This window comes from Phalangium opilio, unplaced genomic scaffold (genome assembly GCF_054372755.1).
Source record: "Phalangium opilio isolate 3A_F unplaced genomic scaffold, DU_Popi_V2 ptg000104l_1, whole genome shotgun sequence".
Taxonomy (NCBI): domain Eukaryota; kingdom Metazoa; phylum Arthropoda; class Arachnida; order Opiliones; family Phalangiidae; genus Phalangium; species Phalangium opilio.
In genome coordinates, this window is record NW_028324206.1 from 266,190 (window position 1) to 842,905 (window position 576,716).

Here is a 576,716-nt window from a genome sequence, read left to right on the forward strand (position 1 = left end):
TTTGGCAATTGTAGAGGCTGTGAAACATTTCCGTCATCTTCTAGAGGGGCATAGTTTTACGGTTTTTACTGACCATAATGCCTTGCAGTATTTACAACGCATAAAAAATCCTCAGGGTCGACCTGCTCGATGTGCCTTGATTCTGCAAGAGTTCGATATGGACATTCAATATAAGAAAGGGACCACCAATGTCGTTGCTGATGCCTTATCACGGTTTCCTGTTGACCCCCTTTACGTGACCTCTGAGCCTGTGGTACCATCTCACTCTCCTGTTTTACCTGACGTCCCTTCTACCTCCGAATCTCCGGCGGCCGATCACCGTTTATGTGTTGTACGTCCACAAATACCTCTGGGGGTGGGAGATGGCGTTTTCGACACCTTGTCCACACAGGAAATTATCGATGCTCAAACCCTTGATGATACCTATGGTCCTATTGTCACTCAGTTAAAATTTTAATTAAGAAGTGTTTAAAAGTTCTAGTCTACTCTTGAATATATAATTCACTTCCTGTGAAACTCCTATAATTCTAAATTTTAAACGCAAAAAACTAACGTAAAATACGTTTGAACCTATAGATATCCTATTAAGTGATCATTTATGGACCTATAAATATCCTATAATTTTGACTTTTTAGACCTATAATACCTATTATTTTTTGTGCATTAAGCGCTGGGAGCCCTAAACGCGTATTTAATGATTAAAATGGCTTTAAAGGTTCTTTCACCCATACTAGCTCTTTCCTCGGTAATAACTTTGCCAGATTTTGAAAATACTCTTTCAACAACTCCATTTCCGTGGGAAAGTGAAAGCCGCCTTGACGAACAGCGAAATATTTGGGTATTTGATATAGCCCATTTCATTGCTTGGTGACAGAAAATTTCTCCAATATATGTCAATTCGTTCTTCACCTTGGTCAGAAGATTTTGGCATCGTTTTCTAGTCGATTATTAGCAGCTTCCATTCACCTACTAACTCGTCGGTCTTGACTTCTAGGGAAAATACTCTAGCGATTGAAAATTGCAACTTTTATCACTTTCAATTTTTCCCCCTTGAGAACAACGAAAGTATTTTAGAAAAATTTTCGCTGAAACTGGCGTCTTTCGAAGAATATGTTGACACGATTTTACATAATTTTCTCTTGCAAATTTGTTCCTTTTGAGTAGATTTTTTCTTTAGTTCTTCAACAACATGTTCACCTCAAACTATCTCTTTCAATGGCAAATAATTCTCTTCTTTAATTTCTTAGCAGAAATGGCTTCAAATTTGTCAAAAGAACTTACTTTTCAGACTCTTTTACTAGTAAATTAAGTTACATATTTAGTTGACTGCGTATTACGTGAACTAATGGCTCGTCTCTTTGAAATGTTGCAGTAAATTGGGTGAATATTTTTGCGCTAGAAATAAACATCACTTCGGCTTTCATTGTAGGCATTTTAAAATAAGTAGCAATTTTCTTGCGACCTCCTTGAATTTTTTTATACGCTTCGCATCTTGATGGCCAACCGTCAAAAAAGTGATGAACTGCGTAATTTAGATCTGATGCGTTGTCACCCAACTCGTTTAAACCTTTCAGAAAGGCATTGTGAACTACATGAATGTTACAAGTACCTATGTTTAGTAGTTTTTTGGTCCTTGTAAGAGCAACTTTTTCCGTCATCAAACGCTCTTTTTTTGTTGACGTTAGGTCCATCAGAGCTTAGCATAAGAATATTTCTTAATGTAATGCTACCGTTATCCAAAGCAAGAGCTTCCCACAGAGGTCTTCACCTGTAGCTTTTTCGATGAAAAATGTTTCCAAATGTTGAGAAACAACTTTGTTTCTGCATTCAGACCATTATCGTCTGAAGCTTTTTGAGGCCAGCACTATTTGTTGTTTCATCATAGCATAAGGTGTACCAAGCGCCTTCCAAATCAATAATCAGTTCATTCATAAAATATGGCCCCAAAGTGTCTGTAATAAGGTACTGTATCTTGCATCGACTTAATGAAAATCCATCAGGAATTGAATCAGGGAACATGGCCTTGAAAGTATTAGCTAACCCGTCTCAAGATGGAAAGGTGAAGTTGCTGGCAACCACTTTTAAGCCCCGTATGAGCTCGGCGTTAGTTAATAATTTTAAGGTGCCTTGATTTTGAGATGAACTAGGATATGATTCACTTGCTTCATTTTGGCTAGAAGTAGATTCTAAGCGTAATTGTTTCAAAGACAACTTGGATCTGCATTCTTCTAAATGTTTAGCGCCACCCGCGAGTTGGATTATTGCTTGAAATCCTTTCTTTGCAACCCTAATGGTTTTTTTGCAAACAATGCAGAAAATCTCGTGCTTATTATGTATTTTACGCTTCTCTGGGTTGTGCCTGATAGCGCCAGTTGGCGCGTTGTTCGCAATTACCACGATGACATCGGTCATTTCGGAGTGGACAAGACGTGCGCCAAGATACGGGAGAAATTTTGGTTTCCTCGTCTAAAACGTTATGTAAGACGTTACATTTCGTCGTGTGTGGAATGTTTATTCCACAAGCGGCCAGCAGCGAAAAGACCAGGAATGTTACATTCCATCGACAAAGTAGGCACCCCATTCCATACCGTGCACCTTGACCACTTGGGTCCCTTTGTAAAGAGTACTCGAGGCAATGCTTACTTGCTTGTCGCAATTGACGCCTTTACCAAGTTCGTGATATTACGACCAGTGCGGAATTGCGGTATAATTCCAACAAAGCGCTTTCTTGAAGAGTTAATCGGACTTTTCGGCGCGCCCCCGCGAGTTATTACGGACCAAGGGACGGCCTACACTGGTAGAGCCTTTGAAAGTTTGTGCAAGAGCGCAAAGATCGTCCACGTTGTCAACGCAACCGCCATGCCGCACGGAAACGGCCAAGTAGAGCGCCTCAACCGACTCCTAACTCCCGCCATTGCTAGTATGTGCTGCCGAGAGGAAGATAAGGACTGGGACGCGCGAGTTCATCAGCTTAAATTGGGTATAAACAATACGTATAGTAAGGCCATCGGGCAGACCCCATTTGCTCTTCTGCTTAACTTCTCCTCTCGAAACCCGACTGGCAATGTTCTCGAGGATGCTGTTCAGGAGGCTTTCGACGACAATGTACTAAAGCGTCGCGAAGCCGCCATCAAAGCCGTTCGCGTTGATCAGGATAACCAGAGGCGTAAATATAACGCTCGCCGATCGAAGGCCCCCACTTACGAACCAGGCGACCTCGTCGTGGTTGAACGACCCCAGCAAGCCACCGGTCTTCGCTGAAGACGGCGGCCAAGTACAAGGGACCGTACGTCGTGTCCCAAAAGTTAAGTTATGACAGGTATCTGGTAGAGACCTGCCAGAAAACCAACGTAACCAACGGTTTTATCGCAATACGGCTCCGGCGGAAAACCAAGAGGTTTTTAATTATTGATAATGACGAAAAGGAAACTAATTCCGATGAGGATGAGGATGATCCTGGGGTGGACCCTGTCGAAGATCCACCTGCGGAAGAAGACGGCGAGATCGACGAAGAGCAAAGTTTCCCTGATGATGGTGGTAATGATTCTGTTGCCCCTCGTCACAGCGGAAGGAAGAGGAAGACGCCTAGATATTTAGATGATAACGTACATTAAGTTAAAAAAAAGGAATTAACGTACTTTAAAGTTTGACGTTGAAATTTTTGTAATTTTTAATTTACGATTCTGTGTAATATTTGACCTAATGGTCGTTTTTTTGTTTTCCATTTAAACCGGGGTTTTAAATAACAGGACGGCCGAGTGTTAGCGCTATTTCCTGAGTGTAGATGGCGATACGCGTTCCATCTTTTGAGGGGCCTTTACGCCCCTCGTTTCCTTCCCCCTTTTGATTTTGGGGCTTTTCACGCGTGAGGAACGGGTTGATCGCTCTCTCTCGTTCTGGATCGCAATGTAGAAAGACGTATTTTTTGAAACGAACATTAAACTTTTACATTCCTTTATTATTCATCTCGATGCTATTTATTATCAATAATCCTAAAATAATTATCCTGGCATACGTAAAACATTCGCTTACACTTCATTTTTAAAACAACGATGACCGGAGAAAAGCGTTCAGCAAAGCTATTACGACAGAGCTCACCGGTAAACGTTTTCCAAAATCCGCTGTCTTGCTTGGTGGGCTCTGCTGAACGCAGCCTTGGACACTGCTCTCTTAAAGGGAGGGTGAAGAGGAAAATCAAGTGATTTTTATCAATTCTTTAACTAAAAATAATACTTGTTTGCATAATAAAAAAATTAGGAAATAGCTGTGAAACTTTTAATAAATAAAAAAGACGCCGAATTTGGTCGATTTTCAAAAATTTTAAACAAGAACTGACGACGGCCGGGAGTGTGGCACACTCCTGTAAGCCAAGCTCCTGGGCGGCAAAGTTTGAGGGAAAACGACAAACGTCGGCGATTCTACCCTATAGGTGCGACTGTCCCGTGTCCGCCGGAGGTGACTTACCCCAATTCCACCTTCCGTCACCTCCCAAGTAAACCTCATTTCCTTCCCTGTTTACACACGTACGACCTAGCGGCCCCCGTCAGTGTTGGGCCGCGTAGGGTCTCACGCTCACTTCTTCCTGGTGCTCAAGGCCTCACGGTTAAGCACTAGTGTACGTTGGTGGACAATAAAAAAAAGGACTGATGACCAATCAGAGAGCGCCCTCTTTCGAACCGATTGAATGGGCAAAAATGCGCGCTTTCGCGGTGCGCTTACCCTGTTACCCATTCTTTTCCGACTCGTAATTTGTGGAATGGAGGCGCTTTAGACACCTAATTTTCTTTCTCATATCAGACAAAAGCTCTAAATGCACTGGAATAGTAATTCTTTTTAAAGTTTTACGGCATATATCAATTTCTTCAGTTTTCAGTTTCTGAGTAGCTAAATTGCCCTTCTAAGCCAACTGTTAATTTTATCAGCGCAAGGTTTGCACTTGCTCCATTACATACAAGACCAGAAATGTTGAAACCCGGAAATTCAAACGCTTTAATAACTTTAAATAATCAGTTGAAGGGTATTTGAGTGTCCGCGGTATTGGCTAGAGAAAAATATGGTCCAATGACATCTTAGTTGGAGGTCAAATCGCGCCATAGAAATTGTAACATGTAATTTGCTTTAGAATTTTTTTCTCGTCAGACACCTCCTTATAAAGGAAGTCTAAATAAGCATATTCGTGAATACTACGCTATTAATTAATGGTTTTTGCTATTCCAGCACACTTTTCCAGATACTCGTACTTCGTCGAATTTTAAAATTCCGTCTTCCCTTGGCTTTAGAAAGCCCAGAGATTCCTCTTCACTTGCAAACGTATTATAAATTCTATTCTATTCTGCTCTGTTCAGTATTCCATGTTGATGCCCGGATCGTCTATGGTTTTAGTAGTTTTTCTTTGAATTGATCTCCAACTAGGTTCAATACTTTGAAACTCTTAAGTGCCTCATAGGCAAACGATGGCTAGAGCTACATTTAAAAGAATTAATCAAAAATCTCTTGATTAGAATCAAGTCCTAAAAAGTATCGATAAGACTGAGGTTATCACTTGACTGAAGGATCAGATATTAACTTTTCTTTTTAATTGAAACTTAAAGGCATGCTTTAGAAAAAAACAACGTTCCATTACCGTTTTCCGTTGAAATAAATTATTTTACAGGTAATCAATTTCAAAAATTTACTTATCTCGGGTTTTCGGGCACAATTCCATTCCCCCAAAACATTTTATCATTACATTAATCACTTTTGAGAGAGTACGTGTATGACATTCCCTCATTTGTGCCCGGCATGCTTCGCAGTGGATACGTTTTAAGACAATGGCGGAAAATTAAGTAGGGACAGTTAGATTTTTACTCGTGGTTATGAAAAATGATGTAATGTCTAGTGTACTTCAGTCAACAGTCATACTGTTCATTCTCATAGCTCAGGACATGATTAATGCTGCTCACTATTTCTCTCTCTAGTTTCAAACAATGGTTAGAGACCATTCAGTGCCGCAGGTCGCACATAAATATATTTCAACTACAGTTTACATCAATTCTCTGTGGTCGTACTATTAGCGGGTTAAGCACTAATTTGTTCAGAACATGTCTCGAAAGTGTGCTTGTTGTAAGTTTTTAAAGCAGTGTTGCCAATGTGTGGGTAATTTCCCACATCGTGGGAGATTTAGGTTTGGTTTTAGGCTCTGTGGGGAAAAAGTAATATTTTTCCGAAATCAATCAAATGTCGGAATTTTCCTGTTCAAGGGTTAATAGTGCAAAATTTTCAAAAATGCACTAATTTTAACTGCACAGTTAAAATTAGTGCATTTTCGAAAATTTTATCCGGTTTAAGAATTTCAAGCGACATTTTGAAATAAATTCGGTGATTTTAAGTTTGGCACTGAAAAAAAGAAAGCATATTTTGAGAATTTTAAAGCTTTATAGCATTTGTACATATTGTCAAAGCCATGCGGAGTGATATTCCATATTAAACTTAGTATGATAAAATAGTCCAGATAAATATGACTGTAAAAAAGGGGGTGTGGGAAATGCGGCAAATTTTTAAAATGGAAGTGGGAAAATCCACTTTCTAACATTAGCAACACTGATTTGAAGGTTTTGGTCATGGCTAAACAGACCGCTCATTCAGTTTTCTATTGTTTTAAAGCTTATTTTGACACGTTATCTCTCAAAAGTAATGTAATGATAAAATGTTTTGGGGGAATGGAATTGTGCCCGAAAACCCGAGATAAGTAAATTTTTGAAATTGATTACCTGTAAAATAAGTTATTTCAACGGAAAACGGTAATGGAACGTTGTTTTTCCTTAAGCATGCCTTTAAGTTTCAATTAAAAAGAAAAGTTAATATCTGATCCTTCAGTCAAGTGATAACCTCAGTCTTATCGATACTTTTTAGGACTTGATTCTAATCAAGACATTTTTGATTAATATCTGCTCCTTCAGTCTTCATTTTAATTAAGATTGTTAAGAAACTGTTTTACATTTTCAAAATCTACACTAAGCAGAAACATATAAAAAGGGGACCGTAACTTTAGCTCAATCAGTCATTTATTTATAATGATACTCCAAAAAATAAAAACGTAACTCATTGAAAGTTTGTATTCTTATTGTAATTAACATAATACAATTTTTTACAACCCTTTATTGAAACGCGAGGCGCTCCCCTAAAAATTCCACAAATAGGAACAAATTGACAGTTTTACACAATTTTTTAAAACGCTGATTTAGCCTATGTCTGTTTAACCTTTAGCTCAAACTTTTCATAAGCCCAATATGAAATTCGGATATCCATAAAACTTCTCAAAGACGATCCGAGATTATCAATTTCGAACTTTTTTGTAGCATTAACTAACGTCTGTTTGATATTAAGCTTATAAACCTTAAACACAATATAGTCAGGGCAATGCCGACTCAATTTATAAGGGCTACCCTAAAAGTCCACAAAGGTGATCCAAGATTGTTAATAAATACGCCTAAAAAGTGCCCTCTTCAAAATATGTAGCCGGGGAAAAGAGAGCGTGATCGAGTGGGCTATGCTAGTGGGTATTTTGGTAGTAAGTAACGGGGGTTGGGACTCCAGGCATAGCCCGCTCCATCACGCACTCGACAACGCAAAGCAACTCGCGCCAGCGTGGGAAATAAGGCGGTAACACAGGGCAAATGACGAGTTTAAAAATTGCCTGTTACAGTTCAAAAATTAAATCGGAGGGGGGTCAGTGGTCCACGAGACTACTAAAAAATTCAAGGGTAACCAGAGTCCACACATTAAAATTCTAATATTTTAATTATCCACTTCCTTAGCTTAGCAGACGACGTTCTCTGGCCAATGGTCACGGACCAGTTTATTTATTCCAAGTCAGGAGGGTCTCTGGCCTAATGTCCAGTTTAAAAAAATCCTTATTTCCCACCCTGACTCGCGCTATAGCGCAAGCAGCTTGCGACGTGTTGCGCGTGATCGAGTAGGCTATGGTCCGGTCAAAAGAAATCTTCAGTTCAGCGTTGTAAATAAGGCGGTGGCACAGGGAAAATGACCAGTTTAAAAATTAAATCGGAGGGGGAGCAGTGGTCCACAGGACCACTAAGGAAATTCTAGGGTAACCAGGGTCCAGACATTATCTCAACTATTTTAATTACCCACTTCTTTAGATTAGCAGACGCCGCGCCCTGGTCAATGGTCATGGACCAGTTCATTTATTCCTGGGCAGGGGGTCGCTGGCCCAATGTCTATTTTAAAAAAAATCCCTATTTCCCACCCTGCTTCAGTTGGGAGTCCTGGAGCTCCTAAAGTCCAGAAAAGCAGGCTGGGAAATAAGCATAATTTTTAAACTAGTCCTAGGGACCAGTGACCCCCTAGTTTCCGAAATAATAAACTGGTCTCCAGACTGGTCCCCACCGTTGTTCTCCTATAGATTTGCAATTAATAAACTAGTCATTGCGACCAGTGACCCTCACGTTTTGAATAAAAAAATGGTCCAAGCTATTAATAAACTGGTTTTTGACCTGTAAACCTGTCTTATTTCCTAGCCTGCAGAGAAGCATATGACAAGGATTCATTTCTCATAAGCGAGAATGGCCAACTCTGTTGTGTTAGAGACAGCCTGGCAGCCTGGTATTTTTTTACTTCTAAGTCAGCTGGGTTTTCACCTTTAAAAGTTAATACAGCCCTTTGAATTTAAATAATTAGAAATGAGAAATGTTATTAAATGAATAAATCTATACGGTTGCAGTTGTGTCGAAATGAGAGCAATTAAATATGTGTCTTTGATATTTAGCTCTGATAATTTGAGAAACTTAATAAAAAGTAGTGTTATGTATTTAACCAGAATTTATTTTATTGAAATTTTTTAATAATTATTTAATTTAAAAAATTGTAATACTATTTTATGTTTTAAATTTTACAAATAAAATTCAAAACAGTAAACATAGGGCAAAGGTTATATTGTATTATAAATAGCCAGTGGGATTGATTTTAGCTATATCGCAATTAGAGCTCGACATTTTCTATCCATTATCCACAAATTAGTAATTAATTTGAATGAAAATAGGTGGATATCTTTTATTAATTGGGAAATAATGCACACACTTTACATTTAAATTTTAGAAGTTAATTTATTATTTACTTTGTGTATATAATATTCAGCATTAATTTCACTAAGGCAATAAACTAATTACCTACGAGGAATTAACTAGTATATATGTTTAAAATTATAATTTAATCGTTTCAAAACTAATATGGTTTTGAACCGGTCTTTGTAATTTAGTTATTAAAATTTGTGATTATCGATTGGTCAATATTGAAAATTAACCAATGGTGGAACTAATTTTTTTAAACCCAATGAAACTGAAATATCAATGAATCACCTACTGAAAGAGGTATCAACCTATTATTTTTTTTCAAAAGAAGGTAAATAAGGATTAGATGACCGCTTGCTGCTTCAAACAAGATTTTTAACCATGATTAGAATATTTTGTTAATTTTAGTCAAATTTAGATATTCGGTAATCGAGTTGATATTTATAAAGCCCTTTTTGCCCATGTCTATTTTAAACTTTAATCACAGATTTTGCTTACCATTTCACAAGCATAATAAACACTACTGAAGGGCGCAAATCTATCCGTGATCGGTAATGGTGACCAATATAGTAATTTGCCCAATTAATCAGTTTGAACTTCATTTTCACTTTTCTATTCGTTAATTTGAAATGTTGCGAGAAATTTGAATGGAATATAAGTAGATATCTCTTTCAAAAGATAATTTTTGATGTTGATATTTAAGATTCATTGAGTTAAAAAAATTGGTATTGGTATTTCAATTAAGCTTTGATATCAACATCGTTTAATTTACGATATGGGCTTATGATGGTAGTCTGTTTATAAGATAAATCGTTACTTTAAGTGTCACTAGACAGTATCTACCTCCAAAATCGAGGGTTAGTAACTTTGTAAGCATCTCCTAGTCACAGGATATCCGAGGGTCAATTTCTTATATCATAGCTTATGATAGCTATAGCTATAGCTCAGTCACTTTTGGCAAGGCCTAATACCATTTTGCTTAACTGGCGCTGTCAAATTCCTTTTAAAGCATAGATCATATAGTATCCACCCTTGATTTTCATTTCGCAACACACATTGGATTCGTAAACCTCGACACGCATCACGATTAGAAGCATTAAAAGGCAAAAACAACACCCTGACCGCATACATTTTTAGTAAATAACATGTCTCACTACAGCTGTTTTCGGCGCTGAAGCGACCAAGGCTTAGCGCAATTTCACGGGTTTCACCGCCTTAAAAAAGTGGCAAGTTTAGGAATAGATTGTGGGACAATAAAAAGGTGGAAAATTATGAACTTAGGCTTATATTAAAGCTTGAAACCCACTTTATATTATATTTAAAATCCATCCATCAGCAAATCCTCAAAAAATATGAAAATGACAACGAAAAAGGACCCACTCTCAAGTATTTTCCCCTTAAAAAATGGCGGCCACAAACTGCGTATATTGTCACGGCGGCAATATTAAAGCAGTCTTATCTCACTACCGATAGGCCATTTCAACCAAAAGGCATTAAGAAAAAACAATCGGATTAATATGACGCAACTATACGTAAAAAAAGGCCAATATTGGTCGCGCTGATATTTACTAGTAAATCAGTCTATCCATGCTTAAATAACGCAGATTGGGGTAATTTTGAAAACTTAAAATTAAACATACTTAAACTTAAAATTAATCAATGAAAGCTGGAAAGCACAAAAACTAAATATGAGGCTTTCGCTTAAAACAGTTTTCAAATCAAACAAACGTATAGTTATATCATGACGGCTACAACAAGATGGTTATCTGTAAAATATTTTCCTATGTTATTTCTATGGGAAAATTTCGAGGTTTTCGTCAAAATCTATGATTATTTTTATGGAAATGAAAACCACCCTTAGCAACTTTATTTTTTATAAAATAAACTATTAAATGGATCTCTTTGAAATTTTAACCACTTATTTAGGGCCCGAATGGTAGTTCTGTGGCATTTTTTCAAAGCAGTTAATACGATACAAAAAAAGTTATAACCAATCAAAAAACCATCCTTATACATTAAAGGGTATCGTTCCTTTCAACCGAATTCCCAATGGACCGAAATCCCATTCGACCGAATATCCCGCAATGATTTTAGATTTCCAGCCCAATGGCTATATTCCCGATGCACCGAAATCCCAATCGTCCGAATATGCCCCTAAAAAATACATGAATATAACTTGAAACACAGTAGCCGTCAGCGATTCGGTGGTGTAGTGGATACGATGTTGGACTACGAAGCGATAGGTTGTTGGTTCGAATCTCCGAAAGGTTGTTGGTTCGAATCTCCGAAAGGTATGTTAATTATATTAAAAGTAAATGTTTCGTGATACAAATTAAAACGCTCACTTTCATTCCTTTCAAGGCAAGAAATATATAGAATTAATAAACAAATTGTGCTTAAAATGAAGTACAGTCTTAATGGTAGTTCCATCAATATCTTTAAATTTTAAATTAAAATTTTAATATTTTGGTTTCGGGTGGGTTAGGTTAGGTTAGGTTAGGTTAGGTTAGGTTAGGTCAGGTCAGGTTAGGTTTGGTTTGGTTTGGTTTCAATAATTCGTTGACACCTTTTCCAAAATATGCTCCTTTTAATTAGCTACCACCTTTTCCAAAATATTTTCCCTTTAAATAGCTACCACCTTTTCCAAAACATTCTCCTATTAATTAGCTGCCACCTTTTCCAAAAGATTTTCCTATTAATTAGCTGCCACCTTTTTCAAAATATTCTCCTATTAATGAGCTGCAACCTTTTCCAAAACATTCTCCTACTAATTAGCTACCACATTTTCCAAAATATTCTCCTTTTAACTAGCTACCACCTTTTCCAAAATATTCTCCTTTTAATTAGCTACCACCTTTTCCAAAATATTCTCCTTTTAATTAGCTACCACCTTTTTCAAAACATTCTCCTATTAATTAGCTACCACCTTTTCCAAAACATTCTCCTATTAATTAGCTGCCACCTTTTCCAAAATATTCTCTATTAATTAGCTGCAACCTTTTCCAAAACATTCTCCTACTAATTAGCTGCCACATTTTCCAAAATATTCTCCTTTTAATTAGCTACCACCTTTTCTAAAGTAGTCCCCTATTAATTAGCTGCCACCTTTTCCAAAAGATTTTCCTATTAATTAGCTGCCACCTTTTCCAAAATATTCTCCTATTAATTAGCTGCCACCTTTTCCAAAATATTCTCCAATTAATTATCTAACATCTTTTCCAAAATATTTCTATTATTGCTAATAAACTGTTCGTGGTAAGAGGCGGGCTTTTAATACTCATATAAATAATCTTTTTACCTCCAAACAAGGTTGGGTTTGGTTAGGTTAGGTTACGTTTGTTTAGGTTAGGTTAGGTTAGGGTAGGTGAGGTTCGCCGTAATTAAAACGTAGTTAAAATAAGTGCAGTAATACATTTTCAACTCACATTTATTTTAACAATAATAAGTTGTGAAATTAAAAATATATTTAATGCAAAACCACACAGTATGTCTTCTTCCAGTTCAATAGAATTTCGGTCCAATGGGACTATAATAAAATCGCACCTTTGGCTACGTTCGGTCGAATGGGACCCCAAAAAAACCTCCTACCGTCGAATGGGAATTCGGTTTAATGGGACCAAAGCCATTAAAGTCGGTATTAAGTCTTATCTAAGAGAGCTATCGCTCTCCTAGAATATATTCACATTTTATGATTGCCACCAGAATTATTTTTCCGTTTTTGTTTTGTTAATTATTGATTGCTCGCTCGGTTCATAAGTGAATTTTATATTGTACAAGTTTTTGTGAAATTAAGGCCTCTCCAATTCAAGCTGAAAGGGCATTATATGAACAAGCGGTGAGAACCAAAGGAATTTACGAGGACGAAGAGTTTGATGATATACTTGAACCTACTAAATCGATTTCTGCTGGTACATCGGCGTCAATATATAGAAAAAGATTTTTCTTCACAGTTATTCTAGACCTTGTCGAGTTCATCGGTTTTTTCTCATATTATCACTTATCTAATGATAAAATTACGTCGGTATTGTACAGCATACCGAGCAGGAAAACTATGAATTCATTCATAAAAAAAGCATTCTACAAAAGGTATATATGATCAAGGGAAAATAGAAGAGTTTATAATACTAGGGTCGGAATTTAACTTTATCTCTGCTTTCTACCTCGTTTTTGAGGGTGATCCTGTTCTTTACCCCCTAAAACTTCAAGTAGCCAATCAAGAGGCAAGAAGTTAGATATTTTTCGGTTTTGAAAAGTAGCGCCTGGCACTCCTCATTGGATTCAGTGAGAGGGAGCCGCTCCTCGGGCGCCGCCTCTAAGCCCATAGTCTGCTTTGCGGGAACTATGGCTGCGTTCAGTAACACTCATCAGAAAAAACGTCGATGTTCGGGAAAATGAAATCGGTGATCTTTTGACGTCATTATGACGTTACACTTGTTGAATGGCACAATTTTGTGTAATCGATGCTTATGGCGACGATATTATGATAACGTTATGGCAAAGGCTTAAATAATAAAATCAAACTATTTCAAATATTTACTTCAATTTATCAATTAAATCTAAACGCCTACCACTTAAAATACGTCAAAATCCATTTTTTACCGAAATAATATACTGCATTTAATGTTTTTATCCATAACGATAGTATTTTTCAATTCTTCATTATTTAAAATTGGTGGAGATTGGGATGTAATTCCCTCCACTTTTTGTCACGGCGCAAAATGACGAAATTTACTTAAAAAAACCTCTCACAGCCAATTTTTCTGAGGGGCATCCGATGAGCATCATGACGTCACGCCCAAGATCTGAAAGACCGTTCAGTAAGACATCGATGTCATCTTTTAGTCATCGATGTTTTTGATGCCTGTTACTGAACGCAGCCATGTTCCTCTCTCTCTCTTTAAGGAGGCTATCCTGGGAGGGGGTGGCGACGTTAGAGCAGTAGAAATCTAACCCTTCATACGAGGAGCAGCACGTGGATTATATACTCATATCTATTTACTCTTCGCATGATTTAATCAACGGATTTGCAATCCTCCCGACTCGTTTTTAATTTTTCAGCGTTTCGAGATATGTTGAATCTGGCTTGTATTATTACGCGTACGAAAAGGGCTCGGACCAAGGATTGCAATTCTTACACGAAAGGAAAGAAATGAACAGGACGCCGAAAAGCACCATGCGATTTGGAAGTATGGTTTTGCCTATCGTTGTACTCTTCGTCGGATATTTCTTAGCGACTTTAGTTCTTATTTATAGATGGTGATTTTCTATGCAATAGGGAATATTTATTCACCTTATTAATAATAATATTTACGTAATTTTATTTCAAATTGAATAAAATTTGAAGGCTTCAGTTTCAATGGCAACGGCCGCAACGTATAAATACAATATGATCTATTTTACGAAAATCCTCCATAAACGTTGTGGGTCTACGACAATTTTTTGAACGACATAAGAATGGTGGCAATAGTGTAAACAACAATTGGAAGCGTTGAAAATTGGGTGTCTGAAAGTTGGGAAAATTTAAAATTAAGTGAGCGACAATTTGGTATCAATGAAACTGGCAGAGCGTCAATTATTATTGTTGTTTATCTTCATGGATTTCCCAAAATAATATGCCTTTTCCAAATTATTGTTGTTTATTCTACAGGGCCGGTAGGCCCTTGTAGATATGACTTGACACCATTTTGTAACGTTAAAGTAAAATTCACATGCTTTTACTAAATTTCCAATGGAGATTAACATGGGGTTTTTCGTGATTTACCCCCACCGCGAACAGAAAAACTACAGCGAAGTTTTTGCATAAAAGCTCAAACAACTTTTAAATAAACTCTTCAATTATGATTAAAACTACCCAAGCCATTGGTAAAGCCCAATGTTTTCTATTTCACACTTAAGTTAATTTAAACTATCTTTAAAGTACATTAATTGCCGCGAAATTCAAAAGTTTAGGGTACCATAATGATGAATATATGGCAAAAATATTAAACTGCACAAAACATTGCAATTTGGGTAAAAAATTCAAGTAAATTTTAAGCTTAATCCACTCTCACGAGACACGCTGAAATAAGGATTTAAACATCACAGGTTTTTCGTACAGCCACAGTAGTTTCCTATTTCACTTTCAAATTAATTTAAATGATCATTAAAATATATCAAAAGCCAAAACATAAAAATTTTAGGGTAATTGCAATTGAAGTTAATATTTTATTGAAACTTATATTATAAACTAAATCCAAACTAGATAAACAAGATAAGCCGTTAAATTAAACTCAATCAAGTATAATTAATGTGAAAGATTCGTGTTTTGGGTAAATTCATGGATACCTTATAATTAAACTAACAAATTAAAATTAAAACTAACAAATCTTTCACCCAGCCTCCACTTTCCTGTTTAATTCTTACGATTAATTAAATTGTCATTTAAAAGCATTTTTCCCCATTTTGAAAAGAGAGCCATTGAAAAGGAGCGATATTTAAAAGTTTTGGGGCAAAATAGTGATTGTTCCGCAAGAGTCAAACAGTCACGCCTCCTAAGTTTGCAGTTAGGGAGAATTTCTTGTTCAAACTCGTTTAATAAACTGAAATAACACTAGTAAAAGAAGATAAGCCGTTAATTTCAACTTAAATAACCATATTTAACGTGAAATTAATCGAAAACAATAGGTTTTTTGGGTAACTATAGATAACCCTGAACTGAAATTTTAAAATAAGATCAAACTACTCGAGTTGTTCTTTCAGCCTAAATGTTTTCCTATTAAACACTAAAATTAATTACATTATCACTATAATTCATTAATAGGCTCCAAATACAAAACTTTAGGGTAAAGAATGTGTCAAAATGAAACTTTTCCATTTAAATTTTAATATAACATTAACATAGTTCGCAAAATCACCAGCAACAATTTAATCTGGCAACATTCAATGTAATAATGTTGGCAATAAAACAAGGGCGTCTAGCCCATAACTAAGCCACATCGCTAGCCATCTCTCGCTATCCCTAATTCAATAAATTTTCTTCTACTGAAATATCACCTAGCATACCAGTCAAGTGGGGGGGGGGAGCAACAGAAAATTTTAAAGCACAGTCTTGCGATTAGTCTTGGAATTTGGGCCTCAAATTACAACCTCTAATCTGTTTGGTACACATCAACTTCAACGTAAATGTTCAATGTGATTACCATTGTGGAGCAGGCACTCTTCATCTGCCCATGTCTTGCAATAACTTTTCAAGCAACGAACTCATGACGCAGGAAGTCCAATTAAATGCCTTCAGAGATTTTCTTATCAAGAAAAAGGGTCCGATAATTTGGTTTCCAAGAATGCCCTCCCGAAAAGGCACGTTATGAAGGTTGAGTTGTTTACCAAACAGTTTAGAGGTTGCAATTTGAGACCCAGGTTCTAAGAGACTAAGACTAATCGTAGGACTGTGCTTTAATATATTTTGTTGCATTCAGGCATACAGTAAAACATGAATTCTAAACATTAATTTACACCCTGTATAATTTAGTATGACATCTCCCGTTGGCAGTATTGGGGGTTTTACATAAAGGAAGCTGTTGGTCTGATCTCGACAACACTGTATATGTATACAGTGTACAAACAAATATTTTTCTTCCATATTTCAAATACCGTCGTTTTTAAACTTCTTTCATAAATAAAGTACAACATTATTTGCTTATCGAAATCAATGTTTTTGAATATAAGTTAAATGTAATTAACGATACTTAAGTACTTCTTTAAGCAATTAGAAATAGATCAACCCCAAATGTATGACGGTAAAGCAAAAATAAAATTATTCAAATTTTAATTACAATAAGACTGAAGTACAGATATTATAAAAAAAACGGCTTGGTTTGGACCAAGGCCGAAAAAACAAACGATATGTGTGAGGTTTATCATTTGACTGAAGTTCAGATATTGCAATTGTTTTAGTTATTTTTAACCATTTAATCCTTAATCAATATTAAATTCAATCAAATGATTTTACTGCTAATCGATCCATTCCCTCTAAATTAATTGAAAAAATTACATATCTACGCTTTTTCAAGAACAATTACATTTTCCGAAAACATTTTATCATGAAATTAATTATTTTGAAGGGATTTCGTGTCGTTGCTCACTAACTTGTAAGCACCTTGACGGACACAGTTTTAATTGTTGCTGGCTTAACAAATTTTCAAGTTTGCACCAAAAAAGTTTAAATCTGTAGTAAGTTTCTGAGAAGACTGATGTTAGAGAAAATATGATAAAGAACTTTTTTTCTCAAACTAATTTATAAACTAATGTCGTCTTCTTGAGACAAAGCAACAATGTTTATCCTTTGTGGTTTCGTTTAGTAGGTGGCTCTCTGTAGCACAGGAAAAATATGATATCGGTATAAATATAACCAGCAGTAAGATAAGGGACTAGAATTAAAGTGCCCTAGCATTAGTAATAGAGCCTAGCACTAGTGAACAAATTTGACGATTTTATGCCGCTTCCATCGCCAAGTGAAGAGTTTGGTTACCTCGTTAATTCTAGTCCCTTATCTTACTTCTGATATAACCAAAGGGTAAAGATTACATGAAAAGAAATACTTCTCAGTACCAATGACTTGTTATATTCATTTCATGCGGAAATAATATGGGTATACACATTATTCATTACCAGTTATGCGAAGGTCACACTTTACTCCGACCCCCCTTCCTCTATTTTCCCAATATAAAAAGTTTTAAAAGCACCAGTGGTTCAAGTGTATGGGTCATCTGAGCCGTCGCAACACACTCAGCCAATAATACCATATAGTTCGAAACCTTTTCACATTAGTGACTCTCCGGACTTGCCCGCCAACCTTAATAACCTAAAACTATAAAACATTCGTGTACATGAATGATTATGATTATGGTTGTGGCTTGTCACTCGCTAGCGCCTGAAGGACCGATCACTCAGTGTAATTTGTGAACATTTGTAAGTGAGTAGACCATTTTAGAAATTACATACAGAGAAACTAAAGGACAAGGGTGATGCCGCCATTGGGGCCTTCTCTCTCTCTCTCGCCTAGAAGCACCGCTATAGGCAGAGCGAGTTGACTAGCCTCCTGCCTCTTGTGAACTTTGGCACCGTCTGGCGGTGACCCTTGGTGCGAGGGAGAATACCCCAATGGTGGCCTCGCCCCTGTGTGTTTTCCGAAATGGTCTTTTAGCGTGCTAACATGATTACGCCTAATACTTAACCGGTGTACAAGTAGCGCCAACAATGTAGAAAGGGGTGGTGACGTTTCAAATGAAGACTGAGTTATGACCAAGAAATTCTAAAGCACGGAGAGGGAAATTGCAGTGCAATCCTTTCTTCATAGAGGCGACAATAGAAATGTAGCATTTCGTTTAAATTTTTACATTTTCCTTTCGAATTATGTCAAAGTTCGCTTGCTCTTTTAAGAAAGTCAATAGAATATTTCAAATATTCTATGTTGATATCTCAACACGTACTCCCTTCAAAATAATTAATTTCATGATAAAATGTTTTCGGAAAATGTAATTGTTCTTGAAAAAGCGTACATATGTAATTTTTTCAATTAATTTAGAGGGAATGGATCGATTAACAGTAAAATCATTTGATTGAATTTAATATTGATTAAGGATTAAATGGTTAAAAATAACTAAAACAATTGCAATATCTGAAACTTCAGTCAAATGATAAACCTCACACATATCGTTTGTTTTTTCGGCCTTGGTCCAAACCAAGCCGTTTTTTTATAAAATAGTTAGAGCCTGTGAGCTTTCCCCCGAAACTTCTCTAAACTGCCTGAACAAACTTTCAATGGCACTACCATTTACCCTTCCTGGTATGATGCAATTATTTGGATGCTCTGTCAAAAAGTCTTGGGCCAACTCTTTAAAGCCAAAAAACATGACTCTCAGAAGGTCCCATGTTTGCCAGGACAGAAACACTCTTTGTTGAGGAGAATTGAGGTTTATATCAGGAAATGTGTCCAGTACGTTATTCAACCAATTCTCAAAAAAACTGAATCCTTCACTAATAGAGGATAGTACTTCATGTTTTAAGTTGTCCATCCGGACCCGTTTAAGAATGCCTTCTTCGAAGATTTTTTTGCAACTAAGGTGATATTCTCGGGTAGCAATAATTTTGTCTTGATGTGGAGGAGCAGGCTTATCATCAGGGTATGCAATCTCGTATAAGGCCACTAACATTTCCTCCTGTTGCATGATCTTTGACGGTGCTACATTTAATCGTGTCCAAGTATCCCTATCGATATAGCTCTTGTAAAGTTTGCGAACTCGCCATGTTCTCACTTGACCTTTTGAGATATTCATCATAGAAATACCACTCCACAAAATTGAAAACCTTTTGTGCCCAGAGGTCTCGATGCGTAAAGTGCTGAAACGATGCTCTTCAATTCATGGGATGGGCATATGATCCATGACAATCTTCGGAATGGCCAACATGGATGCTTAAACGACGCGGTTATACTGTGATCTCTTGATCCGTCTTCCCTTGTAGCAAAATTAAATGAGCCTCGCTGTTTTAAGGTATGCTTAATTAAAGATAGGTTCGAGCTGGCGCCATCACAAACCAGTGCTCTGATCTTAAACCCATACGAATGAAAGGCATCTAACACGTCTAATAGGATGGCATAAAGAATGGGGTGCTTTGTGCTGGAAGTAACATATGGGCCAAAAATATCAAAATTATATGACAGGTCACGCCACAGGAATTGAAGAATGTAATCATTTGGCACTGGCATATCATCTTCCACCATAAACATCGATGAGCGATTCATATTCCTTGGGATCCAGTGCTAAGCCCGTTAATTCATTATTCTTGGAATTCCAGTAAACTTTTGTTATACAGTGGACTTCATCGAAGATGAGTATTCCTTCACCGAGTGGTTTGCGTAGTCCCTTTTCAACTTGTTCTGCTTGTATTTCCTCATATTTTATTCCTGGTTTTTGTAGTTTGGCTCTTGTGAAATCTTTTAGAGAATCCTCGCAGAGAAGCCGTAGAATTTTGAAACTCCTTAGAGCTCAATATGCGGCGGTACTTCTAATATATATTGCCAATGCTATTCTGTACGTAATCATGGACCAAATGTTGCTAGTTTTCCCAGTTTCTAGTAGACCAATAATAAACATAATTAATTAAGTACTCAGTTTGAACAAATCTTAAAAAAAGGCTTACCATTCCTTATTTGATCTTTAAAAAAATCTCCCATTTGTTCTTGGTGCACACGATCTCTGTCTCCCTTCCACGCTTCTCTTAGCTTTTTGGAAATGTTTCCGTTGTTACTTCCTTCAATAGCCTCAGTTAATTGATTTGGAAATCTCTCTCAATTATTTCCACAATTTTCGAAAGTTCTTTGCTTTGGTTTTCATTTAAAGGTACTTTTAGTTTTTCTAATTTCTGTTGAAGCTGTTTATTCCTTTTTAAAAGCCATTTCTTTTCTCTTCTTAAATTCTGAAATCTCTTCTTACGAGTACGAGGTGTCGGCGTTGATATTTTAACTCTCGAAGACACATCATATTTTGGCCTTTTCAAATTATTACTTTCGATGTCAATAGTACCTTTTCGTTTGACATATCCCTTTAAATTGCTCACATATTTTTGGCATTCTTGGCATTTGTACTACTTTTGTTTTGTTTAGGCTTAATGAATGAACAATTTGGGGACTCATATCCGAGGGGTCGGTCATTCATGAAATCCCGTACGCTACCCGTATAATCCAATTTATGAAATCCGAAATCAAGGCTGATTTCGATATCAAATAAAAAATCCGAAATCAGCAACGAAATCAAAAAATCAGTAAAGAAATCACAAAATCAGTAAAAAAATCACAAAATCAACAAAGAAATCACGAAATCAGAAGCGAAATCACAAAATCAGCAAAGAAATCGTGAAATCCAATACAAAATTCACGAAATCCAAAATCAAAAGAAATCACGAAATCATGGGGAAAATCTCAAAATGATTTCGAAATCCCGTACACTTTTTCCAAAACGTCCGACCCCTCGCTCATATCTCAGGATTGGTGATGTTCTTTTGAGCAAAGTGGAACTATTAACCCTTACGTCACCATTTATAAATGCTTCCTCAGGTGATAGACCTTCACACACACGGCAAATTCCTTTTGCTGATACCTTATTCAGTAGTGGAAGTAGTTTTTCCGACACAAGAAATCCTTCCTGTGTCAATTTGATAACTTCAGGTACAAAATCTTTTTCTATGCTGAGTACTTGAAAACTGGCCCGCAATGATGAACCGCTGATAGTAATTCTAAATGGGTTTAGAACAATGTTTTGCTCACTGATTTTACAGAAAAGACGGATGTGATATAGCTGCGTAACTGTGGTCTTTATCAACTGAATTATTCGGTAAATCATTAACCCTTTACAAAATTGTTAAAATATTTTGCAAAAATGACGAAATTTATTTTACCTTGTATATCAGTGCTAAGCCTTGCAATTTGAGGGAAAAATACGTGGTCATTTCTAGTAATGTCAACCGCAAAACTGCCTTCTTTGGCATTATAACTCAAGCTAGTATTTAAGTCCGTTAGTTCAGAGGTCTCAATTGTGGTTTTTATAATTAATTCTGCTAATTTAGGAGTTAGTTTAACACCATCATTAAGATTTTGAGATGGAAAGCCATTTTGAATTAAAAAATATTACTTTTTAAATTAAGAAAAAAAATTAATTTTTGCATTAAGAAAAAAAAATACTTTTTGGATTAAGAAAAAAAAATACTTTTTGGATTAAGGAAAAAAAATTAATTTTTGGATTAAGAAAAAAAATATTAATTTTTGGATTAAAAAACCAAAAAATATTAGTTTTTGGATTAAAAAACAAAAAAAATATTAGTTTTTGGATTAAAAAACCAAAAAATATTAGTTTTTGTATTTTAGGATTTTAAAAATATATATTAGTTTTAGGATTTTAAAAGTATATATTAGTTTTTGAATAAAATAAATAAATAAACCCTTAAAGAGAAAATTTTGTTTCTTGATTTTAAAATGGTTCGGCATATCTGGGGAACGGCGAAACTTCTTATTATAGAAACATTTATGTATAGTTAAGGTTGCGTACACGTATATTGCACGTCACATCGTTAATACTGGGTATTAGGTAGGTCATTAAAATATACTGCGTTTTAAGTTATGGTCGAGAAGGGAAGTAATATCTTAAGACAGGAAATTTGTGACTAATTTTCATAAAGTGACTTAGTGACTCGATATCAGGCCTGGGATATTTAAAAACGTTTTTTACTGGTGTAAATAAATGGTATCATGCTCAAAGTGTGATTTTGCTATTAGGCCTATATCTATTTTTTACTTATCGATGCCCGCGAGCGGAACAAATACAGCTTATGTGTGTATTCAAAGCGCAAGTTTTCTTAGAAATTAAGAAAAAAAGCCAAACCTGATAGTTTGATTAATACACCATCTTTGTCGCGGACCGGCTACCACCCCCCCAACCGTTTATGATGGCTATGACCCATTGACCCTTCGTTTAAAACCCGCCGCCGCATAGTTTTACCACTTGACGAATAGACGCCAAAAAGCTTCATTTCGTCGCAACAAAAACTCTACCAAGCAAGCGTGGTAAGGGTATATTTTTTCTCACGATCAGCTCATGCGAGCGGGGTCGTAAAATAGTGGATAAGATTACAACTTGAAGGTCGAACACGAAACCATGGAAGCTACCCCCTTAATTTTTGGTCTATTTGGCCTACTGTAGTGGATTTTCAGAGTAAATCATCAACATATTTTAAACTATATTTATAATTTGAATTTGTTTTAATTGTCGCGTGAGAGGTTCCTAACACCCTTTCGGGAAAACCCTGTATACAGGGTGTTTCTGAAAAGTCCATCACAAATTAAGGGGCGTGTTTATGGGACCAAACTGAGCGGAAAGTACCAAAGAACATGGGGTGTACAACATTTTGTTACGGAGATATGGCCTTCCAAACATTCGCCCCTAAAACAAGGAAATATCCAAAAATGAGGAGTAACACTTAAGACCGACTAACCAGCTTGTTTAAAATTACTAGACAATTTCAATAGCCTTTAATCGAACAATTGATTTCTACCTTTACTAATCAGAAGCGTATAAATGAGTAGAAGTATGCCTACGGTGGTAATGTAAAATTAATCCCAAGTGACATGATGTTTCAAGATCTTCCCAGCACCAAGTAAAATGGTTCTGATTGAAGGGACTTTTATTAGCACAGCGTAAACAACGTTATTTTCAGGAATTAGTCCAAATGTCCACGGGCGGCATTACAAAAACGAGGCAGTCTTTCGAATGATACTTGGACATGTTGGAAGATCCCTGGCTTGTTCCTGTTATCTCAAACCGTAAAAAGCTACGCAAATCTTCATCATCACGGACAACACTCTTGTACGTTAGGTATGACCTTGAGAAAACCTAAAAGGACATCTCGAATGTATTTGAAAAACCCATCTCCAATTAAGGGGCGTGTTGTTTGTTTCCAACAGAGTAAACTCGCCCAGAGAACAATTACAATGCAGAGCCACGTTTCGGCGTTAATGGCCCACAAAGGTGGTCCCAAAAACAAGAACAAACTTTAATTTGTTTCGTTCAGTAAGTGTTTCATGTGTCATAGATAAAACGCCATGATTAATGCACGAAGAAAATGAATTTATTGACAAGTTTTAACATTTAATTGCAACTAGTTACAAAAATTGTTCAAAGTGTTCACCACCCGCGTTAAGGCACACATTAGCACGTCTTACAAATGATTCCCTTACACGTTGAAAAATGCCTGGAGTTTCGCGAATTGTTTGACAGCCGTGAATTATTCGTCGACGTAGCTCTTCAACATCGGGCACTTCAGTCTGATAAACTAAGTCTTTCAGGTGGCCCCAAAGAAAGAAATCACAAGGGTTCAGATCGGGTGATCGAGCAGGCCACTCCACAGGTCCACCTCGACCTAACCACCGCAAAGGGAAGGTCGCGTTAAGATAATTTCGGACCGCGATGCTGAAATGTGGTGGTGCACCATCGTGCATGAACCACATTCTGTTTACCAAACCTAAGGGTACGTCTTCGAGTAGTTCCGGTAAATCGTCCCGTAAGAACTGCAAGTAAGCCACACCGTTTAACCTGGGCTCTAGGAAATATGGCCCAATTAAATTGTCACCCACAATACCACACCACACGTTTAAACTGAATTGTACTTGGTGACTTCTAACGCAAGTTGCGTGGGGGTTTAGCTGGGACCATTGATGTTTATTATGTAAGTTAATAATACCATCCCGTGAAAAGTTAGCTTCGTCAGTAACCAACAAATCCCGTGGGAAATCGATATCGTTTACTTTAGCTAGAAACCACTGACAAAACGCCGTGCGTCGTGGGTAGTCCGCTGGATTCAAACCTTGAACTTTTTGAACATGGAAAGGATGAAACCGGTGGCTTCTGAGGATTTTCCACACGAGCGTGTGGTTTACGCTTAATCGGCGACCAACTTGGCGGGTACTTGATTCAGGCTCGTCCTCGAAAATGGTGAGAACTTCGTCTTCTACGGCCTCTGGGATGGCTCTCGCTCTAGGTTGAGGTCCAGCCGGTTGGATTCGTCCATCTTGCCTCAAACGTCTGTCCACAGCCTCGAACGTCAGTCGATTTGGTAGTCGCCTCTGCGGAAATCTTTCCTGATACAAGCGTACAGCTGCAGCGGCATTCCCCTCGGCTAGTCCATACATTAGGTGCATATCCGCATATTCGGCATTTGTGAAGAAAGGCATTGTAACAGACTTCGTTGAATTATGAGTTTAATAAAACAAACACATGTACGTGAAACCTCTTTTATTCCTTTCTTAAAAAACATAGTGCTCTGTTTTAGTGCTCTGTTTTTTAAGAATAGGCGAAGTTCTCACTATTTTCGAGGACGATCCAAAAACAAGCAGCCGCCAATTGGTTTGCTGATTAAGAAAAAACCACACGCAACTTGCGTTAGAATTCACAAAGTACAATTCAGCTTAAACGTGTGGTGTAGTATTGTGGGTGACAATTTAATTGGGCCATATTTCCTAGAGCCCAGGTTAAACGGTGTGGCTTACTTGTAGTTCTTACGGGACGATTTACCAGAACTACTCGAAGACGTACCCTTAGGTTTAATAAACAGAATGTGGTTCATGCACGATGGTGCACCACCACATTTCAGCATCGCGGTCCGAAAACTTGTCAATAACATTTTCTTTGTGCATTAATCATGGCGTTTTATCTATGACACATGAAACACTTACTGAACGAAACAAATTAAAGTTTGTTCTTTTGTTTGGGACCACCTTTGTGGGCCATTAACGCCGAAACGTGGCTCTGCATTGTAATTGTTCTCTGGGCGAGTTTACTCTGTTGGAAACAAACAACACGCCCCTTAATTGGAGATGGGTTTTTCAAATACATTCGAGATGTCCTTTTAGGTTTTCTCAAGGTCATACCTAACGTACAAGAGTGTTGTCCGTGATGATGAAGATTTGCGTAGCTTTTTACGGTTTGAGATAACAGGAACAAGCCAGGGATCTTCCAACATGTCCAAGTATCATTCGAAAGACTGCCTCGTTTTTGTAATGCCGCCCGTGGACATTTGGACTAATTCCTGAAAATAACGTTGTTTACGCTGTGCTAATAAAAGTCCCTTCAATCAGAACCATTTTACTTGGTGCTGGGAAGATCTTGAAACATCATGTCACTTGGGATTAATTTTACATTACCACCGTAGGCATACTTCTACTCATTTATACGCTTCTGATTAGTAAAGGTAGAAATCAATTGTTCGATTAAAGGCTATTGAAATTGTCTAGTAATTTTAAACAAGCTGGTTAGTCGGTCTTAAGTGTTACTCCTCATTTTTGGATATTTCCTTGTTTTAGGGGCGAATGTTTGGAAGGCCATATCTCCGTAACAAAATGTTGTACACCCCATGTTCTTTGGTACTTTCCGCTCAGTTTGGTCCCATAAACACGCCCCTTAATTTGTGATGGACTTTTCAGAAACACCCTGTATATACACTTTATGCGAGATGAACACAACATAAATTCGCAAGGTATCACCCGGATGTTGATTATTTGATGTTGTAAAATACGCGTAGAACTTACCATCCAAAATTGTAACCCTATCATTAAGTCTGTTTCTTTTAGAAATTTAAAACCAAAAGTAGGCCTAAAACGTGAGAATCCCATAAGCAACTTTCCTAAGCAGAAAAGGTAAAGTGTGAAGAGGAATAATGGAAGCGGTACCTACAGCTTTTTCTATCTCTGTATCTCTCTCTTACCCTTTTCAACTTGACGTTTCAATCCATCTTGCCCACGACTGGCATGAGCCATAAACTTAGAAAAGATCGCTATCCAATTTCGCCTTGCGTTCTAATTGTCTTGGCACTAGCCATGTCCTTTGTATAACATAAGATTTAAAGATAATAAGTGTAGTCAATTAATTTAATCAAAACTAAATAGTTGGTCGGGAAATAAGTAGGCGCTATATGATATGAGGTGCTTTCCTACCAAATTGGGTTGACAGGAATTTTTGGAACCATCTCAACAAGTTATTGAAGAATAAATTATTTTATTGGCCTAATAATGCTTTTATATAATAATTCATAATAATCCACACTATAACGAACAAAAACTTAAAATGGCGGTTGATTTGAAATAAGAAACGTGTTTTAAACAACTATGCCTAGTGGATATGACAATGGTTAAAGGTCATTTTTCGTCCCTTTTTCGCGAAAGGTCCGAATGTAATGGCCTTGTCTAAAAATTACAGTCAAAAAATAAAAATATTCAAAACAAGTTTAACTACAAAAAAAGGGGTACGGGAGGGGGAGAGAGCGCGACTGCTTGGATTGGCAGGCACCTAAAATTACACTCTGAACTTATAGGAGATACAATGAGTAAAGGTCACGAAAACAAAATATAAAAACTAGGGCTTTAAACTGTAAAATCAAAAGTAGAAGTTGAGTTGGGGTGAAATCTGAATCATCGACTGTCGCTTTTAGCAAAGCAATAAACTTTTAAACGGGTATAAAAAACTAAAGGGGCATTGACAAACACGAAAAAGGGACTGTGAAATGATATAACGGTTACATCCCTCGCCACTTAGATAAAAAATGTATAGGTATAAATAATTAAGCTTAAAATCTATATCAAAAGTTGAATTTTTTCATGTATACTTGAAAGCGAAACCCAATTAAAGACTTAGGGAGCAATTAGCAACATACAATTTCTAAGAAAATATGAGAAAGACCATCCATAAGGTTGTGTAAGAGCTCTAGATTTGTCGATTCTACTGGACTTTAAACCACGAACTTATCTCTTTCCCAATAAAGACTGACATGGCAAGCTATAATGTTTGGGCATCGGCGTGTGTCAAGCGGCGGTTTTACTTCATCCTAGCGAACTAATCAATCTATGAACATAAAAATAAATGATAAAGAATGAACTACAAAATTATTTCAAACAAAAACTGTAGAGTCAAAACTAAAAATAAACTATATAGCTAGTTGCAAATAGAAAAATATAAACCAAATAGCTGCATCTGTAAAATCAATAATAAAATCTCTACAATCAGAGTGGTTCTGCGTCGGCTTAAGACGGCGACGGACTTCTTGGGGCCTCCGGCTGGATGTTCTTTGGCCAGGGAATTCTCAGTACGGGACCTCCTTTTATTTATAACCCCTTTTACCAAACCTAACAAAAGCACGACGCACATCTTAGTCCTACCTTAAGTTCTATTTTTTTAATATAACACTACTACGTTAAAACCAATTGCTTAATTGCCAATACAGTAGTAATACATAAAAGTAAAAGGGTCAAAGGGTAATGATAATTGCACTATGGCTAAGGTGAGTCGGACTTGAAGAAATGAGAAGAAAGTTGCACGATGTTGGCGACAGTGAGTCGGACTTGAAGAAATGAGAAGAAAGGTGCACGATGTTGGCGACAGTGAGTCGGACCTAAATTTAAAAAAGTAGGAAGAAAGGTGCGCGACTGTATGGCGCTAGAACACAAGACATGGGCAGTGGTTGAAGGGTTTAAGGAGATGATCGGTGGGACTGATAAGGAAATTAGTAGAGGAATAAACTCGAATATGCTCCACTGCCTAAAGTACAGAATTTTTCGAATAACCCGCCGGAAAGATCCGGGTTGATTATTGATTGACAAATATCTCATAATCAGCGTGTGCCTAAGGGTGGTTTGGAGTGGTTTTAAATTAATAAGGATTACTTGAGGAAATAAAGTGTAAAGTTACAGGGGGTGAAATAAAGGCGATTTTTTTAACAATACCACTTGTTTATATTGTTAAATAAAATGAATTAAGCCAGGATAATTAAGAAACATAAATTGGCCTAAGATGACTAAAGTACAGAATTGTGGGCGGAGTTAAGTTAGCTCCCGACACCTGTAGAGCCTTTTTCAAAACGCCATTATTTAAGGGGATGAAAATAATTAACTAGTTTTAATGAAGATTAGTATCGTGATTGATATGATATTTGAAGACTAGCTTATTTTATTTTTTAAAGCGATTAAAAAGTCGAATATTTTTCATATTTGGTTTCGGTTGTTTTGAGGTTACCAAAGGGTAGAAATGAAAGTTTACCTCATTAATAAGTTTAATTACAATTATATTCGTAATCTAAATTGTGTCAGGAGACATTGATAATTAAAATTTAACTGTTTCAATTGTAAAAATGGCGTTTCTTGGGGTGCCTAAGGGTGCGAAAATTTCAAATTGGTGGTAAATATTTATAAAAGATGTTGAATAAGCCTTTTTCCATGATAATTAGTCGTTCTAAATCGATTGTTTTATTTAATTTGCCCGACTTTCGGGAATAAACTTGAATTTTCTCGACTGACTAAAGTACAGAATTTTTCGAATCACCCGCCAGAAAGATCCGGTTTGATTATTGGCTGACAAAATATCTGATAGTCAGTGGGTGCCTAAGGGTGGTTTGGGGTTGTTTTAATAAGGATTGCTTGAGGATATAAAGTGGAAAGTTACAGGTGATGAAAAGGGGTGTTTTTTTTTTTAAAAAACACCACTCGTTTATATTCAAATAATGAAACGAATTAAGCCGGGATAATTAAGAAACGTAAAGGGGCCTAAGCTGACTAAAGTACAGACTTGTGGGAGGAGTTACGTTGAAGACATATTTCGAGCATGCACTACCGACATCTGTCGAGCCTTTATCATATCAATTAAAGATGAATATTTATCATATTTGGATTTCGTTGTTTTGATGTTACCAAAGGGTAGAAATAAAGGTTAATCTCATTAATTAGTTTAATTACAAATATATTCGTAATCTATGTTGTGTCAGGAGACATTGATAATTAAAATTTAACCCTTTTAATTGTAAAAATGGCCTTTCGTAGGGTGATAATTAAAATTTAACTCTTTCAATTGTAAAAATGGCCTTTCGTAGGTTGCCTAAGGGTACGAAAATTTAAAATAAAAATAATCACGAGGCCAAACCGTTCCGAGACCAAATAATCACGATACCAAATAGTCCCGAGACCAAATAATCACGATACCAAATAGCCCCGAGACCAAATAGTACCGAGACCAAATAGTACCGAGACCAAAAAATCACGAGACCAAATAGTACCGAGACCAATTAGTCCCGCGACCAAATCGACGAGACCAAATTTTCCTGTTCCGAGCATCTTCACCTAGCGTAGTTACCGCAACTAATGGAAAAAAGGCTTACCAGACACGCCGAACATTGCACCAATAGCGGCCCATATATTGTCTTTCTATTTTGGTCTTTGTAATATTTATGTCCCGTCTCATAGAGAAATGGATGGTTCTCAACCTCTTCAATGAAAATTTCAGCATTGAACTTCGGCATTCTCAGGGATTTGTACTAGTAACTGGCTCGATTGGCAACTAAATATATAAAAACATGGCGGACCGCGACCGTTCTCTTCCGAACACGCGTGGTCGAAAATGACGTCACGACACAAGCTTCTTGCTGGTTGGCTCGCGCAGAGACTTACAATGAACGCGGCCGAAAAATTCGCCACACGCAACTTATAGGCCAGGACAGATAAGCCAAAAAAGGGCTTGACCTACAACATTTGAACATAATGATGAAAATTGGTACATGACCCAACAAAAAATATACTAAAAGTCCCCTGCTGTAGAGCGCGAGCTTTCGCCGCCATCTTGGAAAATGGCCGCCCAGAATGCCAGCTACAATGTATTCCACGTTCTTCTTCAAAAATTATGAAGAAGACCGTCTGAGCATCATACATGAATATTGAAGACGTGCTACTGATAGTTTGGGCGCCATCTTGGAAAATGACTGTTTGAAATGCCAAACATATTACCAATATATAAATTTTTCCGATATTTCTTTATTGAGTAGCTGATTTTCATGAACGTATTAAACACCATATGAATAACTATTTTCGAGTCTAAATTATCGACCCATTTTAAAAAAGGTTGCTGAAATATTACTATCCTAAAATCTGAAATAAAAGAAATGGAAAGCAATATTACTCGAATTTTGATTAGGGTAACCCGTTTTATATTGGGTATATACATCCTTGTGTCGTTAAGGATTAGAATAAGACACGTTTTTAACATTTCGCTCATATTTCTCGTCTTCCTGAATATTTTTTATTACGGCTAATACCTTGACAATGTCCACAAATTGCTCAGCTAGCTATTACCGATCGTCTACATTCACAGTTCTTTATACAAAATGTTCTGTAGACTGCAGGTACAAATAATGAGTGTTATAAGTTCATCTGATGTCGGAAGGAGAATGGTGTGAATGGGTCTTCGTCTTTCGCGATCGCGAACCAATCCCCACTGGTCGGGATTAAATCGTTTCCTAGCTACTGTTGGACTTGAAGAAACGCTCGGAAAGAATGTAGTTTTGCGGCATCGGTTGTTGGATGAAGCTAAGCGAGATCAAATGAGGACTAGACAGCAAGTGTGCCAACTGTTCCATTATACGTGTAATATCTACATAGTTGAAGCCTGACGTGTCCATTAAAACCCTCAAAATCGACAAGAAATCTCTCTTCGGTAGCAGCTATGGCTTCCTTAGATGCAATATGGTCATTAAAAAAGCGCAACGAATTTGTAAGATGTTGTTTATCTGTCATTACTTTAAACCACGCCTTATTATAACCACACCCAGCTACAGCACGTAAATGAAAGAAGTGTTCTCTTAACCTTTGTATCTTAAAGGACTTGTGGGGAGGGGGCCCGAGTTCAGTGTGACGGTTCGGCAGTTCCTTGGGTTCACCCTTGGTTCAGACCGTTCCTTCAAGATTTTGCTGGGCCGCTTCGCCCCCGCTATATTGGCAACCCTCTCGGGGTCGCGGATGAATTATTTGTTTGGGCCGTATGGCACTGTTGTGCTTGGAGGTAACTCTTCCGTCCCCTCGAGTCTTCTGCTGCCTTAATCCTTCCCTGTCACCGACCACCTCCTGACTGGGCTCCCCGCTGACGGTGTCCAGCTTCTGTCAGCTGCTCAGGTGGCGTTTGTCGGTCCCACTGGCCGATCCCGTGTGCCATAACGGCCGTTCCGCAGGTTCAATTTGGAATATGATGGGGAGGGGCGCTGATAAGGCCCCCAGCTATGTGTAGCGCCTAATCAAGGGTTCTGACCTGCAATTATTATGAAAAATCTTCAGGATGACGATGAATATGTATGAAATGCTAGAGATCTGTCTAAATTCTAATCTTAAACAACAGTAGAATGTATAAACCCCGTATTAAATCATATTCTCTAATCAACATGTTGAGAATAACAGCTTATAATAACTTTTCTTTCATTCAGAATTTAGGGCAATGATTTTCATGTGGCCATTTTTAAAGATGGCGTCGATAATTTCGACTTCGAGATATCCATTTTTTGTTGTTTATTACGTTAATGAAAATCATCTTTCAAAAAAGGAATTTGAAAAAGATTTATATATTTGAAATATATTTACCATTTCCAGCAGTCATTTTCGAAGATGGCGCCCAAACTATCAGTAGCACGTCTTCAATATTCATGTATGATGCTCAGACGGTCTTCAACATAATTATTACCAATTTTCATAATTTTTGAACCATATACTGTATCTATATGACATTGATGGCGGCCATTTTACAACATGGCGGCCAAACTATCTGATGAATGGCTTCAATATTTTACTATGAGATTCACACAGCTCTGATTATAATACCTATCAATTTTCATAATTTTCCAACAACATGGTGAAATATACTGTACCTAGCATTAACGGTGGACATTTTCCAATATGGCGACCAAACTATTGAAAACAGATCTATAAAATCTGGCCATGATGTTCATTTGGTTCCAATCATAATGTGTACCAATCTTCATAATTTTTGAAGAAGAACGTGGAATACATTGTAGCTGGCATTCACGGCGGCCATTTTCCAAGATGGCGGCGAAAGCTCGCGCTCTACAGCAGGGGACTTTTAGTATATTTTTTGTTGGGTCAAAAACAACACATGTACCAATTTTCATCTTTATGTTCAAATGTTCTAGGTCAAATCCTAAAAGTCCTGGGCTATTAATTTCTGTCCAGCGTAACTACTTTTTTTTTTGTTTGTCGCTTGACGTCGGGCGAAAAGTCGTGATAACCATGCTTTATGCTAATGACGTATAAACAGTGCACTCAAAAAAATTTAGTGTTTCTTTGGAGTAAAAATGGTGTACTTTTTAAATACACGTATATAACGCCTAACATTTTCACATGAATATCAAAAACGGTGTTATATTGGTATTTTAAAGGTGACCATTATCTACGACAAAAAGTTTAGTTAATAAAGCTGGATTCCCACTCGGCAGAAAACACGACGGAAACTCGGCGTTTAGGGCTCGACGTAAAATATTTGGCGTCGACCCCGACGGAACTTCGGTTTCGTCGGACAGAATCGCGGTTCTATTTTTTCGGTCGTGTACGGCGTAACGCCTTGATCTTAGCCAATGAAAACGCGTTTTCGAAAACGTCACTGATGACGTAAAATCGGGAAAGTAGTCAGTGTGTGTGCGTCGCCATTTTTTTGTAGGAGTAGGACTTGGTAGGCGCAATATTTGGAAGAAACCACCATAGGATCCGAAATGCCACCAAAATCAAGCGCGAAAAAACCTCAACCCAAAAAGAAATTGGTTATTAATAAGGAGATATTTATAGAAGAGGTGAAAAGATACCCATATTTATTCGATTTAAGCCATAAGAGTTACAAGGACACAAACATGAAAGAGGATCGCTGGACGGCCATCGGGGCCCTTTTCAAGATAACAAGTAAATACCTAAAAACAATTGTATGATATTTGTAATTATGATAATATTCTTTACAGGTGTTGAACCTTATAATACTTGGAAGGCGATTAGAGATCGCTATCGCAAAGAAAAAAAAAGACCATTGATATAAAGAAAAAAAGTTGAGCTGGGTCTGACGACATTCTCGACTCAAAGTGGGAGCTTTTCGAAATCCTCGATGGATTTCTCAAAACAACCATGGAACCCAGAGAGTAAACTATTTAATTATGATTTTCTCAAAGGTGTGGTTTAATAAGCACCATACAACTGATTATTTTAGAACCTTTACTAACATTGACGAAGAAGCTACCACCCAATCAACCAGCTCATCAAATATATCAGCTGATAGCACTCTAGACGAGGACGTTCAAGATAAAATGGCCACAATTTTATTTAATTCCATGGATAATACATACTGGTGAGATCATATGGTTACTTGTCAGTTGTGTTTACCACATATATTTAATTGGCTGATATAGTGAGGATAGTTCCGAAGAAGACAATTTCGCTCTGTGTACCATCTCAAAATCAAAAGCTAAAGAAACAATTACGGAAGAAGAGAATCAAATTAAAAGGACTGTCGAAACAAACACCTTAGAATTGCCCAAGAAAAGGCCAAGAAAGGAAAATATGGACGCAAAATTTGAGAAAATGCTAGAACTATCGGAGAAAACTCTCTTTACACAGCTGGCCACATCTCGAAAAACTGAAAAGGATGAAACTTTTCACTACTTTAGTAGTTTGATGGGTAGATTTAAAGGTTTAAACAAACAAAATCAAATAGAGGCTAGACATAAGACTGAGAATATCTTTTATGATTTAGAAAAAACCGAGTAGGTAATTACTTTATGAAATTTGTACGAGATCTGACTGGTTCATGTTCCTTAAAACAATTGAAAAAATAAACCATTTTCTTGTCATAATGTGAAATTTAATGTATCAGTTCCTACATGGAATTCTAGCCACAATTATTCTACACTATTAAGCTTTTGTAGGTTTACAATTGTTCCAGTTTGAACAAAGACTAGGCCTATGGTTTAAAACTAAAAACAACGTAAATTCAAAAAGAATTGCCACAATTATTAATAAATAAAAATAACAAAAACATTAAATAAATGCACGGTCACACTGAGCCTTTGGTTACTCGTTCAATTGCCAAGGTACTGCTCCTTCGTTACATAAGTACTCGGCTAACACGTCTCGCATTTGTCCAACGTTAATGGCATGTCGATTGGAATAAAAGAGATTGTTACGGGTACGAGTTGAAATGGCATTATTACATCCAATTTCATTTCGCCATTGCCCCTGGATAATTGTGCCATTATCTCCTTCTCGATCAAGGTAACTGGTTGAAGGAATGTACCTTTTCTGATCATCACTTCTTAATGACTCTGTTGTAATTACGTAATTATGAAGACAAGCTGTTGCTTTAATGATATCATCGATATATTCAGGCTTTCCTTGAATTGTGGTATGGAAAATCCGCCATCTTGAAGCATAGATACCAAACGTGTTTTCAATGATCCTACGAGCACGACATAATCGGTAATTGAAAATCCTTTGAGTTAGAGTTAAACCTCTTCTAGGGTATGGCCTCATTATGTTCTTATTAAGCGGAAATGCTTCGTCCGCCGCAATAAAGTACTGGAATATCTGGTTTGAATTTACCAGGAGTGATGGTTCAGGTAGGGACAACAAGCCTCTGTTAAGTTTAATCCCAAACTTTGATCGAGCAAACACCCCTCCATCACTTTCACTACCATAGCCACCAACATCCACCATCGTAAACTTGTATTCCGCATCACATAGTGCCATCAAAACAATGCTGAAACTTCCTTTGTAGTTGTAATATTTGATACCGCTATTAGATGGACACTGTATGGTTATATGTTTTCCATCTAAGGCTCCCACGCAATGAGGTAAATTCCACGTATTTTGGAAATTATCACTAATCTTCATCCATTCCGTAGTTGTTGACGGCATCCTAAGATATATCGGTGAAAGTACAGTCCACAAAGCTCGACAGGTTTCATGAATGATTTTGCAAACTGTACTGTTTCCGAGGCGATAAGCGAAGGACAAACTTGTTTGCAAGTCACCACTAGCCAGGTATCTAAGTAGGCACAGTCCATATATATATATTAAAGACAAATTTAATACCTTCAAATTAAACGGTTCTACCTTATGGTCAAAGACAATTTTTCTTCGGGACTGATAGACCTTCGAAACCTCGAGTCTGGCTTGAAAAGTAACGGATAAACTAATCGTAGAAGCTTGTCAAAATCGTCTCGGCTCATCCGGAAGAATCTATAGTAGTAATTTGAATAGCATGCTAGATGTAGGAAGCAGCTAAAAGCTTCTTTTTTAATTAAAAATCGGAAAAACTTACGGAAAATTCTTTTCAGCGTCCATATTTCGCATTTCCTTAATTAAACTGGCTTGATATCCCTGTTGTTCCCGCTTCTTAAACAAATCCCTAACCCAAAATCGTCTTTTGTTGGCATTTCGATACGTTTTGTACAAATACGAAATTAATAGCGTATTATTATAATTTCACTAGAAAAATCAATATCGGATAGGTCCTCCATATTTTGTTTACGTCAATGATCAATCGGACTCAGTCCCCGTGTCCGTGACCCTGAAAGTACCGTACCTTACGCCACCTATTGTTAGACTCTGCAAAACTGCGATCATTGAAACGTCACAGTCACGTGATCCCCAACCCAGTTTCCGTCGCGCGAAATTTAGTCGAGTGAGAAACGTTTAGCGCTGGACTCCGGCGAAATGGAAAAAAAATTGACGTCGGGATCGGCATTCCGTCGAGATTTGACGCTAAGTGGGAATCCAGCTTAAAGGTGCAAAATCTATCTGGAATTACTCCTTTTTTCGGAAAGGGTGTTATAAGGGTAGATCTCAGGCTTTAAATTTTATAAACTGGTATTTTTTAGCACAATTCTGTAAATTTTTAATTGCTATATATAGTTAAACTGTCTCTTACAGTACCATTCATTAACGCGAGAGCGGCGAGAGAAAAATTTCACTTATCTTGAGTAAAACGTAGCTAACGAATTGGTGATCAGGTGCTATGGTAGCTTAATAAAACCTGCTATGTGACACTTTTAAAAGCGTTACGCGACGCTCTTAAAGGCATTACAGGACACTCTTAAATGCGTTACGCGACACTCTTAAAGTTGTTATGCGACACGCTTAAAAGTGTTATTTGAGCTCGCAAAGGTGCTGAGACACATCCTGTAAGGAATTGCTCAACACACATTAAAGAGTAACAATTATCTTTTAGTACGAAAGACGAGTTGAAAAGGTATTAAACTGCGCCTCTGTTATACAATTTCCATTCTAATTTTCCAAACCCATTGTTCAAATAAGTTTGTTTAAATCCTTTCAACTATATATCTAATGAACAGTTTCGAAGTCCACCTTATTTGACATTACCTATAAAGTTCTATAATCATTATTTGTTTTGACGCATTGAGTCCCGGGTTTAACATTTTTAATCCAATCAAACAAGGTTAATTTATAGTTAAGTGCTCACGACGCCCACACTCTGAGTAAACGGTCCAAAGTATTGGTTATCGGTTGAATTAATAGTTTAGAAAACCCATATAATAACAACATTTCTTCTGCACTAAAATTTCGTGATTCTGCGGATGTAAATTTGAACTACAGACAAACCTTTCATTAAAAATCCAGAAATATCTCAACAATTTACTGGAACATGTTTATTTACCATAATTTAAAATTCAATTTATCTTTTTTAGCATCATCTTACAATAATAACAAGGGATATGTTATGGATTATGGCTTATTTCACCTTTCCCTTATATTTAGATAAGCCTTCAAATCGTTAGATAATGTATCACCTTGCAACTCTGTTATTATCAGAGAAATTTTAGCAATGAACACTTAAGTGTAGTCATTTGAGGCTATTTACCACTGTTCGAAAACCGCCTAAATTGCGGTAGTTTGGTCAAATGGGACCTTCAAATTATGGTTTCGGTCTGTGTGAAATGTAGACCAATAAAAACGGTATGTTGTCGATTGGGCGTGTTATCAAAACGCCATTGTCCAAAACGGCTTTTTCATAAACGCGTTTACCATTATAGCCATTTCTCGTTTTAGCGTATTTTGATTACAGCGTTTATATCTTGAGCGTACGAAAGTACGCCTTTTCCAAAATATTGTTGTTTATCTTCATTAACTTCCCAAAATAATATGCCTTTTCCAAAAAATTATATATTTACTTCCGATATAACATTACTCCTTTTTGCATAATATTGTTCTTTGTCCTATATACTTAATATAATAGATATTTTCCTCCCTATCAATCACAGTTTGGGCGGAAACAGCAATCGCTGTTTTGGGAAATAGCACTGTATTGAGAAACGCGGAAACAGCAACCTCGGTTTTGCTTGTACGCGGTTTTGCAAACCGCTGTTTTAGGAACCGCTTTATTCCAAAACGCTCTTTTGAAAACCGCTCAACTACCCGTGAACCAATAAAAACTACTTTTTAAGGTGTTAAAACACACTAAACATTTTTGAGTGTACTTTGCAAAGTTAATATAGCACCTTTATTGAGTGTAGCACGATAAGTTAAAGGTGGCAAACTGTATTAAAATCACGCTGTGTAATACAACCTTCCTACAATATTTCACGCCTTTTCTGCAGTATTTCCCACTTCAATAGTTCAAATTCACGCCATTTGAAGAATATTGGAAGAACATACACTTAAAGAACACCTTTTAAAAATATTGTTTTTACAAGGTGTAGAAATAGCTCAGTGAAGTGTAAGAAATGTGTCAGTGGGAAATATTATTTAGATGCAGCGTTAAAAATGGTCCATTTAACACTTTCAGAGGTGTTGTTTTATAACTTTAAACTAAGACGAAAGGTGCTAAATCACACTTTTTGTTTTAAGAGTGTAATATTCCTTTTCTGCACTATTTCACACTTCAAGCCAAAATTCACGCCTTTTGAAGAATATTAGAAGAACATACAGAGACTTTAAGAACGCATTTTAAAAATATGGTTCTTAAAAGGTGTAAGATAAAGCTTTATAAGGTGTAATAAATGTGTCGGGGGAAAATATTTTTAAGAAGCAAAGTGTTGAAAATGGGCCATTTAAAACTTTCAGAGGCGTTATTTAACCACATTATTGGTGCTGTTTTTGGACCCGTCAAAATTAAGACAGAAGTTGCTAAATCACACCTTTGATTTTAAGAATGTGGCATAAGAGAGTTTAAGCTGAAACTACGAATTAATTTCTATTTAGCAATCCTTACGGGTACGCTTAGCTACCTAAGTACTGCAGTGAACTGGTCTGTTTGTTTTAAACATGCTACACGTACGCGTAAGTAGGAGATCATTAGACAGATTAAGCTCGCCCGTCGGAACCGCGTACCGGTTCGTGTAGACTTTCTACACGCACGCGTCTCTATATGGGTTAAGCATCGGTGCCATCGGTGGGTCTCAACGCGTGAAAATCATACTGTAAAATTAATATTTAGACGACATCTACTGTGATACATAAAAACTAAAAACTGAATCAAACACAAACAAATGAGGATAACCATAAAACAGACAAAATTATTTCAATGAACACATATATCATGAATAACAAATTTATTTAATTTAACTTGATATTAAATTTCAATCGAAATGAGAGGCCCCAGGGGGCACTATAATAACCTTTATTTAAAAACCCAACGGAAAGTTTTAACCCTCTGAATCGGCTGCAACGCATTCTGCTGTCAGCGATAGCTTTCTTTGTTCGACAATTTTAAATTTTTTAGGCAAGATCTTTGTTCGACATTTTTAATTTTTTTAGGCAGGATCTTTGTTCCCCAATTTTAAATTTTTTAGGCAGGGATAATAATAATGTATCAATCAAGAATTAATTTAAATGAATCAATCATTAACCAACCCAACTTCGATGACCTAAGCGATGGTTTTGAGGAAGAAATCCGTGAACCACCGGCACGACCAGATTATTAACGGAGTTAAATGGTTTAGAAAATAGCATTGACAAGGAAAATTCGCCTCTAAAACCAAATAAGCAATTCCTGAGACTATTAAATTCATCATAGTGACCTATAAAATACAATTATATTTTCACAGGAAAAATGACACGAGAAAAAACACAATTAAGGTTGCGGACATACGCTTGTTAAAAGAAGTAATTCAAGCAAATCCATTTTTTTTGGGCCTCCTTTGGCTTCAAATGCTTGGGCCGCACTGGCCGAAAAAATGAGGGTGTTTTACTTTATTAAGGATGACAAAAAGCACCTGCGTAAATCTGGGACAGAAGAAGAATTCAACGAGAGAAGCCAGCTTCTTCAAGAGTTAAAGGAGTTTAAAGAGGAAGGGGAAAATAGCACTCTGGCTGCTGGGGCAACAGTCGATAAATCCGTTGGAAGCCAAAATAGAAAAAAAGAAGCCGAAGCGAGGGGGACGTCATTATTCATGAGAGCGTACGAGATTTTAAATCTTTCTCAATTTTGATGATTTCAAATATTTAAGAACTATTTGACTGATTTGCTGATTTGGAGCCGATTTGAATGAATTGGGAGTGATTTTCACGATTTTACGATGATTTCGATTCGATTTATGTGATTTGAAGGATTTGGAAATGATTTGAACGATTTGTACGATTTGAATGGCTGGTTACTTAAAGAGGATTTCAATGATTTGTCGAGGATATGAATGATTTGGTGCGATTTGCATGATTTGGTAGTGATTTGAATGATTTGGTGCGATTTGAATGATTTGTCGATGATTTCAATGATTTGATGCGATTTGAATAATTTGCTAGTGATTCGAATGATTTGCTAGTGATTCGAATGATTTGGTAGTGATTCGATTGATTTGGTAGTGATTTCATAGTGATTCTAATGATTTGATTGATTTGATGATTTCTTGATTTGACTGATTTACGGTTGATTTCACTAATTTGAATGATTTACTAGCGATTTCACTGACTTGTGCAGCGATTTGAAGGATTTGAATGATTTCATAGCGATTTTAGTGATTTTCTAGATTTGGGAAGTGATTTATGTGATTTGAATTATTTAAAAAACCAGGTGTACGAGATTTGAAGGAGCGACGGCAACCTCGAGCCGAAGACTCCGCAAGAGGCATAGAATTGAGAAAAGAAGCTATGCGTTCTAGAACGCCATTAAATACCAATGGTAAAGTCTTAAATCTCACTTATATACATTTATAAAGTAAATTCCATAAATATAGAAGTGGACATAAGTCCAGAAACGTCAAACCCTAGAAGGATTAAAAGAGATATTTTTCAATATCTTAGCAGTAAAAATGCTTCCGATTTAGAAGTAAAAAAGAAGAACTAGCTTTAAAATAGAGGACTGCAAAGGCTTTGGGAAAACTCCAACTCCATAGAAAGCTAAGGGACTCCCTCATTTTTGGTCGGAGTTGGAGTTGGGTAAAATAAATAATTTGGCTTTGGGTGGCTTTGGGAATATTATCTCTGAAATGGAACGGAGTCGGAAGGGAGTGGAAATATTTCGAAAACTTATACGGGAGTCGGTCGGGACTGGATTATTGTTGGATTCAGGTGGCTTTGGCTGGCGTTGGCATTTATAGTATCCAAATGGAGTTGGTGGCATTAAGAGCCAGCCTTATTTTATTCAACTGGAGTTGGGTGGCATTAGTGATATTAGTAAATTTTTCCTCTTTGAATTTCCCACGCGGTTGTTTTGGCGCAAGCGGGATGCATGAAGTTCAACCCCACACTGACGGCACATGACGGTCTCGGCTGGTACAGCCGTCCCTCCGCAAAAAAATCAAAATCATTGCTGTGCGAGAGAAAACGAAACTAAAACTATTTGTTCTTTTTAAGTTAGAGAGTCATAAATTTTTCCGTCGCCTTAGATTAAACGTAAAAAGGAAAACTACAATTATAAACAATGTTCGAGTTTATAATAGAAATAATTGAAAAAATGCAGTGGGATAACGTTGGAAAACCTGCATAATATATAAGTTCATAATATACCACACGGCCGGCTGGGAAACGTTGGGGTAAATATAAATGAAAATTGGTTAGGTTAAATGCTTTTGTGTTTGGAGTTAGAAAGTTTGTTGGAGCTCTCATTGGCTTTGGCAGAGATGGGAAAATTTGTCGGATATCTCATTAGTTTGGTCAAGGATTAGAAAACTTGTCGCATATCTCATTGGCTTTGGCAGGGATTATTAGAAAACTTGTCGGATTTCTCATTGGCTTTGGCAGGGATTGGAAAAATTGTTAAATTTCACATTGGCTTCGGCAGGGATTGGAAATATTATTGAATTTATCAATTGGCTTTGGTAGGGATTGGAAAGATTTTTAAATCTGTCAATCGGCTTTGGCAGGGATTGGAAAGATTTTTAAATCTGTCAATCGGCTTTGGCAGGGATTGGAATTCGTGTGAAACTTCAAAATTGGCTTTGGCAGAGAATCAAAAATGAAATGAACTTTAGTGTGGCGTTAGGGAGGAGTTGAAAATATAGCAATGGCGTTAGGGTGGCTGTGGCGTTTGTGAAAATTTTACCATTGGAGTTGGCAGGCTTTGGGAATGACTTTTTTCAGTTTGCAGCCCTCTACTTTAAAAGCTAGGGAATTTGACTTAGAGGAAAAGGAACTTGAGTTAAGAGAGAAGAAAGTGATAGGAAGGAAAGAGCAGAACGCTTTGAATTGGAGAAACAAGAGAGGCAGGCTATGTTAGCTTTAATTCAACAGTTGATGCGAAAAACTTCATAACTTTGTTCTTTTATGTAATTGTTCTTTTGAATTGTTTTTTTTTCAACTTGAATGTGTTGAATGATTATTTTTATTTACTTGGGTGCCATTGGCATTGTTTTTGAAAATGTGATTCTTTTTTTTTATCTTCGTAAACTTGATTTTTTTTGTAAACTTAAATTTTTTTATTTCTTTGTAAAATTGAGTTTTTTTTTGTTGATGTTTTTTTAACTTGAATTGCAATATAATTCTAATAAAAATTATTAGATTGTCAAACTCTAGAGAAAAATAAAATTTTTATCAAAACTCTAAAACACTAAAGGCTTATTTACATGAACGATTGTAGCTCCGCTTGTTCCTTGGTTTGGTTTTTAACAAGCCCAATCCGCAACCAAAACGAATTCGGTTTTATTCTAGCAAGCGGCAAAAAAAAGCTACCGCCATCAATGAAATATCCGTTCTTTATCATTTTGACAAATTTTTAATGGATATTAGTTATATACCTGGCCTCTTTGAAATGGCAAGTGTACCGAATCGACGTTATGAATATCAAACACTTATTTCGGGGTTGCCACGGAATTTTCATAACCAAATTCCCTGACCTTTTTCTCAGATTTTCCCTGACCTTTTAGGCCGACAGTGTGAATGATTACAGCACGTTTTAAGTGCCTACAATTAATTAAACTCTCTCCATTAAGTTTCCCCATGTAATTGTTGCACCAAAACAAATAAGAAACATTTTAACTATAAATAACAGTCTAAGAGAGCATTTACTTTATAGAAACAATTCTAGACATTTTTAAGGATTAATCTAGAGTTTTCTGTGTTGAGAGAGCATGAGGAGAAACTTTCATTACTCTTTCAATAAAGAGTTATTCCCAGAAGTTTTACCAACTAAAATCAAAATCCCTCCCGTCGAAACTCTAAAACACCTAGAGACTTCCAACCTATACTAATAATTAAAATTTTTGATACTACCTTGATGAGTTTAATCGACGAAACTCTAAAACAATTAGAGACTTCCAACCTATAATAATTAATTAAATTATGTACAACCTTATTGCAGTATAACCATTCCAACGTCTGAAATAGTTAGAAATTGATTCAAGGAATCTGGATGAATTAAATAAACTAACATGCAAGTTTGAGATTGCAATAAAAACTATAAAATTTGAAAATTTACTTCAGCTATTTCTATCAAGTTCCTTTTCATTGAGAATAACTTTAATCTTGGTCATACTCTAAATAATGCTCCAAAGTTGGAGTCTCTATTGCAAAAAAGACGATGATGTGCTACCATATAAACAAGTGTGTACATTAGTCAAAAGAGCACCTACTATGTAGTAGATTCCTGATTCCGACAGGTTGAAGGAACAATTTTAAGGTTTTTTTAAAGTCCAAGAAAGCAAAATTTTGGATTATCTTCCCAAATCCCCATTCAACACTCTCCCGAACAGAACTCATGGCTTTGTTAAACCTTTCCTCTTCAGGGGAAAGCTGGGCACCACGAAAAGGAACAATCAAAACATTCCTCATTGGAGAACCAGGGTCACCATATATGCAAAAATCAGCACCACAAACATTCTCCAAGTCATGAATTACATTACTAACACGAAGCATATGGGAATCATGTCTACGTCCCTCAACTGGCCCAAATAAATTTACCATCAACCCATCGGGGGAAGCGATGGACTGAAACTTAAGTGCATGAATGCGTTTATGACCACTGTAAAAAGGCTTTGATCATATTTTGGATGACAAATTGGTCTGGCTGTGCCATCTATAAATCCCCAGCTGTTATTCAAAGGGGCACCCTTTGAAGCTATAGCATTAGCGTATCGCTTTAAATCCTCTTTCAAGAGCCATTGTCGGTTCAAATCTTGCAATAAGTGCTTATGGCGATCGTAAATAAAGTTCAACGTATCTTGGAAGATATATGAAAGCTCCGCTTCCGAACGAGAAAATAGCGGAGTTATATCGCTAAGGCTATTTGGATAAACCAACCGCCTCAACAAAATGCACAAAGCTTCAATGTTGTCAACTTTGGTTCTGTTTTCACAGGTGATATAATCTGGTAGTCATAAAAATTGGACCAGCCCATAAATATCGTCAATGGCAAACCTGTATAATATAAATGTAGAATGAAAACCAAAATAACAATTATTGGAAAACAAAACAAACCTAAAGTTTAACGTAGAAACATCTTCTGAAAGGTTTCGTAAATAAAATCTTTGTTGATACGTTGGTGGATTGCAATTCCGAATTTGGCCTAAAATCCACAATTCCTCTACACTCTTAAAAAATGTGCACAAACTTGAACATTTTAGTGTGCACAGCCTCAACACACCAGCAGCACACTTATTTGTGCAATTTTACAAACTTAATGCCTTGTTCAAAATTGCACACCGATTTTCCGTCCTAAGTTGATCGCATGTTCGTTCTAGTTTGCACGTTATTTCGCGCGTTTATTCGTTCCACTTTGCCCACTTATTCGTTCCAATTTGCCCACTTTTTCGTTCCACTTTGCCCACTTATTCGTTCCACTTTGCCCGTTTATTCGTTCCACTTTGCCCGTTTATTCGTTCCACTTTGCCCGTTTATTCGTTCCACTTTGCCCGTTTATTCGTTCCACTTTGCCCACTTTTTCGTTCCGCTTTGACCGTTAATTCGATATACTTTGCCCGTTTATTCGTTCTTATTTGAACGAATATCTGCTCAGCCCTGCACAAACATTCGCTCATCCCTGCTCACATATTTGCTCGAACTTACGCGAAAATTAGCTTAATGTTGCTATCTACCTGCTCGGCTACTCACTAATTTACATTCGACTTTAAATTGATATTGGTTCGACTTCTCCCTGTCATTGGTTCTCTTGCGAAATTAAACCAGTATGCACTAGACATGGAAAACAATAGCTTTGTTTTCAGCATCTGTACATTGATTGCCAACCCCTCCACTCGGTGTAGTTATAGGCCTAGTTCTATAAATTCCAGTGACTTCTATTTGAAAGGGTTTTTGAACTTAACCTTTTAACGTAGAATTATTTGGTTTTAAATTGTATGCAAAATTAAAGTTTTTTTTAACTGTGTAGGGTAAGCTATTTGAAATGCACAAAATCCAGCAAAGAGGGATCCAATAGCATTCTCTATGGTTGTCACTTTAAAGCTGACATTTTCTATTAGAACTTCGAATGAAGAAGTTTGTAGATCGTCATTCGCAAACTTCACTATTGGTGTCCCTACTTTTGGTTCCTGAAATTAAAATTTTAACTAATTAAGTTTTATGATTAAGTATAATTAGTATGTAATAATACACACTTTACTAGTGAACCAATTTTCCAAATTCTCATTAAAAAGGTTAGGCAAAATAAGTAGACACGTTCTTAGCTCTTTTTCTTAAAAAGGAAAAAAATTAAAAATTATTCAATTGTACAAAGCCTATATTCATATTTGTGATAAATTATTTCAATCAGAGTGTTACCCTTCTAGGCTTTCTCTGATAGCACTTCTTCGCTCTTTTTCAGTTCTTCCAAAAACGTCTGAGATTCTTTGCGACTTTTAATAAGTTTGAGAATGTTTTTAGATATTGGAAGGAAGTGGTGAACTAAAACCTTTTCCATTGAAGGTCTTATGTTGTGCAGCATATTAAATTCCTTTACCAACTAGTAAAACCGTTTAAGGTAGTTAATTTTCTTCACTACCATGGTAGAAGTAAGTCAGACTAATATCAAAGAAAATACCTGGTTATTTTTAACCTATAATGGAAATTTTACAGTTACTTGTTGAACATAATGATCATAGTCGTAATTTTGCCTCCAGTTGCAAGTTCGAAACATTATTTCTTCCAAAAGAGTAGTATCTGGATGAAGCTTCTCTAGCTCTTTGTTCAATATTTTGAGATGCGATGCTACTGAATCATCATCATCCGCAATGCTTGAAAGTAGCTAGCGATATGTTTTAGTTACGAAACGCCTTTCAGTTAAACTAATTGTATATATTCAAATACCATTGGGGATGATCTTTTTATCTTCTTCTTCTTCAGTTCTTGTGGTTTCTCCGAATTTTCATCAACATTTTCTATCTCAAGTTTTCGTTTTCTGCTCTGGTTGAAAATCTTCCTCATTTTTTGTACCTGTTCCAAATGATTCATATGTCGCCTTCCATGCCTAAATTTTGTGTGACTGTGGCACCGGGTGAAAAATCTGGGAAGAAATCCTTCTGCGTAGAGTTTGCAAGTTCTCTCCCCGCTTGTTAAAGGAGTTTTCCTCCGCGGTCTAACCCAGTTTCTCCTTTCCATCATAGGTTAACGGTAATAGTTAGTATAGGGCGCTGTCGGTTAGCTGTGGCATAGGGGCTAGCCACCACCCCTCTATGCATTGTAAAGGCGTTAGATAAGTGGCAATAAGTCGCAAGATGACTTGGTCCATTAGCTAGCTGAACTTAATCCATGTACTCTATCACAAAAACATACGTTATAATTTTATGTAACATAAAATAGCCAAGGACATAGGGTTGAATAAGAGTTAAGTAGATTCGCCAGCGAACACAAAAGGGAAGGTAACTCTCAGAAAATTAAATCCTGGAGAAACTTTTATTGAGCCATATCATCTTGGATCCTCTCAACTCTCCCATAGCTGGTATCACCCTTGAATTAAACTTACACATCCACGATCGTTTGACGTACGCAATCGGTCTGTCAAAAACTTATGTTTGCAAATGAGGGCAGCACCAACTCTTTGAAAATCATCAGAGAGTATAGCTGCCAGTATACGGATAAGATATCCGTATAAAGGCGGCATATATAAGGAGCCCTAGGCGTTTACCCCCACCCCATTTATTGCCCCCTTTTCTATCTATGTCTTTCCTCTAGGTTGTGCCGTGCTTGAGGGGTGGGGGGGCATAACCATTGTCATGCCCCCTAGTTGTGGCGGAAGATCTGGTTGATTATTACTATTTGCCAAGTGTGTATCATGCCTGAGGGGGTGGGGGGTTGGGAGGAATTGACAACGTCACGTGTCACGTGATGTTGTTGACGGGAAATTTGAATTTATTTTTAGTGTATTGGTATGACGTCATGTGACTTGGTGAAGGCATTCATCGTCCATAGTGTTGTTATTTTGGTGCATCTTTAGGCTATTCTATACATTTAGTGGATGATTTCTTGGTAATTCTATAGGTTCAGTAGACCCTTTCTGCATCTACCCTTCCAGTAATGTTGTTCTTTGTATGATTTTAATTTATCTCCATGTATGATTATGTTATACTAAAGAACTAGATTTAAGTGAGATAAGGTTTACATTACAAAAGGTACAAACTAAACTATGATGATGTTCTAGGTGTACTCGTGTTTTGTATTGTTATTATTAGGTGTATCTTTAGGATATTGTGTACATTTATACTGTATATGATTTTAAGATCTCTCCATGGATGCTTATGTTATACTAAAGAACTAGTTTTAATTGAGATATGGTTTACATTGAAAAAAGGGTACAAATTAAACGCGGTTCTAGGTGTAATCATGTTTTGTTTTGTTATTATTAGGTGTATCTTTAGGATATTACGTTCATTTAGGGCATGATTTATATAGGTTCAGTAGGCCCTTTCTACACCATCCTGTAAGGCTGTTCTGTGTATGATTTTAAGGTCTTTCCATGTAGGCTTATGTTATACTAAAGAACTAGTTTTAATTGAGATAAGGTCTACGTCGTTTATTGAAAATTAAGCTACGATGATGTTCTAGGTGTACTCCTTTTGTGTATTGGTTATAAAGTTACTGGGTTAGAACAATAGTACATTTTAGTATCAAAAAAGAAGAAATACGGCAGTTTTTACACAACTTGGTAGCTGGTAGTTAGTTAAAATGAACAAATATTACTAAAAAAAACTCAGAACATAAGGATTACATTAGTTTTAATACGATTTGGTAGTTGATGAGTAGTTAAAATACTGATCCAAACAAAAGTATACTCGAATATAGCTCGACTGTTTCGTATATTTTCTATTTAGCACACATTTTAAGTGACATTTTAACCAAAAAAGAATTACATATACCGTAACACATGATTTGTTTCAAACCTTGTCAACAACCTTTCTCTCCAGAGTTCGGAAGTGAAATGACTCACTATAGTTTACAAAATTCCCTTTTGGACACCCAACAGGTATATATTATATGACATTAAGGGGGAGGATGAGGTAGAACTTGATTCATAACAAAAGAATTTATCCCCATCTGTTTCTATTTATACGTAAACACGTTCAAACGTGTCTAAAGGGCTTTGGGGGGTGGCAGTGCCACTAGATTCCTTGCATTGCTATCAATGTAATTTATTTTTTATTAATTGGACCACCCACCAGGTTTTATTAAAGGAGGGGGGTTAAACCTTTATCCCCATCTAGTTTTTATTTATACGTAACCACGCTAAGCCGCGATGGCTTTGGGGGGGTCGAACCATTTGTATTGAATCAATGGAATTTATATTTAGAGTGATTTATAACTCACACAAATGTGTTATGTCCAAGTTTATGTCATTGAGGGGGGCGGTGATACATCCTACAAGGGGGTTCAAGCATTTAATTGATTCCAGGTGGTTGCCCCGAGGGCATTATTAGGACAAGTCTCAACAAGTTTAAGATGTTTCCGTTGCGATAACAGAAAGGCAATATATCATTAGACCGAAGCATTAACCTAATACGTACTATATTTATCAAAATTACCAACCTCGTAATCAAAAATTTTTGGAAAACGTAAAACGGAATTGAAAGAAGCATCATTCACAACGCATTTCGTGTTAGAAGTAAAAAACAATCGAAACGTTTTTGATCAACTACGTTACATTTTTTCGAAACGAAATTGATCATGTAAAATTCTTAAAACCCCATAGGAATACATGGGAAAATGAATAGACCATCGAATCGAAATCAGTCATGTACGTGGTAATTTAGCAACACGAAACGAGTCATTTGAAAAACATTTCAAATGATTAAAAACGTTTCGATAAATTTTAGCTAAATTTATCAAAATTACTCTGTTTCACCAAAAACAGATTTGATTTAGCAAAATTCCACAAATTTTTTTCAATTTAAATAAAAATTTATTACCTCTTGACCCCCCCCCCTTCGCAGAAAATAGTATAGCAATGTTTTACTATAACAAAGACTAAGCTCGTTAACCAAACTATTTCTTGGGAAACGTCAATCAATTCGAGCGCGAGTATTAAAATACCAAAGTATATGTTTACAATGCCGAATCATTTACATAGTTTCACACTAGAATTTCACTGCTATTTACACTGTTCTAGGGAAAAACACAGATTTTTAACTAACACCTTTAGAAAAGACATACATCCCTATATACTAAAACAGAATATAGCACCAGCGAAAAGTTCAAAGTACAGCACAGAGTGTCATTTAGCTAATGTCAGTGCATGAATCGAGGATTTCTAGCAATAGAAGGAAATATTGTACGCAACATTTTTCTATAAAAATTGCAACGAAAAAGACGGTTTCCGTTGGCAAGGGGTCGCGATCCTGGCGTATAGCGGTTGGGCTGCTTGCGGAGATCCGTGATGGAGACTAACTTACTCTTAATTTGAATTAGAAGGCATTGATAGATGGTTAATCAAAACTTTTGATTTTATTCACATAAACTTAGACTAAATAATTAAACATAACTAAAGAAACTCTGAACCATGAGGTTCAGGGAAATAATAACGACTACATTCCACCCTGGTGTGAATGCGAATGTGTATGCTACAAGATAAATTTCTCTTTTATACAATTCCATGTGGATGCTATCTCCTATCCGCGAAAGGGGGAAGGGTGGCAACCGGAAAGATCAGGATGTTTGGGGTTGAGGTAGTTAAGCGACGGCAGTGGACTGAGCATAAACCGGCGGTTTTAAAATGTGAGGCTTCCATCCACTGTCGTCTGCAATGGGTCGTCTGCAACTGTAGGCCTAAACCGTTGCAAAATGCTTATTTGGGTTTCCTAAATTCCCCAAAGAATTAAAGCTAAAGCTAGCTAGCTAATTGGGCCAAGTCATCTTGCGACTTATTGCCACTTATCTAACGCCTTTACAATGCATAGAGGGGTGGTGGCTAGCCCCTATGCCACAGCTAACCGACAGCGCCCTATACTAACTACTGACTTCAGTTAATCCAACTCACTTTGTTTCATTAGTTGCCTTAAAATGACGAAACGAGTCATTTGAAAAACAGTTCACATGACTAAAAACGTTGCGATGATTTTCGCAATATTTATCAAAATGATTCGATGAAAAGCATATTTTCATTTAGTTCGGAATCATTAATTTCAATACATAACTAGATGGTGTTGCAGACTTAAGGAATTTAATTTTCTATACCTCAAAACTAACTTTACTCTTATCGTTGCAATTTATTAATTTATTTATTTATTTATTTAATAAGGCTCGAGGGATAGGGTCGTGAAGCCGTCAGGGCTTGGGTACGACCTAGAGGACTGCAAAGGCTTTGGGAAAACTCCAACTCCAAAGAAAGCCAAGGGACTCCCTCATTTTTGGTCGGAGTTGGAGTTGGGTAAAATAAATAATTTGGCTTTGGGTGGCTTTGGGAATATTATCTCTGAAATGGAACGGAGTCGGAAGGGAGTGGAAATATTTCGAAAACTTATACGGGAATCGGTCGGGACTGGATTATTGTTGGATTCAGGTGGCTTTGGCTGGCGTTGGCATTTATATTATCCAAATGGAGTTAGTGGCATTGAGAGCCAGCCTTATTTTATTCAACCGGAGTTGGGTGGCATTGAGAGCCAGCCTTATTTCATTCAACCGGAGTTGGGTGGCATTAGTGATTTTAGTCAATTTTTCCTCTTTGAATTTCCAACGCGGTTGTTTTGGCGCAAGCGGGATGCATGAAGTTCAACCCCACACGGACGGCACATGACGGTCGCGGCTGGTACAGCCGTCCCTCCGCAATAAAAATCAAATTCATTGCTGTGCGAGAGAAAACGAAACTAAAACTATTTGTTCTTTTTAAGTTAGAGAGTCATAAATTTTTCCGTCGCCTTAGATTAAACGTAAAAACTAAAAAGGAAAACTACAATTATAAACAATGATCGAGTTTATAATAAAAATAATTGAAAAAAATGCAGTGGGATAACGTTGGAAAACCTTCATAATATATAAGTTCATAATATACCACACGGCCGGCTGGGAAACGTTGGGGTAAATATAAATGAAAATTGGTTAGGTTAAATGCTTTTGTGTTTGGAGTAAGAAAGTTTGTTGAAGCTCTCATTAACTTTCGCAGAGATGGGAAAACTTGTCGGATATCTCATAAGTTTCGTCAAGGATTATAAAACTTGCCGGTTTTCTCATTGGCTTTGGCAGGGATTATTAGAAAACTTGTCGGATTTCTCATTGGCTTTGGCAGGGATTATTAGAAAACTTGTCGGATTTCTCATTGGCTTTGGCAGGGATTGGAAAAATTGTCAAATTTCACATTGGCTTCGGCAGGGATTGGAAATATTATTGAATTTATCAATTGGCTTTGGTAGGGATTGGAATTATTTTTAAATCTGTCAATCGGCTTTGGCAGGGATTGGAAATCGTGTGAAACTTCACTATTGGCTTTGGCAGGGATTCAAAAATGAAATGAACTTTAGTGTGGCGTTAGGGAGGAGTTGAAAATATAACAATGGCGTTAGGGTGGCAGTGGCGTTTGTGAAAATTTTACCATTGGAGTTGGCTGGCTTTGGGAGTGACATTTTTCAGTTTGCAGCCCTCTAGTACGACCCCCCTCCATGGCACAAGAGTCTAGATACAATACGAGAGTATATACAAACGGGGAATATTACAAACAGAAACGTACAAATGAACTAACAAAAGAGAGAAATCTTACGAAATGGTTAAATTTAAACATTCAGTTACGTCATTAAAAATGTTCCTTAATAATACATTTGAATATCATGAAAAATACTGGTTTTTACATCAATAGTTACAAACTTTGACGCCTGCTTTAACACTATTATTAGTGGTTAGGGTCGCTTATTCTTGAGATGTTCAGAACTTGACTTTAGGGTGGTGCTTCCCTCGATTGTTGTCTGGGGCTCATAGATTTTTTTTAGTTACATTGGAATTTATTGTCATTTCTTTAATTTAACCACCCACTTGGTTTTATGAGGGTTAGGGGGAAGAGGTCGAACTTGATCCATAACAAAAGGATTTATCCCCATCCGTTTTTATTTTTACTATAAAGACGTGTCTTAATGGGTTTAGGGACATGGCCAAACCATTTGTATTGTTATGAATGGAATTTATTTTGTGATTTATAGCTTTTTTAGTTGGTGACTCTTCCTACCACGAAACATTTAATTCTAGGTGTTTGCTTTGAAGGCCTTATCCTGACAAGTTTGAAAGGCCTTTTTGATGGGTTAACCGAAACCATGAAAATTTATGAGTATTTTTCCAGAACTATAGACTAGGAGACTAATTTCGTTCTTTTTTAAAGGAAATAACGCTCTTTTATCATCTTTAACGTAGCAAATAATGTAACAAAGCTATCCTAAATACCCCATTTTACCTTCAATCTGTCAGTTAAATCAAAAACTTTCAGTGCTAACATCTCAAGTAAACGCTGTATCAATCTAGGATTAATCAAAACACTTGTTAAAAAACAGTACATTTTTTAACCTTTTTATCGCAAACAATACAATATATTGTGATTTTCCCGCTCGATGAAGTCTCTTAAGCCGATCTTAAATACAGGTTGGGGGTTCAACATTGTTAACAAGTTGGGTAGAGTAAAACAGTCCTTGCCAGATATTTACGCATGATGATGTTGGCGGGAAATTTGAATTGGTGGTGGATTTCTGTGTGTTAAGGCGTGGACCGGGTTTTACGAACTCTCCTCTTTTACTCAACCTGTCAATATTTGATTGATTGTGTAGGCTTATAGTTTGTGGAGTATGCACCGTTAAGGTATGCATCACAAATTCTTAATCGGTGTGAAATTTTGCTGAAATTAAAAGTGTTTTTGGTGAAACATAGAGTAATTTTGATAAATTTAGCTAAAGTTTAACTCAACGTTTTTAACAATTTCAAATGTTTTTCACATGACCCTTTTCGTTTCGGTTAAATGTATGCTACACGACTGATTTCGTTTCGGTGGTTTATTCATTTTCTCATGTATTCCTATGGGATTTTAGGAATTGTAAATTAGCGTTTTTGTTTCGGTCAATTGTAACCCAAATGATCAAAAACGTTTCGATGGATTTTTAATTCTAACACGAAATGCCTTCTGAATGATGCTTCTTACATTACTGTTTTACGTTTTGCCACACATTTTTGATTACACGGCCGATAATTTTGATAAATATAGTATAGTTAATGTTTCGGTCTAATAATACTTATTGATTTCTGCTAACTCTACGAAAACATAACTTGTTGAGACTTGTCAGGATAATGCCCTCGGGGCAACCACCTGGAATCAATTAAATGTTTGGCACCCTTCGCCAATTAACAAAGCAATAAATCACTCTCCATTCATAACAATACAAATGATTCGACCACGCCCCCTCCCAAGCCATTAAGACACGCCTGGGCATGTTTACGTATAACTGAAAAACAGATGGGGATAAATGTTTATCCTCGCCCCACTTTTAATGTCATAAAACCTGGTGGGTGGTCCAATTAAAGAAAGGACAAAATAAATTCCATTGATAACATAGCCAGGAATCGAATGGAACTGCGTCCCCCCCAATCTCAAAATCTAGACACGTCTGAACGTGTTTACGTATAAATAAAAACAGATGGGGATAAATTCTTTTGTTATGAACCAAGTTTGACCCCCTCCTTCCCCTTAATGTCATATAACACACCTGTTGGTGACCAAAAGGGGCTTTTGTAAACTATAGAGAGTCATTTCACTTCCGAACTCTGGAGAGAAAGGTTGTTGGCAAGATTAGTAAGAAATCACGTGTTTCCTCCGATGCACCTTACGTAATATGTAATTCTTGTTTTGGTAAAAATGTCCCTTAAAATGTGTGCTAAATAGAAAACATATGACGAATGGACAGATGATTCACCAGAGATTTAAATCAGGTACGGCGGTGACTTTCGAGATGAAATAGAATTGTGGAAGGATGATAGTTAATACAAAGCATCTTTTGCTTCATAAAAAAGGGTATGTTTCACTTTGCATTATAACAATATGCATATTTTAGTCAATATTCTTGTGTACTTTAGTATTATTCGTATGAAGTTCAGTATTAATTTCTAATAAGGAACTTGTGCATGGTAAAATTGGTGTTTTTTAGGTAGTAATAAGTAAATGCCAGTATTTTAATCAATATTCATGTGCATTTTAGTAGTATTCTGCCATAACCTTTGCATGTATCGTATATAAATCAAGTGTGATTCAGTATTGTTCGTATGAAATTCAGTATTAATTTCTAATAATCAACTTGTGCATGGTAAAATTGTTGTTTTTTTAGCTTGTGTTATATAAATGCCAGTATTTTAATCAATAGTCATGTGTATTTTAGCCAGTATTCGGCTATAACTTTTGCATGTATTTTATATAAATCCCTTGCAGTTTAGTATTATTCGTATGAAATTCAGCTTTAGTTTATAATAAGTCACTTGTGCATGGTAAAATTGGGGTTTTTAAGATAGTATTATGGAAATGTTAGTATTTTAATCAATATTCATGTGTATTTTAGTAGTGTTCAATGTTCTAAACCTAATACAAACTCTGATTCTTCCGCCTATACAACTAGAATAAACTAGCATGAACTTCTCTTTCAGGATCTATCATAGAATAACCTAGCATAAGCCCACCAGGATCTAACATAAGCTTACATAAGCATAAACCTACCAGGGTCTACAATAGATTGAGCCTAATATAACATAAACCTACCCGGATCTACTATAGAATAAGCCTAGCATAAACCTACCAGGCTCTACCATAGAATAACATAGCATAAACCTACCAGTATCATAGAATAACCTAACATAAACCTATCTTTCAAGAACAAGAATAGCATAAACCTACCACGATCTACCATAGAATAAGCCTACAATAGCATAAACCTACATTTTTCAGGATCAATAGTAGCATAAGCCTACAATAGCATAAACCTATATTTTTCAGGATCTATAGTAGCATAAGCCTTTGTATTTTAATCAATTAGTATTGTATTTATTCACCAAATCGTATCAAAGCTAGTGTAATCCTTATGTTCTGGGTTTTTTTAGTAATATTTGTTCATTTTAACTAATTATCGGCTACCGATTAGTGTAAAAAATGTCGTAATTCCCCTTTTATGATATTAAAATGTGCTATCCTTTTAACCCTGTAACTCGTTTACTAGCCAATACAAAAACAGGTGTACACCTAGAACATCCTCGTATCTTAATTTGTACGCTCTTCAATAAACTACCTAAACCTTATCTCAATTAAAACTGGTTCTTCAGTATAAGACTGGCATAAGCATACATGGAGACCTCAAAATCATACAGAGAATAGCATTACGGGAAGAGTGAGTGTAGAAAGGGTCTACTGAGCCTATGGAATTACCAATAAATCATACCCCAAATGTACACAATATCCTAAAGATACACCAAAATAACAACAATACAAAACATGAGTACACCTAGAACATCATCGTAGCTTAATTTGTACCTTTTGCAATGTAAACCATATCTCAATTAAAACTGGTTCTTTAAAAGAAGATAAACATAAGCACACATGGAGACCTTAAAATCATACAAAAAATAACATTACAGGAAGGGTGTGTGTAAAAAGGGTCTATTGAACCTATAGAATTACCAATAAATCACACCCTAAATGTACACAATATCCTAAAGATACACCTAATAATAACAATACAAAACATGAATATACCTAGAACCGCGTCGTAGCTAAATTTATACCATTTTCAATGTAAACCATATCTCAATTAAAACTAGTTCTTTAGTATAAGAATAACATAAGCATACATGGAGACCTCAAAATCATACAGAGAATAGCATTACATGATGGGTGGGTGTAGAAAGGGCCTACTGAACCAATAGAATTACCAATAAATCATCCCCCTAAATGTACACAATATCCTACAATACCCCTGGAGTTAAGTGACACTGAATGTCGTAATAAGCTTACATTGGCATAAACCTAGCTTTCAAGCTCTAATATAACATAAACCTACCAGGATTTACCATAGAGTAAGCCTGCAATAGCATAAACCTGTATTTTTCAGGATCTACAATAGCATAAGCCTTTGAATTTTAGTCAATTAGTATTATATTTATTACCAAATCGTATCAAAACTAGTGTAATCCTTAGGTTCTGAGATTTTTAGTAATATTTGTTCCTTTTAACTAATTATTGGCTACCGAATAGTGTAAAAAATGCCGTAATTCCTCTTTATGATACCAAAATGTGCTATCCTTTTAACCCTGTAACTCGTTTACTAGCCAATACAAAACAGGTGTACACCTAGAACATCATCGTAGCTTAATTTGTACCTTTTTCAATGTAAACCATATCTCAATTAAAACTGTGTCTTCAGTATAAGACTGGCAGAAGCATACATAGAGACCTCAAAATCATACAGAGAATAGCATTACAGGATGGGTGGGTGTAGAAAGGGTCTACTGAGCCTATGGAATTACCAATAAAACATCCTCTAAATGTACACAATATCCTACAATATCTCTAGAGTTAAGTGACACTGAATGTCGTAATAAGATTACATTAGCATAAACCTATCTTTCAAGCTCTAATATAGCATAAACTTTCCTGTAACATAGAATAACCTAGCATAAGACTATATTTTTCATCATTTACCAAAGAATAAACCTAGCAAAAGCCTATCTTTCAAGAACTAATACAGCATAAGCCTAAAATAACATAAGACTAACTTTAAGGATCTAACATAGATCGTCTGAACGTGGTTACGTATAAATAAAAAACAGATGAAATGTCTTAACACGTTTGTGTGAGTCATAAATCACTCTAAATATAGATTCCATTGATAATACGAATGGTTTAGCCGCGCCCCCTTTTAAGGTCTTAAACCACCTGGTATGTAGCCAATAAAGGACAATAAAAAAGCATCAGTCAATATACCCTCAGGCCAATTATCAACCCCGCTATGAACAAAATCTCGCAATAAAGATCATTCGGTTGTAACCTTTTAAGCTGTAAAGACCTGTTGTAAGTATGTCCACCAATGTCGGAGATTACCGCGTGAACGCCCGTGTTAGACTAAGTAATAAATGCTCTGCGGTGTTTGGGGTGAATGGGTACGAGCCAAGCCTACTTTTGACAAAGAAGGAGGGAACTATTGTTACAGTCTCGGAAGACGTTTTGAAGGAATTTATGGAGGAGTGGACGGAGATCCATTCAGCGACTGGGGTAATTATCGTTACTTGAACTTGAAAATAAAAATTACCGTAATGTAGGGGAGATAGTATTCATTGAGGGTAGCGTCTTCACTCTAACAAAGGCCGAGGCAGGGAAACTGAACGATAAATTTCACTACAACCTTTTGAATGATCAAGTTATAAAATGCATGTACGAAGCTATTTTAAAAACGCCTAGGATCTACCATAGAATAAGATAGCATTAGAGTATATTTTTGCAGCAATTACCAAAGAATGTAATACAGCATAAGCCTGCCAGGATCTACCATAGAATAAGTCTAAAATACCAAAAGCCTATCTTTTTCAGCATTTACCAAAGAATAAACCTAGCATAAGCCTATCTTTCAGGATCTACAATAGCATAAGCCTACCAGGATCTACCATAAAACAAGCCTACAATAGCGTAAACCTATCTTTTTTGGCATTTACCATAGACTAAGCCTATCACAAACCTATCTTTCATGATCTAATATAGCAAAATCCTACCAGGATCTACCATAGAGTAAGCCTCCCATAGCATAAAACTATCTTACAAGATCTAATATAGCATAAACCAACCAGAATCTACCATATAAAAAGCCTACAAATTGTGTGAAAACTGCCGTAATTCCCCTTTTATGATATTAAAATGTACTATTGTTTTAACCCTGTAACTCAATACCCAATATAAAACAGGAGAACACCCTACTGTAGAACCGCATCGTAGCTTAAACTACGTAAACCATAACTCAATTAAAACTATTTCTTTAGTATAACATAAGCATACATGGAGAGACTTCAAAATCATACAAAAAATAACAAGGGAAGGGTAGGTGTAGAAACGGTCTACTAAACCAAATAGAATTACCACTAAATCATACCCTAAATGTACACAATATCCTAAAGATACACCAAATAATAACAATACAAAACATGAGTACCTAGAACCGCATCATAGGGTTATTTGAACCTTTTTCAATAAACTACGTAAACCTTATCTAGTTCTTGTAATATACGAATAACATAAACATACATTGAGATACCTTAAAATCATACACCGAATAACATTACGGAAAGGTTGGGTGTAGAAATGGCCTATTGAACGTATTGAATTACCAATAAATCATACCCTAAATGTACACAATATCCTACAATACTACTATGGGCACTACATACCTTTACCAAGTCACATGACGTCATACCAATACACTAAAATATAAATTCAAATTTCGCGCCATCACCTTAATAATGAACTAAATCTCCCGCCACAACTAGGGGGCGTTACAAATCAAATTTACCGCCAACAATATCACGTGATACGCGACGTCATCAATCTCAATCCCTTGCAATTTCCCCTCAAGCACGGCACAACCTAGAGGAAAGACATATATAGAAAAGGGGGGCAACAAATGGGGTGGGGGTAAACGCCTAGGGCTCCATCTCCATATATGCCGCCTTTATACGGATATCTCATCCGTATGGTGGCAGCTATACTCTCTATCATCAGTACTAGGATAACAGAAATTCTTCGAAAAAATACTTAAGATATAGGGAAATAAACTACTTTCTGATATATTACTTACGCATTATAGCGCATCATATCCTCGAAGAGTACAAACTGTTTAAATTTTCTTCGAAATCCGTCACAGTTTTTGTCATTTATTAGCTGCATCGCAGCTGTTGGGAATGTCGGTACTTTGTAAATAAGGGGAAGATGATTTGACGTTGATTCTGATGAGGAACACGACGGAGTGACTATATTTTGACTGTCGTCTTGTTCTAGCAAGGTAGGAGAGCTATTCACAAACAAAAATCCTTGACTTCTGCAAATAATAAAGCACGTAATTTAGTTTCATTAATAAACCAATAAAATAGACTGGATTTTTAATTCTCACAATGTCACTTAATTGATTGCGTTATCTTCAGTACACTGCAAATCTAGTTTTGCCATAGTTGGTGGTAAACCTGTTTTAAAGTCAAAGTCGAGCCCGTCTTTAAAACCATCGTGGAATACTTGTAGACTATAAATTTTCTTATTAAAAACTTTTTCAAGGAGACTTAAAAAGTCCTCCGCAGTGGCTGTGTCCTTGCACCTTAAAAGCTTTTTGCTTTCGTTACACGTTACATCTAAGAAATAGTTGGTAATTAATTGCACTTTTGGCTAGGTATTACATTAAAAACAGAAAAAGTGGCCCAGAAAATATTATTGACGAGTAATTTCTTTTTTTCTGGCAACTTTGTGGTTCATGACGATAATGTCTTTCCCATCTAATCTATATATTTGAAGTGGATGGTAGTCGAGGAACCGTTGTCCAGGCACTAAGATATCCCAATCGCTAATTTCCTGAACTACATGAGCATTGTAATGTTTTAGGTACTCTGAGCTAAATAAAACCCTACCACACAAGTGCCAATTGCTTCTAATATCGATTATAAAGTATATTTTAAAAAAGGTCGTAAAATCTTCTGGGGACATGGATATAGGAAAAACAAACCCTTCTTTATACAAAATAGCCTCGTGATTTATTTCTGCAGCGATTCGCATTACATCTGAATCTGAATTAATTAAATGTCCGAGTGTCATTTTCAGCTGCTGTGGAAGCTGACTAAAGGTAGTTTTACTCGTTTTCAACATATCTCCGTTTTCTAACCCATGGACTGCACTTTGCTCCCAGCACTGAAGAAGTTGATGCCTTTTAGATATGGTTGAACAGACATTCCTAAAATTACGAGAGTTGCTAGCTATTATCTTAAAATATTGATGCTTAGCTTCAAATCGCATACACCATAAGTGTATTAGTGGTCCATAACACATAATTAGTCTAGGATAATGTGTTTTAAATAGTGAACTTTTGGTATGAAATGAGAATTCGGAGTTTCATTCAGTAAGTTCATGAAGTCTTGAATTAATTCATAGAGGTAAGGAATCCACGAGTTATTTATAATTGGAGCTGTTATAATTTCACCAATCTCAGTTAAAATTATTAAAAGTTCCCATACTGAATCACCAAGGCAAGAAATAAAACAAGGTCTTTTTTTGAGCAGCGGTACCTGTCAAAATCTTAGCTCCTGAAAGTTTATCCTTTGATATTGGTACGCTTTTATTTTTTCAGTGTAATGACCCATAAGGAAAACAATCGATTCTCTTGTTGATTTCATCAAGAGCAATAAAATTTGAATTTATCATATGGTTTAACACTAATTTCAGAGTCATTAGCACGACACCTTCGTAAAAGTCATGCATTATATCAGGTGGCAGACTAGTAGTTACTTGAAAATGTTCGAGTATAGCAAAAGGCGAAGAACCTTTAACACCATATATTGAAGCATTCTCTGGATTTTTAATCACAGCTTCGAGGTGATACCTATGAATCTCTTCAGTTCTAATTATCATGTTTTTCTCATCAAAAATATCAGAAATGTTTTCCTTTTTGCTTTCGCTGTCTATAGACTGCGGAAGCATTGCAATTACCCCTTACGGCTGGGCGCCAATTGGGAAAATCCATCATAAATAAAGTTACTTTCATTTCAAACTTCCCGCTAGAAATACGAACTTCAGCGACATCTATACGAAGTCCCGTAAATATTTTTCTCTATTGAAGAATTAATTTTTTGGCACGAGCGGGATTTGAACCCGCCACGTCTGTATCCACACAGGCACCAGAGTACAACGCCTTACAGACTGAGCTATTGAGGCTTACTACCTATCTGCGATTTTCACCAGCAGTATCTCACTCTTCCCTCGAGGGGCTAGCTATTTTTTTGCCAGAGAGAAAGAGAGAGAGAGAGAGAGAGAGGAGGGGGACCACGTGACTCTCGTTACTAGAGCGTCGGGCGCGTTACTCTCGCCTCTCGTTAAGTTGGGGGTGGGCCGTTTCCATGGTAGCGCGCGTATACGCAGCGCCTCTGAATTGTAAACTCTTGGCGGGAAATTCGCGAATGGTAGATTGGCTGTAAAGTATGTCGCGTTTTTAGCATTAGAAGGTTTACAAAATTATTTTAGGGATTCTACTCGTCGAAAAGTCTAAAATCTAATAATAACTAAACACATTTTTAACGTAAGAGATATTTGATTTGTAAACCAAACGAAGTTTATACCGTAGTCTCTAGAGAGTGTATCAGGGTAACTTCTGTAACTAAGCAAGTTTATGATATTACCATCTTTGTAAGTGTTTATATTTTTAAGTTACTTAAATAAACTTGCAAGTGCATCCAGATAGACACATTTTTGGGGTTAACTATACCTGCACATTTAATTTGGGAATTTGGGTGTTGGGATTAGATAAGCTAAAGCCTGAAAACTTTCTTTTTCTCTTTAAACACGTTACAGTTTTGGACAAACAAAAATGATAATTTGATGTTTAATTTTAAGTATTGGCATTCACAATAAAATATTTCTATTAAAGTTTGATTACTCAAATAATCCTAATAATAAATTTTACCAAGCACAAGCACTTTCTAAGGTTCTTTTCACATTTCAGTAACAAGTTCGGACAAAGAAAAATTATCATTTCAAGTTTAAATTTGCCTATAAATGTTGATGATATTTTATTTAATTAACTCTTTATTTTAATAGCTAATAAGAGTAATCAATTAATATTCATCACTTATCTTCAGAAAAAAGTTCAATATTATTTTTATAAATAATCTTATCTCAATAAAAATGAGCATTGGTAATATAATAATTACGCCGTTGCGTCATCTACGTACGTACACTACTATTTTAGCAATAATTTCGAAGCAATAATTATTAATTGTTAACTCTATATTAAATTTAGTTTTTTTTTAATTGTAAATTTTATGTATGAGCAAAAAAGTTTAAATTGACATTGCCATATGTATTTAAAATTAGGCCGACATGATGGCGCTAAATATAGCCTAGATCTGACGTAGACTACCCGCCTTTATTTCCGAGTATTCCACCCCCATTTTTGCTTATTACTATTCCCCCATCACCCATGTCGTTTTGAGCTCGCACACAGCCATAGCCCACTCGATCACGCGCATTACGACGCAAGTTGCTCGCGCTATAGAAGCCCGTTAATAGAAATCATTTTAAATAATAGCATAATTTTAATAATTTTAAATAAGTTGCTAGCGCATCGCGCTATAGCCTGCACTCGCGTGATCCAGAAGGCTATGCTTGAATCGAGCAGAGAGAGGCCCACGCCACTCGACCACGATGATCACGTCGAGATTTATTTTTCCAGATGTAACTGGAACTTAACGGTAGTGTGTGGCGTCATAAATTGGTATGGATCCCGCAAACATGTAAGCAGCTTGATAAAGTTGTTATTTCTTAATGTCCTTGAGAATGTACTAGGAGACCCAGATTTCCTAAAAACAGATACCATTTTTTATTGCTGCATAGAAGCGCCCCGCGAGGACTATGGAGTAGCATAGCCCACTCGATCACGCGTAACACGACGCAGCTTCCGTGAGCACGGACCGAGTGGGCTATGGGAGTAGGTACATCCTTTTATTGAACCAGGGTGAGATTGATTGGAAATGATGATGGGCGACCTGCGCCACCGTAAATCTCCCATTGTACCTCGCGCACGCGGCACGCCCTACACTGGCCAGGGGTGGGAGGTCGCTGGCCTAATGTCCAGTTTAAAAAAATTCCTTATTTCCCATCCTGGCCCGGGGAGTCCTTTACGAAAAAACATGTTACACCTTACTTCTCTGCACTGGGATGTACTTGTTCAAAAATAAAAAAAAGTTGGGAAAACCAAAATATTACCTCTCCGTGTCGAGAAGATTATATAAACTTAAGTATCCAAAAACGAGATCTATGGTATCCGGACGAAACTACGAGATCTACAGTATCCAGATCAAACTACTCGATATACAATATCCAGATTGCACTACGTACAACTGTCAAGATCAAAAGTGGGCTTGGGACCCCAGTAAAAGAAACCCCTATTTGGCTTGGGAACCTAGAGTAAGAGACCCATATAAGGCTTGGGATCCTTGAGAAAGACACCCTTTTTAAGTTTCAGATACTAGAAAAAAGAGGCCCACGTATATTCTGGAACATCAACATTAATCCAGATAAAACAACGAAATCGGCACTGTTCCAGATTGAAGTTAAACATAAAAACAAGTAAAATTACCTGATCAACAATACATAATACTTGTAATAGAGCAAACACCGCAAATACATTTTTTTTATAAATTAGAGAATCCAGGCCCCCCAACGAGGGAAGCATTTCAAAACTGTACAACTACTAATTTTTACTTAATTTCAATTAGTAAGAAAATAATCTAACAATTTTGATAACGAAACCTGCTGATATATGATTTTTACACATTAGGTTATATTTTCTATAGCATCAAGTTTCAATACAACATGACTGGGGTCTAACTCTATGCGATGGCTGTATAATGGTTTAAACGTACACTCATTGAATAATTTTAGTTCCCAGTTATGTATATTAGCAGCCTACTTTTGTTAGGTTGGCAATAAAAAGCTTAAAGTTAATTGTTCCAGTTCATAGGACAGAAATTTGTTACTTATTTCATTAAACTGAAAATAAATCTCATACTAGATCGATTTTATTCATAATCGGAAGACTATTTGATAAACAACAAAATAAATACGCAAAAAATAAATAAGCCGGAGTCATACCAGTTCTATCTGCTGGGGGCCGCCACAAAATCATGGTTTGGCCGATAAAAATTGTTTTTATATAAAATTGACAACACCTCGGGTTTTCTTGCTAATGCTAACGGAGATCGATCTCATTGTTAGTTTCTTAAAATGTCCAAGACAAATATTTTTTGTGGAACAAAAATGATAATTTAAGCTTCAAATTTTTTGTTTTTGCTTTTGCGCTTCGAGTTGCAAAAGCATTTGCCTGACCCTTGCTGGCTGGGTGCCTTTTCCCCTTTTTATTCGCGTGCGGAATCGCATTAAAATTTATAAATAGTACCTAGAACCATACCTAGGTGGCTTTGCAACCTCCACTGTATTTTAGTTATTTAAGAAACAATTAAGATTAGTGATGATTAGCAGCTGATTACTCTAATTATAAGTTAAAATTAAGAGGTAAACCAATTATTTTTATCGTTTTAGTCAAAAATTGCAACTGAAAATAACCTTTAAAAGTGCTTGGTAAAATTTGTTATCATGGGTTACTTGAGTAATTAAACGAAAATAGTAATATTTTATAGCGTATACTTATAATTATCTTTTTGTTTATCCAAAAATGTAACTGAAAATAACCTTGGAAAGCGTTTGGTCAAAATTATCAATATGTTTTTCAAACGGCAATATAATATAATGCGAATATAGAAACAAATAACTGTACTTAATTAGGTTTCTTAAAACATTTGTTTTAAAAACAAAGTTATCATTAATGTTTATGTGAAAACAAAATCACACTAAATTAATTTCATTCATAATCGAAAGGATATTTAATAAAAAAGAAAAGAATAACGCAAAATAAAATTTCCGGGGTCGTATCAGTTTTAGCCGCGAGAGGGCGCAGCGAAAGCGTAATCTGGCCAGGGCCATCTTGTTTTTACTTTTCAATTTCTTATTGTAGTCGACGCACTCTTGTAGAAGAACCAATTGCAATGAAAAGTTTTGAATGTGTTCGGGAATCAAGTGATTTCGTTCCTTCTCAAGTTCCACCGTTATTCAACATGGCCACAATGCAGTATTTTTTATTACGTTTAGGACTAAGCTTGTGGGGATCGATTCTCGCGCAACACGAGTACCCTCTAGAATAATTTGAAGGGAAATTAGAAGGAAATGCTTTGCGTGTTTGGACTTCTTTTACGAGCTTCCGCTATGAAATATTGCTTTAAATTTGTTACGTTAATGAATATTGTACCCCGTGGAAAGAGTGAAAGTTCTAATGTTATTTTCCAAAGTTTTGTACCTCACTTTCGACGAATATCTTATTTCGGGATCGATGAAAGGGGGTCAACTTTTGTGGTAACTCGAGCCTTTCGTTGCTAGGGAACCAGTTTTTAATCTCATAAGTTTTTGACCCGAGTTAGAATATATTTACCGATGTGAAATCGGGTATTTTGGGCAGTTGTTGTTTTCCAAAGTTCAAATGGAAACAAGAGAGATAATGGTTCTACCTTTCCTTCGGGAAATAACATTATTTCGTGATCGATGATTATTTTTATTGTTCTTGTTCCGTTACTCCTTTCTTGCTAAGTGAGTGAACTTTGTTTAATGTCACTAGTTTTCGAAGCATGTCACGATACTTACTTCGGCAGTGGATTGATATTATACTGATGTGATAATCTAGTCAAGTAACGCGTGATAGACACTCTAATTAAGTGATAAAACAAAAATTGTCTTCTTTTGTTGCAAACGCGATTGTTGATGGTTCTTTAGTCAACCAAAATTCATTTACATTTCGTTGTATTTCTGTGGGGGACCATGTATGGGCCGAATTACATCTATAAACTATTGCAGTAGTTGAAAATATTCAGTAATGGCTAAAAGTAGTTCTTTGAAAAGGTTTCCGGTATCAAGGGAAGCTATTTCTCAGGCACCTCTCTCCTTATTGGCTAGTCAAATACACGTGTGTCGCAGCTGAAGCTGAAAGATCAACGTGAAATTGATCTTTGCGCTTGGTTTAGAAAGACCCGATTTGGCCGTCCGCTTTTGAAATCAGGTTTATAACACGAGTTTCCGCTCCATTGCAAAAGGTTTCGCCGAAACTGGTGTTCCTCTCCAGCTTCTATATTTCAGCTTTGTGCTCCTTTGCGAACGTAGCTCAACAATAATAAGTTGTATCCTTTTGAAAAGCTACGCGTAAAAGTTTTATCATAGTTTGCGATATAAAAATCGCTTAGCATTTGGGAAGTAACTCTTTATTCAAAGTACTTTTAGTGATATAAATAATAAAGTACAATACACCGGAGAGACTACACACGCCAGTACACCCCAGTTTGACTGGCTTGTCATGTTTAGCCCATTTCGTGTTGCTTTCCCCTTTTTTCAATATCTTAACTTCTAATCACTTTAGTTGATGGACCAAATACGAAATAACTTTTTATATAAATTTTTGTGAGGGACCATGAAGCGGCCGAATTTCATCTATTAACTATTGCAGTTGTTATAAATATTCATTATACCAGAAAATGGTCAAAAATCGATTTTGTGGGTAATGGATAAGCTTTTGTAGTTACAATTATTTTTGTACTAGTAATGTCAGTTTAAAAAATGACACCGATAAGCTAAGGCGCTACCATATTATATTTCAACATGTGAACGTATATTTCGAGAACGAGAGTGACGAAGGATGCGGAGAATCCGAAGAGACAGACGCGGAAAATGACCGTGAAAGCGGAGACGTTGATGACGACGAACGCATCAGGGGTTTCTGTTCTCTGACAGGGATGCATTTCGTTCTTCAAAGACGGGTTCAGATCCTCGAAGCAATCGCCCTCGATCAACTGGAGCAACCTGACAAATATGCTGAAATAAACTCAACCATAAACATACAACGTCGAACACTAACCTTCTGTTGATGGTCTTGATCAGAGTTTGCGAAATATTTTTCTTGAAATACAACACCCGGTAGCTGATCATTAAAGATTTGCTTAGTTTCATTTTGCAACTTCCTGTCTTGGCGTATCGTCTCTTCATTACATTCCAGTGAAGCGTATCCGTGGAAATTGAAAATTTTTCTCGATTTTCAATTCCCGAATGAATGTCATCGTTTTCCGTTAAAGTGCCAAATGTCTGGTAACACGAATCTGGGTTCACATCTGCTCGCTTCATTGCTTCCGCATATGCCGCGTTGATCAATGCATTTTTCTAAATCGAATGAAAACGTAATTTTAGAAACCTTTCTTTAAATCTAAAAAAAGAAGCACGAATGACTTCTATTTACCGAATGAGTAATTCTTATATTAACCTGACCTGAATGAAACTGAATTGCGCATTGTTTCTCGTCAGTAAAGGCTTTGCATTGGGAAAGAGAAATACATCGTCGATAGTGTCGAAGGGGAGCGCTTCCGATGTGCTCGCGAACTGTGACGTCATTTCCGAAGATACGAAAACCAATAGAACGAAAGACGCCAGACTCCATAAGACAGAAAGAAAACGAGAGACTCCGTTGCAATTCAAACTTTGGGGACCTGGGAATGAAATTGAATTTAGTTTTGAAAGTACATAGCGTTACTTTATTACTTCTTACTCGTTCCCCGAAGGCATTGCAACAAAAACATGAATGACAGTTCCGATTTCACTTTGCCATATTTAGAGTTCAGTTTCCCCGTCATGTAAATCAGCAGAGCGTCACCAATGGATCCCACAATTATCTTGATACAAAATCCGTATCAACACTTTTAGACAACACATACAAGTCAACTGCTTCATGAAGGATACGAATTTAAAAGCAAAACTAAACATATTTTCGAAGAGAATATACAGTTCAATCTATGGCTTCGATAGAAAACTTCATTCAAGGAAAGTGAAAGTTGACGTCTTTGATCACAATTTTTTGTGGAAATTATGAAAGACAAGTTACCCATTTATTGACAACCGAGAAAATATCGTTTTCATTTGATTGCTTTGTTCCGAATAATACTTGGGTTCTAGATATAGATAATGTGTGCGAAGATGCGAAGGATTTGAAACGTTCTGTGGTTAATGGCAAAGGTGATAGTGAAAAATCTGCCTCCTGTGTACGGAAATGTTTTACTCAATTATTATTGAAAGAAGTTGACCAAGATTTTACTCGTATTTCTTTAAGAATATGGTAAGACGCGGATTCTAAACTAATCCTCCCATGATACCTGACAATTAACCCCCTTATATGACTCAGTTCTACTTATTTCCAATTAAACTATGCCCAAATTATTTTCACAAAAATTTAACTCTAAAATGACAAAGTGTGCTATTTACATCAGTTTTACAACCAAACCATGAAGTGTCGTTACTCGTGTTTTGTAGAAGAAGCTAAACCCCTGCCAACATGTTCTTAGTATCGAGAATGAATTCTTGGTTCCGAATATATTTGGAATTATACATTTCTGTCGATCATTCCTAGAAGTTCATTCCACGAATTATTAACCTTCGCTCCCCAAAACTTATCAGCATTCGGGATAACATTAACGCTGAAAAATGTTTCCACGGTAGTTGTTGTTAGGAGTAGCGCAAAAAAAAGATCATTAGTATTACTTGATATTGACGAGTGTTTGTAGAACATGCAGGAATTTAATCATGTAGCCAGTTTTCTCTCCTTGTGAATTCAAAATAACAAATGGTGAAAACTGGTAAAAAATATAACGTACTCAGCTGAAGTTTATGATAGACAAATGCTGAACCAGGGATAGATTTGATTTTAGAAGTAGGAATGGAGAACAGAGTAATCTGGGCGCGCGTCAAAGTCACGGACCCCCTTACCCGGGACGGAGGAGTATGAAAGAAGAGGCGGGCCAAAGCGACAGACGTAAAAAAGGAATTACGTATTTTTCGCTGTCCCCGTCAGCAACGTCATCAAAACGTAGCTGTTTAAGTGAGCCAATAGGATAATTTAAACTATTCGTTACGTGTTGGAGGGAGGGTCTCTATCCTGCGCTATGAGTCGGACCGAAGTATATACTAACCGTTCTCCATTACTACTTCTAAAATTAAATATATCCCTGGCTGAACATAATTTATTGAATTATTTTAGTCGTCGCGATTGGACTAGTAACATTATCTTTGAACAGTTGTAAATCCATCATGAAATGGTTTAATCTTACTCCAATGAAGGGTGCTCTGTAGTATTTTGCCGTTTCATTGTTCATTATGTTTTAGAATGTATTCAGGTATTTTGGTTGCTTCTCAAGTTGCTCCGTACATAGCCACCGCGCAGTATCCTTATTGCGTGTAGAATAAAGCTTTTGGAAGTCGCTCCTCGCGCAAAAATAATTTGAAGAACATCCTCAGAAAATCATTTGCGCGTTTGAATGTTTTTTGAGATATCCCTTTGGAATGTGTATTTTAATTTGTGGCATGAACGAATATTATACCCCGTTGAAACCATGAATGTCCTAATGTTGTTTACCTGAATTTTCTCGAGTGTATCGATTCTCGCATACCGCGTGCACCGACGCGAAGAATTAAAATGGCGTTCTTCGGAAACTGCGTGTTTCCCAGCCTCTGTGGGGCTACTTTTAATTTGTGGCATGAGTGAATAATTATTCCCTCTCGAAACATTAATGGTCTATACTTCATTTCTCATGGAAACAGAACAGCTATAATGGCTATAGATTAATTGGGTTGTTGATGATAAAGTTCTTGTTGTTGGGCGACATCTTATATTTACCGTGGAAATTATAATCTCGTGCTAGCTACAAGTCCAAAAATATCCAAAACGTACAACAAAAGAAACGGTATCATTTAAAAAATGATATGCATAGTTTGTGATAAAAATCACTTAATATTTGGGAGGAACTGGAAAATCTTTATTCAAAATACTTTTGAAACAAATAATCCAATACACCGGAGAGTCTTCATACGCCAGTACACCGCAGTATGACTAACATGTCAGCGTTTAGACCATTTCATGTTCCTTTCCCCCTTAATTCAGTATTTGAACTTCTAATCACTGTAGTTGAAGGGCCTTATATAAAATTCTTATTTTTTTTCTATAAATTTCTGTGGGGACCATAAAGCTGTCAAATTTCATCTTTTAACTTGTGCAGTAGTTGAAAATAATCAGTGTACCACAGAATGGTCGAAAAGCGATTTTATATTTGATCAATTTGCTTTTGCGGACATTATTTTTGTAGGAGTAATGTCAGTCTAAAGATATGACACCGATGAACTAAGGCGCTACCCCGTTAACTTTTAACATGTCAACGTATACAAGGCGATTGATTTACGATAAATGATAAGAAAACCCGAAGTACTGCCATTGGGAGGCTATACTTTCTCGTAACCCAAGCCGATCGCCGCCTACTTCTTAATCCTAACGACGATATTGGAGTATAAGCTAATATTGCTTTCTGAGGACACGTTTGCTCGGATTTGACAACTGGCAACGCGGTGACAGACACACAGACAGATACGCCCAGTGTAATTCCTCTCCGTGACGTCATCGTCACTTGTGCAAGGGCGGTGGGGCAAAATGTTTAGAAGTACGGAACATTTTCGACTCAAAATTGATTTCCCGTAGAACTAATCCCACTGTATGTATGTACTTCAGTCCTTTAATTGCGCTTTTTAAACACCGTGTAAAACGAATTACTAAAAGATCCTCGTCGTGAAAAACCAATTTCCTTACTTTTTCATTGTAAGAACTGGGAGCCTGTTTAATGGTGAGTCTTTCATCAGCCGAATTAATAAAGGTTTCGAAGGTTGTCAGAACAGCTCCTCTATAGCGATCTAATTCAACGGCATAAGGATTTAGTCCTTTGCTATTTTTAGGACCTTTCAAATCTAATTTCTCCAAATCTTTGGGATTCATTGAACCAATCTCGAATTTATAAACGTTCTCGACGTCAATTGCGCGATAAGCCAATGAATGCGCCGTACGACATTCGACATTAGGAAGGAAAATCGTTATTGCTTGATCGCAAACTGACCTACGATAATGACAATGTACCTCGTTATGAAAAGCAACAAATAAATTGGTAATGGGTGATAAACGTTAAGTACCTAATGAAACCAATGTTCAAGAATTTTAGCCCCGGACGTTTTTTTGGTGTATTCGACTAAAGTCGATGTTTTACTGGTTATTATAAATGATTAAAAACAATAATAATATTAAATAATCACAAGAAAATTAATTAATAATTATCCATTAATTTTTTTAATTGAGTAGGAATTCAATGTTTGTCTGGATTCTTTTACGCGGGATTTGTATGCATCTACAATTCCCAATGCAAAAACTGCAGCATTTATTAACCCTACTATCTACAAATCATCATTAAAATAAATTAATTCGGACGTTTTTTGGTGTATTCAACTAAAGTCGATGTTTTACCGATTCCGGCATAATCAACAATTTTAACGATTTGATTTGGAGCTAGTTCGTGGTTTATGATACGGATCTGTTGACTGGTTAGACGCGTTCCCCCATCTCTAATACATTGAAATTCATAAAATATTTATGGGGTAATTTGCAGACTCGGTAACTAGGGGTATCGATGCGTCAGACAATGTCATAATTGTGAACAGATTACCATCTTATCTTACAAGATTTATAGCTTTGCCCTCGCGTATAACTACACCCACTTAGCCTTTTTATATATACGTAGATTTGATAGGATGGGGGATAATAGACCTTTTCAACGTAAAAAAGGGGCTTGCCAAAGTTACCAACCCTCGGGATCGGGACGTACTAGCCATCAGTCTCCGCGCACTCTCATGATACAAAGAGACTAAAGCGCAGGCGCCAAAAAGCAAGATGGAAGGTAGTTTTAACCCCTAGTCTTTTCACTTCAATACCCCTAGTCCTAAGACAACAAGTTAAAATAACCGTATTTATCAATGCATTGCTGTCCAACATTACTCCGTCTCGCAATTTGCATTTCATTCTGAGTTCCAAACCACGAATTTTCGTAATGATATAAGGCATAATACAGCCTATAATGAATGCTAAAATCGATGAAAAATTTCATTTCAGGTTAAATTTACCCCAGAAAAAAATAGTAATTTTATCCTTTCCCGACTTTGTGTTTCAACGTGGCGAAATAATAAATGCACGCCAAGTAATAGAAGCATTCCATTAGGTAATTTAGATAACAGGAAGTGCGTTAGCTGTTTTAAGATTCTGCTTATATCCTCGAAAGTTTCTGATATCGCTACAATAGTCGCGATAATCGCGTAAGGATTGAGGTCATTGTCTGATTCGACCTCTGAGAACTGCTTTTCAACACTCCAGGCATGAATTCATTTACTAACATGAGTGTCCATGTTAAGCATTCCCCTGTAGTCCACTCTCAAAAAGCGATAGGAGGAGCCAAATTTTCGCGCCACTCGTGTGACGTAAATTTTATATCCAATACGAACCATACCGGAAATTCTTGTTCTTTCGGGCGTGTCTTACCGTTTATTATTAAGCAGACAGTTCTTTGTGATACTGGTTAATCTATCTGTATCTGGTTGTCGTTTTACTCACGTCATTTAGTTGTTAACATTTAACTCATAACATGATAGTATTTTAAAATGGCAACAAAATGTAATCCTGAACTTGAACTCGTAAAAGCATTATATCGAGTGCTCGTACCGTATTTGACGACTTGAATGTAAGAACTAAAACCGAACACGTAAGCCTTGGCCAAACTTTGGAGCAAACCTTGACAACAACAAATCTATGATAACATCAAATCTATGATAACATCAAAATTAATAAACCAAATACTAAAATATAACACCTAAAACCACGATAAACCTATAACACGGGAGTTTCGTTGCTAAGCCTATGCCTACTGTTAAAACGCGTCGTCTGATTTAAATATAACAGCTATCGTTACTTACCGTTCGCCACATCTTTTTTTTTAAATAGGCTCCTCCTTCTGCCGAGTAAGAGGCGATGTATGGTAAGCCGGAAAGACATTCATGTTAGTAAATGAATTCATGCTCCAGGGTATTTGCGGTGATTTTTAAGATAACCTATAATTTCTACGTTAGTTTCACGTTCGGCTCGAGTATTTTTCTTTTCAAAAATAGCGATATCTTGAATGATTCCAAAAATAAGCTCTTCTGGGCTAAAAAGTTCGAGATACTCTAAATACAGGATTACTATTATTTTAACATGCTGGGCTTCCACCAAAGGTTCACACAATTGCGCATTTTTTAATTCCTTAACGTGAATCAATCGCCATATATACCCTAAATTTTCAAAAGTTCTGAAATAGGTGTTCGCTAAAAGTGAAACGTTAACAATAGCTATATTTAAAATTATTTTAGAAATAAACTTTCTTAAATCGACTTATCTATAGTTAATATAAAATACTGACGAATAAAATAATTAATATAAGTTATATTTCTTAATTATTTAAGATAAACTTCTTTCTTTGGAATGATACAAGTGAGAGTTTATATGGAACGGGTAACGAAGATTGCATCTGAATTGAAACACTATACGCAACGAGTAATGACGATTACATCTGAATCGAAGACCATAAGCTTATCAAATTTAATATAAACCGAGTACGATGAAAATATCTCTTACAAAACGATAACAATTTCTTTTTGCAGAATTCTAAATGAAAATATGCTCTGTCTCATCTCAATATTCCTGTACCATCTTTTGATATTAATATTTCAAATTTGGTGTTTACTTTTTAATTCAGCTTTACTACATTTATTTAATAATAATATGAAGGCATTTCCACACTAAGCCTGTGGCTTATTTACAGGTGGGTCCTTTAACTCTTTTACAATGCATAGGAGGGTGGTGGCTAGCCCCTATGCCACGGTCCGGTCCCGATTCGCCGCTTTTCATTTCGCCGCCAAATGGGACTCATTTCGCCGACTTATTAAAATGAGATTTTCTAATATACCATATTCATAAAAAAACTTTATTTTGACATAAATGTAAAACCAAAGGTAAAATACATTTGTTATAACTATTTCAGGCGCAATAAAATACATTTGTTATAACTATTTCAGGCGCAATAAAATACATTTGTTATAACTATTTCAGGCGCAATGTTTTACAAGATGACTAGCCGCGTCTAGATATTCAATCCCAGTTAAATCTGAATTTTGAAGTCTTAACTTGCGCTCGACAAGACGCTTGTCCAGTTGGCCTACGGATAATCCTACCATTCTGAAGAAGTTTTAAATCGTCCACTACCTTGACTATTTCTTCTTTCAGAACTTTAATTAATTCAAATATATTTGGATGTATGCGACCCACCCTCTTGTTTATTGCATGATGCCATCCCTCCATATTATTCGTAGTTCGCTGTCCACAGTTCCCCCAGTAATTCCATATTGTTCTATCGAACCTATCATCCAAGTCATCTAGCCAGGTTTCAACGAAGTAGTACATTAGAGCATGAACTTTTGAATTGTGAGATGGTTTAGTTTCGTAAATTAATTCCCACACGTTGTCCAGTTCTTCGGATTTCGCAAGAGGCAGCGCTGATAGTCGTCGGACCAATCTCTTGATTTCAGGATCACCAGGAACGTTGTTATACTCGGGCCTCATTCCAACGTCTACCACTTTGCGGTAAATAGCTTGAGTGTAATGGAAAAAGCAGCCTATCCTTGAAACAGTTGGAAATTTTACAGTAATTGCGTTCAGCATAGAAATTTCGAAATCCAGTTGAAACGTCTTAGGCGCGAACGTTAGATTGAGTAGTGATGCTTTAGCTTCGATTAAATCAAACATTTTAACGTACCTGCTTGACTTTTTATCCGGAAGAAGCGCAATAAACAGGGAAACATCACGCCTATTATTTTGCAGTATAAGGTATACGTATAGTTGGCTGAACTACTCGGGAACAGACTTGAAAGTACCATCCATTAACAATGTATTTGCATCGCAGACCTTTCGAAGCACGGTATCAGTCCCGAAAATAATTATTCGATCTTCTTGCCCATCATCACAGAGAAGAAAATTCCTCGGATCAATAGTTTCACTCCATTCTGCTTCGAGTTTAATATCTTTTGGATGAGCCGGTTGGGATGGAAAAATTTTGCGTATTTTACGGTAAATAGTTGATTTAATACTGTTGTATGATACCGTTGCGGCTTCACGAACTGCAGCTGCTTCTTTGTCTCCAGATTGTCTTAGAAAGTCAATTCTCTCGGCATTGTAGATCTGTGGCATGGTCTTCAAAGGCTTATTTCTTAGTTTCGATTTGAACCCTTGAAAATAAGTAAATACCCTCCTCGCGATGTCTCAATCAACTCAACCCTAGTTTGAGAAGCCATTTGAGACGCGATAACAAGCACGATATTCTTATACCCTACTTCTTAAAAAATTAAAGTCTATTTAATTAGGCCTAGTATCAAGTAAAAAAAGGCTCGAACAATAATCACAAAAAAGCGGCGAAATGCGACGGCGGCGAAATGAATAGCGGCGAATCGGGACCAAACCTCCGTAGAAGGTTTTCATCCAATAGTGGTTTTCCTACTATCCATGGCGGCGCGATGCGCAGTTCTTGATTTCTGACTTTAAATGTAAAAGTTTTATGTAAGGCTTCAACAACGAAAATAAATTATATCCTATTTCGTGTCAGGTATTAATTTAATTGATTTTAAAAGCTTTAAAAACAGTAACGTAACATGGCTTTTAAGCCTATGCAAAAAACTAAAAATATTAAGAAAAGATGTGCTGTTCCACAATGTTTTGCTTATGATTTAGAAGCGCGATCCTTTCACAATTTCCCACGTGATGAACAATTAAAGGAACAATGGATTAAAAATATTAATGACCCCAGCTTCGTTTATAAACAATCCCAGCTAATTTGCTGTGCCCATTTCACAAGAGATTGCTTTGAGACAATAACTGGCTACTTCATACCTGGACACTCATTAACCCAAACGAAAACTAAATTAAGAAAAGATGCTGCCCCCACAATCTTTACAAACAAGAGCTTGGAACCGCCAAAGCCTCGTGTTAGTGTTACGCGAGAACTTGATTTGCCTTCAACCTCAACGGAAGATAACCCAGCTAAGATAAAGAAACGTCAAACTGAGGTATTATACATTATCAATTATTGATTTTTTCTAATAGCATGTACTAATAATAAATTCACAGGGCAATACTAATCGAAACCAGTACGTGCAAAGCATCCCACCCAAACTTGTGGGCTTTGCTAAAGATGCTAGCATGCAAACTATTTTGAAATTAAGGAAAAATACTGGTATAGTTATACTAAACTACTAGCTTAAATAGAACAAGCTACCACATATTTATTTGCACAGAATGCCAAACTGAGATAATGGACAAAGACGTAGCATGCCAAACAGATTTCAAATCCACCCACGAGTATGAGCCAGAAGAATTAGATATTAGTGATAGTCAAGAGGTGAAACGTTTTTTGGAAGAAGAGGAAGATGAGGGAGCTACCCTTAACCCCTTTGATGTAAGCTATACGCCATCAGAGTTACCACAAGAAGATATTAAAGAGTAGGTTTTTAATTGGAAATATATATAATTAAATATTCAATCTTTTTAATTTCATAGGGCTAGAAGTTTTAACTTGGACAACAAAACTGCCATGAAAGAAAGGAAATTTATAGTATTTGAGAGCGCGCTTCTTCAGCTGTTTAGCTTCTGTTTTCAATGCCTTCTGCCATGTAAAATAACCACTAGAACATGGGGCTCCATGGTTACTGTTATTGCTGAATGCGAAAAAGGACACACTAATGTTTGGAAAAGTCAACCCTTACTAGGACAGAAACCGTTCGGAAACATTCTAATTGCGGCATCAATATTGTTTGCTGGGCTCAACCCCTCACAGGCACTCCGTATGTTATCATTTTCTGCTATCCAGGCTATTAGCAGGACAACATTTTTTAGAATTCAAAAGTGCTACTTACTCCAATGTATTCGAACAGTAAGATTACAATTTTTATTATTTCATACTTGAAATTATAGTTTTTAATTTTGGCTTAGGTTTGGCATGAGGAGCAAATTGCAATTTTTAAGTCTTTAAAAAAAAAAGTTGAAACTGGGAGGCGATGCCAGATCCGATTCGCCAGGTTTCAGTGCAAAATATGGAACATATGTATTTTTTGAAAGCCAGATTAAAAAAATCATCCATTTGGTTCTTGAAGTTTAATTGAAATTAAAAACGAAAGCAAAATTGTAAAATTGATTTTTAGAGTACTGAGGTTAAAAACAGTGTAGCCATGGAGCTTGAGGGTTTAAAAAGAGGAATAACATTCCTTATGGATGCTGGTCTAAAAATTGCCTCAATCGTAACAGATCGACATGTGCAAATTAGATCTTATCTTAAGAAGTCTCATCCAAAAATTAAACATTTCTTTGACTGTTGGCACATGGTGATATGTAAGATTATCATGGCACGCTGTACCCATAGCTCTTAATTGTAATATTGTCCCCAAGCTTTGAAGAAGAAAATTCACGCAGCAGCCACAAAGGAATATGCTGTTCTAGATGAGTGGAATAAAAACATACAGAATCACATGTACTGGTGTGCTACTTCTAGCAAGGGTAAAGCCAAACTTGTTCAGGCAAAATTCATGTCTGTGCTAAGACACGTGGCTAACATTCATCAAGGCCATGGTAAGCTCTTACCCAAATGCACGCATGGCAATCTTTCTTTGGATGGTAAGAAGAGACAGTGGCTTATTCCAGGTAATGTTAAGTTTTACGAGTTATCGAAATTATAGTAACTTAACCTATTATTTTTAAATTTTAAGGAACAACTGTATTTGAAAAGTTAAAGAAAATTATAGGTTTGTTTGAGAAAGACATACTGCAAATATCACCAGAAACGCAAACCTCTAGCGTTGAAGCATTCAATTCAGTAATGATTCATTTCGCGCCTAAAAACACCCATTACTCGTACCTTGGAATGGAAGCTAGGTCAGACTTCAAAGTGCACGCTATCTCTGTTATATCAATCTCAGAATGATTTTCTTTTTGGTTTAGAATGTTATTAGCAGCTCTCCATTTTAACGAAAACTCCATCAAAATACAAGCGACGACTAAGGATGGAAATTTGAGATGGAATATATATTTCCCAAAAGCCAAGAAACTGGAATAATCCGTAAAACCTATTATGCTAGCATCCACTTTTGGTAAAAAAATATTTCTGAATTGCTACCATCCTATAAAAATTTAGAAATGAAAGACTTGGTTTTGTTTTAATGAAATTATTTTAGGATAAATTTCAAAGTTGATGGCGAAACTCGTAAAAAATTGTGAGGAAAGTTAAGAACAAGCTTTTAAAGTGACATAAGGCAGTCAAGAAACAATTCCAAAGCCATTATCCACTCAATTTGAGCACCCAGAAAAGGAAGAAGCCATTGAGGCGTATCAATCAAAACGACGATTTTTAAATTAAGTCTCATAAAAAATTAAAAACCAACAAGATTTTAAGAAAATACTTTAATTTGAAAAAATATTGCACATAATAAAATGATTTCAATTGCAAATCTTTGTATGTTTATATTGGGAATGGCCCTGCTTCCATAAAACCATGATATTCTTCCGATGGATATTCTCTCCTGATTCTGTTAATAGCACAATTTGGAATTGGTCGCCTAACTCTCCTCCCCAATCTTCTATAAATCCAGCGAGTATACAACCGGTATATCAAATATCTGTATGTTCTAGAAACCAGCAGCTTTATGTATAAAATATTTAATAAAAATATTTTAAAACACAAACTCACGGATTTATTTCATCAGGTCTTGGCATAAAATTATTTTCCCGAAATTCATCAAATAAAATGTTTAAAATATTGGGTCTCATTATGTCATTAAAGGTGTCAGTTATTATGCAATTTAAATCTCCTATTAGTTCTATGAATCTTTGATTTGGAGGATTATCGTGGCAACAAAAACTTTCCTCTACTGTTGGCATAATAAAACATTGTCCGCAGTTACACCTGTTAGACATAAATGGGTTTCGTCTGTTAATTTACAAAAACCAAACCTTAAAGACTTTGATTTTTAATTTGTTTATTATAGATTTTAATTACCAATCAGTGTTCTGCAGCCTCTGGTTATCTATTTCCATCACTCCCTGCTCTGCAGCAGCTGCAGGTTCTTCCTGAGCCAAAGGCTCAAATTGATATGGTTGTAAACCAAACTGTTCATCTTCTACCTCTGAAGAGGAACCATCCTCATTCGCCTCGTTAATAACTACTGATTCTTCGGATTCAGTACTATCTACTTCTGATTCTGAATCAGATCCCGAAATGATAATTTCTTCAGAGTCTTCCAATAATTCTGAACTTGAACTGGATTCTAACATTTTGTTACTTAAGCAGACGACATAACAAACAAAAACCTACTATACGGCAAGAAGTTTCTCTAAAATCCTACTATTTTGCAGCGACCAATGAAACCACTTACCTTTATGACATCATAATGGGGCAAACAAGTTGGATGGTGACCCATTATATATTCTTAAATTTTTAAATTCAACGGAATTTTCTTGATTTTAACAATATTTTATTAATTTTTGATCTACCCCACGTGGTTGTAGGCACTTTTTTCTACTTGTAAATGCCTCGCGTTAGTACTAACATAAAAAACTTGGTTCTATCCCTTTAAGAACTTGAGTAAAACCTACTTTAAAGGAATACTGACAGTCATTTTTCAAAGTTGTTTCTTTCTTGTCTAAATAATAGTTTCATAAGATTTAAATAGCCTGTGCGATTTTTTTATGTTTTAATATTATTAAATTAGGGAATGAGCGATATTAAATTTAGTACAAAGTTTGGGTCAATTTGAATTCAGTGTTGTAGGCGTGGTTTAAAATTACGTAGGTGACCAAACTAAACACGATTTGTTTGCTTCTTTCTCTATTGTGATAGGCTGTTTTTGGCACGTGTCTCACGGAGTCACGGTGGCTTCTAAGATTTGTCCAGCGTCATTTGACTCATTTCTTCACTTAAAATCAGTTATTTTGCGTGATTATAATAATGTCTGATTCTGAAACTGATTCGGGCTCCTCTATATATTATTCTAACCGGTCGGAAGATGAAGAGAACCCGTATGAAAACTTATTTTCATCGTCTCAGAGCTCTGATGATGCCGAAGCAATGGGTGGCGCGTTAGGCCTTGGCCAAATTCATGGTATAAGACCATATCAATTTGAACCTCTAGCATCGTCAGAGAGCGATGAAAATGAAGAAATAGGCCTACAACCAAATGAAGCTCACATTAATAGACTTGAAAACACGGACTGGTATGCATAATTTCACATTAGCTAGGGGTTTGTTGGTTGTGCTAAAAATTTGGCCATTATAGGTGTACATGCGGATTTTGCCAAAGGATGGACACAATAGTGGAAAGTGTGTGTTGTAGAGAGCAGGAAGAAGTAAACGAAGAGATTATTATGTATAACCCAGCATGATGAATTTTATGGTACATGTATCCATCAACCGCAATTAAGGCTTGCGTACTTGGAATTCCTTAATCCCGAAGGAAGAGAAATAAATGAACCCCCTCAAGGTTTGATACACGAGTAAGTTAACATTATTAAATTCCTTGTCATGCCATAACTGTATGCTTAAATGTTTATAGAACATATAGATATCTTGCCTATCGTCGATTCATGAGATGGATCTATTGGCTTTTACCAAATAGAAGAATACCGATACCGAGCTGTGTCGTTGTAAAAGTTAGATCTGCTTTTCCCTCCGACGAGTATTGTGGTTTCCAACCTATTCCAGCCCTTCGACGAAGACAAAGACTTTATCGATGAGTTCATGCTGGCTTATTGAGACTTTGTTTATTTTGTTGATTAAAATATCAAATTATTTATTTACGAGTATCACATATTCTAGAGGGCCGGTAGGCCCTTCTAGATAAGATCCCACACCCTCCCGTAATGTTAAATGAAAATTCACAGATTTTCGCCGATTTTCCCATAGAAATAACATGGGGTTTTTTGGTGCTCCTGCACATCGAATCATTTAAAAACTTAAGCGAAGTTAGGTTTCGGAATACTTTCAAATTAACAAGTAACCATTCAAGGTGTGCCTTTTTCAAGTTTCATCAAAATTAATTAAGTCTAAGTATGTTAATTTAATTAAAAATGTAAGTACCTCAAAAGATTATGTTACAGCAGACGACGCTAATTGTTCATTACTCTACAGTAGACGACGCTAATTTGCCATTTCACCGCCTTGAAACTTTAACTTGATATTTTTCAATAAATATAACACTATATTTATTAAAAATTTCTCTGGCGGGTCTAATTTTCGTTTAATTATGTGTCTCGGTTGAAATTCTATACTTAAGATACCTTTTTAATTTATATTTTAGATGTTAGTTTCGACCAAGGCTTAAGTTGCCTTACTTAGGCCATGGATTTATAATGGAAGCTTACGCTTCATGGATATTTCACTGTAGCCTTCAGTAAGGCACTTTGATTTTAAACACATTTATGGCATAAAAATTCGCGCGGGTGGGGACTGGGGGGCTGATGACGTAGAAATTGAGGCTAACTTTTTTCTTTCGGCGCGCGAGCGCGTGCGCTTTTCTAAAAATAATTTCGCGCGCGCTATTAAAAATTAGAACTCGATCACGTGAAAAACTTCAACCCCCCCCCCCCCTCTGAATTTGCCTCAAATTCTACGTCACAAACGCGCGTGCCAGGCTGGTACTATTTCAGACGAGGAATAAATGTTGTGCGCGTTTTAAGGTGAGTGAAAGATCCAGGAAGCGTAAGCTTCTATTATAAATCCATGCTTAGGCAGACTTGAGTCAGTCTATGCAATGGGTGATTGTAAAAGCTTGAAGGATAGATGGATCAGTGTTGGAAATAAGGATTTTTTTAAAACTGGACCTGTGGCCTTGGTATTTTAATTAAAATAACTGGCCACGGTGCCACTCACTGTAAACGTACAAGGGCAGTGAACGCAATGTCATGGATAATTGCAATCGTAAAGTGGACTGTAAAAGGTACGGCTTTGATAGTTTAAAAATCGTGGCAGGATGTTGGTTTTGAAGTTGACTATAAAGCTCGGGTTCTAAAACGAATTGTGAGCCGTATCTTATAAGAATTAGTAGAAGTGTAGAACCATTTTTAACCTCGTCTTAGAAGTGAAAAATTTCGCATTTCAGGCAAAAAATAGTTTTATAATAGATTAATACAAATGCAGACTGAAGGAACAGATATTATATTAAAAAGGACTTGGTTTGCCCAAGCCTAAAAAACAAAACGATAAGAGTTTTTTCCAGTTGACTGAAGCTCGGATATTTTATTTTTCTATATAATTTTAAAGACAATCCGTATTTTACTACTCTTTAGAATTTAATTCAATCTCCTGATTTTACTGGTAATGGATTTATTTCCTATAAATTTATTGAAATAAAAAATTACTTATCTCAGATTTTTCAACAACAATTCCATTTTCGTAAAATTTTATCAGGAGATTGAATTAAATTCTAAAGAGTAGTAAAATACGGATTGTCTTTAAAATTATATAGAAATATAAAATATCCGAGCTTCAGTCAACTGGAAAAAACTCTTATCGTTTTGTTTTTTAGGCTTGGGCAAACCAATTCCTTTTTCATATAATTGTGATGGATGCCCCTTTAACGTTCGACTCGCGACACCGCTGGATTTTTGGACCTCTGCAGTCGTGACCAATTAGGTCCTAACATTTACCATACCAGATTTCGGGCTCAACGTTCCAGTATTCCCGGTCCCATTAGAAATAAAATAACTGTAATAACGCTAGTATAACAATACGTCTGTAAACAAGGCACAAATACTGTAAATAAACCAAAGCAATAAGGTTTGCTAATATTAAAACACCCCTTACCCTAAACTTTGGACTAAATTAGAAAAACATAAAGGTTTCTTTGGGAAGAACTTTGAAGCTGAAGGTCCGAGTTGTCTGTGGCATCGAGAAAAAGGACGTTTTAAATATAGCTAGTCGTTTTATTTGCAGCTAAGATCGAATTACAGTATTTAATCTCGTCTTTGCCACCCTATTCCAACCTGGACATTTTGAACATGATGTTTACTGGGAAAACCCAACACGACAAGACCATTACGTGAACTAATTGAAGCTGATCCATTGTTTTTTAAAAATACACTGGTCTCTGACGAGGGTACTTTCATAGGGATGGTAAGGTAAACAGGCATTACGTTCATTACTGGACCCAACAAAATCCACACTGGTTACACAATCATTACCATCAAATGCGATGGATTTTAAATTTTTGCGTGGTCATTCTTGGAAGCCGAATTATCGGACCCTTATCGATGAGAAAAACACTGAAGACTTTTACTTGGACTTTCTGCGTCATGAATTTAATGCTTCTAAATTCATTGCAAGACTGTCATCTTAAAAAGGTTTTCCGCCACAATGGTAATCACATTGAACATTTACGTTGAGCTGTTTTTCAAATAAATTATATGTTGTAATTGGAGGCTTAAGTTCTAAGACTAATAGAAGGACTGTGTCTTAAATCATTGTGTTGCATTCAGGCATATTCTCTAATATTCCTTTGTACCTTTTCACTTGCATGCAATAAAGTACGAATTCCATACAATTTTTTACACCCTGTATAATTTAGTTTAACGACGTCATCCGTTGGCAGTATTGTGGTTTGTCCTCAAAGGAAGGTGTTGTTCTTAGCTTATATACACTGTATAAAACTCAGAACCAGTTTAAACCATTTTCAGTTCCATTTTACTAATTTTTGATCACTTTCATTCGAAATTATGTTACTTTCTCACACTTTCATGTAAAATTTGGAAATATATCAGTTTAAGCTTTGGAAGTAGTTGCTTTTTTACTTCTTCTGGAGTTCAACACGAGACAGGCTTAATTTATAGTTTTTTATGTAGCAATTGACTTTCAATTCCCATAAATGGAGATCAAAACCAAAGAATATCCATTCACAAACTTTCAAACTTTCGCTTGTTCAGCACTTCAAGGATTATATTTTTTTAACTATAACTGGAGCCCTGTAACGAATTATGAAGTAGTTCTGGTTTTGCTCATCTTGTTTTGGCATATTTTGGGACTATTTAGAAAGACACGGCCAACTATCTATCTTAGTGACGCATGGGTTTTTTAAGAAGGGTTCGACACCGCGGGAGATAAAGAAAATTTGGAGAAAATAGGCGCAAAAAGAGCTGTTCAATTGAGGTTCCCACAAGGTACGGGTCTAGGATTCGCGTGAGGAAATTTTTTAAGTCGCGTTCATTTCAAGTTAAACGAATACTCTCCTCAGTAAACTACCGATTTTTAACGCTAGATGGCGAGACCTTCAGGGGGCGTGTACGTTTTATTTGAAATATGTATATCAGCCCCCATTCGCCAATTGAGTCACGTGGTACAAAGACCTTATATTGGGGAATGAAGATCTCTGCTAGAGCATGGGCTTCGGCTAGAGAGAAAAAGAGCGCTGTAGGAGGGGAAAGACAGTCGTATTTTTCCCTTTTTGAATCCCCTTAAAAATTGACTCGCAAGAGGGGAAGAACTGTTTTTGTCTAGCCGTGGGAAACGGGTGGGAGGAAGGGGAGAACTGAAAAACCGTTAGAGGAAAAATTGAATTGCAAGCTTTCGCACCTAGGCGGCAGCACATTTTCTCTCCCTTTTTTTGGGCACAGTGAAGTTAATCTTAAGGGATTCGAACGCAGCAGAATATTCCTTTCATTTAGCCCTTTTTATTAAAAAATTTGCGTTTTATTAATCGTAGTTTCTTTTTCTTAATAAACTTTAAGAAGTTTAAGCTCAAAACAGAAGATGCTTCATTTCTAGATTTTCTATTCTTAAACCCATGAAGTAGTGATAAATTTTACATTTTAATCGAATATTTTGGTCCATCAATAGGTTTCGCCAAAATAAAAATAAAACGAAAAATATAAAAACCCTTTATGGAATAACGCCCGCACCATTCAACCGATTTCACTAGTATTTACTATAGTGTTTCCTTATGACTATTGGGTTTAAATTTTTCATCAGTATTGAAAATTAGTTCCGAAATGTACTGTAAATATATCCCATATAGATGAAGCGAAACGCCAGGTGAGTTTACTTCCAGAGGATTAAAAAAGGTGGTCAGTTAGTCGTCTCGTAGGTTTGATTTGCTGAAGGTTTTGTTGTCTCATATATGATTAGGTTTCGAATAAAATCTTACCCCATATTTTAAAGCCTGAAATAATGTCTGTCCACTGTACTCTTTATTTATGCCATGTACGTTGTAGAGAATCTCTTTCACTTCTCTATATTTCAACAGTACCAAACTGAAAATATTATATACCAGAAGCATTAGAAACGTAAAGCAATTAGTACGACACTCAACGAGAAGTGTTGTCGACACTATTTTCCGCCAAGCAATTATTATTGGTGACACGCCACTTGCTAAGAGAGAAGAAAAACTGATTTACTAGTTTCCATGAAAAAAGCTTTAAGATAAACTGTGTGTTCAGTTTTACGAGGTCATCAAAGTTTCCTTGTGCAATAAAAAGTGATAAAAGTTTTATGATACATAGTTATTTTATCCAAGGATATTATTGGACCTTGAAACTGCTGTAAATTGCGAATATTGCAGGCATGCTATGTTAGAGTATCAAGTAAAATTTTAAGGATAGTAAACTAATTGAACTGCGAAATGTGACTTACGTGACGTTTTCAATATTTGGAAAAATGTACGAACTAAACAACCAATGGTCATCCCAATACGGGGAAATTTGTCGATTAAGGATGCTCTTTTCGATTTTTTCATTTTCCTGTGTAAAAAAGGAAACAGCATTAAAGAACGTTATTTTCAATTCAGTACAAGTTAACGGGAAATACTGGGAAAGAACAACAATGCCAGTCAATCAATTCTATGGTTATATCATGAGTTAATATTATAGAAGCTCCCTATAAGTTACTCGAGCAATTCGTTTTAATACACTTGCGCTTTCTTCCACGCCGTCAGATACCAACAATATGCGACACTCTGCTGCCGCCATTTGTACGAGAATGTAATTTTCGTCACTACCACTTTTATATAATTTAGGTAAATTACAGACCATCAAAATAATATCAATGATATTAATTCAATTATTTAAGTAAAACTTCTTTCTTCGGAAGCTAACATAGAAAGAGTAATGAAGATTTCATCTGAAGTTAAAACACTAAGCATTTCATGGTTAACATGAAGCGAGTAAATCATAAAAACACCTTTGAAAGTTAGTAAAGGACGAGTAATGATATTGTTGGCAGGAAAAAATAAAAAACAGAGTAGAGAAGCCGATTTTTGGATAAAGATAGTTGGTTTTTCATATTTATGGAAATCAACAACGAAAGCTATAGTGGGATACTCTTAAAGCTTATTTAAAGAACTGCTGACATGCAAAGCATAATCGTAAGCAATAGTATTTTATTTCTTAAAAAGCTTACAGTTTATACTCCTTCGTTCCTACTTCCTTTTTTTCTTATGCAGTCATGAAAACCATAATATATTCTTTCTTTTCAAGATATTAAATGATAATTTGGTAATTAGTTTTTCGGCATTAGGATTCTTTTAGTATTTTTTCAGCTATAAAATTCTGTTTCATTTCGAAATTCCAAGAACATCTTTTAATGTATATAAATGCGTTGTTATATTTTGATTTAGCTATACTATATTTATGTATAAAACTTGAAAATCAAGCTTTATTTTAATCTTGCCATTGCTAATATAGGTTTGGAATGAATATTTTATTGAAGACGCTGAGTCCGATAGTGGGATTGTTTCGTGTACTCTTTGAAGGGGTCTTAACGGTTAAGAGTGAGCCGAAAGTTAATTAAGCATATAAATAAATTAATCAAAACGCGTCTTGGATTTAACCAAGACCTAAAAAGTATCGATAAGAACAAGGTTAATCACTTGACTGAATGCGCAGATATTGAAACTTTTTTTTTAATTAAAACTTACATGCTTAAGAAAGTATGTTCCATCACCCTATTCCATTGAATAAACTTACTTTACTGGTAGTAAATTTTTTCCCTCTCAATAATTTGAAAAATTTACTTATCTCGGGTTTTCGAGCACAATTCCATTCCCCGAAAACATTTTATAACTACATTTATTATCACTTTTAAGAGAGTACGTGTATGACATTGTGTCGTTAATAGGTTGCTAACATATCCCCGTTCTTGCCCTGAACGCTCCATAGTGAAACCTTTTGTTAATTTTAGTGCAAATTTCAACAATTGCAGCACATTCAACATGGACGTTATGATTTTTACTCTTGGTTAAACTGACTTATGTTAATAGACCACTTCGACATGGAAAGACACGGGGGTAAAACTTTGCCTTCCATCTCGCTCGAGTGAGTCGAGTCGATGGAAAGATCATAAATAGAGCAGAGACGGCGAGGGGTGAAACCCCCCCCTCCGATATGTCCCGATACTAAGGATTGACATCTCTTTTTTACGTAAAAAGGGTCTATAGCAACGGTACGACAGACAATGGTCAAACGGTTCTGCCATGGCGTTTCTATGGTTCGCAAGCAGTAGGGGCGTGCATGATATTCGTAATTTTTTGATTTTCTTTGTTGTAATTGTTAACTTAAGCGTGGTCGTAGCCTGAAAATTATGACTTGGTTATTTTGAAAAATAGCCCGCGTTCACCGAGTCGCGTGATCTACGACGCTGTGGCTCGACTCTGCCACTTAGTCTGTATATCTTCAGGAACAAGGATAATGCATTAACGGTTTTTAAAGGAATATGGGATTTTTAAACTTGTCGCTGCGAATCTTCCTATCGTAAATGTTGTATTTCTAGAAGCCCCAGAGACTTCTGGTAGCACTCTTTATGCATTTGGTAGAACAGTTTTATAGAAATTGAAATGGTAGAAGATATTTATAAAATAAGATTTGTTCGAATATTTAAACTTCAATTTGGTCGAATTATTTCGTAGTTGTCCTATTTCAAGGCGAGGAATGCTCTCAAAAACAATTACTATTTGCTGACGAATACCTTAAAAAGTAATTCACACAGAATTCTCGAGCAGCTTAACGCGTAATTGAGTGGGCTATTGCCTTGGTGACGAGGCCAGCGAAAGACAAGGCATGAGAATGGCACAAGGCGTACTTCAATCAAGGTGGGTATACAACTATACATCCTCCTTGTTCGTATCGGGCGCAGCAGAAGCTAAAGCAGACTACCCTAAATCGTTTTGTCATTGTTACGTGTAGTTACTAGTTATAAGGTATTTTTCCACACGAAAACTCTTAAAAGTGATAATAAATGTAGTTATAAAATGTTTTCGGGGAATGGAATTGTGCTCGAAAACCCGAGATAAGTAAATTTTTAAAATTATTGAGAGGGAAAAAATTTACTACCAGTAAAGTAAGTTTATTCAATGGAATAGGGTGATGGAACATACTTTCTTAAGCATGTAAGTTTTAATTAAAAAAAAAGTTTCAATATCTGCGCATTCAGTCAAGTGATTAACCTTGTTCTTATCGATACTTTTTAGGTCTTGGTTAAATCCAAGACGCGTTTTGATTAATATCTGTTACTTCGGTCTTAATTTTTATTAATTTTGCGTACATGTAGTGGTAAATTTATTTCAGTGCTCATTCCCACATGCTGCAGAAAAGGAAATAGTTTGTCATTCAATAGACTGAGAGCTAGTAGCTAAGGGGACGTCACATATTTTTAATCTTAATTTGAGCTGATGAAGTAAGATATACGAGGGTGTGATGTCATGACAAAGATTTTAGTTTGACTATTTGTGATGAACCCAGACCAGAATATACCAGTTGCTTTCAGGCAAATTTTGAACCCCATTTCCAATGTCATTGTGTCAACAACATCTTATTCAGAACGGATATTTCTCTTAACCTTTACACAAGATTCAACATATAGAATACCATCTTTTGTGGTGCTCTAACTTTAACCTAATTTAAGAAAATAAAATGGTAAATTTTTTTGTTAAAAATGACATGATTAAATAAGACAACTAGCAATAATTTGGCAATATAATATTTTGTAGTATTTTGGAAAAGATGGCAATTTCATAATAATTTGATATACAATAACAGGAATACATTTAGCCATTCAGTTTTAATGCAAAGGGCCCCTCCTTTGGCGCGTCTTAAAAAGAATTTCTCTTCCGTATAGTGTGGTAGTTTGGCATATTTTATTTTTAGCTCTGTTCTTAAGTACAATCTTAATTGGATTTAGCCATTGGGATAGATGATAAATGATTAGCCAGCATACTAGGGGAGTCTGGCAATGGAACTGTGCTTAGATTTATCATTGAATATAGGAAATACCAGGACCAACAAATTATTTACTAGTATTTATGAAACTAATGGTAACTATTTTACCTTTGATAAATAAAGTCAAATGAGATTTACAGTAGTTTATTGATGACAAAAGTTAGGGTTAATAATATTATTTATTTTATATAATAGTTAAAATATAAATTGTAATTTTTTAAGGTTATGGCTGTTCAATAATTACTTTCAAATCATTAAAACAATAAATTGGTTTAAGAATATTTTGGTTAAACTTTTTGTCAAGGTTTAAACACGCATGATTATTTTATTGGAATGTGCTAAAGATTTATTTTAAAAACACATTTGGATTGATAATTGCTACGTTTATTTATAGCACGCAATTTGGAATTATATTTCCCTGGTTGTTATTTATTTATGGTATTCATTATAATTATTTTCCAGTAAATAAAAATTTTGTTTTCACGTTCAAAGCTAATAGTTGCGTTTTTTTAAGGGTTTCATTCATAACTTTATAAGGAGAATTATTTTGGACACCAGAAAGGCTTTTGAGAATAATTAGTGATAGCGTCCTAACTGTCAAAAAATAGACCTTAACAGGGAAAAGCTATGAATATCTATAATTAATTTTAACTGAATCTAAAATTTAAGTTTCACTATGAATACATGAGATGGATTAAAAAATGTTCAAAGACAGTCATACGTGAAGGTTGGATTTAAAAAGTGTGAAAAGTTCAACATTAACGTTAGAGCACCAATAATCACTTTGTTAATCTCTCAAGTGAATAATTCGATGATGAAAAAATATTTATACACATTTAATCCTAGGACTGTAAAATTGAGAATATATAATAGCCAGAAAAATAGTAAGCATGGGTTTTAATGTTAAATTATTTTAGGTATAAAAAAGGGAAGGGGTTGTTTGTTAAAATACTGCTAATATACTTAAAGATGCTTTTTAAAAAGGGTAGTGATTTGTTGGTGTAGAATCTGCAGTTTAGCTCAGAGAGTTAACGAAGCGCCTTGTATTTCGTTAGTGACATCTTCAATCCAGTTGAATTATTTTTTTTTCTACATTTAATACTACTGAACTAAGATGGCGTTAGTGGTTAATGTCATTAATTGGTAGCTTTTTTTACTGGTTCCTTCGCGATTGGTTTTGCTTTGTTAATGTAGAATCTGCAATTTAGTTCAGAGATTTAATGATGTGCCTTGTGTTTGGTAGCGAGATCTCCAGTCCATTTTATTTTTTTTATATTTATTACTTTTGAACTCAGATAGCATTACTGCTTAACGTCATTAATTGACAGCTTTATTTTACTAATTCCACCGAGTTTGTTTTGTTTGGCAAACGTCCGTAAAATAACGTTCATAAGGCGTTTTGATGGAAATTTAAATTGAAGTCAAGGTGATTATGCTGTTAATCACACTTGGGTTTTTTAGAGTTACGAGTGAAGTACTTGAGGTTTAATCGGGTGGTGAAGGAGAAGGGATTTGGGGTATTTCACCAGCCGCGGACACGGGGTAGTCAGTTCCTGTAGGGTAGGCATGCTGACAAGTCCCTTATTCCCTCAAAACTTTGTTGCCCAGAAGCTTGGCTTACAGGAGTGCGCCCAAACTCCCAACATAGTAAAGAACATAATTTTAGTAACAAACCATTGCTGTTCTGAATTTAGCAACTTTTGTTCAAAAAAGTTTTTTTAGCGAATTCATATCTGTTAGGAACTTCTATTGTGTTGATGAACTTGATGGCAAGGCTTGCCAAGCCTTTATATAATTATGCAGGGAAACCAAATAATTGACATGTATTGTTTGGCCTTGGTACAGCTTGACGTTCTATAGACACACACTGAACCAATACGAAAGTTATTTCTTTGAATATCTTTGCTGTTCTTAATCCGAAGTCGCTCTCATTCTTTGAACACGCCAGTCTTAAGTGTCTGTTATATCTTCATAGAAGTTGAATATATTTCTTGATTTGTCTATTCGAAGTCTTGTTGTGGGTTTTTTTATAGTGCTGATGATCATCAAATTTTTGAGCTGTGTAGGTTTAATCTTTTATAATACTGGTAATAACTATGATGAATTATCTTTCTGTTGAAGCTTAGCAGTTGGCACGTGGTGATACGATACGCATGTAGTTGTATGAAATTAGTCTTTAAATTGTATGTTTCAAACTTGAAAATATACACTGCTTGTAGTATTTATGTCGAAATAATTTTGATCTTCGTTATATTAGTTGTGTAAAGGGGCGGGGGTTGAAAGAAAACTTTACTATTTACTGGCTATTATATGTTCATTTAAATATGAGATTTTGAGGGTCAATTTTTTTAAATTTTGTCAGGCAACTCTTAGCTTTAAGTTTGGAAACAGTGCTGCTAGAACATGACAATTATTGTTTTGCGCGTGGGTTACCAAAGGGACAATGAAAAGGCTATAAAATTTTGAAGAAAAAAAATTATTCCAAAAGGCTTTGCAAATTCTACCCCTGTTGGTTTTACTCAATGCCACCCGTCACTCAGACTACTCCAGCTGGTGAGAAACACATAGAGAATATGCAAAACTTCCTGGAATATTAATTGTAAAAAAAATGTTTTAGTTATTTTATTTACAAGGGTAATGTAATATATATATATATATATATATATAAGTTCATATGGCTATTAAATAGTTTAAAAATCAATTTTTGTAAGTGGTATTAGATTGGGTCGGGTACTCATTATTGATAAGTTATACAAAGAAAAGGTTATATTAATAAATAATATTTAAACACAAAATCTTCGCTACAGGGGTTGAAATTAAAACAGTATAATATTGGATTAAATTAATTTAGTTCATCAAATATCGTGGATTTTTTTTGGAACGGTTTGAAATTGTTAATGCAAAAAAAATTATAAGCGTCTTAATGTAAAAAAAATATAGCGCGCTTAAAAGAGAAAAATGGTAGTTGCGAAATTAATATTTAGAGAACTCTTCGATTATATTAATTTTAATCAATATTTATTTAAAATTTGAATACGAGTGTTTTAATCTCAGCTCAAAAAATCTGTTCAATGTTAACTAATAGGATGCGTTTGTGTCAAGACTTTCACCAGCTAATTAAATATTTATATTTAATCACATGGCATTACCAACAGGGGCTACGTTTTTAACTTGTTTTTACATGAAATACCATTGGGGCAAGAATAATACAGCGTACTAAAATTACTTCATTAGAAAATTCTAAAGTTAATGCAACAATCATCATCCTTTTTCATAACAATAGCATGGCCCTACAATCCTCCCTACAGTTATTATAGTCTGGGCAACATCAAAATTTATCTCGAACCATTGTAAACCTTTAACTTGCTCTAGGATTAACAATCTAACCCAGTCATAAATTACTTTAAAGGGAATATGAAACTATTTGTATATCTTTGACAGATATGATGCTCCTTTCTGGTACGAATATTGAAATTTTGGGCTTTACTCGGGGTAAATTTTATATGGATTCTTCAAGCACGTTAGATTCCCTTTAATGTGTCTGGACTCTTTCCAAGAGCAGAACAGTGACGTCAGTCAAGTTACTGACGAATCTCTCCCTTTTTCTGATCATTGTATCACTGACCTCGTACCAGGTGTTGTCTTTTCTCACAAAGTTCACATAATGTCTCTCGGCCAACGATTGACCCTTATGAATAATCACCCCTTTAGTTTTAAAAAGCATCTTACTCATAGTGACATTTTGATTTTCAAAACTTGATATTTTGGTCGAAATCTTAATTGGTCGACCATCTTTGTAATCGCCACGGAGAAGACACAAAAATACGTACTTCCCGCTGGATATCAATACATCACGCTCTTGTATTTTTGGGTTGCTACAAAATACGCATGGCTCCTCTGTTAATCTCATCCTTTTTTCTAGAGGTTTCCAATTAATTTTATCTCGGTTTTCTAGTGGAAGATTGAAAATGTTGCTTCCAACAATATTTTCCGAATTTTGTTCAACTTGACATTTGGGGCATTTGGTAACGTTTCGCGACTTTGACCAAAAAAGATCTTTTAGAGCCTTAGAGTGATCGGCTTCCATTTCTTGGCTTAGTGTCGTCAAAAGGACCATCAAAAATTCACTGGCGTCTTGTTGATCGTTTTGCGTAAAATGATTTCCGACAGCCATTCTCAGTTCCAACCCTTTACGACTGAAACTTCCTTGAGAACTCTCGATGTCGTTTATCGTGTTATGAAGGCAACGTAAAACTGGTTTTTCAACGAATGATCCATTGTAAGATTTAACCAATTCTCTTAATTCCGGCACTAATAAGAGTAGTTGCAAAACGCTATTAGAATAGCATGTTACTTGGTCATCGTTAGCTAAACCCTTCAAGGGCAAACTATCCGAACTCTGTTGGGCTTTCCTTTTCTTCTTCGGTGTTTCTTCACATCTCTCTTCCTCGCCTTCTAAAAGGCTTTTAGATAGTGTAGGCGCACTTCTTTTCCCACCTCTACTTTCTTTCGACTCCGTTATTTCCAAAAGAGGCAGATCTGGCCTATATTTTTTGCGAAGCCTGTTATACTCCATAATGGCTCGTCCATCCGCCTTAATTTTAGTCGGATCGAACTGTAATAGATGGAGTCCGGCCAAGGACGTCACTCTGGATAAAGCCACATACGCCATGCCCTTTCCGAATACATTTGGACCCAAATCTATAAATGCGCATTTTAAACTCATGCCTTGGCTTTTGTGTATTGTAATAGCGTACGCCAGGATGACGGGAAACTGGGAGCGTTTAACGTAAATGTTTGCCGTGAGCAAACATTTGACGCAAATTTTCGCAACTAAAAAGCCAGTGTTAGCGTCGTCGTTATTCGGTTCGTGATCTACTCTGAGAAAAATACCAATAACGTTTCCATGTTCGTCCTTCTTGAACCCAGTTGCGAAACCCATCGTACCATTTACAACGCCTTTTTCAAAACTGATATTTCTTCTCACCATTATTCGGCAGCCAACGCAAAGATGTAACTTGCTCTCCAAACCGCCCGTTTTGGACGGTTGGTTTTCTAGCCTTTGCAGCCTCCCGATAATGTTTTTATTCATTTTTTTGCCATAGTCAGCGAGTCTATCCTGACAAGGAATGCTTTCAACTTTCTCGCCCCTTTTTCGCACATGGCAAATTTAGGCATCAAACAAATTGGTTGAAACCCTTCTTTGGACAGCTTAATGAAAAGCTCCATAGCCACATCGATGCTTTTTCCTCCCTCAACCAATCTAGATTCTATGGTTGCAACATCAGCTTGGGAAATATTTCCAATTCTAACTCTGCTTAGAATGTCGCCGTAACTTTGGTCGTTGGCTTGTCTAACATTTTGCATTAGTTCATCGTATTTAAAAAACTTCCAAAGATCACTTCCTCCGATGCAATTGAATCTAAGTCTGGTTTCTTCGGAAGTGATTTTGATGAACGCGGGATTTCCTTGAACCGGAGGCAATTGGAAAAAGTCTCCCAAAACAAGGATAAATACAACTCCACCAAATGGTTGGTTCATTTCCCTAAATTCGTTCAGCCTCAAGTGAACGTGAGTCAGTAACACGGACGAGACCATGGAAATTTCATCAATAATTAACAGTTTTAAATTTCCCAAAGTTTCTTTTATAATGCTCATATTGTCAGAACTCAGGGAATGGTATTCGGCGATACGCCCATGATCTACTGGCAACATTAGTAATCTGTGTGATGTTACGCCATTAACATTCAATGCTGCGGCAATGGCCACGCTAGCAGGATTTTGAAAGCGTCGCCTTACGGCGTTGGCGAAGTGTCTATAAGAAACGATTTGCCATTCCACCAGGTCCCGAAACAAAAAGACACTTGTTTCCAGATTTTTCTCCCTATTGGGAGAAGTGGTCCATGATGTGATCCTAAATTCTCCTTAGATCCGAGTTTAGTAACGCCACATTGTCAACAACAGTCTCGAAATTCATTTCCATGGCAGCTTCCACATCAGCCATCGCGTGTTCAGTTTCTATAACAATTTCTTTACCTTGCAGTGCATTTTCATCGTCGTCACTTTGAATCTCCGAGACTATGGTTTCTGGCTCTTGCGCCTTTTTAGAAGCCTTCCGTTTCTTTTCAACTTCTTTGGAAACCGAGAGTTTCTCGTGATATTCTCTCATGTCTTTCAACACTGAAAGCGAGTTTTCGAAAGCATCCGCGAAGGTTTCAAACTCGCCCAATAGCTCATTTTCGTCGCGCCATGGTTTGAAGAGGATCAGTAGAGCGTGACAATACTTTTCTTTCTCCTCTATCGGGTCGTGAATGTAGTGCTCTACTATGTAGGGCTTAATTCTCTTTCTCATGAAACCCAGATTGTTTTTCAACACGATTACACTCGCATTTTTCTCGACACCATCAGAGTGCTTCGCATAATCGTAAAACTGACCAAATTCCCGCAAACTAAGATTTTCCAAGCTGTCGGGACGATTCGGATACTTGTCGTCGACGAACCCTTTTTGGCAAGTGTCCTTGCTTTCGGGGTCAGTTTCCCTCAAACGTGCGAGTTCCTTGTAACCTTTCAAAACTCTCGATCGGTTTTCTTTCAAGTTTGTGTTTATAAATTTAGTGCTGTCGGATTTATTGTAAAGGTCTTGGCCCAACATAAGATCCATAGCTTCGTATATGCCTACTGACTTAGAAGTCAGTGATTTCAATCTATAGGCAAATAATCTTTTTGACAAACTTTCGTGACCTAACTCGGCAAAAGTTTGGTCCATGTCAGCCCGGTCTCCCTTTGTTACGTACGCCGTGACATAGTTTGCCACTATTTCCGATTTGTCAGCGACAAATTGCAAATCCATGTTGGCTTTGGAAGCCAAAAGTAGCGCGGGTTTGTAATCATTGATTAAAACTTCGTGCTGTTTTCTCGGCAAGTCGTACAGTCGTTTCTGCACCTTTTTCATTTTACGGTTACGAGTAACTGATCTAACAGAATTCATAGTAGCAACGTTTGTTACGTTTCGAGGGAAACCGTAACGACACACTTTCAATCCTTTTTTAGAATTTTTGACCTTCTTATAACAACTGGAGGTGCATTTGTGAGTTTGGAATTTAACGCTGCTTTCTATTAGCTGCTAGAAATGGGCCACCACGTAGTAATATTTAAAAGGATACCAGGCTGCCATATAATAAAATTTCGTGAAACTCCTTTTGAACTCAAATAAATATACTCAAAGTAAAATACCAAGGCAAAATTGTTTAACGCTGCTGCACTTAACATGATACTATTGCCCATGACTCTTGGCTTTGCCCTTCACAATCATAAGTCCAACATACGCAACGAGTTCATAATTGAAATGTGCCCGCCACATAGGCAACGCACTATCCACGAACGATAGCAGGCTGTGGTATCGTTTCATATTTTGCCCGCGGGCGCGATAACGCATGCCAACATCGGTTTCACACCTTAGGCAGTTTACCTTCCCCTGCTCTGACGTATTATTTCTGATAGGGAATTAAGCCTTCTGCTCTACTAAATGACGTTGCTTAGCAAACATACGCCTGCGTCTAATCGGGCAGGCACGCTGTTTGGCGACGGGTATTGTAGGGCCCGCTCACCTCTAATTTTGAAATAAATTCGGTGATTTTAAGTTTGGCACTGAAAAAAAAAGAAAGCATATTTTGAGAATTTTAAAGCTCTATAGCATTTGTACATATTGTCAAAACCATGCGGAGTGATATTCCATATTAAACTTAGTATGATAAAATAGTCCAGATAAATATGACTCTAAAAGAGGGGGTGTGGGAAATGCGGCAAATTTTTAAAATGGAAGTGGGAAAATCCACTTTCTAACATTAGCAACACTGATTTGAAGGTTTTGGTCATGGCTATACAGACCGCTAATTCAGGTTTTTATTGTTTTAAAGCTTATTTTGACACGTTATCTCTAAAAAGTAATTAATGTAATGATAAAATGTTTTGGGGGAATGGAATTGTGCCCGAAAACCCGAGATGAGTAAATTTTTGAAATTGATTACTTGTAAAATAAGTTATTTCAACGGAAAACGGTAATGGAACGTTGTTTTTTCTTAAGCATGCCTTTAAGTTTCAATTAAAAAGAAAAATTAATATCTGATCCTTCAGTCAAGTGATAAGCTCAGTCTTATCGATACTTTTTAGGACTTGATTCTAATCAAGACATTTTTGATTAATATCTGTTCCTTCAGTCTTCATTTTAATTATGGATGTTAAGAAACAGTTTTACATTTTCAAAATCTGCACTAAGCAGAAACATATATAATTATAAAGGGGACCATAACTTTAGCTCAATCAGACATTTATTTATAATGATACTTAAAAAAACGTAAATCATTAAAAGTTTGGGTAAGTACCCACAAGCACCCGGGGCAAGAACCCACAAACACCCGGGGCAAGAACCCACAAACACCCGGGGCAAGAACCCACAAGCACCCGGGGCAAGAACCCACAAACACCCGGGGCAAGAACCCACAAATACCCGGGGCAAGAACCCACAAATACCCGGGGCAAGAACCCACAAACACCCGGGGCAAGTACCCACAAGCACCCGGGGCAAGTACCCACAAGCACCCGGGGCAAGTACCCACAAGCACCAAGGGCAAGTACCCACAAGCACCCGGGGCAAGTACCCACAAGCAGCCGGGGCAAGTACCCACAAGCACCCGGGGCAAGCACCCACAAGTACCTACAAACACCCACAAGTACCTACATGCACCCACAAGTACCTACAAACACCCACAAGTACCTACAAACATCCACAAGTACCTACATGCACCCACAAGCACCCGGGGCAAGCACCCACAAGTACCTACAAACACCCACAAGTACCTACATGCACCCACAAGTACCTACAAACACCCACAAGTACCTACAAACACCCACAAGTACCTACAAACATCCACAAGTACCTACATGCACCCACAAGTACCTACAAACAACCACAAGTACCTACAAGCAGCCACAAGTACCTACAAACACCCACAAGTAAATACAAGCACCCTCAAGTACCTACAAACACCCACAAGTACCTACAAACACCCACAAGTACCTACAAGTACCTACAAGCAGCCACAAGTACCTACAAGCACCCTCAAGTACCTACAAACACCCACAAGTACCTACAAGCACCCTCAAGTACCTGCAAACACCCACAAGTACCTACAAGCACCCTCGAGTACCTGCAAACACCCACAAGTACCTGCAAACACCCACAAGTACCTACAAACACCCACATGTACCTACAAACACCCACATGTACCTACAAACACCCACAAGTACCTACAAACACCCACAAGTACCTACAAGCACCCACAAGTACCTACAAGCACCCACAAGTACCTACAAGTACCTAAAAACACCCACAAGTACCAACAAACACGCACAAGTACCTACAAACACGCACAAGTACCTACAAACACGCACAAGTACCTACAAACACGCACAAGTACCTCCAAACACGCACAAGTACCTACAAACACGCACAAGTACCTGCAAACACGCACAAGTACCTACAAACACCCACAAGTACCTACAAACACCCACAAGTACCTGCAAACACCCACAAGTACCTGCAAACACCCACAAGTACCTACAAGCACCCACAAGTACCTACAAGCACCCACAAGTACCTACAAACACGCACAAGTACCTGCAAACACGCACAAGTACCTGCAAACACCCACAAGTACCTGCAAACACCCACAAGTACCTACAAACACGCACAAGTACCTACAAACACGCACAAGTACCTACAAACACGCACAAGTACCTGCAAAAACGCACAAGTACCTGCAAACACCCACAAGTACCTACAAACACCCACAAGTACCTGCAAACACCCACAAGTACCTATAAGCACCCACAAGTACCTGCAAACACCCACAAGTACCTACAAGCACCCACAAGTACCTACAAACACCCACAAGTACCTACAAGCACCCACAAGTACCTACAAGCACCCACAAGTACCTACAAGCACCCACAAGTACCTACAAACACCCACAAGTACCTACAAACACCCACAAGTACCTACAAACACCCACAAGTACCTACAAACACCCACAAGTACCTACAAACACCCACAAGTACCTACAAACACCCACAAGTACCTACAAACACCCACAGGTACCTACAAACACCCACAAGTACCTACAAACACCCACAAGTACCCACAAGCACCCTCAAGTACCTACAAGCACCCTCAAGTACCCACAAGTACCCACAAGTACCTACAAACACCCACAAGTCGGTAATCTGGCTAATGACCAGTCGTCGGTAATCTGGCTTAATTACCAGCCGTCTGTAATCCAGCTTAATTGACAGCCGTCGGTAATCTACCTTGATTACCAGTCGTCGGTAATGTACCTTAATTACCAGTCGTCGGTAATCTACCTTCATTACCAGTCGTCGGTAATCTACCTTAATTACCAGTCGTCGCAGCGGCCGCATCAACGTCACGACGGCAATATTAAAACCGTCTTATCTCACTATCGATAGGCCATTCCAACCAAAAGGCAATAAGAAGAAACAATCGGATTATTATGAGGCAACTATACGTTAAAATAGGCCAATATTGGTCACGCTGATATTTTCCAATAAAACAGTGTATAAATGCTAAAATATCGCAGATTGGGGCAATTTTTATAATTTAAATTAAACATACTTAAAACTAATTTTTCTTAATAACAAGAAAAATGGTCCTAGATTATAGTGTAAAGTTTCATTTAAGATCGTTCCCAAAACTAACCAACGTATAGTTTATCTAAATCACGAGTAACCGATTTGTTTTTTTCCAAAAATTTCCCATGTTATTTCTATGGGAAAAATTCCTGTTTTTCATCAAAAGGTGTGATTAATTTTATGGAAATGAAAACCACCCTTAGCAACTTTATTTTTTATAAATTAGACTAATTAATGGATCTCTTTGAAATTTTAACCACATATTGAGGGCCCGAATTGTAGTTCTGTGGAATTTATTCAGAACAATTAATTCAATACAAAAAAACTACATCCAAACAAAAAACCTTCCTTATACATTAAGAGCAGTATGAAGTCTTATCTAAGAGAGCTACCGCTCTCTCAGAATAGACGGAAGACCAGTGGTTGGTGGTGTTAGAAGCCAGTGTAAGTGCAGACTGGTGGCAATGTGGGATTGACAAGGAACAGAAGATGGTGGTGATTAGAAGCCAGTAAGAACAGACTGGTGTCAATGTGGGATTGACAAAGAACAAAAGATGGTGGTGATTAGAAGCCAGTAAGAACAGACTGGTGTCCGTGTGGGATGGACAAAGACCAGAAGATGGTGGTGTGAGAACTCAAGTAGAGGAGCCATTTCCGTGATTGTGAAAGCAGTTCGGAAATGGCGAACACGTTTGCTCCGATACGCAAACTGCGAACGCGGTCACGTGGGTGTAACAACAGACTGACAGAGACACACACACACACACACAGACACGGCCGTTACAGAACCTCTCCTGGACTACGTCACACGGAGAGGTAAAAAGTGGAAACGTGGTTGCTTTAGACAACACTCATGTTCCAAATCTGTGTGAGAGCTTAACTCCGAACAGAGAAACATAAGTTGTTTCAGATGATGCCATTGATTTCGATGACCCTGATGTCTTTATCGCATTTTTAAATGATGAAAAATCAACATCAAACATACATAGAGAAAATATAGTTTTCTATATGATTGGTTTCGTTGTAAAGAAATTGCAAAAAGAACTCAAATGCAAAATATTTTTAGGCGCCACAATTGAAAGTGAAATTGAACCAAATTACCCGTGCAAGCTTTTCTTACATTTGAAAGACAACGGTGGGCTTCGCTATCCCTCAGCTGATGTAGTAAAGATTTGTGGGTTAACTGAGAGAGCGTTGCGGTATTTGGGTCCAATCAAAACTGCGGCATAAACATTGACTTAAGAATTGAGTAATTGTTTTGATGCAACTCCTCAATACAGACATATTTTCGTCATTAGCCAAACATATGTTTGACGATGAATGGGGCTCCCATCATCATGTCAACGCTTTAATAAAACGAATTGTCTAAATTTATTTAAAAATTCGTTTACATAAAATCAGCAAAGACATTAACAACTAACTTGAAAAAGAAGCTTTTAGGAAAAAATTAACAAATTAATCCTTTTTCAAGGGCAGTAAAGTGTTGCAAATGCTAACAGTTTGTTAAATAATAAAATATATATCCCTCTCTCTCCCCAGAGAAACATTATTATAGTTGCTTTCCATTGATTTTATTTTTATCTTGAACATAAATATATAAATTAACTCGAATATTTAATTTAAATAAATAAAATAAATAATACCCGGGCCCACAGCATAAGTGTTCGAAGATATGTTTCCTCTCGCCGAATTTTTCGTTCGTGACGCTGGTGCGCATGACTTAAATAAGTTAACCAATCATATTCCAGCATTAAATTCAAAAAATATATTTTAGCTACCGCTGCCGCCGCATAGTGTCTCATGGCCTTTTTTCCCCATAATGACGTAAAATACATAAATTCTGTGACGTCAGCAAAAACCTGCCTCAATTGCGAGAATTCAACTGTGACGCTATGTATCTCTATGGGTCAGCCTTCTCTCGAAAAAAAACCCGAAACCACAGATGTCGGCAGGCAGATTACAGAGATGGGCGCTAGTATTATCAGTTTACTACTATCACATCGTATACAAGAAAAGGACTATACATAGAAACGGCGACGCTTTCAGTCGCCTACCTGTGCAACACACGGAACCACCATTGCCAACGGAATACTTTCTTTTGACGGAGAGAATTGACAGCAGTCCTACGACCACTGCAACTATACGAAGAGAAACAAAAACGATCTACTACAGATAAAAAATTCTCGACAACGTAATGAACGAGTGGAATCGTCATGACAAAGAAGCTGGAAATGAAACCTTACTACTCCCGACATGACGAACTATCGACTATGAAAGGCGTAGTAATGATTTATTATTATTTTTATTGGTGGAGAGAGGGGCTCACGTCCCACCGCCGATGCCACAGGCATATTGCGCACCCTCATATTCAGGCCTTGAAAGGACCCGTGGCCGTGGCGTAACGTAGAATTCGTTCCACCGTCATGGAATAGACCAGCGAGGGCTGCACAGTATGTACATCAAACTGATCTAGTCTGAGTGAGGCGAAGTAATCGCACTCGCACAGTATGTGACAGGGGGTTTCTTCCATTCCCCCGGCACGACCGGCAGAGAGGGTCCTCAGCAAGGCCCATCAGATGGAGGTGTCTATTTAGCCGACAGTGTCCGGTCAAAAGACCGGTGGCCAGCCTAGTATCACATCTGCTGAGAGAAATAAGGTACCTAGCCCGAGACCTGCAGGGGCCATTGACAAACTGTTTTGTCTGTCTCTGGCCCTCCATATTACGCCAGAGCTGATTTTGAATGACATTCAACCTGTCATGCAGGCTTCGTCTAGCGTACCCGTAGGGGATGGGGACGACCGGTGCCGGTCCCAAGAACTTGGCCTCCGACCTCTTTTAGCAAACCTGTCGGCTTGCTCATTTCCATGATGTCCGCTATGCCGAGGCACCCAGTACAACTGGATCCTGTTGAGAGACGCCAGTCGCACAAGCAGATCAAGGCAGCTGCGCACCAGTTGATAAGTGATCTGACACTGGTTCAGCGCTTTCAGGGCGGCCTGACTGTCAGAGTAAATTCTCACAGTCCGTCCTTTATACCCTTTCTTGGTGCAGTAGTCCGCGCAATAACAGATCGCGGATATTTCCGCCTGAAACACAGTCTGGCAGTAGTGGCCGGCACCAGCGCCGGAATCAGTCTTAGAACCATCGGTGAACCAAATAGTTTCACTCCCGGTACCAAGAGGCAGCGGGTTAGTCCACTCGGTCCGACTGGGAAGGTGGATTCTGAATGGGTTTGTAAAATCAAAGCTGGTAACGGTTTTGTCAGAGCACTTCGTCAGCGATGGCTCAAGTGCAGCATACTCCCGGAAGAGCTTAGCATGGCTGTTATCCCAAAGCCTGGGTGCCCAGCAGCCATAATTGTAGAGTATGTAGGAACCCATGGCAGCCTCCTCCTCAACGAAGAGATGAAGAGGAAGCTTGTCAAGGAGTATCTCCAGGGAAGCAGTCGGGGTCGAACTCATGGCCCCCGTGATACCAATGCAGGCCAGCCTTTGAAGCTTGCGTAGGACAGCCTGCACCGTCTTGAGCCGGACCCTCGTCCACCAGACAAGCGCCCTGTAGGATACATTATGGGCCTAATTATCCCTGACCAAAAAAGTAGATATCATTGAACAGATCTTTAGTATTCTTCCACGTAAAAGGAACAAGGGCAGTTTTGCCAGGATTGACAGTGAGGTTAACCACCCGGCACCATTGCTCCACGTTAGAGAGAGCAAAGCTCATAAGCGTGGCGATAGTAGCCGGGAAGTTCCCGGTAATTAGTATCACCACATCGTCCGCATCCCCGAAGCACCGGCAGCCCCCACACCCTCGAGCAACCCCAAGAGCTCGTCCACGACCAGGCTCCACAACAGGGGGAGAGGACTCCGCCCTGAGGGCAGCCCACGCTGGTGGTCACCCCCAGAGAGATCTCAAGGAGGCACGCCGTAACCTCGCGGTCGGTAAGCATGAACTTTATCCAACGGCCAAGAGTATCGCTGATACCAAATCTCTTAACAGCTTCAGTAATAACCGAGCTGGAGACCTTACCAAAGGCCCCTTCAATATCGAAGGAGACGGCCAGTCAAATTTCATGAAACTCGAATCCAGGCAATTCGTGAGGCCGTGAAGGGCCGTCTCAGTGGATTTGCCTTTTTGATAGGCAAATTGTGAAGAGGAGAGGGGAGTTACCGAGAGTACTTCGTCTCTAATGTACCTGTTCACGAGCTTCTCTAGAATTTTGAGGAAGAAGAAGGTCAGGTTATGGGTATAAATGCCTTCGCCTCGTTATAGGAACCTTTCCCAGGCTTAGGAATAAAGATGACCCTAGAGCGCTTCCAGTCACAAAGTATGTGACTGAGAGCGATGCAAAGTCTATATATCTTGCATAGCGGGGAGATGATGCAATCTAAGCCCTCCTGCAAAATCCGAGGGAAGACCCCATCGGGTCACGGGGACTTGTAGGGCTCAAAACAGTTGACACCCCACCGAAGCCTAGGAATCGTAACAACCCGATTGGCTAAAAGCCAGTCCTCCCTCTTCGCCCTGTGCGGAACAGGGAAGAGGGAGTCAGGTCTTGTTGGTTTGATTAAAGTAGAGTCAGGAAAGTGGACCACCAGCATATGCTTGAGAGTCTCAGCCCCTGACTTAGTATACACACCCTCTTGCAACTTAATAGTATCAAGCCGATGTGTATTATCATGCGCGAGAATCTTCATGACCTTTGCAGTAGCCGGGACATTAGAAACATGCTCATAGAAGGTCCTCCAAGAGTCCCTCTTGGCAGCCCTAATGGCCCTGTTGTAGGTATTAAGAGACTGCCTATAGCTAGCCCATTCTCCCGTACGCTTGGCTTTATTGAAAAGCCTTCGAGTACACTTCCGAAACCGACTAAGATCCGCATTCCACCTAGGAACAAGCCTCGAGCGGATTACAGTCTTAAGTGGACAGTTTCGGTGATAGGATTCAATAATAGAGCACTGTAGGACACCAGACGCCCTCTCAAGATCCTTAGCTGAAGTTAGATTAGGGGTAAGACTATCCGCGTAGCGTATTAGTAAGTCCTCCCTATTGCCGGCCTAATTAGTCCGTTTTGGATTGCGTATCTCCGTCCCCACCGGAACTGAAGTAGTCGCAACAGTGAAGCAAATATGCCTATGATCTGACAGAGACGGCTCATTTGATACATGCCAATAAGACACAGAAAACGCAAGGTTTTCCGTGGCTAACGTAAGGTCAATGACCTCCCTTCTGTTAGAGGTAACAAAAGTAGGCTCATTGTTTTAATTAAGAATATAGAGTTTAGAACCAACTAGATATTCCAGTAGATGATCACCTCTCCTGTTGCAGTCAGAACTGCCCCACGTGACATGATGAGCAATAGCGTCGCAGCCAATGATTAGTTTGTCCCCTCTCTTCTCGCATTGATTGACCATATCATAAGTTAATTATATGTTAGCTCCCTATAAGTTACTCAAGCAATTCATTTTTATACTCCAGCGTTTTCTCACGCGCCGGCTTCCCAATTATATGCGACGCTCTGCGGCCGCCACGTGAACGAAAATCTTATTTACTCTTCTTTCCGTGGTTTCCCGGAAGTGGCTGTAGTGGAAGCTAGCCAATGATATCGGAGCTATTTAAGCAGCCGAATATTTCGCTCAGTTGCCTCGGTTAAGAAAACCATAAGAAGAGATCAATGGATTGGATTTAGCTCAGTTGTATAATTTTCTGGTTTCAAGTCACAATAACAACTCTTATCATTAACATTCTTTATCAATATAGGCAAATTATATTGAGTTCCTGCATTTTTTTTGTCTCAGCACTGACACAAACTCCATGATTTAACGTTAAAACATAAAAATTCACGACTAAAACACTCACGTGGTGAAAATGCAGCCGTACGAGCGGGATTTTTTTTTCGACGAGAGAGAGCGCAACATTCGGATTTTTTCCCCGCGCGGGCGAAACGAGAAGAAATCGCTGGATCCATTACGCCTATGGAGCCTGAGTAACTTATAGGGAGCTAACATATTATTAACTCATGACCATATTGATCACCTCAATTGTCAGGAGAGAGACCGCATCGTGGGCAAAGTATGCAGAGGCAGCCGTGAGAGTCAACTTGACACGCCCAGTGGCCAGGACTAACTTCACGGTCACCGTGTCCTGGGACGTGTATAGCGGTAGAGAGATACAGCAAAGATCCTTCCGAAAAAGAATACACGCCCTAGGCCTAACAGCGGTGTGGTCATAAAAGAGCCGCCCCGCTGTGTCGAGACCAAGGATTTCGCCATGGCAAATCCACGGTTCTTGTAAGAGGGCCACATCAAGACCCTCTATAGCAAACCTCCTACAGAGTACTGCGGAAGCCGCCTTACTATGGTGCAAATTGATTTGAATTGCACGTAGCGTCCCCATGTTCCCTAAGAGAGGGGTTCAGAAGGAACCTGGCTACACCTCATCAGTATCGAGAGGGCTAGTAGCACCTCCCCCTGACAGGCAAGCTCCTAGTCCCAAGATCCTCCCCCCGTCAGGATCACTAGAACGCTCACCGTCTGGACTACGAAGGGTCACATCCGATTCTACCAGTAGGGTGGACTCATCCATGGAAGATAAATCTTCCAAATGAGCCCCTTCCCCTCCCTCTGTGCCTAAAGCGACACCGGCAAGCTCTACAGCCAGAGCTCCCAGCTCGCTGGTTCCATCCTCTGCCGCAGACTCAGCTGCGGCTGTTGAAGTGGTTTCAGTGGGCTGTATGAGCTTGAGACTTCCCTTATCCGCTCCAGTAAAGCCCACAAAACCGGCGTTCTTAATGGCATCCGAAGAGGAACCATCTCCCCAGTACCGTACGGCACGATCCACGTACGTCCGGATACATTTCCAGAGTTCAGTGGCAAAGCCACTGTTAAGGATCTTCAGGCACCGGAAGAGCACCGCCGATTCCTTTGTAACCTGGTCCCTGGTTCGGAGCATCAACTTAAACGGCTTAGGGAGTTCGCTGGCTCTCATCACTGAGAGCACCGCATCCCCCACCACCGAGTAGGATATGTTTTCCTTCAACCACTGCCCAGTAAACGCATTTTCACAGGAGTACGTTAGGGCCCCGGCCATCAGTCTGAAATTCCCAAGGCACGGTAGAGGCTCCCCGAAGGTATCCCATCCAGCGCCCACATCTTCCTCCGTGATGACCGCAGTCGGATATCCATTCTTGACAATGGCCATCTTTTCTGAGCTGGCGGCATCCCTATAGGACTTAGTCCTTTTGGCCGCCGCCTGCGAATTGCCGGGCGAAGGAGTCGAGTCCTCCACTCTCGGTCCCTTCGTCAGGTTTTCACGTGTCGCCGCACCCCCGACAGGGGTGGAGACCGCTTCAGAACCCGGTTTAGCCTTTTCCCGAGCAATCTGCCGTTTGAGCCGGCGTCGCTGGGTACGTTTCAAAGCCTTGGGGGGCTGGGTGGAGCCAGTCACACGCACCGATAAATCGGAGCGAGTATCGCTGGATCCAGGCCCTAGCTTTGTGGTATCAGTGAGGGTTCTGCCAGGAGCAGACCCCTGCACTGTAGTTTTAGTAGTTTTTAAATTGATATTTTGTACAGAATCCATAAGAATCCCACGAGTAAGGGGGCAAGTAAAAGGTCGCCACCTGGTAGTCCCCCACCCGGGTGGAAGGCTAAATACAACGGGGTGTCGCCTGGTGCCCCGAGGGGATCGTTAGCGATACCGTAGTTTTACTTCCCCAGTACCACGCAGCCCTCGGCACGATGCCTCAACACCTTGGCTTGAGAACGACGCGTATCCACTTAGCCCACACAACGTAGTGGTTACCAGCTCTCACCACCGAGGAGTTGTGATAAATCGCATTGATGAGGACCCAAGCTAACGTGTGTAAAGTTAAGAACGCGAGCGGGAAGCCAAAGCAAGAGGGGGAAAGAGAAAACACTCCATCTAGCTTGCGTCCCCAACTTCGAGAGCCACATATTAAAAAAACTACACAGGATAAACGTTGTTGCTTTGTCTTGAGTAGACGACATTATTTTATTGATGATTTTGAACAAAATAAAATATCTATCATATTTTCAGTTTTCTAAGCGACTTATAACAGATGGAAACTCCATTTGGTGCAAACTTGAAAATTTGTCACGCCAGCAACAATAAAAACTATGTCCGTCAATGTGCTTAAAAGTTAGTGTTTATCGACACGACATCCTTTCAAAATAATTAATTTCATGATAAAATGTTTTCAGAAAATGGAAATGTTCTTGAAAAAGCGTAGATAAATAATTTTTTCAATTTATTTAGAGGGAATAGATAAAGAGTAAAATCAGTTGATTGAAATAAACAATGATTAAGGATTAAAAGAATAAAATTAATGGAAAAAATTGCAATATCTTGAACTTCAGTCAATTGATAAACCTCACTCATATCGTTTGTTTTTTCTGCCTTGGTCCAAACCAAGACGATTTTTTATAATATCTGTCACTTCAGTCTTAATGTAATTTAAATTTGAATAATTTCATTTTTTATTTACCGTCTTACATTTGGGGTTGATCTATTTATAATTGCTTAAAGAAGTACTTAATTTTCGTTAATTACATTTAGCTTATATGCAATAACATTGATTTCGATAAGCATATAATGTTGTACTTTATTTATAAAAGAAGTTTAAAAACGACGGTATTTGAAATATGGAACAAAAATATTTGTGTCGTACACTGTATACATATACAGTGTTGTCGAGATCAGACCAACAGCTTCCTTTATGTACAACCCCCAATACTGCTAACGGGCAATGTCCAACTAAATTATACAGGGTGTAAATAAATGTTTAGAATTCATGTTTTATTGTATGCAAGTGACAAAGTGAAAAAAGAATACTGGAGAATATGCCTGAATGCAACAAAATATTTTAAAGCACAGTCCTACGATTAGTCTTAAAACCAGGGCCTAAAATTGCAACTTCTAAACTGTTGGCAAACAGCTCAACGTAAATATTCGAAGTGTCAACCATTTTGATTGGGGCACTCTCCCAGACGACTGTCCATGTCTTGCAATACATTTGCAAGCAGTAAACTCATGACGCATGGTAAGACTAATGGCATTGCCGTCTTAGGAAATCCTCGTCCGTTAAGGCTTGATGTAGGGCGTTATGATAATGCCGGTAGTAATGCCCTTGTAAACTGGCACGAACAGTAGAATGGCGTAGTGCAACTTCATGTTCCACCGCTCTACTACTAGTGTGAGACTGGCTTCAAAACCATCTACGATGTCAAAGTCTCTATCCTCATTACAGACTATACAGTCTCTTCTTGCACTACCGAAATCACGAAGGTGCTCGCACTCGAATGTTGTCGATGTGGAGACCGTTCGGCATAAAGCACGTTTAGTTGAACGTTACCGTGACCTTCACCCAAATTAAACGTGCTGTCAAATTTTTCCTGGTTCGAATAGGTTGGCATTTTGCTAGGAAACGAGACTAACTACTGTAATTCTACAGGGCCGGTAGGCCCTTGTAGATATGACTTGATACTCTTTTGTAACGTTAAATCAAAATTCACATGCTTTTACCAATTTTCCTATGGAGATTAACATGGGGTTTTTCGTGATATTTAACCACCTCTAACTGAAAAACTAGAGCGAAGTTACTTTTCGGAATACTCTTAATTTAACAATTAAGTATTCAGGGTGTGCGATCGGCTAGTCTAATCAGAAACAATTAAGTCTAAGTATGTTAATTTTAGTTAATTACAGAAGTACTTGTTTCGACCATCGTGATTGGACATAATAATAATGCTAGAGCTCTTCGAAAACTCAAAATAACCAAGTATCTATGGTGTAGTGGTTATCACGTCCGCTTTACACTCGGAAGGTCCCAGGTTCGAGCCCTGGTAGATACATGACTTGACTATCGTTATTGGACACAATAATAAGCTAGATCTCTTCGAAAACTCAGAATAACCAAGTATTCATTGTGTAGTGGTTATCACGTCCGCTTTTCACGCGGAAGGTCCCGGGTTCGAGCCCTGGTAGATACATGTTTTGACCATCGTAATTGGACATAATAAGCTAGATCTCTTAGGAATCTCAGTATTACCAGGTATGTGTAGTGTAGTGGTAATGTCGTCCGCCTAACACGCGGAAGGTGCAACGTTTGGGCCCTGCTAGATACATGTTTTGACCATCGTAATTGGACATAATAATAAGCGGTAAAGAAAACATAATTACTCAAAATTTAATTACATTAAGACTGAAGCGACAGATATTATATAAAAACGTCTTGGTTTGGACCAAGGCCGAAAAAACAAACGATATGTGTGAGGTTTATCAATTGACTGAAGTTTCAGATATTGAAATTTTTTCTAGTTATTTTTATACACTCAATCCTTAATCAATATTTAGTTCAATCAACTGATTTTACTGTTAATCGACCTAGTCCCTCTAAATTAATTGAAAAAATTACATATCTACGCTTTTTCAAGAACAATTACATTTTCCGAAAACATTTTATCATGAAATTAATTATTTTGAAGGGATTTCGTGTCGATACTCACTAACTTGTGAGCATCTTGATCGACATAGTTTTAATTGTTGCTGGCTTGACAAATTTTCAAGTTTGCACCAAAAGAAGTTTAAATCTGTTTTAAGTTGTTGATAAGACTGTCGTTTAGAGTGAATGTCGTCTACTTAAGACAAAGCAACAAAGTTTATCCTGTGTGGTAAAGGGTAAAGATCACATAAACAGAAATACTTCTCAGACTTGTTATATTCATTTCCCGCGGAAATAATATGGTTAAACAAATCATTCATTACTAGTTATGCCAAGAAGGTCACATTTAACTCCGACACCCCCTCCCTTCCTCCATTTTCCCAATATATGGCATTTTATAATCACCAGTGGTTTCAGTGTATGGGTCATCTGAGCCGTCGCAACACACTCAGCCAATATTACCATAGACTGAGTTATGACCAAGAAATTCTTAAGTAAGGAAAAGGAAGTTCCAGTGCAACTTTACCATCAAAGAGGCGACAATAGAAATGTAGCATTTCGATATACGAAATTAAATGTATAAATTCGCGCAACACCCTTGTTTGGCATCCACGATCAAATATTTACATTTTCCATTCGAGTTATGCCAAAGTTCGCTTCCTTGTTTTAGACATCCAGTAGAACATTTCAAATATTCAATACTGTATCCTCAACATGATAAATTAATTTCACGATGGAATGTTTTCGGAAAATGTAATTGTTCTTGAAAAAGCGTAGATATGGAATTTTTTCAATTAATTTAGAGGGACTAGGTCGATTAACAGTAAAATCAGTTGATTGAATTAAATATTGATTAAGGATTGAGTGTATAAAAATAACTAGAAAAAATTTCAATATCTGAAACTTCAGTCAATTGATAAACCTCACACATATCGTTTGATTTTTCGGCCTTGGTCCAAACCAAGACGTTTTTATATAATTCTACTACTTAGCTGCGACACTGAAAGACCCTGTATATCTAAAGAGACCGGAAGTTCCTCATAGGTGAGTTTTCAAATATTGCCAGCTTGAACAGGTCATGGTGTGTATAGTGGTGAAGGTCGCTTTAACGTTCGACACGTGACACCACGGTATGTTTGGTCCTCCAATGTCCTGACCCGATAGGTCCAAACAATTACCATCTTGGTTTTTCGGATCAGTGTTGCGGTATTGCTGGTCCCATTAGAAATACAAGGTCTGTAGTGTAACAATTGTAACAATACGTCTGTTAAAAAAACAAAAAATACTGAAAAAAAAATTGTAGTAATGGTTGGCCAATTTTTAAACACCCCTAACCTTAAACTTTGGACAAAATAAGGAAAACATAAAGGTTTCTTTGGGAATAACTTTGAAGAAGGTCCGAGTTGTCTGTGGAACCGAGAAAAAAGACCGTAGTGAAAAGTAATCGTCGTTACGTAGCAGTTAGGATCAAATTTAATTAGATAGTCTCGTCTCTTAGCAAAATGCCATTGTATTCAAACCAGGGCAAATTGAGCATGATGTTTACGAGGATTACCTAAGACGGCAAAACCTTTGTGTGAACTAATTGAAGCCGATCCATTATTTTTTAGAAAGGTACTGTTCTCTGACGAGGCTATTTATGGATGGTACCTTAAATCTGTGCTTTAAAATTTTCTGTTTCTCCCCCCACTTGACTGGTATGCTAGGTGATATTTCTGAAGAAGAAAATTAATTGAATTAGAGGTAGCGAGAGATGGCTAGCGATGTGGCTTAGTTATGGGCTAGACGCCCTTGTTTTACTGGCAACATTATTACATTGAATGTTGCCAGATTATGTTAATTATATATTAATATTTAAATGGAAAAGTTACATTTTGACACATTCCTTACCCTAAAGTTTTGTATTTGTAGCCTATTAATGCATTATAGTGATAATGTAATTAATTTCAGTGTTAATTAGGAAAACATTTAGGCTGAAACAACAACTCGCGCAGTTTAATTTCATTTTCTTATTTCAGTAAAGGGTTATCTATAGATACCCAAAAAACCTGTTGTTTTCGATTAATTTCACGTTAAATATGGTTATTAAGTTGAAATTAACGGCTTATCTTCTTTTATTAGTGTTATTGCAGTTTACTATACGAGTTTAATAAGAAATTCTCCTAAACTGCAAATTTTAGAGGAGTGACTGTTTGACTCTTGCGGAACAATGACTATTTTGCCCCAAAACTTTTAAATATCGCGCTTTTTCAATGGCTCTCTATTAAATAGGTAAAAATGCTTTTAAATGACAATTTAATTAATAAACAGGAAAATGGAGGCTGGGTGAAAGATAAGTGTAGTTTTAATTTTAATTTGGTAGTTTAATTATAAGGTATCTATGAATTTACCCAAAACACGAATTTCACATTAATTAAACTTGATTAAGTTTAATTTAACGGCTTATCTTGTTTATCTAGTGTGGATTTAGTTTATAATACAATTTTCAATAAAATATTAACTTTAATTGCAAATACCCTAAAATTTTAATGTATGCGCTGTTGATGTATTTTAACGATCATTATTATGATCATTAATTTGAAAGTGAAATAGGAAACTACTGTGGCTGTACGAAAAACTTGTAATGCTTTAATTTGAGCGTGGTTCGTTAGAGTGGATTAAGCTTATAATTTATTTGAATTTTTTATCCTAATTGCAATGTTTAGTGCAGTTAAATATTTTTTCCACATATTCAGTTTTTAACCCAAAACTTTTGAATTTCGCGGCAATTAATGTACTTAGAAGATAGTTTAAATTAACTTAAGTGTGAAATAGAAAATATTGGGCTTTACGATAGATTTAAGAGTTTATTTAAAAGTTATTTGAGCTTTTATCCAGAAAATGTATATTTTGGTTTAATTTCACGTTAATTATATTTAATTGAGTTAAAATTAACGTATGTTAGTGTTTTGGCAGTGTACATTTAGGTTAAAAAATGAGTTTAAATGTATATTTCACCATAATTGCAATTTTTAGGGGAGTTTTCGATTCTCATTTTACGCTAAGTTTTGAATTTCGCGCCTATTAAGGTACTTTGGAGATAATTTAAATTAGCTTAAGTGTGAAAGAGAAAACATGGGGCTTTACCTACGGCTAGGTTAGTTATCTGAGTTTTCATCCAAAACAAATGTATATTTTGGTTTAATTTCACTTTAATTACACTTAATTTCGTTGAAATTAACTTGTCGTCAGTGCTCATTAATCTCATAAAATGACTTTTGATAAATAATTAACCTTAACCCTAATGTTTAGAGGAGTTTTTATTATTTCCAACACATTACCTTAAATTTTTATCATATCCTGTGCTAGGTTTGCGGTAACATAAAGATTATCTATTAGGGATGCAACAATGCATCGGCCAAGAATCGGCTTCGGCCAGAATCGGCCACTTGGCCGAATAATCGCATCGGCCGATTTTTCTAAGGTAATCGGCCGATTTTTTTCGGCCGACTCTTTTTTGTTAGATCTGATCTTTTGAGCTAGTATAAAGGAACTAACAAATTTGCAACTAAACGTTTGACGTAAACGTGACTGTCACTTTATTAACCGTCTTTGAAATTGAGTTGGTAAACTATATAGTACATATATTTGAGAAGTGGATGGTTGCGGTGAATGAAGGCCAGTTTCTCAGCATTTTGTGGCAGCAATGAAAGAATTAATCAAAAACAAGTTGTAGCAGAAACAGGGCTTCCACCAAAATCTCAAAAATAAATAGGGGGGAAAGGGACTTTTCACGATAAAATAGGGTTAAATAAGGGCCTAAATTTTGAAAGTAGGAACCAAAAAGGGACCACTGGTAAAACAAAATGATATCTTTATTATGTGAAAATAGCACATTTCCTCTGGTGCAAAACCAGTTTATCAATTGCTTGAACTAGTTTTTAATATCAACAAGTGGGGGTTACTGGTCCTTGGGACCAGTTTATTAATTGCAAATCCAAATAATAATCTAAGCACCGCGTCAACAGTTATTCTTGTTATCTCTCCTTTCCTGACTACTTAATAAATACTTTTTCTGAAGTTTATGAAAATAGAGTGATTTAAGGACCAAATACCAATTTAAGGGTAGAATAAGGGCCTTGCAGGAAAATAGGGACTTTAGGGACCTGGTGGGACCCCTGCAGAAAGAATGGAGAAAATTTGTGTTGAACTTAATGACCTACCTTCTCGGAAACCGGACCAGATAGATTATTGTCCTTCAACATTTTTGACAAGTACCACGCATAGACTAATTCCTAAAATTAATACCGTGGGGCTTCGGCCGATTCATCTGCCGAAGCCGATTTTTTAGCGAACGATGCATCGAATCGGCCGATTGCAAAAAATTACGAATCGTTGCATCCCTATTATCTATACAATATGTTATGATGTTATTCTATAGTTTAGCTTGAATACCAGTAATTAAAATAAATATTTATACAATTCATAGCATTTTAAACCAATAAAAAACGGCAATGTGGACCGTTGAAAATGGCAAACAACGTAACCCTCCGTTCCCAACGTGGTTACGTTGAGAGAATCTGTGATGTAAACATGAAAATTATTTGCCTAATTAAATTATATAACGACACTGTCCTCCTGGATTAACCAGCACAACTGTTACTTATGAATTAAACAATCCACTGCTGGTAACAAATAGTTTATAAAATGATAACGTAACATCACAGTACGACTGATTCACTAGGATCAAAATTGTTTTAACGAATAATCTGGTCCTCTACATTGGTTTAGTTTTAGGAATTATACCACACACCTTCACAATTAGAAGCATTTTAGTGAGATTAACAAATAATGAAACCGTTTATACCTGTCCTCAAATGAGAATGTTGAAGTAACTGCGCTAACGTAAACACCACTCTTTTAACTGCCGTAGGGAAAACACATTGAAAATTTTGTCATCTTTCCTGTAATATTTTGAAGTTGAATTCTTCACAGGGTGAAAACACTACCGTTGATTTCTAAACCATTATAATTTGGATAGATATGGCATTTTTTACTTAAAACTAGAAGCGCCAACAAACTGTCATGAATACAGTATTAAGTAGCGTAAAACCTAGGCCCTAGGGTTGGGATTTGTAGCATGAATCGAAGCAGACTGCGTAATTTGTAATTCCAAAACAGAGCTGGAAATTTGTTTTCTTATAATCTTTAAAAGGAAAGACACTATAAACACTATATTACATAGACGAACTAAAATACAACTTAAGCCTTGGCCGTAAAGAACGTCGAAAAGCTTACTTTAAATGATATAAAAACCTCTATTAACTGTAATTATTTACCTGAATTACTTTTCTAGACGAAAATTCGACCTGATAACGACGTATTTCTTATTAAGGGTGCTACAGTTAAATAGAAAATGCATATAAAGGTGTTCAAGCTCGGATGAAATACCAAAGTAATTTGTTAGCGCTAACTGCTAAGAAATTAGGAAAATCAGCAAGAAACCCAATATTTGAAAAATGTCAACGTAACTTGTTAGCACCCACAAACCTAGGCCCTTCTAGTTGTCAACGAGAACGAAATGAAGAAATAGGTTTAAGCGCGCTATAAGGTTAGGCCAAGAAGTTATATCTAGTTTATTAGGGAGAAGGTATAATTTCGCCAGATTTCAAGCTTTATCTCCAGTCCAAACGTAGGTCCGGAGTCAATCCCCGTCTCTAAATTACAACCAGCATCTCATTGGTTCTTGAAAACTCACGTCAGCGCGACGACGCGAGTGACGAAAACTACAGTCATATTTTCCGACTGAGGAGAGGCGAAATAGCCCGGCGCCTCCTTTTACGTCCCCTCTTGTATTTTGAAAGGGGGAATGCGACTCGGGCGCGCGAATACGAAGGCATCTTATACCTTCTCACTGAGATACTGATATAACTTCTTGGTTAGGCTGACTTCTGACCCAAAAGTAACTTTTTGACTTACTTTGTTAATTAGTTAAAGTACAACACTTAGACTTCATTAATTAAAAATCGAAACAGGAAAGTTTCCCATTTAATAAATGCTTGTTAATTTAGAATTATTCCGAAAACTAACTTCGCTATATTTTTCCGTATGGCCTGTGACAATTGCGTTAAAAAACGAAAAAATTTTAATGCTTTTTCTATGGGACGCTAACCCTAAAAACTGTGAATTTTCTTTTAGCATTATGGAAGGGTGTCAAGTCATATCTACAAGGGCCTACCGGCCCTGTAGAATATCGTATGTAGAGAACTTTACTAAAGATTTAAAATACTATTTCGCTGCAGCATTACTTGGAAATAACAAGATCGGATATTTTCGTTCTTGACCTTGGCGATAAGCCCATAAAGTACCTAATTGACTACAAGGGAGAAGCCTCAATGATTGTAGCCTTTCGAGGTGTATGTTCAATTGAACGTATCTTTGATGAGGATTTATTTTTGAACGGAAAAGCATTTGCATTTCTTAAGGGAGTTTTTGGTGAAGGTTACGTACTCTGTCCTGGTGTTACGAATGAAGCTGTACAAAAGATATCCGAGATAAATTTTACTCCAAAACACATTATGAAATATGATTCTCCTGTGCCAAGAATATCGTCACAGCTTTGTTCAGTTTGGTTTAAACCTTCTAAATATACTCTGGATAAATATAAGGATTCTAAAAACCATTGTAATCCATGTCGAAACCTTTCAAAACACATCAAGACTCTAGGAAATCGTGTTTATGCTTCACCATCATCGAAGTGTCCCTTTAAATTCTTATCTCCGAGAAGTAAAAGCAAGCGTCAATCTCAACTAAGAGTCCGAAGGCACAGGCTTTTTGAATCCAATAAAAAACTGAAAGCTAAATGCAATGAATATGAACTTACTCTATCCTCAAGTCAAAGCAAGGAATTATCAAATGTAACGAACATAACAAACAAAGACTTTTCAAACGAGTTGAATGAACTACTAAATCAAATTCCAGAAAGAAGTGGAACATTAAAAGACATTTGGGAGAAAGATTGTGCTAGACATGTAGAGAAAGATAAACAGCAATTTTAAGAAGATCAACTGAGGAATGGTAAGCCATCCTTACAAAATTACATTTCTTTAATTGTTTTTTATACTATTTACTAAGGAAAGGGATTAAAAGGAAACAAGTGGAGCACCATAACATACCGCATAGGTAAATAGCCACGTTGACTGTTCTTGGTCATTGAGGCATATTTGACCTGCAGTGGGGCTTGGAAGTTATAAAAATTATTTCGTAATTCACGTCGCGTTGAGGCGAGAAGCCAGTGGGGCGGGGCTCTACGAGAGACGTACGTGTGGATACTAGAAAATTTAAAATTTGACAAATTTATCTTATGCTCTGAATACTTTTATAACTTCTCGATGGGAGCTTTCACCTAAAGCAATGTTCATGGCAAACAACATGAGTGACACTAGGTAATAATTGTCAAAATATTTTCTAGCCCTTGCCATAGCTTGTAGGAGCCATGCAGCCTACGAAGCTATACAAAGTTTTGGAATTATTCAATTACCTAATTGGAGAAGCGTACAAAGAAAATTGTCAAAACATCTGGATGGACCTGGTATCAATTTTGATTACTTGAAAGAGCAGAAAAGTTGTTACGAGGATTTCATCAAAGAAGTGGCTAATGGGAAATTGGAACCCAAACGTGATGGACTACTTATTTTACATGAAGTCAAAGTTACAGCTAAAGTCATTTGGAACTGCAAAAACCACAAGTTGGTTGGGCTTGCTATGACCCACGAACAACTTTCTAGTTTGGACGATATTTACGATGATCTTAAATCCACCGATTACTTGCCAAAAGCAAACTACATATTGCAATTACTTTAGAGAGATTTAACTTCGGATTACGATATTGTTGGGCCTTACTTTGCGTCAGAAAACACCACAGACTCTCATTTCATTGCGGCTTGTCTTTTTGAAGTTTTAATGGCCTTTCAACTGCATGAATTTAAAGTATCAGCTTTGATGTGTGATGGAGCATCGTCCATTGACTCTCATAAAGCTAACGCAAAACTATCAGGGAGCGTACGGTGTCAAAATCTCACCAAACGGTATCAATGTTGGAATTAAACCCTCCTTCAGAAATCCTTTTGTTCTAAATGAATATATTCATTGGATAATTTGTCCTTCACACCAGGTGAGAAATTTGTAATTACAAAGTCAATTATTTGTACAGGTCATTAATATTGTAATTTCAGATAAAAAGTTTGATCAACGCGCTCTTTTCTTCAAAAGAAGGAGGAAACCGTAAATTTACCAATCAAGGTGTAAAATTTGGATGGGACCAAATTATATCTTTGAAAAAACGGGAAGATAAGAGGAGGTAACAAGACATCCCGAGAATAGTGCCAGCTCTTCTTCAAAGTTATATTGATAGAGATGCGTGTACCAAATTAAACGTTAAGCCAGCTCGTATAATGCAGGTACGAAATACGTTTTCAAAACTGTAAATAAGAATATGGATATGAGAAGTAAATTTTGTCAATTGAACTCAACTGTAGCAAAATGATGTGTTGGCAGAACTATTTGAATATGCAAATCCTAAGAATGGCAATAAGCCAGTTGATAGCGCAGAAACCATGGCCACATTTAACTATCTCAAGGCTTGCAATTTGCTTTTCGAAATGGGTTCGCTCGCAAAGGTGAAAATAAGAAGCACAGAAGACTCGCCAATGATAAGTATAGAGAACGGTTTTAACTATTTTAAAAATTGGCTAATGAACTTAAAAGGTAAGCTTATGACATTACCCATTCAGTGTGTCTGCTCTACCACCACTTGGGCACTTTTTTTGCTCCTAAAGGTAGTATGGGCACACTCTAAGGGAGGGTAAAGAGGTAACAAAGTGATTTTTTATCATTTCTTCTACTAATCTAGAACTTGATGAGAAATTCATCCTTATGTACCCATCAAAGGAATTTCTTTCGTGGCAGGTAAATAGGAGGTTTTTAAACCAGCACACTTACGAAACTAAAAGGGTATTATCGTTATTGGTTTAGACATGGGATTTGCTTAGGGTGATGGTCTTTGGGATGAAAGGCCTTGTAGCGGACTTTTCCAAAAAGTACCCAAGCTACTATCTTCTCCCACTTCGATTAAACGGGAGTGCGGTTGAAACCCTATTTTCACAATACAAGTTCAACGCCAATGGAAAATTATCTGGAACAAATTTCGCATACGCTAGAAAAAACAGACAGACAAAAATTGAGGTACACGGACACCACCATTCAAGCAAGGGTTATAGAACTGAACGATTATACGTCAGTCAAAACTTCTCAAAATTCAATCAAGGACGAGTGATAAAGAAAAAAGCTATACAATATTGTCTTAAAAAGAATAAGGAGATACAATGTTGATCGAATCTATCTTTATTAATTACAAAGATATTGCAAATTAAAATATCACATTTTATAATCTTGTAGGAACTTTGGCTTTTTATTGTCCTTCTTGACGACCTTTTGTTATTAGATGATGTGCTGTTGAGATCTTCTTTAGAGGAGGTGGTGTTGAGATCATTAGATGATTGAGGTTTTAATGATGATTCTGTGCTTTTTGGTTTACAATTTTTTCTGAAACTAGCCGGTTCTTTAACTGGCAGAGGGTTTTTGCACGAGAAACTAGATTGACTTTGTTTACAGATTTCACCCTTTGTAAGTTTTAAGTCGGACATTTTTTCATTAGGTAGGGTGGTGGTGACTTTCTTGGATGCTTTGCACTTTTGGGGAGAGTTGGTGATTTCTTTTAATGACTGGGTTTTTCGGAGAGAACTAGTAGGTGACTGAGCCTCTCTCAAAACGCAAGATGTCTTCGCTGTGGCAGTGATGTGTGATTTAGTTTCAGTTTTTAAAAGTTTCAATTTTCTGCGGTTTGCAGTTGACTTTCTCTTAGGTGTTTCACAATTTCTTGCGTCGTGATTTGGGTTTCCTTTACTTTCTTGACTAGCAGATGGTCTTTTTCGGGCAATATTTTTATCAACTTGTTTACTAGTGACAGGTTGATTAGACATATTAGTAGCAGCACTAAACCCAGTCGCCTTTGACATGACGTATAGTTCATCCCTTAGTGATGCACAACCCTTGGACATTTCCTTTCTGTTTTCACTTGTTTTAGCTTCGTTTGCTTCAAGCCAATCATTGAAGGTCGCATGGACAATTTTTCTTGTCCATTCCTTGTAAAAGGGTCGCAACATTTTCTCAGGTTTCTCTGTGATGGTTAGGGCGATGTCCATAAACAACAAGAATAAGTTTTCATCTTGAAAAACATCTTCAGTTAGCACCTTTATAATGTTACTCCCGTGTTTACAAATGCCATCGCTATTAAGGTAGGTTCTCACTTTGGTATTTAGTTCTTTTAAAAAGGGTTTTAGTTCTGGTCGAGGAAACTGCATGCCTCCTTCGTCACTCATTATCATTCCTGAATAGTCTAAATTGGATTTATCTTCCTTATCCATGCTAAAGGCCCAGCTCAGTTTCGACCTTCATTAATTTGGTCATTTGTTAAGGATTTTGACTTTCCATACATCACTCTGGCTTTGAAAACTCTTCTTATGTCTAATAACCACCCACCACCAAAAGACACGTAGCTTCTGTCGTATTTGTCTATTAAATCTTCCTTGTTTGTTGTCAATTTTTGGGCTTCAGTAAGTGAAGGATCATCACACTCTCTTTGGCTAGAATACTCAATATTATCAATGGACTCGTTGATCGGAGATTCCAAATTATCACTATTGCTATTATTGCTGCGTAATTCTCTATGAAGGAGTACTGTTTTTGCCACGGTGAACACTTCGTAGCCATAGGCATGAAACAACGCAAGTTTATTGGAGTCTGTACATTCAATATCCGATAATGGATTTAGAAACTTATCTAGCACCCAAAAGTGTTGAGCTATGGTGTCATACCAACGTTTAATCATAATTGTTGACTTTTCTGAACTAGTTTGGCTTTTAAACTTTTTTTTGTTGGGTTCACAGCTGGAATACTAATTTTATCGTAAGTTAAGCGGAAAAGGTCAAGCATATACTTAATTAGTGACTGAAACTTGGTAGTTTCTTGTAATAAAGCTTCGTGGCATATCAAGATATTTGTTCCCTCTACGTTTATTGAGTTAATGAACTTTTCACCTGTACAGTTTTTCAGAATAATTTCGGTGCACTTCTGAACAGTTTCCATTATTAATTCTTCGTTAACCCTAGGTGAGATAATTATTAACACCTTTTAGTAGTGATATATCTTTTCTAACGAGACTTATAATTTGTAAACCAATATTAAAATGAATCAGAAAGATTAATACGTACCTTAAAGGCAGGTAACTAAAATCTTCACTGCCAGTCTGCCCTCCGCGTAAGCCTCGGTTCAGTAAGCAGACAGCCATCAACCGCGTGTTCTTGAAAACTGCCCGGGAATTGCGGAGCGATATCAAGGGGTCTATTTTACAAGAGTGAATAGGTTTTGTAACCCTGCTCTAATTTTCCCGCGTTTTCTGATGTTGGGAAGAATGACGTTACAATAATCTCAACTAGTGGCAACCTTCTCTTAATAATTCCCTTCTGGTATAAGTTTGTCGCTTCGCTCGCGCTCCGGCTTTTGCTCCTAATTTACAGTCCCTTGATCGTTCTGTATACTTTTTTTGCACCTAACGTCTAATAACGTCTTTCGTTAACCGTAATTAAAATTAATTTTTACTTTATTTAACTTTTATTCGTGTTTTCGCAGTTTTTCGAAATTTTCTCGCGGCAGCGGTGTGCCATAGTCGCGCCTTAAGTCGAGCCGTTTATTCCGCCGGACTTATGATTAGCTATAACGGTCTACCAGACCTACTTCAATAATTGCTAATTCTACTAGCATCGTCTGCTATTTTCGGTTTAAGCCTTTCGGGCTCGTTTACTCTTAATTCTACTGATGCCTGCGGCTAAGGACCCATGTACTAGCTGTGATAAACCTCTCTTTGGCAAGCAGGCTATTGTGGTCTGCTCTGGTGGCTGCACAAGGCGTGCTCATAAGAGCTGCAATGGGGACTCTTTTACTTGCACGAAATGTAAGCCTTCGAACCGCAGTCGGCAACAATCACGCACGTCAATCAGCTCTTTATCTGAGCAAGGCAACCTATCTTCAACCTATAACGATGACATTAGCGACTCTAATCCTGGTCCCAAGAAACCCTGCTTCCACTGCACGTGCTCTTCCGTTGCTGATATCAATGACCTACTCACTAACCTGCTCCTCCCGGACAGTCTAACTCGCGAACCTAACTCCATTTTGGACAAATTGCTGCAGAAAATGGACGCCCTCGAAACTTTAGTGCTGACCTTGGATTCTCAAGTTGTCGAATTAACAGGCTCTAATAAACAGTTGCAGAAGAAGCTTTCTGAGCTACGTGAATCCAATTCCAACATCCGGCGTGACACTCCACCGACGCTCCCTCAGGGGCGTTCCTTCACTGCAGCCACCACGCATTGAATGAATGAATCGTTTATTGACCCTTTTGTTTACATATCCCTTTTGGAACAGGAAGGAACCCACTAACGTGGGTTCACAGGTCCGAAAAAAACATTAAATGTTATACAATAAAAACACTATATTAAACTTATTACGCGAAAATTATTTACAATTATTTACAATGGCAGCTGATCTGCATATGACTATCCTCTAATAGGGCATGGGGCAGAGGAGGCGCAATTTCGCATAATAAACTAAAATACTTTTTGTAATACTTATGATTTCCTTATTTGTCCTATCCCCGAGAGACAGGCTATCCACCAGGGTCATGGGCCCAAACTTCAGGTACGGGGCTCTTGCTTGCGCCAGGGCCGGAAAAAACATCACTACGTGTTCGATGTCCTCTAAGTCCTCTTTGCTTCCACCCTCTACATCAGCAACTTCAGGGCCACCACGACCACAGTCCGTGGTTCTACCACCTACATCTCAGCCACAACAGCGCGTCCGCAAGCCAACAAAATCGGGATCAGCGGTAAACTCTAAAATAAAAACTGCGAGTAGACAGCCTCAACGACAACGCCCTATTCGCTAGCTGGCTCGACCCTGCTCTTCTTTCTTCTGACATGTGTAAAACACTTGTTGAGGACGTGGGAATTCAGTCGGTCATATGCGTCCGTCTGCGGCCGAAAAATCCCAACGCCTCTCACTCCTCTTTTTATGTTACCTGTTCAGACGAAGATGAGCTCTCCCGACTCTCTGATCCTGATATCTGGCCTGTGGATTGCATAATCGCAGACTTTGGTGGGCCACTCCGTGACGCGTTCAAGCACAGTAGAGAGCTCTTTCCGTCGTCTCCACACATTGTCGATTGCCTACCAGAACGTCCGCGGCTTAAGAACCACGGCTAGTGAATTTATGGATAATGCGATTTCTCTTGACTTTGACAATATATGTTTAATAGAGACATGGTTTAACCAAGAACACTTTAATGCCAACTACTTTCCTGATACTTATATTGTATATAGAGCACATAGACCGGATCTCTAAAATAAAAACGTTCGGGGTGGTGGCGCCTTAATTGCCGTTAAGAAGTCACTAGAGGGCGTCGCGGAATGCGTCTTTGCGCAAGTTAAGTTGCGCTCCGACGAGTCTCTCTTGATCGGTACGGTCTATTTTCCCCCATCGGCCAATGATGCTAATTACTCCACGTTTAGGCAACGACTTCTCCAGGACTTACCAGACCAGGAAACTAATTTATTGCTTCTCGGTGACTATAATTTACCTGGTGTGCACTGGGCGACTCACGACACTCTGGGCTGCACCACCCCTACTGTAAATAAGTCGCGTCACATATTTGAAATATGTTACTATTATCACCTCAGGCAATTTAATGAGTTAAAGAACTTTTGTGATAATATTTTGGACTTATGCCTAGCCAATGTTAATAACTTAGATATTTCATCATTGTGTGATCCTTTTGTTGCCCCGGATGCCTATCAACCTCCCTTTCTGGTAGAGTATGTGATTCCGTCATGTCCTCAGCCTAACACGCCGGAAAAATTTTATAAGTTCACGAAAGGGAACTATTACCAACTCTACACCACTTTGCGCGATTCCAATTGGCTGACCATTTTAAATTCCCAGGATGTTAATTTTTGCGCTACCATATTAACACGTTATTTAAAGTAAGCTATGGATGCTGCCATACCTATGCAGATTGGTAATAGTTCCTCTGCGTTTCCTAAGTGGTATTCCTCTGAATTGCGTTCTGCTATACGTAGAAAGAAGTACTACTTTCGAAAATATAAGCGTTCTGCTTTCCTACCTGATTTTATAAATTATAAAAAACAAAGGGCTTTAGTTAGATGATTTGCAAAGCGTGACAGACATATTGAGAGTAAACGTGTTTGTGAGGAAGCATTGGCCCACCCTAAGAAATTTTGGAGTTTCGTCAATGGGAACATTAAGAATAAGACGCATCATATCTCCCTCAAGATTAATAACGAAATGATTACTGACACAGACATACTTGCCACTCATTTCGGTGATCATTTCTCACGTATTTCAATTGATAACACGCCTTCCCATGATCGTTACATTTATGACTCGTCCAATACTGAACATCACCCGTTGTCCTCAATTATTTTCACACAAAATGACATCTACAAAGCAATCTTAAAGCTGCCCAATAAGTTGCCTACAGGTACAGACTGTTAAAAAAGTCTTTGCGCGTTGCGTTTTTCGCACATATTTTACTATATTTCAAAAACTATTCAAGCTAGTGCTCTGGAATAAAGCGTGTTATAAAAGTTTTGCATTCCTCTTTCATATTTTACCCGTTCCAAAGTTGTCCTTTGCATACTTATACCGGAAACCGGAAATGTCAAAATTATCAACTTTGAAAATATTGGATTCTCGAGGATATAAATGTGATTTTTGGATTCCTTGGGGTCGATTCATATTTGAAAAGTGTTCGCCAAATTCAATTCGGATGAATAGGTCACGAGTAATCAACTACTTGTATAGTTTTTTATATAGACATTAAAAATCTATTTCATTTCATTTCATATATATATATAATGGAAAAGTCCACTTATTTTACCAAAATAAAAATACATTATTGTAAGCATTTCTTAGCTTTGTTACTATATTAGGTTAGACAAATAACAACAGAGAATGTAAATTTTCTCTAGCATAGATGACAAGGTCCTGGGTATATGTCCCTTTAAAATTTGGAATTTTTTGACCTTCCCAATTCCCTGTTGCTTTAGAAAGTCAGGAATAACAAGTTTAACATTTCTACATGCTAGTTCTTTAGCAACATCAAAATTACAGTTAGACATTATAGCGTCGCCTTTATCTAGTGTTTCTAAAACACTATCAATAATTAGTCTCAAGCCAGGGTGCTTTTATTTCATTTTCTTAATTTCCAGCGCATTAGCTAATTTTGATGTTTGGCATCTTGGCAAATTTGGGATGCACTCAAAAAGAAACAAAATCCATGTACTTAGGATTATAGACACATAGTCTTGTGATAAATTGTATAAGTAGACTAAATATTTTTCCTCAGTTTCTCGCCTGAGTCGTACAAGCGTCATGAAAAATTCTTCCATTGGATTCAGTTTTCCTGGTCCCGCAAATTTCACAACTTTATCAAAAACTTCATCTGTATTATTAGTTACTTGAGAAGAATCTTGTCGAACATAATGTAGTTTAGTACACTCTGGTAGCAAAAGTTGATAATATGCTCAAAACATTTTGAAAGAAGGAAAGCCAGTAAAATATTTGATACTGTTTATGTCATTTATAAGCCTCACAAATGAATTTTTTTTACTTTTAACTGCTATCAGGTCAATTTCTTTTCTCATAAGTTCAACATCATGTAGTGTATTTGAATTATGGAAAATATTTGTAGATATTTCACTAAAACTGACTTCACCTTTGGGTTGCTTATCAACAACAGATAATAGTGGATCTTTCAAATTACAGTTTGATGCAATGTCATACTTTCTTTGATAAACACATATTAGTTGCATTTCTTCCAAAAAATTTATTTGTTCTTTGATAATTCTATGTGAAAAGGCACATTTTCTTTGAGTTTGACTGGCGTCAGCTAACTTTAATGCATCGGACATTTTCGTGTTTTCAAAAATAGAAAGAACCGCAAATTGTTTAAGGTGTTTGCGACGTAAAGCCCCAGTTTTCAAAAATGTTTTGAGCATAAAAGTGAGACTTTAAAATGAGCTGGTTTGGTTCCTAATGCCACAGTTATGGCATGAAACCATTTCCGTTTCAGATCCTTATCTTTAGGTAATGCGTGATAAGTGAGCGATGAATCATTGTTTCGGCAATTCTTTATAATACAAGTACCTTCTCCCATGTTCTAAACACCGTGACTCTAACACTAACCTAACAGTAACAGACTTACACACCACCCATAATCAAACGTACACCAAGGCTTAAGCAATAAATATTTTTAAGTTTGCAAAAAGCCACAAAAAATTACTGTTTCCTTTTGAAAATTTTGAACATCGTACAGAAAACGTTGTAAACACTATCTAATCCGATATCATGAACAAATTAAATAAACAATTAAGTTATACGAGCATTTCTGTCCAAAAAATCTAAACATTTCATGCAAAGCAGCAAAAACAATAAAAAACCTTATGGGGCGCGGTGGCAAGCCGTGCACCTGCTACAAATGCAGAAAACCTGGGCATTTCATAAAGGATTGCCCAGAAATGAAAGGTGAAACATTTTTTTTTAAATTATCTGTCCTAGGATCCTTTTTGTAACATCGTGTATTTTTAAGATGGAATTGAACAAAAAGAAATCGATGTAGCAACTTTGGCCACAGATGTGGCCAATTTAACTGTTAATAGGGCTCCGACCATGGAAGAAGCGGCTCAGCCAGCAAATAAACCTGTTCCGCCAACAGGTGGAACAGAAAATAAATTAGCGATAGAAGGGGAGACAAGCATTTAAAAATTGTTCAGAAAAAAATTTAAAAAAAAACTTTATTTAAAATGTTTTATTCCGGTGGGGGGAAAAATTATAAAATAAAAAGCAATTAGCTCATTCAAATGAATAAAGTTCCTGTTTGCTAAATTTTCATTTAGCTTGAAAAATATTTAAAATTTTATAAAATAAACAAAAAATATTTAAAATGAAATCAAATAAACCAAAAAATATTTAAAATGAAATCAAATAAACCAAAAAATATTTAAAATGAAATAAAATAAGAAAAATACAATTTAAAATTGCAAAATACACTACCAATTACATAAGCCTAGCAAACCAAATAAATTTTTAACGCCTAGCTAAAGAAAAAGACGCCAACGAGAGATTCAGATTAGCAAAACTCGTTGAAAACTTAAAGAAATCCTTATGAGTTTTAAAATTATAACACATAATACTAAAGGACTAAAAAATAACATTAAATATCTCAACGAATGTAATTTATTGGAAAACACAAATTCCCTTTTACCCTTCTGGCAAGAAACATTTTTAACCAAAAACATTTTTTCAAACTATTCTTTAATCAAATACATGCATAGTTTTAATGGTTTAACAAACCACCAAGCAGGGGTTTCATTATAACATAATAATCGTTTCTTTAACGCAATCGCGATAAAAATAGAAAATGAAACAATTTTACAAGGATATCTACAATATACGATTTTAAATTTTAAAAATGGTGATTTAGTTGTCTCCATTTATAATGTTTACATGCCACAATTCAATTTTAAAGCACTGGATCTGATTGATAAGATTATTACCCATATCGAGAACAAGGACATAGCAAATATAATAATACTTGGTGATTTTAATTGTACATTGGATTCTACACTAGATAGGCGTAATAAAGCTGAAAGACGTAGTAACTAGTCAACAAAAAGAAATGTTTAGTAGGAACCTATGACTTAATTGATGTATAAAGTAAAATTTTCCCCAAAAGTCAAGAAATGACTTGGGCAAAGTTTCTCCGATCATGACCAAAAAGCCCGACTAGACCGCTTCTACGTATCACCTACCCTATGGCCAATGGTAAAAGATATAAAGATAGTCCAAGGCCTCAAAATTTCAGACCATTCACCAGTAATCTTAGAACTCGAAATCAAACAGCTAAATAGAAACAACTTAAGTGACAGTTTGAAAATGTTTTAAATAATTTTGGACCAACAGTTTAAAATTACTACCCCAATATGAAGAAAATACGTTATCTTGGTGAAAAAAAACCAAATTTTTATTAAAGAAACTGACTTAGCAAAAGCGTAAAACGAAAGGAAGATTCTAAACATATTTCTGAAAAATTGTTAAGCGGGAGCGTTAAATCCGAACAAGAAAAAATCTCACTCCTTAAAAGACTCGAGGAACTAGAAGCCAACAAAATTGAAGGCATAATCACCCGGACAAAAATCAATGGCGCAGTTGCTTCTAAATATCCATCCGAAAAACTAATAAGAATTGAACAAAATCAAATTGAAAAAGTTACAAGCGTTAAAAATGAAAAAGGGGAAGAAACGTCAACGCAGAAAAAATTATTTACTGAAATTGTCAGACATTTTGAATCCTGCTTCAAGGAAGAAGAAACAGAGAACCGTCGGGATTACATAACAATATTACCCCGTCTAAGCGAAGATGAAACCAAGGTCTGCAATAGCGCCCTTTCGAAACAGGAAGTCGACGAAGGTGTAAAGAATCTAGCTAGAAATAAATCCCCCGGCAGAGATGGCATAACCAACGAATTTCACACACACTTCTGGCCAATTATTGGAAATATCCTCTGGCTAATTTTTACACAGTTACTATGCCAACAACAAATCCCTAGCTCCTTAACCATCGCCGTTATAAAACTCATATACAAAAAGGGGACCCAAAACTTATAAACAACTGGAGGCCGATTTCTTTACTAAATTCAGATTTCAAAATGTCTGGCAAATAGAATCGGAACGAATATGAATAAAATTATTGACTATGACCAAACCTCGTGTCTACCGAAAATGAGTATTACATCCAATCTGAATATAATGAGGGATGTAATCCACCATTACAGTTTTAACTCTAACGAAAATTAAGCGATAGTAGTGCTCGACCAAGCTAAAGCCTTTGATCGAGTAAAACATAAATACCTATATGAAATCCTGAAACACGTTGGTTTTGGAGACAAGATAACAAATTACATTCATGCCGTATACTCATCGGCCGAAGCATGTGTGAAAGTAAATAATATTCTATCAGCAAAAATTCTATCAGCAAAATTCAAAGTCTCCAAAGGCATCCGCCAAGGTGACCCAATGTCAAGCTTCCTATTCAATTTGTCAATGGAACCACTGTTATGCCATCTGCGAAGTAAACTACGAGAAGACTCGATAAATTTACCTTTCATCCCGAGACCATTAACAACTCTGTCCTTCGCTGATGACCTCAACTCTTTTATCACCACAGACCAAGGATTTACGATTCTATCAGAAGAATGCGCAAATTACTCGAGAATGAGTAACGCCAAGTTTAACCTAGGAAAAAGCAACGGATTATGGCTCGGAGGATGGAAAAATAGAACGGATCACCCGATGGAACAACGATCAAATAAAGTCCTTAGGTGTCACCTTCTTCACGAAAGAAAATATACTAAACAATCACGCAAATATGGTAGCAGACGAAATAACAACCTCAATGGAAAACATTTCTACCTCAGTCTTTGGTATGTCATATAAAAACAGAGCGCAGTTATGCAATATCCTCCTCAGCAAACTATTCTACATCTTACCAGTGCTGTACATACCCAAAGAACTATCCAAGAGACTCTTACACGAATGCGCCAAACTAATCTGGACTAACGACCGACAATGGTTAAATTTGGACGATATCCAACAGAAGATAGGCCAGGGAGGCTTCGGGTTAATAACCCTAACAAAAAGATGGGAAAATTTCTCCTTTAATAAATTACAACGTCACATTGAGGGATTTTACCACCCCATAGAAGGAGCCTTCCTAGATCATTATTTAAAACAAACAAACATATATAAATTTGGTCTAAACGTTCTAAGATTCCCGGACATGTAATATTTTGGGCAAAAATCATAGTTAAATTCTAAGGATTTGTTCATGTTTTGGAAAACGATGAGAATACGTTTAAGAAAACCTACAACCTTACAAAGATTTTTAAATTTACCAATCTTAAACAACCCTTTGATTAAATTAGACTTTTATCATCCAAAATGGAAAACACCAGGCTTTCAAGTTTCAACTTATCAGGGACATCTACGATCACCAAAACAATTGTTTTAAAAATCGCTTTATTGATATAGGACTAAGACCCCAAACAGAGCGCTCCCTTAACAATCAGTTCCTTAAGATTTCCAAATTATGTAAAAAAAAGATAGATCCCAAAGAAAAGACAATTTGTGAGATGGATCTTTACCTAGATGATAAGTATGTCAGCCTTGAAAAAAAAACAAAAACCCAATTTAAAGAACTTACCAACCCACAATCTGAACAATTAAAAAACAGATTTCTCGCAATTTTTGAGAATCCAAACAATATTAAACTTAAATTAAATCCTATATGGCATCCGTGTTTTTCACCAAAGGAAAACAGAATCCTTTGGAGAATAACCATAGGCAATATAACGTTACCAGTTTTAGCATCTAGATTGTATAATCTTAGTCCCCAATGTCCATTCTGTGAAAAAGAGCAAGGAAATATCAAACATATATTTTTAACTGTGGGGTAACCGAGGGGTCGCACATGGAGCGATTTTGTGTACGGGATTTCAAGATTTTGGGATTTTCAAAATGATTTTGGAATTTTGACTTAGATTAGGATTTTGACCTGGATTTTAGGATTTTGACCTAGATTTTAGGATTTTGACATGGATTTTAGGATTTTGACCTGGATTTTAGGATTTTGAGTGGGAATTCGGAATTTTGACCCGGATTTTGGGATTTTGAACGGTATTTTGGGAATCTGACCCTGATTTTAGTTTACTACTTATTATTATAGTGTTGTGAGCGCTGAATTTTATGTCAGTGTATTATCGTCGGATTTCACTCCCAAGTATATATTTTTCATTCAATTTACTATACTACCGCTTAAGCGTAGTGTAAAAACCGAAATTTAAAGTAGATCACCTACTCATCATATTTTGACACCATATTTAATGCATATCAGGGGAGTGGCGCTAGTTATGTTAACAAATAAGCCGACCGTCAAAACAAGTCCGTTTTAGAACCCTTTAAAATTAAATTGATTTTTATTCCATTTAACACTCGGCCCATCTACTAGTTTTCATCTTAACATGTTGAAACAATTAAGAAGTAGAAACTTATCCTAGAGTTATCTTTAGAATAATAGAACAAGTTATGAAACCAAAATAAACCTCTCCGAGGTGATACGAGGGCTAACTACCAAATTAAGAGGTTTTCTTAAATAACTAAATAAATATAGTTGATGTTAATTATTTTAATCGTCAGAAATCTACCTTAGTTCTAGTTAAGTTGTTTTAAAAACTTTATTCCAAAAGTCATTTTAAACATAGCTATCGTTGATCTTTGAATTCAAGCGTATGCCTCTTAAACAACTTTGGAAATTTAGGGATAAGCAAACCCGCAATTGAGTTATCATTTGGTGAAAGCCGTGCCATTGGGAGGCAGAAGTTTCTCGTAACAACAGCCGTTCGCCGCGTACTTCTTAATCCTAACAATGGGAGTAGATGCCAAAAAATGCTTTCTGTGAACACGTTTGCTCCGATTTGCCAACTGCGGACGCGGTGACAGACTCACACACACCCCCAGATCGTACGTCCAGTGTAGGATACCTCTTTCATCATACAAATCTCCTATAGAGCTAGGATTTCCATCAACCATTTATTACGGCTGATTTTACAAAGCTTCGAGAGCTAGGACTTTCACAGACCCTTTCGGGCTATAATACAAAGTTTCGAGAGCTAGGACTTTCACTAACCCTTTCGGGTTATAATACAAAGCTTCGAGACCTAGGATTTCCATCAACCATTGATTACGGCTGACTTTACAAAGCTTCGAGAGCTAGGACTTTCACTAACCCTTTCGGATTATAATACAAAGCTTCGAGAGCTAGGACTTTCACTAACCCTTTCGGGTTATAATACAAAGCTTCTACAGCCAGGTTTTCAACAACTTAAAAAGGTAAAGCTTCTAACCCATCTGGGTTATAAGTTCATTTTACAAAGCTCCTAGAGCTAGGATTTCCATCAACCATTGATTACGGCTGTTTTTACAAAGCTCGAGAGCTAGGACTTTCACTAACCCTTTCGGGTTATAATACTAAGCTCCGAGAGCTAGGACTTTCACTAACCCTTTCTCCTAGAGACTGAAACATTATTTTGCCTCCATTTTCTACTAATTGCCTTCATAACTTTTTCGACAGGAGTCCAAGTCCTGTTATAGTTATTCTGCTCGTACAATCCAAGACACTTTGGTCTCAACAGCTTCCCAACATTAGCATCAGCAAACTCAATCCAAACTCTGAACGGAATTTGTTGCCCGAGCCTATTAGTACCGTACTCCATCTTTCTTAACCAACCTGTCGCACCATTCGTAAGTCCATCAGACGTATCTACATTGCTAGTCATCATATATCTCGCACCACAAGCGAGTGTTAGTTCTTTAGGAAGATCATAAGTATCAGACGTTGCTAACGTTTGAACTTGGGAAAGAATGTTACTTTTAACTTCGCTACTAAGATCACCATTTACAACATCTACTCAAAATGAAATACACTTTTCCGTACTCATTTTTAATTGAGTCTCTTGGTTAAATTGATTGACTTCAACGTTAGTAGGGTAAAGATGTATCGCTTCTTTTGGCGGTACACGCTCTCTGTTTACTTCTAAACTTACGAATAAGTCAATATCATCCTGATTCATTTCAAAGCTTCCGCAAACCTCTTATCATCTTTTTGCCTCATAATTTTCTCAAGCTCACTAAATTGGAATTCCTCCCATATTGGGTTACCAATTAAAGACGCATATGGATTGTCACTATCACTTTGACTTTGAAAAGCGAAATGATCCCGGACGGGTCTAAGTTGGTTAAAATCTCCAACTAAAAGTACAGACACCACCAAAATAATCTGGGCAACCCATTATCTCTTGCATTCTCGAGTTCACTCGGTTAAAAACCTTCGCACCAACCATTGATATTTCGTCAATAATTAACATTTTCACTTGACCATACATCAACGTACAATTGTGAAGAGTTTCACTTTCTAATCTTGAAATGCTTCCGGCAAATTGACTAACGGGTAGACAAAAGGTACTATGCAAAGTCGCCCCACCTATATTAAAGGCAGCCTTGCCCGTACGTGCGCATCGCAGAACTTTAACCTCCGAGGGATTAGACCCTGGTTGCTTATTGTAAAATCTAGTAACAGATTCAAATATGGCACTTATCAAAACGCTTTTTCCAACACCAGCGCCTCCTGTAACAAATAGCCGTAAAGGCGTTTCTTTGAACTTTAAATGGTGTAGAACTTCATAAAATATTTCTTTCTGTTTCAAATTCAGCTTTCTAACAAGGGCATTGTATTCTGAATCATTAACTAACGTGACTGATGGAGCAACAGTTTTTTCCGCATTACCATCAAGAATATCTCTGTTAACAATTCCTATTGCCTCTCCACTGTATTAATTAGAAATTCAGAATCTTCAACAATTAAAGACCTATCTATTTCATTTTGATGTTCCAATTCAGGTTGAATATTAGTAAGATCAGCTTCAATCGCTTCACTTTCCAAATCTCTCACAGCTTGTTCAATAGCTGCTTCGTCAATCTCATTATGAAATTCTTTTCTAGATTCCGTTATAGTCTCAAGTATAAGCTCATACTCAGATTTCACATCCTTTGCCAAAATATCTCTACTCTCATCACGCCAAGGCGAGAATAACATGACTTGTTCACGATAAAACTGCTCAGGATCTTTCACTAAATTGAACCTACGATACCGTATAATTTTAGAATGACCACGTTTCCTAATGAACCCTGAATCATTTTTCAATTTTAACCATTTACCACATTGAATTTCATCGTCCTCACCGTCATCGATATGACTTTCAGTTTTCGAAACTCTTCGACTTTTGGAAAATTCATACCAAGCCGCAAATTGAGCTAACGTTACCGCCTCTAAATCATCTGGCCTTTGAACATAATGGTCTAACATTCCAGAAGCGAAAACATCCATACTATCTTTGGACAATTGTTCAAGCTCAACTTTGCTTTTGAGAATATGAACACGATTTTCAGGCACATTTGTGTTAACATAAATTCAAGCCCGACTACACCTGGAGACTGGAATTTGTAAAGCACTATAAGCCGCTTCCTGCGCGCTTACCTCGTGCGCGTTCAAAAACTGATTAGCAATCACCTTCAACTTTTGCTTCACCATGCATTTATCTGACTGCGCTATTTAGCAGCTTCACGCAGAAGCATTGACATACCACGCTTAGATTTCCCTACATAAGACACGATATACATAACCAGAGCGTAAGGATCAAGTACAAACTGAATGTCCATATTCGCTTGCCAGAGGCGCAACGTACACGGGTTGTACGGATTAACTTTAGTATCTTTAGGGTGTCTTTTCAATAAAACCACTTTTCTTTTAAGGTCATACGTTATGACTTTAATATATTCATCTTCAGTTAATCGCAACTTTTCCAACAACTCCTCAAAACTATCTACAAATAATTCTTTTTCTTTTGATTGAAAAAGCTCACGCAATTTAATGGAATTGTTCTTACACTTAAGTTCTTCGTCATGACTACCCGGTTCTCTTAAACTCGGGTCATAAATAATAGTTCTAGGCATGGGAGGAAATGGAATTCCAAAACGACAAACTGAACTATTATTAACCTTCTTCCTACACGTTGTCGTGTGTTTATGCATTTGCCATGACGTTAACAAATCCCCATTATCATCGGTCAATTTCCCAGCGCAAGAAATAACTTTATCAATATATTCCTCTACCTCTATAACATTAGACAAGTCATCTTTAAGCTTAGGCGCATCTTTAACCCATATCAACCCATGTTGATGAGGAGAGCCTCTTTGCTGTATTTCAACCCTGAAGTAATAATCTTCAATAACACCAAGAGGGCCTAGTTTTGCAGAGCTTTAAGAAGAGCTCGAAAACGGTGGTCAAAATATCTAGCACAAGTACCAGGATCATCCTGAATCAACTTTGCCTTTTCCGAAAAACTTAAATTTCTAATATCGTCATTCGCTAAGCGATCCTGACCAGAAGTCACCCTTAGTATGTTCAAAAGCTCAGGCCATTTGCCTTCCGCAGCTGAAAACGTTATAAAAAGTAGCCGTACCAAGCTGCCTAATCATAGCCATCAACTCTTTCTGCCTATGCTGCCAATATGATGGCGATGACTGCAAATTTTCTAAAACTCTAAAACCATCATCCTGCTTAATAATTGAATCGAGTGCACCAGCAGACGATAAAAACCCAGCAGTGTAGTTTGAGCCATCTTTTCTCTTGGTTTTTCTCATACAAACTTGTATGGAATCTCTAACTTTCATAGTTTCCAACTTAACAAAAGTGTAAAACAATTTAGACGGATTTTTAGCACAACGCCTATGAACATTACGAAGTTCCCACTTGGCAATGTCCCCAAAACTACCTTTAACTTTAAGGTCTCTCTTCCGACCCACATAAATACTAGGGAATGACAATTCCTCCGCGTCCTCGTCATAGAGTAAAGACATTGGCGTTTGACCTTCACCAGGAGCAAATTTAACATGCATGGTATTAGTTGGTAAAAAATCAGACAGTGACACTAACAACGTGTCTTGATTCCCAACAGGGACTGAATTAACTTCGTTAGGCTCATTCCACAGATCATCGCTATCATTATCATTCTCTAAATTCACTGGCTCTACTGGGTCTTCCTTTAATGTATCACCTTGGTTAAACTGACGGTCATTTTCGTCAACAATAAATTCAAGTTCTTCTGGAATTGGATCCAATATATCAACTCTTACAGATATTCCGTGTTTAATATACAACGGTGTTTCCACCAAAACCTTAAGAGCTTCGTGCATTTTTTTCGGCCTAACAGTTTCATACAAATAAGGTGTGTTATATTGCATTCTCCTCATAAACTCAATTTGAATAGTATCTGTTTCACGAGGTAACCGTGGTAACACTGACACTGTAGACTCTACATTTATAGGAACGTTGACCACGTTTCCCTTAATCCCTCTTTGTTGATCACAACCTAACCTTCTTATTTGCATAAAAGATATTCTTGGTGAAATCATTCTTTCCTCCAAATTAGACAAATTAACTAGTTCTGCCGGAATTTCAGGTAATTCAAATCCATTTTCTCTGGAAAACTTGGGGATTTCATTCTTTTTCACAGCTTTATTACAAGTACTACATAAAAATACTTTGTCACCTAATTCACGACCGTGAATCCCAGGAACAGCCAAAAGCACTGTAGACTTAACAAGGCTACCCGATGCTTTAAAAAAAGACCTGAGCACCCTTCACATGGCCACGTTGGACCTTCTTTAATACTTTCAAAATAAGTCTGCTCTATAAACAAAGGATTTGTCCTCCTTTCAGCCATAGACAATCTATTTCTAGAACGCTCTGGGTTTCTAACATCTACATTTTCACGCCAGGCGGCCTTACTTAACTGATTTTTAACACGCTCAGTTTCAACGTACTCTAAATTTTGGCGTTTACTAGCCTTACTCAACTGATTTCTAACACGTTCAGTTTCAACGTACTCTAAATCTGTGCGTTTACTAGCCTTAGCCAACTGATTTCTAACACGTTCAGTTTCAACGTACCCTAAATCTTGGCGTTTATTAGCCATAGCCAACTGATTTCTAACACGTTCAGTTTCAACGTACTCTAAATCTTGCCGTTTATTAGCCATACTTAACTGGTTCTTAACTCTTTCGCTTGCTTTATACCATTCATCCAGCCTTTTAACTCTCTTGGTCAGTATACCGTCTTGGTGTTCCCTTCCACGATATGACTCATTCTCCCGCTTTTTGGCCATTGATCGCGCCTCTTTCATTCTATACTCTTCATTCTGTCTCAAAATTCTCATTCTCTCTAACGGATAAACATTACCATGAGACGTAGAAGGTAAATGTTCATCGTTCGCTACCATTGTCGAACTATTTGTATTATTACTAACTAAATTCATAGGTTCATCGTCAGTAACCAGCTCTGGGTTTACAAAAGACGAATCTGAACCAGAACTACCGTGGCCGACTGGCGACGCCATAGAACTATCAAACATATTAGGACTGGACGTTCCAGCACCGCTACCTTCACCCTTAGCTTTTTTCTGAGCTGCTAAAACTCGTCTCCTTTCATTTTCTCTCTTTTTAAACTCTGGATCCGACCTTTTTGCCCTCATCCTTTCCCTAGCTTTACGCTTTCGCAATTCCTCCTTACTCTCAACATGATCTTCCTCCATTTTACATACAAAAAGTCATATACTCACAAAAAGAAGCGGCAAAAACCTGCTGGCTCTTTACAACCACTTAATTTCACTTAATCTCCAACTTCCAACAACAATAATATACCGGTAGTTTAATTGACAACCTACTAGCATGGAAATTCTCATCAAGAATGGCTCCTGCGGATAAAAAAGGTCAATTTCCAACTAGGTGGGCGTTATCTCATTACATTTCAAAATATCATTTTTGATTTTTTTCGGACTGTTATCTAAAGCTAGATGGTTTTAAGTCAAACAAGTTGGGAAAACCAAAATATTACCTCTCCGAGTCAAGAGGTCTACTACTACAAACTTATTTACCTAGATATGGAATTATTTCTCTTTTTTCCAGTAAAAATTTACGAAATATTGAAGCAGTATTCCAAGCATAGCGAATAATACAGTAAAGCAGACGACATTTTACATCCAATAAGGATAAATCTAGGACACATGGAAATCAGTCAATGGGGAAAACATCAGGAAATGAAGTCTACGCTTCAACTGTTTACCGTATATTCTGATAGCTACATTCACAACTGGTTTGCAGTGTAAACACTATCGTCTCGTCTCACCTCAACAATATTCTTAGTTTGCCAACATGAATGTTAATGTTAAATAACACCAAAGCTAAATTGTAGCTAGACGCACTATTAGTCAATGCGCACCATAAAGAGAATAAAATGTCGGTAGCTACTACCCGTTTACCATTAGCCCTATTACTATTCTAATTGCCACCATGATCTTTTCTTCTATTATAAAATCTTAACCTGTTTATTTAATAGTGTATTTAACTTTCGGCTCACTCTGAACCGTTGATGTCTCTTCATTTCAGACACGAAAATCAAAGCCCAAAGTTTACTTCACCTCAGGCCTCAATTATTTACTCCTTGTTTCACTAAGCCTATTGCGGATGATACTTCATATACCCGCCGGAGTCTGGGTCTTAGTTTTCTTCATGAAATCACTAAACCAAGGATTATTCTATATACAGATGTAGTATAGCTTAAGTAATATATAAACAGCCATTTCAAATAACAATATTAAAAAAATCATTGGAATATCAAAATGAAACAGAGCTTTAAAGCTACAAAAGTACTAAATGCATCATAATTACGAAAAATACTTCCACATATTCACTTTATATTATGGAAAAAGGGAATATTAAGGTTCTGTATGATTTCTTAACACACCAACACAAGGCTAAATGCTAACGCGACGCACTAGTGTAACAATGGACGGACACACACAGACAAAAACATAGACTGCTTTTTAACTCTTTCCGTAATAATTTTGAGTTGAGAAACAAGATTATCTTTAATATTTAAATAAATATAATTATTTTTAATTATTTTAATCTTCAATAATTAACATTAATAATAGTTAAATCGTTTAAAATAAAGTTATACCTATTATCATCTCAAACTTTGCTAATATTAACGTTTAAAGTGAAGGGTACCCCTCTTGCCCGCTTTCTTCAAATTTTGCGGTATATATACGATTCGTTTCCATTATAATAGTAAGGAAAAAGCGCATTTGCGAAAACCTTTGGTGGCGATCCCACCTTAGGGAGGCTAGACGTTTCTCGTAACCCTAGCTGATCGCCGCGTATATCCTAAAACCAAACGATGATAATGGAGTAGAAGCCAATGAGACAGATTGGTATCTATGTGGAATAGACGGAAGACCAGTAGATGGTGGTGTTAGAAGCCAGAATGTACAGATTGGTGTCCAAGTGGGATGGACAAAGACCTGAAGATGGTGGTGATTAGAAGCCAGTATGTACAGACTGGTGTTCATGTGGGATGGACAATGACCAGAAGACGGTGGTGGTTAGAAGCCAGTATGTACAGACTGGTGTCCATGTGGGATGGACAAAGACTAGAAGATGGTGGTGTGAGAACTCAAGTAGAGTAGCCATTTCCGTGACTGTGAAAGCAGTTCGGAAATGTCGAACACGTTTGCTCCGATTTGGAAACTGCGAACGCGGTCACGTGGGTGTAACAACAGACAGACAGACAGACACGATCGTTACAGAACCTCTCCGTGACATACGTCACTCGGAGAGGTAAAAATAAGTAGCGTAAGCACAATAGTGGAAGCTTTAGTCTTATTCAAAACATAAATATCAATTTTAATCTCTACAATTTACTTAAAAATGTATTTTTTAACCCTGCCCAACAGTTTGGATTTTTCTAAAGCAATCTTAGAATCAAAGCTCATAAAATGTTTTTTAACAGAGAATAAGTGTTTAATATTTTTATTAATAATAAATCAAGAGGGTTAAAAAATGTCAGTTTAATTTAAGCTTTTATATTGATTACACTCTACAGCTACACTAATCTTACACAAACAAGGAGTATAAACCCATTAGTGGAAACAGTATTTTTAATCAAATATGAAACAATCCCGCTTATGTTAATCATCTCTGGACATTGGTAAAAATTCACTGCATTACTCCTTGGTATGCAAAGGATTTTAGTCCTTTATAACTGAAATTCATCTGATTATGTTTTAAAAAAATGTTTCCTTATCATTGTGGTGTTTATCTAAATTATTAGGCTATAGAAATGCATCCCATTTATGTTTCTTTAAATTATTTATTTTAATGGAAGAACTATGTAATATATGTTTTAAATTTATTACATGTTTTAAATGGAGTTTAATAAACACGTGTATAAGTGTAACAAGTCGGGAAAACCAAAATATTACCTCTCCGTGTCGAGAAGATTATATAACCTTAAGTATCCAATGAAAACGTCGACCTTTTTACCCTTATCCTTTCCCGCGCTTTGCGCTTCCGCATTTCATCCTTATCTTCCTCCATTTTACATATAAAAATCAAATACTCACAAAAAGAAGTGGCAAAAACCCGCTGTCTCTTTACAACCACTTAATTTGACTTAATATCCAATTTCCAACAACAATAATATACCGGTAGTTTAATTGACAACCTACTAGCATCGAAATTCTCATTAAGAATGGCTCCCGCGGATAAAAAACGGCAATTTTCAACTAGGTGGGCGTTATCTCATTAGATTTGAAAAATTTCATTTGTATTTTTTACCAATGCCTAACCGTTTGGATTTTTTAAAGCAATGTTAGCACCAAAAAATATTTTTGAATGAGGATAAAAAAGGTCTGTCCTCTCGTAATTTTTTAAGCTTTTCTCATGATTACTCTATACAACAGTAACAAGGAGTATAAACCCATTAGTGGAAGCAGTATTTTTTTCCCAAAACAATCTCGCTTATGTTTATGCAATGAATGAAATATATCACAATGCACGGGCCTTGGTAGATATAGGAGGCAATGAAGGAAATATATCGCATGCACGGGCCTTGGTAGATATAGGAGGCAATGATAATCTCTCTCTTTGCACGAGAGGTTTATCTTTAATATTTAAATAAATATAATTATTTTTAATTATTTTAATCTTCAATAATTAACATTAATAATAGTTAAATCGTTTAAAATAAAGTTATACCTATTATCTTCTCAAACGTTGCTAATATTGGCGTTTAAAATGAAGGGTACCCCTCTTCCCGCTTTCTTCAAATTTTGGGGTATATATACGATTCGTTTCCATTATAATAGTAAGGAAAAACCGCAAATGCAAAAACCTTTGGTAGCGATCCCATCTTAGGGAGGCTAGACGTTTCTCGTAACCCTAGCTGATCGCCGCGTATATCCTAAAACCAAACGATGATAATGGAGTAGAAGCCAATGATACAGATTGGTGTCTATGTGGAATAGACGGAAGACCAGTGGATGGTGGTGTTAGAAGGCAGTGTAAGTGCAGACGGGTGTCAATGTGGGATTGACAAAGAACAGAAGATGGTGGTGATTAGAAGCCAGTATGTACAGACTGGTGTCCACGTGGAATGGACGAAGACCAGAAGATGGTGGTGTTAGAAGCCAGTAAGAACAGACTGGTGTCCATGTGGGATGGACGAAGACCAGAAGATGGTGGTGTGAGAACTCAAGTAGAGGAGCCATTTCCGTGACTGTGAAAGCAGTTAGGAAATGGCGAACACGTTTGCTCCGATACGCAAACTGCGAACGCGGTCACGTGGGTGTAACAACGGACAGACAGACACACACACACACACCCCGACACACACACAGACACGGCCGTTACAGAACCTCTCCTGGACTACGTCACACGGAGAGGTAACAAGTCGGGAAAGCCAAAATATTACCTCTCCGAGTGGAGATGACTATCACTACCCTTTAAACAACCTAAATATATGCATCTATCGCTTTTTTTAATTCTTTGCAAGTGCAGGAATTCAATTTTAAAATAGTCAATTGTTCAAGCCTTTTCAATATCTCTCAATTGCTGTGGAAACTCTACTCTCTCGCTATAACTCAACCGTATTCTTAGTCTACCAGTATGATTCGTAACATTTGTCCATATCAAAGCTGAATCATACCTCGCCACACAAAAAGCAAATGTCCCCAAAACATGGAAGCCACAACCCAATCACACATAAGCTAGGCTCCCACTTAACCAAAATGATTATTAAACAGTTAAATACTCACAAAGATTGGCAAAATCAATCTCCTTCAGTAATACGTAGCGCTTAAATATATTATTTTCCGAACAAAATTAATCGAGCAAATTTAACGCTTAACTTCTTCTCTTGAAATTCTATCAAAGAGTGATTCAACTGTTTAAAAAAGGTTTTTTTCGCAAATAGGGCGCTATCATATCAACCGCAATTCCGTCATATTTAAAAAATATACATTGCCAACACTTTTTTAGACACAATAGTGGACGTTTTAGCCTCATTTAAAACATGTAAAACAATATCTCATCTACAAATAGCTTACACATGTCTTTTTTACCAATACCTAGCCGTTTGGATTTTTCTAAAGCAATGTTCTATATTCTTCATTTTTGAAAATATATTTTTAAGCGTTTATAATGATTACTCTCTACACCTACACTAATCTTACACAAACACAAGGAGTAGAAATCCACTAGTGGAAGCGGTGTTTTTATTGAAAATATATATTTTTAAGGGTTTATTATGATTACGCTCTACAGCTACACTAATCTTACACAAACAAGGAGTACTATAAACCCACTACTGGAAGCGGTATTTTTATTCAAACGTAAAACAATTTCGCTTAAGTTTATCATGTCTCTATCACTCCTAGGTAACTGTATGCAGAGGATTTTACGGCATTGTAACTCAAATTCATCTGATTATGTTTTAACAAGGTTAAATCTAACTGGGAGAAAGATGAAAGGAGTAGAAGCTTATCTGTCTTAGGAAATATGAAATTTTAATCCTCAGTTCGTTAAATCATAAGTTTATAACGAAAAAACGCGGAAGGGGAAACCGAGCAGACAAAAGCGATTTTTGGGGGTAGAAGGCTAGGAGCGCCATCTGTCGTCCGTGCCAAAGTTGAACTTCCTCTCGAAACGCAATGAGAAAGTGCATAAAATAATGCCATCAGCTATTTAACTGCGTCGATATATTTAACGACTTGACCCATGACATGCCCTTAACACTGGCTTCTATGAATCCTATTTATTCTTGGATGCTAGGAAACTTGGTAGACGTAACAGTCTGTACCAAGTACCCAAGCATCCTTCTATAAACGCCTGGCAACATTGTGGTACGCATGGTACAACTAAAATATGGGATGTGTATTTATCTTTCGACTCACTCAATCGCTTCAACACTTACAGAGAGACGAAATATTGAAATCCATATTATGTAGCGAAATTAAAGGTTGCGTTTACGCTATATATAAATGTAGTAAAGCTGAATTAAAAAGTAAACACCAAATTTGAAATGTTAATATCAAAAGATGTTCTTGGAATATTGAGATGAAACAGAGCTTTATAGCTACACAACTACTAAAAGAATCGTAATGCCGAAAAATATTAAAAATATTTCCATTTAATATTCTGCAAAAAGGAAATGTTATCGTTTTGTAAGAGATCTTATCATCCTACTCGCTTTATATTAACTTTGATATGCGTGTAGTGTTTCGATTCAGATGTAATCTTCATTACTCGTTCTATATAAACTCTCACTTGTGTCACTTCAAAGAAATAAGTTTATCTTAAATAATTAATTAAATATAAATGATATTAATTATTTTAATCGCCAGTAATTAACTTTAAAAATAGTTAAATCGTTTTAAATAAAGTTGATCCTATTATCTTTCGAAACTTTGCTAATATTGACGTTTAAAGTGAAGGGTACCCCTCTTGCCCGCTTTCTTCAAATTTTGGGGTATATATACGATTCGTTTCCATTATAATAATAGATAAAAACGCATTCGCGTGAACCGATGGTGGAAGCCCTGCCATTGGGAGGCTAGACGTTTCTCGTAACCCTAGCCGATCGCCGCGTATATCTTGAAACCAATACTAGATAAAACGCATTCGCGTGAACCGATGGCGGAAGCCCTGCCATTGGGAGGCTAGACGTTTCTCGTAACCCTAGCCGATCGCCGCGTATATCTTGAAACCAAACGATGACGAAGGAAAAGAAGCCAGAATGGACTGACTGGCGTCCATGTGGAATGGACAAAGACCTGAAGATGGTGGTGCATAGAAGCTGGTGTCAATGTGGAATTGACGAAGAACAGAAGTAGGTAGTGTATAGAAGCTGGTGTCAATGTGGAATTGACGAAGAACAGAAGATGGTGGTGCATAGAAGCTGGAGTCAAAGTGAAATTGACGAAGAACAGAAGTTGGTGGTGCTTGGAAGCAAGCACGTACAGACTAGTGTCCATGTGGGATGGACAAAGACTAGCAGATTGTGGTCCTTAGAAGCCAGTTAGTAAAGACTGGTGTTGGTAGATGAATGACCAAATTTCCGTGAACCGCGAACGCGTTCCGGAAATCGGGTATTTGTTTGCTCCGATTTGTAAACTGCGAACGCGGTCACGTGGGGTCTGACAGACAGACAGACACACAGACACACAGACACACAGACACACAGACAGACAGACACGGCCGGTGTAATACCTCTCCGTGACATACGTCACTCGGAGAGGTAAAAAGTGCATTTCTGTATGTTATTATGCACGAAATAAAATTCAATTAAATTCAATTTAAATGCTGTTTTTAATTTCATATCTTATGCTATAGTAATACATCAACAGTCTACTTTTTTAGATTCACCAATCAACCAATCTCCCACCTTCAACTCTGAGTTGGTTTCTAATGTTGTAAAGGATGAGCTGATCACAATTCCATTAAGTAATCGGCTTGGCAACGATTCCAAAATCTATGGATTAAACTTTCCCGATACTAGAGTCTTTTGGTTTGCCTACACTCGTCACTACAAAACAGCTCTTTTACTTCAGTTTTTCTAATTACAACATCTTTCACTTTTACGGGCCTTTAAAAAACTGTTTCAGGGAATTCTAGAATTTTTGCTGTTCCAAACATGTTTTTGTGTGTTTTGTTATATGTAGCTGTCCTGCGATTTAAATCTGCTGCCAAAACATACGCCTACCTAAGTGAAAGAGGAACAAAACTATGACTATCCGACTGGTTTTGTCCACATACAAATTCTACCTTGACGTTTTCCCTTCAAAGTTTAAGATAGTACAGATCTGGTAATAGACTTTAGTTGTGAAACAATTTGGTAGAGTATGAGCAACACGTACAGTTCCCTTAGAACATCTAACTGTCGACACTACAAACCATTGTCCAGCTGTAATACAATGCACTACCTGTATCATATCTATTCTAAACGTTTCAAAACCTAAGTTAGTTACCAGCCTTTAGTTGAAAGCCTTTCTTTTTAGGAAATTTCGTGGCAAAAACTTCGAAAGCTGTCTATTCTGTTATTGCAATAATAACTGTCATTAATTTTTAAGGTATGTTCCATAAGTACGACACTTCCGATATTTCGCAATGGTAGAGGCATACTGAGAGCTAGTTCGAGAATGACTCGAGAATTGACTACACACGGTTTTGCAGTTCATCTTCCGGTTTAGTCTGTACTAAGCCTTTCATATTGCCTCACCAGGCATCGTTTTACTAGAATCTATGACGTTTCACTGATGTCCTACCATTGGATCGAATCCCATTCGACCGAATTCCCTATCGACCGATTTTATCTGAAATATGATCTTAAATCCCGCCGTTTGTGCGGTGTCTGTGTATTGGGATTTTTTATTAGGAATATTATTATTACTTTTAAGGCCATATAAGTTAATTTAGCGATAGGAACTTTCGTCTCACCGTGGCGCAGTGGAACAGTATCGGACTACCGTGCGATAGTCCTTGGATCGATTCCCCGAAAGAAAAAGTAAACTAGGTAATAATAGTTTCATGCAATTGATTATTAATTTCATTTGAACTTAATTGCAGTTACGTTAGACAGTGTGGTTAACTATAAATTAATTAAAAAATACAATTGCAATATTGGCCTTTGAGTATTTGAAATATTTTGCGTAAATTTTATTAAAATTACGGTAATATTTGAGAGGGTTAAGGTTAGGTCAAATCAGGTTAGGTTAGGTTAGGTTTGGTTAGGTTAGATTTGGTTGGGTTGGGTTAGGTTAGATTAGATTAGATTAGGTTAGGTTTGGTAGGGTAAGATTAGGTTATGTTTTGTTAGGTTGGGTTGGGTTTTGTTTGGTTGGGTTCGGTTAGGTTTGGAAGTGGTAGGATAACCGATTTTCCATAATATTTTTATTTTCATTGAGGTCTTTGCATAATAAAAGCGGGCCTTTTCCAAGAAATTATTTTTATAAAGATTCTAGAGCAATTAACGCTGCATTTATTAAGTTCTTTGAACAATAAATATATGACTTTTCCAAAATATTGATTGTATTACGGGTTTTTCAGGTTGGCTTGGATTTGGCTATGTTACAATAGAGGCATCCTTTTAAACTTGTGATTTGACCATCACAGTATCATTATTTATATAGGAAAGTGTATTGATAGACGCAAGCTTAAGGACAAGGGTTTTTTCTTTAAACCAAAAGAGGTTTCTTTTAATTCGGTTTTAAAATACGGCGTTAAAAATATATCTTTTAATAGCAATGAAAATTTTAAGATAATAAACCCGCACATTTTGGCTATATTTGGTCCAACGGGATTCGGTTCAATGGGACATTCGGTCTAATGGGATTCGGCCCAATGGGCCAGCAGCGTTTCACTTACGTCACTTCATGACAGGGTTCAAATTAAAAAAACCCAGCTCAAAAAAACCCGCGGCTTTTATTAGGTTTTACCCACCACAAAAATCGCAACTTTATAAAACGATCACTAGAGCCTTCAATTTTGATGAATTTCAAGGCTACACTGTAAAAACTAGGTGTATAAAAATTATGTATGCATGGCTTAAACTAAAACATCACAAAGATGAAATTTAAAAATTTCACTGCTTTTAATTCGGAAACTAAAACAAAACGTAAATCAAGGAAGAATGATGAATTAGAGAAGTTTTTCAGGATATGGAAGTAGATGATGATTTTAAAAACCATATTCCCTAAATGCGTTCTTATTTCCAAAGATACGGGGATTATCTTTTTGTGGAATGCTGTCGATATAAACCAACCCAATTTGACTATTTGTTAAAACTTGTTGCATCAGAATTAAAAAACTACCCAATTGCGCCAGCTGAGCAACTGTACTTAGCCCTGAGGTAAGGCAAACAAAGTAATATTTAGTAGATAGAGTTTGTATCCCCAACGGCAGGTTTCAAATCGCGGATATTAGCAGCCCCCAACAGCAGGTTTCAAATGCTAGATAATAGCAGCCCCCAACAGCAGATTTCAAATGCCAGATATTAGCAGCCCCCAACAGCAGGTTTCAAATGCCAGATATTAGCAGCCCCCAACAGTAGGTTTCAAATGCCAGATATTAGCAGCCCCCAACAGCAGGTTTCAAATCGCGTATATTAGCAGCCCCCAACAGCAGGTTTCAAATCGCGTATATTAGCAGCCCCCAACGGCAGGTTTCAAATGCCAGATATTAGCAGCCCCCAACGGCAGGTTTCAAATGCCAGATATTAGTAGCCCCCAACGGGACGTTTCAAATCCCAGATATTATTAGTAGCCCCCAACAGAACATTTCAAATCCCAGATACTAGCAGCCCCCCAACGGGACGTTTCAAATTCCATATATTTGTAGTCCCCAAAGGCAGGTTTCAACGGTGTTGACGCAATGTGATTTCTGCCCAGTGCTCTGAATGTCAAAGTGAAGAAATTTTACCAAGCGCGGGTAAACGGCGGGAGTAACTATGACTTTCAGTCAGGTTTTTTTTTCGCTCCGTCATTTTTGCCTAAATTTTTAGTTTTTTCGCGATCGGGACCCGGTTTTTTTATTCAACATGTAAAAATAAGTTCCGCGATGTGTGTTTGCGCGTTTTTTTCGACATCGGTCCAGCGGTTCCTTTTTTGTGGGCGTTTTTGTCGCACAATACATCAGTTGACCACTTTTGACCGTTTCACCATAACGCCGCCGCCTCTACGCTTCGATACGCTGGTCTGACATGAAAGAACTTCGGAAGCCACGTTCCCTGGACCGTCCTCAAGCCATCGAGATCTTCCGCAAGTCTCTACTGTCACCGGTTGGTCTCAAATATTATATTTTTGTGATGAACTTTGTCGAAATTTTTGGACATTTTACATAATTTATTTTTGAAAAAAGTTTGAAATTAGGCTTAGTTTTTTGAAAAACGTGTTTTTATTTTCTCGTGACTTTTCTAGTGCCTATTCGAAATTATTTTTTTTACCATTACGTATTTCTTGTATTGGATTACGTAATTTCAAAACTTATTTTTTTCTGATTTCTGATTAGCTGAAACTTCAAAGTGTCATATCTCGAACACTATTGGACCTAGCTAATTTTTTGCAATTTTCGACCCCCCTTCAAAAGCGCCCATCCAAGGGAAATGGCGGCTTTTCATTTTCATGATGTCATTTTCGGATAACCTAAAAAATTAATAATTATTAATTTTCCAATGTTTTTACTTTGACTTGTTTTTGAATTTTGTATTGGACCATTGGGTCGTTTGTCGCGTTAATGTTTTGTGTTTAAAATTGCTGTAATTTCTTCGTGGATTGACCGTTGGGTCCCTTGTCGGTTCGGCGGATGTTGTTCAATTTCTTTTTCGGTATTTTATTAAAATTGTTCAGTTTGGTTAAAGTGTATATTTGCGTTGAAAGGCTAGGAATTTATTTCCCACGAGTGCCACCCCGATAGCTTTCCTTACTTGTAGGGCAATGGCCACACGGGGTCCCTAGTGACCACCTATACCCGTATATTGTAATACTTTAAAATAGTTCAATCTGATGACGGTCGTCGCGTTTTGAATAACGGGTTCTTACTTATGACGAGTGCTTACCGTGTTTCCTATAGCATCCCAACCCTCAATAGATAGTCCCCCAACATAGGGAAGCCTCATTCGACCTACTTACCTATTTAGATTCGTTAAGCGTTTATTTTGGTGATAGGCTCTCTAGTAGTGAAGGTAATTCTCAGTTGCGTTACCTTGAGTTAATTTGGGTTACGTCTGGTTTCATATGTTTGTATTTGTTGGTCTATCCGAGACACTAAAACGGGTAAAATAAAATATTCAAAAGCCAAATGCCTCGTTATCTTATTAGTGACGCGCATGAATGGATTAACGAGCTACCCACTGTCCCTATCTACTATCTAGTGAAACCACAGCAAAGTGAACAGGCTAGGCAAAAACAGCGGGGAAAGAAGACCCTGTTTAGCTTGACTCTAGTCTTACTCTGTGAAGAGATATGAGAGGTGTAGGATAAGTGGTTCACCTTTCTAGCACTAAGCGCCGGGCTCTCGTGGCTCGGCGCGATACCCTCCGAGGACAATGTCAGGCGGAGAGTTTGACTGGGGCGGTACATCTGCCAAAAGGTAACGCCGTTTTGGACGAACTGTTGGACCAACTGCCCTCGGACATTGGTATTAAAGTAAATGACGCGAAAGTCTATGTCTTGGCCTTTGCGGACGATCTCTATTTTCTCGCGGAATCGGAGTACTGGATGTCGCGGTTACTTACTGTCGCCTCCTCGTTATTTGCCGACCGGGGTCTTACCGTCAACGTTGCCAAGTGCCATTCCCTGGTTTTCCGGAAGCATGGCAAGTCTGGCCGCCTTACCATCGCTGCTGAACCGGTCTTCGAGCTCTGTCGCCAAGAGGTCCCTCCATTCACCGCCGCTGACTCGTTCAAATACCTTGGCATCACCTTTCGTCATGATGGTAAAATTCCTCCGGTCGTTGGACAATTGGACACTTTCCTGGAACGTCTTCGCCGGGCCTGTCTTAAGCCGCACCAGTAATTCTAAAAACCTTTCTATTACCCCGTTTTACACATACTTTGACTTTATCTATTATTTCTAAACGTGTCCTTAGTAAGCCAGATGTAATTGTAAGACAATTTAGTCGTCAACTATTGAGGCTACCTCATTATACACCGTTAGGTTTTTTCTATACTCGTAGTAGAGATAGTGGCTTAGGTATTGTTAACTTTGCGAATTCTATGCCTCTCCACGCCATAAACAGAGTCGCTGGTTTAATTAATAACCCTTCTCCCGTAGTTCGCGAATTGATTAAAACTTCTCATGTCACTCGGTTACTTGCTAATTGTCGTAAAATTCTCGGACTCTCGGTCCTAATATTACTTCCAAAAGTGACATTCAGTTATCTTTTCTTAACTCTTTCGCTAGCTCTGTTTATGGCTTGGGTCTTAATCAGGGACATCGTCAGGCTTCAAATCACTGGTTGGGAAATAGGGTGAAGACTCCCGATGCTCGGTTTTTTTTCAAGAAGTTGAAACTTCGCTTTAATTTACTATCTTGCAAGGGCATGCCTTCTAACCGGGGTGATCTTTTATGTCGTGGTGGCTGTGGGCGCGTTGAGTCTTTAAGTCAAATTTCCCAGCAATGTCTTTTGATTTTAGATAAACGTATTGAGGGGTTTTGTCATTTTTGGAGACGTCAATAACCTTGCTGGAATATATTAAGTTGCCGGAACCAGTCTTTAACACTAAAGGCTCGTTTTCATAGGCGCGAGTTGCGTGAAAATTTCGAGCGAAAGCGGAAACGTTCGAAAAAAGTACGCTCCAGCTATAGCGAGACCATTTTCATTTAAGACCGAAATGCTCGCTTTAGATAGAAACGCCTTTGCGAAAGCGCGAAAGCCGCGCTAGAACGATATCAGTTTTGAATAGATATTTCCCGCTAAAGCGTAGCGAGAACGCGTTCTCGATGTGTCACGTGGTATTGAATTGGCCAATCACTATTTATTGGAGGTGGAGCTAAAAAAATTCCGCGAGATTCAAACAGGAGAGAACAATAGGCTTAAGTTTATGTTGGCTTTTACTTCGTTTTAACAATGTCTACAAAACTGAATAATAAAGAACTAAAACAAAAATTAAAAGAGCGAAGAGAAAAAGAAAGAAGGGTAGAGAATGACAGGAAAGAAAAGTTAATAAACGAAATAAAAAATAGAGAGCCTCTCTGGAACAGAAGGCTCGAAGATGATCAAAATAGAGATCTTATGGACTATCTTTGGGAAGAAGTGACATTTGCTATTGCTTTAACAAGTATGTTTAGTAGTTAAGTGTACTAAAAACACTTCTTTACATTTAAGCATTCAACAGAGGATGAATGCAAAAAATATTGGAAAAGTTTAATGGACCAATTCAGAAACATTTACCAAGCAATCACAATTAAAACTAGTGGCGATGAATATAAAAGGGAAAAGGACTATAAAAATGTTAAATGGATTTTTTTCAACAATTCCTTTTTTAAAAGATGTTATTGCAAGAAGAGGGTAATTTTCAAGTTACTAATCACGTAGATTTTATTGCTGATCAAAAATTTATTCATAGCACCACCACAAATTACGGGCCTACAGAGGAAAAAGATGAGAGCACTGGTGAAAATTCAGCTCAAAATATGGTGGATTGCCAAGAAAATACTTCCCAAGTTAGTAAAAATCAGCATTATAAATGAATTATATTGTGTTAGTAATAATTTAAAATAGGTTTTTCAGACTGTAATTGTAGATGATAACGGACAAGATTGTGTGGTTGAAGATGTAAATGAGATGATTGAAGGTCCTAGCTCAAAATCAGGTGATGAAAATAATGGGGCTTGCTCTAGTTTGAGCAAAAATAACAAATCAAGAGCCCCTTAAACAAAAAAGGACACTTATAAGCAAACGAAATGCTGACGATGAACTTTTGAAGGAAATGTGCCTTATTAACTAGTAAAAAACAAAAGAGCATTATGGTGTACATTGGCGCAGTTTAGTGTTACAAATTAAGTTAACATATTAATTCAGAAAGGCGCCTCATCATACTCGAGCCATTCTTTATTGTGATTTGTTGGAAACAAAAACTAAACCATAGTACAGCTCAATGTTAAAAATTAACATTGAGAGATAAAATTAAGTTTTTTTAGGGAACTTGGAACTCGATCAAAATCACAAAAATTCGCAGACTATATGGCAGATATACTCGACGAAGTTCCACCCCAAAATAGAACGAAACTAGAATTTAAAGTCATTTCTCTCGTTCTTGAAGCGAATGAAGAGAAAGACTAAATTCTACTTAAATCTATTGATATATTTGTGAAATTATTTGTATTATTCTAAAGAGATGTTAACTGTGATAAATAAACCACGCGTTGGAGTCGTTTTTAAAAGTTTAATGTGTTCTCTTTATTAAGGCCTTTTCAATCTTAGGAAATCCCACTGCCACGGTGTTTCTCCTTTTTGCGTTACAAAATAATTGGCAAATGCCATTCGGACATCTGCAGCTTGGTTTGAATGATTTCGTGCTGAAGTAGCAGGCATATCCAAAAGTCCTCTGGCAGGGTTTTCTTGTAAAATTTCGTGCCAATGCCCTAAATGGGTGTTCCCGGCAGCGTCGCTATAATCTGCAAGTGTTTTAGGGCAGTATTAGTTTTTCTCTTCAATATTTTCCATTCTCTCCTCTGAGTCCTCCATCATTAAAAAATTATGAAGCACGACTGTCGCCTTGACAATTCTGTCTACATTTTCTGGCTTAAAAAGTGGGAAGCCTTCATATGAGCAGTTCCCTTATGAGCGGATTTCATAATAGAAGTCTTCATAACAACAGTTCTCTAAATAGCGGTTCCCGAAATGGCAGTTTACCCATTACAGCAATTACCGATACAGCGGTTCTCGTAAACGCGGCGTACCGTTACAGTTCTCTAAAGAGCGGAAAAACAGATATACGAAAAACTATAGTTGTTTATTACGGTGTAAGCTGTCGCAGCTGGGTTATATGAACTCAAAAAGAACTAGGTCAGATATGGATAATTTGGTTAGGTTAAAGTTGATTATTTCAACTAAATAGTATTAGGTCAGGTTAGGTTTTTTTTCGTTTGGTTAGACTTAGGTTAGTAATATTTTGGAATTGGTGTAATAATGTTACGCCTTTTCCAAAAAATTACTGTTTACAATTGTCTACTTCTGAAATAAAATAACCTTTCTCGAATTATAATATGCCTTTTCCAAAAAATTACTGTTTACAATTATCTACTTCCGAAATAAAATAACCTTTCTCGAATTAAAATATGCCTTTTCCAAAAAATTACTGTTTACAATTATCTACTTCTGAAATAAAATAACCTTTCTCAAATTATAATATGCTTTTTCCAAAAAATTACTGTTTACAACTCCAGACCCATAACCTACTCCTATAATGATGCTAATGAACCGACCCCCTTAAGTCCATCCGAATTCTTAATCGGACGAAGAATAACTTCCCTCCCTCCCATCAGTTTCAAAAAAGTGTGTACCCCTAAGTCGAGACTAGAAATGCAAAATAAATTAAAATCCCGAGAAAAATTAATTCAAAACCTCTGGGTACGATGGAAAAGTGAATATTTAATGGAGCTTCGGTCAGCTCACCACGCCAAAAATAAGACCATCGGTAAATACGAAGTTGGCAATGTTGTTATAATATGCGACGACAAAATGCCATGCCACATGTGGAAGCTTGGACTAATCGAAGAAGAGATCATAGGACGTGATCAGAAAATTCGCTCCTGCGTGGTAAAAACCACAAATGGCAACGTCATAAGACGTACAATTCAGCATCTCTGCAACTTGGAGATAACGTGTTGAAAAAGTGAATACGCGAATGCCTTAAATTTAAAATTTGTTAATTGTTTTATAGACAACCCCCTTTTTTCTATTTTCTTTTTTTTTAATTCCATGAAAATTTGTTACCTTTATGTACTTTCCCTTTTCTATACAAGCAAAGAGCGAGCTAGAGAGCGAGCTAACCAAATTCTCTTAAAACCTTCAGTAGCCTATTCAAATAGATACCATCATGATAACCAAGCCAGGTCGAGAGATAAACAACACCGAAACTTTCCAAAGTTGCCTAGCGACCAGGCGACCAAAATCCTCCTTTTACCACCAAAAAACCCATGACGAACCTCGAACGGTATCGAATAGCTACATAAAAGAACTTTTATCTTCAGAAAATCAGAACGCTTCCATCCTCTAAACCGCGCGCTCAAATAGCTCTAGCCTCTCTCCACCCTTTAACATTTTTACTCGTTTTTACATTTTCTTCAACTTAAATAAAGTTTGTTTTTATGTTATCTTTGGAGTTCATTATTTTAGTAAGCAAGTTTGTCCCAATACCGTCGCGATCTGTTTCAGTCCGGATCACGATGACCACAGCTCTCCCATAAAGAACCTTTCCTCAAAACGACCAATAGGATTAATTTTAATTACACCCAACTACCCATTTAGTTGAAATTGACCCTACACCTCCGTTTTAGTAACATTTGTCCATATCAAAGCCAAATATATAGTAAAACTATAAAGGGTCTAGATTCACAACTAACAAAATTTACGTGGCACGCTCTATTTCGAGCACTAAAATATGGCTTAACTAATTTGGTAAATACTTTTCAATTCATCTGTTATTATAAAATAGTTTTTATAATAATATTAATAAATAAACAAAACATTAACATAACTAATTTTTCATTCCATTTAGGACAAAAACCACCATTTGTAGTTAAAGTGAAGGTCGATAGTGGAAAAACAATGTGCGATAGCCTTGTTTGTACTGACCGATATTTCTCTAGGATGACAATGAAATTGTGGGAACACTTGACCGACGCCAGGGCCGTATTTACGCAGGGGCCCGCTGGACCCGGGCCCCGGGCCAAGGGCACCCGAATCATAGGGGCCCCGGCCGACACCTGCCTTAGTTGCCAGTGAAAAATTACTTAGTTTAAAACACATTAAAGGTCCCTCAAAACCCCGAGTGCCAAGAGCCACCACATGACCAAAGACGGCCCTGACCAACGCGCCATTTCAAAGACTAAACAAATTTATGTTTCGACAAACCTAGGTCCTCAGTGTTGTTCAAATCATTCTCTAGGCTTCGCTAAAAACGTATTACTCCTACGTAAAATATTAATAGACAGGCAAGGATTCACACCATTAAAGAAGGAGCGCAATATTATCCATATTTTCATTTCATATACAGAGAAAACATTATGTATTATATGTTTCTGAGAGGAGCTTCCCATTTTGGTTGTTGTTTTGAAAAGTATATCGCAATGCACGGGCCTTGATAGATATAGGAGGCAATGAAGGAAATATATCGCATGCACGGGCCTAGGTTGATATAGGAGGCAATGAAGGAAATATATCGCATGCACGGGCCTTGGTAGATATAGGAGGAAATGAATTAATCTCTCTCTTTGCACGAGAGGTTTATCTTTAATATTTAAATAAATATAATTATTTTTAATTATTTTAATCTTCAATAATTAACATTAATAATAGTTAAATCGTTTAAAATAAAGTTATACCTATTATCATCTCAAACTTTGCTAATATTGACGTTTAAATTGAAGCGTACCCCTCTTACCCGATTTTTTTAAAATTTTGGTATATATATATATGGAAATCGTTTCCCTTATAATAGTAAGGAAAAAGCGCAATTGCGAAAACCTTTGTTGGCAATGGTTTAATCTCTCTCTTTGCACGAAATTTACTATTTCTCGTAACCCTAGCTGATCGCGGCGTATATCCTAAAACCAAACGATGATAATGGAGTAGAAGCCAATGATACTGATTGGTCTCTTTGTGGAATAGACGGAAGACCAGTGGATGGTGGTGTTAGAAGCCAGTGCAGACTGGTGTCAATAAGAGATTGACAAAGAACAGAAGATGGTGGTGTTGGAAGCCAGAAAAGTATCAGACTGGTGTTCATGTGGGATGGACGAAGACCAAACATGGTGGTGTAAGAACTCAAGTATAGAGTAGCCAACGGAGAGAAATACAATTTTTCAAATTTGTGTGAACTGTCAATGCGGTCCGCAAATTAGGAACACGTTTGGTCCGATGCGCAAACTGCGAACGCGGTCACGTGGGTGTAACAAAGGACATACAGACACACCCACAGACGCGGCTGTTACAGAACCTCTCCTGGACTACGCTACACGGAGAGGTAAAAATATCATGTTATAACATAAGTGCCTCAATGTGACAGCTATGCGATGAGCTGTAGATAGAACGCCTCGCTAATGTGTACTTTTGCAAACAGTTTGAAACTACGCTTAGTAACTGTTCAAATTTTCTCGTGACATCCTTGTAAAATTTCCAAACTTTAAAGGGTCATGTTTCTTCATGCAAATCATCTATTAGGTTAAAATAATAATTTTATTTAACATTGCTCCTTTATTTGTGTTTTAACATATCATGGAGAATTCTTACCATTGTTTCGAATTATCCCTCTTTTTTTCTATTCATCAAAATTGGGTGAACCCACCATCTTTTTTTCTGTATGTGTATTTTCTTTTATTTCTTAAATACAGCCAGTTCAAAATAAATTTCTTTCTCAAAAGAAGATCCCTTCTCGACTTCGCCATGTTTGTTTATAAACAAATCCGTGGACTCGGGAAAGACAAAGCCGACAAAAACAATTTAACGCTTCTATGAAAATAAATAGGCTAAAGAGGAAAGAGAACGCTTGCGCGACATATTTCGAGAGCGCATTTTTTTATTTTACCCGCGCGTTTTAAAACTCGCGAAGCGTGAGCATTTTCGAATTTTCTAGCTTCTATGAAAACGAGCCTTAAGATCAGCCACAGTTATTTTTAAAACAAGCAAATCTGGTCTGAGTTTTTGACGCAACCTGTTGTACTCTGTAATGGCAAGGCCGTCTGAAATAATTTTATTCGGGTCTAATCGCAAGAGATGGAAACCGGCCAAGGAAGTGACTCTGGATAACGCAACGTAAACCATGCCTGCTTTTGTTTTAAATCTTATTATCTCACATTTCGCTACCGAATTTAGGTTGACCACAATGTATCTTCAGAAGATTAAGATGCCGGTGATTCTTCAGAAGATTAAGATGGTGGATAACCTATGTCAAAATGTCTGAGAAGAGAGGTTACGTCCGATGACGAAAAATACATCGAAAAGTCAGAACAGAAAAAATATGCCAACCGTTTAGACAAAGGAACTGTCAACGAAAAAAATAAAAATTTCCAAACTAAGAAAAATTAATTTGGTAAGAGAATTATACAAAAGAGCATTACTGTTGCTTATGCCAAAAACCACATAAAAAAACGAGCGTCACTCACCTGAAAGATCTGTGTCATAACTTCTTTGCTTCGAAAATAAATCGCAGGAAGAGAGACAATTAATGATAAAGCTTTTAAAGGAGGGATTTTTTCATAACACTGAAGTAATTAACAAAAGGTGTTGAGGATTGATCGTTTTGAATAGTGAAATCTTCAAATTTGACCTTACCCTGCTTGTCTTGGATTCGTGACTAAAAATTCACTGTGGCATCATAGCCTAATGTGTTCTGTAAATAAAATCAAAAATCAGACCGTTCATTCGAATGCTCAAAATGGAGTCAAAAGCTATTTTATTTACATATGTCAAAAGAATTACCCAGTCTCCCAGAATCTTGTATGAAAGAAATTGTAGCAAAATTACAAATGGTGATAAAATATTAGTTGCCAGGAACGACTCGACAATTTTGAAAAACAGCATAATTTCAGACTTTGTTAATTTAAATTGGAACTGTCACTTCATGAAATATCCATGAAGAAGCAATTATTATTGAAATCAAGAAAGCTAGAAATTAAAGAAACACCATTGATCCTTAATTTAATATTTGCGATAATGCCCGTAATGGCAAGATTTCTTCGTTCTGTAAAAGATGTTACCAACACATAATTTAGCCTTGAAGAATACATCAAACCTGATAATTATGATGACAGGATTTTTGTCTTATTTTAAAAATCCTAAATTTTATATGCAAGTTAGTCATTGAAATAGTTTTACTTATTTATAGTATTATGATGACATAATAAGGGCTGTTCCAGAGTTTGCAAGTTTTAAACAAATCGCTTTAAACTGGTGGAAGCCCTGCCATTGGGAGGCTAGACGTTTCTCGTAACCCTAGCCGATCGCCGCGTATATCTTGAAACCAAACGATGACGAAGGAAAAGAAGCCAGAATGGACTGACTGGCGTCCATGTGGAATGGACAAAGACCTGAAGATGGTGGTGCATAGAAGCTGGTGTCAATGTGGAATTGACGAAGAACAGAAGATGGTGGTGCATAGAAGCTGGTGTCAAGGTGAAATTGACGAAGAACAGAAGATGGTTGTGGTTGGAAGCTTGCAAGTACAGACTAGTGTCCATGTGGAGTGGACGAAAACCAAAGCTGGTGGTGTTGGAACTCAAGTAGAATAGCCAGAGGAGACAAATTCAAATTTCCGTGAACTGCCAATGCAGTCCGGAAATTGGGAACACGTTTGCTCCGATACGCAAACTGCGAACGCGGTCACGTGGGGTCTGACAGACAGACAGACACACAGACAGACAGAAACGGCCGGTGTAATACCTCTCCGTGACATACGTCACTCGGAGAGGTAATTATCACTTGAATTTACCCTTGACACAGGTTTTTATCTCTCCAAGTGACGATGACGTCACGGAGAGGTATTACACTGGACGTATCTGTGTGTCTAAGATGAAACAAAGCTTTATAGCTACACAACTACTAAAAGAATCGTAATGCCGAAAAATATTTAAAATATTTCCATTTAATATTCTGCAAAAAGAAAATGTTATCCTTTTGGAAGAGATCTTATCATCCTACTCGTTTTAGATTAACTTTGATATGCGTGTTGTGTCTCGATTCAGATGCAATCTTCATTACTCGTTCTATATAAACTCTCTTTTTTGTCATTCCAATTAATTTTACAAATTTACTTAAGATAACCGTAAGGGGTCGTGGTGTAGTCGGGGAAAACTCTTACTTTATCGACGACGGCTTTATATGTTTTAGTTTGATCAATGGTAATTAAAGTGTGATTAGGTAATCGTCGAATTTGCGGGCCAATAGGTACTTGTACAGAGTTCATTTCTGGTTTACCATCGTTGTTTACGCCTAACAACTTTTTCATAATATCAAAATTGACGTGGTTTTCTGTTGACGAATTTAAATAGAAACCTTTAACTTTAATTATGTTGGTGGTTTTTTCTGTTGCGGGGTCATAAATGTTCATGGAGTAATTTTTTGCCCCCGCGCTTCCAAACTCACAAATATAAGCGTCTTTGCCGTATGGTTCTAACTCATTCTTTAACTCGCCAAGATAATCTCCTGTAGGGAGTATAGGGACTCCATCTGGTGAGAGGTAGATAGGGCTGTCCGTATCCATATAAAAACATAGGTCTCCCGCCATCTCAAGATGTTTTAAGAGCTGAAGGCGTGCCATAGTCGTAGTATAGCATGCTATAACTACGTTTGTATGCTTGTGAGCTATCTCGTTTTCCGCAATGTCTGTTGATTTGACTAGAATAGTATCATCGTGTAATGTCAATAGACTTTTAACCTCTTTGCCTGGGTTAAGAAGTAACTCGTATTGAGCTTTTGCGTCTTTTATTATATCTGTTGAGACGTGCCTGGTGTTTTGTCCAAACTTCCCCCAAAAAGAGTTCAACATTAGCTTACTCAGGCATCTCAACCCCTCATTCTTTTCAATTTTATCGATGTCTAAGTCGATCCCCTCGACTTCTTTGTAATTTTTGACGTACTTTTCTTTATCCTCTTGGGTGATGCAATCAACAGGAAAACCGCTAGCCAGAGTTTTATACTCCAGAAAGGCGTTTACATAGTCTTTAAAAAGACCACCTTGTTTGGTCTCGGGATCGTATTGTGTTATTTTGTAGGACCAGGCTTCATACATCCGCGTGATTTTGTACCCTCGCTCTACGGCGTATCTTAGTTCATCTGTTACCCAGGTACCTCTCAGTTCTCTCTGATCAGGTGTGTGGGTGCAGTCACCTTGAAATTGAGTTTTGCAACAGGTGTAGCATAGAGGGAAGGTGAGCTTCCCGTTTATCCTAGCTGGCAAAACCGGATGTATCAGGTTTTGAGCCGGAAATACGTCACATTTGAGGAGTCCATCGAAAGAGAAGATATCGGGGAAATTGTCTAAAATTATTTGAGGATGGCCAATTGGAACTTTTCCAGTTTTGTTGACGAATGGGTATAAACTCGTGAAATCGACGTAGTGCATTTTTTCTGTCCCTGTTGTTTTATGGTACAGCTTGTTAGCACAGCATCGACCTCCGAAGAAAGCATCTCGGGGGTTCAGTCCTTTGGATGTTTTAATACGAACATCGCTACGTTTTAAAAAGTCGTTTATTTCGGTGCTATTTGTTTTGTCTTGTTGCCATTCACATTCCCATTTGACATTGACTGCATATCCGAGGGCTTCTAGTTTGGATATTTTCTTCGAAGTTTTTGTGTATCTTGTGTTTAACGTTTCAGTAGGGTCACCATGTAACATCTTGTTTCTATTGATGGGAAAGTGTATTTTGCATCCATGATAATAGCATCCCATATATTGGAACACTTCTTTGTTGATTGAACAATAACCATCTACCTTTAGGGTTTGGATTTTAACCTCCTTACCTCTAAAAGAAGATTGAATAGGAATATTTCTCTCGTGAGAGGTCCATTCAAGCCATTCAATAGCGCCGAAAGATTGATTTTCACCAAGTGTGTAGTAGTTTGTTGGGATGATGCTAATGGTGTTTGATTTAAGATAATTTTTCCGGAAAACGTAAGAACAGACACCAGGCAAGGTGACTGATCCGCAGTTAAAAGGGTCTACGCTCGTAACTTTGAGTAGGAGGGACCGAAAAGTTAAACATCCTAAAAATAGGAGTAGAGTGTCGTTTTCGCAATAATAATAAAGCTCATTTAAAAAATTAAAGCCTTTACCCTTACAGACTTCTGAAGTGTGCCATTTCATAAAGGCGTCCAAGTTTTTCCTGGTAAAGTACTGACAACCATATGCTTCTGTAGGTGGTAAAGTGGTCTCCAATACGTAGTTAGTCTCCTCCTGTCTATCAATATCAAACTCGTGTTCGACTACGTTGAAAAGGAAATGGGGAAAGTACCCTTTAGCAGCATTAGGGAGGCCGAAAGTAGCTGGAAACTTAGATAAAGCGACGGGGATAAAATTGTACTAGTCGAGGAATAATAGATTAGAGAGCTTCATTTCTAAAATGCGCGTGCCGTTAATTTTCAGAGTTTCGGGGACAAATTTCTCGTCTCTGTTAATTATTTCCCTAATTAATAGTTGGTTGTCATAATTGCTGCCAAAATGCTATAATACAATGACTTTCTTCACGTCGAATAAGCTGACTAAGTAGTCTAGGAACGCAGCTATACACTGTTAGAAAAAAAGGTGTTTCATGGGTGTTCGGAAATACCTTGAGGTGTTTATACACTCTTTTTGGAGTGTTTTTTAAATGAAATGGTGTTTTCTTCGTAAAAAGGTGCTAGTTGACTCTTTTAAGGTATTTTTTAAGGAAATTGTGATTCACTGGTACGTAAACACACCTTTAGGTGTTAATTGACCCTTATTAAATTGTTTTTTAAACGGAAATAGTGTTTTTAATATAAATCTGTTCGAATGGTGCGAATAAACACCTTTGGGCTTTACTTTACACATTTTAAGCTGATATGGTGTCTTTTTAAGTGATAGGTTATTGATATGAGCTTAGAGGGAAATAATCTACTAATTCTACCTGCACAGTGAAGCATCCTAAAAATAACCCAAAGATTTTAAAAATCTAAATTATTTAACATTTCTTAGGACTAGCTAATTCTAATATTTGAAGGAATTTATATTTATTTTGATTTTTCAATCAGTGGAAAATTATTCTCGAAGAGTTCAATATGCTGGAATGTCTTGGAATTAGACTAATTCATAAAACAAGTTGGGAAACCAAAATAAACCTCTCCGAGCCGAGACGAATTTACTTTCCAAACACAGGTCCACCAGCCAATGAGACAAACCGGAAATACATAGTTCAAATCGGCAAGATATTGCCATGATTATTTGTAAAGTTTAAAGCGTGTAATAATTTCCTGCGTATCCTCAATAATTCTAATGAGGACCTAATATCTATCACTTGTGTATTTAACTTTCGGCTCACTCTGAACCGTTAAGACCTCCTATAAGAGGACATGAAACAAGGTCAATTATGGATAGGATCTAGGTTATCTTATCTCATAGACCCAGTCGTTTCCACACGTATGGAGAGATGGAGTATTAACATCCTTATTATTTAATGAAGCTAAAAGTTACGTTTACACTATATATAAATGTAGTAAAGATGAATTAAAAAGTAAACACCAAATTTTAAATGTTAATATCAAAAGATGTTCTTGAAATATTGAGATGAAACAGAGCTTTATAGCTACACAACTACTAAAAGAATCGTAATGCCGAAAAATATTTAAGTATTTCCATTTAATATTCTGCAAAAAGAAAATGTTATCGTTTTGTAAGAGATCTTTTCATCCTACTCGTTTTATATTAACTTTGATATGCGTGTAGTGTTTCGTTTCAGATGCAATCTTCATAACTCGTTCTATATTAACTCTCACTTAGAAATAAGTTTATCTTAAATAATTAATTAAATATAAATGATATTAATTATTTTATTCGCCAGTAAATAACTTTAAAAATAGTTAAATCGTTTAAAATAAAGTTGTTCCTATTATCTTTCGAAACTTTGCTAATATTGACGTTTAAAGTGAAGGGTACCCTTCTTGCCCGCTTTCTTCAAATTTTGGGGTATATATACGATTCGTTTCCATTATAATAATAGATAAAAACGCATTCGCGTGAACCGATGGTGGAAGCCCTGCCATTGGGAGGCTAGACGTTTCTCGTAACCCTAGCCGATCGCCGCGTATATCATCAAACCAATAATAGATAAAAACGCATTCGCGTGAACCGATGGTGGAAGCCCTGCCATTGGGAGGCTAGACGTTTCTCGTAACCCTAGCCGATCGCCGCGTATATCTTGAAACCAAACGATGACGAAGGAAAAGAAGCCAGAATGGACTGACTGGCGTCCATGTGGAATGGACAAAGACCTTTAGATAGGTGCATAGAAGCTGGTGTCAATGTGGAATTGACGAAGAACAGAAGATGGTGGTGCATAGAAGCTGGTGTCAAGGTGAAATTGACGAAGAACAGAAGATGGTTGTGGTTGGAAGCTTGCAAGTACAGACTAGTGTCCATGTGGAGTGGACGAAAACCAAAGCTGGTGGTGTTGGAACTCAAGTAGAATAGCCAGAGGAGACAAATTCAAATTTCCGTGAACTGCCAATGCAGTCCGGAAATTGGGAACACGTTTGCTCCGATACGCAAACTGCGAACGCGGTCACGTGGGGTCTGACAGACAGACAGACACACAGACAGACAGATACGGCCGGTGTAATACCTCTCCGTGACATACGTCACTCGGAGAGGTAATTATCACTTGAATTTACCCTTGACACAGGTTTTTATCTCTCCAAGTGACGATGACGTCACGGAGAGGTATTACACTGGACGTATCTGTGTGTCTAAGATGAAACAAAGCTTTATAGCTACACAACTACTAAAAGAATCGTAATGCCGAAAAATATTTAAAATATTTCCATTTAATATTCTGCAAAAAGAAAATGTTATCCTTTTGGAAGAGATCTTATCATCCTACTCGTTTTAGATTAACTTTGATATGCGTGTTGTGTCTCGATTCAGATGCAATCTTCATTACTCGTTCTATATAAACTCTCTTTTTTGTCATTCCAAAGAAAGAAGTTTATCTTAAATAATTAAATAAATATAAGTGCTATGAATTATTTTAATTGTCAGTATTTTACGTTAATTATAGTTAAGTCGGTTTAAGAAACTTAATTCCTAAAATAATTTTAAACATAGCTATCTATAAAGTTATACTTCTAGCAAACACCTATATCAGAACGTTTGTAAATTTTGGGTATATAAGGTGATTGATTCACAGTAAGAGATAAGAAAGGCGCAATTGCGTGAACCTTTGGTGGAAGCTCTGCCATTAGGAGGCTAGACGTTTCTCATGTCTCACGTGTGGACGTGTGGCGTACGTGGTGTACACGAAAGACTAGTGCATGGTGTTGGTGTTAGAAACCATTAATTACCGGTTAGCATTGGGTGAAACAATTGGTTGTTAGACACCAGATGAAGGTGTAACGGATAGTTAATGATTGACGTTAAATAAGATGGATATAGCAACGAAGTAACATTTTCCGAATTTCTGTATACTGCGAACGCGTTCCGGAAATTACGAACACGTTTGCTTCGATTTGCCAACTGCGAACGCGGTGACAGACAGACCCACAGTCACGTCCAGTCACTCGGAGAGAGGTAAAAATTCTACTTCATTACTCTATCGCCACACTTGTTTTTCTAATGGTATATACCACATACAGGCTAATCTGTACTTATTGTCTTCTGACAACACCATCATATAGTCTTCTGTGTATACCACATACACGCCAAACTGAAACATTGGCTTCTACTCCATTATCATCGTTGGGATTAAGATGAACGCGCGATCGGCTTAAGTTAAGAGAAACGACCAGCCTCCCAATGGCAGGGCTTCGACCAAAGGTTGACGCAATAGCGCTTATTCCTACCATTTGTGAATCAATCGCCTTATATACCCTAAATTTCCAAAAATTGTGTAAACGGTTTACGCTAGAAGTCAAACTTCAACAATAGCTATGTTTAAAATCATTTTAAGAATAACGTTCTTAAAACCACTTAACTTGAATTAAGGTAAAATACTGACGATTAAAAAAATTAATATCATTTATATTTATTTAAATATTTAAGATAATTTTCTTTCTTCGGAACGACACAAGTGAAAGTTGATATAGAACGACTAATGAAGATTGCATCTGAGTCGAAACACTACACGCATATCAAAGTTAATATAAAGCGAGTAGGATAAAATTATCTCTTACAAAACCATAACACTTTCTTATTGTAGAATATTAAATGAAAATATGTTAAGTATGATTCGCCATTACGATTCTTAAAGTAGTTTTGTAGCTATAAAGTTCTGTTTCATTCCAATATTCCAAGAAGATCTTTTATATTAATATATCAAATTTGGTGTTTACTTTTTAATTCAGCTTTACTACATTTATATACAGTGTAAACTTGAAATTTAACTTTCCTAGTTTCACTAAATGTTACTTCTAAATGTTATGGAAAGCGTTGTTCGGATTAGTTCCTTGAATTCGTGTGTCTTTGAGGAGGTCTTGACGGTTCACAGTGAGCCGAAAATTAAATACACATTTGAATGATGTAAATCAGGTCCTTAAATAGAACTATTGAGGATATACAGTAAAGGTTAAAGTAGCCATTTCACACGCATATCAATTCTTACACGGTTGAATAAGGCTTACAGCAAAAAACGTTTACCCTTAATCCACTGGATTTGAGCAGCTATTTTGATAGACTAATCTATGGTAACTCATGTGTTTTGAAAAAAATAATTTCAAAAAACACCTTTTACAGAGTCTATAGACACCTTTCTGGTATAATTATAATCCTCTATTAAGAATGATGGTGTAAACCTAACAAGAATTAAAAAGCACCAACGTCAATGGAATTTAAATACACCAAATTAGTCTCAAAAAGACCTTTTTTTAAAGGGTTTATTAACACTTTTTCTGGTATTAATATACACCTCTATTTAAAGTGATTAAAACACCTCACAGGATATAAAAAGCACCTTCAGATAAGGTATTATTTCGCACCGTTTTCAAAGGCGCGTATTGACATCCTCTCGAATGGTGCTATTAAACATCAATAGGGGTGATCCTGGGGATGTATTAGAAAACACCACTAAATGTATCAGACAGTTCCATTTTTTTAACAGTGCATGGTCCTTGAAAAAATTGCATCCATGTGTAAAGAAAGCGATATTGATCAATTTTGTTTAAAAGCGGATGAAACTATGGACGCTAGCGGAATTGAAAACTTATCTGTCGTGGTAAGGTTCTTTAAAAATGCAAAAGCTGAAGTTCATTTTTGAAAAGTTTAAAAGCTATTGATATCGCCAATGTATTGTTAGAAATATTCAGGAAAGTAGGATTTCTTCCTGAGAAGCTTACATGCCAGTGTTATGATTGTGCTAATGTTGTGTCGGGCAACGACGGGGAAGTTCAAAGGGTCATGCAAGAGTATCTAAATACAATTATACCATACATCCATTGTTATAATCACCAGCTTAATCTTGTTATAGCCCACGCTTGCGAAAAACTGTTACTTGTTAAACTGTATTTTGATGTTTGAGGTGCCCTTTACAATTTCGTTCATAAATTCCGCGTTCGTCAATTTTTTCAAGGTAATCGATTAAAAAGATTATTGGAACAGCGATAAACGGGTCATTTGGATACAACTCGCGTCATTTTAAGCAATTTCTCTGGTATATTCTCAGTTTTACAACATATTTCAATGCCACCTACATTGGCAAATGTTGCAGTTGAGATAAGTATCGAGGCCACAGGGCTGCTGCACAGGTGTGGCAACGAAAAATTTGTCCTTCTTACGCTAATAATGAAAGAAATATTGTCAATTTTTGAGCCTGCGAACAAATCACTAGCCGTAAATGTGAAGCTGATAATTTCTTGCATACTGGTGATGGAAGAAAAGAGAAGTTCTTCTACCGAGTTCGAAAAGCTTTACGAACGTGCCATAGAAATTTGTAAAGAAAAAAATATTGTTAAAAATATCACTCGAACTGTGCCCAAAAGAAAACAGTGTAGCTAATGATTTTGTTGTTGATAGACAAATCTTTACACCAAACGAATTTTCAAGAAACAACACTGTTAAAAGGATTTATAACGAAATCTACGACTACATGATTAATGAGGCTAAGGAGCGTTTTTCAAGCCGAAACATTGAGTTTATATCAGCGCTTGACGCTTTACTTCCATGTTCAGAAAGATTTCTTGACACGCAAGACCTTAAATGCCATCTTAAACATTCTTAAAGTTGAAGAAAAGGCCTCTACAATAGAATCTGTTCTACTTAAGGAATCAGTATTGTTGGAACTGAAAGAAGTTTTGAAAAATGAGAACAGCATTCACAATGTTTTGCTTATCCTTCTTCCATATGAGAACGTTTTTTGGAATGTGTACAAGGTCTATGCAGTTGCTCTCACTTTTGGAGCTTCCACACAGGGGCGGACTGGCCATAGGGCCCCAACTGCCCTTGGCAGTGGGGCCCCAGTCAATGGGGGCCCTCCTTTTCGGGGTTTGCATATTTCAAAATTGGTCCTTCACTAACTCAAAATAGTTACGTATCCATAAATCAGACATTGGTAAATGGCATCTCTTAAGATAATGTTCATTTTATAATTTATAAAGCTGAAAGAGTGTTTGTAGTCTTATTGTTTTCGACTGTACTTTTATACCTTGGCCTATGCCGCGAGAAACAAAACTTAAAATCGGTTTATATTTTACTTTCATGCTTAGTGAGAAAAGGGGAAAATAAGGAACTAAGAGCACATTAAGAAAAGGCTCAAGTTATAGAACAACTACTCTTCATCACTATTTATTTTTACTGTTTGAGCTCTAGTTGAAGATAAATATATATTTTTAAGTTTTATTTTTATATTTTCACAACCATTACCCACTAGAATTAACCAAGGTCGAGGCCCGGCCGGGCCCCCGAGAGAGGGAAGCCCTCACATGAGCGGTTCCCGTATGAGCGGATTCCAAACTAGCGGTTCCCTAAATAGCGGTCCTCATAACAGCGGCTCCCTAAATAGCAGTTTTCCCGAAATGACAGTTTACCCGTTACAGCAGTTACCGATACAGTTGTTCTCGTAAACGCGGCGTACAGTTACAACAGTTCTCAAAAGAGCAGAAAAACGGGGATTTCAAAAACTATAGTTATTTATTATGGTGTAGGCTGGGTTATATGAACTCAAATAGAACTAGGTCAGATACGGATAATTTGGTTTGGTTAAAGTTGATTATTTGAACTCAATAGTATTAGGTCAGGTCAGGTTGGGTTGGGTTGGGTTGGGATTTTAAGGGTTTTTTTTCGTTTGGTTAGGTCAGTTATATTTTGGAAATTGTGTAACAATGTTACGCCTTTTCCAAAATATTTTTGTTTTTCTTCTTTGACTTCCCAAATAATAATATGCCTTTTCCAAAAAAATATGTCTCATTACCAATGTTACGCCTTTTCCAAAATATTGTGTTTATCCTCATTGACTTCCCAAATAATAATATACCTTTTTTAAAAAATTAGCTCACATTACTGATTAAATGATCACTGAATAAACTAACATAAAATAAGCAACGAACATAACTGTATTGTTAAGAAATGCTCAAAACTCAAGACAAACACTGCTATTTCCCAAAATAGCAGCCGCTATTTCTAAAACAGCAGCTGCTATTTCTTGAAGAGCAGTTTTGATTGACGCCGCTGTTTTTTTGGAATCGCGGTTGCTATTTCGAGAACTGCTCTTCCAAGAATTGCTGATACGAGTTACACCCCCCGAGAGGTACGGGCCCCGGGAAAATGGACCGAATTGCCCCCCTCTCTCGACGGCCCAGAAGATGTTGAAGCTTTTCCGTGGCCTATCGCGAGAGAAACAAAACTTAACCTCCGTTTATATTTTACTTTCATGCTTAGTGAGTAAATGGGAAAACAAGGGACTGACAGCACATTAAGAGAAGGCTAAAGTTTAAAAACTACTACTCTTCATCACTTTTTGAATTTTACTGTTTAAGGTCTAGTTAAAGATAAATTTATTTTTAAGTTTTATATTTATATTTTTACAACCATTATCCACTAGATTTAACCAGGGTCGAGGCCCGGGAAAAAGGACCAAACTGCCCCCTCTCTCGACGCCCCTGTGCATTATAACGACATACTCCCCTCTCATTTTAGGGATCGGCTTGGGGGGCCCTTTTTAAAACAGTGGCAGATGGCTGTGCAGCTTGCCAGTCCGCCCTTGCTTCCACAGCCACGTTTTCGTGTTTACCGCCAGTTCACACGCCCCATAGAAGATCCATGGCCCGTGAACGAAAACATAACCAAACTGCACTAGCGTACGAAAAGCAAAGAACACGATTAATTGATTTGGACGAATTTGTTGAGAAATTTAAATTCGAAAAGGCACGTCGATTGGCGTTGTAAATGATAACTTTTTATAAATAAAGCATTGATGAGTATGTTTGGCGATGCCAAAGTTAAGAAAAGTGGAAAAAAGGAGAGAAAGGTGTGTAACACCGAAATTACGATCCGGAAAAGTTAAGTTTAAGAGAAATTCTTCTGATCGCGCATAACTACGTGTAAAACGACAACCCGCAGTCCTATGTGTCGCGAGAACTTTACGTCTTACCAACAACACTTGCAGACTGGCAAACGTTTTGTCGAGACGTCGCCTATGACGCACTTTTTCGCCGGAATGTAGTGACTGGTGGCCTTGGAATAATAGTGGAGGTGAATGAATAGAAATTTGGGAAAAGAAAGTACCATAGAGGAAAAAGAGTGGAAGGACAGTGGTTCGTAGGAGGAGTAGAGAGGGAGTCGGGCAGATTTTTATGGTACCTGTAGAGAAAAGAGACGCCGCGAAAGTGGTTCCGATACTGAAGTGGTGAATCCTTCCTGGTACCATAATCCACACGGATTGTTGGAAATCTTACGATAAATTAGACCAGGAGGAATTCCAGGACTACACAGTAAACTATTCCAAATACTTCAAAGATCCATTGTCCGGGGTACACACCAGTAAAATTGAAGGCACTTGGGCGCATGCCAAAGCAGCAATGCGAAAAGGAGGCCGTAGGAAACATTTCTATTTTGGCTATTTCACCATGTATATGTTCCGGATGTGGGCCCGGAGAGAAAAAATGCCTTTATGGCTTTTTTGAAGGCAGACACCCTTTTGTGTGATCCCGCAAAGCCATCACAAGAGGATCTACAAGCCGCGGGGCCAGCAGACGACGTGTTAAGGTTCTGCTGCTCGGCTGCTCGGTACTGGAGCGCCGTCTGGTGGTGATGTCTTGCAACGGGCTCCCGTTACATCCTCCCCCTCTGTCGTCACTAAGTAGAGGTCCCGGGATAAACGGATTCGGTAGATCATCGCTGATATGGTAATCTGTAATACAAACAAAACCCAGACCCCGGAACCCAAGACAAAGAACTGGTAGGCCACTGTCAAGATTAAAATTTAATGGCATAATCCGGTGATCACAACTGGGAGGAACTAGGGTCAAGAAACATGAAACTATACATGTTAAAACAAAAATAAAATCTGTACGTAATGGAGAATAATTATAAAGAGGTACGCGGGTAATGGTACATGAAGCTCTACATGTCAAGAAAGAAAAATACTAATCGTAAACAGAATACAAGGAAGGACCCGAATAAAAAATAACACACTATTTTTTTACATCCTTAAACAAAATTGACAGAAGAAAAATATGAAAACAGTTCCCCGGGTTCCTCTTAGTCCGCAATGCGGAATATTTTATTGCATGATCAAAAGATGGCAGCCGCCACATCTAGCATTGGTAAATTCTTAGCGGCCGCAATCTCTTCGATAACTTGTAAAGGAAGTCCTGGCGCCGGGACCGGCGTATTTGCATCTTGGGCCCGTGTTATATTAAACATGGGGGTCCCGGAGTGGGCTACGAGGCGGTCCACTGGGATGTCCCTTTGTAAGCGAAGAAGGCCGAAATGGATCATCCGGGCCGAAACGGTTACATAAAACCGCTTAAGAATTTTGCGGCATCCGATGGGCCCTTTGAAAAGTTTAACATTACCCCTATGTGGTTCTTTAGGAGCTCCTCATGCCAAAAAACCATGTGAACATCTCTGCATTGTACCAGTACAGGGTATCCAAATCGATCTGCGAGTTTTAATTGTTTGCGAAACGCCTCCCGATGAACGGACGGGGGACAGATGTCGATATCCCTCGAATAATATAATCCAGTGGCGCCCACTGCCCGTATCTTAGCATATGCTAAAGCGCATGCGCGTATCACCGACTGCTCCAGTCTTGCTGCTTTGACGTACGCTTTGGAATACAGGGGTGGGACCCCGGCCGCTCCCAGAACTCCTTTGATGCTTACGGTTTCCCTAATATACGATTCCTCCAGTTCTTCCGGGATGGCACCTAACTGGGTAAAACGTCCCTGGAACCCTCCCGGGAATAGGTCCGGGGATGTACGATCATGTTGGCTATAAGCCTCCAGCCTCAACACTGTCCTTGTCAAGTAGCAGGCTAATGAGGAAAAGGCATCTATGAAAGGTGGTTTTGTTAACTCCTGTTGTATTTGCAGTCTTGGTGCTGCCGGGGTGGCAACCAGTAGAAGGTTTCCCGCCTGGGCACCCCAGATCTGGTCAGCTTCTTCCGCATTCTTCATTGCAAGAACCCATGGATGGGGTTTATTCCCTTGAACTTGACGGAGTCCACTACAGTCGGCACCCTTACGGCTTCCGCCTCCACCCTTATAAGTGCGGCGGTGATAGGGTCTGGCTCATATCGACGCGGACTTTCTCTTTCCTCCCTTAGGTTCGTCAAATAATGGGCATACCACCTCCGTCCATGATCCTATGCGTTAGAAAATACAAAAAAAGATTTGTAGCACGTATGAGCGTGCATTACCACAAAGCGTGGCGGACTGTTCCCACCGGAGAATATGCGATCGGTTGTGGTTTCACGCTAAAGTTCTGCACACTCAACCGGCGAGCTTGGTCCTGATGAGTTTCGACGAAAGCTGCAATTTGTTTAAAAGATCACAATTTACCCTAACCGGTTCCGGGGTGTCATAATATACATCACCTATACGACCTCCGGAAGCCTTTCTCATGGCTATCTCCCTCTTCCAACCATACTGGAACGGAGCCATCAACAACTCTTCATGAGTATTCCGACTCAGACTTCCTTCCCCGGAAGGCACTGCTCTCCCTATGTCTTCTCCAGGGTCCTGATCCGCGAATTGGACTCGGCGCCAGGAATTATATTCCCGCCTTGGTTCCTGTGCGGGTACTAAGATTCTGAATAGATGTTTCCGGTTCCGCCAGATTTACGACTGCAAGACCCTCACCTATTGAGCTCGACAATCTATTTCTTTCTTCTTCATCTTTCGCTAAGGTAGGGCGTAGTCGAAAATCGAAAACTCTAACGGGCTCAGTATCCCATATATTATCCTGTCCTTCAATATTTTCTAAATCAGTTAAAGACACCTCTTCCTGCGCTACTCCCTGTGCATAACCCTGTTCTAATACAACCTCCGGTTCATGCAGCCCTGGTGGAATTTCTAGTTCCGTGGTATCCTGGGTCTGGAGGACTACGGAATTCATGAGTAGTTTTAACTGATTAATATGTCAGGTACTGGCTAAGGCCGCTGATTCCAAATCCATAATGACATACAAACCTGGTGATACTTTTTCGACCATCCGATAAGAACCCTGCCAAGATGGGGCTAACTTAGCTGCGTAGTTCGGCAAGCTATGTCACACCTTCCAAACTACTTGTCCTACCTCCAATTCACCATCAGAATATTTCTGGTCATAAAACAGTTTTTCTTTAGCACATGCTTGCTCATTCATTTCCTGGCCAAAATCAATGGCCATTTGCCATTCCCTGAGCAGTCCATCCTCATAACCCCTAATCTTCCCCTCTATATCCTCAGGGAATCATGCAAATTCCGCTCATCCCAGGGTAAGGTAGGTTCATAACCATGATGTAAATAGAAAGGTGATGATCTAGTAGACGTATGGATGGCACTGTTAATGGCCAACTGAGTAAGGGGCAAGCTTTCGTCCCACCTCGTATGGACATTGCCGGAATAAATACTGATTAAGTCTCCTATAACCGTATTAGCCTGCTCTTTCATATTTGACTGAGGGTGATAAGGTAACATAAATTTCAATTGAATTTTTAACATCCGGCATAAGCGTTTCCATAAAATTGATATAAACTGAGGCCCATTATCTGACAATAAGGCTGTCATAGCACCATGACTCGAAACATACTGTAGTAAGTTCTTGCATAGTATGGGTACGGTAACACTTCATGCTGGAAAAATCGCTATATATTTGGTAAAATAGTCCACCATAAATTCCAGAAGCCTATTCTGGGACTTCGTTACCGGTAATGGACCCATGATATCAATACCCACTAGATCCCCGGGATGTATTTTGTAAGAAGGAATCATTAAACCTGGTCTTTTTATTTCTACTCTTGTATCTTTGACAAATTTCACATCTCCGGACATAGTCTTCACAAAAGAATACAACTTTGGATGGTAGAATTGAGCTTGCACCCGTTTGTAGGTGGCGGTGCGACCTCTATGACCCGATAGTGGATGTTAATGTTATACTTGACATATACTTGGCACTCTCGCGGTTGGAAATACTAACTTTTCCTGTTAAAAAACCCTGGACTACCCGGAATAACATATCATCCTTCATTCTATATAATTTCGAATCCATTCCGCTATCTAGATCTTTTCTAATTTTCTGTCATTACGGATCACCATCCTGGGATATCTTAATTTCGGCCTATGTCACTACTTCGACAGGTAATCCTAACAGGATGTGTCCTAAGCGTTTCCCCGACCAGGCGTGGGGCCCTGGGGAGTAACAGGGGGAAACGCCAGTAAAATAGCTGCCTGGCGAGGGTGTATCCGTAGGTCTTGGGCAATCACGACGAAGATGACCAAAGCGACTACACCGATAGCATGTTTGAGATTGTGGAAGTCTATTAAGAGGTCCACCTGTCAGGAAATGACTTCGCCACAGGTTTCGCAAGTTTAGCCGGATGTCCACTGGTGCGTAAATTAGTTGACGGGATAATTAGTGAAGACATGTAAGTATAAACATTGGCTATATAAATGTCGAAAACCTAGACCAGGTCATTAACACGTTGTCTACGAGACGGGGAAAGTAGGCGGAGTTGCTCATGACACGTAGCAGGGGAGTGGTGGCTAAATACCTTTGCTACACCCTCACCATTGGACGCGTCAACGCGATCCCTTCGAAACAAGAGACTGTGAAGGAACAGGTATTGGAGCCTCAAGATGGGGCTAGTTTTTTTTGTTGAAAATGTGGTACGTGGCCGAAGGGAGTAAGAAACGGACGGATTGGATGAACTAGCGGTGGATGACGTAGAGTGGTGTAGGGATGCTTGTAAGTAAAGCACATGCTTGATGAGTAACGCGTTGAGAAGATTGTATTGGCAGAACAGGTGTTAAATTAGGCGATTTCTATACATCATACGCTGGATGACTTGAGTCCGGAACAAGAACGGTACTCTGTTGAGCCGATGGCGGCAACCGAACAATTCGGCCTTTCCAAATTCCAATATTCGACTCTCATCGGTCTCTTCGACGGCGCAGTTCAGAAACCGGGTCTCTATTATGTTGGCGTTGGGCTTTTGTCCGATCGAGGATTGCGACGAAGTCTGTTTGGGCTCGAATACGCTTTTCAGCGACTCCACTGCAAAATATTGACGGTCCTTAACTGTGCTGATGCGAAAGAGTCTCGTAACCGAAGGGTCAAAAGGACCGGGGCGTCGGAATTCAATCAAATTAATTTCGCTCTAGGAGAATCCTAGATCGTGCATAAGTCCCCGATAGAAACTACCGAGATGGGCATCAGACTAATCCGGTGTATTAAAAATTAAGGCACTCTTCCTGTACGAAATTTCATCTGTTCTGCGAGATTCATTGTGCTCTGGGCGGTCACGAGAAACTAAGGAAAATAACCGATCTTTGTGCCTGGGAGTCGTACGCTTAGGCTTTGAATAGCAGCTTCGCGGCTAGGTTCAGGGTTTGCGCGTATATCGGAGGAAAAACGCGAATAACCAGATTTCCCACGAACATCAAAAGTGTGCTACTCAGAAAATGAATTAGAAGCCGCAACATCAGCTTGCAGGTGGGAGACATTTCTAATTAAATTATTCTCCTGGTTTGTCAAAAGTTCGCGGATGGCATTGGAGTTGGACTCGCATTTCGATCCGACCGAATGGAGTTCGTGTTTGAGAAAACAACCAGTGAACGAAACTCGGAAACCTTAGTAATGGTGGCGATGTTTCGGTCATGATGGGCGTGGTCCTCAACAGACCTTCCAATCCTTGCGGTGTTGACATTCTACAGCCTCCAAATCTGATGTCCCCCATATACTACTTGCCTCATGTGGTCTAACTTTGAATTATGGGGTGACTGGGGAAGCCTTGCATCCTCTCGTACCTCCTGTGAGGTACAATCATTTATGATACGGGCCATTAAATCCAAAGCGCCAGAACGGGACGTCACCCTAATCCTCTTGCCGGGTTTTCGATTTAAAGCTAACGGTATAGGAGAACCAGGATACCTAGCAGGGCCCGTTGGGAGTCGTGGTTTATTCCCTTAATAGAGGGAACGCACGATTCCCACAAGCCCTCAAAAGTATGTCTCCGCCTAACCTCGTAATTCATGCGAGAGATGTCGAAGCAGGTGTGGCCTCTTTGAAACCGTACGGACGACTGGTTCTCAAATCGGCATTCAACAATCTCTTATCAGAGGTTCGGCGGAATTTCTTCGTTATTTTAACGGCCTCTAACTGCAGCTTGTATTTATCCCGTTTAAAATTAAAAGGGACATTGACTATAACTTCCTTTTCCGGATTCATCGCCACACTTTCAAAGGTTTGAAAGTCAATTTTTTCCAAATTTTCTCGATTTAGCGTCAACCCTTTAATTTTTTTGACTTCTTTTCCTTTGCTAGTGCGAAACGAGTAACTTTTGGCGCCGGTACTAAAAAAGGAAGTTATATAATCACCGCCGAGTTCGTCCGCCCAGCAACCAATATGATTGCCAGTCGGAATGCTAAACTCTCCCGGTAGATGGCGGTAGATTATGGAGTCCGTGTCACAATACAAGGCTGCACGGTCTAATTGAAGCAGCATCTTATTCAATTCGAGTCGCCCGTAGCAAGAGACAAAGCTACCCACAATTGCCGACCCCAGTTTATAGTCCGAAACGTACTCGCTTTTGGCTTTGTACGATAAGAGAGCGATCGAATCCGTAATTGGTCGCAAATCTACTAATTCCAGAGTGTAATCGCTCGCGTATCGTATCAATTCGTTATAATTGTTGATAAAGATGCTGCGAATCTTACCCGTATTCAGCGCCATGCGACCCCAAAGAGAATTTAAATTAATATTAGCGATATTACGCAGGGAAGGATTTGATTGAATATCCGCTACGGTCAGAGAAAGCTTTTCATTCGTGTTTATATCGGCGATATACGCTTCTTTTTGCAGAGGCGTTTGCGCGTGAGCGGGAAATCCGGAATTCTTTACTTTTAAGGCGATAAAATCAGTCATGTACTGCGCGAAGAAGTATTCCGTTTTTGGATAATGGTAAACTTCGAATATATCGAGGAGTTTATAACCATGCTCCATAGCGGCATAGACTTCTACCGTTGGCCAGACTGATTCGAAAGCCCGTTCATTGACAGTGTGATCGCAGATTTCCGCTCGCAATTCTAAACACGTGCGACAGAGAGCGTAGGCTAATTTACCACCGCTGCGAAAAGGAATTAAGGGGACGTGGAGATCTTGAGGGGCCAGCAGACGACAACTCATAACGCCAAAATACCAGCCTGGCGATTTGTCAAAATCTCTGTTATAGATAATGGGGTGGCCGCTGGGATATGGACAATCGCGACAAACTTTCGGGTACAAAGAAATAATATCCTTGTAGAAAATTTTCTCCTCACCTTGCACGTGGCAGTTAAGAACAAAATTTTCCGTTCGTCACCCATAGAGAGCGCTACGGGCTGATATTTGAGGTCGAAAAGTTAAACTTTTGCAAAAAGCCTTAGCTTCGGCGTTTCCTTTTAAAAGCTATTTGAAATGAATATTAATACAATCTTATATTGATAATTTATAAACAAGAATTCTCAAGAACATATGCACATGAATGCCAGTCCTCCTTCACCCTAATACCATTGCAACAGACTCATCATACCTTTGCCTACATCAGATAATAATACCATAGATATGCATTTAGTGGTCGTCAATTACAATGGTCTTATAGATATTGAAAATAAGAAACTAATTTACATCGAGAATCCTACGTGATAAAGTTAAAATAAACTCAATTTTATTTAAATAAAGTTGAGTAACAGCTCATCGTTCAGTCTCGACATTGATTCCTCTCCGTTACTTATTCGCCTATATTTAATACTTTATTACCATAGTATTAATTAGTTAAGTTTGATATGTTTATCTGTTGTAAATTAGAGATAATACCGGTTGTTTTTTATCTATATCCAGATTCTATTTTCTATACTTGTGTTTTTTATGCATCGCGGTCATTCTTGTAATCTTTATTTTTTTATCGCGATGCCTTAACTATATAACCGGATAACATTCCGATAACGTTGATCAGTTCTCAAAGTCAGTTCTCAGTTATCTGTTCTCAGATATCAGTTGTTAGTAGCGTTCACGGAAATTAACATAAATGTTTTACTTAATTTAATAAAGAGTTCATAACCAGTTAATCCCAGAGTCGTTCTTGCGTCAAACAACAACAGGTTATGGGCCCAGCACGCTTCCACTGCGCAAAAGGTTTAGAAGTCATAAGAAGTTCAACGCCGGGAAGATTATCCTTTAAGGTGTGGAGTCAGACATAGAATGGCCGGAAATCACCTGGGACGAATCGAGACGTTAACTAAGGATAATTATGATACCTGGAAAATGCAAGTGGAAGCCCTGCTTCAAAAGAACGATCTCTGGGAGTACGTAGATGGAACTTCAACGAGGCCAACTCTGGTACGGGGAACGGAAGGCAACGCCCAGGCGGTCGCTACCTGGGACAGTAATGATCGGAAAGCAAGAGCGGACCTAATCTTGTCGATCAGTCCGTCGGAGTTGAAGCAAGTAAAGAATTGCACCACCTCACGGGAACTATGGAAGAAGCTCGAATCCATCTACCAGTCCAGTGGACCTGCCCGGAAAGCGACGCTGCTGAAGAAACTGACCCTCAAGAAAATGAAAGAGGGAGAAGATGTTCGGGACCACGTCCGAGAATTCTTCGACGCAGTAGACAAGTTGGCTGACATGGGAGTAGCTGTAAACAACAACAGGTTATGGGCCCAATGTATGATGATACAAGCGCAACTTCCACCATCATTCTGGGCAGAAGCGATGGCCACGGCTAACTACATTCGAAACCGTTGTCCTTCCCGGAGCATAAATGGAGAAGTACCATTTACCAGATGGACCGGAAAGAAGCCATCCCTGCAACATTTGAAGATTTTCGGCGACAAAGCTTTGCTGTTGGACGAAAATAAAAGGAAAGGGAAGTTTGCAGCCAGGAGCAAAGAATGCGTTTTCATCGGCTATTCTGAAGTCTCGAAGGCCTATCGACTATGGGTTCCGTCCGAGAAGCAAATTTACCGAAGTCGAAATGTCAAGTTCCTGGGAGAATTTAATAAACAAGGCGGATATGATGATTTCGTCACTCCAGAAGTCAACCTAAAATACGGAAGCAAAGCTAAAGGCGAAATCGAAGTCCCGGCCACCACACACGCTGCAAAACCGCCAAGCAGAGAAGAAGTCAAAAAGGAGTTCAAAGATGAAATCCCGGAAGAATCCAATGCTCAGGAAAACGAAGACGTCTTCGAAGAACCCTCAGAAACCCTCGTTCTGAAGAAAGGTCCTGGCAGACCGAAGAAAATAAGAACTGGAGCACCCGGACGACCGAAGAAAAGGTTCAACATGATTCCGAGCGCCTCAGAAGAGTCTACTGAAGAGGCTACTGACGAGCAAGAAACCCTGTCCGATGAGTCAGCAAACCTAGCCATCTTATCAGAACCTTTGTCCTTGAAGCAAGCCCTGGCTTCTCCGTACGCAAACGATTGGAAGAAAGCAGTAACGGAAGAGTTCGTTTCGCTTATCAAGTGCGAAACCTGGGACATCGTTGACTGTCCGGAAAACCAGAAGGTCCTTGGAAATCGTTTAGTCTTCCGAACGAAGTACTTACCCAGCAGAGAAGTAGAGAAAAGGAAAGCCAGGCTCGTAGCGAAAGGTTTTGCCCAGAGACCAGGGATCGACTACCAAGAGACGTTCGCACCCGTCATTAGATCCAGCTCGATAAGACTGCTTATGGCCCTTGCTGTGGAAATCGGTTTGGAAGTCCACCAGATGGATGTCGTCACGGCCTATCTTAATGGCGAACTCGAGGAGGATATATATATGGTCGTCCCGGAAGGATTAACAGAATCCCTCGAAGAAATCGTCAAGTCAACCCGGTTCGACAAGTCAATCATTGCCAGAGCAAAGAAATGGACCAGGGACCTGGAAGAAGAGGGACATAAAGTCTCCTTATCAAGAAATCCCTCTACGGCTTAAAACAATCGGGCCGCCAATGGTACAAGAAGTTACATCAAAGACTTTCGGAAATTGGAATGACACCATTGAAGAGCGACCCCTGCTTATACGTTTTAAGAGTCGCGGAAGATATTATGATCATTGGAGTCTATGTCGACGATCTGATCCTTGCAAGCAACAACCCGGATTGGATGACTGAAGTAAAGATTGAACTTGGGAGAAAATTCGATATGAAGGACCTGGGGCCAATCCATCACTGTCTCGGAATGGAATTTCACCAAGATCTAAAACAAAATACCATCCGGATTTCCCAAGCGAAATATGCAGAAACGGTCCTGAAACGTTTCAACATGCAAGACTCCAAAGCAATTGCGACTCCAATGGATGCCAACAACAAGTTGCAAAACCCAGAACACCCAGTAGCAGAAGACATCAGTCGTATTCCGTATCAATCTCTGGTCGGCTCTCTCATGTACCTGGTAGTGTCATCACGACCGGATATGGGGTATTCAGTCAGCGCATTGAGCCAGTTCAATACAAGTTATGACGAAACTCATTGGATTGCCGGGAAAAGAGTTCTGAGATACCTGAAGGGAACTCTTCATCATGGGTTGATTTATCGGAAGACCGGATTGCCAATCCAGGGTTTCGTTGACGCAGACTATGGAGGTTGCCCGAAAGATAGAAAGTCATATACTGGATATGTCTTCAAACTAGCCGGCGCTGCAGTATCCTGGGAAGCAAGGAAACAGCGAACCGTTGCCTTATCCAGTACAGAAGCAGAATATATGGCGATGTCCGACGCAACCAAAGAAGCCATATATCTCAAAGGACTTCTCAACGAACTTGGAGTATCAGTTCCGGCGATCGAGCTGTACAACGACAACCAGGGTGCCCAGAAACTCGTTCAGAATCCTGTTTTCCATGCCAGAACGAAGCACATTGATATCCGGCACCACTTCATTCGAGACACCTACGACCAGGGACATATAGCCTTGCGGTATCTACCAACAGAGGAAATGCCAGCTGACATCTGTACGAAGAGCCTGTTCCGTCCGAAGCATCTCCTCTGCGTCAAAGCCCTTGGACTGGAAATAATTAAATGACCACCCCCTGGATAGAAGATTGAAACCACCGATATTAAGAGGGACTGTTGTAAATTAGAGATAATACCGGTTGTTTTTTATCTATATCCAGATTCTATTTTCTATACTTGTGTTTTTTATGCATCGCGGTCATTCTTGTAATCTTTCAGCACGCTTCCACTGCGCAAAAGGTTTAGAAGTCATAAGAAGTTCAACGCCGGGAAGATTATCCTTTAAGGTGTGGAGTCAGACATAGAATGGCCGGAAATCACCTGGGACGAATCGAGACGTTAACTAAGGATAATTATGATACCTGGAAAATGCAAGTGGAAGCCCTGCTTCAAAAGAACGATCTCTGGGAGTACGTAGATGGAACTTCAACGAGGCCAACTCTGGTACGGGGAACGGAAGGCAACGCCCAGGCGGTCGCTACCTGGGACAGTAATGATCGGAAAGCAAGAGCGGACCTAATCTTGTCGATCAGTCCGTCGGAGTTGAAGCAAGTAAAGAATTGCACCACCTCACGGGAACTATGGAAGAAGCTCGAATCCATCTACCAGTCCAGTGGACCTGCCCGGAAAGCGACGCTGCTGAAGAAACTGACCCTCAAGAAAATGAAAGAGGGAGAAGATGTTCGGGACCACGTCCGAGAATTCTTCGACGCAGTAGACAAGTTGGCTGACATGGGAGTAGCTGTAAACAACAACAGGTTATGGGCCCAATGTATGATGATACAAGCGCAACTTCCACCATCATTCTGGGCAGAAGCGATGGCCACGGCTAACTACATTCGAAACCGTTGTCCTTCCCGGAGCATAAATGGAGAAGTACCATTTACCAGATGGACCGGAAAGAAGCCATCCCTGCAACATTTGAAGATTTTCGGCGACAAAGCTTTGCTGTTGGACGAAAATAAAAGGAAAGGGAAGTTTGCAGCCAGGAGCAAAGAATGCGTTTTCATCGGCTATTCTGAAGTCTCGAAGGCCTATCGACTATGGGTTCCGTCCGAGAAGCAAATTTACCGAAGTCGAAATGTCAAGTTCCTGGGAGAATATATACCTTTAAAGAACTCACCTCATAATTCTATCAGCTCAAACCACATACTCGTTGGTAGTTTATGGTTGCAACAACAACGCCAGCCTTTTGTATTAAAAAAGTACCTTTGGGTAAAGAATGTTCGACTAATAAAAGTGTTAATACCTTAATATGTAAGTTGATTATAACGCTTCAAAGTTGGCAGATTTCCTTAGAAGAATTGCCGACCCTAGATAGTTCTCCATTGCCAGTGTCAATGATAGAAGTGTTATTACCAGAAATCTATAATAAAAGAAAAGCATATGAATATTTATATTTGTTAGACATGTCTGCAACATTATTTACCAGTTGCAATAGTTGCTTTATAAAAGGTACTAGAATTCCTTTCTCTGTTGGTGCTTTGATTATAAAATAGGTACAGTTCATGGTGCCAAGTGCAGGGCAAGATGGCTGTGACCGTCAGGGAATATATATCATATCGAATCAGGTTTCATGACCCATAACGAGTAGGCAATCATATTTCTATAAAAACACAATTATCTTGGTCATGGCCTATGAATGACGAAATACCTTCGCTTTGGGATGGTGCCTCATTTCATGTTCCTATCATTTACTAGCGTGGCTGCGTTGCTTGAAACTTTTCTTACAGAACCTAAATGTAAGTAAATAACAGAAACAAACAAGTTGGGAAAACCAAAATATTACCTCTCCGAGTCAAGAGGTCTACTAGTACAAAGTTATTTACCTAGATATGGAATTATTTCTCTTTTTTGAAGTAAAAATTTACGAAATATTGAAGCAGTATTCCAAGCATAGCGAATATACAGTAAAGCAGACGACATTTTACATCCAATAAGGATAAATCTTGGACACATGGAAATCAGTCAATGGCAAAAAGAACAGGAAATGAAGCCTACGCTTCAGCTGTTTACTCTTTATTCTGATAGCTACATTCGCAACTGGTTTGCAGTGTAAACACTATCGTCTCGTCTCACCTCACCTCAACAATATACTTAGTTTGCCAACATGAGTGTTAACATAGATAATAAACACAAGGATCAGAAGGTCGGGGGAGAGCTTGCCGCGCTTTGTACAAACTGGGTAGGTTCTACTTCCGGAAACCAGCGCATGCGTACGGCGAGTCATGCACGAAAAACGAGCAGGCAGACCTCAAGCGGAAGTCAACTGCAGAAGTTTGGCGTGCGGCCCCCCCGCACAAGCGCGGCAAAGAGAGATACACTACGGAAGGCATACCTTCCGATCCTTGTGTATACTATCTATGGTGTTAACGTTAAATAATACCAAAGCTAAATTGTAGCTAGACGCATTGATACTCAGTGCGCACTATGAAGAGAATAAAAACTCTGTAGCTTAGCCCTACTAATCTAATTGCCACCATGATCTTTTCTTCAATTATAAAATCTTAACCTGATTAACTAAGAGTGTATTTAACTTTCGGCTCACTCTGAACCGTTGATTTCTTTTCATTTCAGACACGAAAATCAAAACCCAAAGTTTACTTCACCTCTGGCCTCAATTATTTCACTAAGCCTATTGCGGGTAATACTAGATATACCCTCCGGAGTCTAGATCTTAGCTTTCTTCGTGAAATCACTAAACCAAGGATTATTCTATATACAGATGTAGTATAGCTTAAGTAATATATAAACAGCCATTTCAAATAAAGATATTAAAATAAATTTTTGGATTATCAAAATGAAACAGAGCTTTAAAGCTACAAAAGTACTAAATGCATCATAATTACGAAAAATATTTCCACATATTCACTTTATATTATGGATAAAGGGAATATTATGATTCTGTAGGATTTCTTTACACATCAAAACAACGCGAATGTGCCCAAAACTGGGAAACACAACCTATCATACTTACGATAGTTTCGCACTTACCAACCGTTACCTCTCTAACTGAGACAATGACACAACAAACTGAATTTGTTATTTATCCTAATTCAACTCCTCTACTCGGTCTCTATTAACATCAATGCTCGACCTATTTTAACTTTCTAGAGTTTCCATGATTAGTAATACAGTGGGCTAAATACTTAAATACTCGCTCTATATTAACTATGAAATGTGTACAGTGTACCGACTTTATACGCAATCTTCATTACTCGTCCTATATAAACTTTGACTATATGGTTTTAGTTAGCACAGATTTTTCTTAAATAATTTAATAAATATAATTAATATTAAACATTTTCTTCGTTAGTTGTTCGCCTTATTTATCGTTACATCGTGTTGATAAAGAACAATTAAACATTCTTGAGAGACTTGACTAATATTGGCGTTTGAAATGAAGCATACGCCGGTTGCTTCGCCTCACTCAAATAGGTAGTATATAAGGGTGTCGAACTCCAGCTAAAAGCAAGAACAACCGCAATTGCGAAAACCTTTGGTGGTGATCCCACCTTAGGGAGGCTAGACGTTTCTCGTAACCCTAGCTGATCGCCGCGAAAGTCTTAAACCCAACGATGACGATGGAGTAGAAGCCAGGTGTGCAGACTGGTGTCCATGTGGGATGGACAAAAACAAAGACCAGAAGATGGTGGTGTTAGAAGCCAGGTGTACAGACTGGTGTCCATGTGGGATGGACAATAACAGAGACCAGAAGATGGTGGTGTTAGAAGCCAGTAAGTACAGACTGGTGTCCATGTGGGATGGAAAAAAACAGAGACCAGAAGATGGTGGTGTTAGAAGCCAGGTGTACAGACTGGTGTCCATGTGGGATGGACAATAACAGAGACCAGAAGATGGTGGTGTTAGAAGCCAGTAAGTACAGACTGGTGTCCATGTGGGATGGACAAAAACAGAGACCAGAAGATGGTGGTGTTAGAAGCCAGTAAGTACAGACTGGTGCCTATGTGGGATAGACAAAAACAACGCCCAAAAGATGGTGGTGTTAGAAGCCAATGAATACAAATTGGTGTTCATGTGGAATGGACAATTGACTAGTCAGATGAAGTAATAGTGGTCAGTTGAATTGTGGATAGCCTCAAGTTTTGAATTTTCCGGGAACTGTGAATGCGGTCCGGAAATAGCGAACACATTTGCTTCGATTCGGAAACTGCGAACGCGGTCCCCTGGGGTGTAAGTCAATAACAACAGCCAGACAGACAGACAGACAGACACACACGTCGAAATTAGAACCTCTCCGTGACATACGTCACTCGGAGAGGTAAAAACCTTTCTTTACCACTTACTACAGAGGACTTTCGTTATCATAAGCCTCGGTCGAAATCCTTTCGAGCTCGGGCAGAGTTAGACTTCATTTTCCCACAAAACAAAGGCATACTTTTTAAATTATAACAACGCAAACCCTTATATTTTGTAAACTAACAGTATTTTAAAACAATAATTTAGTTGTATTTCTTTCTAAAGTCAACAACACCAAGAAAAATGTAGTCCATAACCGCCATTAGCAAAGACGAAGTGCAGTCTGCTAAGTTCCGCTGGAAAAAAGAAAGCAAAAAAACCGGTCAATTAACCGATTCATGATGCTGAACATTTTCCTGAGTTTTTAAATGACAACTTTCAATTTAGTGAATGTTTTGACACGTGTGAATGAGGTCTGCATAAATTTCAACCTATCACAGGCCATAAGTTAGTTTTGCCCCAAAACCGCCACTGCCAATGAAAAGCCTTAAGTTTGATCCGGATTGACCAATGAGCGAGCTCAGGAAAGGTAGGAGGTGAATATTTTTCAGCAGAATACGGCCGAATGTCACAGCAACATTTTGTAACTGTATTTGATTTTGGAGTCGTCCGCATAGCATACTACCGAGGTTCAGTCCTAGTTGTGCTGCTATCGTTGGCCTTTGGTTGGATACTAACTTTAATTTATTTAGATCAATAACTTTCCGAACTATTATGAACATAAAATTATATCAGAGGTGAACCTGAACCGAAGGTTCATCAAAATGATAATGACTACATTCTCACTGAGTTTGATGCGAATGGGTTCTAACAATGGAAAATTTTCTTAATATTCATTGCCTGTGGGATGCTAACTCTTCCGCAAAAGGGAAAAGAGTGGTAATAGAAAAGAGAACGTTCTTTCAAACAAAACAGTTAAATTCATCAAACTAATACTTAAGAGCGCGCGCAGCTATATACAGGGGTACCCGATTTAGTCCAACAATACTTTAAAACTAACCAAGATTTTCTTCAAAATCTTAAACTACTAGAAAATTTATTTATCATTCTAGTCCATGAATCAAAACTCTTTAAATCTATACTTTAGGCCTAGTTGAAACTCTTTTTGTAACTGGATCCCGTGGTCGCAATACTCTACCAACGGGTCCATGAGTATTGAGATTAATCCCAGACTCATCTTCACTATCGCTCGAGTCGATAGAACTAAAATCATCGCTAGCCAGAGCAAAATCTGTCCTGTTCACGTACGGTTTTAGGTTTGACACCTTGTAGGTTCCTTTAAGCGGCCCACCTTTTAGGGTCTCCAACCTGTACGTATAGGGCGATAATTTGTGAAGTATACGGAAGGGGCCATCAAAATTGGGCGCTAGCTTGGCAGCAAAACTATCGACTTTCTTTGAGAGAAAGTGCGTTTTCCTTAACACCAAGTCTCCTTCCTTAAACTCAAACTCCCTATGCTTTTTATCATAATACCCCTTTTGTCTATTTTGGGCCTGTTTAATTTTTGCTCTCGCTTTTTCAACCGCCTCTTTTATGCGCGGAAGGACACGTAGCGAATATAGCTTCTCCACCTCTGGATCAGAATAGTGATCAGGATCTTTGGGAGTAATTAAACTGGCAGGGGTTCTTATGTCGCGTCCAAACATTATTGACGCGGGGGTGAGTCCAGTTGACTCTTGCACTGACGTACGCAACGCCATTGCGAGTTGTGGGAGCCACCTGTCCCAATCTCGTTGGTCATTGTCTCGAATGAAAGAGGCTATCATAGTCCCAATTGTTCGGTTATACCTTTCCGTTACACCGTTACTTTGGGGTGCATAGAGGGAGGTATATCGCTGCTTAACCTGCAATTTTTCAAACACTAGCTTGAACAAACGGGAAAAAAACTGACTTCCATTATCTGAGACTACACACGATGGTAGACCAAATCTCGAGAATATATCATCTATTAGGTGGGTTACTATGGGCTTAGTGGTGGCATTTCTAAGGGGAATAATTTCTACCCATTTGGACAAAATATTGGTAACGACTAATATAAACCGGTAACCACGTTTACTGCGGGGAAAGGGTCCTTTCAAATCTATGGAGATGACATCCCAAGGTTCCGTGACGTCATAGGGTTTCATTAAGCCTGCGGGTAAGACGGGTGGGGTTTTGTGAGCTTGACATACTGGGCAGGATCGAATGTATTTAATAGTGTCCAGGGTTAGGCCTGTCCAAGTAAACTGTTTTTGAAGGCGTTTGGTGGTTTTTCTAATGCCGAGGTGACCAGCAGACGGGATATCGTGATTAATATGCAATGTTTTCGATTTTAAAGATTCTGGTACTAAAATTTTGAAAAGGTCCCATCCTTTATCGCAATTAAAATTTTTATCAACCTCTTTGTAGAGGATTTTGTTTCTTATGTCACGGGATGGGGCTATGTTTTCAACCCACCCTTTTATCTCACTATCATCTGGTAAACTATTGTTCTCTAAGTAAGAGATTAACGCGCTCCTATACGTTTATAACTACGTTGGGCAGTGATTATTTCATCTGTATCAAACTTAACAATTGGTTCAGTTTTTCTGATAGAGGCAATAGATCCAACAACAGCAGCATCCTCGTCTATACGAGATAATGCATCCGCGACGGCGTTGTTTTTGCCTGGGATGTGGTTGATGGTGAAATCAAACGCCTGAAGCCGCGAATTCCACCGGGCAAATTTACCTCTAGGATCGGGCGCTTTGTGTAACCATAAGATTGCACTATGGTCAGTATAGACGTGAAAGTGGGTTCCCTCAATGTAGGGACGGAATTTCTCTATTCCCAAGAGTACTGCTAAACATTCCCTCTCCGTAGTTGAATATTTTCTTTCGGCGGTACTTAAAGAGCGACTCGCGTATTGTATGACATGTTTCTTTCCCTCTATTGTCTGGGAAAGAACTGCGCCCACCCCTGTGTTGGAAGCGTCCGTGTGGATCTTAAAAGGAACCGAGTAATCGGGGGAACTTAAGATAGGCGCAGTCGATAAGCGCTGCTTTAGGGTGTTGGAGGCTTCTTCTTGTACCGGGGTCCATCGCCACTTGTGGTCTTTATGCAGGAGGGTGTTTAAGGGATTGGCTATTTTGGCGAAGTTTGGAATGAATCTACGATAATAACTTGCCATACCCAAAAACTGGCATAGGTCACGAATGTTACGGGGGGTTGGAAAGTTGCTCATTGTCGATGTTTTCTCTGGGTCCACTTTAATCCCGGAATTGTTCACTATATGACCCAGTATCCTACACTCATTTTGACAAAATTAATATTAGCGATATTACGCAGGGAAGGATTTGATTGAATATCTGCTACGGTCAGAGAAAGCTTTTCATTCGTGTTTATATCGGCGATATACGCTTCTTTTTGCAGAGGCGTTTGCGCGTGAGCGGGAAATCCGGAATTCTTCACTTTTACGGCGACAAAATAAGTCATGTACTGCGCGAAGAAGTATTCCGTTTTTGGATAATGCTCGACACGCTTAGGTCTACAAGGGGTACCCCAGTAGCACAAGCCTTCCGAATAAAAGTCGGTTAAAGGTCGAATAGTCGGTTTACGGTCCAGTCGGCTGTACCATGCTTATTCCGAAACTTTTCCGACTCATGAAGCCGACTACTTCTTTTAGTTGGAATTGAGATGGTTTAAAGTAGGCTTGCCTACCGTCTAGAAAATTCCAACTTTTTTTTTGCCAATTGATTACCGACTCTCTCGCGCTAGTCGGTATTGTGACGTTTAAGAAGAGTAAATTTAAAAGCAAAGTTATTCTTAGGCCGTATATTAACCGACATTTATCCGACAGTTGGAACTGTGGTGTTTAAAGTAGGCTTGCCTACCGTCTAGAAATTTCCAACACATTTTTTGCCAATTGATTACCAACTCCCTCGCGCTAGTCGGTATTGTGACGTTTAAGAAGAGTAAATTTAAAAGTAAAGTTATTCTTAGGCCGTATATTAACCGACATTTATCCGACAGTTGGAACTGTGGTGGTTTGAAGTAGGCTTGCCTACCGTCCTAAACATGTATCCCATTTTTGCCGATTGATTACCAACTCCTTCTCGCTAGTCGGTATTGTCACGTTTAAAAAGAGTAAAATGAAAAACGAAGTTGTAGGTGGGCCTTCTTTTTCCGAGGGACGGTTTTTTTGACTTTTACTATTCCGCATATGCCACCAAAATCTTTTTTGTTATATATTTAACTTATACTCTATTTCGACCCACAAGCAGAAGTTGATAATACTATATTTTTGGCAACACTAGAAGTTACAAAAAACTGCAAAGCAAGAAAACACATCTGATTTTTTAGTTTGAATTTTCCCTCCTGTAATTTCTCGGGTCAGGTGACACGCCTCTGTTCTATTGGCGTGTTAACGCCATACACGTCATCATCGAAGAGGGCGCTGCTAGTGCGAAAGCAAGTCAGCCTTTCCAGTATCTCTGAGGCGGCTGGGTCGTTAGAATGTTTAAACTAGATTTTTGTGGTTGAAAATGATTAGTTCTAGGCTTGCTAACTTTTAATTTCATCGCTAAGGTTCTTTGTCACACTATATAAACTAGAAACGTCTTCGTTTGTCACGTAAGGTTTGAATTTTGTTATTGAATTATCAATTTATCTACCTCTTAGATTCAGTTTTATGCATAAGCCTTTGTTTTTTAACCTAGCTTCTCATCTGCTGGGAAACACACCCCTATAAAGTGAAACCAAAACTTAAACGTTTTCGTGTACCTTCGGTTTCTTTGTTTTAATATAAAAGAAGCAAGTGTTTTGGGGCGCTTGGAGTTCAAAAACCTTATATATTAAGTATTTTAAGGATTTTTGGTTGTGAAAATAATACCGAATTCCAAAATAGATCTCAATTTGTTTTAGTTACAGAATTTTTAAGCGGTTTCAAACATTTTAGAAGAAAAATGTGTAAAATAATACCCTTTAGAATTGTATGTTTTTCTTTTTCCTTAAAAAAGTCTGTAAGCGTATATTTTTCATTAAGATTTTTGTAATTTAATAGATAGCAACTGGCCACATCGAAGATATTAACAATGAACAATAATAAATGCTTTAATTGATGTAAATATTATACTCGCCCTGAAAAATTTTACTTTTTGTTAAAACCAATTAGCAAGGCAGCTAATATTTCCATTCGACTAGTCGTGTAATATCCAATACATTGTTTAATATTAGAAATTGTTATAATTGTTGCTCAACCTGTATGTTACTTGAAATATTCAAAGTACAAAAAAAGTGATTTTCATTGAAAATGTATTAAAGAAATTTCAATACTAGGTATCAGTATCCTTTACTATAAGCGAATGAAGCCTTGAGTTAAGGCTTGATCGTCGCAAAACCGTCGGGCCTCTAGTTAAGGTTTGATCGTCGCAAATGCGTCGGACGTCTTGCTGACAGGCGGTTAAGTCGACTCTCAAACGTGTTGGATGAGGGTCGTATTTCATTCGTGTCGTAACAGTCGGTGAACCAGTGGGCCGTCGTCCCGCCTGGCGGACATTTCGACTCTCAAACCCCTACTCTACCAGCCCTTTACCGACGATTTACCGTTCCTATACTAAACAGCCGCGAAATCGTCGGATTGAGCGCGACTTTAGGTAGGCATAATGACGCCGACATATAGTCGGCCAACAGTCGATTTATAGTAGCCTCAAAACAGTAGGAAAACCGGCGGGCCGTCGTCCCTCCAGGCGGACATTTCGACTTTCAAACCATTACTCTCCCGACTTATTAGTGACGTTCTAACAACTCGTCGGTAACACACAAAGCCGACCATGTAGGCCCTACGTCGGCAGTGCTACTAGGGTAGTGGAAAAAATATTTTCATACCTAAAAACTAAAGATTACGGGTAACTCATCTATCTCGTTTTTTGCTTTCCACTCTAAATAGGATGTCAAATAATTGAATTTCGTTACCTTTTGTAACCATCTTAACTCAAAAATCAAATTAAATTTACAATTAATCATTAATTAATAACGAAATACCCTAAATTAAAACTATAAAGATTATACTAGCCCTTTAAACTTAACCCTATCCCTTTAAAATAAACTGAAAAGATATTCACGGTTTCGTACAATAAAAGAGGAACTAGCCCATCAACATTGACACCGAACTTTCTAGGACTATCCTATACCCCTATATACACAGTGCAAAATGAAATACATGGCCACTAAAGTATTTTCCAAGAACGCAGAGATATGTCTCGCTTATTTAGACCTTGAACCAATATCTTGGTACCTGGCAAGAGAAACTTCTAGAACATGTTTTTTTACCTCTCCGAGTGACGTATGTCACGGAGAGGTTCTAATTTCGACGTGTCTGTGTGTGTGTCTGTCTGTGGTTATTGACTTACACCCCAGGGGACCGCGTTCGCAGTTTGAAAATCGGAGCAAACGTGTTCTCAATTTCCGGAAATTTCGAAAATTGTATTACACTTACAGGCTATTACTCCATTGCCTGTCTAACACCACCAGCCTCTTGTCTTTGCCCATCCCACATGGACACCAGTCTGTACACACTGGCTTCTAATCATAAACCTCTTATGATCTTTGTCCATCCCACATGGACACCAGTCTGTTCACACAGGCTTCTAATCACCACCGTCATCTGCTCATTGTCCATCCCACATGGACACCAGTCTGTACTTACTGGCTTCTAGCACCACCATCTTCTGGTCTTTGTTTTTGTCCATCCCACGTGGACACCAGTCTGTACACCTGGCTTCCACTCCATCAACATCCTAAAGGTTAAGACATACGCGGCGATCAGCCACGGTTACGAAAAACGTCTGGCCTCCCAATATCCATAGCTGCGATTCGAAACCCTTATATACTACCTATTTGAGTAAGGCGAAGCAGCAGTCGTATGCTTCATCTCAAACGTCAAAATTAGTCAAGTCTCTCAAGAATGTTTAATTGTTCTTTTTAAAAAGGATGTAACGCTGAATAAGGTGAATAACTAACGAAGAAAATTATTTATTTTAGTATTTAAGATAATCTTGTCTCTCAACTCAAAATTAATACGGAAAGGGTAAAACAGCAGTCTATGTGTTTGTCTGTGTGTGTCTGTCCGTTGTTACACTAGTGCACCGCGTTAGCAGTTCGCCTTGTTTTGATGTTGAAAGAAATCCTACAAAACCTTAATATTTGGTTTTCTCATAATGTAAAAATAATATATGGAAATATTTTTCGTAATTTGGATGTCTTTAGTAGTTTTGTAGCTATAAAGCTCTGTTTCATTTTGATATCCCAAGAATATTTTACCTCTCCGAGTGACGATGACGTCACGGAGAGGTATTGCACTGGACGTGTGTGTGTGTCTGTCACACCCCACGTGACCGCGTTCGCAGTTTGCGTATCGGAGCAAACGTGTTCCCAATTTCCGGACTGCATTGACAGTTCACGGAAATTTGGAAAATTGTGTTTGTCTCTGCTGGCTATTCTACTTGAGTTCCCACACCACCAGTTTTGGTTTTCGTCCACTCCACATGGACACTAGTTTGTGTATACCACATACACACTAATCTATCCTCATTGGCGTCTAACAACCACCATCTACTGGTCTTTCGTCTATACCACATAGACACCAATCTGCAACACTGGCTTCTAACACCACCATCTACTGGTCTTTCGTCTATACCACATAGACACCAATCTGTAACATTGGCTTCTACTCTATCGTCGTCGTTAGGCTTCAGATGTACGCGGCGAGCGGCTAGGGTTACGAGAAACGTCTAGCCTCCCAATGGCAGGGCTTCAACCATCGGTTCACGCGAATGCCTTTTTATCTATTATTATAATGGAATCGAATCGTATATATACCCCAAAATTTGAAGAACGCGGGCAAGAGGGGTACTCTTCACTTTAAACGTCAATATTAGCAAAGTTTCGAAATTTAGGAAAAACTTTATCTTAAACGATTTAACTATTTTTAAAGTTATTTACTGGCGATTAAAATAATTAATATCATTTATATTTAATTAATTATTTAAGATAAACTTATTTCTACGTACTGACACAAGTGAGAGTTAATATAGAACGAGTAATGAAGATTGCATCTTAATCGAAACACTACACGCATATCAAAGTTAATATAAAGCGAGTAGGATGAAAACATCTCTTACAAAACGATAACATTTTCTTTTTGCAGAATATTAAATGGAAATACTTAAATATTTTTCGGCATTACGATTCTTTTAGTAGTTGTTTAGCTATAAAGCTCTGGTTCATCTCAATATTCCAAGAACATCTTTTGATATTAACATTTAAAATTTGGTGTTTACTTTTTAATTCATCTTAACTACATTTATATATAGTGTAAACGTAACTTTTAGCTTCATTAAATAATAAGGATGTTAATACTTCATCTCTCCATACGTGTTGAAACGATTGGGTCTATGAGATAAGATAACCTAGATTTTAACCAGAATTGACCTTGTTTCATGTCCTCTTATAGTAGGTCTTAACGGTTCAGAGTGAGCAGAAAGTTAAATACACATTTAAGTGATAGATATTAGGTCCTCATTAGAATTATTGAGGATACGCAGGAAATTATTTAACGCTTTAAACTTTACAAATGATCATGGCGACATCTCGCCGATTAGAACTATGTATTTCAGGTTTGTCTCATTGGCTGGCGGACCTGTGTTTGGAAAGTAAATTCGTCTCGGCTCGGAGAGGTTTATTTTGGTTTCCCAACTTGTTTACATTATTATTTGAAATGAATGTTTATATATTACTTTAGTTATGCTACATCTGTTTATAGTATAATCCTTTCGTTATTGATAACAAGATGAACGCTACTATGTCGGTCAAATGGACTTTTATTTGTCAATAGGCCTAGTGAACCAAAAGTAAACACTTAGGTTTGGTTTTCGTTTCTGTAATGCAGAGACATTAGCGGTTTAGAGTGAGCCGAAAGTTAAATACACTTTTAAATAATCAGGCTTAGATTTTATAATTGAAAAAAGCATCATGGTGGAAATCTGGGCCGCGTTCAGCAGAGCTCAGTGATGTTAGCATTGTCCTACAGTCTACAGAACCTGATTTTGTTTTTGAATTTTAACGTCACGGTGCTCAGCGCTGAGCCAGCTCGGTCACCAAAGAAAATAGTCGGGTTTTTGGATAACATAACGTAACACGCGTTGTTCTCAGCTTGGCGAAAAAAACATGGAGGAATTATTACAAATAGCTCTTGCTGATTCTGATGGGACTATACCTATTTAATTGGCGTGAAACCAGTTGATCACGCGAGAATTTTAATTATGAAAGTTGTTCTTATCTATCTCTATAAATATGTTATCATACAATTTTTGTTAAGCCTTGGTGCCTTGGTACCTTGCACGCTTTATTGCGCTAGCGTCCTTTTTAAAACACCGATGACCGGAGAAAAGCGTCCAGAAAAGCTATGACGACAGAGCTCGCTGGTAAACGTTTTCCAAAATCCGCTGTCTATTTTTGGTGAGTTCTGCTGAACGCAGATCAGTAAAAAGTCTGATCGTAATCGGATTATAGCTTCGTGTTTTCATAATTTTTATGGTGCGCATTTACTTTCAGTGCATGTAGCTACGAATAAGCTTTGGTGTTATGTAACGTTATGTTGACAAACTAAGAAAATCGCTGAGATGAAACGAGAGAATAGTGTTTACACGACAACCGTGTTGTGAATATGGCTTTGAACATAGAGGGTATACAGTGGAGGAGTAGAAAATTGGGACTTTACAAACACGTAAATGTAATATCCCTCCAAAGTTTTATCTCTTCATTTCCCGTTTTTCACCATCGGATAATTTTTAAGTGTACAAGTATATCCTTATTGGATGTAAAATGTCGTCTGATTTACAGTATATTCGCTATGCCTTGTATTCTGCTTTAATATTTAATAAATTTTAACCTCAGTATTTGTTCATAAATAAAAATGAAACATTTCCATATCTGAGTAAATAAGTTTGTAAATAGTCCTCTTGACTCGGAGAGGTAATATTTTGGTTTTCCCAACTTGTTTCAACCTTAAACTGACCAATCCGTATTTGGTCCCAGATTTAAAAGTTTTGCTTATTTGCTGATAACATGAATCCGCCCAGCTACGTCATGAATATGGTCCACTATTAGCCAAATTAAAGTCAATCAACAAACGTCATTGTCCCAGAGATCCTTGCGCGAAACTAGAAGTTATACATACGAAGTCCCTCCTGTCCCACCCTCAGTCGATTCCTGAACTGTCTAAACGGAACCCTGTCGGCTCATCCTTAAGAAATCCTTAGACGTACGGAGTAAATTTTAAATCGAAACTATTATTTTATTCATTTTAATACCTTTATTTTTATTCAAATTAAATCCTTAATTTTTGGGAAAAGAAATTCGGAGATTTTTTTAAACCCTAAAAAGAAGAGAAGGAGCACGAGTGCGCGAAATATTAAAAGAAAAAGAAAAAATAATTAGCCCTTAAATCGCGACAAAAAATAATCCAGAAAGAAGAAAAAAGAACCCTTAACCCTTAAGAAGAATATGGAAGAGGAGCAACTTGTCGTAAGGAATTTAAAACTTGAAACTATGTTTAAAGAACTTAGATTATGATTGACGGATTGATACAAATTTAAAATCCTATCTTTCTATTTTTGAACATTATTATTTTAGTACATAACTGTACGATTTTAACCTAAACACCCCTAAAATTTGAAACTTAAAGGAGACATTTCATAGAGGTTTTAAAGTACAAACCTCCCTTAGATATAAGTTTGATTTTTTGTTTAATTTTGTTTATTTTGACTCCTATAAAAGTTTGTGAAAATTTATGGACAAGATTGAATATTATTTTGAATATTAAAAATTGGATTAGAATCTATTTTGACTCTCAATTGACACATACAATCAAACGCGGTCACTTTTGATTCAGAAATTTTATAAGCCCCTCGTTTCCCGTTAAAAGGCCACAACTGACTGCATTCTAACATCTTGTCAAGCGTTAGCGAGGTGTAATCATAAGTGAAAAGAGGTAGTTGTTTGTCTTGCATCTTCACCTCTCTAGTAAGACATCGAACACCCAAACCCACCCCCGTAAACAACAAATGAAGAAGGCAGGTAAAGGCTTATAAATTGGCGCAGTCGGCAGGATACGATCCTTCGGAATCTTATCAATATGATGGATTTTGACATGTCTTGAAGAGAGTCAAAGTTGGTTCAATTATTAAAAACCCCTATATTTTGAAAAATATTGAAAAATAATCGAGTAATCACCATGGGTCAAATTGACACCTCAGATCTCCTAATATTCGTTTTGATTATCATAGTAATCGTATTGTCGTATGACAAATTAATTCTACCCTTGAAAAAATAATTTTGTGATGTGGTTAGTTCAATCCAAACAAAAACTTTAGTTACCCCTAGTCATAAAGATGAAATCATATTAAAACTATTACAGCAAAATGCTGAATCACAAAAAATGTTTAAAGAAACTCTAGAGACCCTTAATAAGAATTATAGAAAATAAATAGAAATCGTTAGAGGTTCCACTCCCCAATCTTTGAGATCCAATGCGAGTTCGAGTTCGGAATCTGATACCCTTATAAAAGATATACAAAAAACACCCGAAGAAAAAGTTATTGATAGTGATGAAAACCTTAGAAGAGTCGAATAGACTAGAAAAGATGAAAACAAAGAAATGAAACATAGCACCCTTACTTTTTACCATGGAAGAAGAGTGAATAGGCAGACGGCTACGCGAAATGTAGGGTCACGTGGGAAAACTCTCCTCTCCTCTCGTCTCGGCACTAGCTGTAACACGATTACTGCTCTGCGCAATATTGGCGCGCAAGCCACCTCCTTAAGGTTCACGGGTAGTTGAGCGGTTTTCAAAAGAGCGTTTTGGAATAAAGCGGTGCCCAAAAAAGCGGTTTGCAAAACCGCGTGGAAGCAAAACCGAAGTTGCTGTTTCCACGTTTTTCAATAAAGCGCTATTTCCCAAAACAGCGGTTGCTGTTTCCGCGTTTCTCAGTATAGCGCTATTTTCCCAACCAGCGGTTTAGCACTACAGCGTTTCATAACCGTTTGTGATCCTCAGGTTATGGACTGGTTCGCGGAATATATTTTGGAAAAGGTGGCGGCTAATTAATAGGAAAATATTTTGGAAAAGGTGGCAGCTAATTAATAGGAGAATACTTTGGAAAAAGTGGCAGCTAATTAATGGGAGAATATTTTGGAAAAGGTGGCAGCTAATTAATAGGAGAATATTTTGGAAAAGGTGGCAGCTAATAGGAGAATATTTTGGAAAAGGTGGCAGCTAATCAATATCAGAATATTTTGGAAAAGGTGGCAGCTAATCAATATCAGAATATTTTGGAAAAGGTGGCAGCTAATTAATAGGAGGATATTTTGGATAAGGTGGAAGGTAATTTATAGAGTTCAAAAAATAACGTGGATAATGGATAGATAATGCCGAGCTCTAATACTTATACCTTGAACAATACGAAACAACGCTCAAGATATAAACGCTGTAATCAAAATGCGCTGAAACGAGAAATGGCTATAATGGCCAACGCGTTTATGAAAAAGCCGTTTTGGACAATGCTGTTTTGATAACACGCCCAATCGATAACATACCCCTCCTTAATACCGGAAATCGCATATTTTTGTTTTTTTAAATTTCTAACACGGTAGGCCGAGGCTTAGCAGAAAAAAGGTACCGTAGAGATGGTTAATTACAAAAAGTGCTGCTATCGGGGCTGTTGAAGTAATAGTAGGATCAGTAATGACCCCTTTATAAAGAATGTTTATTTCATTACGTTTCCGAAACCAAAAAGTAAATATGAAAAAATTTGAAAAATGGATAATCGCGTGTGGAAGATCAGATTTAACTACGGATACTATTAAAAGTAAGCATTATGTATGTTCGATACATTTTCCGGGAGGACTGGGGCCAACTGACAGGTTTCCTGATCCAAATGGTTTTAATGATTCTGGTGCTAGTGTTTTGAATGTGAGTAATAATTTTCGCTTCAAAATAAAATGGCAGTAGGTAAATTCAGTTACTCATCATAGGTTAAGTCAGTGAATTTGATCAAGCAAAAAGATAACCCTCTGGATCTCTCTTTACCAAAACCAAATGATGTCATAGCTTCAAGACCAGCCCTAGCTACATTAGCGAAAATGAAGTATAATTTGTATTCTGTCCAAAACTCAAATCAGAATGGTAGGTGTATAAAATACGAAGTAAATTTTAGAGGGACTTTTCTTATACCTTTTTCTATTAGATTTCAACTAAAATTTTCTACTAACACACATGAAGGAGTTGGTACGAAGGACCTCCAAATGTATGGATTCTTGCAAAATGGATGATCCTGGGGACAATGTCAAAAATGTAATTAACTTCATTAGTAGCAACCCTGATGAAATAAAGATTTTATAAAGATCTTGACCATTTTAAACGAGCATCGTGTACGTGACTAATATGAATTCCTCATTAACACTCAAGAGCTTCGTGAAAAGATTGAATTGAAGGATGAGACTATAAAATCATTTCATTTAGTTACGGGATTCAAAGAATTCCCAATTGAAAAACAATACCTGATTGTAAACAATTGGCTAAGAAGATTTTTTATTGTACTTCAAATCAAATGGGTTGAGCTAAAGCCAGCCTCTAGTCAACCTGATACTAAGGTTTCAAATGAGGGAAGAAGTTCTTTGTGTGATAAACAAATAAAGAACAAAGAGGATAAAGTAGTGCACCATTTAGGAGGATATATTTTGAAACAGATTTCCCTTAAATACCATCAGCCCCAATTTTTGGAAAACTGCATTGATGAAGATGGGGATATATCTATGGCTTTTTCTAGTTGGAGTGAACGGTTAACCAGGGCTGGGTTACTAATTTTGAAACCAAAAGCTTTTGAGCTTCTGAAAGTCATGAATCAATTAGCAGCTCCAATTTTTGAAAAATCCATATTGATTGAAAACAAAATAAGAAAGGAAAATGTTTTTAATGCCTTGAAATCAAAGCTAGTAACAGACCGGTGGGATGCTTTATGGAGAGAAAAATACTACGATAATAAGGAAACGTGTTTTAAACTAGTCATTGATACATTATGTCATTGTAGAGGCAAGGCCATGAAAGACTTTTATAAAAGGGAACTTAGCAAGGCATAAAGTGATATTCTGTTTAAAAATAAACGGTTGAGAAAAACTCTTATAGAGAACAGGGAAAACTTAAAATAATTCCAAATGTATTCCGAAATTCACATAAATGTGATCTTAAATTAGTTCAAAGCTTGTCATTTTTAATCAAAACTAATTCTTTGATAAAATATGATCTGAAATAAGTTCAGTTTGTCATTTTTAATCAAAAACTAATTCAGTGATAAAATTTTATCTGAAATAAGTTCAAAGTTTGTCATTTTTAATTAGAAACTAATTATGTGATGAAATAAGTTCAAAGTTTGTCATTTTCAATCAAAAACTAAAAATTTATTAGGCAAGTTTAACCTTTTTTCTCTTACGGCTACAATTTCCATTATTCGGTTTATTAATAAGAACACGCATAATTTTAAATTTTCTTTCGCTGTAGCTATAAGCCTATAGAGATGGATTTTCGTGATAGCCAACAGCCCTACGATGCTTTCCGAAATGTCTTTCTAGAGGATCCTGATTAAATTTGTCTGTTAAGACAAACTTAGCTCCTTTGGTTAACAAAAGTTTTCAGCCTCAACCATCGAGTATACTAAAGAAATTTTCATTATTATTCAACAACGCAATAACGGATAACTTGTAAAGGCTTTTACCTGTTGTGTGAATTTCTTTAATTGTTTCCCTGCTTAGTTGCATCATATTCTTTCCCTCTTCTGGTACATCAGCTTCATTGGCTTCTTTGGCTTCTTTCTCCTAATCTCGCAAGTATCCAAAAAAGGAGTCCAGTAGCCACTAATAAATAAACAAATAAATAAATGCATATCCTTGAAATAAATTTTATGTCTTAACTTACAGTAAATCTCCAATCATTACAGTCTCTGAATGGCTCAATATCAGGATTTCTTGTGAATTTTCCTTGAGATATATTTCGTGAATTCATCATATCAAAGAATCGATTGAAAATCTTTATAAAATTCACGGTTTCTGATGCTTCTTCACCTAATAATTCATTTATTGCCTCTGCAACAGTGTTACTCAGTACTTGAGTTGCAAATTTCACTTTCATTGCGGAAAAAGGATTGATATAAATATGGTTGTCAGTAAGCTTTGACACAAGCGTAATTGGGATAAACCGTCTATTTTATACATATCCACTACGTGGGACCACGAAATAAGTTTCTTGTTCTTCGTTAGAAATCTTTTTTTAGTTTGGGAACCACTGTTAGAAAAACAATTTCGCACAGTTTTTATAAGATGAGGAGGATCAGAGAAATAATAAATATATCGTTCTTCAGCAGGACTCGCGTATATATTTTTTGCTTTATAATGGACTTTTGTTACCGGATTAGGACGGGTACTGAGTTTGATTAATTACTGGTTAATTGCTGATTTTTCACATACCACTGTCAAAACTTTAAATCCATTATTTTCCAAAATCTCAATAGCTTCTTGAATAATTAGATATAACTCATCAGCTTTCATATCATGACAAGGGAAGTAAGCCAGGGTGTGCTGGAAATTTGTTGTTAGGCCCCTGACCATCAATGACATAACATGAGAAGCAATTGGCAATTCATTTAGAATTTTCCGTTTGCTTTAACATATCACCTGATTCACTTGAATGAGTAAATCCTACTACTTCCCCGGTGTTTGCCTTATAAATTAAGTCTTCGTTAATTTTCATCTCATCAACAATCAGTGAGAAATATTTTTGGTATTCATCTGCGCTGGCCAAATCAATTTTTTCCTTCATCTCCCTTACAGCTTCAGTTGTAAAGCCACTTTGGCTAGTAAAAACTGATGTGTATTTCCAAAGTGTTCTTCGAGCTGCTAAAGGCAGAACTTCACGAAGAGTTTCATAGGCTGACGATGACTTTGCACGATGATAAAAGCACCATTTAATTATGGCTGGGTGCCACTTTTTCGGCTTTTTTCTATTATACTTTATTAATTTCAATTGTTCCTTCAATAAAATACGTAAAAAGTTCTCTTTCGAACAAAAATAGTCATCATTAACAGGTTCTCCAATCAAAAGGTTTCTTTCTTCAGATAGTGACTGCTTAAGTGTTTTAATCGTTTGCTTTAACGTTTTAATTTGCTGGTCTTTAGTTCTATTATGACGAGTTTTTACTGTTAATTCTGCCTATCATTATCTCTTGACATACTCTGGTAAGTTCGTCGACCTGTCTTAGACGATAATGGGTTTAATTCCTTTAATTTAGCTCTCTTTTGTTTAACAATCTGCTACTTCTGAAGGTTTTGCAACTCTGGCAGCGTTGATTCATTTTATTTTCAACAAGACCATCACAAATTCTCGAATGGAGGGTCCTTGTGTATATATTTATGAAACCAAATTTTTCATTATAGTTAGTTTCCCCTGAATGTGATAAAGCTTCCACGAATATGAAATTAATTTTAATTTGTGCCGAGATTGATAGAGGTAAACAATCACAGAGTGGGGTATAAAACCAAAAATCCATTCAATAACGGTGAACCCTTGTATTTCGTGTCGGATGTTTGTCACATAATTAAAACAGCTAAAAATAGACTAAACAACAGTGGTAAAAGCTAACAATAGACTAAACAACAGTGGTAAAAGCTAAAAATAGACAAAACAACAGTGGTAAAATATAGAAACACAAAGATGGTTCAGTTAAACCCATCAGAATTTTTAAAAATATGGAAAATATTTGCGATGGCAGCATATAGTTGATGCTTATGAAATTGATTTAAACTCCTTGCTAAGGTTTGCGCCCAACACAAGGCGAACGGCTAACGCAGAGCACTAGTGTAACAACGGCCGGTCATACACAGACACTCACATAGACTGCTTTTTAACCCTTTTCGTATCAATTTTGATTTAAGAAATAAGATTAAATACTAAAATAAATATAATTAATATTAAACATTTTCTCCGTTAATTATTCGCCTTATTGAGCGTTACATAGTTTTAAAAAAGAAGAATTAATTCTTGAGAGACTTGACTAATATTGACGTTTGAAATAAGGGATGCGCCTGTTGCTTCGCCTTACTCAAATAGGTAGTATATAAAGGGTTCGAATCACAGCTATAGATAAGAACCGCGGAATTGCGTGAACCTTTGTGGAAGCCCCGCCATTGGGAGGCTAGACGTTCCTCGTAACCCTAGCCGATCGCCGCGTATGTCTTAACCTTAACGATGAAGACTGAGAGAGAAGCCAGTATGTACAGACTGGTGTTCATGTGGGATGGACAAAAAGGCCAGATGATGGTGGTATTTAGAGTCCAGTAAGTACAGACTGGTGTCCATGTGGGATGGACGAAAAGATCAGAAGATGGTGGTGTTTAGAAGCCAGTGCGTACAGACTGGTGTCCCTGTGGTAAGGACAAAAAGCCAGAAAATGGTGGTGTTTAGAAACCAGTGAATAGAGACTGGCGTCCATGCGGAATGGACGGATGTGGAAAGCCAGATGATGGTGGTGTTTCAAAGCCAGTAAGTACATAATGGTGTCCATGTGGGATGGACAAAAGACCAGATGATGGTGGTGTTAGGATGCCAGTATGTACAGACTGGTTTCCATGTGGGATGGATAAAGAATAGATGATGGTGGTATTAGACCGATAATTAGTGTTAGTGGTATACAATTTTCCAAATTTCCGTGAACTGTAAATGAGGTCCGGAATTTGAGAATACATTTGCTCCGATTTGGAAACTGCGAACGCGGTCCCCTGGGGTGTAACAACAGACAGACAAACACGTTGAAATTAGAACCTCTCCGTGACATACGTCACTCGGAGTGGTAAAAAGTGTAAAACTATAATGAGCACCTCGCGAGCGAAATCTGCATGCAAACCATGAATTTTATATACACTTCAGACCGACTTCTCCCTTATTGATCTACCGCTCTCAAAGAGCCACGTATTAACGCGCAAGACGAACGCTAACCCTTTAGTCGACAGTTATCACTCGCGATAACTCTCTAAAATAATATCAGAATTGCTGCTAAGGCGTCCGCTGATTATTACTTACTCCAAGCGTTTAGACATAATTCTTCCCGATAAGTCATATAATTTTAAACAGATTCCCTTTCTGGTTCAATAAGCCTCTTCGTTGTATGTAAAAGGGTAGGAAACTCTTAGTATCGAGACGTACGAGGGTGCTGAAACAGAGCCGCCTTAGCGCACTTTCTGGACCCAAAACGCCTTAAACGCAGGCAAGGAAAAGCGGCATTTAAGTCAGCGTTTCACCACCTTGCTTTTCCCTCTTAGTTACGTCGATGAGGCTTTTTTCAAAACTAAATGAACAGACCTTGAAAATGAACAGTTAAGGTTGATATCCGCCAAGTTGGTTTCTTTAAATTTCGGAGCGAGTATCGACTGTGATTTTTTGATGAGCAATCAAACCAGTGACGAAATTGAGATTTGGGATTTACGGCCGGATTCCGCGCGTTGATATTACATAAAATGTGCAGCCTCGTTCAGAGGTCCGTTTCCGAACAACGTCTAAGCCTATATATTGAACAAACTCGTGGCTTACCCCGAGAGAGTAAAAATGATCTTTAAATGTATACTTTTGATTAGAAATGCACGATTTAATATTCCTTCATATTTTATTAATAGTATTCAAACCATGCATATATATTCTACAGCTGAGCTTGGTTTCTTTCCATGGAGAGACAAAATTAACATTTTGAGTACATTTTTGACTATTTTGATTAACAATGCATATTTAAATATTCCCTCGTATTAAATTTATATTGTTCAAACCAATACTTTGCAAACAAATGAGCTTGGATTTAACCCAGAGAAAGAAATAATGACCTTTTTTGTATATTTTTGACTCTCAATTAAAAATGCATATTGTAGTACTAGCTTTTAACCCGCAGCGTCGCTCGCGTGTAATAAGAACTTCCATCAAAATTATATAAAGAATGGGTAGATATTACTGATGACTAATATTTTTGTAGCACCCTAGGAGCGAAGGCACTCGGCGTTGCCCGTCAGCCTGTCGGGACATTTTTCATTACTTTTCATGCGGACATTATTCCATAAAGAAGGTTTATTTTTAAATTTTTGGCCTCCATTTAAAAAGATGGCAACAAATAGAATCCAAACGACCATTCAGCCCGTCTTCAGGTTAAAGGAAAGCAGTGAACTAAATATTTGCGAAATCGGTTGAAAAGCGTGGACCTTTTTGCATATAGAAAATATTTTATATTTCTGGGCGCCATTAATTAATATGCCGGCGGATTGGAAAAATCTTTCTTAGCACGCCCCTACTACGTATGAGTAATGTTCTTGCTAATTTTCAGCCTTCTAGGTTAAGCGGTTTGGGCTGGGCGTTGATTATCAGTCAGTCAGGACTTCGATTTATATATATTGTAATATTTCTTTATGTTTTAATAATATTATTCAAACCATTCTAGTCATATATATTCCACAAATGAGCTCGTTTTTAACCGGAAATAATGATCTTTTGAATATCTTGATCCGAAATGTACTTCATAACGGCAAATGTATATTCTCATTTCCTTCAGATTTTAGAAATAGTAGGGGAGTTATCTTTAAGGAAGTTGCAGAGAGTATATTACTTTGGGTAAAAGTTTAACTTTAGCCCTTCTTTCAGACTCGTTTCATAGTCGTCGTGGTTTTTCCATTCCTAGACGTTCAAGTAGCCAAACAGGAGTCATTTTAAAGCTGTTCTAGAATATTACTGTTATATTCCACGTCATCCCCTTTCTCTCACTCTTGAGTGACGTCCTTACATACAGCTTCATCCGTTGGCTCAATAAAACTGACACTACGCCCATTATCAAAGGAATCTGGGTCATTATAAAGTGGTTTTAAACAATAATCAAAAGAAACACGAGCGATGAAATAAAAAAATTCTCAACATCATTCCACGTTGAATCTTTAAGGAACTCGTGTAAATTTTAAAAGAAAGTTTTTTTAAGGTGCTTAATTAAGTCGGACATTAACTAAAGTGCCGAATGGAATTTTACAGGGCCGGTAAAGCTAAAGAAAAATTCACAGATTTTAAGTTTTGCCCACATTGAACTCGCGCTCGCGTGTTCGCACCTTCATCTATTCGCATCTTCGCAACAGATCAAGAAAAACATTTGCGCTTCTGTTCTGATACACGCAAAAATTTTGCTTTTCCCGATGTAGCATGGCTGCCAGAATCCTCGGAGCTTCCACTCCTTGGATCTGACAGGGCTTTAGCCTCCATGCTACATGCCCCGCCCCCTTCTAAAATTTTTACTGTGATATTGTTTTTCCTACCCAGTCAACTGAGAGCAGTTCAACTTTTGTCTTCTCCGAAGACGGAGCTACTAGTTGTTAAAAGTTTAACTTTGGGTTTATCCCTTAATAATTTCTCACAATCACCAAACAATAAAGTTGTGGTATTTGAATTCAACCGTAAGTTGTTTTTCTTTATTTTATGGCCCTCGGGAGAAGCTCCCTTTTTATTTAAATATTCTGTTGAGGGTTACATAAATGGCACCAGAACAGGGACCCGAAGGTATTAGGCCTTAAGCCTCGGCTTTATTGTTATTATTGCCTGTTACCGCGTGCCCGGTATTTTCAACGCCCACCACGCGGGAAGTTAAGTCTCGGCTCCCTTTTTTGAACAATTAATTAAAGTTGATTCTTGTTAAATTAAATTTAATTTAATCATGAGTCATTTTAGTAATAAACTTGAAATAAAATTATCTTTATCTTTAATGTATTGAATTAAGACAAATTACTTGATTATTTTGTTCAAAATTAACTTATTTAAACTCTACTTGTCTATTGTAAAACTTACTCTACTTGTCTATTGTAAAACTTACTCTACTTGTCTATTGTAAAACTTACTCTACTTGTCTATTGTAAAACTTACTCTACTTGTCTATTGTAAAACTTACTCTACTTGTCTATTGTAAAACTTACTCTACTTGTCTATTGTAAAACTTACTCTACTTGTCTATTGTAAAACTTACTCTACTTGTCTATTGTAAAACTTACTCTACTTGTCTATTGTAAAACTTACTCTACTTGTCTATTGTAAAACTTACTCTACTTGTCTATTGTAAAACTTACTCTACTTGTCTATTGTAAAACTTACTCTACTTGTCTATTGTAAAACTTACTCTACTTGTCTATTGTAAAACTTACTCTACTTGTCTATTGTAAAACTTAATCAAATAAAATAGTGGCTTATTCGGATAAACAACAATGGAGATCTCCTCATGATACTGAGGATGAGGAGGAGGAGGAACCAAAATTATCTCAGGATGAAGATAATTCAAGGGAAGATTTTTTGCCTTTACAAAGGATGACGGCGACACGCTAGCACCGCCTGAAATCGATGACCCTTTGGAGAACTTTAACCATATTCTTCGCCTTGAAGAAGATAAGGACAAAGAAGATGCTGATAAGAAAAAGAGGACTGCAGCCTCTTTAGCTTCGGGATTTTCCCCCTATCAATTATTTCCTCATATGAGCATTCCCGCTCCCCAGGGAAGTTCAACTCCCTCTAATTTCCCTACTCAAACTGGGTTTAGTACCTTTGCTCCTCCCAAACAAGATTCAAAAAGCGTTAGGCCAAAAGTTAGTTTCGCAAACACTTTACCTAATCTCCGTGTTAGAACTACCGAAACTCAAATGTCTCCTTCTCGTCCCACTAGAGATGCTGGTTCCAATAGACAACCCTTTCAAATTGGACCAGATACTACAGATGAGGAAATAAGATACTTTATGCTGCCTTTACTTCAAATTTTGGCAGATAATTCTACCACTCAGGCTAATGCCGTATCTCAAAATGTAGCCATAAATACTGCAATAGCTGCACAATATGTTTATTAATCACTACTCCCAAATAGTAGCCCCTACTAATACACTAAAAAGAAAGGACCCGTCATTTATTTGGGATACCAAACAGCAGAAGGCGTTCAAAAGGATTAAGGAAAAACATTTTAAAGGAGAACCGTCACCAGAAAAAATTTGTTTAAAAACCATTAAAATATTTAGAGGACACCAAAAAATGGTTAATCTCCAATTTTCATCAGAATACGATAAAAATTTAATTAGGTAATTAACAACGAAAGATACAGTTTCACCCTCCCCAAAAAAAGTTTAGTTAGACCGCCAGAAAGAACCTACGTGTAGCGCCATCTCTTTCGCGTCGAGTGATCTAATTTCTATCACTCTATGGCGGCGGTCTTGTGGTATTAGGCCTTGGTTAATTTTTTCAATTATCCGTTATCGCTAGTTAACGATTCCTCTAAATAGCTTACGTTTGCGGGATCTGGACACTCAGCCATAATTATAGTAAACGTTTAACAGAAAAAACTAACATAATCCGAAAAATTTCCCTTGACAAATCCTGTAAGCCTTGGCTAGACCCGACGCGCACTCGCGGGAGCTACGGTCTACCTCCTAGAAATGAGCGGAAGTTACGATCAGCTGGCGTCGAAAGTTACACTAAATTCCCTAGAGAGGCGCTGCACGGGGGTTAAACCTAGAATCTTTAAAATCTGAGCGGCTATCCTACACAATTTGAACTTTTTGTAATAACATTTTAAATAAATTTTTAATAATTAAATCCTTTAAGAGGGACAATATTTGATATAAAATCTATCACCCTGTACAGAAAACACGAAAATTTTGATTCTGTTGTCGGTGGTCCTTTAAGGGTCCTCCTTTAGAAGGGATTCTCCGTGCATTTTAACATCCGATGCTAGTGATGCAGGGTTAGGTGCCCTTCTTTCCCAAATTCAAAATAATATAGAAGTTCCTATGGTGTATGCTAGTACAGGACTTAAAGATGCAGAAACTAGGTACTCCACTAGCGAGAAGGAATGTTTAGCCATTTGTTGGGCAGTTAAGAAATTTAGACCCTTTTTAGAAGGTCGGAAATATACAGTCCTTACTGACCATCAAGCTTTACAGTGGTTATTTAATATAAGGGAACCAAATTCTCGTCTAGTTAAATGGGCAATGTACCTACAAACTTTTGACTTTAAAATTAAGCACAAGAAAGGAGTAGAGAATGTAGTAGCTGACGCTTTGTCGAGGGCCCCGATAAATGTCTTAAGCCTAAACCTTGGCTCCTCTACTTCAAATTCTACTAGTAATTTGAATCCAACTAGTAGTAGTACAAGTAATACTACCGGTAGTAGTTCTTCAAATTCCTCTAGCGACTCTGTTGAAGGTCAAATACGTCCCCCGGGTCCTAGAGCTTTATATTCGGTATTTACATTGGAAGATGTGAGAAAATCACAAAGGGAAGACCCTTTTGCTTCCCCTATAAGAAATTCCTTGCAAGAACCTAACCCAGCTAGGAATAAATTATTCGAACTGAAGAATAATCTTCTGTATAGAAGACTTTATAGAAATTATCCTGAGAAAATATATTTACCACCCCGCTTAAGGCTAGAAGCCATGCGGCTATTACATGACCACCCCTTATCAGCTTACAGGGGCAAAGAGAAGACCCTAAGTAAAGTAACATTTAGATATTGAGGGCAAACCATAGTTAGAGATGTCCAGGACTGTCAGAGGATGTTCTTTATAACAACAATTCAAGGCTAGGAATAGGAAAAAGAGGGCTAATGCAACCCTCTGAGATAACAAGTCCTTGGGACCAAATTAGTGTCGATATAATGGAACCTTTCCCTCAAAGTAGACACCACTATAAGTATTTAATAGTCTTTGTCAATTATATCACAAAATTCGTGAAAATGATTCCACTAAAGACTATTACAGCCAAGACTTGTGTCCAGGCTTTTAAGTCTATTGTTGCTAGGTGAGGAGCTCCTAAAGTTATTCTTAGTGATTGAGGGGTACAATTTACTCCGAAACTTTGGCTGCAGACGTGCAGAGCTTTTAGAATTAACCCAAAGTTTACCACCCCCTACTCGCCTAAGGGAAATCCCACCGAACGAGTAAATAGAGTAATAGGCGAACTTAAATCATTCTATGTAGGGAATCACCATGACAGATGGGATGAATCCCTAGACCTTCTTCAATTTGCTATCAATTCTGCACCCCTTGAAACCACGGGCAGATCCCCTTTCTTTTTGAATTTAGGGTGGGAGCCACGTCTCCCTGGGATTTAGATATTGAAGCACCCGTTAAGGACCCTGACGACCCTCGTCGTACTAAAGCTTTAAAAGTTCTTAAGAAAAAATTGGCATTCAGCAATGAATATGCTAAGTTAGCAAATACTATGACCTCCGCCATGACCCTCTAGAATTTGAGGTTGGAACATTAGTATGGAAGGAAACCCATCCTTCGTCAAGTACGACAGGTCAAATTATGAGAAAACTCAGTCGTAAATGGGCAGGTCCCTTGAAGATAATTGCCAAACATTCTCCGGTAGTTTATGAGTTAGAAAATTCTAAATCAGGACAGAATGTGGGAAAAGTTAACCTAGAATATTTAAAACTCTACTGGACAAACATAGCTGTCTTCGATAATGCCGACAATGCACCCGTTTCACTGTCAGAAGTTGCAGATGATCCTGAGCCTATTACTTCAACGGACGGTGGTAGCGCGCACCACCAACCTGCGGAGACTTCCTCAACATCATTATCTGATACCTCAACGTCAACTACTCTGGAAGATCAATATCTAGACCAACAGATCATTCCTGATGTTCCAGATGTACCTTGTCAACCTACTGACTCTGATAGTGAACCGGGCATGGCCCTATTTGAAGACCCTCCTCTCCTCCTTCGTACTTATCATGATATGAGAGCTTTTCAGCTCACTAGTCCTTTTAGTGACAGTCCGCCTTCTGCGGCAGGGGAGGCTTCCTCGTCTGATCCAGGGAAATCATTTGCGTAAAACCAGCTACAACTATCGAATTCTTCTGGTTTTTCAGAATAAAGTAATCCACCAGAGCATAATTCTCCATCGATTCGCGACTCCGAGAGTTCATCGGCCACATTATCAGAGTCCATGAGGAAGGAATCACCCTCTATATTTAGACCCAGCGAAAGGAATGACAAATAAAGGAAAACCAAACTCCCAAGCCCGTCCAACAAATGTGGACCTACAAAATCCAAAAATTAGCCTACAAAAATGCAAGCTATGCCTGCAGGAACGACATACAGGCATTGATTGCTATATTTCCTGGGAGTATCACCAAAATCCAAGTATTAATGCTGAAGATAAAGAACAGAGTGAGGAGGTTCTATTGACTTGCTGAACTTGCGGAGGAGAGGGGCACGTTGCCAGGGAGTGTGATTCCGTTTTGATATTAAATGAAGAAGACGAGGACTTAGAAGTAGCGAAACCTATTACTGCTTAACGCAAAACTTAAAAAACAATCGCAGGAAACGGAAGAAGCCAAAAAACAAGAGGAGAGAAACTTGTTTTCTGAATCGGCTGAAACTGTTCCAACGGAAATAGTATGGGAAAGGTTTGGGTCGATGGGTTGGATCCCGAAAACAACATCTCCTCTCCAATCAAGTCAACAAGAAGTAGTTCCAGTCCACTCTACAAGAGAAATACAGAAGCGGAGAATTCCGTCTAAAATCCCAGGGGCCAAAAAGGCCTATGTATGGTCCGATGCTGAATGCCTCCGTTGCCATATGGTTGGCCACCATATGGTAACGGACTGCCCTTTTCCTCGAAGCGCCGAAGCTATAGAAAGACGGGACAAAAAACAAAAGTTCGCCTTTCTAGTAAACTACGCTGAACAATAAGATTAGTAAAAAACCACCCCTGCTAAAAATTATCGGGTTTCCTCGGGGGTATTTCATTTCTTTTTTTGTTGTTGTTTTGTTTTTAATTCGGTTTTGATAAAAGGTGATAAAATAGAAAAGTTCCTAAAGAGGGGGATGTAGCATGGCTGGCAGAATCCTTGGAGCTTCTAGTCCTTGGATCTGGCAGGGCATATTGCCTCCATGCTACACGCCCCTCCCCCTTCCGCAGCCGTTGTTTTGCGAATAATACACTTTTTTGTTAGTCACTGTAGTTCAGTTCGACGGCTGATCTTTTCCAGGACGGAGTTCCTTTTTGTATTACTAGTTTGCAGGAATAGCCCTTTTTAAAGAGTTATATTAATAAAACCTAAAAGTACTTTGAATTCAACCAGTAAGTTGTCTTTCATTATTTTATGGCCCTCGGGAATCTTTTCCCTTATCTAGAAATATTCTAATGAGGGTTACAACCGATATGAGTGTATAGGAATTTGGGTGATTCGGATCACCTTTCTTAAAAATTGGTGTTATGACAGCGAATTTTAAATGATCTGGATAGGTACCGGTGTTGAATGATTGATTGATTAAATATGAAAGGGGGTGTACCAGGTATTGGGCAGCTTCTGTAATATTTTTCGGGGCAATGTCGTCATATCCAGGGGCAAAATCTTTTTACAGTGTTTTAAGAATAGACAGGATTTCCCTCTCATTTACGTTCAGCAGGTGGCGTAAAAAATTATTGAATTCGTCACTTGATGATGTGGTTTTAACTACGTTATTATTTTTTTTTATTCCTATAGGTTAGATCATTGATTAACTTCCAGGTTTTTTTGGGATTGGTACTGGACATATCTAAGGCTGCTTTGCCATAATTGTTTCGCGCATTTCAGGTGAGATTATTGCAATGGTTACGGGAGACTTTATAGTTGTAAATATTAACATCCGTAGGTCTACGTTTTGCCAGCGTCCCCAATCGATTTCTAGTTCTTGGGGCTTTAATAATTTCACCTGCTGTCCATTTGTGTGAGTCATTAATATTTACTGTGTAGTAGGGAAAAACCTTCATTATATCCTTGTATAAAGAGTTGAGAGAATGTATTAAAGGCTTTGTTACAGTCGTCTTTTTGTAGGATTTTGTTCCATTAGATGGGTCTTAGATAGTTCATAAAATTGACTATATTGAGTCTGGAGAAGTTGCGTATTTGCATTAAAGGTTTTCTTGAATTTGCTATTTGGACATTAAATTGTATTGGAAAATGATCGGAGGAATCAATGTTATCCAGGACTTTTGGTTTGGCTGTAGCAATGGTTAATAAGAGTCGCTGATAGTCCTGATATCCGGGTCGGTTTTGTAACTGTTTTAAGCCGTAGATCTGGGTTAGATCTAGGATTTTTGTTGTAGATGGGTATTTTTCTAGGAGATTAAATTTAAAGTCTCCTATAATATTTTTTTTGTACTTGACGGCTTTCACATGTTTCTTATGACGGCCTTGTATTCATCAAGAAAATCTTCTAGATTATTATCTGGTCTGTAGATAACTGAGATATACACGTCCTTTATCTTGATGGAAAACACTTCACACCCTTCCTTCATTATACAGGCTTTTGTTACTACTTCGAAACTGATGATGAAGCCTACGCCACCGCCTGTTCTCTGCATGCGACGACATTCCGCAAAAGTGTAGTTCGTGACGTGGTCCGAATTTAAACCAATTTTCTGCAAGGGCATAAATATCGGGATCTTCACTGTTTCTGTCATGACAAGCTAACATTAGGTCAAAAATGTTGGCGGTAACACTTCTAATATTGTTAAAGATTACTGTTATCACACGAAAAATTTCCACAGCTCAAGGTACTTGTGGTTTATGGAGACTAGGAGGTTAAATTGTTGTCCTTAGCTGAAACTTTATTAAATTTCTCGTTGTAGTAGAGTCAAAGGCAAGTCTTTATTTTTAACACTAACCGCACTAGTTTAAATTTAAACGGCAAAGGCTTAAGTTTAACTGTTTCTATGCGATAAAACATTTCGAACACTGAACACAGAGGGAGTTAAAAAAAAGCCCCAATACGGAGTGGTAAAAAATTGCGACCGCTCGCTTCAACTGACTATCACAATGGTTTAGAAGAAAAAGATTATGTAAACATAGCGGATTTACTGTTAACATGATAATGATCAAACTAAGTATCTGTCTGTAATTTACATCTATTGGAAAAATGTTCACTCTTTAGAATTTCTTATGCTGAGGCCTCCATAAAATTCCAGATTTTATGCAGGGAAAAAAATTCCGGGGTTTCTTAAAACATAGTAATAGCAGAAGTAGATACGGGAAAGTAGGTATGCGTATCTTTAGCTAGTGCAAGTCGTCCCTCTCTCCTAAAAAACCACTTCGCGCCACAATATATTTAAATGAGCCAATGAGCGAGAGGCAGAGAACCTTGAGAAATATTTTCCGGTGCGCCACCATACCGTGATATACCGAACTACGAACATAAACAAACAAAAAAATCCCTCTGGCCGCCGCCCATGCTGAAGTTGTTTTTTTCATGTTCGTGTAAATATTATTTTAGATTTATTTATATTTTAAGATGGATACCCTTGATCAATGCAATTTAATGTATCGTGAAACAAGTGATGAAAAAGTAAAAAAGGGCAAAACTAAAGGCATTCAAGTAGATCTTTTGCCAACTAACCCAAGCCTTGGCATTGTTCCTGTTTCTCAAGAAAACCTTAACATTAACAGTGATAGAGACAACTTGGACCTAAAAAGAACAACATCTCATAGTGTATTAACAATAGGAGTCGTCAGGGCTCTACAACAACCAAATGTGAGTAGTCCTAGTTTTACAGTGTCAGTCACTGAAGCAGATTCATCTGAAACTTTAAGTGTAAACCCTGGTAAACATAAAACTATGGAGCCCTCTAACCTATCGTTTGGCCCTGACCCTGTATTCAAGATCGCCAGCATCATACCGAGCACTAAAATCTCTGCAGATTTTTAATTTACCAAGTGTACACACTATTAAAAATAAGGTTCAGATGATGAAATGTGTGTGGATGATGAAATAGAACATCTTTTTAGAGAGACTGGAAAGTTTAAGGCAAAGTTTCAAACATATCCAGAAGGTGAAAGACCACCTCAAGAGGGTATTTTAATATTGAATGAGGTGATGGTAATCGGTAAAATGATATGCAATGCAAATATCAATGCATTCATTGGATTAGCCATGTATAAAAATGAGATTCCGTCGCTTCATAACTTTTATAAAAATAAGTCTGTAAATTAGTGCCTATCTGCTCAGTATGTTCTCCAATATATTGGGAGATGTGCCGGACAAAAATTCGATGTCATTGGAGCTTCTTTTCGCAACCACGTTCCCTTCACCCATGAAGAATTAACAGCACTGACACAGAAGTGCGTATTCGCTTTCTAATCTGTTGGATTTATTATATCAACTATTTTTTGCGATGGTGCTAGATGGAACTTACAATTTTGAAGTTCAACCACGATTTCAAAACCCGTTATTACCGGAACGCTGGATCTATTGGATCATATGCCCTAGTCACCAGTTGAAAAATCTCATAAATGGGCTCAGTCATCTAAAGATGGTGGTACAAGAGCATTTAAAAAGGAGGACATTGACTTTGGCTGGAAACAAATCGAAGACGTGGATTCCAGGGAAGATGAAAGGAAGAAAAACTTTGAACTGGGTCAAATAAAAGGTTTACACGACGCTTATATTGAGAGGGACGCATGACCAAAGTTAAATAACACACCTGCTAAAATACTTCAACAACTACCATTTTTAAATGAACTTTTCAACTATACTCACCCAAATGGAACTTTTCTGTCCGTTGAGGCTAATTCGGATGATAAGATCGTAGTAGAGCCACCCCATGATTGGAAGGAAGTCTTGGTGTGCTACGGCTTTCTGCAAGCATGCCCTTACTTATTTGAAGCTGGTTTTTTTTCGCACAAAAAGGTGTATTCCGTTGAAAGTGAACCAGCCCAAAACATTTTGAAAGATTTCAAATATTTTGAAAACTGGGCGGCAGAAACTATTAAAAGTGGGAAACCCTTGTCAGGAAAAGAAGGAAATTCTTTCTAAGCGTGGCAAACTTGGGATCTCTCATGTGTGATGGTATTTGGATTCCTCGGATTTATTAGAGACTTTCATCAAAGAAATTCTAATTTTTATATCTGTCCCGTCAAAGTAAATGGTAGTGTAGAAGAGTCCTTTTTCAGCCTGTTACGTTTTGTAACAGCTACCAAACTTACTAGCATTAATTACAAAACCGCTCGACGATCCCTTCTTATAAATACTGACATGAAAAGCCCCGTGAAAAATGTAGTGAAAACTGGCGAGAATGATTATAGAAACATCGACTTAAATGTGTCGTCTATATTAGATTTGACTAGCGAAGGTCAATGAAGTATTGAGTAGGCTTATTAGTCATAATAGATATATTTTATTGAAGAGACTGATAATTTTTGACTGATATGTTTAATTGCATATCACAAATTTCTTGACGCATTTGAAATAATCTTAGTATTTTATAATATCGCAAGAATCAAAGTTTATCACATTTCAAATGACTTACCTATTAAAAATATTTTTGTTGCCTTAAATTGAAGTATTTGGTTTTGAATACTTCTATTGAAGCTAGGAACATATATAACGATTGCAGGTACTGTAGGCCTAATAAAGGAAATCCTTTAAAATTGGTTTTTTGAATTCTTCCTCTACTTGAGGCACTTATGGGAAAACTAGGTTCTGGTTCTATTGAGCCAGATTGGGAGGAGGTGCAGTCTTTGGGGTTTTCTTTGCTAGAGTTTTCTTGGGTTGCCTTACTTTTAAAAAAGGTGGGTTGGGTTTTGTCTGGTTAAACGCCCTTCATTTTTCTTGAGATAGGTGGAAGAACTCTTGAATTATTCTCTTCTAATTTGAGAGGTTTTGATTTGCTTAAGAAAGGTGAGGTATTCTTGGTAGCTTTGAGACTAAGGCTTTTTTCGCGATCTTTTTCATGATTTTCTGCCACATTTTTGTGAAACTTTCAGATGCAACTAACAGAAGAACTTGCACTATGGCACTACTTGATTCAGTTTTTAATGAAACCACGTTAATAACTTCTCGATGTATAATGGAATATAGGAAACGCATTTGGTCCTTACAAGGTTGCAATTTCTTCTTGTTGATCGCTAGATTTACAAATTTATTAGAATTAGAACGGAAATTAGTTTTAGCAAAGTTTTTTACCCTTTAAATTTTTTTAAGTTTTTCAGAACACCTAACGTGGCTCTACAAAGGTAATAAATTGAAGTTTAGTATTCTTACAAATTATTCAAATTTACATACATCAAGATCAACTCAACATTTTTTTCCTTTCCACTTGAAGGAATTTTTTTTAATTTAATTATTTTTTTAAATTTCAATTAATTTTTTTATTTCAATTAAATGTGAAAGTTAATTTTATTTTTTTCCTTTTTAATCAAAATCTTTATTTTTCCGATATTCAGTGAATTTAACATGCATTGATGTTCTTTCCTAAGAAATTAAGTTTGGAATTACTTACCTAATTCTCAGAAAATATTATAATAATAAATAAAAATAATCTTACTTTGTCAACCATTTTAGGGTATCCTTCCTCCGTGAAGCTTGGGTTTAGATTTAGCACTACTCTCCTTATCCAGTTTGTATGCTGCTCTCCTTTAAATTCTATTTTATGTTGCGTTTTCGAAAGTGCCAAAGATTCACTGGAAGTAGACTCCTTGGAAGTTGTTTCTTTTTCTGAGACACAAGAACCACTTGGTTCATCGGAAAGAAGTTTGTCTATTTTATCAATAAAACATGAAATTATAGATACTGCCTTTATAAATGAGTGAATTTTTCGCGAATATGTGGCCAAAATTTTTAACTTTACTCTCAAAGTATTTCTTTGCTTAAAAATTTATCTCTTCAATTACCTTCGTCTATGTCTTGTATGTTAATTTTTTCTAGTCCCGCCTTCAAGTGGTTGACGGTATTTTTTTCTTTTTTCGAATATTCGTTTATTTTTTTAATTGGCTTTATACGATTCGATAAAAATTATATTATTATTATTGGCAGCTCCTTATAATCTGGATCACCGTTTCTAAAGAAATGTTTGGAATAGTTAATATAACATGCTTGAAGTTAGTGGAGTGTACTGTGTTCAATGAGAAAAGCGATTTCGACTGCCTGCTCTTATAATTTTTGGCCTCTGGGAATGGTTGGTTCGATATCTCGTATGTCCATTTATCTCTCTTAAATGCGCAGTCGAATAAGTCTTACCCTTGTTACTTACTTTTTTATAATTTCATCTATAGAAATCATGTCAAATGCTAAAATTAAAACAAAAACCAATTCAATTATATTAGCACACACAAATGAAACTCTTGACCAAGCGCCCATAAATTGGATTCTCATCGAAGCGCTTCATACTTACAGGGAAAACCCTCTACAGTCTGTTTTATGAAATTTATTAAGACATTTTGACCAGTAGATGGTAAAGGCCAGAGTAGAATAACTTCTCTGTGTTCAAGTTTTGTGAGTAGCGGAAGGCAATACATTTTCAGGTTTGTTAGAATTGTGGATTTATTTGTTCGCGCGTACTGTAAAAATTTCCACATTCTATTGTATATACAGGGTGTTTCTGGAAAGTCAGGCACAAATTAACAGGCATGTTCCTTGGGTCAAAAGGAGACTGAAAGGTCCTATGACGTTTTGGGGTAAAGCGCTCCGTTGTGACGTTATGGGCTCTCAAAAGTAGGCCGAAAAACAAGGAGATTTTGCAGAATTACAGCAATAGTATTGTGGTTTTGACCCAATTGTTTTCGATTATTGAGCATAAGGCAATGATCGAAATAAGTTCAAACCTAGTGGAAGACCATGAACATGTTAAAAGGCCAAAAGCTTTAATCCTTAATGATTGTAATTAAAGGTAAGGGAAGTAGCTCAGATATCCGTTACTTGTTTGTTCAGATGTACTGGTAACTGACCAGTCTTTTATTCTTTATTTGAATTAGACACATTACTTTTACAATAATTCGAATGAACCCCTTAAGTTTTACAATAATTCGAATGAACCCCTTAAATTTTACAATAAATCGAATAGAACCCATTAATTTTACAATAATTCGAATCGAATCCATTACATTTACAATAATTCGAATTCAACCCATTACATTTACAATAATTCAAATGAACCCCATTACATTTACAATAATTCGAATCGAACCCATTACATTTACAATAATTCGAATCGAACCCATTACATTTACAATAATTCGAATCGAACCCATTACATTTACAATAATTCGAATCGAACCCATTACATTTACAATAATTCGAATCGAACCCATTACATTTACAATAATTCGAATCGAACCCATTACATTTACAATAATTCGAATTGAACCCATTACATTTACAATAATTCGAATTGAACCCATTACATTTACAATAATTCGAATTGAACCCATTACATTTACAATAATTCGAATCGAACCCCATTACTTTTACAATAATTCGAATCGAACCTCATTACTTTTACAATAATTCGAATGAAACCCAATTACATTGTTCTACAAAAATTGTTCAAAATGGGCACCATCAACGCTTAAGCAAACTTGCGCGCGTACGCCATGAAGCACGTTAAGGTACACACATTTAAGCCGTCTGATTCGAATTATTGTAAATGTAATGTGTTCAATTCGAATTATTGTAAATGTAATGTGTTCAATTCGAATTATTGTAAATGTAATGTGTTCAATTCGAATTATTGTAAATGTAATGGGTTCAATTCGAATTATTGTAAATGTTATGGGTTCGATTCGAATTATTGTAAAATTAATGGGTTCTATTCTAATTATTGTAAAATTAATGGATTCGATTCCAATTATTGTAAAATTAATGGGTTCGATTCCAATTATTGTAAAATTAATGGGTTCGATTCCAATTATTGTAAAATTAATGGGTTCGATTCCAATTATTGTAAAATTAATGGGTTCGATTCGATTTATTGTAAAATTTAAGGGGTTCATTCGAATTATTGTAAAATTTAAGGGGTTCATTCGAATTATTGTAAAACTTAAGGGGTTCATTTGAATTAATATTGTAAAACTTAAGGGGTTCATTCGAATTAATATTGTAAAACTTAAGGGGTTCATTCGAATTAATATTGTAAAACTTAAGGGGTTCATTCGAATTAATATTGTAAAAGTAATGTGTCCAATTCAAATAAAGAACAAAAGACTGGTCAGTTACCAGTACATCTGAACAAACAAGTAACCGATATCTGAGCTACTTTACTTACCTTTAATTACAATCATTAATAAAAACAAAGTGATTAACGCTTTTGGCCGTTTAACACGTTCATTCTCTTCCACTAGGTTTGAACTTATTTCGATCATTGCCTTATGCTCAATAATCGAAAACAATTGGGTCAAAACCACAATACTAGTGCTATAATTCTGCAAAATCTCCTTGTTTTTCGGCTTACTTTTGAGAGCCCATAACGTCGCAACGGAGCGCTTTACCCCAAAACGTTATAGGACCTTTCGGTCTCCTTTTGACCCAAGGAACATGCCTGTTAATTTGTGCCAGACTTTCCAGAAACACCCTGTATAAATAAGAGAACGGAATGGGTAGGAATTTGCCATAGAGATAACATGGGGTATGATACCCTATGAGAGAATTAACATTCGGTACAAAAAATTGACCGTGTCGAATTATCCGAAGCGGCTGTTTTGTGCACCTTGAACGGCACGGAGAGTACGTAAGTTTCACGGTAAAATGAGAACAGAGCGGGACGGGTATGGACCATAGAAATAACACTGGGTGTATAAATTTTGCCGCCTCATAGTACGGTAGAGGCTGACGAAGGTAGTACGGAGAGTCCGTACATAAATCGACGAGGGGATTGGATTCTTAACGTTTCAGAGTACGGGGGAAGACCGAAATAATTGTATGAAAATTATTTGCCTAATCATCGGTGCTTTCCCTGGTATATTACGGGAGTCTGAAGTCGAGACAGAACGACGAGTTCTCAAATTTCCCTTCCGAGAGAGAGGAGAACGTTTTCAGTGTGTATGAAAGAGCGTGAATTATAAATGCTCCATAGGGATTGTACATACAACATTGACTATAGGGTATATAATTTTTTCTGAACAATGGAAAAAGGGGATTGTTTTTAAATTCATCGATCCAAGGGTACGGGAGAGGCCGACTAAATATTAGGGTTAGTGCATATCTTGAAATCGATGGGGGATTCAAATATGGATGTATTTTTACCGGTTCTATAGAAAATCCAGGTGTAATTATAAATTATCCATACCAGTTGTACCGTCTACATATAGGGTTAATGATTCAGAAAATGAAGTACCAAGAATTCAGATTTATAATTGAGAAATAACCATAGCTTCTTTCGAAGAGAAAGGTTGAAAGTTCAACCAAATTTACTATATAAAGCCGATTTTCTAAGTGTAAAAATCATTTTGATTTATCTCAACCGAATCTCTTACACCTCGTCATTCGAATACAATCTAGATGCTGTAAGTATGGTAGTCTATACCTTGATATTTTACAGTATTTGTAAGATATTTTCGAAACCTATAGGAATCCTCTCAAGACTTTCCCTATTTCTACCTCCAAAGGTATAACGGTTACTCCAGATTGTAACATTTTTATCGGAACTTTGGATGGAAGTGTGGGCATCGCATTGACTGAAAGCCATTTCAAACAACTTCGGGACAAGAACTATCAAATATCTTCGTTCTTGGAAAACGATTCTATAGCAAACTCTTCGTTTTTGTTCGAAGGATCAGAAACGAGACGAGTCCAGCTAACCATTTTCCAAAATCGGAGAGTAGTGGACGTGAGAGAAATCGTAATTGGAGACGGTACAAATTATGGGGAGCAATTCTTAACTAAAAAGGGTTTTACCATATCGCAATACCCTTGGAAGACCTTGATGGACAAATACGACGAAATCATAGCGTATCACAACGAAGTGAAACTGGTATTCAAAAACATCAAACAAGACGTACTGGACCATATTACTGAATACGTGGATAAGCAATGCAATGGTTAAAAAATTGATCATCCCTCGCAAAAACAACACGATTGTCTGATGATTGATTGGAACACGCGATTAGATACGCACTTTATAGACGCGATGGATAAAATTGGTTATTCTGAAATTATCCATAAACTTGACACATTTTTAAATGAGGATATTCGCGATAGTATTTTGTCATTCATTGTATGTTACATAAAAAGATGTTGTATAAAACTGAAGATTTTTAAACAATAAGTAATTGGTATTGAAGTCTCAACTCTCTTATTTCGTAGCTCATTTAAAGTCATGAACCCAGTTATGAAGCATCCATTCACTGGGCTTGTCTCGGGTCCCACTCAATGTGGAAAGTCACACTTCATAGCTAAATTAATTAGGCATAATGCGTCCTGCATTTCTCCACCTCCCCAAAGAATAGTTTGGTGTTATACAGAGCACCAAGAGAAATTATTTAACTCCGTATTGGAAAATAATCCTAACGTTGAGTTTCACGAGGGTTTATTATACCCGAGCAATTTGAATCCCGAGGTTAGAAATTTTATAATCCTCGACGATCTATTATGCGAAATAGCTAATAACAAAGACGTCACTAACTTATTTATTCGAGGTTCCCATCATCGTAACTCTTCGGTGCTCATTTTAATGTAAATTTTGATTTATCACGGGAAAGAAGTTAGGACCCTCAATCTAAATTCCCAATAACTTGTAATTTTTCGTTCGGCTAGAGACATCTCCAGTGTCTTAAATATCGCTAAACAAATTTCCCCTTCAAATACCAAGTATGTTGTCGACGCATTTCGTCAAGCCGTGGCAAAACCATACGGCTATTTATTCATCGACCTGAAACCAAACACTGCAGATGAATATCGGCTGCGAACGGGAATAATACCAGGGGAAAAAGCGGCTATATTTGTACAGAAATAAAATGACTATAGCAACGTCGAATCGGGTGTGTAAAAACTTGAATTTTTTTAAAATTTTTGAGAACGCGAAACAGAGGAAGGCTATCATCAAACTATCGAATCGTGACGCTATATTAGCGTTAGTCGGATGTTGTTTAAATGTCCTACGCGGTAACATTTAACAAACAGACGGGCGAAAGATACAATTGAAGAAACACCGTAATGTGTTACATAAACTTCGTTGAAAAAGTCCTCCCGCTAAGAGAAAACAGATTCTAGTTCAGAAAGGAGGTTTTCTCCCAATTTTATTCAGTTGCTGGCTCTGCCATAAATCGTGCCATAAATAAATAATGCCTCGAAAAATGGTATTGGTGTCCGAAGACGCTTTACGTCGAATGAAGAATAGTACCACCGAAGATATCGCTCTCGAATCGGAAATACCATCCTTGGATAAAGAAATGAAAACTATTCTCGAAAACCCTCGTATTTGCGAATCGGAGAAATTAACATTGTATAATCAAACCTTGCAACGACACATTGCAATCGGAAACCAGTTGAAAAACAAAATAAATGAGTTAAAAAAACCTGGTACGAAGAAATTGCAACGTCTCTCCCACCGAGCATGCTTTCTGACGCGATATCCTTGTATACTGGGACAATGAGGTACATTTCGTGGAACGAACTTGGCGAAATGGAAATTGGGGAAGGGTGGTGCCCGGAACTAACGTAGTCGATTTAATTTACGATGCGGTTAGAAAAACCATACCAAATACCGACCCAACGGGTTACAAAAGCTTCTACGAAATATTGCAAGATAACAATGTACCGAAAAAATTTATCAAAAACCCTACTAGAAGAGCGCATGTATTGAAATCATTTTTGTTTAACGCGACATCACCCAAACTTAATCAATGGGTGACGATTTGATTGTAACAACTATTAAAACGTTAAACACGAGTCAAGAGTATTTATTTCAGTTTGATATCTCAAAATGGATGGTTGCACTGAAGTTGTAGCGGAAGGCATCGTGTCCAGATTATTTAAATCCTTTTCAGAAAATCCAAAATATTAACCGGTGTCTTAATATTAATATGTTTCGTAATAATAGAAGTTTTCGTTTTCTTAATTTTGTACTATACGACACACACTTCTGGAAATAGTACCATTTATGGATAAGCTAGAAAATATTTATTATGGCATAGCCGACTCTGGTGGTTATGTTGGTATCCAGGGATTATATCGCTCAGCTAAAGAGAAGGGTCTCAAAGTGACGTTAAAGAACGTAGAGGAATTTTTCAAAAAGCAAGACGCCTATACTCTACATAAAAATACTAGGTGGCGATATGAAAGAAATAAGACAATAGCGTACGGTATAGACGATTAATGGCAAGCCGACCTCATTGACCTCCAGAAACTTTCAAAACAAAACAAAGGCTATCGATATATACTTGCTTGTATAGATATTTTTAGTAAACACGCTTTTGTTGAACCGGTGAAAGATAAAAAAGGTGGTACTATAGTACAGGCATTGAAGAAGATTCTGGATGGTGAAAGAATACCAAGGCGAATACAGAGTGATCACGGCAATGAGTTTGTGTGTAAAGCCGTTCAAGCCGAGTTAAAGTCACGGGGAATTGAGTTTTTCGCGAAGAACTCGGAAGTAAAAGCCAGCATTGTCGATCGGTTTATTAGATCGTTTAAATCAAGGATGTATCGATACTTTACGGCGAAAAATACTTATACGTACGTCGATGTACTTCCCAAATTAGTTAGGGTTTATAATAACAGTTACCATCGTTCAATTAAATGTAAACCCATCGATGTAACTCCTCAAAATTCCAAAATAATTTGGAAGAACTTATATGGAGATATTGACTTTAGTCCTCCGGTAAAATATGATTTTGAAATTGGGGATATTGTCAGAATAAGCAAAAACAAAGGACTATTCGAGAAAGGATACGTTCCAAACTTTTCGGAAGAATTCTTTCGAGTAATTAAAAGGATACCGAGACAGCCACCGGTATATAAACTGGAGGCGTTAAATTCGGAACCCATTTTGGGAGTTTTTTACAAAGAGGAAGTACAAAATGTGGGAAAAGATCTCGAGACTTGCCCCTTCAATATTGAAAAAGTGTTAAAAAAGAGAAAGAAAAAGTGTTAAAAAAGAGAAAGAAAGCTGATAATACCGTAGAATTACTGGTTCGTTGGAGTGGATACGGACCTCAATTTGACAGTTGGGTGCAGGAAATTGACTTACAATGAGTTTCTATGTCACTTTACCATCCGATTCATCGACAAAATACTTTCCCAACAATACTACGAGTAAATTTAGGACGTATCTTCCAGAGATAGTAAAACTTAACGGCACTTACGAAGTTGAATTGACGGAAATAAGTTATCCAAGAACCTGGAATAATGTGAGGGAGGGAAGATCTATAAGAATTTGGTCCACTGACGCTAAAACTATGGAAACGGTAGTTGTTATTCCAAAAGGGAGTTTCTTATCAATTCGAGATTTACTCGGAATGTTGTTGTTCAAAGGTAGCACTATCAAATTCACGTATACTGCTAGTTTAAAACGCGTATCCGTTTCTATGGACTATAATTACACTATAAATATACCCGGTGATATCGCGGTTATGAAAGGATTTACGCTTGAGTCAAATGAGGATTACGTAATTACAGAATCAATGATGGCACTTTATATCGTGGATTTGGATGCCGGATTACATTCTTTGTTTGTTTACTCTGACGTAGTCACAAATACGATCGTAGGGGATAGTAAAGTCCCTCTTTTGAGAATAATTAGCGTGAAAGGAAAAGCCGGAGAAACTGTGGATGTGGAATTTGCTCGACCTCATTACCTGCCTGTATCTTCTTCGGACATACAAACTATAGAAATTAATATTATGGATGAACTAGGAAACCCCATACAATTCGAGCGAGGGAAGGTGAACGTTACTCTACACTTCAGAACGCGAAGGACCTGGCTCCCCTTATAATAATAATACGAGCTGTAACGGGTAACTTTCAGTTCAGTGAATAGCGGCGAGTGACAAACATCATGGGACGACCCCAATACATTTCCGCCCTAAGCGATTATGAGAGCTATTATTTAAACCAGGCTGGTTTCGGATCCATGCCTGTCTATCAGGGTATTCCTGTGCAAAGAGGGTATGGATTAGGGAACATACTGGCTTCGGCCTTTCGGAGTGCCATGCCCCTTTTTAAACGTGGTGCTCAGTTTCTTGGAAGAAAATTTCTCGATACCGGAGCTAAAGTCGTGACGGATGTTGCTAATTTAAAAGTCTCTAGTGACAAGATCGAAGAGCGCCGGCAAAGAAACCTTGTTGTCAGCTGCGGATGTGGTTAGGGAGATGACAGGATCCGGAATTAAAAAGAGGCGTAGGGTGCATCGCAAAGCCACTCGGGTTAAGGCTAAGAAGAAGAAAACATCGTGTCGTTCTTATTCCGATATATTTTCCTGAGCCCAAGAACATGGCGCTGATGCATCCTAACTCTAGTGGCTGCGTCAAATGCGAATTGGATATATTCAAGTCCCGTTAACGCAAACGGGAATTATCGGTGGAGAATGGGTCAAATACTTTCCCATTTCCAGCATCAGCAACAATTCAAACTTAGTTTTCTGTATTAGTGGAAATTCCGAATCGTATACGGATTTGTCCCAAACTCTGCTCCATGTTCAAGCGGATGTGAAAATGGACGATGGATCTTCCCGAAAGCTGCCGTGATTGCCGCCGATGGTACAGTTACGACACCGGGGGATAATGTCGCCCCGTTAATTTGTTTTTGCATAGTCTCTTCCCCGAAGTGCATTTATTTTTGAACGAGAAATCGGTTACCCCATCCGCTCAAAATTACCCGTACAAAAGTATGATTCAAACTATGTTAACGTTTGGAGACTCTGCTAAAAATAGTCATCTGATAAGCTCATTATTTTATCGCGACACGCCGTGCAAGTTCAACGATTTTGCGAATAACAAGGGTTTCTTGAAGAGGGCTAAATTCGCCCAAAAAGGAACTATAGATATGATTGGTGCTCTTCATTTAGACATTTGTCAACAACCTCGCTACCTTTTGAACTTGGTAGATTTAAAATTTGTCTTTGGAAAGCCCAATACCGATTTTTGTTTGCATTCTGACGTAAAATGTAAATTGGACATTTTATATTTGAGAAAAGTCAGGTTGATTCCCGAAATCCCGCTTGCACACGCGAAGGCGTTACAAATGTCGAGAGCGAAATACCCTATTACCCGCACGGAAGTTACTTCGTTTTCGATCCCAAAAGGCAACATGAGCGTCGTGCAGGATCATTTATTTAATGGACAGAATCCGAATAGAGTCGTCATAGGGATGGTCGAGCAAAGTGCGTTTTTAGGTGATCTAAAATTGTCAACCCTTTGATGTGAATCACATTGGTTTGTTCGCCAACGGCAGTAGCGTACCACATAAACCGCTGACGCCAAACTTTACAGAACATAGCTAAATCCAAGCGTACGCTAATTTATTTCTTCAAACTGGTCAGTGGAATATTGACGAAGGAAATCAAATAAGCCGCGACGATTACCCTGGGGGAAACTGTCTTTTTGTCTTTGATTTGACGGCCGATTTAATGAACAACGCCACCTATTTTCATCTCGTTAAAAATGGAAATTTGAGACTGGAAATGAAATTCGCTTCCGCGTTTAAAGAAACCATCGCCGTAATTGTATACGCCGAATTCCAGAGTTTGATTGAAATTGATAAGAACCTATCTGTAATCTTTGACTAGAATGGATACGATACAACATACGAGAATTTTGGGGAAAGATAAGTTCACTAGAAATTTATTTCGGGGCGTGTTTGCCGCAGACCAACTACCAAAATTTGTGACGACTTTTCCATCTTTATATATCGTGAACACCGATACGTCAAACGGTGTTGGTCAGCACTGGGTAGCCTTGTATTTCTCAAGAAATGCCAATACCGAAATGTTCGACTCTTACGGAAATCCACCTGATATGTTTCGTTTTAATGACTTTGTCGAAAGAAATAGTAAAACTGTGACTTTTAACTCGTTACAATTACAAGGGAATCTTAGTAGAACGTGTGGAGGATTTTGTGTGTATTTCGCTCTTAATAGATGTAGGGGTGTTAAAATGTTTAATATTGTGTCTAGATTTTCGAAAAATAAAAATTGAAATGATGAGATGATAAAACCAACCAAAATATTTCTACCTTTCCCAAATTATTGGGAGTTGGTTTATTTATAGTCACATTTACCACAATTTGGCTATTTCACCAACTGCCATTGTAAAACATACTTTAAAGTCATTTATGTTGAACGTGAAAGTTAAGAGCAATATCCGTATTTAAATGTTGTTGGAACAATGGCATTAAAACAGTCTTTAAGAATGATCTGCGTGGGAACATCTGGTATATTTCTGGTCAACCCCCTTCGGGAATTAATTAATCATGCCGATTCTATGGTATGAGGGAATCGGAAATTAAATAATAATGCCGATTCTATGGTATGAAATAATGGCTAAAATCAACCCCGGTTTCAACATTGAAATAAATTAATAAACAATTAAGACTGAAGTTGCAGATATGAATCAAAAATGTCTTGATTAGAATCAAGACTTAAAAGTATCGATAAGACTTAGGTTATCACTTGACTTAAGATTCAGATATTAATTTTTCTTTTTAATTGAAACTTAAAGGCATGCTTAAGAAAAAACAACGTTCCATTACCGTTTTCCGTTGAAATAACTTATTTTACAGGTAATCAACATCAAAAATTTACTTATCTCGGGTTTTCGGGCACATTTCCATTCTCCGAAAACATTTTATCATTACATTAATTACTTTTAAGAGATAATGTGTCAAAATTAGCTTTAAAACAATAGAAAACTGAATGAGCATCTGTTTAGCCATGACCAAAACTTTCAAATCAGTGTTGCTAATGTTAGAAAGTGGATTTTCCCACTTCCATTTTAAAATCTCACTCATTTCCCGCACCCCCTTTTTTACAGTCATATTTATCTGGACCATTTTATCCTACTAAGCTTAATATGGAATATCACTCCGCATGGCTTTGACAATATGTACAAATGCTCCAAAATGCTATAAAGCTTAAAAATTTTAAAATATACTTCCTTTCTTTTTCAGTCCCAAACTTAAAATCACCGAATTTATTTCAAAATGTCGCTTGAAATTATTAAACCGGACAAAATTTTCGAAAATACACTAGTTTTAATTGCACAGTCTGCACTTTTAACCCTTTAACACGAAAATTCCGACATTTGATCGATTTCGGAAAAAAATACCTTTTCCCCACAGAGCCTAACATCAAACCTAAATTTCCCACGATGTGAGAAATTACCCACAAATTGGCAACACTGCTTTAAAAAGGTACAACAAGCACCCTTTCGAGACATGACCAGATCAATTTAGTGCTTAACCCGCTAATAGTACAACCAGGGAGAATTGATGTAAACTGTAGCTGAAATATCATCATGTGCGACCAGCGGCACTGAATATTCTCTGAACATTGTTTGAAACTAGAGAGAGAAATAAGTGAGTAGCATTAATTATGTCCTGAGCTATGAGAATGAACAGTATGACTGTTGACTAAAGTAAACAAGACATTACATCATTTTGCATAATATTTGGGGTTCTTCGAACCGGTTCGATATGATCTAGTGGCTATGATATCTGGCTATTACCCAGAAGGCCCGGGTTCGATTCGCCGTATTGGAGACAGTGCTTTTGTACCGCTTTTAAAGAATAAACTTATAGACAAATTTATAGGAATAATATTTAGGGTTGTTCGAACCAGTCCGATATGGTCTAGTGGCTAGGATATCTGGCTCTCACCCAGAAGGACCGGGTTCGTTTCCCGGTATCGGCGCGAGTGGTTTTGTACCGCTTTTGAAGAATAGACTTAAGGACATAGGTTTATGAATAGTATTAAGACTTGGTTGAGCAAGTCCGATATGGTCTTGTGGCTAGGATATCTGGCTTTCACTCAGAAAGCCCGTGTTCGATTCACGGTATAGGAGACAGTGCTTTTGTACCGCTTGTGAAGAATAGACTTAAGGACAGAGGTATATGAATAGTATTAAGACTTGGTTGAGCAGTTCCGATATGGTCTAGTGGCTAGGTTATCTGTCTTTCACCCAGAAGGCCCGGGTTCGATTTCCGGTATCGGAACGTGTGCTTTTGTACCGCTTTTGAAGAATATACTTAAGGACATAGGTTTATGAATAGTATTAAGACTTGGTTAAGCAAGTCCGATATGATCTAGTGGCTAGAAAATCTGTCTATCACCTAGAGGGCCCGGGTTCGATTCCCGGTATCGGAGCGAGTGCTTTTGTACCGCTTTTAAAGAATATACTTAAGGACATAGGTATATGAATAATAATATTAAAACTTGGTTGAGCAAGACCGATATGGTCTAATGGCTAGGATATCTGGCTTTCACCCACAAGGACCTCGGTCGATTCCCAGTATCGGAGACAGTGATTTTTTACCGCTTTTAAAGATTAAACTTAGAGGCACTTTATACGAATAATATATAGGGTTGTTTGAACCAGTCCGATATGGTCTAGTGGCTAGGTTATCTGGCTTTCACCCAGAAGACCCAGGTCCGATTCCCGGTATAGGAGACAGTGCTTTTGTACCATGTTTAAAGAATAAATTTAAAGTAACATTTATAGGAATATTATTTAGGGTTGTTCGAGCCAGTTCGATATTGTCTAGTGGCTAGGTTATCTGGCTTTCACCCAGAAGGCCCGGGTTCGATTCCCGGTATCGGAACGTGTGCTTTTGTACCGCTTTTAAAGAAAATACTTATGGACATAGGTTTATGAGTAGTATTAAGTCTTGGTTGAGCAAGTCCGATATGGTCTAGTTGCTAGGATATCTGGCTTTCACCTAGAAGGCCCGGGTTCGATTCCCGGTATCGGAGCGAGTGCTTTTGTACCGCTTGTGAAGAATAGACTTAAGGACATAGGTATATGAATAGTATTAAGACTTGATTGAGCAAGTCCGATATGGTATAGTAGCTTGGATATCTGGCTTTCATCCAGAAGGCCCGGGTTCAATTCCCGGTATCGGAGCGAGTACTTTTGTACCGCTTGTGAAGAATAGACTTAAGGACATAGGTATATGAATAGTATTTAGACTTTGTTGAGCAAGTCCGATATGGTCTTGTGGCTAGGATATAAGCTTTCACCCAGAAGGCCCGGGTTCGATTCGCGTTATCGGAGCGAGTGCTTTTGTACCACTTTTAAAGGATAAACTTAAAGAAATATTTATAGGAATAATATTTAGGGTTGTTTGAATCAGTCTGATATGGTCTAGTGGCTTGTATATCTGGTTTTCACCCGGAAGGCCCGGGTTCGATTCCCGGTATCGGAGCGAGTGCATTTGTACCGCTTGTGAAGTACAGACTTAAGGACATAGGTTTATGAGTAGTATTAAGACTTGGTTGAGCAAGTCCGATATGGTCTTATGGCTAGGATATCTGTCTTTCACCCAGAAGGCCCGGGTTCGATTCGCGGTATCGGAGCGAGTGCTTTTGTACCGCTTGTGAAGAATAGAGTCAAGGACATAGGTATATGAATAGTATTAAGATCTGTCGAGCAAGTCCGATATGGTCTAGTGGCTAGGATATTTGGCTTTCACCTGGAAGGCCCGGGTTCGATTCCCGGTATCGGAGCGAGTGCTTTTGTACCGCTTGTGAAGAGTATACTTAAGGACATGGGTTTATGAATAGTATTAAGACTGGGTTGAGCAAGTCCGATATGGCCTAGTGGCTAGGATATCTGGCTTTCATCCAGAAGGCCCGGGTCAGATTCCCGGTATCGGAGACAGTGCTTTTGTACCGTGTTTAAGGAATAAAATTAAAGTAACATTTATAGGAATATTATTTAGGGTTGTTCGAACCAATTCGATGTTGTCTAGTTGCTAGGATATCTGGCTTTCACCCAGAAGGCCCGGGGTCGATTACCGGTATCGGAACGTGTGCTTTTGTACCGTTTTTGAAGAATAGGTAAGAAAATGTCTCATTTTCATTTCATTATTAATCTCCCATTACTTCCTTTAATTGGTTTGATTTTAATGTTAGCCTTATTAATTTTTTACTTTTTTAACTTTAAACTTCTTAATCTTTCAAAAACTTTTTTTAAATTTTACAAAGTGAATTATTTTCATGCTTCTTTTTGAAAATAATTTTTAGGGAAGCTTTTGATTTTACATTTAGAAATTTTATATATAAAAATAATATTATTATAAAAACTCATTTTTTAAAATTTTTAACTTTTTTGTATTTTTTTAAAAAAAACATTTTTCAAAGTAACTTTATTTTTAAGATTTTTAAACTTCATATAGAAAAATTTGTTTTTAGAAAAACTCACTCTTCAATTTCTAACTTTTATGGAAAAAAATATTTTCCTACAAGAACTGTAACTTTCTTAAATTATTAAAATGCATTTAAAAATATTTTCCTGTACAAAATTTTTTTAGAATTTGATATTAAAAATATTTATACACTGTTTATAAAACTTTATAGATTTTATTTAAAAAATAATTTTCAGAGGAACTTTAAATTTATCACCTTTAAATTTATATACAGAAATATTTTTAGGAAAAATTTTCCTCTTTTTAAAATTACTAAATTTTATTTAAATGATATTTTTTAATATGCGAAATCTTTTTCTTATTTACATTTGATGAAAGTTTTTCTTTAGAGATTTTCAGGATTCATAGAATTTACATTATTAGGTCAAAGTTGCCTTCACTATGGCCTTCGAGAAAATTGTGCGAATAGTGAAGTCCAAATTTATGGATTTATATCTTTAAACATGAATTAAAGTTTTTTTAAAACAATTTTTCCATATATTTGTATAGGTCTTCTTTAAAATTTTTGGCTTCCGGTTCTCCAAAATCTTCTTCTTCCTCGTTTGCAATTGCTTCAAGGTTTGCCACGTATTCCAAATGGGAAACTGGAAATTTAGGTTTCACGTATATAATTATATATTAAAATGACGGAAAACTTGATAGACTTACAACCAGCCTCATTCATTGCTTCAAGAATGTAACTGTCTGACTTCAATATTTCTCCTAGGTTTTCTACTAAAAAATTAAATATTAATTATGAATGAAAAGTTATAGTGTAATCTAAACGCAAACATTTGTTGTATATCACCTTGATTGTTAGACGCGTTGAAGTTATGATCATTTTTTGACGTTGATTGTCCTAATTTGACGAAAGAAAGATGAAATATTATTAATAATAAATTTTAGAAACTTATAGTATAATCGTAACACAATCATTTATCATGTATTACCTTGATCATTAGTTGTGTTTAAATTTTCTTCTATCTCTTCTGGCCTCAATTCTCCAAAATTGTTCTGTGAAAAATTATTCATTATAATTAACTATTTATTATATATATCACCTTGATCGTAGGTTGCGTTTAAAATATTTTCGTTTTCTGACGTTGATACCCCTAATTTGACCACCAAAAATTTAAATATTAATAGCATAGAACCTAACCATTTTTACCTCTCCGAGTGACGATGACGTCACGGAGAGGTATTACACTGGACGTGTCTGTGTGTGTGTCTGTGTGGGGGTGTGTCGGGGTGGGTGTGCGTGTGTGTGTGTCTGTCTATCACCGCGTTCGCAGTTGGCAAATAAGAGCAACCGTGTTCGCAATTTCCGGACCGCGTTCGCAGTTAACAGAAATTAGGAAAATTCTACTTCATTACGCTATCTTCACACTTGTCTTTCGTATGGTATATACCACATACACGCAAATCTGTACTTATTGGCTTCTGACAACGCCATTGGGCTTCTGTGTATACCACATACACGCCAATCTGGAACATTAGCTTCTACTACATTATCATCGTTGGGGTTAAGATGTACGCGCGATCGGCTACGGAAACGAGAAACGTTTAGCCACCCAATGGCAGGGCTTCCACCAAATGCTAACGCAATTGCTCTTATTTTTATCATTTGTGAATTAGTCGCCTTATATACCCTAAATTTCCAAAAATTGTGAAAACGCTATACGCTAGAAGTCAAACGTCAACAATAGCTTTGTTTAAATTCATTTTAAGAATAGTGTTTCTTAAAACGGCTTAACTAGAATTAAGGTAAAATACTGACGATTAAAAAAATTAATATCAGTTATATTTATTTAATTATTTAAGATAATCTTCTTTTCTTTGGAACGGCACAAGTGAAAGTTTATATAGAACGAGTAATGAAGATTGTATATGAATAGAAACACAAGGTTAATATAAAGCGAGTAGGATGAATTGATCTCTTACAAAATCATAACATTTTCTTATTGCTGAATATTAAATGAAAATATCTTAGAAATGTTTCGGCAATACGATTCCTTTAGTAGTTTTGTAGCTATAAAACTCTGTTTCATTTCAATATTCCAAGAAATTATTTTATATTAATATTTCAAATTTGGTGTTTACTCTTTAATTCAGCTTTACTACATTTATATATAATGTAAACTTATACTTCATGGTGAAGTGTTTTTAAAGAGTCACCAAGAGAGAAAAATTTAATATCATTGTCATGATTGCAACCTAACACTGTTAAAATAAGAACCTCTATGAGGTGGTCATATGCTATAGGGAGTGGGCGTTTGTCAGGGAGGGAAAGAACATCCGACGTCATTTTATACCTCTACTTAGGGGAGCGTTTGTAGGCGCGATGCTTAAATTCCCCCGTTAGGGGATGGAATCGAGGTAAGAGATATAGGCCTATGACGTGGCAAGAAAGGGTTTGCCCTCTCCCTATAATGTATTTCCAACGGATTTGAATCAAACGAGGGTTCTGAGTCAAAATAAATCAGGTTCAGATTTGAACTAAACCGTAGTCAGAGTCGAGCTACACGGGTTCTGGGTTGACTGCAACACGGTTCTTAGGCTAACTCGACAGGGTTAAGAGTCAAACTCGACAGGGTTCAGAGGCAAACTCGATAGGGTTCAGAGTCGAACTACACAGCGTTCTATTTATAACTAAACAGGGTTCAGAGTCGAACTACACAGCGTTCGGATTATAACTAAACAGGGTTCTGGGTCGAACTAAACCGGGTTCTGGGTTTAACGCAATACAATTCTTAGCCGTACGAAGCGGGGTTCAGAGTCGAACTCAACACGGTTCTCAGTCAAACTACACATGGTTCCGATTACAACTGAACAAGGTTCTGATGCACACGCCACATGATTCAGGGAGGAACCTAATACGGTTCCAAAAGAAACTAACTTGGTTCAAAGAAAAACCCCAGCTCGGATCGTAGATGAACTCCTTAGGGCTTTATAGAGAACTCATATCAAGAGTTCTTTGTAGATCAAAAAAAGGGTTTAAAATAGGGGACAAGCGTTAAGAACCCTTTTCTCGGCAAAGTAGAACCTTTTTTTCTTAGAGTGTATCTTAATTACCAGTCTTCGGTAATCTGACTTTATTACCAGTCGTCGGTAATCTGGCTTTATTACCGGTCGTCGGTAATCTGGCTTATTTACCGGCCGTTGGTAATCTGGCTTATTTACCGGTCGTTGGTAATCTTGCTTAATTGCCCGTCGTCGATAATCTAGTTTAATTACCAGTCGTCGGTAATCTTGTTAAATCACCTTTATTGTAACTGTCTCTATAGTCTAAGAGAGCTGAAATTGAAATATAAAAGACTTTTAAGGAACGAATTAGAATTAACAAATAATTTTTGTGGTAACTAATCGATTTTGCTGATAATTTCGAAACTGATGCCTTCCTCAATACATATGGATAGTAACAATTCAAGGTTATTAATCTAGATTACCGATTACAAATTACAGGTATTTAAGCTTGATTACCGACTACAGGTAATTAAGCTTGATTGCCGATTACAGGTAATTAAGCTAGATTACCGATAAGTATATGACTACTGTTGGTGCACATATCTGTGACATGCGTTGGTGCAAAAGTCTAAGACACATGTTGGTGCTCAGATCTATGGAATATTTTTGTGCACAGGCCTAATTAATCTTTTTGTGGTATAACTACCGCTTGCTCTATGATTTGCTTGTGAAAATGAAGGGAAAGCAATTTGAGTTTGATGGGACGTTGATTGTCAAGTCAAGCAGTCAGGATTGAAGTTGTGTAATAGATGTAATTAAATTTTCACTTTTGAACACATGATATGAAACATCAATTATTTGAAAAAATTCTTATCTTAGTTTTTTTTACAAAAATTTCGTTTGCGAAAAATATTTTTGAACATTATTTACCCTAGTATTTTGCTCTCAATATTAGCTCTGGAAAAAATATCTTCAATAATTTTTTAAAGGGATACTAGCTTGATACTTCGTTTTACTTTCGACTGACATGGTCTTTAAGAAGGTTCAAATACTCTCATATCTGAAAAAGTTGAGATTTATGAGGTTATTTTTTTATTTTTAAATGGGAAAAATTGCGAAGCGGAAAGTAACATAGGCAGTTTGAATTTGATGTAGATATTAGTGTCGAAAAAATCTGTAAATGTGTCGTGATCTTTTGAGAGCTATACATTACATTAACTTTTGAAACTAGGAAAACTTACAAATTAACGAACACTTTTTGTTTGGTACGGTTTTTACTTTATCAGCTACTAACCTTTTTCTGTCCATTTTTTCGCCTTATAGGGCTCAACCGAATTGCAAATATTTGAGAGAAAAAAATCAAAAACGTGCATTATTTTTAAAATGATATATATGGGTCATGTTAATGTATTTTCTTGAAATAATTGATGTTTCATAATTATGTCTTCTAACTGAAAAATTTTAATATCTGGACTTCGGTGAGTCCATTTTCTTCTCTTATCGTTTACTTTTTCTCGTCTTTGCCTAAAAAGACATTTTTTATTAATTTATAAAGGCTGTGTTGGTTTTATTTGTTATAGTTGTCGTTGACCCTTCAATCGCTACGAGTGTGAAAGACATTTAAGATTATGACCTGAGAGTGTGCATGTTTTTGGTTTGTGTTTGGAGAGAGGTTGGGTAGACGAAAAGTCTGAAAAGACCCTTTTACCTAGGCGTGGTAAAAACTTTAAGTACCCCAAATGTTGGGTAATCTCGAATATTACCTTAGCGAAAGAGAAAACACGAATTATGTACTACATTAGCTCATACGAAACTAGCACGCTCTCTTCACTCTCAACCACACGTAGCTAATGCAAAAATTGTATTTGCGTGACTTGTTTTCATAACGGTTTCTATTTTACCCTCACTTGGAAGTAAATTTTAACCTTATCTCTTTGGGAAAATTAAATCTTTCTCACTAAAAAGTCTCATTAATTTTATGGATTCTAAAACCACCCTTAGCAAACTTAATTTTCCATTAAATTTGTTCAAGGTTCATAGTTTGGTACCACCCCTTGGTTTTGCTCTTGGTGTTGTAAAATACGCTTTCCTAATTGAGCTTATATTTTAAGGTACATACACGTGAATGATGGTAATGAAGATACCGTGGAGGTTTGTCACTATAAATATAACATTTTAGCCCTTAGTTTGAAATAAGTGTCCCACCCTCGGTTTCATTGAGTGCTATTCAAGTTGCCAAGCAGATCTATTCCACACAAGAGAGGAAAATTTGAAAATTGGCACAACTCCCGCTGCGTAGGCTGTCTTTTACTTCTGGCAAATCTCGCTAGGAGAAAATGTAACCAGAGCGCGCTATTGATGTCAAAATTGCAACAAGTAACGCCTTGACTAAAAACCTTAGGGCTCAAATATTGATCTTACGCGTGAATTGAAAAATTATATTCTCACTTCGCTGATAGATTAAGCTTTAAAAAGAGCTTGAAGGGTTCATGAGAGGAACTGGGTAAACTTAATAGCGATGTCCACCGACTGCACTAGAACACTCTAAGCGCACTCTGGGCCAGTTTTCGTCCGTCACTGGGAACACGAGTGCAACACTCGCCCAGAGTTGCGTTTTCCACTGGCCCCAAAAACTGCCGGAGAATTGCTCTTTCTTGCTCTGTAAAATTTGGCGGAGCAACGGTCATCGAGTGTTTTTACGTTCTTTGATATTAGTTCGGTTTCTTTGACTCTTAACTAATTATAATGGCTGGTTCTTTCGAGTGTTTATTAAGAATGAAAAACAACAACCACGATGTTCAGGTGCCATATTTGTTCCGATGTTTATTGTAGCCTGCTTTGACTAGTCCATTAGCGACCCCTAGCGATGAGTAATGCAAAACATTTGACCCGCAAAGTTTAAATAAGTAAAGTACAAAACAAGTGTGACGTAGTAGCCTGTTAGATCGTGTTCCACTGACTAAACGTTCTTAAGTTTTCTTGGAAAGGCCTATTTAAAATGGATGGTCGAGCTTTGCTTGGAAATTCAGAGTAAAAATGGTCGAGAATACATTTCAGGCAACATGAAAATCGCTTAAAAGCAAGGCGTTATTTTTCATTAAACTTTTCTCATTTCACTGTATAATTTTAAAGAAAATGAGTTCAACTTGTTTCAACTCTTCATACTCAGATTAAGGGCCAACTTCAAACGGTTTTTCTCATACGCATTTCCAGAAATCGGACCTGACAGCATTGCCAATCAGTTACGAATTTGGAATGCGAAAATTGAAGTACACAACATTCACAGTGCCAGTCACGTACGCCCATCAAAGATTACTGTCTGCCAAAAATCTGACGTTCAACGCTGATACAGTAGGAGACTTCGACGATTTAAAAACTATTTCCATTGGTGTTAGTATAGAGATGTGGGTCCGTAAACTACCGTATTGCAAAGGTAATTTACTGGTAAATTACGTAAATTACGTAAATTACCACGGCAATAAGCCTGTTATAATATTAATCAAAAATGTCTTGATTAGAATCAAGACCTAAAAAGTATCGATAAGACTGAGGTTATCACTTGTCTGAAGGATCAGATATTAATTTTTCTTTTTAATTGAAACTTAAATGCATGCTTAAGAAAAAAGAACGTTCCATTACCGTTTTCCGTTGAAATAAATTATTTTACTGCTAATCAATTTCAAAAATTTACTTATCTCGGCTTTTCGACCACAATTCCATTCCCCACAAACATTTTATCATTACATTAATTACTTTTGGGAGAGTCCGTGTATGGTTTTGCGTTTTAAAAGGTTCCTAAAGACGTTACATCCCCATTCGTGACCGGCACGCTTCGCAGTGGAACATTTTAATTATTCTAAAACCAATGGCGCCAAATTCAATAGGGACAGTAAGATTTTTACTCGCGGTTTTTGCAAAATGATGTAATATCAAGTGTACTTTAGTCAACCGTCGTATTGTTCTTTCTCATAGTTCAGGGCATGATCAGTGTTACTCCGCAATTTCTCTCTTTAGTTTCTAACAATGGTTAGAGACTATTTGATATGGCACGTCACAACGTTATATACATTTGTAGCACAAAACGAAAAAGAATTCAATTTATTTTATATTTTGGTTTGAAATAAATAAAACTCATGATAATAGTTATAAAGAACTGAAACTCAAGGGAATGACACCGGTAATGAGCAGCAAAATGAGAGGAAAGTTTGCTTCAAGTTAGCAGAGGGAGATGGTAGTGAAAATAGTAATCTGGAATTTTGTTCCTTCAAATCTTAATATAATCTTGAAAAATTCAAGTGAGGTGAAACATTGATTTGGCGAGTGGTCCGTGAAAATAGCAGATAACAGCGAAAAAATTCCCTTGGATCATAGCAGCTTGTGTCGTTAAGCGTGCGGAATCGAGTGGGCTACGCCTGGCACCGAAGTCCTCCCAGCATCCTCAGCATTCAGATGATGCATCACAAGGAACACTGGGAGTTTCAGTGCCACAGGTTGAACATGATGATATTTCAACTCCAGTTTACATAAATTCTCCCTGGTTTTAATAGTAGCTGGTAAAGCTCAAGTTTGTTCAGGTCCTGTTTGTCTCGAAAGGGTTACATGGTGCTTTTAATAATTTAAAGGCTGTTTACATGGCTAAAGAGACCATTATTTCAGTTTTTCTTGTTGTTTTTTAGCTTATCTTGACACGTTGTCTCCCAAAAGTAATTAATGTAATGATAAAATGTTTTCGGGGAATGGAATTGTGGTCGAAAAGCCGAGATAAGTAAATTTTTGGAATTGATTACCAGTAAAATAAGTTATTTCAACGGAAAACGGTAATGGAACGTTGTTTTTTCTTAAGCATGCCTTTAAGTTTCAATTAAAAAGAAAAATTAATATCTGATCCTTCAGTCAAGTGATAACCTCAGTCTTATCCATACTTTTCAGGTCTTGATTCTAATCAAGACATTTTTGATTAATCCATATTGCGTTCATTATCATTTTCCAATTGTTTTGGCTAACTTAAAATTTTAACTTTTTTCAGAATTTCGTTCAGATTTGATGTCGCGTGTACATACAAAGGAATTCTATATCATCCTAGTATTTTTGAAATGTTATAGATTAAGACAAGGGCTTTCAGATGGTTTGTACTTTGGTACATATTTCAGTTGTGGTGGTACCTTGCAACGGCTTCAAAGACCACCATGTTTTTACTATTTTTCAAATCTTGGCGGTGTTCGAAGGCAAATGGCACCGCATCCCTTGGTCATACCATAAATCTAGAAATTTTTCGTGTTCCCCGGTTCAATTACTACCAGAAAGCATTATCTTTGATTAATTTTAGCTTGGTTTTTGGAATCGGGAGATATTAAGTTATAGGCTAATTTTCCCGTTTGGTTGAATTCAAAGAGCACTTTGATGATTTATAGAAATAAAACAAAATGTTCTTCGCAAACTATTATTAGCTTAATCTAGGCTCTACCACCCATTTGAAGAACAAAAAAGGTTGTAAGGTTATATTTGGTTTTATTACCTAGATATCGGCTGTCAAAATCGCTGGAATTGGGGGTGAAAAGTTTCCTTCCCCCATGTGACTGTTTTTCAATTATTCATATCTTAAAATCTAGATTGAATTTTAACTTGAAAACTTGGATTTCCCGATGAAATAGTCTATATTTTAACTGGTTAAAGTTTCCTCATAATTGGTGATGGTGCCGTCGGGACACTGCCTGATTTCACCTGGACTGACCCTTTTATTTTTATTCCTTTAATCTTTATTCAATATATAATTCAATCAACTGATTTTACTGTTAATCGATCCATTCCCTCTAAATTAATTTAAAAAATTACATATCTACGCTTTTTCAAGAATAATTCCATTTCCCGAAAACATTTTATCAGGAAATTAATTATTTTGAAGGGAGTACGTGTTGAGAGATCAATATTGAATATTTGAAATTTTCTGCTGAATGTCTGAACAGATCAAGCGATCTCTGACATAATTCGAAAGGAAAATGTAAATATATAATAGTAGATGCATATATAGTGGACGCGAATTCATACATCAACTCTCACTGCCTATAGCGGTGCTTCTAGGCAAGAGAGAGAGAAAACCCCAATGGCGGCATCACCCCTGTGTTTTAATTTCACTGTAAATAATTTCCAAAATGGTCTAAACTCTTACAAATGTACACCGATTACACTGATTAATCGGCGCTAGCGAGTGTCAAGCCATAACCATAATCATTCACGAATATGAATGTTTTACAGTGTTTGGTTGTTAAGGTAAGGTCTAGAGAGTTTTGTACCGTCATGAGCGAATCATATACTAGCTCCCTATAAGTTACTCAGTCACACTATCCTAATGTATCCAGCATTTTATTCCGAATAGTCGAGAGGAGGGGAGGCGGGTGAAAGTGAAAGTAGACGGCGCCCTCTCTTAGGGCTTTGAAATTAGTATATGGAGAAAGTTTTTCTATTCGTTCTTTTAGACGCATTATTAAAAAGTTTAGTAAGGTTTTCGAGATGACTATTAAGTTGTTGTTAGCTCTTATTTTTAGATAAATTTTGGTTCTCTCACCATTAGTTACTCCTCTGAACGTTTCCTACGGAATAAAAATTCTTATTCCGTAGACAACGCCGTGAATTCAAATGAGTTTCGGGTTATTTCATTTGGGCTTTGTCAAAAAAATATCCAAAATTTTGCCATTTTAAATGTAACACTTCCTATTGCGCCAACCTTAATCCATTAAAATAATCTCAAAGATAAAGTTCGACTGTGAACCGTCCGCAAACAATCACAACATTTCTAAAACGTCGTCTGCTTATACTAACTACCTTTCAGTTCAAAGTTTCATTGGTTGATCCCCTTTTCCGGTTTTTCACCGGAAATACGTAAGCGCCGAGAGTAGTGTTATTTTCTCTCACTGGGGGTCGCATATAGGTAACACTTTTATGGCGGGAAGAAAATGCTGGATACATTAGGCCAGTGTGGCTGAGTAACTTATAAGGAGCCAGTATATGATTCACTCATGATCTCTCTGAGATAAACAAACAATGCTCATAATAACCCCTCTCCCTAGAAAAACGATAAAAGAATATCCCCATATACAACTAAAAACCCCAAAACAAGGGAATCAACCGTAACATACCATACCACCTTTTTTTAATTTAACTTCGGCTAAAATCATTGAACCAAAGAAAGGTGCTTCTACATGAGATTTAGGGAGCCCTAAATGCACTCTGTACCCCGGTTATTTAATCAAAAAAGCTAAATAAATAAGAATAACTCCCTAAGTTACTCAAACTATAGTAAAAAAGTTCATACTACCTAAATCCCTACCCACCCATAATAACCCTAGCAAAAGAGGAAGAAAACCAAATATAGTATAAAATAATATATAAACCCCAGCCTTTGACTTTTCAGGATGAAAACCATACCCAACAATTAGTGTTAAAAGAGGAACTAAAAAAGCCTCGAAGGAAAAATAAAAATAATGTAAATCTATAGCCAAAATGATAGTTAATAGTAAAAATATGCATAAATCTTTGTATAATAAAAAATTAAAATTTTCCCTTTTAATTCCTCCGCTGGCCAATAAACCTGAAAATAAAATCCACAATTTTAAAAAACTAAAGACTAGCTTAACAAGTCACACCCAAAAGGCAAAAACTATTGAAACATAAGAAACCCAAACAAGAAAAACTATTACTCAACCAAACAAGAAAAAAACCTAATAGACTTATCAAGGTATAATAAGGTAAATTTACTCTTAAAGCTATCAAAGAAAATCAAAACAAGTTGGGAAAACCAAAATATTACCTCTCCGAGTCGGGGAAAAGACTAGTATAGGACTCAATATCGAAATACTAGAGCAACATTTTTTCGCTTTGTTTTGTCTAACGAGGCTTAAGTCATTGAATAGTTATCTCTACATTGTCAAAATATATAATCATCCGCTAATCCTAGGTTTCAAATCATTATTTACAAAGAATATATAAGTTCTATGTTAAATTTTATTCTCTGATGCATACCACTAACCCGATAACGATTATCCCTTTCACTGATCTAATTGCTACCATGATGCTTTCTTCTATTGTAAAATCTAAATCTGATTATTTAAACGTGTATTTAACTTTCGGCTCACTCTGAACCGTTAATGTCCCTTCATTACAGCCACGATAATCAAAACCCAAAGTTTACTGCACCTCAGGTCTCAATTATTTACTCTTTGTTTCACTAAGCCTATTGCGGATCAGACTTGATTTACCCGACAGAATCCAGGCCTTAGCTTTCGTCTGAAATAACAATCCAAGGATTATTCTATTCTACAGGGCCGGTAGGCCCTTGTAGATATGACTTGATACTCTTTAGTAACGTTAAAGCAAAATTCACATGCTTTTACCAATTTTCCTATGAAGATTAACATGGGGTTTTTCGTGATATTTAACCACCTCTAACTGAAAAACTAGAGCGAAGTTACTTTTCGGAATACTCTTAATTTAACAATGAAGTATTCAGGGTGTGCGATCGGCTAGTCTAATCAGAAACAATTAAGTCTAAGTATGTTAATTTTAGTTAATTACAGAAGTACTTGTTTCGACCATCGTGATTGGACATAATAATAATGCTAGAGCTCTTCGAAAACTCAAAATAACCAAGTATCTATGGTGTAGTGGTTATCACGTCCGCGTTACACTCGGAAGGTCCCAGGTTCGAGCCCTGGTAGATACATGACTTGACTATCGTTATTGGACACAATAATAAGCTAGATCTCTTCGAAAACTCAGAACAACCAAGTATTCATTGTGTAGTGGTTATCACGTCCGCTTTACACGCGGAAGGTCCCGGGTTCGAGCCCTGGTAGATACATGTTTTGACCATCGTGATTGGACATAATAATAAGCTAGATCTCTTAGGAATCTCAGTATTACCAGGTATGTGTAGTGTAGTGGTTATCTCGTCAGCCTAACACGCGGAAGGTGCAACGTTCGGGCCCTGCTAGATACATGTTTTGACCATCGTAATTGGACATAATAATAAGCGGTAAAGAAAACATAATTACTCAAAATTTAATTACGTTAAGACTGAAGCGACAGATATTATATAAAAACGTCTTGGTTTGGACCAAGGCCAAAAAAACAAACGATATGTGTGAGGTTTATCAATTGACTGAAGTTTCAGATATTGAAATTTTTTCTAGTTATTTTTATACACTCAATCCTTAATCAATATTTAATTCAATCAACTGATTTTACTGTTAATCGACCTAGTCCCTCTAAATTAATTGAAAAAATTACATATCTACGCTTTTTCAAGAACAATTACATTTTCCGAAAACATTTTATCATGAAATTAATTATTTTGAAGGGATTTCGTGTCGATGCTCACTAACTTGTGAGCATCTTGACCGACATAGTTTTAATTGTTGCTGGCTTGACAAATTTTCAAGTTTGCACCAAAAGAAGTTTAAATCTGTTTTAAGTTGTAGATAAGACTGTCGTTTAGAGTGAATGTCGTCTACTTAAGACAAAGCATTAAAGTTTACCCTGTGTGGTAAAGGGTAAAGATCACATAAACAGAAATACGTCTCTGACTTGTTATATTCATTTCCCGCGGAAATAATATGGTTAAACACATCATTCATTACTAGTTATGCCAAGAAGGTCACATTTAACTCCGACACCCCCTCCCTTCCTCTATTTTCCCAATATATGGCATTTTATAATCACCAGTGGTTTCAGTGTATGGGTCATCTGAGCCGTCGCAACACACTCAGCCAATATTACCATAGACTGAGTTATGACCAAGAAATTCTTAAGTACGGAAAAGGAAGTTCCAGTGCAACTTTACCATCAAAGAGGCGACAATAGAAATGTAGCATTTCGATATACGATATTAAATGTATAAATTCGCGCAACACCCTTGTTTGGCATCCATGATCAAATATTTACATTTTCCATTCGAGTTATGCCAAAGTTCGCATGCTTTTTTAGACATCCAGAAGAACATTTCAAATATTCAATACTGTATCCTCAACATGATAAATTAATTTCACGATAAAATGTTTTTGGAAAATGTAATTGTTCTTGAAAAAGCGTAGATATGTAATTTTTTCAATTAATTTAGAGGGACTAGGTCGATTAACAGTAAAATCAGTTGATTGAATTAAATATTGATTAAGGATTGAGTGTATAAAAATAACTAGAAAAAATTTCAATATCTGAAACTTCAGTCAATTGATAAACCTCACACATATCGTTTGTTTTTTTGGCCTTGGTCCAAACCAAGACGTTTTTATATAATATACAGATGTAGTATAGCTTAAGTAATATATAAACAGCCATTTCAAATAATAATATTAAAAAACATCCTTGGAACATCAAAATGAAACAGAGCTTTAAAGCTACAAAAGTACTAAATGCATCGTAATTACGAAAAAGATTTCCACATATTCACTTTATATTATGGAAAAAGTGAATATTAAGGTTCTGTAGGATTTCTTAACACATCAAAACAAAGCGAACTGCTAACGCGGCGCACTAGTGTGACAACGGACAGACACACACAGAAAAAAAAAATAGACTGCTTTTAAACTCTTTCCGTATTAATTTTGAATTGAGAAAAGAGATTATCTTAAATATTAAAATAAATATAATTAATATTTAATATTTTCTTCGCTAGTTGTTCGCCTTATTGAGCGTTACATCGTTTTAAAAGAGTATAATTAAACAATCTTGAAAAATTTGACTAATATTGGCGTTTGAAATGAAGCATACGCCGGTTGCTTCGCCTTACTCAAATAGTTAGTATATAAAGGATTCGAATCGCAGCTGAAGATAAGAACATCGCAATTGCGTGAACCTTGGAGGAAGACCCCTCCATTTGAAGGCTAGACGTTTCTCGTAACCCTAGCCGATCGCCGCGTATGTCTTTACCTTAAGGATGATGGTGTTGTTAGAAGCCTGGTGTACAGACTGGTGTCCATGTGGGATGGACAAAAACAAAGACCGGAAGATGGTGGTGTTAGAAGCCAGGTGTACAGACTGGTGTCCATGTGGTATGGACAAAAACAAAGACCAGAAGATGGTGGTGTTAAGAAGCCAGTAAGTACGGACTGGTGTCCATGTGAAATGGGCGAAAGACTAGAAGATGGTGGTGTTTAGAAGCCAGTAAGTTCAGACTGGTGTCCATGTGGGGTGGACAAATGAACAGAGTTGTTAGACAGGCAATGGAGTAATAGCCTGTAAGTTGAATACAATTTCCGGGACTGTAAATGCGGTCTGGAAATTGAATACACGTTTGCTCCGATTTGCAAACTGCGAACGCGGTCACGTGGGTGTAACAACAGACAGACACACAGACACGTCGAAATTAGAACCTCTCCGTGACATACGTCACTCGGAGAGGTAAAAAGTAATAGCTAACATTGAAGTAAATTTAAAGAACTTAACAAATCTAACTAAAATTCCTAAACCTAATCTTCCTTCACACAATACAATATTATTATAATACAATTATTTATCTCCCCAGATAATGGGGGCAATTCTCTAACTTTTAAAGCGAGTTATCGCAACTTCGCAAGTGATAACTATCGTCTAAAGGGAGGGTGTCAACCTCGTGCGTTCTATGAGAGCGCAATATATAAATAGTTGATTATGTATGTATGTCATCAAACCTTGATCAAAAATCGGCGGATGTCCTGTGAATTCCGCTAGTGCTAATATAAAACAATGTGGGGAAGTTGAAATTTTACCTTCTTTAATATTCACGAGAGTGATAACTTATCGAAAGGGTTAAACTGGTCGATCAGTTATCGCTCGTTTTATAACCAAAGACTGTAAAATTTTAACTTGCTTACCTTGTTAGCACGAGCGGAATTCACGAGACATCCGCCGATTTTCGATCAAGGTTTGATGACAACTATGACTAATTACGTATTTGATATCGCTCTCTTATAGACGGCACGAGGTTGACAACAACCCTTTAGACGATAGTTATCACTTGCGATAACTCGTTAAGAAAGCTAGAGAATTGCCCCCAACGTAACTTTCGGACAATAATATATGGTTTATTTACGTTCCTGATCTCACCCTGATCATTGAGCATTCATACAATTTGTCATAATACTGTGAACGGCGCTAGTATTCATATCGTATCAATGGGATTACCAGGCAAATCCCATTGATTAGAAATTAATATTCTGTAAAATCCCATTGATTTGAAATCCGTCACTACGCTAGTTTCTAAAAAACGTTGTCACATTTCGGTTGAATGGGAATTCGTTTTAATGGGACGATAGCAAAATGATTTCGTATCAAGTGTGTGCATTTTGATTTAGTTTTAAAATTTTCTATTGTTTAAGGGAATAGAAATGGATGACGATATGATATTTGAGCATCTGAAAACACATTCGATGTAAGTATACACGTGCTATTTTTAGTTACTCAATCAGAAGACTAACATTTTTAAACCACGCTAAAGCTAATTTCTACTTTTGGGCTCATTTGAGATGCGAATCTAATAGTCTTACCCTGGCTGGTATTCACGTGGCATAAGAGAATCAATTAATAGTTTTTTTGAAATTTCCCTGAAATATTCTACTAAAGTTGACTCTTGAGCTAATAAGTGGAAATGTAAAATTAATTTCAATCGGAATTTGTTGCATTGAAAATCTGACGTGAGTCTCGTCTGTGTAAAAGTATAATTTCAGCAAGAAATTTTACATTTTTAGGTATTTTGATGAAATAGTGGAATGAAAGCTATGTTCACACTTGCACGGTAGTCGGTAGAGAACTGTTTTTCTAGACTAGTTTTGAAACCCTCTTAATTTCAACAGCCTGGGTTAACACATTTTAAGAGTTACGATGGGCTATTATTTTGACCTGGTATGTAGAAGAAGAAGTTTCGTTCGTAATTTTTAAATAGTACTTCGTAAAACCACTTCTAGGTGGCACTGGCTCTATAAATTTTTTGTCAACGATTTTTAAAATTGCAATATTTATTTTCTTCTCCACCACCACCGGCATTCGAAACCGCTACGTACGGCATGCCAGCCTGATACTACACTTCTTCCTCTACAGTCGCTTGTTGAAAGAGGGTTGCAGATATAGTAGGAGAGAGAACGAAAGTATACAGGATGGAAGCATTCGCCTGCGTCAAGTCAAGATGCTGCTCCAAAAGCATAGGTGTAATGCAGGGAAACGTTGTTAGGGATTTACAGGCGCAATTACAGAAATTAAATAAGTAGTTGTAAAACCTCAAATTAGGGGATCCATTCAATTCAGTTCTGTTAAATCTTGCTACAAAAGTTAGAAAACAATGCAAGTTATGGCGTCTGCTAGTAATTACGCAGTAATGTTTAATCAACAATCAAACAATGGCTTGTCTCCAACCGTACAATTTGAGGATTACCTTGAAATGTTTCTTATTTACGGGGAATGTCAGAGAAACGCAAGGTTGGCTTCTAGGACCTTTGCAGAAAGGTTTCCCAACCGACCACATCCGGACCATCGCGTGATTTTAAATTTGAGAGAGGCACGGTGGTTCCACACAATGTCCTAGTGCGAGATCGACATTCAGAGCCACGTGTACAAAGGATAGGACGTGGGGTGGCCAGACGAATTGAAGTAATGAAGCGCATTGCGGAAAATCCCCATACTAGTTCAGGGCCATCGGAGCAGAATTAAATTGTTCCCATACGGCGGTATTAAGAATTCTGCATGGAGGAGCATTTCACCCTTAAAAAATCCACCTTCACCAACACATCAAACCGCAAAACTATGGGCCACGTGTTGACTTTTGCAGGTGGGTAATGAATCAAGTTGAACTTGATGGCGATTTTTTACGCCACGTGCTTCCAAGTGATGAGTGCACATTTTACCGGGACGGTACAGTTAACGTCACAACATGCACTACTGGTCGATGGAAAACCTCCATTAGCTAAGACCTCACCATCATCAAGAAAACTGGAGAATGAACTTTTGGTGTGGATTGCTTGGTGACCGCGTGATTGGACCTGTTTTTCTTGAAGAGAATCTAAACGGAGAGCGTTATGTGAATCTGTTAAATACCGGGGTTTCTGATGTGCTAGATGATCTTCCCCTAGCAGATCGAAGACTTGTCTGGTACCGCCACATTTTGCGTTTCTCGCAATTGGCTGCCGCCGAACTCGGTCCTCGATGGATAAGTCGGGGTGGTCCAGTCGCTTGGCCACCCCGTTTGCCGCACCAATGCTTTCGGAGCAGCATCTTGACTGGACGCCGGCGAATGCTTTACCCTGTATAGGAGCGACTCAAGCTGTGGTTAGTGACTCGTGAGCTCCAAGAGATGGAGAGAGGAATGGGAGGGAAACAGAACCGGTCCGAGCGGGCGAAGGTTCTATAGAACCGCGTTTTGGCAATTTTTTTGGTTTCTTCTTAGCTACAAGGTATAAATGGGACTAATAGTTTTACCTGAGTAATAGTGGTATATTTTTTATTTTCTTGCACGCGTATTTCAAAATAATATCTTGCAAGTAAGGAGTAGTTTTGCATTAATTCTTTGTTTCTTTTTAGGTTTGACGAATTCAAAAATCATCTCTTTTACGATGCAAGACAATTTTAAGTTTGACTACAAATAAATCTAAATCTAGGCATTTAACGTTCTTTTCCTAGAAAGAGACTTTCATTATACGCTACGAAGACGAACTTTTGAATCGTACATCGCTTCCGATGCAATACGATTATTTTACAACGTTATCGGCTTATCCGTATATATATTAGATGTTAGTTCTGATATATTTGGGGCATTCAATTTTGAGGTACGTTTTTACATGACAGCAACGAAATACATTTTGAAGTGACTGGTTTGTAGCTAAATTTCCAGTAATAAGTCATGCAAATAATTTCGTAGTATTCTTCCTGTTTGGTAGTTTCGAACACGTTGATCGAAAGATTTTTTGTACACCAATGTTCTTTCGTCCGTCTATTTGGCCTCGTAAATGGTCAAATATGTCGACTAGAGAAAATTGTGTCGCTCAATGGTGGTTTATAAAAATTTTATATCAAAAAATTAGCGCTATTGTATGCTAAGTAAATTATTGGCTTAGTAATCTTTGATTTCACAAAAGTGCTCTAAGATAAGGCTGACCATATAACTAGTAGGGTATTGCATTTACTGCTCTGGGACGCTCTCCTTGATCTATGAAAAAGTTCCATGTTTCATTTATCGATCTAGATCAGCTAGCCTAGTACTCGACCCGAGATCAACGTTAAAGCAGCTCGACAACTAAGTGCGTATTTATTTTCAAAGCAATATGTGAAAAATCTAAGCGCTAGGATTTTATGACGTAATAAATAGTTTTCACTGTTTGGGCATGAGACAATTCCTCCCTCTCTCTTAGCTTAACTTCAGTGCAGTGTTGTCTAGCCCTCTGTGATGCAAATTCTAAGAAGTGATAGCTCTCTTGTATAAGACTTCATACTGACTTTAATGTATAAGGAAGGTTTTTTGTTTCGATGTAGTTTTTTTGTATTCTATTAACTGTTTAGAAAAAATTCTACAGAACTACAATTCGGGCCCTCAATATCTGCTTAAAATTTCAATGAGATCCATTTAATAGTTGGGTTATTCCATGTGGTATCAGGGAGTGTTCACACCAGGGGTCGGTCGATTTTGTTCTAACTTGGAACACTTGTTTCTAGGCACAAATAATAGAATTATCTCAATTATTGGGCCATTCTTTTGAATAGCTCCGGACTTACAGCGATTTTAAAAAAAGACTGATTTTCGTTTTTTGCCGATGCCGTTTTTCATACCTTTCAGTAAAGATTTCATATTTAAATTTTGGTATGAGATATAATCAGTAAATTTCGCACACTTATAGAAAACTATGTGGTGAATACGCTGACCCATATTTTAAAACGCTGCGATAATTACATGCCTCGTCATTGACACCCAAACAGGAATTTTAAATTTTCGGGGGGGTCAACTCAATGGCCCACAGCCAATAAGGTGCAACATCAATTTCTTCTGAAAACACTTTTTAAGGTAGTTATAAGCAAGGCCTTTCAGAAAATATTAGTCTCTATATGACTTTTTGGGTCCTTAGAGGATTTTTAAGGAAAAAACCAAATCATCAAATTTGTCAAATTTTAGAATTTTTTTCCTGAACTTTCAGTGCCTTAATAACTTATTTTTAGCTCATATATTTGGAAAAACAGTCAAATAAAAGTTAGTCTGCTAGACAATCTGATAATGCATTATGTTACAAACTGAAATAATGAATGCCAGTATTCTCTGTGGCATTTTTAAATAGTATTTCGAAAGCTTGAGAATGGAATACGACGATACGTTTAATTTACCTTAATGTTCCGTTGGGGAGTTTAAAAATGAACTTTGACATAAAATCACCCAGTGCAAAATTAAAGGACTGAAAGAATTTAAAGCTTTGAATGAAGAGGAGCAAGAGACACTTGTTTTGCGGACCAATTCAAAAAACTTCATTATCCATACAGTGTGCAATCACCATTATGCCATGTTCATAACAAAATACTCGTCTTTTCAATTGAAATGCATTGATCCTTTTAAAATTCACTCGAGGTCGATAAAAGGTTTGTATAATTGATAATTTTTTCGCTTTAAGAATAGAAAAAAAACTGACATTTTACATTTATATTACAGTGAAACTGCATTGCTTGACACTGGATGATGTAAAAACGTTCGACTCTACAGGAAGGATGTCGTTGGTTCCAGGACAAAAGATTTGTCACAACTGCTACGCGTCTCTACGTGAACCGTATGATAGCCAAAATAGTAGTGCAACACCAATGGATAGTCAAGCTAGTACTTCTTCACTCTTTATTGGAAGCCCATTAAGTATTATATCTACGAGTAGCATCGAAGAAGCCGTTATAGCAAAAGAAAAGGGGGATTTCAACCAAACTTTAAGTGAGCTTGGAACCAGCCCAATTAAGCTTCATTTAGTTCATGAACGTGACAAGGCCAATTACGCAAAACGGAAGGTCACTCAGATAACAGAAGTAATCCAATCAAAGGTTGCTAAAGTTTTGAACTTACCAACACCTGATTGTTTAACCACTCCGTCTTCAACAACTGATATGGAAAAGTTCATTCAATACCTTAAAATTAAAATTAGAACTTCACCCAGACAAGACCAATGCAAGTTTTTAACACTTGCTCCGCAGTCATGGAGTATCAAAAAAGTGTGTGAAGAGTTCAAGGTGTCTCATTATCTTGCTGAAAAATCCAGGAAACTAAAGGAGAAGGATGGAATTCTTCCTAACCTTGAAAAAAGGCAAGGAAATAGGCTTCCTTTGGAAACTATTGATAAAGTTAAGACATACTTTGAAGATGACGATGTTAGTAGGATGTGTCCAGGCAAAAAAGATTTTGTTTCCGTCCGTATAGAGGGCCAGAAGATTCAAAAACAGAAAAAGCTTTTATTGGCCAATATAAAAGAAATATACCTACAATTCAAAGAGAGTCATCCAGACTTGAAAATTGGCTTTTCAAAATTTTGCGAACTGAGACCAAAATGGTGTGTCACTGCGGCATCGAAAGGCGTTCACAACGTATGCGTATGCGAAATCCACCAGGATCTCAAGTTAATGACTCTAAACTTACCACATAAAGAAGATTACAAGTCATTGATGCTTAAATTAGTATGTTCAACCTCAAACCGTCAGTGCATGCTACATAGATGCAATGACTGCCCGTCAGAAGAAAACTTTTCTGCATACATGAAAGCGATGTTTGATGAAAATGAGATATACGAAGATGATTCCGTTATATACAAAAGATGGTTTCACCAAGACGGCCAAACAAAACTTATTGATCTAAAACAAACAGTGGAAGAATACATTGAGACATTCACAGCTGAAATGGAAAAGTCACTACCGCATCACTTCATAGCAAAGTCGCAGTCTGCATATTTGAGAGAGTTAAAGAATAATCTTGAAGACGACCAAGCCATCACTCTGCTAGACTTTGCTGAGAATTTTTCTTTCCTGGTGCAAGACGCCGTTCAAGGTTTTCACTGGGAAACTACGCAAGCCACCATACATCCATTCGTTACTTACTATAAGAAAGATGGCCAGCTTCAATGCCTTAGTAGTTGGGTTGTTAGCGATGATATGGAACACAGCGCGACAACGGTCCACTTATTTATTGCAAAACTCATAGGGCACATTAAATTATTGCTACCCCAACTGACACACATGCACTATTTCAACGATGGAGCCGCGTCACAGTATAAAAACTGCAAGAATCTCCTTAACTTATGCTTTCATGAAGCAGATTTTGGAATGACAGCTGAATGGCATAACTTTGCGACCAGTCATGGGAAAAGTCCATGTGATGGGATCGGTGGCACTGCAAAGAGAATTGTTACAAGAGAGTCCCTCCAACGTACTGAAAGGAATCAGATTTTGACGGCCCTCCAATTTTTTGAATTTGCCAATGAAAGTATAAAAGGGATTAAGTTCTTTTATGTTGCGAAAGATAATATAAAACATTTGAAAGAAGCTCAAAGCGCCAGATTTTTAAATGCGAGCACTATTGTAGGTACTCGTAGTCACCATCGGTTTGTACCGATTTCGAAAAACGAATTACAAATGTATCGTATTTCGGCTGATGATTTCTTCACAACAGTCAAAGTAACAATGTACACGGAAGAAGACATAGTATTTGAAGAAATTGAAATCGGGAAATATTTTGCTGCAGTTTACGACCAAGATTGGTTCATCGGTATTGTTATTGAAAAATGTCACAGGAAATGGATTGTCTACTCAATTTTATGAAGAAAGACAAAAACAATTTCTTAACATGGCCAAAAAGATCAGATGAATGCCATGTTCCCCTGAGCAGCATTTTGTGCGAAGTAGCAGCTCCATCACTAGCTGATCAAAAACCAAAGCAAACATTCAAAATGACATCAAAAGATTTTAAAAAAATTAAGTTTCTTTTTGAAAAAAAATTATTTGTTTTTCTTGACTGATTAAATTTTTTTTTTTAAATTTGACAAATTTGATGATTTGGTTTTTCCTTAAAAAAATCCTCTAAGGACCCAAAAAGTCATATCGAGACTAATATTTTCTGAAAGGCCTTGCTTATAACTACCTTAAAAAGTGTTTTCAGAAGAAATTGATGTTGCACCTTATTGGCTGTGGGCCATTGAGTTGACCCCCCCGAAAATTTAAAATTCCTGTTTGGGTGTCAATGACGAGGCATATAATTATCGCAGCGTTTTAAAATATGGGTCAGCGTATTCACCACATAGTTTTCTATAAGTGTCCGAAATTTACTGATTATATCTCATACCAAAATTTAAATATGAAATCTTTACTGAAAGGTATGAAAAACGGCATCGGCAAAAAACGAAAATCAGTCTTTTTTTAAAATCGCTGTAAGTCCGGAGCTATTCAAAAGAATGGCCTAATAATCGAGATAATTCTATTATTTGTGCCTAGAAGCAAGTGTTCCAAATTAGAACAAAATCGACCGACCCCTGGTGTGAACACTCCCTGATACCACATGGAATAACCCAGTTTATTTTATAAAAAATGAAGTTGCTAAGTGTGGTATTCATTGGCATAAAATTAATCAGCCCTTTTGACACCCTTTTTGTCCAGGCCTTTACAGACTTAACTATACTTGAAAACGGTTTTATATGAAAGGTACAATATTCTATAAGAGCGGTAGCTCTCATAGATAAGACTTCATACTGACTTTAATGCACAAGGAGGTTTATTTTATTGGATGTAACTTTTTTCGTATTATGTTTACTGTTTTGAAAAAATCCACGAATCTACAATCCAGGTTCTTAATATGTTTTTAAAATTTGCAACTGGTGGTTTTCATTTCCATAAAATTAATCACAGATTTTGAATTAAAACTGGAATTTTCCCATAGGAATAACATGGGAAAAGTTTGCTGTGACAGCCAAGGTTTTTTGGAACATTTTTTGAAGACTATTTGTTCGATAGGCCTGAAAACGGTTTTAAATGAAAGGTTGAACATTAAACTGGTGTCTTTGCAGTTTCATTAAAAAATTAAGTTTAAGTATGGTTTTTCATTGTTTTAATTACATACTCTGAATTGCGTTGAATACCCTGAAACTGTGGAACATTCGACTTTTTAGTGGTATGGTTTAGGTAGTCGTTTTACCGCGATTATAGCGAATTTATAGACAATTATACTAGATAAGGTCTGACCAAACTTTGGACCACACTCGCGCGGTAACACCTCTGATCCAGTGAAAGAAAAAATCCATTATTGTCCATTCGTAACCTTAAAAAAATGTTTCTGCTAGGTAAAATAGCCTTATCGTCTGAGATCCGCGGACACATAGATTTCCGATATCTCAAAAGACTGTCCACGATTCTTTCTATCGTGGTTGATTTTCGATTGTCCATTAACAATGCCTCCTGTATAAGGAAGAGTGCTGGTGTTGTAGCTAATTGAATTGAACTGTAAGATAGCAGTCACATCAGGTCAGGACTGTTTCTCATATAAGTATTAAAGTATACATAATTTAAAAATGGTTCTATTAAAAATCACCGCAACTCCAACTTGATTGATATGTTTCGAATGGGTATCCCTCCCCCTATATTGTAAAGTTACAAGTTGTCTATGTAACCCTATATTGAACCTTAACATTAAAAAGGATCTACGAGCTGCGAGCTGCGTTGAGGTTCTTAAGGCAATAACTTTCTATCGATACGAGTAATATCTTCACCGCTCTAAAAATTAATGTCCCCCCACACCCCTTTAACTCGCCCGAAAAGCTTTAAAGCAAATTATCCACGCTCTTTGGAACCCCTTTTTATCCATCGACTTAACCTAATGAACTAGGCAAAAGCTCCATCCTTTTTCTGTCAAAGAAAGAAAGATAAAAAGGTGAAGGAATGGATGAGGATCTAGCTTAATGTCGCTTATAACCGTACATTTTTTGCAACGTAATCCCTGTATTTTTCGGCCTATAGATTTTCAATCAACTATTATGATCGATTTAATATATATAATATCGCCTTATTCAAATCTGTGTAGGCGAATCTTTAAGCTTCTTCGGCTACAGAACCTGTTAATCTCATAATTAAGTAGATTGAAATTATTCACTGCAAATGAAAGTCGATTTCCATTTTGCAAAAAATAAAAAATTAAACATAAAATGGAAATGAAATATTTTCCGTCCAATGAATGGAATTTCAACTTTCAAATATGGGCAACACTGACAATAGCCCACTCGACAACACATAGGCCTACCTTATTTTACTGGTAATCAATTTCAAAAATTTACTTATCTCGGCTTTTCGACCACAATTCCATTCCCCGAAAACATTTTATCATTACATTAATTACTTTTGGGAGATAACGTGTCAAAATATGCTATAAAACAATAAAAAAAACTGTAATAGCGGTCTGTTTAGCCATGACAACAACCTTTTAAAAGTTGCAAGGACTATATAACCCTTTCGAGACTAACAGGACCTGAGCAAACTATAGCTTAACCTGCTACTAGTACGACCAGGGAGAATTGATGTAAACTGGAGTTGAAATTTCATCATGTGCGACCTGCAGCCCTGAAACTCTCCCATAGTCCCAGTGTGTGTAGAACATAATTTTTTCGCTGTTATCTGCCAAAATCAATCTTTCTAGGTAGTGCCGCCTCCTCACTTGAACTTTTCATGATATATTAAGGTTTGAACGAACAAAATTCTAGATTACTATTTTCACTACCGCATGTCCCTCTGCTAACTTGAAGCAAACTTTCCTCTCTTTTTGCTGCTCATTACCGGTGCCATTCCCTTGACTTTCTGTTCGTTATAACTACTATCATGAGTTTATTTATTTCAAACCAAAATATAAAAAAATGGATTATTTTTCCTTTTGTGCTACTTGGAATTTACAAATGTATATAACGTTGTGCCGTGACATATCAAATAGTCTCTAACCATTGTTAGAAACTAGAGAGAGAAATTGGGCAGTAACACTGATCATGCCCTGAGCTATGAGAAAGAACAATACGACGGTTGACTAAAGTACACTTGATATCACATTTTGCAAAACCGCGAGTAAAAATCTTACTGTCCCTATTGAATTTGGCGCCATTGGTTTTAGAATAATTAAAATGTTCCACTGCGAAGCGTGCCGGTCACGAATGGGGATGTAACGTCTTTAGGAACCTTTTAAAACGCAAAACCATACACGTACTCTCCCAAAAGTAATTAATGTAATGATAAAATGTTTTCGGGGAATGGAATTGTGGTCAAAAAGGCGAGATAAGTAAATTTTTGAAATTGATTACCAGTAAAATAAGTTATTTCAACGGAAAACGGTAATGGAACGTTGTTTTTTCTTAAGCATGCATTTAAGTTTCAATTAAAAAGAAAAATTAATATCTGATCCTTCAGACAAGTGATAACCTCAGTCTTATCGATACTTTTTAGGTCTTGATTCTAATCAAGACATTTTTGATTAATATCTGTTCCTTCAGTCTTCATTTTAATTAAGAATGTTAAGAAACTGTTTTACATTTTCAAAATCTGCACTAAGCAGAAACATATTTAAAGGGGACCATAACTTTAGCTAAATCAGACATTTATTTATAATGATACGATTCTCCCCCATTTCACCCAAAAACAGTTTCCCCAATTCCCATTTCTCCCAAACTCATTTGTCCCAAAATATTTTCCCCCCAAAACAGAAACATTGGCTATTAATTTCCCTTACAAAATCCTCTCGATCCGTGCCTTCCACTGCTTTAATAAACTCGGCGCGTATTTATGACTTTTTTTTAAAAAAAAGTACACTTAAATATTGTACTATTCTTCAGGCTGTATCAGTTTACAATTCTCTTACCAGGATGGGAAAATAATTCGAGAAAGGTTTTTATTTCGGAAGTAGATAATTGTAAACAGTTATTTTTTGGAAAAGGCAATTATAATTCGAGAAAGGTTATTTTATTCTGAAGAAGATAATTGTAAACATTAATTTTTTTGGAAAAGGCGTAACATTGTTAAACTATTTCCTAAATATTACTAACCTAGTTCTAACCAAACGAAACAAAAGCTAACCTAACCTGACCAAATACTATTTAGTTAAAATAATCAACTTTAACCTAACCGAATTATCCATATCTGACCTAGTTCTTTTTGAGTTCATAAAACTCAGCTGGGCCAGCTTACACCATAATAAACAGCTATTGTTTTTCGCATAACTGTTTTTCTGCTCTATAGAGAACCGCTGTAACGGTACGCCGCGTTTACGAGAACCGCTGTATCGGTAATTGCTGTAATGGGTAAACTGCCATTTCGGGAACCACTATTTAGAGAACTGTTGTTATGAGGACCGCTATTATGAAATCCGCTTACAAGGGAACTGCTCATGGGAAGGCTTCCCACCCAACCCAACCTAACCTAACCCAACCCAAGGCTAATTTTTTCTAGGTCTTTTTTATTTCTATAGGCCAAAATTAAATCTCAACTTCTGGGCTTGGGCGAAATGGGAAAAAAATCTTTTGGGCGAAATGGGAAAAAAAATCTTTTGGGCGAAATGGGAAAAAAAATCTTTTGGGCGAAATGGGACAAAAAATCTTTTGGGCGAAATGGGACAAAAAATCTTTTGGGAGAAATATTCCTTTTGGGTATTATGGGATTGGGGAAAATGGGAACATACTAATGATACTTCAAAAAGAAAACGTAAATCAATAAAAGTTTGTATTCTTATTGTAATTAACACAATACAATTTTTTACAATCATTTATTGAAACGCGAGGCGCCTCCCTAAAAATTCAAGAAATAGGAACAAATTGACAATTTTACAAAATTTTTAAAAATGCTGATTTATGTCCGTTTAACATTTAGCTCAAAATTGTCCAATATGAAATTCGGATATCCTTAAAACTTCATAAAGACGATCCGAGATTGTCAATTTCAAACTTTTTTGTAGCATAAACTAACGTCTGTTTGATATTAAGCTTAAAACCTTCAGGTTCAGTTCAAAAATTAAATCGGAGGGGGGGGTCAGTGGTCCACGAGGCTACTAAGAAAGTTCAGGGGTAACCAGACTTCACACATTAAAATTCTAATATTTTAAAGTCCAGTTTAAAAAATGCTTATTTGGTCACGGACCAGAAAACTCACGTAAACGCGACGCGAATGACGAAAACTACGTATTTTCCGACTGAGGAGAGGCGAAATAGCCCGGCCTCCTTTTACGTCCCCACTTTTATTTTGAAAGTGGGACTGGGACTATGGCGCGCGAATACTTAGGCATCTTAAACCTTCTCCCTGGTAAACTAGATATCGCTTCTTGGTAAAACTAAAACCATGAGTTTATAACATATGTTCCATAACAAGGTTCATACAACTTCTGGAAAACAAATTTCCCTCAGATTTCCAGGCTTTTCCCCATATACTTTCCAGGTTTTTCCCGTATATGGAGCATCCTATGGAGCAAATATTAACGAAGGAGGGAAGGGGCAAATAGGACTATTAAATTATCAAAGGATATCCCCGTAACTCTAATATAACCAGAGTTACGAGCTTCCAAAATTTAGTGTAATGTTAATCCTATGGAGGAGGCAAAATACCTACAAGCACCCGGGGCAAGTACCCACAAGCACCTAAAAGTACCCGGGGCAAGTACCTACAAACACCCAGAGCAAGTACCTACAAGCACCCGGAGCAAGTACCTACAAGCACCCGGGCCAAGTACCTACAAGCACCCGGAGCAAGTACGTACAAGCACCCGGAGCAAGTACGTACAAGCACCCGGGGAAAGTACCTACAAGCACCCGGGGCAGACACCCAGAGGCACCCGGGGCAAGTACCTACAAGCACCCACAAGTACCTACAAACACCCAGAAGTACCTACAAGTACCCGGGGCAAGTACCCACAAGCACCCACAAGTACCCACAAGCACCCACAAGTACATACAAGCACATACAAGTACATACAAGCACCCACAAACACCTACTAGCACCCACAAGTACCTACAAGTACCCACAAGCACCCAAAAGTACCTACAAGCACCCAAAAGTACCTACAAGTACCCACAAGTACCTACAAGAACCCACAAGTACCTACAAGCAACCACAAGTACCCACAAGCACCCACAAGTACATACAAGCACCCACAAGTAACTACAAGAACCCACAAGTACCTACAAGCAACCACAAGTACCCACAAGCACACACAAGTACCCAGAAGCACACACAAGCACCCACAAGCACCCACAAGTACCCAAAAGTACCCGCAAGCACCCATAAGTACCCACAAGCACCCACAAGTACTTACAAGCACCCACAAGTACCTACAAGCACCCACAAGTACCCACAAGCACCCACAAGTACCTTCAAGCACCCACAAGTACCTACAAGCACCCATAAGTACCCACAAGTACTTACAAGCACCCACAAGTACCCACAACTACCTACAAGTACCCACAAGTACCCACAAGTACCTACAAGTACCCACAACTACCTACAAGCACCCACAAGTACCTACAAACACCCACAAGTACCTACAAGCGCCCACAAGTACCTACAAACACCCACAATTACCTACAAGCGCCCACAAGCACCCACAAGTACCCACAAGCACCTACTAGCACCCACAAGTACCTACAAGCACCCACAAGTAGCTACAAGCACCTATAAGCACCTACATGTACCCACAAGTACCTACAAGTACCCACAAGTATCTAAGAGCAACCCACAAGTACCTACAAGTACCCACAACTACCTACAAGCACCCACAAGTAACCACAAGCACCCATAAGTACCTACAAGCACCCACAAGTACCTACAAGCACCCACAAGAACCCACAAGCACCCATAAGTACCTACTAGCACCCACAAGTACCTACAAGCACCCACAAGTAGCTACAAGCACCTATAAGCACCTACATGTACCCACAAGTACCTACAAGTACCCACAAGTACTTACAAGCACCCACAAGTACCCGGGGAAAGTAACCACAAGCACCTACAAGTACCCACAAGTACTTACAAGCACCCACAAGTACCCACAAGTACTTACAAGCACCCACAAGTACCCACAAGTACTTACAAGCACCCACAAGTACGCGGGGAAAGTACCCACAAGTGCCTACAAGCACCTACAAGTACCCACAAGTACCTACAAGTAACCACAAGTACCCACAAGTACTTACAAGCACCCACAAGTACCCGGGGAAAGTACCCACAAGTACCTACAAGCACCTACAAGTACCCACAAGTACTTACAAGCACCCACAAGTACCCACAAGTACTTACAAGCACCCTTAAGTACCCACAAGTACTTACAAGCACCCACAAGTACGCGGGGAAAGTACCCACAAGTGCCTACAAGCACCTACAAGTACCCACAAGTACTTACAAGCACCCACAAGTACCCACAAGTACTTACAAGCACCCACAAGTACCTACAAGTACCTACAAGTACCCACAAGTACCCGGGGCAAGTACCCACAAGTACCTACAAGCACCCACAAGTACCCATAAGCACCTACAAGCACCCGGGCAAAGCACCTACAAGAGCTCAAACGCAATGTTTTTCTTGCTTAATATCCCTCTAACGGCGTGAATCACGACAAAAACGCCGTAAGTCCAATATAAAAAATTAGGGCTAAAATGCGTGTCTCTAACAGTGGTAAAACGCTGCAATTCTAATACCCAAAACAACGTAAGTCAAAGTATGTGTTAAAAATGATAAAATCAATACTTAAACTTAATTGATCTTAATGAAACTAAAAAAGGCGCTACAATGAACTGTTCTCTTTCATTTAAGATGGTTCCCAAACGTATCGAATTAATAGTTTTCCTTCTATCCCTGCGGGGTTGACTCCCACTTTCTATAAAATTCCCATGTTATGTCTATGGAAAAATATAGTATTTTTCACCGAATGTCTGATTCATTTTATGGATTCTAAAACCACCCTTAACAACTTTTTTCTTTATAGAATTAACTACTAGTTGGATCTCTTTGAAATTTTAACCACAAAATTAGGGCCCAAATTTTAGTTCACTGGTAAAATTTTAAAGCGGCAAACACAATACGAAAAAAGTTACGGCCAATCAAAGAACCCTCCTTTAGCATTAGAGGCGGTATCAAGTCTTATCTAAGAGAGCGACCGCTCTCCTAGAATTTCTAAACACAGCAGGATGGAATAGAAAAGGTCTGATTTTTATTGCAATCGCGTACTTTTTCGGGACAGATGTAGTCCCGATCTAGTCTAGAGTCTTAAGAGAACTCTAGGCAACCCTACTTTAACTTCTCTTCCTCGCTATCTTCATTTAATCAAGGAAAACGTGTCTCTTTGTGAAATGGAGGGGGCCCTACTATTCCCGTCCTACTTGTCTAAAGAAGTTAACCTCGGTCGTATGACTTTTCTATAGGAGTCTATACAAATTTGAATTGGTTTTCAAGTGATAAATGCTCTTAAAGGGGAAAGTTTTTGTACTTTTTCATTGTGTTAAGGAGGTATCAGCATAGAACAGAGAGACCTACGCTTATTTTGAGTAGTAATGTTTTCTGAACTCCTCGTGAAATCGGATTCATCATTATCATAGGTGTAACATTTAACATAACAATTTTTTTGCTCGTCGGGAGTAAAGCAACATTTTACTTGAAATAAGTGTTAGATTCATCTGTTCCACCCTGTATATTATACTAGTATCTACACGGTAGAAAGCCAAAAACATTGATGTTCGGAAGGTGAAACATTTTTACAGGGGTTCGTAGGAAAAGCATTGGGTTTTAACCCCTAAATGTAGGCTGTACAAGATTTAGACTCCAAACTGGTTCCATGCCAAAAGTATTCAAAGACGTGTATAGTCTAATGTAGGCCGCCATAGTTCTCGTCACGTGACTCACACCCGCGTTGAGTATCTTTTCTTTTTTATTAAATATGAACCAACTCACTCTCTTTCTCAATTAATCAAAAATGCCTTGATTACACTGGACTGAAGGATCATATATTAGTTTTTCTTTTTAATTGAAACTTAAAGGCATGCTTAAGAAAAAACAACGTTCCATTACCGTTTTCCGTTGAAATAAATTATTTTACAGGTAATCAATTTCATAAATTTACTTATCTCGGGTTTTCGGGCACAATACCATTCCCCCAAAACATTTTATCATTACATTAATTACTTTTGAGAGAGTACGTGTATGACATTGAGCTTTAAAAGGTTCCCCCATTTTTGCCCGGCATGCTTCGCAGTGGAACATTTTCAAACAATGGCGGAAAATTCAGTAGGGACAGTTAGATTTTACTCGTGGTTATGCAAAATGATGTAATGTCTAATGTACTTTAGTCAATCGTCATACTGCTCATTCTCATAGCTCAGGGCATGACTACTCCCCTATTTCTATGTCTAGTTTCAAACAATGGTTAGAGACTATTCAGTGCCGCAGGTCGCACATGATGATATTTCAACTACAGTTTACATCAATTCTCCGAGGTCGTACTACTAGCGAGTCAAGCACTAATTTGTTCAGGACATGTCTCGAAAGGGTGCTTGATGTAACTTTTTAAAGCAGTGTTGCCAATGTGTGGGTAATTTCCTACATCGTGGGAAATTTAGGTTTGGTTTTAGGCTCTGTGGGGAAAAGGTAATCTTTTTCCGAAATCGATCAAATTTCGGAATTTCCCTCTTAACGGATTAATAGTGCAGACTATGCAGTTAAAATTAGAGCATTTTCGAAAATTTTGCCGGGTTAAATAATTTCAAGCGACACTTTGAAATAAATTCGGTTATTTTAAGTTTGGTACTGAATAAAAAGAAAGCATATTTTGAGAATTTTAAAGCTTTATAGCATTTTGGCGCATTTGTACATATTGTCAATGCCATGCGGAGTGATATTCCATATTAAATCTTAGTAGGAAAAAATAATCCACATAAATATGACTGTAAAAAAAAGGGTGTGGGAAATGTGGGAAAATCCACTTTCTAACATTGGCAACACTGATATAAAGGTTTTGGTCATGGCTAAAGAGACCTCTATTTCAGTTTTTTATTGTTTTAAAGCTTATTTTGACACGTTATCTCTCAAAAGTATTTAAGGTAATGATAAAATGTTTTGGGGAATGTAATTGTGCCCGAAAACCCGAGATAAGTAAATTTTTGAAACTGATTACCTGTAAAATAAGTTATTTCAACGGAAAACGGTAATGGAACGTTGTTTTATCTTAAGCATGATTTAAGTTTCAATTAAAAAGAAAAATTAATATCTGATCCTTCAGTCAAGTAATAACCTCGGTCTTATCGATACTTTTTACCTCTCCGTGTGACGTAGTCCAGGAGAGGTTCTGTAACGGCCGTGTCTGTCTGTCTGTCTGTCCGTTGTTACACCCACATGACCGCGTTCGCAGTTTGCGTATCGGAGCAAACGTGTTCGCAATTTCCGAACTGCTTTCACAGTCACGGGAATGGCTCAACCTCTACTTGAGTTCTCACTCCACCATCTTCTGGTCTTTGTCCATCCCACACGGACACCAGTCTGTTCTTACTGGCTTCTAATCACCACCATCTTCTGTTCTTTGTCAATCCCACATTGACACCAGTCTGCACTTACACTGGCTTCTAACACCACCATCCACTGGTCTTCCGTCTATTCCACATAGACACCAATATGTATCATTGGCTTCTACTCCATTATCATCGTTTGGTTTTAGGATATACGCGGCGATCAGCTAGGGCTACGAGAAACGTCTAGCCTCCCTAAGGTGGGATCGCCAATAAAGGTTTTCGCAATTGCGCTTTTTCCTTACTATTATAATGGAAACGCATCGTATATATACCCCAAAATTTGAAGAAAGCGGGCAAGAGGGGTACCCTTCACTTTAAAAGTCAATATTAGCAAAGTTTGAGAAGATAATACGTATAACTTTATTTTAAACGATTTAACTATTATTAATGTTAATTATTGAAGATTAAAATAATTAAAAATAATTATATTTATTTAAATATTAAAGATAAACCTCTCGTGCAAAGAGAGAGATTATCATTGCCTCCTATATCTACCAAGGCCCGTGCATGCGATATATTTCCTTCATTGCCTCCTATATCGATCAAGGCCCGTGCATTGTGATATATTTCATTCATTGCATAAACATAAGCGAGATTGTTTTGGGAAAAAAATACTGCTTCCACTAATGGGTTTATACTCCTTGTTACTGTTGTATAGAGTAATCACGATAAAAGCTTAAAAAATTACGAGAGGACAGACCTTTTTTATCCTCATTCAAAAATATTTTTTGGTGCTAAGACTGCTTTAAAAAATCCAAACGGTTAGGCATTGGTAAAAAAGACAAATGATATTTTTCAAATCTTATGAGATAACGCCCACCTAGTTGAAAATTGCCGTTTTTTATCCGCGGGAGCCATTCTTAATGAGAATTTCGATGCTAGTAGGTTGTCAATTAAACTACCGGTATATTATTGTTGTTGGAAATTGGATATTAAGTCAAATTAAGTGGTTGTAAAGAGCCAGCAGGTTTTTGCCGCTTCTTTTTGTGAGTATTTGATTTTTATATGTAAAATGGAGGAAGATAATGTTGAGAGTAAGGATGAAATGCGGAAGCGCAAAGAGCGGGAAATGATGAGGGCAAAAAGGTCGACGTTTTCATTGGATACTTAAGGTTATATAATCTTCTCGACACGGAGAGGTAATATTTTGGTTTTCCCGACTTGTTCCTTACTATTATAATGGAAACGCATCGTATATATACCCCAAAATTTGAAGAAAGCGGGCAAGAGGGGTACCCTTCACTTTAAAAGTCAATATTAGCAAAGTTTGAGAAGATAATACGTATAACTTTATTTTAAACGATTTAACTATAATTAATGTTAACTATTGAAGATTAAAATAATTAAAAATAATTATGTTTATTTAAATATTAAAGATAAACCTCTCGTGCAAAGAGAGAGATTATCATTGCCTCCTATATCTACCAAGGCCCGTGCATGCGATATATTTCCTTCATTGCCTCCTATATCTATCAAGGCCCGTGCATTGTGATATATTTCATTCATTGCCTCCTATATCTATCAAGGCCCGTGCATTGTAATATATTTCATTCATTGCCTCCTATATCAATCAAGGTCCGTGCATTGCGATATATTTTTCAAAACAACAACAAAAATGGGAAGCTCCTCTCAGAAACATAATAATTTCTTTTCACTAGATATGAAATAAAAATATGGATAATATTGCGCTCCTTCTTTAATGGTATGAATCCTTGCCTGTCTATTAATATTTTACGTAGGAGTAATACGTTTTAGCGTAGTCTAGAGAGGATAAACATAAGCGAGATTGTTTCGGAAAAAAAAACTGTTTCCACTAATGGGTTTATACTCCTTGTTACTGTTCTATAGAGTAATCATGATAAAAGCTTAAAAAATTACGAGAGGACAGACCTTTTTCATCCTCTTGTTTTATTCTTAATAAGAATATAAAACATTTATTTTGTATCAAAAATATTTTTGGTGCTAAGATTGCTTTAGAAAAATCCAAACGGTTAGGCATGGGTAAAAAAGACATGTGTAAGTTATTTGCAGAGATGATAATTGTTTTACATGTTTTAAATAAGACTGAAGCTTCCAATATTGTGTTTATGCTCCTTGTTTGTTTGACTGAAAACCATCTAGGTGTAGATAACATTCAGACCAAAAATTTCAAAAATATATATTTTAAATCTAATTAGATACGCCCACCTAGTTGAAAATAGACCATTCTTGAGAATTTTTCTTTGCTTGTAGGTTGTCAATTTATCTACCAGTAAATATTTGTGTTTGGAAGTTGGATATTAAGTCAAATTAAGTGGTTGTAAAGAGCCAGCAGGTTTTTTCCGCTTCTTTTTGTGAGTATTTGATTTTTGTATGTAAAATGGAGGAAGATAATGTTGAGAGTAAGGATGAAATGCGGAAGCGCAAAGCGCGGGAAAGGATGAGGGCAAAAAGGTCGACGTTTTCATTGGATACTTAAGTTTATATAATCTTCTCGACACGGAGAGGTAATATTTTGGTTTTCCCAACTTGTTACCTCTCCGAGTGACGTGTCTGTCTGTTGTTACACCCACGTAACTGCGTTCGCAGTTTGCAAATCGGAGCAAACGCGTTCTCAATTTCCGGACCGCATTTACAGTTCCGCAAATATCGAAAATTGTATTCCACTTACAGGCTATTACTCCATTGCCTGTCTAACACCACCAGCCTCTAGTCCTTGTCCATCCCACATGGACACCAGTCTGTACACACTGGCTTCTAATCTCAATCATCTGCTGCTCCTGGCCCATCCCACATGGACACCAGTCTGTATACACCACCATCATCTGCTCATTGTCAATCACACATGGACACCAGTCTGTACACACTGGCTTCTAAACACTACCTTTGTCTGGTCATTGTCCATCCCACATGGACACCAGACAGTACACACTGGCTTCTAATCACCACCATCATCTGCTAATTGTCCATCCTCCATGGACACCAGTCTGTACACACTGGTTTCTACTCCATCAGCATTAAGGTTAAGACATACGCGGTGATCGGCTAGGGTTACGAGAAACGTCTGGCCTCCCAATGGCGGGGCTTCCACCAAAGGTTCGCGCAATTGCGCTGTTCTTACCTATAGGTGCGATTCGAAACCTTTATATACTACCTATTTGAGTAAGGCGAAGCAGCAGTCGTATGCTTCATTTCAAAGGCCAATATTAGTCAAATCTCTCAAGAATGTTTAATTGTTCTTATCAAAACGATGTAACGCTCAATAAGGCGAACAACTAACGAAGAAAATATTTAATATTAATTATATTTATTTAAATATTTATGATAATCTTGTTTCTCAACTCAAAAATAATACGGAAAGAATTAAAAAGCAGTCTACGTTTTTGTCTGTGTGTGTCCGTCCATTGTTACACTAGTGCGTCGCTTTAGAAGTTCGCCTTGTGTTGATGTGTAAAGAAATCTTAATATTCCCTTTTTCCATAATATAAAGTGAATATGTGGAAGTATTTTTCGTAATTACGATGCCTTTAGTAGTTTTGTAGCTTGAAAGCTCTGTTTTACTTTGATATTCGAAGGACATTTTTTAATAATATTATTTGAAATGGCTGTTTATATATTACTCAAGCTTGTTTTATAAGAAGAATGCTAAGGCTTACACTCTGTCGGTTAAATGAAGAATTAATCGGAATAGGCCTTATGAACTAAAAAGTAAATAATATAGGCCCAAGGTGTAGTATACTATGGGTTTTGATTATCCTGTCTGTATTGAAGAGACATTAACGGTTCAGAGTGAGCCAAAAGTTAAATATACGTTTACTTAATCAGTTTTAGATATTATAATAGAAGAAAACATCATGGTGGCAATTAGACCAGTGAAAGGGCTAATGGTAAACGGGTAGTAGCTACGGAGTTTTCATTCTTTTTATGGTGCGCAGGACTTTCAGTGCGTCTAGCCACAAATCAGCTTTGGTGTTATTTAACGTTATCACTCATGTTGGCAAACTAAGAATATCGTTGAGGTGAGACGAGACGATAGTGTTTACACTGCAAACCAGTTATGAATGTAGCTATGAGTATTTAGGGTAAACAGCTGAAGCGTAGACAATTGGGCCTTTACAAACACATAAAGGTTATATCTCTTCAAAATTTATACACTTCATTTCCTGTTCTTTTCCCTATCGACTGATTTCCATGTGTCCAAGATTTAACCTTATTGGATGTAAAATGTCGTCTACTTTACTATATATTCGCATTGCTTGGAATACTGCTTCAATAATTCGTAAATTTGTACTTCAAAAAAAGATAAATAATTTTTTATCTAGGTAAATAAGTTTGTAGTAGTAGACCTCTTGGCTCGGATAGGTAATATTTTGGGTTTTTCGAACTTGTTTGTTTAGTTCCATGTTTTAGTTCCGAGACGCGGTTAAAGAAAAAACCACGGAAGAGAAAATTTTAACCATCTGCGGACTAAGTAAAGTCAAGTTATTTAATACTTTGTATAATAAAAAGTAAGTGTATCATTTCAGGGCTTCAGTCAGTTGCAGGCATCGGCCCAGCCAAAAGTATTAACTCCTTTTAGGAAAAAAAACCCAATTTTCTTACGGAATTATAGGATTTTATAGGGGAAAAAACACCCGCTTATATAGAAAAAGCGGTAGCTCCCTTAGATAAGGCCCGATGACGGATTTAATGTATAAGGAAGGTTCTTTGATTCGATGTAACTTTTTCGTATATGTTTTTTGTTTTGAAATTTTTCCACTGAACTATAACAAGGATGATGGGGGAGGATACGAATTGAGAGGCGCACTTGTACCAGAGCCGTGATGCGAGTCTCCCACAACGGGAGGATGGGGTGGGCTGAAAAAGTGGGGATCGCAGCCTGGTAAAATTTGAGGGAAATTTTTGAAAACTTCGCGTGAGAGAAATGCTAGATGGCGCCATTTAGAGCCAAAAACTCTCTCGGAGCCTTAGGTGGTTAGGCCTTTGCCGCCTTAGCGTTCGTTGATTATTAAGTCTTTAAAATTACACAAGTACATTTTTTAACTACAATTATTTTAAAAGTTAAATGAAATGAAAAATGGGAAAATATTGCGTTTATAGAGGATGTAAGAATTACTATAAATCTAAAATTACCCATGGACAAGGAATCAAATACTATCCCGTACCTAAACCGAAGAAAAATTTCGAAATTTGTATGAGATGGGTAAAGGATATTAATCGAGCAGATATTAAGAGTCATTATTAGGTTAAACCACATCATAATGTATGCTCTGAGCATTTTATTGGACAAAACGGACCCACAGACGACCATCTGGATCCCATTAAAGATAATGAAGCGGTAACACCTTTGGTTAAATCTATGACATCGCTTTTAGAAGAATCATCCTAGTCTTCAAGCAGTATTACAGGACAGTATAGTGGAACGTCTGTCATTACAACAGGTACTACATCTTTATCAGATATGCGTCCAATTCCGGCTTTGGAAAATATCATCGAGCCATTAGTTAAAACTTCGTCACCGATTTTAGAAGACTCAACCTCTTCTTCAAGCAGTATCACAGGACAGTATAGTGGAACGTCTGTCATTGCAACAACTGCTACATCTTTATCAAATACGTGTCCAAGTTCACCTTTGGTAAATATCGAGCCATTTGTTAAAACTTCGTCAGCGATATTAGATCGACAAATCACTACATTGGAAAATATTGAATTACCTTCCGTTACAAGTACGGCTTTGGTATTAGATGAAATACATATATTGAAAAAACTAGCACAAGAGTTTTTAGTTCATAAACTTAATAACTTAGATACTTGTGCCTGGTCAGTTGATGTATTGAAAGATTCTGAAATACACATTAATGTGAAAAAATGCCTGAAGTTTAGAATTAGTGGCAATACTAGTTTAGTTCTAGTTGACCTAACTCATTGTCTAGTCCCAACAGTTTATTTTAGCAATGAGTTACTATCGCAAGATCATCTACTATTTTCATCAAGCTCAGTTGACTTTAAGGGTTCAGTTTTAAATATAAATGACTTGATGAATGTATTACATGAAATCGAAAACTGGGAAATATGTCGTGGCATTCAAGGCGAATTATTTTTCCATTTTAAAGACAAACATTTAAAACCTGCATATACTTGCATGGTTAGCCAATCAATTCGATAAGAAAAATGTGAAAAATTATTTGTTGGCCAGTTTACAACACTTTGCCCGTCGTCTCGTAAAACCAAAGTAGTTTTGAAGAACGGAGAGAGAAAACACACGCTGTTAAAAGTACAAATATTCGCTACATGATTAAAGACGAGGTAATAGATCAGTTTGTGGAAGTAAAGAAAAATAATAAAGCTTTGAAGAAAAGGAATAGAGTAGTAGACTTAAAAGTCAAGAAGAGCTTCAAAAAAGATGGATTTTTTATGACGGAAGAAGAAAGTAAAGATTTTGAAGAAATTGTCAGAAAAAATACATTTCAAAGGAAATCTACATTTCATAAACTGCTGATGCGTGAGCAAATGAGATTAATTAGGACAAAAAAATCCAGACCAAGGAAATGGCACCCAGCTATAGTACAGTGGTGCATTTCGATAAAAGCAAAGTCACCCAGTGCCTACGAAGCTGTGCGCCAAGCTTTTATGTTGCCTTCTCAAAAAACGCTTTTCAATTACTCTGTTGATTTGTCAACAAAAAGTGGATTTAATGATTCGGCGCTGCTAGAAATGCGAGAAAAAGCCGATATAGACAATTTAGAAGAGCACCAATAGTATTTCAGTTTAGTCATCGATTAAATGCAAATCAAACAGGATTTAATATTCAACAGCAACACGGGAGAATTCATTGGCGCTACGAATCTCAATCAGTTCAGAAATGAAGTGGCAAGATTAGAAAATGATATGGAAGTTAGGATGAAAGGCCCCACAGATGATGGAAACATAAATTTGGCTAATCACGTTCTTCAGTTGATGGTCAGGGGACTTACAACAACTTTTAAATACCCTTACCCCTTTTTCCCCTGTGAAAATTTGCATGTAGAGGACTTATATTCTATACTTTGGGAAGGCATTGAAAATTTACAGGCAGCTGGATTTCGCATACTCGCCGTTGTTTGTGATAAAGCATCTTCAAATATGAAGTTAATATGTACTGAACTAAATCAAAAAGAGAATAATCACAGAGTTGGATTTAAAACCAAGAATCCATTCAATAATGGGGAGCCGCTTTTCTTCGTTTCGGATGTCTGTCATAATATTAAAACAGCAAAGAATGGCTTAAATAACAGTGGGAAAATGAAGAAACATAAGGATGGTTCGGTAAAACCAATTAGACTATTAAAAAAGAATGGCAAATATCTTTTATGGAAACATATTGTTGACACTTATGAAATGGATTCTAATTCGTTACTACGGCTAGCGCCCAAGTTGACATACAACCATGTTTACCCGAATGCCCATGGTTGCATGAGAGTGAAGCTTTCAACCCAGGTATTAAGCTCTACTACTGCAAATGCCGTTGAGGAATTGATTGGAGAAGAGGCAGCGGAGGCTGTCAAGTTCCTTCGACTTTTTGATACCTTTTTTGACATTTAAAATATATCAAATACTTATTCATTTTTTACCAAGAAGAAGCCATCTTTAGAACCGTTTAAGAATTTAGACGGTTTGCGTTTTAGGGTAGTAAATTGTTAATTAATGCATATAATGTTTGAAGTAACTAACAACAGCTAATTTTTAGTGGCTAGAAGAGGAGTTCCTTGGCTATCTAGATGAGTGGGAGTCGGAAGTGGACCAAACAGAAGTTGATGATGATTTTGACAAATCCAAAATGCTTCTTAGCAGGGAGACTTTAGAGGGTATACGAATATCTGGTAAAATATGCTTTCTAATAATTGAGTAGAAAGACATGAAAGCGACCCACCAACATCTCGAAGTTTCATCCTTGCAAAAAAAGGGTTTACCAGAGGCTTGAGGGATCTTCATCCTTACACGTGCAAACGGCAGACCACCTTTTACCTCTTCCAAAGCTAACGCGCCCGCAAGCCGCCGGTGGAGCCTTTTAAGCAGAAGATTGCGTGTGTCGCTTTTAATTTTTCCTGTTGAGACCTATTCATTCTAATTACTAAATATTTTTATATTTTTCAGTATACTCAACTATCGAGATAATTAAGTTTTTGATTAAAAAGGGAGCCCCGTACGTTTTAACTGCAAAACTAAATCAGGATTTGGTTTAGAACTATTTTGGCAGACAGCGAGGGTTCTGTGGTTCTAGCGAAAACCCGGCGGTCAGCCAATATGGACAAGGAGCGAAAAGGTTAAAACTCATGAGCTCTTTAATACCGAAACTAAAAAATGGCAACTGTACACCAAAAACGAAAAAGAAAAGGGGAAAAAAAGAAAATTAGCTCGTGACGCATTTCGAGAATAGTAATTTGTTAAGGTCTATTTTTGAAAATTTACAAAATAAATATCTCTTTAAGTCGTAATTATTTCTTACTATTTTTTCGGTTTTTGTTTGTTAGAACTTTTAGTTCTTTCCTGATGCCATTGCTACCTAAAGTGACTTTTTTGGCAACTTGAACTGCGTTTTTAACCATTCTTGTTAATCCCTTTAAATGGCAGTTGATGACTATTCGAAAGCATTTATTTAGAGCAGACGTTGAATTCTCTTTTTCATCCCCCCATAGTTCATCCCATGTTTACTTTATGAAATTATCGTTTTCTAAAACTTCAATAATTCTTGATTTCCTAGACTCATTGTATTTTAGGGGATCCTTAGTATTGACAAAAGGCACAATTTTACCACATAGGTGCTTAAAAAAGTCAAATGCTCCTTGTGACAGGTACAACAATCCTCCTCTGTCTTGCTTTACAGTCCATTCATGAAATGTGTGGTTAGCCTCGTTCTTTTTAAGTAAACAGTTTCCCCAAAACTTTGGGCATTCATAAATACCAATTATTTGATTTAATGTATAACCTGCTATCTGATGAAAGGTTTTACTTTCTTTATTGGCGATTTCAGTTGTAGTTAGAGTTAATTTCGTTTTGTTTGGCTTCAACTTGGTTCTTGGTTTTGAGACATAAGGAACTTTTAATCGTTTTTTTTCCAAATAATTGGAATTTAACTCGTTAAAAAGACGTTGGGAAAACGTCGTGGTCACAACATCTTGATCGTGTCGTGGAAGATTCTTAAAGGAACTAGTTTTTCCAAAGGAATGTTTCATTTCTTCCCTAAATTATTCACTTATTAGAAGTTCATGCCTCTTTTCTGAAAATTTGACTTCATCCAAAAGCCCTGTTTTAGTGTCAATAAAAATTGATAAGTAATCTAATGCCCCGTCTGTTATTGTTGTAATATTGTTTTTTTTAACATCCTCTAAAACATCCTGTCATTGAATAAAATCATAAATTTAGCATTTTTAATTAGCACTAGAAGGGATTAAAATTAATGAACTCATCCTTTATGAATCTTGGCAAAGATGGGAGTGGCCACGAGGTCACCATTTGCCGTTTATTAATGCCATAAATACTTACAATAACGGGTTTTGGTCTTCCAACGTAAGTTACCTTATACAGATTAGAAGCATTAGCAAGAATAGTGCTCAAATTTTCTTTCAAAATCTGCTGATTAAAAACGATACCTGGAAAAATAAGGCACTGCATTAATGTCAGTCATTACATTTAATCCTAATTAATAATTCCTCTTACCTGATTGTATCTTTTCTCGCTGTGCCTTAGTACACTTCTTAAAACTCTTTACTTTACAATAATTGTGGTCACTTCCATCCATATCGCAATTATAATTAGGAATAAATACGACATAAATCTTCCGTGAAAACGGTGAGACACGTTGCTGAACTACGCGGAAATATTTTGAAAATTTATTTTCTCTACCCGCGGAGAGAGGGAGCCATAAAGTGTTTGACAATGGGCCACGTGATATCTTTTACCAGGATGACACCCCCATTTTCTACCCCTCTTACACACCGGGTTCCACAAACATGTACAATATAATCTGTGGAATCGTCGAAGTACATAGAAAATTAGTTTTCATCTTTAACTGAAGTAACAGAGACAGTTGTTCGCCGAAAACGATCTCTTATTCTGTTTTACATGCAAAACCCGCTATGCTCTCGATGTCATGCAATGGAATAAGCCACAGGACGATTTATCCTCGATATCTCTCAAGGAAATTGAGTCTGTTTTCGGTCTACTTAATGGGAATCGCGTTCACCTTATCGGCTCTGATTTTGGAAAATGCTTTATCGTTTTTGATATCCTTGAAGAAGCCCAAAACCAAACGGAAAATTATCGGAAGACGCAGGCGTGAATTTAATCTTCATACTCTCGTTTATCAATTGGACCAAGACCGAAAAAACCAACGATATGTGTGAGGTTTATCAATTGACTGAAGTTTCAGATATTGAATTTTTTCTTTAAGTATTTTTAGTAGTTTAATCCTTAATCACTATTTAATTCAATCAACTGATTTTACTCTGCATCGATCTATTCCCTCTAAATTTATTCAAAAAAATGCATATCTCCGCTTTTTCAAGAACAATTCCATTTTCCGAAAACATTTTATCATGAAATTAATTATTTTGAAGGGATTTCGTATCGATGTTCCTTAACTTGTAAGCACCTTGACGGACATTGTTTTAAATGTTAGTGGCTTGAGAAATTTTCAAGTTTGCACCAAAAATGTTTTTTCAACGGTTACAATTTGTTGAGAAGACTGATATTCGATAAAATATGATTAAGAGTAATTTATTTTACTCAAACTAATAAAATAATGTTGTTTATCAAAATGTTTTCGGAAAATGGAATTGTTCTTGAAAAAGCGGAGATATGCATTTTTTTGAATAAATTTAGAGGGAATAGATCGATTAAGAGTAAAATCAGTTGATTGAATTAAATAGTGATTAAGGATTAAACTACTAAAAATACTTAAAGAAAAAATTCAATATCTGAACTTCAGTCAATTGAAAAACCTCACACATATCGTTGGTTTTTTCGGTCTTGGTCCAAACAAAGACGTTTTTGTATAATATCTTTCACTTCAGTCTTAAGGCAGTAAGTAGTCAACTCTTAACAGGCTGTCTTAACGGCCAGGCGAAAACACTTTTTGTCATCTTTACAGTTGTATTTTAAAGTGTAAAACCTAGGGTTATGAACATGTTTCTAGCATGAAACGAAGCAGACTATATCAAATGCCAAAACAGAGCTGGAAATCAGCTTTTTTTATAATATTAAAGGACGAAAGACGCTATAAAGAGTATAATATTACACAGACTTACCCAAATTCAACTTAAGCCTTGGCCAAAACGAACGTCGAAAAATTACTTCAAACGATATTACAACCTCTATTAACTGTAATTATTTACCTGAATTACTTTTTAAGACGAAAATTGGACCTGATAAAAACAATTTTGGTTTTTAAGGGCGTTAAAGTTCATTATAAAACCCAAATAAAGGTGTTAAAGCTCGGATGAAATATCAAAAAATTAATTAGCGTTGCCTTACTGTCGTCTGCTATGAAATAAACTTTCTTACTGTCGTGTGCTATGAAATAGGGAATTCGAGGCATAATTAATTAGTTAAATTACAAAAATTAGACTTCATTTATTTAAAAACTAAACAGGTAAGTTTCTCATTTAGTAAATGCTTGTTAATTTGAAAGTATTCGGAAAACTAACTTCGCTGTAGTTTTTCCGTATCGCCTATGACAATTTCCCTAAAAAACCGGGTAAAATGTAATGCTTTTTCTATGGGACGCTAACCCTAAAAAGGTGATTTTTTCGTTTAGCATTACAAACGGGTATCAAGTCATATCTACAAGGGCCTACCGGTCCTGTAGAATAGGTACATGTAAATTTTACGTTTGAGACTGAACCTCGATTGTGTTTTAAACAAAAATAGTTTATAGAAAAAACTTAATGTTTTAAAAATAGATCTTCCATCATTTATCCCGTGCAAGCCAATATTTTTATTCTCCCATATGGCGTTTTGCTTCAACAGAAAAAAAATGGCGTGTTAAAACCCTTCCCCCTCCAACCTTATGAGTGAGAGGGAAATTCGTATTTTCTCTCAGCGCATGAACACCAGTCTGAATTATTCGAAGAGCTATAGTTCCTTTTCAGGTTACTGACGGCATGTAAAAAAATGTTGTATTTACAGTCTATATGATGTAATTATAGATTAACGATATTGCTTGAAAAAGTAAAATGGAATTACGAATATTAATGTTTCTGCTTAAAAAAAGTATAGATAACTGAAAATAAATATGTCTTCTTAGAAAGTAGTATAATAATTTTTGGATAAAATACTTCTGCTTCAAAAAATACAAATTTCTAAACAGAAATATTTCAGCTTAATCATAATAAAATCAAATAAATTTTTCTTAAATCTAAATGAAATACATGACTTGCGCATAGATATAAATAAAATAGATGTACTTTTGCTTTAATGTAAATAAAATAGGTATATTGGAAATAAAATAAAAACCTCTACGTGAGATAAAAAATTCGGAGAGGTAGAAAGCCTTTTAATCACTTGATATGATAATCTTGAAACGACCTGAAAGCATTATTATTAATCGTATTCGTAGAAAAGCCTCAAAAATTGATTTGATTTTTCACGCTTCGTTGACCACTATACGGCAACTATATTTAAAATAAATATTATATTTGCTATACCAGGGAGAAGCTGTAAAAGGAGCAAAATTGTAAGCGCTTTTTAGACAGGCAAACGTAGTTCTTAACTCCCACAACGGGAGAGTAGTTATAGGGGAAGGACTTTGTTAGAACTTATAAAGTCATGAGTGGCATCGGATTTTACACAAACCGGCACTATGATTATTCCTCTCAAGTGAATAGAACGAACACGCTCCCGTGGTTAATTCTGCGACAAAGAAAGGGCTCAAAAATAATGACCCACGTGACAAAAAGAAACCAATATACCCCCACTTTCTTTTGCGGCCTCTTTCTCCCCCTTGACAAAAGTAAAAGGTACTGTTCAAAATTTCTCCTTTCCCGATTCTCCCTGGCTATACTAAACCTAATGAAAAATATATTTCGACGCAAACAAACGCAAGGCTTAACCACAGTTCACAATACATATTTCCCCAGAGATGTCAGGACCACCGCTCACCCTATAAATGGATTTTTATTTTTGCACACACCAGATGGCGTTTGCAAAAATTTTAGTTTCTATACGGGACAATTGACGAGACGAAAGCCACTCCGTAATAAAGTCTTTCTGAGGGTGTACGATGGGAAGCGTATTACGCTAGTTGCCTGATCCCTCGATCGATGTTCCGGGCTCGCAATGTTCGCCTTTCGCCTAGGCGCCTCACTATCACGGACAAAAGTTTCTGGACATTTTCATTTGGCTGCCATTTTGTTCCATTTGAGCTAGCGTAATAATATAGGACTTTCTAAATAGGATGCCATTTGAAAATAATTTTAAAATTAAAAATGACACTGTGGCGCCAATAAAGCGTTATCCATAGCGGAAATAGTAAAGCTCCCCGATAATGACGTTAGGAAATAATGCTTCAAATGGATCAATAATGCTATCGTTGCGCGCCACTGGTCACGTAGAATCAAAAACTGTTTTCAAATAGACCGATACAGAAAAAGGCAGAGGAAAAGTGTGAATTACAGGGGTATACATTATGCGCCATTTTTCGAGGTCAAATATTCACGCGCGTAACTTTTCAGAGATGGCACTTTCGTCGCGGTAATCCTGATTGGCTAGTTTAAGCGATTTTTTAGAGTAACGTTGTTGCAGTGAAATTTAGTTTCTTGATTCTTGTGTCTTTATGTGTTTCACTTATATCTAGTTTAAAAATTAGTATTAAGAAAAAACAGAGAAAGGTATGTCAATTATAAACGAAACTTTACATTTCGAAATGAAATATCTTAATTTACAACAGTTTCCCACACTTTAGTTCTTAAGCCTTGGTCTAAAAAATGGGGAAAAGGTGCGTTGTTTTAAACTGCAAGCAGAGTGAGAAAGCAAAAAATGTAACTATTTGTTCTCGGGGTTATAAATAAGAAAAGATTAGAGATTAAAATGTTTCAATTATTTAGGTATCTTTCCATCGAGTGCCTTCAGTGAAGAAAATGGCTTTGAGACAGTTTTAGTTAAAACGAATACGTCGTCGCGATTATATCTTCAATGCAAATAAACACATTCTTGTATGCTCAAATCGTTTCAAAACGTCTGATTTCCAAAGCCGTCGTCATTTGAAAAAGGGGGCAGTGCCATCAATATTTGAGTGGAACTTTACAAACGGTTTATTAAATAATAATACGGATCAAAATGAAAAACATATTCAAACTATCGTAAAAGAAACTCTATCAAATGTCATTGAAAGTGTTGAATGTTTAAATGCTATTGAAGACGCAATTGATGATGATAATACTAATCGCAACGTTAATTATTTGCACCCAATCGTTAAAGATACTAATGGCGTAATAGATGTTGTAGACAATGATACCAAAGACTCTGCCAGCAGTTGTGATTGTGCTAAAAAACTTAAGGAGTTTGAAGCTCTTTTAGAAGAACTAAAACTAAAAATTTCTATTCAAAACCGAATCATAGATGTTAAAGATTTTAAGTTAGGGAGAGCAGAAAAAGAATTGAAATCAATAAAAAGGCAAGAGACGATAGCTGAGAAAAATTTAAGGATTCAAAACCTAGCATAGATGAAATTAAGAACTCAGACAAAGACATTTTGTTTTATACTGGGTTGCCATGCTACGCTAAACGTATGACACTATATTATCGTCTTAAGCCTGGGCCTAACGGTGAAAATATTAATTTGTGGAAAGGGATGAAAGAACCCCAAACAACAGTCACTAAGTCTTCATCAGCTGGGCGACCGAGAAAACTAGACGTGAAAGACCAGTTTTTACTAGTTCTAATGAGTCTTAGACTTGGGTTATTTTTAAAATATTTGGCGGATAGATTCGGAGTGTCAACAAGCACAGCGAGTACTATTTGTATTACATGGATAAATTTTATGTACTTTCGTCTGGGACAAATTAATATATGGCCAACACAGGAACAAATTGACGAATCAATGTCCGATGAATTTAAAGAGATTATCCAAGAACGCGTGTTATACTTGATGCAACTGAACTCAAATGTCAAACCTCGTTATCCTTGGTTTTGCAGTCTGGCACTTACTCAAATTACAAGTCATGCAATACTTTCAAAGGACTTATTGGAATGAGTCCTAATGGATATGTAACGTTCGTGTCGCACTTATTTACCGGAAGTATTTCTGACCAAGAGATAACTCGAAGAAGTGGATTCCTCTCGCTTAAATTTTATCCAAACGATAGTGTCATGTGTGATAAGGGTTTCCTAATAAAATAAATGTTGCAGAAAAAAGGGGTAGAATTAAATATGCCTCCTTTTCTCGGTGAGAATGGACAATTTACTAAAGCTGAACTTGAAAAAACTCAAAAAATTGCCGCTCTACGTATTCATGTGGAACGCAGAATAGCTCGTATTAGAGGGTTTCACATCCTTGACCGTCCAGTTCCCCTTAGCCTTGCTCCAATAATCAATCAGCTTTGGACAGTCATTACCTTTTTATCTAATTTCCAAACTTCCATAATTTAAAACACTGAAAAATTTAACGACAGTACAAAAACGATTGATCATTATGATGAGATTTTAGAACCAGGAAACAGTACTCATATTGACGAATTAGATGACTTGCCAGGAAGAAATTTTAGAACCCGAAAATGAGCATCTTGAAGATGAGCAAATTTCGGCATTTGAAAATAGTGATGCTAGTGAAGAAAATGAAATCCCAGTGGTAAATTTAAGTAGCGCTTCCGAAGATGTACATTAATTTATATTTTAAAAGGTTTTTAATATGAAACACTTTCTGTAAAATTTAGTGACTATCTGTTATGGAAAGAGGATACTTCTTTATTGTAAATTTCAAATAAAAATATTTGCGGACGTTTTGATATTGTACAAATTATTTGAATAACTAGGATCGCTTAACCAATTTATCACAGTTAATTACTATTTTATCATTAGTTAATTTTATATAAAATAGAAGTTTTTAAAAATTCATTGGTTTTCTTCCCATTTCTTTGAACTGAATTGAACTCTAACAATTATTAACCCAGCTGAAAAATAACAATTATTAACCCAGCTGAAAAATATGTCACATAATGACAATGCCATGTGCCCCATTATTTGATAAAAATGATTATGTGTTTCATTTAAAACTGGTTTGTCCAGCAACATTTGAACTTGGAAACCTTTGTTGAGAGCTTCCGCTGGTGTCTTATCACTCATTGACGAAGGGCATTTAATTTCCAAAATGTCCATGTGAGCTCTTCTCTTTCGAGTCATGAACCAAGCCATCCCATCCCAAGACCAAATCGGTGAGACCAAAATGGCCAGACCAATTCAGCGAGACCATATTTTCCTGTTCCGGTGTAAACACACATCTGCCACTGTTTATGAACTCATCGACCTGGCATGCTTAGGAGCTGAGACCTTATTGAAAGGCTATCCACGCTGCAAATGTGGCGTGTCAAGCGACCCCAATCCGATGAACTGTTACTGTTTTATAACATAAAATTTAATAAGTTGGACTTCAAAAAAGCCAGAAAAAGCGGAGCTTGGTTGTATAGTTAAAAATTCTGATCCAATGCTTGATTGGGCAAAACCAGTGACCAAAGAACAAGTTGAGCAGCTACTCTGTTTAATTTAAAAGCATAGGTTGCATACCAGTTTTATCGAGAACCACTTGCCAGTTTAGTACCAAATTACACTTCGAACTCTGGAAAGGTATTGAAAATACACTGGATTATTGCTTGCCTTTAGAATATTTAAATTTGACTCCTGAAGAAATTAATGTTTTGAAAATAATTAGCCTAAATTTAGCTGAATCAAAAATAATAAAGCAAAAAGAAAAGGACTTCAGAGCAAAACCTCCTGGTTTGAACAAAGAACAATCAGGCTAACATCTTCAAATTTTGGAACATTTTGTACCCTGAAAAAACAGAAGCTGATCGTGTTAATACATTATTGCAAAAAAGGAAGTTTTTCACTTCTCCCCCAGTCCGTTATGGTAACAACCATGAATGTGCAGTATTTTTACTTTTAATATCTGGAATGAAAGTAGATGATCATGCTGCAGTTGGCTTGCTAGTAAATCCAAAATTTCCCTTTCTTGGGGCTAGCCCAGAAAGTGTCATACTAATAGACCAAAAAATCCACCTTGTTGAAATTAAATGTTCCGTTTCATTGTACCAAAAAAGAAAAAGATTGCTCAGAGAGCGCAAAAAAAAAAGGATTTTTACTTGACTTTCAATGAGTCAAGTAACAAGTACGAGTTAAAATAAAATCACGATTGTTTTTATCAAACTCAATGACAACTTGCCAAGTAAAACAGTTTCGACAACTTAATATAAAAGAACTACTTTTCAATTTCAGTATGTGATTTTATTTTACTCTCGGATTAGGGGACCATAGAAATTGACAAATGACAGCAAATTGTAAATATTTTATCCAGAACAGGTGAAAACGTGATTGTAATAACATTTTCCAAAATTTCAAAGTCCTTTGTAATCTGAGGCGTCTTTAAGTTAACTAATTCCCCTGAAGGCCAAATAGGCAATTTTAGTTTCAGAGGTAGAAACAAAGTCCACGTATTTAGGATTTTTACCTCTCCGAACTATCAATGCCAATGAAGGGAAGCGTCTTGGGACCGATCCTCTCTAATATTTATACTTCTGATGTCCATAAATCCTTAAAAAACTCGGAGGCAAATGAATACGCTGACGATAATGCAATCCTTACTCCTGGGAAGGATTTAAATGTGATAATCAAGTTAGCAGAGACTGATATGGAAAACTTGAGTCATAAGTTGAGTTCTAAGGGCTTAATCCTGAATAAAACTAAAATAAATATGATGATCTTCTCACCCTCAAAACTTAAACGAGAGATGACTCTACCTATTAAGTCAATCTTGAATGTTGAAATCACAAGGTTGTCCTCCTTCTGCTATCTTGGAATCTGGTTGTATGAAACGCTTTCTTTTGATAAACACATTGATGAAATAATTATCAAGGCAAACAAAAGGACATGGATCCTGAGACCCATCCAACCATTATTGGAGCAGAACCATTTAATCACACTATATAATTACATTATAAAACCACTGCCTCAAAAACCAAGATGATGAAACTGGAAATTTTGCATAACTTTGGAGCAAAACTTGTCACAACAAAAAAGAAACGTTCATCGTCTACGGTGGCACGCGAGCTAGGTAACTTCAAAACCCTTAATTTCTCCTTTAGTTCTAATCTAATAATCTTCGTATATAAAATCAAAACAAGCAAACTCCCAAATAATGTACTGGATTGGTTCCCTCCGCACCCTAGTGGAACAGCTACTAGAGGAAAGACAGACAAATTCTATGTTGAAACTTTTCAATCCTCTTTCAGGGAAAAGAGTACCAAATTTACTAGGATAAAGTTGTGGAATAATCTCTCTAGGTTATGTCCAGATTTTGGGTCAACTTAACAATTTAAGAACTATGTTGCAAAACTTTGAAACTGAAAATTTTAAATTTGTTTTTACCTTGCTTTATTAATTTAATCTGGAACAAACTGTAAATAAGTACTTGTACTTAGTTTGATATCCAATTAAAGCAGTTATTTATTTATTTATTTATTTATTACAAAAAAGTTGGCCCCACCGTTTAAACCTGTCAAAACCATTTACAAATCAACAAAGAAATCGTCTCGTTTATTACCCATGATGTTTAGGAAAAATATTCTCTGTAAGTATAAATTTATTTTGACTGACTATTACAGAAAAGGATCACTTCATTATACCACACCTTTTCATCTTTTCAGATATCCACCCTCCCGTCTTGAAACGGCTAAGACTCTTGTAAGAAAATATCCCCATTTGGAAGATTCACCTGGTTGTTGCTTTGTGTAATATTGTTAAAAATGAATGGATATACTGGGTGAGACATAAAATATATTTTTTAGTAAATTCGGAGAAAAAAGCTTTCTAACAAGTTTAAGAACTTTAGGAGAGGTATAAAGGGGTAATAGATGAAATGAGAAAACGTTACGCCCACAAGAGACATGCTGAAGATGCAGAGGAAGGAGAAGATGGAGATGTCTTTGGAGAATCCATTGAAGAGAGCACCAGAGAATTGAAGACAGTCGCGCCGCCAGCAGTAGGCACGGGTAGGCACGTGCCTACGTTGGAAAATTTTGGCCTACTTGGAGGGCCCCCAAATTTTTAAAAACGTGCCTATAGAGGCCTTCAAATAAAATTTTATAGTTTATATTTCTATCTGTTAAAATCTAACACCACATCACACAACTGTTTGACATATTCGCTACACTATGCTGTTGTAATGTACAAGAGAGCATTTTCAAAACCAGTTTTCTTTATATTCTAAAGAACAAGATCCCCCGCTAAAGTGTTGACCTTTGACCCCCAGGTTACATCTTTCTTGCATAGAAACTAGAAAGGACACCAGTCGGAAATTCCCCTCCCTACCTAAAAACGGTAGGCGGCATGCGTCGCGGAGAGGAATAAAATTTTCCAACTCTAAACTAGTATCAACAACAACCAAGATTATACGAGAGTAACTTTTTTTGGGTGTACCTTGTATGATCAGTTCCCGGTAGAGCAGTTCTCGAAATACCAACCGCAATTCCAAAATACAGCGCCGTTGTTCAAAACTGGTGTTTTAGAAATAGCGGTGGTTGTGTTGAGTTTCAAGCATTTCTTAACAATACAGTTATATTCGTTGGTTTCAAAAACTACGTTTTTCTGACATCATTTAATCAGTAATGTGACCTACTGTGTGAACCGATCGTGTTTTCGAATTTTTTTGAAGTACACTTAAATATTGTACTATTCTTAGGCTGTATCAGTTTACATTTCTCATACCAGGATAGAAAAATAATTCGAGAAAGCTTATTTTATTTCGAAAGTAGATAATTGTAATCAGTAAACAGTAATTTTTTGGAAAAGGCATATTATTATTTGGGTAGTAAGTCAATGAAGATAAACAACAATACTTTGGAAAAGGCGTAACATTGTTTCCAAAATATTACTAATCTAAGTCTAACCAAACGAAACAAAACTTAAAAACCCAACCTAACCTAATTTAATACTGTTTAGTTGAAATAATCAACTTTAACCTAACCAAATTATCCATCTCTAAACTAGTTCTATTTGAGTTCATTTAACCCAGCTGGGCCAGCTAAGCTTACACCATAATAAACAACTGTCGTTTTTCGCATCTGTTTTACTGCTCTTCAAAGAACTGCTGTAATGGTACGCTGCGTTTACGAGAACCGCTGTATCGGTAACTGCTGTAACGGGTAAACTGCCATTTCGGGAAACCGCTATTTATTGAACTGCTGTATGAGGACCGCTATTATGAAATCCACTCATACGGGAATCGCTCATGTGAGAGCTTCCAGTTACGAGTATTTATTGCCAATGAAAGATGGCTTTCGGGATCTAGTAAAATATTATATTGTTGTTTTGTGTATTCCCGTAGCCAATACAGTTTAAGAAAGAAGTTTCAGTTCCCTGAATAGAATTGGAACACGATTACGTACTACAATGGGGAGGAAAGGTTATCAGACCTGGCCATACTTTAATTAACCGAGATAAATGTAACTAAATAAAAGACTATCCTATCTTAGTGGTTCATGAATTCGGAAAATCTTCGAAAAGAAGAATTTCATTCTTTGACTAAATTTATAAGAAGGGTCGCTAGGACACGGTTGCCAAAAACTCCGTACTCTTAATAATCTCACAAAAAAAGGAAATACTTAAATATGGAGATATTCGTCAAAATCCTGAAACATATTCCAAAATTATGCACGATAAATTTTCAAAACAAAAGGGAGGGGGCCTCTAGATCATGTTGTGCCTACGCGAGAAATAATCCTGGCGGCGCTACTGATTGAAGATGATAGGGTTGAGAGTATGGTCCAGGTCAGTGGTGAGAATAATGTTCAGATTGAGAATATCGTTGAAGGTAGCGTTGAGCTTATCATTTAGAATAACATTGATGTCAACCAAACTCAGGGAACAATAGTTGATGTCCCTTTAATAGTGAGATGTAAAACTGTGACTGAGAAGAGTCTAGACACAACTATACAACCTGCCAGAGAGTCAAGTGCAGGTTCCCCAACGGTTGTCGATTCCTCGGAAGTGTTAGCGGGGATTCTAAAGGCGGTTTTACGAACAGTCAGTGGATAAAGACCGTAAAAATACAAATGTATACGAGATGACTACGACCTCCAATATTAAAGTGGTCAAACATTTTCAGCAAACGAATAAACAAATTTCAAAAAAAGATAAAGAAGGCGAAGAGAAACGTTGACGTAAAATTGGTTTTGTATTATATACTCGATTCTTGCATTTACTCATTGGTGTTTCGAAGTTGGACGACAGTTCGAATTTCCTATCGTTTTGGTCTCAGCAAGTTTAGTCCTACACATCAGAATAGCAAGCGGGTCTAGTGGGCAGTTTCTCCACTTCCACTACAGTAGCATTTATTTACTACTAACTTTTTCTACTACTTATAGATGGACTAGTCACTTGTAGACTTTGAGGATAAAAGATCCATAGCAATGCATGATGCATCATAAATTTATGAAAGAAGAAATGACGAACAAAAGCATAGATTCGTCTGCAATCGATTCTAGAACGGATTGGACATTCGTTAATCGTGCCAGGCAATTCAGAATGAAGCCGAAATCAAAGATATGTTAAATGTGTATCCAAACTTCAAAATGCTCAGCAATATATTTGTCCATATGAATAATTTAAAGCTTTAAGTCTCATTACATACAATTATAATTATTAGTTTGAAAGAGGTATTTTCCGCTTTCGCTATTCGAATAATATAAGCTTAACCTCAATATCACGCGACATTTAAATCTTACTTTTTTTTTCAATTTAAAATGCCCATGACGATGTATAACTCAGCTTTGGTCTTTTTTTCTTGAAGGAGGATTTGGTGCGTAGCGTATTCCCATACTCCGATTACTTTCATTAAATGTAAAAAACTATGTTCCTTGTCTATTTCACCGAACTCTAGCTAGCGAGTTTTTACAAATACTGAAGAATACATGAAATTATCTCGATTTAACATGTCTGCAATTGTCGGTTCAACTTTTATTTTTTGAAAATAATAATAATAATCAAAGTCTAGGAGAGCGGTAGCTCTCTTAGATAAGACTTCATACTCCTCTTAATGAATAAGGAGGGTTCTTTGTTTGGATGTAGTTTCTTTTGCATTTTATTAATTGTTTTGATAAATTTCCTCAGAACTACAATTTGGGCCCTCAGTATGTGGATAAAATTTCAAAAGGATCCACTTATTAGTTTATTTTATAAAATTAATCAGACCTTTTGGTGAAAACGTTCAAATTTTCCCATAGAAATAACATGGGAATTTTTCTCCATTTTACCCATTTTATCGCCACCATTTTAAAATTAATTATTCGTTTTTTACTTTTGGGAACGCTTTTATATCAAAATATAAACCTTTTTCTAGGAAAAGATTTAAGGTTTTTGAGAAAAATTAGGTTTAAGTGCTACATTTCATATTTTTTAATCATGCTCAGACTTACGTTGTTTCACCCTATATGTCATACTGTTCGACTTAATGTGTTTTACCGTGGATAAAGCCGAGGAGAAAGCCACTCTTGCACTTTCGCTGTCAAACCGCGGACTTTTATCTGATTTTACTCTCTTTCGTTGCAAAAAAGAATGACATTGAAATATAAAACACTTTCAAGGAAGGAATTAGAATTAGCAAATAAGCTGGTGTTATAATTAGTCGATTTTGCTGATAATTTCGAAACTGATGCCGTCTTCAATACGTAGGGAAAGTAACAATTAAAGGTGATTAAACTAGATTACCGATTACAGGTAATTAAGCTAGATAAAAGATTGCAGGTAATTAAGCTAGATTTACGATGACGCGCAATTAACGTAGATGAACGATGAGAGGTAATTAAACTAGATTACCGATTACAGGTAATTAAGCTAGATAAAAGATTGTAGGTAATTAAGCTAGATTAACGATGACACGCAATTAACGTAGATGAACGATGAGAGGTAATTAAACTAGATTACCGATTACAGGTAATTAAGCTAGATTACCGATGAAATGTAATTAAGCTAGATTACCGATGAAAGGTAATTAAGCTAGATTACCGGTGAAAGGTAATTAAGCTAGATTACCGATGAAAGGTAATTAAGCTAGATTACGATGCCAGGTAATTATGCTAGATTACCGATGGCAGATAATTAAGCTAGATTACCGATGGCAGGTAATTAAGCTAGATTATCGATGGCAGGTAATTATGCTTGATTACCGATAAGCATAGGACTTGTGTTGGTGCACAAGTCTAAGACATGTGTTGGTGCTCAGATCTATGGAATCTTTTTGTGCACTGGCTTACTTAATCTTTTTGTGGTATAACTATCGTTTGCTCTGTGATTAGCTTGTGAAAATGACGGGAAAGCAAATTGAGTTTGACTGGACGTTGATTGTCAAGTCAAGCAGTCAGGATTCAAGTTAGGTAATAGATGGTTGGTTAGTTCAAAAGCTCTAACCTTCGCGAATATTTTTAATCCTGGCCCATTTCAAGAATTTTTTCAGTACCTTTTAATTCGCCGAATGCGACCGCTAGGGGCGTGATTTAGAACCTAAATTTCCCGCGAAGTATGAAACGCTGCAAAACTTGGTGTGTCAATCCGTATAGTAGACGATGATCATTCCCTCTTTAAAGGGCTGAAGGATGAAATTAGATAAAAGAACTTCAAGAATTAATAGAATATTAGGGAATCGTTGGAACTTCTAAATTTAAAATAAAAAATAAGGAATTTAAGAATGAAAAAACCTTTCTCTTCGTTTAATTTTTCTAGTAAGTTTTTTACTTTATCTCATTTTAAAAATAGGAATGTTACAATAAAACATTTTTTTTACTTAATTGAAACAAAAGTGATTCAGATTGTTTTAAAACTATAAATAATATAGTGCCACATTAAAACTATTTTATTCCTTTTTTTAAATGCCACTCTATTTTATTCCTATTCTACAGGGCCGGTAGGCCCTTGTAGATATGACATGACACCCTTCCGTAATGTTAAAAGAAAATTCACAGTTTTTAGGGTTAGCGTCCCATAGAAAAAGCATTAAAAATTTTCGGTTTTTTAAGGCAATTGTGGCAGGCCATACGGAAAAAGTATAGCGAAGTTAGTTTTCGGAATACTTCTAAATTAACAAGCATTTATTAAATGGGAAACTTACGTGTTTCGATTTTTAATTAATGAATTCTAATTTTTGTAATTTAACTAATTAAGATAGTACGTCAAAAAATTACTTTTGGGTCAGAAGTCAGCCTAACCTTATAGCGCGCTTAAACCTATTTCTTCATTTCGTTCTCGTTGACAACTAGAAGGGCCTAGGTTTGTGGGTGCTAACAAGTTACGTTGACAAATTTCAAATGTTGGGTTTCTTGCTGATTTTCCTAATTTCTTAGCAGTAGACGCTAACAAATTACTTTCGTATTTCATCCGAGCTTGAACACCTTTATATGTATTTTCTAATTAACTGTAGCACCCTTAATAAGAAATACGTCGTTATCAGGTCGAATTGTCGTCTAGAAAAGTAATTCAGGTAAGTAATTACAGTTAATAGAGGTTTTTATATCATTTAAAGTAAGCTTTTCGACGTTCTTTACGGCCAAGGCTTAAGTTGTATTTTAGTTTGTCTATGTAATATAGTGTTTATAGTGTCTTTCCTTTTAAAGATTATAAGAAAACAAATCTCCAGCTCTGTTTTGGAATTACAAATTACGCAGTCTGCTTCGATTCATGCTACAAATTCCAACCCTAGGGCCTAGGTTTTACGCTACTTAATACTGTATTCATGACAGTTTGTTGGCGCTTGTAGTTTTAAGTAAAAAATGGCATATATATCGAAATTATTATGGTTTAGAAATCAACGGTAGTGTTTTCACCCTGTGAAGAATTCGACTTCAAAATATTACAGGAAAGATGACAAAATTTTCAATGTGTTTTCCCTACGGCAGTTAAAAGAGTGGTGTTAATGTTAGCGCAGTTAAGTATAAACGGTTTCATTATTTGTTAATCTCACTAAAATTCTACTAATTGTGAATAGGCCAGGACAGATAGGCCAAAAAAGGGCTTGACCTAGAACATTTGAACATAAAGATGAAAATTGGTACATGCGTTGTTTTTGACGCAACAAAAAATATACTAAAAGTCCCCTGCTGTAGAGCGCGAGCTTTCGCCGCCATCTTGGAAAATGGCCGCCGGAAATGCCAGCTACAATGTATTCCACGTTCTTCTTCAAAAATTATGAAAATTGGTACACATTATGATTGGAACAACTTGAACATCATAACAGAATTTTACAGCCCTGTGTTCAATAGTTTGGCCGCCATATTGGAAAATGGTCGCCGTGAATGCTAGGTACAGTATATTTCACCATGTTGTTGGAAAATTATGAAAATTGATAGGTATAATAATCAGAGCTGTGTGAACCTCATACAAAAATATTGAAGCCATTAGTCAGATAGTTTGGCCGCCATGTTGGAAAATGGCCGCCATCAATGCCATTTAGATACAGTATATGGTTCAAAAATAATGAAAATTGGTAATAATTATTTTGAAGACCATCTAAACATCATACTTGAATATTGAAGACGTGCTACTGATAGTTTAGGCGCCATCTTCGAAAATGACTGCTTGAAATGCCAAATATATTACCGATATATAAATTTTTTCGATATTTTTTATTGTGTAGATGATTTTCATGAACGTATAAAATGCTATAAAAATAACTATTTTCAAGTCTAAATTATCGACCCATCTTCAAAAATACTCGCTGAAATATTACTATCCTAAAATCTGGAAAAAAGAAAAGGAAAGCCATATTACTCGGATTTTGGTTAGGAAAAACTGTTTTATATGGGGTATATACATTCTAGTGTCGTTAAGGATTAGATTTAAGACACATTTTTAAAATTTCGTTCTTATTTCTCGTCATCCTGAAGATTTTTTATTACGGCTAATACCTTGACAATGACCACACAATGCCCAGCATGCTAATCCAGATTGTCTACATTCACAGTTCTTTATACAAGATGTTCTGCAGACTGCAGGTACAAATAATGAGTGTTATAAGTTCATCTGATGCCGGAAGGAGAATGGTGTGAATGGGTCTTCGACTTTCGCGATCGCGAACCAATCCCCACTGTTCAGGAATAAATCGTTTCCCAGCTATTGTTGGACTTGAAGATACGCTCGGAAAAAATGCAGTTTTGCGGCGTCTGTTGTTGGATGAAACTTAGCGAGATCAAATGAGGACTTGACAGTATGTGTGGCAAGGGTTCCATTATACGTCTAATATCTACATAGTTGAAGCTTGGACGCGTCAATTATCACCCTAAGAAAAGCGAAAAGAAATCTCACTTCGGCAGCAATGGCTTCCTTAGATGCAATATGGTCATTAAAAAAGCCCAACAAATTAGTAAAATGTTGATTATCTGTCATTACTTTAAACCACGCCTTATCATAACCAAACCCAGTTACAGCACGTAAATGAAAGAAGTGTTCTTTTAACCTTTTTAACTCAAAGGACTTGTCGTTGCGGAGGGGGCCTGAGTTCGGTGTGACGGTTCGGGAGTTCCTTGGGTTCGCCCTTGGTCCAGAGCGTTCCTTATCCCAATCCGTGAAGGTTTTTCCTGGCCGCTTCGCCCACGCCCAGGTGTTGTCTTGGCTCGCCCCCGCTATTGGCAACCCTCTAGGGGTCGCGTATACACTATTTGTATGGGCCGTATGGCACTGTTGTGCTTGGAGAGAACTCCCCCGTCTCCTCGAGTCTTCTGCTGCCTTAATCCTTCCCTGTCACCGACCACCTTACGACTGGGCTCGACGTTGACGGTGTCCAGCTTCTGTCACCTGCTCAAGTGGCTGCTCCCGTGTGCCATGACGGCGGTTCCGCAGGTTCAATTTGGAATATGATGGGGAGGGGCGCTGATAAGGCCCCCAGCTAAGTGTAGCGCCTAATCAAGGGTTCTGACATGCAATTATTATGAAAAATCTTCAGTATGACGATGTATATGAATGAAATGTTAGAGATTTGTCTAAAATCTAATCTTAAACAACACTAGAATATATAAACCCTATATTAAAGAATATTCTCTAATCAACATGTTGAGAATAACAGCTTTGAATAACTTTTCTTTCTTTCAGAATTTAGGGCAATAATTTTCGTGTGGCCATTTTTAAAGATGGCGTCGATAATTTCAACTTCGAGATATCTATTTTTTGTTGTTTATTACGTTAATAAAAATCATCTATTCAAAATAGGAATTTCAAAAAGATTTACATATTTGAAATATATTTAGCATTTCCAGAAGTCATTTTCGAAGATGGCGCCCAAACTAACAGTAGCACGTCTTCAATATTCAAGTATGATGTTTAAACGGTCTTCATCATAATTATTACCAATTTTTATAATTTTTGAACCATATACAGTATCTAAATGACATTGATGGCGGCCATTTTCCAACATGGCGGCCAAACTATCTGACAAATGGCTTCAATATTTTAGTATGAGGTTCACACAGCTCTCATTATAATACCTATCAATTTTCATAATTTTCCAACAACATGGTGAAATATACTGTACCTAGCATTCACGGCGGCCATTTTCTAATATGACGACCAAACTATTGAACACAGAGCTGTAAAATTTTTCCATGATGTTCATGTGGGTCCAATCATTATGTGTACCAATTTTCATAATTTTTTAAGAAGAACGTGGAATACATTGTAGCTGTAATTCCCGGCGACCATTTTCCAAGATGGCGGCGAAATCTCGCGCTCTACAGCAGGGGACTTTTAGTATATTTTTTGTTGGGTCAAAAACAACACATGTACCAATTTTCATCTTTATGTTCAAATGTTCTAGGTCAAACCCTAAAAGTCCTGGGCTATAAGAGATCCTGAAAAATTTCCAAAATTATACCGAAGGCCATGCGCAAAAGAGACATCGGAAGAATGTGTTATACGATTTTGCACATAGACATTAGAATACTACAATAAGTCTAGGCGATCTTTTCCCAAGTAAAACACGCGCTTTTTGGAGGCCGATTTTGCTCTTATTACCAATTTCATATACTATGGGGAAAAACCAGACATTGACCACCAAGAGGCGGACGGAGAAACTAAAAATCAAAAAAGTTAAAAATAGGCGGGAAATGCAAGTTGCATTTTCTGCATTTTCAAAATTTAACGCTTATCGCATCGTAATAATGGACAATTTTGTCAATATACTTTGAGAAAATTCTTTTTTAAAAGGTATAAAATTATTTAAGATTTATTTTGTACGTTTTAATTAAATAAAAACCTGAATTTTGCAAAATAACCGAAACATACTTTAGAACAAAGCATAAAATGGTTAATATTTGATCCGTTCCCGAATGTAGAAGTATTTCAACATCAAATAAACTTCACAGGCATGTTTTTTATTTATTCTTCTCGTAAGTATTTCTTAATTAATACTCGCTGTTTTACTGTTTTTAAGATTCCCAGTTTTAAACAAATGGCTATGTCATGAATGGCTCGCTGAAATAAAACGGTCAGACTTAGCCCCCGGGAATAATAATTTTGTTTGAGGTAATCACTTTTGAGGAAGTGATTTTTGCGTACGTGAAGACGGTAACAAACGGAAATTACTTAATGGAAACGTAATACTTTCATTGTTTTACTTAAGATTTAATGAATCTGGTTCAAAAGTATATATAGCGATTGAAAAAATTTAATTTAGAATTTCATTACATTATACGTGATCTAATAGCACTCACATAGCAAAAATGGCATGAGAGGTTTAGCACAGAGCCATGCATTGCCCAGTTCAATCATGACCCAACAACTTTCGCCACTAACTGCTACATCAATCCCCGATATCACTTTATTTAGCTATGAAGTAGTCTTTAATCAAGCTAGCCGTCAAACAGAAATAAATATCTTCAAAATATTTATTGTCAGTTTCGTTTAAATTATTTGAAAAGTAATGCAATTGGGTGGTTGCGGAGAACACTTCATAAGAAGTCTTTAGAAATGAAGCTTTTCAAATAAGCATAGATATAATTGAGAATATCGATGATCCAACGCATGAATTAGAAGATAATGGTAATATTGAAAATCCGGAAAGATGTCAAGAGTAAAAAACCATGAAGATCATGTAGGTGGCTGAGCTATGAATAATTACTCTCTTAGTCAATTTAGTAAGCCTGTTTTATGGCTTTTTGAATACATATTTCAGGAACCGCAGTAGTGGTCATTCTTCTTCGAGTCATCAAATAGTAAAAACAGATGTTAGAAATATCAACTCTATTAAACTTGTGGTAAAGTAATAATATTAAATTAAAATTAAATATTACTTAATAGAAATATAGCCAAACACCCGTGCACTTAACTGCCCTCGACTATGCATTACAAAAAGAGACAAAATAATCAATCACTTCGCAAAAAACTTAAAATGGGTCATCAAACAAGAAGCCGAAAGGATTTGAATATTTCTTCCTTTAAAGATGTTTTCCGCGAATTGAAAAAGGAAAATCTTTGTTTAGAAGAAAATGCGCTGGACATTCACGAGTGATTCGGACCTACTGCAAAAGAAATGTTTAAAATTTTGCGACATTCAGGATTTAAAAATAAATCCAAGTAAAAATACACTCAAGAAATTAGAAGCTTTGCCATGACTGTCCACTTCTATTCGCCTAAAGCGCATGAATTTTAAGGAAAACGTTCTGTTTGCCCCATCCAAACAACTTATGTGAATAGACCAAAAAAATTATGGCCAACCCGGGTTCACAGCCGAAAGCTTCTGGTTTATCAAATCTGAGGAGGAAAAATCAAAACATCCAATATTAATAGCGCTCTCCTTGGAAGAAATGTCTATTAAAAAACATACGGAAGGGACAAGAAAAGAGTTTTCTGGCTATGTTAACTTGGGGTTAGGCCATTGCGCTCAATATTCTGACGTGATCACAAAATCAGCCCTAGTTTTTATGGCTGTTGCTATACATGCACATTGAAAATTGTCAATTGGCTATTTTCTGGTTCACGAAACCCCCAGCTCCATGTTGAAAACTCTGGTAACAGAGTGTGTTTTCAATATACTAAATGTATCGCTCTTGTGTGTGATGGGCTAAAAAGTAACCTCACAATGGCTCTATTAGAGTAATAATCTCAAAAGATGTCATACAGAGCAGTTTCCCGAACCCTGGTACTATATTGTTTTTGCCCTTGTTCTTTAGCTTTACTTTAGGTGAACACTATTATAGACTAAGTTACTTTACACCATTCAGCAGATCCTAGTGAGAAGGTATATTTTATTCTCGACGCATGCCACATACTGAAACTTTTGAGAAATTTATGGGAGCACTATGGTGTTTTGGCGAAGTACAAAAAGTCAACTATTTTCTAAAGTTTTATATTGTTAACAATGCGTATTTATTAAGCGAATTGACTGGGGATATGTCGCCATCTTACCAAGATTACGAGGGTTTAACCTTGGCAAATAAGCTCACTAAATTTCAAATAAATTTTAAAAGCCAAAAAATGAAAGTAAACTTGGCAGCGCAAACCATAAGCAGCTCTGTACCGAAGAGTATATAGTTTTTGAAGAAGGCTTCCAGTATGCCAAGAAAAAGGCCCAACATCAAAATTTATATCATGCATTGATAGATAGATAGAATTTTTTACCGTTACTATGTCTTGAGACCTTCGACATATCTTTCCTCTCTGCGACTTCCACAGATTGTTTGATGTTTTGAATTCGAGAAACCCTATGAGTAAAGGTTTAAAGGCAGCAATTAGACCTTCAAGTCTAGAAATTACAAAAAGGGATCTTTTAAAGACAAAGGAACTTCTTCTAAATTTGACTGACACCGAAGGCAACTTAATTCTTGAAAGTCCAAGGAAAACCGCCATTTTGGGATTTGCAGTTGCCATTCACAGTGTGTTAGAAATTGCGGTGAAATATATTACACCCAAGGATGCACCACTACAGTATACGTTAAAAACACTAAAGCTCTTTTGATTAATATCAAAACCACTCATTCCTTTTGAAGGTACCTTTTAACTTACAAACTGTCCCAAGACCATCTTGAATTGTATTTTAATAAAATTCGACAAAGAGGTGGCTGGAACAATAATCCAAGCTGTCGACAATTCACTGCAGCATACAAAAACACCCTTGTAACAAAAATTTAATCATCAAAAAGTGGAAACGTGGTTGTTTTAGACAACACTCACGTTCCAAATCTGTGTGAGAGCTTAACTCCGAACAGAGAAACATAAGTTGTTTCAGATGATGCCATTGATTTCGATGACAGTGATGTCTTTATCGCATTTTTAAATGATGAAAAATCAACATCAAACATACATAGAGAAAATATAGTTTACTATATGATTGGTTTCGTTGTAAACAAATTGCAAAAAGAACTCAAATGCAAAATATTTTTAGGCGCCACAATTGAAAGTGAAATTGAACCAAATTGCCCGTGCAAGCTTTTCTTACATTTGAAAGACAACGGTGGGCTTCGCTATCCCTCAGCTGATGTAGTAAAGATTTGTGGGTTAACTGAGAAAGCGTTGCGGTATTTGGGTCCAATCAAAACTGCGGCAAAAACATTGACTTAAGAATTGAGTAATTGTTTTGATGCAACTCCTCAATACAGACATATTTTCATCATTAGCCAAACATATGTTTGACGATGAATGGGGCTCCCATCATCATGTCAACGCTTTAATAAAACGAATTGTCAAAATTTATTTAAAAATTCGTTTACATAAAATCAGCAAAGACATTAAAAACGAACTTAAAAAAGAAGCTTTTAGGAAAAAATTAACAAATTAATCCTTTTTCAAGGGCAGTAAAGTGTTGCAAATGCTAACAGTTTGTTAAATAATAAAATATATATCCCTCTCTCTCCCCAGAGAAACATTATTATAGTTGCTTTCCATTGATTTAATTTTTATCTTGAACATAAATATATAAATTAACTCGAATATTTAATTTAAATAAATAAATAAAATAAATAATACCCGGGCCCACAGCATAAGTGTTCGAAGATATGTTTCCTCTCGCCGAATTTTTCGTTCGTGACGCTGGTGCGCATGACATAAATAAGTTAACCAACCACATTCCAGCATTAAATTCAAAAAATATATTTTAGCTACCGCTGCCGCCGCATAGTGTCTCATGGCCTTTTTTCCCCATAATGACGTAAAATACATAAATTCTGTGACGTCAGCAAAAACCTGCCTCAATTGCGAGAATTCAACTGTGACTCTACGTATCTCTATGGGTCAGCCTATCTCGAAAAAAAACCCGAAACCACAGATGTCGGCAGGCAGATTACAGAGATGGGCGCTAGTATTATCAGTTTACTACTATCACATCGAATACAAGAAAAGGACTATACATAGAAACGCCGACGCTTTCAGTCGCCTACCTCTACCTGTGCAACACACGGAACCACCATTGCCAACGGAATACTTTCTTTTGACGGAGATAATTGACAGCAGTCCTACGACCACTGCAACTATAAGAAGAGAAACAAAAACGATCTACTACAGATAAAAATTCTCGACAACGTAATGAACGAGTGGAATCGTCATGACAAAGAAGCTGGAAATGAAACCTTACTACTCCCAACATGACGAACTATCGACTATGCAAGGCGTAGTAATGATTTATTATTATTTTTATTGGTGGAGAGAGGGGCTCACGTTCCACCGCCGATGCCACAGGCATATTGCGCACCCTCATATTCAGGCCTTGAAAGGACCCGTGGCCGTGGCGTAACGTAGAATTCGTTCCACCGTCATGGAATAGACCAGCGAGGGCTGCACAGTATGTACATCAAACTGATCTAGTCTGAGTGAGGCGAAGTAATCGCACTCGCACAGTATGTGACAGGGGGTTTCTTCCAATCCCCCGGCACGACCGGCAGAGAGGGTCCTCAGCAAGGCCCATCAGATGGAGGTGTCTATTTAGCCGACAGTGTCCGGTCAAAAGACCGGTGGCCAGCCTAGTATCACATCTGCTGAGAGAAATAAGGTACCTAGCCCGAGAACTGCAGGGGCCATTGACAAACTGTTTTGTCTGTCTCTGGCCCTCCATATTACGCCAGAGCTGATTTTGAATGACATTCAACCTGTCATGCAGGCTTCGTCTAGCGTACCCGTAGGGGATGGGGACGACCGGCGCCGGTCCCAAGAACTTGGCCTCCGACCTCTTTTAGCAAACCTGTCGGCTTGCTCATTTCCATGATGTCCGCTATGCCGAGGCACCCAGTACAACTGCATCCTGTTAAGAGACGCCAGTCGCACAAGCAGATCAAGGCAGCTGCGCACCAGTTGATAAGTGATCTGACACTGGTTCAGCGCTTTCAGGGCGGCCTGACTGTCAGAGAAAATTCTCACAGTCCGTCCTTTATACCCTTTCTTGGTGCAGTAGTCCGCGCAATAACAGATCGCGGATATTTCCGCCTGAAACACAGTCTGGCAGTAGTGGCCGGCACCAGCGCCGGAATCAGTCTTAGAACAATCGGTGAACCAAATAGTTTCGCTCCCGGTACCAGGAGGCAGCGGGTTAGTCCACTCGGTCCGACTGGGAAGGTGGATGTTGAATGGGTTTGTAAAATCAAAGCTGGTAACGGTTTTGTCAGATCACTTCGTCAGCGATGGCTCAAGTGCAGCATACTCCCGGAAGAGCTTAGCATGGCTTTTATCCCAAAGCCTGGGTGCCCAGCAGCCATAATTGTAGAGTATGTAGGAACCCATGGCAGCCTCCTCCTCAACGAAGAGATGAAGAGGAAGCTTGTCAAGGAGTATCTCCAGGGAAGCAGTCGGGGTCGAACTCATGGCCCCCGTGATACCAATGCAGGCCAGCCTTTGAAGCTTGCGTAGGACAGCCTGCACCGTCTTGAGCCGGACCCTCGTCCACCAGACAAGCGCCCTGTAGGATACATTATGGGCCTAATTATCCCATTGTAAAGCCAGTGTACGGCCATGGGGTTGAGACCCCGTTTGCCGACAGAGCTCCTGGTTATCCAGAAGAGCATTTTGGCCTCCTTGATGCACCGATCGAAAGTTATCCCCAGGTATTTTAACTCGGAGGACTTTGACAGGACCTGACCAAAAAAGTAGATATCATTGAACAGATCTTTAGTATTCTTCCACGTAAAAGGAACAAGGGCAGTTTTGCCAGGATTGACAGTGAGGTTAACCACCCGGCACCATTGCTCCACGTTAGAGAGAGCAAAGCTCATAAGCGTGGCGATAGTAGCCGGGAAGTTCCCGGTAATTAGTATCACCACATCGTCCGCATCCCCGAAGCACCGGCAGCCCCCACACCCTCGAGCAACCCCAAGAGCTCGTCCACGACCAGGCTCCACAACAGGGGGAGAGGACTCCGCCCTGAGGGCAGCCCACGCTGGTGGTCACCCCCAGAGAGATCTCAAGGAGGCACGCCGTAACCTCGCGGTCGGTAAGCATGAACTTTATCCAACGGCCAAGAGTATCGCTGATACCAAATCTCTTAACAGCTTCAGTAATAACCGAGCTGGAGACCTTACCAAAGGCCCCTTCAATATCGAAGGAGACGGCCAGTCAAATTTCATGAAACTCGAATCCAGGCAATTCGTGAGGCCGTGAAGGGCCGTCTCAGTGGATTTGCCTTTTTGATAGGCAAATTGTGAAGAGGAGAGGGGAGTTACCGAGAGTACTTCGTATCTAATGTACCTGTTCACGAGCTTCTCTAGAATTTTGAGGAAGAAGAAGATCAGGTTATGGGTATAAATGCCTTCGCCTCGTTATAGGAACCTTTCCCAGGCTTAGGAATAAAGATGACCCTAGAGCGCTTCCAGTCACAAAGTATGTGACTGAGAGATATGCAAAGTCTATAGATCTTGCTTAGCGGGGAGATGATGCAATCTAAGCCCTCCTGCAAAAGCCGAGGGAAGACCCCATCGGGTCACGGGGACTTGTAGGGCTCAAAACAGCCCACCGAAGCCTAGGAATCGTAACAACCTGATTGGCTACAAGCCAGTCCTCCCTCTTCGCCCTGTGCGGAACAGGGAAGAGAGAGTCAGGTCTTGTTGGTTTGATTAAAGTAGAGTCAGGAAAGTGGACCACCAGCATATGCTTGAGAGTCTCAGCCCCTGACTTAGTATACACACCCTCTTGCAACTTAATAGTATCAAGCCGATGTGTATTATCATGCGCGAGAATCTTCATGACCTTTGCAGTAGCCGGGACATTAGAAACATGCTCACAGAAGGTCCTCCAAGAGTCCCTCTTGGCAGCCCTAATGGCCCTGTTGTAGGTATTAAGAGACTGCCTATAGCTAGCCCATTCTCCCGTACGCTTGGCTTTATTGAAAAGCCTTCGAGTACACTTCCGAAACCGGCTAAGATCCGCATTCCACCTAGGAACAAGCCTCGAGCGGATTACAGTCTTAAGTGGACAGTTTCGGTGATAGGATTCAATAATAGAGCACTGTAGGACACCAGCCGCCCTCTCAAGATCCTTAGCTGAAGTTAGATTAGGGGTAAGACCATCCGCGTAGCGTATTAGTAAGTCCTCCCTATAGCCGGCCTAATTAGTCCGTTTTGGATTGCGTATCTCCGTCCCCACCGAAACTGAAGTAGTCGCAACAGTGAAGCAAATATGCCTATGATCTGACAGAGACGGCTCATTTGATACATGCCAATTAGACACAGAAAACGCAAGGTTTTCCGTGGCTAACGTAAGGTCAATGACCTCCCTTCTGTTAGAGGTAACAAAAGTAGGCTCATTGTTTTAATTAAGAATATAGAGTTTGGAACCAACTAGATATTCCAGTAGATGATCACCTCTCCTGTTGCAGTCAGAACTGCCCCACGTGACATGATGAGCAATAGCGTCGCAGCCAATGATTAGTTTGTCCCCTCTCTTCTCGCATTGATTGACCATATCATAAGTTAATAATATGTTAGCTCCCTATAAGTTACTCAAGCAATTCATTTTTATACTCCAGCGTTTTCTCCCGCGCCGGCTTCCCAATTATATGCGACGCTCTGCGGCCGCCACGTGAACGAAAATCTTATTAACTCTTCTTTCCGGGTTTTTCCCGGAAGTGGGTGTAGTGGAAGCTAGCCAATGATATCGGAGCTATTTAGGCAGCCGAATATTTCGCTCAGTTGCCTCGGTTAAGAAAACCATAAGAAGAGATCAATGGATTGGATTTAGCTCAGTTGTATAATTTTCTGGTTTCAAGTCACAATAACAACTCTTATCTTTAGCATTCTTTATCAATATAGGCAAATTATAATGAGTTCCTGCATTTTTTTGTCTCAGCACTGACACAAACTCCATGATTTAACGTTAAAACATAAAAATTCACGACTAAAACACTCACGTGGTGAAAATGCAGCCGTACGAGCGGGATTTTTTTTTCGACGAGAGAGAGCGCAACATTCGGATTTTTTCCCCGCGCGGGCGAAACGAGAAGAAATCGCTGGATACATTACGCCTATGGAGCCTGAGTAACTTATAGGGAGCTAACATATTATTAACTCATGACCATATTGATCACCTCAATTGTCAGGAGAGAGACCGCATCGTGGGCAAAGTATGCAGAGGCAACCGTGAGAGTCAACTTGGCACGCCCAGTGGCCAGGACTAACTTCACGGTCACCGTGTCCTGGGACGTGTACAGCGGTAGAGAGATACAGCAAAGATCCCTCCGAAAAAGAATACACGCCCTAGGCCTAACAGCGGTGTGGTCATAAAAGAGCCGCCCCGCTGTGTCGAGACCAAGGATTTCGCCATGGCAAATCCACGGTTCTTGTATGAGGGCCACATCAAGACCCTCTATAGCAAACCTCCTACAGAGTACTGCGGAAGCCGCCTTACTAAGGTGCAAATTGATTTGAATTGCACGTAGCGTCCCCATGTTCCCTAAGAGAGGGGTTTAGTAGGGACCTGGCTACACCTCATCAGTATCGAAAGGGCTAGTAGCACTTCCCCCTGACAGGCAAGCTCCCAGTCCCAAGATCCTCCCCCCGTCAGGATCACTAGAACGCTCACCGTCTGGACCCCGAAGGGTCGCATCCGATTCTACCAGTAGGGTGGACTCATCCATGGAAGATAAATCTTCCAAATGAGCCCCTCCCCCTCCCTCTGTGCCTAAAGCGACACCGGCAAGCTCTACAGCCAGAGCTCCCAGCTCGCTGGTCCCATCCTCTGCCGCAGACTCAGCTGCGGCTGTTGAAGTGGTTTCAGTGGGCTGTATGAGCTTGAGACTTCCCTTATCCACTCGAGTAAAGCCCACAAAACCGGCGTTCTTAATGGCATCTGAAGAGGAACCATCTCCCCAGTACCGTACGGCACGATCCACGTACGTCCGGATACATTTCCAGAGTTCAGTGGCAAAGCCACTGTTAAGGATCTTCAGGCACCGGAAGAGCACAGCCGATTCCTTTGTAACCTGGTCCCTGGTTCGGAGCATCACTTTAAACGGCTTAGGGAGTTCGCTAGCTCTCATCACTGAGAGCACCGCATCCCCCACCACCGAGTAGGATATGTTTTCCTTCAACCACTGCCCAGTAAATGCATCTTCACAGGAGTACGTTAGGGCCCCGGCCATCAGGCTGAAATTCCCAAGGCACGGTAGACGGCTCCCCGAAGGTATCCCATCCAGCGCCCACATCTTCCTCCGTGATGACCGCAGTCGGATATCCATTTTTGACAATGGCCATCTTTTCTGAGCTGGCGGCATCCCTATAGGACTTAGTCCTTTTGGCCGCCGCCTGCGAATTGCCGGGCGAAGGAGTCGAGTCCTCCACTCTCGGTCCCTTCGTCAGATTGTCACGTGTCGCTGCACCCCCGACAGGGGTGGAGACCGCTTCAGAACCCGGTTTAGCCTTTTCCCGAGCAATCTGCCGTTTGAGCCGGCGTCGCTGGGTACGTTTCAAAGCCTTGGGAGGCTGGGTAGAGCCAGTCACACGCACCGATAAATCGGAGCGAGTATCGCTGGATCCAGGCCCTAGCTTTGTGGTATCAGTGAGGGTTCTGCCAGCAGCATACCCCTGCACTGTAGTTTTAGTAGTTTTTAAATTGATATTTTGTACAGAATCCATAAGAATCCCACGAGTAAGGGGGCAAGTAAAAGGTCGCCACCTGGTAGTCCCCCATCCGGGTGGAAGGCTAAATACAACGGGGTGTCGCCTGGTGCCCCGAGGGGATCGTTAGCGATACCGTAGTTTTTCTTCCCCAGTACCACGCAGCCCTCGGCACGATGCCTCAACACCTTGGCTTGAGAACGACGCGTATCCACTTAGCCCACACAACGTAGTGGTTACCAGCTCTCACCACCGAGGAGTTGTGATAAATCGCATTGATGAGGACCCAAGCTAACGTGTGTAAAGTTAAAAACCCGAGCGAGAAGCCAAAGCAAGAGGGGGAAAGAGAAAACACTCCATCTAGCTTGCGTCCCCAACTTCGAGAGCCACATACTAGAAAAAACTACACAGGATAAACGTTGTTGCTTTGTCTTAAGTAGATGACATTATTTTATTATACAAAAACGTCTTTGTTTGGACCAAGACCGAAAAAACCAACGATATGAGTGAGGTTTATCAATTGACTGAAGTTTCAGATATTGAAATTTTTCTTTAAGTATTTCTAGTAGTTTAATCCTTAATCACTATTTAATTCAATCAACTGATTTTACTCTTAGTCGATCTATTCCCTCTAAATTTATTCAAAAAATTGCATATCTCCGCTTTTTCAAGAACAATTCCATTTTCCGAAAACATTTTATCATGAAATTAATTATTTTGAAGGGATTTCGTGTCGATGAACATTAACTTGTAAGCACCTTGACGGACATTGGTTTAAATGTTAGTGGCTTGAGAAATTTTCAAGTTTGCACCAAAAAATGTTTTTTCAATGGTTACAATTTGCTGAGAAGAGTAATTTATTTTGCTCGGACTAATAAAATAATGTCGTTTATCAAAGGAAAATAAACAACTTTTGTCCCATGTGGTACCTTTTAGTAGGTGGCTCTCCTTTCATGGACGGGAAAAATATTTTATAAGCATAAAAATAACCAAAGGTTAGTGTAAAGATTCCATAAAAAGAAAAATTTCTCAGTACTGTACAATATCATTTTATATTCTTTTCAGCGGAATTAATACGTAAATGACTTCACTTACTTTGCAGTCATCCGTGCTTGCAGTGTATGGGTGCTCTTATTAGAAATTCAGTAGAATATTACAAATATTAATTATTGATCCCTCTAAACGTACTCCCTTCAAAATAATTAATTTCATGATAAAATGTTTTCGGAAAATGGAATTGTTCTTGAAAAAGCGGAGATATGCAATTTTTTGAATAAATTTAGAGGGAATAGATCGATTAAGAGTAAAATCAGTTGATTGAATTAAATAGTGATTAAGGATTAAACTACTAGAAATACTTAAAGAAAAATTTCAATATCTGAAACTTCAGTCAATTGATAAACCTCACTCATATCGTTGGTTTTTTCGGTCTTGGTCCAAACAAAGACGTTTTTGTATAATATCTGTCACTTCAGTCTTAAGGCAGTAGTCAACTCTGAACAGGCTGAAAATGTCATTTCCCGTCCCTATTATCTAAGAAACCAAAAATGCTATTAGTTAGCGGTTTTGAATAAAATATAAATCGAAATCATCTTTGGTTTGTCATACATTATTGATAATGATGGCACGAGATATTAGTGAGTATTAAATAAAATTAATAGCCTTTTCAAAATCGTAAAGTTAATTTCGTAGAACTGTTTACTTCTTAAATAAGTGCATTGATTATGGCTAAAAGTGCGCCTCTTTTTAGGGTAGAAAGAAGCTAAAATACCATTTTTTTTTTAGAAAATTTGTGGCAATAAACAAGATAATTAGCAATAATCAGGGGTAAAAACAAATCCAATTTAGTAAAATTTTGGAGCAGGGGAAATATATTCAGTTGATAAAACTTGATAATTTCAAAAACAGGTGAACATTTAGCCGCTCATAACAACCTAGCCTAACATAAGCTTAACCCTGTATCTAAACCTAACATGATCTATTACATCATAAATCAAATGGGTCTTAGGTTGCCTATTTATACCCTTGATGATCTATACATATTCTTGATTATTATAATAATTTGCCCTAATATGTTAAACTTACAGTTTTGGAGACTTGGGAGACCACAAAAATCCGAAATTGCGTTCTAACATATGAATGCTCACTGAGAATAGCCAAAATAAAATTAATATAAAAATTAAAAAATAATGAAACCCTGTATACCTCATATGGAAGTGTTGAATTAACTGCGCTTACTTAAACACCACTGTCTTAACTGCCAAGCGAAAACACTTTTTGTCATCTTTCCAGTAGTATTTTAAGTGTAAAACCTAGGGTTGGGAACTTAGGATATATTTCTAGCATGAAACGAAGCAGACTAAATCAAATTCCAAAACAGAGCTGGAAATCAGCTTTTTTTATAATCATAAAGGACGAAAGACGCCATAAAGAGTATATTACACAGACTTACCAAAATTCAACTTAAGCCTTGGCCAAAACGAACGTCGAAAAATTACTTCAAACGATATTAAAACCTCTATTAACTGTAATTATTTACCTGAATTACTTTTTTAGACGAAAATTGGACCTGATAAAAACAATTTTGGTTTTTAAGGGCGTTATAGTTCATATAGAAAATCCAAATAAAGGTGTTAAAGCTCGGATGAAATATCAAAAAAATAATTAGCGTTGCCTTACAGTCGTCTGCTATCATAGCCCACTCGATCACGCGCGTCACGACGCAAGCTGCTCGCGCTCGAGCAGCGCAGCGTCCGGGAACGCGGATCGAGTGGGCTATGCTGCTATGAAATAAACTTTCTTACTGTCGTCTGCTATGAAATAGGGAATTCGAGGCATAATTAATTAGTTAAATTACAAAAATTAGACTTCAATTATTTAAAAACTAAGCAGGTAAGTTTCTCATTTAGTAAATGCTTGTTAATTTGAAAGTATTCCGAAAACTAACTTCGCTGTAGTTTTTCCGTATCGCCTATGACAATTTCCCCAAAAAACCGGGTAAAATGTAATGCTTTTTCTATGGGACGCTAACCCTAAAAACGTGATTTTTTCGTTTAGCATTACAAACGGGTATCAAGTCATATCTACAAGGGCCTACCGGCCCTGTAGAATTGATGATTTTGAACAAAATAAAATATCTATCATATTTTCTTTAATACCAGTTTTCTAAGCGACTTATAACAGATGGAAACTCCTTTTGGTGCAAACTTGAAAATTTGTCACGCCAGCAACAATAAAAACTATGTCCGTCAATGTGCTTAAAAGTTAGTGTTTATCGACACGACATCCTTTCAAAATAATTAATTTCATGATAAAATGTTTTCAGAAAATGGAAATGTTCTTGAAAAAGCGTAGAAAAGTAATTTTTTCAATTAATTTAGAGGGAATAGATAAAGAGTAAAATCAGTTGATTGAATTAAATAATGATTAAGGATTAAAATAATAAAATTAATGGAAAAAATTGCAATATCTTGACTTCAGTCAATTGATAAACCTCACTAATATCGTTTGTTTTTTCGGCCTTGGTCTAAACCAAGACGTTTTTTATAATATCTGTCACTTCAGTCTTAATGCAATTCAATTTTGAATAATTTTATTTTTGCTTTACCGTCATACATTTGGGGTTGATCTATTTCTAATTGCTTAAAGAAGTACTTAATTATCGTTAATTACATTTAGCTTATATGCAATAACATTGATTTCGATAAGCATATAATGTTGTACTTTATTTATAAAAGAAGTTTAAAAACGACGGTATTTGAAATATGGAAGAAAAATATTTGTGTCGTACACTGTATACATATACAGTGTTGTCCAGATCAGACCAACAGCTTCCTTTATGTAAAACCCCCAATACTGCTAACGGGCAATGTCCAACTAAATTATACAGGGTGTAAATAAATGTTTAGAATTCATGTTTTATTGTATGCAAGTGACAAGGTACAAAAAGAATACTGGAGAATATGCCTGAATGCAACAAAATATTTTAAAGCACAGTCCTACGATTAGTCTTAAAACCAGGGCCTAAAATTGCAACCTCTAAACTGTTTGGCAAACAGCTCAACGTAAATATTCGAAGTGTCAACCATTGTGATTGGGGCACTCTCCCAGACGACTGTCCATGTCTTGCAATACATTTGCAAGCAGTAAACTCATGACGCATGGTAAGACTAATGGCATTGTCGTCTTAGGAAATCCTCGTCCGTTAAGGCTTGATGTAGGGCGTTATGATAATGCCGGTAGTAATGCCCTTGTAAACTGGCACGAACAGTAGAATGGCTTAGTGCAACTTCATGTTCCACCGCTCTACTACTAGCTTGAGACTGGCTTCAAAACTATCTACGATGTCAAAGTCTCTATCCTCATTACAGACTATACAGTCTCTTCTACGTTCACGATCTTGCACTACCGAAATCACGAAGGTGCTCGCACTCGAATGTTGTCGATGTGGAGACCGTTCGGCATAAAGCACGTTTAGTTGAACGTTACCGCGACCTTCACCCAAAACAAACGTGCAATCAAATTTTTCCTGGTTCGAATAGGTTGGCATTTTGCTAGGAAACGAGACTAACTACTGTAATTCTACTACATAGCTGCGACACTGAAAGACCCTGTATATCTAAAGAGACCGGAAGTTCCTCAAAGGTGAGTTTTCAAATATTGCCAGCTTGAACAGGTCATGGTGTGTATAGTGGTGAAGGTCGCTTTAACGTTCGACACGTGACACCACGGTATGTTTGGTCCTCCAATGTCCTGACCCGATAGGTCCAAACAATTACCATCTTGGTTTTTCGGATCAGTGTTGCGGTATTGCTGGTCCCATTAGAAATACAAGGTCTGTAGTGTTACAATTGTAACAATACGTCTGTTAAAAAGGCACAAATACTGTAAAAAAACCATTGTAATAATGGTTGGCCAATTTTTAAACACCCCTAACCTCAAACTTTGGACAAAATAAGGAAAACATAAAGGTTTCTTTGGGAATAACCTAACCCCCCAATTGACTGGTATGCTAGGTGATATTTCTGAAGAAGAAAATTTATTGAATTAGGGGTAGCGAGAGATGGCTAGCGATGTGGCTTAGTTATGGGCTAGACGCCCTTGTTTTACTGGCGATATTATTACATTGAATGTTGCCAGATTATGTTAATTATATATTAATAATTAAATGGAAAAGTTACATTTTGACACATTCCTTACCCTAAAATTTTGTATTTGGAGCCTATTAATGCATTATAGTGATAATGTAATTAATTTTAGTGTTAAATAGGAAAACATTTAGGCTGAAACAACAACTCGCGCAGTTTAATCTCATTTTCTTATTTCAGTAAAGGGTTATCTATAGATACCCAAAAAACCTGTTGTTTTCGATTAATTTCACGTTAAATATGGTTATTAAGTTGAAATTAACGGCTTATCTTCTTTTATTAGTGTTATTGCAGTTTACTATACGAGTTTAATAAGAAATTCTCCTAAACTGCAAATTTTAGAGGAGTGACTGTTTGACTCTTGCGGAACAATGACTATTTTGCCCCAAAACTTTTAAATATCGCGCTTTTTCAATGGCTCTCTATTAAATAGGTAAAAATGCTTTTAAATGACAATTTAATTAATAAACAGGAAAATGGAGGCTGGGTGAAAGATAAGTGTAGTTTTAATTTTAATTTGGTAGTTTAATTATAAGGTATCCATGAATTTACCCAAAACACGAATTTCACATTAATTATACTTGATTAAGTTAAATTTAACGGCTTATCTTGATTATCTAGTGTGGATTTAGTTTATAATACAATTTTCAATAAAATATTCACTTTAATTGCAAATACCCTAAAATTTTAATGTATGCGCTGTTGATGTATTTTAACGATCATTATTATGATCATTAATTTGAAAGTGAAATAGGAAACTACTGTGGCTGTACGAAAAACTTGTAATGCTTTAATTTGAGCGTGGTTCGTTAGAGTGGATTAAGCTTAAAATTTATTTGAATTTTTTATCCTAATTGCAATGTTTAGTGCAGTTAAATATTTTTTCCACATATTCAGTTTTTAACCCAAAACTTTTGAATTTCGCGGCAATTAATGTACTTTAAAGATAGTTTAAATTAACTTAAGTGTGAAATAGAAAATATTGGGCTTTACGATAGATTTAAGAGTTTATTTAAAAGTTATTTGAGCTTTTATTTGAGCTTTTATCCAGAAAATGTATATTTTGGTTTAATTTCACGTTAATTATATTTAATTGAGTTAAAATTAACGTGTGACTGTGTTTTGGCAGTGTACATTTAGGTTAAAAAATGAGTTTAAATGCATACTTCACCATAATTGCAATTTTTAGGGGAGTTTTCGATTCTCATTTTACGCTAAGTTTTGAATTTCGCACCTATTAAGATACTTTGGAGATAATTTAAATTAGCTTAAGTGTGAAAGAGAAAACATGGGGCTTTACCTACGGCTAGGTTAGTTATCCAAAACAAATGTATATTTTGGTTTAATTTCACGTTAATTACACTTAATTTCGTTGAAATTAACTTGTCGTCAGTGCTCATTAATCTCATAAAATGACTTTTGATAAATAATTAACCTTAACTCTAATGTTTAGAGGAGTTTTTTTATTATTTCCAACACATTGCGTTAAATTTTTATCATATCCTGTGCTAGGTTTGCGGTAACATAAAGATTATCTAATATCTATACAATATGTTATGATGTTATTCTGTAGTTTAGCTTGAATACCAGTAATTAAATCAAATATTTATACAATTCATAGCATTTTAAACCAATAAAAAAACGGCAATGTGGACCGTTGAAAATGGCAAACAACGTAACCCTCCGTTTCCAACGTGGTTACGTTGAGAGAATCTGTGATGTAAACATGAAAATTATTTGCCTAATTAAATTATATAACGACACTGTCCTCCTGAATTAGCCAGCACAACTGTTACTTATGAATTAAACAATCCACTGTTGGTATCAAATTCTTTATAAAATGATAACGTAACATCATTGTATGACTGATTCAATAGGATCAAAATTGTTTTAACGAATAATATGGTCCTCTACATTGGTTTAGTTTCAGGAATTATACCACACACCTTCACAATTAGTAGAATTTTAGTGAGATTAACAAATAATGAAACCGTTTATACTTAACTGCGCTAACATTAACACCACTCTTTTAACTGCCGTAGGGAAAACACATTGAAAATTTTGTCATCTTTCCTGTAATATTTTGAAGTTGAATTCTTCACAGGGTGAAAACACTACCGTTGATTTCTAAACCATAATAATTTGGATAGATATGGCAATTTTTACTTAAAACTAGAAGCGCCAACAAACTGTCATGAATACAGTATTAAGTAGCGTAAAACCTAGGCCCTAGGGTTGGAATTTGTAGCATGAATCGAAGCAGACTGCGTAATTTGTAATTCCAAAACAGAGCTGGAGATTTGTTTTCTTATAATCTTTAAAAGGAAAGACACTATAAACACTATATTACATAGACAAAGTAAAATACAACTTAAGCCTTGGCCGTAAAGAACGTCGAAAAGCTTACTTTAAATGATATAAAAACCTCTATTAACTGTAATTATTTACCTGAATTACTTTTCTAGACGAAAATTCGACCTGATAACGACGTATTTCTTATTAAGGGTGCTACAGTTAATTAGAAAATACATATAAAGGTGTTCAAGCTCGGATGAAATACCAAAGTAATTTGTTAGCGTTTACTGCTAATAAATTAGGAAAATCAGCAAGAAACCCAACATTTGAAATTTGTCAACGTAACTTGTTAGCACCCACAAACCTAGGCCCTTCTAGTTGTCAACGAGAACGAAATGAAGAAATAGGTCTAAGCGCGCTATAAGGTTATTCCAAGAAGTGATATCTAGTTTATTAGGGAGAAGGTATAATTTCGCCAGATTTCCAGCTTTATCTCCAGTCCAAACGTAGGTCCGGAGTCAATCCCCGTCTCTAAATTACAACCAGCATCTCATTGGTTCTTGAAAACTCACGTCAGCGCGACGACGCGAGTGACGAAAACTACAGTCATATTTTCCGACTGAAGAGAAGCGAAATAGCCCAGGCGCCTCCTTTTACGTCCCCCCTTGTATTTTGAAAGGGGAATGGGACTCTGGCGCGCGAATACAAAGGCATCTTATACCTTCTCTCTGAGATACTGATATAACTTCTTGGTTAGGCTGACTTCTGACCCAAAAGTAACTTTTTGACGTACTTTGTTAATTAGTTAAAGTACAACACTTAGACTTCATTAATTAAAAATCGAAACAGGAAAGTTTCCCATTTAATAAATGCTTGTTAATTTAGAATTATTCCGAAAACTAACTTCGCTATACTTTTTCCGTATGGCCTGTGACAATTGCGTTAAAAAACTAAAAAATTTTAATGCTTTTTCTATGGGACGCTAACCTTAAAAACTGTGAATTTTCCTTTTGCATTATGGAAGGGTGTCAAGTCATATCTACAAGGGCATACCGGCCCTGTAGAATATCGTATGTAGAGAACTTTTCTAAAGATTTAAAATAATATTTCGCTGCAGCATTACTTGGAAATAACAAGATCGGATATTTTCGTTCTTGACCTTGGCGATAAGCCCATAAAGTTCCTAAAGCTAAACAGCTATTTTAAGAAGATCAACTGAGGAATGGTAAGCCATTCTTACAAAATTAGATTTCTTTAATTGTTTTTTATACTATTTACTAAGGAAAGGGATTAAAAGGAAACAAGTGGAGCACCATAACATACCGCATAGGTAAATAGCCACGTTGACTGTTGTTGGTCATTGAGGCATATTTGACCTGCAGTGGGGCTTGGAAGTTATAAAAATTATTTCGTAATTCACGCCGCGTTGAGGCGAGAAGCCAGTGGGGCGGGGCTCTACGAGAGACGTACGTGTGGATACTAGAAAACTTAAAATTTGACAAATTTATCTTAAGCTCTGAATACTTTTATAACTTCTCGATGGGAGCTTTCACCTAAAGCAATGTTCATGGCAAACAACATGAGTGACACTAGGTAATAATTGTCAAAATATTTTCTAGCCCTTGCCATAGCTTGTAGGAGCCATGCAGCCTACGAAGCTATACAAAGTTTTGGAATTATTCAATTACCTAATTGGAGAAGCGTACAAAGAAAATTGTCAAAATCTGGATGGACCTGGTATCAATTTTGATTACTTGAAAGAGCAGAAAAGTTGTTACGAGAATTTCATCAAAGAAGTGGCTAATGGGAAATTGGAACCCAAACGTGATGGACTACTTATTTTCGATGAAGTCAAAGTTACAGCTAAAGTCATTCGGAACTGCAAAAACCACAAGTTGATTGGGCTTGCTATGACCCACGAACAACTTTCTAGTTTGGACGATATTTACGATGATCTTAAATCCACCGATTATTTGCCAAAAGAAAACTACATGTTGCAATTCCTTTAGAGAGATTTAACTTCGGATTACGATATTGTTGGGCCTTACTTTGCGTCAGAAAACACCAGACTCTCATTTCATTGCGGCTTGTCTTTTTGAAGTTTTAATGGCCTTTCAACTGCATGAATTTAAAGAATCAGCTTTGATGTGTGATGGAGCATCGTCCATTGACTCTCATAAAGCTAACGCAGAATTATCAGGGAGCGTACGGTGTCAAAATCTCACCAAACGGAATCAATGTTGGAATTAAACCCTCCTTCAGAAATCCTTTTGTTCTAAATGAATATATTCATTGGATAATTTGTCCTTCACACCAGGTGAGAAATTTGTAATTACAAAGTCAATTATTTGTATAGGTCATTAATATTATAATTTCAGATGAAAAGTTTGATCAACGCGCTCTTTTCTTCAAAAGAAGGAGGAAACCGTAAATTTACCAATCAAGGTGTAAAATTTGGATGGGACCAAATTATATCTTTGAAAAAACGGGAAGATAAGAGGAGGGAACAAGACATCCCGAGATTAGTGCCAGCTCTTCTTCAAAGTTATATTGATAGAGATGCGTGGACCAAATTAAACGTTAAGCCAGCTCGTATAATGCAGGTACGAAATACGTTTTCAAAAGTGTAAATAAGAATATGGATATGAGAAGTAAATTTTGTATATTGAACTCAACTGTAGCAAAATGATGTGTTGGCAGAACTATTTGAATATGCAAATCCTAAGAATGGCAATAAGCCAGTTGATAGCGCAGAAACAATGGCCACATTTAACTATCTCAAGGCTTGCAATTTGCTTTTCGAAAAGGGTTCGCTCGCAAAGGTGAAAATAAGAAGCACAGAAGACTCGCCAATGATAAGTATAGAGAACGGTTTTAACTATTTTAAAAATTGGCTAATGAACTTAAAAGGTAAGCTTATGACATTACCCATTTAGTGTGTCTGCTCTACCACCACTTGGGCACTTTTTTGCTCCTAAAGGTATTATGGGCACACTCTAAGGGAGGGTAAAGAGGTAACAAAGTGATTTTTTTATCATTTCTTCTACTAATCTAGAACTTGATGAGAAATTCATCCTTATGTACCCATCAAAGGAATTTCTTTCGTGGCAGGTAAATAGGAGGTTTTTAAAACAGCACACTTACGAAACAAAAAGGGCATTATCGTTAGTGGTTAGACGTGGGATTTGCTTAGGGTGATGGTCTTTGGGATGAAAGGCCTTGTAGGGGACTTTTCCAAAAAGTACCCAAGCTACTATCTTTTCCAACTTCGATTAAACGGTTGAAACCCTATTTGCACAATACAAGTTCAACGCCAATGGAAAATTATCTGGAACAAATTTTGCATGCGCTAGAAAAAACAGACAGACAAAAACGAGGTACACGGACACCACAATTCAAGCAAGGGTTATAGAACTGAACGATTATACGTCAGTCAAAACTTTTCAAAATTCAATCAAGTACGAGTGATAAAAAAGCTATACAATATTGTCTTAAAAAGAATAAGAAGATACAATGTTGATCGAATCTATCTTTATTAATTACAAAGATATTGCAAATTAAAATATCACATTTTATAATCTTGTAGGAACTTTGGCTTTTTTATTGTCCTTCTTGGCGACCTTTTGTTATTAGATGATGTGCTGTTGAGATCTCCTTTAGAGGAGGTGGTGTTGAGATCCTTAGATGATTCAGCTTTTAATGATGATTCTGTGCTTTTTGGTTTACAATTTTTTTCTGAAACTAGCCGGTTCTTTATCTAGCAGAGGCTTTTTGCACGAGAAACTTGATTGACTTTGTTTACAGATTTCACCCTTTGTAAGTTTTAAGTCGTTGGACTTTTTTCATTAGGTAAGGCGGTGGTGACTTTCTTGGATGCTTGCCACTTTTGGGGAGAGTTGGTGATTTCTTTTAATGACTGGGCTTTTCGGATAGAACTGGTAGGTGACTGAGCCTCTCTCAAAACGCAAGATGTCTTCGATGTGGAAAGTGATGTGTGTTTAGTTTCTGTTTTTAAAAGTTTCAATTTTCTGCGGTTTGCAGTTGACTTTCTCTTAGGTGTTTCACAATTTCTAGCAATGTGATTCGGGTTTCCTTTACTTTCTTGACTAGCAGATGGTCTTTTTCGGGCAATATTTTTATCAACTTGTTTACTAGTGACAGGTTGATTAGACATATTAGTAGCAGCACTAAACCCAGTCGCCTTTGACATGACGTATAGTTCATCCGTTAGTGATGCACAACCCTTGGACATTTCCTTTCTGTTTTCACTTATTTTAGCTTCGTTTGCTTCAAACCAATCATTGAAGGTTGCATGCACAATTTTTCTTGTCCATTCATTGTAAAAGGGTCGCAACTCTTTCTCCGGTTTCTCTGTGATGGTTAGGGCAATTTCCATAAACAACAAGAATAAATTTTCATCTTGAAAAACATCTTCATCTAGCGCCTTTATAATGTTTCTACCATGGTTACAAATGCCATCGTTATTAAGGTAGGTTCTCACTTTGGTATTTACTTCTTTTAAAAGGGGTTTTAGTTCTGGTCGTGGAACTTGCATGCCTCCTTCGTCTCTAATTACATTTCTGAATAGTCTAAATTGGATTTATCTTCGTTATCCATGCTAAAGGCCCAGCTCAGTTCATACATCATTCGAGCTTCTTTGATTTGGTCATTTGTTAAGGATTTTGATTTCCCATACATCACTCTGGCTTTGAAAACTCTTCTTATGTCTGATAAGCACCCACCACCAAAAGAAACGTAGCTTCTGTCATATTTGTCTATTAAATCTTCCTTGTTTGATGTCAATTTTTGGGCTTCAGTAAGTGAAGGATCATCACACTCTCTTTGGCTAGAATACTCAATATTATCACTGGAATCGTTGATCGGAGATTCCAAATTATCACTATTGCTATTGCTATTATTGCTGCGTAATTCTCTATGAAGGAGTTCTGTTTTTGCCACGGTGAACACTTCGTAGCCATAGGCATGAAACAACGCAAGTTTCTTGGAGTCTGTACATTCAATATCCGCTAATGGGTTTAGAAACTTATCTAGCACCCAAAAGTGTTGAGCTATGGTGTCATACCAACTTATAATCATAATTGTTGACTTTTCTGAACTTGTTTTGCTTTAAAACTTTTTTGTTGGGTTCACAGCTGGCATACTAATTTTATCGTAAGTTAAGCGGAAAAGTTCAAGCATATACTTAATTAGTGACAAACTTGATAGTTTCTTGTAATAAAGCTTCGTGGCATACCAAGATATTTGTTCCCTCTACGTTTATTGAGTTAATGAACTTTTCACCTGTGCAGTTTTTTCAGAATAATTTCGGTGCACTTCTGAACAGTTTCCATTGTTAATTCTTCGTTAACCCTAGGTGAGATAATTATTAACCCCTTTTAGTAGTGATATTTCTTTTCTAACGAGGCTTATAATTTGTAAACCAACATGGAAATGAATCAGAAAGATTAATACGTACCTTAAAGGCAGGTAACTAAAATCTTCACTGCCAGTCTGCCCTCCGTGCAAGCCTCGGTTCAGTAAGCAGACACCCATCAGTCGCGTGTTCTTGAAAACTGCCCGGGGATTGCGGAGCGATATCAAGGGGTCTATTTTTCAAGCGTAAATATGTTTTGTAACCCTGCTCTAATTTTCCCTCGTTTTCTGATGTTGGAAAGAATGACGTTACAATAATCTAAACTAGTGGGATACTTCTCTCGAAGAAAAGTATTATATACTTCTGCTAATACTAATAACTTTGTGAAACCGCCCGCTCATTGTTCCTCGAGTAAACACTGTTCGATAGTTATTCGCAAGCGTCGCCTCTAGGTTTGCTCGACCAGGACGCGAAAAGAGAACTTGTTGCTAGCTACGTTGATGTCACGTCATTTCTAAGTTCAAATCCCATAGGTACTTTCGCCACCTTCCCGTGTCATATTGTAATTTTTTACCGTAAGGGCCCATGTGCTGCGACGACATCAAAAAACTGGTTTTATTTGCCAGAATTCCAATTTGACTCTATGTTTCTCTGTGGCTCAAATACATTATGCATGACGTCAGGGGCGACGGTTTCTAACCTCCAATATATTGCAAGCAGAAAAGTCCTAAAATGACCGCTAACATATTCCAAGTATAGGAAATCTATATATTCCTGGTTCTAAATTTCCAACGTCATGTTTGCGTAGAAAAACGAGAGCCCTTTGTACACATTTTTTATTTTTAGCACTTTTATATATATTTAATAAAAGTTAGCCCAAATTTCTCTTTTTTTCAGATAATGGACACAGAATTTATGTTCTCTACGATATATAGTCCACAGCCTGTTCGTATATCTTCTCCTATATTACAATCTGGGCAAGTCATACTCAGTACAGTACCCAGTGATGAAGATTCTTCAACAAGTGAACCCATGCAACTTCTAATACTGGACTCAGTCATTTTTCTTTGGACCATAGGGGCCATTGTGGTGGTATCCGTCACGTATCTTTGCGTTACTCGAAGATCCGGATTGAGAGAGCGCGAGATTAACTTCTCTAACTCTCTTCGGACTGTTTGGATATTCTTGCTCCATCTTGTTTTAAACTGTTAAGTGCTAATCAAGTTCACCAAGTGTTAATGAAGAATTTGTTTATTATTTCCATAAGCTTATAAAGCGTAAATACGGGTCTGCAGTAGGGGCATATAACATCGGCGCTGTCCATACCAGACATTTCAGCTTCATATTCATTCTACAAATTTCTCCTCCAAACCGGAAGTGAAATTAGCCATGGCCTACTGGCATTTCCTTTTTTGTCTGTGTTCGACAACTTGCAACGTGCTAAAAGATTTTTCACTTCCGGTTTTGAAGTCACGTTGCTAATTGAATCGTCAATGTAATAATCGACTGAAGGATCAGGTTCTTGGGCGTCCATTTCGTGACGTTAATTGTTATGGCGACTAATTATTTTTACGCAAGCTGTTCCGCAAATTATCAAAATTGCCTAAATTACGAGAAATATTAAATTTAAAGAGTTTCAGCCCATTCATTTCTTAAATTAATTAAATTAATACGCTGCTGTCGACGCCATTTTAACAACGCACCAATCGATCGATAAAAATTTTTAAAAAATTATTTGTCAAAATATAAGCAAGAGAAACAAGACGGCCCAAGGGCTCGTAATAGTAGCCATATCGTACGAGTGAATAGCCCCTCTATACCCTACCCTTATGAGTGGATAACCCCTCTATACCTTACTCTAATGAGTGAATAGCGCTATCTTTTTCAATGCTTAAATGATTTACCGTGCATAAAATCAGAGTGAATAGCCCCTCGATTCCCTACTCTAAACAGTGATAAAATTATAAACGTATAAATTTACTTATGCTGTAATTCTAATATTCCGGCGAATCGAAGAACAGATAGTTTTTAGTGATAATGCCCTCGATGAGTTTACAACATAGACTTATGCCGATGCACACTTATCGCATCTTATAAATTTCTAACAAGGACTTATGCCCAGAAACTTTTGAAAGAGAAAGTTTAGTTATAGTGATTACGCATTTTAGTGATTATCCCCTCAAATTACCTTTAGCAATGCTAAAATGATCAAACGCATAACGCTCATTTAAAACTATGTTAGCTCTATCTAAACCCACATTTGAATTAACCGCCAAAACGTTCCAGTCAAACATAACATAGATGACGATAGCTACCGAACGAGAACGAAACACATGAGGAGCGCGGTAGGAAACGAGGAAAATCGTTATCTATTTAATTAGCACATACATAAAAAGAAAATAAATATAAAAACCCCAAACATACAAATTCATAAGTATCCGACCCCACAGATAAAAATTCAAAAGTTTCCGACCCCACAGATTAAGAGGTACCCCACCCCACATCAACCCGACATTTTAGAGATAAGAATAAATAATAAAAACATCGAGGTTTCTATCAACTCTATGGTTCAGTTGGTAGAATGTCTGCCTATTGCGCCAGCGACCCGGGTTCGATTCCCGGGTCTGACCTGAAAGATTTTTAATTATAATTAAATCTCTAACCGAGCCCAGTAACCCCTATGGGTGGGTTGTGGTAATATAAAGTTCCTTTTAAGCTAAAATCTGACGATAACGAAGCGACAACCCCGGCCACTACTACTACTACTACTACTACTACTACTACTACTACTACTACTACGACGGCTCGGGTCAAACTAAGAGCCTATCGTATACTACGATATGGCTAAAAAGGGTTTTTTCCCCGATGAGAGTTGTTGAACGGGGCCCTTATAGTAGGCAGTCGTGGTTTTCATTTCCAGCAAGGCTCCCTGAAAAGACGTTCCTATAGACCTATTCACACTTATGGCCACGCATCAGTAGTTGCAATGTTTCGCGGCATGAGTTTTACGCTTCTATGGAGTAAGCATGTAAACTAAACTACGATGGACGTGTGGGAGAACTTTTTATAATTTAATATTAATATAAAATTCCTAGTGTTTAAAACCGAGAAAGTACACTTAAAACCATGTTAAGAAATGAAGTGCTTAAGTTTTAATGGAAACCGAGCATTGATATTAGTAGGCTAAAACTGCACTAAGCCTCGGTGACGGTATGGGATCATCGCTTCATCGGCGATGTGACGATGCCCGCCGCCGATGCCGTGCCGAAAGCGCTACGTATAAAATGCTCGTAAGCCTTGGCGCTCAATTTGGTGTGTATAATTTCATTAACTACCTCAATCTTACATCTATCAATTGAATTCGATAAAATTTCACCTAGGAAGTTCAATTAATACATTTGCAAGAGGTAATACAGCAATGAAAATAAACTCAAACACGTAACAAATAAGGCAAAAGCAATGGTTACAAAAATACGACTGGCAACACACATTCGTTCTGCGCATGCTCATCTCTCAAGAATTTTACCTCCTGTTAACCCTAGCTCTACCGGTGAAAAGGTCTCTAATAGAACAGTACCACTACGAGACGCTTATTTATAAAGGATGAGTGTTCCTTGCAAATAACATTTTGACTAAATACTAGTAGTGATAAGCTTTGCTCTAAGCCAGGGATGATATCATATTTGAACCGCATTTAAAACGCAACTTTAATGTTAAACTTTAAAGTCGATGTAACAATGTTTTAAATGACTGACTTTAATATCGTAACTTTAGCTAATTTATCTGTTTTGGGACGGAGGTTACCAACGAGGATTTTGCTTGGATCGTGGACTATGGCGTCGTTTGTCCTAATATGGTACTATTTTAGTTCCATGAAGTTAGAAATGGTCATTTCGAATTTAGATCCTGTTAACTCCATAGAAGATTTGTTTAGAAAACCCAAAATGGAACCTTATATACGTGTTGGAGTTTTTAAGGAAATGGTAGAGGTGTGTCCATTTAGTGTAAAAAAACAAACTACGCTAAAAATTAATTGCACCTTTCATCGATTTCTTTTTTCAGGAATCTGATTCAACGTATACCAAGCTTCGAGAGAGAATGGCTTTAAACGGGCATTATGTTAAATATCCCGACGACCATTTTTAGAGAAATTGCATAAAGGAACGGCTTTGTCTTTTGGTTAGACCAGGCAGTGTACCCCTTGATTAAGTTATTTGCCAGTGAATTGCCGAAGCGAAGGTTATATCACGTAGGAGAAATGGTATACGAAATGGTTAATGCGAACATGATCTTCAACAATAAACTGCCAGCAAATGTCATTGAAAATCTAAACTATGTGTAAGCTCGAGAAATTTGGTTTTAATTAGGCTTGTGCGAGTACTCGGCTCGAGAATCGAATCCGAAATTTTAAAGACTCGAAAGTGATATCGAGCCTTGAAAAAAGCTCTGCCTTGGTTAGGGCTGTGCGAGCCTGGAATTTTTGGTTTCGAGTCGAGTCTCGCGTATTGTACTTGGAAAATTTGTTTCGAGTATTTATCGAGAAATTAGGAATTGGTTTTGCAGTATTTCAGCACTTTCCGTTAATTTATCGCTCTAATAATAGACATTTAGTGTAATTTTGATCATCGACAACTTCTTCAAACATTTCCCAGACAGTATTACTCTTCTTCCCTTTTAATTTAACAAACTAATTCCTCATCAATATCTTCTTCGGAGTATCATTCCTCACCTTAGCCACTAGCCTTTATTATCCTTCGCGCAAAAACCCAAACTAAAATTACTAAGCTGAACTTAAAAAAGAAGAAGAAATAAATTAATAAAATAAAAATAAAAATATAATTATAATAGTCAACGCTATTATTAACTGTATTTTATTACTTTTACTTCCACTATTGAACCAGCTAGGAGCTACTACCCTACAACATTACACTGGCATTATGATCTAAACTACCCAATAAGCACTAACATGCGTCTGTTAACCATTAAACGTGACTTTCTAGTGGATTTTTATAGCAACTGCATCCAATTTTCAGAGTTAAAGGCCTTCCAAACGCAGGTTCGAGTATTTATCGAGCCTTGGTTTGATACTCAAAACTTTTTCGAGTCTCAGAAAATCTCTTATCGAGCATCGAGCCGAGTACTCGAGTTTTATCGAGTACTCGCACAGCACTAGCTTAGATGCTACTGACAAACATAAGTTTTGTCTTTTTCACAATGTAATATCAAGATATGCTATAAATATCCCGGCATACTTAGCAGTTTTATAGCAATAATATATTTTACATATGCCAAGAAAATCTTATGATACTTATAATTCAAATAGTGTGTTGTCAATTAAATCTAGCTTTACGGTATATATAGCCTAAATGCAGATATCAACATCACTGTTTTGTTTCCTTAGAATTATTTGTCGGTTCAAATTGAACCGAAAGGTAAATTTATATATTTAAATGGTTTTAGGTCATTTTATTGAACCAAAGGTCGTGACCGTAATTTTATTGTCTTAGATACTACTACGTCTGATATGATAATATCATCCATTTTTTGTGCATATTCTCGCTGTACGACTATTTCAGGTTTAATTGGACAAAACTCAATGATACTCGGTTTGGAATTCTTTCGTTATTATAAAATTTTTTATATTAACGCGAATTTCACTGGTATATAATATTTGTTATATATGTATCGTCGAAAACCAATTGTTACACGACTGTGAATATTTCGGGTGAATAAGATTTTAGGTAACGGTGTCATGGAATACAAAATGTTTCATAGATGAGAAGTTAATGTTTTGGGTACATTCAAATTTATTGGATTGATTAAAATTAAATATAGTAAACATTTAAAAATAAATGCATGATAACTTTTTAATTTGGCGAAGATGTCACCGTAAATTTTATTTTCCTCATAGCGTACGTTTAATGGTAATTATTCATTGAAAATTAAATTCGTTTATTTATAGACATAAGTATGACAAAGCAGTGAACTTAATTCCTGCCAAGTCGCGGTTTTTTTTCTTCTATCGTTTGCATTTTTTTATTGTAAATTTGATATTTTTTAACACTGTCAAAATAATAACAGCTAGCTTCCGTCTAAATCTTACTGTAAATTCTTCTAGCGTAATCATCGACTATACTGGCGCGTGCTATGAGAGCGTCATACGACTCTTGCGTCCTTAGTTAGGGTATAAGTGTTGGGATCGGAGTGGTAAAACCAAAAACAACTGTTTTATTTGCCGTGGGGGTGTTTATTACCCCTTAAAATCTAAAACCAGAAGTAAGTGAACCGAAGTTGTCAAACTCCTATTGTTTTAATGTTAAGGGCCTCTCTCGCACTTTTCGTGACGTCTTTCCATCGCGCCGTTTTTAACTCCGTCGAACGGTCGAGAGTGTTTAGACTAGCGTCTGCTTGACTGAATTGAAATGGCGGCCTCCATAGTTGGGGTTAGTTCAACAGTTGGTAACGCAAGTTGGCTGAATGAACTTGTAAGAATTAAAAACGTGAATACACAATGTAATTTTAATTTATTGCCCGAAGTGTCAACTAACAATAAAGCGGTAACGTGTAAATAGGAAAAATTGCTCTTAAAAATAAAGATTCGGGCAGCAAAGAGGCTAAGCCATTAAAGAAAATGACATTAAAAAGCATAGATTCATCATGACTTTTGTTTCAAGTATTGAAATTAGACTTTTTGCCTCATTGAAGTTTTATACAGTTAATTCAGCCATTGAACGATTCGTTCTAATTTTAGCTTTGGTTTCATAACAAATTGGTATGGCTTGACTAGACATATCCTCATCACGATTAGGCCTATTAACTTCAGAATTGTCTTCCAAAGTGGCAAACTGTCGTTCAACAGGTCTTTTTCTGGGTCTTCTTCTTTTTTTGGGCGTTTGAGGCTTACATTGGATTTTAAGCTTGTTGTACAAAGCGATGAAATTTTCCACATACCTTTTCGCAGTAACAAAGTTAATTAATTTTAGGTACGAATCAAGTCTCGAAAGCATGAAAGGTCGCTTAACTTTCGCAAGGTATGCTAAAATATCTTTCGGCAATTTTCCTTCCATTTAAAAATTAATTCAGTTCATCTACAGCCACAGACTCGAAAACTGCCTAAAGAGCGAAGCCTAGCAATGGCAGGCGCCAAATTTTTGTAATCCCGATCTCTAAAGGTCGCTCTCAGATGGCGCATCAGATGGTATTTCTTCAACCATTGCACGAAATTTCTCATTAGAAAATGGGGAACAAATGCATCGATGTTTCAACCCCTCGACGGGGCTAATGTATTTTGTTAATTATCTTTCATTGATAACTTCGGTTCATGTACTTCTGCTTAAACTCATAGCGACTCGCGATACATTCAAAAATATAAGGGACTAAACTGAAACCAACTGATGAAGATACTGATGCTTATTGCTACTGAATATTTGCTGAATAATACCTCAACTTATATACAAGTTTCTTTGCCACCAAAAAACAAGATAACGTAAGATTACCTACTGATAAATGAAAACATTTTTCTTTAAGTACATTTTTTGCCTAATATCTACTTTTTAGACGCAACAAAAAGCAGTATTGGTTTGAAGATTCCGCTCGACCTAATGAAAGTCAAGCTTGACAATTTTATCGTCTATGCGAGTGACAACTTATCAACCAGCTTAACCCATTTTTAAGTTATCACTAGCCTGATAAATTAAAACTGAAAAACTCTATAATGAACTCCTCGTTTCTTATTAACGCGAGCGAAATCTGCATGCAAACCATGTTTTTTTATGCACTTCAGACCGGCTACTCGCTTTTTTATCTAGCGCTTTCATAGAGCCGCGTATTAACGCGTAAGTCGATAGTTATCACTCGCGATAACTCTCTAAAATAATTTCAGAATTGCTGCTAAGGTGTCCACTGATTTTTACTAACTGCAAGCGTTTAAACATAATTCTTCCCGATAAGGCATAAAATTGAAAACGGGTTCGCTTTGTGGTTCAATAAGCCTCTTCGATGTATGGAATAGGGCGGGAAACTCTCAGAATCGAGACGTACGAGGCTGCTGACCCAGAGCCGCCTCTGCGCAGTTTCTGGACCCAAAACGCCTTAAGGACAGGCGAGAAAAAGCGAAATTTAAGTCAGAGTTTCACCACCGTGCTTTTCCTCTTAGTTACGTCGATGAGGCTTTTTTCATAATTAAATGAACAGACCTTGAAAATGAACAGTTAAGGTTGATATCCGCCAAGTTGATTATTGACTGTGATTTTTAGAAAATAAACCCTGCAATCAAACCAGTGACGAAATTGAGATTTGGGATTTTACGCCCGGATTCCGCGCGTTGATCTTACATAAAATGTGCAGTCTCACTCAGAGGTCCGTTTCCGAACAACGTCTAAGCATATATATTGAACAAACGAACTCGTTGCTTACCCCGAGAGAGAAAAAATGATCTTTTATGTATACTTTTGATTAGAAATGCATATTTTAATATTCCTCCATATTTTATTAATATTACTCAAACCATTTCTATGCATATATATTCAACAAATGAGCTTGGTTTCTTTCCATAGAGAGAAAAAATGATCATTTTGAGTACATTTTTGACTATCTTGATTAACAATGCATATTTTAATATTCCCTCGTATTAAATTTATATTACTCAAACCTTTACTTTGCATATATATTCAACAAATGTGCTTGGATTTAACCCAGAGGGAGAAATAATGATCTTTTTTTGTATATTTTGGACTCTCAATAAAAAATGCATATTGTAGTACTAGCCTTTAACCCACGGTGTCGCTCGCGTGTAATAAGAACTTCCATGAAAATGATATAAAGAATGGGTAGATTTTACTGATGACTAATATATTTGTTGCACCCTAGGAGCGAAGGCACTCGGCCTTGCCCGTCAGCCCGTCGGGACATTTTTCATTACTTTTCAAGCGGACATTATTCCATAAAGAAGGTTTTTTAAATTTCTGGCCTCCATTTAAAAAGATGGCAACAAATAGAATCCAAAAGACCATTCAGCCCGTCTACAGGTTAAAGGAAAGCATTGTACTAAATATTAGCGAAATCGGTTGAAACGCACGGACTTTGTTGCACGCGTTTTCCATTCAACCGAAAACAGCCCAAATGTGCGGTTTTGGGAAAATGTATATCAAAATTAAAAAGAAAACGTTTTGACTTTTTTTAAGGAACTTTTTCTACCCTACAGTTTTCGTTGTATATATACAGGGTGTTTCTGATAAGTCTGCCATAAATCAAGGGGCGTGTTCTTTGGGTCAAACTGAGTGGAAAGTGTCAAAGAACATGGGGTGTACAAGAATTTGCAACGAAGATATGGCCCCCAAACATTGGCCCCTAAAACAAGAAAATATTCGAAAATGTAGAGTAAAACAAATTCAGCCTTATCAACTTGTTTAGAAATAATGAGACAATTTCAATAGTTTCCCTCTAACATCGTTATTGAACTTTCACCTGGCAGAAGTGTATTAAATGAGTAGAAGTATGCCTACTCTAGTAAAGTAAATTCAAAGTATCATGGTACCTTTCGGTTGGTATTACTTTTATTCTTAACAAGTTAACATCGACGTTACAGGTATTGTTCAAAATGTCCACCAGCGGCGTTAAGACAAACATGAACCCGTCTTTCGAAAGATTCTTGGACATGTTGTAAGATTCCATTCGTGGTGGTTGTGATAGTTCAGAATTCCATCCCGGGAAAAATGTGCCTCGTCGGTTACTAAAAGGACCCGTGGAAATTGATTGTCCTCTACTCTGGCCAAAAACCACTCGCAAAAGTCGATGCGTCTTGGATAATCTGCCGGGTTAAGAGCTTGCACCTTTTGAATATGATATGGGTGAAACTGGTGTCCGCGGAGAATTCGCCAGACCAAAACGTGATTAACATGTAATTGTCGTCCAACTTGTCTGGTACTTGTCGAGGGGTCCTCATCGAACATGGCAAGGACGTCTTCCTCGATTTCCTCCATGTCTTCTGGAATGTCTCGCTCTCGAACGTTGTTGGGTTGTACTTGTCCGATGTCCCTCAAGCGCCTGTCAACAGCCTCGAACGTACGACGATTTGGTATGCGTCGTTGCGGAAATTGTTCCTGGTATCGCCGCTGTGCTTCCACTGAATTGCCCTGCGCCAGTCCATACATGAGATGCATGTCTGCATATTCTGCATTGGTATACGCCATACTGTACTACCACACGTTCGTTCGAAGTGATACTGTGACGTTATCAACAACATCGCGTTACTTTATAGCAAACCACCGTTTAGTTTTTACGTTTGCGTCATGACTGTCAGCATTGTTTTTTATTCACAAACGTAAACAATAAACGGTGGTTTGCTAAAAAGTCTTTGGGGTCATCTCAAAGATTTTTTTGACATCGTGTACAAGAATGAAGTCCGTGAATAAAAAACAATGCTGACAGTCATGACGCAAACGTAAAAACTAAACGGTGGTTTGCTATAAAGTAACGCGATGTTGTTGATAACGTCACAGTATCACTTCGAACGAACGTGTGGTAGTACAGTATGGCGTATACCAATGCAGAATATGCAGACATGCATCTCATGTATGGACTGGCGCAGGGCAATTCAGTGGAAGCACAGCGGCGATACCAGGAACAATTTCCGCAACGACGCATACCAAATCGTCGTACGTTCGAGGCTGTTGACAGGCGCTTGAGGGACATCGGACAAGTACAACCCAACAACGTTCGAGAGCGAGACATTCCAAAAGACATGGAGGAAATCGAGGAAGACGTCCTTGCCATGTTCGATGAGGACACCTCGACAAGTACCAGACAAGTTGGACGACAATTACATGTTAATCACGTTTTGGTCTGGCGAATTCTCCGCGGACATCAGTTTCACCCATATCATATTCAAAAGGTGCAAGCTCTTAACCCGGCAGATTATCCAAGACGCATCGACTTTTGCGAGTGGTTTTTGGCCAGAGTAGAGGACAATCAATTTCCACGGGTCCTTTTAGTAACCGACGAGGCACATTTTTCCCGGGATGGAATTCTGAACTATCACAACCACCACGAATGGCGCCAATTAAACCCACACGCAACTAGTGTTAGAAGTCACCAACAGCAATTTTCTTTAAACGTATGGTGCGGCATTGTCGGTAGTCATTTACTAGGTCCGCATTTTCTTCCACCCAGACTAAATGGTGAAGCATATCTCACGTTCTTAAGAGACACTTTACCTGAACTACTCGAGGACATACCGTTAGCATTACTTCGTGACATGTGGTTTATGCACGACGGGGCACCCCCACATTTCAGCCGTGCAGTTAGAGAACATCTTAATGCTACGTTTAATTTGAGGTGGATTGGGCGTGGAGGAACAGTTGCGTGGCCAGCCAGATCTCCGGATTTAAATCCGTGCGATTTCTATCTTTGGGGTCATCTCAAAGACATCGTGTACAAGAATGAAGTCCGTGATGAGGAAGACTTGCGAAGACGAATTATTGAAGGTTGTCAAACAATCAGGAACATGCCAGGAATCTTCCAACATGTCCAAGAATCTTTCGAAAGACGGGTTCATGTTTGTCTTAACGCCGTTGGTGGACATTTTGAACAATACCTGTAACGTCCATGTTAACTTGTTAAGAATAAAAGTAATACCAACCGAAAGGTACCATGATACTTTGAATTTACTTTACTAGAGTAGGCATTCTTCTACTCATTTAATACACTTCTGCCAGGTGAAAGTTCAATAACGACGTTAGAGGGAAACTATTGAAATTGTCTCATATTTCTAAACAAGTTGATAAGGCTGAATTTGTTTTAGTCTACATTTTCGAATATTTTCTTGTTTTAGGGGCCAATCTTTGGGGGGCCATATCTTCGTTGCAAATTCTTGTACACCCCATGTTCTTTGACACTTTCCACTCAGTTTTACCCAAAGAACACGCCCCTTGATTTATGGCAGACTTATCAGAAACACCCTGTATATGTATTGATGTTTGAAATGCAAAATTTAATTTTAAGAGTGATTGATAATGGAGAGAATTGCATTGTTTTGGAAAAGGTGGCAGCTAACTATTAGGAGAATATTTTAGAAAAGGTGGCAGCTAATTAGGAGGATAATATTTAGGAAAAGGTGGCAACTAATAAATAGGAGCATATTTTGGAAAAGGTGGCAACGAACTATTGGAACCATTGTTTTGGAAAAGGTGGCAGCTAATTAGTAGGAAAATGTTTTGGAAAAGGTGGCAGCTAATTAATAGGATAATAACCTAACCTAACCAAACTTACAATTTCCTTCTCTGGGTTTGAACCCGAGCCACTGAATTAAAGCCTGATATTCTACCATGCTGCTGCGGTGATTCGAAATCCTCACAGACATTTAATTAACTAATTCTTTTAAATAAATTCCCATTCAGCAGAAACCCGCCATTGGGCTGGAAATTTAAATATATTCTCCATAAAAAACCAAAAAGCGGTTTCGGTCCAATGGGACTATACCATTTTTTCCAATGTTCGTGCTGATTGAAAAACAAGGGACCTGGTCTTTGGCGTGTTAAAAGTGAAGTTGGTTAATTGTGTTGAGAAAGCTACAGTTTTTGATGTTCTCAAAGTCAGCCAGTCAAAATAACTTAACCTTTCCTATGTCTATCTGTATTTAAGCCATTGTTTTCAACTAATAATTCGTTATATTCAGTTGCACATCATATCCGTCTTATTAAGTAGTAACCAATTACCCAAAAAAGTAGGTAATGCGATAGGCAAAAATAATAAGAATCTTATAGATAGCTTTAATTATTTATTATGCGGTTAATACCAAGTTAGTTGAAGTACAAAACTTAAGGAGTTAGGGGTTTTGCCAACGAAAATAAATTATAAATAGTGATCATTCGTAACAAAGAGGGGAGTCCCGATTCTTACATATAAAGGTAGCAAGGGTGCCAACTCACCAGGGTGTAGAGCGCCATTCAGTGTCGATTCAAGGTCCACAAAACGAAGCGCGAACTCAGGAACGAAACGCGCGGACGTAATAATATAATACTAATTCGTAAAGTAAAAAAAACCTTCACTTTAACCCGCAACTTAAGAAGGTCTAAGCTAAAGTGGAGCGCATCATAAACAGTACGTAGCTTGTCTACCGTCCTACACTTCCAATTAAGTCTCAACTTCACTCCGTGCACTAACTGAACTCGTTGAAACGACTGCCGAAGTTTTTTATACGCCCGCGCCTGAACCTCCTTCCTACTAGGGCAAAGTACTAGGCGCTAAAAAGATAAGAGTAGGCCTACAGCGAGTTCTACGTTAAGCCTAGCAGGGTAAATGACTGAATGAGGTGGCGTTGTGGTGCACGGTTATGAGGCAAACACGCTCGCACCACACGTAAACTAATCACGGTTTAGTTACGCTTTTGTAAAGTTAATCACGGATATGGCACGGGTACATATCAAGCCGTTATACTGAAAATTTGGATGGACTACGTAAAAGGGGTTAATTTTTCGTATATTTTTTACAGTTCCAGAAAATAAAGCAAAAGTTTTGACGAATATTAAAAACTTATTAAGGAAAAAAACGTTTTTAATGTTAACAATTGTACTTTGTATTTTCATTTAACTTTTTTTTCTTTTTTTTTTGTACCCGGAGTTTCAAATAAATTAAAAATATTAATCTTACTTTTCTTATCATGAAAGGTAAATTGGACATTAAAAAAAATTAGGGGTGCCTTAAATGTTTCACACTAACAATTTTAAAATACCTACATTTTTCTCTTTCTTTTTCGTTTTTCGAATTTTAACATTAATTGGTATCTTATAGAAATGTAGTTTCAAATATTCTTTTGTGTTCTTGCAGTCGTCTACAATTAATTATTTGTTTCGCCTCACCTGCTTTACCATGAATTAATAAATCAGGTGTTAAATCTGTAGTAAACTAATTATTATGCAACACTAGCTTTTATTTACAACGGATATTAATTGAACTAATTATATAAGATTAGGCTTAACGATGTGTACATTCTTTAAAGTATATCTTAAAGGGGCTAACCGGCGCTGTTGGGGTGAAGTCCGCCCTTAGTTCAGGGGGAAAAGACACAGCTCTTTGGCCATAAGGAATGGCGCCACCGTCGCGGTGGGTGGGTAAGCAATATGCTAACCAACAGTTTGACCCCCTTTCACCCCATCAGCTCCGGCCAGCCCCTTTAAAGTCGACGCGTTGAGACGCCAGTAAATTTTCTACCTTACAACTAAAAAAATTAAATGAAGTGTCTCACAAATATCAAAACTCTTCGCGATAAGTAGTGTTAAAACTTTATTTTGAAAAGCTAACATTTGAGGTTAGGCCTAGTACATTAGAACTCTGTCTAGAAATTTCGCGCTCTGATTTTTAGATAAGTGACTTTTAATGTCGTGATTTATTTCTACTCCATTAAGCCTTTGCAACCAAATGGATTTTGTAAATTTACGATATAGGCCTTGGCTTTTAATGGAATGAACCTTTAGCAAAAATGTAACGTTCCGAGTTTTGGTAAAGGTCAAAGTTTACTAATTGTTAAGGTTAGTTACAATCATGTACTCAATATACTACGCGATTATCGTAAATAGCGACTAGGTTAGGGATAGGCTCCATTTTTTAAGATGGCGGCAGCGGATTACAAAAATATTTCTTAATGATCATCTACTAGTTAAGAATAACGTCTCTGCGAAATTTCTACTTCCTAAGTAAAGCGGTTCGGTCTGGGCGTTAAATTATAAGTCAGTCATGACGATACAATTGTGGATGGAGCTAAAAAGGAAGTGTTACGTAATCTTTCCGCATTTTATCGCGTCTGTTTCCGGTACCATTTTTTCCGCATTCCCAAAATGTCGGCTTCTATTGCTTCTGTCTGGAGAATGCTACATTCTTGGGGAAACCCCTGCTGAGGGGGGGGGGGTTCCCAACCCGTTGGTATGTAGTATCTGCACTGTTAAAGCGGTATCCTTGAAGTTTAGCGAGAGCCTCGCAGCTGGGAAACCCCACCGCGCCGGCGCCCAGACTTTAAAGGTGCCGCTGCGCGTGCGCCTTCCCTTCCGAATACCGTGGAATCCCCGTGCGGAGTATATATTTGGAAATATTGTTAGTTGACCGTAAAACCCTGTAAGAAGTTGATGTTTTAGGCCTTCACCTTAGAGACAAGTGTAACGGGGAATTTTGAAAATAAAAGTGGTCTATTTTTTTTAATAAAAATAATAAATTTTTATCGGAATGGTGGAATTCATACTATTATTATTATATTGCGCGCAACGCCCTGCCTTTGCCTGTACTAAATAAGTGTTCTTCCACCCTGAAAAATTAAAATGCTAAAAGCTCATTTTGTATTTGTTCGCCTATTGGGGATGGTGAAATAGAAAATCAAGTGTTTTTTTTTCAATTTTTCTACTAATTCAGGAAATACTTCCGAATGATTTTCAAGTTCAAATTAGGTTCAGATTTTAAGGATAATTTCACATAAGGATAATCCATGGGCACTTGCAAAATAAATGGACACTGCACAGCTGCTATTCGCGTTATGAAGTGTTTTGACGGCAAAGTAAACGCGGAGGTTTGCAGTAATCATTACGGCCACGAACTTCAGCTTTGCCACATCCAAATCCCAAAACCTGCGAGGGAAATGATAGCGGGGAACCTTACTAATGGAGTTTCAAAGAAAATAATTTTGGACGATTTACGATGTAATATGAAGGACATAGAGAGAGAGCATTTAACTCTTCCGAAAGATATCAATAACTACGGCAAAGCTTACGGTCTAAATATTACAGAGCGCCACACTGAGGATCATTTAAGCGTCGAGGCTTACGTTCAAGAGTATTTGGAAAAGAATGATGGCACTATTTTAATCTATAAGAAACAACACGACGAGAAGATCTTCATACCAGCAGACACCATGCACTACGTGGATTTAAAGCCCCCAGATTTTGCCTTAGGAATAATGACTCAGTTCGAAAAAAGTATGCTGCGAGAGTTTGGGAAAGACATTATATGTTTTGATGCAACTCACGGCACAAACGCGCTTATAGTTTTAAATTGGTGACAGTTCTTGTTGTTGATGAGTTTCGTGAAGGTATACCAGTGGCCTGGCTGATTTCAAATAGAGAGGATGGAGAAGTCCTAAGCATATTTTTCGAAGAAATAAGAAAATCTGCGGGGATAATTGTACCTAAAGTCATCATGTCTGACGAGGCTCCTCAGTATTTTTCAAGTTGGAAGAAAGTAAATGGAGGGGAACCAAAAATGTTGCTTTGCAAATGGCACGTGTATCATGACATTCGCAAAAAAATATCTATAATTGGGGACAAGAAAGTGGCTTCTTACTTATTTAAAGGAATAGCCATACTTATGGACGAGTTGCATCCGGAAAAATTTGAGCTCATGCTTAAAATTTGTCTCTTGGAAATGGAAGAAAACGAAAAAACTGTTGAGTTTGGAAAATATTTTTATAACGAATGGGTTTCTTGTAAAGAAGAATGGGCTGCTTGCTATCGCAAAGGAAGCGAGATCAACACAAATATGTTCTTGGAAGCTTTCTACAAAGTTTTAAAGCATAATTACTTGGAAGGCAAGCAGAACAAACGAGTTGACAAGTGCCTTTCCACGTTATTTAATTATGAACGTGACCAAACAGTACAACGCCTTATAAAGATTGAAAAGGGGAAAATAACGTGGAAGTCCACGGCGAACTTAAAAAGACACAAACACGCCATGGATTTGCCTTTGTCTCTCGTAAAACCAATCTCGCAATGCTCTTGGTCCATCGCGAGCGAAGCCACCTTGAAAGACAATGAAACGGACGCTAATGACGATCTGAAGTACATAGTTACTAAGCAGCGAGAAATGTGTGAAAAATGCAACTCCATATGTGTTGCGTGCTACACGTGTATTCACCAATTTACGTGTTCTTGTCCGGATCGAAAAGAAAATCTCGAAATGAATAAAGAAGCTGTTATTTCAGAAGTCATATCAATGATTGGTGCCATTAAAACATGTGAAAACCGAAATATTTCTAGGAGAGCGATAGCTCTCTAAGATAAGACTTCATACCGACTTTAATGTATAAGGATGGTTTTTTGATTGGTTATAACTTTTTTTGTATCGTATTAACTGCTTTGAAAAAATTCCACAGAACTACAATTCGGGCCCTCAATATATGGTTAAAATTTCAAAAAGATCCACTCATTAGTTTATTTTATAAAAAATAAAGTTGCTAAGGGTGGTTTTCATTTCCATAAAATTAATCAGCCCTTTTTGTGAAAAAGTTAAATTTTCCCATAGAAATAACATGGAGTTTTTTTCAAATTTAGCCATTTTGTGGCCACCCTTTTGAAATGAAATATTCGTTTGTTACGTTTGGGAACGGTTTTATATCAAAATTTAAACCTTTTTCTAGGACCATTTTTAAGGTTTTTGAGAAAAATTAATTTTAAGTATGTTTAATTTTAAATTTTAAAAACTACCCCAATCTGCGATATTTTAGCATGGATAATAGTCATTTTATGATGTTAGCACGGTTAAGGCTATTTGGTCCAATTTTCGTAGTGGTAAAAAAACAAGAGAACCTAAGCTTGTGTTAGCTAACAAGTTAAGTTGGATAAGTACCCCACACATGTGGGTACTTGTGGGTGCTTGTAGGTACTTGTGGGTGCTTGTAGGTACTTGTGGGTGCTTGTAGGCACTTGTGGGTACTTGTGGGTGCTTGTAGGTACTTGTGGGTGCTTGTAGGTACTTGTGGGTACTTGTGGGTGCTTGTAGGTACTTGTGGGTACTTGTGGGTACTTGTGGGTGCTTGTAGGTACTTGTAGGTACTTGTGGGTACTTGTGGGTACTTGTAGGTACTTGTGGGTACTTGTAGGTACTTGTGGGTGCTTGTAGGTACTTGTGGGTGCTTGTAGGTACTTGTGGGTGCTTGTAGGTACTTGTGGGTGCTTGTAGGTACTTGTGGGTGCTTGTAGGTACTTGTGGGTGCTTGTAGGTACTTGTGGGTACTTGTAGGTACTTGTGGGTACTTGTAGGTACTTGTAGGTACTTGTGGGTACTTGTAGGTACTTGTAGGTACTTGTGGGTACTTGTAGGTACTTTTGGGTACTTGTGATTACTTGTAGGTACTTGTGGGTACTTGTGGGTGCTTGTAGGTACTTGTGGTAACATGTAGGTACTTGTGGGTGCTTGTGGGTACTTGTAGGTACTTGTGGGTACTTGTGGGTGCTTGTGGGTACTTGTGGGTACTTGTAGGTACTTGTAGGTACTTGTGGGTACTTGTAGGTACTTGTGGGTACTTGTAGGTACTTGTAGGTACTTGTGGGTACTTGTAGGTACTTGTGGGTACTTGTGGGTACTTGTAGGTACTTGTGGGTGCTTGTAGGTACTTGTGGGTACTTGTAGGTACTTGTGGGTGCTTGTAGGTACTTGTGGGTACTTGTAGGTACTTGTAGGTACTTGTGGGTGCTTGTGGGCGCTTGTGGGTCCTTGTAGGTGCTTATAGGTGCTTGTAGGTACCTGTAGGTGCTTGTAGGTACTTGTGGGTGCTTGTAGGTACTTGTGGGTGCTTGTATGTACTTGTAGGTACTTTGCCTCCTCCATAGGATTAACATTACACTAAGTTTTGGAAGCTCGTAACTCTGTTTATATTAGATTTACGGGCATATCCTTTGATTATGTAATAGTCCTATTTGCCCCTTCCCTCCTTCGTAAACATTTGCTCCATAGGATACTCCATATACACCTACGGCACCATAGTCCTCCCAGCATCCTCAGCGGTTAGGTAGGGTCGTACTGGACGAAATTGTAAAGGGCGCTCCCTCTATCTTCAAAATAGAAGCTAGTTCTCATACAAATAAAATGGCGCTACGCGGCAGCACTTAGCAATCGCCTACCAAGGGTAGGGGCGTGCGCGAGGTACACTGGGAGAGATACGGTTCTGCAGGTCGCCCATCATCATTTCCAATCCATCTCAACTCCCTTTTCCCTGTCCCAACCCCAGCGATATCGAACCACTAGCAAAGCCCACTCGATCGCGCTCTCTTTTCCCCGGCTACATATTTTGAAGGTGGCACTTTTTAGGCGTATTAACATTCTTGGATCATCTTTGTGAACTTTTAGGGCAGCCCTGGCTATATTTTGTTTAAGGTTTTAAGCTTGATATCAAAAAGTTTATGCTACAAAAAAAGTTTGAAATTGACAATCTCGGATCGTCTTTGTGAAATTTTAAGGATATCCGAATTTCATATTGGGCTTATGACAATTTTGAGCTAAATGTTAAACGGACATAAATCAGCATTTTTAAAAATTGTCAATTTGGTCCTATTTCTGGAATTTTTAGGGGGGCGCCTCGCGTTTCAATAAATGATTGTAAAAAATTGTATTATGTTAATTACAATAAGAATACAAACTTTTAATGATATACTTTTTTTGAAGTATCATTATAAATAAATGTCTGATTGAGCTAAAGTTATGGTCCCCTTTATACATGTTTCTGCTAAGTGCAGATTTTGAAAATGTAAAACAGTTTCTTAACATTCTTAATTAAAATGAAGACTGAAGGAACAGATATTAATCAAAAATGTCTTGATTAGAATCAAGACCTAAAAAGTATCGATAAGACTGAGGTCATCACTTGTCTGAAGGATCAGATATTAATTTTTCTTTTTAATTGAAACTTAAATGCGTGCTTAAGAAAAAACAACGTTCCATTACCGTTTTCCGTTGAAATAAATTATTTTACTGCTAATCAATTTCAAAAATTTACTTATCTCGGCTTTTCGACCACAATTCCATTCCCCGAAAACATTTTATCATTACATTAATTAGTTTTGGGAGATAACGTGTCAAAATAACCTATAAAACAATAAAAAACTGTAATAGCGGTCTGTTTAGCCATGAAAACAACCTTTTAAAAGTTACAAGTACTATATAACCCTTTCGAGACTAACAGGACCTGAGCAAACTATAGCTTAACCTGCTACTAGTACGACCAGGGAGAATTGATGTAAACTGGAGTTGAAATTTCATCATGTGCGACCTGCGGCCCTGAAACTCTCCCATAGTCCCAGTGTGTGCAGAACATAATTTTTTCGCTGTTATCTGCCAAAATCAATCTTTCTAGGTAGTGTCGCCTCCTCACTTGAATTTTTCATGATATATTAAGGTTTGAACGAACAAAATTCTAGATTACTATTTTCACTAACATGTCCCTCTGCTAACTTGAAGCAAACTTTCCTCTCTTTTTGCTGCTCATTACCGGTGCCATTCCCGTTACTTTCTATTAGTTATAACTAATGAGTTTATTTAATTCAAACAAAAATATTAAAAAATGGATTATTTTTCCTTTTGTGCTACTTTGAATTTACAAATGTATATAACGTTGTGCCGTGCCATGTCAAATAGTCTCTAACCATTGTCAGAAACTAGAGAGAGAAATTGGGCAGTAACACTTATAATGCCCTGAACTATGAGAAAGAACAATACGACGGTCGACTAAAGTACACTTGATATTACATCATTTTGCAAAACCGCGATTAAAAATCTTACTGTCCCTATTGAATTTGGCGCCATTGGTTTTAGAATAATTAAAATGTTCCACTGCGAAGCGTGCCGGTCACGAATGGGGATGTAACGTCTTTAAGAACCTTTTAAAACGCTTAACCATACACGTACTCTCCCAAAAGTAATTAATGTAATGATAAAATGTTTTCGGGGAATGGAATTGTGGTCGAAAAGCCGAGATAAGTAAATTTTTGAAATTGATTAGCAGTAAAATAATTAATTTCAACGGAAAACGGTAATGGAACGTTGTTTTTTCTTAAGCATGCATTTAAGTTTCAATTAAAAAGAAAAATTAATATCTGATCCTTCAGACAAGTGATAACCTCAGTCTTATCGATACTTTTTAGGTCTTGATTCTAATCAAGACATTTTTGATTAATTTAGATGTAGTCCCCAAACAGACCAGGTTATCAAAGTCACTCTTTGAAATTCAAATTGCCAAAACCAAAAAAGATAATCAAGCGGATAAACAAATGACAGAGAGTTCTGGGGAAGAACGTAATAAATTACAGAACGTCCCCCATAATAAGTTGGCAGAGAAAAAAAACGGTTCTTTTCAACAGTGAAGAAAAGAAAGACAAACAATATACGATACGCGAAACCAGATTTAAATGAAAAGGCCTCACTTGTTTATTATTTGTGACAACCTAACAACGGAGCCAACACTAGCAAAAATTCAGAATTTGAACATTCTTACTGCAGGTTCAATGCTGCAGATGTGCCTTGCCGTTCAAAACCTATTTATAAGTAATCAAGATCTTTCGGAAAGGAAAAAAAAGAAACAAATTCAGGCGTTCCTCGAGTTCTTCGTGAATAAACAAAAGGTTGAAGATACTATTAATGGGACACGTCAAATAGACGAAGAAGACATAGAGATGATCCCTGAAAATGTTGACGACGACGTAATTAACATCAAAGACACAACGATAGAGTTCGTCAAAGAATTCGTTTTGCCAGATGCCTGGCTTGCAATACGTGAAGTATTGAAAAGTAAGAAAACGGAATGGAAGGGCGGAAAATGCCCTACCGTATCAATGAAAATTAACATGGTGCAATGTGAAGAAAGCGATTTGTGGTACCATTGGAATTGTGTGAATTTCACAGAAAACGACCAAAAGAGCACATATTTATGCATTTCTTGTAGACTAATGTGAAAAATAAAGTTCACTTTTCAAAAATTATACTTTAAATGAAACATCCATAGTATTTCAAAGCAATCCACAATTTAAAAAAACCGCCTACAAAATCACATTCTCTGGTTGGAAGCCTTGCGGGTTTTTTTTTCGGGGTTAGGGTTCCTATTTACATACTAAACTAAGAAAGACGCTCAACACACTAATATAAATAAAATATAAGTTTGGATTGAGGCATACTTGCGTCAGAATAACATGAAAGTACTAGAATACTAGGGTAATATCCTATTGGATAGAATCCCGTTGGATCGAATTCAAATTTCTAAAATTGTAGCCAAATTTAAAACAATTTATAGCCCAAAGAGCGATTTTCTACTGAATGGGAATATTTAAATGGAAGAGCTTTCGACTGAATGGGATGGGTTTACACATATAAAATCATAGCGTTTTCCATGAGTTGCCGGGCTCCAGTAGCGCAATGGATAAAGTGATTTGGATGATCGAAGAAGTTAAGCAGCATCGAGCGCCGTCAGTACTTGGGAGGGAGATCTCTTAATGGTAAGGTTAGATTACGTTAGGTATGGTTAGGTTAGGGTTAGACAATTTCCAAAAATGGAAGTTATTTTCTGAAATTTATTGAAGAATGTTATTGGTGAACACATATTATTTGCTGCAGTATCAAGAAGTTTAATAAAAAAATCAATTTTATTTTTAGGTTAGGTTAGGTTAGGTTAGGTTAGTTTAGGTTAGGTTAGGTTAGGTTAGTTTAGGTTAGTTTAGGTTAGGTTAGGTTAGGTTAGTTTAGGTTAGGTTTGGTTAGGTTAGGTTAGGTTAGGTTAGGTTAGTTTAGGTTAGGTTAGGTTAGGTTAGGTTAGGTTAGGTTAGGTTAGGTTAGGTCAGGTCAGGTTAGGTCAGGTTAGGTTAGGTTAGGTTAGGTTTGGTTTGGTTTGGTTAGGTTTGGTTTGGTTAGGTTTGGTTTGGTTTGGTTTGGTTTGGTTAGGTTAGGTTAGGTTTGGTTAGGTTAGGTTTGGTTAGGTTTGGTTAGGTTTGGTTAGGTTTGGTTAGGTTTGGTTAGGTTAGGTTAGGTTAGGTTAGGTTAGTAATATTTTATAAATCATTTAACAATGTTACGCCTTTTCCAAAATATTAAAATTTTGCTTCATTGACTTCTCAAATAATATGCCTTTTCCAAAACATTACTGTTATGTTAGGTTAGGTTTGGTTTGGTTTGGTTAGGTTAGGTTAGGTTAGTAATATTTTATAATTCATTTAACAATGTTACGCCTTATCCAAAATATTGATGTTTAGCTTCATTGACTTCTCAAATAATATGCCTTTTCCAAAACATTACTTCTATGTTAGGTGAGGTTTCGTTAAATTAGGTTAGTAATAAATTATAAATCATTTAACAATGTTACGCCTTTTCCAAAATATTGAAATTTAGCTTCATTGACTTCTCCAAAAATATGCCTTTTCCAAAACATTACTGTTATATTAGGTTACGTTTGGTTTAGTATTTTCTGCAATAACAAGAAGTTTAATAGGAAAATCAATAGAAAAATAGGATTGAAAGAAAAATTCATGATTGGAAAACCGCCCAAATTGCGGTATTCGGTCTAATGGGATTCGGTCGAACGAGACATTCGATCCAATGGGATTCGACCCAATGGTAGACAATCGAATACTAGCCCAACTAAGGCATCTCTCATTACCAATCCAGTAAATATACTCCATGGAAAAAAGGTAAGGGAAAAACGGCTCTTAACGCTCTGAAATTACTTCCCGCTAAGACCTTCACTTGACAATTTTACAGTAACACCCACTATATCGCCAAATTCCCGCGTCTGACCAACGTAAAAGCACTACTATATTAAGATAAATCGACCAATCATAAAAGAGGCGGTTGAACCCGCCTCCGAAAAAGAGTCGCACATTTAGTCGCAAGTTTAGCCAAGGCTTTTATGGCCACGAGGGGCGAGTTTAGTAATATCGCAAGCGTGGTTACATAAATGGCGAGCTTGCCAGGACACGACGGATCCTAGTGTATTTAGATTTTGCTTTGGCTATGCTAAGCCTTAGTGTGATCGTAGTTAGTAGTAATTAATTGTTAGAACTTAAGTAAGGTAGTGACTTGCGGAATTGGACTAACCGAAACAAGCACTATGAGTCTCGAGGTGCTCAAAAACCCTTCTTTAACCATTAATGCACTACGATCACAATGTTCAATTCATGCACTACGATCACAATGTTCAATTCATGCACTACGATCACAATGTTCAATTCATGCACTACGATCACAATGTTCAATTCATGCACTACGATCACAATGTTCAATTCATGCACTACGATCACAATGTTCAATTCATGCACTACGATCACAATGTTCAATTCATGCTCTACGATCACAATGTTCAATTCATGCACTACGATCACAATGTTCAATTCATGCACTACGATCACAATGTTCAATTCATGCACTACGATCACAATGTTCAATTCATGCTCAACTTCTTCAAAGCAAGTTTAATAACTTGGCTTATCTAAATGGGACATTCCCTAAAGAGAAGAACCTACGGTCAGCAATCAACCTATACAGAGGACTATCCTGAGTCAAGTTCTTCAACGGACGATGGTAAGGCTCACCACCCACCCTGCGGAGACTTCCTCTAGTTATCCTCAACCACAAGGTCTGACTAGCCTCATCCAGGACTCGTAAGACGTATCTAACCTGGGAGGAAGAAAGCTAGGACGAGCCAACCGTTGCCATAGTTCCTGCTTTCGTCAATTTCCTTATAACTTTTAAATGATTAACCTAGTATGATAGTTAACTGGAATCTTTTAATTATCTGTTACATTATTTAAAGTTAATTACTATTATTATGTTATGTTTAAATTAGAAAGATTTATGTATTTAAATTTTCTGCCGATGAAGTCCAATTTTGTCGTCTGGGGGGATGTAACCTTCCGCAGTAATTAAGGGACCTCCTGAGTTTCTACTCCAGGGGTTTAAGGTTACATAGAGGATTAACACCCAGTGTTACCTCATACTCAACATACTGTTCGTAAGATGAAAGATTAGGATCTTCCTCAAGCGTTGGCCATTTGGGAAGAAACTGGGATGTACCTGGGTAGTGATAGTCTAAATACTTGGTTTCAAATTGATCCGAACGGAATGTTTGTAGCCGCTATTGACGATGGTTATTGTAAGACAAATCTCGCTTGGATGTTGTTCAGTGACAAATATTGACAAGTACCTACTTTGAATGTTGTCTCGTAACGTTGGATGTACCAGCTGTATATGTAATCGGACCAACTCGTCTACGTGCTTTGACACAGGTCAATTACTTGCGCCGCCGTTTTTTCTCGCGAAGATCTGGCCTTCTTGGGTCTATACGCCGTTCGACCCGAGTACCGTGGACAAGGTGTTGGTGTAGGGATCCTAAAGGCCGCCCTGGACTACGCCAGTGACCGTAATTGAGCCATCAATACCAGCGATAGTCATTTGGCGACGTACTGGGATTGCGCTGGGTTCGGTTTGGTTACCGAATGGATTTCGATCGCCTAATACAAAGAGGGGGCCGATGTCGATTGCATGAGGGAACGAGTACCCGGAGTTAATGTTGTCGATTTCAACAAAAGGCGTTTTGCGTCAGTCGTAGCTTATGACGCCGCGGTTCAGGGTTATTGCCGAGAGCAATGACTACGTCTCACTGTGAAGGAAGCTGATTGCGTAGCCATGGTCGCTCTGCGAGAGAATGGTATGATTGCGCAAAGTAGAATTACACGCGGATATTTTATTGGGTTCTGCTCTTTCCCCGCGTTAAGGTCAGACTATCTGCGCCTATGGTATAATTTGTAAGAATGTTTCGCGGACACGGGATGGTCGGCCCGCTCTACGCGGACGATAAAGACGTAGCTGAGGCCATCTCGTAGTTGATTCGGACCTTCCCAGCGGCCAGAAACTACGGGGTTATACTGTATATATTCCGTTGAGGAACAACGCCGAGAGCTTAACCTTTTCTGAGAAGCATAATATGAATGTCTATGACGTGGTTTCACGTCTCTTCAGGAAGGAATCGGTCCCTCCGGCCGAACCCAATAAGATATGGGCTCGACACGACCTCAACTTCTGCAACTTTTAACTTAGAATAAGTATTTAAATTATACCAACATCTGTATTATTCCTCTAACTGTATTGTAAGTAACCGTGAGATGTACCGTTTTGTTGACTATCTCAATGGACAAAGAACGTTCAATATTTACAAGTGTAGGAACCAAAGTAAATTCCTTGTTATTACACAGGGTCGTTGAAGGCATGGTGGACATTGTGCATCGGACACTAAATTAAACACGGCCATGATCGGGGGCTGTGGCGGCGAAGAATCTCTTGGTTCCAGTTCAGACGGTGATATGGACAATTCCATTGGGTCCTCCCGGAGCGCTCCCATGGAGCAATAAAAATAAGAGACCCTAATTACGGAAAAACAGTGTCTAACGATCCGGCAACTACTCCTCCTATGTTTATTGCTCCATGGGAGCGCTCCGGGAGGACCCAATGGAATTTTCCATAAGACCCCAAATGTTGTCTCTAGCTGGTAAAATACATTATTTAGTAGAACAACAAGTCTAAATCAATTAGGTGAACATCGTTTTTTGTCTATTCTAAATCAGAGTGGAAGCATTACATTCTATGTGAGACACTCGTTCGTAAAATATGACCACGATTGGTGGAAAAAAGCGATATTTTCCTGAGAATCCTAAAAAACGGGTCGTTACCAATAAGAAATATAAGGTAAATGATTGCGCCAGTAGCATAGATGACCTGAGCAGCGAGATTAAATCCGATTCAAGTGGTGACGAATGGTATACTATCCTTTGCTGTCTGAGGTGAAAAGATAATCTTTCTCATCGTTTCACATCAGAATGGCAACGATGTAATTCAACACGAAACTACACCTGCAGTTTATTTCCTAATTCAATATATTATCTACAGGTGTTCAAATGAAGGTAGCGACGGAGAAAACAAGACTATCGGCGGTAAGAACGATTCTAGTGAGGGTGGAAGTCAGTCTAATGTCGGCGAACAAAGCCAGTCTACTGACGGTGAAAGTCAGTCTAGTGACAAGTCAACACGGTACTAGATCATTTGACGAGGAAATTTTAAAAATTCAAGAGAATTTCATTGAAACTGCGCCCAATTTACTGGTTTGCGACGAGATATCCAATTTCCGTGGATTACAAATAGTTGAAGAGCACATCCGAAAGTGTGAAGGATCATCAAAGATAAAAAAGAGAACAATTTGGCATGGCAAGAATATTCCTTTGTGAATGTGACCAGAATCCGGAGCACGAACTACAACTACCCACTTCGCAGAAAATGGGTGATGCTTTTCTTGTAAACTTGACCATGCTTGTGTCGTGTCTTTGCTCTGGGATGCTACAAATTCAAATCAAAAATTTTCTCGATTTTGTAAAATTGGCACTATCAATAATAGAATACTTAAAAAAAAATATTAACGTCCGTTGAAGCAGTAGTCGACATTTTAAAAATGCATACTATAAATGAGGCAATCTACCATGAAGCTGAAGAGGAACCGGAAGAAAACAAAAACATTGCGAATTCACCCAACAAAAGGATTTCAATCGAAAGTGACGCTAGGCATGCCTGTCGTAAAAATTCTTACACATAAGGTTGTGGGCATCGAGCATGTTACAAAAATGCATGAAAATATAAGCGAAAACCATGAAGCTTACGGAACTGAAAGGCTTTACGAAAACTTTGAGCAAAAGGGTGTCGTCATACTTGATGATGCACACGACCGGAAAACAAAAGTAAACAAAATCATTAAGACGAAGGACGGCCCCACCAGCACAAATGATCGGTGGCACGCTCTAAAAGCCATTACTAGGGTTGTCAAAAAGATAGGCAGTGGTCGTCTCAGGGATAAAGGTGATACATGGCACCCAGATCTATCGGACAAAGTTTCGAATATCAAAAACCATATCTATTGGGCGATTGATCAAAATTTCGCCGTAGGTTCTACCTGTAAAAATCCCGACCATTTGCCAAGTGCAATTGTCCAAGAGGACACTATACCAATAGAACTGCTACATCTTCAGCTTGGCCAGAGCTCCTTTGCACGGCTTTCAGTTTAACAAGAACCCCTAACAGTTTTGAAGCACGATCGCCCATTGTTAGTTCGATGCACGATTTCAGTGTGACAAGAACCCTTCTCGCCGTTTCCCGGCCTTTAACCGATAATTAAAAATGATTTGAGAATTTGTAAGTCGACCATCTCTAGAATACGGCATCATAAAATTGGGCAATAGCTGGAAGGCGTCATCTCCAACAAGGACATGAGGAGACGCAATGTTGGTGTTTGGCAATAAAACAGCCGGTGGAAATCTGGCTTGGTTATTTTCGACTGCTTGACCAAATGAGGAGGACTTGAAAATGCCTCCATCAGAATGCAAGCCATATCCCCTCACGTCTACTACTAAAAAAACCGAAATTTTGAATCAATAACTGCCATCAAAACAATGAAGTTGAAACCCTGTTAAAAACAGAAGTATTAAATTGTACATATTTAGTATATTTATAGTTAAAATAATTAGTTACTTTGTAATTATAATACAACGTTCCACTGTTTGATGGTTGCTGTATCATGACATGCTTCCCATCAACGGCCCCGCAACTTGTAGGAAAATTCCATTGGTTTCGATATTCTGCTTCAGCCATACTCCAATTATTTTCAGTTGGTTGCTAAAGATAAAATTTTGACTTAGAAATATAATAGGCCAATATGCTATGAAGAATGACTTTACCGGTAAATACAAAGGCTGAAGTACATCCCAAAGCTCCTGACAGGTCTCTTTAACAATGTTATGTGTCGTTGTTTCACCGAGGTGAAAGGCGTATGCCATGGAATCAAATGAATCTCCAGTTGCCAAAAAGCTTTAAAATAATTTATTTTAATCAAGAACATTTATAAAAAACATTTAATATTAATTAATAATAACTTACCGTAATGTTAGAGGCAGTCTTTCTCCAGGAGATACTGGTTTTCGACCTGGAGGAATCTTTGCAATGTATAGCCTTACTAATTCAAAAAATTTAGTTGGTTCTATTCTAGTAAAATTCGAAAATTTCCGGTTGTCGGTTCGCCTCATTGTTTTCATCTAAAAATAAAATGAAATTATTTAAACTCATTTCACCAAGTGTGATTAAAATAATACAAGAATATAACAGAGTCCTATAGTGTCATTCACTACTACGTTTTCTCAAAATAGGATGAACCCACCATCTCTTCTGTTTATATTTTTTCTTTGCATTTAACGTCAATTGATAATACAATTGATTAAAAGTAAATGCCGTTGAATTAAAATACGCCGTCTTCTCGTAGTGATCGCCAATTTTGTTCTGAACTTTTCACCCGCGAGATAGAGAATTCCACGCCTATCACTATCACGTGATGTCGTTACTGGGCGATTGAAAATCTTTTCCCGGCGGGTTTGAAAACGACCTAGCCTTCCCGCTTTTGCTTTTCTCTCTCACTGTAGCGTGGAGATGCAAAACGCGACTTTTTTGCTTTCAATCGTAAGCAAAAAGCGTATATTTTTGCTTGATTGAAAACGAGCCTTAACGAATCCAAAATGTGTATTTCTTTCGCTTTTATGAAAATAAGCCCGAGCATCCAATGGTCATCTACACCAGGGTTTCGTGCAATCAAAACAGCTAAAACCTCTTTCTTTGCAGCTTCACTACCAATCAGAAATTGAAGGAGATATTGCATTCTATAATCACCATTTCTGAAGAAACCTCGAATATAATGATCGCTGCTAATACGTAGTACAAGATCTTTCATATCCAACTTACAAATTTATGTAAGCATAGAATCGTTCAATCTAGAGTTTGAGATATATTCCTCTGGCAACATTTCTTCCTATTTCTATTAAATTTATTTCTCTGGAGACAACTTTGTCTATATTATAAGAATTATTTTCTTGAAGTTTAACGTGATCTAAATTGATCACGCATTTGATCAAATCTTTCTAGCGTTTCGCAGCAAATAAGTTCGTCAATGTAGCGCATAACTGATCGGTCAGTTAATCCTTTTCCTATTAGATTATGAGTTAAGTCATCACGAATTTGATCCGGAGAATATAAAAACCAATTTCCCTGGTTTCTATTCTCTTCAACGATTGCTTCGAAATAATTATCTCTATAATCACCTACAACCGGTACTTCTCCCAAATATTTGTCAAGTTGTAAATCTCTACAGACAAAATCTTGCCAGAAATATTTAATAGTTTTAAGCGACCTGTATTGATGTAGTAAATAATACACATAAAAATAGGGGTGATTCTCTAATTCAGTGTTTCTCATAGTTACCACAGTAACATTTATTGCACTGATATTGTTTGTAATGTAAGGCACTGATTGGTCATGTTTTTGGGCCCCACCGCTTTAAGGAGTCTTTTGCCCAGTTGATGAAGGCTAAATATAATTAGTAAAGACTGTATTTTTGAAATCCATAGCCGCGTAAGTAGTATATAACCCTGATCGAGCCAAAAATGCTTGACTCGAATACTGACATTGGTAAAGTTCATTAAGATAATATTTATGTAAACGTCCTAGTTTACATTCCGTAGCCAAGACGTAACGTCCACAATCTCTGGTGTTGGTAGAGGTCAAATTGTCCCACTTACCACCTCGATGTAAAAATACTTCGACAATGTTGTTAGCCCACAAGTTTTTTAATATTTCACTACGTACAAGTTGAACAATAACGTACTTCGATATTCTATCGTTTCCCGCAAACTTTATACGATTGTCTTCTATTTCCATTAATGTACCTAACCGAGGTATCACGTTTACAGCTTGTGACTGCATATCAAAAGGTCTGTCACACGCGCAACCCATTCTTCCAAATATGGGTTCGTAAGTTGATAAACTCCCGGATCCAAGAGTTTCTTTCAAACCACAATGATTTAAGTTCATGAGAAATGAAACAATTAGCCAAAGGAGGCCAAACACTCCGTGACAGGTTGTATGCCAGAGTGTCCAAAACAAATAAAACTCAAGACCAAGGGAAGGGAGAAAAGGGAAAAATGTATGATAGTGATTTTCTGCCGAGGGAGTTGGAAAGAAAAAAACACCCTCATATTCAAAACATTACAAACGAGTCTAATGTTCCTAAAGCTCCAAAGAGGTGCAAGCTTCAATAGTGTAATTTATTAATTCCTGGTCCCTCTACTGGGTGTATTTACATAAATTGTAGCCCGACTAGGCCTGTCAAAATAAGGTGAAAGATCCTAATACCTGGAGAGGAGAAAAAAAATTCCTAGTCAAACTCTGGATTTTGATAACTTTACAATGATGTCATCGAAATCCAAACCCCAAAAAAATGAAACCCAAGGAAAGGGACTAAAGCGAAACCTGTGTGATAGTGAAATATTACCAAAGAAGGTTGAAATCAAAGAAATTAAAGTTCAAAAACACTCTGATATTCAAAAAAATACTTTTGAGTCTAGTTTTGAATTAAATGTTCCTAATGATATTTTAAAGAAGCGCAAAAACAAATCACCCGGACTTCTGAGAAGAAGTAACAGAAAAAGAGTTCCAAAAATAAAAAAGACTATCAGCATTAATTGCAATAAAATATTTCTTGTGTAAAACCATTTTTAAATTTTACGTAAAGTGTTTCTATTGATGAATTCAAAGTTCTGAATAAACAATGGCTACTTTATTAATAAGTTACATATTTATTGTACAATAAGTGGTCTTTAATCTTTTATTATCTTAACAATAACTACAAAAGAGTGTAACTAAATTTACAATCAAAAACATGTAAATACCATCTCTTATATAAAGAAACATGTCCCGATAATTACGGTTAGTGGAGTTTTTTCCATGAATGTTAGCTCTAGCAATAATTGCTTTTCGTGCAGTAGAGAAATTTATACTAGAAAGTTTGCTTCCAGTTGCAAATTTCATTTGTGAGAATAGACTCTCAACAGCACTACCGTTAAATCTTTGTGGGGAAAGAAAATAATCTGGGAAGGGTCATTCCATGTGATATGAGCCAAGCCGTTAACCATGGTTCGGCGGATTTAGATGAAATTTGGCACAAATGATCCTGTGGCTATTAGAAAAGAGAAACCGGGATAGTTTTTAAAACGATTCAGTGGTCTAATTTTTACGTCAAAATTTGTAACACCCCAGAAAAACGGTGTTTCTCAAAAGTCATTTTGGTACCTTTTAGAAAGTCGGCAATAACTTTCTACTTTTCTGTGCAAATTCTATCACATTTGCATACAATACGTTATATAACCCAGGAAATTGATTAAGCCACTCAAAATTAGCTTATCAAGTTTAGTTCAAGAGTTACAAAAGCATTTTTGCGAAAAAATAAATTTTCGGGGGTCTCGTTTTTGGGCCTATGGAGAAAATCGTCCAACTCGAAAAATCTTAAAAAATATCCTGAATTATAGAGCTCAAAGAGACCTTTCTAACGGTGTATTCATATATTAGAGTATTTGATTCCTTAGAGCCTAAATTTCTAATTTAAATAAACACAAATTTTTCTTAAAAATATAAAATATTTACTTGCGTTAACGGTAAATTACGTTTTGATAAGAGCATGAAACATTTTTTTGAACTTTTTTACTTGCCTGTGGCTCGGGTAATTCGCATATAATATTATTAAGTGGGACAAGTTAAAGCGCTCGTTAGTTTTCTTGGGCCATGTCGACAAATTCGTCTGTGAGTCCCTCATCATAAATATCAGCTTGAAATCAGTTTCATGTTAAAAGGAGGCCAGAACAAGGGCAACGTACAACTCTTAATCGTAATTAGCAGCAACATACTGTCCCACTGATATATCCAAATAAGCAATAGTGTTAATTACCTTAGCGATGGTGGAAGCTCACAGTATAAAAATCGGAAAAATTATATTAATTTATGTCACCACGAAATTGATTTCGGAATAACAGCAGAATGGAACTTTTTCGCTACCAGCCATGGCAAGAGTGCTTGCAACGGCATAGGAGGTATGGCAAAACGCATTGTAGCCAGAGCTTCTCTGCAATTGCCATTACAGAACAAATAGTCACGACGAATAAATGTTTTGAGGGGTCGATTAGATTTTTTATGGGTTTCTAAAGAAAAAATTCAACTTGAAATTGAAATGTACCGCGTATCATCAGATACTTGCAGCACAAAGTTTTTATTGGGATAAATGACGATAAAAACACTATTGCTTTTTTGGATATATCAGTGGGACAATATGTTGCTGTTTACGACTGTCGCGACTAGACATACTTTTTAAGAAAGTTTAAAATTTGTTTATTGTTATTAAAAGCAAAAGTAAATAGATATCAAAAAGTTAATAGCTTTAAGTCAATCATACCTTCCTGCCTGCATGCTATGTAAAATGAGTATCGAGTATCACGTGGCTTGCTTGTAACCAATAGGATGTTCGCATGACGTCATAGAAGCGACAAGAGATATTGGAAAGCAGTACAAATTACTGAGCATCATGGGAGTAAATTTAGGCAATATCATTGGTAGCCGCGCTTACGTGATAGTACGTAGTAGTGCGGGTAATTGCTGAATTATGGTAAATTATATTAAAATACTAAAGTCTAAAACTGTTATTAGTTTCATAATGCCGCGTAAAAAACGATTTTAGTTTCGCCTTCGGTATCGACCCAGTGCAATTTTTATCTGAAACCTACGAATAATACCGCATACTCTTCCATCATGTTGCAAACAAAAGTTTTCAAACGTCCTTGGCTCTCCCAACATTGTAGTATTGTTTTACGTTCATCTTTTTGTTTCACGAATTCGTCATAATCATATTCCTTATCCATTTTTCATATCACATTCATAGGCAATCACATGTAGTCTTCACAGATTTTGTACTAGGCCTAGGCTATACTGTCACAGTCTCACAGCAGACAGCTGATTGAAATTACCTTTAGAACTCATGCGCGTCGATTAAACCTTCAACAACCCGCACTACTTTGTCTGAGCGGCGCGACACTAGATACGTTAGGTACATGTCAAGTGGTTCGCTAGGTGCTACGCCATTTGTGCGCTGCCGCGGAATAGGAGCGGGAATCTCAACTTTCATAACGCGCCCATGCCGGGGAGATATTAACTTCTTGTTTATACTCTATTTACTTCTGTTAAAAGTGTAATATTGATTTGTAATGAATGGTTTATAAAATTTACGAACAGAAATAGAATTTTTTCTAAGAAGGGTAACTTGACCTATGAAATATTAGTGATTTATATATACAGGCAAAGGCTACCTATTGTTAGGGTACGGAAATTTTAACGAAATATGGAAAAATATGGTCAAAGGCAATGTAAAAACGAACGAAAGAAGACGCGTAGTAAGCTCTCCGAAAAGTTTCAAATGTATAAGCTTTTTCCAACAATTATAATAAAATATTAAAATAAACCAAATTACGACTCGGATTGTTTGTCGAATTATAAAAACGACCAATAGTGGTACGTTGCCCTTGTGCTGGCCTCCTTTAAGGATGAAAGCTATTTCAAGCTGAAATTTATGGTGAGGGACTCACAGACGAATTTGTCGACATGGCCTAAGAAAACTGACGAGCGCTTTAACTTGTCCCACTTAATAATATTATATGCGAATTACCCGAGCCACAGGCTTCTAGCAATTCTAGAAGATACTATAAACTAGATGATGATTGCCCTAAGCAAGTTCAAAAAATGTTTCATGCTCTTATCAAAACGTAATCCTATGAAAAACATTAACATGTACAAAAATGGGCCAAGCCTCGCCTCGTGCCCTTTCCGCCGAAAAACGTTCTGAGATCCCATGTAGAGCCAAGTCTGCCTTTTTGTTCTTATTCAATCGCCAATTGAACAATTATGTTATAAATTAAGTCCTTTTCCTAATTAATAACCAAATATTCTTTGACTCTATCATTATTATACATCTTTGTTCGTATCAAAAATATCGTGACTTGGCAATCGCAGGTAAGTAATATTAAAAGGGAGGGGATATTCACTAAATCGTCGCCGATTTTAAAATAAACGAAGGGATGTTCACTAAATCGTTTATGGTCGAGTGGATATGTACAAGTTTATAAGATGAGTCATGGATAACCCTATGTACAAGTTTATAAGATGAGTCATGGATAACCCTATGTACAAGTTTATAAGATGAGTCATGGATAACCCTATGTACAAGTTTATAAGATGAGTCATGGATAACCCTATGTACAAGTTTATAAGATGAGTCATGGATAACCCTATGTACAAGTTTATAAGGCGAGTTATGCATAACCCAATGTACACGTTAATAAGGTACCTACACACATGCGATTGCCAAGTCACGATATTTTTGATACGAACAAAGATGTTTAATAATGATAGAGTCAAAGAATATTGGTTATTAATTAGGAAAAGGACTTAATTTATAACATAATTGTTCATTGGCGATTGAATAAGAACAAAAAGGCAGACTTGGCTCTACATGGGATCTCAGAACGTTTTACGGCGGAAAGGGCACGAGGCGAGGCTTGGCCCATTTTTGTACATGTTAATGTTTTTCATAGGATCTCACTTCTTTTTGTAGACCCTCTCGTTATACTTCGGTAGTTATATTTGAACAAGACCCTATCGGTGTACTTCGTTTGCCAATATAATTGCTAACGCTTATCCATATTTACGCTGAATTACGCCTTTCGACCCCTAGAGAATATACAAACAAGATATGCCCCAAGGCATATTAACGCTTTTTGCAGTGTGATATTGTCTTTAACAAAACCCGAAATTAGAGATATAAAGCTTTTGCTATGGGCAAAAAGCTTAATAAAAAAATAAGCATAGGCCGTGGAAAAGAATAGGGAAAATATCGATAGCTAAACAACAATCCGTAGTGGCGCAGACGTTGAGTATCCGCATCCCACACCGGCAACGTCAGTTCAAATCCCGCTACCTCCGAGAGTCCAAATTTTCTCGTCGAAAATGTATATGATCGAATTTAGTATAGATGTCGCTAGTGCGGTGGAGAATCAAATTACGGCGAGCTCTGCCGCGTAATTTAAATTTACGGAAATGAAAATGTACGCGAAACAGCCAGCCGTCCAGCCAGCCAGCCAGCCTGCTTCCAGGGGTCTCCGTATAAAGCTTTTGCTATGGGCAAAAGGCTTAAAAAGATAGTACACTATATCCTAATATAAGAATGAAGCATCAGTTACGACCTTTTCGTCCTTTCAACAAGAACTCACACTATTTCTGTTGAAAAGGCGACAGCGCCATCTAGTTTTAAAATAAAGAACTAAAGAAAATTAAAATTATAAAAATTAAAGTTTTATAATTAAAAAAAATTAAATTTTTATAATTAAAATTATAAAAATTTCGGGATGTTTTAAATTTTCTGTGCTTTATAAAATAAATGAAAACTAAATCCTGAATTTTAAGTTTCTATCTACCCTAGAAGTACCTTAGAATTTTGATGATCGGTGAGTGAGTGAGTGAGTGACAAAATAAGGTAGATTTCACCTTCGATATTTCGAAAAGTATAAAGGATAGGAACTTGAAATTTGGAAACTATTGCTAGGATTGACAATCCTCGCGGCAAGCAAAATTTAAGACTTTTACCTATACCCATCACGAAGTTACAGTGGTCTAAAAAGTGCCGTGAGTTGCTTCGAGAAAAGGATGCCAGTGCTCGACTTGGCGGTGCTCCCAGATTTACCATTAAAGCAAATAAATATTTTATATTTTTAAGAAAAATTTGTGTTTATTTAAATTAGAAATTTAGGCTCTAAGGAATCAAATACTCAATATGAATATACTGTTAGAAAGGTCTCTTTGAGCTCTATAATTCAGGATATTTTTTAAGATTTTTCGAGTTGGACGATTTTCTCCATAGGCCCAAAAACGAGACCCCCGAAAATTTATTTTTTTCTCAAAAATGCTTTTGTAACTCGTGAACTAAACTAGATAAGCTAATTTTGTGTGGCTTAATCGATGTCCTGGGCTATATTACGTATTGTATGCAAATCTGATTGAATTTGCACAGAAAAGTAGAAAGTTATTGCCGACTTTCTAAAAGGTACCAAAATGACTTTTGAGAAACACCGTTTTTCTGGGGTGTTACAAATTTTGACGTAAAAATTAAACCACTGAATTTTTTTAAGAACTATCCCGGTTTCTCTTTTCTAATAGCCACAGGATCATTTGTGCCAAATTTCATATAAATCCGCCGACCCATGGTTAACGGCTTGGCTCATATCACATGGAATGGTCCGGAACCATTGCAAAAAATCTCTAGCCAAATTACTTACTCCGTAGATTGTAATTCTAAAAAGGTCCCATGTCTGCCAGCTTAGGGATTGTTTTTTGGTGTGGTGAAGTTAGGTTGATATCTGGATCTTCTAAAACTTCGTAAAACCAATTTTTGAAGCACTCAAATCCCCTGTTTATGTTGTCTAAGACTTCTGAGTCTGTAGCTTTAATGCAATTATGTGATAAAAGTCCATTTTCAAATATAAGGTTTCATGCTCTCAAATATTTATAAGCAAGTTTGGCACTTGCCCTTTTTTCAGGAATTCTTTCAAAAGATTGACTAAAAACATAAAGTTCGCTTAGTACGTCTTCTTGTTGCAATATCTTGCTAGGAACAACATTTAGCCTTGTCCAAGAATCTCTCACTTTATAGCTCGGAAGTAGTTTGGGAACGTGTCTTAAAAGCTTTTTTTGAGCTCTCTCCTCATCTCGTCTTTTTACACCTTGTATTTCTGCCCACCCAAATTTTCTACCATTCCTTGAGAAGCATTTGGTTTCTTTTGCTCTCGTACTGAACCAGTCTTGAATCAAACTTTTCAGTTCGTGTGAGGGGCAAATAATCCAATGTAATAGTCTGCCAATACAAAATGGGTTCTCAAAACTTGGATTTACAGAAATATCAATTTCTCCGACGTCATTTTCTTCGCAATTAAAAGGTCCTTTATACCCCATAAGGGATTTTATTAGGGAAAGATTCTCGCTGGCACCATCGCAAAACCAAACCCATAGTATAAAACGAATAAGAATGCAGTAATTCCAAGGTATTAAATAAAGCTTCTCCAATGTACTGTTGCTTAAAAGACACCGGGCTTGTAAAGTATGGACCTATTAAGTCAAACTCGGAGGTGAGATCTCGCCAAAAATATCATTTAGATTTTTGAAATCGTCTTTTCCCATTGCAAATCCTACGAATTCGTTTCTTTTGGAATTTCAAATAACCTTTTCTATTACTTTGACTTCGTAATATATCAACACTCCTTCCCCTAAGGGTTTTTTATCCCCATGCTGAATCTTCTCTTCTGTAAATGTTTTGTATTTATCTTCTTGTTCTGCTTAATAAGACTGGTCAATCCCTGGTTTACGATGAAACTTTTTTAGCATTGCTTGAAGAGGTAATTGTAAAATCTCAAAATTTCTCAGAGCATTGTAAGCTTCGTTGCTACGGCAATAAATGGAAAGAGCGATACGTAGAGTAATTGCGCTTCATTTATTAGATTTTTTCCCTGTTTTACATTTAATCCGGTCCTTTAAAAAGTTTTTTGTCTTGATTCTGCTTAATCTCCGAGTCTCTATCCCAAGCTCGACGAAGACATCGGGAAAATCTTTATTTATTTTCTTTATAATTTTTTCCATTTCTTCAGAATGGTTTTTAGCTAAAGTTGCATCACGCTTTTTAAGATCATTTTCTAGCTTTGTGACTTTACGAACCAGTTTTTCTCACATTGCATAAGAGCGATATCCTAATATTCTTGCTAACAGGGGTTAATTTTCCCATACCATAGTTGCTCATAATCCGCTGGCGTTTATATTTTCGGTTTGGTGACTAGTAATTTTCTTTTGCACGCTCTTGAATAACTAGCGCTTGCAATTGCGCAATCCTTGCATTGTTTCACTCTTAAATTTTTGTTAAGCTTCTCAACCTCGTAATACACTAAACATTTGGTTGATTGGTACCTTCAAAAGGATAATTTAAGTGTGTTACACTTAGGGTCTTAGCTAGTTCTCCACCTTGTTTTGGTAAGATTCCAGGACAAAAGACATGATTACCAACAGAAGAAAGTTTATCAAGTTGTAATTTTAAAAGTTTCTCGTTAATTTGGCTTTCGTTTAATACTTGAAATTTCTCGCTGAACAAAATGTGATAAGTTAAAGTTCCGCTAATTTCAATTGTTAGAAAAGCCTGCTAACTCATGATTGAACCGAGTAAACCGACACTTTTCTTCCTCGTAACCAACAAGTAATCTTAGTTGTGGTGAGAAAGTTTAGTCTAAGAATAATAGAAACAGACAGATCAATAATTTAATAGACAGTTGCATTACTTTTTAATACAATAAAACTTGCTTCACTGAATATAAAATACAAAACCACTTTGGTTGACTTTCATTTTCCGCTGATGATTGGGAGTCTCGGGAAAAGTTGATTTTCTGGGATAGCGTTGTTACAGAATCGATATTTCCAGGCATATGACAGCATTGAGTTGTTACAGACCTAGGTTGCACTGTTGGTGTTTGTCTAATTTGTCTAGGCACATACCAGCTTGTTTCGGACGGGTTTACTGTTTTTGTCGCCGTCACAATAAATACGATCAGTGAAAAGTACCAATGATTTCGATTCACAAACAACTTCACCCAAATCTGTCTTCAGTTCTCCTAGTCCAAATGATATGGCGATGGCCCCCGCTCCCGTTCACCACCCAAAGACTCCAGCTTTGGACCAATTTGGCTCAAGTCCTCCTCCTGAGAGCTCCCAAGTCGATTCTGTGCAACACCACAACAATACCAGAAAGCTTAATGCTCTCCTTTTCCATGTACCGGACTATGAGGATTTCGAAGACGATTCTTAATATGTCTTTGGGTTACTACAGGATATGGACTTTACCTACTCTGACTGTTGTCAAATCGGGATTGACCGCATCGGTTCCTTCAGACAGGACCGGCCCCGTCCGCTACGTCTTAAGTTTCGCTCGGTCAGTCACAGACAATACTTTGTCCGATGTATTCAGAACTGGCGCGTAAGGTACCAGTTCGCATACCCAGTATCCCCTGATCGTACGGCTCCTCAACGACAGCGGCATAAATCTCTAGTTACGGAGCTCCACCAGAGGCAGGCGAGGGGTGAAACTGGTCTCTATATTCGTCAGGGCCGTATCTTTCACGATGGGTCCCCAATGTCTCATGCCACCTACCAAGTCCCAAACTCGGGCCCCGCCTACACCAACACTGGTCCAGGAAATCAGGCCGCAAAAAATGTTTCCAGCCTCTCTGCCCCTCCTCATCCTTACTACCTGCAGCAACAAATGCAACTACACTAACTAAAGCAAAACTCATGATTTTCTACCTCAATGCCCAAAGTTTATTTAACAAAAGAACCGAACTTATCACGATATCGTCAACCTGGGATGCAGATTGTATTTGCGTCACTGAAACATGGGCTTCTTCTTCCCAGCTTGACGCTGTTTTTAATCTTCCCGGTTACACCTTCCTACGGAAGGATAGACTTGCCCGTCATGGTGGTGGAATATTGATCTACCTCAAATCCGACATTATTTTTCACGAAGTACATTTAACAGATCAATTTCCAGAATCGCTTTGGTTGGAACTCTTCCTACCCACCTCCTCACTATGGGTCACTCTAGGATGTATATATCGTGCCCCGAACACCCCTCTTATGCAATCTACTCGTCTCTTTAATAATATTCGCGATCGCTCGTCAAGTACCTCCAACCTTCTGATAGTGGGCGACTTTAACCTCCCAAAAATTGACTGGCCAACTTCTACCCTAAATCTGCTCGCCTCACCTGAACATGAGCTCTTTCTCGACCTCATCCAAAATGCTGCTCTAATCCAGCACGTAGACTTTCCTACCAGGTTTAGCCAGAGTCAGGCAATGGGCAGTAATGTACTTGATCTCGTCCTTAACTCCGCTACAGTTGTGCCATGTATTAGCCACCTACCCCCTCTTGGAGGCAGTGACCATGTGATACTTCGAATTGACTACCCACTACAGTGCGTTCTTGATTCTCCAATTCCGTTTGAAAACAATTATGACTATACACGAGCTGACTTTCCGGCCCTAAACACCGCTCTTGCCGGACTAGACTGGTCCCCCCTGGGCTCTCTCCCTATTGATGAGGCATGGACTTTCTTTACGGTCAATCTATTTGATTGTATCTCGCGCCATGTGCCTATCTATGACACTTCCACTCGTGATAAGCGTGCCTGGATCCCTTTATCCACTAAACGTGCAATGTGGAAGAAATAAAGACTATGGAAAAAGCTCCGTAAAGCTAGCTCCACTGGTGACCACCGCACTTTTTCGCACCTACAACTCCAGTACAAAGCCCAAGTAACCATTGTAAAATCCCTCATCTTTCGTGCTAAATCTAATATGACGGATCGCAAATTCAAAAACCTAAAGAAAAATCCTCGCGCGTTTTATCGATTCGTTCGCAAACAAATTAAATCACTACCAACTCGTCTTAATGTAAAACTACCTAACGGTGAAAGCACCGACTCTAATTTCCACATGGCTCAGAGCTTTAATGAGACACTAGTCAAAAACTTTAACCAAGCTCCTACAAATTTACATGATATTTTTCCCACTATCGCCCCGGCAATGGAAGACCTTTTCCCTTCAACTGGGGACATTACAAATTTTCTTAAGACCCTCGACATTAAAGTGCTTCAGGACCGGATGGCATCACTACTCGTCTCCTTAAAAACTGTGCTGGTTCTTTAGCCTTACCTTTACACCTAATTTATACTAACACTCTTTTGCATGGTGTTGTTCCGGGGGCATGGTGGCTTGCTCATATCACACCGATTTATAAAGGGAAAGGGGAAAAGTGTAATGCCAAAAACTATAGACCGATAAGTCTCACCTCTATAGTATGTTAGGTCCTTGAGAAATGTCTCCGAGTTGCCCTACTTCGTCATGTAACCCCGTATCTCAGCGATTATCAACATGGTTTCCTTTCCAATAAGTCAGTAGAGACCAACCTAGTGTCTGCTCTTAACGTTTGGATAGAAGCTATTGATACTGGCGGCCGAGTAGATGTTGTTTATTTTCATATCGCCAAGGCGTTTGATTCGGTCCCGCACAGGCGTCTCTTGGCCAAGCTTCGTGCCTATGGAATCACTAACAATATATACGCTTGGCTTGAAAGCTACCTATCCAACCGCTATCAGGCTGTACGTGTTGGTAATTCTTTAAGTGTACCCCTTCCAGTTGTTAGTGGTGTCCCCCAAGGTAGTGTTTCTGGCCCCTTATTATTCATCCTATACATCAATGATCTCCCAAGGGTAGTCTCTTCCTCTCTACGCCTGTTCGCGGATGACCTCAAACTGTTTAGGGAGATCCGTACTTTCGAAGATGTAAGTCTTCTTCAGGCGGACCTTTCTCAACTTGAGGCTTGGTCCCTATCAAATGGTCTTATATTCAATGAAGAAAAATCCTTTGTACTTACAATACAAAGAAAACCATCGGATATCTCTGCCCCTTCCCCTTACTTTATGTACGGTTGTAACATCCAACGGGTAAACGATTGTCGGGATCTCGGAGTGCATCTTACTCATAACCTGTCCTTCCACTCTCACATTTTAAAGTCTTGTGCGCGAGCTAATGGTCTTTTAGCTGTAATCAATGCTAACTTCCCCAATATTTCACCCGCTCTTATCTCTCGACTCTTTAGCTGTTATGTGCGCCCTATTCTAGAATTTGGAGCCCAAGTATGGAACCCCTCCCACAGCCAGGATATAGCGTCTCTCGATAGGGTCCAAAGCCGTGCTTCTCGGCTTCCTTACATTTTGAAATCCCGCCCAAGGTTGGCCCTCCCTCACTCTTCGACGTTCTTACCTGGACCTTATTACTAGTCTATTCAAAATTTTAATTGACCCCTCCCAATCTTATTTTATTCAAGCACCCCGTTCCATTAACACTAGAGGTCATTCCCGCAAATTGTTCCTGAAACCTTTCAAGACCGATGTCTTACGACATTCATTCATTCTTCCGACGCGCAATTCCCATTTGGAACGCCCTCCCCGAGGATGTGATATCTGTCCGGTCCATTGCCCTATTTAAAACCCGACCAAGGGCTTACTCGCAACTTAAGAATTAGCTACCTATTTTTTACTGTGATATGAAATTGTGATAATGTGATATAAAACTTTAAAAAGGTTACTCATAGCTATTATTGTCACGGTCTTTAAGATATAAAAGAATTCATAAAACTGTTATGTATGTAGGGAGCTGTATGGCTGACTCAGCCCTAGCTCGACTTTTATTAAAGGAACAAAAAAAACACGTAATATATAAACTAATTGAGTTATGTGCGTAACAACAAATACTTCCTCTTTCAACTTTTAAAATTCATTCATTTATTTATAAATATAAAAATAGTAAAAAAACAACTTTAACAGAAATGTATTTTTTTAACGGCAACCATTAATTTGCTAGTCGCTTTCGGACAAATAAAGCCACCTTTCTGATTCTTCTTGATTGGGATTGCCATCTAATTTCTCTTCTTCAGAATCGTCAGATTCTATTCTTAACGGTTTAGTACAAATGGATTTCCTCCTTGTGCTTCCACCAAAGCAAGAGGTTGACGGCTCGGATTCTTTTATGGCTTCAAATGTGTCATTGATTACCATGGAACCTGATTCATTTTTGTCTAAGAGTTCGCTAGCCTGGAGAGGCGTTCCATTTTTAGGACTACAAATGATAGAATAAAATTTGTTTCTCAACTGTTATTCAATATTACCAAATAAACTTAATTCTTACGTTTGAAAAAGCTCCGCTTGTTTTTCTCTCTGAAAAAACAAAGTGGTTTATTATTAAATCTCGAATTTCGCTTCATGCCAAAGACAAATATAAATAACAGAATGTAATTAGGCAATGAAGAGGTTAATGAAAGCCTTTGACGTTGGTAAAGCGACGCCTGGAAAATAGCAGTGCACTTCCTCCGGTCCAAAACAAGTTTATTAATTGCTTGGACTAGTTTTTTAATTCAAGAAGTGGGGGTTACTGGTCCTCGGGACCAGTTTATTAATTGCAGATCTATAGGAGAACAAAGGCGGGGACCAGTCAGGAGACCAGTTTAATATTTCAGACACTATGGGGTCACTGGTTCCAAGGACTTGTTTTATTTCCCAGACTCGTAATTAGGCATTGAAGAGGTTAATGAAAGCCTTTGACGTTGGTGTAACTTCATAGATAGACGTCTGGTGAGGCGCTGTCAAAGGCTTAGCACAGACTAAATACGTAGATGGACTGCAAAATTAACCGAGGGTAGGCAATTCTCCATGTGGTTCCATATGGAACATATCTCATTATCTTATGACAGTATTCATACGAGATTCCCCCCAGGCATACCGCGAGTGACTGTAAATAATTATTTCGTCAGCTCAGAGGCAAATTAAATGCTCTCCCTTCTGTTATTTCAATTTGCTAATGATGTTACATGGAATTCAACTCCATTTCCTATCACACCGATAATACGCTTACCATGGCAACATTTTTGGTTTTTTCACTGCCGGGACCGATGCCGAAGGCTTTGAATTTTTTCCCTAAATGACCAACTGGCTCTTCAGGCTTTAAAATCTGGGCACTCGGGCCCTCCTCGCCCGATAGCGGACTAGGTGGTCTTCCGAGAGCCGCAGAAGGAGCTACAGAAATGTAAAAACAATCGAATTAATAAATTCGTAAATATTGAAACGATACAGCTAAAAATTTAAATTCCTTATGGGAAAATAGGACATTTCTACTTTGAATTGTTTTATAGGAATTTATAGGAACAAATAATAGGTCTATTTTTGCAGTAAACTGGCTGCTTATATATATAACATAATCTGTTGAACTTGGGAAAGGAAACTAAGAAACTAGAGGATTTTGGAAAATATCTTATCATAGTGGACATGTGGACATAGAATTGCTCAAACCTCTCACACCGAGAATTCAACCAATCCGGTAGAGGTTCGATTTAGCAGACGTCACTAACGGGCGGGTGGCGCAGTAGTCCTTGATTATTTTAAAGACTAATTAAAGGGTAATTATTTTGCTATAAGAGATCATTTTTTTATAATTTATTTTGCGTTTTGTATTTAAAAAAATGCCATTCTTTTACGGAATAATGTTACGTTATCTGATCCCTTCTCCTTTCATCTCAGATCATGGATAAGTTGTAAAAACCATATTACTTACCAGACTTTTTTTCCAAATTTTTTTTTATCAAGCCCCGTGGTGTAGGTGGTTCTGTAAGTGCCCGTCGTCTTATATTTTTCACCGACCCTTCGCGATTCTTTAACGATTTGTTCTTGAGCCGCTTGTACCTGCAACGATTGACCTGTATCAAGAACTTGCAGTATATTCCAATGATAAACCAAAATAAGCTATGTATTTCAATATCTTTTTAGCACGCATTTTGCTAAATCACGGACCCCCGCTGAATTTCGAAAATATTTATAGGAATTATAGGTATTTTTTTCATGAAAATATAGGAATTTATAGGACGGTTTTCCAGAATTATAGGATTATATAGGGCACTAAATATTAATTTTAATATTTTGAATCACTAGTACGAAAAACAGGGGCTGAGTAACTAAGTAAAATGTTCATAAACATACCCTCCATAGGAAAAACATTACACCAAATTTTGGAGGCTCATAACTCTGGTTCTATTAGAGATAGGGGGATGCCCTTTGAGTATGTTACAGTCCTATTTGCCCCCATCCAACCAAACTCAAAACTTAGGACTACGACAAACAGGGGCCGAGTAATTAAGCAAAATGTTCAAAAACAACCCCCTCCATAGGAATAGCCTTACACCCAACTTTGGAAATACGGGGATCGTATACAGAGCTATTTTTAACTAGTTAGTTTAATTGTTTGGATGCGTTCTTTATGCTGCAACGGTTTCGCCCAGAAATGTAGTGGGGAAGAAAGTGCAATATATATTTTTGTAAAATAGGAAATTATATTCTGTGCATTAAAGTATATATAATAATAATAATAATAATAATAATAATAATAATAATAAATAATAAATCAGTACTTAGTCGTTTGCCGGAGAATAACGGAGGAGGTTCCTAGTGGAGATGACTTAAATTTTACTCTAATTCAGTGTGGCATTTGCCACATGATGAAAGAGGGTAGCAGACTAATGAAAAAATTTTATAGTACTTCACCCGAGGGGTCGGACGTTTGTCAAAATCCCGTACAGTTCGTTTGAAATCTATTAAAATCTCTCTCGAAAATCTCCAAATCTTACCCTTAAAATCTCAAAATCCCAAAATCTCACGTGAAAATCTGCAAATCCCAAAATCCCTACCTCAAAATCGGAAAATCCCTACCTTTAAATCTGAAAATCCCGAAATCTCCACCCGAAATCCCACATTAAAATCTAGAAATCCCGAAATGAATTTGCTTCATCCATGCGTCGTACGATTTGCGATTTCATCGTCATGGAGTCGTACATAGTAAGCTCGCATAGTACTGACTCATCTCGTACTCCTAAAGATTAAACCTGGCCGATTGCCGCGTATGTCTTAACCTTAAGGATAATGATGTAGTAGAAACCAGGTGTACAGACTGGTGTCCATGTGGGATGGACAAAAACAAAGACCAGAAGATGGTGGTGCTTAGAAGCCAGTGTGTACAGACTGGTGTCCATGTGGGATGGACAAAGAGCAGATGTCGGTGGTGATTAGAAGCCAGTGTGTACAGACTGGTGTCCATGTGGGATGGACAAAGAGCAGATGTCGGTGGTGATTAAAAACCAGTGTGTACAGGCTGGTGTCCATGTGGGATGGACAAAGAGCAGATGTCGGTGGTGATTAGAAGCCAGTGTGTACAGACTGGTGTCCATGTGGGATGGACAAAGAGCAGATGTCGGTGGTGATTAGAAGCTAGTGTTTACAGACTGGTGTCCATGTGGGATGGACAAAGAGCAGATGTCGGTGGTGATTAGAAGCTAGTGTGTACAGACTGGTCTCCATGTGGGATGGACAAAGAGCAGAGGGTGGTGGTGTTAGACAGGCAATGGAGTAATAGCCTGTAAGCGTAATACAATTTTCGAAATTTCCGGAAATTGAAAACACGTTTGCTCCGATTTGCAAACTGCGAACGCGGTCCCCTGGGGTGTAAGTCAATAACAACAGACACGTCGAAATTAGAACCTCTCCGTGACATACGTCACTCGGAGAGGTAAAAACTTAGTTGATTTTTAAAAGAAACCTTATTAAAGTGTTAGAGTCACCAAAAATCGCTATTTTTAAAACTAAAAGGTTTTATTCCCATCTGAAAGATCAAATCTTTCTGATTCAGAATATCTATTTATATAATGCATTATAATTTTTCAAATATTATTAAAACCCCGGCTTTCGGAACCTACTCGCAGAATTATTTTGACAGTTAAATTTCGCGGTACTCCATATACCCCTGGTGACGTCACGATTCGAGCGCGCGTGAAGCCGTGAACCGCGTCTCCGCGACGCGGGGTTATATCCAGAATCCTTGGTAGACTCGGCAAGATTGACGCGATTACGAGAAACTAAAGCGTTTTGAGGCAAAGTTTTGTTTTCGCCTTAGGCCTTGGTTACGTTTGTTAAATGATCATCTGAGGTTAAATATAAAAAGATTTAAACATAAATACATGTACATGAGTTATTGATAACTGTCATAGAATGGGGAAAACGGTTTATCGGTGTGTGGCTCCAAACTGCAAAAATGACAGGCGAAGTAAAGAATAGGATCCCAGCCTAATTTTTCACCATTTCCCAACAAACCCTGAAGTTAGACATCAATGGCTCGTAAACACTGGGATTTTGGAAGTTAATATACGTGATTCTAGTCGAATTTGCTCTGAAAATTTTACTCCTGAATCTTACGAACGAAGTATGGTTTTGGTTAGCTCTGCAGCCGCTGGAAGTAACACTCCTTTTCATGGAACAAAACGTTTAGTAAAGAATGCGGTTCCAACTATTTTCATTGGTCCCTGTTTAAACGCCGTAGCAAAAAATGGTGAAACTCCATCCCAATGCACGTTAACAAATCACGAATCACGCGAATCTCAACCTGAAATACGGAATGAAGCTTTGGGTTGCAGTGAACAAACTACTGTTAATAGGAAGAGATCAAGGAGCTCTGTTAATAGGAAGAGATCAAGGAGTAAGTAGTTGGTCTCGTTTAGAAAGAAATGATAATCTTTTGTTACAATCTAGTCAATGTATGTTATTTTTTTTTTTCAGGATTCCGAAAAAAATCTAACTAATAGCCCCAGAACACAGGGTGTAATTGAAATTAAAACCAAAAACAAACACAAGTCTACCAAAACTCAAACCATTCCACAGAAAACTAAGTCTATTAAAACATCTCACAGAGGCTGTCAGTCTACCCCAACATACGCTGAGAAATCCACACAGACCGATATTGATAAAACCATTTTTGAGACATTTGAGAAATTCCGTGAAGAACGAGATGACAATGATATTTATGACTATGATGAGCCAGATGAGGAGATACCAGATGATGGTGAAATTTTCAATTCACAAGATGATAGTTATGATCCTTCCCAATTGACTGAGACTGACGTAAAAAGGTTTGTTTGTACTACTATCTAGGCTTGAGGGGGGGGGAATTTGCTTCAATTATAGATTTTAGTTGTTTCTTTTATTAGGTCTTTGCAGTTTGATGAAGATATAGACATAGTAAATGAAAAAAAGTTTATCGTCTTTGAAAGTGCATTGCTTCAACTTTTTACATTTTGCACACAGTGTCTTTCAAAATGCACTTTTAGCACAGCTACTAAAGGATCTTCCCTTACAGTCAAAGTAGCCTGTCAAAATAAACATGAATATACCTGGAGTAGCCAGCCAGAAATTGGGCGTAAACTAGCAGGAAATATTTTGATAGCTGCGGCAATTCTATTTTCGGGGATGAATCCTGGAAAAACTCTACGTATGTTTCAGTTTTCTGGGATACAGATATTTCAAAGAAGAACTTACTTTAGACTGCAAAAAGCCAATCTTTTACGAGCAATTGAAAAGGTATATATTTCAGAGCTGTGCTAATTAATTAGTTAGCCAATTCAATTTCTAATTAATTGGCATTTTTTACTAATTGAAAATGGTAATTGAATTTTAATTACGTTACAGCTAATTGGGAAGTAATTCTAATTAATTAGTATGCACAGGAAAAGTAATTATCTAATTAACAATTAATTAGATTTAGGATTGGATAATTAGCCAATTGAATTTTCAATTAGTCTTTACGCCGATTCTAAGTGAAACATAAAAATGGAGGAATTCATTCCGCCATGAAAAAGGGCCTTACGCCGATGGGAAAACCTTGCTACTCTAAATTTTTCAACCCATCAAAACGAGAGAGAGAATGCGTGTTTTACACACAGTGAAGTTTATGGCTCATTCGTCTATCATAGCTCCCTTACTCCCCCATTTCGAAATTTCCAGACGTTGTCTCCTTGGACTAATACCAGACCAGTGCCCATGCATTGGATTTACTACTCCGGATTTCGTTATAGGAACTGTCGAATTGTTATAACGAAATGATGAAATGAGACCAACTTTGGCATGGCGGAGGGCTTGTCTTGTTTTTCGAGAATAATACACGGTTTCCGGATACCTGTTTCGATTCGTGAACAATAAACTTTACATTACCAAAGGCGGAGTAGAAAATCCATATGCGCTTTTATATTGTTACTCATCCAAGATTCCATTTTCTGGAAAGTTTTGGTTTTGGTTTATGGCTTAGTAGGTACGGCAGACAGTCGGCAGTTTTAAGTTTTAGTTTAGTTTTGCTTTTCACTTTTTCGACAACCTAGATTACCATTTTCAGGAGCAAAAATTAAATTATAGAATAGAAATTAGAAATCAGAAATTCAGAATATCATTTTCAAATATCAGAACTTAAGAAACGAAATTGTCAAAGGTTTTCTATGTCTAAATATGGAGAGTTTTGACGATCTACCAGATAGCTATAAAAGATTACTAAACCCAACTGACGGATTTTACTTGCTTCAGCGAATTGTTAACGATCGAGTGATTTCGAAATGCAAATTTTGCCCCAACAAAGAAATTTCAGCAGCTCTCAAAGCGACTTCAAATCTTATAAGCCATTTAAAGGTAAGTACACTGATTCTACAATGTAGTAAAATGGATCCAACGTTTTAAACTGAATTGAAACAAAATTTCCTTGCAAATTAGTTTTTCGATTTATGCTTCTTTTATTTTACATTCTTTTTGTTCCAGATTGCTTATCCTGGAGAACATAAGCGGTACATCGAAATGAAGGAGCAACAGAAATCGGACGCCTCCCAATTTCGGGGGCGGAAGCGGGCCAGCGATGGCTTAGCAGTTAGCGACCAAGGAAAGCAGATGACGTTGGATATTTTCAATACTGGTGAAACTAAAGGATTCGAAGTAAAATTTCATTGGTTGCTTGCACAATTTTTTGTGTCAACTCTTTCATCGGTGTCACTCGTAGAGGATAGTTCTTTCAAGTCATTAATACATTGTAAGTCAAAATATTGTTTCAAGGCTCTGCGACTTGTACCGAACATACTAAACCAAATTTTACAAACCCAATTTTAAAATTAAAATGTGACAACACGATATCAAAACAATTTTAATCAACAGTTCTGAATTCAGATGCTGTTTTGCCCCAGCGTAAGGCAATGAGGAAAATACTTATATCACACCATCAAGAGTCAGTTCAGTTGATCAAGAGGAACATCAAGGAAAGTCACCACATTTGTTTAACAACTGACTGCTGGTCGTCCAAGAAACGAAGATACCTTGGCATAACTGCTCACTGGCTAAATCTGGATTTAAGCAGGAAATCTGTCGTTTTATCATTGTGCCGATTTAAAGGAGATCATACGGGGGATGCTATAGCCGAATTACTGTCATCTATACTGCAAAATTATGAGATTAATGTGAAGTCAGTTGTATCTGTTGTTACGGATAACGGTAGCAACTTCGTGAAAGCTTTCAAGGATTATGGTATTGAGGCGTCGGCATTGGCAAGGAATGATGAAGTTGAAGAATACGAAGATATAGTTCCGGATGAGCTGATTGGGGCAACGCTAGATAAGGAAGCGATCTTAGTAGGGCTTCAGCTACCACCTCATTCACGTTGTGTTGCGCACACCCTCAATTTAATTGCGATTCAAGAGCCTTTGAAGGTTAGTATTTATACATAGGCAATCAGACCCATATTACTACTTGGTAGACATGTAAAGTCAATTAATTTCAAATTCTGTTCTGTTCAGATTTCAGATAGGCGAGTAATGAATGCTGCCTTCGGAAAGTGTAGTGCACTGTGGACTCGGTCCTCTTCCCCTAAGTCGGCTGATATAATCAACAAAATTGTTGGCAAAGGCCTTTCAATAGTCCGTCCAGTGATTACACGTTGGAACTCGAAGTTTGATGCAGTCAGTCGTCTGCTTCAAATAAAGGATAAACTCGATACAATCTGTGACGCACTAGGATTCCCATTTTTTTCGCTGGGAGATATTTTGTTCCTAGAAGGATACAAGATTGCTATGGAACCATTATCATCCGCCTTAGATGTCCTTCAAGGTGAAGATGAAGCCTACGCTGCAGACATTCTACCGGAGCTTTTGGAAATTGAGAAGAAGCTACGTAAACCGGAGGTGCAAGAAAACAAGTGGGCCAAATTAATATCCGAGAAGATTATTGCTGGAATTCATACCCGCTTCAAGTGGTTGATTGGATTTGAAGAAGCCGCAACTCCCTATATTTTGGCTTCTATTTCGCACCCATTCTTCAAAACTCGATGGATTCCTGTTGCCAAAATGGAAATTTGTCGTGAAATTTTTGTCAATGAGGCTATTAAATTTAAGGCAGTGGCCCACTTAAGTGAAGTTAACGTTGAGCAAGTTGACGTTGAAAAGCGGTGCAAGAGCAAGAGAGCCAAACGGTTTGAGTTTGCTGCTTCTTCCAGTTTTACAACAGCTGCAAATGATGCAACTCCAGATCGAGATACTATAAAGGCCGAGTGTTTTCAGTATTATGGCGAACCGTCCGAGAGTTTGGGATTGTTAGACAGCTACCCGTTCATAAAGAAAATGTTTCGGAAATACAACACCCAACTTCCGTCTTCTGCCCCAGTCGAACGTTTGTTCAGTTACGCAGGGATGATTATGCGCCCAAAGAGGTGCAGCATGAATGATGACTTATTCGAAGCCTTGGCAACTCTTAAATGCAACCAAACGTCATAGTTTCCTCATTTTTATTTTTCACTTGTCATAACTTTTTTACCTCAATTAGAATTGTAATTAATTAGAAATTAGTAATTCTAATTAATTAGTTTGAAAAATAAATGCCTAATTGCCAATTGAATTTAATTGGTTTATATGTCTAATTGATAATTTGCTAATAAATTAGGTCATAAATATTTATCCAATTGCTAATTATAATGCAATTAGTTGCCAGCTAATTAGCACAGCTCTGATATATTTAGCAAAACCGAGCGTGTACCCAGTTACCTTAGCTGATTGGCGTAATTAGCTGAAAAGGTTCTCTTGATTGATTGCCAAGGATTGAAGGAATCAACTAAACTTACTTGATCAGCCTTATAAATTGGTATAGTTTTGTGTTGCATTTTAATGAGATATCAATATCAGGTTTGGAAAACACAACAAGTATCACTTTTGGCATCATTGATGGGGAAAGAGCTAACACTAGGAGGTGACGGCCGTTGTGATAGCCCAGGACATTGCGCAAAATACTCTAGTTACGGTTTCCTAGAAAGTTCAATCAAAAAAATTATCCACCTTGTCCTAATTCAGGTAAGAATGTGAAATTTTGTCCATGCATAGAGCCCTCTGGAAGGTAAAGTTATCAATACAGAATTTGAAAGTGTTAATTTGCTAAAAGTCTCTGAAAAGATAAATTTGCCCCACTGTTCAGCTTATGGTATAGATCTATACCTTCCAATTGGCTATGCCCCGCTAAACCTTTCTGATTATTAATATGTGAATAGAGTAACCAAGTAAAAAACTCATTTGGCATGGAATTGGAGGGATTGAAAAAAGGACTTAGTTTTCTTATCGAGAAAGGGATGCAAATAGGAACTTTCGTGACTGATCGTCATGTAGCTGTGAGAAAATTTCTAAAAACAACCTATCCCACGATGAAGCACTTCTTTGACTGTTGGCAAATGGTTAAATGTAAAACAAAAATGTGAATCATAGGGAGAGTTCATGGTTTAAAATTTTATCCTTGAAACAGCTGTAAAGTCTAAAATTAATGATGTGTGTAAGAGCCTCAAGTACATGAGAAGTTTAAAATCATGGCGTAAAAGTATTCAAAACCACATTATTGGCTTGCAAGCTCGAGTAATGGTGATGGAACTTTGATGCAATCGAAATTCAAATCAATTCTAAGACACGTAGTAAATAAACACCATGGTCATGAAGAACCATTTGAATCTTGCGTTCATGATGAGCTTCCGCCAGAGGAAGAAAGGACAAAATTTTGGCTGATTCCAGGTAATGCATTTAATTCCAAATGGTTTGAAAAAGGGTAATTATAAAAATAATAATAATTTAGGATCAAAACCCTTCCTCAAATTGAAAAACATTCTTGAAAAATTGCTGCCAGATATTCCACAAATGTCTTCCGTGTGCCAAACTTCTTCAGTTGAAGCGTACCATGCCGTTGTGGTACAATTTGCGCCAAAACACACTCATTACTCCTTCAATGGAATGAAAGCCAGGTAGTATTCTAGAATTTTAGTTTATTTTCAGAATGTAATTCAATTTTTTTTCCTCCAGATTGCTCCTTGCGGCTCGCCATTTCAATGAAAATTCAAACCGGCTTCAAGCCACAACAAAAAATGGGAATAGGAGATGGAATATATATTTTCCAAAATTCAAACCTGAAGAATTTTCCGTTCGACCCATAATGTCTGCTTCAACTTACGGTAATAACAAAGTTCGTACACAACCTGAAAAAGTCAGGGAATTTGATAACAGGCCTAAATTTGTTAGGGAATTTCAATCCAAAAATATTGTACGAACCCTGGATAAACATTGCACAAGTAACCTACCAACAACCCATAGAAAAAGATGTGAGAAGTGAGAACGTATGAGCTCATAGTTGGGGACTAACTTTTTGTATCTTTGAACGTTCTAAACCGAATAGGTCTCATTTTAATATTTTGATAAGAAGTAACAAATGAATATTACAGAATATGTGGGAGATTTGCTTGAAGCCGTACTTCAATTATCAAAAGAGACATATAAGGAAGGGAACGATAATTCCAACTTAGAACTGGGCTTGGAACCCGATTCCCTTTGTTCAACATATTTGCACCCAGAAAAAGAGGTGGCAGTGGCTGGTTATGAGTAGAGGGCTACAAAATGAAAAAAGTCATTCCCAAAGCCTTCCAACTCCAATGGTAAGATTTTCACAAAAGTCACTGCCATCCTAACGCCATTATTATATTTTCAACTCCACCCTAACGCCATACTACTAAAGTTCACATCATTTTTGAATCCCTGCCAAAGCCAATTCTGAAGTTTCATAGGAATTCCAATCCCTGCCAAAGCCGATTGAAAGATTTAAAAATCTTTCCAATCCCTACCAAAGCCAATTGATAAATTCAATAATATTTCCAATCCCTGCCAAAGCCAATGAGAAATCCGACAAGTTTTCTAATAATCCCTGCCAAAGCCAATGAGATATGCGACAAGTTTTCTAATCCTTGACCATACTAATGAGATATCCGACAAGTTTTACCATCTCTGCCAAAGCCAATGAGAGCTTCAACAAACTTTCTTACTCCAAACACAAAAGCATTTAACCTTACCAATTTTCATTTATATTTACCCCAACGTTTCCCAGCCGGCCGTGTGGTATATTATGAACTAATATATTATGAAGGTATTCCAACGTTATCCCACTGCATTTTTTCAATTATTTTTATTATAAACTCGAACGTTGTTTTTAATTGTACTTTTCCTTTTTACGTTTAATCTAAGGCGACGGAAAAATTTATGACTATCTAACTTAAAAAGACCAAATAGTTTTAGTTTCGTTTTCTCTCGCACTGCAATGAATTTGATTTTTTTTACCAGCCGCGACCGTCATGTGCCGTCTGTGTGGGGTTAAACTTCATGCATTCCGCTTGCGCCAAAACAACCGCGTGGGAAATTCGAAGAGGAAAAATTGACTAATATCACTAATGCCACCCAACTCCGATTAAATAAAATAAGGCTGGCTCTCAATGCCACCCAACTCCGGTTAAATAAAATAAGGCTGGTTTTCAATGCCACCAACTCCATTTGGATACTATAAATGCCAACGCCAGCCAAAGCCGCCTGAATCCAACAATAATCCAGTCCCGACCGACTCCCGTATAAGTTTTTTAAATATTTCCACTCCCTTCCGACTCCGTTCCATTTCAGAGATAATATTCCCAAAGCCACCCAAAGCCAAATTATTTATTTTACCCAACTCCAACTCCGACCAAAAATGAGGGAGTCCCTTGGCTTTCTAAGGAGTTGGAGTTTTCCCAAAGCCTTTGCAGTCCTCTAGTTATGAGGCTGCTAGAAGATTTAATTAAGAAGGATGCATCAAATTAAAATGAAACCCACGAGACGAAAAAATAAACTCTTTATGATTGTGAACAGTGTTTAATAAAGAAAGTGAATAACGCGTGAATTAACTTGTAATTATTTTATTTTAACTAAAATCTTCTTTGGAATCCGCAATATTCATCAGACGGGAAAGAATCTCTAATTTTTAATAATCCGCAGCTTGGGATTGGTAGACGCAGTCCAGAAGGAAGTATATTTGAGGTCCATCTGATAAAACGCCTATATGCAATGTATCTGTACCTCCTATTGAAATTTGAAAGTTGAATTTCAGTGTTGACTGATCGTAGTGCTTGACAAGAAGAATCAGATTCAGCCTAACGTAAATCAACCTCAATTTCTTGGTAGAAAGTGGTGAAGAAACTGACCCCCACCCCCTGGAATGACTTTCAACCTAATGTAATAGAGTATTTAACAATAAATAATACTTGTGAATAGTTCCTTGTGCCGGTTCTCTAATCACTCCCGCTCTTGGATTCCAAAATTCCCAATAATGCATTTCTAATTCCTCTCGGTCGAGGCACTTAGAATAAAAACGTTCATTTTCTGTAATACAGCTGCCTTCGGTTACTAATGCGTCCACTTCTTGCATTTCGCGACAACAACAACATTCTGCCGCAACATTCATAACATCGCAATAACGGCAAATACACCTTAGAAATTTTCATCTTTAGTTAGTGCTGCTGTTATTATCATATCATTCGCAGTTGACTTACCATTCATGATTTTGCATTCGAGGGTTATTAGCGGCTGCGATTATTCCTTCATTTTCAACTACCTCTAATATTTCGTGAGCCTCCGCGTCTTCGGGTAATTCTGGTTCAAATTGATAGGGTACTATACCATTTATTCTATGAATGAGGCCTTCTACATCATCATCGCTTGGAGATGAATATGAATTATCAGCCACGCTAGAACCGCTTTCTGATGATATATCCGAATACGAATAGAAAATATCTTCGCTTGAACTTGAGTTGCTAGACATTTATATTTGAATACTATTCCGCTAATTTCACACTAAATTACCAACAGTTGAAGTCCTTTCCGCCGCGAATTAGTAGACGTTCGTTTATTTGCAAGTCCTAATTTTTAAAAGATAGGTGGTGCTTTCAAAGTGATCGAATTTGACGCACGCGCGATGTTTAAAAACTAGGCTTAGCTCTCGTAATGAAATCTGTCTCGCTCTGGTCAACCTCTAATGACGTCACCAGGAGTATATTTATAATTTATTCCGTCTTACTGAGGTATGTGAAATATCAATTTTCTTTTTCATATTACGAAATGAATAAATTTCTATAAGACTTTTTACTTTGGATCTACTGTTATTATAACCCAATAGATGTTTTAAAACGAAAATTAGCCACTTTTCAAAAAACGTGGCACTAACACTTTAACCTTAATTTTTCGAAATAAAGAGTAGAAAAGGACCTAAAATAAAGATCATATGTTCATTTAAAAGCGTTTTCAATCCTAAGAAATGTATAGTTTTTGTTGTATACGTTCCACAATTTAGCCTTTTTTTTATAAAAAATCGCATGTTATTTCTATGGGAATTTTCCTGTTTTTTGCCAAAAAGGCTGATTAATTTTATGTAAATGAAAACCACCCTTAGCAACTTTATTTTTATAAAATAAACTATTAGATGAATCTCTTTGAATGTTTAACCACATATTAAGGACCCGGATTGTAGTTCTGTGGAATTTTTTCAAAACAGTTAACACAACACAAAAAAGTTAGAGCCAATCAAATAATCTTCCTTATACATTAGAGGCAGTATGAAGTCTTATCTAAGAGAGCTACCGCTCTCCTAGAATTAAATTTTAAATAGATTAATACCTTTCCGAAGCATACCAATTAATTAGAATTGCTTTTCAATTAGCACTATTGTAATAAAAATTCAATTACCATTTTCAATTAGTACTATTGTAATAAAAATTCAACTACCATTTTCAATTAGTAAATGATGCTAATTAATTAGAATTTTAGTTCGCTAACAAATTAATTAGCAGAGCTCTGTTAAAAACCATCCTTATACATTAACGCCCTAGTGAAATTTACCTGAAAATAATAAACTTCAATTGTAATTGGGTTTCGCTTAAGTTTTGGAATAAAGTCGCCGACATCAAAAATCAAAGCTTTTTGTGCTAACGGATCCTGGTTGCTAAAGACTTAAATTGTAGAGCTGATGCACTTGAGCAAAAGCAAAAGTATATAGATATAAAACATACGGTTTTATGCAATACACTTTTGGTAAAATTTGTATTTTGAGATTGAACGCGTTTTCAAGAAACCTTGGGATTATCCTTACGATTCCGCAGTTCGAGTTTGGTATTTCATTTTTGAACACACGAATCGTCTCAGGTACAGTAGGCAGTCAGAAAAAATGAGGGAGGATTACCACTCTTAGCTATTGACTCAACCGAAGCCGCATTCTTTACTGTTCCTCTTTTGAGCGACAGAGGAAAACACGAGGGAAAAAGACATCCAACGATTACTGCTAGAGCGAATTTTCACGGAAGTGGGAAAATGTTTCATCAGTTAATCCTTGGGATCTTTAACCTTTTTGATTACAACTTTGTGGCGCCGCCAAAATAGGTTATTGTTTAACCATCTCTTTCACCAGAGGAGCCTGTCTTTTTTATGTTTGCATAAACCTTTCAAAAATGCCTAATCCTACCAGGGATTATGTAAATACCGCTCTTATTTGCAGTGTTATTCTAGGATTATTTTTAGATCTGTCATACCTTATAGTTGTGTAAGTTATTGTACTGCGCGTGTGAGAGTAGCTCGATATTAGCATTGCCTTAAGTATTTCAACGCGATCACGATGTGGTCAAAAGTACTTTTCCCGCGATCGGGACCATATGGCTCGGGGCTACTCCTTCTTCATACGCTCTTGTTATCACAAGGAAAGCTCATTCTTAATGTGTTTAAAATTAAAGGTTCACCCCTATTATGGACGAGGAAGGATGGCTTAGAAATGTAAGTAAGATATTCACAATGAGCGAAAAAATATAGAACAAAGTTTGTGACAAAGATGTTTCTGTTTCGATGAGTTTGACCACGTTTTGAGGGAATTCTACAGTTGCACTGCAGTCGAAAGAAGAGGGTGTTAGCTTATTTTTTGTCTTCTCTACCCAAAGAAGCGTGCTTTTGGGAAATTATGATTTCAGAAATTTTGAACCAAGAATTTTACCATGTCGACCGTTTCTTGGTTTTTTGTACCAGAAAAACCCCTAAAACTCAGGTTTCAGTAACGGAAGAACCCTTAAACCTCAGGTTACTGTACCAGAAGAATCCCTAAACCTCAGGTTTCTGTACCAGAAGAACCCCTAAACCTCAGGTTTCTGTACCAGAAGAACCCCTAAACCTCAGGTTTCTGTACCAGAAGAACCCCTAAACCTCAGGTTTCTGTACCAGAAGAACCCCTAAACCTCAGGTTTTATTGCCAGAAGAAACCCTAAACCAAATAATGAATATTCTCATGGTTTTGTATTTTAAACCCAACCGACATTGCAAGTTTTATATAAGGAAAATATCCTCTATCGAGCGGCAGCGCAACTGAATTATCTTTTAAGTCTCTCCAAACCCTGTAAGCCTTTTCGCCTTCGTCGGTGAGGCAGAGACATGCAGGCCTTTCATTAAAGGGACTGTGAAAAGTTAAACGGACCGTTGATTTTTTTTTAAGTAAATCACCCGACGAACCCCTTCCTCCAATCATTGACGTCAGCAGCCCATGTAAAACGCGTCAAAGAAGAATTATTTTTGAGGTTGTAAAGCGGTTCCTTAAATCCGGTTAATTTTTCTTGTGATTGATTGTGATCCGCCAAGCTCCGGCGTTTCCCCAGTTGCCACTCCCGAGAGTCTGAAACCCCGCTGCATTTCACGGAACCTTCGACCGTAGCAATAGCCATGCGCTGTGATTGGCCCTATTTTATAACCTGCCAGAGAAGGGTGAATAACACAAAAAGAAGTAATAACACTATTATCCCGGAAAAAAAGAAAGACTTTCGCTTTGATTACTACCAGAGGGCTGATAAGTCAATAAAACGTTTTCCAAAAAAAAATCAGATATTTTGTATGCATGTTACAGTCAGAAATAGGCAAGTTTGTAGGATCATTGGAGGTGCATTTCAGATACTTTGTAGGATCATTGCAGGTGCGTTTCAGATACTTTGTAGGATAATTGCAGGTGCGTTTCAGATACTTTGTAGGATTATTGCAGACGCGTTTCATATACTTAGTAGGATAATTGCAGACGCGTTTCATATACTTAGTAGGATAATTGCAGACGCGTTTCATATACTTTGTAGGATCATTGCAAGTGTGTTTCAGATACTTTGTAGGATATTGCAGGTGCATTTTAAATACTTTGCAGGATCATTGAAGGTGCATTTCAGATACTTTGTAGGATAATTGCAGTTGCGTTTCAGACACTAGGTAGTGTTTATTTTTTGGAATTTATAAAATTAATAAATGTTTACCTATCCGAGTGACTTTGACGTCACGGAGAGGTATTACTCTGCACGTGTGTTTGTGTGTCTTTCACCGCGTTCGCTGTAGGAAAATCGGAGCAAACGTGTTCGCTGAAAGATACATTGGCTTCTACTCGATTATCATCGTTAGTGTTACGAGAAACGTCGAGCCTCCCAATGGCAAGGCTTCCACCAAAGATTCAAGCAATTGCGGGTTTTCTTATCATTTATTGAGGATCAATCGCCTTATATTTCAATCGCCTTATATTTCAAAAATTGTTCTAGAGGAAAACGGTTGAATTCAAACGTCAACAATAGCTATGTTTAAAATGATTTTAGGAATAAAGTTTCTTAAAAATATTTAAACAGAATTAAATTAATGACGGTAGGATTGCACTATATCTATTTACATAAAATAACGGTCATACCTGATTAAATAGACCATGGGGAGTTCGAAAAAAATAGTGAAAAAAATTCTTAATCTGCTGCAAGTTGGTGAAAAATATTTTTGAAAATTTGAAAATTGCATGTACTTACCGCCATTAAGACCGCTACGCGCCTAAACGCATTCTGCCCTCAATCTTGAAAAACTACTCGCGGGGTAAATATAATAACAAGGACTCGCGACGGAAATCAGGGAGCACACACTGCGGAAATATAACTATGAAATTTTAAACACCCGCTGAAACAATTACAATTCTCATACCAGGATAGAAAATATTTGAAGCAAGCTCCAATTTTAAAAATGAACAACGATATTTTGCTAAATTGCGTAGATTTTTTCGGAAGTAAATGAAGATAAACCACAATATTTTGGAAAAGGTATAATATTATTTGGGAAGTAAATGAAGATAAACCACAATATTTTGGAAAAGGTATAATATTATTTGGGAAGTAAATGAAGATAACCCACAATATTTTGGAAAAGGTGTAACATTATTTGGGAAGTTAAAGAAGATAAACCACAATATTTTGGAAAAGGCGTAGTGATATTTGGGAAGTAAATGAAGATAAACAATAATATTTTGGAAAAGGTCTACTATTATTTTGGAAACTTAATAAATGTATTTTTTGGAAAAGGCATAATATTGTTTGTTAAGTAAATGAAGATAAACAGCAATAGTGTTGAAAACGCGGCCAATTATTGTAACCTAACCTAAAACAAGTCAACTAATATAACGAAATCAATTCTTTTAGATATATTTTAGTTTTTATTTCGAAATCTTTCTTATTTAACATATATTTTTCTAAATTCACTCATCGTCGCTAAAAGTGTTTTCTTCCGTTTTGCCAGTTATTAAGAACGCGGCTTTGTTTTCGGGGTTCGACGAATTGAGTTCCAACTCTGAAACACCAATCTCTATTAACTCCAACCCTTTCCTTCCTGGTTCAGGTAGCACAACTTGATATCGTCTAAAAACCGCCTGAAATTTATACCGGGTGGAAGCCAATTGTGATCCAAGTCCTTAAAAAACAAACACCGGTAGCAATAACTAGCCATGTAGCTGTTTAGAGAACGATCGTTTCTGTACGATTTTATCGAGTCCTTAAGGTGGCGGTTCCGGTTCTCGATGTTGTTTGTGTGTGCTTGAGAATTTTGACTATTTAGGAACTCATACTTGTGCATGACCTTAAGATGCTCCTGAAAGCCAAGCACGGTACAGTTCATGTACATGGGTGCTCCATCGGATACAATAATTGAACCGGGAGCGATGTACCTTGCCATTTGCGACCACAAAACTGCTCTAGACTTATTTTTTACTTTGAGGAAAAGGCCGTCTTTTGTGTCTCTGCAATAAATTCCGAAAGTGCAGATCGATTCCCCAGCTAATTCAGCTCCTCGATTATATTTTCTCCGTGTTAAATAGGGCTCATCAATTTCAACGAATAGGCCTTTTCCACCGATCTGTACTGAATCCGCCTGGTTCGAAATGATAATCTCACATACTTCCGACATAATGAAGAATAATTCACGATAGTAAATGACGCTGAGCCACTGTGGCAAATTGCGTCAGACACACCAAACATACAACACCACAAAAACACCAAAAAAAGATTATCTGTCACAGATAACTTTTGGTTATAAAACCAAGTGTTTTGGGTTGGATAGTGTGACTTAACGCACTCCTTCAATAGGAAATCTGGCAATTTTCCCTTGGCTTTTTTATGCTTTTAATTTTAATTTTACGACTGCCATAGGCGGAACATTGTATTACATAACCAAAACGGCTTTGATTATTTTTAATTCCGACCAAGTAACCAGGTGAAGTATTACCACATTCACAATGGAGTTTTCTTTCGTTATATTCTTCAATACTTGGTACCAAACCCAAAGAAAAAACCAATTGTATAGCGTCCTTTTCTGATCCTGCTTTAAGACAATCGTTAATAGTGGGGAAAAACGCACCCCAGTTTCTAATCAAAGCATTTTCAAAAAAATATTCTAAATTTTCCAAATTTGGTTTCTCAAAATTAAAATTTTCCACATTCGGATTATCCAGATTTGAAACTGCCATTTTAGTTAGGTTTCATTTATGAATAGGCTATATTCTTTTCGTAAAGTACGCCAAATATCTACAAAACCGTCTAATTCTATTTATAGGCTTCAATACTACAAACTTTCAATATTTCGAACACGTCTAAACCTGTTTCTTCAAGAACAAAGTGAGAAAATTAACCGCATCTAATGAATCTGTGATGATTAGGCCTAATACGTTTTGAACTATAACGGGGGGCGGACATAATCAACTTTGAAGACCTGATTCTCAAAGAATTTTCAAACACGTGCTAAACAAATATCATTTTTGTTAAGCGCGTGATTTGAAACTTTTAAGTTCAGTCGGAGTTTTCTGTAACGGGAAAGGCTAAGGCGTAAGAATACACAATGTTAAATTTTAATAGGAATGGAAGTAGTGGTACCAAATACGACTGAACAAGAGAATATTTTTAGTTACATTTTCTGTTGATAGATGGCGCCACGTACCATTCACCCTTTCATACATGCTAAGGGGGAGAAGAGAATTTCAGTCACAAAATCTCTCGAGTTTTGACTCGAGATAATTTGTCTAGGTATATATATATTCTAATGTCTATGGAGTAAACATTAAGGGCTGGCTAATCGCAGCTAGAGCTATAGGGATGCGAATTTTTGGTGATTTCAAATTTTCAAACTAAGTTTTGGCCCAGTTCCGGTGGACGAATATTTTTTGGACTATTTTTTTTAAACTCAACTCGAGGGGCTTCTAACTCGCGAATTCGGTGTACATCACTGGCTGAATTCAATGTGAATTCCAAAACGAACTTCTGAATTCCGTGAAAAATTCCATGTATTCAAGTGAATTCCAACGAATCAAGAAATCCCTTTGAATTCATGTGAATTCCCAAGAAATTTCGTGAATTCTTACGAAATTTCAGCTCTAACTCTATGAATTCATAAAAATCTTTGGCAAAAAATTAAATTCCCCTAAATGATTTCCTTAATTCTTGTGAATTCCAGCGTATTCCTAAATTTTTAAATGAATTCAATTGCATTCCCGAAAATTAGCATGAATTCATTTGAATTCAGAAAAATGAGCACGAATTCTTTAAGAATTCTGGCGAATTCCTATAGTATTCATTGAATTCCGCAATGAATTCCTCGGTATTCATCTTTTTCGTGTATTCATATTTTTTTCGATGAGATATTTTTGTAAACGTTATGCCTAGACCTGCCCAGCACTTGTTTCGTTTCGTGGGAAAATCCTTTCTAAGCGTCTCGAAAAAATTTCATGGAACGTTCCAATTTCCCAAGGGGTCTTTATTTATCTTTCTGTGGTCATTTTACTTGTAGGCAACAGAGAAAGCACACTGCAAATTTTATTTTCATAACAAAACAACTTTTGGTAATCTTTTTTAGCTGATAGTCTCAGATTATACTAGTAAACTCAGTTTTAGGCAGACTTTAATATTAAAGCTCTTCGGTGTTGCGGGTTTATTGAAAACATGTCTAACGTACGTGCCGAATGTACCTGTTCTAAGGAGGGGGAGGAAAAAAAGGATCCAAATAAAAGAATAAGAATATACGTGAGTGTACCTTAAAACGGTGTTTACGATTTTAAATGACGAGTAAATTGTTTAGATTGAGTTTGCAATGTTTACACATTGTTTACACATTGTTTACACATTGTTTACAGAATTAGGAGGATTCGTACCATTTACACAGGGAGGCCATGCTTCAGATGTTACACAAGGAGGCCTGACTCACTGGGTGAGTCTGAAGCCAGGCTTCCTTGTGTAAATGGTATGAATCCTCCTAGTCTGTAAACTATGTTTAGATTCAGTTTGCAAAGTTTATTTTGAGTTTGCAATGTTTTGATTTTATCTCATTAACTCTTAGATTGTTTAGAATGTTTGTTTAAGATTTTATCTCATTAACTCTTAGATTGTTTAGAATGTTTGTTTAAGATTTTATCTCATTAACTCTTAGATTGTTTAGAATGTTTGTTTAAGATTTTATCTCATTAACTCTTAGATTGTTGAGAATGTTTGTTTAAGATTTTTGTTTAAGATTTTATCTCATTAACTCTTAGATTGTTGAGAATGTTTGTTTAAGATTTTATCTCATTAACTCTTAGATTGTTTAGAATGTTTGTTTAAGATTTTTGTTTAAGATTTTATCTCATTAACTCTTAGATTGTTGAGAATGTTTGTTTAAGATTTTATCTCATTAACTCTTAGATTGTTGAGAATGTTTGTTTAAGATTTTATCTCATTAACTCTTAGATTGTTGAGAATATTTGTTTAAGATTTTATCTCATTAACTCTTAGATTGTTTAGAAGAATGTTTGTTTAAGATTTAATCTCATTAACTCTTAGATTGTTTAGAAGAATGTTTGTTTAAGATTTAATCTCATTAACTCTTAGATTGTTTTTAGAATATTTTTTTAAGATTTTATCTCATAAGTCTTAGATTGTTTAGAATGTATGTTTAAGATCTATATCGAATGTTTGAATAGGTTCTTTTCAGTATGTTTGAATAGGTTCTTTTTAGTATGTTTGAATAGGTTCTTTTCAGTATGTTTGAATAGGTTCTTTTCAGTATGTTTGAATAGGTTCTTTTTAGTATGTTTGAATAGGTTCTTTTCAGTATGTTTGAATAGGTTCTTTTTAGTATGTTTGAATAGGTTCTTTTCAGTATGTTTGAATAGGTTCTTTTTAGTATGTTTGAATAGGTTCTTTTCAGTATGTTTGAATAGGTTCTTTTGAGTATGTTTGAATAGGTTCTTTTTAGTATGTTTGAATAGGTTCTTTTCAGTATGTTTGAATAGGTTTTTTTCAGTATGTTTGAATAGGTTCTTTTCAGTATGTTTGAATAGGTTCTTTTCAGAATGTTTGAATAGGTTCTTTTCAGTATGTTTGAATAGGTTCTTTTCAGAATGTTTGAATAGGTTCTTTTCAGAATGTTTCATTAAAATATTTAAACATGACATTGGATTTAGGGATCTCCGGACGAAAACAAACTTTGGTGTGTTTTAAAATATGATCTTGGGTTTACTCATGAACTACCATTATATCTGAAGAACCTGCTAAAGTTGACCGGATTCGACAACCCAATGGCCCTTAAAAACATATCTGATAGTAATTTGGCGGAATTAGAAGAATATGCCAGAGGAGAAATGAAAATGGACTTGCCTGAAGACGCTAATCTGGAGCATTATTTCGGGAAATATGCCAAAAATACTACACAATTCAAAATCCTACCAGGGCATAAAATTCTTCTAAAAGGAATTGCAAAATTTATTACAAATAAGCCTGAGGATTATTTTAGTAAATACGAAATATTGACACCATCCAACCAACTGACGAAATCAACAAAGTCGAAACACCAGGCCTGGTCACAAACAGCAGTTACCAATGAAGACGAGCGCAAAATGACGAAAAAGCTTCCTTATGTAAATGCAACGGACGAAAAGGCAAAGCTAACAACACTTCTAACCAATTCGGTCAAATCATTGCTACTTGGTCAAGAACCCGATTTCATAGAAAAATTCACTGCTATATATGTAGAAATAGCCAGTGAAGGTACTTCACATGATAACAACTCGGAGAATGTTAGTTTCGCTCTATCGGCCAAAGCAATTTGCCCTATATGTGATGCATCAATCAATTTGCCAACAGCATCTTTGAAATCTGGGCAAAAGCGTTGGATAACTTCAAATTTTTCGAGACATGTGAAAGTACACGTGTTCAATGGAGCACCAAAGCCAAAGAACAGTACAATGAACACCCTTTTCGCACATAACTTCAGACGAGATATGAAAAGAACATTGGATATGTCTGAAAATGATGCTGCAGAGTGTCCCAGTGCTGATGAGAACAGTGATTCTAAACAAAAACCGGCAAGGACTGATATCGATGTTGATGATGTACCTCAGAAGCTACCCAGAAACAGCCAGCACATACAAAATCAAACCGAGTCACTTCCGGGGGAAGAGCCCAATGGCGCAGTGTAGAGACCAACTGCGTCATTGTAGATCAACCTATTACACAGGTCTCTAAAACTAGCAAGTGGCGAGATAATCGATACAGCAGAGCTGAAAGAAGAAAAAGGGAATTTCAACGCGTAAATCAAAATCAAAGAGTGATAACGGATTGGTTTAAAATCTTGAATGAAGTTCAGGTTCTTGTGAAAAACAACGAAGAACTAAACAAGAGGTTTAGCGCTTTTTTAACTGGAAATAACCAAAGAAAATCACTCGAAAAAAGTGGGATGAAAGTTGATTCTTTTCTATCAGGGTTAATGAATACTGCCGAAGAAAATTCTAGAAAAGAAAGGAAGGGAAAGCGATATAAAAACACTATCAAACTATTTTCAACCTACTTGTTTTTAATCGGGGGCCGCTTGTCATACGAAACAATACAGAAAAATCTACCGCTTCCGTCAACTCAAACTATTCTAAAATCTATAAAAGACAATGGCCCGGCTGTAATCGAAGGTAAACTTAGGATGTCTGAGCTTAAAGATTTCCTATTAGAAAGAAATTTGCCCTTCAAAGTCTGGATAAGTGAAGATGGGACCAGAATTACAGGGAAGATACAATATGACTCTCGGAACAATCAAATCGTGGGTCTGGTTTCACCCATGGACGCTGAAACTGGATTGCCTGTGCTTTCATCTTTTCCAGCAAATTCAGCAAAAGAAATAGAAAGTCACATAGTAAACAATGAATCGGCTTCATTGGCGTACGTGATTATGGCTCAGCCGGTAAAAGAAAACACGCCGTCTTTTTGTTTGGCCATCTTTGGAACTAACAATAAATTTACTGCTGTGGATGTTACAACTAGGTGGAACTATATTCGACAAAGCGCTGAAAATCATGGCATTGAAATCCTTGGAGTATCTTCCGACGGTGACAGTCGTTTATTGAAGAGTATGCGGATGGTTGCATCCATACCATTACATAACGATGAGCGAGAGTGGTTTCAGGCAGACACACATCCAGATATTATCAGTGTCCAGGATATTATGCACATTGGAACAAAATTTAGAAATCGAATTTTGAAAAAGTCAAGTGTTTTGCCGTGTGGTAAACACATTATTTCAATGACTCACCTGACCACACTTTTAGAAACCATTCCAAAAGATTTACACGCGCTTTCCTATAGTGACTTGGAGCCGAAGGATAGAATGAACTTCTTGGCTGTGGAGAAAATATCGGACCCTAAAGTTTCCAATCTGTTGAAAGAAATTGTTCCAGGTAGCGAAGGCACAGTTCAATACCTTGCGTTGATAAAAAGATCCCTAAGAACGTTTCTAGATAAAGGATTGAGACCTTCTCAAAGAGTATTTGACATCTGGTACGTTGTTTTCTTTGTGCGAATTTGGAGATCGTGGATTTTAAATCATTCAGACTATAACGTAACTGATAACTTTATCACCTACAACACATACTCTTGTATAGAGATTAATGCCCATTCTTTGATTTTGGTAATGGAGAAGCTTCGTGACACTGGAAACGAGGAATTATTCTTGCCTTGGCTATTTTCAAGCCAAACTTGCGAAAGTTTCTTCAGAGCCGCCAGATCGTTAACCAGTACGTTTTCTACGGTAGTTAATTTCAGTTTGTTAGATATGATTCACAGGCTGAAACGAATCCAACTTCAAAGTGATATTATCACTAAATGCAACGCCACCGATGCAGACTTCGATATCACATTTCCGAGAAATAACAACGTAATTAACGATTCTTTCTCTGGAAAGATACCTAGTAGTAGAGAAATCGATGCCTTAGTTCTTAAAGCTAAAGAAGAAGCAATTGAAGATGCTACTAAACTCGGTATGCCTTCAACACCTTCAGACTTAAACTGTCAACTTACACCTATAAAGAAAACTATAGAAATTGAACATAATCATCAAACGAACTTGCACTATAACTCGGATACCGATATTGAACGAGATGATTTGGAGCTAAGCACGGCTTCACAGTCAGAGCAACAAGCAAAACTGGACATATCTACAGTAGGCCTACATGAAGATATTAGAGAAGATCTTTGCGTGCTGTTATCGGGTGGAGGTGCTGATCTCAAAGATTACTCGCTAGAACTAAACTGTAAGGATGGCGCTCTTCCAATAACCAGTCCATTTGTTCCATTAATAACGAAAAATGGACGGAAAATTGTGGTTCGAAAATCATCTCTCTGCTGGCTCTTAAGCAATACAGAAAATAAATTAAGTAGCGATCGACTCCGTAGAGTAGCTGCAAAAATCAACACTTCTCGAACATCTCATTTGCATGATATATCAAAATGTACTGTCAAAAAACAAGATACAATTAAAATAGGTGAATGGACCGTATTTAAAAAAAGCGAAGATTCCCAACTATTAATAGGGTTAGTCCTTGGATTTTCATACTTGACTGGAACTTGGAAAAATAGGGAATATTCGCTACCAGAAGCTCCAGTAGCTCCGACGTACAACAAAACTGACTCAAAGAAAACCCATAAAGGCTTAGGTGTCTTATGCAATTGGTATTCATTAACCTCGAACTTTGAATTGGAACGTACGGAAATGCAATCAAACGGGTTTTATGATATAAAATTCTATAAGTACACTATCCCGCGACCCGAGTTTCAAGATAACCGTCTATTTCTTTCTCAAGATGTAGGAAATAAAATTTTTACATCAACGAAAAAGACATCAACCAGAAAAAAAAAATAAAAATGCTACATTTTGAAGTAACCTTATAAATATCAACTTTCGTGGTTCAAAAATATAAAAATAACAATATTTCATTATAAGTATTGTTCAGTGTACTTCATTTGACGTATTAAACTCTAGTCTTTACAAAATTTAGTTGAAACAGTTTTGAGTAAGGTTTCTTAATTGGTATTATGTATGCATTTATAATTCATTTGGTCTTGCTGAAAAAATAGTCAAGAACTACGTCAGAGCACCCGCAAACTTTTACGTTAGTGGTTTATTGGTATGCCTTTAGAGAACAGATAGCAAAAACACCCTAAAATCCTTCCTGTTACCATGGTTACCACACTAGATTTGAATTTTTCAAACGGCGCAATCTAGTAAGATCAAAAACAAGTTCACTCGGGAGCCCCTTTCTTATAAAAATATGTTTGGGTTTTTAACCATCCATTACAGTAAACGTATTAATAACTTACACCGATGACTGGTAAAGTCTTATCATTTAATTAACCACTGCCAAGGGCAGGGATTTCACGTTTACGTGCCATCTCTTTAGTACAGTCAAAGGTACAGCCGTGTGCACTGATTTCAATTCTAACGCTTTTACCCGTAATCGGTGTACAGAGACTAGTAACCTGACAAGTCCTTCACCAATTTATTTACCGAAAATGCACTTAAAAAGTTAAAACATTTGAATATTGGAATTTCAAAGAGGAATTCATGGAATTCAGTGAATTAATTTCGAAATTTACGAATTCACTGATGAATTCCATGAATTCACTTCAAAATTTACGATTTTACTGATGAATTCCGTGAATTCACTTGAAAATTGACGAATTCACGGATGAATTCATTGAGATCTCAATTAAATTTAGTGAATTCATCTAAAATATTGATGAATTCAGTGAATTCTTGGAATTCCCTGAATTCATTTAACCATTTACGAATTCACACTCGAATTCAATGATGAATTCCACGAATTCACTTCAATATTCATAAATTCAGGTGTGAATTCATTTTCTACTTGCGTGAAGTCATCTAACACATTGATGAATTCCGTGAATTCTTTGAATTCTTTCTAAGAATTCAGTATTCAGTAGAGAATCATGAATTCATAAAGTTGAAAATGGAGGAATTCATGAATCTGAAATCAGGTGTACACCCTCAAGTGAAAGATAGCAGCCCCTCGACTCAACTTCATTTACTTACCAAATAATATTATACCTTTTCCAAAATATTGTGGTTTGTCTTCATTTATTTCCCAAATAATGTTACGCCTTTTCCAAAATATTATTGTTTACCTTCATTTATTTCCGAAATAATCTACGCAATTTAGCAAAATATCGTTGTCTATTTTTAAAACTGGAGCTTGCTTCAAATATTTTTCTATCCTGGTTTGAGAATTGTAAATGTTTCAGCGGGTGTTTAAAATTTCATAGCTATATTTCCGCAGTGTGTGCTCCCTGATTTCCGTCGCGAGTCCTTGTTATTATATTTACCCCCCCCCCCCGAGTAGTTTTTCAAGATTGAGGGCAGAATGCGTTTAGGCGCGTAGCGGTCTTAATGGCGGTAAGTACATGCAATTTTCAAATTTTCCAAAAAAAATTTCACCAACTTGCGGCGGACCAATATTTTTTTAACTATTTTATTTGAACTCCCCATGGTCTAATTAGTCGGGTAAGACCGTTATTTTATGTAAATAGATATAATGCAATTGTACCTTAATGACGATTAAATTAATAAATATCAATATTTATTTAAATATTGAAGAAAAACCTCTTAATTGAGTCTCTACACGTAGAGGTCTATTTTGGATTTCAAACTTGTAGTGTTGCGAATTGCTTCGTTGACAAATTATCTAGTCATAATATATATATTTTTTGGTTATTTGTTAAATAAATAATTGCTTTCGGTACAATAAACTTTGCAACTATATTGGCAAGGTAAAATTAAGGGAACTTCTCGCTTTGGAGAGTGAGCTCTCAAAGCCCATATTAAGAAGAGACACGATACCCTTTTCGTCACGTGTCCATTTTTTGTAAATTTCCATTTTCTGATTTATCTTAAAACAGAAAAAGCTTTTTAGCTGTTATCTATTTTAAGTTACATATATTTTTTACATTGGTATATTTTGTTAATTTTAGACCTATATATTTATTTTTCAGGCTTATTTGATTTTTATTTTATATAGATAAAATTTCTAAAAACAGTTTAAACTTAAAATTTCGGTGCGACATTCGTAAAATGTACTCCTGTTTAATCTCTAGAAAATTTCCACAGCAGTTGAATTAGAGGCTATCAAACTGCTCTTGTTTTATTTTTTTCTACTTCTGCAACGATTTTCCAGACGTGAAAAAAATTATTTTCTATAAGCTTTAAAAATATGTATATTGTAGAATTGCAGTTTTAAAATAGCTGGCAGAAGGATTTCTACTTTTGAATACCTGCAATATGTCTATAAATGTGAAGTTACAGTTTTAAATTGGCAGCTGAATTTCAAATTTCCCATAACTTTTGTAGACTAGTAACATGTTTATAAATGTGGTCAAATTACAATTTTAAATTGGCAGCTGGATTTTTGCTGTTCCATCACTTTTTCAGAACCGTAACATGTCTATAATTGTGGTCAAATTGCAGTATTAAATTGGCAGTTGGATTTCTACTTTTCCATCACTTTTGCAGACCTGTTACATGTCTATAAATGTGATCGAATTTCAGTTTTAAATTGGCAGCTGGATTTCCACTTTTTTCATCACTTTTGCGGACCTCTAACATGTCTATAAATGTGGTCAAATTACATTTCTAAACTAGGAGCTGGTATTTCTACTATTGCATCGCGTTTGCAGAATCGCGCTGCATATTTCTGCCAGTATAGACGGCCAATAAACAGAAAATGTACAAACGGCAGTCAATTTTCAGTTCTAGAATTGCGGTGAAATTTTTCCCGTTTTTTGAGCTGCAGAAAATGTAGTCTTAATGTATACCTTTTACAGCGTGGCAGCGATAAAAAAGTGTATGCAGATGAATTACAGCATAAAATTTTTGTAAGGGATTCGCCAATCAAATTAATGAAAGAGTCAAACTAGATTGACACTAAAGCAGTTATATTAGACATCCTGGTCCGTGCGCTATAAATAACGAGCTCGCATTTTTATTTGGTAGAAAACACTGCAGCTTTTGAATATAGTCGAAAATTTTAAATAAATATGACTACGTTGCATGTAATAAATTTATCAATGATAATATTATATTCATGATCTTTTCAGACCAACAGTGGAGGCGTTTAAATGTCAACTTTTAATTCATTTAATATTGTTTAAAACGGACTATGGAAGAAGTAGCAATAAACACCAAGTTTTGCTTCAAAAATTGATTAATAATCCAGCATACGCTCATGTACAAGCAACCACTTTATTACACGCTTACGAAACGACAGGCATAGGGTTTCGCAATAGTTTTGCGGCAACAAATTATACGGGTTTTGAACCAACAGTAGTAAATCTTCGTTACGGTTTGGAGTTCGTTTATCCTTGCGTTGAATTACGGACAAGGCCAGGGTCGTAACGGCCTTCCTTGACGATAAAGGGATACCAACAGTGGTCTGGCCTGCGAAGTCGATACATTTGAATCCAATGGAAAACGTTTGGCCAGCAGTAGTTCAACGCATGGAGAAACGAATTCCGAAAAATAAGGATCTAATGCTGATGGTTGAAAATGGATATAATTTGCTCAGGGCCGTCGCCAGGGTCAAATTTTAGGTAGGGCCGCGGTAGGGCACATATTCGGACGAATGCACCTTATTATCGATGCGTGTGCCAAGCCTTAACGCAAGATTTTTAACTGAAAAGTCTGGTTCAAGATGATGCATAGAAAATAACTTAAAAGTTCCTACTGGGAAGAATACGACGCACAATTTTGCCTCAGATTGTTCAATTAAAATCGTGCTATAAGCCTTGGTATACTCATCGGGAATAGGGTGGATTAGTATTAAAATCGTGTGTATACAAGAAATTTAAAAACTTTGTACTATTTATTAAAAATTAAGCGAGAGAAGAGACAATGTCAACGAGGTCTTAAAAAATTAATAAAAGGGTTTAACAACCATAAATTAAAATTACGCTAGTCATAACAATAACATGTAAAAGAAGAATATAAATTACCAAAAATAAGTATGAAACTTGTTCATTGATTGTTTTATCTGGTTAAACATAATATATATCTCTAGTATGCGGTTTAAAAATTAAGCACTAGTACGACTAACAGATTAAAACTAAAAGACTAGTCACTCTATACATAATCTCCTGGATCACGCGACACCGGGACGCTGGCTGCTCGGGCTTTGGAAGCCAGTTCAAAGATATATTTCTTTGAGCGTGTATCTCCGACTATCACTTGAAAATTCAAAGCCGTCAGCTTTTACCATGACCGTCAATATGGCGATGCAAGTTATCGCGCAAAGTTTTAAAAATAATGGTTCTTTTCCTAAAAAATGTCTATGTTACTGTGATAAGTACAAAACAGGTTTCAATGAATTTTGATAAAAACTATTAGTTTTAAAATTCAGAACCTTTGCACGATAATTTAAAGCCCTTCAATATACTTCCCACTAATATTTCAGAAGACTCGAACCAGTGAAACCGTAAAATAAACATATTTCCTCCGACTCATGGCTAAATCTTTAATCATAGCTAATTTCCGTTTTAATTTTATTTTTTGGTAAAAAGACTATGAAATGTGAACTTTTGAAACTTGGTAAAAAATAAAATAACTTTACGCTGCATATATGTTAAGAGATTTGACTAAAAGTTGAAATGTGTATCAATAACAATAGACTCAACTAACATTAAGACAGGTGCGGTTAGGTTTGTAAACGACAATAAATATGCCAATGACGAAATGTTCATTTCCAAGTGTAATTTAAATACAATATTAATATTTTACATCCTTAAATTTAGTATGTATATTAAAAATGATTTATTCAACATTGGCAGGAGTGGTTGGGTCAGGTTACATTTGCGAATTAAAAATAAATATGTCATCTCGCATTCGCGTAGATCTATTACAAATAAGGTCCCATCTTGCAAAAAAGGACCCTGATACTTAGTACGATTTGTTTTTACCTTTTCCAAAACAACAACCACACCAGGCAGGGGTCCCTATTCCGGAGTACAGGAAAAAAAACTTATTTGTAAGCCAGCCTGATTTCACGAAGCTCTAGACCTCCCGAGAGTTCAGAATCATCCACTGTAGCCAATGTGTGCGAAATTTTGGTTAGGTTTTAGGGTCTGTGGGAGAAAGGTAAGTTTTTTTCCCGAAATCGGTCAAATGTGGGAATTTCCCTGTCCAAGTATTAATAGTGCAGACTATGCAGTTAAAATTAGTGCATTTTCGTAAATTTTCCTGGGTTAAATAATTGCAAATGACACTTTGAAATAAATTCGGTGATTTTAAACTTGACACTGGAAAATGAGTAGCATATTTTGAGAATTTTAAAGCTTTATAGCGTTTTTCCGCATTTGTACATATTGTCAAAGCCATGCTGAGTGATATTACATATAAAACCTAGTAGGAAAACATAGTCCAGAACTCCAGATAAATATGACTGCAACATTTCTTCCATATTTTTGCTGGAGGCGGGGCTAAAAAGGGGGTGTGGGAAATTTTTAAAATGGAAGTGGGAAAATCCACTTTTAAACATTGGCAACAAAGAAGAAGAATGTGCCAATCTGCCAAAGCTTGGCGAAAATGTTTTTTTTAGGGTTGTAAGTCGGAAACTTTTCCGGAAAAAGACCGAGCAATATTTTTCCGGAAACTTTTCCGTATTTTTCCGCTACCGGTTTCTCAATTTAAAAGTTAAATATTTAAAATTTTTCAATTGCCTTTTTTTTTCAAAGCATTCATTATTTTGTTTTCGGTGAATTTGGAGTGGAAAAAATTGTCCAAGGGCACAGTGTCTAGTGACCTCTACTTTCTATAGCAAAAGCTCACTCATTGGCTATCGCTTCATGCATAGGGTTACTGTTTGCTCTTAGAGAGTCAGAGACCTAACCGTTAAAAGCAGTCTGGGAGATAGCACACTTCCTCTGGTCCAAAACCAGTTTATTAATGGCTTGGACTAGTTTTTTAATTTAAAAAGTGGGGGTTACTGGTCCTCGGGACCAGTTTATTAAGTACAAAACTTTAGGAGAACAATGGTTGGGACCAGTCCGGAGACCAGTTTAATATTTCGGACACTAGGGGGACACTGGTCCCAAGGACTAGTTTAAAAATTAACCTTATTTCCAGGACTTGTTAAGGGACCCAAGTGAAACTAAAAGTTATCAGGCATAAAGGATAGTGATCGTCTTTAAAATCTTTAAAAGTTTGATAAATTGACTCAGAGCTCACTTAATTGCTAGTTTTATATTTTTCCGATTAGCGGAAAATGTTCCTCTTTGCGGAAAAGTTTCCGGAAAATGTTCCGCGTTTTATTTTTCCGGAAAATTTACAACCCTAGTTTTTTATGCCATGACAATAGTTTTTACCTCTCCGAGTGACGTATGTCACGGAGAGGTATTACACCGGCCGTGTCTGTGTGTCTGTCTGTGTGTCTGTCAGACCCCACGTGACCGCGTTCGCAGTTTGCGTATTGGAGCAAACAAATACCCGATTTCCGGAACGCGTTCGCGGTTCACGGAAATTTGGCCATTCATCTACCAACACAAGTCTTTACTAACTGGCTTCTAAGGACCACAATCTGCTAGTCTTTGTCCATCCCACATGGACACTAGTCTGTACTTGCTAGCTTCTAAGCACCACCATCTTCTGTTCTTCGTCAATTTCACCTTGACACCAGCTTCTATGCACCACCATCTTCTGTTCTTCGTCAATTCCACATTGACACCAGGTTCTATGCACCACCATCTTCTGTTCTTCGTCAATTCCACATTGACACCAGCTTCAATGCACCACCATCTTCAGGTCTTTTAGTCCATTCCGGCTTCTTTTCCTCCGTCATCGTTTGGTTCCAAGATATACGCGGCGATCGGCTAGGGTTACGAGAAACGTCTAGCCTCCCAATGGCAGGGCTTCCACCATCGGTTCACGCAAATGCGTTTTTATCTATTATTTGGTTTTAAGATATACGCGGCGATCGGCTAGGGTTACGAGAAACGTCTAGCCTCCCAATGGCAGGGCTTCCACCAAAGGTTCACGCAAATGCGTTTTTATCTATTATTATAATGGAAACGAAACGTATATATACCCCAAAATTTGAAAAAAGCGGGCAAGAGGGGTACCCTTCACTTTAAACGTCAATATTAGCAAAGTTTCGAAAGATAATAGGAACAACTTTATTTTAAACGATTTAACTATTTTTAAAGTTATTTACTGGCGATTAAAATAATTAAAAATAATTATATTTATTTAAATATTAAAGATAAACCCAAGTACCGAAGTCGTTAAATCATTGCCTCCTATATCTATCAAGGCCCGTGCATTGCGTTATATTTCGTACATTGTCTCTTATATCTTTTTAGGCCCGTGCATTGCGTTATATTTCCTACATTGCCTCCTGTATCCATAATAATTTATTTTCTTTGCTATATGAAATGAAAATATGGATAATATTTTCGGCAATTCGATTTGAATGGCTCTTTCTGATGTATCATTCTCTCAGCACTGTTCATAATGGACAGGAACGTAGAGATTCGAGACACTTGGAATTACGATAGTGTTTCAAATCCTCTGTAATGAGGGCTTAACGACTTGGAGTGACTGGAAAGATAGATACACATCCTATTTTTTAGTTGTACCATGCGTACCACAATGTTGCCAGGCGTTTATTGAAGGATGCTTGGGTACTTGGTACAGACTGTTACGTCTACCAAGTTTCCTAGCATCCAAGAATATATAGGATTCATAGAAGCCAGTGTTATGGGCATGTCATGGGTCAAGTCGTTAAATATATCGACGCAGTTAAATAGCTGATGGCATTATTTTATCCACTTTCTCATTGCGTTTCGAGTGGAAGTTCAACTTTGGCACGGACGACAGATGGCGCTCTTAACCTTCTATCCCCAAAAATTGCTGTTGTCTGCTCGTTTTCCCCTTCCGCGTTTTTTCGTTATAAACTTATGATTTAACGAACTGTTAAGATAAAATTTCATATTTCCTAAGACAGATAAGCTTCTACTCCTTTCATCTTACTCCCAGTTAGATTTAACCTTGATAAAACATAATCAGATGAATTTGAGTTATAATGTCGTAAAATCCTGTGCATACAGTTACCTAGGAGTGATAGAGACATTTTTACCGATGTCTAGAGATGTTAAGCTTAAGCGAAATTGTTTTACGTTTGAATAAAAATACCGCTTCCAGTAGTGGGTTTATAGTACTCCTTGTTTGTGTAAGATTAGTGTAGCTGTAGAGCGTTGTTGCTGTTTAGTTTATACGCCCCCTAGGCCTATTTGTGAAAGACTTTTTTTACGCACTTTTATCATTCTTTATTTGAAAAAAGTGTTGGCAATGTATATTTTTTAAATATGACGGAATTGCTGTTGGTATGATAGCGCCCTATTCGCGAAAAAAACCTTTTTTTAAACAGTTGATTCATTCTTTGATAGAATTTCGAAGGAAGAAGTTAAGTGTTAAATTTGCTCGATTAATTTTGTTCGGCAAATAATATAATTAAGCCTTACGTATTACTGAAGGAGATTGATTTTGCCAACCTGTGTGAGTATTTAAGGAGATTGATTTTGCCAACCTTTGTGAGTATTTAACTGATTAATAAGTAAATGGAGGAAGATAATAATTTAAGTAAAGAGGAAATCAGAAAACGAAAGGCAAGGGAAAGAATGAGGGCAAAAAGGTCAGATCCTGAATTTTGGAAACGAGAAAATGAAAGGAGAAGAGCGTTAGCCGCGGAAAAAAAGGCTGTTTCTGGAACAGGTTCTAGCACGCAAAATGTTCGTCCTACCACGAGGCCAGTTGGCCATGATCGTACGAAAGATAATGCATTAAATAAATGTTCTATTGAAAGTACTGTAGGCGTAGGCATATCTATTAATAAGGAACCCAATAATGTACAAAATGTTAATGCTAATATTAGTGAAATCATCGAAAGCGATGAACAAGTACGAGCCTAGCTTATGTGTGATTGGGTTGTGGCTTCCATGTTTTGGGGACATTTGCTTTTTGATATGGACAAATGTTACAAATCATACTGGTAGACTAAGAATACGGTTGAGGTATAGCAAGAGAGTAGAGTTTCCCCAGCAATTGAGAGATATTGAAAAGGCTTGAACAATTGACTATTTTAAAATTGAATTCCTGCACTTGCAAAGAATTAAAAAAAGCGATAGATGCATATATTTAGGTTGTTTAAGGGGTAGTGATAGTCATCTCCACTCGGAGAGGTAATATTTTGGCTTTCCCAACTTGTTATATTTCTTTTTAATTATATTGGTGTATAGGCTTATCATAAAGTCATGAGCGTAGTCTGGTGGGTTTAGGGTTAGGGGCGTTGGGCCAATGATACTACTGGTAGGGCCACGAGCAGTTTCCAAGAATTTTGGAAATATTTCAGGTAGGGCCAAACGTATTGTAGGTAGGGCCGGGCCCACCCGGCCCTCCCCCTGACGACGGGCCTGAATTTGCTGCCGCGAAACTCTTGCGAAACCCTATGCCTGTCGCTTCGCAAACGTCTAATAAAATTCTCTAGTTCTGAAAATGCCTCATCATAAACAAAACTTGAATAAACACGGAATGCAATATGTTCTAAAATAAATAAAAATATGCCGTCATTCCTATACTAAAACTTTGCGTTATAAAACACTTTTATAATAACTATGATATGAAAATTGTAAAGGAGTAGGTCTCAATTAACGTAAACCTTTCTGCGTAGGTAAAAACCGTAAAACTCTCTACCTGGTGGAATTTTATGGCCCTAAGGGCTAAAGCGTAGCTTCTTTGAGATGACTTAATTGCTCGTACAATCTTAAATATTGTCTTTAATTACATGGCGTAATTTTTAAACATTATGTTACACGTAAATAAGAAACAAATATAAGCAGAAACTTTCCTTTAACTAAAGAGCGTTGCAGTTGTCGAAAGGCTGCTTTTAAAAACCACAAGATCATTATAAAACGCAAACAAGCGGGAAAAATTTAACGCTTAAACGGTTACGTGCTTGCTCGATCGCAGGGCTAATACGCCGAAGTAAAATGGAAACATTAGCGGAGTGATAAGGTAAGTAAAGCTTAAGAGATGTGAAAATAGTTTTGTGTACTCAAGGTTAGGCAGAATACAGAATTGATCTTTTTGTAACGCCTACTACAGACAAATTTTACTAGTTCAGAGAAATCTAGTTTTGGCCGATCATCGGAGAAGACATATGTAAAATAATATCCCCCGGTTTCTGTTCCGAAAAGGTAAGTTATCAATAATTTTGGAAAGTTTCGGTTCATTTGGTAGTATAGTTACGCAAGAAATTCAGTTTAACATGTGTGAAGTCACGCTGCTCAAAACGAAAATTATAGAAATAGGCAAAAAAATGTTGAAAATGGTTTCCAAGATCGCGTACAAAGCTATTGCTGTTTGTTTCATTCCTCTCCAAGCGATAATAAGGACAATTCTTCTTCACAAAAAATAAATCAGAACTCCAAACTAAACCCCATTGATTATAAGAAACAAGCGTTGGTAAGTTTGGCCTAAGTCTACAAAGAATTTACATAAAAAAATGTCTTCGTGGACAAAGACTAGAAAAAGTAAATGATTATAGAACAAAATTTAATGACCGAAGTAACAGATATTAAAATATTTCAGTTTAAAGACATGATTAACATGAATTATTTGAAAAATATACTTATCTTCGTTTTTTTTCACCAAAATAACTAAGCAGAAACATAAATAAAGGGGAGCGTAAGCATGAGGGACCTAAAATTGCTAGTTAGTTCCTAGTGCTTTCAGGCACCAGTTAATCAGTTATCACCAATGAGATTAATTTATCACAAAATATTATCACTGAAAACATTAAATTTTCATACTAAAATTATTTTCGCCTTTCTTTAGTCCCTGGCTTTGATAATTAAAATATTTAAAATATTTAAAATAACTCTGAGGATTATCTAGAATCATTTTTACTGATATTTCAAATTCAGAAGAACCAGAGTCATCGTTTTCAGTCTTTCAGATAACTGGCTTGGGCTTCGGTTTTCGTTGTAGCAGTCTGAGACAAAGTTTCTGCCTGCCAGCATAGCCCACTCGATCCGCGCTCAAGGACGCAAGCAGCTCGCGCTATATAGCTTGCGTCGTGGAGTGGGCTATGCTGCCAGTCATTCGTGAGTATGACGTCTCCTGAGTACCAACTCCCCAGTAGCGCCGCCAGCAGTAGGCACGGGTAGGCACGGGTAGGCACGTGCCTACGTTGAAAAATTTTGGCCTACTTGGGGGGCCTCCATATTTTTAAAAACGTGCCTATAGAGGCCTTCAAATAAAATTTTATTTCTTACTGTAACAGCGTTTAATTACTTTATGTACTTTCACGGTTTATATTTCTATTTGTTAAAATCAAACACAACATCACACACCTGCATTCACTCCCCTAAGGGTCCGTTAGTACCTGTTTGATATATTCGCTACATTATGCCTTTTTAATGTACAAGAGAGCATTTCAAAAACCCGTTCTCTTTATATTCTAAAGAACAAGATCCCCCGCTAAATTGTTGACCGTTGACCCCAGGTTACACCTCTCGCATTAAAACTAGAAAGGACCTAAAAACGTAGGCGGCATACGTCGCGCAGAGGAATAAAATCTTCCAACTCTAAACTAGTATCGACAACACCCGAGATTATACGAGAGTAAATTTTTGGGTCATTCAGGCTTCGCTAGTGGTGTCAAGCAACAATGGCGAAGGCGAACGAAAGAGGCGAACAAAGCCAACTTAGAGAGGACAATACATTCACGTCCCCGTCCGACAGTCGTCCCCCCCCCCGCCGCCGTCACATTTCTCGTAGTGGATCCGAAAAATTCCGTTCCCACTCCCTTTGTTCACAGGTTTGATGCAAAAGGCGCCTTTTTGTGAAAACCATGTCATATTTTTCATTTCGTCTTGTTGAGCAGAACAAACTAGTCATCTTGTAGTAGAGCTTAAATTTTTAAGACTAAACAAAACAACAGTCTTTTTTAAGACTAAACAAAACAACAGTCTTTTTTAAGACTAAACAACAGTCTTTTTTAAGACTAAACAACAGTCTTTTTTAAGACTAAACAGTCTTTTTTAAGACTAAACAACAGTCTTTTTTAAGACTAAACAACAGTCCTTTCTTATGGCTAAACAAGTCTTTTTTAAGACTAAACAAGTCTTTTCTTAAGGCTAAACAAGTCTTTTTTAAGACTAAACAACAGTCTTTTTTAAGACTAAACAACAGTCTTTTTTACGACTAAACAACAGTCTTTTCTTAAGGCTAAACAAGTCTTTTTAAGACTAAACCACAGTCTTTTCTTAAGGCTAAACAACTCTTTTTTAAGACTAAACGACAGTCTTTTCTTAAGGCTAAACAAGTCTTTTTTAAGACTAAACAACAGTCTTTTTTAAGACTAAACAACAGTCTTTTTTAAGACTAAACAACAGTCTTTTTTAAGACTAAACAACAGTCTTTTTTAAGACTAAACAACAGTCTTTTTTAAGACTAAACAACAGTCTTTTTTAAGACCAAACAACAGTCTTTTTTAAGACTAAACAACAGTCTTTTCTTAAGGCTAAACAAGTCTTTTTTAAGACTAAAACCCGGTCTTTTTAAGACTATAAACCCAAGCGTTTACTATAGATAGTTTAAAACTAGAAATATGAACTCAAGGAAATTCATTTCGGGGGCCCAAAAACGTCAAAAAAGAAAGAGAGATGAAATATTAGTTGATAATCTGAGAGGTGCAATGGAAAGGTTTTTGCAACCATCATTTAAGGGGAATGTTAGTAGTCTCGGTGAGAACCATGAGGTTCAGGAGCACGATGTAGAATGCGAAACTGAAGCTGAAAAACATAATTCCGAAACTTTGATAACCACTCAAGGCATTCTTCCTGAAATAAATGCTTTCGAGCTTTCAGGTTCAGAAATGGTTACCGAAGAAGCACTGAAAATTTGAGATACCGATACAGATATAATTGAAAAGCAAAAGCCCATTAAAAACTGGAGTAAAGAGGAGGGAAGTACAAAATCATTATCAAATTTAAATGCTTTGGATATTAGTTTGGATAAAGATTGTTTGCCCGTTCAGCCAAACCTGGGTTCTTTCCCAAAAACTTTAATTGGTGGCAAAAATCGAGGCTTCAATTATTCTTGGTACAGCAAATTTGAAATGCTCGAATACTCCGTAGCAAAGGATAAGGTTTATTGCTTTTGTTGTAGGCATTTTCCGAGTAGTAGAAGTACGGCTTTTATTACTGGGTTTTCGGACTGGAAAAATATGGCAAAAAAATTTGAAGAGCATTTAGCTCGTCTAAATCTTCTCATCAACAATCATATCCAAAATACTTGGATTATTTGGAAACGAAAGCTAGCGGTTCAGTAGCGTGTCAGGTTAATGACCATCATAGAGTGGATGTTATTAGAAACCGAGATGTGCTATCCGCACACGTGCAAATAATAATACTCTGCGCCCAACAAGATCTCGCCCTGCGGGGCCATAGGTCTGATGACCGAAATGGAAACAGAGGCAACTTTGTTGAGATTTTAGACCTTTTGAAAACAAAATGCCCTGATTTGAGAGCCAAGTGCGAAAACATGCCTAGTAACGCCAAATATATGCATGGTACAATTCAAAATGAACTAATTAATATTTGTGGAAATTGAGTAAGGAAAATGATTTTACAAGAACTTAATGAATCCGGTGGAATTTATTTTATTTATGAAACTAGAGACAACGCGGGTGTAGAGCAGTTGAGTGTATGTCTTAGATATACTAGAATTAGAGATAAAGCCGTCATAGAAAGGTTTTTGGGGTATACAGATTTACATAAATTTGATTCTGAGAACATTTCATTGGCCATTATCAAGCTTCTTAAGGATTGTGGTTTAAAAATAGGAAACTACGTAGCACAGACCTATGATGGGGCTAGCGTTATGAGTGGGCATGTAAACGGAGTGGGAGTGAAAACTGAAGCGGCAGTTGGTGGGAATTGTCCGTATGTGCATTGCTACGCCCACAGGTTAAATTTAGTTTTGGTTGACTGTTGCTCCAACATCTTGGCAGTCCGAGAATTGCTCGTTCTTCTACAAGCAATATACAACTTTCAAAGTAATTCGGTTATTATAAGAAGCGCACATTTTGAAGACTCCCAGAAAGAATTAGGTTATGACAAGATCCTAAAAATGCCACAAAGTTGCAACACAAGGTGGTCAAGCAAAAAAAAAGGCCTTCACTATTTTAGACATAGGTTCAATGCCGTGATTTTAGCATTAGAGGATGTTATTGAGAAGGGAAAGTCTGAAGAAGCAGCCGAGTGCCGCGGGTATATTTCTCAATTACAAAACTTTAACAACTTAATTTTGATTGTGGCTTTAGATGAAGTATTGGGTATTACAAACTCCCTTTCTGAATATTTGCAAAGTCCGAATGTTGTCTTCACACAAGCAATTGTTATTTGTGAAGCTACTGTAGGAAATTTAGAAAATGTTAGAAACTCTGAGAAGCTGGAATTAATTTGGGAAGAAGCTTCAAAGTTGGCTGAGTTCGCTTTTATCCCTGTGCCAGCGAACCTTTAGCTTCGCGGAAACGGAAGATAATCCCTAATATGAGACTGCGAGACAGTGTAATTATTACCACGACAGGTAACCGACAAACGGAAGTAAAAACCATAATTGGTCAGATGAGTCATTTACTTCGAACTCACTGATAAATTTGTATCAGAAATGAAAAAAAGGCTTTTAGAAAACGCGACACTATACAAAGGTATAGTGGCGTCTGATCCTCATTCGGAAAACTTTCTTAACGAAAAGGAAGTCACAGCTTACTGTCAAAAGTAGAGCCGGCTGGATTTTGACCTCGATTCTTTGAAAGTTCAGATAAACATAGCTAGAAATATAATAAAATCCAAAAATTTGAATAGTGTGGCCGAATGTTACAAGTATTTATTGCCAATGAAAGATGGCTTTCGGGATCTAGTAAAATATTACAATGTTGTTTTGTGCATTCCCGTGGCCAATACAGTTTCAGAAAGAAGTTTCAGTTCCCTGAATAGAATTGAAACACGATTGCGTACTACAATGGGGGAGGAAAGGTTATCAGACCTGGCCATACTTTCAATTAATCGTGATCTATCTAACTACATAAGAGACAATCCTATGTTAGTGGTCGATGAATTCGGAAAAGCCTCGAACAGAAGAATTTCATTCTTTGACTAAATGTACGATAAGGGATAGCTGGGACACGGGTGCCAAAAATTCCGTACTCCTAATAACCTAACAAAAAAAGGAAAACCCCCTTAAAAACTGGAGATATTCCTCAAAATCCTGAAATACATTCCAAAATTCGAAAATATTACAGAAATAAACAAAACCACTTAGACTTATTTTACTAAATGTCCGATATTGCATCATAATGCATGATAATTTTTTAAAAACAAAGGGGGAGGGGGCCTCTAGATCACGCTGTGCCTACGCGAGAAAATATCCTGGCGGCGCTACTGCCTATTCCGTTAACACGTTCAGACAAGGGCTTTAGGAGGTGGTTGACCAGTGCTATTGCATTGTTATCATTGGAATTTATTTTGTGATTTATTTATTTTTTAATTGAGTAGGCAACAAATTGACATCTCTCCACACAATCATAGTGTGATTCATGACCTTGAGAAACTATCTGGTCATAGGTTAACTTAAGGTAGAGTTAAAAGTAGCTTTTTGAAAAGTGTACAATGGTTTATATGACCTATTAGGGAAATTCGGAACCTTATTATTTAACAAACGTGAAGATAACAAAGGATATTTTGACAATACCTATTTGAGAATCTCTAGAAACGCTTTACGCACCCTGTTTTTTAATTGATTTATTACAAGTATTGTCCCTTATTTGCGGTGTTTATACCAAAATTCTATTTATAGGCCACTCTTTTGTTGACAATTTTTTTGACATAAAAAATCCATCGTTATTTTGTTATAAAATTGGTAAACTATTAACAGGCATGGGTCCGAAATGCATTGTGTGAAAACATCTGGTGACTGTTACGCTATTGTTAAATGATTGAGGAATGTGGGCGTGTCTATTAAGAAATTTCGTTAGCTCAAGGAAGCATTTTTTTGAAAAATGTACAATAGTTTTATGACCTATTAGAGAAATTCGGAACCTTATTATTTATTAGACGTGAAGATAACAAAGGATATTTTCACAATTGAGAATCACTAGAAACTTTTTACATACCATGTTTTTTATTTATTACCCCAATAAAATTGTCTCTTATTTGCGGTGTTCATAACAAAATTATATTTATAGGCCGCTCTTTTGTTGACAATTTATTTGACATAAAGAAAATCCAACGTTCTTTTGTTATAAAATCGGTAAACTATTAACAGGCGTGTGTCAGAAAGGTTTGGTCCCGATTCGCCGCTATTCATTTCGCCGCCGCGCCAATTCGCCTCCAAAAAAAGTCTCAGTTCGCCGCCCATCCATTTCGCCGCCACTTCATTTCGGAGCCGTCGCATTTCGCCGCTTTTTTGTGATTATTGTTCGGGCCTCTTTTTACTTGATACTAGGCCTCATTAATTAGACTTTAATTTTTTAAGAAGTAGGGTATAAGAATATCGTGCTTGATATCGCGTCTCAAATGGCTTCTCAAACTAGGGTTGAGTTGATTGAGACATCGCGAGCAGGGTATTCACAATCTGGAGACGAAGAAGCAGCTGCAGTTCGTGAAGCCGCCACGGTTTCATACAACAGTATTAAATCAACTATTTACCGTGAAAAACGCAAAATTATTTTCGGGACTGATACCGTGCTTCGAAAGGTCTGCGATGCGAATACATTGTTCATGGATGGTACTTTCAAATCCGTTCCCGAGTTATTCAGCCAACTATATACCATCCACTGCGATATAAATGGCGTGATGTTTCCCTGTTTATTTGCGCTTCTTCCGGATAAAAAGTCAAGCACGTACGTTAAAATGTTTGATTTAATCGAAGCTAAAACATCACTACTCTAACATTCGCCCCGAAGAAGTTTCAACTGGATTTCGAAATTTCTATGCTGAACGCTATTTCTGTGAAATTTCCAACTGCTTCAAGGATAGGCTGCTTTATCCATTACACTCAAGCTTTGGTTTTACATTTATGTCAAAATAAAGTTTTTTTATGAATATGGCATATTAGAAAATCTCATCTTAATAAGTCGGCGAAATGAGTCCCGTTTGGCGGCGAAATGAAAAGCGGCGAATCGGAACTTCTTGGCGGCGAAATGAAAAGCGGCGAATCGGGACCGGACCGTCAGAAATGCATTGTGAGAAAACATCTGGTGACTGAGGAGGCAATAAATCAGGACATTGTTAAATGATTGAGGAATATGGGCGTGTCTATTAAGAAATTTAGTATAAAAGCGGCTGAGGAAATGATCAAAATACACAGTCGATCTTCAAACACCGAAAAATAAACATGGATCCTGAAACTCTTAGTACAACTTTGAACGAACTGACTATAAATAGACCTTGGCCGTTACGTTTAATATATGAGTTTTATTTCTTCCTATGCGCCTATCTGCGAATAGATCCTGTCTACGGACCTCAGACTCTACCATTACTTGTAGTACATGGTGGCTTAAACGCTCATCAAGCTTGCCTCGACTTACTCGATTATATGAAAACAGTTTCTCGATCACCAGAGGACTGTACTACCATAAATGAATTGGAAAACCTAAGGAATCTAATTCCTTGTCCCTAAAGAACTGAATACGTAGATCGCCTGGCGAAACGACAAGAAGAAATTGAGCGTGATATACGGGAAGAGGAAGCCCTGATCACCGACTTCAACAACTCGCAATATGACAAAGAGATATCCGAGTTTTTAGACAGAACATACCCAGTACCACCCGCAGAGGAGACACTATAGGACGATACCTTACCGAGAGAGAGCGGATCTGTAGAGGCCCTTTCTGACGAAGAAATTGATGTACAATGGGGAGGAGGAGAACTGGACCGGCCCACACCTATTGAAAACGTACCTTCTTGCGAGATTATAGGACAAAGTGAGAGATTTTACAAACATTTTAACATGTATGGTCGGAAGGTAGTTCTCAGAGTTACCGACGACCCCATCGATAGTATTTGTACCGTAACCAAATGCATTCTTAGTAAGTACAGACCTACAGATTACGTTCAAATTACTTTAAAGAGTGCGGCAAATATTTGTAGGTCCGAACTAGAATTATCTTTTAGACGATTAGATCAAGTTGACCCTAATATTCTTTTTGACAAGCTTAGTGTTCTCTATGATGACGAAATGGAAGCATTTTTCCTAGGTCCTGTTAGAATGATTTTTAGCATTGTACGATTGCCTGAGGGCAAGACCCTCTCTACAGTCCGAGACAATAAACCTTTCAATCTTTTCTTTAGAGATAGACGTGGTGTTGTACGTATAGTCAATTCAGATAATCTTTATCTAGCTCGAGCCCTTTGTGTAGCTATAACCCATAGAGCTTATGCTGATGATCCAACCGAAGCTCTGAAAACTCAATACGAAGCTATATCTATGGCAAGACCAGGGAATAAATCCCAAAAAGAGGCTGCTTTAGAACTATGTTATAAGGCAGACGTAAGGATTAGTGAGTGTGGGACGGCTGAGTCTTTTGATAAGTTCAAAACTAATTTAAATCAGTATTCGATTTTCGTCAACAAATTCGAAAATAGCGTTCCTATCTTGATTTTTGGTGAAAACGATCCATATGATACTAGGCCCCGCCTCTTTTTAATGAATAAAAATAACTATTATAATGTTATTACAAAATTAAGGCCACGACCGATTCTGCGAAAAGTGCCTTATCCCTTATTGGCGAATACAGTCCCATAAATGTAATGACTTTTGTTTTAGTTATATGAGACCCACTATCTGCCAAGGCCCCCAGAAAGCTTGTGAGTCTTGTTTACGAAAGTTTCTAGGCGCTGATTGCTATCAAAGCCACTTAGCATCTTCCGGCAATAAAACGTCCCTATGTGAGCGCCTCTTTCACTGTAGAGACTGTTTAAAAATTATTGGTTTTTCTCGAAGAACGGAAACGCATACGTGTGAGGAGATATATTGCCAGGTCTGTAAGAAATATCTGCACAGCAACCACTTATGTTTTATTCAAACTATGACAGACAAACCTCTCAAAGTGCTATCCGTTAAAAAGCCTAGACCTAATCAGCCTAACCTTATGTATATTTTCTTTGACGTAGAATGCATACAAACGAAGGTATGTCAGGAAAGGTTAGGAGCCTATGAACACCAGGCTATTCTGTTAGTCAGTATAACCGTGTGTGAGTCTTGTGTAGATGAAACTTTCCTAAATTTTAACTGTAATATGTGTAGTCAGTTTGGTGAGCGTAAACAACAATTTTCAGGCGGTAATCCTATATCATTATTTTTAGATTATTTAAAGCAATTGCATGCCGTAAAGAACGTCATCATACTGTCTCACTGTGGCAGTAATTATGATAACCAACTACTAATTAGTGAAATAATTAATCGAGACGGGATATTCGTTCAGTCTTTGAAAATTAACGGAACTAGAATTTTAGAAATGAAATTGTTTAACTAGCTATTTCTGGATTCTTATAATTTCATCCCTGTAGCTTTAGCAAAATTTCCCGCTACTTTTGGTATACCCGACGCAGCCAAAGGGTATTTCCCACATTTTTTATTCAATGTAATAGAACATAAATTTGATGTAAATAGACAGGATGAAACCAACTATGTTAACTAATCTACCCCCTATCGAAGCTTATGGTTGTCAATATTTTACAAGGAAAAATTTAGATGCCTTCTTAAAGTGGCATAGCTCTGAAGATAGTAAAGGTAAAGGATTCAACTTTCTGAGCGAACTCAATTATTATGAGAACGATACAGTTTTACTATTCCCAGGATGTATAACGTTTCGTACGCTACTGCTTAAAGTAACAGGGGTAGATCCAATTAATTGCGGCGCAATTTCTCTTCCTGGCGTGTGCTCTCACGTGTTTCGCAGGAATTATCTTAAACCCGATACTATAGGTATACCTGTTAATTATTATAGACTTAGCGAAAATCAGTCAATAGGAGCTCCCCCTCCCGCTCCCTTGGGGTGCCACCCCTGGTCGTTGGAGCAGAGCAAAAGGCCTTGTCGTGGCGGAGGGGGCCCGAGTTCGGTGTGCCGGTTAGGATGGTTCCTTGGGTTCGCCCTTGGTTCGGACCTTTCCCTGCCCCGTTCCGCGAACGTTTTGCTCGGCCGCCTCGCCCCCACCCGGGTTTTGCTATGGCTCATACCCAGCTCTTGGCAACCCTCTGGGGGCCGCGGATACATTTTTGGACCGTATGGCACTGCTGTGCTCGGAGGGAACTCCCCCGTCCCCTCGAGAATTCTGCTGCCTTAGTCCTGCCCTGTCACCGACCACCTCCTGGCTGGGCTCGCTGCTGCCGGTGTCCCGCCTCTGTCACCTGCTTAAGGGGCGTTGCCGGGCCCGCTGGCCGATCCCGTATGCCTTGACGGCGGTTCCGCAGGTACCATTTGGGCACAGGGATAAATGGCAGGAGGGGGGCGCTGTAGATGCACCCCGCAGGAGGAGCGCCTTATCAAGTGCTTTCTGAGTCAATAGGAGCTGTAGAATGGCTGGAGTGGACCGCACACAAAAGAAAGATATCGATCCAATCTTCCTTTAGAGGGAAAGAAATCAGAATTCAAAAACTCAAAGTAGACGGATTTTGCGAAATGAACAAGGAAATATTCGATTACTGGGGGTGTTTCTATCATGGGTGTAAAATACACTTTCCTTTAAAGAGAAACAAACCGTTGCCTGGAGACCCTGCACAGACTTTGAATTCTAGATATATTAGAAGCATGATCATGATAGCCAAATTAGAATCCCTTAGTTATACAGTAAATATCAAATGGGAGTGTGACTGGCAGAAGGCAAAATTAAATAAGCCTGAAATAATAGTTTTTAAAATGTAATGACATTAAGCCTAAAATAGTAAAAAGATTAGACCCCTGTGATGCTTTCTTCGGAGGAAGATGTTGCGCCAACAAACTGTACCATAAAACAACAGGATCGGAGTGTATTCAATACGTGGATTTCACAAGTTTATACCCATTCATTAATAAAACCACCAAGATACCTATAGGATATCCTCAAATTATTTTATATAACTTTCCAGACATATCTTCGTTTGATGGTCTTCTTAAATGTGACGTATTACCGGCACGAAACCTAATTCATCCCGTTTTCCCTGCTCGTATAAACGGGAAATTAGCATATCCACTATGTTACACATGTTGTAAAACCCAATTTCAAGGTGATTGCGAACATGCTCCTGAACAAAGAGAATTGCGAGGTACATGGGTAGTCGACGAGTTACGTCATGCAGTAGAGAATGGTTACACAATCACACGAATGTAAGAGGCTTGGTCATACAAAGTGACACAGTACGACCCCAAAACAAAGCAAGGAGGACTGTTTAAAGATTATGTTAATACCTTTTTAGAGTATAAAACCCTAGCTAGCGGCTTTCCAGCAGATTGCCAGACTCAAGAAGATAAGGAGAACTATGTCAAAAGTTTCAAAGACGTAGAGGGTGTAGAACTGGATATCAGTAAAGTAGAGAAAAATGAAGGTCTCAGATGTCTTAGCAAATTTATGCTCAACTCTTTTTGGGGTGAAACAACTACCTAACCCATACCACTAAAAAGTCCTATGTTCCGCAGTTTCAGGGTAAACAACGCAATTTAGAGTATGTAATTAAAATTAAGAAAAACAATACTTCAACTTAATTGTTTTTAATGAAACTTCAAAAGGCACCAGTTTAATGTTCGACCTTTCATTGAAAACCGTTTTCAGACCTAACGAACAAATAGTCATCAAAAAATGGTCGAGTCACTTTGGCCATCACAGCAAACATTTCCCATGTTATTCCTATGGGAAAATTTCCCTTTTTTGCCAAAATGACTGAATCATTTTATGGAAATGAAAACCACCCTTAGCAACTTTATTGTTTATAAAATAAACTAATTAATGGATCTCTTTGAAATTTTAACCACATATTAAGGGTCTGGATTGTAGATCCGTGGAATTTTTTCAAAACAGTAAACATAATACGAAAAACGTAAACATACAAACAAAAAACCCTCCTTAAAGTCAGTATGATGTCTTATCTAAGAGAGCAACCGCTCTCATAGAATAACGTCGGTATATACTTCCTTTTGCTTCTTAAAAATTCCCCTCGATTTCTTTGAATTTTGCAATAGGGGTGCAAGATAACAAGCGTGAAACCCTTATTGTCGACGGTTGACAGGAATTTTAAAGGGAGTATTAAACCGTCCATTTAATTAAGGCAATACCATAATCCTCTCTCTCGCTTTAAATATATCGAGCAAACGTAAAACACAATTTTCAATGTTTAACTTTATTAGTACAAATAAATCGAAATCTTAAACTTACTGTTATAATTCCCTTCCTTTTAAAATACACGAACGAAAAATATCACCTCACCACAATTCTCTCCCATTCACTCTCCCTTCAATGACGATCGAAAAATTTTATACTGTCTAAGGCAGTGCTCTTTCATGACGTCGCCACCACCACCACCACCAACAACAGGCCAGGTCAAACTAAGACCCACATCGTAGATGTTCATCATACGATGTGGCTAAAAATAAATTCATCTAGCTTTATTTTTCAGATATCCGAGTATTTGAACTTCCTCGAAGCAAATGTTTCTAGAAAATAAATAGTAGTATCAAGGTAGTTTCTCTGAATTTTTTGAGAAAAAAAAATAAGATAAGAAATTTTTTCAATTATTTGATGTTTTATAATCACGTCTTCAAAAATGAAAATTTGAATATCTGTTACTTCAAACAATTCATTTTCTACACTTATCTCTTACTTTTTCGCGTCTTTGTATACAAAGACAGTTTTTATTAATATCTGGACTTCAGTCTTAATATGAATTAAAACTGTTTAGTATTTTAAAACTTATACTGAAAAGCAGGCGCTCCATTTAAGTCTTGTGGTGTTGCACGTTTTTAAGTTACTGCGTTTGAACTAACAAGGCCCTAACCATCTATTATAGAAGTATTAATCCTGGTTGCTTCAACGCCCAGTCCAACTCAAATTGCCTTCCCGTCGTTTTCACGTGCAAAGCACAGTGGATGCAATAATACAAATGGATTCCGAAGACCTAGGCTAGAAGATTATTACGTAGATCTGTGTACAAAAACAATCTATAGACCTGTGCACAAGTATATTCCGTAGACATGTGCTGGGTGACCAAATTTTTCTAAATTTTATAGCTTTTCCTATTTTTGGATGTCTTCGTATTAGTTCCTATAATTTCGATAATTTTGCCATAACTTCCTATTTCTCGAAATTGTAGATATTTTGTGCGCTCTCACTTTTGGTTTTGTTATATATCACTCAAAACATGGAAATTTGACAGAAAGGAATGCCGATTTCCACTAGCAATCAGCCACCGTGAATTTACAATACAAGCTAACGCTACTGCGATTCTGATATTTCGATCGTGCTTTAAGTTTTAGTTTAGTATTCCATGAGGTATGTAGCTAAAGCTATGGAAGCCTCTAAAAATACTTGTCACGGAAGTCTTTGATGTTTTAAAGTTATAGCATAAGTTTCTAAGATTATGTGCTATAAGTATGACACTTCCTATGCTTCGAAATTCTAGAGACTTAATGAGAGGTAGTTCGAGAGCGACGCGAGAATTGACTACACGCCATTTTCTACTCCATCTTCCTATTTAGTTTGTACTAAGCCATTGACAGGGCCTCATCAGGCGTCGCTTTACGAGAAACTATGACGTTTCATTTACGTCACTTCGAGACAAGCTCTCAGTAACCAGTGACCAGTGGTGGGACTTTCGCAATTTCTTCCCACTTCCAATCTTCCCCTTCTTTGAGGCAGAGGGCGACACCGTCAATTCGCGCTTCACCTTCTCAGGCGAGATTTCCAAAATTATCTACTATACCTTCCCCGTTAAAGAGTTAGTATAAGAGATAAGAAGGTGGGTGAGTAACTAAGAGAGGCTGACGGTCTAGGTTAGGAAGTGATCTTCCCCTTCTCAACTGTTATCTTCCCCTCTTCGACGAAATGTCTTGCTTCTTTCGAAAAGAAAGCGCTTGCCTCTGAAGGAGAGTTTACCTTCTTTAGAAGTAAACCTGCTGTGGTCGGAGACATTGTTGCCAGAGGGCTAAGAATACCTTTTTTTTTCGAGAAGATGACCTACTCCTGAATTCAAAGTAGCTTCTTTTATTTGGAGGACTAATGTTAAAGGAGCTAGTGGAATGAATAATATTAGGCGCGTCAGTTTTTCCTAGGTGTGGTTAAGAAACTAGACCTATTTTTGCGATGGTGTTTTGTCTGTCTGTGTGTTTGTTGCCCCGGGTACAGGGTAAACAAGCCTGCATAGAAACTGATTAAGCTATACACTACTACGTTGGGGCTCGTAATGTGAAAGACTTGCAAAAGTAAGTAAATTAGCGCTATAGTATAGTACGAGTTTACAGCAGTTTTCCAGACTTCCAATTTAGGTAAAACAAGATTGTTTGGATCCATGTTGAAAAAAGATCCTCTTTCGGTTCTTGGAAGTTTTGGGAAGGGAGCAACATTGGCATCATCAAAGAATTTACCCGTTTAGATTGCGACAACCCTCAGGTTTGGGGTTAATTCGATGGGCGGCTGTATCGAAGGCGGTTTGTTGGAAAGCGTATATTTGAGAAACATTTTCTTTGTAGACCAGTTTGTTGGGTTGGCGCGAAGGATTGGTATTGCGGTTACGGTAGCAAGAATGAACGATTCAATAATGGGGACAATTCTCTAACTTTTGAGCGAGTTATCGCAAGTGATAACTATCGTCTAAAGGGTTGGTGTCAACTTCGTGTGTTCTATGAGAGCGCCGGATCTAAATAGGCTATTATTTATATGTGTCATCAAACCTTGAACGAAAATCCGCGGATGTCTCGTGAATTCCGCTCGTGCAAATAAAAAACAAGGTGGTCAAGTTAAAATTTACATATCGCGCACTCATAGACGGCACGAGGTTGGCATCAACCCTTTAGATGATAGCTATCACTTGCGATAACTCGCTTAAAAAGATAAAGAATTGTCCCAATGTCGGCTGTGTTGCTGTTCTACAGGGTGTTTTTTTCGAAGTCCATTAAAAATTAAGAGGGATGTTCTATGAGCGTGTTGAGTCGAAAATGGACGGACCACTGTTTTCGAGTTACAATTTGTGTGTTATAGGGATGACAAATATATTGAATTAGCATTTTTTTCTGAACTACATTTAAGGGGTCATGCGTGAAAGACTCCAATCTTTACTTGCAAACAGTGATCCAGACCGCAAAATCTTTTCAACAGTTTCGACTCATAATCGCCGAAAGAACATTCCCCTTTATTTTTCATGGGATTTGCAATAACACCCCGTGTAATTATAGTTGCTGTTGCAAACTTCTCCTGACCCTTCAATATACAAAGGTTTTTAGTTATGAGTGTGAAAAACGTATTGGCTTTACGTATTGGTTAAGGTATTTACGGTTTTTGTTGGAGAAATCGCAACACCGTAATTTGGCTAGGAACATTGAACGGAAACTAAGTTTTTTTTCATTTCAAATAGTTGCGTGTCATAGGTATTACCAGAAGTAACTTCATTGTTGAAGTTACCAGAATTAAACTTATTGAATTAAATCCTTGTTTCAGAAATAAATTTGATATCGTATTAAATCCTTGTTTCACAAGTTAATTTGGATTCGGATTAAATCCTTGTTTCACAAGTTAATTTGAATTCGAATTAAATCCTTGTTTCACAAGTTAATTTGAATTTGGATTATATCCTTGTTAAGTTTAGTTTTCCCGGACCCCTATACTATATTATCGCGATAAGTTAGCATAATTTGCTCATATGAAAATTAATATCACTATGTGATGTTTTTCTAATGTAATACATTATAGTTAAAAGAATAAGTTGCTAAGTATGCCGAAAACCATATTTAGCTTCAAATATTCATGCGTTTAAACCTTTTTAATAACAATAACGAAAAATGGCATTTTGCAACCGTTTTGAGATGTTTACAAAAACAGATTTTCCCTCATTTGCTTAAACTCTCTATAAATTAAAATGTTTGAAACATTTTTCAAAGTCAGACAGTTTCTTCTTGCCCATAATATAAACCCTGCGACCGAAAACAATCTCTCAATATCAGCTGATGTTGCCGGCACGGCAAGATACCTTTTGGCAAGAATGGCTAGAGTGGGAAACTCAATTTCCCTTGTCCGCCAGTAGTCCAGTGTTACATCTGGCTGCGTCGATCGTTTCTCCATTAAACATTGATGTACCTCGTCCATCGCAGTCCTTGGATTTTCAGCAACTGGCAACTGTAAGGAACTGAATGGCGAATACGTTTCCTCCGATTGCACTGATATCGGCTCTAGCAGTGAATCTATCTTTTCCTTCAATGACGCCTCTCGCAAAATTCTCTCTGCGATGGTCCTCGATGGACATTTAAAATTTGGATATTTGTCCATCCAGGCAGGAGACGTGTATATACCTAAATACAAAAACATTTTTCCTACAGTATGCATTTTGTTTTTTCAATTAACATTCTGATTTAGTTCCTTGTAAAACTTTAAAAACAGTAACTAAGACAATGTTCCATGAAAACCACTTAACTGTCAAAAAGTTAGGATCTAGCAAAGAGGCTAAAATATATGTTGGGTCTTCGATGCATTTTGTAAACCTCGTTTCTATATTTTTTAAAAAGTTAGATTGCAAATCCTCAAACATTACAGTTTTAACCTCGTAGGTCTCTTTAAACAGGGTTAATAAACCCCCAATAACGTTTGGGGCAATTAACCCAGCTTTTTGGTAAAAGTATGTTGCAATTTCAATGGTTTTAAAAGTGCCAATAATGGTTTCGCTTCTTCGGTGTCGTTTTGTGTTGGCAACACGAACGATACTTTTACGTTCTCTTTTTGAGCCTTAGAAAACGCTGCCACCATTCCTTCTAACATGTCAGGCTGCAAATAGATTTGTGTGCGATGAAAGATTTTAAATTATGTTCTTTTAGGGGCCGATCATGAAATCAGGGTTCCCAACAAAATAGGGAAAAAGGGGACTTTTGACAATATAAAAATGAGGTAAAAATAGGACCAAAATCTTTAAATTAGGAACAAAAAAGAGAACACCGGTAAAACAAAGTGAAATCTTTAATATATAGGCATTGGGAGGGAGGATTTAAACTTTTTTCCGCTCAAGGACGAAAAACAAAGCGTTCCAACGAACACCACCAGCCTGCTTGACGTCTCTTCCAGAAGTATGACACTTCAGCTCCTCGGTCCATTTCGCTGACCCCCTGAAGAAATTTATCCATTCTTGCAGTTTTCTAAATAATGTTTTAGCATTATGGTTGCCCTTGATAGCGTCGTTTACTGCTAGCTGAAGGGTGTGCGCTACACATTTTTTATTTTGTATTTTACCGATAAGAGAGCATAAAAAGAAAAGGAGTAGAAGGTGAGCTCGAGGGTTCTTGGTCTGTAGGTATGAAATCATTCCTATCTACTTCCGGCGCGCGCTTATTTCTCTGCCCTGTTAAACCGCTTGATAAGGTGAACCATGTACTAGTAGGAAAAATTAACCAAACAAACATTGAAAGCAAAACTGCTTTATTTGTTTGTATGTTCTTTATATATAACATTGTTAATTAGGTTATAAAATAAATTTATTTGCATAAAGGTCTTTTAACTTTTCTTCTATTTGGTTCCTGGCCTTCGTAAGGTCTCTGATATATTTAGTTTGATCTGCGTAATTGGTGATACTATTTTTTAGATCTGAAAGGTTTTTCCACCACTTTCTCAAATAAATAATTGTTTTTTCCTTTTCACTCACCTTGGTTCTTAAAATCAATCCTTTTATTATTATACAGTGTGGACAATATCAGACCAAAACCTTCTTTTGTGGACAACCCCAATACTCCCAACGGATGACGTCACTAAACTAAATTATAGACCTCAAATATATACGCTTCTTACTTTTGGTTTTGTTGTATGCAAATGAGAAGGTTCAAAAAGAATGTTTTAAAGCATAGTCCTACGATTGGTCTTCGAACTTAGGTCTCAAATTACAACCTCCAATCTGTTTGGTAAACATCTCAATGAAAATGATCGATCTGTCCTCCATCGTCGTGGAGGCACTCTTCAAGACGACTGTCCATGTCTTGAAGTAAATTTGCAATTACATAACTCATGACGCAGGAACTCCAAGTGATATTTTCATCGCAGAAGTAAGGTCCGATAATTCGGTTTTCAAGAATGACCACCCTAACCTTTACCTTCCATCGCATTTGATGGTAATAGTGTCGTAACCAGTTGAAATACGCGGTCATTTTTCTGAGACAAGAGACTAACTAATCAACTTCGCCAAAGTCATGTTCTAAACGTTCTTCCCTATCAATTCAAAGGTTATATATATATTATTTGCACACCCTACCTGTTGGGGTGTCATTGCAAGAAAAATAACCTATATGGCGGTATCTTCCAGTTAGGTTTTTCTCTTCTTTTAGGTGGTATTTTTTTGGCCCTTAGTTCAAGTGTCCTTATAATTCCAACCATCATTAGTTTCCTTTTCTTGGAATTTTAGTCTACCTTCAATTAATTGCGTGACAGCAGAAAAAGCCTAACTCCACACTTAGAATTACTAAATAGAGGATTATTTATAAAGAAGAAATTCCGATATTTTTAAAAGATTGATAAATCCCTTTTTTATAGCATATTCTCAAAAATAATAACTTAACGCTTAATATAAAAATACATAGTTATATGCTTAATATAAAAATACGCAATTATATGCTTCACATAAAAAAGTAATAAGTAATGTAAAAAGCGTAATGTGCGGGAGACCGGCAGCCCCGGACAGGTTGGTTTTTAATTATAATTGACAATCAAATTGAAATCTTCACATAATGAATTTTGTTTAGTTTAGTAACACCCATCAACCTTTAGTTTCTCGCATTTGCGTTTTAAAATTTACATGTCTTAACTTCTTTCCCGTTGAAAGAAGCCTTAAAACCTTCTGAAGGGTATTTACATCACAGAAGAAACTTAAAATTCCCGTCTTGTGTAATGCCTGGTCAAACCCCCACCAAAAACGTCCATTCTTTGGTACTGTCCCAACCCAGAAAAGAAGGTAATCCTCCTTCCCGTGCCGGTTGCCTTCTTTAAATCCGAAGAGAATTTTTTCCCCAAAAAAGAAGGATCTGCCCTCTTCTCCAAGGAGTATCTTCCGACTCTTGGACGCGAAGGTTCCCCAAAACTAAAAATCCTTCACATGCCCTTTTCAGTTCAGGGAGGGAAGGAAGGAAGGGTATCGGTGCCTTCATCTGCCCAAGTTTATTTTCAAAGACGGATCCCCCTACTTCTATTGAGTACACCTCTCCTCTACGGAAAGAAGGGTAAAGAAGGCGCAGAGGCACCCTCCCAAGGAAGATTCTCCAGAAGATTCCCACCACTGGCCGATTCTACCGAAATGGAGAGTTAGTTTCAGTAATTTTTAATGTTTAGTTTCTACTACTTTAAAATGTATATATCTTTAAACAAATATAATAAATAAGATTTGGGAACTAGATTCTCAAAAAATATTGTAAACGATTCATTGGCCCAACTTGAAAGAAGAATACAAGACTGAAGAGTTGGACTACATCACCCAATATAAATGTCAGATTTAAATTTGAAACATTTAAAAAACGAAATAAGAACTGGTAACCTACTCAAATGTTCCTCAGATACTGAATACATAGAAATAGGGCCGAGTCTATTTTGGCCGGTTTTTCCAGCTAAAATAGCGGCCATTGCCCCGATCACTATTTTAGCCGGAATTACCGGCCAAAATAGTCTACGAGTAGAGTGGAGCTATTTTGGCCGGTTATTCCGGCGTGGGACAATCCGGCCAAAATAGTGGCCCCCTAGCTCAGGGCTATTTAGGCCGGTTTTTTACTGTATGGTAATTATCCGGCCAAAATAGACTTTGCCGCGCGGGCCACACTATTTCGGCCGGTTTTTACAACTTAGGCGAAATTAGCGGCCCCTTACTCAAGGACTATTTAGGCCGAGTTTTACGGCCTCTAAAATGTTTCGACCAAAATAGTCATCGCCGCGCGGCCGAGACTATTTTGGCCGGGTTTTCCCTCGTGGGACGAATCAGGTCAAAATAGCGACCATCCTAGCTCAGGGCTATTTTGGCCGATTTTTATTATCTTGTAAGTTTCCGTCCCAAATGGTCTTTATCGCACGGGGCCACACTATTACGGCCGGTTTTTAAAGCACGGACTAATTAATAGAAGAATGTTTTCCAGTTACATTATTTATAGCATAAGTGTATAAGATATGTTCCATAAGTATGACACTACCTATACTTCGTAATGCTAGTGGCTTTATGAGAGCTAGCTCGAGAACGACTCGAGAATTGACTATACTCGGTTTTGCAGTCCATCTTCCTATTTAGTCTGTACTAAGCCTTGGACAGCGCCTTACCAGGCGTCGCTTTACGAGAATCTATGAGGTTCAACCTACGTCACCTCATGACAAGCTCTCAATAACCAGTTTCAAACTTATGGATCATATCTTATGAACTTATACTTATAGCATAAGTCTATTATGTAAGGTCCCCATAAGTATGAGTCCCCAATTAGGTCCTATACTGCCGGCATTGTACTCGTATTAACATTTTGAAAATTTGGCGGGTACGATAATAGCGCCATCTATAATTCCTAGGCTGTTTGGTTATACCGGAAGTTAGGACAGGACTTTCAACTTTTTCACGGCGGCGGGTACCGTTTTTATTGCTGTTTATTTGGTAAAATCATGCCGCACACTTTAAATATAATGGCAGAGACAAATAAAAGCGGTCATTGTCATCTTTATGTGGAGGATTAAGTTAAGTTACAAGATGAAAACCAGCTACACTTTCAGTTAACTGACTGAAATAATGGATCTGGCAGTTTTTCTTGATAAGACTTTAAATGGCAAAGCTTAACCTCAGATTGAACATCTTTAACGGTGTTAAGAAGATAATCTAATAGTAACACTAGATACTTTTCGTGCAAATTGTTTTCTACTAACCTTGAATACAATCTACCTCTTTATGTGATAATTATGCACTTCTTCATTTAAATGCTACTTTAGTTTAGGCTAATACCTACCAGCTCCATTCCTGGCCGCCGCCATTTTTAAACCTGCCTACGATTCAATCTTTACGATTAAGACATGCGCAATACGAAATTCGATTACGTCAGCTCCGCTTTGTGGTACCTCCAGAGTCCGACAGGGGGCGATGAAATTTCCTTACCTGCTTCCTTCATTAGGGGCATTTGCTCTTGACTTAAATTGACTTTGTTTCTGACTTATGGGGACCTTACATAATAGGCTTATGCTTATAGGTAATGGTCGCAAATTCTCCATAGTTTGGGAAAGAGTTCCCAGAGACTCCTGATGGTCCCATTCACCGGAAATTACGTCATTTTACCTGACAACAGTGAGAATGGCTTGGTTATGATTAGCTAATTCATTTGAACTAGCCATTTGTATATAAGGCGATAAAATATTTACCATACGTTTATAAAATATTCACATTAGTCTGTAAAATATTCGCATAAGTCTTTAAAATATTCGCATATGTCTGTAAAATATTCGCATAACTCTATAAAATATTCGCATAAGTCTGTAAAATATTCGCATAAGTCTGTAAAATATTCGCATAAGTCTGTAAAATATTCGCATAAGTCTGTAAAATATTCGCATAAGTCTGTAATATATTCGCATAAGTCTGTAATATATTCGCATAAGTCTGTAATATATTCGCATAAGTCTGTAATATATTCGCATAAGGCTATAAAATTTCTCCACAAGTCTGTAAAATGTCCCCGAAAGCCTCCAAATATTTCCATAAGTCTACAAAATGTTCCCCGTAAGTCTTACAATATTCCTCAAAAATATTTCCATAATTCTACGAAATATTTCCATAATTCTACGAAATATTTCCATAATTCTACGAAATATTTCCATAATTCTACGAAATATTTCCATAAATCTACGAAATACTTCCATAAATCTGAGAAATATTTCCATCAGGGTTCATACAACTTTTGGAAAACAAATTTCCCTGAGATTTCCAGATTTCCCCCATATACTTCCCTGGGGGGGGGGCTTTTCCCGTATATGGACTCCTATGGAGCAAATGTTAATGGAGGGGGGCAATGACTATAGATAGTTTTCACACATGGAGGATTCATACCATTTACATCAAGAAGCCGGGCTACCTGGAGGACAAAAGCAGACGGGCTTTGTCCGCCAGATAGCCCGGCCTCCTGGTGTAAATGGTATGAATCCTCCATGTGTGAAAACTATCTATTACATAATCAAAGGACATCCCCGTATCTCTAATATAACCAGAGTTATGAGCCTCCAAAGTATAGTGTAATGCTAATCCTATGGAGGGTATGTTTTTGAACATTTTGCTTAATTTACTCGGCCCCTGTTTGACGTAAATTTCCCTGATATCCCTGAATTTTCCCGGAGGTTTTTGTCAACTATTTATTTCCCTGATTTTTCCAGGTTTTCCCTGTTTTCCAGGTTTGTATGAACCCTGTCCATAAGTTTACGAAATATTCCCATAAATCTACAAAATAATCACAAAAGTGTACAAAAAATTCACAAAAGTCCACAAAATGTTCACAAACGTCAATAAAAGTCGCTCTAGCTTGGTAAGCCGAAACAAAAATTTCCACTCTAAACTTTAGTGGCTACAATGGGAAAGGGCAGAGAAACAAAATATGAGCCATGAGGCTTTAAACGATAAAATCAAGGGTAAAAGTTGACGTTTTGGCGAAATCTGAATCATCCACAGGCGCCTTTAACAAGGCAATAAACTTTGTAACGAGAAGTAAAACTAAAAGGGCGAAAGTCGTCTACTTTACACGAGGAACGAAAAATGTTCTTTTTGTGCTTGGTTCCCTATAGGATAAATGAATGCTTAAGTTTGTCTTAATTGCGGATACGTGTTTTAACTTGCCATTAAAATTTGCCGAAAAGAAAAAGGTCAGGCAATTATAAGAAGAATATTCAACAAGGAAAAAGAAGGGACAAATTAAATCCCTAACTCCGTGTTTAGTTCTTCGGAATTTGAATAAAATTTTATTTAACGATATCGGATTAAGACACGGTTGTACCATACTTCGATTTGCCAGTCTTAAAAGGTATGTACTTTTAATTTGCTTAATAATTTAATTTGGGGTGTGCGTGTTTTGGTAACCCTAAATCCCCATTATGGATGTCGAAGATATGGTGATGCGTATAGCGCGTAATTATCGTTCTGACAACCGACAAAAGAAATACTGATTTTAAGTATCTAAAATCTCGATATTTTTAATCCTGAAAAGCAGAATTTCTCTCGTATCTTGTCTCTTGTCAGCAGACACAAAGCTACGTTATATTTTACCACTGAGCCGCTCTATCATAGAGACCTAGGTTTGCGCGTGCTGACAACCGAAGCTGTAATAGATTATATTTCGAATAAGCTACCGTAGGAGATAGGGAGTTGCCTATCCTATAGCGTGAGATCAAATTTCTTAACGCGCATCCTTTATCTATGGTTTAAACTTGAAAAGTTTTCATAAGCAGTCACGATGATGTAAAAATAGTGTTTGGCGTATACATCAACTGTCTTAGAATTTATGGCAATGATTGAAGTTGATTTCTGAGGAAACTAGCCTTCTTGGGCCATTTTTGCATGAGAACAATATTATTTGTTATTGGTTCTATTCGTCATAAACACACAAGAAATGTTTTCGTGAAAATCGATCGTAGTATCAAAGGAATAGCCCTTTAAAGGGAGGGTGAAGAGGCAAATGAAGTGATTTTTTTTATCGATTCTTCAACTAATTTTAAGAACAGTCTGCATAGTGAAACATTCAGGAAATACAACCGAATGATTTTAAAATTCAATATAGGTTCAGATTTTGAGGATAATTTGAAATTAGGACCTGCGACCAATCGCATATCGCCGTCTTCTTGTTAACAAAATTATTGTGGCACTCTCCGTGTCGAATGAAATTTATCGCGAGATTTGATAAAATTTGCGTGCGATGTGAAAATCATGGCGCGAGACACGGAGCGTGCAACCTCAATGTTTACCTATGCAGACTGATCTTATTCTTAGACGAAGAATCGATAAAAAATCACTTGATTTTTCACTCACCCTCTCTTTAAGAATATTTTTGAATGATACTCTAAATTAAAGAGTAGGATTCCATGGGCTACTCGAACACACAACCTCATTGAAATGTTTTTACCAAGTTTATAATTAATCACCTTAATCATGAATAGATGGAGTGTTAAATTATTTCCTGTGATCAACCCTTTGAAATTGACGATGGAATTAAAGCTTACACAGCAATTTGACGATTGGGAATCTTGTGAAAAGGCCCATTTTCAATATTGCAAGGAACTCTTTTCTCCAATTCTTAGCAAATACAAACACGCTACAACCATCGAGAGCCATAACTGAAAGGCTTGTAAAAGAAGTAGAAAAGGAGTGTACACTCCTCTGGATGAAAAATTAAAGTACGCAAGGGTGCAACTAGTTTGCGTTCACTATGGAAAGTACCATTCACAATCAAAGGGGCTAAGAAAGTCTTCGACTTTCGCAAGTTCTTGCCCTACCCACGTCACCTATTCGGCAAACGCAAAGTTTCAAAAATTGTATATTTCATCTTTGGAATTAAAACACAACCATGCTATTGGACCAGAACTGTATGAAAAATACCCAGCAAATCGCTCCTTGCGCCAAGCAAGCGAAGACCAAAAATCCAAAGTGGTTGATTTTTTTCGCATAATAGGTGATACAAAACTGATTCTCGAAGAAGTTCGATGTAAGCAGAGTGGCGCGGTGGAAGCGTGCTGGGCCCATAACCCAGAGGTCCGAGGATCGAAACCACGCTCTGCTAAACTAATGCTACATAGAACTTGCTATTTTCATATCAGTTAGTTTGTTCATACAATGCTGCTGTAAGCAGAGTGGCGCAGTGGAAGCGTGCTGGGCCCATAACCCAGAGGTCCGTGGATCGAAATCACGCTCTGCTAAACTAATGCTACATAGAACTTGCTATTTTCATATCAGTTAGCTTGTTCATACAATGCTGCTGTAAGCAGAGTGGCGCGGTGGAAGCGTGCTGGGCCCATATCCCAGAGGTCCGTGGATCGAAACCACGCTCTGCTAAACTAATGTTACATAAAACTTGCTATATTCATATCAGTTAGTTTGTTCATACAATGGTGATGTAAGCAGAGTGGCGCGGTGGAAGCGTGCCGGGCCCATAACCCAGAGGTCCGAGGATCGAAACCACGCTCTGCTAAACTAATGCTACATAGAGCTTGCTATTTTCATATCAGTTAGTTTGTTCATACAATGGTGATGTAAGCAGAGTTGCGCGGTGGAAGCGTGCTGGGCCCATAACCCAGAGGTCCGTGGATCAAAACCACGCTCTGCTAAACTGATGCTACATAAAACTTGCTATATTCATATCAGTTAGTTTGTTCATACAATGCTGCTGTAAGCAGAGTGGCGCAGTGGAAGAGTGCTGGGCCCTTTACCCAGAGGTCCGAGGATCGAAACCACGCTCTGCTAAACTAATGCTACATAGAGCTTGCTATTTTCATATCAGTTAGTTTGTTCATACAATGCTGCTGTAAGCAGAGTGGCGCAGTGGAAGAGTGCTGGGCCCATAATCCAGAGGTCCGAGGATCGAAACCACGCTCTGCTAAACTGATGCTACATAAAACTTGCTATATTCATATCAGTTAGTTTGTTCATACAATGCTGCTGTAAGCAGAGTGGCGCAGTGGAAGAGTGCTGGGCCCTTTACCCAGAGGTCCGAGGATCGAAACCACGCTCTGCTAAACTAATGCTACATAGAGCTTGCTATTTTCATATCAGTTAGTTTGTTCATACAATGCTGCTGTAAGCAGAGTGGCGCAGTGGAAGAGTGCTGGGCCCATAATTCAGAGGTCCGAGGATCGAAACCACGCTCTGCTAAACTTATGCAAATAGAATTTGCTATCTTGATTTCATTTAGTTTTTTCATACAATGGTGATGTAAACAGAGTGGCGCGGTGGAAGCGTGCTGGGCCCATAACCCAGAGGTCCGTGGATCGAAACCACTCTCTGCTAAACTGATGCTTAACAGAACTTACTATTTTCATATCAGTTAGTTTTTTCGTAAAAATATGTAGGCAGAGTGGCGCAGTGGAAGCGTGCTGGGCCCATAACCCAGAGGTCCGAGGATCGAAACCACGCTCTGCTAAACTAATGCTACATAAAACTTGCTATATTCATATCAGTTAGTTTGTTCATACAATGCTGCTGTAAGCAGAGTGGCGCAGTGGAAGAGTGCTGGGCCCTTTACCCAGAGGTCCGAGGATCGAAACCACGCTCTGCTAAACTAATGCTACATAAAACTTGCTATATTCATATCAGTTAGTTTGTTTATACAATGCTGCTGTAAGCAGAGTGGCGCAGTGGAAGAGTGCTGGGCCCTTTACCCAGAGGTCCGAGGATCGAAACCACGCTCTGCTAAACTAATGCTACATAGAGCTTGCTATTTTCATATCAGTTAGTTTGTTCATACAATGCTGCTGTAAGCAGAGTGGCGCAGTGGAAGAGTGCTGGGCCCATAATCCAGAGGTCCGAGGATCGAAACCACGCTCTGCTAAACTTATGCAAATAGAATTTGCTATCTTGATTTCATTTAATTTTTTCATACAATGGTGATGTAAACAGAGTGGCGCGGTGGAAGCGTGCTGGGCCCATAACCCAGAGGTCCGTGGATCGAAACCACTCTCTGCTAAACTGATGCTTAACAGAACTTACTATTTTCATATCAGTTAGTTTTTTCGTAAAAATATGTAGGCAGAGTGGCGCAGTGGAAGCGTGCTGGGCCCATAACCCAGAGGTCCGAGGATCGAAACCACGCTCTGCTAAACTAATGCTACATAGAACTTGCTATTTTCATATCAGTTAGTTTGTTCATACAATGGTGATGTTAGCTGAGTGGCGCGGTTGAAGCGTGCTGGGCCCATAACCCACAGGTCCGTGGATCGAAACCACGCTCTGCTAAACTAATGCTACATAGAACTTGCTATTTTCATATCAGTTAGTTTGTTCATACAATGCTGCTGTAAGCAGAGTGGCGCAGTGGAAGCGTGCTGGGCCCATAACCCAGAGGTCCGTGGATCGAAATCACGCTCTGCTAAACTAATGCTACATAGAACTTGCTATTTTCATATCAGTTAGCTTGTTCATACAATGCTGCTGTAAGCAGAGTGGCGCGGTGGAAGCGTGCTGGGCCCATATCCCAGAGGTCCGTGGATCGAAACCACGCTCTGCTAAACTAATGTTACATAAAACTTGCTATATTCATATCAGTTAGTTTGTTCATACAATGGTGATGTAAGCAGAGTGGCGCGGTGGAAGCGTGCCGGGCCCATAACCCAGAGGTCCGAGGATCGAAACCACGCTCTGCTAAACTAATGCTACATAGAGCTTGCTATTTTCATATTAGTTAGTTTGTTCATACAATGGTGATGTAAGCAGAGTTGCGCGGTGGAAGCGTGCTGGGCCCATAACCCAGAGGTCCGTGGATCAAAACCACGCTCTGCTAAACTGATGCTACATAAAACTTGCTATATTCATATCAGTTAGTTTGTTCATACAATGCTGCTGTAAGCAGAGTGGCGCAGTGGAAGAGTGCTGGGCCCTTTACCCAGAGGTCCGAGGATCGAAACCACGCTCTGCTAAACTAATGCTACATAGAGCTTGCTATTTTCATATCAGTTAGTTTGTTCATACAATGCTGCTGTAAGCAGAGTGGCGCAGTGGAAGAGTGCTGGGCCCATAATCCAGAGGTCCGAGGATCGAAACCACGCTCTGCTAAACTGATGCTACATAAAACTTGCTATATTCATATCAGTTAGTTTGTTCATACAATGCTGCTGTAAGCAGAGTGGCGCAGTGGAAGAGTGCTGGGCCCTTTACCCAGAGGTCCGAGGATCGAAACCACGCTCTGCTAAACTAATGCTACATAGAGCTTGCTATTTTCATATCAGTTAGTTTGTTCATACAATGCTGCTGTAAGCAGAGTGGCGCAGTGGAAGAGTGCTGGGCCCATAATCCAGAGGTCCGAGGATCGAAACCACGCTCTGCTAAACTTATGCAAATAGAATTTGCTATCTTGATTTCATTTAGTTTTTTCATACAATGGTGATGTAAACAGAGTGGCGCGGTGGAAGCGTGCTGGGCCCATAACCCAGAGGTCCGTGGATCGAAACCACTCTCTGCTAAACTGATGCTTAACAGAACTTACTATTTTCATATCAGTTAGTTTTTTCGTAAAAATATGTAGGCAGAGTGGCGCAGTGGAAGCGTGCTGGGCCCATAACCCAGAGGTCCGAGGATCGAAACCACGCTCTGCTAAACTAATGCTACATAAAACTTGCTATATTCATATCAGTTAGTTTGTTCATACAATGCTGCTGTAAGCAGAGTGGCGCAGTGGAAGAGTGCTGGGCCCTTTACCCAGAGGTCCGAGGATCGAAACCACGCTCTGCTAAACTAATGCTACATAAAACTTGCTATATTCATATCAGTTAGTTTGTTCATACAATGCTGCTGTAAGCAGAGTGGCGCAGTGGAAGAGTGCTGGGCCCTTTACCCAGAGGTCCGAGGATCGAAACCACGCTCTGCTAAACTAATGCTACATAGAGCTTGCTATTTTCATATCAGTTAGTTTGTTCATACAATGCTGCTGTAAGCAGAGTGGCGCAGTGGAAGAGTGCTGGGCCCATAATCCAGAGGTCCGAGGATCGAAACCACGCTCTGCTAAACTTATGCAAATAGAATTTGCTATCTTGATTTCATTTAGTTTTTTCATACAATGGTGATGTAAACAGAGTGGCGCGGTGGAAGCGTGCTGGGCCCATAACCCAGAGGTCCGTGGATCGAAACCACTCTCTGCTAAACTGATGCTTAACAGAACTTACTATTTTCATATCAGTTAGTTTTTTCGTAAAAATATGTAGGCAGAGTGGCGCAGTGGAAGCGTGCTGGGCCCATAACCCAGAGGTCCGAGGATCGAAACCACGCTCTGCTAAACTAATGCTACATAGAACTTGCTATTTTCATATCAGTTAGTTTGTTCATACAATGGTGATGTTAGCTGAGTGGCGCGGTTGAAGCGTGCTGGGCCCATAACCCACAGGTCCGTGGATCGAAACCACGCTCTGCTAAACTAATGCTACATAGAACTTGCTATTTTCATATCAGTTAGTTTGTTCATACAATGCTGCTGTAAGCAGAGTGGCGCAGTGGAAGCGTGCTGGGCCCATAACCCAGAGGTCCGTGGATCGAAATCACGCTCTGCTAAACTAATGCTACATAGAACTTGCTATTTTCATATCAGTTAGCTTGTTCATACAATGCTGCTGTAAGCAGAGTGGCGCGGTGGAAGCGTGCTGGGCCCATATCCCAGAGGTCCGTGGATCGAAACCACGCTCTGCTAAACTAATGTTACATAAAACTTGCTATATTCATATCAGTTAGTTTGTTCATACAATGGTGATGTAAGCAGAGTTGCGCGGTGGAAGCGTGCTGGGCCCATAACCCAGAGGTCCGTGGATCAAAACCACGCTCTGCTAAACTGATGCTACATAAAACTTGCTATATTCATATCAGTTAGTTTGTTCATACAATGCTGCTGTAAGCAGAGTGGCGCAGTGGAAGAGTGCTGGGCCCTTTACCCAGAGGTCCGAGGATCGAAACCACGCTCTGCTAAACTAATGCTACATAGAGCTTGCTATTTTCATATCAGTTAGTTTGTTCATACAATGCTGCTGTAAGCAGAGTGGCGCAGTGGAAGAGTGCTGGGCCCATAATCCAGAGGTCCGAGGATCGAAACCACGCTCTGCTAAACTTATGCAAATAGAATTTGCTATCTTGATTTCATTTAGTTTTTTCATACAATGGTGATGTAAACAGAGTGGCGCGGTGGAAGCGTGCTGGGCCCATAACCCAGAGGTCCGTGGATCGAAACCACTCTCTGCTAAACTGATGCTTAACAGAACTTACTATTTTCATATCAGTTAGTTTTTTCGTAAAAATATGTAGGCAGAGTGGCGCAGTGGAAGCGTGCTGGGCCCATAACCCAGAGGTCCGAGGATCGAAACCACGCTCTGCTAAACTAATGCTACATAGAACTTGCTATTTTCATATCAGTTAGTTTGTTCATACAATGGTGATGTTAGCTGAGTGGCGCGGTTGAAGCGTGCTGGGCCCATAACCCACAGGTCCGTGGATCGAAACCACGCTCTGCTAAACTAATGCTACATAGAACTTGCTATTTTCATATCAGTTAGTTTGTTCATACAATGCTGCTGTAAGCAGAGTGGCGCAGTGGAAGCGTGCTGGGCCCATAACCCAGAGGTCCGTGGATCGAAATCACGCTCTGCTAAACTAATGCTACATAGAACTTGCTATTTTCATATCAGTTAGCTTGTTCATACAATGCTGCTGTAAGCAGAGTGGCGCGGTGGAAGCGTGCTGGGCCCATATCCCAGAGGTCCGTGGATCGAAACCACGCTCTGCTAAACTAATGTTACATAAAACTTGCTATATTCATATCAGTTAGTTTGTTCATACAATGGTGATGTAAGCAGAGTTGCGCGGTGGAAGCGTGCTGGGCCCATAACCCAGAGGTCCGTGGATCAAAACCACGCTCTGCTAAACTGATGCTACATAAAACTTGCTATATTCATATCAGTTAGTTTGTTCATACAATGCTGCTGTAAGCAGAGTGGCGCAGTGGAAGAGTGCTGGGCCCATTACCCAGAGGTCCGAGGATCGAAACTACGCTCTGCTAAACTAATGCTACATAGAGCTTGCTATTTTCATATCAGTTAGTTTGTTCATACAATGCTGCTGTAAGCAGAGTGGCGCAGTGGAAGAGTGCTGGGCCCATAACCCAGAGGTCCGAGGATCGAAACCACGCTCTGCTAAACTTATGCAAATAGAATTTGCTATCTTGATTTCATTTAGTTTTTTCATACAATGGTGATGTAAACAGAGTGGCGCGGTGGAAGCGTGCTGGGCACATAACCCAGAGGTCCGTGGATCGAAACCACTCTCTGCTAAACTGATGCTTAACAGAACTTACTATTTTCATATCAGTTAGTTTTTTCGTAAAAATATGTAGGCAGAGTGGCGCAGTGGAAGCGTGCTGGGCCCATAACCCAGAGGTCCGAGGATCGAAACCACGCTCTGCTAAACTAATGCTACATAGAACTTGCTATTTTCATATCAGTTAGTTTGTTCATACAATGCTGCTGTAAGCAGAGTGGCGCAGTGGAAGAGTGCTGGGCCCATAACCCAGAGGTCCGAGGATCGAAACCACGCTCTGCTAAACTTATGCAAATAGAATTTGCTATCTTGATTTCATTTAGTTTTTTCATACAATGGTGATGTAAACAGAGTGGCGCGGTGGAAGCGTGCTTGGCCCATAACCCAGAGGTCCGAGGATGGAAACCACGCTCTGCTAAACTTATGCAAATAGAATTTGCTATCTTGATTTCATTTAGTTTTTTCATACAATGGTGATGTAAGCAGAGTGGCGCGGTGGAAGCGTGCTGGGCCCATAACCCAGGGGTCCGTGGATCAAAACCACGCTCTGCTAAACCGATGCTACATAAAACGTGCTATATTCATATCAGTTAGTTTGTTCATACAATGCTGCTTTAAGCAGAGTGGCGCAGTGGAAGAGTGCTGGGCCTATAACCCAGATTTCCGTGGATCGAAACCACGCTCTGCTAAACTAATGCTACATAGAACTTGCTATTTTCATATCAGTTAGCTTGTTCATACAATGCTGCTGTAAGCAGAGTGGCGCGGTGGAAGCGTGCTGGGCCCATATCCCAGAGGTCCGTGGATCGAAACTACTCTCTGCTAAACTAATGTTACATAAAACTTGCTATATTCATATCAGTTAGTTTGTTCATACAATGGTGATGTAAGCAGAGTGGCGCAGTGGAAGCGTGCCGGGCCCATAACCCAGAGGTCCGAGGATCGAAACCACGCTCTGCTAAACTAATGCTACATAGAGCTTGCTATTTTCATATCAGTTAATTTGTTCATACAATGGTGATGTAAGCAGAGTTGCGCGGTGGAAGCGTGCTGGGCCCATAACCCAGAGGTCCGTGGATCAAAACCACGCTCTGCTAAACTGATGCTACATAAAACTTGCTATATTCATATCAGTTAGTTTGTTCATACAATGCTGCTGTAAGCAGAGTGGCGCAGTGGAAGAGTGCTGGGCCCATAACCCAGAGGTCCGTGGATCGAAACCACGCTCTGCTAAACTAATGCTACATAGAACTTGCTATTTTCATATCAGTTAGTTTGTTCATACAATGCTGCTGTAAGCAGAGTGGCGCAGTGGAAGCGTGCTGGGCCCATAACCCAGAGGTCCGTGGATCGAAACCACGCTCTGCTAAACTAATGCTACATAGAACTTGCTATTTTCATATCAGTTAGTTTGTTCATACAATGGTGATGTTAGCTGAGTGGCGCGGTGGAAGCGTGCTGGGCCCATAACCCACAGGTCCGTGGATCGAAACCACGCTCTGCTAAACTAATGCTACATAGAACTTGCTATTTTCATATCAGTTAGTTTGTTCATACAATGCTGCTGTAAGCAGAGTGGCGCAGTGGAAGCGTGCTGGGCCCATAACCCAGAGGTCCGTGGATCGAAATCACGCTCTGCTAAACTAATGCTACATAGAACTTGCTATTTTCATATCAGTTAGCTTGTTCATACAATGCTGCTGTAAGCAGAGTGGCGCGGTGGAAGCGTGCTGGGCCCATATCCCAGGGGTCCGTGGATCGAAACCACGCTCTGCTAAACTAATGTTACATAAAACTTGCTATATTCATATCAGTTAGTTTGTTCATACAATGGTGATGTAAGCAGAGTTGCGCGGTGGAAGCGTGCTGGGCCCATAACCCAGAGGTCCGTGGATCAAAACCACGCTCTGCTAAACTGATGCTACATAAAACTTGCTATATTCATATCAGTTAGTTTGTTCATACAATGCTGCTGTAAGCAGAGTGGCGCAGTGGAAGAGTGCTGGGCCCATTACCCAGAGGTCCGAGGATCGAAACCACGCTCTGCTAAACTAATGCTACATAGAGCTTGCTATTTTCATATCAGTTAGTTTGTTCATACAATGCTGCTGTAAGCAGAGTGGCGCAGTGGAAGAGTGCTGGGCCCATAACCCAGAGGTCCGAGGATCGAAACCACGCTCTGCTAAACTTATGCAAATAGAATTTGCTATCTTGATTTCATTTAGTTTTTTCATACAATGGTGATGTAAACAGAGTGGCGCGGTGGAAGCGTGCTGGGCACATAACCCAGAGGTCCGTGGATCGAAACCACTCTCTGCTAAACTGATGCTTAACAGAACTTACTATTTTCATATCAGTTAGTTTTTTCGTAAAAATATGTAGGCAGAGTGGCGCAGTGGAAGCGTGCTGGGCCCATAACCCAGAGGTCCGAGGATCGAAACCACGCTCTGCTAAACTAATGCTACATAGAACTTGCTATTTTCATATCAGTTAGTTTGTTCATACAATGGTGATGTTAGCTGAGTGGCGCGGTGGAAGCGTGCTGGGCCCATAACCCACAGGTCCGTGGATCGAAACCACGCTCTGCTAAACTAATGCTACATAGAACTTGCTATTTTCATATCAGTTAGTTTGTTCATACAATGCTGCTGTAAGCAGAGTGGCGCAGTGGAAGCGTGCTGGGCCCATAACCCAGAGGTCCGAGGATCGAAACCACGCTCTGCTAAACTTATGCAAATAGAATTTGCTATTTTCATATCAGTTAGTTTGTTCATACAATGCTGCTGTAAGCAGAGTGGCGCAGTGGAAGAGTGCTGGGCCCATAACCCAGAGGTCCGAGGATCGAAACCACGCTCTGCTAAACTTATGCAAATAGAATTTGCTATCTTGATTTCATTTAGTTTTTTCATACAATGGTGATGTAAACAGAGTGGCGCGGTGGAAGCGTGCTGGGCCCATAACCCAGAGGTCCGAGGATCGAAACCACGTTCTGCTAAACTAATGCTACATAGAACTTGCTATTTTCATATCAGTTAGTTTGTTCATACAATGGTGATGTTAGCTGAGTGGCGCGGTTGAAGCGTGCTGGGCCCATAACCCACAGGTCCGTGGATCGAAACCACGCTCTGCTAAACTAATGCTACATAGAACTTGCTATTTTCATATCAGTTAGTTTGTTCATACAATGCTGCTGTAAGCAGAGTGGCGCAGTGGAAGCGTGCTGGGCCCATAACCCAGAGGTCCGTGGATCGAAATCACGCTCTGCTAAACTAATGCTACATAGAACTTGCTATTTTCATATCAGTTAGCTTGTTCATACAATGCTGCTGTAAGCAGAGTGGCGCGGTGGAAGCGTGCTGGGCCCATATCCCAGAGGTCCGTGGATCGAAACCACGCTCTGCTAAACTAATGTTACATAAAACTTGCTATATTCATATCAGTTAGTTTGTTCATACAATGGTGATGTAAGCAGAGTTGCGCGGTGGAAGCGTGCTGGGCCCATAACCCAGAGGTCCGTGGATCAAAACCACGCTCTGCTAAACTGATGCTACATAAAACTTGCTATATTCATATCAGTTAGTTTGTTCATACAATGCTGCTGTAAGCAGAGTGGCGCAGTGGAAGAGTGCTGGGCCCATTACCCAGAGGTCCGAGGATCGAAACTACGCTCTGCTAAACTAATGCTACATAGAGCTTGCTATTTTCATATCAGTTAGTTTGTTCATACAATGCTGCTGTAAGCAGAGTGGCGCAGTGGAAGAGTGCTGGGCCCATAACCCAGAGGTCCGAGGATCGAAACCACGCTCTGCTAAACTTATGCAAATAGAATTTGCTATCTTGATTTCATTTAGTTTTTTCATACAATGGTGATGTAAACAGAGTGGCGCGGTGGAAGCGTGCTGGGCACATAACCCAGAGGTCCGTGGATCGAAACCACTCTCTGCTAAACTGATGCTTAACAGAACTTACTATTTTCATATCAGTTAGTTTTTTCGTAAAAATATGTAGGCAGAGTGGCGCAGTGGAAGCGTGCTGGGCCCATAACCCAGAGGTCCGAGGATCGAAACCACGCTCTGCTAAACTAATGCTACATAGAACTTGCTATTTTCATATCAGTTAGTTTGTTCATACAATGCTGCTGTAAGCAGAGTGGCGCAGTGGAAGAGTGCTGGGCCCATAACCCAGATGTCCGAGGATCGAAACCACGCTCTGCTAAACTTATGCAAATAGAATTTGCTATCTTGATTTCATTTAGTTTTTTCATACAATGGTGATGTAAACAGAGTGGCGCGGTGGAAGCGTGCTTGGCCCATAACCCAGAGGTCCGAGGATGGAAACCACGCTCTGCTAAACTTATGCAAATAGAATTTGCTATCTTGATTTCATTTAGTTTTTTCATACAATGGTGATGTAAGCAGAGTGGCGCGGTGGAAGCGTGCTGGGCCCATAACCCAGGGGTCCGTGGATCAAAACCACGCTCTGCTAAACCGATGCTACATAAAACGTGCTATATTCATATCAGTTAGTTCGTTCATACAATGCTGCTTTAAGCAGAGTGGCGCAGTGGAAGAGTGCTGGGCCTATAACCCAGATTTCCGTGGATCGAAACCACGCTCTGCTAAACTAATGCTACATAGAACTTGCTATTTTCATATCAGTTAGCTTGTTCATACAATGCTGCTGTAAGCAGAGTGGCGCGGTGGAAGCGTGCTGGGCCCATATCCCAGAGGTCCGTGGATCGAAACTACTCTCTGCTAAACTAATGTTACATAAAACTTGCTATATTCATATCAGTTAGTTTGTTCATACAATGGTGATGTAAGCAGAGTGGCGCAGTGGAAGCGTGCCGGGCCCATAACCCAGAGGTCCGAGGATCGAAACCACGCTCTGCTAAACTAATGCTACATAGAGCTTGCTATTTTCATATCAGTTAATTTGTTCATACAATGGTGATGTAAGCAGAGTTGCGCGGTGGAAGCGTGCTGGGCCCATAACCCAGAGGTCCGTGGATCAAAACCACGCTCTGCTAAACTGATGCTACATAAAACTTGCTATATTCATATCAGTTAGTTTGTTCATACAATGCTGCTGTAAGCAGAGTGGCGCAGTGGAAGAGTGCTGGGCCCATAACCCAGAGGTCCGTGGATCGAAACCACGCTCTGCTAAACTAATGCTACATAGAACTTGCTATTTTCATATCAGTTAGTTTGTTCATACAATGCTGCTGTAAGCAGAGTGGCGCAGTGGAAGCGTGCTTGGCCCATAACCCAGAGGTCCGTGGATCGAAACCACGCTCTGCTAAACTAATGCTACATAGAACTTGCTATTTTCATATCAGTTAGTTTGTTCATACAATGGTGATGTTAGCTGAGTGGCGCGGTGGAAGCGTGCTGGGCCCATAACCCACAGGTCCGTGGATCGAAACCACGCTCTGCTAAACTAATGCTACATAGAACTTGCTATTTTCATATCAGTTAGTTTGTTCATACAATGCTGCTGTAAGCAGAGTGGCGCAGTGGAAGCGTGCTGGGCCCATAACCCAGAGGTCCGTGGATCGAAATCACGCTCTGCTAAACTAATGCTACATAGAACTTGCTATTTTCATATCAGTTAGCTTGTTCATACAATGCTGCTGTAAGCAGAGTGGCGCGGTGGAAGCGTGCTGGGCCCATATCCCAGGGGTCCGTGGATCGAAACCACGCTCTGCTAAACTAATGTTACATAAAACTTGCTATATTCATATCAGTTAGTTTGTTCATACAATGGTGATGTAAGCAGAGTTGCGCGGTGGAAGCGTGCTGGGCCCATAACCCAGAGGTCCGTGGATCAAAACCACGCTCTGCTAAACTGATGCTACATAAAACTTGCTATATTCATATCAGTTAGTTTGTTCATACAATGCTGCTGTAAGCAGAGTGGCGCAGTGGAAGAGTGCTGGGCCCATTACCCAGAGGTCCGAGGATCGAAACCACGCTCTGCTAAACTAATGCTACATAGAGCTTGCTATTTTCATATCAGTTAGTTTGTTCATACAATGCTGCTGTAAGCAGAGTGGCGCAGTGGAAGAGTGCTGGGCCCATAACCCAGAGGTCCGAGGATCGAAACCACGCTCTGCTAAACTTATGCAAATAGAATTTGCTATCTTGATTTCATTTAGTTTTTTCATACAATGGTGATGTAAACAGAGTGGCGCGGTGGAAGCGTGCTGGGCCCATAACCCAGAGGTCCGTGGATCGAAACCACGCTCTGCTAAACTTATGCAAATAGAATTTGCTATTTTCATATCAGTTAGTTTGTTCATACAATGCTGCTGTAAGCAGAGTGGCGCAGTGGAAGAGTGCTGGGCCCATAACCCAGAGGTCCGAGGATCGAAACCACGCTCTGCTAAACTAATGCTACATAGAACTTGCTATTTTCATATCAGTTAGTTTGTTCATACAATGGTGATGTTAGCTGAGTGGCGCGGTGGAAGCGTGCTGGGCCCATAACCCACAGGTCCGTGGATCGAAACCACGCTCTGCTAAACTAATGCTACATAGAACTTGCTATTTTCATATCAGTTAGTTTGTTCATACAATGCTGCTGTAAGCAGAGTGGCGCAGTGGAAGCGTGCTGGGCCCATAACCCAGAGGTCCGAGGATCGAAACCACGCTCTGCTAAACTTATGCAAATAGAATTTGCTATTTTCATATCAGTTAGTTTGTTCATACAATGCTGCTGTAAGCAGAGTGGCGCAGTGGAAGAGTGCTGGGCCCATAACCCAGAGGTCCGAGGATCGAAACCACGCTCTGCTAAACTTATGCAAATAGAATTTGCTATCTTGATTTCATTTAGTTTTTTCATACAATGGTGATGTAAACAGAGTGGCGCGGTGGAAGCGTGCTGGGCCCATAACCCAGAGGTCCGTGGATCGAAACCACGCTCTGCTAAACTGATGCTTAACAGAACTTACTATTTTCATATCAGTTAGTTTTTTTGTAAAAATATGTAGGCAGAGTGGCGCAGTGGAAGCGTGCTGGGCCCATAACCCAGAGGTCCGAGGATCGAAACCACGTTCTGCTAAACTAATGCTACATAGAACTTGCTATTTTCATATCAGTTAGTTTGTTCATACAATGGTGATGTAAGCAGAGTGGCGCAGTGGAAGCGTGCCGGGCCCATAACCCAGAGGTCCGAGGATCGAAACCACGCTCTGCTAAACTAATGCTACATAGAACTTGCTATTTTCATATCAGTTAGTTTGTTCATACAATGGTGATGTTAGCAGAGTGGCGCGGTGGAAGAGTGCTGGGCCCATATCCCAGAGGTCCGTGGATCGAAACCACGCTCTGCTAAACTAATGTTACATAAAACTTGCTATATTCATATCAGTTAGTTTGTTCATACAATGGTGATGTAAGCAGAGTGGCGCAGTGGAAGCGTGCCGGGCCCATAACCCAGAAGTCCGAGGATCGAAACCACGCTCTGCTAAACTAATGCTACATAGAGCTTGCTATTTTCATATCAGTTAGTTTGTTCATACAATGCAGCTGTAAGCAGAGTGGCGCAGTGGAAGAGTGCTAGGCCCATAACCCAGAGGTCCGAGGATCGAAACCACGCTCTGCTAAACTTATGCAAATAGAATTTGCTATCTTGATTTCATTTAGTTTTTTCATACAATGGTGATGTAAACAGAGTGGCTCGGTGGAAGCGTGCTGGGCCCATAACCCAGAGGTCCGTAGATCGAAACCACACTCTGCTAAACTGATGCTTAACAGAACTTACTATTTTCATATCAGTTAGTTTTTTCCTAAAAATATGTAGGCAGAGTGGCGCAGTGGAAGCGTGCTGGGCCCATAACCCAGAGGTCCGAGGATCGAAACCACGCTCTGCTAAACTAATGCTACGTAGAACTTGCTATTTTCATATCAGTTAGTTTGTTCATACAATGGTGATGTTAGCTGAGTGGCGCGGTGGAAGCGTGCTGGGCCCATAATCCACAGGTCCGTGGATCGAAACCACGCTCTGCTAAACTAATGCTACATAGAACTTGCTATTTTCATATCAGTTAGTTTGTTCATACAATGCTGCTGTAAGCAGAGTGGCGCAGTGGAAGCGTGCTGGGCCCATAACCCAGAGGTCCGTGGATCGAAACCACGCTCTGCTAAACTAATGCTACATAGAACTTGCTATTTTCATATCAGTTAGCTTGTTCATACAATGCTGCTGTAAGCAGAGTGGCGCGGTGGAAGCGTGCTGGGCCCACATCCCAGAGGTCCGTGGATCGAAACCACGCTCTGCTAAACTAATGTTACATAAAACTTGCCATATTCATATCAGTTAGTTTGTTCATACAATGGTGATGTAAGCAGAGTGGCGCAGTGGAAGCGTGCCGGGCCCATAACCCATAGGTCTGAGGATCGAAACCACGCTCTGCTAAACTAATGCTACATGGAACTTGCTATTTTCATATCAGTTAGTTAGTTCATACAATGGTGATGTAAGCAGAGTGGCGCGGTGGAAGCGTGCTGGGCCCATAACCCAGAGGTCCGAGGATCGAAACCACGCTCTGCTAAACTAATGCTACATAGAACTTGCTATTTTCATATCAGTTAGTTTGTTCATACAATGCTGCTGTAAGCAGAGTGGCGCAGTGGAAGCGTGCTGGGCCCATAACCCAGAGGTCCGTGGATCGAAACCACGCTCTGCTAAACTAATGCTACATAGAACTTGCTATTTTCATATCAGTTAGTTTGTTCATACAATGCTGCTGTAAGCAGAGTGGCGCAGTGGAAGCGTGCTGGGCCCATAACCCAGAGGTCCGTGGATCGAAACCACGCTCTGCTAAACTGATGCTTAACAGAACTTACTATTTTCATATCAGTTAGTTTTTTCGTTAAAATATGAAGGCAGAGTGGCGCAGTGGAAGCGTGCTGGCCCATAACCCACAGGTCCGTGGATCGAAACCACGCTCTGCTAAACTAATGCTACATAGAACTTGCTATTTTCATATCAGTTAGTTTGTTCATACAATGGTGATGTAAGCAGAGTGGCGCAGTGGAAGAGTTCAACATTTGTTCTAATGTAATTAGCATCGATTTGTTGCAGCTAAAGGTTTTAAGGCTTGTCTTTAACGAAAGCATTTCACGTTTTAAGCGATTTTAGTCGAGGCAAATATTTCAATATTTATGATAAATACTTTTTCGCGTGTTATAAATTTATGACGGCTTTCTGGTCACTCGTTTTCATTAGATAAATGAGTTATTTTTCCAATTCTGGAGATGAAATTCATTTAGTATATTTAAAAGGCCCTTTAGTTAATACCTACAATCATTAAGCCAATGTAGAGAGTCTCACTTATTATTGTAGGTATACCTTCCTTCTAGCTTACCCTAGGTCGCCTCTTACTCGGCGATGGGAAGTGCCTATTTAGTGGTACCATAGCCCACTCTAATAATGAGATCAGAGACGCTAGCTGTTCGGGCAAAATATAGCGCGAGCAGCTTGCGTTCGATCCTCTATGGATATGTTTTGACAATTGCTAAATGATTTAGTCTTTTTTGAGTCATTTTTGCCCGTACGTCAGGGCACCATCTCTTACATTTTTATAGGACCGGATTCATAAAACTATAGGATTACATAGGACTTATAAATGATAAGACCTAGAGTATGGATAGATTTTTTTAATGAGAATGTAAGATTCCTTTAAATGCGTTACATCGCACCATGATCTAATCAAATATTGAAGGGCTCACACAGAAGACACACATTCAGATTTACTTGGAAAAATGACTAATAATTAAAAACAATAAGCAAAGGAAAAAGGCTGGGTTTCTCCGAGTCCGCTTTATTCTCACAATAGACCATTTCTCTATTCATCTGCGCAGGCGTTATAAGTCATTAGCAACCCAAATGACGCAGCTGTCTTTGAAGAAAAGATAAATATTTCCGCTTTGGAAAGAGAAACAGTGTCAAAAGTCGTTTTGGAGTTTAAATGTTTCTGAGGTGGAAAAAGAGAATTTAAAAACGTTCTTACACATATAGTCTGGAGGATTGCCGAAATAATCGTGCACATATTCAAGAAAGCATGAAACTTGGTATAAAGTAAGTTTGAAGTATATTAAGTCAATTAAAGATTGGAGGCATTCCGTATCTCTGTTGTGACAGCCGTAACAAGCCGTCAAAGCGGCAGTGAAATTGTAAACTCACATAACATCATTTTAGATAACACCCCTCGAGATACGTCGCCTTCGAGCTATAAAGAAAATGTAGGGGTCGTGTATAAAGCAAAAATCTCTCCGATTCGTAGGAGCTCAGTAAGGAATGAACGAAATTTTCAATAGAAAATCAAACCACGCGCTACAAAATAAAAAAAAAAATAATTTAATTCTTGAGTGCTATTATTGAAAATTTTAAAATAACAAGGCATAGTTTCGCATAAGCACAGCTCAAAAGTAACACCTTTTACTATTTTTAACAAAAATATTTAACCATAAATATAAATAAAACCTTAGTTTTCGGAAATTGTTCTACAGCCAACTGCTTTATATCTATTTTCATAATTGCCAGGGCAAGTCACTTTTTCAGTGTACTTTTGGCATATTTCCCGGTTTATCTCGGTTTCTTCGTTTCCTTTTAAATTTAGAGAATCGTCTTTCACTAACACGAACTCTTTCATAATTAAGCCGAGGAATAATTTAACTTGGATTTAACTACCACAAGCGATCTTTATGACGGGAACTAAAATCTAATTTTATAAAGGAAAAACTCCGGTAACTTCATGAGGAACCACGCTCTGCTCTAAACAACTATGATATGAAGTACTGATATTTTTTCATGCAAGAGATCACTAAAACCCCGTTAATAACCTAAAAAGCCAGAAAACATCCATTCTATCACCACAATATTAATATTTACCATAAAGTTTCAGATCTTTACATCTTTACAAGCATGAATTAGCAGTATTGGGATACTGAATTTCTAACTGAGTGCCTGTATCATAAAAATATTTTTCAATCTTTAAAATGTGAAGAATAATTAAAATGTTCTCAAATTATTACTTAAAAATGTTGACAGTTGTTTATTCTTAAATGTTGCGAAAATATGATTTTAGTTATGTTGCGAAATTATGACTTTAATTATGTTGCCTAATTATGACTTTAATTATGACTCTAATTATGTTGCGAAATTATTACTAATTATTTTGCGAAACTATGACTCTAATTATGTTGCAAAATTATGACTCTAATTATGACTTTAATTATGTTGTAAATTTGTTACTTTAAAATGTTCAATAATCTAATAGAGCGAAGGGTAATGTAACAGATAATGTATTTGGAATTAAGAGAGATTAAGTATTTAACAGATTCAATTTTTCTCATGTTTGCAATCCAGGCCTACCCAGTTGTATCGGTAACGATATACTGAACGGAGTTGCTTCTTACGATACGAGAAAATATATAGATAAGTTCGTAAATGACGGTTTTTTCACGATTAAGCAACTTAACATTGAAATTAAAAAGTTCCCGCTTTTTGGAAATGATTTCTCGAGTGGTCCAGCTTTGCTTAAAGCGAGTTCCAAAACCTTATCTGTAAATGCTAGCCAGAAGTGGTGTTTCGTGATGTTTTTCCCCATTCTGATTCATGAACTAGTTGTGAACAAAAATACTGATATCTGGAATTTAATAACACTTCTGAAGGAAATTTGAAAGTTGATTTTTGCACCAAACATATCTAAAAATCAAATCACAATTCTCAACCAAAAATTTAAGATTATTTGTACTTTAGAACCTCGTTATTTCCCGAAACCCCTTTAAGGCCAAAACACCATTATATTTCTCATTATCCGGAACTAATTCTGAAGTTTGTACCTCTGATTTGGCTGTGGACGATCACATTTGAGAGTATTCACTTTTATTACCTCTCCGAGTGACGTATGTCACGGAGAGGTATTACACCGGCCGTGTCTGTCTGTCTGTCGGGGTGTCTGTCTGTGTGTGTGTCTGTCAGACCCCACGTGACCGCGTTCGCAGTTTACAAATCGGAGCAAACGTGTTCCCAATTTCCGGACTGCATTGACAGTTCACGGAAATTTGGGAAATTGGGTTTGTCTCCGCTGGCTACACCACCAGTTTTGGTTTTCGTCCACTCCACATGGACACTAGTTTGTACTTGCTGGCTTCCAAGCACCACCATCTTCTGTTCTTCGTCTTTCGTCTATACCACATAGACACCAATCTGCAACATTGGCTTCTAACACCACCATCTACTGGTCTTTCGTCTATACCACATAGACACCAATCTGCAACATTGGCTTCTAACACCAACATCTACTGGTCTTTCGTCAATACCACATAGACACCAATCTGCAACATTGGCTTCTAACACCACCATCTACTGGTCTTTCGTCTTTACCACATAGACACCAATCTACAACATTGGCTTCTAACACCACCATCTACTGGTCTTTCGTCTATACCACAGACACCAATCTGTAACATTGGCTTCTACTCCATCATCGTCGTTAGGCTTTAAGGGCCGTCCACACTGAGCTTCGCTTTACCACGCGCCACTTTGCGTTGCTTCCGACAAGCGCGCCGCGATTCAGTGCAACGCGAACAATTTGCTTCGCTGTTCCGACTGAATGCAACCAATACAAAGCGGGATTGTTACGTCATAGCAAACATGGCAGATGATAACGCATTTAGGTTGGTAAATTTGGCTAGTGGAGCATTAATTTTAACTAGGAGACGACGTAGGAAACATAAACGAAGTATTTTGGTTTGAGATGTTTTCAGGATAGATTTATTGATGGATATCTTCATAATTGGATCCAAAAAGTGAACTTGGCCTATGAAATCAAACATGATACTCTATTCCTGAAATATATGCGCCTGTATCCAATTCAATTCGAGTTTTTTCATTGGTTACTCCTCTTCTTGAAAAGTGCACCTCAAATTTCAGAGAGCTTTGGATTGTCTCTTTCCAGAGTAATTAAATATCCTTCAAAATCGAAGTCTCAAGACAGTTCGACATTTTCAATGCCTGAACTAGTCTACAGGTTGGCTTTCCTGTCTCGTTTAATATTCCTTTCCTCTGATTTGTTGTCAATTGGTGCTTGCTAACCGCGACACGAACGTTTTTCGCTAGTAGTCTATTCCTTCGCGCCCTGTAGCGTTCGACGTGCAACGCGAAGAAAAATGTTTTGGCTGCCAATGTGGATAGCGTTACGAACGCAAAACCGAGCAAAGCAACGCAAAGCGACGTGAAATAGCTCAGTGTGGACGGCCCTTTAGATGTACGCGGCGAGCGGCTAGGGTTACGAGAAACGTCTAGCCTCCCAATGGCAGGGCTTCCACCATCGGTTCACGCGAATGCGTTTTTATCTATGATTGTAATGGAAACGAATCGTATATATACCCCAAAATTTGAAGAAAGCGGGCAAGAGGGGTACCCTTCACTTTAAACGTCAATATTAGCAAAGTTTCGAAAGATAATGGGAACAACTTTATTTTAAACGATTTAACTATTTTTAAAGTTATTTACTGGCGATTAAAATAATTAATATCATTTATATTTAATTAATTATTTAAGATTAACTTATTTCTATGTACCGACACAAGTGAGAGTTAATATAGAACGAGTAATGAACATTGCATCTGAATCGAAACAGTACACGCATATCAAAGTTAATATAAAGCGAGTAGGATGAAAATATCTCTTACAAAACGATAACATTTTTTTTTGCAGAATATTAAATGGAAATACTTAAATATTTTTCGGCATTACGATTCTTTTAGTAGTTGTGTAGCTATAAAGCTCTGTTTCATCTCAATATTCCAAGAACATCTTTTGATATTAACATTTAAAATTTGGTGTTTACTTTTTAATTCATCTTTACTACATTTATATATAGTGTAAACCTAACTTTTAGCTTCAATAAATAATAAGGATGTTAATACTTCATCTCTCCATACGTGTTGAAACGACTGGGTCTATGAGATAAGATAACCTAGATTTTAACCAGAATTGACCTTGTTTCATGTCCTCTTATAGGAGGTCTTAACGGTTCAGAGTGAGCCGAAAGTTAAATACACATTTAAGTGATAGATATTAGATCCTCATTAGAATTATTGAGGATACGCAGGAAATTATTAAACGCTTTAGACTTTACAAATGATCATGGCAATATCTCGCCGATTAGAACTATGTATTTCCGGTTTGTCTCATTGGCTTGCGGACCTGTGTTTGGAAAGTAAATTCGTCTCGGCTCGGAGCGGTTTATTTTGGTTTCCCAACTTGTTTGAAAAAAGGCGAGGGCCGGACATGAACGGCCTTGTGTATAGGATTTTGGGATTTTCAAACTGATTTTGAAATTTTGACCTTGATTTCAGGATTTTAGAATTTCGACCTGGATTTCAGGATTTTAGAATTTCGACCTGGATTTTAGTATTTTAGAATTTTGACCTGGATTTCAGGATTTTAGAATTTCGACCTGGATTTTAGTATTTTAGAATTTTGACCTGGATTTTAGGATTTTGAGTGGGAATTTGAAATTTTGACCAGGATTTTAGGATTTTGATTAGGAGTTTGGAATTTTCACCACGATTTTGGGATTTTGAACGGTATTTTGGGAATTTGTCCCTTAATTTAGGATTTTGAACGGTATTTTGGGAAAATGACCCTAATTACCTCTCCGAGTGACGATGACGTCACGGAGAGGTTTTACACTGGACGTGTCTGTGTGTCTGTGTGTCTGTCTGTCAGACCCCACGTGACCGCGTTCGCAGTTTACAAATCGGAGCAAACGTGTTCGCCATTTCCGAACTACTTTCACAGTCACGGAAATGGCTCCTCTACTTGAGCTCTCACACCACTATCTTCTGGTCTTTGTCCATCCCACACGGACACCAGTCTGTACTTACTGGCTTCTAATCACCACCATCTTTTGATCTTCGTCCATCCCACATGGACACCAGTCTGTACATACTGGCTTCTAATCACCACCATCTTCTGGTCTTTGTCCATCCCACTTGGACACCAGTCTGTACATTCTGGCTTCTAACACCACCATCTACTGGTCTTCCGTCTATTCCACATAGACACCAATCTGTCTCATTGGCTTCTACTCCATTATCATCGTTTGGTTTTAGGATATAAGCGGCGATCAGCTAGGGTTACGAAAAACGTCTAGCCTCCCTAAGGTGGGATCGCCACCAAAGGTTTTCGCAATTGCGCTTTTTACTTACTATTATAATGGAAACGAATCGTATATATACCCCAAAATTTGAAGAAAGCGGGCAAGAGGGGTACCCTTCACTTTAAACGTCAATATTAGCAAAGTTTGAGAAGATAATAGGTATAACTTTATTTTAAACGATTTAACTAGTATTAATGTTAATTATTGAAGATTAAAATAATTAAAAATAATTATATTTATTTTAATATTAAAGATAATCTTGTTTCTCAACTCAAAATTAATACGGAAAGAGTTAAAAAGCAGTCTATGTTTTTGTCTGTGTGTGTCCGTCCATTGTTACACTAGTGTGTCGCGTTAGCAGTTAGCTTTGTGTTGATGCGTTAAGAAATCATACAGAACCTTAATATTCCCTTTTCCATAATATAAAGTGAATATGTGGAAGTATTTTTCGTAATTATGTTGCATTTAGTACTTTTGTAGCTTTAAAGCTCTGTTTCATTTTGATATTCCAAAGATTTTTTTTAATATTGTTATTTGAAATGGCTGTTTATATATTACTTAAGCTATACTACATCTGTATATAGAATAATCCCTGGTTTAGTGATTTCATGAAGAAAACTAAGACCTAGACTCCGGCGGGTATATTAAGTATCATCCGCAATAGGCTTAGTGAAACAAAGAGTAAATAATTGAGGCCTGAGGTGAAGTAAACTTGTGGCTTTGATTTTCGTGTCTGAAATGAAGAGACATCAACGGTTCAGAGTGAGCCGAAAGTTAAATACACTATTAAATAATCAGGTTAAGATTTTATAATAGAAGAAAAGATCATGGTGGCAATTAGAATAGTAAAAGGGCTAGTGGTAAACGGGTAGTAGCTACAGACTTTTTTCTTTATGGTGCGCATTGACTATTAGTGCGTCTAGCTACAATTTAGCTTTGGTGTTATTTAACATTAACATTCATGTTGGCAAACTAAGAATATTGTTGAGGTGAGACGAGACGATAGTGTTTACACTGCAAACCAGTTGTGAATGTAGCTATCAGAATATACGGTAAACAGTTGAAGCGTAGACTTCATTTCCTGATGTTTTCCCCATTGACCGATTTCCATGTGTCCAAGATTTATCCTTATTGGATGTAAAATTTCGTCTGCTTTACTGTATTATTCGCTATGCTTGGAATACTGCTTCAATATTTCGTAAATTTTTACTTCAAAAAAGAGAAATAATTCCATATCTAGATAAATAAGTTTGTAGTAGTAGACCTCTTGACTCGGAGAGGTAATATTTTGGTTTTCCCAACTTGTTTTAGTTTTAAACTTGTTATTATAGTGTTCTAAGCGCTGAATTTTATGCCAGTGTATTATAGTCGGATTTCAATACCAAGTTTATTATTTTTATTCAATTTACTATTCTACAACTTAAAGGAATACTGACAGTCATTTTTCAAAGTTGTTTCTTTCTTGTCTAAATAATAGTTTCATAAGATTTAAATAGCCTGTGCGATTTTTTTTATGTTTTAATATTATAAAATTAGGGAATGAGCGATATTAAATTTAGTACAACGATTGGGTCAATTTGAATTCAGTGTTGTAGGCGTGGTTTAAAATGACGTTGGTGATAAAACTAAACACTATTGGTTTGCTTCTTTCTCTATTGTGGCACGTGTCTCACGGAGTCACGGTGGCTTCTAAGATTTCTCCAGTGTCATTTCTTCACTTAAAATCAGTTATTTAGCGTGATTATAATAATGTCTGATTCTGAAACTAATTCGGGCTCCTCTATATATTATTCTAACCGGTCGGAAGATGAAGAAGACCCTTTTGAAAACTTATTTTTATCGTCTTTGAGCTCTGATGATGCCGAAGCAATGGCCCATGGGTGGCGCGTTAGGTCTTGGCCAAATTCATGGTATAAAACCATATCAATTTGAACCTCTAGCTTCGTCAGAGAGCGATGAAAATGAGGAAATAGGCCTCCAACCAAATGAAGCTCACATTGATAGACTTGAAAACACGGACTGGTATGCATAATTTCATATTAGCTAGGGGTTTGTTGGTTGTGCTAAAAAATTGGCCGTGTTAGGTGTACATGCGGATTTTGCCAAAGGATGGACACAATAGTGGAAAGTGTGTTGTAGAGAGCAAAGAAGTAAACGAGGAGATTATCCATGGTACATGTATAACCCAGCATGATGAAATTTATGGTACATGTATCCATCAACCGCAATTAAGGCTTGCGTACTTGGAATTCGTCATCCCGAAGGAAGAGAAATAAATGAACCCCATCAAGGTTTGATACACGAGTAAGTTAACATTATTAAATTCCTTGTTATGCCATAACTGTATGATTTAATGTTTATAGAACATATAGATATCTTGCCTATCGTCGATTCATGAGATGGATCTATTGGTATTTACCAAATAGAAGAATACCGATACCGAGCTGTTTGGTTGTAAAAGTTAGATCTGCTTTTCCCTCCGACGAGTATTATCAGGGGTAAATAACGAAAGGAGTTAGAGACGCTAGCTTCCGTAGTGTAGAATACAGTGGGACCTTGAAACGTCATAGAATTTTTAACTAACGTAGTGCCATCTTTGGAACTGTATTGTAAATAAGAGCAGAACCTTAAAGTTTTGCCTTAAAATCTCGCGCCGCAAGGTATTCTGGGTAAAGTAAAATGGCGGGTGTTGATGTTGTGAAGTCGTCTCATAAATTAACCCAATATAATTATTATATTCAATCAGCGATTTAAAGAAGAAAGATAAGTCAAACAATTTGCAATTTGAAGCCGGGAAAATTCTCAAAATGTGATCAAACTTGTTTTACCATAAGTGCGCGGTTACAGAGTCGGCCCAGTGAGCCAAGGCTTAGTGGGAACTGTGGGATCAGGATCATCGACTGTATCTGTGACTAAAGAAATTAAAACAACTAAAACTGTATTGAAGGATGCAAAAACGACATTTAATTCCATTTCATTATCGAAAAAGGAATTTACCAACTTTAAGATTGCATGTTTCTAATTCAAGTGCACCTTAATGATAAACTTTAGTCTAAGCCTAATTGTCACTTAGTCGTAAGCAGACGAACACTAGCAAGCGAAAACTAGCAGACAGGAGAAAATCGATATCCCAGCATGACTTTCGAAACTTTCCTGCCACGCTATTGGTTGGAAAATTTCATACTTATTTTGAATTATAGACGGCGCGACCGAGGCGTTTTCTCTTTTCTGTGTCTACGTTTGAAAGTCCCAATGTATTCTACACTATGGAAGCTAGCGTCTCTAACTCCTTTCGTTATTTACCCCTGGTACAAGTATATCCTTATTGGATTTAAAATGTCGTATGATTTACAGTTTATTCGCTATGCTTTGTATACTGCATTAATATTTCATAAATTTTAACTTCAGTATTTGTTCATGAAAAAAAGAAACATTTTCATATCTGGGTAAATAAGTTTGTAAGTAGTCCTCCTCTTGACTCGGAGAGGTAACATTTTGGTTTTCCCAACTTGTCATCTTCTGGATATTCATATTTTTTAGAGACAATCAAAATGTATTGTTGTAGACTAAATATTCAGCGGAAAAAGACACTGACTTCCAAATTCTTCTTAATAGCATCACTGTCATAAATGGTTTTAAGCTAGCGAAATATTGTGCTACAATATTGATTTTGTTCCCCAATTATTTCAGCAATACTCATTAATCAATACTTTACGAGATCATGTTCATAATGTTTGTTTCTCTTTCACGCTTTCCTTTGCAAATTTCGTGCGTTCGTCATAGATTTCCCGCGCGCTGTTGGTACGGAGTTGTTGTTCATCATGGATACTAAAGAAGTTATGAAAGTCTTACTGCCAATGGTAAGTATTTTACAGGTTACTTGCGTTTTCTAGTTTTCCCATCGCAGTAGATTTTAAAATGGCGCCGAGAGAGAAAAGGGAATGATTTTCCAAGAGTTGCTATAAAGGAAGGCCATTCTTTTAGTAAAATATTGAGTTATAATAGCGACTTTTATGAAATTGAATAATATTTTTACCACATATTAATTCTGCTTAATTTATAACTAAATTAAAGCGCGACAAACACTTCAGATTTTTCAGGTTAGTGAGGAACCAGCTTCTAGTCTTATAATTATAATTTTCGATTAATGAACCAGCCGGGTTTTTGAAAGCTCGGATAATGAATAGATAATGTTGAGCTCTAGACTTGCAACAATGTTTTTTTTGTGTATGTTAGCTCCACAATCACAAACTTTACTTCTCCAATGACATCTAATGTTTAGACATAAAACCACACGTAAAAACCTAAGCAAACGTAGTATCCTCACGGTAAGGGTAAAGTCAAAAGCAATACTCTATCCGTTTCCTTCCTTGTAAAATTGCAAAAGAAAAGCTTTATTATTTTAAACAGAAATGAATATATCAGTTAGGTTCGGTTTTAAAACCTTCGCTCTTGAATTAATCGGAAAAACTTACGAGCAGAGAATTAATAATGCACATTTAGGCTTTATGATTAACAAAGTTTCTGCTGTTGGTCGTTACTTTGCTGGCCCGTAACATTTTTATGCTCATTCCTCAAGAATATGCATGAGGAGCATGAGACCATTTTGCCAAACGAGTCGAAATACGGAGAGTGATTAACGGCGAAGGCCAAATATATAATCATTTTATTTATTCTCTAGGAGGATTACGACCTTTATGGGGAGAAATATAATTACGATTTTAAAGATCGTGGATCTGTTTTTTACATTAATTTCCTTTTGCATCCAACTGGACGGTAAATTTTGTTTTCTTTAACATAGATAAAAATTCAAATTTGTTTTTCTATAACAGGGTAAATATAACGTACATTCCTGTAAACGATTTGAACGACTAGGTACCATTTTCCTACATGACACCAATGTGAAAAAATTTATTGATTTCCCATTTCCTTTACTTAACAACTTTAAAACTTATCAGCGATTGTAACAAAAGAATCTAAAATTCTAACCAAACTTGCACGCATCCAAAATGGTCCACAGAACACAACATGCTTTCATATTTCCGTGAAGCCGAAAACCAAATATCATTGTCAGCAATTCTTGAAGTCTATAGTCCTCAGGCATGTCTCTTCTCCTAAAAATATTACTTCTTTTTAACTATAATTAAATATTTATAGGTTTGGGGTTTTATAAATCTGTTTCTCATCCTTTTCAATTTGAAATTCATTTTCACGATTGCCAAACGATTGGTGCCGCGACTCCGCTGGGTTTCTCAAATTGCATCTGAAATCATGGAGACCAAATACGAGATTGTCAAGAAGGTTTTATCGTCCACCTATTGAGTCGGCTGTTTCCTTTTGGTGGAAGTTTTCAAGGCTAACTTGTCGACAAAATTGACAGTGGAAATTGATCGCAATATAAATCACTTCGAGGATATATTCAAATATCCAGACTTGCGAACACTTTTCCATCAAGGGGCAAAGAGCTATAAATTTATCAAGGTAACAAAGGGGCATAAAGTTAATTTCTTAGTTTTCTGAAAGGTTGCGCGGGGACATATCATAACCGCAAACTCAAAAAATAAAAAGGTTTTCTACCTATACACTCTAAGAAATGGAAGTGTTAAAAAGGTGTTAAAACGGTGTAAACACCGTAAAAACACCCAAAAGAGTGTTTTATTACCTTGAGTTTTTAGAGGCCAATTTAAAGTGTAAATTCGGTGTAAAATAACACTATTAAGACACCGTTCGAAATTAATCATGAAAAATTATAATAATGCTGGTTTCTTAAATAAGGTCTTTCATTTATTTTTCATTAATGTTTTAATATTAAAGTCAATACAAAGAGTAAAAAATTATTGAAAAACGTACTTGTTAAACCTTTTTGTAAAGATGATATTCATGAAAGAAAACAGTTTAATCCTTTAAATAAAATTAACAAAGAAATTGGTAATCTGGCGGTGTTGTACCTTCATAAAACTATGTTAAACGTGTTAGGCGACACTCTTACAGGTGTTAAGCGATACTCTTAAAAAACGAGACTAGGTTAGATACTGGCCTCACAGTAGGGCCAGCTTGAGAAGCCAAAGTGGGGCACTTGCTTTTGTGAAATGTTTTATCATTATTTTGAGAAAAATTAAGAGTACTAAATGGATTTTTTTTGTAAAATCTGTAGTGCAAATTAGATTAAACGCGTTTCTGGTGCTCGAAAAACTCTTAGTGAAAAGAGATTATTAGATTTAACAAGAACGTCTATATCTACTGCTTGAATATTATAGCCTCCAAAACTAATTTAATACCCTATGAATTTGTACGAATTGAAAACTTTCTGCCTTTTTCAGAAGTTTATAAACCCGTAAAAATGACTTTATATGCAACAACCCTCGCTTAAAGAGGTATAGTTCTGCATGTGAGAACTTTCCTCCCTATAGGTGATGAAGTTCTCTCAAGATGGAACCGTGCTATGAATATAGCATTAATTGCTAATAATACTGCGGAATGGCGGATAATCAAAATTTAATTAAACAGGAAAACCATACTCGATATTTGAGTTATGCCTCATGAGTGGTCAAAATGTAGCTACTATAGTGTTTTTTACGTCATCGGTTTAGCTCTTAAGTCTAGGAAAAGTACTAGAATTTCTACTACTATCCTACCAAAAGGTCTCCCACTCTTAAAGGTGTTACGCGACACTCTTAAAGGTGTGAAGCGACACTCTGAAAGGTGCTATGCCGCACCCTTTAAGGAGTTGCACAACACTAATATGAGAGTAAAAAGTCACTTTCAGTGCGATATAAGAGTTAAAAAGGTGTTAAACTGCACCTCTGTTGCACAATTTTATACTTATCTTTGCCACCAATTGCTCAAATAAGTGTTATTAAACCCTTTCGGGGGTGTAAATGAACACCTGTAACGGTGTCAAATTTGGACCCATATAAACTACTTTTAAAGGTGTTAAAGCACACCCCATTTTCTTAGAGTGTAAGTGTGAATAAATCCCTTCAGGGGTGTAAATGTACACCTGTAACTGTGTCAAATTTGGACCGATATAAAGTACTTATAAAGGTGTTAAATCACACTCCAATTTCTTAGAGTGTACACTCTTAGAAAATAATGTTTAATCTTGCACAAATTGATGTGCAAAGTGATGACACTGATACAGCACAGATTTTTAACTAGGTTTGCACAATTTCTAGTATGTGGAAATTTGCACATTAGATACGCGTGTCCAAAGTTGGTAGCAATGTGACCAGAACTGAGCAATAAAACAAACCAACACTGAACAGTTAATCGATCAAATTTGGAAGGAAATACGACCATCTTTGAACGCGTAATCGACCATCTTTGAACGCGTAATAGACCATCTTTGAACGCGTAATAGACCATCTTTGAACGCGTAATCGACCATCTTTGAACGCGTAATCGACCATCTTTGAACGCGTAATAGACCATCTTTGAACGCGGAATAGACCATCTTTGAACGCGTAATCGACCATCTTTGAACGCGTAATAGACCATCTTTGAACGCGTAATAGACCATCTTTGAACGCGTAATAGACCATCTTTGAACGCGTAATAGACCATCTTTGAACGCGTAATCGACCATCTTTGAACGCGTAATCGACCATCTTTGAACGCGTAATAGACCATCTTTGAACGCGTAATAGACCATCTTTGAACGCGTAATAGACCATCTTTGAACGCGTAATAGACCATCTTTGAACGCGTAATCGACCATCTTTGAACGCGTAATCGACCATCTTTGAACGCGTAATAGACCATCTTTGAACGCGTAATAGACCATCTTTGAACGCGTAATCGACCATCTTTGAACGCGGAATAGACCATCTTTGAACGCGGAATAGACCATCTTTGAACGCGTAATAGACCATCTTTGAACGCGTAATAGACCATCTTTGAACGCGTAATCGACCATCTTTGAACGCGTAATAGACCATCTTTGAACGCGTAATAGACCATCTTTGAACGCGTAATAGACCATCTTTGAACGCGTAATCGACCATCTTTGAACGCGTAATCGACCATCTTTGAACGCGTAATAGACCATCTTTGAACGCGTAATAGACCATCTTTGAACGCGTAATCGACCATCTTTGAACGCGTAATCGACCATCTTTGAACGCGTAATAGACCATCTTTGAACGCGGAATAGACCATCTTTGAACGCGTAATCGACCATCTTTGAACGCGTAATAGACCATCTTTGAATGCGTAATCGACCATCTTTGAACGCGTAATAGACCATCTTTGAACGCGTAATAGACCATCTTTGAACGCGTAATAGACCATCTTTGAACGCGTAATCGACCATCTTTGAACGCGTAATCGACCATCTTTGAACGCGTAATCGACCAGCTTTGAACGCGTAATCGACTAATCTTTGAACGCGTAATCGACCATCTTTGAACGCGTAATAGACCATCTTTGAACTCGAAATAGACCATCCTTGATCTCGAAATAGAACGTCTTTGAACGCGTAATAGACCATCTTTGAACTCTAAATAGACCATCTTTGAATGCTAAGACGATCTTTTCGATCTCCTAACAGACTATTTGAATGCAAAGCTGACTATATTTCAACCCCAAACAACTTTATTTTTAAGAAAAGCAGACCATCAATGAAGAACTAACCTATATTTCAACTCAACTGATTAAACACATTTTTGACACCGTTAGATATTTTTTCCGTGCCAATTTTAAAAATTATTTTTTGGAAGTACTCCATTGTTTTTACCTCTCCGAGTGACGTATGTCACGGAGAGGTATTACACTGCGTCTGTATACGATTGACATGTGGGGATTCTGACAATCTTTTCACCCACATAGTGGGGACCCGACTTACATGTGGGGACATTTTAAAGTCCTCACATGTAAGTAATTAGATAAATGATATAATTAGACTAATTAGAGCCCAAATTAATTTTTTTAAAAAAGTCCCCACTTGTAAGGTACTTGGTCTTTTCACATTACAAGTGGGGACCATGGAAATTAACACATATCCGAGAGATGTCGCCAGAGGTTTTCACACACCCGGGTACCCAGTTGTACGAAATGAGGACCATATGGTCTCTTCGGCGTACATGTGGGGGCTCAAAAATGGGTTTTCATTAAAATAAGCACAGATAGATGTCGCTACTTTAGAAATACAAAATATACATTATTCAGCGATAACAATATAAAATCTTGTATCTCACAGACCGAACGGTGATTTTTTCATAATTTAATTACACTTGACGTACGAAAACTACTTTTCCTAATTCTTTAGGCGTCATTAAATTAACTTCGTTTAAAACATTAACTCGATTTAAAAAACTGTATGTCCCCAGATGTACATTAAAAAGATGGCCAAGTTCCCCACATTTTAAAATGGGACTAACGTTACATATAATGTAAATTTCATCATAATTATCAATATTTTAATTAAAAAAAGTGAATTAAAATGAATTTTGAAAACATGTATATTAACGACCCCACTTGTCCGTTGAAATGACAGCGAAGGTCCCCACTTGTAAAATTATCTAGTTTAAAAAAATATCTTCAAATATTTGAAGGAACCGTAAAAATCCTATTTCTAAAATTTCATCATAATAATCTACATTTTAATTACAAAAGTATAATATACATGTATTTAGAAAATGTGTGTATAAAAGACCCCACTTGTCTGTTGAAATGACAGCCAAGGTCCCCACTTGTAAATTTATCGAGTGTGAAAAATTATCTTGAAATACTTGATGTAACCATATAGGCTTTGACACTAATTCAAAATCTAAAAATTTATACACAAATGTCCCCAGATATATGGTAGGAAGATGGTTTAGGTCCCCACTTGTAAACCTGAAATTGGCTCAAAACTTAAAAGTTAAGCTAGAAATAGGACTGATTACATAAATTTCATTCTGATAATCAATATTTTAACTATAAAATTATAATATACATGAAATTTGAAAATGTGTGTTTAAAAGACCCCACTTGTCAGTTGAAATGACAGTGAAGGTCCCCACTTGTAAATGTATCGGGTGTGAAAAATGAAATACTTGATGGAATCATATAGGCTTTGAAACTAATTAAAAATCTCTTAATTTATACACAAATGTCCCCAGATATAAGGTAGGAAGACGGTTTAGGTCCCCACTTGTAAACCTGAAATCAGCTCAAAACTTAAGTGTTAAGCCTTTAAAAGGTCCGATTACCTAAATTTCATTATAATAATCAATATTTAAAATATAAAATTAAAATATACATGAAATTAGAAACTGTGTGTTTAAAAGACCCCACTTGTCTGTTGAAATGACGGTGAAGGTCCCCACTTGTAAATTTATCGAGTGTGAAAAATGAAATTGAAATACATGATTGAACCATATAGGCTTTGACACTAATTTAAAACATAATAATTTATACACAAATGTCCCCAGATATAAGGTTGGAAGACTGTTTAGGTCCCCACTTGTAAACCTGAAATCAGCTCAAAACTTAAGTGTTAAGCTAGAAATAGGACTGATTACTTAAATTTCATTCTGATAATCAATATTTAAACTATAAAATTAAAATATACATGAAATTAGAAAATGTGTGTTTAAAAGACCCCACTTGTCTGTTGAAATGACGGTGAAGGTCCCCACTTGTAAATTTATCGAGTGTGAAAAATAAAATTGAAATACCTGATGGAAATATATAGGCTTTGACACTAATTTAAAACCTAATAATTTATACACAAATGTCCCCAGATATAAGATTGGAAGACGGTTTAGGTCCCCACTTGTAAACCTGAAATCAGCTCAAAACTTAAGTGTTAAGCCTTTAAAAGGTCCGATTACCTAAATTTCATTCTGATAATCAATATTTAAACTATAAAATTAAAATATACATGAAATTAGAAAATGTGTGTTTAAAAGACCCCACTTGTCTGTTGAAATGACGGTGAAGGTCCCCACTTGTAAATTTATCGAGTGTGAAAAATGAAATTGAAATACTTGATTGAACCATATAGGCTTTGACAATAATTTAAAACATAATAATTTATACACAAATGTCCCCAGATATAAGGTTGGAAGACTGTTTAGGTCCCCACTTGTAAACCTGAAATCAGCTCAAAACTTAAGTGTTAAGCTAGAAATAGGACTGATTACTTAAATTTCATTCTGATAATCAATATTTAAACTATAAAATTAAAATATACATGAAATTAGAAAATGTGTGTTTAAAAGACCCCACTTGTCTGTTGAAATGACGGTGAAGGTCCCCACTTGTAAATTTATCGAGTGTGAAAAATAAAATTGAAATACCTGATGGAAATATATAGGCTTTGACACTAATTTAAAACCTAATAATTTATACACAAATGTCCCCAGATATAAGATTGGAAGACGGTTTAGGTCCCCACTTGTAAACCTGAAATCAGCTCAAAACTTAAGTGTTAAGCCTTTAAAAGGTCCGATTACCTAAATTTCATTCTGATAATCAATATTTAAACTATAAAATTAAAATATACATGAAATTAGAAAATGTGTGTTTAAAAGACCCCACTTGTCTGTTGAAATGACGGTGAAGGTCCCCACTTGTAAATTTATCGAGTGTGAAAAATAAAATTGAAATACCTGATGGAAAATATAGGCTTTGACACTAATTTAAAACCTAATAATTTATACACAAATGTCCCCAGATATAAGGTTGGAAGACGGTTTAGGTCCCCACTTGTATACCTGAAATCAGCTCAAAACTTAAGTGTTAAGCCTTTAAAAGGTCCGATTACCTAAATTTCATTATAATAATCAATATTTAAACTATAAAATTAAAATATACATGAAATTAGAAAATGTGTGTTTAAAAGACCCCACTTGTCTGTTGAAATGACGGTGAAGGTCCCCACTTGTAAATTTATCGAGTGTGAAAAATGAAATTGAAATACTTGATTGAACCATATAGGCTTTGACACTAATTTAAAACATAATAATTTATACACAAATGTCCCCAGATATAAGGTTGGAAGACTGTTTAGGTCCCCACTTGTAAACCTGAAATCAGCTCAAAACTTAAGTGTTAAGCTAGAAATAGGACTGATTACTTAAATTTCATTCTGATAATCAATATTTAAACTATAAAATTAAAATATACATGAAATTAGAAAATGTGTGTTTAAAAGACCCCACTTGTATGTTGAAATGACTGTGAAGGTCCCCACTTGTAAATTTATCGAGTGTGAAAAATGAAATTGAAATACTTGATTGAACCATATAGGCCTTGACACTAATATAAAACATAATAATTTATACACAAATGTCCCCAGATATAAGGTTGGAAGACTGTTTAGGTCCCCACTTGTAAACCTGAAATCAGCTCAAAACTTAAGTGTTAAGCCTTTAAAAGGTCCGATTACCTAAATTTCATTATAATAATCAATATTAAAACTATAAAATTAAAATATACCTGAAATTAAAAAATGTGTGTTTAAAAGACCCCACTTGTCTGTTGAAATGACGGTGAAGGTCCCCACTTGTAAATTTATCGAGTGTGAAAAATGAAATTGAAATACTTGATTGAACCATATAGGCTTTGACACTAATATAAAACATAATAATTTATACACAAATGTCCCCAGATACAAGGTTGGAAGACTGTTTAGGTCCCCAGATACAAGGTTGGAAGACTGTTTAGGTCCCCACTTGTAAACCTGAAATCAGCTCAAAACTTAAGTGTTAAGCTAGAAATAGGACTGATTACTTAAATTTCATTCTGATAATCAATATTTAAACTATAAAATTAAAATATACCTGAAATTAAAAAATGTGTGTTTAAAAGACCCCACTTGTCTGTTGAAATGACGGTGAAGGTCCCCACTTGTAAATTTATCGAGTGTGAAAAATAAAATTGAAATACCTGATGGAAAATATAGGCTTTGACACTAATTTAAAACCTAATAATTTATACACAAATGTCCCCAGATATAAGGTTGGAAGACGGTTTAGGTCCCCACTTGTAAACCTGAAATCAGCTCAAAACTTAAGTGTTAAGCCTTTAAAAGGTCCGATTACCTAAATTTCATTATAATAATCAATATTTAAACTATAAAATTAAAATATACATGAAATTAGAAAATGTGTGTTTAAAAGACCCCACTTGTCTGTTGAAATGACGGTGAAGGTCCCCACTTGTAAATTTATCGAGTGTGAAAAATGAAATTGAAATACTTGATTGAACCATATAGGCTTTGACACTAATTTAAAACATAATAATTTATACACAAATGTCCCCAGATATAAGGTTGGAAGACTGTTTAGGTCCCCACTTGTAAACCTGAAATCAGCTCAAAACTTAAGTGTTAAGCTAGAAATAGGACTGATTACTTAAATTTCATTCTGATAATCAATATTTAAACTATAAAATTAAAATATACATGAAATTAGAAAATGTGTGTTTAAAAGACCCCACTTGTATGTTGAAATGACTGTGAAGGTCCCCACTTGTAAATTTATCGAGTGTGAAAAATGAAATTGAAATACTTGATTGAACCATATAGGCCTTGACACTAATATAAAACATAATAATTTATACACAAATGTCCCCAGATATAAGGTTGGAAGACTGTTTAGGTCCCCACTTGTAAACCTGAAATCAGCTCAAAACTTAAGTGTTAAGCCTTTAAAAGGTCCGATTACCTAAATTTCATTATAATAATCAATATTAAAACTATAAAATTAAAATATACCTGAAATTAAAAAATGTGTGTTTAAAAGACCCCACTTGTCTGTTGAAATGACGGTGAAGGTCCCCACTTGTAAATTTATCGAGTGTGAAAAATGAAATTGAAATACTTGATTGAACCATATAGGCTTTGACACTAATATAAAACATAATAATTTATACACAAATGTCCCCAGATACAAGGTTGGAAGACTGTTTAGGTCCCCAGATACAAGGTTGGAAGACTGTTTAGGTCCCCACTTGTAAACCTGAAATCAGCTCAAAACTTAAGTGTTAAGCTAGAAATAGGACTGATTACTTAAATTTCATTCTGATAATCAATATTTAAACTATAAAATTAAAATATACCTGAAATTAAAAAATGTGTGTTTAAAAGACCCCACTTGTCTGTTGAAATGACGGTGAAGGTCCCCACTTGTAAATTTATCGAGTGTGAAAAATGAAATTGAAATACTTGATTGAACCATATAGGCTTTGACACTAATATAAAACATAATAATTTATACACAAATGTCCCCAGATATAAGGTTGGAAGACTGTTTAGGTCCCCACTTGTAAACCTGAAATCAGCTCAAAACTTAAGTGTTAAGCCTTTAAAAGTTCCGATTACCTAAATTTCATTATAATAATCAATATTAAAACTATAAAATTAAAATATACCTGAAATTAGAAAATGTGTGTTTAAAAGACCCCACTTGTCTGTTGAAATGACGGTGAAGGTCCCCAGTTGTAAATTTATCGAGTGTGAAAAATGAAAATGAAATACCTGATGGAACCATACAGGCTTCGACACTAGTACAAAATCTAATAATTTATACACAAATGTCCCCAGATATAAGGTTGTAAGACTGTTTAGGTCCCCACTTGTAAACCTGAAATCAGCTCAAAACTTAAGTGTAAAGCCTTTAAAAGGTCTTATTACCAAAATTTCATTATAATAATCAATATTAAAACTATAAAATGAAAATATACCTGAAATTAGAAAATGTGTGTTTAAAAGACCCCACTTGTCTGTTGAAATGACGGTGAAGGTCCCCAGTTGTAAATTTATCGAGTGTGAAAAATGAAATTGAAATACCTGATGGAACCATATAGGCTTCGACACTAGTACAAAATCTAATAATTTATACACAAATGTCCCCAGATATAAGGTTGGAAGACTGTTTTGGTCCCCACTTGTAAACCTGAAACTAGCTCAAAACTTGAGTGTTAAGCTAGAAATAGGACTGATTACCTAAATTTCATTCTGATAATCAATATTTAAACTATAAAATTAAAATATACATGAAATTAGAAAATGTGTGTTTAAAAGACCCCACTTGTCTGTTGAAATGACGGTGAAGGTCCCCACTTGTAAATTTATCGAGTGTGAAAAATGAAATTGAAATACTTGATTGAACCATATAGGCTTTGACACTAATTTAAAACATAATAATTTATACACAAATGTCCCCAGATATAAGGTTGGAAGACTGTTTAGGTCCCCACTTGTAAACCTGAAATCAGCTCAAAACTTAAGTGTTAAGCTAGAAATAGGACTGATTACTTAAATTTCATTCTGATAATCAATATTTAAACTATAAAATTAAAATATACCAGAAATTAAAAAATGTGTGTTTAAAAGACCCCACTTGTCTGTTGAAATGACGGTGAAGGTCCCCACTTGTAAATTTATCGAGTGTGAAAAATGAAATTGAAATACTTGATTGAACCATATAGGCTTTGACACTAATATAAAACATAATAATTTATACACAAATGTCCCCAGATATAAGGTTGGAAGACTGTTTAGGTCCCCACTTGTAAACCTGAAATCAGCTCAAAACTTAAGTGTTAAGCCTTTAAAAGTTCCGATTACCTAAATTTCATTATAATAATCAATATTAAAACTATAAAATTAAAATATACCTGAAATTAGAAAATGTGTGTTTAAAAGACCCCACTTGTCTGTTGAAATGACGGTGAAGGTCCCCACTTGTAAATTTATCGAGTGTGAAAAATGAAAATGAAATACCTGATGGAACCATACAGGCTTCGACACTAGTACAAAATCTAATAATTTATACACAAATGTCCCCAGATATAAGGTTGTAAGACTGTTTAGGTCCCCACTTGTAAACCTGAAATCAGCTCAAAACTTAAGTGTAAAGCCTTTAAAAGGTCTTATTACCAAAATTTCATTATAATAATCAATATTAAAACTATAAAATGAAAATATACCTGAAATTAGAAAATGTGTGTTTAAAAGACCCCACTTGTCTGTTGAAATGACGGTGAAGGTCCCCACTTGTAAATTTATCGAGTGTGAAAAATGAAATTGAAATACCTGATGGAACCATATAGGCTTCGACACTAGTACAAAATCTAATAATTTATACACAAATGTCCCCAGATATAAGGTTGGAAGACTGTTTTGGTCCCCACTTGTAAACCTGAAACTAGCTCAAAACTTGAGTGTTAAGCTAGAAATAGGACTGATTACCTAAATTTCATTCTGATAATCAATATTTAAACTATAAAATTAAAATATACATGAGATTAGAAAATGTGTGTTTAAAAGACCCCACTTGTCTGTTGAAATGACGGTGAAGGTCCCCACTTGTAAATTTATCGAGTGTGAAAAATGAAATTGAAATACCTGATGGAACCATATAGGCTTCGACACTAGTACAAAATCTAATAATTTATACACAAATGTCCCCAGATATAAGGTTGGAAGACTGTTTTGGTCCCCACTTGTAAACCTGAAACTAGCTCAAAACTTGAGTGTTAAGCTAGAAATAGGACTGATTACCTAAATTTCATTCTGATAATCAATATTTAAACTATAAAATTAAAATATACATGAGATTAGAAAATGTGTGTTTAAAAGACCCCACTTGTCTGTTGAAATGACGGTGAAGGTCCCCACTTGTAAATTTATCGAGTGTGAAAAATAAAATTGAAATACCTGATGGAAATATATAGGCTTTGACACTAATTTAAAACCTAATAATTTATACACAAATGTCCCCAGATATAAGGTTGGAAGACGGTTTAGGTCCCCACTTGTAAACCTGAAATCAGCTCAAAACTTAAGTGTTAAGCCTTTAAAAGGTCCGATTACCTAAATTTCATTATAATAATCAATATTTAAACTATAAAATTAAAATATACATGAAATTAGAAAATGTGTGTTTAAAAGACCCCACTTGTCTGTTGAAATGACGGTGAAGGTCCCCACTTGTAAATTTATCGAGTGTGAAAAATGAAATTGAAATACTTGATTGAACCATATAGGCTTTGACACTAATTTAAAACATAATAATTTATACACAAATGTCCCCAGATATAAGGTTGGAAGACTGTTTAGGTCCCCACTTGTAAACCTGAAATCAGCTCAAAACTTAAGTGTTAAGCTAGAAATAGGACTGATTACTTAAATTTCATTCTGATAATCAATATTTAAACTATAAAATTAAAATATACATGAAATTAGAAAATGTGTGTTTAAAAGACCCCACTTGTATGTTGAAATGACTGTGAAGGTCCCCACTTGTAAATTTATCGAGTGTGAAAAATGAAATTGAAATACTTGATTGAACCATATAGGCTTTGACACTAATTTAAAACATAATAATTTATACACAAATGTCCCCAGATATAAGGTTGGAAGACTGTTTAGGTCCCCAATTGTAAACCTGAAATCAGCTCAAAACTTAAGTGTTAAGCTAGAAATAGGACTGATTACTTAAATTTCATTCTGATAATCAATATTTAAACTATAAAATTAAAATATACCTGAAATTAAAAAATGTGTGTTTAAAAGACCCCACTTGTCTGTTGAAATGACGGTGAAGGTCCCCACTTGTAAATTTATCGAGTGTGAAAAATGAAATTGAAATACTTGATTGAACCATATAGGCTTTGACACTAATATAAAACATAATAATTTATACACAAATGTCCCCAGATATAAGGTTGGAAGACTGTTTAGGTCCCCACTTGTAAACCTGAAATCAGCTCAAAACTTAAGTGTTAAGCCTTTAAAAGTTCCGATTACCTAAATTTCATTATAATAATCAATATTAAAACTATAAAATTAAAATATACCTGAAATTAGAAAATGTGTGTTTAAAAGACCCCACTTGTCTGTTGAAATGACGGTGAAGGTCCCCACTTGTAAATTTATCGAGTGTGAAAAATGAAATTGAAATACCTGATGGAACCATACAGGCTTCGACACTAGTACAAAATCTAATAATTTATACACAAATGTCCCCAGATATAAGGTTGTAAGACTGTTTAGGTCCCCACTTGTAAACCTGAAATCAGCTCAAAACTTAAGTGTAAAGCCTTTAAAAGGTCTTATTACCAAAATTTCATTATAATAATCAATATTAAAACTATAAAATGAAAATATACCTGAAATTAGAAAATGTGTGTTTAAAAGACCACACTTGTCTGTTGAAATGACGGTGAAGGTCCCCACTTGTAAATTTATCGAGTGTGAAAAATGAAATTGAAATACCTGATGGAACCATATAGGCTTCGACACTAGTACAAAATCTAATAATTTATACACAAATGTCCCCAGATATAAGGTTGGAAGACTGTTTTGGTCCCCACTTGTAAACCTGAAACTAGCTCAAAACTTGAGTGTTAAGCTAGAAATAGGACTGATTACCTAAATTTCATTCTGATAATCAATATTTAAACTATAAAATTAAAATATACATGAGATTAGAAAATGTGTGTTTAAAAGACCCCACTTGTCTGTTGAAATGACGGTGAAGGTCCCCACTTGTAAATTTATCGAGTGTGAAAAATAAAATTGAAATACCTGATGGAAATATATAGGCTTTGACACTAATTTAAAACCTAATAATTTATACACAAATGTCCCCAGATATAAGGTTGGAAGACGGTTTAGGTCCCCACTTGTAAACCTGAAATCAGCTCAAAACTTAAGTGTTAAGCCTTTAAAAGGTCCGATTACCTAAATTTCATTATAATAATCAATATTTAAACTATAAAATTAAAATATACATGAAATTAGAAAATGTGTGTTTAAAAGACCCCACTTGTCTGTTGAAATGACGGTGAAGGTCCCCACTTGTAAATTTATCGAGTGTGAAAAATGAAATTGAAATACTTGATTGAACCATATAGGCTTTGACACTAATTTAAAACATAATAATTTATACACAAATGTCCCCAGATATAAGGTTGGAAGACTGTTTAGGTCCCCACTTGTAAACCTGAAATCAGCTCAAAACTTAAGTGTTAAGCTAGAAATAGGACTGATTACTTAAATTTCATTCTGATAATCAATATTTAAACTATAAAATTAAAATATACATGAAATTAGAAAATGTGTGTTTAAAAGACCCCACTTGTATGTTGAAATGACTGTGAAGGTCCCCACTTGTAAATTTATCGAGTGTGAAAAATGAAATTGAAATACTTGATTGAACCATATAGGCTTTGACACTAATTTAAAACATAATAATTTATACACAAATGTCCCCAGATATAAGGTTGGAAGACTGTTTAGGTCCCCACTTGTAAACCTGAAATCAGCTCAAAACTTAAGTGTTAAGCTAGAAATAGGACTGATTACTTAAATTTCATTCTGATAATCAATATTTAAACTATAAAATTAAAATATACCTGAAATTAAAAAATGTGTGTTTAAAAGACCCCACTTGTCTGTTGAAATGACGGTGAAGGTCCCCACTTGTAAATTTATCGAGTGTGAAAAATGAAATTGAAATACTTGATTGAACCATATAGGCTTTGACACTAATATAAAACATAATAATTTATACACAAATGTCCCCAGATATAAGGTTGGAAGACTGTTTAGGTCCCCACTTGTAAACCTGAAATCAGCTCAAAACTTAAGTGTTAAGCCTTTAAAAGTTCCGATTACCTAAATTTCATTATAATAATCAATATTAAAACTATAAAATTAAAATATACCTGAAATTAGAAAATGTGTGTTTAAAAGACCCCACTTGTCTGTTGAAATGACGGTGAAGGTCCCCACTTGTAAATTTATCGAGTGTGAAAAATGAAATTGAAATACCTGATGGAACCATACAGGCTTCGACACTAGTACAAAATCTAATAATTTATACACAAATGTCCCCAGATATAAGGTTGTAAGACTGTTTAGGTCCCCACTTGTAAACCTGAAATCAGCTCAAAACTTAAGTGTAAAGCCTTTAAAAGGTCTTATTACCAAAATTTCATTATAATAATCAATATTAAAACTATAAAATGAAAATATACCTGAAATTAGAAAATGTGTGTTTAAAAGACCCCACTTGTCTGTTGAAATGACGGTGAAGGTCCCCACTTGTAAATTTATCGAGTGTGAAAAATGAAATTGAAATACCTGATGGAACCATATAGGCTTCGACACTAGTACAAAATCTAATAATTTATACACAAATGTCCCCAGATATAAGGTTGGAAGACTGTTTTGGTCCCCACTTGTAAACCTGAAACTAGCTCAAAACTTAAGTGTTAAGCTAGAAATAGGACTGATTACCTAAATTTCATTATAATAATCAATATTTAAAATATAAAATTAAAATATACATGAAATTAGAAACTGTGTGTTTAAAAGACCCCACTTGTCTGTTGAAATGACGGTGAAGGTCCCCACTTGTAAATTTATCGAGTGTGAAAAATGAAATTGAAATACATGATTGAACCATATAGGCTTTGACACTAATTTAAAACATAATAATTTATACACAAATGTCCCCAGATATAAGGTTGGAAGACTGTTTAGGTCCCCACTTGTAAACCTGAAATCAGCTCAAAACTTAAGTGTTAAGCTAGAAATAGGACTGATTACTTAAATTTCATTCTGATAATCAATATTTAAACTATAAAATTAAAATATACATGAAATTAGAAAATGTGTGTTTAAAAGACCCCACTTGTCTGTTGAAATGACGGTGAAGGTCCCCACTTGTAAATTTATCGAGTGTGAAAAATAAAATTGAAATACCTGATGGAAATATATAGGCTTTGACACTAATTTAAAACCTAATAATTTATACACAAATGTCCCCAGATATAAGGTTGGAAGACGGTTTAGGTCCCCACTTGTAAACCTGAAATCAGCTCAAAACTTAAGTGTTAAGCCTTTAAAAGGTCCGATTACCTAAATTTCATTCTGATAATCAATATTTAAACTATAAAATTAAAATATACATGAAATTAGAAAATGTGTGTTTAAAAGACCCCACTTGTCTGTTGAAATGACGGTGAAGGTCCCCACTTGTAAATTTATCGAGTGTGAAAAATGAAATTGAAATACTTGATTGAACCATATAGGCTTTGACACTAATTTAAAACATAATAATTTATACACAAATGTCCCCAGATATAAGGTTGGAAGACTGTTTAGGTCCCCACTTGTAAACCTGAAATCAGCTCAAAACTTAAGTGTTAAGCTAGAAATAGGACTGATTACTTAAATTTCATTCTGATAATCAATATTTAAACTATAAAATTAAAATATACATGAAATTAGAAAATGTGTGTTTAAAAGACCCCACTTGTATGTTGAAATGACTGTGAAGGTCCCCACTTGTAAATTTATCGAGTGTGAAAAATGAAATTGAAATACTTGATTGAACCATATAGGCCTTGACACTAATATAAAACATAATAATTTATACACAAATGTCCCCAGATATAAGGTTGGAAGACTGTTTAGGTCCCCACTTGTAAACCTGAAATCAGCTCAAAACTTAAGTGTTAAGCCTTTAAAAGTTCCGATTACCTAAATTTCATTATAATAATCAATATTAAAACTATAAAATTAAAATATACCTGAAATTAGAAAATGTGTGTTTAAAAGACCCCACTTGTCTGTTGAAATGACGGTGAAGGTCCCCACTTGTAAATTTATCGAGTGTGAAAAATGAAATTGAAATACCTGATGGAACCATACAGGCTTTGACACTAGTACAAAATCTAATAATTTATACACAAATGTCCCCAGATATAAGGTTGTAAGACTGTTTAGGTCCCCACTTGTAAACCTGAAATCAGCTCAAAACTTAAGTGTAAAGCCTTTAAAAGGTTTTATTACCAAAATTTCATTATAATAATCAATATTAAAACTATAAAATGAAAATATACCTGAAATTAGAAAATGTTTGTTTAAAAGACCCCACTTGTCTGTTGAAATGACGGTGAAGGTCCCCACTTGTAAATTTATCGAGTGTGAAAAATGAAATTGAAATACCTGATGGAACCATATAGGCTTCGACACTAGTACAAAATCTAATAATTTATACACAAATGTCCCCAGATATAAGGTTGGAAGACTGTTTTGGTCCCCACTTGTAAACCTGAAACTAGCTCAAAACTTGAGTGTTAAGCTAGAAATAGGACTGATTACCTAAATTTCATTCTGATAATCAATATTTAAACTATAAAATTAAAATATACATGAAATTAGAAAATGTGTGTTTAAAAGACCCCACTTGTCTGTTGAAATGACGGTGAAGGTCCCCACTTGTAAATTTATCGAGTGTGAAAAATGAAATTGAAATACTTGATTGAACCATATAGGCTTTGACACTAATTTAAAACATAATAATTTATACACAAATGTCCCCAGATATAAGGTTGGAAGACTGTTTAGGTCCCCACTTGTAAACCTGAAATCAGCTCAAAACTTAAGTGTTAAGCTAGAAATAGGACTGATTACTTAAATTTCATTCTGATAATCAATATTTAAACTATAAAATTAAAATATACATGAAATTAGAAAATGTGTGTTTAAAAGACCCCACTTGTCTGTTGAAATGACGGTGAAGGTCCCCACTTGTAAATTTATCGAGTGTGAAAAATGAAATTGAAATACCTGATGGAACCATATAGGCTTCGACACTAGTACAAAATCTAATAATTTATACACAAATGTCCCCAGATATAAGGTTGGAAGACTGTTTTGGTCCCCACTTGTAAACCTGAAACTAGCTCAAAACTTGAGTGTTAAGCTAGAAATAGGACTGATTACCTAAATTTCATTCTGATAATCAATATTTAAACTATAAAATTAAAATATACATGAAATTAGAAAATGTGTGTTTAAAAGACCCCACTTGTCTGTTGAAATGACGGTGAAGGTCCCCACTTGTAAATTTATCGAGTGTGAAAAATGAAATTGAAATACTTGATTGAACCATATAGGCTTTGACACTAATTTAAAACATAATAATTTATACACAAATGTCCCCAGATATAAGGTTGGAAGACTGTTTAGGTCCCCACTTGTAAACCTGAAATCAGCTCAAAACTTAAGTGTTAAGCTAGAAATAGGACTGATTACTTAAATTTCATTCTGATAATCAATATTTAAACTATAAAATTAAAATATACATGAAATTAGAAAATGTGTGTTTAAAAGACCCCACTTGTATGTTGAAATGACTGTGAAGGTCCCCACTTGTAAATTTATCGAGTGTGAAAAATGAAATTGAAATACTTGATTGAACCATATAGGCCTTGACACTAATATAAAACATAATAATTTATACACAAATGTCCCCAGATATAAGGTTGGAAGACTGTTTAGGTCCCCACTTGTAAACCTGAAATCAGCTCAAAACTTAAGTGTTAAGCCTTTAAAAGTTCCGATTACCTAAATTTCATTATAATAATCAATATTAAAACTATAAAATTAAAATATACCTGAAATTAGAAAATGTGTGTTTAAAAGACCCCACTTGTCTGTTGAAATGACGGTGAAGGTCCCCACTTGTAAATTTATCGAGTGTGAAAAATGAAATTGAAATACCTGATGGAACCATACAGGCTTCGACACTAGTACAAAATCTAATAATTTATACACAAATGTCCCCAGATATAAGGTTGTAAGACTGTTTAGGTCCCCACTTGTAAACCTGAAATCAGCTCAAAACTTAAGTGTAAAGCCTTTAAAAGGTCTTATTACCAAAATTTCATTATAATAATCAATATTAAAACTATAAAATGAAAATATACCTGAAATTAGAAAATGTTTGTTTAAAAGACCCCACTTGTCTGTTGAAATGACGGTGAAGGTCCCCACTTGTAAATTTATCGAGTGTGAAAAATGAAATTGAAATACCTGATGGAACCATATAGGCTTCGACACTAGTACAAAATCTAATAATTTATACACAAATGTCCCCAGATATAAGGTTGGAAGACTGTTTTGGTCCCCACTTGTAAACCTGAAACTAGCTCAAAACTTGAGTGTTAAGCTAGAAATAGGACTGATTACCTAAATTTCATTCTGATAATCAATATTTAAACTATAAAATTAAAATATACATGAAATTAGAAAATGTGTGTTTAAAAGACCCCACTTGTCTGTTGAAATGACGGTGAAGGTCCCCACTTGTAAATTTATCGAGTGTGAAAAATGAAATTGAAATACTTGATTGAACCATATAGGCTTTGACACTAATTTAAAACATAATAATTTATACACAAATGTCCCCAGATATAAGGTTGGAAGACTGTTTAGGTCCCCACTTGTAAACCTGAAATCAGCTCAAAACTTAAGTGTTAAGCTAGAAATAGGACTGATTACTTAAATTTCATTCTGATAATCAATATTTAAACTATAAAATTAAAATATACATGAAATTAGAAAATGTGTGTTTAAAAGACCCCACTTGTCTGTTGAAATGACGGTGAAGGTCCCCACTTGTAAATTTATCGAGTGTGAAAAATGAAATTGAAATACCTGATGGAACCATATAGGCTTCGACACTAGTACAAAATCTAATAATTTATACACAAATGTCCCCAGATATAAGGTTGGAAGACTGTTTTGGTCCCCACTTGTAAACCTGAAACTAGCTCAAAACTTGAGTGTTAAGCTAGAAATAGGACTGATTACCTAAATTTCATTCTGATAATCAATATTTAAACTATAAAATTAAAATATACATGAAATTAGAAAATGTGTGTTTAAAAGACCCCACTTGTCTGTTGAAATGACGGTGAAGGTCCCCACTTGTAAATTTATCGAGTGTGAAAAATGAAATTGAAATACTTGATTGAACCATATAGGCTTTGACACTAATTTAAAACATAATAATTTATACACAAATGTCCCCAGATATAAGGTTGGAAGACTGTTTAGGTCCCCACTTGTAAACCTGAAATCAGCTCAAAACTTAAGTGTTAAGCTAGAAATAGGACTGATTACTTAAATTTCATTCTGATAATCAATATTTAAACTATAAAATTAAAATATACATGAAATTAGAAAATGTGTGTTTAAAAGACCCCACTTGTCTGTTGAAATGACGGTGAAGGTCCCCACTTGTAAATTTATCGAGTGTGAAAAATGAAATTGAAATACTTGATTGAACCATATAGGCTTTGACACTAATTTAAAACATAATAATTTATACACAAATGTCCCCAGATATAAGGTTGGAAGACTGTTTAGGTCCCCACTTGTAAACCTGAAATCAGCTCAAAACTTAAGTGTTAAGCTAGAAATAGGACTGATTACTTAAATTTCATTCTGATAATCAATATTTAAACTATAAAATTAAAATATACATGAAATTAGAAAATGTGTGTTTAAAAGACCCCACTTGTCTGTTGAAATGACGGTGAAGGTCCCCACTTGTAAATTTATCGAGTGTGAAAAATGAAATTGAAATACTTGATTGAACCATATAGGCTTTGACACTAATTTAAAACATAATAATTTATACACAAATGTCCCCAGATATAAGGTTGGAAGACTGTTTAGGTCCCCACTTGTAAACCTGAAATCAGCTCAAAACTTAAGTGTTAAGCTAGAAATAGGACTGATTACTTAAATTTCATTCTGATAATCAATATTTAAACTATAAAATTAAAATATACATGAAATTAGAAAATGTGTGTTTAAAAGACCCCACTTGTCTGTTGAAATGACGGTGAAGGTCCCCACTTGTAAATTTATCGAGTGTGAAAAATGAAATTGAAATACTTGATTGAACCATATAGGCTTTGACACTAATTTAAAACATAATAATTTATACACAAATGTCCCCAGATATAAGGTTGGAAGACTGTTTAGGTCCCCACTTGTAAACCTGAAATCAGCTCAAAACTTAAGTGTTAAGCTAGAAATAGGACTGATTACTTAAATTTCATTCTGATAATCAATATTTAAACTATAAAATTAAAATATACATGAAATTAGAAAATGTGTGTTTAAAAGACCCCACTTGTATGTTGAAATGACTGTGAAGGTCCCCACTTGTAAATTTATCGAGTGTGAAAAATGAAATTGAAATACTTGATTGAACCATATAGGCCTTGACACTAATATAAAACATAATAATTTATACACAAATGTCCCCAGATATAAGGTTGGAAGACTGCTTAGGTCCCCACTTGTAAACCTGAAATCAGCTCAAAACTTAAGTGTTAAGCCTTTAAAAGTTCCGATTACCTAAATTTCATTATAATAATCAATATTAAAACTATAAAATTAAAATATACCTGAAATTAGAAAATGTGTGTTTAAAAGACCCCACTTGTCTGTTGAAATGACGGTGAAGGTCCCCACTTGTAAATTTATCGAGTGTGAAAAATGAAATTGAAATACCTGATGGAACCATACAGGCTTCGACACTAGTACAAAATCTAATAATTTATACACAAATGTCCCCAGATATAAGGTTGTAAGACTGTTTAGGTCCCCACTTGTAAACCTGAAATCAGCTCAAAACTTAAGTGTAAAGCCTTTTAAAGGTCTTATTACCAAAATTTCATTATAATAATCAATATTAAAACTATAAAATGAAAATATACCTGAAATTAGAAAATGTGTGTTTAAAAGACCCCACTTGTCTGTTGAAATGACGGTGAAGGTCCCCACTTGTAAATTTATCGAGTGTGAAAAATGAAATTGAAATACCTGATGGAACCATATAGGCTTCGACACTAGTACAAAATCTAATAATTTATACACAAATGTCCCCAGATATAAGGTTGGAAGACTGTTTTGGTCCCCACTTGTAAACCTGAAACTAGCTCAAAACTTGAGTGTTAAGCTAGAAATAGGACTGATTACCTAAATTTCATTCTGATAATCAATATTTAAACTATAAAATTAAAATATACATGAAATTAGAAAATGTGTGTTTAAAAGACCCCACTTGTCTGTTGAAATGACGGTGAAGGTCCCCACTTGTAAATTTATCGAGTGTGAAAAATGAAATTGAAATACTTGATTGAACCATATAGGCTTTGACACTAATTTAAAACATAATAATTTATACACAAATGTCCCCAGATATAAGGTTGGAAGACTGTTTAGGTCCCCACTTGTAAACCTGAAATCAGCTCAAAACTTAAGTGTTAAGCTAGAAATAGGACTGATTACTTAAATTTCATTCTGATAATCAATATTTAAACTATAAAATTAAAATATACATGAAATTAGAAAATGTGTGTTTAAAAGACCCCACTTGTATGTTGAAATGACTGTGAAGGTCCCCACTTGTAAATTTATCGAGTGTGAAAAATGAAATTGAAATACTTGATTGAACCATATAGGCCTTGACACTAATATAAAACATAATAATTTATACACAAATGTCCCCAGATATAACGTTGGAAGACTGTTTAGGTCCCCACTTGTAAACCTGAAATCAGCTCAAAACTTAAGTGTTAAGCTAGAAATAGGACTGATTACTTAAATTTCATTCTGATAATCAATATTTAAACTATAAAATTAAAATATACATGAAATTAGAAAATGTGTGTTTAAAAGACCCCACTTGTCTGTTGAAATGACGGTGAAGGTCCCCACTTGTAAATTTATCGAGTGTGAAAAATGAAATTGAAATACTTGATTGAACCATATAGGCTTTGACACTAATTTAAAACATAATAATTTATACACAAATGTCCCCAGATATAAGGTTGGAAGACTGTTTAGGTCCCCACTTGTAAACCTGAAATCAGCTCAAAACTTAAGTGTTAAGCTAGAAATAGGACTGATTACTTAAATTTCATTCTGATAATCAATATGTAAACTATAAAATTAAAATATACATGAAATTAGAAAATGTGTGTTTAAAAGACCCCACTTGTATGTTGAAATGACTGTGAAGGTCCCCACTTGTAAATTTATCGAGTGTGAAAAATGAAATTGAAATACTTGATTGAACCATATAGGCCTTGACACTAATATAAAACATAATAATTTATACACAAATGTCCCCAGATATAAGGTTGGAAGACTGCTTAGGTCCCCACTTGTAAACCTGAAATCAGCTCAAAACTTAAGTGTTAAGCCTTTAAAAGTTCCGATTACCTAAATTTCATTATAATAATCAATATTAAAACTATAAAATTAAAATATACCTGAAATTAGAAAATGTGTGTTTAAAAGACCCCACTTGTCTGTTGAAATGACGGTGAAGGTCCCCACTTGTAAATTTATCGAGTGTGAAAAATGAAATTGAAATACCTGATGGAACCATACAGGCTTCGACACTAGTACAAAATCTAATAATTTATACACAAATGTCCCCAGATATAAGGTTGTAAGACTGTTTAGGTCCCCACTTGTAAACCTGAAATCAGCTCAAAACTTAAGTGTAAAGCCTTTAAAAGGTCTTATTACCAAAATTTCATTATAATAATCAATATTAAAACTATAAAATGAAAATATACCTGAAATTAGAAAATGTGTGTTTAAAAGACCCCACTTGTCTGTTGAAATGACGGTGAAGGTCCCCACTTGTAAATTTATCGAGTGTGAAAAATGAAATTGAAATACCTGATGGAACCATATAGGCTTCGACACTAGTACAAAATCTAATAATTTATACACAAATGTCCCCAGATATAAGGTTGGAAGACTGTTTTGGTCCCCACTTGTAAACCTGAAACTAGCTCAAAACTTGAGTGTTAAGCTAGAAATAGGACTGATTACCTAAATTTCATTCTGATAATCAATATTTAAACTATAAAATTAAAATATACATGAAATTAGAAAATGTGTGTTTAAAAGGACCACTTGTCTGTTGAAATGACGGTGAAGGTCCCCACTTGTAAATTTATCGAGTGTGAAAAATGAAATTGAAATACTTGATTGAACCATATAGGCTTTGACACTAATTTAAAAACTAATAATTTATACACAAATGTCCCCAGATATAAGGTTGGAAGACGGTTTAGGTCCCCACTTGTAAACCTGAAATCAGCTCAAAACTTAAGTTTTAAGCCTTTAAAAGGTCCGATTACCTAAATTTCATTATAATAATCAATATTTAAATTATAAAATTAAAATATACATGAAATTAGAAAATGTGTGTTTAAAAGACCCCACTTGTCTGTTGAAATGACGGTGAAGGTCCCCACTTGTAAATACATCGAGTGTGAAAAATGAAATTGAAATACTTGATGGAACCATATAGGCTTTGACACTAATTCAAAACCTAATATTTTATACACAAATGTTCCCAGATATAAGGTTGGAAGACGGTTTAGGTCCCCACTTGTAAACCTGAAATTAGCTCAATACTTAAGTGTTAAGCTAGAAATAGGACTGATTACTTAAATTTCATTCTGATAATCAATATTTTAACTATAAAATTATAATATACATGAAATTAGAAAATGTGTGTTTAAAAGACCCCACTTGTCTGTTGAAATGACGGTGAAGGTCCCCACTTGTAAATATATCGAGTGTGAAAAATGAAATTGAAATACTTGATGGAACCATATAGGCTTTGACACTAATTCAAAACCTAATCATTTATACACAAATGTCCCCAGATATAAGGTTGGAAGACGGTTTAGGTCCCCACTTGTAAACCTGAAATCAGCTCAAAACTTAAGTGTTAAGCCTTTAAAAGGTCCGATTACCTAAATTTCATTATAATAATCAATATTTAAACTATAAAATTAAAATATACATGAAATTAGAAAATGTGTGTTTAAAAGACCCCACTTGTCTGTTGAAATGACGGTGAAGGTCCCCACTTGTAAATTTATCGAGTGTGAAAAATGAAATTGAAATACTTGATTGAACCATATAGGCTTTGACACTAATTTAAAACATAATAATTTATACACAAATGTCCCCAGATATAAGGTTGGAAGACTGTTTAGGTCCCCACTTGTAAACCTGAAATCAGCTCAAAACTTAAGTGTTAAGCTAGAAATAGGACTGATTACTTAAATTTCATTCTGATAATCAATATTTAAACTATAAAATTAAAATATACATGAAATTAGAAAATGTGTGTTTAAAAGACCCCACTTGTATGTTGAAATGACTGTGAAGGTCCCCACTTGTAAATTTATCGAGTGTGAAAAATGAAATTGAAATACTTGATTGAACCATATAGGCCTTGACACTAATATAAAACATAATAATTTATACACAAATGTCCCCAGATATAACGTTGGAAGACTGTTTAGGTCCCCACTTGTAAACCTGAAATCAGCTCAAAACTTAAGTGTTAAGCTAGAAATAGGACTGATTACTTAAATTTCATTCTGATAATCAATATTTAAACTATAAAATTAAAATATACATGAAATTAGAAAATGTGTGTTTAAAAGACCCCACTTGTCTGTTGAAATGACGGTGAAGGTCCCCACTTGTAAATTTATCGAGTGTGAAAAATGAAATTGAAATACTTGATTGAACCATATAGGCTTTGACACTAATTTAAAACATAATAATTTATACACAAATGTCCCCAGATATAAGGTTGGAAGACTGTTTAGGTCCCCACTTGTAAACCTGAAATCAGCTCAAAACTTAAGTGTTAAGCTAGAAATAGGACTGATTACTTAAATTTCATTCTGATAATCAATATGTAAACTATAAAATTAAAATATACATGAAATTAGAAAATGTGTGTTTAAAAGACCCCACTTGTATGTTGAAATGACTGTGAAGGTCCCCACTTGTAAATTTATCGAGTGTGAAAAATGAAATTGAAATACTTGATTGAACCATATAGGCCTTGACACTAATATAAAACATAATAATTTATACACAAATGTCCCCAGATATAAGGTTGGAAGACTGCTTAGGTCCCCACTTGTAAACCTGAAATCAGCTCAAAACTTAAGTGTTAAGCCTTTAAAAGTTCCGATTACCTAAATTTCATTATAATAATCAATATTAAAACTATAAAATTAAAATATACCTGAAATTAGAAAATGTGTGTTTAAAAGACCCCACTTGTCTGTTGAAATGACGGTGAAGGTCCCCACTTGTAAATTTATCGAGTGTGAAAAATGAAATTGAAATACCTGATGGAACCATACAGGCTTCGACACTAGTACAAAATCTAATAATTTATACACAAATGTCCCCAGATATAAGGTTGTAAGACTGTTTAGGTCCCCACTTGTAAACCTGAAATCAGCTCAAAACTTAAGTGTAAAGCCTTTAAAAGGTCTTATTACCAAAATTTCATTATAATAATCAATATTAAAACTATAAAATGAAAATATACCTGAAATTAGAAAATGTGTGTTTAAAAGACCCCACTTGTCTGTTGAAATGACGGTGAAGGTCCCCACTTGTAAATTTATCGAGTGTGAAAAATGAAATTGAAATACCTGATGGAACCATATAGGCTTCGACACTAGTACAAAATCTAATAATTTATACACAAATGTCCCCAGATATAAGGTTGGAAGACTGTTTTGGTCCCCACTTGTAAACCTGAAACTAGCTCAAAACTTGAGTGTTAAGCTAGAAATAGGACTGATTACCTAAATTTCATTCTGATAATCAATATTTAAACTATAAAATTAAAATATACATGAAATTAGAAAATGTGTGTTTAAAAGACCCCACTTGTCTGTTGAAATGACGGTGAAGGTCCCCACTTGTAAATTTATCGAGTGTGAAAAATGAAATTGAAATACTTGATTGAACCATATAGGCTTTGACACTAATTTAAAAACTAATAATTTATACACAAATGTCCCCAGATATAAGGTTGGAAGACGGTTTAGGTCCCCACTTGTAAACCTGAAATCAGCTCAAAACTTAAGTTTTAAGCCTTTAAAAGGTCCGATTACCTAAATTTCATTATAATAATCAATATTTAAATTATAAAATTAAAATATACATGAAATTAGAAAATGTGTGTTTAAAAGACCCCACTTGTCTGTTGAAATGACGGTGAAGGTCCCCACTTGTAAATACATCGAGTGTGAAAAATGAAATTGAAATACTTGATGGAACCATATAGGCTTTGACACTAATTCAAAACCTAATATTTTATACACAAATGTTCCCAGATATAAGGTTGGAAGACGGTTTAGGTCCCCACTTGTAAACCTGAAATTAGCTCAATACTTAAGTGTTAAGCTAGAAATAGGACTGATTACTTAAATTTCATTCTGATAATCAATATTTTAACTATAAAATTATAATATACATGAAATTAGAAAATGTGTGTTTAAAAGACCCCACTTGTCTGTTGAAATGACGGTGAAGGTCCCCACTTGTAAATATATCGAGTGTGAAAAATGAAATTGAAATACTTGATGGAACCATATAGGCTTTGACACTAATTCAAAACCTAATCATTTATACACAAATGTCCCCAGATATAAGGTTGGAAGACGGTTTAGGTCCCCACTTGTAAACCTGAAATCAGCTCAAAACTTAAGTGTTAAGCCTTTAAAAGGTCCGATTACCTAAATTTCATTATAATAATCAATATTTAAACTATAAAATTAAAATATACATGAAATTAGAAAATGTGTGTTTAAAAGACCCCACTTGTCTGTTGAAATGACGGTGAAGGTCCCCACTTGTAAATACATCGAGTGTGAAAAATGAAATTGAAATACTTGATTGAACCATATAGGCTTCGACACTAATTTAAAACCTAATCATTTATACACAAATGTCCCCAGATATGAGGTTGGAAGACGGTTTAGGTCCCGACTTGTAAACCTGAAATCAGCTCAAAACTTAAGTGTTAAGCCTTTAAAAGGTCCGATTACCTAAATTTCATTATAATTATCAATATTTAAACTATAAAATTAAAATATACATGAAAAGAGAAAATGTGTGTTTAAAAGACCCCACTTGTCTGTTGAAATGACTGTGAAGGTCCCCACTTGTAAATTTATCGAGTGTGAAAAATGAAATTGAAATACCTGATGGAACCATATAGGCTTTGACACTAATTCAAAATTAATAATTTATACACAAATGTCCCCAGATATAAGGTTGGAAGACGGTTTAGGTCCCCACTTGTAAACCTGAAATCAGCTCAAAACTTAAGTTTTAAGCCTTTAAAAGGTCCGATTACCTAAATTTCATTATAATAATCAATATTTAAATTATAAAATTAAAATATACATGAAATTAGAAAATGTGTGTTTAAAAGACCCCACTTGTCTGTTGAAATGACGGTGAAGGTCCCCACTTCTAAATACATCGAGTGTGAAAAATGAAATTGAAATACTTGATTGAACCATATAGGCTTCGACACTAATTTAAAACCTAATCATTTATACACAAATGTCCCCAGATATGAGGTTGGAAGACGGTTTAGGTCCCCACTTGTAAACCTGAAATCAGCTCAAAACTTAAGTTTTAAGCCTTTAAAAGGTCCGATTACCTAAATTTCATTATAATAATCAATATTTAAACTATAAAATTAAAATATACATGAAATTAGAAAATGTGTGTTTAAAAGACCCCACTTGTCTGTTGAAATGACAGTGAAGGTCCCCACTTGTAAATTTATCGAGTGTGAAAAATGAAATTGAAATACTTGATGGAACCATATAGGCTTTGACACTAATTCAAAACCAAATATTTTATACACAAATGTTCCCAGATATAAGGTTGGAAGACGGTTTAGGTCCCCACTTGTAAACCTGAAATTAGCTCAATACTTAAGTGTTAAGCTAGAAATAGGACTGATTACTTAAATTTCATTCTGATAATCAATATTTTAACTATAAAATTATAATATACATGAAATTAGAAAATGTGTGTTTAAAAGACCCCACTTGTCTGTTGAAATGACGGTGAAGGTCCCCACTTGTAAATTTATCGAGTGTGAAAAATGAAATTGAAATACTTGATTGAACCATATAGGCTTTGACACTAATTTAAAAACTAATAATTTATACACAAATGTCCCCAGATATAAGGTTGGAAGACGGTTTAGGTCCCCACTTGTAAACCTGAAATCAGCTCAAAACTTAAGTTTTAAGCCTTTAAAAGGTCCGATTACCTAAATTTCATTATAATAATCAATATTTAAATTATAAAATTAAAATATACATGAAATTAGAAAATGTGTGTTTAAAAGACCCCACTTGTCTGTTGAAATGACGGTGAAGGTCCCCACTTGTAAATACATCGAGTGTGAAAAATGAAATTGAAATACTTGATGGAACCATATAGGCTTTGACACTAATTCAAAACCTAATATTTTATACACAAATGTTCCCAGATATAAGGTTGGAAGACGGTTTAGGTCCCCACTTGTAAACCTGAAATTAGCTCAATACTTAAGTGTTAAGCTAGAAATAGGACTGATTACTTAAATTTCATTCTGATAATCAATATTCTAACTATAAAATTATAATATACATGAAATTAGAAAATGTGTGTTTAAAAGACCCCACTTGTCTGTTGAAATGACGGTGAAGGTCCCCACTTGTAAATTTATCGAGTGTGAAAAATGAAATTGAAATACTTGATTGAACCATATAGGCTTTGACACTAATTTAAAACCTAATAATTTATACACAAATGTCCCCAGATATAAGGTTGGAAGACGGTTTAGGTCCCCACTTGTAAACCTGAAATCAGCTCAAAACTTAAGTGTTAAGCCTTTAAAAGGTCCGATTACCTAAATTTCATTATAATAATCAATATTTAAACTATAAAATTAAAATATACATGAAATTAGAAAATGTGTGTTTAAAAGACCCCACTTGTCTGTTGAAATGACGGTGAAGGTCCCCACTTGTAAATACATCGAGTGTGAAAAATGAAATTGAAATACTTGATTGAACCATATAGGCTTTGACACTAATTTAAAACCTAATCATTTATACACAAATGTCCCCAGATATAAGGTTGGAAGACGGTTTAGGTCCCCACTTGTAAACCTGAAATCAGCTCAAAACTTATGTGTTAAGCCTTTAAAAGGTCCGATTACCTAAATTTCATTATAATAATCAATATTTTAACTATAAAATTATAATATACATGAAATTAGAAAATGTGTGTTTAAAAGACCCCACTTGTCTGTTGAAATGACTGTGAAGGTCCCCACTTGTAAATTTATCGAGTGTGAAAAATGAAATTGAAATACTTGATGGAACCATATAGGCTTTGACACTAATTTAAAACCTAATCATTTATACACAAATGTCCCCAGATATGAGGTTGGAAGACGGTTTAGGTCCCGACTTGTAAACCTGAAATCAGCTCAAAACTTAAGTGTTAAGCCTTTAAAAGGTCCGATTACCTAAATTTCATTATAATTATCAATATTTAAACTATAAAATTAAAATATACATGAAATTAGAAAATGTGTGTTTAAAAGACCCCACTTGTCTGTTGAAATGACAGTGAAGGTCCCCACTTGTAAATTTATCGAGTGTGAAAAATGAAATTGAAATACTTGATGGAACCATATAGGCTTTGACACTAATTCAAAACCAAATATTTTATACACAAATGTTCCCAGATATAAGGTTGGAAGACGGTTTAGGTCCCCACTTGTAAACCTGAAATTAGCTCAATACTTAAGTGTTAAGCTAGAAATAGGACGGATTACTTAAATTTCATTCTGATAATCAATATTTTAACTATAAAATTATAATATACATGAAATTAGAAAATGTGTGTTTAAAAGACCCCACTTGTCTGTTGAAATGACGGTGAAGGTCCCCACTTGTAAATTTATCGAGTGTGAAAAATGAAATTGAAATACCTGATGGAACCATATAGGCTTTGACACTAATTCAAAATTAATAATTTATACACAAATGTCCCCAGATATAAGGTTGGAAGACGGTTTAGGTCCCCACTTGTAAACCTGAAATCAGCTCAAAACTTAAGTGTTAAGCCTTTAAAAGGTCCGATTACCTAAATTTCATTATAATAATCAATATTTTAACTATAAAATTATAATATACATGAAATTAGAAAATGTGTGTTTAAAAGACCCCACTTGTCTGTTGAAATGACTGTGAAGGTCCCCACTTGTAAATTTATCGAGTGTGAAAAATGAAATTGAAATACTTGATGGAACCATATAGGCTTTGACACTAATTCAAAACCTAATAATTTATACACAAATGTCCCCAGATATAAGGTTGGAAGACGGTTTAGGTCCCCACGTGTAAAGCTGAAATCAGCTCAAAACTTAAGTGTTAAGCCTTTAATAGGTCCGATTACCTAAATTTCATTATAATAATCAATATTTAAACTATAAAATTAAAATACACATGAAATTAGAAAATGTGTGTTTAAAAGACCCCACTTGTCTGTTGAAATGACTGTGAAGGTCCCCATTTGTAAATTTATCGAGTGTGAAAAATGAAATAGAAATACCTGATGGAACCATATAGGCTTCGACACTAATTCAAAATCTAATAATTTATACACAAATGTCCCCAGATATAAGGTTGGAAGACGGTTTAGGTCCCCACTTGTAAACCTGAAATCAGCTCAAAACTTAAGTTTTAAGCCTTTAAAAGGTCCGATTACCTAAATTTCATTATAATAATCAATATTTAAATTATAAAATTAAAATATACATGAAATTAGAAAATGTGTGTTTAAAAGACCCCACTTGTCTGTTGAAATGAAGGTGAAGGTCCCCACTTGTAAATACATCGAGTGTGAAAAATGAAATTGAAATACTTGATTGAACCATATAGGCTTCGATACTAATTTAAAACCTAATCATTTATACACAAATGTCCCCAGATATGAGGTTGGAAGACGGTTTAGGTCCCCACTTGTAAACCTGAAATCAGCTCAAAACTTAAGTTTTAAGCCTTTAAAAGGTCCGATTACCTAAATTTCATTATAATAATCAATATTTAAACTATAAAATTAAAATATACATGAAATTAGAAAATGTGTGTTTAAAAGACCCCACTTGTCTGTTGAAATGACAGTGAAGGTCCCCACTTGTAAATTTATCGAGTGTGAAAAATGAAATTGAAATACTTGATGGAACCATATAGGCTTTGACACTAATTCAAAACCTAATAATTTATACACAAATGTTCCCAGATATAAGGTTGGAAGACGGTTTAGGTCCCCACATGTAAACCTGAAATCAGCTCAAAACTTAAGTGTTAAGCCTTTAATAGGTCCGATTACCTAAATTTCATTATAATAATCAATATTTAAACTATAAAATTAAAATTCACATGAAATTAGAAAATGTGTGTTTAAAAGACCCCACTTGTCTGTTGAAATGACTGTGAAGGTCCCCATTTGTAAATTTATCGAGTGTGAAAAATGAAATAGAAATACCTGATGGAACCATATAGGCTTCGACACTAATTTAAAACCTAATCATTTATACACAAATGTCCCCAGATATAAGGTTGGAAGACGGTTTAGGTCCCCACTTGTAAACCTGAAATCAGCTCAAAACTTAAGTGTTAAGCCTTTAAAAGGTCCGATTACCTAAATTTCATTATAATAATCAATATTTAAACTATAAAATTAAAATATACATGAAATTAGAAAATGTGTGTTTAAAAGACCCCACTTTTCTGTTGAAATGACGGTGAAGGTCCCCACTTGTAAATATATCGAGTGTGAAAGATGAAATTGAAATACTTGATGGAACCATATAGGCTTTGACACTAATTTAAAACCTAATCATTTATACACAAATGTCCCCAGATATAAGGTTGGAAGACGGTTTAGGTCCCCACTTGTAAACCTGAAATCAGCTCAAAACTTAAGTGTTAAGCCTTTAAAAGATCCGATTACCTAAATTTCATTATAATAATCAATATTTAAACTATAAAATTAAAATATACATGAAATTAGAAAATGTGTGTTTAAAAGACCCCACTTGTCTGTTGAAATGACAGTGAAGGTCCCCACTTGTAAATTTATCGAGTGTGAAAAATGAAATTGAAATACCTGATGGAACCATATAGGCTTTGACACTAATTCAAAATCTAATAATTTATACACAAATGTCCCCAGATATAAGGTTGGAAGACGGTTTAGGTCCCCACTTGTAAACCTGAAATCAGCTCAAAACTTAAGTTTTAAGCCTTTAAAAGGTCCGATTACCTAAATTTCATTATAATAATCAATATTTAAATTATAAAAATAAAATATACATGAAATTAGAAAATGTGTGTTTAAAAGACCCCACTTGTCTGTTGAAATGACGGTGAAGGTCCTCACTTGTAAATACATCGAGTGTGAAAAATGAAATTGAAATACTTGATTGAACCATATAGGCTTCGACACTAATTTAAAACCTAATCATTTATACACAAATGTCCCCAGATATGAGGTTGGAAGACGGTTTAGGTCCCCACTTGTAAACCTGAAATCAGCTCAAAACTTAAGTGTTAAGCCTTTAAAAGGTCCGATTACCTAAATTTCATTATAATTATCAATATTTAAACTATAAAATTAAAATATACATGAAAAGAGAAAATGTGTGTTTAAAAGACCCCACTTGTCTGTTGAAATGACTGTGAAGGTCCCCACTTGTAAATTTATCGAGTGTGAAAAATGAAATTGAAATACCTGATGGAACCATATAGGCTTTGACACTAATTCAAAATTAATAATTTATACACAAATGTCCCCAGATATAAGGTTGGAAGACGGTTTAGGTCCCCACTTGTAAACCTGAAATCAGCTCAAAACTTAAGTTTTAAGCCTTTAAAATTTCCGATTACATAAATTTCATTATAATAATCAATATTTAAATTATAAAATTGAAATATACATGAAATTAGAAAATGTGTGTTTAAAAGACCCCACTTGTCTGTTGAAATGACGGTGAAGGTCCCCACTTCTAAATTTATCGAGTGTGAAAAATGAAATTGAAATACTTGATGGAACCATATAGGCTTTGACACTAATTCAAAACCTAATAATTTATACACAAATGTCCCCAGATATAAGGTTGGAAGACGGTTTAGGTCCCCACATGTAAACCTGAAATCAGCTCAAAACTTAAGTGTTAAGCCTTTAATAGGTCCGATTACCTAAATTTCATTATAATAATCAATATTTAAACTATAAAATTAAAATACACATGAAATTAGAAAATGTGTGTTTAATAGACCCCACTTGTCTGTTGAAATGACTGTGAAGGTCCCCATTTGTAAATTTATCGAGTGTGAAAAATGAAATAGAAATACCTGATGGAACCATATAGGCTTCGACACTAATTTAAAACCTAATCATTTATACACAAATGTCCCCAGATATAAGGTTGGAAGACGGTTTAGGTCCCCACTTGTAAACCTGAAATCAGCTCAAAACTTAAGTTTTAAGCCTTTAAAAGGTCCGATTACCTAAATTTCATTATAATAATCAATATTTAAATTATAAAATTAAAATATACATGAAATTAGAAAATGTGTGTTTAAAAGACCCCACTTTTCTGTTGAAATGACGGTGAACGTCCCCACTTGTAAATATATCGAGTGTGAAAGATGAAATTGAAATACTTGATGGAACCATATAGGCTTTGACACTAATTCAAAACCTAATCATTTATACACAAATGTCCCCAGATATGAGGTTGGAAGACGGTTTAGGTCCCCACTTGTAAACCTGAAATCAGCTCAAAACTTAAGTGTTAAGCCTTTAAAAGTTCCGATTACCTAAATTTCATTATAATTATCAATATTTAAACTATAAAATTAAAATATACATGAAAAGAGAAAATGTGTGTTTAAAAGACCCCACTTGTCTGTTGAAATGACTGTGAAGGTCCCCACTTGTAAATTTATCGAGTGTGAAAAATGAAATTGAAATACCTGATGGAACCATATAGGCTTTGACACTAATTCAAAATTAATAATTTATACACAAATGTCCCCAGATATAAGGTTGGAAGACGGTTTAGGTCCCCACTTGTAAACCTGAAATCAGCTCAAAACTTAAGTTTTAAGCCTTTAAAAGTTCCGATTACATAAATTTCATTATAATAATCAATATTTAAATTATAATATTGAAATATACATGAAATTAGAAAATGTGTGTTTAAAAGACCCCACTTGTCTGTTGAAATGACGGTGAAGGTCCCCACTTCTAAATTTATCGAGTGTGAAAAATGAAATTGAAATACTTGATGGAACCATATAGGCTTTGACACTAATTCAAAACCTAATAATTTATACACAAATGTCCCCAGATATAAGGTTGGAAGACGGTTTAGGTCCCCACATGTAAACCTGAAATCAGCTCAAAACTTAAGTGTTAAGCCTTTAATAGGTCCGATTACCTAAATTTCATTATAATAATCAATATTTAAACTATAAAATTAAAATACACATGAAATTAGAAAATGTGTGTTTAATAGACCCCACTTGTCTGTTGAAATGACTGTGAAGGTCCCCATTTGTAAATTTATCGAGTGTGAAAAATGAAATAGAAATACCTGATGGAACCATATAGGCTTCGACACTAATTTAAAACCTAATCATTTATACACAAATGTCCCCAGATATAAGGTTGGAAGACGGTTTAGGTCCCCACTTGTAAACCTGAAATCAGCTCAAAACTTAAGTTGTAAGCCTTTAGAAGGTCCGATTACCTAAATTTCATTATAATAATCAATATTTAAACTATAAAATTAAAATATACATGAAATTAGAAAATGTGTGTTTAAAAGACCCCACTTTTCTGTTGAAATGACGGTGAACGTCCCCAATTGTAAATATATCGAGTGTGAAAGATGAAATTGAAATACTTGATGGAACAATATAGGCTTTGACACTAATTCAAAACCTAATAATTTATACACAAATGTCCCCAGATATAAGGTTGGAAGACGGTTTAGGTCCCCACATGTAAACCTGAAAACAGCTCAAAACTTAAGTGTTAAGCCTTTAATAGGTCCGAATACCTAAATTTCATTATAATAACCAATATTTAAACTATAAAATTAAAATACACATGAAATTAGAAAATGTGTGTTTAAAAGACCCCACTTGTCTGTTGAAATGACTGTGAAGGTCCCCATTTGTAAATTTATCGAGTGTGAAAAATGAAATAGAAATACCTGATGGAACCATATAGGCTTCGACACTAATTTAAAACCTAATCATTTATACACAAATGTCCCCAGATATAAGGTTGGAAGACGGTTTAGGTCCCCACATGTAAACCTGAAAACAGCTCAAAACTTAAGTGTTAAGCCTTTAATAGGTCCGAATACCTAAATTTCATTATAATAACCAATATTTAAACTATAAAATTAAAATACACATGAAATTAGAAAATGTGTGTTTAAAAGACCCCACTTGTCTGTTGAAATGACTGTGAAGGTCAACATTTGTAAATTTATCGAGTGTGAAAAATGAAATAGAAATACCTGATGGAACCATATAGGCTTCGACACTAATTTAAAACCTAATCATTTATACACAAATGTCCCCAGATATAAGGTTGGAAGACGGTTTAGGTCCCCACTTGTAAACCTGAAAACAGCTCAAAACTTAAGTGTTAAGCCTTTAATAGGTCCGAATACCTAAATTTCATTATAATAACCAATATTTAAACTATAAAATTAAAATACACATGAAATTAGAAAATGTGTGTTTAAAAGACCCCACTTTTCTGTTGAAATGACGGTGAACGTCCCCAATTGTAAATATATCGAGTGTGAAAGATGAAATTGAAATACTTGATGGAACAATATAGGCTTTGACACTAATTCAAAACCTAATAATTTATACAAAAATGTCCCCAGATATAAGGTTGGAAGACGGTTTAGGTCCCCACATGTAAACCTGAAAACAGCTCAAAACTTAAGTGTTAAGCCTTTAATAGGTCCGAATACTTAAATTTCATTATAATAACCAATATTTAAACTATAAAATTAAAATACACATGAAATTAGAAAATGTGTGTTTAAAAGACCCCACTTGTCTGTTGAAATGACTGTGAAGGTCCCCACTTGTAAATTTATCGAGTGTGAAAAATGAAATTGAAATACTTGATGGAACCATATAGGCTTTGACACTAATTCAAAACCTAATAATTTATACACAAATGTCCCCAGATATAAGGTTGGTAGACGGTTTAGGTCCCCACTTGTAAACCTGAAATCAGCTCAAAACTTAAGTGTTAAGCCTTTAGAAGGTCCGAATACCTAAATTTCATTATAATAATCAATATTTAAACTATAAAATTAAAATATACATGAAATTAGAAAATGTGTGTTTAAAAGACCCCACTTTTCTGTTGAAATGACGGTGAACGTCCCCAATTGTAAATATATCGAGTGTGAAAGATGAAATTGAAATACTTGATGGAACAATATAGGCTTTGACACTAATTCAAAACCTAATAATTTATACACAAATGTCCACAGATATAAGGTTGGAAGACGGTTTAGGTCCCCACATGTAAACCTGAAAACAGCTCAAAACTTAAGTGTTAAGCCTTTAATAGGTCCGAATACTTAAATTTCATTATAATAACCAATATTTAAACTATAAAATTAAAATACACATGAAATTAGAAAATGTGTGTTTAAAAGACCCCACTTGTCTGTTGAAATGACTGTGAAGGTCCCCATTTGTAAATTTATCGAGTGTGAAAAATGAAATAGAAATACCTGATGGAACCATATAGGCTTCGACACTAATTTAAAACCTAATCATTTATACACAAATGTCCCCAGATATAAGGTTGGAAGACGGTTTAGGTCCCCACTTGTAAACCTGAAATCAGCTCAAAACTTAAGTGTTAAGCCTTTAAAAGGTCCGATTACCTAAATTTCATTATAATTATCAATATTTAAACTATAAAATTAAAATATACATGAAATTAGAAAATGTGTGTTTAAAAGACCCCACTTGTCTGTTGAAATGACGGTGAAGGTCCCCACTTGTAAATTTATCGAGTGTGAAAAATGAAATTGAAATACTTGATGGAACCATATAGGCTTTGACACTAATTCAAAACCTAATAATTTATACACAAATGTCCCCAGATATAAGGTTGGAAGACGGTTTAGGTCCCCACTTGTAAACCTGAAATCAGCTCAAAACTTAAGTGTTAAGCCTTTAGAAGGTCCGATTACCTAAATTTCATTATAATAATCAATATTTAAACTATAAAATTAAAATATACATGAAATTAGAAAATGTGTGTTTAAAAGACCCCACTTTTCTGTTGAAATGACGGTGAACGTCCCCAATTGTAAATATATCGAGTGTGAAAGATGAAATTGAAATACTTGATGGAACAATATAGGCTTTGACACTAATTCAAAACCTAATAATTTATACAAAAATGTCCCCAGATATAAGGTTGGAAGACGGTTTAGGTCCCCACATGTAAACCTGAAAACAGCTCAAAACTTAAGTGTTAAGCCTTTAATAGGTCCGAATACCTAAATTTCATTATAATAACCAATATTTAAACTATAAAATTAAAATACACATGAAATTAGAAAATGTGTGTTTAAAAGACCCCACTTGTCTGTTGAAATGACTGTGAAGGTCCCCATTTGTAAATTTATCGAGTGTGAAAAATGAAATAGAAATACCTGATGGAACCATATAGGCTTCGACACTAATTTAAAACCTAATCATTTATACACAAATGTCCCCAGATATAAGGTTGGAAGACGGTTTAGGTCCCCACTTGTAAACCTGAAATCAGCTCAAAACTTAAGTGTTAAGCCTTTAAAAGGTCCGATTACCTAAATTTCATTATAATAATCAATTTTTAAACTATAAAATTAAAATATACATGAAATTAGAAAATGTGTGTTGAAAAGACCCCACTTTTCTGTTGAAATGACGGTGAAGGTCCCCACTTGTAAATTTATCGAGTGTGAAAAATGAAATTGAAATACTTGATGGAACCATATAGGCTTTGACACTATTTCAAAACCTAATAATTTATACACAAATGTCCCCAGATATAAGGTTGGAAGACGGTTTAGGTCCCCACTTGTAAACCTGAAATCAGCTCAAAACTTAAGTGTTAAGCCTTTAATAGGTCCGAATACCTAAATTTCATTATAATAACCAATATTTAAACTATAAAATTAAAATACACATGAAATTAGAAAATGTGTGTTTAAAAGACCCCACTTGTCTGTTGAAATGACTGTGAAGGTCCCCATTTGTAAATTTATCGAGTGTGAAAAATGAAATAGAAATACCTGATGGAACCATATAGGCTTCGACACTAATTTAAAACCTAATCATTTATACACAAATGTCCCCAGATATAAGGTTGGAAGACGGTTTAGGTCCCCACTTGTAAACCTGAAATCAGCTCAAAACTTAAGTGTTAAGCCTTTAAAAGGTCCGATTACCTAAATTTCATTATAATTATCAATATTTAAACTATAAAATTAAAATATACATGAAATTAGAAAATGTGTGTTTAAAAGACCCCACTTGTCTGTTGAAATGACGGTGAAGGTCCCCACTTGTAAATTTATCGAGTGTGAAAAATGAAATTGAAATACTTGATGGAACCATATAGGCTTTGACACTAATTCAAAACCTAATAATTTATACACAAATGTCCCCAGATATAAGGTTGGTAGACGGTTTAGGTCCCCACTTGTAAACCTGAAATCAGCTCAAAACTTAAGTGTTAAGCCTTTAGAAGGTCCGAATACCTAAATTTCATTATAATAATCAATATTTAAACTATAAAATTAAAATATACATGAAATTAGAAAATGTGTGTTTAAAAGACCCCACTTTTCTGTTGAAATGACGGTGAACGTCCCCAATTGTAAATATATCGAGTGTGAAAGATGAAATTGAAATACTTGATGGAACAATATAGGCTTTGACACTAATTCAAAACCTAATAATTTATACACAAATGTCCACAGATATAAGGTTGGAAGACGGTTTAGGTCCCCACATGTAAACCTGAAAACAGCTCAAAACTTAAGTGTTAAGCCTTTAATAGGTCCGAATACTTAAATTTCATTATAATAACCAATATTTAAACTATAAAATTAAAATACACATGAAATTAGAAAATGTGTGTTTAAAAGACCCCACTTGTCTGTTGAAATGACTGTGAAGGTCCCCATTTGTAAATTTATCGAGTGTGAAAAATGAAATAGAAATACCTGATGGAACCATATAGGCTTCGACACTAATTTAAAACCTAATCATTTATACACAAATGTCCCCAGATATAAGGTTGGAAGACGGTTTAGGTCCCCACTTGTAAACCTGAAATCAGCTCAAAACTTAAGTGTTAAGCCTTTAAAAGGTCCGATTACCTAAATTTCATTATAATTATCAATATTTAAACTATAAAATTAAAATATACATGAAATTAGAAAATGTGTGTTTAAAAGACCCCACTTGTCTGTTGAAATGACGGTGAAGGTCCCCACTTGTAAATTTATCGAGTGTGAAAAATGAAATTGAAATACTTGATGGAACCATATAGGCTTTGACACTAATTCAAAACCTAATAATTTATACACAAATGTCCCCAGATATAAGGTTGGAAGACGGTTTAGGTCCCCACTTGTAAACCTGAAATCAGCTCAAAACTTAAGTGTTAAGCCTTTAGAAGGTCCGATTACCTAAATTTCATTATAATAATCAATATTTAAACTATAAAATTAAAATATACATGAAATTAGAAAATGTGTGTTTAAAAGACCCCACTTTTCTGTTGAAATGACGGTGAACGTCCCCAATTGTAAATTTATCGAGTGTGAAAAATGAAATTGAAATACTTGATTGAACCATATAGGCTTTGACACTAATTCAAAATCTAATAATTTATACACAAATGTCCCCAGATATAAGGTAGGAAGACGGTTTAGGTCCCCACTTGTAAACCTGAAATCAGCTCAAAACTTAAGTGTTATGCCTTTAAAAGGTCCGATTACCTAAATTTCATTCTGATAATCAATATTTAAACTATAAAATTAAAATATACATGAAATTAGAAAATGTGTGTTTAAAAGACCCCACTTGTCTGTTGAAATGACGGTGAAGGTCCCCACTTGTAAATTTATCGAGTGTGAAAAATGAAATTGAAATACTTGATGGAACCATATAGGCTTTGACACTAATTCAAAACCTAATAATTTATACACAAATGTCCCCAGATATAAGGTTGGAAGACGGTTTAGGTCCCCACTTGTAAACCTGAAATCAGCTCAAAACTTAAGTGTTATGCCTTTAAAAGGTCCGATTACCTAAATTTCATTATAATAATCAATATTTAAATTATAAAATTAAAATATACATGAAATTAGAAAATGTGTGTTTAAAAGACCCCACTTTTCTGTTGAAATGACTGTGAAGGTCCCCATTTGTAAATTTATCGAGTGTGAAAAATGAAATTGATATACTTGATTGAACCATATAGGCTTTGACACTAATTTAAAACCTAATAATTTATACACAAATGTCCCCAGATATAAGGTTGGAAGACGGTTTAGGTCCCCACTTGTAAACCTGAAATTAGCTCAATACTTAAGTGTTAAGCTAGAAATAGGACTGATTACTTAAATTTCATTCTGATAATCAATATTTTAACTATAAAATTATAATATACATGAAATTAGAAAATGTGTGTTTAAAAGACCCCACTTGTCTGTTGAAATGACGGTGAAGGTCCCCACTTGTAAATTTATCGAGTGTGAAAAATGAAATTGAAATACTTGATTGAACCATATAGGCTTTGACACTAATTCAAAATCTAATAATTTATACACAAATGTCCCCAGATATAAGGTAGGAAGACGGTTTAGGTCCCCACTTGTAAACCTGAAATCAGCTCAAAACTTAAGTGTTAAGCCTTAAAAAGGTCCGATTACCTAAATTTCATTATAATAATCAATATTTAAAATATAAAATTATAATATACATGAAATTACTTGATAGGAAGTGTATTAAATATACGAATGAAACAAAGTTTTTCTACCCTTTGAGTCTATTCATGTTGAGCTGTACTTCTAGACCTTCCAGAATCAAAATATTATAGAAAACAAAGGGGTAGGTTCCTCAATTATTCATAATACATAAATCGCGCCAGCATTTATTACAAATATTTTAAATCCTACGACTCATACCGTTCGAAGTTCTCTGTTTGAACTTTCCATCTCTAGGCATTGATTGGCGATTGAGTCTCGAGTAATCAATTATGGCTTTAAAAACTATTTAAACGCTTCAATTTGCCTAATTTATTTTGAATCCGAATTATTACTTATTAATATTTTCAATCCACCATAAGGGCATTAGCATGTTCCATAAGTTTTGCACTGGTAACTGAGAGCTTGTCTTGAAGTGACGCTGGTAAAACGTCATAGATTCTGTCCAAGGCTTACCACAGACTAAATAGGAAGATGGACTGCACTCAATTCTCGCGTCGTTCTCGATAGCTCTAAGTAAGTCTCTGGCATAAGTTTCATACTTATGGAACACATGATATTAACTTATGATCCACCTTATTCCCTATAGCCAGAACATAGGCTTATCTCGGGATTCGTGGAGGAGAGGTACGGGAAGAAATTCCTCTGTCGGCTGCTACTGTAGCATACGACAGACGAATTTCTTGATTTTCTTCCCGTTAATGCTCTCCACGAATCCCGAGATAGCCCCAACTTCCAACCATAGGGAAAAAGGTGGATTAGCTGGCATAACCGATAAAAATTAAATTACCCCTTGTTTTCTTATTTGAGAATGATTCGCCATCTAAAAGTAATTAATCCAACATTGATATCTCACAAATGTCTGCAATAATTCCAATTAAGCTTGGAACCAATTTCCATTTAAACGACACTTAAATTAATCAGGATTATACTAAATTTGTGTAATTAGTCCAAAATTAACATGTTTTGAGGGAATTCCAAAATAAATGCGACCAAACCAGAAGCCTTCCAGAAGCTATATTAAACCCATAATTCGTCCAATTAGTTGCAACAATTAATTCTCCTTTTCAATAGAGATTAACGTCGATAGCGATGAAGACACTTATACGCGACTCTAAAGTCACACAGAGCCGTCTAGAGATTTGCGGGCCCCGGGAATGGTTATGTGTCGGGCCCCTGGAAAAATTTACCGACTCTTTGGGAGGGAAAATATCTGTGTTCAGAGCTGCGGGTCCACCAACTTAAGCATTCCGTGCTCTTGCATAAAGCACTCCAAATACTCCTTACTTAGGCACTTTTAAGCCCTGGTATCTTCGTTTTGGTTAATGGTGAAATTCTGAAATTGCACTAACTTATTGTGCCTACCTCTATCGCCAAATTACAAATTTGAACCTAATATAGTTTAATAAATAATTTAAATCAAATTTCCATTGTTTCACTCACTGGCCGTCCGATCATGAAAACTAAGGTACTTCTAGAAGACGAAGAAAAATAAAATTTGGGATTTATTTTGCATTTTATATATAAAGTAAGGAAAAATTAAAAATACTGAAATTTCTTGATATATTTTTCTAGTTCTCACTTTAAAAATTATACCTATGAAAAGAAGTGAGATCCTAACGGAAACACTAACGCGCAAATATACGCAAAGCTTTGCTTTGAAACTGCTACACCGTTAAAGTTCTGATATCAGATGTACGACCAATTTTCATATAAATATTTTAGAATTTTATACACAAAAAAATTTTGTCTCGTCTCTACAGCACATCAAAAATGAGATAACCAAGTGAAGATATGCATGATATAAAGGAACTGAACAAAATTTTATTTAAAACTTGGCTGTGAATGGTATTTCAGAACATTTTACGTCTAACAGGTCCAGACCGAAGCTTGTCATATTTTTACGAGTTATTGTTTTTGTACGGATAATTAGTTTAGAAGTTCATGTTCTTTAGGTTTCTTTAATTTTATCTCACAACATATCGAGTTACAATTAAGCAACCCATTTATGAGCGACTCTGAGACGCTCTCCGTACTACTTGTTGTGTTGTTAGACTACTTATTATTAGACTACTTTTCCTAAACCCATAATAATCAGCTTTAAAATTAGAAAGCTGTTGGTATATGACTTATTGGCTTATGAAATATTTGATAATATTAATGCCTGCCCGATTGTCCGCAGTAAAGAAACCACTGTAAAAATGTTGACGTTTTTCCGTGTAGGGTTTTTCTCGAGAGAAACAAAACTTGAACCTCCGTTTATATTTTATTTTAAGTGATTCATGCTTTTTGAGAAAACGGGCGAGTAATGGAATGAGAAGAATTTAAGAGAATTCTCAAGTTTTAAAACGAGCACTCTTTATTCTCTTTTTGGCCTTTCAATGTTTAAAGGGTCTGTAAAAAGGTCAGCAGACCGTTCAATTTTTATTTTTGAAAAGTCATTATTGACGTCACCCCCCCCGCCCCATGTTAAGGAATTTTCCTTTTTTTGTGTTATTGAGCCTTATCCGGCAGATTGTACAATTGAGGCAATCCCAGCAGGGGCGTAGCAACTAGAGGGGCAGCGGGGGCGAAGGCTCTATGGGAGTTTAATAATAGGCAGCCATTTTGCCCCCGCACCAGTAGAAAATCTTGGCTCATGTTGGCTCACCCTGAATCCCAGCTCCTTTTCTATTGGTACGATCGCTGCTTCTAGCAAACGCAGTGGAATTTCGGACTCTCGGAAGTGGGAATTGGAGAAACGCTGTTTGGGGCGGCTCACAACCAATCACAAAAAAATTAACCTGACGTTAGGAACCGCTTTAAATTTACGAAATAATTCCTCTTTGACGCGTTTTACATCAGCTGTTGATGTAAATGATTTTTAGGGACGGTGCTTATTCAAATCAAATTCAGCGGTCCGCTGACAACTTTACAGTCCCTTTAAACTCAGTTGAAAAAAAAAACATTTTTTATAAGCTCTATATTTATACTTTTACAACCATTATCCACTAGAATTAACAAGAGGTGCGGGCCCCGGGAAAATGGCCGAATTGCCCCCTCTCTCGACGGCCCTGAAGTCACATAACACAAGCCTGCAGTGTCCACGTGTTTAGTTATTCGTAAACCTTCGGTTGAGAAACCCAAAATGTACCCAAAGAGAACCGAAGAGTGAAACTTGCTTGTCCACTATCAAAAATATATTTAGCCCAAGTTCCAAAGGCCCCACGTCAAGTGTTGCTATCTGTCTCTGTTATCGGAACTATTTTGTCCCTTTCATGTATTATCATTATATATAAATCCGCCTACAATTCATCACGCAGATTTTCTCCTCAGAAGTAAATGAACTTAAAGCTACGACTATATGTTAAATTTTTTTTCAACAAGCCCATAATATAATTTTAAACATATTTAGCCTTATCAAACACTATAAGAAACTCTCCCAGATAATAATAAATACATTTCAACCATAAATGTTCTGGAAATTAGAGCCGAAATTCAAAAATAAAGTTTTCGCGCCACGGTAATCTACTTCTGTCTCCTTTTTTACCAGTCTTTGAACACCCCTCCTACCCCAAACCCGATTTCCATCTGTTTCCTTCATGTACATGTAAAGAACCAACAGTAGTTGGCAGAACAAAACAGAAGGTGTATAATTCTCCCCTACATTATCTGCACTGTCATAATGGATGGCAACCAACAACCAGACAAGACTCTCTCCTCTCGTTTTGTTGGGAAATCATAAACGCGTGAGAAAAATTGTTTTCTCGCTATAGGATAGTCGACTCCGAGGGGTCGGTCATTCACGAAATCCAACTTAAGAAATCCGAAAACAATAACAAAATCACAAATTCGGCAACAATTCAAACTTATTTCGCTGATTTCGAAATCTAACAAAAAAACCGAAATCAGTAACGAAATCACAAAATCAGTAACGAAGTAACGAAATCACAATATCAGTAACGAAATAACGAAATCACAGAATGAAAAAATTAGTAAATAAATAACAAAATCAGTAAAGAATTCGCGAAGTCCATTACAAAATTCACGAAATCCAAGAAAAAATCTCAGAATCCAAGGAACTCACAGGAAATACCTCAAAATCCGTGGAAATCACGGTGAAAATCTAGCAAAATCCGTGGGATTTTATCGAATCTTGAAATGAATCAAAATCCGACTAAATCAAACGATACCCGAAGAAATCAAATTGTATTTCAAAAGCCCGTACATTTTATCCAAAACGTCCGACCCCTCGCTCTACTCCTTACCTCCGACGGCAGCTGATGCGATATATACACTGTTCCAGCTTCGGTTGTCAGTACGCGCAATGCTAGGTCTCTATGTGAGGTAGGTTTTTGCGTACTGCCAACAGAAGAAAGCAATACTGATATTTAGGATTTTAAAACACGATATTCTGTACAGATAGTTTTCACACATGGAGGATTCATACCATTTACACAAGGAAGACGGGCTATCTGGAGGACAAAAGCAGACGGGTTTTTGTCCGCCAGATAGCCCGGTCTCCTGGTGTAAATGGTATGAATTCTCCATGTGTGAAAACTATCTACACTGAAAAAAATATTTGTTCGTCGTTACATATAGACCTAGTTTGGCTAGTGCTGAAAACCAATGCTGGAACAGAGTATATATCGAATAATCAAAATAAGTTGCCATCGAACGGTTTAAAAATTTATTTACAAAAAACCTTCCTCGCCATTCAAATCAATAAAACCACAGGAAAAAATGAATCTAATCTACCAAACAACAAAATAAATCCTCCTCTCGCAAAGACTTAATAACTCATACTATTACACAAAAAACTTGTTCTGTTATCAACAAATGTTTAGCCATTAAAACGAAAAAATAAAAATATTAAGAATGGTGAAAATCGAGCTTAAAGGGAAAGTTACGCATTGACTTAAGACGAACCTCAATTTAAACTCAATAAATTAAAACTTAAAAAGTATATACAACCCAAGGTTTACTCGTTCAGCACACGCAAAGTGAATTTGTTTTCATTAGGGTTCGGTGCTAATAGGGAATCTCAGAGTAGGATTTTAGCCATGTCAATATCAGGTTAATGTCAATATACATTATGCATGACGTCACGAGTGACGACTTCTACACCTGCCCCCATTAATTGACGCAGAAAGACCCAGAACACGGCTGTTAAAGATTCCAAGCAGATGAAATCTATGAATTCCTCCCCATATATTTGAGGAGAATTCTTAACAAACACTTCGATTTTGAATTTGTGTCAAACCCTATAAGATTGTTTTAGGTATTTCAACAGACGAGTGGGGTCTATTAAACACACTTTTTCTAATTTCATGTATATTATAATTTCATAGTTAAAATATTGATTATTATAATGAAATTTTGGTATTTGACCTATTTCTAGCTTAACACATAAGTTTTGAGCTAATTTCAGGTTTACAAGTGGGGACCTAAACCGTCTTCCAACCTTATATCTGGGGACATTTGTGTATAAATTTTTAGATTTTGAATTAGTGTCATGCATTTGAAGATAATTTTTCACACTTGATAAATTTACAAGTGGGGACCTTCGCTGTCATTTCAACAGACAAGTGGGGTCTTTTATACACACATTTTCTAATTACATGTATATTATACTTCTGTAATTAAAATACTGATTATTATGATGAAATTTACGAAATAGGATCTTTATGTTTCCTTCAAGTATTTGAAGATATTTTTTAAAACCCGAAAATTTTACAAGTGGGGACCTTCGCTGTCATTTCAACGGACAACCCCAGTAGCACTGCCGACGTAGGGCCTACATGTTCGGCTTTGTGTGTTACCGACGAGTTGGAAAAAAGTCACTAATAAGTCGGGAGAGTAATGGTTTGAAAGTCGAAATGTCCGCCTGGAGGGACGATGGCCCGCCGGTTTTCCTACTGTTTTGAGGCTACTATAAAACGACTGTTGGCCGACTATATTTCGGCGTCATTATGCCTACCTAAAGCCGCGCTCAATCCGACGATTTCCCGGCTTTTTAGTATAGGAACGGTAAATCGTCGGTAAAGGGCTGGTAGAGTAAGGGTTTGAGAGTCGAAATGTCCGCCCGGTGGGACGACGGCCCACTGGTTTACCGACTGTTACGACACGAATGAAATAGGACCCTCATCCAACACGTTTGAGAGTCGACTTAACCGCCTGTCAGCAAGAGGTCCGACGCTTTTGCGACGATCAAACCTTAACTCGAGGCCCGACGGTTTTGCGACGATCAAGCCTTAACTCGAGGCTTCATTCGCTTATAGTAAAGGATACTGATACCAAGTATTGAAATTTCTTTAATACATTTTCAATGAAAATCACTTTAGAATTTGTACTTTGAGTATTTCAAGTAACATACAGGTTGAGCATCAATTATAAAAATTTCAAATATTATACAATGTATTCGATATTACACGACTAGTCGAATGGAAATATTAGCTGCCTAGCTAATTGGTTTTAACCAAAAGTAAAATTTTTCAGGGCGAGTATAATATTTACATCAATTAAAGCATTTATTAATATTCATTGTTAATATCTTCGATGTGGCCAGTTACTGTCTCTTAAATTACAAAAATCTTAATGAAAAATATACAGGGTCTCCCTGACCTTTTCCCAGACCTTTTAAGGCGGTAGGGTAAATTTTTACAGCACGTTTTAAGTGCTTATAATTAAATAAACTCTCTACATTAAGTTTTCCAATGTATTTGTTGCACCAAAATGAATAAGAATAATTTTTACTATAAATAACAGTCTTAAGAGCTTTTTTGATGGCATTTACTTTATAAAAACAATTCTAGACATTTTTAAGGATTGCTCATGGAGTTTTCTGTGTTAAGAGAGGATAAGGAGAAACTTTCATTACTCTTTCAATAAATACTTTTACCCACTAAAATCAAGTTCCCAGAATTTGCCAAAATTTTTAAAATTTCCCGACTTTTCCCTGACCTTTTGGCCCATTTTTAAATTCCCTGACTTTTCCAGGATATCCAGATACTGTGGCAACCCTGATATACACTTACAGATTTCTTTAAGGAAAAAGAAAAACATACAATTCTAAAGGGTATTATTTCACACATTTTTCTCTTAAAATGTTTGAAACCGCAAAAAAATTCTGTAACTAAAACAAATTGAGATCTATTTTGGAATTCAGTATTATTTTCACAACCAAAAATCTTTAATATATAAGGTTTTTGATTTCCAAGCGCCCCAAAGCACTTGCTTCTTTTATATTCAAACAAAGAAACTGAAGGTATACATAAACGTTTAAGTTTTGGTTTCACTTTATAGGGCTGTGGTTCCCAGCAGATGAGAAGCTAGGTAAAAAAGCAAAGGCTTATGCATAAAACGGGCTCTAAAAAGTAGATAAATTGATAATTCAATAACAAAATTCAAACCTTACGTGACAAACGAAGACGTTTCTAGTTTATATAGTGTGACAAAGAACCTTAGCGATGAAATTAAAAGTACGCAAGCCTAGAACTAATCATTTTCGACCACAAAAATCTCGTTTAAACATTCTAACGACCCAGCCGCGTCAGAGATACTGGAAAGGCTAACTTGCTTTCGCACTAGCAGCGCCCTCTTCGATGATGACGTGCATGGCGTTATCTTAGTTACGCCAATAGAACAGAGGCGTGTCATCTGACCCGAGAAATTACAGGAGGGAAATTTCAAACTAGAAAATCAGATGTGTTTTCTTGCTTTGCAGTTTTTTTGTAACGTTATGTTTCTAGTGTTGCCAAAAATATAGTATTATCAACTTCTGCTTGTGGGTCGAAATATAGCATAAGTTAAATATATAACAAAAAAATTTGGTGGCATATGCGGAATAGTAAAAGTCAAAAAAACCGTCCCACGGAAAAAGAAGGCGTATAAAACAAATTCGTTTTTCATTTTACTCTTTTATAACGTGACCATACCGACTAGCGGGAAGGAGTTGGTAATCAATTGGCAAAAGTGGGTTACATGTTTAGGACAGTAGGCAAGCCTACTTCAAACCACCACAGTTCCAACAGTCGGATAAATGTCGGTTACTAAACGGCCTAAGAATAACTTTGCTTTTAATTTTACTCTTCTTAAACGTCACAATAACGACTAGCGCGAGGGAGTTGGTAATCAATTGGCAAAAAATGTGTTGGAATTCTTTAGACGGTAGGCAAGCCTACTTTAAACCATCTCAGTTCCAACTGTCGGATAAATGTCGGTTACTAAACGGCCTAACCATAACTTTGCTTTTAATTTTACTCTTCTTAAACGTCACAATACCGACTAGCGCGAGAGAGTCGGTAATCAATTGGCAAAAAATAAGTTGAAATTTTCTAGACGGTAGGCAAGCCTACTTTAAACCATCTCTGTTCCAACTGTCAGATAGATGTCGGCATTGCCAACTAAAAGAAGTAGTCGGCTTCATGAGTCGGAAAAGTGTCGGAATAAGCATGGTACAGCTGACTGGACCGTAAACCGACTATTCGACCTTTAACCGACTGTTATGCGGAAGGCTTGTGCTACTGGGGAAGTGGGGTCCTTAAAATATATGTTTTCAAAATTCATTTTAATTCACTTTTTTTAATTAAAATATTGGTAATTATGATGAAATTTACATTATATGTAACGTTGGTCCCATTTAAAATGTGGGGAACTTGGCCGTCTTTTTAATGTACATCTGGGGACATACAGTTTTTTTAATCGAGTTAATGTTTTAAACGTAGTTAATTTAATGACGCCTAAAGAATTAGGAAAAGTAGTTTTCGTACGTCAAGTGTAATTAAATTATGAAAAAATCACCGTTCGGTCTGTGAGATACAAGATTTTATATTGATATAGCTGAATAATGTATATTTTCTCTTTCTAAAGTAGCGACATCTATCTGTGCTTATTGTAATGAAAACCCATTTTTGAGCCCCCACATGTACGCCGAAGAGACCATATCGTCCTCATTTCGTACAACTGGGTACCCGGGTGTGTGAAAACCTCTGGCGACATCTCTCGGATATGTGTTAATTTCCATGGTCCCCACTTGTAATGTGAAAAACCCAAGTACCTTACAAGTGGGGACTTTTTCAAAAAAATTAATTTGGGCTCTAATTAGCCTAATTATATCATTTATCTAATTACTTACATGTGAGGACTTTAAAATGTCCCCACATGTAAGTCGGGTCCCCACTATGTGGGTGAAAAGATTGTCAGAATCCCCACTTGTCAATCGTATGCAGACGCACACGCACACACATGTTTGTCTGCTCCCTTCATTTTAAAGAAGAGGATTACCGCCCTCAACCGAAATACGAACATTCAGGTATGTTTTAAGCGTATAATATTAATTTAAAACCAATTATAATAAGAGTTATTATTGTAGATGGGTTAAGTTACCCTCCCAGACTTGGACCTTTGCCTGTTCCTTCCAAAAAACTCCCGTTAAGGAAACATGATCAACAAAAGTTCAAGGCTAATGGGAGATTGGAAAGACTGAAAAAAAGGAATCAGCTCTCACAATCTCCAACTTTGCATGCAAGTGAAACAGCTGAAATAAATTGACCAGCAGACGCAGAAATTCTAGCTGAAAGATTGGGGATTGATGCTGTTCAACAAACTACCGAGGAAACTACGACCGACAAATGCACTACTCCAAACCCCAATGATAAATGCGTTATGGTCAACACCTTGGAAAATCATACATGTTATGTTAATGCTTCTAATGGAATATTGAATGCCACCTCTATAATTTCATTAACAGGATTACAAAAAACTGGTCTATTTGATGCGATCGTTAAAATATTAACAGTGAGTTTCCTAGCCGCATCTCTATGAATGTTCGAGATGGGGTATTTTTGACACCTAAAACTTGGCATTTCATTTACCGCTCTATCAGCTTTGTTTGGAATAAGTAAAGTTCAGACCTCAAATAATTTTAACTTAACTCTTACGCAGTTGGTTTCGGTTCTCGAATGCACGATAAAATGCCTAGATGAAAATGAAATTATGAAATGTATGCCCAGATGTTTTGCTGAGTTTCCTAAAACAAGGGTAATACTAGACTGTACTGAAGTCGAAATAGAGAGACCCGCGTGTCTTCAATGCAGAATAAAATCGTACTCTCACTACAAAAGAAGGAACACGATTAAGTTGTTGGTCGCTATCGCATATTCGGGTGTTATAACATTTGTCAGCAAGGGTGTACCCCATTTGATCAGTTCCCTGTAGGGTCATTCTTTGACAAATCAACCAAAAAATTTTAAATTTTGAACCCGATGTTTTATGATTTTAATAATTCTTTGAACTTAGGGTTTTTTGGGCTCCTAAAAACGATTCTGAAATTTTCAGAGCGATCGGTTGATGCATTATGGATATACAGCATAGGTCATATTTTGAATAATTGGCGATTGCTACTAATCATTTTTAAATAAATCTCAACTACTAAATATCGAAACGTATTGGGTGAAAGCTTATTATTAATGCTTTTTTGACGCTAAAACCGATTATCAATACCGTTTAAATAAATAAATAGCAGATCATTCATATTTTCACTATTTAATTGGGAAAACCTAGATTTTCACCACCCACTTCACTCCAATTTCAGAAATTTTGCCATTTTCAAAATTCTCGCTCCTTTTAACATAAGAAACATTCAAAACCACAAGGCAATATTTTTAGTTTCAGAGATATTGATTTTTGAATTTTATTGAGCAAAAAAAATTTTTTATAAAGAAATTGAAATTTTAGGTTTTTTATGTATTATTTAGAAAGTTGTTCCAACTAGGAGTTGTGCTTTGACAACACATACAATAACCTTATTTTGTCGTCATTTTTGATTTTGTAACAATCAATGTTGGGCAACTTAGTTGGGACATCAATTTTAATAGAAATACTATCGCCGGTTATCCAACAGTGATCATTTCTGCGCGGCCATGAGTATGTCTCGGATATACCAGATGGACGCATAAATTTAACGTAGTAGTCTCCAAATTCATCTGATACATCCTCAATCATTCCAATGTAGCTTATATTTTTGTAAAAACATGCCACAAAATCTCCGATATTGAAGTTTTCAACATCTTCAGTGGTTGCTTCTGCGCTAGATACTTTGACGGTTTTAAGGTCAACGTCTGCCCACAGAGGTGCAACCAGCATCTCATTTATCGATTTTGGGATAAATTTATGGAAGCCTTGCGTGCCTTTTATTGTTATGGCCTTGGAAAACCGTTCTTCTAATAGATCAGAGGCCCTTGAAACTTCATTATTATCCACGTATATAAATTTTATATTTTGAAACGCTGAAGAACAGAAGTTAAACATATCAACTGGGGTTAATATCTGACCGAAGAGTTGTCTTTGTAGACTTGTTTTTGCCGTTTTGCGTTTAACTGTTCCCCCAATTCCATCACAAGGACCCTTTCTATGTGATGTAGCAAGAAAGTGCCACTCTACATTCAAACTGAAGTCACTTTTGTGGCGGCAAACATTGACGAAATTGTATTTGTTTTTGTATTGTCCAGCACATCCGTCAGTAAAATAGTAAAGCTTATTTACTCGAGGTTTGTAAGAACTTATGAGTGGTATTAATTTGGAGATAAATGTGTAGACAGTTTCGGTTGAATGGACTCTGGTATTACTAATAATACAGAAATTTAAGTGTTCAAGTTCACCATTCTCAACCAATTTGTAGTAAATCACAAATGGATGAACTGTGGCCTGCGAATTGTCCCAATGGAATCCTTGGGCCTCATCTTGAATGACAAAAGAATAATTTTCAGCAAAATCACCAAGAACTATAACATTTTCAGGTGTTAGAGATCCTTTGAGGGATTTTAGATATAGGGTCTGTGATTTCGCGGTATAATGATGTCTTGTTAATTGAAGAAGTTTGGTAGCCAAGGAGTTTAGAAAGTCCTCACTACTCTCAGTCAAAGTGACAAGTCTGGTACTATCAGTGGACACCCATTGCATAAATTTAATTTCATCGTGATCTTCCAGAAGCACGTTCAAATGATCATTTTCAAGTAGTTCGTTTTTTCCAGGACAATTTTGACAGGCTCTCATCATACAGTCTCTGTTTTGCATATCGCAAACTGGCAATCCCATAAAATCAGTCTCGTTTGTCATTAGGTAATTTCGCAGGTAATGCCGAAATCATCAATTTGAAATTTTGGTGGCAAGTGCAAACGCAAACTGAATGAGTTCCTTTTGGACCAGCTAAGATGCACGAAGATGGTCGAAGTGAGGAAAAAGTCGAAAATCCCACCTACACATTGCACTCTTCCTTAAACTTCTAGTACAGTTCTTTCAAATTTATTAAGAGAAGTCTCTTTCGGCGATGTCCTTTTTCTAAAGTTGTAGGGTTTCTCACCGAAACAAACTCCTTCTGACCTGGTGACACGCTTCTGTTGTCATCATTTTCGTAAAAGTCAACATTTTGCTTTTTAATTTCTTCACCAAGTAGAGGCCTGTGTTCGATTTCCATGGTCTAGAGATACAATAGATGTCAACTATCATGGACTGACTGCGTAAGATGTACAATTCATAATATAATCGTAACAATAATACTATGCTTGAGGAATGTCTAAAATAAATAGCTGTAAAAATGAGTATCATGTATTAAAAAACCTTATTTAAAAAAGGAGGTAATAAAATGCGGTGAAATTTCTCCTTAACATAATAAACCTCACTTCAACTAATACTAGTGAGAACAAATGGCTTACTTACTGAGTGCCAATACCATGGAAAACGAGCGCGCAAAAGAAAGAGAGAGGATGAAATCGACTTTCCGTCGTGGCAGTGTTGGTGTTAAAGAGTCCAAATTTTCGCTCTCTTTATAAAAATGAAATGCGCAAGCGCGAGGAGAAACTACCACGCGCTTCATAGTACTGTACAAAATATGAAAAACGTTTAATTAAGATTGATTAGAGTCTGGCGCAGGTTTCTCAGCGAAGGATTTTAATCCCCACTCTTTGGCTTCGAATTAAGGTATACACTCAAAAAAATATAATATAGGAACGGTGACGCAAAAATAATTAGGGAATGACGACACAAAAATAATTAAAGAATAGTGTTTTGAGTGACACTAGGGTAGTGTCCAGAAATATATAAGGCTAGTGTCTTAAGAGGCACAAATCACACAAGGTTAACGTCCTGAGAGACACAAGGTTAGCGATCTGAAAGACACAAGGTTAGCGATCTGAAAGACACAAAGTTAGAATCCAGAGAGGCAGAAGGCTAGTGTCCAGAGAGATACAAGGTTAGCGTCTAGAAAGACACAAGGTGTGTGAAAAGGAAATTCGATATTCATTGCCGACTAAAGCCACGTGAAATTACCTTCTTATATAAACTCCTTACCAAAAAAGATGGTCTAGAAAAAAAATAAACTCAAATCTTTCAATTAAAACAAGTGACCTTGAGAAACCGGTATTTTGATGTATCAACAATTGATGGCTCTAGAATGTCCGAGCACCCAATAAGGATTGTAAAGCTGACTTGCAAGGACTCCGTGATTTAAAACACTGCTCTGCGCTTTTTGAATCAATATGCTAAGTGAATGAGTACTTTCGGTATACTATTGCATGTATGCATTAACGATTCGGTGTCGGCATCTCATGAGAATTCTTCCTTTCCTGACACTCATCTGGTGGAAAAGATCCGTAGCCCATGGCACACTCTTTGGAGACCATTCCATTAATTCCAGAAGAGAAAAAAACACTACTACAGAGGTTGGACCGCCCCCCTCCCTTGCGCCAAGGAGCACCGCTAAAGGCAGTACGAATTAGCTAGCCTCCCGCGTGTTTTGAACTCGGGCTCTGTCTGGTGGTTCCTTTTGGAAATAACCCTAGAGGGTGGCCCAACCCTGTTAGTTGGTTTCCTCGCCAGTAATTAATGGAATAGTCTATAACAAGTCGGATTTAATCAATAGGGGCATATTGAAGCAAATTCCTAAGGTCCAAAGCTTCAAAAAAGTATAGTTAATATAATTGCTATTCCAAAGTGAACATATCACTTTGAAAATTTTCAGACTTCAGAAATACTCTTAAAAGGTCCTCACGTAGTTATGCTCTTAGAAATTATGCAGCACACCAAACAAAAGTGTAGGCTACCATTTGATATTATCGAAATATTTCTACAAAAGAGGTTATCATGATTTTATTTACTTTAAATAAGAGTTTGTTACAATTAATACTAAATAATTATAGCATAGTATAACTATTGAGTGACTCTGTTCAACCCTAATTATTGGTTTATTGTTTATATTTGGGATTAACCATGCCACTCAAATACTACAGAGTGGCAAAGCTAATTGAGGAGGACCAATAGCTTTTTTAAAGTGCTATTTTTTAACTCTTTCTTTTCATTTATATTAGAGGTTTTTTTATAAATCGATTTTTAGGCTTTTTAGAACTTGGTGTCTATTTAAATTATTCTTTAATTTATACGCTCGTTAAGAAATACCTGAAAATTTTTCTTAATTATTATACAAGGGGGTTTGAAGTATTTATTGTACTTAATTAAGGGGTCTGGCATCTTACAGTTGGTTTTATCTTGAGGGGCAGGTTCAAAATAAGAAGTTTTTTGGTTACAGCTTCTATATGTGTCGGAGTGTGCGGGTAGTGCTTTTTCGATTCAGATTCCGAATCGGGTTCGGGTAATCAAAAATTAGTTTGTCGGGCATCGGCGCTGTTTTTCGTTTTTTTATGGTATCAGAGTAACTTGACTTAGCCGAAAAATTGTTCTCGGGTACTAGTTGGGTATTGAAACTGACAACGAATACCTACCGGGTAAAATTATTGTCATAGGCATATGCAAAACAGAGAAAATTACATAAGGCTAATGAAATAGTTGAAAATAATGAATTAAATTTAATATCTCTAATTTGGAAATTTTTCCAATATTTGTTTGCTGAAATATGATAGTGCTAGCTCATTTTAATCGGTTATGTAGATTTAGGTGTGGAACGTCTATGGGCCAGACAATTACATCGAAATGGTACAAGAGATACTTTTCATGAACAAGCTCTTTTCTTTACATCCACACGTTACGAACTGTGCGTCTCCTTTCATCCCAACATTGCCGACTCATTTCTAATATGAGTACAACTACCGCAACAGGAATTCCTAAAAAGAATGGCATGTATGCTTTCCAAATTATTTCCATGCCAAGTGGACGCCAAGTTTCGGTATCCAATGGGCGGTACAACAGCTCTTTGACTTCAAAGGCTGGTTTACGATCAACTGTAGTTTCTTGCGCAGTGTCAAAAAACATGAGAACTCTGAAAAGAAAATAAATTGACTTTATAAACAGGATACGAACGTGAAACAATTTAGTCAACTTTCAATGCATTTCATTAGGCGATGCTCCTGCACGCGGGGGAATCTACAGCGCCCCCCATCATTGTTCCCAATCGTACCTGCGGAACCGTCAAGGCACTCGATTAGGATCTAAATATCTTTTATTATGTCAGATTACAAGAGTTAATAAATTAAATATATAATAAAATAGATATTTTCAGTGTGTCAGGGTAAGGGCAAAAATAAACTTAGTCATATGAAGGGACTGGATGTTCTGAAGTAAGATTAGTTCAAATTGCTAAGGCCAGTGGGGCAAGGAACTGGAAATTTAAAGTGGGGCGTTAAGCCGTGAGTGTAGATCCAATTTTGAGGGTCAGAAGAGCATGACTGGAAAGCAATGATTCGGTTAATAATAGTTTTATGATGTTTCCGAGTTAAGTTATTCACAAGGGAGTCAAAGGATTTAGGCTCAAACACGAGATTCGGGATTTGACGGTATAATTCAGAAACAAGCTCCTCTGGCAGAAAGAAAAATAGTAAAAACAATAAGGGCTAAAAAAGCAAGCATGTGGTAAAAAATTCTTTACTAGACGCCATACCTCTGATAAATGTTAACTTAACAGTTGAACTCGCAGCAGACCGCTTAAGTCTTTAAAAGGAAAGTTATCCCCTAGCATCATCGCTCGCCTCGGCGGAGGCGGTGTATATTTACCTTTTTTGTGGTTCAACTGGAGTTCGTTCTGGTGGAGTCACCAAGTAAGTGTTTACTTTAAGAAAATCGAAATCGGAATGATGGGGATGAAAAACCCCGAACACTTGGTATTCCTGACCACATACATTGCCGAAGCTAGGGTAAGAGAGACCTTGAAAAGCCGGCGCAATACTCGTGCGAGGGGAGATTCTCCCCCGCACGATTAAAAATGCGTCGTAAGATATCACAAGGAAAGCCAGGTTGCACACATCATGATGACCTCGACCATGACCCAGAAAGCAGCTTTCAGTCATGTCATGCTGGTGAGCTTGAGCTGACGAAATCCAGCTTACAGGTTCAAAAAGAGGGCATGTAAGGTAAATGACTGTAAATGATTCCTCAAGCAAGCATGGAAGAGTGACAGGTGTCGGTGGAGTGACATTAAAATGCACTAGAAAGTGATAAATAGATCTAGTCATTGAGAAATCCGTTAGATTCACACTGAAATTTCCAAAGAAAAGATTGGAACTGAGCGAGAACGACGGTGTTGTTGACTCCCGAAAATATAGCCGTGAATAACCCCATAGAGAGAGGTAAAACGCTGACGCTCTTAATGAAAAGGGGTCAACTATGCGGGGATCCACGTGAGCCGTGTAAAATTATCTTGTTTTATTAGCCACATAGTATACGATGAGGCTCTTAGTTTGACTCCAGCCATAGTAGTAATAGTAGGGCTAGTAGTAGTAGTAGTAGTAGTAGTAGTAGTAGTAGTTGTGGCCGGAGTTTTCGCTTTCGTTGTCGTTATTTTATAGCTCAAAAAGAACTCTATATTACCATAAGTGGATCATATTACAGGTCCCTAAGGTTATGGTTTTGTAAACAGCGTTTTCTTAAAAGACATCCAAGCCAGAGTCCTGCACGGGCCGGGCTCAAGCCCGGTCCGGCCCGAGGCCCGGCCCGATCGGGTCGGGCCGAGCCGGGCTTTCCACTTTTGAAAATTGTATCGGGCCGGGCCGGGTCGGGCTTTCAAAATTTTGGAAATTAACGGGCCGGGCCGGGTCGGGCTTTTAAAATTTTGGAAGTTAACGGGCCGGGCCGGGCCGGGCCGAACTTGATTCTCATTTAATCCAAAGTTCAAATGAAAGATTATTTAAATGAGTATAAGCTTCTAAGAACAAATGTGACGAACAATTATCAAAAGAAATGAATAATACACGACGCTAAAGCAAATATGAATTCAAATCATTGATTTTATGTAAAAAAATATAAAAATTACAACTGAACTACGTCGTATATTATTATTATTCATTTCTTTTGATAATTGTTTGTCACATTTGTTCTTAAAAGCTTATACTCATTTAAATTATCGCTCATTGGAATTTTGGATTAAATGATAATCAAATTCGGCCCGGCCCGAGTTTTGAAAAATGAACAAAAGCCCGGCCCAGTCCCTTAATTTCAAAAATTTGAAAAGCCAGACCCGGCCTGGCCCGATAAAATTTTCAAATGTGGAAAGCCCGACTCGGGAGGGACTCTGATCTTCTCTCTCGAACCTTTCCTCATTGGCTATCACTTACTTCCGTTTGCTTGCCCCGCTTATTAAAAATTTATTTTGCGCCAAAATATTCCTGTATTTTAATTTGCATATACCCTTTTCACTTCAGTGCTGGGAGACAATGCTGATACAAAGCAATGTTATGTCGTCAAGTACTTCTAGGGTGCTGTAATATCATCCACTTCTGATATTACCACAACCCATCCATAGGGGTAACTGAGCTCGGTTAGAGATTTAATTTTAATTAAACGTTTTCCGATCGCAGCCGGGAATCGAACCCGGGTTGCTCACGCAGTAGTAAGACACTCTACCACTGAACCATAGGGACCGGATAGAAACCCCGAGTTTTTACTTTTGCACATTAATGGCATATTGCCAGAATTTACGGCATTATACAAGTTGGAAAAACCAAAATATTACCTCTCCGAGTCAAGAGGATAACTACCACTACAAACTTATAAACCTAGATATAGAATTATTTCTCTCTTTTGAAGTAAAAATTTACGAATTATTAAAACAGAATTCCAAGCATAGCGAATATACTGCAAAGCAGACGACATTTTACATCCAATAAGGATATGTCTTGGACACATGAAAAATCAGTCAATGGGAAAAAAACAGGAAATTAAGTGTATAACATTAGGAGAGATATAACCTTTATGTGTTTGAAAAGGCCCAGTTATCTACGCCTCTACTGTTATCCCTATATTCTCATAGCAACATTCACAACTGGTTTGTTGTATAAACACTATTGTCTCGTTTCACCTCAAAGATTTTCTTAGTTAGCCAACAAGATTGTTCACGTTAAATGCCACCAAAGCTGACTTGTGGTTACACGCAGTGAAAGTCAATGCACACCATAACAAGAATGAATCTCCGAGGTTGGAACCTGATTACGAATAGCTCTTTCACATCAACACAAGGCGAACTGCTAACGCGGCGCACTAGTGGAATAACGGACGGACACACATAGACTGCTTTTTAACCCTTTTCGTATTAATTTTGATTTGAGAAATAAGATTATCTTAAATACTAAAATAAATATAATAAATTTTAAACTTTTTCTTCGTTATTTATTCGCCTTATTGAGCGTTACATCGTTTTAAAAAGAACAATTAATCATTCTAGAGAGACTTGACTAATATTGACGTTTGAAATGAAGCATAAGCCTGTTGCTTCGCCTTACTTAAATAGGTAGTATATAAAGGTTTCGAATCGCAGATAAAGGTCAGAACAGCAAAATTGCATGAACCTTTTGGGAGGCTAGACGTTTCTCGTAACCCTAGCCGATCGCCGCGTATGTCTTAACCTTAACGATGATGATGGAGATAGAAGCCAGTAAGTAGAGACTGGTGTGCATGTGGGATGGACAAAAGACCAGATGATGGTGGTGGAGAAGCCAGAACGTATATACTGGTGTCCATGTGGGATGGACAAAAGACCAGATGATGATAATGGTGTTTAGAAGCCAGTAAGTACAGACTGGTGTCCATGTGCGATGAACAAAAGACCGGATGATAGGGGTGTTAGGCAGACAATGGGGTAATAGGCATTTTAAGTGGAATACATTTTTCCAAATTTTCGTTCCGGGATTTGGGAAAACCTTTGCTCCGATTTGAAAAATGCGAACGCGGTCCCCTGGGGTGTAAGTCAATAACAACAGACTGACACACACAGACAGACACGTCGAAATTAGAACCTCTCCCTGACATACGTCACTCGTAGAGATGAAAACCTGCAAAGAGGTAATACCGGGGGAATACGCTTGTGCTTGATCCCTCTAACGCCGTTCGGTTCTCGTTGACGAGGGGAAAGCTACTTTGTAATAAAGTCCTTCTGAGGGTGTAAGATGGTAAGCGTATTACGCTAGTGCCTGATCCCTCGAATGACGTTCGGTGCTCGCGTCGTGCCGGTTTGCCTTGGCGCCTCGCTATCACAGCGATTCGATATTATGTACTGTCGGACCCTAGTATTTTGAGCTTGAGAGGTTACTGAGAATCAACGAAGGATATCGCCGCTCTAAGCAGCACCCGCTAGCACGGGGACCGTAACGGTGAGTGACCGCGGTGATTAGTTTAGCTTTCTTAACCCTTCAATCATTAGTGTGGTGTAGTAAGCAAAGGCTTAGAGCCGAATATCAAATCTTAACTGAATTTCCTACTTAGATTAAAATATGAATTTTTCAAGCTAAGTATAATTTTTGTAAACACTGCGATTAATTGTATTATTTACTAAACATTGTGATTAATCGTTTATTTACCAAACATTGCGATCAATGGTTTATTTACTAAACATTGTGATTAATGGTTTATTTACTAAACATTGTGATTAATGATTTATTTACTAAACATTGTGATTAGTTTGGTTAATGCTAGTGTTGTTTACATACTGCGATTAATTTTCTTATTTACATACATTTTGGAAAATTGAAAATGGGCTTAAGAGGTCAGGAAAAAGTTAGGGAAATTGAAAATGGGCCTTAAAGGTCAGGAAAAAGTTAGGGAAATTGAAAATGGGCCTTAAAGGTCACGGAAATGTCAGGGAAATTGAGAATGGGCCTGAAAGTTCAGTGAAATTGAAAATGGGCGTAAAAGTCAGGGAAAAATCAACCAAATTGAAAATTGGCCTAAAAGGTCAGGTAAAGCTAGCGGATATCGTAAATTAACCGATATCAATAGCAAAGCTTAACTGAAATTCCGATATCAATATCAAAGCTTAACTGAAATTCCGATATCAATGTCAAAGCTTAACTGAAATTCCGATATCAATATCAAAGCTTAACTGAAATACCGATTGCAATATCAAAGGTTAACTGAAATACCGATATCAAAGGTTAACTGAAAAACAGATACCAATATTTTTAACTCTATGAATCCAAAGTAACAATATAAGCTTTAATGTTTAAAAATATTCAGATAGTATTTATGACATATTATTTAAAAGGCGCAGTAATTGTCTCGATTAGTAAAATCAATTGTCGGTAAGTGTACTCATACAAATGGCCAATTGATTTAAGTTACTTTATAGAAACTAGTTCAAATAAAGCGAAAATTATGTATTTCTCCTTTAATATCACAAAAATTTCTATTTTAGAGTTAAAATAATTTTGGGAATTAAGCTAAGAAGCTGCCAATTTTTGTGTCAGAAAATAAAAAAAATTATCTTCTTTTAAATTTTAACAAGAGATATTAAAATTAAAAAATAGCTTCATATCTTTTCCAGTTTGATATTGATATTTTAGTTTTATTGATTTAAAATAAATTGTTATTGACATTGGTTAATTTACGATACTGGCCAATTGATCATCACTTTGGGTTTGAAAAGTAAGATAATACGGTTTTAAGCACACTTTCCATATGGATCCAACCCTATTGTACAGATTTGGTTTTCTAAATTCTAATCATTTAAATTTTTAGAGAATAGTGTCCCTGGATACTTTTGAGGTGTTTTGCTTATTTCTGCTCTCGCGAATTTTCTGGAGGCTGAAAGTATTTGACTTTTTTTCGCCCCTTTTCAACCTTGTCTTGCTTGAGTTATCAGGGCTCATACAAACCTGGAAACAGGGAAAACCTGGAAAAATCAGGGAAATAAATAGTTGACAAAAACCTCAGGGAAAACTCAGGGAAATTTAAAATTTTTAGTAAAATTCAGGGAAATCACGGAATTTTGCGTCAAACAGGGGCCGAGTAATTAAGGAAAATGTTCATAAACATCCCTTCCGTTCGATTAACATTATACAATAATTTGGAGGCTTATAACTCTGTATCTACCAGAGATAATGGGATGTCCTTTAGTATGTTATTGTCCTATTTACCCCTTATTTGGGCTTCCGCCAAACAGGGGCCGAGTAACTAAGCAAATTGTTCATGAGCATACCATACATAGGATTAACATTACACTAAACTTTGGAGGCTCACAACTCTGGTAATATTAGAGATACAGGGAAGTCCTTTGATTATGTAATAGTCCTATTCACCCCTCCTCCTTCGTTAACATTTGCTCCATAGGATACTTCATATTCGGAAAAAATCTGGAAAACTCAGGGAATTATATGGCGAAAAACCTGGAAATCTCAGGGAACGTTTTTTCCAAAAGTTGTGTGAACCCTGCTTATTTTGTCGGTTCTCTTTTTAGTAGGGACGGAAATAAGATAACTTTGAGACACCTAAGGGGGTCACTATCTCACTGGACCAATGTCCTATAAATTTATTACCTGTGCAAAAATGTTATGGTCTTGCTGGACCAGCTTGTTATCGTTTAGTTTTATCTCTTAAGTTTTGGGGGTGAGGTGAGGTGGGGTGCCTCGGATACTTTTGAACTTTTATCTAGGGGTCGGTACTTCTGAATTTAATTGTGCCCGAAAACCCGAGATAAGTAAATTTTTGAAATTAATTACCTGTAAAATAAGTTATTTCAACGGAAAACGGTAATGGAACGTTGTTTTTTCTTAAGCATGCCCTTAAGTTTCAATTAAAAAGAAACTTTAATATCTGATCCTTCAGTTAAGTGATAATCCCAGTCTTATCGATACTTTTTAGGTCTTGATTCTAATCAAGACATTTTTGATTAATAGATAACGATAGAAGTCCCAGCCTTTGGGCCATCTTGTTTTCTCTCTCGCCATTCGCTTCTGGCCGAGAGTGTTGGCGGGCGAAACTTTTCACCTAGTGCTTAAAAGAAAGACGGAACGTGAAAGGAGCAGTCCGGGATGAGTATTGTGAGCTCCAAGAGAGAGGAAAGGAGATAGAAGCGGTACGAGAGGCCGAGCATTTTATAGAGGGGCGTTACATATGTAGCATTATGCCCATAAGTTTATTTTTCTTTCATTTAGCTATATTTTGTCGATGTGATATAGTTTTACCCGAGTAGTAGAGAAGTGATAGCAAAGACAGTCATGACAGAAATAAGGAGATAAGTATAACTTTAGCGACCCGCGAGTCACGTTTCCCTTGAAGAAGAAAAAGCCACTACCTATCACCGGTATATTTGGGGCTATTTCAGTTTCATTTTAAGAAAACTTATGATAGCGCGAGTACGTAAACAACGTTGCATAATGATGGGTTTATATCCCTGTCGGGATTTCTTCAAATCCCATGCCGAATTTCGACCGTTTATATGACCCGAAATAGGGAAACAAAATGGTCTAGCCCATTATTAAGGCATATCGTTTACGCACCCTCGCTATAACTACTTCAATAAATCTACTTTTACTGAAATATCCCATAGTGTACTGGTGAAAGGTGAAATTCTTTCTTTGGCTCCGAGGCAACGTGAATCACACGTCAATAACGCTCTACTTCCTTATTATGTTGGTTTTTATTGTTACCTCTCCGAGTGACGTATGTCACGGAGAGTTACTACACTGGCCGTGTCTGTGTGTCTGTCTGTCACGCCCCACGTGACCGCGTTCGCAGTTTGCGTATCGGAGCAAACGTGTTCCCAATTTCCGGACTGCATTGACAGTTCACGGAAATTTGGGTTTGTCTCCTCTGGCTTTTCTACTTGAGTTCCAACACCACCAGCTTTGGTTTTCGTCCACTCGACATTGACACTAGTTTGTACTTGCTAGCTTCCAAGCACAACCATCTTCTGTTCTTCGTCAATTCCACATTCACACCAGCTTCTATGCAGCACCATCTTCAGGTCTTTGTCCATTCCACATGGACGCCAGTCAGTCCATTCTGGCTTCTTTTCCTTCGTCATCGTTTGGTTTCAAGATATACGCGGCGATCGGCTAGGGTTACGAGAAACGTCTAGCCTCCCAATGGCAGGGCTTCCACCATCGGTTCACGCGAATGCGTTTTTATCTATTATTATAATGGAAACGAATCTTATATATATATCCCAAAATTTGAAAAAAGCGGGCAAGAGGGGTACTCTTCACTTTAAACGTCAATATTAGCAAAGTTTCGAAAGATAATAGGAACAACTTTATTTTAAACGATTTAACTATTTTTAAAGTTTTTTACTGGCGATTAAAATAATTAAAAATAATTATATTTATTTCAATATTAAAGATAAACCCAAGTCATTAAATCATTGCCTCCTATATCTATCAAGGCCCGTGCATTGCGTTATATTTCCTACATTGCCTCTTATATCTATTTAGGCCCGTGCATTGCGTTATATTTCCTACATTGCCTCCTGTATCTATCAAGGCCCAGGCATTGTGATATATTTCCTTCATTGCCTCCTATAACCGACAAGGCCCGTGCGTTGTGATATATTTCCTTCTTTGCCTCCTATATCTATCGAGGCCCGTGCATTGCGATATATTTTTGAGAACAACAACCAAAATGGGAAGCTCCTCTCAGAACCATAATAATTTGTTTTCTCTGTTATATGAAATGAAACTATGGATAATATTTTCGGCAATTCGATTTGAATGGCTCTTTCTGATGTATCATTCTCTCAGCACTGTTCATAATGGACAGGAACGTAGAGATTCGAGACACTAGGAATTACGATAGTGTTTCAAATCCTCTGTAATGAGGGCTTAAAGGCTTGGAGTGAGTCGAAAGATAAATACACATCCTATTTTTTAGTTGTACCACGCGTACCACAATGTTGCCAGGCGTTTATTGAAGGATGCTTGGGTACTAGTACAGACTGTTACGTCTACCAAGTTTCCTAGCATCCAACACTAAATAGGATTCATAAAAGCCAGTGTTACGCGCATGTCATGGGTCAAGTCGTTAAATATATCGACGCAGTTGAATAGCTGATGGCATTATTTTATCCACTTTCTCATTGCGTTTCGAGAGGAACTTCAACTTTGGCACGGACGACAGATGGCGCTCTTAACCTTCTACCCCCAAAAATCGCTGTTGTCTGCTCGTTTTCCCCTTCCGCGTTTTTTCGTTATAAACTTATGATTTAACGAACTGTTAAGATAAAATTTCATATTTCCTAAGACAGATAAGCTTCTACTCCTTTCATCTCACTCCCAGTTAGATTTAACCTTGTTAAAACATAATCAGATGAATTTGAGTTACAATGTCGTAAAATCCTGTGCATACAGTTACCTAGGAGTGATAGAGACATTTTTAACGATGCCTAGAGATGATTAACTTAAGCGAAATTGTTTTACGTTTGAATAAAAATACCGCTTCCAGTAGTGGGTTTATAGTACTCCTTGTTTGTGTAAGATTAGTGTAGCTGTAGAGCGTAATCATGCTAAACGTATAAAAATATATATTTTCAATAAAAACACCGCTTCCACTAGTGGATTTATACTCCTTGTTTGTGTAAGGTTAGTGTAGGTGTAGAGAGTAATCATTATAAACGCTTAAAAATATATTTTCAAAAATGAAGAATATAGAACATTTATTTTGTATCAAAAAATATTTTGGTGCTAAGATTGCTTTAGAAAAATCCAAACGGCTAGGTATTGGTAAAAAAGACGTGTAAGCTATTTGTAGATGAGATAATGTTTTACATGTTTTAAATGAGGCTAAAACGTCCACTATTGTGTCTAAAAAAGTTGTTGGCAATGTATATTTTTTAAATATGACGGAATTGCGGTTGATATGATAGCGCCCTATTTGCGAAAAAAACCTTTTTAAGTTAAGTAGTTAAGCGTTAAATTTGCTCGATTAATTTTGTTCGGAAAATAATATATTTAAGCGCTACGTATTACTGAAGGAGATTGATTTTGCCAATCTTTGTGAGTATTTAACTGTTTAATAATTATTTTGGTTAAGTGGGAGCCTAGCTTATGTGTGATTGGGTTGTGGCTTCCATGTTTTGGGGACATTTGCTTTTTGTGTGGCGAGGTATGATTCAGCTTTGATATGGACAAATGTTACAAAATCATACTGGTAGACTAAGAATACGGTTGAGATATAGCGAGAGAGTAGTTTCCACAGCAATTGAGAGATATTGAAAAGGCTTGAACAATTGCCTATTTTAAAATTGAATTCCTGCACTTGCAAAGAATTAAAAAAGCGATAGATGCATATATTTAGGTTGTTTAAGGGGTAGTGATAGTCATCTCCACTCGGAGAGGTAATATTTTGGCTTTCCCAACTTGTTTATTTTTACCTCTCCGTGGGACGTAGTCCAGGAGAGGTTCTGTAACGGGCGTGTGTGTGGGTGTGTGTCTGTGTGTCTGTCTGTCCGTTGTTAAACCCACGTGACCGCGTTCACAGTTTGTGTATCGGAGCAAACGTGTTCCCAATCTCTGGACCGCATTGACAGTTCACAGAAATTTGGAAAATTGTATTTTTCTCCGTTGGCTACTCTATACTTGAGTTCTCACACCACCATGTTTGGTCTTCGTCCATCCCACATGAACACCAGTCTGGTACTTTTCTGGCTTCCAACACCACCAGCTTCTGTTCTTTGTCAATCGCACATTGACACCAGTCTGCACTTACACTGGCTTCTAACACCACCATCCACTGGTCTTCCGTCTATTCCACATAGACACCAAACTGTATCATTGGCTTCTACTCCATTATCATCGTTTGGTTTTAGGATATACGCGGCAATCAGCTAGGGTTACGAGAAACGTCTAGCCTCCCTAAGGTGGGATCGGCCACCAAAGGTTTTCGCAATTGCGCTTTTTCCTTACTATTATAATGGAAAAGAATCGTATATATACCCCAAAATTTGAAGAAAGCGGGCAAGAGGGGTACGCTTCAATTTAAACGTCAATATTAGCAAAGTTTGAGAAGATAATAGGTATAACTTTATTTTAAACGATTTACCTATTATTAATGTTAAAAATATTATTATAGTGTTAAAAATAATTATATTTAATTAAATATTAAAGATAAACCTCTCGTGCAAAGAGAGAAATTAAATCATTGCCTCCTATTTCTACCAAGGCCAGTGCATGCGATATATTTCCTTCATTGCCTCCTTTATCTATCAAGGCCCGTGCATTGTGATATATTTCAATCATTGCCTCCTATATTTTTCAAGGTTGTGCATAGCCATATATTTTTAAAAACAACAACCAAAATGGAAAGCTTCTCTCAGAAACATAATAATTTCTTTTCTCTGTATATGAAATGAAAATATGGATAATATTGCGCTCCTTCTTTAATGGTATGTATCCTTCCCTGTCTATTAATATTTTACGTAGGAGTAATACGTTTTTAGCGAAGTCTAGAAAGGATAAACATGAGCGAGATTGTTTTGGGAAAAAAATACTGCTTCCACTAATGGGTTTATACTCGTTGTTACTGTTGTATAGAGTGATCATGATAAAAGCTTAAAAAATTACGAGAGGACATACCTTTTTCCTCTTGTTTTATTCTTAATAAGAATATAAAACATTTATTTTGTATCAAAAAATAGATTTTGGTGCTAAGATTGCTTTAGAAAAATCCAAACGGTTAGGCATTGGTAAAAAAGACATGTGTAAGCTATTTTTAGATATGATAATTGTTTTACATGTTTTAAATAAGACTGAAGCTTCCACTATTGTGTTTATGCTCCTTGTTTGATTGACTGAAAACCATCTAGGTGTAGATAACAGTCAGACCAAAAATTTCAAAAATATATATTTTAAATCTAATCAGATACGCCCACCTAGTTGAAAATAGACCTTTTAAATTTGCGGGAGCCATTCTTGAGAATTTTTCTTTACTTATAGGTTGTTAATTTATCTACCAGAAAATATTTGTGTTTGGAAGTTGGATATTAAGTCAAATTAAGTGGTTGTAAAGAGCCAGCAGGTTTTTGCCGCTTCTTTTTGTGAGTATTTGATTTTTGTATGTAAAATGGAGGAAGATAATGTTGAGAGTAAGGAAGAAATGCGGAAGCCCAAAGCGCGGGAAAGGATGAGGACAAAAAGGTCGACGTTTTCATTGGATACTTAAGTTTATATAATCTTTTCGACACGGAGAGTTAATATTTTGGTTTTCCCAACTTGTTTTTCTATTTATCTTCGTTCATACACTACTCGGAAAAAGCTATTAGTCTCATCAATTAATACAATGTAGCTTAAAACAAACCATTAGATCTATGGGCATAAACGCTAAAGCTCGCGTCGATATAATCCTTGACCGCTCGGACCACTTGTATGTCCTTTCCCTCACTTAGCTCAGCACGGACCGCTCTTATCTCCTTTCTTTCTCAACAGGGAAGAACAGGGTAACTAAATTACACCTGTATAGAATTGTTTCCCGCTCGAAACGCTTCTATCATCTCTGCAACCCTTTCTCAACAGTCAACAAGCGCCTGTAAGAAGGGCAGTATAGATGCTAAAGTCCGCGTGAAGGAAGTAAGAAAATACAAGATGGTCCCTCTCCCTCTCAGCTCATGAGTCACTAAGCACAGCTCCTTTTATTTATGCTTTCGTTCTCTCTCCTACTATCTCTGCAACCCTCTTTTAACAAGCGACTGTGGAGGAAGGGGTACAGAATCAGGCTTGCAAGCCGTAGGTCCCGGGTTCGAACCCCGGTGGTGGCAAAGATGAAATTAAATATTATAAATTTAAAAATCATTGAATAAAAATTATGGAGCCAGCGCCACCTAGAAGTGATTTTTCGAAGTACTATTTAAAAAAACGAACGAAACATCATTATCATCTTCTTCTATACAGTAGGTCAAACTAATAGCCCATTGTATATACGATGTGGCAAAATAAAATTATACGATGCGGCTAACACTTTTTTCTAACAGAAACAAGAAGACCCAAAGTTACCCTAATGACTAAATAGCCCCTCTCTAACCTATCCACTGAATAGCGCCTCTGCCCTAATGAGTGAATAGCCCCTCTATACCCTACCCTAATGAGTGAATAGCCCCTCTATACCCTACCCTAATGAGTGAATAGCCCTCTATACCTTACACTTATAAGTGAATAGCGCTGTCTCTTACAATGCTTAAATGATTTCCGTACATAAAATCAGAAAGAATAGCCCTTCGATGCCCTACCGTAAATAGTGATAAAATTATTGCCCGTATAAATTTAATTCTGATATAATTGAAATATTCCGGGGAATAGAAGAAAATGTCGTTTTAGTGATTTTCTCCTCGATAAATTTACAAAATTAGACTTATGCCGATGCACCGTTATCGCATCTTATCAATTTCAGACATGGGTTATGTTCAGAACCTTTCGAAAGAGAAAGTTTAGTTCCAGTGATTATGAATTTAAGTGATTATTCCCTCGATGAGTTACCTTTAACAATGCTAAAATGATCACACACATAACGCTCAATTAACTTTTCAACATAAACTCATGCCGACGCATACCTATCGCATCTTATAAATTTGAAAGTTTTAGTGGTTATCCTCTCGATGAGTTTACAACATTGACTTATGCCGACGCATACATATCGCATTATTGTATACGGATTCTTAGAATAGTCATGGCTTAAATTATGAGAAATTTTAAAGAGAGAATGAAATATTGAATTTTAGGTAAGACAAAATGGCAAATTTGTGTGTTCATAAAGTACATGCAGATACTACTGTTTTCATTAATATTTTCCCAGTGCATCCGCATTGTACTGTTATAGATAAATCGTAAGCCTTTCCCTATGAAATCAACAATATCACCTTAACACAATTTAACCCTTTTCACTCTAAGTGTGTTCATTAATTAATAAATAACTAATTTTGGATCACTTCCCTTAAGGTACATATATCATCGATACTCACCGTTCTTGTCACGGCTTCTAAGGGAAATATATGATTTATCCGTATGCCTTCATTAGAGCTCATTATGACACTACCATTTATTGAAGCGGTATTATTACGTCATGATAATTAATATCACATGTGACAGCTGAAAACTCTCGATTCAGGGACGTCGATTTTACTATCTTAACTCAACTAACTTATCGAATGTACGTCACTTTTTTAACACAAATTTTTCCATTGGGATTTAACACATTTTTTTGGTCGTTTGACATTTTTACAAGATTATATTTTTTAGTCATAACAATGAAGTTATGACAAAATGTCAGCCGAAATGAATATAAAGAAAATTTTTAAGCTCTGATGAAGAAATAAATGTTTAAGTATGTGAAGTAACAATCGATGTTATAAAGAATTTCAAGTGTAAGAAACTATATACATACTCTACATTGAATTTCTCTTTAACAGTAGAATCATTATCGTCCCAGAAATGTAGTCCGACGGGCCTGGCTCTTGAAGCTTGTCCAAAACGAAAGTAATACTGATCTTGTTCCGCAAGAATAATATTTTTTAATTTAGTGAGTAATGAATTGAAATCTCTCGTATGTCCCACTAACGGTAGTTGCATATTAAAAATATTTTCAGCAAATTCCCTTAATTCTGTAGGATTCTTGTAAAAATGTTTTTCGAGGAATGAAATCTCCATATTGTCTAAAAACCTGCACAATGGTCTTGGCTAAAAATGCATATTAAGCATTTAGAATACGTCACAGGGAGTGAGGGAATAGGACTTGACCTCGATAGAGATTGCAGGAAGCACTGCAAATTTACAAACTAGCCGTCGATTCCTTCACTGGTATTTGTGCGTAATTCGTGAATGCACTGAACATGAACAATATAGCCCTATTTAAATGTTTGTATAACGAGTATGGAACAATTTGAGCTCGCAGTACAGTTCCCGTAAGCTCGAACTTGAGTGCGTCCCTAAGTATGGCCAATAACATTAACATTACTTTTATTTAATGCATTACGTAATTAAGAGTCTCTAATAGTCGCTATAATCATGTATTTAACGTATCTCGATTAGCGAGATCTTATTATTTATCTTGACCATTTTCAATTTATTTAATTATTATATTTGTTACTCATGCTCCTTAGAATAAGTTTATAAGATATTTTACATAAGTGTACATAACACTACCTTTACTTCATAATGCTAGAGACTTACTAAGAGCTAGTTCGAAAACGAAAAGCGAGAATTGGCTACACTCAGTTAATTTTGCAGTTCATATTCCTATTTAGTCTGTATTAAGCCTTTGACAGCGACTCACCAGATGTCGTTTTACGAGAATATATGATGTTTCACCTACGTCACTTCACGACAAGCGCTCAGTAACTAGTGACAAACTTATACAACACACCTTATGAACCTATGTTCTTAGTAATACGATTATAGTGCGTGCTTCTTAGTAATACAATTATAGTGCTTGCTTCTTAGTAATACAATTATAGTGCTTGCTTCTTAGTAATACAATTATATTGCTTGCTTCTTAGTAATACAATTATATTGCTTGCTTCTTAGTAATACAATTATACATTATTACTTCGTTTTCAGCTCTTATATTAGTTGTTTTTATGGGTTGTTTACAGACATATGCAACAACAACAATCTACCACAAATTTATGATATAACCCTCCTAAGCAGAAGCCTTGAAGCGTATATCATACCTTTTGTGAATATTGGATAGTCAACAAGATGAACTTACAACTTTCTTTTTTCGTTGGATATAACAAGAGCTTCCCAAAGTGTCACCCTTCCAAAGCACAACTTTTTGGTTCTTGTTGGTTTCCAGGTCTTCAATACCGTTAATCGGATATGCAATATCCGGAAAAAAGTTAGTTGTTATTCCACTGCTGTACCAAGTTGATAGAAAGAAATATGGACCACAAATGGACAGAATCGTAATAACAATCGATATTTTGAACATTGTACTGTTGCAAACAGGAACCGCTAAAATTAAAAAGAAAAAATATAATCAATTGTAATTTTAAATATAAGACTCTACTCCTGTTAAAGCACTGACGGCAGAAAAATAGATTCATTTCAAGGTACATTTACGTTTACATTTTTCGCACATTTGTCAGTTTTCAATAAGACATTAGACTTTAAGCAGCTGAAATGATGAAATCACAAACACAAAAGCGAGAACGGTTTTTTAAAAATACCCTTTGAACTTGAATTTCTTGAAACCATTTTTGATGATGAGAACTAGCATGCATAGAGGTGAGTAGGTATTTTACCCTCCGTAAATTACCAGTAATTTACCAGATACTGCGTAAATTACCGTTTTATATCTTACCGTAATTTTACAATGGTAACTTTCCGGTAAACTACCAAACATTTTTATTACGCATTTAAAGTTCATTTTACACTTAAATGATCAGTTGTTTCTGTGTTTACTTCCAAAATGACTAACCAGGCGCTACTCACTAGCCTTACAACTTACAAAGTTGCACTAAAAAAAACTATTAGTTGATACCGGAAATTCGGGCAGGGACCCTATTCTCTAAGGATCTAAATCATTTGGATGAGAATCCAAATCTAAACGTTTGGATCGGTTCTATTTGGATAGGGCGCTTAAAACCGTATTCTCTAACCCAAATCCAAATCGACATTTGGATCTCCCGCCAAACCTTTATCCAAACCAAATGTACTTCACTTCCTCTTTCATTACGTAATTTTACTTAGTGTTTATTGGTCAATTTTTTGCGGCGTTTAATATAAAAGTAAAATGTTTTTAAGCCTTGGATTTTTGCATGTTAGATTGTAATAATTTTGTACAATTAAGAAACCTCTTAATTTGATAGTTTAAGCTTATTAGGCCTATTTAATATTAATTGGGAAATTAATTTGATAGTTTAAGCTTATTAGGCCTAATTAATATTAATTGGGAAATTAATTTGAATGAAAAATAGGTGGATATCTTTTATTAATTGGGAAATAATGCACACATTTTACATTTAAATTTTACAAGTAAACATTTATTTTGTGTATATAAAATTCATAATTAATTTCACTAAGGCAATAAATTAATTACCTACGAGGAATTAACTAGTACATATGTTTAATATTAGAATTTAACTCGTTTCAAAACTAATAAAGTTTTTTTTTAATTTAGTTTGTAAAATTTGTGATTGTCGATTGGTCAATATTGTAAATTAACCAATGGTGGAAGCAATTTTTTTTAAACTCAATGAAACTGAAATATCAATCAATCATCTACTGAAAGAGGTATCAACCTACTTTTTTTCAAAAGAAGGTAAATAAGTATTAGATGGCCACTTGCTGCTTCCAACAAGATTTTTAATCATTAAGAGAATATTTTGTTAATTTTGGTCAAATTTAGATATTCGGTAATCGAGTTGATATGACTTGAAGCACTTTTTGCTCATGTCTATTTTAAACTTTAATCACAGATTTCGCTTACCATTTTACAAGCATAATAAACACTACAGAAGGACGCAAATCTATCTGTGATCGGTAACAGTGACCAATATAGCAATTTGCCCAATTAATCAGTTTGAACTTCATTTGCACATTTCTATTCGTTAATTTGAAATGTAGCGAGAAATTTGAATGGAATATAAGTAGATATCTCTTTCAGTAGATAATTTTTGATGTTGATATTTAAGATTCGTGGAGTTAAAAAAATTATTAAGCTTTGATATCAACATCGGTTAATTTACGATATGGGCTTACGATGGTAGTCTGTTTATAAGATTAAATCGTTACTTTAAGTGTCACTAGACAGTATCTACCTCCAAAATCGAGAGTTAGTAAATTTATAACCATCTCCTAGTCACAGGATATCCGAGGGTCAATTTCTTATATCATATGACATGTGATAATCTGACGAAGGCTTACTATAGCTCAGTCAACTTTTGGCAGGGCCTAATACCGTTTTGCTTGACTTTCGCTGTCAAATTCCTTTTAAAGCATAGATCATATAGTATCCACCCTTGATTTTCATTTCGCAACACACGTTGGATTCGTAAACCTCGACGCGCACCACGATTAGAAGCATTAAAATGCAAAAACAACACACTGACCGCATACATTTTTAGTAAATAACATTTCTCACTACAGCTGTGTTTTCGGGGCTGAAGCGAGACGGCGATAAAGAAAAAGAAAGGGGGTAGTTTCGAGGGAACGAAATTCAAATGCAAGGCGCGTCCCTTGAATTTGTAAATACCGACGTTTAATGCAATTATAATATTGAAATCTTATACAATTAAGTTAAATTTAAGAAAACAAAGCACTACTTTCATAGTCTAAACTTTAAAAATACGACGATAAGAGAAGGCGAAGTAACGGGCAACGAGAGGCAAACATTTAAATGGCAAAAATTAACGGTAAGCCAAGGCTTAGCGCAATTTCACCGCCTTAAAAAAGGGCCAAGTTTAGAAATAGATTGTGGGACAATAAAAAGGTGGCAAATTATGATATTAGGCTTATATTAAAGCTTGAAACCTACTTTATATTATATTTAAAATCCATCCATAAGCAAATCCTCAAAAAATATGAAAATGACCACGAAAAAGAACACACTCTCAAATTTTTCCCCTTAAAAAAATGGCGGCCACAAACGGGGTGAAAATGGGGAAAAGAGCTATCCAAATGACGATTTGGCCGGCCATTTGGCTTGCCAAATGTTTGGATAGGGTTTGAACCAAATGAAAAGGGATTTGGAGTTACGGAATACGGATTATTGTCATTTGGGGATGAGCCGACCCCAAATCCAAATCATTTGGATTAGGAACGATCCAAATGTAGTTAGAGAATAGGGTCCCAGGTCACGTGAAAGATTTTTTTTTCAGTGTTGCCTCTGAAAAAAATAAAGCTAGAAATATTCTTCAACCACCAATTTCCTAGCAGGCTAAGGCATTATAGTTGTCAGTACTCCCTTACTCGGGCAGTCTGCACTCTGTCGCAGTCATTCTATGCTTAATAAAAACAGTCGCCAAGGTTTATTAGTTATTTCTTGAACCTAAATATTTTTATCAAGAAGGTAGTTGTCATTAATGCGACCTCATTTTAGAAACATTCATTGCCTGAATCAGGTGTGAACCAAGGCTGCGATTCGTTTAAATTTGTAACGTCTGCTTATAAAATGAACTTTGACACAACATCGCCTGATTGGGTAAACCGATCACTTGAGGCACGGCCCACTTGGGAACTCAAATGAGAAAATTCAAGTGGGCCGTGCGTGAGGAAATACTTTTTCGTGTTTACCCTCCCGTCACCTAATCCCCTTTTTTTCAATATCCCTATTGATGCTTTATAATAATGTCTTTAAAACTGAAAACTTAAATATCTGTCACTATAGGCATTTAATTTTATACTCTTCTCTTTCACTTTTTCGCATCTTTATCTACAAAGACAGTTTTTATTAATATCTGAACTTCAGTCTAAATATTACTTAAAATTATTTAGAAAGAAACTAGTGTTTTAAGCCTGAGGAGGGAAAGTAGGCGCTCCTTTTAAGTCTAAGAGCGTTGCGAGTCCATTTTTTAACGCTTTTAAACTAGCTATCGATCTATTACATAAGCATCAACCCAGACTGATTGACTTGAAACTCAAATTGTTTCACCGTATTTTTCACACACAAATCGCAGAGGAAGCGATAGTTATACCATTTCAGTGGCTTCGAACATGGATTAGTTTGCTTATAGAAAACAGGCTCCCGCCTCTTTGTAAACGGTCGCGCGATAGCCGACGCCGAGCACAAAATTAAAGCTTCAACTATCAGCTTCAGGTTATTCCTCTTGTTATTGCACCAATTTCAGCCACATTCGAAATGTGTTGCGCAAACTGATTTTTCTCTGTTTTCAGTTTCAGGAAATGAAGAGTATAACTTATTGAGATATATAACCTTTATGTGTTTGAAGAGGCCCAATTGTCTACGCCTCAACTGTTAACGCTTTATTCTCATAGCAAAATTCACAACTGGTTTGTTGTATAAACACTATTGTCTCGTTTCACCTCAACGATAGTCTTAGTTTGCCAAAACGAGTGTTAACGTTAAATATCACCAGAGCTGACTTGTGGTTAGACGCAATGAAAGTCAATGCGCACCATAAAACTCCGAAGCTACAACCCGTTTAAAATTCGCCATTTTACTGATCTATTTGCCAACATGGTGCTTAAGGCTCGTTTACATGTGCGCGAGAAATGGAAAAAGTCGAAGCGTAAAGCGGAGAGATGAGGCGTATTGGGGTTTGCGTTCCCTAGGCATACCGTTTACAAACAAGCGAAAGCTTTTTAAGTCGCGCTTGTTGCTCATAGATGAAGCGGGTGTTCGGAATAAGCTCCGATCTGCCGCAGTAGAATCTTCAGCTCGTGTTTCCTTCTCGCAAAGAGTCACGTGATTTTCCAAGCCAATAATATCCAAGGACCGAATATCGTTTGATATTTTTGCGTTTGTTTATCTCGCGAAATAGGCCTAGGCACCACCATTGAGAACGTCTTTAAAAGAACAAGATAAAATTTTTGAAATACGTGTAATCACATTTCAAGCTCGACAATTAAATCAAAATCATTCTCAAGCTCAAGTAGAGAAAACATACGCATCTTGACAAATTATATCAAGTAACGTTCCAAAAGGCGAAAATAGCATTCTTTGTGTCTATTTCTACATATAGGATGTGCCCACCAACGACGTTCCGTTCTAATTTTCTGTTGTTTTTTTGTTATAAATGTCGAATGTTTTTCAATAGCAATAGTTTCTTTTTAAGCAGAAGTAAACTAACGACAGTCGACGCCATTTTAGTTGTTTACTTCCGACTGAAAGACAACTCTGCAATCAAGGATCATGCTACCGCCCAGCTCGTATGTAAACGAAGGAGCAGGTGGAGCAGCGGGAACAAACGCTTTTGGCAGACGCGATTTTTTTAGGCGCGAGAAAAAGATTCGATTTTCAACTTCTACTCTCCGCTTTAAGCTTAATTCTCGCTCACATGTAAACGAGCCTTAACTTCTATTATAAAATCTAGACCTTATTTGAACGTGTATTTAACTTTCGGCTCGCTCTGGACCGTTAATGTCTCTTCATTACAGACAAGAAAATCAAAACCCATAGTTTTCTTCATCACCAAAGCTGATTTGTGGCTAGACGCAATGAAAGTCAATGCGCACCATAACAAGAACGAAAACTCCGAAGCTACATCCCGCTCGCTACAACCCGATTACGATTGCCCTTTCACTGATCTAGTTGAAACCATGGTGCTTACTTCTAATATAAAATCTAGACCTTATTATTTAAACGTGTACTCAACATGTACTCGGGTCTCAATTATTTCATCTTTGGTTGACAAAAAGTGGAATTCATAAAGGTCGGTCGCAACGCAATTTAGTACAGGCGAAAGCAGGGCGTCGTGCTTAAACGTCCTGCCTTTTGCGCACGGCGCCCTACTTTCGGCTGTACTAAATTGCGTTGCGTCCAACGTTTTTGAATTCCACCTTTAGCCTACTGCGGATAGAACTTGAATTACCCGACAGAATCTATGCCTTAGTTTTCTTCTTGTAATCACTATAGCAAGGATTATTCTATACACAGATGAAATATAGCTTAATAATATAAAAACAACCACTTCAAACAATAATATTAAAAAATATCCTTGGAATACCAAAATGAAACAGAGCTTTAAAGCTATAAAACTTCTAAAGGCATCGTAATTGCGAAACGTATTTCCACATATTTACTTTATATTATGGAAAAAGGGAATATTAAGGTTCTGTAGGATTTCTTTGCACATCAACACAAGGCCAACCGCTAACGCGACGCACTAGTGTAACAACGGACGGACACACACAGTCAATCACACAGACTGCTTTCTAACCCTTTTGTATTAATTTTGAGTTGAGACACAAGATTATCTTAAATACTCAAATAAATATAATTAATATTAACCATTTTCTTCGTTATTATGAGCCTTATTGAGCGTTACATCGTTTTAAAAAAGAACAATTAATCATTCTAGAGAGACGTGATTAATTTTGACGTTTGAAATGAAGCATACGCCTGTTCTTTCGCCTTACTCAAATAGGTAGTATATAAAGTTTTCGAATCGCAGCTATAGGTAAGAACAGCGTAATTGCGCGAATTTTTGGTGCAAGCTGGGCCGGCATTGGGAGGCTAAACGTTTCTCGTAGCCTATCGCCGCGTATGTCTTAACCTTAACGATGATGGAGACAAAATCCAGTATGTACAGACTGGTGTTCATGTGGGATGGACAAAAAGGCAGATGATGGTTGGTCATGGTGCTGTATAGAAGCCAATATGTACAGCCTGGTAACCATGTGAGATGGGCAAAAAGACCAGGTGATGGTGGAGTTTAAAAACCAGTAAGAACAGACTGGTGTTCATGTGGGATGGACAAAATACCAGATGATGGTTGTGTCAGATAGACTATGGAGTAATAGCCAGTGTTAGTGGAATCCAAATTTCCGGGAACTATAAATGCGGTTCGGAAATTGAGAACACATTTGCTCCATTTAAGGTAGAGTCAAAAGAAGAGAGAGGGAGGATCTGGACCTCCCCCCAGTCCCCGAGGCTCGCCAACTAGCTGCATCTGAATATTGTAAGCTGGACTGCGGGAGAGGAGAGAGGGAGTAGACAGAATTTATTAGGCAATTTAAATCAATGAAACATACTCATTTAAATTTAAATAATTAGATATATGAAATATAATTATTATATTTTAATAAATTATATTATATTAGTAATAAATTTAACGATAGTGTTGAGATATCCAATAAAGGGCAAAATGAGATGTCATAAATACCCTGCAAACTACGTCGTCTGCCTATGGCAAGGTCTAAGGCTTAACGGCTGATAGTGTTAGATAGTTTAGTCAGGTGTTTAAATGTAACTTAGTTCCTGATATATCATTAATGACAAACGCAACACTCATGGTTTAATTAAAGTTAATATAAAAAGTTTAAGGCTCCATTTGAATTGCTCAACGATAATTACAAAATTAAATCAACAATTCAACGATAACAGGAGTGTGATATGTATGAACAGAACGAAACTCTGACTAATGTCAAACAAAATTAACGTATTTAAGGATTGATTACGTTAATATGAACGTATCAAACAAAAAGTATTTAATTATAATTTGGAATTTCAATTTAAATGTATCCCAGATTTTTAAATGTCCATTGAGAGTCTGTCACTAAATGCTGAAGACATCCAGCCTCTGCCAAGTGATTTTAATTTGAGACCTTCTCTGTGGGAAAGGGGGCATTCAATGAACGAGATTTACAAACTGGCGTCATCCTTAAATTAAGTTATAATTCTAAAAACTATGCTACTCAACTATAAATAAAAAGCTATTGAAGGTTATAATAACGTATCAGATAAAAATCTACAACTTACGCTCATCAAAAAAAAGAACAGGATAATTAGGAAGAATACTAAGTTTACAGACTTGGAGGATTCATACCATTTACAAAGGGAGGCCAGGCTTCAAGTGTTACACAAGGAGGCCTGACTCTCTGGGTGAGGCAAAAGCTGGGTCTCCTTGCGTAATTGGTATAAATCCTCCTAATCTGTAAACTGTGTTATTATTACTCCTAGGCCCCACCCTCAGTAAAATCAAATTTTTAAATCTAGCTATATAGCCGATTGTGTACCATTGGGTCGAATCCCATTGGGCCGAATACCTCAAATTGGACGGAATACCTCAATTTGGGCGGATTACCTATCATGAATTTTCCTTCCATTTCTGGTTTTTTTGTTAAATTATTGTTTATTTTTAAGCTAGTATTTATTCGTATGATCGGAGCTAATGGTTTCATTTCTAATGCGAATATCTTAGTACCAAAATAAAGAACAATATTATTCAAAAAAGAGTAACGTTATATGAGAAGTGAATATAAAATGTAATTTTTTGGAAAAGGCATATTATTTTGCGAAGTCAATGAAGTTAAACGTCAATATTTTGGAAAAGGCGTAGCATTTTAGTTTTTCATAAAATAATAGTAACCTTACCTAATCTTTGGAAAAGGCATATTAATTTGAAAAGTCAATGAAGATAAACTTCAATATTTTGGAAAAGGCGCAACATTTTAGTTTTTTTTATGAAATATTATTAACCTAACCTTTGGAAAAGACATATTAATTTGGATAGTCAATGAAGATAAACATCAATATTTCGGAAAAGGCGTAACGTTTTATTTTTCTTATGAAATATTACTAACCTAATACAACCTTACCTTTAAGAGAACTCCCTTCCAAATACTGACGGCGCTCGATGCTGCTTAAGTTGTTCGATCATGCAACTCACTCTATTCATTGCGCTACTGGAGCTCGGCAACTCAAGGAAAACGCTACGATTTTGTATCTGTAAACCCATCCCATTCTGTCGAAAACTTTTCCATATAAATATTCCCATTGAGCAGAAAATCGCTCTTTGGGCTATAAATTTTTTTAAATTTGGCTACAATTGTACAAATCTGAATGCGGTCCAACGGGATTCTGTCTAATAGGAAAGTATCATATAGCCAGACATCTATATTTTAAGCGTTATAATTTAAATTAATTGAAAGTGCTGATTTAAATTAAATAACTATAGTATATTGCTTATGTATTTATTATTTAATTAATTTAATTTTATTGAAATAGTCAATTTAATTAGTGTAATTAAGGGTTCCACGAGAGGGCAGTATTTTTTAATTCAGTAATGTTTTACCAGGGATAAAGGATGTGCGTGAGGATATTTTTTTCAGGCTTAGAGGATAGCAACTCCCAATCTCCGAAGTCAGCTTATTCGATATATAATCTGTTCCAGATTTGGTTGTCAGCAAGCTCAAACCTAGATTTCTATGTTGGAGCGACTAAATGGTGATCATTAACGTAACTTTGAGCGTGCAGATAACGGACAATGGAAATACTGATTTACAGGATTTAAAACGTCGATGTTTTAAATCCTGAATATTAGGATTTTTTCGTCTTTTGTCTCGAAATATTTATTTCGTATGTTATCAGAACGCTTAAAACTACGTTTTAGATTACCACAAAATCACTCCACCGTAGAAACCAGGGTTTGCTCGTGCTGAGAACCAAAGCTTGAACACATTTTATATCGAATAAGCTGCCGTCGAATATAAGGAGTTGCCTATCCCCTAAGCATGAAAAAAAATTATCTCACTAAGTTTTCACTTTCGCGCTTTTTAGAGGTTCGGCAAAGTATTGGTCAGACCCTGGATTTCAGGCCTAGCGTCCCTTCAACCCCATTTTTACCTCTCCGTGTGACGTTTTACACAGAGAGGTTATAAATTCGACGTGTCTCTCTGTTGTTACACCCCAGGGGACCGCGTTCGCAGTTGGCAAATTGGGGCAAATGTGTTCTCAATTTCCGGACTGGAAATTTGAATAATTGTATTCCACTTACAATGGCTATTACTCCATTATCTGTCTAACACCACCATCTTCTGGTCATTTGTTTATCCCACATAAACACCAGTCGGTACTTACTGGCTTATCAACACCAGTCGGTACTTACTGGCTTATGAACACCAGTTGGTACTTAATAAATAATAATAATCTAGGCTTTGTTTAAAAAGGGATGTCCACACTAAGCCTGTGGCTTGTTTACAGGTGGGTCCCTATACATTGCATAGAGGGGTGGTGGCTAGCCCCTATGCCACAGCTAACCTACAGCCCCCTATACTAACTATTACCGTTAACCTCAGCAAGTTTTGATGGAAAGGAGAAACCGGGTTTGACCGCGGAGGAAAACTCCTTTTATCAAGCGGGGAGAGAACTTGCAAACTCTACGCAGAAGGATTTGTTCCCAGATTTTTCACCCGGTGCCACAGTCCGGGATCGCACCCGGGATCCTCTTGCTGCGAGGCGAAAGCGCTAACCGCTACGCCACCCCATTACACACGGTGTTTACTAGCTTCTAAACACCACCATCATCCGCTCTTTTGCCCATCTTACTTGGACACCAATCCGTACTTACTGGCTTCTAAACAGCACCATCACCCGGTCTTTTGTCCATCCCACATGGACACCAGCTTGTACAATCTGGCTTCTACACACCACCATCTTCTGGTCTTTTTTCATAACACATGGACACCATGTCATTATGGTTTAGACGTACGCGGCGATCGGCTAGGGTTACGAGAAACGTCTAGCCACCAAATGGCGGGGCTTCCACCAAAGATTCACGCAATTGCGCTGTTCTTATGTTTTGAAACCACTATATACTACCGATTTGAGTAGGGCGAAACAACAGGCTCATCCTTCATTTCAAACGTCAATATTAGTACAGTCTCCCAAGAATGTCTTGTTATTCTTTTTTAAAACGATCTAACGCTCAATAAGATGAATAACTAACGAAGATAATATTTAATATTAATTATATTTATTTTAGTATGTAAGATATTCTTCTAGGTCAACTCAAAATTAATACAGAAAGACTTAAATAGCAGTCTATGTGTTTGTCTGTGTGTGACCGTCCGTTGTTACTCTAGTGCATTGCAGTTTGCATTGTGTATAGAAATCCTACAAAACCTTAATATTTTCATTTTTCGTAATTTAAAAGTAATATATGGATATATTTTTTCGTAATTTCGATGCCTTTAGTAGTTTTTTAGCTGTAAAGATCCGTTTCGTTTTGATATTACAAGAATATATTTTATCTTATTATTTGTAATAGTGGTTTTTATATTATTTAAGCTATACTAAATATGTATATAGAATAAAGCCAACTAACAGGTCACAAGAAAAACGCAAAGGCTTAAATTCTAGCGTTCAAATTAAATTTGATTTGTTAATATGCCTAGTGAACCAAAAAGTTAACAACTGGGAATTGTTTTTCGTTTCTGTAATGATGAGACATTAACGGTTGAGAGTAAGGCGAATATTCAATACACTTTTAATTAATGAGATTTTGATTTTGGTGGAAACAGATGAGTAAACTACTTACCTTTCAGTGCTAAAATCCCGAGTACATCCACGCATTTCTTGCAAAACGCATAAAGGAAGTTGCTATTGACGTGAACGGACAAAGATTTATTCAGAAACTCGAATATGCACAAGTATAATGCCCAAAAAACTGAAAAACCAAATGTCCACTGGTAAACCTATTAAGAAAAAAGCCACTTTTAAGCATCTGACAGGGACTATTATACCCTAAATTTATTTTGGTCGAACGAATTATCCCAAATTCCAGAATAATATAAATTCTACTATTCGTCGTCTGCTAAAACATTTTTAAATGACTTCTCTACTTTGGCTATCCGGGATAAAGTAGAGTAACGGCATTTTTCGGCACAATATTGTGTGGTAAAAAGTAAAAAAAAACTGAACTGAAAGTGGTACTAAAAGAAAAATATTTATCTAACCTCTTTTAGAAACTAAATGAACCTTAATGAACTACCCAACTACCCTTTCGACTTAATAAAGTATAATTAACCTGAAATTAACAGGGAAAAGAATTTTTGGTAAGAAAAAGGATATCCATCTTTAAAATGACAATTATGATTTAAATCTACAAGACTTGACACCCAATCGTAGTGTTTAACGAAAAAAATCACACCTTTTCGGTAAATTACCCTTAGAAAAAGCAGGGTTTTTTTTCGTGGTGATAATTAACATGAAATTTGCCTAAAAAAGAGAGATTTTAGAGGTAATAAAAACATGAATAATCTTAATTTGACTAACGAATTAAGATTAAAACCCTTCAACTAATTTAAATCATCATTAAAATACTTGGAAAGTCGCGAAAATTGGAAATTTAGTTTAAAATATTGAATGTTCGGAAAAATCAAAACTCCACTAAACATCGCAATGAAATTATTGATTATAACTCATTTTAAATACAAAATCAACGCCACTTATCACGCTACAAGGTTAATTTCAATGTCATTAAGTATAATTAAAATAATATTAACCGAAAACAACAAGTTAATAAGTAAATAGAGTTTAGTCAAAAATAGAAGAATTACACATGGGTAAAAACTTTAAAAAAATTAAAAATAATACCAGAAGTTTATTACTTCTTATCCTGGGAAGTATTGGACTCTAACCATATCCGGAACCATCTCTGTTAGCCAACTTCTTATTAGATCCGAGCACCACCCCACATACGGCGCTTCCCTCATTTTGAGCTGGCAGGCTCATTTGCGCGCCAGCAGCGGGCAAGTAAAGAATCTTTAAGGTGTGTCCTGTGGTTTGAGATAACGAATCAGAAACGGTGACAAGAACAGCTATTAATAGAGTTTGCTAGAAATTCCGGTCATACTAGTGTGGGGTCCTAGGCCCACGGACTGTAATTGATTTTCATAGAGTTCTAGAAAGACGGCTTTGCAACGATTAGAGCTGAAGAAGTTTTGAACACGCCCCACAGTTTTAGTGCCACAGCGCCTCGGCGTGGGATTTTTTCAGTAGATTCGATAGCTTTCCTAGTGAGGAGGAAACTTTCGACCCTCTTTTACGATTGACATAGGCAATTTTGACTAGCAGGAATTGATACTATATAAAGCCTTAGTGTCCAATACTTCCCAGAATAAGAAGTCATTAACTTCTGATAATACACAGAAGCTTTAGAGCTCACGCCTCAGTTACAATTAAATGGGAAAATGGAATTTGTAAAAGAATCGAAAAATGGATTAGATTCAGACATTATTTTCGAGGGCAAATATTGCAATAAATCGAAATCAATTTCCACGTCAAAAAATGGATCGAGTCTAAGAGATAGAGTCTGATAGATTCATGGTATTTCCCATGATATCAATGAGATTCCCACAAAAAACAAACTTACGCTAAACTCACGGACTGTTTAAGGTTTCGTATCCATTGGTAGTGGGTATGGATGAGGTTTTTTTGTACCAGGAATACCAAACATGTCTAAACCTACAAATACCAAAAAGGAGCAAGTACTTGGAGAGGTAAGGAAATCGACTTCGTAAATAAATTTTGGTTATTTAGCGAGGAGCTAGTCACTGGTACTTTTTTACACTTGAGTTTCGATTTGATAGTAATGTTTTTATACCCGGGTGCTGCTCTACCTGCATCTGTAATTCTTTTTTAAAACTTGTGACACAATTGTTGATTCGTTTTGCCCACATATGTGGGAGAACGAAATGAAAGAAGCTGACAAATTAGAAAAACAGTTGGCCGTTGAGAGTGTCGATGTCGACTCTGACACTGCTAAATGCTAATCCGTTTGTAAGTGTAATTGTGGATGGTCGCAACGAAGCCACTTGCATAGATACTCCGCGAAGAGTTGGGTAGCTTTTATTGGAGCTCAAACAAACAACTACTAGAACTGAATAGTTTACAATAACACTTCGTCATTTGCTACAAAAAAGTGAAGATAAAGCGGTTCCATCTCATTAGTGATACAAAAATTGGAAGGGTTCATCTCCAGCGATGGAAGCAGACATCCTTATTTAAGCTTTCGCTAAAAGTATTGAAACACACGGTCTGGAGTACAGAACAGTTATAGAAGATGGCGATTCATATCTGTACATTCAAAGCTTCAAGAAAAACGTGGAATACGGGATATAATTTAAAAAAGCGAGTGCGCCAATCACGTGACACGAAACTACCGATCAAAGCGCTGCTTTATGTGATAGCCAAATTTCACCCAGATGCCTTGACAATATCGAGAATAGTTCGAATGGGGAAAGCTATGAGAGGGGCTATCGCCCGCGTCGCCACGGAACTAAAAGAATTAACGAAACAGTTGCATGGCAATGTTAAATAAGTTGGTTCGCTTCAAAATAAATACGCTGGAATTCTAAGGAAAGATATTAGGATCAACTACTTCCATGTTTTTTTGTCGGCACGATAATTGTCGTCCCTATTTCTGCGAGTCAGCGGGTCCAGATTGGTTTTCTCTCTTCACCCCAGCTTTAGATATAAAACTGAAGAACGCTTCGCAACGAGAGCAAGGCCTAGCAACGGCTCTTTTGCAAAACTAAACCAATAATTTGGCGGAAAACATGATGTCCTTTGTCGCAAAAACTTTTGAAGATATTATGCGCTATAATTTCAACTAGGTAGAAATTGGCATGCAAAAATTACGAGGGGCTGATCACTTCCAAAAAATCTGTACGCTCGATTTCAGATTTCAAAAAATTCCTAATGATTTCACCAAAATTTCGTAAGGTTTCAAACAAAGTTGGAAAAATTTCATGATTTCAAAATTTCCATAGAAGTTTTATGATTTCAACAGATTTCTAAAAAATTTCCAGAAATTTCAACGAAGAGTTCATAAAATTTCCAGAAAATTCAACCGAGAGTTCATAAAATTTCCAGAAATTTCAACCGAGAGTTGATAAAAGTTCCAGAAATTTCAACCGAGAGTTGATAAAAGTTCCAGAAATTTCAACCGAGAGTTGATAAAAGTTCCAGAAATTTCAACCAAGATTTCATAAAATTTTCAGAAATTTCACCCAAGATTTCATAAAATTTCCGAATTTCAACTAAAATTCTCGAAGATTTTAAGACAGATTTCTAAAGATTTCAAGATTTCAATAGTTCCAAAAATTTCAAGATTTCAACTAATATTTCAAAAATTTGAAGATTTTAAAATATCAACCTAGATTTTAAAATTTCACCCAAGATTTCAAAAATCTGATTTCATGAGCGTATGTATACTCGATTTCGCAAGTGATCAGCCCTCGAAAATTTATGAAAACTGACCAGTTACTATAAAAACTCATGGTAGTCGAAATGCGAGGCAGAAAAATTACAAGAAAACGAGCCAGGAAAAAACATATAAGGGGGATGAAAGAAAGCTAAGAAGCCGAAGAACGCAATCATGAGACGCGTGATTTCAAAAACTACGGAGGAAATTCAGGAAAACCAGATATGGTCCCTGATGCTATAGAAAGAAGCAGTCGGTAATCTCACTGAATTACCGGCAGTCGGAACTCTCGCTTAATTACCAGCAGTCGATAATCTACCTTTAATCGGTAATCTAGTTTAATTGTCTTTAATCGGTAATCTAGTTTAATTGTCTTTAATCGGTAATCTAGTTTAATTGTTTTTAATCGGTAATCTAGTTTAATTGTCTATAAATCTAATCTAGTTTAATTTTCTATAAATCAAATCAGGTTTAATTGTCTATAAATCTTATCTGGTTTAATTGTCTTTTATTGGCAATCAAATTTAATTGTCTTTAATTAATAACCTAGTTTGATTATGTTTAAAGTCGTTATATTTATAACCATCTTATCCCAAAAATCGAATTAAATTCTCAATTAATCATTAAATTAACAACGAAATACCTTAAATTAGCATTATACAGATAATAACATCACTTTAAACTTAAACCTATCCCTTTAAAAAAACTGAAAAGAAATTCTTTCATACAAAAGAAAAGGAACTAGCCTCTCAATGTTGACACAGAACTTTCTAGAACTATCCTATACCACAGTATCCACAGTGCAAAATGAAATACCTAGCAACGAAAACTCTTTCCAAGAACCCAGAGAAATGTCACGCTGATTTAGACCCCAAGCAACAAGAACTTGAGTCACTATCCTGGTACCTGACCCGAGAAACTTCTAGAACATTTTTTTAACCCTTAAACTGACCAATCCGTATTGGGTCCCAAAACAAAAAGTTTTGCCTATTCGCTGTTAACATGAATCCGCCCGGCTACGTCATAAATATGGTCCACTATTCGATAAACCGAAGTCAATCAACAAACGTCATTGTCCCAGAGAAACTAGAAGTTATATATACGAAGTCCCTCCTGTCCCACCCTCAGTCGATTCCTGAAATGCTTAACGAAACTCTGTCGGATCATTTTTAAGAAATTTTTAGAAGTCCGGAGTATTATTTTATATTGAACTTTTTTATTCATTTGATACCTTTATTTTTCGTCAAATTGAATGTTTATTTTCGGAAGAGAAAACTCGGAGATATATTTTTTTAAACCCCTAAACCCCTAGAAGAAGGGAAGGAGCGCGAGTGCGCGAATTATTATTAAATCGCGAGAAAAGAAAATAATTAACCCTTAAATCGAGAAAGAAAGAAAAAAGATCCTGATTTAAAACCCTTAAATCGCGTAAAAAGAAAAAAAAAGATCCTGAACCCCTAAGAAGAATATGGAAGAAAAACTTCTTGGCGTAAGAAATTAAAAACTTGACATTATTTTGATAAACTGGCTTGAAACTATGGTTAAAGAACTCAGATTATGGTTGACGGAATGATACAATTTTTAAAATCTTAGTTTTCTATTTTTGAACAATATAATTTTAGTGCATAACGATAAAATTTTACCCTAAATACCCTTAAATTTACATTTAAAACTTAAAGGAGGTACTCCAATTGAGGAGACATTCAAAAGAGGTTATAAGTTGCAAACCTCCCTTAGATGTAAGTTTAAAGTTTGCTTAAATTCTTATTTTGACCCTTAAAAAGTTTGTGAAAATTTGTGAACAAGATTAAATATTATGTTGAATATTAAAAATTGGATTAGAATCTATTTTGACTCTCAATTGACACATACCATCAAAAACGCGGTCACTTTTGATTCAGAAATTTTATGAGCCCCTCGTTCCCGTTAAAAGGCCTTAACATCTGACTGCATTCTAACATCTTGTCTAGCGTAAGCGAGGTTGAATCATAAGTGAAAAGAGGTAGGTGTTGCATCTTCCTAACGCCTCTAGTAAGACGTAGAACACCCAACCTTACCCCCATAAAATCTTAAAGAGCATAAAGAAAAGGCTTATATATTCGGGTAAAACGACTACCTAATTCGTACCACTAAAAAGTCGTATGTTCTCTACCTCTCTCTTAGAATGAAGTGCATCAAATAAAATAAACTAAATTCTGGGACTGTTCTATGAATCCAATCCGTTATACAGCGACGGACATGGGTGTAATTTTTAAGTTTTTGGATGGAGTGGACCAACAAAATTCCCATACTTATCAGCGATTTTTTGCCACATCATATGGTGGATATCTACGAGGAGACTCTTATCCAATTGACAGAACAATACCATGGATCTTGTATCTTAAACGGAGAGGCTAAGCTGTAGATTCCACCTAGGGCTGTGCTGTTCACGACACGAGTCGAGCTTTCCAAGCTCTTTTAAATAGTACAGTTATTTTAGCCCAAAAATAGAGGGAACCCGGAACAAATTGAAACAAAGCTGAAAATTTCAGATCTTATAGATTTTTGGGCGCCCTTTAACGTGGTGTGGTCTACCACACTTTCCCAATGGTGGAATTTCCGCCATATTGGAAAATGGCTGACAAAATCGAGTAAACGTTCAATAACTCCGGTTCTACTTAACCGATTAACACTTACTTAGGCTTCAATTGTAGATTACCTTCAAACACATAATTCATCTTTTTGCCCTACAACTAACCGGAAGTTCACAATCTGACCCTGACGATTGGCCTCATATAAAAAATGGGGATTTAAAGCATTTTATGGTTTCTATATTCAGAGTACATTTCCAAAATCGAGAAAAAGTTTAATAACTCTGGCTTTACTAACCCTATTAACAAGTTATTAGGCTTCAATTGTAGATTACTTTCAAACACATAATTCATTCTAAAGATATCCTACAACTAACCGGAAGTTCACAATCCAGCCCGGAAGGTAAGGCAAATCTAATTTTTGAGTATTTCGAAACGCTTTCAAGCGAAATAAATGCAAAGAGGGTTTTAAACCTAAATTACATTATTCCCACTATATTTTTACCTCTTTAAGTGACGATGACGTCACGAAGAGGTATTATACTGGACATGTTTGTGGAGGGGTGTCTGTCTGTATGTGTGTGTGTCGGCTACCGCGTTCGCAGTTAGCAAATTGGAGCAAACGTGTTCGGAGTAAGTAATTTTTGGCTTCTACTCCCAACGTTAGGATCAAGAAGTGCGTGGTGATTGGCTATGGTTACGAAAAACGTCTAGCCTCCCAATTGTAGGGCTTTAAACATAGGTTCATGCAGTTACGGATTGATTTATTGTGAATCAATCGCCTTATATACCCTAAATTTCCAAAAATTGATAAAGAGGCATACGCTAGAATACAAACTTCAACCAGAGCCATGTTTAAAATTATTATAGGAATTAAGTTTCTTAAAACGACTTCTGTAGAATTACGTTAAACTACTGACGACTAAAGTAATTAATATCAATTATCTTTTGTTAATTATTTAAGAATAACCTCTCAATTGCGTCTCAAATCGGAGAGGTTTATTTTGGTTTACCAACTTGCACATTAGTATATTTATCAATATTGGTTAAGCTTAAGATTAATCCACTTCCTCTTCTTGAGTTTGAGCCTCAAAATCTCTATGTTCAATTGAACAAGATACTCCCTTGCAGTGTCTACAAATTGAAGAACAGACTAGACCAGTTTTACGGCGTTCACATTTCAAGTCACAGACATCCTTGCATTTACGAGAGATCATCTGCAGAAGCCCATCAGGAGCAGGTTGTAGAGTGGTAACGATTGATTTGAGTTCAAATCCTAACTGTCTCCAACCCCCATTCTCTAGCATTTAGGCTGCTTCCAAGCCACGTTTGAACTTGGTGATAAACTCTATTTGAATGCCGCTTTGCTGCCTCACTAGTTGGTGGAAAAGAAGCTCAATTCTATAATCTTCACGCTTTAACTCAACTTTAGCCGTATTGACCAGTATGGGCGAACAATGGTATATATTAAAACATTAAGTTTTATCAGTGTACAAAGGCTGTTTTACCCTCTCCCGTACTATACATTATAGCTCCGGTCAGAAAAGAAACCAAATTTGTCAGTAATAGGAACTATATGCTTAATTTTGGATATGTATTCTGAAAATAGAAACCATAAATGCTTTAAATCCCCATTTTTTATATGAGACTAATCTTCAGGGTCAGATTGTGTGAACTTCCGGTTAGTTGTAGGGCAAAATATCTTAAGAGAGGAATTTTGTGTTTGACGGTAATCTACAATTGAAGCCTAATTTCGTGTTAATCGGTTAAGTAGAACCGGACCTATTAAACGTTTTCTCGATTTTGTCCGCCATTTTCCAATATGGCGGACATTCCACCAATGGGATAGTATGGGAGACCACACCACGTTAAAGAGCGACCAAAAATCTATAAAATCTGAAATTTTCAGCTTTGTTTCAATTTGTTTCGGGTTAAAACCTATTTTTCCTGTACTTTTGCTTGGAACAAGATGTTGTAGTTCATAATTAAGCCACATCGTTTACGTACACTAGCTATCCCAACTACAATAAATATACTTCTAGTGAAATATCCCCTAATATACCGGTCAGGGGTAATAATTTTTCAGAGAGTAAGGATGACGGTATAGAACCAAAAATTTTACCCCCCTTCCTTCCCCCCTTTGGGGGGGGTAAAATTTTTGGTTCTATACCGTCATCCCGGGGGTTGGGGGGATGGGGGGAATTGATGCCGTCACGTGATGGTGTTGGCGGGGGGGATGGGATTAGGGGGGATTGATGACGTCACGTGATGGTGTTGGCGGGAAATTTGAATTGTTGAGCCACCTGGTGGTGGTTTTCTTGATGATGTCACGGCAAATTTTTTGATAACGTCACGTGGCTGGTACCTATAGGGATAGGCTTATGCTATTGTAGGCTTATGTAATTACCCAAGTCGCCAGTTTCCAACGCTGAATAGATCTCCGTCCACTCCTCCATAAATTCCTTCAAAACGTCTTCCGAGATGCTAACAATGGTTCCTTTTTTTTTGTCAAAACTAGGCTTGGCTCGTATCACCCCGAAAACGGCATAACATTCATGCCCATACTCTAACGAGTGCATTTGCGCGGTTTTCTTCAGAGTACGGGTTGATATTTAGCCTGAGGGTATATTGACTGATGCTTGTCTTTTTTTTATTGTCCTTTATTGGCTACATACAAGGTGGTTAGGACCTTAAAAGGGGGCGTGGCTAAAGCGTAACGAATGGAATTTATCCCCATCGGCTTTTTATTTATAGGTAAACACGACCAGACGCATTTTAATGACGTCACGTGTCTAAATCTTAGGCTTATGCTATAGTAATTCTTGAAGCATAGGCTTTTGCTAGGTTTATTCTTGGTAAATGCTGAAAAATATAGTCTTATGCTAAGTTATTCTATGTTAGATCCTGGTAGGCTTATGCTAGGTTATGCTAGTTGTATAGGCGGAAGAATTAGAGTTTGTATTAGGTTTAGAACATCATTTAATGAGCACGAAAATCTGATTTTTCATAGAAATATTACTACAGTTTATTTTCATTCGAATACTACTAAAATACCCATGATTATTGATTAAAATACGATCATTTATATAATACTACCTAAAAAAACACCAATTTTACCATGCACAAGTGGCTTATTAGAAATTAATACTGAATTTCATACGAATAATACAAAACTACAAGGGATTTATATAAAATACATGCAAAGGTTATGCTGACTACTACTAAAATACCCATGAATATTAATTAAAATAAGAGCATTTATATAAAACAACCTAAAAAAACACCAATTTTACCATGCACAAGTGGCTTATTAGAAACTAATACTGATTTTCATACGAATAGTACTAAACTACAAGGGATTTATATAAAATACATGCAAAGGTTATGCTGACTACTACTAAAATACCCATGAATATTGATTAAAATACGAGCATTTATATAAAACAACCTAAAAAAACACCAATTTTACCCAGCACAAGTGGTTTATTAGAAACTAATACTGAATTTCATACGAATAATACTAGACTACAAGGGATTTATATAAACTACATGCAAAAGTTATAGCTGACTACTACTAAAATACACATGAATATTGAATAAAATACTGGCATTTATATAATACTACCTTAAAAAACACCAAACGTGATTTATATAAAATACATGCAAAGGTTATAGCTGACAACTACTAAAATACCCATGAATATTGATTAAAATACTGGCATTTATATAATACTACTTAAAAAACAATTTTACCATGCTTATTAGAAATTAATACTGAACTTCATACGAATAATACCAAAGTACACATGAATATCGACTAAAATACAAACATTGTTATGATGCAAAGTGAAACATACCCTTTTTTTTATGAAGCAAAAGTTGAACTATGATGCTTCCACAATTCTATTTCATCTCGAAAGTCACTGCCGTACCTGATTTAAATCTCTGGTGAATCATCTGTCCATTTGTAACACGGGCACAAGTCCTTAATCCGGTATTTAAACTCACCGCACAGAGTACAAAAGTTTCGCTCGTCAAGAAGATGTCTTCGCTCTTTATGGGTCGACATACGGATAAGGTTTTTAGATTGAACTAAAACACAACGTCTGAAGTGCGCACAGTCACGTGATGTGCAGAAATAATTTAATTGGCCGCAGTCAGGCACGTCTTTTAAAGTCCCAGCACAATGAGGGCAATGTAGATGACCCGTACGGGGCATGGGGGCATACCCTAGTTTTTTGAGGTTTTCATGAACATTTTCGGCCATACCGAAAGAGATGTGGTCAGATGAATGAAATATACCGGAATATTACTTATTATGCTAAAACTTTTACCGATCTTAACATTTCCGAGTAAAGTATACACGAATATGGCTAGACTGTCTCTTATGTTTTCTATTTAGCACACATTTTAAGGGACATTTTTACCAAAACAAGAATTACATATTACGTAAGGTGCATCGGAGGAAACACGTGATTTCTTACTAGCCTTGTCACCAACCTTTCTCTCCAGAGTTCGGAAGTGAAATGACTCTCTATAGTTTACAAAATCCCCTTTTGGCCACCCAGGTGTATGTTATATGACATTAAGGGGGAGGAGGGGGTCGAACATGGTTCATAACAAAAGAATTTATCCCAATATGTTTTTTTTACTTATAGGTAAACACGTTCAGACGTGTTGTAATGGCTTTTGGGGGCGTGGTCAAACCAGTTGTATTGTTATCAATGGAATTTATTTCGTCCTTTCTTTAATTGGAACACCCACCAGGTTTTATGACATTACAAGGGGAGCGAGGGTAAACCTTTATCCCCATCTGTTTTCTTTTATTTGTAAGTAAACACGTTCAGACGTATCTTAAGGGCTTTAGGGGTGGGGGGTCGTACCATTTGTATTGCTATGAATGGAATTTGTATTTAGAGTGATTTATTGCTTTGTTAATTGGTGGCCCATCCTACCACCAAACATTTAATTGATTCCATATGGTTGAACTGAGGGCATTATCCGGACAAGTCTCAACAAGTTATGTTTATGTAGCGTTAGCAGAGATACAACATATCATTAAACCGAAGCATTAACCTAATACGTACTATATTTATCAAAATTATCAACCTCGTAATCAAAAATTTGTGGAAAACATAAAACGGTATTGAAAGAAGCATCATTCACAACGCATTTCGTGTTAGAAGTAAAAAACAATCGAAACGTTTTTGATCAACTACGTTACATTTTTTCGAAACGAAATTGAGCATTTAAAATTCCTAAAATCTCATAGGAATACATGGGAAAATGAATAGACCACCGAAACGAAATCAGTCGTTTAGCATACATTCTACCGACACGAAAAGCGTCATTTGAAAAACATTTCAAATTGTTAAAAACGTTTCGATAAATTTTAGCTAAATTTATCAAAATTACTCTATGTTTCACCAAAAAAACTTTTAATTTAGCACCGATTAAGAATTTAGGATACATTTCTTAACGGTATATACTCCACCCAAGGGGTGGGAGGGGGGATAGAGATCAACAAAGATGTTAACGGCATGATTGTAAAAATAACTCACTCTGACACGCTGAAGGGTCCGTTACCATTAGGTTCGGGAGGTTGCTACGTTCTCCCCATCCCCATTGTATGTTTTGAGTTGTTATGGAGGCAAGTACACAAAGGTTGACAAGAATACGCCAGATCTTGGAGATCAACCCCCTAAAAACTACTTATTGTACTATTTATTTTACTGATCTTGGGAATGCTGGAATTCCTTAATCTCTGGTTTCAGAGTTTGGACGAGATTGTTTGAAGAATGACGTCATCTTAGAAACATGTTGAAACGCGCCCGTAAAGAATAACTTAATCCTTTTGTTAAGAAATACTCTTTGTAATCTATTTTGTATTTTTAAATAATAAATGTGTCACCTTTTTAATACTGTTTTCTTTTATTTCATATATAAAGTAATGGAGGGGGGGTTAAAAGAGAGGGGTAGGAACTATTGGTGATAAATAAATCGAATATTTCTATCATCATATTCATTCATCATCATGAACTCGGAGCTGCAGAGATATCATACTTTTTACTCCTGGCCACAAGATGGAAACTATAAAAAAGCTTTAAGTAGAACGGGGTTTTATTCGTTACATACCGATGATCTAGTACAGTGCTTCGAATGCAACGGCATTTTATTAGCCTGGAAACCCACCGATAGTCCTTACGAAGAACATTTGAAACATTTCCCTAAGTGCAACTTTATCAGAGGTAGGCACACAAAAAACATACCCTTTAGCATAGATGAAACAGAGACGTACACCAAGTCAATAAATAACAAAATCAAGACCGAGGAAAAAACACCTGAAAAACCCCAAGAAAACCAGGAAGAAATTTATCATACCTTTAAAGTTAAAACTACAGATCTCGAAAGATTAGTCTTGGAACTTTACGTTAGAAAACAACTAAACGCTTTGTATATCAAAGAAAAACTTAATGACTTACGTAAGATTTTCAAATAATATTAAAATTTATCATCTTCCTTACGAAGATAGAAGAAATTACTATAGGTTAAATCAAATGCAATTTAAAATGAAAATTGAAAAAATATCCTTATTGTTAGAACCTATACTTTTAAAGAAAATAAATAACTTTTTACTTTATATCATAGTCTTTAAAAATTTATTCCTACAGAAGCATCCTTTGTTATGAGCTTACAAAACTATAAGCCTACACAATCAATCAAATATTGACAGGTTGAGAAAAAAAAGAGGGGAGTACGTAAAACCCCGCTCTACTTAAAGCTTTTTTATAGTTTCCATCTTGTGGCCAGGAGTAAAAAGTATGATATCTCTGCAGCTCCGAGTTCATGATGATGAATGAATATGATGATAGAAATATTCGATTTATTTATCACCAATAGTTCCTACCCCTCTCTTTTACCCCCCCCCTCCATTACTTTATATATGAAATAAAAGAAAACAGTATTAAAAAGGTGACACATTTATTATTTAAAAATACAAAAGAGATTACAAAGAGTATTTCTTAACAAAAGGATTAAGTTTTTCTTTACGGGCGCGTTTCAACATGTTTGTAAGATGACGTCATTCTTCAAACAATCTCGTCCAAACTCTGAAACCAGAGATTAAGGAATTCCACCATTCCCAAGATCAATAAAATAAATAGTACAATAAGTAGTTTTTAGGGGGTTGATCTCCAAGATCTGGCGTATTCTTGTCAACCTTTGTGTACTTGCCTCCATAACAACTCAAAACATGCAATGGGGATGGGGAGAACGTAGCAACCTCCCGAACTTAATGGTAACGGACCCTTCAGCGTGTCAGAGTGAGTTATTTTTACAATCATGCCGTTAACATCTTTGTTGATCTCTATCCCCCCTCCCACCCCTTGGGTGGAGTATATACCGTTAAGAAATATATCCTAAATTCTTAATCGGTGCTAAATTAAAAGTTTTTTTGGTGAAACATAGAGTAATTTTGATAAATTTAGCTAAAATTTATCGAAACGTTTTTAACAATTTGAAATGTTTTTCAAATGACGCTTTTCGTGTCGGTAGAATGTATGCTAAACGACTGATTTCGTTTCGGTGGTCTATTCATTTTCCCATGTATTCCTATGGGATTTTAGGAATTTTAAATGCTCAATTTCGTTTCGAAAAAATGTAACGTAGTTGATCAAAAACGTTTCGATTGTTTTTTACTTCTAACACGAAATGCGTTGTAAATGATGCTTCTTTCAATACCGTTTTATGTTTTCCACAAATTTTTGATTACGAGGTTGATAATTTTGATAAATATAGTACGTATTAGGTTAATGCTTCGGTTTAATGATATGTTGTATCTCTGCTAACACTACATAAACATAACTTGTTGAGACTTGTCCGGATAATGCCCTCAGGGCAACCACCTGGAATCAATTAAATGTTTGGTGGTAGGATGGGCCACCAATTAACAAAGCAATAAATCACTCTAAATACAAATTCCATTCATAGCAATACAAATGGTACGACCCCCCACCCCCAAAGCCCTTAAGATACGTCTGAACGTGTTTACTTACAAATAAAAGAAAACAGATGGGGATAAAGGTTTACCCTCGCTCCCCTTGTAATGTCATAAAACCTGGTGGGTGTTCCAATTAAAGAAAGGACGAAATAAATTCCATTGATAACAATACAACTGGTTTGACCACGCCCCCAAAAGCCATTACAACACGTCTGAACGTGTTTACCTATAAGTAAAAAAACAGATTGGGATAAATTCTTTTGTTATGAACCATGTTCGACCCCCTCCTCCCCCTTAATGTTATATAACATACACCTGGGTGGCCAAAAGGGGATTTTGTAAACTATAGAGAGTCATTTCACTTCCGAACTCTGGAGAGAAAGGTTGGTGACAAGGCTGGTAAGAAATCACGTGTTACCTCCGATGCACCCTACGTAATATGTTGTTTTGGTAAAAATGTCCCTTGAAATGTGTGCTAAATAGAAAACATAAGAGACAGTCTAGCCATATTCGTGTATACTTTACTCGGAAATGTTAAGATCGGTAAAAGTTTTAGCATAATAAATAATATTCCGGTATATTTCATTCATCTGACCACATCTCTTTCGGTATGGCCGAAAATGTTCATGAAAACCTCAAAAAACTAGGGTATGCCCCCATGCCCCGTACGGGTCATCTACATTGCCCTCATTGTGCTGGGACTTTAAAAGACGTGCCTGACTGCGGCCAATTAAATTATTTCTGCACATCACGTGACTGTGCGCACTTCAGACGTTGTGTTTTAGTTCAATCTAAAAACCTTATCCGTATGTCGACCCATAAAGAGCGAAGACATCTTCTTGACGAGCGAAACTTTTGTACTCTGTGCGGTGAGTTTAAATACCGGATTAAGGCCTTGTGCCCGTGTTACAAATGGACAGGTGATTCACCAGAGATTTAAATCAGGTACGGCAGTGACTTTCGAGATGAAATAGAATTGTGGAAGCATCATAGTTCAACTTTTGCTTCATAAAAAAAGGGTATGTTTCACTTTGCATCATAACAATGTTTGTATTTTAGTCGATATTCATGTGTACTTTAGTATTATTCGTATGAAGTTCAGTATTAATTTCTAATAAGCATGGTAAAATTGGTGTTTTTTAGGTAGTATTATATAAATGCCAGTATTTTAATCAATATTCATGGGTATTTTAGTAGTTGTCAGCTATAACCTTTGCATGTATTTTATATAAATCACGTGTAATTTAGTATTATTTGTATTAAGTTCAGCATTAGTATATAATAAGACACTTGTGCATGGTAAAATTGGTGTTTTTAAAGGTAGTATTATATAAATGCCAGTATTTTATTCAATATTCATGTGTATTTTAGTAGTAATCAGCTATAACTTTTGCATGTATTTTATATAAATCACGTGTAATTTAGTATTATTCCTATGAAATTCAGTATTAGTTTCTAATAAGCCACTTGTGCAGGGTAAAATTGGTGTTTTTTTAAGGTAGTATAATATAAATGCCAGTATTTTATTCAATATTCATGTGTATTTTAGTAGTAGTCAGCTATAACTTTTGCATGTAGTTTATATAAATCACGTTTGGTGTTTTTTTAAGGTAGTATTATATAAATGCCATTATTTTATTCAATATTCATGTGTATTTTAGTAGTAATCGGCTATAAGTTTTGCATGTATTTTATATAAATCACGTGTAATTTAGTATTATTCGTATGAAATTCAGTATTAGTTTCTAATAAACCACTTGTGCAGGGTAAAATTGTTGTTTTTTAGGTTGTTTTATATAAATGCTCTTATTTTAATTAATATTCATGGGTATTTTAGTAGTAGTCAGCATAACCTTTGCATGTATTTTATATAAATCCCTTGTAGTTTAGTACTTTTCGTATGAAAATCAGTATTAGTTTCTAATAAGCCACTTGTGCATGGTAAAATTGGTGTTTTTTTAGGTTGTTTTATATAAATGCTCTTATTTTAATTAATATTCATGGGTATTTTAGTAGTAGTCAGCATAACCTTTGCATGTATTTTATATAAATCCCTTGTAGTTTTGTATTATTCGTATGAAATTAAGTATTAATTTCTAATAAGCCACTTGTGCAGGGTAAAATTGGTGTTTTTTTAGGTTTTTTTATATAAATGCTCGTATTTTAATCAATAATCATGGGTATTTTAGTAGTATTCGAATGAAAAAAAAACTGTAGTAATATTTCTATGAAAAATCAGATTTTCGTGCTCATTAAATGATGTTCTAAACCTAATACAAACTCTAATTCTTCCGCCTATACAACTAAAATAACCTAGCATAAGCCTACCAGGATCTAACATAGAATAACTTAGCATAAGACTATATTTTTCAGCATTTACCAAGAATAAACCTAGCAAAAGCCTATGCTTCAAGAATTACTATAGCATAAGCCTAAGATTTAGACACGTGACGTCATTAAAATGCGTCTGGTCGTGTTTACCTATAAATTAAAAGCCGATAGGGATAAATTCCATTCGTTACGCTTTAGCCACGCCCCCTTTTAAGGTCCTAAACCACCTTGTATGTAGCCAATAAAGGACAATAAAAAAAAGACAAGCATCAGTCAATATACCCTCAGGCTAAATATCAACCCGTACTCTGAAGAAAACCGCGCAAATGCACTCGTTAGACTATGGGCATGAATGTTATGCCGTTTTCGGGGTGATACGAGCCAAGCCTAGTTTTGACAAAAAAAGGAACCATTGTTAGCATCTCGGAAGACGTTTTGAAGGAATTTATGGAGGAGTGGACGGAGATCTATTCAGCGTTGGAAACTGGCGACTTGGGTAATTACATAAGCCTACAATAGCATAAGCCTATCCCTATAGGTACCAGCCACGTGACGTTATCAAAAAATTAGCCGTGACGTCATCAAGAAAACCACCACCAGGTGGCTCAACAATTCAAATTTCCTGCCAACACCATCACGTGACGTCATCAATCCCCCCTAATCCCATCCCCCCCGCCAACACCATCACGTGACGGCATCAATTCCCCCCATCCCCCCCAACCCCCGGGATGACGGTATAGAACCAAAAATTTTACCCCCCCCCAAAGGGGGGAAGGAAGGGGGGTAAAATTTTTGGTTCTATACCGTCATCCTTACTCTCTATTTTCAATGTCTGCTTGGCAACGTGAATCACGTGTCGCCAACGCCCGTTACTTATTTAATTAATAAAACGATTACCACTACTACCCGGGTAGTATGTGATACCTTGTAGCTAAGAAGAAACCGAAAGATCTGTGGGGCAAAATTTCCAAAGCGCGCTTAAATAGAATCCTATCCTCTCTCTTTTGGAGCTCACTAAGCACAGCTCGTACCGCTCCCATATAGTTACGTTTTCCCTGTCCTACTATCCCTACAACCCCCTTTTAAAAAGCAACTGTAGAAAAAGCAGTATAATTGCACGCTGGCAAGGCGATGGGCCCGGGTTCGATTCCCGGTGGCGGCGGAGTAGAAATTAAGTGTTATAAATTTGAAAATGAAAAATAATTGAAGATGGAGCTAGGAGCAAGCGCCACCAAGGAGAGGTACGGCTGGTGGAAAAGACCAGACGAACACCTCCCTTTGTAGACATCCCCCAATACTACCAACGGATTACGTCCCTATACTAAATTATAGACCTTCAGTACAGGGTGTAAATAGATTCGTTTTGAACTTCAGGTTTTCTTGTATGCAAAAGAGAAGAATGCCAACTTAAACATTTAACTTCCATCGCATTTTATGGTAATGGTGTCGTAACCAGTGAGGATATGGTAGGGTCTAGTAATGTACGTTATGCCGGTAACTGGTTTACCGTACCACGGTGTGAAATTAAGCCTCGTCAGAAACGATTTTTTCTGAAAATTAATCTATCGGTTTCAATTAGTTCTCGCATGGTAAGACAAAGGTCTTGCCGTTTTAGGTAATCCTCGTCCGTTTGGGCTCGATGTAAATGGATATAGTGATGTCCTTGTAAAGTGGCAAAAACAGTAAAATGGCACAGTCCAACTTCTTGTCCGTCCGCTCTACTACTAGTATGGGAACTGGCTAGGGTTTCCTATTCTCTATACTTATACAGTCTGTTCTACGTTCACAAATCATGATCTTTCACGACGAAGCTACCGAAATCACGAAGGTTGTGGCTAATGTCAGTAAACTTGCTTCGCACCAGATGTCGTCGGTGTGGAAAGCGTTCGACATAATGCACTGCCGCTTGTCGAACGTTACCGCGGCATTCACCCAAAATAAACATCATGTCCAATTTGTCCTGGTTGGAATAGGTTAGCATTATGCTATGACACAAGACTAATCACTATAATTTGAACTTAGCTTCTACACTACAGACCTTGTATCTCTAAAGGGACCGGCAATACCTCAGCGTTGAGTGTACAAAGATTGCCAGCTTGAGCAGGTCATGATGTTTATTGTGGTGAAGGTCACTTTAACGTTCGACACGTGGCACAGCTGAATGTTTTAACCTCTAATGTCGTGACGCGGTAAGTCCAAACATTTTCCATCCTTGTTTTTAGGCTCAACATTGCGGTATTGCCAATCGCATTAGAAATAAAAGTTCCGTAGTCATACAACTGTAACAATACTCCTGTTAAAAAGGCTAAAAAATTATAAAAACCATAGCAATAAATAGTTGGCCAATTTAAAACACGGCTAACCTAGTGCTTTGGACTAAATAGGGAATACATACGAGGTTTGTCTAGAAATAGCTTTGAAGTAGAAGGTCCGAGTTGTCTGTGGCACTGAGAAATAAGCCCGTTGTTTAATCTAACGTGCTCGTTCCTACGAAACAGCTAAGATCGAATTACAGTAATTAGTCTCGTGTCTGAAACGGCAGCCTATTCCAAACAGGACAAATTGGACATGATGTTTACGAGGATTTTCTAAAACGGCAAGACCTATTGTCTTACCTTGCGTGTACTTATCGAAGCCACTAAATTATTTTTGGGCAAAATACTGTTTTCTGAGGAGGCTACATTTCACTAGGATAGTACGGTAAACGGGGATAACGTTCATTACTGGACCCAGGAAAATCCTTACTGATTACGGCACCATTTGCATCAAATGCGAAGCAAGGTAAATTTTTTTGTGGTCATTTTTGGAAACCGAATTTTCGGACACACTGCGTCGTGAGTTTAGTGATTGCAAATGTAATGCAATATATGGACAGCCGTCTCGAAGAGTACCGCCACCGACATGGTAAACACATCGAAAATTTTCGTTGAGGCCTGTGCTTTAAAACATGTTTTGCATTCAGTCATATTCTCGAATAACCTTTTTGTGCATTTTTTTATTTGCATACAACGAAACCTAAAGCCCAAACTACTTTATTTACACCCTGTATTAGTAGAAGTCTATAATTTAGTATAGTGACGTCATCCGTTGGTAGTATTGGGGGTTGTCCACAAAGGGAGGTGTAGGTCTGATCTCGTCCACACTGTTGAACTGTTATAGCTTAACGTGATAAGACTCCGTCAAGACACTGCTTAGCAAGCGCGGTAATCAAAGAGGGTTTCTAAAAGAACCCCTGGGCATTCGTCGAAGCCTGAAATTTTCGCAACCGCGGTATTTCGGTAGAATTTAGAGAATAAGAGTTTGGTCATATTGGTAGGAGTAAATTTTCCGATATTAATAAAATCGGTCTTCTTGCTCATCTGGTTAAATTGAGACGGGGAAACCGAGATAGAAGGCAAATTTTCAGAAAGATTCTGTGCTTCTGCATGGTGGAAAGTACTATCGTCTATTGAAAGAATTAAAACTTACGTCTGGGGGAAACGACCCATATACATCAGAAGAAACATCCGTCTCATATTTATGCCCTGTTAACGTCGTCATATCTTTAAAATAAAACTGGCTTGATGTAGATTTCAGTTTGGTGGAATTATAGTAACGAGTTACGTATTTGTGATTCTAAAAAATATTCACGTTTCAAAATCATTAACACAAAATACACCTGTTTAAATTTATTGACGGTAGGACTGTTCACGAGCTCGAGCCAGCTCGGGCTCGTGACGAGCGAGCCGAGTTCGAGCCGAGCCCAGCCGCCACTTTTGCGGCTCGATTAATTAACGAGCGAGCTTTTTTATGGTCGAGCCGAGCCGAGCCGACAGGCATCGAGCCTCTACGACTCGCGAGCCGGCTCGCGAGCTTAGTCTTTATTCTCTCCACCAATAGTGTTCCTTTGTATTTTTACATGGAATAAAACGTGGAAAAAATCTCTCGTCTCTAACTTTGAGCATATTTTAAAGAGCGGGTTTTACTGAACCACTACATTCCTAAACATGGGATTGCATTTATAGTCATTCTCAAGTTTGACGTTGGTGCTAGCAATTTTTTTTAAACATGTATAAATTAATCGAGCCAGCTCGGCTCGGCTCGATCATTTTCGAGCCGAGCCGCCGTTTTTTTGACTCGAGCCGAGCCGAGCTTTTAAAAAGCTCGCTCGGCTCGGTTCGTGAACAGTCCTAATTGACGGTAAATTTTGTCTTACCAATATTTTTACATGATTGCTGAACAGGCCAAACCTACAAATACACAAATACTTTATGTAACTTTCATGTATATAAACACAAATAAAACTTTTGGATATGGAAAAAAATGTCCTTGTTTTGCCAAGGATTGTGTTTAAATGCAGTTTTTTAGGAGTGCTAAGCAAAACTCGCTTTTGTATAACAGAACAATTACTTGTCAATAACCACATTTTGCAGGCCACCAGAATTTGTAAATTCTTCCCCAACTTTACTCACTTAGGATGCATTTTCATATAGTTGAAAATCTCGTCGCCTAGGATAGTCATTCCAGATGCCCTTAAAAATAAAATATTTAAAATTAATACAAAACTGCCACTTGGTTAGTCTATCATGGGTTTGCACTTAAAAGGACTTCAAATTAAAAAAAAACCCTGGGTATGAAAGGGAAAAAGATGCATATTTGAATAGAGCATCGGTATAAATAAGTGTAATGCACCGGCATGTCTAGCTCCGCTATAGTTCAAACTTTGAAAAGGGAACACTATACTGGAATAGAAAATAGGATACCTCTAACGCAGGCGGTAGGTACTCAACCGTGGGACCAAGTTTGGTTGAAAGTACTACTTTAGTGGCGCCTATTGGAGATATTTATTTAGATTTCATCTGTTTTTATGTTAAAATAGGTGTGGTTGTTTAGCAACCGAGTAAGGCATCCAGAAACCGTGGCGGAACGGTTTTAAAATGGGAAAGTATTGTTGTTTTGAAACCTCTAAAAGTGATTATAGATACCATAGAGATACGGTTATAAGGTAATTACCTTATAAACGTGTACATAGGGTTATGCATGACTTTTTTATATAAATTTGTGCATATCCCCTCGACCATAAACGATTTAGTGAATATCCTTTCAATTATTTCAAAATCGGCAACGATTTAGTGAATATTCCCTCGACTTCCTTTTAACATTATCTACTTGCGCTTGGCAAGTCACGAAATTTTTGATACGAACAAAGAGGTATAATAATTATAGAGTCAAAGAATATTGGTTATTAATTAGGAAAAGGACTTAATTTATAACATAATTGTTCAATTGGCGATTGAATGAGAAGAAGATGACAGACTTGGCTCTTCATGGGATCTCAGAACGTTTTTCGGCGGAGAGGGCACGAGGCGAGGCTTGGCCCATTTTTGTACATGTTAATGTTTTTCATAGGATCCTATTTTCTATTCCAGTATAGTGTTCCCTCTTCCAAGGTACAAACTTGGAAAGAAGTCACCCCAAATAGAATATCTCTTTAAGTGCAGGCGCCACCTGTGGGGTTTTGGTTCTAATATGGTATAACGAACAAAACGGATATGAAAAGAGGTTTAATTTCTTAAAAGACCTTTATATATATTGCTCGAATGACGTGACTATCTTGAGAAAAAGTTGCTTGATATTACGAGAGCTCTTAATAGATAAATTCGGCGTAGATCCGTTTCGTTGTGGAGCGGTGATAATGCCAGGGGTTTGCAGTCACGTCTATCGCAAAACCTTTATAAAAAAAGATACGATAGGTAAAATACCCAAGAATTTATATCGCCTTAAAGAAAATCAGTCTCGCGTGGCGATTGAATGGTTAGTATGGTTAAGTCATAAAAGAGACATTCCCATTCAATCGGCGTATACGGGTAAACAAGCGAAAGTTCTGAATTTAATCTCTGTTAATTAGCGTAACCGTAAAATTCCTTTTCTTTCCTCCAATCGGTAAAATTCTCTCTTAAACCGTGACTAATTTTTCCAATAAAAAGACTTTAATAGCTTGTTAAGGTACTAATTGTCATTCGCTATTTAACATGGAAACATCATCTGATAATAAAATTATACGGTTGTCAAAGTCAAATTCATTAATAATTTCTTTGTGCTTTATATTAATTCTGGGAATTTTAGAATTTATTACTGATTCAGAACTTTGACATTAATATAAATTTAAGATCGAACAATGAGACTAAAGACTATCCTTCTTTTTTACATATACTTTACATATACAATATTTCGCTAATAGTACCAACGCTAATTTCTGAGAATAAATACAACCCTCGCTTCTCCAAATTACTCAACTAGTTACTGATAATTATTAGTTGTCCTTCACCTCTCAACATAACAGAAACTCGTAATAGTGTTTTATTATAATTATGGGATTTTGGAATTTGATAATTTATGTTTATTACAACAATAGCCTAATAGTACCAAAAGGGAATGAAATGGGGGATGAAAAAGTGTTGGCCCCGTTTCCCTATAAACAAAAAAAGATTTAGACCCTGAAATATATTTTCCTTATAGTACCAATGGGGGTTGAAATGAGGGTCGCAGAATATGTTCAGATTCCCTCAAGTACGAAAATTGGGGAGGGAGAAGGGAGGGGGTTTTCCCAGAAATAGAAATGAGGTCGCAGAGGACGTCCGTTCCCTATAATGCCCTCATATTCTCTAATGCAATTGTTCATTCTTAAACAGTTTGGAAATATCAGGCATTCAATCACGAAAGGTGTGTAGGATCATCCAAAATGTTGGGTTTCGGTTAAGATTAAAGTTTAGAAGCCTAAAAAATAACAAAATTTATTCTGGTCAAAAACTTGCTTGATTCTGTTGATGTAAATTTGGACTACAAACAAAACTTTCCTAAAAAATCCATTAACATCTCAACGATTTACTGTAACTTGCTTATTTACCCTAAATTAAATATATATTTGCCCTAAATTAAATATATATTTGCAAGTATAAACATCATTACTAAATTTAAAAAGATGGCAACAAATCGAACCCGAAATACCACTCAGCCCGTCTATAGGTTAATGGAAACCAGTGACAGTGTACTAAATAATTGTGAAATCGGTTGAAACGCGCGGACCTTGATGCATGGAGAAGAACTTTTTACATTTCTGGGTTCCATTTATTAAGATGGCGGTGGATTGGAAAAAATCTATCTTAGTACACGCTTACTACTTAGGAGTAACGTTCCTGCAAATTTTCAGCCTTCTAGGACAAACGGTTTAGGCAGGGCGTTGATTATCAGTCAGTCACTCAGTCTGTCAGTCAGGACTTTGATTTATATATATATAGAATTAAGGGTTTTATTAAGTGCTTATTCAAAGGGGTGTATTAAGTGCTTATTCCAAGGGGAATATTAAATGCTTATTCAAAGGGTTATATTAAGTGCTTATTCAAAGGGTTATATCAAGTGCTTACTCAAATGGTCGAGACAAGGGCAATCTACCCAATTGAGGAATCGGTGCAACAAAGGGAAAAAAATCGATGACAAATTTGCTTACAATTTAGGGCGGAGGCTTAGCTCTGCTGTGGTCGTTACTCGTTATTGAGATACTGAGAGGACTGCACCGTTAATTGAAGCTACCTTTCCCCTTTGACTCTCCTGTCTCTACTTCCTCCATACTCTGGGTAAAATTGTGTGGGGCGTAGTTAAAGCGAGTGATGTTTACATGATTCGCTACATATTTCGTTTGTAAATCACTTTAATTCCGTTCTCGCGAATCATTGTTCCTCCCTGCTCTAAAGGACACAAAATAAGCATTCTTTCATTCATTCCAATTTCTTCTGATCTTCCTGACTATTCTTCATAGACACCAATCTGTCACAATGGCTTTTAAAATCACTATCATCTAGGAATGGGCCGCCTTATTTACCCTCAATTTTCAGGGGTAGACAGGCGGCACCCGTATCGAAAATTAGACTTTCTAGCATGGGGAATTACGAAGTTGCATATGCTAGAGCACCAGCACAGTCTTTTTTCACGCCCATCTTTCAATTCCTGTGCGTAATAAATTCTTGAATTACCTTTATATTTTTTGTCCCTTTGAGAAAATAGTGAAGCTGAGGCGAATAGTTAATTAGACTGTTTTGTCAATTATTCCACAAATATGCAAAAATAAGCATAAAAAATGTTTCGCATTTTCCTTACTCTTGGTACGCTAAACGACGCTGCTTTTGGGAAAGAAAAACAATGTATGAGAGGCTGCGAGTGAGCCTCATCTACTCGTGATTGTTTTCAACGCGCTTTTGAGAAAGCCGTTGGTCAAAAAAATAGCAATCCTCGGTTTCTGTTTTTATACTTGAAAAGCTAAAGCTTTATTCAATAATTTTGCGTGACGCAAAAACGATTCTTTGTGCGCTTTTATTCCTCGCAATTAAGAACCAAAATCTAGAAATAAGCTGTCGTGGTTGGACGCCATTTAATAAGTTAATCAGTTCAAAAAGAAGTTAAACTCTGAGCCCGCTTTGTTCAAGCAGTTGCATGAGTTAAATCATTAGCGTAAACTTTCCCCAAAAGTTTATATTTCAGTTATAACGTCCCAAGAGCAATTTCGAAAGAACTTTACTTAGTCAAGCGAGCAACGAGCGAGTTTTTACACGCGAGCAAAGAATGTTTTTTTTCACGCTCTTAATCAATGCTTCAAGACGCCCAATCAGCCGGCGTTGTTTTTGGTCCAAATTAATTTTCAGTGTCAACATTAGAAGTAGTTTATTATCAAATTTCCTAGATCCATATTCTTTGTAAATACTCCCTTGAAATCATCTAATCTGAGACCAGAAATATAATAATCCACATGAAATTCGTAACCTCAAATAAATTTACCAAGAAAATGGAAATTAGGCCTAACTGCATAAAAAAGATGGGGTACGCAGGTTCCTTTATAGTGTTAGCTCGAATGAACTTCAATTTGCGTAGCTTTGAAGTTTCAGAAAAGAGCTTTAAATATGTTTCCATCCGTAGAAAATTTCTACAAAGCCGTTTTTAAACGTCAGACTACGTTATATTAGAGTATACAAGCTAGCAGATTTAAGGTATACTACTTACTGCATTGAAAACATTGTAGAAGTCGGTGTCGTAATGAAGCCCAACCTGTGGGCTGAGATATTTGAGGTCAATGGTCTATTATAAAAAACGTCTTGGTTTGGACCAAGGCCGAAAAAACAAACGGTATGTGTGAGGTTTATCATTTGACTGAAGTTTCAGATATTGCAATATTTTTAGTTATTTTAATCCATTTAATCCTTAATCAATATTAAATTCAATCAACTGATTTTACTGTTAATCGATCCATTCCCTCTAAATTAATTGAAAAATTACATATCTACGCTTTTTCAAGAACAATTACATTATCCGAAAACATTTTATCATGAAATTAATTATTTTGAAGGGAGTACGTAATGAGGGCTCAACATTGAATATTTGAAATATTCTACTGACTTTCTAAAAAGACTAAGCTAACTTTGACATAATTCGAAAGGAAAATGTAAATATTTAATAGTGGATGCCAAACACGGCGCGAATTTATATATTTAATTTCGTTAATCGAAATGCTACATTTCTATTGTCGCCTCTATGAAGGTAAAGTTGTACTGGAACTTCCATTTCCGTACTTTAGAATTTCTTGGTCATAACTTAGTCTTCATTTGAAACGTCACCACTCCTTTCTTTATTGTTGGCGCTACTTTTACACCGGTTACGTATTACGTGTAATCATTTTAGCAAGCGTAAAGATCATTTCGGAAAACAGGGGCGAGGCCACCATTGGGGTGTATTCTCCCTCGCACCAAGGGTCATCGCCAGACGGTGCCAAAGCTCACTACGGGCAGGAGGCTAGTCAACTCGCTCTTCCTATAGCGGTGCTTCTAGGCGAGAGAGAGAAGACCCCAATGGCGGCATCACCCTTGTGTTTTAGTTTCTGTATGTAATTTCTAAAATGATCTACTCACTTACAAATGTACACCGATTACACTGAGTGATCGGTCGTTCGGGCGCTAGCGTGTGTCAAGCCATAACCATAATCATTCATGTACACGAATGTTTTATAGTGTTGGGTTAATAAGATTGGTGGGCAAGTCCGGAGTGTCATGTACCGTTCACTAATGTGAGAAGGTTTCGATCTATTGGCTGAGTGTGTTGCGACGGCTCAGATGACCCATACACTGGAACCACTGGTTATTATAAAACGCCATATATTGGGAAAATAGAGGAAGGGAAGGGGTGTCGGAGTTAAATGTGACCTTCTTGGCATAACTAGTAATGAATGATGTGTTTAACCATATTATTTCCGCGGAAAATGAATATAACAAGTCATTGGTACTGAGAAGTATTTCTGTTTATGTGATCTTTACCCTTTACCACACAGGATAAACTTTGTTGCTTTGTCTTAAGTAGACGACATTCACTGTAAACGACAGTCTTGTCATCAACTTAAAACAGATTTAAACTTCTTTTGGTGCAAACTTGAAAATTTGTCAAGCCAGCAACAACTAAAACTGTGTCGGTCAAGGTGCTTACAAGTTAGTGAGCATCGACACGAAATCCCTTCAAAATAATTAATTTCATGATAAAATGTTTTCGGAAAATGTAATTTTTCTTTAAAAAAGCGTAGATATGTTATTTTTTCAATTAATTTAGAGGGACTAGATCGATTAACAGTAAAATCAGATGATTGAATTAAATATTGATTAAGGATTGAATGGATAGAAATAACTAGAAAAAAATTTCAATATCTGAACTTCAGTCAAATGATAAACCTCACACATATCGTTTGTTTTTTCGGACTTGGTCCAAACCAAGACGTTTTTTTATAATATCTGTCACTTCAGTCTTAATGTAATTAAATTTTGAATAATTATGTTTGCTTTACCGTCATAGAATTGCACTCTAAAATATAACGGTGCATTCAAACACCATTTATGCTGTTTTTTCCGGTGCCAAAAAAGACATCATTTAGGGTGTACTTTAACCCCATTTTTATGATCAATTCACGCCATTTTCTAATATTATTTGCAAGTATTAAGGAAATATTAGGCATTTATGCACCATTTACAGTGATTTTTAACATCTTTTTAGGCAATCTGTTGAACTTCTAATATTACTTAGTTTAATGGTGTTAAAAGTAGGGAAAAAGTACGCTACCTATGTAACATTATTAAACCAAGTGAATTGAAAAACTTTGAAATAGTTGTTAAATATTAATTTTTTCCATATTTAGCACCACGTTTATGATGTAAAACAAACCCGTTAATACACCATTTCAAGTCCCTGTTTACCCATTTAAAGACCGTATTTCCCCCGTTTTAAGGCCCTATTGACCCGTTTTGATTGTATACCAAAATCCCCCCAGCCAAAATCCCCCCATTTAACCCAATGCGACAAAATCCCCTCAATGTAGGACAAAATCCCCCCAAATCATTATAACAAGACAAAATCCCCCAAAACATTATAACAAGACAAAATCCCCCCAAATCATTATAAGAAGACAAAATCCCCCAACGAAAATCCTCTGACAAATATATAACCAGACATACTGTGTGGTTTTGCATTAAATATATTTTTAATTAATCGGAAAATCTTTTGGAAAAGGTGGCAGCTAATTAATAGGAGAATATTTTAGAAAAGATGGTAGCTAATTAAAAGGAGAATATTTTGGAAAAGGTTGCAGCTAATTAATAGGAGAATATTTTGGAAAAGGTGGCAGCTAATTAGTAGGAGAATGTTTTGGAAAAGGTTGCAGCTAATTAATAGGAGAAAATTTTGGAAAAGGTGGCAGCTTATTAAAAGGAGAATGTTTTGGAAAAGGTTGGAGCTAATTAATAGGAGAATATTTTGGAAAAGGTGGTAGCTAATTAAAAGGAGAATAATTTGGAAAATGTGGCAGCTAATTAGTAGGAGAATATTTTGGAAAAGGTTGCAGCTAATTAATAGGAGAATATCTTGGAAAATGTGGCAGCTAATTAATAGGAAAATCTTTTGGAAAAGGTGGCAGCTAATTAATAGGAGAATATTTTGGAAAAGGTTGCAGCTAATTAATAGGAGAATATTTTGGAAAAGGTGGCAACTAATTAATAGGAGAATGTTTTGGAAAAGGTGGTAACTAATTAAAAGGAGAATATTTTGGAAAAGGTGGTAGCTAATTAAAAGGAGAATATTTTGGAAAAGGTGGTAGCTATTTAAAAGGAGATTATTTTGGAAAATGTGGCAGCTAATTAGTAGGAGAATATTTTAGAAAAGATGGTAGCTAATTAAAAGGAGAATATTTTGGAAAATGTGGCAGCTAATTAGTAGGAGAATGTTTTGGAAAAGGTTGCAGCTAATTAATAGGAGAATATTTTGGAAAAGGTGGCAGCTAATTAGTAGGAGAATGTTTTGGAAAAGGTTGCAGCTATTTAATTGGAGAATATTTTGGAAAAGGTGGCAGCTAATTAAAAGGAGAATGTTTTGGAAAAGGTTGGAGCTAATTAAAAGGAGAATATTTTGGAAAAGGTGGTAGCTAATTAAAAGGAGAATAATTTGGAAAATGTGGCAGCTAATTAGTAGGAGAATATTTTGAAAAAGGTTGCAGCTAATTAATAGGAGAATATCTTGGAAAATGTGGCAGCTAATTAATAGGAAAATCTATTGGAAAAGGTGGCAGCTAATTAATAGGAGAATATTTTGGAAAAGGTTGCAGCTAATTAATAGGAGAATATTTTGGAAAAGGTGGCAACTAATTAATAGGAGAATATTTTGGAAAAGGTGGTAGCTAATTAAATGGAGAATATTTTGGAAAAGGTGGTAGCTATTTAAAAGGAGATTATTTTGGAAAATGTGGCAGCTAATTAGTAGGAGAATGTTTTGGAAAAGGTTGCAGCTAATTAATAGGAGAATATTTTGGAAAAGGTGGCAGCTAATTAATAGGAAAATCTTTTGGAAAAGGTGGTAGCTAATTAAAAGGAGAATAATTTGGAAAATGTGGCAGCTAATTACCCCAGTAGCACTGCCGACGTAGGGCCTACATGGTCGGATTTTTATGTTACCGACGAGTTGGTAAAAAGTCACTAATAAGACGGGAGAGTAATGGTTTGAAAGTCGAAATGTCCGCCTGGAGGGACGATGGCCCGCCGGTTTTCCTACTGTTTTGAGGCTACTATAAAACGACTGTTGGCCGACTAAATGTCGGCGTCATTATGCCTACCTAAAGCCGCGCTCAATCCGACGATTTCGCGGCTTTTTAGTATAGGAACGGTAAATCGTCGGTAAAGGGCTGGTAGAGTAAGGGTTTGAGAGTCGAAATGTCCGCCCGGCGGGACGACGGCCCGCCGGTTTTCAGACTGTTATGAGGCGACTATAAAACGACTGTTGGCCGACTATAGGTAGGCGTCATTATGCCTACCTAAAGCCGCGCTCAATCCGACGATTTCGCGGCTTTTTAGTATAGGAACGGTAAATCGTCGGTAAAGGGCAGGTAGAGTATGGGTTTGAGAATCGAAATGTCCGCCCGGTGGGACGACGGCCCACTGGTTTACCGACTGTTACGACACGAATGAAATACGACCCTCATCCAATACGTTTGAGAGTCGACTTAACCGCCTGTCAGCAAGAGGTCCGACGCTTTTGCGACGATCAAGCCTTAACTCGAGGTCCGACGCTTTTGCGACGATCAAACCTTAACTCGAGGCCCGACGGTTTTGCGACGATCAAGCCTTAACTCGAGGCTTCATTCGCTTATAGTAAAGAATACTGATACCTAGTATTGAAATTTCTTTAATACATTTTCAATGAACAACACTTAAGAATATGTACTTTGAATGTTTCAAGTAACATGCAGGTCAATTATAACAATTTCAAATATTAAACAATGTATTCTATATGACACGACTAGTCGAATGGAAATATTAGCTGCCTAGCTAATTGGTTTTAACAAAAAGTAAAATTTTTCAGGGCGAGTATAATATTTACATCAATTAAGGCATTTATTAATATTCATTGTTAATATCTTCGATGTGGCCAACTACTATCTCTTAAATTACAAAAATCTTAATGAAAAATATACACTTACAGATTTTTTAAGGAAAAAGAAAAACATACAATTCTAAAGGGTATTACTTGACACATTTTTCTCTTATAATGTTTGAAACCGCATAAAAATTCTCAAATTAAAACAAATTGAGATCTATTTTGGAATTCAGTATTATTTTCACAACCAAAAATATTTAAAATACTTAATATATAAGGTTTTTGAACTCCAAGCGCCCCAAAACACTTGCTTCTTTTATATTCAAACAAAGAAACTGAAGGTATACATAAACGTTTAAGTTTTGGTTTCACTTTCTATGGGTGTGGTTCCCAGCAGATGAGAAGCTAGGTAAAAAAGCAAAGGCTTATGCATAAAACTGGCTCTAAGATAAATTGATAATTCAATAACAAAATTCAAACCTAACGTGACAAACGAAGACGTTTCTAGTTTATTTAGTGTGACAAAGAACCTTAGCGATGAAATTAAAAGTTAGCAAGCCTATAACTAATCATTTTCGACCACAAAAATCTCGTTTAAACATTCTAACGACCCAGCCGCGTCAGAGATGCTGGAAAGGCTAACTTGCTTTCGCACTAGCAGCGCCCTCTTCGATGATGACGTGCATGGTTTCATTTTACTCTTTTAAAACGTGACCAAACCGACTAGCGGGAAGGAGTTGGTAATCAATTGGCAAAAATGGTTTACATGTTTTGGACGGTAGGCAAGCCTACTTCAAACCACCACAGTTCCAACTGTCGGATAAATGTCGGTTACTAAACGGCCTAAGAATAACTTTGCTTTAAATTTTACTCTTCTTAAACGTCACAATACCGACTAGCGCGAGAGAGTCGGTAATCAATTGGCAAAAAATAAGTTGGAATTTTCTAGACGGTAGGCAAGCCTACTTTAAACCATCTCTGTTCCAACTGTCAGATAGATGTCGGCATTGCCAACTAAAAGAAGTAGTCGGCTTCATGAGTCGGAAAAGTGTCGGAATAAGCATGGTACAGCTGACTGGACCGTAAACCGACTATTCGACCTTTAACCGACTGTTATGCGGAAGGCTTGTGCTACTGGGGTAGTAGGAGAATATTTTGGAAAAGGTTGCAGCTAATTAATAGGAGAATATCTTGGGAAATGTGGCAGCTAATTAATAGGAAAATCTTTTGGAAAAGGTTGGAGCTAATTAAAAGGAGAATATTTTGGAAAAGGTGGTAGCTAATTAAAAGGAGAATAATTTGGAAAATGTGGCAGCTAATTAGTAGGAGAATATTTTGGAAAAGGTTGCAGCTAATTAATAGGAGAATATCTTGGAAAATGTGGCAGCTAATTTATAGGAAAATCTTTTGGAAAAGGTGGCAGCTAATTAATAGGAGAATATTTTGGAAAAGGTGGCAACTAATTAAAAGGAGAATATTTTGGAAAAGGTGGTAGCTAATTAAAAGGAGAATATTTTGGAAAAGGTGGTAGCTATTTAAAAGGAGATTATTTTGGAAAATGTGGCAGCTAATTAGTAGGAGAATGTTTTGGAAAAGGTTGCAGCTAATTAATAGGAGAATATTTTGGAAAAGGTGGCAGCTAATTAATAGGAAAATCTTTTGGAAAAGGTGGCAGCTAATTAATAGGAAAATCTTTTGGAAAAGGTGGCAGCTAATTAATAGGAGAATATTTTTGGAAAAGGTGGCAGCTAATTAATAGGAGAATATTTTGGAAAAGGGGGCAGCTAATTAATAGGAGAATATTTTGGAAAAGGTGGCAGCTAATTAATGGGAGAATATTTTGGAAAAGGTTGCAGCTAATTAATGGGAGAATATTTTGGAAAAGGAGGCAGCTAATTAATAGGAGAATGTTTTGGAAAAGGTGGTAGCTAATTAAAAGGAGAATATTTTGGAAAAGGTGGTAGCTGATTAAAAGGAGAATATTTTGGAAAAGGTGGTAGCTATTTAAAAGGAGATTATTTTGGAAAATGTGGCAGCTAATTAGTAGGAGAATGTTTTGGAAAAGGTGGCAGCTAATTAATAGGAGAATATTTTGGAAAAGGTGTTAACTAATTAATAGGAAAATCTTTTGGAAAAGGTGGCAGCTAATTAATAGGAGAATATTTTGGAAAAGGTGGCAGCTAATTAATAGGAAAATCTTATGGAAAAGGTGGCAGCTAATTAATAGGATAATATTTTGGAAAAAGTGGCAGCTAATTAATAGGAGAATATTTTGGAAAAGGTGGCAGCTAATTAATAGGAGAATATTTTGGAAAAGGGGGCAGCTAATTAATAGGAGAATATTTTGGAAAAGGTGGCAGCTAATTAATGGGAGAATATTTTGGAAAAGGTTGCAGCTAATTAATGGGAGAATATTTTGGAAAGGGAGGCAGCTAATTAATAGGAGAATGTTTTGGAAAAGGTGGTAGCTAATTAAAAGGAGAATATTTTGGAAAAGGTGGTAGCTAATTAAAAGGAGAATATTTTGGAAAAGGTGGTAGCTATTTAAAAGGAGAATGTTTTGGAAAAGGTGGTAGCTAATTAAAAGGAGAATATTTTGGAAAAGGTGGTAGCTAATTAAAAGGAGAATATTTTGGAAAAGGTGGTAGCTATTTAAAAGGAGATTATTTTGGAAAATGTGGCAGCTAATTAGTAGGAGAATGTTTTGGAAAAGGTGGCAGCTAATTAATAGGAGAATATTTTGGAAAAGGTGGCAACTAATTAATAGGAAAATCTTTTGGAAAAGGTGGCAGCTAATTAATAGGAGAATATTTTGGAAAAGGTGGCAGCTAATTAATAGGATAATATTTTGGAAAAAGTGGCAGCTAATTAATAGGAGAATATTTTGGAAAAGGTGCCAGCTAATTAATAGGAGAATGTTTTGGAAAAGGTGGTAGCTAATTAAAAGGAGCATATTTTGGAAAAGGTGTCAACGAATTATTGGAAGCAAACCAAACCTGACCTAACCTAACCTAACCAAACCTAACCGTTAAATATATTTGGAGGGATTTTGTCGATTAAATATGATTTTGGGGGGTTTTTGTCCATCAAGTAGGAATTTTGGGGGGATTTTGTCCGGGGGGATTATGTCTAGGGGGATTTTGGGTCACACCCTATTGACCCATTTCAAGTTAATTGTACTATGGTAATTAACCGCTTGCCTGCCTTACGACCGAATTCACATTCGGCTGAAAACTACCGCAATTTGGCAGTTTTGGATTTGGTTTAATGGGACAAACATCTTGGCTTAATTTATAATTCTATCTACGCCCGTTAACATCTTATTAACTTATAAAGATTGAGTGGTTATGTGAAATGAGCAAAAATCCCATCTATTTTGTAAAACATTAAGCAAAATTGACAGTTTAGAAGAATGAAAAATTTTTAAGTCGCAGAAATGCACCGTTATAAAGCGATTCGCCTATTTTAATTTTTAAGTCAAATTACATAACACTGTAATGAACTTAACATAGAATGAGTTCCCAAAAATAATTTTCTAACGTAATATAGTGCCTATATTATAACATATTAAAGGCAAATATTTTTATTTTTAAACGCTGTCAACGATAAAACGTTTGTTATTATTGAACTATTTTTTATTAAATTTCTAGCATTTATAGGATAAATAGGTCTACTGTTAAGAGGCACAATGCTTGAAATTTGTGTCTCAATGAAACGTAACCTAACTAACATATGCCTTACCTATTCGACCTATAAAACAAGCAATATTTTCAACGTTTTTAGTTGAAGGACCTTGAAAAATAAACGATTTTTTTGGAAAAGGCCCGCGCTTGTTTAGTAATGACCTAATATTAATCTCGGTTTGTAAAATAAAAATAAAATTTTTATGCCATGAAATATTTTCCAACAAGCAATAATTGAAAGCATGTATTTATAAAAAATTGTGCATACAAAACTCAGAAAGGTTTTTAAGTGATGTTTTAAAAAGTAAAACATGCTCATTATTAAAACCAATCTGACTCCATTAGTTGTTGCCCAAAAGAGTTAATTGGGATAATTTTAACGGCATTAACTTATAATCGTGTTCATTCAGGATCGATATAATAAGAAAACCTTCAACGTGTACATACACAATAGGAAAGTTAGTGAAGTCCCACTGAACACGACTATAATATTCCTGTAAATCAGGCGCATGGTCCTGAAATGGGGTGAACCGGTGAACAGGGATTTGAAATGAGATTAATAGGGTTTTTAATTTGGGATATGAAATATGGGTAAATTGGACTTGAAATGGGTGTAAGTATGGACTTGAAAAGGGTGTAAGTATGGTCTTGAAATGGGTGTAAATATGGACTTGAAAAGGGTGTAAATATGGACTAGAAATGGGTGTAAAAATGGACTTGAAATGGGTGTAAATATGGACATGAAATGGGTGTAAATATGGAATTGAAACGGGTGTAAATATGGAATTGAAACTGGTGTAAATATGGACTTGAAACGGGTGTAAATATGGACTTGAAATGGGTGTAAATATGGACTAGAAATGGGTGTAAAAATGGACTTGAAAAAGGTGTAAATATGGACATGAAATGGGTGTAAATATGGACACGAAATGGCTGTAAATATGGACTTGAAACGGGTGTAAATATGGACTTGAAATGGGTGTAAATATGGACTAGAAATGGGTGTAGATATGGACTTGAAACGGGTGTAAATGTGGACTTGAAATGGGTGTAAATATGTACTTGAGTGCTCATTTAATTGTAAAGATTAAAAAGGAAAATTGTGACTGGGTGTTTAAGTGTAGTATTAATTTTAATAAAATAAGGTATCCATGAATTTAACCAAAAAATCGTGTTTAGTGTTAATTTCACCTCAATTTTAATTTATCTCGATTAAGTTTAGTTTTTAGATTTATCTCGATTAAGTTTAGTTTTTAGATTTATCTCGATTAAGTTTAGTTTAAAGGTTTATCTCGATTAAGTTTAGTTTAAAGGTTTATCTCGATTAAGTTTAGTTTTTAGATTTATCTCGATTAAGTTTAGTTTTTAGATTTATCTCGATTAAGTTTAGTTTTTAGATTTATCTCGATTAAGTTTAGTTTTTAGGTTTATCTCGATTACCCCAGTAGCACAAGCCTTCCGCATAACAGTCGGTTAAAGGTCGAATAGTCGGTTTACGGTCCAGTCAGCTGTACCATGCTTATTCCGACACTTTTCCGACTCATGAAGCCGACTACTTCTTTTAGTTGGCAATGCCGACATCTATCTGACAGTTGGAACAGAGATGGTTTAAAGTAGGCTTGCCTACCGTCTAGAAAATTCCAACTTATTTTTTGCCAATTGATTACCGACTCTCTCGCGCTAGTCGGTATTGTGACGTTTAAGAAGAGTAAAATTTAAAGCAAAGTTATTCTTAGGCCGTTTAGTAACCGACATTTATCCGACAGTTGGAACTGTGGTGGTTTGAAGTAGGCTTGCCTACCGTCCAAAACATGTAAACCATTTTTGCCAATTGATTACCAACTCCTTCCCGCTAGTCGGTTTGGTCACGTTTTAAAAGAGTAAAATGAAACCATGCACGTCATCATCGAAGAGGGCGCTGCTAGTGCGAAAGCAAGTTAGCCTTTCCAGCATCTCTGACGCGGCTGGGTCGTTAGAATGTTTAAACGAGATTTTTGTGGTCGAAAATGATTAGTTATAGGCTTGCTAACTTTTAATTTCATCGCTAAGGTTCTTTGTCACACTAAATAAAATAGAAACGTCTTCGTTTGTCACGTAAGGTTTGAATTTTGTTATTGAATTATCAATTTATCTTAGAGCCAGTTTTATGCATAAGCCTTTGCTTTTTTACCTAGCTTCTCATCTGCTGGGAACCACACCCATAGAAAGTGAAACCAAAACTTAAACGTTTTTGTATACCTTCAGTTTCTTTGTTTGAATATAAAAGAAGCAAGTGTTTTGGGGCGCTTGGAGTTCAAAAACCTTATATATTAAGTATTTTAAATATTTTTGGTTGTGAAAATAATACTGAATTCCAAAATAGATCTCAATTTGTTTTAATTTGAGAATTTTTATGCGGTTTCAAACATTTTAAGAGAAAAATGTGTCAAGTAATACCCTTTAGAATTGTATGTTTTTCTTTTTCCTTAAAAAATCTGTAAGTGTATATTTTTCATTAAGATTTTTGTAATTTAAGAGATAGTAGTTGGCCACATCGAAGATATTAACAATGAATATTAATAAATGCCTTAATTGATGTAAATATTATACTCGCCCTGAAAAATTTTACTTTTTGTTAAAACCAATTAGCTAGGCAGCTAATATTTCCATTCGACTAGTCGTGTCATATAGAATACATTGTTTAATATTTGAAATTGTTATAATTGACCTGCATGTTACTTGAAACATTCAAAGTACATATTCTTAAGTGTTGTTCATTGAAAATGTATTAAAGAAATTTCAATACTAGGTATCAGTATCCTTTACTATAAGCGAATGAAGCCTCGAGTTAAGGCTTGATCGTCGCAAAACCGTCGGGCCTCGAGTTAAGGTTTGATCGTCGCAAAAGCGTCGGACCTCGAGTTAAGGCTTGATCGTCGCAAAAGCGTCGGACCTCTTGCTGACAGGCGGTTAAGTCGACTCTCAAACGTGTTGGATGAGGGTCGTATTTCATTCGTGTCGTAACAGTCGGTAAACCAGTGGGCCGTCGTCCCACCGGGCGGACATTTCGATTCTCAAACCCATACTCTACCTGCCCTTTACCGACGATTTACCGTTCCTATACTAAAAAGCCGCGAAATCGTCGGATTGAGCGCGGCTTTAGGTAGGCATAATGACGCCTACCTATAGTCGGCCAACAGTCGTTTTATAGTCGCCTCATAACAGTCTGAAAACCGGCGGGCCGTCGTCCCGCCGGGCGGACATTTCGACTCTCAAACCCTTACTCTACCAGCCCTTTACCGACGATTTACCGTTCCTATACTAAAAAGCCGCGAAATCGTCGGATTGAGCGCGGCTTTAGGTAGGCATAATGACGCCGACATATAGTCGGCCAACAGTCGTTTTATAGTAGCCTCAAAACAGTAGGAAAACCGGCGGGCCATCGTCCCTCCAGGCGGACATTTCGACTTTCAAACCATTACTCTCCCGTCTTATTAGTGACTTTTTACCAACTCGTCGGTAACATAAAAATCCGACCATGAAGGCCCTACGTCGGCAGTGCTACTGGGCCTTCCGCATAACAGTCGGTTAAAGGTCGAATAGTCGGTTTACGGTCCAGTCAGCTGTACCATGCTTATTCCGACACTTTTCCGACTCATGAAGCCGACTACTTCTTTTAGTTGGCAATGCCGACAGCTATCTGACAGTTGGAACAGAGATGGTTTAAAGTAGGCTTGCCTACCGTCTAGAAAATTCCAACTTATTTTTTGCCAATTGATTACCGACTCTCTCGCGCTAGTCGGTATTGTGACGTTTAAGAAGAGTAAAATTTAAAGCAAAGTTATTCTTAGGCCGTTTAGTAACCGACATTTATCCGACAGTTGGAACTGTGGTGGTTTGAAGTAGGCTTGCCTACCGTCCAAAACATGTAAACCATTTTTGCCAATTGATTACCAACTCCTTCCCGCTAGTCGGTATGGTCACGTTTTAAAAGAGTAAAATGAAACCATGCACGTCATCATCGAAGAGGGCGCTGCTAGTGCGAAAGCAAGTTAGCCTTTCCAGCATCTCTGACGCGGCTGGGTCGTTAGAATGTTTAAACGAGATTTTTGTGGTCGAAAATGATTAGTTATAGGCTTGCTAACTTTTAATTTCATCGCTAAGGTTCTTTGTCACACTAAATAAACTAGAAACGTCTTCGTTTGTCACGTAAGGTTTGAATTTTGTTATTGAATTATCAATTTATCTTAGAGCCAGTTTTATGCATAAGCCTTTGCTTTTTTACCTAGCTTCTCATCAGCTGGGAACCACACCCATAGAAAGTGAAACCAAAACTTAAACGTTTATGTATACCTTCAGTTTCTTTGTTTCAATATAAAAGAAGCAAGTGTTTTGGGGCGCTTGGAGTTCAAAAACCTTATATATTAAGTATTTTAAATATTTTTGGTTGTGAAAATAATACTGAATTCCAAAATAGATCTCAATTTGTTTTAGTTACAGAATGTTTTTGCGGTTTCAAACATTTTAAGAGAAAAATGTGTCAAGTAATACCCTTTAGAATTGTATGTTTTTCTTTTTCCTTAAAAAATCTGTAAGTGTATATTTTTCATTAAGATTTTTGTAATTTAAGAGATAGTAGTAGTTGGCCACATCGAAGATATTAACAATGAATATTAATAAATGCTTTAATTGATGTAAATATTATACTCGCCCTGAAAAATTTTACTTTTTGTTAAAACCAATTAGCTAGGCAGCTAATATTTCCATTCGACTAGTCGTGTCATATAGAATACATCGTTTAATATTTGAAATTGTTATAATTGACCTGCATGTTACTTGAAACATTCAAAGTACATATTCTTAAGTGTTGTTCATTGAAAATGTATTAAAGAAATTTCAATATTAGGTATCAGTATCCTTTACTATAAGCGAATGAAGCCTCGAGTTAAGGCTTGATCGTCGCAAAACCGTCGGGCCTCGAGTTAAGGTTTGATCGTCGCAAAAGCGTCGGACCTCGAGTTAAGGCTTGATCGTCGCAAAAGCGTCGGACCTCTTGCTGACAGGCGGTTAAGTCGACTCTCAAACGTGTTGGATGAGGGTCGTATTTCATTCGTGTCGTAACAGTCGGTAAACCAGTGGGCCGTCGTCCCACCGGGCGGACATTTCGATTCTCAAACCCATACTCTACCTGCCCTTTACCGACGATTTACCGTTCCTATACTAAAAAGCCGCGAAATCGTCGGATTGAGCGCGGCATTAGGTAGGCATAATGACGCCGACATATAGTCGGCCAACAGTCGTTTTATAGTCGCCTCATAACAGTCTGAAAACCGGCGGGCCGTCGTCCCGCCGGGCGGACATTTCGACTCTCAAACCCTTACTCTACCAGCCCTTTACCGACGATTTACCGTTCCTATACTAAAAAGCCGCGAAATCGTCGGATTGAGCGCGGCATTAGGTAGGCATAATGACGCCGACATATAGTCGGCCAACAGTCGTTTTATAGTAGCCTCAAAACAGTAGGAAAACCGGCGGGCCATCGTCCCTCCAGGCGGACATTTCGACTTTCAAACCATTACTCTCCCGTCTTATTAGTGACTTTTTACCAACTCGTCGGTAACATAAAAATCCGACCATGTAGGCCCTACGTTGGCAGTGCTACTGGGGCCCCAGTAGCACAAGCCTTCCGCATAACAGTCGGTTAAAGGTCGAATAGTCGGTTTACGGTCCAGTCAGCTGTACCATGCTTATTCCGACACTTTTCCGACTCATGAAGCCGACTACTTCTTTTAGTTGGCAATGCCGACAGCTATCTGACAGTTGGAACAGAGATGGTTTAAAGTAGGCTTGCCTACCGTCTAGAAAATTCCAACTTATTTTTTGCCAATTGATTACCGACTCTCTCGCGCTAGTCGGTATTGTGACGTTTAAGAAGAGTAAAATTTAAAGCAAAGTTATTCTTAGGCCGTTTAGTAACCGACATTTATCCGACAGTTGGAACTGTGGTGGTTTGAAGTAGGCTTGCCTACCGTCCAAAACATGTAAACCATTTTTGCCAATTGATTACCAACTCCTTCCCGCTAGTCGGTATGGTCACGTTTTAAAAGAGTAAAATGAAACCATGCACGTCATCATCGAAGAGGGCGCTGCTAGTGCGAAAGCAAGTTAGCCTTTCCAGCATCTCTGACGCGGCTGGGTCGTTAGAATGTTTAAACGAGATTTTTGTGGTCGAAAATGATTAGTTATAGGCTTGCTAACTTTTAATTTCATCGCTAAGGTTCTTTGTCACACTAAATAAACTAGAAACGTCTTCGTTTGTCACGTAAGGTTTGAATTTTGTTATTGAATTATCAATTTATCTTAGAGCCAGTTTTATGCATAAGCCTTTGCTTTTTTACCTAGCTTCTCATCTGCTGGGAACCACACCCATAGAAAGTGAAACCAAAACTTAAACGTTTATGTATACCTTCAGTTTCTTTGTTTGAATATAAAACAAGCAAGTGTTTTGGGGCGATTGGAGTTCAAAAACCTTATATATTAAGTATTTTAAATATTTTTGGTTGTGAAAATAATACTGAATTCCAAAATAGATCTCAATTTGTTTTAGTTACAGAATGTTTTTGCGGTTTCAAACATTTTAAGAGAAAAATGTGTCAAGTAATACCCTTTAGAATTGTATGTTTTTCTTTTTCCTTAAAAAATCTGTAAGTGTATATTTTTCATTAAGATTTTTGTAATTTAAGAGATGGCCACATCGAAGATATTAACTATGAATATTAATAAATGCTTTAATTGATGTAAATATTATACTCGCCCTGAAAAATTTTACTTTTTGTTAAAACCAATTAGCTAGGCAGCTAATATTTCCATTCGACTAGTCGTGTCATATAGAATACATCGTTTAATATTTGAAATTGTTATAATTGACCTGCATGTTACTTGAAACATTCAAAGTACATATTCTTAAGTGAGGTTCATTGAAAATGTATTAAAGAAATTTCAATACTAGGTATCAGTATCCTTTACTATAAGCGAATGAAGCCTCGAGTTAAGGCTTGATCGTCGCAAAACCGTCGGGCCTCGAGTTAAGGTTTGATCGTCGCAAAAGCGTCGGACCTCGAGTTAAGGCTTGATCGTCGCAAAAGCGTCGGACCTCGAGTTAAGGCTTGATCGTCGCAAAAGCGTCGGACCTCTTGCTGACAGGCGGTTAAGTCGACTCTCAAACGTGTTGAATGAGGGTCGTATTTCATTCGTGTCGTAACAGTCGGTAAACCAGTGGGCCGTCGTCCCACCGGGCGGACATTTCGATTCTCAAACCCTTACTCTACCAGCCCTTTACCGACGATTTACCGTTCCTATACTAAAAAGCCGCGAAATCGTCGGATTGAGCGCGGCTTTAGGTAGGCATAATGACGCCTACCTATAGTCGGCCAACAGTCGTTTTATAGTCGCCTCATAACAGTCTGAAAACCGGCGGGCCGTCGTCCCGCCGGGCGGACATTTCGACTCTCAAACCCTTACTCTACCAGCCCTTTACCGACGATTTACCGTTCCTATACTAAAAAGCCGCGAAATCGTCGGATTGAGCGCGGCTTTAGGTAGGCATAATGACGCCGACATATAGTCGGCCAACAGTCGTTTTATAGTAGCCTCAAAACAGTAGGAAAACCGGCGGGCCATCGTCCCTCCAGGCGGACATTTCGACTTTCAAACCATTACTCTCCCGTCTTATTAGTGACTTTTTACCAACTCGTCGGTAACATAAAAATCCGACCATGTAGGCCCTACGTCGGCAGTGCTACTGGGGCCCATATTATCTTGCTAAATCTCCCCCTCATTAACAATACTAAACGTAGCCTCAAAAATTCTTATGATTTTCTAGAAAAAGTTAAAAATATACAGGTTTTTGACTCTGATTCGATCCTTAGTTTAGATGTAATAAATTTATACACTCGAGTACCGATAGATGGTGTTCTCGAGGTACTAAAATCCAAATTAACACTAGATCCCATTTTAAAAAATAGAACTGATTTATCCGTTAGTTCAATTGTGGAACTTAGTCGAATATGCATTGAAAACACATACTTTAGCTTTGAGGAAAAATTACACGTTCAAACTAGAGGCTTAGCCATGGGCAACCCATTATCTAGTGTTTTAGCAAATCTATACTTGGAATTTCCAGAACAAAAATTATATAATCAGAAAAGAATGGCACGAAATATAAAACTATGGCTCAGGTTCGTTGATCACTTCTTTGTTATTCTAATAAACGTTAGGGATAATACAAATTTATTGTTGGACTAAGTTTGGATAATTCAATTAAATTTGCAATAGAACTTGAAAACAATGGAATTCTTCCATTTCTTAACATTTTAACTAAAAGAGCAGGATATAATTTGTGCTTAAAATGCACTCTCTATCAAAAGCCAACACATTGTAAACAATATTTAAATTTTAATTCATCCCACAGCCATAATGTAAAAATTGGTAAAGTAAAAAGCCTAGAATTTTTCGACCCGATATGGGTAGGGTTGGATTGAAAAATCCCGATTAAATCAGGGCCCTACTCATCTCTAAGGGAAATGTCTATAGTTTTATCAACTTTTATGAACAATAAAAATGATTCTCAATTAGACAGCCTAGCAGAAGAAAACTAGCGCACTAATTGTAAAAAGAAGCGCTATAATTAAGCACAAGAGAGAAGTTTAAAAAAGCCAGATTAATCCAATAAAATCCGCTTTAAACCAGCAAAAAACCATACCAGTGGCTTTTTCAAGAAAAATCCGGATTTTTGCCAACCCTGCTAAAATATTGTATTAAAAATATCCGACGAACCTGGCATAGATAAAGCCTTAGTTAAAAAGCAATTAATCAATAGTAATTATCCAAATCATCAATAAACTTTTAAAGGGTAAATTTGGTATTCAATTAATTCATGCGGGGGGAAAAACGGTCAGAGATCACCTAGTTAAAATAGACCAAAACAAAACATAAATTTATTAGAGAACCGTTGCGTTGTCTACCAAGTAAATTGCCAAACCTGTAGTAAAACTTATGTTGGCGAAACCCAACAAACCCTAAAAAATAGATTCAATGGACATAAACAATGTATAAAAAATTTTAATAAGGAGAATGGCTTAGCTACACACGTCTGGGAGTCGAAAGGTCACATAATAGACTTTAAAGAACCAAAGATTTTATATCATGAAAAACATTGGCGAAAAAGAAAATTTATTGAAGGCCTATTTATCAAAAAATCTGGAACACTTAATTTAAATCAGGGTAGTAGTGAATCAACACTATGGGGTGTGATCGATGATAAACATCTTAGCCGTAAGAGGGCGCAATCTGATTAACAAAAAACCGAGATGACGTCATAGGTTTTTATTTCTGTGATAATTTAGAGCCAACAGTTGGCTTGGACTCATGAAGACCCTCGGGTCGAAAGCTCTCCACCTTTATTAGAAATTTTACACCTAATTAAGTTTCAATGATTACCTTGAGTATTTCTTCGTAAACTAGTCTTTTATTATAATATTTTTACCATGGCAAAAGTAAAGTTTAATATTTAGGAAATATAATGCTCGACTATTTCATGTTCCGGACTTATAGTGATGACTCCCAGTTCGCTTACCGGATTCTCCAAGATTTAGACTTCTCCTATTTGCATTCCTAGAAATTCCGTATAGATCGTGTGGGCACTTACTGCCAACGCCATCCCCGCCCACTGCGGCTTTAATTTACCTCAGTTATGGCCGATACTTCACACATGCTTTCCAGGACTGGCGGCACCAGAACCCTTTTGAGTATCCTAAATCGTTTGATCGCTCTGCCGAGCAACGCTGCTCCCATAATTTACTTGTTGAAGATCTTCGGAGGCGGCGAGCCAATGTAGAATTTAACCAAGTTATTAGGCTTGGCCAAATTTTGCCCCCTGAGTGGGACATATCCCATCCGACTAATTTAATAGACCCTAGCTCTACCGCCATTCCAAAAAAATACTTTTCCCTCTCCCAAGGCATGTCCCATTCGCCAGCCAAGAATTTTTCCCACTACCTCAGTCTCAAACCCCCCCCCCCCCTCACCACCACCTACCGCAATTACTCAACCAGCTTCATCTCTGAAAGTAGTGTATGTTTATGCTCAAAGTCTCTACTGTAAACGCAAAGATCTCCAAACTCTATCTTAAGCATGGGGTGCAGATTTTATATGTATCACTGAAACCTGGGAAACCTTCACCAAAATTACCGTCTACAATCTCTCAGGGTTTACGTTGATCCTCGTTGACCTTCCACATCGCCCTGAAGGCGGTGTCATAATCTACCGCATGTCAGACTTCCTATTTCACGAACTTTCTCTCCCTGATCAATTAGCCCAGTCAGTTTGGATTGAAATGGAACCCGAACTTTCTACCACCTGGCTCACACTCGGCTGTGTCTACCGTGCCCCCAACACCCTTACGATCAGGGTTTGAATTAAAAACCCAGCCTAAAAAACCCGCGGGTTTTATTGGGTTTTACCCACCATAAAAAGTCCCTCTTAATAAAACCCAACACCAAGATCTACAATTTTGATGAATTTGAATGCTAGAATAATTTCATGTTAAAGATATATGTTGTTTCAACTTCAAAAGTACCATTTAATATTATCATAAGAAAATAATATATTGCTCCCTAAAAGTATGGAACGTAGTACATTTTCATACTACAGCATTTGCTCCCAAATTTGGCGCGCTTACGCTTTTACGCCCCGTGGGAGAAGTTTCGGTACTACGAGTAAAAGGGGGGCGAAACCACCGCCACCACCTAAGGTGTCCGCGAAAGGCACGATAGGCCGGGGAAATATCGCCGCACCCATAGAGACACAAGATGCTCCTTACTCCGTACCAGTGTAGGCGCTATCCTCATTCGCCAAAATCTCACGCCATCTATTAAATTATTATGATAATTTTGACATGTACTTAATCAGTTATAGTTATAATTATCATAATAATAACTTCTAGACTTTTAACTATTTAATTACAATATAAAATTTGAAAATTTTCCAAAGAAGTATTTCATCTTTTTAACGGCAAAAACTCTTCATAGGTGGCATTAGAAACTTTTTACAAATTTCAATGGAAGAAAATGCTGTTTAAATGGCTTAAATGGAGAGTTTCATACTAATAGGGAGCTATATATTATTTTCTTATGATATTTATTATTATTTTTATGAGAGATTTTAAGACTTTTGTTTTTAGCAATTACATTTGAATGAAAATTTCTACCATGCACACAGCTGCCAAAGATGAAAAAACCCGATAAAAAGAGCATATGGTACAGATTCAGATAGTATAAAATTACGGCAAAGAATACAGATTTTCAAAACAGATCAAAAGAGGATAATTTACAGTTGTATCTGTGAAAAACACTGAATTTAGGAAAAGTTTCGAACTTAAATGTTTACATATCAATTTGTTATTGAAAAATACAAAAACACTTAATATTTCAGGATGGTTCTGAGAAGCGGATAGGCCGTATAGTACAGGGGGGATTGTAATTCTCCTTGGGAGTTCTGTAAAAACCGATTTTACTACTGATTATCATTTTAGGCTTGTCAAAGAAAAATAAAATCGCTGTTCCCACTTTGGCAGTGCCGTATTAAAGGGGGGGAAGGGGATGAAAAACCCCCATTTTGAAAATGGGTTTTTAATTTTTTATGGCGCAACCAATTGGTTTAAAAATTCAAACTAAAATTCCTATGAATTCCATAAATAAGGCGTACATGCCCTAATTTTTGTGAGAGGCTCAGTGTTGTCGTTTAAGGGGAGTGCGCCTTAAATGTCCCCCCTCATTTTCAAAAATGCATAAATTGAGCCGGTAACAGTAGTGCTTTACTTTTTATAATAACATTTTGTGAACATCAATTTTTAATAGACGTCCGGGCCTTGAAAAATACCCGGCACTAAGGTCAAAGTTTAATCATAACCACACTATGAGTCTTTGAAGTTACCCCCTCCAATTAGGAAACCTCTCTATGGTCCAGAAAAAGTCCCGTTATTTTTCAAATTTGGTGTTTCTAATCGTAGTATCGTCACCTTAAATACCGTATTGAATTTAATTGCCACAGTTTTAGAAAATTACAAATATAAATCACTCTTTAGTTTTGATAGAGTTGCATTATTTGGAAAGTAGGTTTACGCAATACTTGAAGAAAATTATGGTTGATAACCAGCGCCAACACCCATTTCGCTTGCCACCGGATCGCCAACATCTTCGCCTGCCACCGGATCGCCAACATCTTCGCCTTCCACCGCAGCGCCAACACCCATTTCGCCTGCCACCGGATCGCCAACATCCATTTTGCCTGCCACCGCAGCGCCAGCACCCATTTTGCCTGCCACCGGACCGCCAACACCTTCTTTGCCTGCCACCGGACCGCCAGTACCCATTTTGCCTGCCACCGCATCGCCAACAACCATTTTGCCTCCCACCGGATCGCCAACACCCATTTTGCCTGCCACCGGATCTCCAGCACCCATTTCACCTGCCACCGGATCGCCAACATCCATTTTGCCTGCCTCCGGACCGCCAGTACCCATTTTGCCTGCCAGGGCATCGCCAACAACCATTTTGCCTCCCACCGGACCGCCAGTACCCATTTTGCCTGCCAGGGCATCGCCAACAACCATTTTGCCTCCCACCGGATCGCCAACACCCATTTCGCCTGCCACCGGATCGCCAACACCCATTTCGCCTGCCACCGGATCGCCAACACCCATTTCGCCTGCCACCGGAGAGCCAGCACCCATTTCGCCTGCCACCGCATCGAAAACTCCCATTTCGCCTTCCACCGGATCGACAGCCCTCATTTCGCCTCCCACCGCATCGAAAACACCCACTTCGCCTGCTATCGGACCGCCAATACCCATTTTTCCTGCCACCGGACCGCCAATACCCATTTCGCCTGCCACCGGACCGCCAATACCCATTTCGCCTGCCACCGGATCGCCAACGCTCATTTCGCCTGCCACCGGATCGCCAACACTCATTTCGCCTGCCACCGGATCGCCAACACTCATTTCGCCTGCCACCGGATCGCCAACACTCATTTCGCCTGCCACCGCATCGAAAACACCCATTTCGCCTTCCAACGGATCGCCAACACCCATTTTGCCTGCCACCGGATCGCCAACATCTTCGCCTGCCACCGCAGCGCCAGCACCCATTTTACCTGCCACCGGATCGCCAACACCCATTTCGCCTGCCACCGCATGGTCCACCATTAATAATTGAAGAAGTGGAGGATGATTTCTTGTAAGATGAGGGAGCCAATGAAGTATTAAAC

At 37.0% G+C, this 576,716-nt stretch overlaps 6 protein-coding genes, 1 long non-coding RNA gene, 2 other non-coding genes and 2 pseudogenes across 9 annotated transcripts; 9 read left to right on the forward strand and 2 right to left on the reverse strand.

Moving 5' to 3' along the window:
• Nucleotides 1-67,468: 67,468 nt before the first annotated feature.
• On the reverse strand, nt 67,469-304,194 carry LOC149630008 (uncharacterized). The gene is made up of 3 exons (XR_016374310.1): nt 304,097-304,194; nt 303,977-304,037; nt 67,469-67,809 (listed from the first exon to the last, which is right to left on the reverse strand). It is a non-coding gene; the product is annotated as an uncharacterized LOC149630008 (long non-coding RNA).
• On the forward strand, nt 77,649-78,232 carry LOC149630009 (uncharacterized). Its single transcript, XM_089851329.1, has 3 exons — nt 77,649-77,765; nt 77,831-77,996; nt 78,063-78,232. The coding sequence occupies exons 1-3, from the start codon at nt 77,651-77,653 to the stop codon at nt 78,175-78,177; spliced, it is 396 nt and encodes a 131-aa protein (XP_089707455.1). The 5' UTR covers nt 77,649-77,650; the 3' UTR covers nt 78,178-78,232.
• TRNAV-UAC (transfer RNA valine (anticodon UAC)) lies at nt 109,821-109,893 on the forward strand. Its single transcript has one exon. It is a non-coding gene; the product is annotated as a tRNA-Val (tRNA).
• LOC149630011 (uncharacterized) lies at nt 118,901-119,611 on the forward strand. The gene is made up of 3 exons (XM_089851328.1): nt 118,901-118,921; nt 119,000-119,299; nt 119,513-119,611. Exons 1-3 carry the CDS (start codon nt 118,916-118,918, stop codon nt 119,609-119,611), a joined length of 405 nt encoding a protein of 134 aa, XP_089707454.1. The 5' UTR covers nt 118,901-118,915.
• On the reverse strand, nt 216,159-217,236 carry LOC149630012 (uncharacterized). The gene is made up of 4 exons (XM_089851330.1): nt 217,180-217,236; nt 216,743-216,842; nt 216,397-216,566; nt 216,159-216,323 (listed from the first exon to the last, which is right to left on the reverse strand). The coding sequence occupies exons 1-4, from the start codon at nt 217,234-217,236 to the stop codon at nt 216,264-216,266; spliced, it is 387 nt and encodes a 128-aa protein (XP_089707456.1). The 3' UTR covers nt 216,159-216,263.
• Nucleotides 229,675-229,746, forward strand: TRNAE-UUC (transfer RNA glutamic acid (anticodon UUC)). The gene has a single exon. It is a non-coding gene; the product is annotated as a tRNA-Glu (tRNA).
• LOC149630014 (uncharacterized) lies at nt 278,470-279,591 on the forward strand (annotated as a pseudogene).
• Nucleotides 304,195-311,913: 7,719 nt separating the features above from the next.
• Nucleotides 311,914-313,153, forward strand: LOC149630015 (uncharacterized). Its single transcript, XM_089851337.1, has 4 exons — nt 311,914-311,936; nt 312,015-312,243; nt 312,389-312,444; nt 313,079-313,153. The coding sequence occupies exons 1-4, from the start codon at nt 311,931-311,933 to the stop codon at nt 313,151-313,153; spliced, it is 366 nt and encodes a 121-aa protein (XP_089707463.1). The 5' UTR covers nt 311,914-311,930.
• A 52,471-nt stretch (nt 313,154-365,624) lies between these two features.
• LOC149630016 (uncharacterized) lies at nt 365,625-366,695 on the forward strand. Its single transcript, XM_089851338.1, has one exon. It carries the CDS (start codon nt 365,742-365,744, stop codon nt 366,693-366,695), a length of 954 nt encoding a protein of 317 aa, XP_089707464.1. The 5' UTR covers nt 365,625-365,741.
• A 444-nt stretch (nt 366,696-367,139) lies between these two features.
• Nucleotides 367,140-368,829, forward strand: LOC149630017 (uncharacterized; annotated as a pseudogene).
• A 28,739-nt stretch (nt 368,830-397,568) lies between these two features.
• LOC149630018 (zinc finger MYM-type protein 1-like) lies at nt 397,569-398,471 on the forward strand. Its single transcript, XM_089851339.1, has one exon. The coding sequence runs from the start codon at nt 397,569-397,571 to the stop codon at nt 398,469-398,471; it is 903 nt and encodes a 300-aa protein (XP_089707465.1).
• The last annotated feature ends 178,245 nt before the right edge of the window (nt 398,472-576,716 follow it).

Excerpts from the sequence above, each read along its gene's own strand:
- LOC149630016 (XM_089851338.1), top strand. The coding sequence starts at position 365,742 with ATGAATGCTGCCTTCGGAAAGTGTAGTGCACTGTGGACTCGGTCCTCT.
- LOC149630015 (XM_089851337.1), top strand. Across the intron at positions 312,244-312,388 it reads TTGGCTAATGAACTTAAAAG|AACTTGATGAGAAATTCATC; the intron begins GTAAGCTTATGA and ends CTACTAATCTAG. Across the intron at positions 312,445-313,078 it reads AGGAATTTCTTTCGTGGCAG|CCGGTTCTTTATCTAGCAGA; the intron begins GTAAATAGGAGG and ends TTCTGAAACTAG.
- LOC149630011 (XM_089851328.1), top strand. Across the intron at positions 119,300-119,512 it reads CACTTTTTTTGCTCCTAAAG|GGTGATGGTCTTTGGGATGA; the intron begins GTAGTATGGGCA and ends GGATTTGCTTAG.
- LOC149630012 (XM_089851330.1), bottom strand. The coding sequence starts at position 217,236 with ATGAAGCGCTTCGATGAGAATCCAATTTATGGGCGCTTGGTCAAGAGT. Across the intron at positions 216,567-216,742 it reads CATACAAGACATAGACGAAG|AAAAAGAAACAACTTCCAAG; the intron begins GTAATTGAAGAG and ends CTTGTGTCTCAG. Across the intron at positions 216,324-216,396 it reads ACCCTAAAATGGTTGACAAA|GAAAGAACATCAATGCATGT; the intron begins GTAAGATTATTT and ends TTAATTTCTTAG.
- LOC149630018 (XM_089851339.1), top strand. The coding sequence starts at position 397,569 with ATGATTTTACAAGAACTTAATGAATCCGGTGGAATTTATTTTATTTAT.
- LOC149630009 (XM_089851329.1), top strand. The coding sequence starts at position 77,651 with ATGTCTGTGCTAAGACACGTGGCTAACATTCATCAAGGCCATGGTAAG. Across the intron at positions 77,766-77,830 it reads GAGACAGTGGCTTATTCCAG|GAACAACTGTATTTGAAAAG; the intron begins GTAATGTTAAGT and ends TTAAATTTTAAG. Across the intron at positions 77,997-78,062 it reads TACCTTGGAATGGAAGCTAG|AATGTTATTAGCAGCTCTCC; the intron begins GTCAGACTTCAA and ends TTTTTGGTTTAG.